The sequence below is a fragment of the Peromyscus californicus genome, unplaced genomic scaffold (genome assembly GCF_007827085.1).
Source record: "Peromyscus californicus insignis strain IS unplaced genomic scaffold, ASM782708v3 Scaffold_18__1_contigs__length_77618521, whole genome shotgun sequence".
NCBI classification, from domain to species: Eukaryota; Metazoa; Chordata; class Mammalia; order Rodentia; family Cricetidae; genus Peromyscus; species Peromyscus californicus.
Genome location: NW_026294480.1, coordinates 58263411 through 58840126, shown reverse-complemented (window position 1 = coordinate 58840126; position 576716 = coordinate 58263411). Strand labels below are relative to the sequence as shown.

Sequence of the window (576716 nt, the reverse complement as noted above, 5' to 3'; positions counted from 1 at the left end):
CCCTGAGTGCTGGAATTAAAGGTGTGCACTACCACTGCCTAGTGGACCACCTCCTTTTAAAGATTCTGTTAATCCCAGCACTCAGGAGGCAGAGGCAGGCGGATCTCTGTGAGTTCAAGGCCAGCCTGGTCTACAGAGTGAGTTCCAGGGCAGCCATGGCTGTCACAGAGAGAAATTTTGTCTCAAAAACAAAGCAACAACAACCACAAGAAGAATCTGTTGTAAGGATCCTAGGCATTGTCACTCAGCCTCAGGTTGGCCCCAGGGACTTCTGTGGCCTCCTTACAGAGACCTCCCAGCTTGGCAGGGCCACCTACCCCGCCACTCTGATTTCCTGACTTTCTACTTCCCCCAGCTCGCTGTAGACCATCCATTTCTCCAGGCCCCTGGCAAAGCTCAGTTTGCAAAGTCAATCCAGTTAGGAGCTGTTCTCTTCTGCCCCCCTGCACCTCTGCTTCCACCCCAAACAGGTAATCCCAGGGGCGATAGGAACATGGTTAAGAACAAAAGCTACATGTTTCTGAAAATGAAACTTGTTTCTAAGTAGGGAGGTTAGCAAAGTTGAAAGTGAGAAAAATATCGGCCTGCAGAGGAGAGGAGGGGTGCCGGGTGGTGGTGGCGCATGCCTTTAATCCCAGCACTCGGGAGGCAGAGGCAGGCAGATCTCTGAGTTCGAGGCCAGCCTGGGCTACAGAGTGAGTTCCAGGACAGGAACCAAAACTACATGGAGAAACCCTGTTTCAAAAAAACAACAACAAAACAAAACAAAAAAAAAAAAAACAAAAAAAAAAACAAGCAAAAAGAAAAGAAAAGAAAAGAAAAGAGGAGGGACTGGTGAGATGGCTCAGTGGGTAAAGGTACTTGCTGCCAAGCCTGATGACCCAAGTTCAGTTCCTGGGATCCACATAGTTGAAGGAGAGAACCAATTCCCGCAAGTTGTCCTCTGACCGCCATACCTATGACCATGGCATGCATGTGACCCATCCCACTAAATAAATACACTTTTTAAATGTGATTTTTTTTTTAAAGAGAAAGAAAGGAAGGAAAAGACAAATGGGAACTGCAGGCTAAAGATGGTGTTCAAACTTGCTCTGCAGCCATTTTTCTAGCACCTAATGTGGGTGAACACTGAGCTTAGCTTTTTGGTCACGAGGTTGAGAAGCTTGGGATTCCAGAACCAATCCTCATATTGCAATGGATCAAGAGTTCTGATAAAGGTCATGCAGGGTCTTATGGGAACACGCAAGAAGGAACAAGAGGCACAGTTTGGATATGTGTGCTATGTACCTCAGCTGCAAGTGATCGAGATTTGCCAATCCTATGAAAAACTCAGAGAGGGTCAGAAGACCTCTGGGTCACATGGGATGTGTCAGCTTCTAGCAACAGAATGCCTGGCAGCTTTGATTTATACGACACGGGTTAGCAAGGTCCTCACACCACTGGGAGCCTGGGAGTGGATGGTTCTGAACTCAGGGCAGTGGGTCATGGATAGGATTGAAATCTCAGGCTGTCTCCACCTCTTAAGCATTCACACTGACCCCTTGTAGGTACTAAACCAAGTAGGCAAAACATCTAAGTTTTCCAGTTCTCTAGGATAAAGCTCAATGTTGTTGCGTGAAGGCTAAGACCCCTCTGGGAGCTAGTTTCCCAACTGCTTCCCTAGGATGATCCCTCAGCAAAAGTTCAAGCCCAAAGTGCACGTTTGTGCATGCATCACAGTCACCTGCAGGCCACAGTCACCTGCAGGCCTCATTCATGAGACTTCATGATACAATAGATTTGGAGTGGGGCCTGAGAAGTCACAAGTTCTAGCAAGTTCTATCATATAAGAGGTTCCCAGATGGTGCTGATCAGGAACCACACTTTGAAAGACTTGGGTTCTCTGTCTTCGAGTTTCCCCAAACTGTCAAATGAATACGTGACTGTTGGGGAGGGTGCACATCACTCCTGGGTGGCTTTAGTAATGATGCAGCTTGTGGGCTGCATCCTTGGAGATTCTGATGAAGTAGACGTGGATCTGAGCTCAGGACCAAACTTGCATTAAACAACTCCCCACCCCCATCCCCCCACCCCACCCCCACACACACAAAGGACTCACCAAGCCCAGGGGCCAAAGAATTAGGAAATCTATGAGAAAACTTATAGCTCCATATTCCAAAAGCAGCATCACTTGATGTCAAGAAGGAAAAATAACTTCTGAGCACGCAGTAGTTTTACCAGTTCTTCCCTCCAGGTTCATAAACATCTGAAGATGAATTTCTTTATTTATTTCAACGACTCTCCTCACCTCACTAGACGAGGAACAGAGCTGGGAATGATGACCCTAGACAGTGTAATGATCTGTCAAGGAGCAATAAAGATCCCTGCTCAACACCCCCATTAAAGGAACCCTCTCAACTCCCCACTTCTGGAAGCATTTAGTCCCTTCTCTGTTGACTCTCAGGATCTATCCCTATAAACACACACACACACACACACACACACACACACACACACACACACACACACACACACTATTCCATATATATAGTTTTTTGAGACAAGTTCTCTCTATGCAGTCCTGGCTGTCCTGAAACTTGCTCTGTAGACCAGGCTGGCCTCCAACTCAGAGAAATCCACTTGCCTCTACCTCCTGAGTGCTGTAATTAAAGGTGTGTGCCACTGCCACCATGCCCGGCATTGAGAAAGTGTTTAAAATTGAGCATCTAAAAGGTTACAGAGTACAGCAGACTCCTTTCCTACCATCTTTTCAGCCTCATTCTGCCTTTGACTTTCTCCTGTGTCTTTGGGTAAAGTCCTCCATGTCCCTAAGCAAAGGCTTACACAAGTAGAGCATCCCTAGCCTGAAATCTAAACTTCCCCATAATCTATGTGACTTTACTGCACAGGTTAGGTCAAGTCTGTACAGATATTTCTAAATCCTGAAAGTTCTGGAATCTGAAGTACTCTGGATCCCAGGCAGGATTCCTGTTTGCGGGGTCTGCTTCTCACGGCTCTATAGCATTTATTGATTTCTTGTAATGACAGCAGGGATCTCATGCTCTTGGGCCAATCAATGTGCTATGATTATGTTTGATTGACCCATAATTATTTTTCTCACAGTTAGTAATAGCCTCCATTTTTAATGTTAGCTTTCTATAAACTGCATACGACTCTTGGATGATGCTTTCACACATCTGTCAAACAGCTGGAGGCAAGTTTCCCAAACTTAAAATGGAGCATTTTTGGGTTTTGCGGTGGGCCCTCCCTCTCAGAGCCACCTGCTCTCTGATGGTGCGGTCGTGCCTCCTTCATGTTGGATCTTCTGTTTCCAGTTCTGTGTCTTCCTCTTTTTTGAACTTCATTATTCAGACTTTAGAGGTTCTAGATTGTTCTGTATCTGTTTTGTCCACTATTGTTGCCCCGAGGCACTTGAGTCTATTAAACACTTGAAATGAGGATTGTTCAAATTGAGACATTCTGTGTTAATATGGAAAAAAAGATTATAAAACATTTTATTATAATTTTACACTGCTTGTTAAAAATGATAGAGTCTTAGATGTAGCAGGCTAAAGTGATTACTAAAATTAATTCTCCCAGCTGATTCTTCCCTTTTGAATTTGGCTACCAGAAAACTAAATTAACAACTGTGATTGGGATTTTTTTTTTCCTGAGACAGGGTTTCTCTGTGTAGCCCCAGTTGTCCTGGAACTCACTCTGTACACTAAGCTGGCCTCAACTCACTGGAATCTACCTAACTCTGCCTTCTGAGTGCTGGGAATAAAGGTGCGTGCCACCACACCCAGCTGGTAGTGTGTTCTATGGAGTAGCATAGCTCTAATATATTTTGATTTTCCTGTTCTGTTTTCCATTTGTTAATTGTTGTTTTCTGGGAAATTTCCTCAATGTCACCTTTCATCCTTCTACTGACCTTTTACCTTTTATTATTATTATTATTATTATTATTATTATTATTATTATTATTTCTAAGAGCCTTTGTCGACCTCTTAGCCTTCCTTTTACACAGCATAATGCATGTTTTATGAGTGTGGTATTTTCATCCCTGTGATATCATGAATCTTTTCACATATTAACTGCACTCGTTTAGTTTCTCCTGGCCTTCTTCATGCTCTTGATCAGCTCTTCCACTTTCACTCCGAAAGCATCTCTCAGGTGTGTGCAGCACTTCTCGGCCTAGTCTAGCAGCCAGAAGGCTGCCTGGAGATGCCGTGTGGGTAGCTGTTCACCAAAGTCTCCTCCAGGATTGGAGAGGGAGAGAGAGAGACAACCACAGATGTCACACCAAGTGTCAGCAGTAGAGGGTTTTCTCTGGGTCTGTTTGCTTCTCTAGGGCAGACTCCTCCGGCTGCTGTCTAGGGGAGCTGCAGGGGGCCTGGGACTGAAGTGTGGGGCCTGGGAGACAGGTATGAGGAGCCACATGTCCACTAGTCACGTATGTTCACTGTCCCCAGTGACTATATCTCTGGGTCTCTCAGTGTTTCCAAATCCAGTCTCAGTAGAGAGTAAACCTTCTGTTCTTGGCAAGTCAATGTGGTCACCTGACATGGGTGCCTTTTGCCATCCAAAGCATCTCAGTTGCCTTGTGAAGAGAAGACTCTGTCCTCTGGTCTCCCTGAAAGTTTAAGTTGTACTGTCTTTTCCTTTGCTAGCTCATCACACTGGGCTGTGCTTTCCGCCATGAATCTTTTTGTGTTTTGGAAACAAAATCTCATTGGGTAGCCTCAGCTCGCACCACACTTGCTATATAGACCAGGCTGGCCTCAAACCCATAGGTCTCTGCCTGCCTCTGCCCCAGGAGGTTAAAGGTGTGTGCAACCATGTCCAACTTTCATTTTTTTAAACACCTTTTAAACCTTTCACCTCTTGCTCTCTCCTGTCCTGTTTTTGTTTTCCTTATGAGTCACTTAAAATTATTTAGTGTTTTCTCAGTGGGGTTTTTGTAAAAAGAGAGTAACACAATGTGCTTGCTTTCTTCATCTGTGCAGAGGGTCTTCTTTCTCCCCAGAGCTCTGCTTACTTCCTGACTATTATTTTCTCCTCTAAGAGATAGTAGCTTCCTCCAGGGCATGGTGAAGTTCTGCTTTATCTTTATGTCAGATACATACACACACACACACACACACACACACTTATACACACACACACACACACACTTACACACACACACACCAAACCCATTCTTGACTCTTTCTTTATAAATTCATATAAATATATCTTCATGTATCTTTATATATATCATATATTCTCCCAAATATGTCTTTATGTATATATATTCACATATATCATATATGTGTGTGATACATGCATACATATATATCATATATATTATATATGTGTGATATATATATATATATACATATATATGTATGTTGTTTTTCCATAGGCACAGTGGCTGCACCTGAATCTACTGCTGTTTCAGTCAGTAATTGCAACTCTGCAGCTACAGGCCCCCACATCTCAGGCAGCAGCTGGTAAGACTTTTACATCTGGCAGGATCCACCTCCTGCTGCCACCACCAAATGTAGTTTTAACTAAGTCTCTATTGTTCTATTTATCAATAAGACTTAGGAGTCAGAGGCTGGAATGAAAACCTGCTAGCTCAGAGAGGTTGAGGAACAGCTAGCTGACCTTCCTTCCCTCTTTGCCGTGTCTCAGAAAGAGAACATCCTTCTGCTCTGCCAAACAGCAAAAGATTGCCACACTCAAAGTCTGTAGTCAGAAGTTTTCCTATATCCCACCTAGTCCTGCAACCGCTCAGACCAAGTAAACACACAGAAGGCTTATATCAATGACGAATTGCATGGCCATGGCCTATGGCTCAATTTTCCTGCTAGCTAGCTCTTATAACTAAACTCAGCCCATTTCTATTAATCTATATGTTGCCACATGTTCCATGGCTTTACCTGTGTGCCATTAACATGCTGCTTCCTGGACAGTGGGATGATGTCTCCTCTGCCTCTGCCTTTCTTCTTCCTGTCTATCTGCTTATATTTCCTGCCTGCTTCTAAGCTGCCTTGCCATAGGCTAATAAATCTTTATGTATTAACCAATCAGAGCAACACATATTCACAGCATACAGAAAGACATCCCACAGCACTTCTCCTTTTCTGTCTAATAAAAAAGGAAGGTTTTAACTTTAACATAGTAAAATTATATATAACAAAACAGTTATCAAGCAAGAATTACAGTTAGAATATCTAGTCTATTTGTATTTGGCAAAATTAAAGAAAATATTTTATCATCTATCCTATATTTGTGAGTCTAAGGTTTCATATCTAATTTATCTTTTATCATAACCAAGGAAAATTATAACTATCTAGTCTTCAACTACATCAAAGAGCTCAGAAGGATATCATATTACCGAAGTAAACAGGAAATGCATTGTAAGCAACTTCCAAAATTCTGGAAATGACAGAGACAGCTACCTGCCTGGACTGTCATCCAAAGTCCCTCTGTAAAGTTGGGGCATTCACCTTCAGCCTATAGGCCTAGAGTTTTTTATTTGCTTCCCATGTGTCATGTAGACTATTTGGCAGTCTTCTCTGTGAAGCAGAAACCTGAAGAACCATTTTGCCTTGCAAAGTTCAGTGGTCACCTTCCTATGGGTCCTGCATGTCCAGTTTATATAACATATTATCCACAGTCCAGGCAAGAGCAGTTTCTTACCCAAATGGCTATTTTTGCCAGGAAGAACATAAACTCCATATGGAGTGTCTTCGATTCCCATCTTTTATTTGAAGTAAATCAGTGCTGCCAGGAGCAGATGTGTCTCATTGTCCAGAAAGTCTAAGTTTTTAAAAGATTTTAAATGCCATATTCTGTAAGTCTTTGAAGTATTTGAAGATTGCCTATCCAATTGAAATATATCTATGTATACCTAGAAAATTTAACTAACATGACTATAAGTTTGATTATCATGAATGACTAATTATTAATCTTTATTTCTTAATTATGTAGAGAGCTGTGTGGAGCCGCACCCTTAAGATGGCGCTGGCTTCCGCCCTACGCCCTCCCGACAGCGAGCACTCTCTGTGTTAAACAACTCCTTATTTGGCTTGGCTTTAGATTTTGGCTTGCTAAGGCATATGTGTACCTATCCGGGCATCCCATGTGGCGCATGGTGGCTGGTGGACTGAGACCTATATAAGGCTGGGACGGGCTCTCCCTAGGGGAAGAAGGGCTGAAGAAGCAGATTGAAAAAGGTCTGAATAAACAGCTTGAAGAAGAGCTCGGTGTTGTGTCTTCCTTGCTGGTCGAGGTGGTCGCGACATAATTATACATTAAAATTTCAAATGAGCTGCACAAACATACCTTAAACAAGAGTAGAACTATACATACAGTATAACAAAATTAACTTTAAATTTCTATCAATAAATTAAAATCTATAGCAATGTAAAATATTTTAATATAGATACAATATAACAAAATTAACTTTAAATTTCTATCAATAAACTAAAATCCATAGCAATGTAAAGCATTTCAAACACATTGCTGCTCTTTAAAAGTAGATTCAATAATCTACCTTTTTATCCTATCATATCTATATCATATCCCCTTTTCTTCTTTAGAAAGAGATTGCATTTATAATCAATCTCCTTTAAATAAAAACAAACATTTATACACAATATTTTGGGAATTTGGGTGTAGCTTTTTATATTACTTCCTGCTGGTTGTGGACGCTGACAATCTTTGGGGATCCTGAGAAAATTAAGAATTATGGTCAAGTCCTGACTATGAGGCTACATTGTCTAAGTCAGTTGCCTTGAAGCTGTTTTTGGATGTTGGATTATCTGGTCCATGTTGTCATCAGAGACCTTTCAGGGGGTTCTTGGCTGATCAAACCATTTTAGCCTGGAAGCAATCCACAGGTTCTCAACTTCTATGGAAACAAAAGCAGAACCTCTTTTCCAAAGCAACATATCCTTAGACATAAATTTTGAAGTCAAGATACCATATATATATATATGTGTGTGTGTGTGTGTGTGTGTGTGTGTGTGTGTGTGTGTGCGCGCGCGCGTGTGTGTTTAATTCAGCAGCCTTTACAATCAAATGTCTTTCTGCAGTTAAAAAATCCCAAAGACAATATAACCCCACAGCAAAAGTCCCTCCCTACTACTTCCTGTGAGTCTCTCTATCCATCTTCCAGACTCCCTCTGACTCTATGATTACTTTCTGTCAAGTAGTTGCTGGCTCCACCTTCTGACCCAAGGTTGATTTTATTTAATTAATGCAAAAGCAAACTCAGGGTTCACAGTGTGATTGAATATCCTGCAACATATTATATACTGAGTCTTCAACAGAGAAGGAATTCATTTGTACAAATTACACTTTTGTATCATTGGTTCCTGTGTGCCTTGGGATAAGTATCACTCTTCCTCTCTGGGTCACAGAAGGGGACTAGCATCTAACATCTGGATGATTCCTAATGTCTCTTTCTGGTGTCACATTCTAAGAATCCCTGTGTCCAGTTTCTTTATTGCATTTGACCATTTGCTTCCAGAGAACAGTATTATGTTGCTATCGACATCTAACTTGGTATGGACTTATAGAGATCTTTTGTGAAAGAAAAACTTTTTTTTTTTCCTGGAGCTGAGGACCGAACCCAGGGCCTTGCGCTTGCTAGGCAAATGCTCTACCACTGAATTAAATCCCCAACCCCGTGAAAGAAAAACTTTTAATCCACCAAGAGAAGAACTATGTCTCCCAGTGAAGGGAGTCATGATCTATGACCCACAGCAGTGTCAAGGTCAGTGTGGAAAACAGAGCAAGGGAGACAGTGTCTTCTCTTTCCTGCCTGAGTCTCCATAAGTCATGTGAGGCTGGAGAGCTGGAGACAATAAAACTACCGGAAGTTGCTTTAAAATGTAAATTTTACTCAAACTGGATGAGGGGAACTCGTGAGAAGGCTGTTGCCATTGAAGGTAGTTTGTTTCTCACGGTTTCCAAACCAGGCTGTGTGTGTTATACCAGGCAAGGTCAAGAGAAAGCCTGGCCATACGCTTTGTGGAGTTGGGGAAAGGAATTCCAAGGCAGGGCAAGAAGCTGAGGATTGGATAGTGTGGGTCCTCTTGGTAGGATCTGCCTGCGGGCTTGATCCATCCTTGTCTAGCATGCAGGCCCAAGGTAGTAAGGATACAGACACAGTGCCTTCTGGGAATATTAAACTACAAAGAGAAAGCAGTTCAGTTTAGAGGAAGCCTTCCATTGGCTTCCTTCTGCCAAATTATTGTTTGCTGTTTCTCAGGAGTGGCTAGACCAGAGAGGACCAATCCCTTCCCTGCCAGATGCCAGAGCAACAAGAATACAGAAAACAAGAAAGTCCAATCTTAGCCGGGTGGCAATGGCGCACACCTTTAATCCCAGCGCTCAAGAGGCAGAGCCAGGCGGTCTCTGTGAGTTTGAGGTCAGCCTGGTCTACAAAGTGAGTTACAGCCAGAGTTACACAGAAGAGCCCTGTAAGAAAAAGAGGAGAGAGAGAGAGAGAGAGAGAGAGAGAGAGAGAGAGAGAGAGAGAGAGAGAAAGAAAGAAAGAAAGAAAGAAAGAAAGAAAGAAAGAAAGAAAGAAAGAAAGAAAGAAAGAAAATCCAGTGTCTATAGTGGGACCATCCCAGCCTAAGGTAAGGTCCTCAGAAGCAGCAGGAGGCTGCAGTGTGTGGTTCTGGTAGGTGAGTGAGTGAGCCATAGCTTAGAGAGCAAAGGCCAGGAAGCACCACTTGGCCATGATGGACAGCATGCCAGTAAAACAGTAGGGGCATATAAAAGTGGTTAACATAAAAGTGTGTCCTCAACTGTTATCACAGGTGGAGGGGGGACACAGGAACAGGATAGAACAAGATATGGCCAGGGACAACCTGGCCACTGGTATACATCTGTATCAAAGGGAAATCTCCTTAAAATGTAAGGTCAAGATTTCAGGGTTGGGGGCATCTTCACAGTAACAAGCCCTAGACCCCAAATATTGTGCCTGTGTCACAAGACCCCTGAGCAAGACCACCACAGAGCTGATGTCCGATGCAAAACACACAGGGGTTTATTGATTACAAGCAAGCCCAGGCTTGGTCCGTGTCCAGCACTCCGACACAGTGGGTGGAGGAGGACGGCCCTGAGTTCTCAGAGTGAGGGGTTTTTAAGGGAAAAACCGCAAGGGTGGTACAAGCCTTTGTGTCATATGATTGGGTGAGGGTGTGTAACCTTTGAATTTTCTGGTTGGGGGTTATAGTTATCATTTTTGGGCAGGCTTGAACAAGTCCCAGGCTCTGTCCTTGAGCTGTCATGGAGGCTGGCTGGCCTAGCATGTTAACATTGACCCATGCATGTAGTTCTAAGTTGGTGAGGGGGTCCCAGACAGTAAACAACTGACTGAACCTTGAGCAGTCAGAGTACGTGCAGAAAGGGAGCTACTGCAAGGACTATGTCTTTTGTTCACGGCCCTCCCAGAAACTGCTGCTCAAGTCTCAGGAAACTGAAATTGAGGCCTGATCTCTGAGAGAAGACTGAGCAGCCTGTTACGGCCTTTTACAAGTGCCCTGGCCAGCGGGGTATCAACGGGGGCGACCCACCTGCGGGAGAGAATGAGAGGGACGGGGGAGACACGAAAGGATGACAGCAAGACAGTGTGTTCTGATCAAGCTGCAAATTTTATTCTCCTCAGCAAGGCTTATATAGCATGGGAGGGGGAGGGGAGGAGGGAAGGGGTGCACGATGACGTGCCGTATGTGCAGGTGAAGGGCAGGTGAAGGGGGACGTGCAGGTGAAGGGCTACGTGCAAGTCGTGCAAGTCGTGAGGCTGCTAGGTGGTAAGGTCACTGGTCAGGGCCCATTCTGTTGCTATGCTACCTGACCTACCTGACCTGTTCTTTATCTTTGGGGGCATCTGGTTTAGGGTAGGGGCTTGTTCTCTGGCCTAGCTAGTACTTTTCCATGGTCCATGTTTGGTCTCTGACATACAAGAACCCAATAAAATACTTGTTCCCCCGCCCCCCGAAGCCGTGCTCCCCCCCCCCTGTTTTCTTCAGTTAAGCTTGTGTGTGGGAGCTCATACCAGGCTATTATTGCGTGTCTATTATACAGGGATGCATTCTCACAGGTAAGTACAATGCACCAGTCAGTAAGTCTCGCTGCTCATCTGACCAGAAGTCTCCAGAGGGCAGCACAGACAGGGCTGATGCCTCCACTGGAGGAGGTGACCAAGGATCCGGGATTCACACCACATCCTATCCCTATATTGGCGTGTGTGTGTGTGTGTGTGTGTGTGTGTGTGTCTGTGACGAATGTAGTCAGAGAACACCTTTGTGAAATCACTTCTCTCCGCCCACCTTCATGTGGGTTCCTGAGACTAAATTCTGACCCTTAGGCTTTTGTGGCAAGTGCCTTTACCAACTGAGCCAATTTACTGACCCCCCACCAGGCCTTCATCCACTATGAAATAAGATGGCTGATCCACCTGCCTATAGGTACATGCTCCAAGACCCATGTAGGAAGTAAGAAGAGGTAAAATGTCAAATTCAACATCCAGCCGAGAACTCTTTTTACCTATAAGGGCCAGACAAAATTTCTCCTCTGCTTTATCAGCTAGCCCCAAGCCAATGGCTTACTCTGTGAAACAATGGTTTCTGGGGGGAGATAATTGCTTCTAACATTTCATCGCTGCTCCAAACACAACAGAGATTCAATTTAAGGACAAAGATGTGAATGGATTATATTTAGTGGTGTCTGCTATGGAGGGAAAAGGGAATAAGAGATGGTCTCCTTTGATGACCTCGGGCAAACTATTAAAAGCATTTAGCATAATGCCTAGCTTATCATATGTTCTCCAAAAGGGGAGTCTATTTGTTATTATTAGTATCAATGATAATTAAACATATCATTTCAGGGTCTTGATTTTCATAATCCCAGTAATTCAACAAATATTTATGGCATGTCTACAGTGTTTAGGCTTTAGGTTTTAGGGACCAAGAAAGGAAAAAAAATCAGACCCTTACCTCCTAAGATCTTATTGGCCATGGAGACAAATCTGGGGCAAATTGGATGAGACTCAAGTTTCAGCAGAACCAGCCTTGGATGGACTAGAGAACCACGCTTAGAAGCAAAGTGCCCAGGCCCGCCCTTCCAACTACATTGCCTTGCTGGGTGTGGTTTGAAAAGGCCTTAGACTTTAGAGAGGTGGGCTGTTTCCCTGGACATCTAGAAGAGCTTGGGAGCCCTTAGCCTGAGAGGAAAGTGGGTCAGTGCAGATTCATTACATTCACAGATTCATTACGTTCCCAGGATGGCATGATACCTGTGTGTCTGTGTGAACACGAGTGCCCCTCTGAGTGACGGAGGGAGAATTCCTTTGGGGCAAGACTTTTATTCACTCTGTGGTTTCTAATTAGCAGTCCTGATTTTTCTAAAGATTGCATATTGAGTCAGCAAATATGTCTTACATATCTCCTTACCTTTGTAGTCACCATTAGATAGCATGCATCACCAAAATACGGGAAAAGAATAGAAAAATCGAGATCCCCATGGATGGCGTAAAAGTCAGATGAAGGGGAACAGGAGAGGAGGCTCAGGGCATGGAGAGAGTTCTTAGTCCAGAGAATTCAAGTTTGGTTCCCCACACCCAGGAATCTCACAACTGCCTGCAACTCCATCTCCAGGGAACGTACATGTGCGGTAGCACACACACACACACACACACACACACACACACACACACACACACACAGGACATGCTCATGTACATGCACAGATAAAAATAGCAACACACACACACACACACACACACACACACACACACACACACACACACACACACACAGGACATGCTCATGTACATGCACAGATAAAAATAGCAATAAAATCTTTTCCCAAAAACAAATGAGGAAATTTACGAAATGCCGCCTCGGATATTCAACACAGTCTGTTTGTTGCAATGACCATTCTCTCCTGCTAATTGAAGAATATTCTGCTTCCCATGAAGGATGGAAAGAAAGCTTTCTCCGTTTTTTAATGATGAAGTTAATGAAACTCACAGACTGTCTGGCAGAAACAAAATAAAGTCACATCTGGAAGCAGCTGTGCCAGCAATTAAATGGCATTTAATGTGACTGATATCGAAAGGGTGGGTGTTCTCCCTCTGGCATTAGGAATGTAAAAACTCCAGGCTTTCGAGCTACTCTGCCATGATAGTTTTGAGTCATTTGGTAGAAATCCTTCTGATATTTACAAAGAAAAAATCCCCCAATGAGCCATAGAAGGAGATTTGAGTCAGAAAGAAAAAAAAAAAAACACCAAACAAATGAATATGAGCTTCACAGTTTGAATTTTGAAAACAGGCATAAATGCTACAGTTTTTTTCTCTACACATTAACCGTCCAGTAGTTTAGTTCAATGAAATAAAGGCCCCTTGCTTCCCATACCAATCCACTGACCTCCTGCCTCGCTGTAATTAGTGGTGAACTTCAATATGCAAGTGAAAAGACCACCTAATTAAAAAGTGCACTTCATTTGCATAGATCACTCAAAAAGGCTAGATTGGACGGCTCACAGAGCTGGCATACAACTCTTTGAGTTTCAGGGTATTGGCTATTCTCCCTGCTGTTCCTGAGGGCCTGAGTATTTTCATGGGAATGAGTTTATCAAGGTGGGAAGGGCTTAGGGGTGATGGTTTTTAGCTAATCATTGCTAAACATTTAAAGCCTTGCAATTATTTTTATCAATTACCTAAATATATGCCAACAAAGAAATGGCCTTATCTTCCCGCTTGGTGCTGAGTGGCCTAATGTTATTAGTGAGTATTGATTAAGTGCCTGTTGAGTGCTAGATGCCTCTCAAAACACACAGTTACCTTTTAGTTTACTGTGGTTAGGAATGGCTCCTCTGGGCTACACAGCTCCTTAATGCCTGTGTTCATTAGGAAAAGGGTACAGGAGTTTAAAGAAAGGTGTGTCCACAAGAGTTTCTGTTTTTATTCTCCCCTTACTATGCAAGCCATGATCTAGCAGCACAATCTGAATCAGAGTCCAGAGCCTGGCTGTGTCCCTATGCAGTCAAGGAATTGTTCTAATGGCAAGGAGGAAAGTTCTGGAATCTTACCTTCCCTGGCACAGGCATAGCTGCTCTCTGGGGACATTCTTGCTATGGAATAATCCTCTTGTACACTGTAAAGATTTGTCACTCGGATTGATTTAATAAAATGCTGATTGGCCAGTAGCCAATTGGCAGGAGGTATAGGCAGGGCAACCAAACTAAGGATGATAGGAAGGAGAAGGGTGGAGTCAGGAGTCATCAACCAGACGCAGAGAGAGTAGGAGATGAACTTGCCATGCTAATAAAGGTACCGCCACGTGGCAAAGCATAAATAGAAATATAGGTTAATTTAAATGTAAGAGTTAGCTAATAACAAGCCTGAGCTAATGGCTGAGCATTTACAATTAATATAAGCCTCAGAGTGGTTAATTGGGAGCAGATGGTCAAGACAAGAAACTTCCGTTTATCCATTCTGTTATAATCTTCATTCTTCACAACAGGAGTCTCTTCTGAGTTTATTTGTGGAGGCAATAGATTAAGTTCAACCAAAACCCATGGATTAAGGCTCTTGTCATTATTGGTTTTGTTGTTATTTGGTTTGGTTGTTTTATTTTTGTTTTTGAGGCAGTGTTATGTAGTCTGGGTTAGCCCCAACCTCCCTATATAAGATAACCATGACCTCCTGGCATGCTGTCACCAACTCCAAATTGCAAAAGTTACAAGATGTATCACCACACCTGGTGGGGTCCATTAATTCATACTGTCTTTGGAGGGAAGGGTCAGGGACTTCGGCGCCATATTCCAAAAAACAATTGTTAAAATTTTTTTAAATGCCATTTGCTTCTCCTAAGGAGGAAAACAGCTCCTAAAATCAAATGAGCTTGGTCTAGCTCTACACGATCACCTCAGCAGTAGCAAGGAGCATTACAAGAGCAAATTTCCACGTTGCCCTCAGTGTATTTGGCAATGCTTATCACTGTGATAGCAGCTTTCCATTAGTCCTTAGCGTCTAGGGGGTCCAAGCCACCTCACGATGAGCATTTCCCTCCATGAAGGAAGGTATTGAAGGGCTGCAGACAGACCTTCGTCTTGCACAGTGGAGCCTGAATTCTGTGACTCTTTTGACTGCTTGTTCGTGGACCTTTGGGTGCCCCTCGGTCTTGTTCAGTGTACTCAGAGCTGAGTTCTGCTTCCATTCCTGTATGCCAAAGTTACTTCTCCTGTTGCACGTTGGTTTCAGCAAGCCAATAAAAGCAGGCCAAGCAGAGAAACAAGCGCCCACTTTGCAGTGATGCTAGGAGGAAAATGTGCTCAACGTCACCTGCAACAATAGATAATGACAGATGTGCATACAAAAAGGGGGAGAGGATGTGTTTTGCTCATCAACCTGGGAAAGATCCAGAAGTTTGATGGCGTATGTTGGTCAGGCAATCAGAGAACATAAGCATTCTATATGCTATTGGTAGACATTTACATAGACATAACTTTCTTGTGTTAGGTATTTCGCCGCCAACATCTTGTTCCAGTGGTCTATTCTACTTCTAGGAATTTCTTCTGGTGCAAATAACACCAGTTATTTGCACAAGTGTGAAAGAGTGCAGCATGCTGCTTTGTGGGTCTGTGGCTTGAACCCAGGGGCTTCACACATGCCAGGCATATGCTCTAACACTGAGCTATATCCCCAACACACAGCACTGTGTTTAATAGCAACAGATTGGAAACAACTCATATATTTATTTGTAGGGGCTTCTGGGGAGTACTAACTACATTCAGAATAAGAAACTCTATATGAGGATACCTGTATAAGGCTAAGTAAAAACTATGTTAAGTATATAGAAAGACACACAGACTGACAAACCAAAACTTAAAAAGAGCTGAGTGTGGTGGCACATCCCAGTTATCCCAACTGAGGGAAGACTGAAGCAGAGGATCGTGACTTTGAAGCCAGCCTCAACTACAGAGCAAGATTCTGTCTCAAGGAAAGATACAATTGGGCTGGAGAGACGGCTCAGTGATTAAGAGTGCTTGCTGCTCTCTTGAGAACCTAAGTTGGGTTCCCAACAGCCATGTGCATAATTCTTACCAGCAACAGGACCAAAATGTCTTTATACATTATGTGGTCTAAAAATCTAGAAACCAAGTAGCTGGTATGGTATGCTGCCACAGTATGACCCAGAGCTGGTAGCTCAGTGGTAGAGAGAGTACTTGACTAGTGTGCCTGAGATCCTGGGTTCAATCCCCAGGACTGAAAAAATTATAAAGAAGAAACCTGAGGGGCAGTGAGATGTCGGAGCACTTGCTATCAATCCTAGTGGCCTGAATTCAACCTCTGGGCCCTATGTGGTAGGAGAGAACTGACTCCTCCAAGTTGTCCTCTGCTCTGTACGTGTGTGCCACCATCGCACGTGTGTGCACATGCACGCACACACATATACACACAAAATAAATGTAAGTTTTTAAAAAGGAAAAGGAGCCAGGCAGTAGTGGTGAACATGGCACACGCCTTTAATCCCAGCACTCAGGAGGCAGAGGCACGCGGATCTCTGTGAGTTCGAGGCCAGCCTGGTCTACAGAGTGAGTTCCAGGACAGCCAGAGCTACACAGAGAAACCCTGTCTCTTAATAGAATTTTTTTAAAAAGGAAAAGAAAAAAAAAGTAGCATGGCCTAGATAGGCTTGGCGCTTTAATTACTTTTTTACTCCACCACCACACCCTGTCTTTGCCCCAGCTTGGGCCCTCCGTCTTTTTTGGAGAGCAAATACTGTCCACATTCCTCAGCACTTTGTCCCGCCTCCACTGCCACCCCCACCTCAGGAGGACAGAGCACTTGGCATTCTTTGGCAACTCAGAGCAGCAATGTTAGGTGCTTCTCTCTGAGGCAGCGAACCTGTTCCCTCCTCCTTTGAAGCCCTGCCCACTTTGCACCCGTTCCTTCACGCAGATAATCAAAAATCCAATGCCATGGATAAATGGGAGGGAATGACAAGAACACTCAGATCAAGGCACCCAAGCTTGAAATGGCCACGGGATAGTCTAGAAGTGGCTTGGGAGCGCACACTCAGTCACCTCCCCCACCACAAGCAATAGACCAAATTTCAGAAAGGGAAAAGAACAGCCTAATTGTGAGCTGATGAGCTGATCAATATTCTCAATTTACCTCTTTAGCGACAAAGTCCAAATTGAAAACGAGGACTGTGGGAATCTCCAAGGACTGCAGCTGTGGCATGTCCCTGCCCCCTGAGGAGCAGCTTCATGCCAAGCAGCACCTTATGCTTCCCGGCACGGGGAGGCAGGGTGCTCTTGCTGGGTGAGTACTGTGGACTTGTGGGAGCTTGTGGAGTGTCAGCATTGGGCCTGGTTGGAGCGTGACCCCATAGCCTATGGGTTAGCGCAAGGCTCCACAGGCCCATCTTTTGTCTCCAGAAGAACTGTGATACAATAGTGTAACTCCTTAGCCGGGACCAGGGAGAGTCATAGGTGGATGGATGAGAATTAAGCATAGCAATCAGTCAAACAGTCTTCATTCTATGAGTGTTCTGCATGAGGCCTGTGAAGTGTCCCCTCCACCTCAGGGGGTAGGCTCTAGGGTCATTCCCCACTTTAAAGATAGTTGAGAGAGGTCTGCAAGGTGGATCTCTGTGAGTTTGAGGCCAGCCTGGTCGACAAAGCAAGTTCCAAGATGGCCAGAAACCCTGTCTCAAAATAACAAATATGTATATATTTGTGTGTATATATATATATATGTATATATTTGTATGTATATATGTATATATATACATACATATATATATATATATATAAAGTTTGCAAGTATGAGTTCTTTAACAAGTGTGAGTATACGCAATGTTGGGTTTCATGCCCATCTTGGAGGTTTCTTTGAACTTCACCAGGGTTAATCTCATAGAGTGCTTATGGACCTCCAGATGAGGACTCGAGCTTACCCCATTTCTTTTAGCCATTAGGGGACCTTGACCATAGGTACATCTCTAAACCTCAGGTTCTCCATGTTGGAGTCTGTGGTCCATGCTGCCACCGGAGACCATGTCGATGTCTGTGATCAGGGATCCCGCAGAAGAACATGTGGATGTCTGTGGTCCGTGCTGTTGTTGGAGGCTGTGTGGATGTTTGTGGTCCATGTTGGCGGTGGAGGCTGTGTGGATGTCTGTGGTCCGTGCTGGCGCTGACAAGGAAGTTTCTCTTGACGTGGCATTGATGATTTCGGACTCATAATTGAGAATGAAAGACACTGAAGGCTTCTGTGACAATTTCTCGCCCACAAAAAAATAAATAAATAAAATACAAAATAAATAATAAAGAAAATAGTCCAGACAGGAAGCTATTGAAGAGAGTCCTTAAAAACCGTGATAAAGATGCTGAAATGTAGCTCTTCACAGTTGATGGCTTCTGGCTGGAGGGATCTGGGGAAGGACTCAGTTATCTTTAAGGGACTGGCCACTGCGAGTTTGGCCATGCTCCACTGAGTATATGGGCAACACAAATTGGTCTTGGTGTATTTTTTTCTTCTTTCTTGGGGGAGGACACAGGGTGGGAGGGTTGGACCTGGGAAGAATGAGAAGCAAGTGTGAGCGGGGTGTATTGTATGAAATTCCCAAATAATCAATAAAAATATTATGTTGGACAAAAATTACAAAAAAAAAAAAGGAGAAAAAGAAACCGTAGAGATGCTGGCCGCAACCCTGAGGGCTCTGTTGGCTTTGACAGCACAGGACTTTTTATTTAGCATTCTCCATTTTGTCTTTGTCTAGTTTCGGCTCAGCGTCGCGTGAGCCCCACGCCTCCAGCTCATGAGAAGGCTGTCACTGCACCCAGCCGACTTCCAGACTTAAGTTTGAGTACAGAGGAGAGGCCCAAGGAGAGGAAACTTAGAATTCATTCAGATAAAATGCACTGCCACCTAAGTCATCTGAGATTTTCCGATTTGATAAAGGCAATGATCCTGTGTTGTCATTTACAAGTAATACAACTCTATGGTTTACAGGTGACTGTCACAGCTGTTCACCTCTGTTCTATAGTAGCAATTTCAACAATTGTCTCTAATACTAATATAGTACATCAGAAGCCTTGAACTTGGCTATAGAGGGATGAAGGGAGAGAGGGAGGGAGGGATGAAGGAAGGGAAGGAGGTTGAGAGATTATTAAAGTACAGTAGATTCTTTAACAATAGGCCCATCATGATGCCTCACCTCTCAGGAGAGGGTCTTTTCTCCTTCTGGACCATCACACTCATGTGGACTTGGTCAGGCTGACCCCACTCCAAATGGGTGGCATGAATTTTCATAGTAATGCATTTCTCTTCAGATTGGTTACACAGCTGAGGTTGAGCTGGGAAATCTGATTCTCACATGCTTTGGAACAATCAGCCCTCTAGATCATTCTCCATTCATTCATTCATTCACTCATTCATTCATTCAACCTCATTTGAATTATTAGGTTGTTGTGCATCAAGCCCTGGACATAACTCTGGGGAAAATGAAATCTGAAGACAAAGTTCCAGCCCTGCATTCTATTCAGAAAGAAAGCCACAAATAAATAAGCAGCATGCTTTCAGACAAGGATGTGCTGAAAAATGACTGCTAGGGAAGGTGTGGACTGTGGTGATATATTGTGTACCCCAATATATTGTGAACCCTAATAAACTTTTCTGGGGATCAGAGGACAGAGCCAGCCACTAGATTAGACATAGAGGCCAGACAGTGGTGGCACACACCCTTAATCCTATCACTTGGGAGACAGAGACCCGTCAAGGCCACACGGGGAACAGAGTCAGGCAGTGGTGGCACAGGACTTTAATCCCAGTACTGGGAAGCACACAGGCCTTTAATCCCAGGAAGTGATGGCAGGGTGCAGAAAGGTATAGAAGGCGAGGAGACAGGAACTAAGCAGCAGTTCACCTGAGACCCTCAGGGGTGAGGACTCAGAGGCTTTCAGTCTGAGGATTCATGGAAACAGGATCAGCTGAGGAGTTGGCGAGGTGAGGTTGGCTGTGGCTTGTTCTGTTTCTCTGATCTTTCAGCATTCACCTCAATATCTGGTTCTGGGTTTTCTATTAATAAGACCTTCTAAAATTCGTGTTACAGTAGACACATTTGACATTTTCAGGAAACTCTTGTAGGTTTGGGGGAAGGGGTTTCATGGTAAGACTCTCTAGAGATACTATTTGAGCAGAGTTGTAAATGAGGAGAGAGAGAGAGAGAGAGGAGACAAGACAGAGACAGAGACAGAGAAATCATCATGTGGAAGTCTAGTAAAGCAGATCTCAAAGAAAAAAGAAAAGAAACAAACAGGAGTAGAGGTTCCCGGTGGGTGAGGCAATAAGTCCAAGGAAGAGAGAAGATGTGTGTGTGTGTGTGTGTGTGTGTGTGTGTGTGTGTGTGTGTGTGTGTGTACTCGTCGGCCTTCTGCAGGAGGGGTCAGGCCCTTCCTTCACAGTCTGTTTGGTCACATGTTGGAAATGATAAGCAAGGGCTGTGGAAGAGGCTTATCATACTTTGTGGTGTTGACGATCACAAACAAGGAGTAACACAGTGGTGTGCAGATGTGCAGCAAGGGTACAAATAAATATCTCAACACCACGTGTCCCAGTTGTGTTTTGATTCAGTGTCTCATGTAACCCATGTTGGCTTCAACTCACTATGTAGCCAAGGATGATCTTGAATCCCCAATCCTCCTGCCTCCATCTCCAAAGTGCTGAGATTAGAGCTTATATGTCTAAATATTGTAAATCAAGGTAATACATTAAGTTTTTCCCTTCTTTTCTTTCCTTCCTTCCCTCATTCATTCATTCTTTTCCCATTTTAGACAGAGTCTTACAATGTAGCCCCAAACGGGCCTCAAATTCACAGTCCTTCTACCTGTGCCTCTAAATGTTGGGATTACAAGCATAACCAGCACCAATGTGCTGTGGGATGGTCTGTATGTCAAATTGCTCTGATTGGTCAATAAATAAAACACTGATTGGCCAGTGGCCAGGCAGGAAGTACAGGCGGGACTAACAGAGAGGAGAAAGGAGAGAACAGGAAGGCGGAGACACTGCCAGCCGCCGCCATGACAAGAAGCATGTGAGGATGCCGGTAAGCCACGAGCCACGTGGCAAGGTATAGATTTATAGATATGGATTAATTTAAGATACAAGAACAGTTAGCAAGAAGCCTGCCACGGCCATACAGTTTGTAAGCAATGTAAGTCTCTGTGTTTACTTGGTTGGGTCTGAGTGGCTGTGGGACTGGCAGGTGAGAGAGATTTGTCCTGACTGTGGGCCAGGCAGGAAAACTGTCACCAATATACCTTTTGAATGAACTCAAAGTTCAAAATCAAATTCCTTAGTTTGGGAGACCTGGTCTCCAGCTCCAGGTTTGCCCTTTCTGCTTCTGTTGACCAGGTGGACTAGCACAGCAAGGGCCTACCGCATACACACATGATCCCTCATCCATTTGTCCAAGCCCCACCCACTTCCCTCAAACAGCTGTCCTTTCCGCCTGTGCATCTGCAGATGGGCAGATGTGGGAGAGGCCCAGGACACAGGAATGAGACTGCTGAGCAAAGAATTCCGAGTGGGTTGTGGCTAGACAAAGTCTGGACATAGCCATCTACAGCCTGATGCTTCTCTACCCAGGGATGAGGGCATTTACTTCACCAAGTTCCTTGAGGGTAGATGTTCGAACAAGAGTCCTTCACACAGAGGCAAGCTAGCAACCAGGGAATGTGAGCTGCGGCCAAGGTGCCCAAGACACTTGACTAGTTCTACCAGAGAAGAGTGAAGAAGAGCCGAGAGATGCCACACACGGGCTTTGTAACCGGGACGGTCAAGGGTGTCTTACTCTTTCTGTGTTGACCTTCTTTGACCCTTCACATCTCTATATAGTGACCCCTATAAAAGCTCCGTTTTTTTTTTCTTGGCCAAGGGAAGACCCAGGGAAGATTTGATCTTGCTTCAGCCAGAACATCTATGCCGGGCGGTGGTGGCGCACGCCTTTAATCCCAGCACTCGGGAGGCAGAGGCCGGCGGATCTCTGTGAGTTCGAGGCCAGCCTGGGCTACCAAGTGAGTCCCAGGAAAGGCGCAAAGCTACACAGAGAAACCCTGTCTCGAAAAACCAAAAAAAAAAAAAAAAAAAAAAAAAAAAGAAATTTTGGATTGCTTTTTGCATGGGCTGCTATGTGAGAGAAAAATAAAATTCCATCTGTCCGAAGCCACTCCACTTTGGGATCTCCATTACAGCAGCTTAACTGTGTCCTATCTAACATATAACCCCTCTCCCTCCTGCCCCTGCTTCCCAGGGAGCGAGGAAGAATTGTGAAAGGAAAATGTATATGGAAAAGCCAACGTCATTCCTAATGGGTGACTCGGGGACCTCTTGAAAATTAGGGGGTGGGGTGAAGAGTAAATCCGCATGCTAAAGCATCCAGGGGGGAAAAAACCACAACCCTACCCCCTGAGCAGAAATGACTCTCTGGTTCCATATGTTAGCTACTTGGGAAAGCGTGAGAGATGGAGAAGGCAGCCCCGTGCTGGCTTTCAGGCTCCAGGGTGGGAAATGCCTTTGGGGAGTGAATGAGAGAATTAGCGTAAGCTGTGGATTTGGGGCTTTAGTGGGCTTAAGGCAGACTTTAATCACCCTCCATTCCATGTGGCCCCGGGGTGTGAATGTTAATCGAATTCACTTGCACTGCCACCGAGGGTAAGGTCCGCTTATTCATGACCCATCATTGTGTAAGGGGCCCACCCCAGCTATACCAGACGCCCAGGACCTATTTCTAGGGGACAGAAGCTGTCCACACACAAAGTCGGCTTCCTGACAGCACTCTGTAAAGTAGAAACTCCTGACCGAGGTTTGGACTTAAAATCAACCTAGGTTTATTTTGGATGAAAGGGTGTCTAAGATGGCAGCGCTTTGGGAGGCCCCCCTCAAGCTTGGCATCACCAGACAGACAGGGCCAAGTGCTTATCCAGGCAACATGCTTCTCTTTCTGGTCCCTTGTAAAATGAGAACATGCTACAAAAGATATTCCATTAGCTAGGGGCACGGAGGAGAGTGATACTAATCTTCCTGCGATGCTAGGATTCTGGGTCGAAACAAATTACTGATGGAAAGGTGAAAGAACACCCCAAAACAAACTGGGAGCCAAGCAGCACAGCTCAGGAAGGGTCCGTGCTGAGCAGAAAGAGGCCCCTGGGTTTCATAGAGACGTATGTTGAAGGGTTAGGGTTAGGGTTTGGTAGCCTGCGAGGTCTCGAAAGGTAGCAAAACTTACAGGAGGGGGAGCCTAGTTGGAGAAAATTAGGTCTTTTTAGCGGGGTTGGGGGTGGGGTGGGGAGAACAGTGCCCAGGGGTTATTGGGATCCAGGGTCTGCTCCCTGTTTGCTTCCTGGCCACCATGCAGTGAACAGTCTCACTCTGCTATGTGCTCAGCAGCAGCCCAAAGCCAGGGAGCCACACCACAGTGGACTGTAACCTGAGAAACAGGGAGTGTAAATAAGACCTTTCCTCCCTTTAAATTATTTATCTCGAGCACTTTGTTGCAGAGACAGAACAGCGCAAAGACAAATAAAACCCCCAAACCCGAGCTTCTCCTGGTTACGGCTGCTTTCCAGGGAGCAAATGCCTGATACACAGCATCTACCATTGCTGAAAAACTCAATGTAGGCGGTGCTGGTCTGCAATCCCACCAAAACAACTCTCTCTCTCTCTCTCTCTCTCTCTCTCTCTCTCTCTCTCTCTCTCTCTCTCTCTCTCTCTCTCTCTCTCTCTCTCTCTCTCTCTCTCTCTCTCTCTCTCTCTCTCTCTCTCAGTGCCTAGAACATAGCAAGGTGAATAAGATAAAGTGTTAGTGTCTGAAACTCCCATTGTATGTCAATTGCTCCTTCCCTTGCCCAACACTGTTACTTCAGAGAAGGCTAACAATCCAATCAGAAACAAATACTCAGGACCGGCTGGCTGTTGCGGTCCACGACTTTAATACCCGCACTCAGGAGGCAGAGGCAGGTGGATCTCTGCGAATTTGGAGGCCAGCCTGGTCTACACAGTGAGTTCCAGGCCAGCCAGGGCTACATAGTGAGACTCTGTCTCAGAAAAACCAAATAGAAACAAAAGCAACACAAACAAACAACAAACAAAACCCCATGAGTTCCCACCGCATCCGAGAATCTGGGAGTGTGCATATGCATGCACACCTTGATAGAAGAAAAGGATTTCAGGGCTCCTGGGCCACAAACCAGGAAGATCAGAGGAACCCAGGTGAGAAACTTGGAGTTAAAACACACAGTTGTGACTTTCCCTGGACTTTGGTCAACTTGGAAAAGCTCCAAGGCTGCTCTGAGCTCGGGTGTGGCACCTGCCTTGGCTCCCGCGTTCCGAGGGGACTCGGGGTGGGGTCGGAAGGCCCCTGGGTGTTGGGAGGTGGGGCTTCCCCCTGCTCGCAGAAGTCCGGGACCGACCCTGCCTGGCACCGGCGCCGAGCAGGAGCTCGGTACTGCCATCCGCTCAGCCAGCCTGCTGTCCTCCGGGTTGTCTGGGGAAAGGCGACCCGAGCAGGCGCGCGTGGGCGGGCAGGCGCGGCCACAGCCTGGCTCTCCGCGGGTCGCCGAGGACCGGGCCGGGCTTCCGAGCCGCGGCCACCGGAGGAGACCTCGAGGAGGGCGCAGCGCCCCCTGGAGGCCGGGCGGGGTGGGGCGGGGTGGCAGAGCCCCGCGGCCGCTTCGCAGGGCGGTCCGGGCCTGCTGGGGACTTGGGCTATTTTGTGACTGCACCATCCACCCAAGCCTCATTACCACCTCTTAATGAGACCCCTTTACTCCGTGACGTGCAACCGCTCCATCTCATTAAGGAAATCGCTCTTCAATGCTGATTATTTTATTTGCAGCCATAATTATATTTCTTTCGGCTAAATCACGGTTTAATCGAGCCCACATGGAGGGCAGCAGCACTAATTACGGCGGGGGATGCGGCGGCGGCGGCGGGCGCGGGCCGGCCGGGGCGGCGGGGGTGCCGGGCGGCGGGCGCGGCCGCGGGGCGGCGGGCGGGGAGGGGCGCCGGCGGGGGGCGGGGGCCCGGGCTCAAACACAACAACTTATTACTTCTAATTCCCCAACTGTCACCAAATCACCTGCACGAAACAAGAATCTAATTTGTTAAGCTGGCATGTCTGCAGATGGAAGATCGATCTTCTCTGTAGATTTCTCTAATTGAGTGAATATAGACGCCCGGAATTAGCTGCACTCGGGCTGCAGGGAGGGGACAAGGGACAGGGAAGGGGGGCGCGGAGGGGAAAGAGGTGGGGGGGGGGGGAGAGAGAAGAGAGGGGAAGGGGGAAAAAAGGAAGGCGGGAGACGTGGGATCAGAGAGGAAGAGGGAGAGTGGAGAGGAGGGAAGAATAGCGCCAAGTGGGGGCAAAAAAGAAAGCAAGAACGGAGGGAAAGCCTAGGGCAGAGAAAAATCCTACTTGCGGAAGGCTAATTACCTATAGAATCCTGTCTCCCTCCCCATCTCACCCAGCCAAGTGTGAGCCAAAGTGACCGGAGAAGCCAAGCCCCTTGTCATTCTTAACCCGAGACCAACTGCTTAGGAAAAGAGGAAGGTTGCCACGGAGGAGCTGGGGCAGGGGCGTGGGGGTGGGGTAAGGAGTGGGGTACGCTGGCTTCTGGAAGAAATGGCTTACAGGATTACATTTGTTTTTCTTGTGATTTTATTAAAAGTCACTCCTCATCTCCAGAATGCGTGAAAATATCTACTTTCCACTCAGATACACCGCATTAACTTGTTGGAGGCAAATTTGTTTGTTTGTCTATTTTATTTATTTGCTACATAAGATTGATGCAGTCTTATTAGCGCTATATCTAGTTATAGAAAGAGTAGGAATGAGACTTTTTTTCTTTTGATTCCAATTACTAGCCTTGTCACCTAGCTGAATAACTGATATATGATTATTTATCCTAAGTAAATAGAAATAAGAAAAGCAACGAACTTAACACACGAAGCAAAATCTGTATTCCACTTATTAGAGTCCATGTGGCTAATTGGGCCCGTTAAAATTACACGGCCAAAGGGAAGTTAGGGTAAACAGTGCAGTCACAGGGCAGATACTGGGTCCTCATTGTCTGGTGTGGTCGTTTCTGCATTGAGGGCCTGGAGTACCAGTTGTCAGAAGAGAAAGATCAGAGAAAGAAGCAAGCTAAGGTCTGGTGGCTGCGCTCATGAAGAGTCACGCCGGTGACTGTCCGCCGGTGGTTTGCAAAAGCAAACGTGTGCAAAGAAAAAAAAAATGTTCAAAGAGAAACTATCATCTATCCACCCACCCACCGTCCATCTATCACTTCCTGTATTGCCCTAAAGCTCCCGGGTTATGGCACTAGTTTGCGACCGATTTCTCGCTTCTGAGCACCCACTGGCAAGCCCCAGCCATGCAGGTGACCAAGCACCGGACCTGCAATGCACTGCTTTCAAAAGCGCTCACACAAGTACACAGGTCATGCATAAAGCTCTGCTCTCTGGGTTGGGAGAAGAAAGGGGTGGCAGGGGGGGTGGGGGGGGGAGTTGGGAGCTTGGCCTGTTGTCAATTGTTGTTGTTTTGTTTCTCCCCCCCCCCCCGCCCGCGCCCCCCCCGCGCCCCCCCCCCCCGTTAGGCTGGGTGGGCTCTGTGTGGACACAATACAGGCTAAGTGCATCTGGACCTCAAGTCCCTCAGCTCCCGGACCAGGGGCGTCTGGAGGTTCGGGCTAGGCCCACGCCGGTTTGGCTAAGAGTTACAGATGCTTATCTTGCCCTGGAGAGCCCCCGCCGGAAGAGGAGGGCGCTTTCCGCAGTGGACGGGCAGGAGCATTCAGCCGCATCTTCCAGTTCTCTCAAGCAGAGGAGTGTGGAAGCACCCGGCACCCCTTTGTAGAGACTTGGCTCTCTCAGCTCTCGTTTCCACTCACCCACTCCCACAAACAAGCCATCCCTGGAGCAGTCCCAATGCCCAGGATGGCCATATGTAATTTAAGGACCCTTACCAGGACAGGGTGGGCACTGAGGGTTGGGGAGCACCAGTTCTGGCGCCTAAGGTTGGTCTGGGAGAAATCCTGGTCACTATTGTTGCAAACGGTTTGTCCTCCGGAGCCCACCCCCCCAACCCCCGCCCCCCGCTCGCCCGCGCGCCCCCTCCCCGCCCTTAGTCTTTTCTTCCGCTCTGAAGTGGGCCTGAGCAACTCGATCTGATGTACAGTTGCTTTTAGGTGACTGCATATCTGGAAAAGTAAACAGGACTGTTCAAGTCACTTGATTTGTTTTCAGTAAGCAAATAATACCCCAAAGCCTGGCTGTAATTTACCACGAATTAAAATTGATTCTTTTCATCAGGCAAGAAAATAGGAAAATGTGAGATCGTTAATTATTGAGGGAGGCGCTTCTCATTAAAGGGAACAATGTTACAATTCAGCATCTAATAGCAGGAATGTGAATAATAACGCGCCATATTTCAGCCCACTGTCTACACAGAAAAGAGCCGTTTACAAACAACGCAAGCAGCTGAAAGTTACATTTAATAAACACCCGAGATTTCTGTAAGTGGAAAAAGCAATTAGGGCTCTGGGCACACTACCCAATTCTTCCTGGAGCACCCTCTATATATTTTTATTCTCCCTGTCTCTGTCTGTACAAAGGATTTGCAATGGTAGCAGAAACACAATTAGAGAGAAAAATCAGAATTTCAAACCCAATCTGCATAAATCCATCTTTTGGGCTTGTTGCGGGCTCTCCCATCCCACCTCCTATTACAGCCACACCTTATTTCTAAGTCTTGCTCCAAAACTGGATGGCAAACATAATGTGGCATTGTTTATATAGTGGATATAGTTGTAATTTGCATAGCTATAAGGGTTTTGTTTTGTCTTTTAAAGAAACACCCCTCTCCCAAAGTCGTCTTCAGACAGAGATACCAAGTTCTGCTCGGTCTGGGCGCTCTTGCATCAGGAGCTAGAAGCCGGTTTCCTGGTCTTTAAAGGCTCTTTGTGCTTCCTTAAAAAGGGGGAAGGGAGGAGGGTAGAAGAAGAAGAAAAAAGATTTCCCTGTGCATCGTCCCTTGGCAGGCTCTTGTACAAAATTCAATCTCTATTTTTTATGAGAAGTAAACTGTCTAAATAAATTTTATTAGGGGCAACCAATATATTTTCTGGTCGCTCCCTTTGTTCCAGTTCTACGTGTGTGTAACAATCTAAAACCTATTTATTGAGGAAAAATCACTGGATCCGTCATAGAAAATCCTTTTACTTTGCTTTGAAGTGATTTCTGAAGACATTCTTGTCATTCCGAAGATTTGGGGGCCATTGCGTTAAAGGCTCGCCTTGTTAGGGACTTCAGTTCCCATGATCATGTGGGAAATGCTTTGAATTATCAACAGCAACGGGCCTGACCGGCACTTTCCCGGCTGCCCCAGGAACGTGAGACGATGACGGGGAATAAAACTCTGGTAAATACATCTCAGGCGCTGCCCAGGTGGATTCAGACATTGGCCAAACCGAGTTGCAAAACGAGGACACGGAGTGGGGGCGAGCATTTCGCACCCAGACTCTTTGCTTCCTCGCCACGCCTGCTGGCTGCCAGCTCCCGGCTCCAGCTCCAGCTTGCTCCCTCCCCACCTCAGGGTCCCCAAGCTGCCCCCTCACCCCCTCCCACCCTTAGATTTCCCTTTTTCCTTTTTTCCTCTTTGCTCTCTCCCTCCCTCCTCTCTGAGGTGCTTATGCTCTGAAGTCTTGGAAGAAATGATTTAGTTTGTTTATACTGCTATAAAAATCAAGACCAATAGAAAAGTCATAAAATGAAGCGGGCTATCAATCACGCCGCAACATTGTTATTCAGTGGTTACTAACAGAGATGGATAATCCTTTGATTTTGTCCCATTGTTATTACTCTGATGTGTCTTCACATTAACTATTACACATTTATTTATCGACCTGAAAGATACAACAAAACAGAATATACGAGCGAGTGCGTGTGGCAGGACGCGAGGCACCGACTGGCAGCAGATGCAGGGCTGCTGCGAGACCGGGACATCAGCGCTAGTGAGCACACACACACTTGTAGGCTCGAGGCCCGGTTCTCTTCCCCGGTGACCTCTCAAGCCTCTCACTTAAAGCAGCGGGGTCACCGAAGTACGGGACTCGTCTACCCTTTCAGGGTCCCGCTTCCCGACTGCTTCTTTAGCCGCTTGTCAGACTTTCAGGCCTGAATACCCAGAAACCCCCACCCTGGTGGTTCGAAACCCAGGGCCAGCCCCAGGTGCGTGCTCAAGTGCCAGGTCCTGAGCGCACAGCCCCGCCCTGGGCCGCTGAACTGTCCGCTCTCGCTGCTGCGCACCCACCCGCTGGAGCTGTCAAATTTGGGGGTTTTGTGTAGAGAAAACCAAACTGCTATCAGATGAGGCTCAGTCCCAGGCAAAACCGTTCTGCATAGGGCACCAGGCGCCTGCCGAAAGCCTCAAGGCTCGCAGGCGTGCTGCAGGCGCCTGGGCTCCGCCTAGCGTGCATCCCGGGCTTCGGCCCCAGCTCCAGCTAGGCCGCCTTGGTACCCGCTGCTGCGGCTGCAGCCTCACCGGGTCCCGAGCTTCCGGGTGAGCGGCGTCCAGCGCTCCGAGACACCACCAAAACCGAAACCCTGCACTCACAAGCGTGTCTGCACCAGTGCGGACGTGCACGCTCGTGTGTATGTGTGTGTGTGTGTGTGTGTGTGTGTGTACCGAAGGACTTTGAAAAGGGCCGAGGAAGAGAAGGAGGAAACAAAACTGCTCCAGAGTTGCTTCGCCGCGTCCTTTGTCTCCTTCCTCTTCCCTGTCACACACACGCGGTAAAGGACACACACACACACACACACACACACACACACACACACACACCCTCTCGCATCTGCTCTCGGGCAGCATTTCCAATGTTTTGTGTAAGTCAATTGGACGACGAACAAAAAAAGCCATTTGTTCGGTATTATTTAAAGCAGACTTCAGAGGGCCACCCTTTTGTGGGAGCTTTATTTGCACTAAATGAATAACCTTAATTGCATCACTCTCGAATTAAAAATCAATGTTAATCAAGTTGGGAGTAGTAAATATCAGTTTTCATTTTGCCTTGGGTAGAGGGCATTTTTCTTGTGTTGCAAATAAAAATACAAGTCAAATAACTTTAAAGGGGCATCATGTTCTGCTGCAAATACAATTGAAACGGATTGTTTGGGAGCAGATCAGAAACGGTACAGAATTTTGCACTTAATTTCCTCAGTTATCATTTACAATAAGAACCTCTGGGCTTGACAGCCAAGTCTAAACAGTAGTAAATTAGTACAAATTTATACTGATTTTACTCTAATAATCGTAATAAAAGCTTATAGATTTGGCACTAATTACATAAATGCCTAATGATCTTGAAAATTACTCTGGTTAGAAATATATTACTAATCTAAACTTTGTTGTTGGCTGGCTCTGAAAAATCAGGACATTAGGAATGGTTCGCTTCCCTTGTGCAAGAGCACTTTAAACTGTTCAAGTAGTTTAACATATCCAAGAGGAAAATAAAGAGCGTTTAACTTTGTTTACAGCCTTAAGTGGCTCTGGTAGCCTAACTGAACTTAGAAACTTTGACCGAGGCAGGTTGGGAACCCAGGTGAGACTTGTAGGCCCATTGGGCAGGGGGTCGTAGAACGCAGCTTCTGGAGGTTTGGAGGAGGGCATACTTCATGAAGCACCCCCCCCCCCAAAAAAAAAAAGCGGACAGCGGGCCCTGGCAGAGTAAGGGGAACCAACTTCCTCTTTACCCTCTAGGCCTGAGGTGGGATTGGGGCTCAGTAGGCCCCGGGGCCCAGCTGAGGAGTCTGGATCCCTAGCGAGCCTGTAGAGCAGTGGGAAAATGTAGGGTGGCTCTCTAGGCCAGAGCTCGCCCGCCTGGCGTGGTCCAGTGTCGCCTAGCTGGCACTGGCGGGAGGGGGTGGGGGGGGTGGGACCCTTAGGTCATGCGGAGGTCATGCCCTGCTCCGGTGTCTGAACTGCCCGTGTTCCAGGGACATCCCAGCTCTGAAACACAGAGCTGCGCCTGTGAAGCGAGCAAGACAGGACGAGGCAAGGGAAGGTGTGCCTGGAGAAAATCCCAGGGAAGGACTGACCGAGGCTCGGCCCAGAGGCCCAGGGCGAGGCCAAGGTGGCCGCTGCTTGCTTTAGCGGCTGCTGGAGGCTGGAGCTGCCTGGGCTGCGGCCGCCGCCTCCTCCCGGCAGGCGCAGGCGGGCGGGCGGGCGGAGTGGGGGACTCTCCGGGCGCTGACATTTGCAGGCCGCCCTCCTGATTGGTCCCCTCGCCGAGCTGCTCACGGGTTCATTCAACTGTTAAGCACCTCCCCGTCTCTCTAAAGGACATTATAATGCAAGAAGCCCCCTTTTTAACCACAAACCGAATTTTCTTTCATTTAGGTGATCTATATATATCTATATCGTATAGCTTATAGCTTATATCTATTTTAAATAACTTAAAGCCGCTAAAATTTGGGGGGGGAACAGCTTTCGCCCTGGAGCGGTGCGCGATGCTGTCTCATGCCGACCTCCTGGACGCCAGGCTAGGTGAGTGAGCGCCTCTCACCCCGGCAGCCAGGAGAAGCCGGGGCAGGAAATTGTCAATTTGTTCCTTATTTTACCTTAATGCGCCCTAAATGGACTAATTTCTTTAAAAGTAATTGTGCTGTATTAAAGTTTAATTTGATTTAACGTCGTCTTTTAAAAAAAATCTATGGAATATGTAGATCCCAAAACAAAAAGGAGTTGGGGATGCTTGGACTTTTTGTTTTTCTTATTTTTTCCTTCCTCTCTCTCAATTTTTTTTGTAAAGGAGTTCTAGTCAGTGATAATTTGTTTGGAGGTGTTTCTTCCTTTTTACTCTTGTTTGCTTTGATTTGGAATTTCCTTCATCTCTTTTTTTTTTTCCTTTTCTCTCTATCACCTCCTCCTCTAAGTGTGGTTAAATTTGTTTTCTTTAAAAAAAAAATCTGGCCTGAAGGAGAAGTAGCTATATGAAGGTGGATTTGCTAAATGCGTTGGTTGAGAAAGCCCAACTGATCCTCCAGGCATCCCTGCCTTCTGCACGGGACTCGGTGTTGCCAATGACTGCGAGAGACCAGCCGTTTATTTCTCGGGAGAGAAAAGTTGAATTCTCTGAAGTTTGATTCACTGTTATGGCTATAGAGTTTACTTTCTTTAAAGCTATCTGGGTTATCGGGTTCTGGGTTTCCGGCTTGGGAAGCTTTAGTGATGGATGTGACTCCATTTCCCAAACACCTTCTCTGATTTGAGGGGGAGGCGGAGCTGATTTGGGTTTATTTTGAGGGGTGGAAGGCTTGGAGACATATTCATCTTCCCGAAAGTCAGAGGGAATCGGCCAGAATTCATTAGCGCCTGGAGCCGCCTCCGAGGAATCGCTCTCGATTTCCTTTCTCTCCCGCATCCCCCGTCCAAGACTTTGCTCAAGGTTTCCTGGGACACGGGGGATCCAGTTAATGAAAGGACTTCGGGCTGGTTTTATTGCCGGGCCTGGGAATGTTCCTGTGTGGGAGACACGAAAGCCGGAGCTGTGAACCACCGGAGCCGGCTGTGGAGAGAAGGGGAAGGCCAGGAGATGTTATTTCAACCTAGCTGTCCGAAGCCTGGGAAACCGGGCTGAGGACCGGGCGGTTTCCGCAGCAGGGCGAGCGAGCGTGGGCACGGAGGGAGCGGTGGATGGGGCTGAAGCCGAGCCGCTCAGGGAAGACGCCCCGCTCCTGACATCGCCCAGGAAAGTAGTGACCGAGATCCCCTTCCCTCCCCAGGTATGAAAGATGCCGCCGAGCTTCTGGGCCACCGGGAGGCGGTGAAGTGCAGGCTGGGCGTGGGGGGCTCTGACCCCGGGGGCCATCCGGGGGACCTGGCGCCCAGCTCGGACCCCGTCGAAGGAGCCACCCTGCTGCCGGGCGAGGACATCACCACGGTGGGCTCTACTCCCGCTTCGCTGGCGGTGAGCGCCAAAGACCCGGACAAGCAGCCGGGGCCCCAGGGCGGCCCCAACCCCAGCCAAGCCGGCCAGCAGCAGGGCCAGCAGAAACAGAAGCGCCACCGGACACGCTTCACCCCAGCGCAGCTCAACGAGTTGGAGAGGAGCTTCGCCAAGACCCACTACCCCGACATCTTCATGCGGGAGGAGCTGGCGCTGCGCATCGGGCTGACCGAGTCGCGAGTGCAGGTACACCCGGGCTTGGGCTCAGGGGAGGAAGGCCAGGAGGGACGGGAGGACCCGAACACTGGCCGCCAGGTGTTCTGCCCGGCTGCGATCCCGGGCTGTGCACTTCCTGGGTAGGATGAGCTCTCTCTCTGTCCAAACATGGGTGAGGATGATCGACAGGCCCCAGTGGACTTCCTCCTTTGTAGCCACATCCACACCACCCCCCACCAACTCCTTAAAAAACAAAACAAAACACTAGCCCAGCGTTCTGGGGCTGCGGGGGTTCAATGCTCTTCTCCAGAGAAGGAAGCCCCCTTGTCTCCCCAGCAGCTAAGCCCAGCGCTCACCTTGCTCCAGTTCTCACTATTGACAAGCGCTTCATTACCCCGTAATGAGTTTCTATTACGAATTTGGATAAATGAGGGAAATGTCACATTTTACAGAAAACAGGAAAGAGGGGAATTACTGTGAAATGGGTGCCTTTAAAAGAGGGGTGGCATACTCAAACTTCCAAATGTGGTTTTATTCTCTTAAATATCACCCTCTCATCTTTCAAGCAAAATACCCCCAGCTTTATTGTTTTCAAAGGCTTTTGGCTTGGTCTACCAAGGCGCTGGGACTGGCCCAAAATACTGCTATACCACCTAGGAACTCTGGGTTTTTAATTTTAATAAAATAATTTAGATTCCCCTAAGGATGAAGGCAGGAATTGAGCACTGTCTGACTGGGATATCTGACCCGAAGAAGGAACTTTTCAGGCCAGAAAGATTAACCTGTAAAAGAGAAAATAGTTATTGTGTCCTTATTTTTATCCAGCCACCCTCCAAGGTGTAATTATACAGAATCTAGGAAATGTCACTTGTACCTCTTCTGAAACTTGGGGGGGGGAGTATAAGATTAATGAATCCCAAATTCCTTTTCTTTTTCCTTTTCAAAAGACTGACGTATACTATTTCATAGGCGGGCGCTTGAATGAAACCTTGCGCTAAGCCTTGAGCTATCCACGGTGCTGAAAACATTTCGTCGCTACTTTGGACATTTTTATTTTCTGTCCAGTATCCTGGGTGCTAAATTGACTAATTTGTTAAGCCAGTGCTACATGATTTTGTAAATTAACTTTAAGAACTTCAGTTCGTTTACATTTGATTGACCAGGAAATCAGAATTTGTTTTCATTTGGTATTTTGTAGATCGTCTAAACGGGAATACGTACTTTTGTTCTAATAAGAAACAAATATCACCAGGGACTTAAAACAGTCAAATTAACAGATAAATATTCACAATGATTAAGATTTTTATTCAACACGAATCTGGGTGTTTATTAGTAAACTCTGAAAAGCTTGAACGATGGGGCACAGACATTACACATATGAAGAGTACTAATTACATTGTTCAGGTATATTACTGTTCTGTAAATCTTCACCTTACACTCCCTTTTAAGTGTGGGTTCAAACTGTTATAGAAATATGCAATCTCAACACATGCCAATAATAATACTTGATTGTAGGCTCAATGTCGGAGAATAAAAGTTCACAAATTCACTTTTTGTCCTCAAGAGAAATCTTAGCTATTAATTTTTGTTTTAAAGAGTGCAGTGCTGGTCTTAACCTAGACATGTTGGTAATTAGTTCAAATTAAAATAGAACTTAGAATCACAAATAAAATATAATTGGACGGCTGATTTTATGAAAAAAGAAAATGAGGTCTATTAAACTTTATTAGGTCTTCCAAAGGTTAATGGCAGTGATTCTTTTAATAGAAAAAGTTATAAATGAAATAAAATATACACTGTGTGGTAGCTATTTTCAAAAAGTACACAAAAGAATATGCAAGAGGAAAGAGACAAAGTATGTTAATTGTTCTAGCATAATATTCAACCAAAGATAATAGCTTGAGCCTACTGATAGAAACAATTTAATAGAATGGCAATTTCAATATTTTTAAAAAATAATGTTTCATAGTTTAAAAAGTAATCAGATCAACATAACCTTCTTAATTAACATTTCAAAATGATTAACATTATGTAACGTAATGCAAAAATAATTTATGGAAAATGTATTTACTTCACAATTCACTCTACCACTGCTCCTTGACCAAATTCAAATTAAATAGTAATTGGTTTACATTCTTATATGATGAGTGCTTCATACTTTTCTTTATAGTTAACAGATTGCCACACATTCTTTCCAGGATGGGGGCCACCGCACTGATTAAAAATGATCTAAACATTTAACTTTTTGCAATTGTATGTTTTCAAAGATGCTTTTTGTTTTAGACTAAATTACCCAATATACTTATTTTTTTGTCTTTATCTGGACTACATCACACTTTGAAGTATTTACTAAAGCACCTCTACTCATATGGAGGCCAATTCTATGTATGATATTGCTCCCCTTTTCTGGCTAGTGTAATAAAACCATTCCTTTTATAGCATGCCATTATTAGAAACCAATTTCAGAATTATTTATAACCTGGAATGGCTTATTAAGCAGCAATGCGAGAATCATGCAAATTATGCGATCAAATGCAATATAATAAGCATAATCATTAGTCTCTAGCACGGATTAATTAACTTTCAATATTTTATTTACATAAAAACCAAATCAGTGAAATAACTTCTGCACAGTCAGGCTTGCCTTTCAATATTTTATACGAACAAAAATAATGTGCTGTAATTCCATTGACCGTGTCCCCCAGAATGGCCCTGTCACCTGCCACATCTTAATAGGGGGACAAGCTGAGAGTATTTTCTAGTTTTCTAATGGAATGAGAAATTGCATTTTCTTCCTCTCCCAGCACTATTAAAGTGTAATGAATTCGGCCCAGAGTTCACGGCTGGCTGATCGAAATGAACCTGAGATCTAGGCTTTAATACAGCGCCCCAGATTTCCTCCGAAATCTTCACATTAATCATTTGCTGGATTCCAATGAGGTCTTCATAAAGCATTTGCTTCAAGTGTGTGTGGGGGTAATATTCTTTCTTTCTCCCCTTCTTTCTCAATTCTCGAGCCATTTGTAGCTGGAGAATTAAACGGGCTATATATTTTAAAATACATTTACAGTATGTCTATATTACTGTAACAGCAGATATCATGAAAGTGGGTTTTTAGATTCCAACCTCCATTAGATTCTCACTGTTGTATTAAGCATTTTCTGAGGAGAGCTGCATTTCAAACGGAGTACAAAGTTGGATCTGTGGTTAATATATTTCCAGGAGTTGTCATCTGTGCGTTCTGAAAATCTCCCTTAGGTTTTGCCTGCATTTTAACCCGTCATGCTCTAGTTTTCAAGTGGAAACATTCACATTTTAAAAACATATGCATCATAGCTTGGAATGGAGGTGCTCAGAGTCCATGCAGATTTTCCCCCCTTGAATCTCAGTAAACCATGAAACATAAAAAAATTTGTAGCCATCATTTGACTACTAACCCTCAAACATAATTGAGCATGATTTTTCGATTATTCCTCTAATATTTAGTCCTTTAGCGGTGGTTCTTTTCCTTATGTGCATGAGCAGACTCTGGGTTCAGAAGCTTTTTTTTTTTTTTTTCCTGGCAGCAATGTTTGCTCTTGAAATTCTGCTGGGCAGTTTGACATTTTTTTTCCCTCTTTTCCCTTCTTGCTCCACCCCTTCTCCCAAGTTACCACCTCCAAAAACACTGACCCTTTAGGACTCACTAGCTCTTGAGAGTGTTAGGAATTGATCTTGACTCTCTGTTTCAACCTGTTCCTGGGAGGCTGCACGTGAGCTGGGTGAATGTTTTGGACATGGACAAGTGTCGGTCAAGGGTGTATCCCCAAACTAGTGTCGGGTGACTGCTGCAGAGGGTCTTTGGGACATGAGGTCTCCCCACTTTCTTTTCACCTAAGGCCAAAGGCTGCTTAACAGCTCAATCCGGCCACATTGATCCCTTCACCACCATCAAGGGCCCTGCAGGCTCATTAATCCCTGTACCCTGCTCAAGAGGTGCAGCATACTTACCTGTCACCAACACTGGGTTAAGCAGCGTTGCGGGAGATGGTGTACAAACTAGAGAAAGAGCGGCGAGCCAAGTCTCAGGTAAGACAGGAAGACACGGGTGGACTCAGAATTCTAACCTGCAAAGCTAGAGTAAACCAAGAGGACGCCTGCTCGCTCGCACAGCTACAAATTCTTGGTTTACCAAGAACGAAGGTCAATAAGTCCATATTCCCGACACTTCAGCTTGCAAGCAAATACGACACAGATCAGAACATCAGATAAATCACTTTTGGGGTCACAAAAAATGGAGAGCAGGTTGTGTTGGCCAAATTCTAACAGGACTAGTCAAATCTGATCTCTGTCCCACACCATTCTATAGTTAGTATCAGTAGTCATCTGGCTAACTAGATTTTAAACAGAAAGCCTGCTAAGTAAGCGTACCGAAACCCCTTCTCCTTAAAGATAAAATTCAGATAGGTGGACGTGGGAAATTATCAAGGTCAGATAGGTTGTCTATTATTTTATTCAGAGGAATTTTCGCTCTGTGATAGTGAATTTCACATTTGTGGGCACATTTGCCTGGTAGGCGCTGAAATTCCTGGGCCACAATCAGGAAAAAAAAAATAGGAGACTTGTTTGAGGTATATTTTATTAAACAGTTCTTCCTAGATAAAAAAAAAAAGATATGTCCATTGTCCCAGCAAATTTAAATTTGCACTATGACCAGTGAGTTTTAAAGTTGACCTCCTTTCCTTTGTATTGGCCAGAAATTTGCTTTAGTTTATAGCATGAGAGGCGTGTTGGGGTGTGTGTGTGTGCAACTTGCTGGCGTTAGAGGACATGTTATTAGGGATCTGAGGTAAGTTACTGGGAGGCATAGATCGAAGACCCAGGGGTTCAGGATTGTGGCAGCAAGTTCCAGCACACTCGCACTGCAGACAAAGGTGCCCTCAGAGTGTTTTGGGAGTGAGATGGCGAGGAGCATTATGGCAGTTCCACCAAGCACTGAGGGAGGAATCAGAAATCAAGGTGGCAGCAAACAACCCCGCAGCTCAGTGGCTCACTTTGCCACGCGGGTCACTATATTAACCTCTCTGCTCTGTCAACCGTGATGTTAGGGGGTTTCCTTTGTCTTTCGATTTTGAAACTGTTTATGTCATTCGTGGCCTTTCATCAATTTCCAAATTTCCAGTGTTTCTGAAAATTCTATACCCCATCAGTGCTATAAGACATGCTATTAAGCCGCATGGGTACTCATGTTTATCTTCATTTGTACACCTGTGGGTCGAGCCTTGACACATGCCTGCCTGCAGACTGGTGCGTCTAGTACAAGGCACAGGCTGTGCCAGAGCGCAGGGGGTGGTGGACGCTGCTGCACACGGTGGTTATGTGGGGTGCTGTTTGCTCGGTGCGTTCCGCGCCAGCGGGCACCGCTGACTCCAGAGTGCCGGAGTCTGCGGCTTGGTGGCGGCCAAGGGGGCGTCCGTCGTTCGGCGGCGGAGGCGGAGAACCCCCGAGCTCGCGCTGGCCGTGGGGGGCGTGTCGAGCCCGGAGCCCCGGCTCAGCCAGGCGCTGAGTGTCGGTGAGAAGCCGGGCTTCCGGGACTCAAACTAGCCACCCGGGTCGCTAACCTCGCCGGATCTTGTCTCCCCCCCCCCCCCCCCGCAACCTCTCCCCCCCCCCCCCCCCCCCCGGCCCGCTGCAGGTCTGGTTCCAGAATCGCCGCGCCAAGTGGAAGAAGCGCAAGAAGACCACCAACGTGTTCCGCGCGCCCGGCACGCTGCTGCCCACGCCGGGCTTGCCCCAGTTCCCGTCGGCCGCCGCCGCCGCCGCCGCCGCCATGGGCGACAGCCTGTGCTCTTTCCACGCCAACGACACCCGCTGGGCGGCGGCCGCGATGCCTGGCGTGTCCCAGCTGCCGCTGCCGCCCGCGCTCGGCCGCCAGCAGGCCATGGCTCAGTCGCTGTCCCAGTGTAGCCTGGCGGCGGGGCCCCCGCCCAACTCCATGGGTCTGTCCAACAGCCTGGCGGGCTCCAACGGCGCGGGGCTGCAGTCGCACCTCTACCAGCCCGCCTTCCCCGGCATGGTGCCCGCCTCCCTCCCCGGCCCCAGCAACGTCTCCGGCTCGCCCCAGCTCTGCAGCTCTCCGGACAGCAGCGACGTGTGGCGGGGCACGAGCATCGCGTCCCTGCGCCGCAAGGCGCTCGAGCACACAGTCTCCATGAGCTTCACCTAATGCCGCTGCGCGCAGCCCGCTCCGCCCCGGGCGCCCTCCTCCTCTTCCTCCTCCTCCTCCTCCTCCTCCTCCTCCTCCTCCTCCTCCTCCCCTAACCACCCCCCCACCCCCACCCCACACCCCCGGCCGCGCGCGCCGGGCTCCCAGCTCCCCCGCCCGGTGTCCCCGGTCCTCCCCGAGCCCCAGCGAGGCCGCCACCCGAGTTTCCCTCTTCCCACCCATCCCGCCCGGCTGCCCTAGCCCAGCGCTGCCCGCCGCCCCCCAGGCTCCCGCTCGCCCAGGTCGTGCTCGCACCCTCCTCCCGGCCTCGGCCTGGCGGCGTCCCCCCCCCCCCCCCCGGGCCACACTTCGGTCACGACACTCCTCCTCCCCGCCCCCACCACCCCGCCTCGCCCGCGCCTCCCTTCGGGCTCCTTCTCTCCCCAAGCTCCTCGCACCCTGGCACCCGCGCCCGGCAGAAAGCATCCTTCCCGCCATTTTACTTACCAGGGAGTCGACTCAGGATCTGAAATCAGACGCCAATGGACTGGTTTGTGGGCAGACACACACACACACACACACACACACACACACACACACACACACACACACACACCATAGCTCACGCTCAGACACTCCACGCGCGCGCGCGCGCGCACACACACACACACACACACGCACATGCACACACACACAGAGTGCATCTTGGTCACACAACGGACGTGTTCAAGGTACAGCACAACGTTAGGGATTTTTGTCTTAAAGGTGGACAAGCATCTGCTACCAACCGCCGCCTCATCTGAGGGCCCAACTGATGTAATTTGATTTAGCCCTGTATTCTTTCTCTGAACCCCTCTTTTTCTTTCCCAGACCACCACCCTACCCTGTCTACCCAGGCACGTCCATGCAACCCTCTATTGGCTTGCAAAAAGACCGCTTTCGTTATAGCTCGGTTTTTTCTTTTCTTAAGCACAAATGTGTGAGGGTATAGAAGGGAAGGCTTCTCAGGAGGAACAATGCCAGAGGATTGGGTGGCTGGAGCAGACTAAAGCAGTTACGAAGGAAGAGGTGATCTTTCCCACTTTGATAGGCCTTTATAGGAAGAACAAAATACACACGTAAGGGATTTTTTTTTCCTTTTGTAAAAGCAAAAGCCACATGTCTTTTCTAGATCCTTCAGGACTGGTGTTCGTTTGCTTCCTTTTCTGTTTCTCTCTTCTCGCTGCTCCGTGCCCTTGGTTGTTTTTGTGGTCGTCCTCTCGCGTCCTTCGTGCCCGCCCGCCCGCCCGCCCGCCCCTCGGCCTCCCGCCGGCCGCCGGTGGGTGCAGGCGGACCTCTACAACCCTGCAACTTTGTACAGAGAAACACAATCAGCTCTTTCTGCATGTGCTGGTCAAATTCCAAACCCAGAGAACAGAAGCGCTTTCTAAGAATGAACAAACGTGAAATAGGATGTTTTGTGTAGATAAAGCATTCTTGTTACATACTGGTCAATTTGTGATATGTTTTAACTTATTGTCTGTGCTTATTTATGGAATTTGCTTTTCTTAATAAATGTTTGAGCTAATATAAAGCATATTATTTGACTTTTCCCGGACAAGTTTATATCAAGTTAAATGTAAATGGATTAAAAAAAAAATAAAATCATTTTCAGTATGTGATACAGAGAATGATGGGTTTTGGTGTAACTTGGACCGGCAGGATGGGGAGGAATCCCCGAGGAGCCGGGAGAGGGCTAATCCCAGCTGGTGCGGTGGTGGTTGGGGTGCCTGCGCCCTTCGCCCCTGCGGGAGACTTGGGTTTACTTTTCTGGGCTGCACCGCGAGGCCTCCCCAGCCAGGCTGCCCGCTGGGCAGCAGCGGACACCGCGGGTGCCCGCAAGGCCTGGCCGGCAGGAAGTGCGGAAGCCCGGCCGGGAGCGGTCCACGCGAGCTCGGAGTCTCGCGAGGCTTTGGGCCGAGCGCTGGGCCCGGGGCCGGGCAGGAGGGCTGCACGGGGTCGAGAGTGGAGCCGCTTCCTCGGCGGCGACTGGGTCGGTGGCGCGGAGGGCGCCCCTCGCGGCCTGGGCCGGCAGGCGCGCCCGAGGGGCGGGCGGAGGGCAGGAGGAGGCCGCGGTGGAGAAGCCTGGGCCTGGAGAGCCCCGAGCTCGGCCACCGCCCAAGGCCGCGCCTGGGCCCGGCGAGCATGGGCGCAGTTCCCCAAGGGCCTTCTGGGTAAGGGCCGCGGGCCTCAGTGTCCCCCCCGGTGCTAAGCTCCGCTCCCAGCGTCCCGGACAGCCCTCCCGGGGGCAGACGACGCCTGGCTGCTCCCCCCGGGCATCCCCTGCTGGTCTGCTCCGGTTTTCCCTGTCCAGCTCGCTCGGTGCCAGCTAACCTCGAAGTGAGCCACGTGCTCCGGGAGTGCTCCCTCCAGGCGTGGTGGAAAAGGCTGTTTCTGCCTTAGTCTGCCCGGGAACGTCGCCGGCGGCGTGGTTTAGAATCAGAAGGCAAATCGATATCACACTCTTGCTTTTGGAAAACTCACCAAATCAATCTGAAATCTAATGGTCGTTCTAGGCATTGAGAGGGCACCCCCTTCCCCATGGGAGGGTTTCTCATTTGGTTGCCAGAGTGTAAACCCTAAAAGCACACCCATATTCTAGATTATCATTTTCTGCCACAGGGCTAAATATGAACCTTAAGAACTACATGTAATCATTACTCAACCACCAGAGCACAAAGGATCGCCTTAAAGGTGAGGGCGAAGAAGAATGGTTTTCTTTGATGAAAACAAAACAAAACAACGACCATATGTTCTATTACTTAAAGGATGTTAATTAGAGGCAAGTCAGTGAGTTTACAGGGTATTTCAGTTCTGTATTTTCTAAAGAAATTAACATATTAAGAGAAAGTCGCTAATTTTTGGCTTCACATTAAAATGCAACTTTTTGTTTTGAGACAGGATGTGGATATGTAGCCCAGGCTGTCCCGGAACTTGAAGTGTTTTTCCCGCCTCTGCTTCCCGAGTGCTGGGATCACAGAGATGCACACTGTGCCAGACAAAAAATGGGACATCCCTGTACTTTTGGAGTGTTTCCTGAAATTAAGAAGGACAGCCTTCATGTCTATAAAACATCAGGAGATGAGGACTATTTTTTTTTTTTACATGTTTTATGTTCTCCCTTGTCTTAATGCTAATTCGTAAAAAAAACCTTTTGGATACCATAACATCAAGTTGCCTTTAAGAGATCAGAACAAATCACCATTGATGGCTTCACCAGTGAGCATGGAAAGTTGTTTACAAGGATGCTAATTTTACAGCTTTTTTATGTTGCTATAAAACATAACTTTATGATGTAGGGATGCAATAAAGGATGTTAAATGGAATCTTTAAAATTTGTATTTCTCAAAGGCAAGGGAAATAGGATCTTTCATTTAAAAAAAATGGGCTAACTCAGAACACTGATGAGAAGTTGCAAATCAAATGAAGTGATAGATGTTTTCAAAGACACTTACATTTTGTAATATAGTGGCTATTTGTCAACATCAAAATGAAAGTATACAGAGTTTTTCACTTGACATGACTCTGGAATCATATTTGTTTCTACGGCAATAGTTTTTTTTTTTTTTTTTGTCTGTTGGTATTAAGAATCCTGAACATTTTAAAGTCATATGTGCTATTAGGGTAGGGGAAGGCTAGCCTGGCCCAAGTGTTCAGGCTGACAGTTTAACAAAGATAAAAGCAGAGACTGAGAATCTCAATTACAAGCATGGAAGATTTTTGCCTTTTGAGGGAGAAAAAACCCAACAGAATAATATTTCATATTATTTTTACTCATTATTGAAAGTGAGCCCAACTCCAGTTTGTTTGTTATAACTAAAGTTAGTAAGGAATATAGCGGTGTGAAATATCAGTGTGCAGATGGATGAGTACAACATGCAAGATGTCCAGCCTCTGATGAGCTGTACTTTTCTGCTGAGTAGCCTGCTTGACATCTGTCTCTATATGCTAGCCAGAAAAGTCAAAGTCTATCATGACGTAACTATATGATTGCTTTATTTTAATATACATGTTTATCATCGTATCTTAATTTTCTTCTCCAAATTGGCACTAAGTATCCTATGTATCATGCAAGTAACAGTGTAATAATGTACAAATGATGCTGCATTTACTTTTTGTTGTTGATGGAAAGTGTATGATTTAGGAATTCAACCTGCTAGAGATGATGTTAGAGAGTGAATATAAAATAGGCTGCAGAACGCTTTGGGTAAATCAAGGAACTGAGAAACCTAGATCTACAGAAGAAAGAGAGATGCAGTTCTGACTCTGAGGTGATTTGTGTTTGTTGCTCTCAATGACTTTTCACCCTGAAAATGAAAATGTATTTTTAGTCTGTGTGGTGGACCCGTTGTTTTAATTTTGGGCATAAAGAAAAAACTCAGCTCCCACAGAAGTGTGTCCTACTTATGGCAGTGGTTAGAACGTTGAAAGAGTGTAACGTTCCTTTACTTCCTCTCAGACACAAAGGTACTCTCATCTGAGGGCATTTATGTGAAGAAATAACAGCATGGCATGGTGGAACTACTGGCTCATTAATCCTGGCATCTCCTTCCTACAGGGTTCCCTGATTAGGTAGATTCATTCATAGGGTATTTCAGAGTTTTGATTTGTCACCATTGGCTAGGTTCACTGAGTTCAGGCTAAATTGAGCCAGAAGCAATGTTTATTAGTAATTTTGTAGTACAGGCTACCCTAATAATTCAGCCCAAATATCTCATCTGAAAAATAACCATTCATTCTCGCTTCTAATTTGGGTTGCAGCTGTGTTCATAGGGAATTGAAAGAACACAAGTGATTGGGCATGTATTTTCTAAATTATTAATATGATGGCTAATAGCTGTAAACCCATCTTCATATCCAATACAGAAATTATGCTTCATTTTAAAAAACGAAAGCAGCAACAAAGGGGAACACCCCCTGCCTGGCTTTGCGCTCTCATCAGGGCAGAGCTTTCAGTAGAGGAACTGTGGCCTATTTAGCGGAGAAGCAGAACAATGCCTTTGGGTTTTTTCTTCCATTGTTATGCACTATCAAAATAAGGTGTGGGTTTATGAGATTTCCTGTACAATAATAACATTAAGAAAATCTACGTGTGAGCCACACAGAGGATCTTTTCCGGTTTTGATGATGTCACAGTCTTAAGCAGGCACAGTTAGTTGTTTGTGTAGTTAAGCTGTGTCTTCCATTCTCATGGCCATCCATATATCCAAGTTCCCATCTTTGAGGCCATACTGGATTTGCATTACACTTGTAGCTGCTCTCGCTGCCATAATCTCACTCAGTTCTCTTCTGAAGTAACTTATAAGTACCAGGAAATACATAATTAACCTGCATGACATACGCAATATATGTTCTTTATATCTTCCATTGAAATGTCATAGGGCTTTATATGCTTTTGTTCACAGTACTTACTGAATCTACTTAAGATAAACTCAAGGTCAGACTAAAACTCTGTAGAAACCCTTAACATTTAAAAGATTATATATGATACTTACAAAATTAAAATAAAAATAGGAAACTACAAAACACAGCACATATACTAGGATTAAGTTATTTCTAGACTTTTGTAATAATAAGATTCTGAATGAAGTCAGTGAAGCTGAACTGACCTTTTTTTTTTTAAAAAAAATTCTTGTTCAGTTTAATTAATTAGGCAAGATTTGTGAGAGGGTCTTACTGGCCTCAAACTTGAAACATTTTTGCCTCAGCATGCTGAGTTCTGGGATTATTGTTTTTTTTTTTTTTTTGGCTTTTTTTTAATGTCATGTATTCCGCCTATTAGTTATTTCAACATTTATTTTAGAAATAGTGTTTTCAGAAGGTGTTTACGTCACTGTTCTCCCTTCAGTCCCTTACATTTGATTCCATGTCTGATTTATAGAACACATGATCTCACTTAAATCATGCCACACATGTAAAGTATATTCCCGATTTTGTAAATGAAGAGATTGAGATTTATCTAAACTAAGTATTTTACCAAAGGTCACATAGCAAGTGGCAGAGATGTTTCCTCAAGTCCAGTCTTCAGATTATTCAGCAATACAGTGTATGTGACATGTGGCCATCCCTCTCAGCAGATTTTCAGGGAAAGAAATGACCTAACTTTGAAGTTTAATAATTCACCCTTGCAATTTAAACAAGGGATGTGTTAGTGGGGCATGATAGCTGTATGAAATAAGTTTCAAGAGTCCAGAAGCACCCCTTTCCTTCTGAACCTCATCTCTCTAGAGGTTAATTCAAGATAGTCAAAGTGTGCCACACAGAAACCTCTTTGCTGTGTACAGTCTTTGTCAGTGAACGTTTGAACTTGTGACATGAGCTCTGGGCTGATGTGGCAAGAAACTTCCAAGATTACTCCATGGCATTGCAGACTGAGAAGGGGAGCTCTGGCTCTGCACAGGGAGAGGGTGGATACTGTGCTCCTCGGGGTTCCAGGTAGGCTTCTCAGTTGAAGGCGTTTTTAGTGGCACCTTTTGGGGTTGGTTCTGTATGACATTAAGTAGTTACAACTCAGGAAAAGCCATTTCTCCCTTTTCTCTCTGCATTAGTTAAAAATGGATGTTAGAAACATGTTGTCAATCATACATAGAAAACCTTAGCATTCGCTGAATCTTTGAAATCTTCCAATTGAGATTCCATGTCCATTGCTGTCCTTTAAAGAATTTCTCACCAAGTGGTCTTGTAGACTCTGGTTGATGACAAGATGGGTATCTATTTTTGCCCTACTATAAGGAAGCTCTTTTATTAAGCCTAGTCTGCCTGAGGTCTTTGTTTATAGTCTTACCTTATTAAGGACTGTTGTATCTCTTAATAATGGAATGACTTTTTTTAGACTTGTTAATTAGTACTTTCATAAGCTAGCATTTCACTTGGTGACTATGGTAACGTGCCTGATAGACTTCATGCCTGAGGCTCAGCACACCTACTAGCTGCTTCTTGCTCTCATAAATTCCAGTGTGATGAAACTTCGGGCAGCCCTTCCCATTGCTGAGTCAGCTGGTGAGCTGTTTGCATGTGTGTGTGTGTGTGGGGGGGGGGGTGGAGCCTGCTAGGGACTCGAAGTGTTTTCTTCTGGTGGTAAGAGAAAGTTAGAAAGTTGTGAACTAGCCTGAATGGTTTTGGCCCAGAAACTTCTGCAGTTGGTGCAGTGGGAGCAACTCCATTGACTCTCCTGATTGTAAGAGTCTAGCAGATGTGGACACACATGGCTATTCAGTGAGCGGAACTCATCTCCAATCAGTCTTATTTTCTTCATGGTAAGGACCTCAGTTTTATCATCTAAAACTGAGGGTCCTTTTATGCTTACAAGTCAATAACAAATTTTGTGTTTATTTACAAGGCACAAAGGTAAGGGTACAAGAGAAGTATGTGACATCCGAGCTCTAAAGGAGTTTACCATGTGATTGGGGACACAAGACAAATATATTTAAACCTATTTGTAGTGGCAATTTTTAATAGGTTGATCAGTCACTATGTGCTCTGATCTAATCATAAATGCAACAGGAACCCAAAGAAGCAGATCATCACCAGGGATGACTTCCTGGCAAGGCTTCCTGAAGGAGGTAAATTTACAGGACAGCAAGGTACTGAGTAGAATGTCCTTGTCCCTTGCTGGAATTCTTCTGGGTCTTACGTTTACATTTATAAAGAATGTTTTGGATGTTTATGTATATCACCACTAAATAATCTCCTATCTTCTTAAATGTGGAAACTTTAAATTTGGTCTCTAATGATCTGGGCAAGGTATGATGGGTCATGTCCTGGACTCATTTCAATAGTCATTTGTAGTCTTATACAGTGCTTGTGTGTAGGGTAACTGATTGTTGGTGTCACAGTTCCCAGCATATCTAACTCGGTAATGATTTGTAGATGTGTGTGTGTGTGTGTGTGTGTGTGTGTGTGTGTGTGTGTGTGTGTTGTTATGGCTTTTTATTAACTTGACACATCTAGGAAGATAACCTTGATTGAGAAAATGTCTTCATCAGATCACCCTGTAGGCAAGCCTGTGGGGCATTTTCTTGATTAATAATTGATGTGGGAGGGCCCAGCCCACTGTGGGCAGTGCCACCCCTGGGAAGGTGGTCCTGGGAGAGAGTCATGAAGAACAATCCAGCAATGTTCCTTCATGGCCTCTGCTTCAGTTCTTGATTCCAGGTTTCTGTGTGGGTTTCCGTCTTGGCTTCCCTCGGTGATGAACTGTGATTGGTACACGTAAGCCAAATAAACCCTTTTCTCCTCGAGTTGGTTTTGAGTCATGGTCTTTATCTCAGCAATAGAAAAAAAATAGGCAGTATATATAAGCAGTTCCAAAAAAGGAAGGGAGCAGAGAGAAAGGGGGCTGGAGAATGAGCTGTATGATAATAAAAAGTCACTCCGACAGCAAGTAACATGTTTTCATTCTCACAAAAAGAGATCATCCATAGCTTGTGGTGCGCACAGTGCTCACTCCAAATAAACTAGTCACCTGTGGGAGGCTAATTACCTTTTCCAAAGGACTGGGGGACCATGTAGTATCTTCAAAAAGGTAATTTAGTAAATGGTGCCCTGGTATGTTGGAAGAGTTAATATGCCACTCTTGGAAACTCCAGTGACTAGATTGTCTCCCACAATAGAGGGAGGAGAACACACTTGCCAGGAAACCATCTATCTTAGATTTCCCTGATGGAAGACTTAAGAGCGTCATTTTCATTTTCAACCTAGCAGCTTCTCTGAGAACTCTTTGTATGCTATGAGACGTTTCAGATTTGAAGAGTTATGGCCAGCATTTTCCCTTTAGGCAGAAGAACCGCAAAGGATAACTTCAAGTAGAGCTTGCTTTGGCCCAGGTTAAGAGATCATTGCTCTTGTCTTAGGGTTACTGTTGCTGTGATGAAACACCACCACCAAAAACAACTTGGAAAAAAGGGTGTATTTGACTTACGCATCCTAAATAACAATCTATTGAGGGATGCCAAGGCAGGAACCCAAACTCAAACCCAAGGTGGGAACCTGGAGGCAGGAGCTGATGCAGAGGCTGTGGAGAGGTGCTGCTTATTGGCTTGCTCCTCATGGCTTGTTCGGCCTGCTTTCTTACAGCATCCAGGACCACCAGTCCGGGGTAGTACCACCCCCAGTGGGCTGGGCCCTCCCATATCAATCACTAAATAAGAAAGAGCCAGGTGTGGTGGTGCACTCCTTTAATCCCAGCTTTTAGGAGGCAGAGGCAGGTGTATTCCCAGTTTGAGACCAACCTGGTCTACATATTGTGTTCTAGGACAGACAGGGCTCTGTAGAGAGATTCTCCCCCCGCCCCCCCAAAAAAGAGAAAAGCCTTGCAGGCTAGCCTACAGTTTGATTTTTGTTTGTATGTTTGTTTTTGTTTTTCGAGACAGGCTTTCTTTGTGTAACAGCTCTAGCTGTCCTGGAACTCACTATGTAGACCAGGCTGGCCTCAAATTCATAGAGATCTGCCTGCCTCTGCCCCTCCCCCAACCCCTCCCCCTGTGCTGGGATTAAAGGTGTGCACCACCATGCCTGGCTTACAGCTTGATTTTATGGAGGCAATTTCTCAATCATGGCTCCCTCCTCTCAGATGACTTTAGCTTGTGTCAAGTTGACATAAAACTATCCAGCACACTTCTCAATGAAGTAGGTTTTTCTTTCATTATAGAGAAAGGGATGTTGGGAACATCTTAGAACTGAGAACTGAGAAGAAATTCAGCATACTTTTCCAAACCTAACTGCAGTCTTTGGTTAGCCAGTATTGACAGTGTGGTCCTGGCCCAGCCATTTCTAATAATGATAGTACTCTGTAAAATGGTTGTTGATCAGTGTCTGGGCTAGTGTTACTTAATTTGCTTCTTTGTCCTTTATCCTGGGGATAGGGATTGATTCTGAGTCAAGTCAATGTGTTGACAAAGGGGTAAAAAGGCAAGTGTATAACTTGTGGATTTTGTGTATCATCCAGTAGAGTATGGTTGACTCCATAGTCTAAATCTAAATGGGGAAATTTGAGTGAAAGACCAATCTAGATGTGTTCTCACATAGAAAGCACTCAATACATTTTGATTAGGTGGATTTTGAAAAAGTACCAGTTTTGTGTGAAAGTTAGCTTAGCAACTGGTGAAGCACTTAGAAGACAGAAGGAGTAGTGCCATTTATTTGTAATATTGAGTTACCAAGGCAATGCCAGGTGTTTGTGACCACATGAGAGAATGAGAAGAATGTGCAGCCTAGTGGTTATGGGCGGCCTAGTGGCTGTGGAGTAAGCACATGTTCAGAAATTAGGAAACAGCTCTGCTCCTAACCTCTTCTTATTTGTGCTTGAGGTTAGCAGCTCAAGTACAGGGGAAGCTGGTGAAGAACCTCCAGCTTTCCTTCCTCCTTAGGTATCTGTGGGGGTCATAGGACCCCACCTTTCATGTTCTTTCCCTCTGCTTAAACAGGAAATTAGTTGGGTCATTTACATTTTGACTAAATGAATTTACAATATGCTGACTTACAATCTTAAACTTTAAGTACAGAAAGAATGCTTTTATTTTAATTCATCTAAAAAACTTCTAAGCATATAAGTGTACCATGACATTCTGCAGTATGAGGAAATGATACATATCTGAGATGCATAGACTTGAATTGTTTGAAGAAGCTCAAGGATCTGGGGAAAAAAGAATGGAGAAAAATGCTCTGTATGTGGAAACTTGGGTGTTTAATTATTTAGATGGTAATTTAAATATACCCTTTACTTCCCAAACATATTTAATAACAGAAGAAGAAGGCGCTGGGTGTGATTCCCTCTCATAAGCATTGCAGCTCAGATGGAAAGGGATCTTCAGGTGGAAGGTTTTTCCAGCGGAAGGGTTACAGTTCTGCTCTGCTCCGCTCCACCCTGGCCCTGGCAAAAGTAGTTAGTTCTCTGCTCCGCTCCTGGGAAAGAAGGTCATCACCCAAACCTCATTCAAGAGATTTATTGGGAGGGAAGAATTCAGGAGGGTGGCTGCCTCTGCCAAGGTTGGAGAAAGGCCGCTCCCAGCTGAACAGGTATAGGGCTGGGCTCCTTAGGGGTGGAACTTTTCCAGGGTGAAGATTTTCAGGGTGGGAATTGGACGAGCTCAGAGATTGGGTGGGTTTTGTGCTTGGGGATTGGTTGGTTTTCTTACTCAGGGACTGGTTAGTTTTTGTGCTGAGTTGGTTGGGGCAGAGTGTATTTCTTTGGCTCTGGTTTCGGGCCAGGGTGTGTTTTTTTTTTTTCATTGGCTCTTTTACTCTAGTCCTCTTTCCTTAGCGTCTCATCTTTATTTTATTTTATTTGTTCTATTTTATTTATTTATTTATTTATTTATTTATTTTTGGTTTTTTTCAAGACAGGGTTTCTCTGTGTAGCTTTGCACCTTTCCTGGATCTCGCTCTGTAGACCAGGCTGGTCTGGAACTCACAGAGATCTGCCTGACTCTGCCTCCCGAGTGCTGGGATTAAAGGCATGTGCCACCAATGCCCGGCCAGCGTCTCATCTTTAAATAGTGCTTGTGTAGAGTTTTAACGCTTTACAGTCTCCTAGGGCTTGAGTGCCTCAAAGCTTCTAAATAGACATAAAAAGACACCTTTAGCATTCATCTAGGACTTCTAGATGAATCTCAGGGTCCTAGAGTGACTTCTGTCTCGGTGTCTCCCCTAGTCCCTTTCCTCATCACTCATTAAAATTCTCACTTCTCATCTCGGCTCTTCTGCATGGAACCCCAGAGTCCATTTCCAATACCTTCCTTAGAACTTTCTTCCTCCTTCACATGTTGGAGGCACACAATCTGTATCCTCCAGGCCCCTAATGTCTACTACACCAGAGACCTGGAGTTGTCTTCTAAGCTGGGAAGACACAGAAGCTGGACCTGGTGCTCAAGCACCAATCAGGTGACTGGGATGAGGGAAGAGGGGAGATGGGGACTTCATGGGTGTGTAACACAGAGAACTCTGCCCTGGAGCATAAGATAAAAAAACGGTGCAGTCTGACTTTGGGGAGAATCAGATCCAGGATTCATCTTAGTTTGTCGGCATTGGCCACTTACTTTCTGGTCCGAGTACATGGTATATTATACTAAGTGGTAAGAAATAATTTGTTGAATAAATGTCACTGGAGTGGTATGAAATAATTGTAATACTGACTGATAGTTGGTATTAGAAAAAAATGAGGTATCAAACAACTTGCCAAGTTAAAAAAAATTGTGCACATCTGTGTGTGCACGTGTATTTGTTCATGCATGTGGATTTCAGATGCCTTTATCACTACAATGTGTTTTTTTGATTCAGGATCTTTGAACCTGGAACTCATTGATTTGGCAAGACTAGCTGGGGTTATAAGCTAGCTCCAGGGGTCCTCCTGTCTCTGTTTCCCCAGTGCCAGATGCTGTGGATATCGCTCTGTATAAATAAAATGCTGATTGGCCAGTAGCCAGGCAGGAAGTATAGGTGGGACAAGCAGAGAAGAGAATTCTGGGAACAGGAAGGCTGAGTCAGGCGATGCTGCCAGCTGCCCCATGAGTACCAACATGTAAGGTACCGCTAAGCCACGAGCCACGTGGCAAAGTATAGATTAATAGAAATGGGTTAATTTAAGATAGAAGAACTAGATAACAAGAAGCCTGCCACAGCCATACAGTTTGTAAGCAATATAAGTGTCTGTGTGTTTACTCAGTTGGGTCTGAGCAGCTGCAGGACTGGCGGGTGAGAGAGATTTGTCCTCACTGTGGGCCAGGCAGGACTGGAGAAAACTTTAGCTACAGCCAGAATTACAGGCATGGTGTTGCTTTTTATGCAGAAGTTGGAGTCTGAACTCAGTCCTTAGGTTTGTGTGGCCCCCAGGCCTCTAAAAATCACATTGATAGCAGCTGCTTATCTTGTTACCATAGGCACTGAAGCCAGTGTGCAAGGGGAGGTATTTTCAAATGAGGGTTGACTTCTATTTTGTAAATCCTACTAGATATTAGGTAGCTATGCCAAGGTAGGGAGATGACCGATCATCTCCTCTACTGGTGCTGATTATTCATACAAAATTTAGACCAAATATGGTCATTGAGGATAATATAGATAGAAGGGGCAGGAAACACATCCTAGGGATCACATTTCTTCTAGAACATTTAAGATACTTCTCTCTCTCTCTCTCTCTCTCTCTCTCTCTCTCTCTCTCTCTCTGTGTGTGTGTGTGTGTGTGTGTGTGTGTGTGTGTGTGTGTGTGTGTGTGTGATATGTATGTGCACCACATGTCTGCAGGCAGGCAGCCACAGAGGCCCGAAGAGTATATTGGAGCCTCTGGAACTGGACTTACAGGCAGTTGTGATCCTAATGACGTGGGTGCTGTGACCCAAACCTGGATCCTTTGTAAGAGCAGCAAGTACCCTTGAAAGCTGAGCTGTTTTCTCAGCCCCTAGAATATTCCCATTGGAGCTACCCCCTTTACTGATTTATTTCCATGTCTTGACAAAAACACTGCATATTTTATTAGTTAATGACTTCCCTTATATTTAAAGATGACTTTTCTGTGTAAAGGGTATAAAAAGATTTATTCTGAAGCCAAATATGAATAACCGTGGCCTGGGAGCACAAATTTAGATTGAATTCAGTATTCCAGTGTGGTAGTCGTTGCGTGAAGGTTTTACAGTTGTTGTCTGTTTTACTCTTGGGGTCCCACCACCCAGCTCCCAGATAAACCAAACATGGAGGCTTATTTGTAACTATGAATGCCTGGCCTTAGCTTGGCTTTTTTCTTGCCAGCTTTTCTTAACTTTAATTATCCCATCTACCTTTTACTTCTGGGCTTTTCTCATTGTCTTACTTTTATAAATCTTACTCTTACTCCGTTGCGGATCGTGTAGCTGGGTGGCTGGCCCCTGATGTCTTCCTCCATCTCTGGCTCCTTCTTCCTTTTTTCCCCAGTTTTCTCCTTCTGTTTATTCTCCCTCCCTGCCAGCCCCGCCTATCCTTTCTCCTGCCTTGCTATTGGCCGTTCAGTTCTTTATTAGACCATCAGGTGTTTTAGACAGACACAGTAACACAGCTTCACAGAGTTAAACAAATGCAATGTAAACAAAAGTAGCACATCTTAAAATAATATTCTACAGCACATAGTAACAGAACAAAAAGATCATAGAGGGACACACTTTGTAAATACATTGGTGGGAACATCAGGTAGGTGGGTTGCAGCAAAGCGGGGAATTCTGAACTAGGCCACAGATGCTGTCTGATATTCTTGGCTTTGGCTTGATGGAAGCTGGGGGTCTGTTTGTATATTCCAAAGGATTTACCTAATAGGCACAAAGATGTTAGGTTCTATACAGACATGGGTAATAAATGGCAGGTAAGGAAACTAAAGATGGCCTAAGTTAATTTGGCCCTGGCCTTGAAACATTCCGATTCCTCTATACCATTGAAGTTCTGATCCGTCAGTCACCCTTTGAAGTTGCAGCTTCTTTTTGGGAAGTCCATCTATAGTCTCTCTGTTAGAAAAGCATCACATTTTGTGCATTCAGGGACCAATTTTTATTTTTTTTTTAGTTTTTTTTCAAGACAGGGTTTCTCTATGCAGCTCTGGATGCCCTGGAACTCTCTCTGTAGACCATGCTGGCCTCGAACTCACAGAGATCTGCCTGCCTCTGCCTCCTGAGTGCTGGAGTTAAAGGTGTGTGCCACCACCACCTGGCAGGACCAAATATCTTTAAAAATGTTCTTTAATGTCCTGCATCACTAGGAACGCTCATTGATCTGATATAAACGAGGCTGAGTCGGGGGCAAGAAAACAGTCTTTGGGAGAGAGGATTGCTGCTAAAGCCACTAAGGAAGACACCTCTGGACTGTATTGTCAAAGTCCATGAGCCTGGATTGTGAGGTGGGTTTGATTTTTCCAAATCTCTGTATTGTGATCACTGTGCCATCCTGGGGTAAAGTAATGGATGCATCACCCAGCTTAATGAAGTGAAGGTAGAAGATGGCAGAAACGGGTGTTTTAACTAACCGAAGTTTACATTAACATCGTTAGGTTTTATTTATTTTGTGTGTGCAGTGTGTGGGTTCATGTGCCCACTGTGCATGTATAGTGATGAAGGGGCAGCTTTGATGAGTCAGTTCTGGTCTTGCACCATGTGGCTCCCAGGCACTGAGTAGAGGTCGTCAGGTAAGCACCGTTAGCCACCAAACAAACATCTCATTGTTCCCAAAATTTACAGAAAGAATCTAGTCTGTCAGCTGGGCGGTGATAGTGGTACGTGCCTTTAATAGCAGTACTTGGGAGGCAGAGGCAGATGGATCTCTGAGTTCCAGGCCAACCTGGTTAATAGAATGAGTTCCAGGACAGCCCAGGCTATGCAGAGAAACCTTGTCTCAAAAAACACAAACAAAACAAAAAACAAGGAAGCTTAAAAATACTAGTCTGACTGTTTCCCCTGTATATATAGTTATTTGTATTCCATTTATTATTATTATTATTGTGGTGGTGGTGGTGGTGGTGATGATGATGATGATGATGATGATACAGAGCCTCTCTGTGTAGCCTTGGATGTCCTGCGGCTCACTCTGTCAAAAAGGCTGACCTCCAGCTCACAGAGACCCATCTGCTTCTGTCTCCCAAGTGCTGGAATTAAGGTCTTATGCCACCACACCTGGCTGTATTCTATTTTATTTTATATTTGGAACATTTAAAAGAATCTGGCCGGGTGGTGGTGGTGGCGGCGGCGGCGGCGGCGGCGGCGGCGGCGGCGGCGGCGGCGGCGCACGCCTTTGATCCCAGCACTCGGGAGGCAGAGGCAGGTGGATCTCTGTGAGTTCGAGGCCAGTCTGGGCTACAGAGTGAGTTCCAGGACAGGCTCCAAAGCTACACAGAGAAACCCTGTCTCGAAAAACCAAAAAAAAAAAAAAAAAAAAAGGAAAAAAGAAAAAAAGAATCTGTTGTCTTTTAATTTAGTTGGGTTTTGGCCCGTTTGGTTCTATATCTATAACCATGTATTGTAGCTGAAGTTTTCCTGTGTCCCGGCCGGCCAGCAGTCAGGACAAATCTCTCCCACTAGCGTCCCCCAAGTAAACACACAGAGACTTATATTACTTATAAACTGTATGGCCGTGGCAGGTTTCTTGCTATCTAGTTCTTATTATCTTAAATTAACCCATTTCTATTAATCTATAAGTTGTCACATGGCTTGTGGCTTACCAGTACTTTACATCTTACTTCTCATGGTGGCGGCGGCAGCTGGCAGTGTCTCCTGACTCAGCCTTCCCATTCCCAGAATTCTTCTCTCTCTTTGTCCTGCCTATACTTCCTGCCTGGCTACTGGCCAATCAGCACTTTATTTATCAATCAATCAGAGCAACACCTTCACAGCATACAGAAAAACATTCCCAGCAGTGTATGAAATAGTTAGCTCTAATCCTTAGGGAGGATTGGTCTTTAATATCTAATATAATTTTTATTTATAGACATTAACTGGATCTATTTCATTATCTCAGTATTCAAATAGATTTTAGTTTGGCAAAGTAAATATACAATTATGTCACAGAAGAAAGGAACAAATAATATAGCATTTCTATCCAACAGTACTGTAAAGACAACTTACCTAATTTATTTTTCTAGTTTAAACTCTACCATAGACTTTTATTTTATTTCTGTGGTTAAATAAAATATAATTGAATATATATATATTTATATATATGAATAAAAATATAACTGATAGCCAACATGTAAAAGTGCACTGAGGATCCTTGGCTTCAGAAAGGCCATTCTACCCGAATAGAGGTTCACTGAGATGTACTGAGTTTGGGGCTGGTGACAGGTTCTAGCTGCATGTTGTTTGCATTTGTGAGTTTGTTAGAATAAAATTGTTCTATTACAAAAAACCCCAAACCTCTCTTGAGTGAATACCCACTTCCTGCTATATTGTCCAATTAGTATAGCCAATCATGACACCTTGTTGTGGAATAATCTTTTTGTACACTGTGAAGAAGTGTCACTCAGATTGTTTGAATAAAAAGCTAAGCAGCCAATATCTAGGCAGAATTTTCAGGGCAGAGAGAGAATGCTTGGAAGAAGGTGGAGTTGCCAGCAGATGAAGAGGGAACAGAAATGTAGCCAAAAGAGGTTACAAGCCATGAGCCACGTGGCAGCACATAGATGAATAGAAATGAGTTAATTTAAGTTATAAGAACTAGTTAGAAACAAGCCTAAGCTATCAGCTGAGCTTTCATAATTAATAATAAGTCTCAGTGTCATGATTTGGGAGCTGGCTGGCAGGACAGGAAAAGTCCAATTACATATGGACTTTTACCAATACATACCAATACATACCAATACATACCAATGTCCAGGTATGTATTTCCCCATAAGACCTGAGAAAGCTTAAAAAAGGTTCCAAACACACAAAAACAGAGCCAAGGGCAGCTTCCTAGTCCCACAGTCTCTCATGCAGGCCATGGTACATAGAGATGCCTCTCTCAGCTGCTGCCTTCAGGGTTGAGGTGGCAGCTTGCCATGAGTTAAGTTGTGCAGCAGTTTGAATTTTGCTCATGCAGACAGAAAAGGTTGCAGATACACAGTAAAGCAGGTTCAGCAGATTCAGATGGAAAATTCCTCTAAACAGGTTACAGTGTGTTTAACAGTGTGCATAGGCTTAAAAAAGAAAGTGAAAAAGGATATAGTCAGTCATAAAAATAAATAAATACACAGTTTAAAAATAATAAAATCTTTAAAGGAAGAGTAAAATAATAAAGAATAAGCCATATGGAGATGGCAAATACACAGGGAGTCTGGATCCTGTGTGTTATTGTGTTGTCTTTGAATTTTTTAATAGCCGATGAACAAACAATAGCTGGTGAGAAGCATTAGATTATGGGAGCTGCTAAATTAGACCAACCTATATATTTAAAAACGTCTTAACTTCAAAGTGGAAGTCAGAAAATACGTTGTGTTGGAGAAGAGATTATGCTTCTGTTTCCGCAGAAAACAGAAGGCTGTGGATTTGTTCCAGGTTAAAGAGGATCAGGTTCGATCGCAGGAGATCCTCTGTAAATCCTGGCTACAGACATAAAGAAAGAAACCTAGAAAAACTACAAGATAGGTGACTGAAGTGCAAATCCTAGTTGGTCTTAATAATAATAATCCGGAGTCAGATATTGGGGTAAATGCTGAAAGACCAGAGAAGCAGAGGAGCCAGCCACTAGAAAGACTTCTTACCCCTTGGAATCCTCAGCCTGAAAAGGCTGAGTTCCTGTCTCTACCCCACCTTATCACTTCCTCTCTCCACCCAGCCATATTATTTCCTGTTTCCTCCTCCCAAGTGCTGGAATCAAAGGCATGAGATCTCAAGTGCTAGAATTAAAGGTACGTGCCACCACTGCCTGGCCTCTAGTGGCTAGCTCTGTACTTTGATCTCCAGGAAAGCTTTATTTGTTGGAGCACAAACAAAATATCACCACAGGTAATGTATATTTTACCTGCTCAAACATAAAACAAAAATCATCTTTAGCTGGCTTGTGTACAATGTATAGTCCATACTTGTGTTAATGCAGATATGTATGTTATCTTTGAAAGTTTGTGTGTTTTCAGAACAAAGGGACCAGACACCAATGAAAATGGGTGGCCCAGGTGATCCAGCCTCTCAGAGTGCCTTTGTTGCAGTTTCCTCAGAGTTCTGCATCCAGAATAGCTTCAAGGCTGCTGGCTGAGATGGTCCAGCCTCACAGACTATTCTAGCCAGGACTACAGATAAGCCTTGTGCTTTCCCACTGCACAGAGACTGGACAGCAAATGTTATGGCTAGCTCTCCCAGGACTGGACCATTATCTCAATTTTCTCAGGATCCCCCAAAGATACCATCATCCCCAGACAACAGGAAGCAGTCTAAAGAATACAACAGTCACATTCCCAAGAGATTGGGGTGGGTGGTTTTTGATCATTCAGTGGCTTATGGATGTTTGTCATCATTTGGGGGAGTTGGTTCCAAGTTGTTATTGGTCATGGTCAGAGAGAAAGCTAAACAAAGGGGATTAGATTCAGAGATCTCTTTTTGAAGGGATAAAGAGGGGATATAGAAATGATAGGATAATAGGGTAGATTATTATATCTACTTTCAAACTATGAAAACAACCAGTCTCAAATATTTTACAGTGGTATGGATTTTGTATACAAATTTTGATACAAATTTAACATTTTTGTTATACTGTATATAACTTACTCCTGTGTAAGATATTTTTGTATATTGGTACAAATTTAAGGTTATTTTTGTTATACTATATTGTATGTTTCTATTTCTTGTTTAAGGTATATATACCTTGTATATGCAGCTCATTTAACAATGTAATGCAAATTGCTAGTCCTTGAAAGTTATTATTACAAACTATTTAGGATAATAAAGAAATACAGTCACCTATAACAATCAAACTTGTAGTCATGTTAGGTATGTTTTCAAGGTCAAATAGAGATGTATTTTAGATAGATAGATGATCTTCAAACACTTCAAACACTTACAGAATATGACATTTAAAATGTTTTGTTAACATCGGCCTTTTCATGACAATGAGACCCATCTGCTCCTGGCAACATCAGTTTACTCCAGAGAAGATGATGGGCATCGAAGAAACTCCATGTGGAGTCTGCTTCAATGTGGCAATATTAGCCATTTGGACAAAAAACTGCTCTTTACTGCTGACAGTACGCTGTGCAAACTAGGCAAGCAGAACACACATAAAAAAGACTGTTGAACTTTGCCACGATAAGGTGGGACAACCCTTCAAAATTCCTGCTTCATGGAAAGGTCTGCCAGACATTCTGTAGGACACGCCGCCAGAAAGTGGCTGTTGAACTTTGCCAAAACAAGGTGGGACAGTCCTTCAGAATTCCTGACTCATAGAAAAATCTTCCAGATATTCTAGGCCTGCAGGCTGAAGATTGGATACCCCAACATTGCAGAGGAACCTTGGGTGACTGTCCAGGCAGCAAGATGTCTCTGTCATTTCTAGAGTTTTGGAAGTGGCTTGCACTGTACTTCCTGTTTACTCAGGTAATGTTATATACTTCTGGGGTCTTTGATGGAGTTTAAGACTAGGTAGTAATAGTTGCAGTTTTGATATGATAGAAGATAAATTAGATACATATCTTTGAATTCATCAAGATAAAATAAATAATGGAGTATTTCTCCCAGATATGTCATCTGTAAGCATCAAGTACTCTTAACCACCAAGCCATCTCTCCAGCTCCACAATATTCACTTTAAGTGTCTAAAACCTACATGTGTTCAGCTGTAACTTTATGTGGGTAGCTTGCAGAAAGTTTTTTCTGGACAATGCTACTCAAAGCATTCCAAAACAGAGAGGTAGAGAATCACATTGTTCAGCTTCTTGCTGCATTTTATGGGAGCTTGCTGTATGCTTTAGGTGTTGAATAAGCAATGTATGGGGGCACCCTGAGGTGCCCCTGAGGACCTGTGAGGAAAGCTATGTGAATAGGAACTCTTCTCTCCATATTTCTTTTTTTTTTCAGGTTTTTATATGTATAAATGTTTTCCTGCTTGTATATCTGTGTACTGCATACATTTCCTGATGCCTGCAGAGGCCAGAAGAGATGTTGTATCTCCTGGAACTGGAGTTACAGACAGTTGCGAGGTGACCTGTGGATGCTGGGAATTGAACCCGTGCCCTCTGCGAGAGCAGCACATGTGCTTTTGATTGTTTGTTTTTGTTTTTTTCTGAGACAGGGTTTCTCTGTGTAACATCCCTAGCTGTGCTGGAGTTCAGTTTGTAGACCAGGCTGGCCTCAAATTCACAAAGATCTGCCGACCTCTGCCTCCCCAAGTGCTGGGATTAGAGATGTGCAGCACCACTGTCTGGCCAGTGAGCACTGCATGTTTTTAACCATGGAGCAATCTTTCCAGTCCCTTCTCCATATTTCTGTCTACATTTTTGTATAAAAGAACTTTTAAAAATGGGGATAAGGACATACATAAAGGGTGTTTTAACTATTGAGAATATAGAATGAGAGGAATGTGCATTTCAAGTCTACCTTGTCTGTTCTTTGTATCACTGCTCAAATCCGTTCGCCAATTTTGTTGATAGTAATGAAAGAAGGCATTTGATGTAAGGCTATACCTGTATCTGTACATGCGTGTTGGTGCTATACCGTTGTCTGTTAGAGTGAATATATGAGGGATGTTGTGGTGTGCAAGAGGAGAGCAACAACAATCGGAGGTAAAGTGCATGCTTAGAACACAAACACAGGCACACGCTAATTTTGCTCCAGCAATGTTTTGCTGTTTTAGGAAAACAACTGTCTAATGCTTTCAGCTTTTCTAAGCCTGAAGTGAAATTAACCTCCCTTTCTGCCTGGAGCACCCACAGTCCCCCGGAGATCTTAGTAGGCTCTACATCAAAACCCTGTGGACACTGTCAAATGTGCTGCTGCATTAGTTATAATTCAGACCATGGTTTTGGATTCCTTATGCAGATGTGTGCGGTAAGTCTGCAGATGTGCACAAAGAAAAATCAGTTCAAAAGGCTTGTATTTCTTGCACTGGTGCCAGGCATGTTTAGCATAGATGAATCCCGAAGGATTTACTTTATGACCTATGCGGCATAAAGTGTGTGATGAACACAGACTAGATTGAGCTAGTAGGTAGGGAAACACCCCAAAGGAACCCCAAAGACAGAGAAGGTTGATGTATTTAAGATTTATACTTTTAAGTTTCAAATGATGACTTAAAGGTAAAAATTTTACTTTTACTTTGAGAACTAAAATAATTTAAAAAATGGAAACTTACTTAAAATGGTGATGTCATATGTTACTTGTTGGCAATGTTGGGAAAGAACAAAAATCAGTGTTGACTGGATTTATGAGTATTGCAGTAGACATTGATTTTTTTTTTAACCATAGAAAAAAATTCAGCAGAGAAAATAGTTTAACGCAGTCCCATATCATCCGGGTGCAGTGGTTTTCCATGACGTTGCTCACTTACTGCTCTGTTTTCTTCTGCTGCAGTAAATTGAAGCATGTCTGAGACAGTCCACGTTTCAGAAGCATCTATAAAACCATGAACAAACATGTCATTTGTTCCCAATAAAATATAATTTTAGTATCATCTGATGCATAAGCAGACTTCTTGGACTATTTCAAAGTATCTTTTTAGAATTAGAGAATCTGGGACAAATACAATAGTTCTCTCCTCTGACTTTGTAAGACTAATTTGCAATTTTAGTAAACTGGTAGAATTGGATTACCATCACCACAATCCATTTGTGTGTGTGTGTGTGTGTGTGTGTGTGTGTGTGTGTGTGTGTGTGTATGTGTGTAAGACAGAAGTCAGTCATCTTGCAGTATAATTCCTTAGGAACTGTCTACACTGTTTTCTAAGACAGAGTCTCTGTCTGGCACCCGGGCTCACCAGTTAGTCTAGGCTGGCTTGCCGGTGAGCTCCAGGCTCCACCTGCTTTCACTTCTCCAGCCCTTGAGTTACAAGTGCACGCCACAGTGCCAGATTTCTATGAGTTCTGGAGTTGAACTCAGGTCCTCATGGCTTCATGGCAGGCACTTTGTCAACTGAACTGTCTCACCTAGCCCCTCTATTTTTCAGACATTACCACCCCCCCCCCCCCCAGATTCCCTCCAGTCCGTGTCTGTTCAGTACTTGCTCCTTCCTCTAGACTTAGGCAACCACTGATTTGCTTGCCACCCCCCATATGTATGTGTGTGTGTGCAGTATGTGCACATTTGTTTTCACACATGCGGGCTCAAGTGTGTGTGCATGTACATTTGGAGGCTGGAGGTCAACATCATATATCTTCCTTGATGGCTCTCCACCTTACACGCCGAGGGAGGGTCTCTTACTGAGCCAGGAACTCGCTGTTTTGAAGCCTGCCTAGCTAGCTTGTTTTGGGGGTTCACTGTTTAGGCCTCCATGCTCACTCAGCTTTCGCATGAGTTCTGTGAATCTAAACTCTGATTTCCACATTTGCACAGCAAACACTGTATGGACGGAGCCATCTTAGGGCCTGGATTTGCTTTCTATTTGCACAGATTGGCCTTTGTGGATGTGGTGCACTTTAGTTGGTTTAGACCTGGTGTTGCTTCCCTCTCCTTTTCTTACTGTTACCTCTCGAAACTGTCATGTGTCTTTAGCGTGCCGCTTAGTCCCCCGCCCTTCCAAGTGCTTGTCAACGGAATTTAGCTACAGAGCAGCACACTGCAGTAGAATTTTTGCATCTATGTAAATGTTCTTTGTCAGCATTGTCTAACGACTACTTGTGGCTTTTGCGCCCTTTGAAATAGGGCTACTATAATAGAAAAGTTGAATTTTACATCTTAAATTGGTACCATTAAATCCAGCTGCAGCCCTGTTATTAGATAGTGCAGCTGTAGGGTCTTAGTTGGATTTGAGTCCAGTGTTTGGGGCATGGACAGTTCCTAGAAAGAGTCATGTGCTCAGTGTTGTGTCACATCACATTAGGAGGTATGAAGTGTTTGCTTGTTCCACTGTCAGGGATGCACTGGGTTCAAAGTGATGATCGTGTAATCTCCATTGTGACAACTCCCTGTTAGCATTGTATTTAATGGACTCAGTCACTTACAATGTCATCTGAAGCAGTCATTTTACTAGGCTTTGCAAAATACTGATTTTCTTCTCTTAGCTATTATTCCTCTTTTCTCCTTTTTTAAAAAATTTATTTAGCCCGGGCTGGCCTTAAACTCTTCAAGTGTTATGGTTGTAGGTGTATGTCACAATGGCCAATTCCTAATATTCTTTGGCAAAGAACTTTTTTCCATCAACTAGGAATATTAGTCTATCCTATAGTATATGTTGTTATGGGACAAGCAGGACAGATACTTATTTTTTGCTTTTTAACTACCATTTTATAGAGGAATGTGTCCCTAGTTATCTTCAGTGGGGCTCAGTGTGGTTGTTTTCTTTTCAGTGTCATTATGAACTCAGAGCATTTACTTAGTGCACATTAGTCAGTTTTACTTATCTTTTACAACTAAAGTATCTCATCTTTGGCTAATAGGAGCTCTATATATTAGCATGTATGTTCTTTTGATAAAACCAAGGGGAACACTAAGTATTAAGGAAATGAAAATCAAAACCATAGTGATGTCAATGGAATAATGATTATCAACACAATAGAAATCACTAGTGTTGGCAAAGGTGTGGAGAAATTGGAACTTTGTGTAATATGAAATAGTGTAGCCACTAAACACAACAGTATGATGATGTTGCTGCCCTGAAACTCACTGTGTAGATCAGGCTGGCCTCAAACTCACAGAGATCTGCCTGCTGAGATCAAAGGTGTGTATCACACCTGGCTGTAAAGATTTATGTGTTTTATGCACATAGATGTTTGTTTACATGTTTATCTGTACTCCAGAAGAGAGCATTGGATCCAATGGGACTACTGTTTTAGATGGGTGTGAGCTGCTATGTGGGGGTGCCAGGCATTGAACTTGGGACCTCTGTGCTTTTAACCACTGAGCTGTCTCTCCAGCCCCAGTATGGTGTTATAAGTATTAAAAATAGAATTACTACATGGCCCAGCAGTTCCACTTATGGATGTGTACGCAAAAGGGTCAAAAGCAAGACCTTGATAAGATATTTATATATCACAATCCAAAATTTGTTCACAACAATTGAAAGGCAAAAGTAATCCTTGTATTCTTTGGTGGGTGAAGAGATAAAACAAATGTGGTATGCGTTTACACACACACACACACACACACACACACACACACACACACACAGCATGCGTGTAGACATGCATAATTCATAATTATTCAACATAAAGTAGGAAATTCTGCTGCATGCTACAACACAGATGAACCTTGAGAACATTGGATAAGTGCCATGTGATTCTGTTATATGGAGGAAAGTACAATTGTAAGATTCATCTAGATAGGAAGTAGAATAGTGGTTACCAGGGCCTCTGAGGAAAATGGGGAATTATGGTTTAATGCTTAATGAATTTTAGTTAGTAAGATGAAAAGAATTCTGTGAAAAGATGACATTGAACTATACTATTAGAGATGGGTAGAGTGGTATGTTTTATTTTTGTGTATTTTGCCATAGATCTAAATAATTTTTAATTCTTTAAAAGTTCATATAATTTTAATCCATTCATTCCCCTCCCCCACCTCCTCCCAGATCCTCCCCTACATCTCTAGCCACTCAATTTCATGTTCTCTCCCCCACTTAAAAAAAAAATCCATTGAATTTATTTATTTTTGAGACATGGTCTCAACATGTAACTCTGGTTGCCCTGGAACTCACTGTGTAGACCAAACTTGCCTTGAACCTGCCTCTGTCTCCCAAGTGCTGGGATTAAAGGCATGTACCACCACACAGGCAGAGTTATCAGAGTCTGCTGCGGTCTCAGCAGAAAATAAAAATAAAGTACAAGGCAGGCAGCTGCGACACCAGAATTCTTAACAGCTTAGTTACCACTTTTGCTCTCCTATGCTTTCTAGAGGTTTAAATCACAATACAGTGTAAACAAATGCGATACATATTCTTTTTTTTTTTTTTTTGGTTTTTCGAGACAGGGTTTCTCTGTGTAGCTTTGCGCCTTTCCTGGAACTCGCTTTGGAGACCAGGCTGGCCTCGAACTCACAGAGATCCGCCTGGCTCTGCCTCCCGAGTGCTGGGATTAAAGGCGTGCGCCACCACCGCCCGGCTCGATACATGTTCTTTCCTCTGTGTTTGTTTGGTTTTTCAAGACAGGGTTGCTCTCTGTAGCCCTGGCTGTCCTGGAACTTGCTCTGCAGACCAGGCTGGCCTCAGACTCAGAGATCCGCCTGCCTCTGCCTCCTGAGTGCTAGGATTAAAGACAAGTGCTACCACCTCCTGGCTTTTTCCTCTGTGTTTTTACACAAATGGTAACATTCCGTTCTTTCCGTTCTGTCATTCTGTGTGTTGCGTTTTCATAGGATGTATATGAAGATTCTGTCTTTTTTTTTTTTTTTTTGACATGTACTGAATTGGTGCTTCTCTATGGTGCTGTATTTCCAGTTCTCCATTTGTCCCTAGATCAAAACAATTTTTTTTAGAAAGGGTCTTTTAAGTGCCGAGTCTGGCCTCGAACTACTTGTAATTCTCTTACTTTAGCTTCTGAAGTTCCTAAGGTTATAGGTGTGTAGCAGAGTGCCAGGCACTGAGTGTTTCTTACATTAGTACACAAATGACTTTCTTATATTTTAGTGTATGTATATAGTAGAATTACTTAAGGCTCCTGTTAATGAGCATTTAAGTTGTTTTTGGTCTACTTCCTATAATTATTCTGTAGTATGTAATCTTAAACACTTAATCATTTCATGTATTTGTTGAATAATTCTTGGAAGTAGGCTAGAGTTTTGCATTTAAAATTTTCTGATAATACAAAATTGTCCTCCAGGATGTTTAGCAATTTACAGTCTGAACAGCAACTTAATGAGAATTCCAGATTGACAGTTACTTTCAAAGTTTCAGTTTTTGAAAAAAAAAAAAAGTTGAGGGGGATTTAAAACAAAAAGCTTTATTTTTGTTCTAAGTCTCCAAAGAAGAAATCTAGAGTCAGGGAGAAATGAAACATTAACCTTGAAATGAGGGATTACCTATGTTAGAAAAGTAGTTTCATACTGAAGAAACAGCATCCCCTCTAAAATCCCAAATGCCAAGCTTGTCATGTGTAGTGGATAGCTGTTCTGTCTCCGACCTTGAAGCACCGCCCCTAGAGATGCAGCAGGTAACTGCTCTATCTGCCTATGACCTTGAAGTACATGTCCCTGGGGCATGGCCTCTTGGCGACCCTTAAGACCTGAGATGCACATATGTGCTCTCTTCTCTCCCTCGTGGTTTTGGATACGGGGCTGAATTAGGCAGCTGGAACAGCTTTACAGAACCTGTGACTATTCCATTCTGTGCGGTGAGTTTTTCCCCCTAATAAATTCCTTTGCCCTTTAAACAGACTCCGTGGATTTCTCACTATAGTCGTGAAGGCTTTGGCAGTGCTTTTAGAGCGTTTTGTCCCACGTTACTAAATTCCTTGTAATTTAATGTTTTGACTATGTAATTTTATATATTCATTGTAGCTATATTCTATGCTTTATTAACAACCTTGGGACTCCTTTTAATGAGGAGTTTGAGAAAATATATAGCATTATGTGATTCTTTTTCCTGTTGAGAAGACAAAAGCAACTGACTGATATGGCAGCAGCTAAAATAAAATTATTTCCAGCTTTCAGAACCACTTTAGTTGGAATTAATCTCATTTCAGAATGTGTGTCTTGACAGACAAAAATTCAATGAAGGGTCAAGTTTTTATTCTAAAATCTTTTTTTCCTTTTGGCTTGTTTTTTTGAGACAGGGTTTCTCTGTGTTGCCCTAGCTGTCCGGGAACTTACTCTGTAGACCAGGCTGGCTTCAAACTCACAGAGATCCTCCTGCCTCTGCCTCCTGAGTGCCGGGGTTAAAGGCATGCATCACCACTGCCCGGCCTAAATCTTTCTGACAGTTTTTTGGTGGTTTGAATGAGAATGGCTCCCATAGGTTCATAAGTCTAGATACTTGGTTCCCAATTGGTAGAACTGTTTTGAAAGGGTTGGGAGGCCTGGCCCTGTTGAGAGAGGCGTGTCACTGGAGGCTAGCGGAGGTTTCAAAAGCCCAGGTCATTCCCACTTAGCTCTCTCTCTGCCTTGTGCTTGGGATGTAAGCTCTTAGCTACTGCTTCAGTACCATGCCTGCCTGCCTGCCTGCCGTATTCCCCACCGTGATGGTGGGTCATGAGCTCACCCTCTGAAACTAAGTCCCCAATAAACTCTGTCTACCGTAAGTTGCCTTGGGCATGCTGTGTGGTCACAGCAACTGAAAAGGAACTAAGACACAATTTCACAAATGAATTTAGGCAGTAGTGTTATTCCCGCTTTGTGGTTTCTACACCTCCATGTTAACTTCAGTTATTAATCCTTTGTCTTAAAGGGGAGCATAACCCCTAGTCATTCTTGCAAACTTCAAGAACTCTAGTGAATATCCTTTTCATGTCCTTTAAAAAAGATTTATTGTTGCTCAAAATCTGATAGGTCTTATAATAAATAACCTGGAGCCAGATATTGGGGTAAATGCTGAAAGATCAGAGAGACAAAGGAACAAGCCACAGCAACTTCTCACCTCGCCAACTTCACGAATCCTCTGATGAATGCCTCTGAGTCCTCAGTAGAAAAAAGCTTTAGTCTCCTCATGTCTTACATACCTTTCTCGACCCAGCCATATTACTTCCTTCCTAGTGCTGGGACTAATGGCGTGTGTGTTTCCCAAATACTGGTAGCAGAGGCATGAGATCTCAAGTGCTAGGATTAAAGGTGTGTGCCACCACTGCCTGGCCTCTATGTTTAATATAGTGGTTTGTTCTGTTCTCTGATCTTCAGGCAAATTTTATTAGGGTACACAATATACCACCACAGTTTATTTTATTTTTAATTATATGTTTGTGTGTGTGAGGGTGTGTACACATGACTGCAGGTTCAAACAGATGCCAGGAGAGGGTATTGGATCCCCTGTAGTTAGAATTAAAGACAGTTATGCTCTGAAAGAGTGATACTCTTGCTTGACTACTGAGTCATTTCTGCAGTTATGTTTTTATTCTTTTAAAAACTTACACTGGCTTAAGTGAAGGCAAGATACGGCCATTGATTAGTTATTTTTGAGTTCTGACAAAATATATGTGTAACAACCTAGTTGACAATATAGGATATTTCTATCACCTCCCAAAGTTCTGTTATGCCCTTTGCTGTAAATTCTTTTGTCCTGTTCTTTACTCCTCACCTGCCTGGGTCCCTGTTTAAGTTTTGTCTTTTCTAGACTGGAGACTACAGTATAGTAATTCTTCAATCTTGGCATCTTTCATACCATGGTGATTTTCAGTTCACACGTATGGGTGGATGTGTCATGGTGTGCATGTGGAGGCCAGAAGACAACTTTGTTCAGTTGATTCTCTTTTCTCCCACCTTTCTATGAGTCCTGGGCCTTGAACTTGCGTCACCAGGCTTGTGTGGAAAGTGCCTTTACTTGCTGAGCCATCTCACCCACCCACATCATACACATTTAAAAATATTTGGAAAATTACTGTTGTCACTAATTAGCTGTCTGTGTGTCTGACAACAAGACCTTCTGATATGTAAATGAGAACCAGGATTAACTGTGTGGAAGTCGAGCACTTAGATCTTAGTAACCCCACCAAGGGAACATATGCAATTAGGTCTAGGGTTTTTGTTTTGTTTTTTAAATAAATGTTACTAATAGCTTGAAATGCTTCATTACTACATTGCATATCTCTAAAAGTGTAGACTTGAGTTGGAATTACTGTGTGGTTTCTTTGAAAAGTTAACTGAATGCTTTGAGAACCTAGACTTGTAGCTTAGTTAAAGCCACAGGAATTCCAAATACAGAAGGGCAGACCTGGCTCTCATGCTCCCATCCTCCTCAGCAGCACTTACGTTAGTCCAGGCTTGTGTGCTCACTTCCCTTCACAAGCCTCCTCCATTCTGGCACTCAGTGGCTGCGTGCCAGGGACTCCCACCTCCTCCTGGCCCCTTTCCTTCCCACAAGGGACTCTCCAGCCAGCACAGGGGATCGGGGAGACCCAGGCTACTCACTCCCTTCGAGACTCAGCAGAACTTTGCCAGCTGCCTGACTGGGACTCTCCAGTTCCCCTCTCTGGCCTTAAGACACAGGACCGGTGCACACTGCGAGGGTACGCTTGCTCCGAGCTCCTTGACCAAAATGCTAGCAGCACCAGACTGCAGCCAATAAGCAGGAGACCTGAGATAGATAGAGGCTGTGGTCCCAACAGGAAATCAACATCCCAGCCCTTCTGTGAACATTGTAAACACCTCTGCTGAAAGGAGAAAAGTGACCTGAATAAAAAAGAAATAAAGAAAAACTCAGCCAGCAAATTAACTCCAAATAGGCAAATCTCAATTCAGAAATAAAAACAACACCCTTCCCCCTTGCAAATAGCACGTTTCAAAAAACCAAACAAACAAACAAACAAAACAAATTCCAGGGTAATGGCCCATTGAAAATCACCTAGAATTCCCAAAGACTTCCCATGACGGTAAGGGCCAGGCTGAATTCATTACCAAATACTGTTCTCAGAACCTCGTTCTTCCTCATCCTGTACCTGTGTCCTTCAGTTCTGACTTCTGATTGGGTTCCAGTCTCAGAAACATTCTTTCCCTTGGTTCTAGGATGGCTGTAACAGTTCCAACCTGTATATTGTCAGAGGAAAAGATAGCCCCATTTGTACTGCCTCCCAAGATTCTACACAACAATTTCATCACATTTCAATGACTCCAAGGTGTGCAGTCACCTTTACAAATGAGTATTCCCAGGGAAATGCTGCACAGACTATGTAGGATCAAATCATTCATCTGGTTCTGAAGTGCCAGTCAAACCATATAGACTGAGAAGCAGGGACGGACATTGTATAGAAGCAGTTTGAGGTTGGAAGGGAAAAAAAAGAAGGAGGAAGAAGATAGACACCAGCATTTAACGTAACATGTACTTATTATTATATCCTAGTTGCTAGGAATTATTTTTACAGATGTCATTTCATTTTCACAATACCTCTGTGAAACAGTAATTTTCCTCTCGTTTTTTTCAATCAAGGACACAATGTCAAAGAGGTTTAGTCATTGGCCAATTTCATATCATTTGGTGGTAATTGCTAAAACTAGAATTCAAGCTGAAGCATTTCAGAATCCAAGGGCAGCATCACTAAAAATGCTATAGTCTCACCCAGCGATTATTTTGAAGATTAAGGCACTCATCTGGACGTGTTTATGAAAAGATCAGTCACGTCATTTTAAGCTTGTTCTTTGTGTGGTACTTACTCACCTGGCACACTCACTCAGGAAATAGTGGTTGAGTGCCTGTTATGAGCCAGGTACTGTTGTGTGAACTAAGGATAAAGTAATGAACAAAACAAGTCCCTGTCTCAGGGCACATTGCATTCGAATATAGACAGAACACATAAAGAGGTGTATAATAGCTAGAGAAAATGAAGATTCTCTTTTAATTTTGATTATCAAGGGGGTCTTAGTTAAGGTTACTATTGCTGTGATGAAACATGCCCAAAAGCAACTTGGGGAGGAAAAGGCTTACCTATCCTGAATTACAGTCCACTGAGGGAAGCCAGGACAGGAACTCACACAGGCCAGGAACCTGGAGGCAGGAGCTGATGCAGAGGCCATGGAGGAGGGCTGCTATTGGCTTACTCCTCCTGGCTTGCTCAGCCTGCTTTCTCATAGCCTCCAGGGCCACCAGTCCACGGATAGTACCACCCGAGATGGTCTAGGCCCTCCCACACCAGTCACTAATTTTAAAAAAAATGTCCTACAGTTTGGCCCACAGCCTTGTCTGATGGAGGCAGTTTCTCAGTTGAGGTTCCTTTCCTTCTGTTAGACGACTCTAGCTTGTGTCAAGTCAACATAAAAGAAGCCAGAACAGGGCTCAAACCCTCAGAAGCATTTGCTGGTGTAGGCAGAACTATGAAATTTCACTTGTAATTTTCCAGTGGTTGATTCTGGTAACATTACTGATTGAGGAGTGGATTAGGGTCAGGGCATGATAGAGAACAAAATGGCGTAATTATTTAAAATTAGATGAACTATAAAGATAATTAAATTAAATCAACATTCAATAATGTTCCAGATACCTTTTCCTGAAATTTCTGGATTGGTTTTAGAAAGCGTTTCCTGGCCTCTCTCAGTACCTTCCCTGCATATACATACATGGTAAACTCTAGGGCAGTAATTCTCAAAGTGGTTTGCAGAGGTCTGTGGGTCCCCTTTCATGAGCTGTGGGAGCAAGAAGCATTTCCTAAGATGACAAACGTTCTCTTTTCGCACTGTGGCTCTTTGCTCTGATGGTTCAGAAGCAATGGCTGATCAAGCCACTCATATTCAAAGTGACTCAGCACTATGCTGCCACCCTGTGCTGGCAGTGATTGTATTTCTATTAACATATGTGTAATGAAAGGAAAAATGTTTCAAGACAATTGTTGATGTCTCAACTCTTGTGTAAACATCTTTGCAATATTCTGGATGATGAAAGGGAAGCCTGCATGGAGCACCTTTGCCCGCACATCACAGTATGGTGGTTCCCCAAATAAAGCTCTGTATGAATGAACTGTGCACTTAACCAGATGTCCTTTTCCTGAAATACTTTCCCTTAGACCAGCTGACAAATGGTGATTATTCAGAGTTCAGAAGCTGGAAGACATCTCAAACAATAAAGTGATCTTTCATGAAAATTTTCGATGAAACAACTGATAGTGTAGCTAGCGTTAATTTTTAAACTCAAGTAAAAATTAGAAAGTTAGGGAACTGGGATGAACTGTGAGCTTGGTGGTATCCCACCATCTAAAGACTTCCTGATGAGACTGGTACTCATATTAATTGATGTAAAATATGGTGTGATGAAACATCACTTGAAAGATCTGTGTCAGTGAACCAATAACTCATGCATGGTAGTGACAGATCTATTCAGATGAGGACTGAGGGTAGAGCTCAGTGCTGGAGGGCTTTCCTAGCATGTACCAGGCTTGGCTTTGAGCCCCAGCACTGAGAAGTCGAACAAACAAGAAGACCAAAGTGCACAGTGAACTAATATAGCCCCTCCCTCCCTCCATCCGTCCCTCCCTCCCACTCAACAGGATCAGGCTGGCCTCCAGTTGGTTATGTAGCCAAGAAGGACCCTAAAGTCCTGATTCTCCAGCTGCCACCTCTCAAATGCTGATTATAGGAGTGCATCATCACAGCCAGCTTAAATATGCTTCCAGGCATGAAAACATCCGTAATACGATTCTGATCCTATATTTAGACTGACAGCCAGAGGCCTTTGTTTAGTATTAAATCTACCTGCAGTTATTCACAGAGCAAAATAATATCTCATTTCCCACCACACACACACATATGTGGCTGGATTCACTTTATATATTTCAGTAAATCAACATACCTTGACAAATTGAAGCCGGGCTCATTTGTAAGATTCAAGCTGTCCTCTTATTAAGACAGTATTTTTGGGGGGTTGGGGGTGGGAGAGGGAAGGTGAAGAAGGAATTCTTTTAATTAAACATTTACATTTATTTTTGTGTGTGTGTGTGTGTGTGTGTGCAAGTTCAGAGGCCAGAGGAATATGTGCTTCCCATCTCCCCACTATGTGGATTCTGGGGACTGAACTCAGGTCATTAGGCTTCATGGTAAGAGCCTCTATTTGCTGAGCCATCTTGCTGCCCCTGAACTACAGTTATTTTAAATACAACCTTAGTTATGTTAACATATAATAGGCTTATTCTCATGATTTTAAAATGAATTAATGAGTAAATACCTTTGAGAATTACACACACGCGCGCACACACACACACACACACACACACACACACACACACACATTTGTTTTTGAGACAGGGTTTCTCTGTGTAGCCCTGGCTGTCCTGTAACTCACTCTAGACCAGGCTGGCCTCGAACTCATAAAGAGCCACCTGCCTCTGCCTCCCAAGTCCTGGGATTACAGGCATATGCCACCACTGCTCAGCATCAGTTTTTATTTTTAATACTGTACATATCCAAATAACCTATAAATAAAAGGTCTTTGGGGCCCTATATTTTTAGAGTTCAAGAAAGTTTGATAGTTCATCAAACTGAGACCTGCTCCTGCTGAAGCATTTTCTTTCTATGGATCAAACACGTCTCTCTCCCCTGCTTTTCTGTTTGTAAACCAAATCAAGGAGTGGGGTTTGTAGGCTCACTCAGGTTTTCTTTCTTTTTGTTCCAACATACTGTTTGCATTGATCACTTGGGAATCTCACATAATGCACCTCGATCACACTCACTTCCCCGTCCTTCCTGGTCTCCCCACCCCCATCACCTCCCCATACACAAAAAAAGAAGAAAAATAACCAAGTCCAATTTGTGTTGCCCCAGTTCTCACTGGAGCATGGTCACACTCACAGTGGCCACCCCTTAAAGAAAACTGAGTCCTCCCTGCCCCCTCCACCATCCCCCGCCCCCACCTTAAAGCCTTCATTGTGAAGAGCTACACTTCAGCATGCTTATCACAATTTTTAAGAGTTCTCTTCAATGGCTTCCTGTCCAGGCTCTTTCATTTGGGGGGTGGGGTAGGGTGTGGGGGGTAGGGGTAGCAGGGAGAGGTTGTCACAGAGGCCTTCTGTGTGTCTCATTCTCAACCGTGAGTCTGCAGTCATCAACACTACTGCAAACGAAGCTTCCTTGCCCTTTACAGTCAGCAGGAGCACAGATTATGGACTTCCACATGGTTTCCGGTGACAGGACAGACCATGAACATCCACATGGCCGCTGGCACCAGCATGTACTGTGAACTCAGGATGGTCTCCAGTGGCAGTACAGACTATGGACATCAACACGGCCCTCTGCTGCAGCACTGACTATGGACATCAACATGGTTTCAAGCACAGACCACAGACATCAACAGGGCCTCTGTGCAGGACAGATAGATCACCTCGAGCCCCACCATGGCCTCTGGAAGCAGCACGGACCATGGAGGTCTTTCGAGGAGGTCCAGTCCAGAAAATGAAGTGTTCGTTATCTCAGACATCCTGCCGTTGCTCAGAGACAGGGCAGTTGTGCAGCTGGGCAGCACATTCTGGGCCTGAGTTTGTGCTGCTGCATCTCCCTGTCGGCGCTACTCGGCAACATGTTTCCCTGTCCACCGCAGCCTTCTCTCACGCCTGTCACCACTGTGGAGTCTCCAGTTCCTTTCTCCACCGCACATGCACTGCTGTGTTCCTGCATCTTTCCTGCCTCTTCTCACATTCTTTTGTTGTAGCGGCATTGGAAACTGCTGGGTGTCACCAGTATATATATCTCCTAAACAGCTTTACATGCAATACTCATTGCAACAAGTCATTGGTCTGATTCAAGGTTTCTGAAGCACCATAAATACTGGACCATCACCTAGACTCTCTTAGTTAGATATACTGTTGTTGCCCAGAGTCAGGGTGATCTTGTGGCTAGGCAGAGTGTCTGGGCAGGGGAGCGTTTCAGTCCACCAAACACCTCTCCCCTCGAGGATCAATGGGCATGACCATTTTGCTTGCAGCCTGAAAGCTGTGCTCCCCTTCTTCCAGCAGGGTGAGCAGCCATGGCTCCAGCGGCTCCATGCCCGTGGGCAGGCCCGAGGGCCAAGGACCGGCCCTACTCAGTAATGCCATGTTCTTTGTCCACTGAGGCCGTGTTTCCATATGGCTCCCACACCTTTCGTCGCCACATCTGTAGCTCCACCATTCTGCCCCACACGGACAGCTCTGCTCCACCATCTTTCCTTTCAATTTTGTGAGTCCACTTTTTTTTTTTATTTTTTATTATTTATTTATTTATTTTACATTCCTGCAGCAGTTTCCTCTTCCTCCTTTCCTCCCAGCCCCTCCCACCCATGCCCCCTTTGTTCACACTCCCCCCCGCCCCCATCCACTCCTCCCTCCTCCTCTGTTGCTGTTCAGGAAAGGGCAGGTCTCCCATATCGACAAAACATGGCATATCAAGTTACAGTAAGACTAAGCACATCCGCACGTATTAAGGCTGGGCAAGGCACCAGCAGTAGGGTCCCAAAGGCCGGCAAAAGAGTCGGAGACAGCCCCTGTTCCCACTGTTAGGAGTCGCACAAGAGGACCAGGCTACACAGCTGTCACGTATGTGCAGAGGGCCTAGGCCAGTCCCGTGCAGACTCCCTGGTTGTCTCTTCTGTCGCTGTGAGCCCCTCTCTAAGAGCCCAGGTTAGTCTATTCTGTGAGTTTTCTTGTGGTGTCCTTGATCGCTCTGGCTCCTACAATCCTTCCCCCTCTCTTCTGCAGGATTCCCCGCCTCACGTTTGGCTGTGGGTCTGCATCTGCTCCCATCAGTTGCTGGGTGAAGCCTCTCTGCTGACGATTAGGATAGGCACCAGTCTATGAATCTAGCAGACTATTGTTAGGCATTATTACATTGATATTTTTTAATCCAATTAAAAAATGGGTACAGATCTAAACAGAAAATTCTCAACAGAAAAATCTCAAATGACTGAAAAACACTTAGTGCAAATCAAAACGACTCTGAGATTCCATCTTACACCTGCCAGAATGGCTGAGATCAAAAACACAATGGTAGCTCATCCTGGAGAGGATGTGGAGCAAGGGGAACACTCCTCCAATGCTGGTGGGAATACGAACTTGTACAGACACTTTGGAAATCAATATGGCAGTTTCTCAGAAAACTGGGAATCAATCTACCACAAGACCCAGATGTACCACTTCTGGACTTATAACTAAAGGATGCTCAATCATACAACAAGGACACTTGTTCAATTATGTTCATAGCAGCATTATTTGTAATAGCCAGAACCTGGAAATAACCTAGATGTCCCTCAACTGAGGAACAGATAAAGAAAATGTGGTACATTTACACAATGGATTGTTATTCAGCTGTTAAAAACAATGACATCTTGAAATTCCTAGGCAATGGATGGCACTAGAAAAAAAATCATCCTGAGTGAGGTAACCCAGACCCAGAAAGACAAACATGGCATGTACTCACTCATCAGTGGATATTAGCTGTAAAATAAAGGATCACTATGCTACAATCCACAGACCCAGAGAGGCTAGGTAACAAGAAGGTTCAGGGCGGGGGTTCCCAGATATCCCTGGGAAGGGGAAAAAGAAGAGATTTTGTGAGTGGACTGCAGACAAAAGAGGATGGGAACATGAGTGATCAGGTTGTGTGTGTGTGGGGAGGGTAGAGGGAGAGAATACTGAAAGAGATTACTGGAAAGAGGGGTGCATTCACAAGGGATCCTCCCAGGAATCCACAAGGATGTCCCCAGCTAAGACTCCTGGCAATAGCAGATATGTAGCCTGAACTGGCCATCTCCTGTGACCTGGCAAGACTTCCAGTGGAGGGAGTGGGACACTGTTGTGGGATATTATTTTAAGTGAGCAAATATGTGTTACATTTGTTTCTGGTGCAGACTATTACTTTAACTGTGTAAAGGTGTGTTACATTGGTTTCTGCTGCCTTTGTTAACGATGTAAAGGTGTGTGACATTTGTTTGCGCTGCATTTGTTTAATTATGAAAAGATCTGTTGCTGTTTCACCTTGCCTGCCTAAGGCACCTAATTGGCCTAATAAAAAGCTGAATGGCCAATAGCTAGGCAGGAGAGGGATAGGCGGGGCTGACAGGCAGAGAGAATAAATAGGAGAAATCTAGGCTTGAGAGAATGAGGGAGAAAAAAAGGGAGAAGCCCAGGGCCAGCCAGCCAGGCAGTTGCCAGCCAGCACACACTGAGTAGGACATGTAGAAGGAAAAGGTAAAAAGCCCTGAGGCAAAAGGTAGATAAAGAGAAACAGGTTAATTTAAGTTAGAGAGATCCAGAAATGAGCCTAGGCTAGGTAGAGCATTCATAACTAATAAGTCTCCATGTATGATTTGGTTGGTGGCCCAAAAGGAAAAGCCTGGTACAGGACACCAACCCAGCCACATAACCTTTGACCTACAGTCTGTCCTGCCTATGGGATATGCTGGGGTAAGGGTGACCTAGAGATTGAGGGAGTGGCCAACCAATAACTGGTCTAGCCTAAAACCCATGCCAGAAGGGTAAGCCCACTCCTGACACTGCCTGGAGCACCGGGACCCACAGGCTAGATGACCCAGAGACCTAGGATTGAACTAAACACAAGTGAGTTTTAAAAGCATCTTCCCATAGGACCTGCCTTTTAAAGTCTCTGCAGACTCCTCCTCTGCCGCTACACCTCCCTCCAGAGCCTCCAGGGCTCTTCTCTCAGGCTCCTTGGAACTGGCAGGTGCTAGCAGTCACTGCCATCTTCCGTCACAGCCATGCTTCAGGTGGCATGGCTCTGAGTGCGCCCCACTCTGGTTTTCAAAGCCTGATTTCTAATGAAACCTTGGAGAAAAACTAACGGACTTGGTTTCAGAAGTAAACTGTAGGCTGTGTGGGCTAGCAAGTATTCCAAGGAAGATTGCTGGTGTGCACTTTGTCCCTACAGCTTCTTTCTTTACTATGTGGGATTCCTTTTGACTTCAGGCTCTATCCTTTGGGCTACTGGTATTAAAGTAGGAGACTCCCCTGGGTCCCTGGCAGGTGGCCTGAATGCAGGAGACCATGATGGAAAGAACGTGCTTGGTGTAAATTGGTTTCTGGGGGTGGCTTTATTCTGTATGGAACTAGGTACTTTCTGATGAAATAGGTTGGTCTGGCTTTCCTAGGAGCCTCAGATATCCTAAGTGGTTTTGTTGTTTTTAAGTTTGAAATTAAACTGGTTTTCTAAGTTAGAGTAGCTTCTGCCTTAAAACAATCTTTAAAATCAGGATTAAATATGATAAGAACAAGAACAAAATTAAAAATGGTCTTACAGTGGTAAGTGGACTCATTTTGCTTCTTCCAAGGATTTTTTTAATTATTTTTTTTCACATTTCTTTACTTAGTGGCAGGCAGGGTGCCACAGTGTATCTGTGGAGGTCAGAGGGAGTTTGAAGGAGTCAATTCTCTCCCACTATGTGGGTCGCGGGATTGAACTCAGATTCTTAGGCTTGGCAGGATATGCCTTTGCCCACTGAGACATCTCACTGCAACCTTCTCCCAAGATCAAATGATAGACTTGTTCACATTGTCTATGAAATCAAGCCCATAGGCAATGCTTTGAAACACAACAGAAGTCATGACCAAGAAGTATCCAGATTCTTAAATTTTATATAATTGCATCATATTTCTTAGGGCCACTAGCATTTAAAAAAATTTTCCACAAATTTGTCTATTTTCTGGTTAAATTGATGTCCCATCACTGTTTCTGAAAAGCTAAGTTGTAATTTTGAGGACACTATGGATGAAAAGAAAAAAAAAGAGACTACCACTAGTAACAGATGTGAAATTACATTAGATAAATATAATCATTAGTTTCAGTCTCACCCTGGTTAATTTGTTTGTGGAAATGTGCAACCCATTATTCATTAGGTAATTTTTCACACATTGATTAGAAAGCCATGTCGAATTGCGACCCTGCACATTTGGGCTTACCTATCTTGCAGTGAAGTATACCATTTACAATAGTGGAAATGGGGACAAAGTGTTTATCTCAAGCTGATTTTGTGCCAATAAATAAAGTAAATCAATAGCCAGTGAAGTGTGAACAACATTTCTCTGCTGTATAATATGGTTTTGGGGGCAATTTGACATGCTACAAGGGGAAACAAGGGTCCTGAACAGAAAGGTAATAAAAGCAAATCATGCTGGTAACTATTATTGAAGTCCTATATTTTTCTATACTTCGACAGCTTTAAGATGTGAAGAATAATGCACATAAAATTATAAAAATATTGAGGCAACTCCCCCCATATTTATAAACACTCCTTCTCCTAGCTGGACTTGATTTCATTGGTCATGCACTCTATACCTGTGACAAATCTTTTCTATTTTCAATTTGATCTAATTTAGTACACAAATTCAAATATCTTTAAACCATTTAGAGTAAATAAAGTGCAAACACCTTAAATTTCAAATAGATTTTATTAGCACTCCCTAGGACTTCATCTGAAGTTTGCTTTACCACACCAGATAGCTGCAAAGACAAAACAAAAACCAAAACTTTCTGTCCAGGAAAAAGCTTCAAGGAAAACTCTCCATTTCCACATGTATCATCTTTCTTATCAAAACAGAGGAGGGAGTCTGCTATGTCTAAGCTCAGGAATCATTTCTAAGCACTGAAGGGGAGTAATTATTTAAATGTATTTATAGAATCTATCTTCTTGTACTTTAGAATCTCAGATGTTATCTTCTAAATTACAGTGAAAGAACACATTTTCTTGAAGTAATACTGGCTGCATCCAAGTCAGGAATGGTTAATGACAAGCAGTTTCCTCCGAAGAGCAGACAGTGAAGGCCTGTGCAGGTTACCCAAGACAGGAGGTGCTTGGGCTGTTGGTTTCCTAGCAGGCTGTTCTGGTCCTCTTGGTCCACAAACACAGCAGGGAAACCTGCAGATTCAGGGCTTACACGGCTCCTGGTATCACAGAAACAGCATTTTGCTTCCCAAGAATGTTGCTTCCTTGATAATGTCTGTGCTCTATTACTAGAATTTTTAAAAGGTCATGGACCATCAAAACTTTTTTTTATAATGTATGCCGATGTGTAGTGTATTTATCTATATTCAGTGGCAGGATTAGTGTGGAAAGTCCTGCACATTATCTGTGTATCAATATTTTGAGACACCCCTCCCTTTTTTTTTTATTCAAACATGGTTTCAGTCTAGTGTAGATTAGTGTTTAAAAATCTAGAATTCAGCAAATTTGTACTGTATTATGAATAATGTAAAGATCTATTACTTCTAATTTCCCATTTAGATACATATCAGCAGAAGTCGAAGTACTTGGGAGACAGAATAAGTGTTAGATTGGGCGTCTGACAATGGGTGAGTGGTCAGGGTTAGACTGAGAGTCATACATGAGTCGTGCATGTATACTAGTTCTTGGTCTGCCCCTGAATCCTGTGACCTTACATAAATAGGTATAAAATACAGATAAACAAATCAAACATTTACCAATAATATAAAGACCTTTACTTTCTGACTCAAGCAAGAAGGCCTGATGTCTGACATATCTGCGTTTGAGTCCCAGAAGACAGTTGACTCAGTTTTTCTCTGGCCCCCAACGTGCACTTGTGGCATGTGTACAGAAGCATGTGCACACACAAACACATGCAAATAAGTGAATGTAAAAAAAATTTTGAAGTTTATTTTCAAACAATTCTTTGATATTCATATAATTTTACAATTGATTAAAGACAAAAATTTACATGCAAATAAAATGGATGTGCTCGCTTTTCTTACTTAACGAATTAAATCTTTGCCACAGCGTTCATCGCTTGGTGATTGATCCAACTGGGGCAACAGTGAAGACAGATGCCCAGACCCCAGCTGGGATCAGGTGGGCTATGCTCTCAGACAGAGATGCATCGATAACTCAGGACCAGCATATTTGCATTTATTACTACAGCGGAAATGAGCAGGAGCTGGATAAGGTTTGCGGTATCTGTGGGGAGTAGAGTCTGGTTGCAGTCAACCTGGAGGAGGAGGAGGAGGAGGAGGAGGAGGAGGAGGAGGAGGAGGAGGAGGAGGAAGAGGAGGAGGAGGATGTTCATAGTTTCTGCACACACTGGGAAAGGCTTGCCATTTCTGTGAGTCTGAGGCACTGGGGTCCTTGACATGGCCATGTTCATGTCAATGATATGCATCCACTCAGGACTTCATCTTCCCCCCACAAATGGTTGGTTGAACATTTGATACTACATCTTCAATGCTTTTCGGGGCTGATCAATGCTGAGACTGTCATTGCCTAAATATGTTATTACAAAATGGCAGAAATATGTTTATGGCCATTTCAGAAACTGTTAGAAATTCTGTCTTAAGCCCAAACCCAAGATCATTCAAAGCCTTTTTTTTAATGAAACTCAAAGCAGCAACTCAAACAGCAAGTTTTAAAGTCAAACATTCTAACACAACACAGTTCCAAAGATACACTAACTTGGTATTTCATGCCAAGGGATGAAGGTAGGAAAATATTCATTCTTTGCTTTTCGTAGTTACAGCTATGTTTATATAAAAACAGAGAGCTTTATATGTAGAGCAGAAAGTGCAGTTCATGTAATAGAGTGGACTCAAGTCTGAGCCCAGGTGTCTGAGGCAGCACTCACTGTAGCTGTGAGGCATGGGCGCTGTAGGGGCACGTTGTGTGTTCGGAACCAAACCGCAGGGAAGTCATGGACGCAACATGGTCATGTACTGCCAGAAAGGCCTCAGACTAGCTATGCATTTGGTTTTGAATCCAGATCTAGTTACGTGTTACCTTTTACTACTGTCAGATTCCGTCCCCACCCCCATGGCCCTTACATTCAGTTTCTATGACTCCATATGTGACTACAACCCACAGTTTAGAAACTGAGGACTGATTCTGCAGTGCCTTCTACCTTTAGTACTCTATATACATGTGAAAGTTTTACATACTAACATCAAATTCTATACCTGGGTAAATATATGACTCAGATAATAATCTACTTTTGTAACCTGCTTTGTTTGTACATTTAATGTTGTAAACGTTTCTCCATGTCTTTGTGTATTCTTTCGCAACATTTGTAATAGCTGTATCATATCCTACTATATAATTTTGTCATGGTTCCTTTAGTTATTGCTCTGTCCCTGGACACAAAGTTACAGTCATACCTTGCTATGGCAGTGCTAACCTGTAATCCTGCCTTAGCCTCCAGAGTGCTGGGGTTATAGGTACGCGCCCCCCCCCCCCCACCATGCCCTTCTCCATAGTTCAGTTTCCACTTTGATCTCCTGCAGACTGGCCTATGAACTTTGTGAGCACACACCTTTTCTACTCTGTGTCATGGTAGCATTGCTATGTTTAAAACTCTCCTAAGTGCTGGGCGGTGGTGGCGCACGCCTTTAATCCCAGCACTCGGGAGGCAGAGCCAGGCGGATCTCTGTGAGTTCGAGGCCGGCCTGGGCTACCAAGTGAGTTCCAGGACAGGCGCAAAGCTACACAGAGAAACCCTGTCTTGAAAAAAAAAAAAAAACAAAATAAAAAACAAAACAAACAAACAAACAAAACCTCTCCCAAGGATTTAACCAGCCTCAGCATAAAATCTCGAAGCTGCTTCTGGTGTTTACTGGTGTGCCTGGGACACTTTTTCCTGACATTTGCACAATTTCTTCTGTTGTGTCCTTCGGCTCCCTGCTTAAAGGACACTTCCCTAACAGTTGTTCTGAGGATCCTTCCCGAACAGCCTCCTCTAGCATCCTCTGCCTTCTTAGAGTTCCCTCTTTCTAACGCCCACCCCCCCTTTTACCCAATGCATTAAGCATTTCTTTCTTTTTATTTATTATTGCCACTTAAACTCTCTGAGAGCTGAACTTCATTGCTGTTGTCTGTTCCAAGGTAGCACCCGAAAACTCTGCCTGGTTCGTAGACCAATGGCAGTTGAAAAAAGTATTTGCTGAATGACTCGTGATTTCATTCACTATTTTTTCTATTAAAAACGTGGACGAGAAAAGTTACTGTTTTGTCAGCTGCCTTTGGAAGAATGCTGTGGCTAGGCTCTTCAGACGGAATGTGTGGCTTTGAGGAAATGCGTTGGGAAAGCGCCGATATATAGCCAACTTACCTTGAAAAAGAAATAAATAATGATTCGGAAGTAGCAGAGATGAGGACGAAGAGGGTAGGGGTTGGTGTGGGAAGAGGTCCAGACCTGGACCGGGGGACGGCTGAAGAGAAGCAGGCAGAAACAACAGATCATTCAATAACCGATGCATTTGGTATTTAAATCGTGCTGCAATGTAGACACCTCATCATTCCCTTCATTGTGGTCAGAAGTCTCTCTACATGATGTGTGGGAAACAACCCTAAGGCTGCTGATAGTCTCGGTAGAGAGGCCAGCATAAACGGAGTCTGTAGTTATTGATGAAATAGATGAGTTGTCATGATGGTGGGATTGCTCCAAAAGCAAGTCTGGGTACCTTTTACTTGCTGGTCCTTCTGTCTTCTATTATGGGATGCTGTAGCATGAAGGCACTCACCAGACACAAGCCCCTTAGCCCTGGACTTTCTAGCCTCCGGAAGTGGGGGAAACAACATGTCTTTTCTTTATAAATTGCCAAGTCTGTGGCAGTTAGATAGAACAATGTGAAATGGACTAACACTCCTAATCTCTCAATCAGATAACTGCCTCATGGCACTGTTTGTCTTGGGAAAATTAAACAAAACAAAACAAAAAACAGGTAGTGGTGTGATAACACACACTTTTACACAGCTCAATAGTCCTATAAAAAATACTAAACTGAAAGCTCTAATATATACATAGGACCTGGTGCAGACCCATGTCAGCCCTGTGCCGGCTGCTTCTGTCTCTGTGAGTTCATATAAGCTTGCTCAGCTGAGTTAGATGGCCTTATTCTTCTGGTGTTCTCCATTCCCTCTGGCTCTCACATTTTCTGCCCCCTCTTCTGTGGGGTTCCCTAAACTCTGAGGGAGGGATTTTATCGGGGACTTGGGGGGTCCAGCCCCTAGATAGTCCCCTCCCAGGGTCCGGGAAGAATCTACAACCAGCTGACAATTAATCTTTGATGAAGGAAATGAATCTATGTACACGAAACTCCTTAGTTCATACACTTTATTATTCTGTGATAGTTCTCTCTCTACACAGCTTCTATTCTGCTCTCATGTCTAGCTCCGTTCTTGCCTGATTTCTCTCTGTATTTATCTACTGTCCCCTCCAGGTTCTATCTTAATTCCTTCATCTAGTTCTGTCCCTTCTAGGTTCTCATCTATCTAGTTCTTTCCCCTTTCAGCTCCTCTCCTGTCTCCTTCTCTCTCATCTGGCTCTTCCTCATCTTGTTCTTCCCCATCTGGCTCATCCTCATCTTCCATCTCATTCCTCTAGTCCTCTCTTCTAGCCCTTTAATCTAGTTCTTCCCCATCTCAGTTTGTTCCTCTCAAGTTCTTACCCATCTAGTTCTTCCATTCTCTTTTCTCTTCTCCGTCCTCTGCCCTGGAAGTCCCGGTATATAAAAGGAGGGTCTGAGCTAAATTGTGTAAAGCTATTACTTAACGTCCACCTGACCTAGGCAGTGTCTCCTTGTGGAATTTACCTTAAGTCAGGAGACTTGTATGTGGGCTGTTATCACTGTTAGTCCTTGGAAATTGGGCAACCACCTGGGCGGTGTCTCCTTGTGGAATTTACCTTAAGTCAGGAGACTTGCCTGTGGGTGGTTATCACTGTCAGTCCTCGGAAGTTGGGTGACCACCTGGGTGGTGTCTCCTTTAGTCCTTGACAATGGCTAGAGGAGATATCTGATTCCAGAGAAAGCCTTTCCTGGGATTGTTCTCCAAATGCCTGGAATGTGTATGTCTAGAGAGTGATCAGTCCACATTGTTAGCCCTTCTTAGGGAAAAGTCAACTGGGAAAGCTATGAAGGCACACATGGTTTTCATAACAGAATACAGCTGATATATAACAAGCCAAGTAACACAAAAAACTCCTTGGGATTTGGCTTCCTCTGGAGGAATTCCCTGATCCCTCCAGGTAGTGACTTTGCCATAACCAGCTGAGTTCTTATGATATATTCCTGCGGCCTGCAGCAGAATTTGATGGAGGCAGCCTGTTAAGAGCTGAGTGTTCCAAGGTCTCTTCATAATGTCTGGCTGTGACTCTCTGAATTTGTTCCCATCTGATGCAGGAGGAAGCTTATCTGAGGATGGCGGAATAAGGCACTGATCTATGAGTATAGCAGAATGTTATTAGGAGCCATTCTATTGTTACTTTTTTTTTTTTTTTAGACCAGTAGCATTTGGTTTTACCCTAGGTCTTTGGAATATCTAGTCTCTGGTTCTTGGTTACCCAAGCAGTGTTGAGTATGGGTATGTTCCTATCTCATGGAGTGGGCCTTTAGTCAAATCATACAGTGGTTGGCTACTCCCACAAGCTTTGTGCTACCATTGTCCTAGCCTATTTTGCAGGCAGGACAGATTGTAGATCAAAGGTTTTTTTTGGCAAAGTTGATCTTTACTTTTCTCTTTTGGTAGTCTACAGCATACTTTCCCATACCAAAGACACTAGAACATAAGGATGAAAGTTCTATGTAGGCACCAGCTCGACTTCTCCATGTTCAATGAGTTATGTGGGTATGGTCTTCAGCAATGGGACCTTGCTATCGGTTTGTGGAGAACAACTTATTGTCTTGGCAACATTCTGTATTGTTTGGGAATGTCCATGAGACCTGTTTGGCCAACAACTCTCTTGAACCTAGTCCTGGTACTGGGAGCTTTGTACCAGCTGGGACTCCATCTCCCTCATTATTTGGAGACTTCATTAGAATTGCTCTCATATATTTTAGAAAGTTTCCACTGCACTAGGTTTCTATACCACCCCTCAAATGCTCCTCAATTTGTCTCCACATTCTTTCCCTCAACCCCATCTCCCCTCCCCCTCACCACCTGATCCTCCATTCCTGTACCCCACCCCCACCCCAGTCCACCCATAAAATCTATTCTATTTCCCCTCCCAGGGAGACCCACGTGTCCCCCTAGTCCCTTTCTCTATACCTAACCTCTCTGGGTCCACTGATCGTAGCTTGATTATCATTTATTTAACAGCTAATATCCACAGGTAAGTGAATACATGCTGTATTTATCTTACTGGGTCTTCATTACTTTACTCAGGATGATTTTTTTCTTGTTCCGTCCATTCGCCTTCAAGTTACCATGATATCATTTTTCTTCACAGCTGAGTAATACTCCATTGTGTAAGTGACATTTCTCTATCTATTCTTCTGTTGAGGAGCATCTAGGTTGTTTCCAATTTCTGGCTGTTATGAATATGGTTGAGTCAATGTCCTTATGTTAGGATGAAGCATCTTTTGGGTATATGCCCAACAATGTGTATAGCTGGATCTTGAGGTAGATAGATTCCCAATTTCATGAGGAGCCACCACACTGATTTCCATAGTGGCTGTACAAGATTGCATTCCTACCAGTAATGGATGAGTGTTCTCCTTACTCCATATCCTCACCAGCATGAGCTGTCACTTGTGTTATTGATCTTGGCCATTCTGACAGGTGCAAGATGGAATCTCAAAGTCATTTTGATTGTACTTCCCTGATGACTAATGATGATGAAAAAATTTTAAAAGTGTTTCTCAGCCATTTAAATTTCCTCTATTGAGAATTCTTTCTTTAGACCTGTACCCCATTTTTGATTTGGGTTGTTTTCTTGATATCTATTTTTTGAGTTTTTTATATGTTTTGGATATTAGCCCTCCATCGGATGTATAGTTGGTAAAAAAAAAAAATCTTTTCTCATTCTATAGGCTGCCACTTTGTCTGAATGATGGTGTCCTTTGCCATGTAGAAGTATATCAGTTTCATGAGGTCCCATTTATTAATTGTTGATCTTAGTGGTTGTGCTAATGGTGTTCTGTTCAGAAAGTCTTTCCCTGTGCCAATGAGTTCAAGACTATCCCCCTACTTTCTTTTCCATCAGATCAGTGTGTCTGGTTTTATGTTGAGGTCTTTGATCCATTTGGAGTTGAGTTTTGTGCAGGGTGATAAGTGGATCCATTTGGATTCTTCTACATGCAGCTGTGCAGTCTTACCAGCACTGTTTAATGAAGATGCTGTCATCTTTCCAGCGTGTATTTCTGACTTCTTTATAAAAAATCAGGTGTCTATAGGTGTGTGGATTTATGTCTAGGTCTTCAATTCTATTCCATCTATCAGTGTATGTGTTTTTATGCCAATACCATGGTAATACTGTTGCTCTGTAGTATAACTTGAAATTGGGGATGGTGAGACCTCCAGTAGTTCTTTTATTAATCAGGATTGTTTTTAGCCATCCTGAGTGTTTTGTGTTTCCTATACTAATACTAAATACTAATTTCCTAATACTAAACTATTAAGAAAGTGAAAAGCCAACATACAAAATTGGGAAGAAAATGGCCAAGCAACTTGAATAAATATTTCTCCAGGGCTGGGGAATGAAGCTCAGAGGGAAAGCGATTGTCAAGCATATACAAGGTCCTGGATTCAATCCTTATCAGGAAACAAAGTCTTCAAAGAGGATAAGAGGCCAACAAACACAGGAAAAGATGTTTGAGTATACAATGTTAGTTATTGAGTGGGAATACAAAATGAACAGGAAGGCAACAGTCAGACCGTGAGTCATAGGAATGCTAATTCTGAAACTCAGCATCCAACATGACTGTCCCTTGGACTGCTCAACATCACTCCTCAAATTTTACAAAGCTCCTCCAATGAACAAAAAGCGTCTGATCATAATAAGAAAGTAAAATCCGGTACAAGATTCCCTGGGACACACATATGCACTAAAAAAACGTTGTCTCAAAGGTAGCCTTTGGGATATCACAAACCACTTCAGGGCTAATGTATGTGGACTATATCTTATGCAGATGATTATGGCAGAGGGTCATGGGATAGCACATTCACATAAACATAACATGACCTAGAAGTGTCAATTTCCTCCCCAGTCAAAGAAAACCCCACTCCTGAGACCCTTCCTCCCTGTCTAAGTAGGAGCCCTAGACAGGGAAAACAAGGGTATCTTGCTGGAGCCTGCTCCCATCCTATAGAGGAACTTTTTGCTTACATTTTCACTTTTTTTTTTTTTTTTTTTGGTTTTTCGAGACAGGGTTTCTCTGTGTAGCTTTGCGCCTTTCCTGGGACTCACTTGGTAGCCCAGGCTGGCCTCGAACTCACAGAGATCCGCCTGGCTCTGCCTCCCGAGTGCTGGGATTAAAGGCGTGCGCCACCACCGCCCGGCCACATTTTCACTTTTAATCTACATTTTTGCTACTTCTTTTCTGTGTCTTGTTCAATTGTGATACATTACAGAGCACCACCACCCACCCCACCCTCTCCAATACAGTTTGGAAAATATTGGTGGGTCCTCGAAAAGTCACACATGGAGTGATCATATGAACTAACAGTTCCATGCCAGGCATGTCCTCAAAAGAGCTGAAACAACTGAGTTGTTTAACTCACTCAGATAATCACTTCTGTATCATCGATCACAGAACTAGTTACAGTCCAAACTCTCTCTAGCTAAAATCTTGACGGTTTTCTTGTCTCAGACAACTGGTTCTCTATTGCATTGACTTTTCTTCATTGTGTTTCTATTTTATTTCATTTATCTCTACTCTAATTTTTATTATGATTTTCGTCCCTTTAGGTGTAGTTTGCTCTTCTTTCTCAATTCTTTTTTATTATAGTGCGCACACGCGCGTGTGTGTGCGTGCGCGTGTGCGTGTGTGTGTTTGTGCGTGCGTGCGTGTGTGTGTGTGTGTGTGTTTGTGTGTGTGTGTGTTCTTGTGGAGGTCAGGGGACAAATGGTTCTTTCCTAGTGGCTCTGGGTACCACACTTGGGTCTTTAAACTTGGCAGCTGTACCTTTATTCGTGGGACCATCTTACCTGCCACTCTCTGCTTTTTGCTGTGTGTTAAGGTGCAAGGTTAGCCTGTTGGCCTGAGATCTTTGTTTTTTTTTTTTAATACAGATAGACGTTTACAACTCTGTATTTCCTTTTGATCACTGCTTTAGAGGTGGTCTCTGTGTTAGGGGGTGATGAATATCTTCATTTCTTTCAAAGTATTTTTTATGATCTCACCTTCAAACCATTGGTTAGTACAGGACTGTGTTACTTATTTTTAATTTATTTGTAACTTTTTAATTTTTAATTATTTGATATTGGTTATGATATTGATATGTTTGATATTGATACATGATTATTATTTGATATTTATATTTTTGGTTTTTTCTAATTTCATTCCCTTTTGGACAGAGAACATATTTTGTATTATTTCTGTCCTTTTAGGTTTTATCGAAGCTTGTTTTATGACTTAGCATGTGGTATATCATTGAGAATTTTGTACTCAAGAGCACTGTGTCTTCAGTTCCTACTGAGTGGAGTTATCTGTTAGGTCTGCTTATTTTACAATAGTGTCCCAGCTGTTCCTTGTTGGCGTTCCATCTAGTTCAACAGTCTTATCTTATAGCCTTCAACTTTTATTTATGTATTTATTTATGTATTTATTTATGTATTTATTTATTTATTTATTTATTTATTCGTTCGTTCATTCATTCATTCATTCATTCACTCATTCATTTGACATATCTCAAACTCCAAGCTCAAGTTATCCTCTTGCTTCAGCCTGTTAATAGCTGGGACCACTGAACCTGGCTGCTGCTCTTCTGGTTAGCACCATACATGTTCATAACTACTCCATCTTTTTGTCAAGTCACTCTTTTAGTACTACAAACACTATTCTTTTTTTTTTTTTTGGTTTTTTGAAACAGGGTTTCTCTGTGTAGCTTTGTGCCTTTCCTAGAACTCACTTGGTAGCACAGGCTGGCCTCGAACTCACAGAGATCCGCCTGGCTCTGCCTCCCGAGTGCTGGGATTAAAGGCGTGTGCCACCACCGCCCGGCCCAAATACTATTCTTAATGTCTAATAAGTTTTTGTTTTAGGTATTATTAAGAACATTCCCTAAGTTTAAATTGATGTTTGCACATTTATTTTTAACCTTTTGTGTGTGTGTGTGTTCATGTGTTTTTAGATGTATGTGTAAGTGCTCATACATGTGTACACGTGTGTACATTTGTGTTGAGGACAGAGGACAACCTCAGATGTCATTTATCAGGCAATGTCGACTTTTAATTTTTGAGGCTGGGTTTCTTACTGACTTGGAACTCAACAAGAAGGATAGGCCAGGTGGCCAGACAGTCCTAGGGGTCTGCCTGTTCTCCTTCCCAGCACTGAGATTGTAAATACATGCTATCATGCCAGCTTATTTTCACAGGTGTTCTGGAGATGGAACTCAGGCACTTGTGTTTGCAAAATAAGCCCTCTATCAACTCAGCCATTTCCTCACCCCTTATTTTTCATCTTCTTTCAAATTGTCTTTGAATCTTGTAAGATTTGAAATGATTTTCCTCTGTGCATATATGTATGGTGTATGCACGTGTGTGTGACTGCAGTGCCCATGTATCTGTAGAGGCCAGAGGAAAATCACTGGGGGCTGCTCTACTACCCTCCACCTTATTCATTTGAGAGAGATTATCTTACTGATCTTGGAGCACACTGTTTTTCAGGGAGCTGGTTGGCCAGAAATCCTCCTGTCTCCACTCCTCACAAGCATGGTTGAGGGGGTCTGAGCTTAGGTCCTCATGCTTGTCATAGATTAAATGCATTCCCATTCAGAATTCCAGGACTATCTTAAAATTTAAGAAAAAAAATCTTAAAATTTATGTGAGAACTAAAAAGACCAAGGATAGCCAAAGCAATCCTGAACAAAAGGAATATGGTGATAGGCATCACCATACCTGATTTCAAGTAATACTACATGACCAAAGTAATAAAATCAGCATGGTACTGGCCAAAAATACACACACATATCAATGGAATAGAATACAGGACCCAGATATATGACCATGCACCTATAACTTCTTGGTTTTGGAACAAAGATAGCATCCTTAACACACAATGCTAGGAAAAATGGCTAGCAACATGCAGAAGAATGAAACTAGATTCCTATCTCTCACCTTGTACAAAACTCCAAGTGAGTCAAAGACCTCAACATAAGACCCAATACTTTAAAACTGCTAGAAGGAAAGTTAGAGTATGCTTCAACATATAGGTAAAGACTTTCTGAATAGGATTCCATTTAGGATGAGAAATAACACCAGCAGTTGGCAAACTAGATCTCACGAAATTAGAAAGCTTTTGCACAGCAAAGGGAACTGTCAACCAAGTAAAAAGGCAGCTTACAGAATGGGAAAAAATTGTTTCTAGCTATACATCTGACAGAGGATTAGTGTCTGGAATATATATATATAGTAAACACTAAGGAAAAAAACAGTTAAAATGGGTTATAGAACTAAGAATAAAGTTTCCAAAAGAAGAAACACAAATGGCTAGGAAACATTTAAAATGTGCTCATCATCCTTAGCCACTAAGGAAAATGTATGTGAGAACTATATTAAGATTCCATCTCTTCAACTGGCCTTCATAGTAAAAAGAAAATGATTAATTTTGGCTGCATGCATGGTCATACATACCCAACAGGAAAGTATAATCAAAGATTAAAATGATTTAACGTTCCAAGGGATCTCACTTTCCAGGCATTAGGCTTAAATCTATAGGAAATGTTATTTATAAAACTGTTTCTCACTGTGATGGCTAATTTCATGTCAACTTGACACAAGCTAGAGTCATCTGAGAGTAGGGAACTCCAACTGAGAAAATACTCCCAGAAGATCAAGCTGTAGGCAAGCCTGTAGAGCATTTTCTTAATTAGTGATTGATGTGGGAGAGCCCAGTCCGTTGTGGGTGACGCCACCTCTGGGTCAGTGGTCCTGGGTGCTATAGGAAAACAGGCTGAGCAAGCCAGTAAGCAACAGTCCTCCATGGCCTCTTCATCAGCTCCTGTCTTCAGGTTCCTGCCCTGTGTGAGTTCCTGCCCCGACTTCCTTAAATGATGAACTGTGATGTGGTAAGTAAACCCATTTCTTCCCGGTTGTTGTTGGTCATGTTGTTTCATCACAGCAATAGAAACCCTATCTAAGACACTCACCAAGCAAAATGGCAGGTCAGTTGTCACCTCAATTACATAATAGCAGTTATGACTACCTCTTCAGAAGGGAGAAATGATGATAACAGAAGTAGAAATTGGCTAGGCAATTTAGAGTAAAAAGATGTTAAAGGAAAGTACCCAGTTTCTTTCTTGCCCCGAAGCCAGAGATATCCTTAGAGCTCTTGGCCAACTTGTTGCCAGAAGAGTTTGGGTGCTCTTGTCCATGCTCTGATTCCTAAGTTTTGGGGCAACTCTAAAGACAGGAAGGATGTTAGAATGGCAATAAAGGCCCATTAAGGGTAAACTCCAGGTCAAGAGACTACAATTTCTGGCTGGGTAGAGACTTAACATTTTGATTAGGCTAATCAATCACTTGACCAAAGGACCATTCATTGGAAGATGGGCTCATCTTCAGCTGAATTAAAGAGATAGACAGAATGTTTATTCCTTTAATGAGATATTGTACTTTTCTCTCCCAGATTTCCTGCCCTGTGGTGTAATCCTGTGATCCAAGCTACTGTCAGGTTGGGCTGGGTCTACCCATCTTTCTGAGTTCTTCCTTTAGGGTGCTGGCCAGACCTAAGCATGCTTTCTCTGATAAGGACGCCAAAGGGGCTTCTTATTCTTTCCCCGAAGTCCCGCTCCCACTCCCCCCGCCCTCCATGTGGCTGCTTACTGTCATGTGGTGGACTTGTATGTAGGTAACTCAGGTTACATGGCTCTTGAATTCTCTCCAGTCTCTTTCTCTGGCAGCTGCAGAAATTTACAGCTTGCCCCTTCCCCCAAGGTGGGGTGTCTTAGAAATGCTAACAAAATCGTCTTCAAGTTAAAAAGATTCCATCTCACCCCAGTCAGAACGTCCATGAACAAGAATACCAATAATAACAAATGCTGGTGTGGGTGTGGGCAAAAGCAAGCCCCCATGCACTGGGGGAATGTAAACCAATGAAGCTACTCTGGAATTAAGTCTGGAGGGTTCTGAAAAAGCTAAAAATCAAACTACTGCATTGAATCGGCTGTACCACTCCTGAACATCTACCCCAAGGACTCTCTATAACAGAGATACATACAGAGTAAAGACTCTCTATAACAGAGACACACTCATGTTCACTGCTATCCTGTGCACAATAGCTGGGAGAGAGCCTAGATCCCAATAACTGGTGAATGGAATATAAAGATACATATGCACAATGGAACATTACTCAACCATAAAGAAAAGTGAAATTATGACATTTGCAAGGAAATGAATGGAACTGAAAAAATTATTCTAAGGGAGGTAACCTAGACCCCCAAATGCCACGTTTCCTCTCTCCTGTGAGGATCCTTGATTCAATACATTAGTAGCTGTGCAAGCCAGGAAGCAAGGGAGTAGGGTGTGGATTACCTAAAGGAAGGGAGTGGGGGTGGACAGTAGAATACTGATAAAAAGAAAGAGAGGCGATACTGTGGGTCGGTAGGTTTAGTCAGGGAGGGAGGTAGGAGGGTTGGAGAGATGAGGCTGGGGGATGGGAGCAGCATTAACTGGGATAAAAGGAGTATAAAGAAATCATTTGGAAAACAGGATATGCGCACCTACGCAATAGCAGTTTGACCATTGGGTGAGTGGGAGTAAGCACCTGCCTTCTGAATGGAGTCAAGACCCACTCCACGAGGGTCAGTTGGGGGTCAGGGGGGAAGCCAATGCCTGCTACTGTCAGCCTGGTGAGCAGCCCAGGCATAGAAAAGTAGTAGACGCATGCGGGCAAATTTATTTCTGATGACTAACTCAACTAATAGTAGCAGCAAATTGCCGTCTAAATCCTTACATTTGTGCTCAGACAAAAGCAGCAGCTAGCCGTAAGCAGAGGAGCCCCTCCTCACAGTGCACAGGGGTGAGTTCAGGGGCTCACAGTTTCCAAGACAGAGAAAATAAGGAACAGATGTGGGCCCAGCCTTCAGCAAGTCACTTAACCGTGTACTCTACGGTTCAGGGAACATTCTGGAAGAGGGACTAGGAAGTACTTAAGAGCCACAAGATAGAGTGAAGGACTGTAAACAGCATTCCCTAGACTTGAGGCAACTGCCGTCGTGAACTCCCACTGAGTGTAGTGACTTGTACTGGGCCCACACAAGACCAGTCCTGTCCAGAGTTAGTCAAGGAAGGCGAGGGGCTCATGGGGACCTACCTACCCTTTACTAACTGCTGACTGTCCATAGATTCTGGGAACAGGAAATCGCCATCTTTAGTTGTATCCTTCTGAGCCTCCAGGGGCCAATCAAAACAGCTGCAAACCCCAGTCCCCCAGATAGATGGCTCTGGTTCATCCTGGGAGGTCACAAAACGAACAGACACAGATGTATGAGAGACTGGTGAGCTATAGTGAGGGTGGACTGGGGTGGTGGGGATGGATATAGGGGGTTAGAATGGTCGGTGTGTAAGGCATCTACATGTGAAATTAAAAACAAAGTGAAATAGATTTACACTTTCTTACTTATTGTGTGGACTCCTCCTGTGTCGATGTGAACAAGCTGGCCACTCACCTCCGGCAGGGCACCAGCGGCAGGCACAGTGATCCTACCCATGTGAGTTTGGTAAACCCATGCATTTAACCGGGGTTACTTACAGGAGCATGGTCATCTTGTGGGGAGGCTACACCATAGAAGAAAAGTCTCTGTCCTAGCAACTGCCTGCCTATCCTGGGAGGGGTGAGGTCTTGGGACCCACTCTTCCATCCTCCCTGGCAGGTGGCTAATGGACCAGTTTTGTGCATAGAAAATTATTTTGAGGCATTTGATGTGAAAGGAAGAAAAATAAGCAAGATGGTATTCAGAGGGGTTTTGTGTTAGAGGATGGGAGACATGGAGAAGAGAGGCCAGAAAAATAATCAAGAAATAGAGACAAAATGAAGACATGATTCCAGGAGACTGGAGGGAACGGGTCAGAACCCAGATAAAAGATTCCTTTTAATGAGAAAGAGAGCAAGGATGTTCTGTTATTTTTTCATGTAACAAGGATGTTGTTACATGACAAATAGCCATGTGTTACAAATATGTCATGAGGTTTGCACAGAGCAGAAGGTTATCCAGGACCCATAGCAGTTCACTCTGTGGTTAGGAAGACTGCTTCTAAGAGGTTCATTTGCATCTGGTACAACTGCCCACCTGCCTGCCAGGGTAGCCCAAATCCCCAGGGAACCACAGACATGAGCTTTGTTGCCTACGATCCTTGAGGTTAGGGATCTGGTAGACACTGTACTTCTGAGGCTCCGTTTCCTCAACTGTGTTAAAATATGGCCAGAAGTGTGAAACCGCCAGCTCACTAAACTTGCTCTTTCTCCTCGTCACCATCCACAAATTCCACGAAGAGACCGTCAGTGTTTTCAGCAAGATTAATCCAGGTATAGAGACACTTCTGTCGTGTTCCCAGTGTGCTTCTGAAGTATAGTTACACACAGAAAACCAAGGATAGCATTTAAGTCTGCACACTGGGGCGAACAGACTGCTCATGGCTGGTATCAGGGACTGATAAGGGCCTTGAAGACCCAGTACAGTGGAATATTCCCGTGTGACTGGTCGGTGTGCCATTGTGTTCTGATTGCACCCCTCTCCTAAGGGCTGTTCCCCACTCTTTGGTATTTGCTAAGTTTTTCCTATATAGTGAAGGAATCGCTGATCTGCTCGTGCTTCTGAAATCCTTACCCAAACTATTCAAAATTAAATATAATGGGATACTTAAATACTAACAGCAGATGGTTTGCTGTGTCCTTTAACATCTCCTTCATAAATGTAACTTCAAGGATCATCTGCGTTCAAATATATTTTACAGGTTACTAAATTATCTCACTTTGAAGTTCTTTTCTGTTTCCAACTGTCTCAGATCTGATATAAGTACCACAGCTTATTCTTTTTTTTTTTTTTTTTTTAAGATAGTGGTATTTTTTTTCTGGAAAACATTCTTTTTTTTCTTTTCTTCCCCCTTATTATTAAGAGATTTTCTATTCATTTTACTGATAGTGCTATTTTTAACATAATTTTTTATTGATTTTCTGGCCACAGCTTATACTTTAGCTCTTTTAGAAACTGTAAAGATACTTCTTTTACAAGTTAGCATGTTACAATGCTTGGAGCAAGCATGTTCAATATTACTAGACATTCTACTGTAGCATATACTTAACACATTGTAAATAAGGTACAATATTAGAAATCATTCAGATATTACAGCAGAAAATATAATATATGTATTAAATACTTATTTAATTGTCTAAACATGTTTTAGGTTATTTTTCTCTCGAATGGAGGCTACAGTGAAATGTGATTTCTGTAATTAAAAAAACCAGTTTCTTATTGTGTATACTGTTATACTTTGTTTATAAGGTTAAAACGTATCAGCTGTATGTATTTGTATTTAGAAAAAGTGTAGGAATATAAGAACCTGACCTTTCTTATTAAAATTGTAACAAAGAGAGAACGACAGGACTGTATTTTTCAAGGGAGTGTTGAGGCATATGGGAAATTCTATCTTAAGACCTACTGTAGATCCATGTCACTGTGTGAAAGAGGGTGATTAGCGTCTACACTCCGTCATATCAGACTAAAGGTAATGGGGTGTAGGAAATGCTTCATTAGGCTCTCTCAAGCACTTTTACTGTGTCCATACTATTTATATCAGCAGGGAAAAAAAAAATCAGTCTTTAAAATCCAGTCAAAGCACTAGCCTTAGATTTTTTTCAGTATGAGAAATAACACTGATAAAGTCAATTGCGTAAATTCCCTTTGAAGTGTACATAAGAAGGTGACACAGAGTTTACCGGCTTCCATGTCACCCATGCTGGATACTTCCTTTCCTCTAGGCTTCTGGTCCCGTACCCGAGGAGCAGAGTTTCGGATAGAGGAAGAGGCAAGATCAAAAACCAGTGTGCTAAACACAATTAGTGTTCCTGTGGAATTCTAATTGAAAGGGAACTTTATGGCTGTGTCTTAGCAGGAGTGGAAGAGGAGGAGGAGGAGGAGGAGGACGAAGAGGACGAGGAGGAGGAGGAGGAGGGAGAGCGGGCAGTAAACGGTCTATTCTTAGAAATTTTGCTGCGGTGGGAATTGGTCAGGTAGCAATGCCTGTAATGTCCTTTGATAAGCTTGTTCAAATGCTCTGAGTGGTACTGAGGCAGAGGTACTGGAAGAGAGGGGATGCTGTCCCAAGCACACAGTTCTGACAGAAATTGCTGATGTTAGGCTCTTTGATTTTTCGCCCCCTCCTGACATCCTTCCGGATGCAGTTTTGAGCTACAACTGGAAAGTGTGTGCCTGGGAGCAGGTTAGTCTGTAGCCCATGGAAAGAGGGAGGGATCCAGCAAAGGAGCCTCTGTGAGAGACAGCAGCTTGGAGAGAAGCTGCATGCTTGGTCGTTCTTGGATCTCTTTTGCAGTTGGGAGAGTAGAGACAAAGCTCACTAACCTGTAAGGGACGTACTGAGTAGAATCTAGGCGTGTTCTGGTGGTGTTCTGGGAAACCCTTGGTATTAAAGGAAACCTGTATTACATTAGAGCAGGTTCAGTATGGATGCCTGACGTGGTTTCTGAAGATCAATTTCCCCATACCTTTTACAGATTTCCCGTTCGGTGTAGGACGCTGGGAAAAAGTAGTTACAAAGAAAAAAGTATGCCCTGCCCAGCAAAGGACTTTTCACTATGAATTCTTTGATGGCAGTGACGTCTCGGGGCTCTGTGGCATCGTGTACAATTGTGAGTAAATGCTTTTGTTGGTAAAATTAGAAGATTAGCAGAGGGGATAGAGTTGGTGGTAAGGCATTTGCTTAGCATGAGTGAGGCCCTAGGTGTGGTGTCCAGCACCACAGGCAAGAAGGAGGGTGAGGGGAGGAGAGGGAGAAGAAGAGAGAGAAAAGAAAGAAAAAGCAGAGAAGATAAAGGGAACTATCACATAGAAACTACAGAAACCTCATGTTAGACACCAATTGGGACTGGATTGATCTAACAAAACATGTTCAACGAAAATCATATCTTGGTTACTCAAAAATCAATTGTCGACTGACACTTTAATCAAATCTATGCCAAATAATAGCTCGAGGAATTGTCTAATGATATCAACAGTCTTAATACTGCTTTGGGCTCAGAGGTGAAGTATTTGTCTGGCATGCACAAGGCCCTAGGTTTGATTCCTCAGCACCACAAATAAGCAAAAAAAAAAAGACTTTGCCCCAATACAAGTAATTGTTTTTGAACTGAAAAACTTGGTAGTAGGAATAATTTTAATCCCCAAATTTTTAGTACTCAGATGACAGACTACAATTAATACACTCTCCTTAAGATTCTCCTTAAGACTGACCATTTCTCTCCTTACTTGTAACCTATGGTCGGAAACTAGGTTAAGTAAAAATCGTGCCTGGAAAATGTCTACAACTACTCAGTACTCTATATCAGATATTAGGAGTTCCAAAGTAAGTTATAGGTCTACAATGTGAAACAAGACACAAATGGGTAGTTAACATTTTTAAAGCCAACATTTGTAGTTCTTATAAAGTAGTAACCATTGCTGAGTGCTCTTTCAAGTGTTTGAAATAGCTGTTAGCCTTGTAGCCAGAACAGAGATCTGTAAGAAGTACATCAGAGTTGAAGATTTGGAACCACAGACCTTCTTCAAGAGTCAGTGCTGCTTCTTTCTAGCTATGTGCCCTAAGTTCTGAATTCCTCACCCAGTTTTCAAATGGGTGGAGAAGACATTAGAGGAACTGTGTGTCACAACGGGGGTGAATTGCTAGTTCTGGAGTGTCGCATAGGTGTAGTGGGGACAGTGGTTGTTGCTACTATCAAGGTTAGGGCTGCGGAGACGACACAGCAGGCAGATGCTTGCTACACAGAACTCACGTCCCATCCTGAGAACCCAGGGTGAAGGAAGAGAACTTCCTCTTGACATCTGTCCTCTGGCCTCCACACAAGCACCTACACCCATGTGCATACACACACAAGTGTGCACTCTACACATGTGCACATGGGTACACACAGGCAGTTTATAAAGTGAGCTTCTCCCCTTTTAACCTCTTAACATTTTTTTCTTTTATCTTTTGGAGTGTCAATATCTATTTCATTCTAAATATAGTAACCTAGTAAACTCAGAGTCACCTAATTTTCAGGCCTTCCCTGGTTGCTTACAGAATTGTGTATCTGGGAAGCTTAGCATTTTTTCCTGTTTATTCGAGCATTATGAATGCAAATATTAATGCAGTTTTTCCATTGGAAAAACACTTTTTCCTCTTTCCTTGAGAATTGGGATTTAAACACATTAACAGCAATTAGTACTTGAGCCAAGAATTCAGGTTTTGAATAAAACTACAGTTGACATTTGCTCCTAGATGAGAGAGTGAAAAATGGTCCATAAAGTTTCTATTAACTTCAAAAGCAGCAACATCTGCTCTAATCCACAAAGCTTCATGGTCTACTGTGGAGGGAGAGATCTCTGAGAGCACTAATCGGGCCAGGAGAGCATCGAAAGAGAGTCTTCTGCATCCTTCTGTTTCCTCCTCCTCCACGGCCCCGCCCCCTCCACGGCCCCGCCCCCTCCTCCACAGCTTCTCCTTCTTTTTACTCCTCCGTGTTCTTCTTATTTTTTTTCTCTCTTTCTTTTCTTTTTTCCACTTTGCCTCTCTCGATGAACTCTCTGGCTGTTTGCTGATAGAGTAACCGAATGAGCTCTGTGGTTTTTCTCGGTCACATGGTTCCCCTTCAAAATTCAGGGGAATTCCAGACCATTTTGCAATTAGTTAAGGATTATATTTCCTTATTTTTATTAATTTTATGTAAAGTGGGATTTACCAGTGGAGCATTCATTGACACTGACTTCAATTTATTCTGATGAGACTGACTGACATCTGTGTGTGCTGTTCATCAGTCATCATTTAAACCATTCTTAATTGCATTAAATGTAAATTAAGACATTCAATTTCAGCCATTATTTTTCATAAAATACTGTGAACTGAGTTTTAGTGGGTCATGAGATCTTACATTCAAGATAAATAGGGTAAATTCAAAACTTACCATTGATGTTCATATTTTACCCTTTGCTGACTGATTCTTTCATTGCTTACTAGATTGGAACAATTAATTTGTTCTCTAAAGAGATGGATGAGTAAGGAAGATATAACTGAAGTTTTTAACAAATTATTTCATCTTTAGAGCTTGCCTATGTTTTAAGTATGTGATTTTAAAAAAAACCTCTTTGTTAAGTATCTATGTAGACCAAATGATAATTTGAATTAAATGAGCCAAACCAGGTCATTTGATTTAGAACTATGGACTCATACCTTTAAATCCTTGGATTTTAAGAATTTTGAATAGCATTTAAAAATGACATAGCTATGTTAATATGAAATCTCAACATTATATAAATCCCACGTAGAAAAGCACCATTAATGTAAAGACTGGTAACATTTGCAGAATATTACATAATATATTGCTCAATACAGTAATCTTCATCATTCTTTTTTTATAGATTCTTTTTCATGTTTATGAATGTTTTGTCTGCGTATATGTACGTGCACCACGTGCGTGCTCGGTGCTGGAGGTCAGCAAGCTGGGTGTTGAATTCCCTGGAACTGGAGTTTTGTGAACCATGATGTGGGTTCTGGGAACTAAACCTGGGTCATCTGCAGGAGCAGTAAGTGCTCTGAACTGTTGAGCGAACTCTCCAGCCCTTCCTTCCCCTTCTTGATGAATGCTGTATTAGCCAAATAATTTATTCTAGCTTCATTTGTAAGCAACTGTCCCTAAGTTCTGCTGTTGCTCCCATCGAATAAGCAATCATCATTTAGTCACACAATGGTTAGAGTAATAGTTATTAATATTGAAAAAGAGATTTTATTATGTACACACACACACATTTTTTTTAGTACTGGAGATTGAACCCACACATTTTTTCAGTACTGGAGATCGAACCTGGAGCCTGCACACACCAGGCAGGCACTATATCAGAGCTATATACCTATTCCAGTTTTAACTTGTATTTGAGGCATGGCCTCAGTAAGATTCCCCGGTTGGCCTTGAACCTACTTTGTAGTCTAGGCAGGTATTGAATATGGAATTATACTGTGATAGCTTCCCAAGTAGCTGCGATCTATGCCACCAGACCCAATATTAATAAGAAATGTATAAGTCCGTGGTTGATTCTCATCACCACCCACCCAAGTAACATTCAAAAAACAAGTCAATGACAGTAAACCTGAGTGAAATCAGGTGCAGGTAAAAATCACAGTGTTACCAAATGTACTGGCTGGTTTTGTGTGTCAATTTGACACAAGCTAGAGTATTCAGAGAGGAAGGAGCCTCAGTTGAGGAAATGTCTCCATGAGATCCAGCTGGAAGGTATTTTCTCAATTAGTGTTCAGTGGGGGAGGGCCCAGCCCATGGTGGGTGGTGCCATCCCTGGGCTGTGGTCCTGGGTTCTATAAGAAAGCAGGCTGAACAAGCAGGGGAAGCAAGCCAGTAAGCAACTCCCTCCATGGCTTCTGCATCAGTTCCTGCCTCAAGGATCCTGTCCTGTTTGAGTTCCTGTCCTGACTTCCTTCAGTGGAGTACTGCAATGAAGAAGTGTAAGCTGAATAAACCCTTCCCTCCCGACTTGCTCTTTGGTCATGGTGTTTCGTTGCAGCAGTAGAAACCTTAAGTAAGACACCAAAGTATTTGTTTTTACAAGACTGAATGTCAAATGACTGTCTGTGAGGTACTCATGTGTCCAGTGTCTAGTGCTTACTTTTGTTTTGGTACATATAAGAACTCAATGCATAGAATTTTTATTTATGTATTATCTTTAATTTCAATCTTGTAGTGTCAGAAGTCAAACTCAGACGCATACATGCTGGACAAGTATCTGCCTCTGAGCTATATCCTGAGCTTTATTTTTATGTGTTTAATTTTACTTATTGGTGTGTGTGTGTGTGTGTGTGTGTGTGTGTGTGTGTGTGTGTGTGTGTGATGGCATGCACGAGGAGGTTAGAGGACAGGTTTGGGGAGTTGGTTTACTCCTTTATGTGGGTTTCAGGGATCAGACTCAGGTGGTTGGGCATGTGTGGTAAGTGTTTTACGCACCGAGCCATCTCTCCAGCCCCCTCCTTATTTCTTTTTAAAACATTGTTTTCGCTTACATGACCGGACACTTCTTTCTTAGACTTCCCAAGATCTGGGTGTACCCACATTCTGAGTTTACCATGCAATTGTCATAGGAGTTGTGGACCTGTTTCTAAGAATACTCCTCTGCCACTGGTCCCAGTCAATGGTGAGATGTTTCCTTCACTGTCCACCTAACTACAACTTTGCCCCGCCACGACACCTCGCTGCTCTCTCCAACTGAAAGTTGGTCAACAAAGAGAAAGAAACCATGACACTTGCCCTCTTTACTTCTGTAGTAAAATTTCGTGTGACTGGTCTATACGACATTTCCATTCCCATGTCAGTTCAGCTGATGGAAAGTGAAGTGTTGCTGTAAGTCTGGAGATGGGAAGTGATGCAATCCGTCTACCAGTTTCTTGCTATTAAAATATGTCTCTTACTCATTTTTAAAGATAGCACAAATGAGAGTCCTGAATATAAATGGCTTTTGTAAGTCATCCAGGTCAGTGAAGCATGTCATTGTTTGTAACCTGAGTTCCATGAGAGCCCCAGCTGATAGGCACACCATATATTTTTCTCATAAATGAAAAACACAAACAATATTCACAGCATTTAATGAATATTATAAAATAGTGCACTCTCAGTTTTCATGAGGGAAGCTACTCACATGTGCTTAATAGTGTGACCTTTGAGTGTCGTCTTTAAATTATGTAAAGCCCATATAGTGAGATGCTGTATCATTTATTTTTCCAGATGTAATGTTAACAAACATTTTATTATGATTTATTTTTTGGCTCCCTGAAAGATGAAGTGAGTTCTTTAATATTAGCATTGCTAATGATTTTAATGAGGCATTAAAATGTTGCAGTATTGTAGGAACATTTTTCTTTCTTCCTTTTTAAAAAACATAATTTCATTAATACTTCACAGGACTTTTAATCTTAAATTGATGAAAGAACCTGAGAGCATAATTTGCAAAGAGCCTAAGAGCTTGAGCAGCAGGCCAGGACCAGGGAGAGGCAGGACCAGTGATGTGGGGAAGACTGGATGCTGGTAGTCTGTGGTTGTAACGAAGGTTCTTGTTCAGGGCTTACCAACCCTGCACTGTCCACAGAAACCTACCCCATCTGACTTAGAGTGTGCCTCCTCATCAGGAAAGGGAAGCCAGACACACACGAGTGCGGCTTTTCTTGGTGAGGACAGTCTGTCAATCACGTCTACATTATAGAAAACATCACCATGTCTGCTGATGCAGCTCAGTGGTAGAGCACTTGCCTAAGTGTCTTACACCCCAGGGCCCCAGTTTGATCTCTAACACTGAAAAAAAAGTCACTATTCTGGTAGGTAGAGCTTAACTTCTTTCTGCTAGAAGATATTTAACAATTCTAACATTTTTTGTGTCGTGATATGGTTTGCAGACTGTTTTATGGGCACAGTATTATTTAACTCTCACAGGCTCTTCCATAAAGTATGCGTCTTTAAGGGGAAACCACTTTCTCCCCCTTACTGTAGTTCTCATTCAGGAAGGTGCCATTTGGATACCTTACAGTTACTGCAATGTGGCTGCCCTTCAGAGCACATGGACCAGAGGAAATAGGGAAAACTGTTTCATCCACAGGTACTTGAGGTCATGCGGGCCTATAATCACAAAGCGAATGGTTGGGTTTCTTTTAGATATCCGAGAACACGGGAAGAGCAAGTAAACCAAGGATTAAAGCAACCTTTGCAGCTGTACTGTGGAATTCCTGGCACAAGGGACACCGCTCTTGAATAAACTCTCCAATGTCACGGGCAAAATAGCCCTTGTCATGGTTGGCCTCGGCAGTTGTTTGTTCAGCCCGGATCATAGCCTCGCCGAGTCGGATCCGGGCTGAACTGCATCACTTTCTTGTACATGTTATCAGCTGTAAGCCCGATCCTGCCCTTAAATTAAGCCTGTGGCTTAGAGTTCCTCACACCCTAAAAGCACACACTTCTGTGCGATGAATCTCTGTCAGTACAGTTGCTTAGACTTACCCGGGGATTGTGGAACCCCAAAACAAAATAATCTCTTACTCAGAAAACCAACTGCAGGGCCATCAAACTCTTTTACATGAGTTAGGCAGTGACTTTTCAAAGTGTGGTCCATGCATCCCCCATACCTACATCACAAGTGGGCAAATGGGGAGCAGGCGTGAGGAAGAAGGGGAAGAGACTGAGTGAGGGGAAACGTACTTATGAAAATGCAGATTTTTGGTACAAACCTGAAGAGCTGGACTCCCTCAAGTGATACTTCAGAAATCTTTATTTTAAACCGGATTCCCAGCTAATTCAGGATAACAGTAGTTCCTTCCTTGGTTTTGGAGGGATGGATGTGAAGAGCTGGTTTAGATTGACTATACTATATATGCTTTAATATATAGTTTGCAAAGATAGCATTTATTCCTTAATTAAAACAGTTCTGTTCCTGAAGCGTGTGTATTGCTGCTTGGAACAGGCATTTGCTCTAACCCCATAGTACCGCTGTGTATGGGAGTCAAGCAGTTAGGCAAAGACAAGAACGACGTTCTTCAGCACTGGCAGGAGCCAGCCATCACTCAGATGTTAACACAGCAGTTGGCTACAGCGAAGAACGAAGCCAAATGCAGAGGTCTCGTTTTCTAGTGTCCTGGTGACACCCGCTCAAGGACCCTACAAGGATGTAGGAAAAAAAACTAGAAACAAACTCTGAGCTGAAATGCAAGCCCAGTCAGTTACAGTTTGTTAGCTAATATAATAAAAAATATATATAAATAAGAACCTCAATGAAAGAAGAGATGACTTAATATCGTGACTAAAATTAAACGTTGGTATTATCTATGGATTTCAGTTATCCATGCTCTTCCAAAACTCCAAAGCATGAAGATTCAAGACCTGTTTATTACCTCTTCTAGTAGAGCTACTATTAAGTTATGAGCAAGTCAATATTGATAGAAACAGAGCAGTGGACTCTTACCACTGTAGCTCACGTGTTCTTAGTCTTTTAATGGGGCTCAGCTTTTCAGTGTCTGATCCAAGAGAGGAGATACACACACTGTCCTATCAGACTCTCCTCTCCAATAGATAAACTTACTTTCGTTCACTGATGGAAGCTGATACCTGTGTCTTATTCCTTCACATGCGGTGCCATTTAAGTCTAGAGACTCTGGTGCCTGCCCTTGGATCATGCTGATCACAAGGAAAACTAGACCCCCCCACCCTTAGACACATGCACAGACTTTGACTGCAGTCTGTCTGTGCATCTCGAGTTATTAGCAGTTTTTTTTTTTTGTGTGTGTGTGTGTGTGTGTGTGTGTGTGTGTGTGTGTCTGTCTGTCTGTCTGTCTGTCTAAGAAGTATACAATGTGGAGACAGGATAGAAAACAAGTCACTTACTGCCCTGATATGAGCAAATTTTGCTGTCTACACTATTTTCAAAGGCATATTCTTCTTGTTTTCTTTTGTTTTGTTTTTCAAGACGAGGTTTCTCTGTGTAGCTCTGGCTATCCTGGAACTCGCTCTGTAGACCAGGCTGCCCTCAAACTCACAGAGATCTGCCTGCCTCTGCCTCCCGCGTGCTGGGATTAAAGGCATGCATCACTACCACCACCACCTGAAAGGCATATTCTTGTAGCCCTCTGACTCCTCTCCCCAGTGCAAAGCAATCATATACAAACACAAACATCTCTCTAAGTCATGAATAATAAATGCTTTACCTTTAAAAATAGCAGTAAGGGCCAGGAAATGTTGACAAGGAAGCCCTTTAAATGAATACTTATTTTTACCCTTCCAAATGGATAGTTCAGTTCAAGATTTTATTTAATTTAACTCATAGTAAAATTTTTCTTGTAGAGTTGGGAGACTGAACACAGAGCTTTGCATGTGCTAAGGAAGAACTCTGTTGAACTATACCCCCAATCCTTAGGGAAACTTTTATTTGCATCTTTTTTACTCACATATTATGCTAGGCTTCTTATTATTGGTTGCTATGGCTAATGTGCACATCTTAAGAGTGATTGAAAAAGTTAAATAGTTGAAGCTGGAGAAACGGCTCAGCAGTGAAGAGCACTCTGTGCTCTTGCAGAGCACTGGACTTGGTTTTTGGCACCCACATGGTGGCTCACAGTTCCAGGGGCTCTGATGCCTGTCCTGATCTCCATGGAGATTCTTCATGCACATGCTGTACACCCAGGCATACACATATACACGTAATTTTTTAAAGTCACATAATATTAATGTAAGTAGAGACATAAAGAGACCTGAGGCACAAACAAAAAGTGAATAGAAAGCATGAGTCTTTAAATAAACGCATTAAGATTAGTTAATTAAAAGTGTATTTTGTTTAATGTTTTAATTTTGTGTCTGGGTTTTCAGTGCAGGTGAGTGTATGAGTACATATGCACATATGTAGAGGCCAGAGTCAATCTTGACTATCATTCCTCAGGAACTGACCACCTTGTGTTTTGAGGCAGGGTCTCTTGTCTAGGAGTTGGGGCTATCTAATTAGGCAAAGCTGATTGGCCAGGGAGTCTCAAGGATCTATGGGTCTCCACTTTCCTACCACATTTTCGACCACAAATGTTTACCACCATGCTTGGTTTTACATGTAGACACTGAATATCAAACTCTGTGTTTAACCCACAGACACTTTACCAATGAAATGATTTCCTAGCCGCTAACAATAGCTTCTTAAATTGGGCATACTGACACATGCTGGTAATTCCAGCATGCAGGGGGCAGAGGTATGAGGATGGTGACGAACTTGAGCCTGGTCTCAGCAATGTAGTGAGACCTTGTTTCAAAAAGGAAAACAAACAAACAAACAAAAAAGAAATAAAACCAGATACTAGACAGAAAGTAGGTGGCACTAACACCCTTCCAGGCTCATGTTGTGTGATGCTGTGATGTGTTGTTACGAGCACGGGCCTTAGGAAGACTGCTCTGGTTTGAATTTTAGCTCTTCTTATGAGCTGTGCTAAGTTATTTCACCTTTTCATGTTTGTTTCCTCATTTGGAAAGTGAGTTTCATATCACAATTTTTACAGTCAGCCATTTTGGTGAGACTTGATGGGTGGAGCTTCTAACATTCCACAGATGCTCAATCTCACAGTAAACTCCAGATCCTCTGGCTCTTGCAATATTTCTGCCCCTCCACTGCAACGATCCTAAGCCTTAGGTGAAGAACTGTTTTGTAGATATAACAGTTGGGACCGGGCTTCACAACTCTGCATTTTGATTGGTTGTGGGTTTGTTTTTTTTTTAATTTTTTTGCAACAGTTTCCATCTGTTGCCAAGAGAAGTTTCCTTGATGAGGGGTGAGGACTACACTTATCTGTGGATATAAGGACCAATAATTAGAATGCAGTTAGGAAATATGTTGATGAGGGGTGAGGACTACACTTACTTGTGTATATAAGGACAAGTAAGTAGAATGTCGTTAGGAATTATGTTGGTTTAGTAAAATGCCAGTTGGTGGTTCTCTCCCAAGATACACAGCTTCACTAACCCTCACCAATATGACTGCCTAAGCATGAGCTGAGCAAGGATGACAATAGACTGCTCAAGTGGGCAGGGAAAGACCCTGAGGCTTCAACCCTACACAGGCAACTCTGGAATGCTGAGAGCGGAAGAAATACGTCTTCCCCAGGGAAGGGCACACCAACCGATCATCTGACACCAAGTAGTCATCCCTGAAAACATACATACAAGTGACAGTATACAGGCTGAGCAGGTTGTGTTTATGTATTAGGGATACAGACGCATAGACACATACATACATGTATGTAACAACAATTAATGAGAACAGAGGTCATAGGGAGCAAGGAGGAAATACATGGGAGGGTTTGGAGGGGAAAAAGTGAAGTGGGGAAATGAAGTAATTCTAGTCTCAAAAATAAAAGAAATAATTAAAAACTCTATAGGGTTGTTAATGGAATTAAATGAGTTAATATAGATGTCTGGTGTGCAGTAAGAATTCAGTGGTATCACAATTTTCTGTTGCGCATATAGAATGAAATATTGAAATATTATGAGGTAAATATTTAAACAATTCATAGTTCTTTCCTCCATGGCATTTACAATCTAAGGAGAGGCTTATGAAAGTATCATTTTTAAAAAGCACAGTGCTAGTTTAAATCGAAATAGAAAAGTTTAAGCCGTAATAGAAAAGCCTAGTGCTAGCTTGACTCGTGATAGAAGAGAGGAGGGGGAGTAGGAAAGCGGGGCCAGAAGACAAGTGATGAGAGCCTCAGGGAGAGTTCTTCTTTAAAGGATGGCTCGTGTTGACATCCCGAGGCAGAACTGGTATTTTCAAAACAGTGTACGCTGAAAGTGCAGTAAGTGGAGACACGAGGTCAGTGGAAACTGCTTCTAAGTTCATTTGCGCATGGGAACAGCTCGGAGAGCTTGACGTGGGCTCCTGTTCTTAGCCAGGGTGGCCTAAGAATCTCAGGTCTCTGTGATTGATAGTGGGGCTTTAAGAAGTGCTGAGCCTAGTGTCTCGAGGCCATGAAAGGCGTGGCCCTAGAAATGGAAAGGACTATTCAGATTTAAATGCCATGATAAAGAAAGAAATTGGCGAAAGATCACAGGGGATTAAAAAAAAAGAGTCAAAAGTTACCTTTAAGTATATACTCAGATAGAAGGAAAAATAGTTTAAGATACAACATGGGCCTTTGGGGTTTGAGCAGACATAAGTTAATTAGCACATATTCCACTAGCTGGTGTAATCTAAAAACTGGAGCATCAATTACAGGTCAAGGCTGAGGACAAAAGGACTTTGTGGTCACCAGCATAGAGATGGTGGCTGAAGCTATTAGAATGTATAGGTCCACTGAGGGGTAAGCTGGAAAGGGGAACACAGAGCCTGGTGTGGAGGCTCACCCCTGTAATTCCTGTACATGGGAAGTGGAGGCAGGAGGTCTGCTATGAGTCTGCAACCAACCTGGGCTACACAGTGACCCTATTACACACACAAAATAGAGTGGAATCTTGAATGATACTTTCCTAATGAGCTGTTAAGAGCCACAAAGAAGTTAGGCCATTTGGAAAGTGAGACCGTTGAGTAGAGGTAGATGGTCTACAAAGCCACGTAGACCATCTCAGTGGAGTCTGTGAGGTTGACTGTGTTCCACATGCGGATGATAACTCCACTGTGGGAAAAAAGCAACTCGACAATGAAATTATTCCAGGAGTGGTTTAGATGCAAGGGGTTTAAGTGACAAGGTGTGAAATGGTAACCTAAGTAAGTGACAGGTCTCCCTGCCAGGACCGAGCAAGGTTCCTAGTGATTGGTGCGGCCTTTATTTTCACGTCACGTGGAATCACCCATTTAACCTTTACAGCATCCCTGGAAGAGAAGTATTACCATGCATATTGTGAGGATGAGAAGGTTCGGGCTCATCGTGATTGAATGACTCATACAGAGAGAGATACGTAATAGGAAATATGACGAGTGGGGTTTCTTTATTCCAAACACACGTGTTCTTTCTGGAGTTTGTCAGCAGTTTCAAGTGGACTCTCCAGACTGGCAGGAAGTAGGAATTCTCACACTTGGTAGACAAAAGGTAGTCAACAGAAAGTAATACTTGTTTGAAAATTTTATATTAAAAATTCGTTAAATTTTGCATCCCAATCCTTATTTCATTCTAATGTAAAAGTAGTGGTTTACTTTCCTTAGTTTTTAAACAGTTTTAAGATTTGTATTTATGTATAAATTATATGTATTTATATCATACCATGTGGTGATTCAGTTCCTGCAAAATAGCATTTTAAATGACTTTATTTCCCCACCTAAGAGAATATTCCATGTTTCTGCAGTGGCTTTGGATACTTCCTGGTAGACTGGTCCCTTCTGTGTAGTGTAGTACCTGGAACACAGTGGTCACTCAGTGAGGAAATGATAAAATGATGTTACTAAAAGATAGCTGGAATGTACCGAGGAGGCAGTCTCCTGGGGGAGGGGGGGGCGTGATTTGACAGACTTCTGAGAAGTGTGTGACACTTATATTTTGTTAATTCCACTGTGTTTAGGGAGTGCACCAAGGGTATTGTATGAAAGAGGCAGGGCCTTGGTGGTAGCGCTTCTGAGATGAGCATGTGTTCTTGCTGATAGGAAGCAGGTTCAGAGAGAAGTTGGAAGTGCTACAGTGAAACTTACGAACTTGAGAAGTGGCTGTTACTGCTGGTGAAGAGATGGGAACTCAACCAAGCATTTTAATGTTAATGACAGAATCACTGCAAACACTAATAGTTTTAAAATTTCATCAACCTGCAGGCTGCTACCGGGTCACAGTCTTGTACTTATTCATCCATTCAGCAAACATATATTGAGAATATATAATGTGTCAGACACCGGCCTAGATAAGGCGTTGGTTATAAAGATGAAATTGATGTACTTTCTTCAGGCGTTTACGGTCCATTGTAGAAAATAAAACAAAGCATAACTGTCAGACAACATAAAAATAATAATGGCCAATGATGCAAACGTCTAATACTTAGAGGTTCGAAGAAAAAGTAGTTCTTCAGAGAGTTAGGAATTGCTTTTGGAGAAGCTGGCGTTTGAACAGAGACTTACAGGATGAACAGGATTTGTTTATGTTGACGTACTAGTAGTAGGTTGCTACTCTGTTGATGTGAATTGCTCTTACCTACGCTAGTCTGTGTGTAGAAGGCAACACTCACACGTGTTGTTGTTTTTTCTGAGTATCCAGAATATCCCACCGTGGCCAAGATGCCTAGCAAAGATGATCTACAAGCTAACTTGTAATACTTTTGTCTTTACATTTATTTTTCTATAGCAATTATCATTTCATTTTGTACTTTCTTAGAAGGAAAAGTTTGGACATAGGCAATTTCCCGTTGAAGACACCATTAAGTAACAGGATTTATTAACAACGGCGACTGAACCAAAGGACACATGAACTGATGGTTAGTTCCCTGCCACCAAATGAAGATATATTATCAGTATTTGTGTGAAATATTCCATTTTAACAGAGCAGATACATATTCATTAGCAGACAGATAGCCCTAGAACGTGCACTTGGCAATACTTGTTATTTTTGCCAAGTCTGCACAGGTTTGAAAACCCTGCATTACCTTCTGTGTGTAATCTCAGAGCCTGTCATTCACATGTAGAAAACTCGCCTCTCTATTTAGCCCGTGGTTGGCGAGAGATAGACATTTACAGGGCCCCTCTGCCCTTGAGCTGTTCCATTAGCGCATGGAAAGCACCTTGCAGCCTGTGACAAGCGCAGCAGATCGGCACTAAATCAAAAATCAGTGCCAGCCAGGGATCTAAGCCACCATGAAGGTCACAGCCATCAACCGCATGCCGTCTCAATCCAAACAAAACACATTGGCTACAGGGGGATTTTCACAACTCACAATGGGTGACAAACACTTCATGTCAGAGTAATCCACAGCAGCGCAAGCGGAGGCTGACCTCTTAAGCACTTTTGACTATTTAATCAAACTTTGAAAAAGCTGGAGGTAATTTGTTATACTTAAAAACAAAACGTAACAAAAATAAAACCTCCACAGTGAGGTGTTACTGTGATGATGGTTTTGATGAAAACAAGTTTTGGGTTTTTTTTTTTTTTTGTTGCTGTTGTTCTTTTATTCATGTGTGTTTTTAGAAATCATCAGCTTTCTATAAAAAGTTTTATTGGGCTTCCTACTTTGAAAATCGTGTCATTGATCTGTCATGAAATAAATACTTAGTTCTTCAACTGTTTTTTTTTTGCTTATTCTGAAGATTTATGCTTATATTAATATTAAACAGGAAACAAATTTTTGTCTTAGGCACAAATTCACCTGTAGCAACTCTGTTCAGTTAAAGTGAGTGAATCCGAGTTTCCCCAATTGTAGGATTTTGCTACTGTACAGTGAAGGATTTTTGGAGGATATAAACATTATTTAAATGTTATAGATTGAATTCTTTTTCATCTTCAACTCAGGAAAAAATATCAAGAAGGAAATAGATATAAAATTTAAATAATAAATCCTCTCCTTCATAGATTTTCCTTGGTATCATTCTGAGAATTCATTGCCTATAGGTAGGAAGTGTTGGATAACATAGAGTCCTATGCTAAACTTTACTACATTAACTTGGAAAACGCCTCTGCTGCACAGGACTAAACCTAGAAAGGGATTTTTCATGACTGGACTAACTTGGTGATATGATCTGATTGAATTATGTCACACTGCTACAGGGAAGGAGGCAAAGCTTAGTCCTAACTTTGGAGAGATAACTGACAGAGGGCTAACATCAGAGATTCATTTATGTTTATAATAAAATCGGGAGGCAGAGCCAGGCGGATCTCTGTGAGTTTGAGGCCAGCCTGGTCTCCAAAGCGAGTTCCAGGAAAGGCGCAAAGCTACACAGAGAAACCCTGTCTCGAAAAACCAAAAAAAAAAAAAAAAAAAATCGGCTTTTGCAAATGCTGTTCAGCACAACGGCACACAGCAGACTCCATTTGAAACACTCTCTACAGTCCAGTCTGCCTCAGGGCAGCAAAGCCTACTTTGAAAATGCCTCAGAGCAGCAAAGCCTACTTTGAAAACAGGTCGTTTGAGAGATAGATCTTGAACCCAGCTATCTCTGCCATTGAATAAACTTGAGGTTAATTTCCCGGTCTAAAACCCTAGTTCAGCAGGAATGTATGTAATGGAAGAGCGCCCTCTACTGGCAAACTCTATCAAGCTCATACTTAGGAAAACACGCGGGTTTGCTGTGCACACTAGGAAAATGCAAAGTTCCTGGAAGCATTCACTTTCATTAAGGTGACGTACACCTTTAATATACATTATTCATTTTAAATTAACTTGATTACTAATTTTATGGAATCACTAGTTAGGAAAGCTTTGAAATAGGCTCAATGGGCTAACCCCCCCCCCTTTTTTTTGCCAATTTACGAAGTTTTGTATTCATCATTATCAGTAGTCAGCTAGTGAGTCTGTTCCATTTAAAGGCTCTGGCTTTTCACTTAATGCAGCCCATCTGTTTCTGAAATAAATTGCAAGAATCCGTGTTTAATTTTAATCAATGTATTACTAAATATGCAAATTATATTAAAAGCCGTGGTTTGAAAAAGCTTTCATTTGTAAATATGGTAGCTTAAAACAGGAAGCATAGCTAAAAGCCATTTAGCTACAGTCCCCTAACTCTATCACTGTAGCTGATTTATAAAGCAGGTCACAAGTTGATCTTTCTCCCACAAGGGGATATGTAGAACTGTTGCATATCAGATTTTGTTAACATCTGATGGGCTAGTGCTAACCGTCTAAGAGACTCATACTTCAGCAACCATGTCTTTCACATTTAAATTAAGGTAATCTTATTCCATTCTACAGCTTTCTAATTTTTTTACACAACCTAACATATGAATTTGCGTGATTGGTTTATGAATCACAGTTAAAGCAATTTGAGCAAGGCTTTCAATCAATCTTAAATTTTTAGTGTCTAATTTACTTGTGATTTACATAATTAATTGAGGAAGGGATCCTTTGGGAGCCCCCCCCCACTTTCCTCTTTCTAACCTTGTGTCTTATCTATGGACTACCCAGACTGGGAGTGATGGAGTTCTTTCAGGTCGGCTAGATGACATTTTTAGGAACCCAGAATTATGTGGTGCATTATTCCCTCTGATCTGCCTGGATTAATGAAAATTAAGTTTGTTATCTGTAAAACAATCAATTTAGTATGTCACTGGATTGTGTATATAGTTTATTAAGCAATAGCCATAGGGAAAGCTTTTGGAGTTCTTCCCTGTATTCAGGGCATGGGTATGTAGGAATACATAGAGACTTGTTATGAAATACGAGCTTTGTCATCTACACCTTGGTGTACTGGTTTGGGTACCTCACCTGGAATGCCTTTCTAGTCAGTGTTATGCTAGTGTGAAATTTCAGGAGTCTTGCTGGCTTGTTTTAAGCACAGTCATTATTGACAACAAACTCCTATGAACTTACAATAAAGTTACAATGAAACAAAGTGGTGAACTATAAAAATCCCACTGTCTAGGTATTACATTCCATTTAATGTGTTCGGTGTTCTTAGGTCCTTTGCATCTGTCTTTCATAGTGATGAGGTGAAGATACACCACAATGGTTTGCTGCTGTACATTTCCTTTCAATTCTACATCTAGGAATATCATATCGGCCATGGAGGGAACATTTATAGCACTGAAGCCAGAAAATGCTACAAATCCAAAAGTTTCTCCCTTATCTATAATTGATTGCTCAAATCCTGCTACTGCCTTTGATCATAATAATTGAAGAGGCACTCAATCCATGCTCTCCTGTTGTTATTCTTGGGAACTATGTTGAGAGAGTAACAACAGCTATCACAAGTTATATTAAAAAATAAATGAAATACATATTCGGCTCCAAAGAAGAATTTAAACCATTTTGATAAATTTCAAAAATTAAGTTTAAACCCTACTGTAAGATAAACTGGAAAATGCAAAAGTTCCTTTCGATGATTTTATTATTGTAGATGGAGGCGAACAGCGAATCATCTTAAGTTACTAAGCAGTTTGAGTCTTGCATAATGGCTTAGCCCGTTACTCATTGCCTTGTTAAGTAATGCTAAGATTAGAATATGCTAGAAAATTAGTGAAGTAAATTATTTCAACAATCTAAATCGTAGGATCATTCCAAAGATCATCCTTATTAAAAATAAACTTATTTCTCTGTGGAGCAGATTTATTAATTACACATCAGAATGCTTAATAATGTAAGAAACCAAAGCCCCAGCTTGTGACCTTCCTCTACACCTTCACTACCCTGCAAAGACCACACTTCACACAGACTGATTAGAAGTCCCCAGGCCTTCTGACTCCCATAATACGCTTCTGCTACCCCATGCCCACCTGAAGCCAAAGAGCTTAGAACTCCCTGGCCCTCTGACCTCCTGGGAGCCCACTTGAGATGCTATGTGTGCTCACTGCACAAGGCATGTTAGAGGTCTTGAGACCTCTTGCCCTCAGGCAACTTCCTCCAACCTGTGTCCACCCCTGCTGGAGAATCCAGAGGAGCCTGGCCCTCTCTCCCACTTGTAATGCACACTATTACTGTGCTTATGCCCCTACTGGAAAAGCAGGAGGACATGAAACCGACATACACCTGGCATGCATGCACAGTACTCCTTGTGCATCCTAGCTAATGAAGTTAGAGGTTGGGAATCCTCAGCCCTAACTGAAACTTCCATCATACTTCACAAACCCTGGCTGGCTCTTGGGATCAGAGGACACACAAAATCACTGTTCTAGGAACAACCCTCCTCATACTGCACAATGGTTTTTGAGGGTAGAATCCATGCTCCCCAACACTGAATGCCTCTAGAACTGAACTTTAAGCAATGATGAACCGAGCCAAGATACAAGAAGCGGAAAGAGTACCACATGTTGAAATAAATGACCACTTACCCGATGTGTGCCAGAAAGTTTTATCCAGTAGACTAACTCCAGATGGATAAATCCGAGTATAAAAAACTCTAGTAATATGAAAAGCTGAGAAAAACATCTCTCTCAAAAATGATTAATTCCATAGCAATGGTCACCGATGGCAGTGACTTAGATGAAATTCCAAGGAATTCAGAAGAATGGATATAAATATGTTAATAGATCTCAAAGAAGACATAACTGTGTGAATGAATTCAAAGAGGACGCAGATAATACCCTGAGTAAATTGAAACACACCTGGTAAATGAAATAAGGAAGACGCTTCAGGACATGCAAACAGAACTCAGCGTTGACTGAAGAGGACACCACTGAGACAATACTGGAAATGAAAACTTCAGTAAGTCAGGAATGAGTGCCAGAAGAAAGCCTCCCCCAAAGAATGACTCTATGAAGGACAGGATGTGAGGGTCTGAGCCCAAGGTCGAGGAATTAGATCCCTCAGTTAAAGTCAATGACAAATTAAAAACAAAACACAAAAAAACGAACAGTGTATGAATGGAGCATCATGCTAGGTCTGTGGGACACTATGAAAAGACCAAATTTGTGAACTATGAGCATAGGAGGAGAGTAGTTCCATGCCAAAGGACAGAAAATATTTTAAACAAAATCATAGAAGAAAATTTCCCAAATCTAGGAAAACCTGTTCAAGAGGCATACAGAAGATTGAATAGATAGGACCAGAAAAGAACCTCTCCATGTCATGTTATTGTCAAAAACAGTAAATATTTAAAAAAAAGAAAAGTGCATGGAAAGTGGCGAGGGAGCCAGGCACGGTGGCGTACACCTTTAATCCCAGTACTGGGGAGGCGGAGGTTGGTAGATCTCTGTGAGTTCGAGGCCAGCTTGGTCTGCAAAGTGAGTTCCAGGGCAGCCAGGGCCATGCAGAAAGACCCTGTGCCAACAAACAAACAAACAAACAAACAAACAAACAAACAAAAGCAAAGGGGAAAAGGTGCCAAGGGAGAAGAGGGCCAAGTCTTGTATAAGGGTCGGCTTAACAGCTGGTTTCTCAAAGAAAACTCCACAGCGGCCAGAAGAACATGGAAGGATGTATTCACGTTCTCAAAGATCACAACTGCCAACCCAGACCACTGTGCCCAGCAAAACCACCCTAATGGAAGAAGACAGAAATACTTCCCGGGACAAGCAAAAGCAGGCAAAAGCAAATCATGTCCCCTAAGCCAGTTCTCCAGGGGACACTGGCGGGAGTGCTGTAAATACAGAAAAGATTCCAAGACACATTTGTGAAGCAAGTGAAGACTGAGAAAGCACTGAACTCTACAAAATCAACCAAGTGATAGGAACGAGTACACACCTGTCAATGATAACTGAATTCTAGTGGACTAAACTCCTCCGTGAAAATCCACAGGCTAGCAAATTAGATGAAAAATCAGGGTGTCCCCCCATTTTTTTTTGCTGTATCCAAGAAACACCTTACCACTACAAGATACACTGTATATTTTAAATACTATATATTAACAAACCCCAGAAATGTATTTCTGACAGTTCTGGAGACTAACAAGTCCAGCAAATTTCATGTCTGGTGAAGATTTCTTACTGGTCATAGAATCCCTTCTCAATGTGTCATCCCATGGGAGCAATTTTTTTTGGGGCGGGGGGTGTCTTTTTCCCTTATCATCATGGAACGCTCCACCTCCTAGTACCACACCATGTGTGATTAGGTTTCCACGGGAGAATTTGGGGTGCACACAGACATTTGGATCAGAACGACCGCTCTCCCCTCTTTTTATGTCCTCCGAATCTGTCCTCTATTTAAAGACGTTTTCATTCCAAACATCTTGTGCAAACAGGGTCTCATAGTCTGTAACTCTGGGATTGCCCCCATCCCGCACCCCTACTCAGTGCAGTTCTGTAGACACATTCAAACTGTGTGGGTGGCAAGAGACGGCTCATTTTTCATTGCTTAGCACTCTCCCGTGGTGGACAAGCCATAATTTCTTTAATTACCTGTTGGTGCCAGCTTTTATACGTTACAAATAAAGTTGCTTTCAACATTCATGTTTGTCTAAGTTTTTTGTGTAAAAATAATTTTCACTTTTTGGTTAATGTATTCAGTTTTGTAGCTCTCAAGCTATTTTGTGGACTGCCTGCCATTTTACACTCCTATCAGTGGTAAAATATGAGTAAGTTAGTTTATCTGCATCTTTGCCAGTACTAGTGTTATTATTATTTTTACACTTGTTTCTCTCTCTCTCTCTCTCTCTCTCTCTCTCTCTCTCTCTCTCTCTCTCTCTCTCTCTCTCTCTGTGTGTGTGTGTTTCGGGGCCACGTGCCTGTAGAGGTCAGAAGACAACTTGCTAGCTCTGATTCTCTCCTATCATGTGGGATCCCAGAATCAAACTCAAGCTGTCAGACTTGGTGGCAAGCCTCTCTGTCCAATGAGCCCTCTCTCGAGCCCTTTGTGCGCTGTGAATTTAGTCATTTTGATAAGTGTATAGTGATAGGTCATTGTAGTTTTAATTTAAGGTTCCTTAATGGCCAGCAGTGTTGACCATCATTACACACAGGTATTAATATATGCTGAAAGACCCCACTTAAATTTATATCCCGACTATAGAGCTTTTAGGCTCAGCTAGAATTGCTTAAAATTTCACCAAAAGTATTATTATCTTGCATTCTGTAGGTTAGTATTCATACAGTAACTAACATGAGCATGCTTTTAATTTTTTTGTATTTTTAATTTTACTTTTAATGTATGAATGTTTTGCCCTGCATGTATGTCTTGCACCATGTGTGTGCCTGGTCCCTGTGGAGGTCAGAAGAGGGCATCAGATCCCCTGAAATAGGAGTTACAGACAGCTGTGAGCCACTGTGTGGGTGCTGGGAATCAACCCGGGGTCCTCTACAAGGACAGCCAGTGCTCTTAACCACTGAGCCATCTCTCCAGCATCCATGAGTATGCTTTGTAATAAAATATACATGTGCTGGCCTGGTGTAGCAGGCCTATAATCTCAACTTCTTCTAGGCCTGAGGCAGGAGAATTACAAGATGGAAGCTTATATAGGCTGGAGAGTGAGATCAAGGCCAGCCTCAGCAATTTAGTGTGATCCTGCCTCAAAATTAAAAAAAAAAAAAATCAGGGGGTGAAGTGTAGACTTACTGGCTAGTGTATATGAGGCCATAGGTCAATCTCTGGTAAATCTGTGTATGTGCATGTTTACATATCCCTCATTTTCAAAAGTGGAATTTAATAGTCCCATAAGATTCTGTGGGCCTTGCAAAGGAAGATTCAGAGTTGGTGACATTAATTCTTTAAGGTTCTGAAGAGCACAGACATGGCATAAGGAGGTAGCCACTGCACTGGGAACCCTGAGAAACAAATCTGATAGGATTTAAAGGTGTGGAAGATGCCCCACATCGGCATGAGGGTTCTGTAGCTTATTCATTAGGATCTGAACAACTTGCCCTACTTTTTGAGCCTTCTTAAGAGTTCTTTAAGAGTTGATGGTTGTAGAATATTATTTTAAGGTATGCTACTTTTCTTTATGTTGCATTTGTTTAATTCTAGGAAGCTATGTTACTGTGCCTGTCTAAAATACCTGATGGCCTAATAAAGAACTGAATGACCAATAGCAAGGCAGGAGAAAGGCTAGGCGGGGCTGGCAGGCAGAGAGCATATATAGAAGGAGAAGGAGAAGGAAAGATAGCCAGAGAAGGAGGAGGACTCCAGGGGCCAGCCACCCAGCTACACAGCAAGCCATGGAGTAAGAGTAAGATTTGCAGAAGTAAGGGAATGGGAAAAGCCCAGAGGCATAAGGTAGACAGGATAATTTAAGGAAAGCTGGCAAGAAACAAGCCAAGCTAAGGCTGGGCATTTTTAAGTAAGAATAAGCCTCTGTGTATGATTGATTTGGGAGCTGGTTGGTGGGACCCCCAAAAGAGCAAAAACAAGCAACAGTTGATATTCAATTACATTCTTCTGTATGACATACTACCAACACCATTCATCCTAGGATTCTCTTTTATTTTATCTTTTATATCCCTCCAACCTTGGCCTCAATCCATTTCTTTCCCTCCCACAGGAATTTCCTGCTTTAGCAAGTATTTGGTGTAAGTATGTATAGATGTATGTACACAGAAAGTACAAACACTTGAAGTACACATGTTTGTATATGTGTTTTACATTGTATATGTGTTTTATGAAGGGCACTGATATAATTTTGTTGCCTTTTCTACCCAACAGCGTTAAAACATCCATCATGCCACTGCCTGCACCTTTAGCTCCTTGCTCTGAATACTGTTAATCTTTTAATATGTATCCATCCAATTTTGCTTGTCAGTTCCTCTGCTAGAGAATATCTTAAGTTGCCCCCCACACACTACCCAAGCAAATAAGAAAGTAAATGTTACAAAGAGCAGCTTTCTCCCTGGAGGGGAATTTCTGTGGGGTAGGTGGCCCTCAGCGGTATGGCTGGGTGGCGAGGAGCCTGTCTCCTGAAAGCCACCGACAGCACTTAGATCTTTGCAACGCTTGTCTCGGTTTCTGTACGTCTACTGGCAATGCATCGGGATCCTAGCTGCTCATGCTCTTGTTAAACATAGATGGATTTTAAATATGCATTTTTTTTAGAAATTTGAACTATAAAATACATGTAAAAAGCATGTGAGTGTGCCTTTTAGTCAGTTACTGGAAAGTAAAAATTTATTCACTCAAATGAACGATTGTCAAGCCCTTGAAGGCTCCTTCCCAGTGGCCCCCTCCTTTCCCCTTCATTTTGATGGGAATTGCTTTCTTGTTTCTCTTTTTACATTTACCCAAGTAGTCATGCTCACCCACTGTAATTTAGCTTCTCCTAGTTTGGAGTATGGATATGGTCTTTTGGGTCTGGCTTCTTTGACTTGTTACTCTGTTGATGTTTATCAACTGCTGCTGTAGGCAAATCCATTTATTTATTTATTTATTTATTTATTTATTTAAAGACAGGGTTTCTCTGTGTTGCCCTAGCTGTCCTGGATCTCACTCTGTAGACCAGGCTGGCCTTGAACTCACAGAGATCAGCCTGTCTCTGCTTCCCAAGTGCTGACATTAAAGACATGAGCCACCACCACTTGGTGTAGTTAGTGTATTTTTCCTATTGTATAATATTCTTTTGTAAAATCACCATATGATATGCCAAAGCTCATTTACATACTCTAATACTGATAAGGACTTGGGCTTCAAAAAATTTATATTATAATAAAGTTACTATGGACATTTGTTTAGATTATTTATGTTTTCTCTTACAGACCACATTTCTTTTCTTTTCTTTTTTGGTTTTATTTGAGACAGGGTCTCACTGTACCTCTGGATGTTCTGGAATTCACTCAGTAGACCAGACTGGCTTCTAACTCAGAGATCCACCTGCCTCTGCCTCTTGAGTTCTGGATTAAAGGCCCAGCGAAGTTAATTTTGATTCATAGTTTCAGAGTATAGTCTGTATTGTCAGGGAAGGCATGAAGCAGGCGTGTGAGGCTCACATTGTGACAGTCTTCAGGAGCAGAGAGAGAGGTGAATGCTGGGGCTCAGCTCGCTTCCTACAGTGTCTCTTTTTAGCCAGTTTAAGACCCCAGATCACGGGGTCCTGCTGCCCAGGTTCAGGGTAGGACTCCTCTCCTCAGTTCAACCTCCATGGAAACACCCTCACAGACTTGCCCAGAGGTTGTCTCCGGTCAGGTTGACGATGAAGATTAACTGTCACACGTGAACATGTGATTTTTCTCTCTGCATGAATGTTCTGAAATGTACTGACTGGTTTCTGAATGCTACTCCAACATTGCATTTCTGTAGTAAGTCTGTCTCTGTCATGATGCAGCTTCCTATCTCTGTGTTATATTTTGTTTGCTGATATGTATATCTTGTTTTGGATTTCTACTGTATTCATGAATGTTACTGCTAGTAATTTTTCTTTCTTAAAATGTCCTTGCCAGCTTTGATATTAAGCTAATTTTAGTCTGACAAAAGTAATTGAAAATTGTCCTTATTTTTCCAACTTCTGGAAGATCATATAAGATTGATAATATTTCTTATTTGACTGATGCAATTGGCCTGTGAAGGCATGAATTTCATTTTCTAGTAATAGTTAGCAAAGTTATTTATATATTTTTTAACTTCTTACATCATTTTGGCAAATTGCATTTTCTAAGAAGTTCACTTTACTTGAAACTTCAATTTTGTATTCATAAAATTATTTATAATCTCCATTTACAAATCTGTAGCATGTCTTTTCTATTTCCATGTTTTATGTCTATGATTTCTGTCTGCTTGCCTGGGTCAGTCTTCTCATAGGATTGTCATTTGTGTGTGTATACATATATATGCATGTGTGTGCAAATGCATGCATATGTGTGCACATGTGCCAGATATGTGTGTGTGCACATGTACACGTGTATGTGGAGACCAGAAGGCAGCCTCAGATGTTATTCTTTGGGTACCATCCACTTGAAAATATTGAAACAGGGTCTCTCCCCGGCCTGGAACTCACCAGTCACTGAGGCTAGCTGGCCCGTGAGCTCTGTCCTCTCTCGGTGCTGGGATTATAATGCACCACCTTGCCGGGCGGGCCTTTACAAATTCAGGTCTCAGGTACACAGTGCAAGGACTTTGTAGACTGAGCCGTCTCCCCAACCTAGGGTTGTCAGTTTTAATAGTGTTTTCAATAAAATCTATTTTAAATTAAATTTTTGTTGCCGGGTGGTGGTGGCGCATGCCTTTAATCCCAGCACTTGGGAGGCAGAGGCAGGCGAATCTCTGTGAGTTCGAGGCCAGCCTGGTCTACAGAGTGAGTTCCAGGACAGCCAGGACTGTTTCACAGAGGAAACCCTGTCTCGAAAAACCAATAAATAAATAAATAAATTTTTGTTGTAAGATTTTACCATTTTATCTGGTTTTTTTTTTTTTTTTTTTTTGGTTTTTCGAGACAGGGTTTCTCTGTGTAGCTTTGCGCCTTTCCTGGAACTCGCTTTGGAGACCAGGCTGGCCTCGAACTCACAGAGATCCGCCTGTCTCTGCCTCCCGAGTGCTGGGATTAAAGGCGTGCGCCACCACCGCCCGGCTCATTTTATCTGTTTTTATATAAACTCTGTTTTTTGACTTTAATTTGCTATTTTCCCTAAACTTCTTGTGAAGAATGCTTGCATCATTAATTTTCAGCCTTATCCTCTGATGTGCATTTAGGGCTATCAATTTCTCATAAGCACTTCTTTAATTCTTGCAAGTTTTTGTATTTTCAGTTTGTTTCAAATTTTTTTTCTATGAGTTGAGATAGGGTATAAGATTAATTGTAGCTTAAAAAATGACTATATTTCAAAGTAGAAGACAGAACTTTGAATGCTATCAGGTGGCAGATGTTCTAATTACCCTGATTTGATTATTATGCAAAGAGTATATGTCCTGGAACATCACACTACACCCTATAACTATGCCCAATTAGTGTCTGTTAATAAGAAAATGAAGCCTTAAATATATTTCTGTGGCCCTTGCATCACTTAGAAGTGGTTCACACGTGTAAAAATTTAAAGTTTTTTTTGTGTATGTATTTATGTATGTGTGTGTGAGTGCGCACATGTGAGTGTGCACACGCATGCACATGTATTATGTGAGTGTGTGTGGAGGTCACAGGACAATCAGGAACTTTTTTTTTTTTGAACTGAGGTCCCTCACTGGCCTGGGGCTCTCTGAGTAGCTTTAGTTGGCTAACTGATGAGCCCCAGGGATCGCTGTCCCTGCCTCCCTGGGGCTGGGATTACAATTGTGTTCCATTATGCCTGGCTTCGAAATCAGCAAATAAATACAGGTCCTCATGCTTGGGTGGCAAGCACTTTGCCAGTGAGCTCTCTCCCCAGCACTGAAGCTGTGTGTGTATGTGTGCAAGTGTGTATTCGGTGTGTGTGCTCCAGAGGATACACACAGAGACCACAGGAGGATTCTGGGTGTTGTCCTGCATTATGCTCTGCCTTATTCCCTTGCCGCAGGGTCCTTCATTGAACTGAAAGCTCTCCACATCAACCAGGCGGGCTGGCTGCAAGCTCTTGGGATCTGCCCCTCAGTGCTGGGGTTACAGGTACGGGTTGGCCATGCCTGGCTCTGAGTCTGCGGATTCAAACCCAGGTGCTCGCGCTTGCCTAGCAAGCATTCTCACTTGAGCAATCAATTTCCCAGCCACCTAAAGTTCTGTTTTTGTTTTTACCCCGCGCATGTGTTGTGAGTACAGATACATTTGTGGCCTGGTGCGAATGAGGTCAGAGGACACCTCTCAGGAGTAGGGAGGCCCCTACCTTGTTAAGGCAGGGTTGTTCGCATTTGCCACTGTTTGTCCTCTAGGCTAGCTGACCCATGGATTTCTGAGTGACTTCTTTGTCTCCACCTCCCATTTTGCCTCAGAGTGCTGGGACTGCAGCTCTGAATCACAACATCGAGCCTCTTGTGGTTCTGGGGGTCTAACGCGGGTCCTTTTCTTACTGAGCTATCTTGTGGGCCAAGATTTTCTTCTAATATTTATCTTAGTTACATTGTAGCTGGAGAACGTACTCTATACAGTAATTCGTTAAGATTTGCTTTGAGCCGGGCGGTGGTGGCGCACGCCTTTAATCCCAGCATTCAGGAGGCAGAGGCCAGCGGATCTCTGTGAGTTCGAGGCCAGCCTGGGCTACCAAGTGAGTTCCAGGAAAGGCGCAAAGCTACACAGAGAAACCCTGTCTCGAAAAACAAAACAAAACAAAACAAAAAAAGATTTGCTTTGAAGTACTTGTCAAATTTTGGAAATGTTCTGTGTGCATTTGGATTATTTGATGCAATGTTTCACTTATATCAATCAGGTCAGGATTCTTCTTTTTATATTGAAATCATATAATTTATATAGTCAGTCAATATCTATTCGTGATCATGGGTCCGTTTCTGCCTCTACTTCTGTATGTAACACTTGCTTTATATATTTGAAGCCACATTAATAGGAACATATAAATTAAAATACATATTCTAAGTGAGAGAGATGGCTCAGTGGTTAAGAGCACTGACTGATGTTCCAGAGGACCTGGGTTCAATTCCCAGGCTGTCTGGTGTCTGATCACACCAGGACAAAAAAATGTATATTCTATATGAAATGAATATCTATTATTATGAAGTGTCACATTCTATCTTCAATATTACTTTTATGTCTTAAACATCATTTTGACGGAAATTACTATGTGCATACCAGCTTCCTTTTGTAGGTGTTTGCAAAGTATGTTTCCTTCTATTAATCTCCTAATATTGTTTTATCCTACTTACCATGTACCTTTTTGAACACTACCCTTAGGTGTTCTAAAATCTAATCTGATAATCTTTTTTGCTTTATTTTTTCAAGACTAGTTTATATTTTTTATTTGTGTGTGTATGTGTGTGTGTGTGTCTGAATCTAGGTTTGTGCATGTGAGTGTAGTGCACGTGGAGACCAGAGTTACGGGTAGTTGTGAGCTGCCAAGTGTGCATGCTGTGAACCATACCTCATGTCTTTGGCAAGAGTAGTGTAGTGGTTAGGAGAACCGCTCGGAACCACCAAGCCATCTCTCTGGCTTCAGTCAGACACAAGAGAATTTAGTCCAATCATAATTAGCACAGTTATATATCTTCTTTGATAAGAGGACCTGGAGTTAACTTTTTTATTAGAATAAAGATATGGAAAGTCCTCTCTGGAATATTTGTCATGGATTCATATCTAGGTGTGCCTCTAAGTATTGAGAAAACTTACATTTTTAATTTAAAATATTCTATAAAAAAGGAAGAAGTGGGTATGGTTTTAAGTTAAGATTTAAAGAAATTAGATTCCATATAGGACAGTTATTAGAAGCACAGACCAAGAAAGGAAACATACTAAGTTTCAAATTAACCAAACCTGATCTTCAGTATGGCACTGATAGAACTAGAAAATATTTTAGGTTCATTGAATTATAATTATAGTGGCGTGAGTATAATTACATATATATATATATAAGATTCACTTTATTATAGTATATATAAATTATATATAATCTGTGATATAAAATGATATTTAAGTTTAAAATTTTTCATACATATATATGTTTTGATCATTTCCTGCCCCAACTCCTCCATTCCTCTTCCTACTCACCCAACTTCATGTTCTTTCTCTCAAAAACAAAACAAAATGCCCCCCCCCTCTACAAAAGCACAAAACCATGGAGTCTGATTTGTTTTGGCTAGTTACACCTGAGGATGAGGTCTGTCTGTCCTGAAGTGTGGTTGATAAACTCAATGCCACTTCATTGAAGAAAACATTTCCCTCTCCCAGAAGCAGTCAGTTGCAAATAACTCTTGGCTAGGGCTGAGACTTTGTGTTCAGTCCCCCTTCTCCACGGTGGGGTTTTGTCTGGCTTGAACTTGTGTAGGTCTTTTGCATGCTGTCACAGTTCCTGTGAGTTTACATACGTGTGTCAGACTTGTTGTATTTGGAAAATGTTTCCTTGAAGTCATCCACCACCTCTGGCTCTTCCACTTCTAAAAATGAAAGAACAAGGATGTCAGAATACTCCAAGCTATTGAATAAGATTGGTAGGTATTGTGAGAGTAAATTGTGTGCTTTTCTCCTACTGTAAAAAGGGAAGGAATGCGTGTGTCAGAATACTCTGAGCTATTGACTATGATTGGCAGCTATTGTGAGGGAGTATTGCGTGCTTTTCTCTACTGTTGCCTAGTTTTAGTCTTGATGGGTTAAAAAACACCAAGAATAATCTGCAGAAAAGGGGTGAAATGGGTCGATGCTGGCAAAGAGTTTAAAAACCATTAGGTAGGTTGCAGTCCCAAGGGCAGGCCAGCAGGCAAGACTCCTGTGGACAGGCCCGCCCACCACCCTCATCAGACCCTGTAATCTACAAGCCCTACTCCATCCCCCAAACCCACCCATCCCCTGAGACTGCAGCTGCTCCCGGAGACACAGACTCCACCAGCTCCAATTGGATCAAGAGTGATGATTAGACCAAGAGCGGCTCCCTGAGACACAGATACTGCTTGCACCAATTGGAGCAAGAGATGGGTCGACACCAGTGCAAGAATAATTCAACAATAGAAAGAGCAATATGGCACCACCAGCACCTAGCAGTTCTACAACAACAAAACCTGAACAACTTAACATAGAAGAAGAAGAAAATGACCTTAAAAATGACTTTGTGAAGATGATAGAGGTCTTTAAAGAGGAAATGAAAAATTCCCTTAAAGAAAATGAGGAAAAGAAAAACAAAAAATTGGAAGAAATCAGTAAATCCCTTAAAAAAAAAAAAAGCCAAGAAAACCAGGAAAAAAAAATCGAACAGGTGAAGTAAACAGTTCAAGACTTGAAAATTGGAATAGAGGCAATAAAGAAGACACAAACATAGGGAATGCTGGAAATGGAAAATCTGAGTAAATGAATGGGAACAGATGCAAGCATAACCAATAGAATGCAAGAGATGGAAGAGAGAGTCTCTGGTGTTGAAGATACGGTAGAGGAACTAGATTGGTCAAAGAAAACATTAAAGCCAACAAAGTCATAACACAAAATGTCCAGGAAATCTGGGACACCATGAAAAGACCAAACCTAAGAATAATAGGGATAGAAGAAGAAGAAGAATACAAACTCAAAGGCACAGAAAATACATTCAACAAAATCATAGAAGAAAACTTCCCCGACCTAAAGAAGGAGATACCTATGAAGATATAAGAAGCTTATAGAACACCAAATAGACTGGACCTCAAAAAAGTCCCCTTGCCACATAATAATCAAACCAGTAAACATACAGAATAAAGAAAGACTATTAAGAGCTGCAAAAAAAAGCCAAGTAATATATAAAGGCAGACCCATCAGAATAACACCCAACTTCTCAATGGGGACTCTGAAAGCCAGAAGGTTCTAGACAGATGTTATGCAGACACTTAAGAAACCACAGATGCCAGCCCAGACTACCATACCCAGCAAAACTTTCAATCACCATAGATGGAGTAAACAAAATATGCCATGACAAAACCAGATTTAAACAATACCTATCCACAAATTCAGCCCTACAGAAAGCACTAGAAGGAAAAATCCAACTTAAGGAAGTTAGATGTACCCACAAAAACACAGGCAATAGATAACCCAAAGCAGTAAATCCCAAAAGAAGGGAAATACACATACACTACCACCAAAAGATAACAGGAATTAATAATCACTAGTCATTAATATCCCTTAATATCAATGGGCTCAATTCACCTATAAAAAGACACAGGCTAGCAGAATGGATATGAAATCAGGATTCATCCTTCTGCTGCATACAAGAAACACACATCATCTTCAAAGACAGACACTACCTCAGAGTAAAAGACTGGGAAAAGACTTTCCAATCAAATGAACTTAAGAAGCAAGCTGGTGTAGCTATCCTAATATCTAACAAAAATAGACTTCAAACTAAAACCAATCAAAAGAGATTGGGAAGGACATTACATACTCATCACAGGAAAGATCCACCAAGATGAAGTTTCAATTCTAAACATTTATGCCCCAAATACAAGGGCATCCACATATATAAAAGAAACATTACTAAAGCTTAAATCACACATCAAATCCCACACACTAATAGTGGGAGACTTCAACACCCCACTCTCACCACTGGACAGATCTGCCAGACAGAAATATAACAAAGAAATAAGAGAACTAACAGATGTTATGACTCAAATGGACTTAATAGATATCTACAGAACATTTCACCTAAACATAAAAGAATATACCTTCTTCTCAGCACCCCATGGAACCTTCTCTAAAATCGACCACATGCTTGGTCACAAAGCAAATCTCAACAGATACAAAAAAATTGGAATAACTTCCTGTATTTTATCAGACTACCATGGCTTAAAGTTAGAATTCAACAGCATCACAAGTTATAGAAAGTCTACAAACTCATGGAAACTGAATAATGCTCAACTGAATCACCACTGTGTCAAGGAAGAAATAAAGAAATTAAAGACTTCCTAGAATTTAATGAAAATGAATGTACAACATACCCAAACTTATGGGACATCATGAAAGCAGTACTAAGAGGAAAGTTTGTAGCTCTAAATGTCTACATAAGGAAGTTGGAGCCGGGCAGTGGTGGTGCACGCCTTTAATCCCAGCACTTGGGAGGCAGAGGCAGGTAGATCTCTGTGAGTTCGAGGCCAGCCTGGGCTACAGAGTGAGTTCCAGGAAAGGCACAAAGCTACACAGAGAAATCCTGTCTTGAAAAAACAAAAAAAACAAACAAACAAAAAAAGAAGTTGGAGAAGTCTCACACTAGAGACTTAACAGTACACTTGAAAACTTTAGAACAAAAAGAAGCAAACTCACCCAAGAGGAGTAGACACCAGGTAATAATCCAATTGAGGGCTGAAATCAATAAAATAGAAACAAAGAGAACAATACAAAGAATCAATGAAACAAAGAGTTGGTTCTTTGAGAAAATCAACAAGATAGACAAACCCTTATCTAAACTATCCAAAAGGCAGAGGGAAAATATCCAAATTAACAAAATCAGAAAGGAAAAGGGAGACATAACAACAGACACTGAGGAAACCCAGAGAGTCATCAGGCCATACTTCAAAAACCTGTACTCCATTGGAAAATCTAAAGGAAATGGACAATTTTCTGGATAGGTACCACATGCCCAAATTAAATCAAGACCAGATAAACAATTTAAATAGACCTATAACCCCAAGGAACTAGAAAGTCATTAAAAGTCTCCCAACCAAAATAAATAAATAAATAAAAAGCCCAGGACCAGATGGTTTCAGCACAGAATTCTACCAGAATTTCAAAGAAGAGCTAATACCAATACTTCTTAAATTGTTTTACACAAAAGAAACAGTAGGAACATTTCCAAACTCTTTTTATGAGGCTACAATTACTCTGATACCTAAACCATACAAAGATGCAACAAAGAAAGAGAATTACAGACCAATCTCCCTCATGAACATTGATGCAAAAATACTCAATAAAATACTGGCAAACTGAATCCAAGAACACATAAAAAAAATCATCTACCATGATCAAGTGGTGATCATGATCTACCATGATCAGAAATGCAGGGATGGTTCAACATATGAAAGTCTGTCAATGTAATCTACCATATAAACAAACTGAAAGAAAAAACCACATGATGATCTCATTAGATGCTGAAAAAGCCTTTGATAAAATTCAACACCCTTTCATGATAAAGGTCCTAGAGAGATCAGGAATACAAGGAAAATAGCTGAACATAATAAAGGCAGTTTACAGCAAGCCAAAGCCAACATCAAATTAAATGGCGAGAAACTCAAAGTGATTCCACTAAAATCAGGAACAAGACATGGCTGTGCACTCTCCCCATATTTATTCAATATAGTACTTGAAGTTCTAGCTAGAGCAATAAGACAACAAAAGGAGATCAAAAGGGATAGAAATTAGAAAGGAAGAAGTCAAACTTTCCCTATTTGCTGATTATATGAGAATATACATAAGTGACCCCAAAAATTATACCAGGGAACTATTAAAACTGATAAACACCTTCAGTAAAGTGGATACAAGATTAACTCAAAAAAAATCAAATGATAAATGGGCCGAGAAAGAAGTCAGAGAAACATCACCCTTTACAATAGCCACAAATAATATAAAATACCTTGGAGTAACTCTAACTAAGCAAGTGAAAGACCTGTATGACAAGAACTTTAAGTCTTTGAAGAAAGAAATTGAAGAAGATATCAGAAAATGGAAAGATCTCCGCTGCTCATGGATAGGTAGGATTAATATAGTAAAAATGGCAAACTTACCAAAAGCAATCTACAGATTCAATGCAATCCCCATCAAAATCCCAACACAATTCTTCACAGACCTGGAAAGAACAATACTCAACTTCATATGGAAAAACAAAAACAAAAACAACAACAACAAAAAAAAAACCAGGATAGCTAAAACAATCCTTTAAATAAAGCATCTTCAGAAGGCATCAGCATTTCTGACTTTAAGCTCTACTATAGAGCTATAGTAGTAAAAACAGCTTGGTATAGGCATAAAAACTGACATGTAGAACAATGGAATTGAATTGAAGATCCTGACATTAATCCACACACCTATGAATACCTGATCTTTGACAAAGAAGCAAAAATTGTACAATGGAAAAAAAGAAAGCATCTTTAACAAATGGTGCTGGCATAACTGGATGTCAGCATGTAGAAGATTGCAAGTAGATCCATATCTATCGCCATGCACAAAACTCAAGTCCAAGTGGATCAAAGACTTCAACATAAATCCAGTTACACTGATAGAAGAGAAAGTAGGAAGTAGCCTTGAATACATTGGCACAGGAGATCACTTCCTAAATAGAACACCAGTAGCATTTACTAATGGGACCTCCTGAAACTCAGAAGCTTCTGTAAGGCAAAGGATATGGTCAACAAGACAAAGCGACAGCCTACAGAATGGGAAAAGATCCTCATCAACCCCACATCTGACAGAGGGCTGATCTCCAAAATATATAAAGAAATCAAGAAACTAGACATCAAAATACCAAACAATTCAATTAAAAAATGGGCTACAGAGCTAAACAAAGAATTCTCAACAGAAGAAACTCAAATGGCTGAAAGACATTTAAGGAATTGTTCAACATCCTTAGTCATCAGGGAAATGCAAATCAAAATGACTCAGATACTATCTTACAACTGTCAGAATGGCTATGATCAAAAACACTGATGACAACTTATGTTGGAGAGGATGTAGAGCAAGGGGAACACTCCTCCACTGTTGGTGGGAATGCAAACTTGTACAGCCACTTTGGAAATCAGTATGGTGGTTTCTCAGAAAACTGAGAATTAATCTACCTTAAGACCCAGCTACACCACTCTTGGGCATATACCCAAGGCATGCTCAATCATACCACAAGGACAATTGCTCAACTATGTTCATAGCAGCATTATTCATAATAGCCAGAACCTGAAAACAACCTAGATGCCCCTCAACTGAAGAATGGATAAAGAAAATGTGACACATATACACAATGGAGTATTACTCAGCTATTAAAAAACAATAATATCATGAAATTTGCAGGCAAATGAATGGAACTAGAAAATATCATCCTGAGTGAGGTAACCCAGACTCAGAAGGACAAACATGGTATGTACTCACTCATAAGTGGATACTAGATGTAAAGCAAAGGATAACCAGACTATAACCCACAACTCCAGAGAAGTTAGGAAACAAGGAGAACCCTAAGTGGGTCGAGCAGAACACCTTGGGAAGGGAAAACAGAGGAGATCTCCATGAGTGAACAGGGGGTGAGAGAGGGCAATAGAGGGTAGGGGATGGGGGATGAGAACATGAGAGAACAGGGGGTCGAGCTGGGGGAGGGATGGAGTGGGAGAGCAATGAAAGAGATATCTTTATAGAGGGAGCCATTATGAAGTTAGGGAGAAACCTGGTACTAGGGAAATTCCTAGAAATTCACAAGGACAACTCCAGCCTAGACTACTAGGAATAGTGGAGAAGGTGCCTGAACTAGCTTACCCCAGTAATTAGACTGAATACCCTAACTGTCATCATAGAGACTTCCATCAACTGATGGAAGCAGATGGAGAGATCCACAGCTATGCACCAGGTCGAGCTCTGGAAGAGAGGGAAGCATGATTATATGAGCAAGGTGTGAGGTGTGTGTGTGTCAAGATCATGATGGGGAAATCTATGGAGACAACCAAACCAAACTAGTGGGAACTCATGAACTTTAGACCAACAGCTGTGGAGCTTCCACGGGACTGTACTAGGTCCTCTGCATAAGTGAGAAAGTTGTGTAGCTTGGTCTGTTTGAGGGGCTCCTGGCAGTGGGATCAGGATCCATCCCTGGTGCATGAGCTGGCTTTTTGGAGCCCATTGTTTATGGTGGGACACCTTGCACAGCCTTGATGCAGGGGGAGGGGCTTGGTCCTGCCTTAACTGAATGTACCAGGCTTTGCTGACTCCCCATGGGAGGCCTTACCCTTTTGGAGGAGAGGATGGGAGGGGGTTGTCAGGTGAGGGAAGCTGGAGGGGAGCGAGAGGAGGGATGAGTAGGGGATCTGTGGTTGATAGGTAAAATGAATAAAGAAAAGTTCTTAAATTAAAAAAAAAAAACCCTGTTAGGTAAAAGTACTGCTAACAGTCACAGAATAGAGTAATTTGGATGCTGAAATCATGGTTCTAAAGAGATCACTAAGGTACTGTCCAACTGGTTTATTGGAGTAGATACTTTTTCAAGTTACAACTATGGTTTCTAATGTAACCAATATGACTTACTTAATCAGTCTATTTTTAATGGTCCTGGAACCCCATCAGACAAATGACTTTATACCAAAAGGGTAAGAATAGATAATTGTCCTGGCTTTCTGGACTGATTGTTTTCTAATTACCTGTGTTTTCCCGGTGAGGCTGTGACTGACTGAGGCCAACACCTCAGTGACTGAAAAGGAAATTAGTTTAGAAGCCTAAAATTTTAGTTTTTAAAACAGGGTCTCACTATTTATCCCCGGCTGACTTCAAACTTGCTGTGTAGACCAGGTTAGCCTTGAATCCTCCAAGATCTGCCTGTCTCTATCTCCTGAGTGCTGGGTCTAAAGGCATGAGCCACCATGCCTGGCTAGAGACTCAAGATTTTAAGGTATTTTCCAGTCAATCACTAAAAAGCACAGAAGTTTTATGAACTGGAAACATCTATTGAGGTAATATATTAAGAATACTTTTGCTTAATGTTTTCAGTGAAGAATATGGGGCTTGGGTTAATTAACCTTGTGGAGGTTAGTTTGCTTGTGTGTGTTTTTATATGTAAGAGAAAGCAAAGTGTTGTCCTAGGTTGTGTAGCCTTAAAAGTTACTGGTAGGGCTGGAGTATGTCAGTGGTAGGTGTGCTTTAGCTACAGTTCTAGTCTCACAAAACAATGCAAAACAGAATAGTTATAATAAATAACTAGTGAAAATTCACGGAAAAAAATCTTCCTAAAATTGGAATAATTTTGAAGTGGACTTCACATTTAACATAAAAGTAAACTCATTTAAATAAAGAGGACGGCCAGAAGATCTTAGAAATAATTTTAATTGTTCACTTTGAATTCAGACCAGAGAATTTCTACCAATGTTTTAGTAAAAGGAGATGAAGAAATGGCTCTGTGGTTAAGAACACTTGTTCCTCCTGCAGAGGACCCAACTTCCGTTCTCAGTACCCTCATGGACTTCACAACCAGTTGTGACTCCAGCTACAGGGCATCTGATGCCCCCTTCTGGCCTTTGTAGGCACTCACACACATGGTACACACACACACACACACACACACACACACACACACACACACACACACACACACACGCATGCACATGCACATTTTAAAAAGAGTAAATCTTAAAAAACATTTTAGAAAAAAGTTCAGCTGTTATGAATCTTCACAGGATGCTGTTTGCAAGTTGAACCTTTATTACTTCTCAACATACAATTTTGTTTGAATCTTTTTATATTATGCTAGAGATAAAGTGATAAAGCAGTGGGACATAGAATTTGGGAAGATTAAAGACCAAATACTTGTAGTTAAATTGCAAACTGAACTTTCAATTAAATTATGTTGATTATTTAGTAAATAAAGTGAATAAAAATATCCTTGCAAAATCATTCCATATAAACGATTATAGTGACCTATTTCTGAAGTATAGTAAATTTGGAATATATACTTTTGATAAATTTGGAATATATACTTTCAAAATAATTTATAGGATGCTTAAATATAAAAATCTCATAACATATGCAAATACACTGGATAGTAGTTTTAGCAAGTTTATTTTCCTGAAAATAAATAACCAAGAAGCATATTAATTATTTTTTTTATAGTCATTACAATAATTCACTATTAAATTATATGTATCAAGGGCCTAAGAAATATACACATATACATATGTTAGAAAATATATATTAGAAATGTTATTTTATTTTATAGGTGTGTGTGAATGCCTACATGTGTGTATGTGCAGTGGTGCCTGTGGAGGCCTGAGGGGGTCAGACACCTGGAACTGGAGTCACAGGCAGTTGTGAGCCACCCCATGTGTGTGTGACAATGCTAACCACTGAGCCCTGTCTCCAGGCTCTAGGAATGGGTTTCTAACTATATGAACTCTGTTATTTGATATTAGCTGAAAAGTGGGCTACCATATCTACTCCTGATGTTTTGCTAAATACCTCAAAAATGTTTGTCAATTGTGTAAATGTAATATTTTTTTTTTTCTTTTCTGGAGCTGAGGACCGAACCCAGGGCCTTGTGCTTGCTAGGCAAGCACTCTACCACTGAGCTAAATCCCCAACCCCAATAAATGTAAGATTCTCGTTTGAAAATCAGAGAATATAAGCTTAGAAAAATTAATGTTTTTAGAGGCTACAAATTGTTAACAGTTGTGTGGAAACTGCTACTTCTCACTGAGATTATTTATTTGGCAGTAAACTTATATTGTGTGCATATATATTTGAGGCATGCATTATTGATTTCTTAAGTCAATTTTTTTACATAAAGTAAAAATTGCATTAAAAATTTGGTTTATGAATTATTTCATTTGAAAATAAATATTTAAATTCATAGCTATTTCAGATTGGAAGTACTTTTTCAAGGTACCATAAACTAAGAACAAAATATCTTTTATACTCGTATTTACCCTGGAGAAAGGCATTTCTTGGTAATGTGGATCTTGTCCTGTGCCATGTGAGTACAAGTAACTTAGGAAAAACAAGGCTATAATGCCACCTGGGGGCTTCAAGTGACATCACAGTTCACTAAAATATATAGGGTAATATATCATTACCTTCATTTGCCCTTCGAAACAGTAATTACTGTTTATTTTTTCTTTTTATTGATTTTAATAGTAATTACACACAAGAAATATGGCTCAAAGTATTATCCTTTATAGGTAATCTGTATTACAGAGAATTTTCTTTCCTGTAACCAAACAGTAATTTTCCTCATAAGAGAGGATGTGTAACATAAGAATATGTATAACAGGACAGAGAATGTGTAATATAAGAGTGTGAATAATATAGGAGTATATATATATATAACACAGGACAGATAAGAGTGTGTGTAATATAGGAGTATGTATAACATAGGACATATAGTGTGTGTAACATTGCGGTATTATAACAGAGGACAGATAATATGTGTAACATTGGGATATGTATAACATAGGACAGGTAGTGTGTTAACATTGGAGTATGTATAACATAAGACATATAATGTGTTAACACTGGGGTATGTATAACATAGGATAGATGGAGTGTATATTACATATGAGTATATATAACATAAGTCAGATAAGAGTGTATAACATAGGCGTGTGTATAATATAGGATAGGTAGAGTGTGTGTACCATAGGAGTGTGTATAATACAGGATAGATAGAGTGTGTGTACCATAGGAGTGTGTATAGTATAAGACAGAGTGTGTACCATAGGAGTGTGTATAATATAGGATAGATAGAGTGTATGTAACATAGGAGCATGTATAACACAAGACAGAGTGTGTAACATAGGAGTGTGCATAATATAGGACAGATAGAGTATTATAATATAGGAGAAAGCATAACATTGGCTCGGCAGAGTGTGTGTAGTACTGGAGCTCTAAAATTCATGGTAAGTTATGAGAAACAAGGGAAAGGAGTCAAATAAAAACAAACTCAAAGGTCTCTTTTCCCTTTCTTCTTTCCTGCTTAACCTTAAAAATATATAAAAAGTCACAGAGCAGAGCCACCTTGGGGAGATCACATCTGAGAAGTAGTTACAGTTGCACCTTTTTTAAATTTAATTTAATTTTATTTTTTTAGTTTTTTTGAGACAGGGTTTCTCTGTGTAGCTTGGAGCCTTTCCTGGAACTCGCTCTGTAGCCCAGGCTGGCCTCGAACCACCTGCCTCTGCTTCCCGAGTGCTGGGATTAAAGGCGGGCGCCACCCCCGCCCGGCCGGTCGCACCCTTTTTGAGGAGTCCGTTAGCACTGGGTGTTTTTAGTAGTTTTCACTGAAGGTCTGAACATTTCCAAGGACAAAAAAGAGGCTTTGTGCAGTCAGGAGATAGCCTGCATCATTCCCAAACTAAAAATCTAGAGGAGCTGCTAACGTCCTTAGCTACAGCATTTTTGCATTCTATATTTGATGTCTTTTAAAAGTCATTTTGAGACACTCTGAGGATATCTTATGCTTCAACTGGATCCTCCTCTTTGAGTGTTTTCCAGATCCATTTATTCTACCTGTGGTGGGCAGGCCTCCCTGTTAACATGACTGGGTTGAGATGGCCTAGGACATTAACAAAGCAAACCCTGGCTTATGTCTTGACGCAGCCTTATGAATGGGTTAACCCCTTAATAGAGTCATAATGCAATAACACTGTGGGTAGGTGGTCAAAGGTGGAAAATGGAGCCTAGTTGGAGGATGTGGGTCACTGGATTATGCCTTGGCCTCTTCTGGTATTTTCATTCCTCTGCTTCCTGGTAAACCGATCTTCCCTGCCACTCTTCTGACAAAGATACCTGGTACTTCCGATACTGAGGCCAGAAATCATCTTTCCTTCCTTAAGTTGTTTATGGTCAAGCATTCTGTTACAGTGATGAAAAGCAATCATGGTCAGGTGTGGTGATATTTTATTTGTGCTCTAACGAATAAAGCTAGCTGGAGGATCAAAGGAAAAAGCCAGAGGATCAAAGGAAAAAGCCTGAGGATCAAAGGAAAAAATCAGCCACTATATTAAACATAGAGGTCAGGCAGTGGTAGCACATGCCTTTAATCCTAGCATTCGGGAGGGAGAGATTCATCTGGATCTCTGTGAGTTCAAGGCCACACTGGGAACAGAGCCAGGCATGCCTTTAATCCCAGTACTAGTTAACCATAGAGGTCTGGAAGTCTATACAGATAGACAGGAAGTGATAGAGCTGGGCAGAAAGAGGAAATAACATGACAGGGCATAGGAAGGTATGTAAGACGTGAGTATACAGGAAGTACTCTTTGCCGTAAGTTATGACAGACATCTGCCATGTAGGTGCTAGAATCAAACCCGGGTTCTCTGGAATACCATCTCTTAACCATTGAGTCATCACCTTGGCTCTATTGTGGCATTCTTTTTTTTTTTTTTTTTTTTTTTTTTTTTTTGGTTTTTCGAGACAGGGTTTCTCTGCAGCTTTGCGCCTTTCCTGGGACTCACTTGGTAGCCCAGGCTGGCCTCGAACTCACAGAGATCCGCCTGGCTCTGCCTCCCGAGTGCTGGGATTAAAGGCGTGCGCCACCACCGCCCGGCTATTGTGGCATTCTTATTTTGGATCATGTGCAACTGCATGTGAATGACATATTGACTAAGATAGTTGCCATGGGAATGCAGACTCATTTCTTGGCAATAGCCACTATAAACTTACAGGGCTGGGTGTGTTGGCACAAGACTCTAATCCTAGCACTTTAGGAACTGAAGCAAGAAGACCACAGTTTTCAGGCCAGCCTTGGCTACACAATAATACTCTGTTTCAAAATAGCGTGTTTATATATCTTAAAGTTAATCTCTATATAATACATCCATGTGTTACCTATCTTGTTACCTAGCTCTTATCTTAGAAGCACTTTTTTCATACCAGAAAGGTTCTGTTTTACAGTTGATAAATATACAAACAATCCATACTAGACTAATCAGAGATAATAAAATACAAATCAAAACTATATTATTTTTATCTATTACTAACAGCAACAAATTATTTTTGAGACAGTTATCTCACAGGCTGCCCTCAAATTCACAATCTCCCTCTTAGCCTCTTGAGTACTGGGATTACAGATGTGATCATCTCACCTGTCTTTTAAACATTTTTATTTTAAAAAATGTTCAGAACAGAAAAAGACCTGTCTTCTGGTTTGGCAGTTCTGTTTGTGGGAAACAGTAATGAGGAATAATTGTAATACTGAAATGTCATCTGCTCAGATACTCATTAAGGCACTATTAATAAGATGATAAATTGAAAACAATCTATGTGTCCAGACAGGAGTGAGATATGTATGGAACAGGAATAAATACTGGACAGATTATCAAATGGCCATTGAAAATGAGAGATTCACATATTCAACACATTTACATTTGGTAGCACACAGTGGCATCTCAATAAATAATTCTCAAGTACGGTTGTTGGAGGGAATGTTCAGGTCAAACAATGGTGAGCAAAGTATATGTACATATTGGTTCTCATCAAGCTTATAGCCATGAGGGGAAGACAGATAATAAAATAGTAACACTTAATGTTTATCCTATATAGGCAAAGGACAGGACTCTGTAAGAGTGAAGTCAGAGGAACCTGGAAGTACTGAGATGGTAAAGATGTGGCCTTTAACTAAAGTGTGAAGAATAGAAAGAGGATTATGAGACAAGATATAGATGCTGCATGTTGATGTAGAAATTGCTTAAGACATGGTAATGAATCTGCAGTATGATGGTGTCTAGAATACATCAACATGCTGGGAATGGTTTAAAGGTAGGAGAATTCTGGGTAATTTCTCCTCATATATCTGTCTGTTTCTCTATAATGTGCTGCAGTTACTTTTATGAACAAAATGTAAAGGGCAGGTATTTATTACTAGAGAAGCATAAGATGATTAGCATATTGTATCTAGGGAGGGGGTTGACTCTTAAAGAACAAGGAGGAGGAAAGCTAATGATTTTTGTAAACCACAAGAAGGAAAACAAATGTTTGACTAGGTCATGGAAGAGTGTGTCCTGTGGATCTAAGCAGAGGTTGTAAAAAGTTGGCTGTTCCACATGAACAGAGAGGGAAAAGAATGCACATACTTATGTATGTGTATATATGCACATGCATACACTGTGCATATACCCATAGAGAGAGAAGATCTGCTAAAATTTAAGAAGGTTAAAAAAAAAATAAATTGCACCAAAGAACATTTTAAAAACAGATTTTAAAATCTGAGAAATACTATGTAGAGCCAGTTTCTGTTAAAATACATTTCAGATTTCATGAAAGGGAAAAAAGGAATATGCAGCCCTTCAAAAGGTTGATTCGGATCAAGGCTGGGTAACTTCTTTGTGTCCCTTCTTGTATTTTATACCTTCCCTGAATGTAGGGAGGAAGGAGACAGGTAGATGAATGAGGATTAGTAATTTAGTTCCCATGGAAACCCTTCTGCTAACTGAAACTCATGGCGAAGAATCCAGACTGTTGTGAATTTTTCTCATGCTATTGTCTAATCTTGAAAGAAGGAAGCAGCTGCATTATAGATCCTTTTAAGATGTAAAAGCTAATTTAGTTACCTGGTGTGTTCTGACCACTAGCAACAACGAGGAAGGAGCGCCATAGGTGGATTCAGGTTTTCAATGGCCTCGGTCTCGTAGAATGCCACGCAGTAACAAGACACGCGGATCCGTGAGTCAGACCATTAAGCAAAATCTAGAAGAAGAAACTATGTGGAAATATAAAATAAGTTAAAGAGAATATGGTGTTGAAATAAATTCATATATGTTCAAAACAGGCCAGACCTTAAGAATGTCTCATTTAAATTCTGGCATTAGTTTACAGATGCATAGGAAAGAGATCATAAGCTTTTTTATTTTGTCTCAATAAGAAATTTTCCATTGCTACTTAAGAGCCTCTAAAGGCAGACACATCCTCAAACCCTTGTACTCAATAAAAGGGCTTGACGTGTCTCAAGAAGGTAGTATGTGGGCACTGGATAAGATAATACATTTTATATTAATTATTGACTTCAATTTCTAGAAATTTAAATATAATTCTCCCATAGGGAAAGTGTGGTGGTTTGAATGAGAATGGGCCCCAGAGGCTCATATGTTTGAATGTTTGGTCACCAGTTAGTGGAACTGTTTGAGAATGATTAGGAGATGTGGCCTTGTTGGAAGAGGTGTGTCACTGGGGGCCAGCTTTGAGGTTTCAAAAGCTCACACCATTTTCAAAAATCTCTGTCTGCTCTCTGCCTTATGCTTATAGATTAGATGTAAGCTCTCAGCTACTGCTCCAGTGACATGCCTGCCTGCCTGCTGCCATGCTCCCCACCCTGACGGTCATGGACTCTAACTCTCTGGAATTGTGGGTCCCAATAAACTCACTTTTTCTGTTATAAGTTGCCTTGGTCATGGTGTCTCTTCACAGCAACAGAAAAGTAACTAAGAAAGTTTAGATCACCCCACTCAATTTTATGTCTCAAAGACTTCTAAGTGATTATTCTTTCTTCCTGATCACCTGCAACATGTCTACATATAGTGTATAATTATAGAGAATGGACTTTCCTAACTTTGGGTTCATGTTACAGTTGTCTGAAGAACTTACAGAAATCTAATGTTCATGCTGCTTCTTCTATCAAAAACATGAGATTCGGGGTAGAATAAGGCATAAATTTAATGCTTTCTCAATGATTTCCACTGTGCACCAAGGTTTGAAATTGTTTTTTCTATACAAATAAATGAACTAAAAACATAAATTCATTTTTCTTCATTTTGTCTAGTTACAGCACTGTTATTTGGTATCTATAGTTGCTAACTGTGAAAGCTCAAAAGGATGTTGTATTTATTGAGTGTGTAAATGCTTGTGCCCCTAAAGATTATGGTAGCATTGGTGGTAATGTAATATAAATATGTGTTACCCATTACTGATTTATGAAGAGTCTTATATGTCATCATCTATAGTATAATAACAAGAGTACCTTCTGGGTAAGAATCCAAATTCAGCTAATGTTTCTTTGTAGCTTAAATAGAGATTTAGCATCTTGGAAGTCTTATGTACCAGACTTCTACACAGTCACAGTGATAGCAACAATGGAGCAGTTCAGCTCATCTGCTCTTACAGCTTCTAGCTGCTGACAGTGAACTCACCTATGGTGACCTTTGCTAACAGAACTGCAGATGTAATGGAACTGTGGATGGATGCTTGAATGGACTCATATTGTTAAGGATTACTCCATGGATTGGAAAATAAAATCTTTGCCTGTGCCGTTCAGAGGTTTAATGCAATACACTATTGACTGTAGTTGATTAATAAGTCATTAAATAAAGCTAATCCAGACAGTAGAATATGTTATGGTGAAGTTCTACCACCACCAATGCAAATGCAATTACAAATACTATAATTATGAATGAAAAGCCATTACAGATAGAGATGGAGAACTCAATTTAAAATTCTACCACTATAGTCTGCTTAATTCCATGACGTATACAACAAACTGTTTAGCTGGAGGGCAAACTCCTTAGCTGCACAAGTCCTCATTTGAATGAGCTCATGAGATCCTGGTGCAGTGGAGCCCCGGAAGAAGGTCAGCTGAGAGACTGGGCTGCTCTGTTATCAAGAGGAAAGTAAGAGAGAGCATTAAGGAGGGCTATCATCTGGAGTGTGTGTCAGTGTGGAGATCTAAATAATAAGTAATGTCGCTCCCTCCAAATTCCATAACTCGGGGCACAGAGTTTAAGAAAACTCAAATTTAGAAGTATGGCCTCTTTAAGTCAGACAGATATCAGCTTAAGTCTTGGCATCATCTCTTGGCAAGCAGTAAAGTGAGTTCACATCTGTAAACATACCAGTTTCTCTGACACACTCACAGGAGGTGTTGAGGAAAAGTCAGGATAGTGGAACGGAATTGAACTGTGAAAAAGTTCAGCAAGCACGTGGCACACATTTCGGTGACTTGTCCAACTACATCCTTTGCTATTCAAGGGCAGATTCTTGATTTTATTTAGAAACTCACCCAGTTCGACAGGAAGTCACGATAAACCTGACTCCACCCTGCTGACCTTGGTTCCAAATGAATGATTGGCTGAGGAGCAAATGGGGGACAGATGTCACATGTTTTCTATCATATGTGGACTCTAGACTTTAAAAAATAAGTGTGGGCTAACGCAATGGCTCAGAGGGTAAAAGGATTCACTGCACACATCCGATGACCGGAGTTTAGTCCTTGGATCCCATCCCTAGTGGAGGGATAGAACTGACTGCCGGAAGTTGTCCTCTGAATTCCACACTTGCACGCACATCCTGTGCACACAGAAACACCGCTAAATAAACGCGTGTAAGGCGTGAAAATGGAGGCAGCACAATTTGGGGGAAGAAAGGGACTAGTGGGTGGGGAGATGAGACCAAGAAAGGGTGGTGGAGGGAAGCAGGAGAGACAGACATTGCATGTTTTCTGTACTGTGTCGAGACCAAGAAAGGGTGGTGGAGGGAAGCAGGAGAGACAGACATTGCATGTTTTCTCTACTGTGTAGAGACCAAGAAAGGGTGGTGGAGGGAAGCAGGAGAGACAGACATTGCATGTTTTCTCTACTGTGTAGAATCTGGATCTTAAACATGTGAGACAGGAAAACAGAAGGGGGTTATTTGAGGGAAGGAAGGGACAAGCTAGATGGAGGGAGGGAGAGGAGAGCCGGTAGCAATCGGGTCTGTGTGAATTAATAGACCGCAAAGTCCAATGACATGCATCATAACAAAATTCATTGTTTCATATGCTCATTTTATTAATAAAAAGTAAATTATTTCATAGACATAACTGTAAAATAGAAAAGAGAAGAAATCCCACATTATTTGGTTATTCTTTCCTATCTGGCTTGCCTTAGCCCTAAGCTCTGACTAAGGCGCTTTCTATTTTAGCCTTTCCTGTGGCTGCACCTGCAGCACATGGTCTAAGCCCTGATTGATATATTTCCTATTTTAGCCTTTCCTGCGGATAGAATTGTAGCACATGGTCTTCTGTAATCCACCTCTACTTCAGATTTCTGGGGCCTATCCAGTTGTAGCAACCATCGGCATGGCATTCATTTCTGTGGCATAATATTTTATCATGTGGCTATATTACATTTTATCTGTTTGCCCAATCATGGATCTCTGAGTTGCTATGTTTTGGGCTATTTTAAATAGTGCTGCTATAAACATATATATCTATTTTTTCCCTCTCGGTAGACTTAAGTCTTCTTTTCTCTAGTAATAATTTAGGAGTAGAATTTTTGGGGTTCCCCAAGACAAAGGGAATTATCAGAAAAATGGCAAAGGAAATTATACAGTGATACGTGTTTAACAGGCCTAGAGAAATACAGATCCAGACTGGGTCAGAAAAATGTGCTGTTGAAAGATGTCTCCAAGAGGAAGAAAGAGAAACTTTTATATTGCAGATCTAATTGTTTGGAAAATTATGTTGAAAGAAACAAGCTAAATCATAGGCCAGCTTGTTTCCCAGACAACCAGGGAAACACACAATTAAAAAGGAAGACTCCCTGGAACAAACCTCAAACACTGTCCTCAAGAACAATTCCTAATTCAATTGGATCAGATTCTATCAGCGTTTGTATTCCAGGGCATTGTAAAAACAATCACCAATAACAAGTGCAGACTAACAGGAGTGGAGAAGGCGTAAAACCAACCAGAAAAGAAAACACAGTAGCCAATATCTGTAGTATATTACCCGAAATGCTCAGTTTACCAAACCAAGCCAAACAAAAAGCACAGCACAAATGAAAACAAGGAAAAATCAGGGAAGTGTGAGCCAGACACAGGAACTAAGAGGAAGACACAGAAATGCCTAAGACTGCCCAGGCAGACCCAGATGAATGGACAGAGCAGGCTTTGTAAATATGCTCAAACAACTAAAGAAAACTATGCTTGCAGAAGTAAGATGCTGTGATGGAAATGCCTTAGCGAATAGTGCATACCAAGCTTTCAAAAGATACACGAGTATCTTTCTTTTGATATTAAAAATATAACAAAATGGAAACTTTGGAGTTGAAAATGAAATGTAAATAAGCAAAATGGAAAGTTTGTGAGAGGCACAGCCGTAGCTTTTTAATTTTTTTTTTTTTTTTTTTGAGACAGGGTTTCTCTGTGTAACAGTCCTGGCTCTCCTGGAACTTGCTTTGTAGACCAGGCTGGCCTTGAACTCACAAAGATCTGCCTGCCTCTGCCTCCCAAGTGCTGGGATTAAAGGCATGTACTAGCACAGCAGTAGCTTTGAACCGACAAAAAAGAGAGACAGTTTGAGGCTAGACAGAGAGAGATCAAGCAAGCCAAAGAACCTTAGGGAACCATGGGATACCTGTATTGCATTATGTGTAGGAAGCCCACAAGAAGTAAGGTAGGAGCAGAAATAATACTTGAAGAAACAATGGTTGGAAATTTCAAATTTGATGAAAAACATTAAGCTATATCTCTAAGAAGCTTAATAAATTCCAAGTAGGGTAAACATGAAAAGACACACCAAGAGGACATGATCCAATTGCACAGCCCTAGGCTTACTAAGATTCAGTTCATGATTTTTGATTTTATGATGGGGCACGGGGGGTACTTGTATGATTATTCCATTTGCACTTTCAGAATAATATTCAGTAAATTAATTGGAACAGTGAACACTTGAAAATATATGCAATTGACTTTTTTTTTTTTGCATGATTTCGCCTAACTAGAGGCAAGTGGTCCATATATCTTAAGAGCAGGTTAGTTGGTCTAACCTGTGGTGTAAGGTAGATTAAGTGTATTATATTTTTGGTTTAAACTATTTTCAACATACATGTGATAGGCTTAACCTATCATAAACCAATCATGAGTCAAGGAATGATGATATTCTAGTTTACTCAATATTGAATGACATTGACACCTGAGGCTATAGCCTAAGAATGTTAAACACGAAGTATTGATTAGTAAAAGCATTGTAATACCCATATTGAGAGCATTAGGAGCATAGATGATATGTATAGATAAGAGGGTGAGGTGATGGCAGTTTAATTTGAAGGTTTACCAGGAAAGGATTTTCGTATTAGTCCTCATCTCAAAACAATGACTCCAAAGATCACAAAATAATGTCAAGAATAAGTAATGCCTTAAGAATACGAGCAATACATGCGTACTCTCAGAAATACGGAGGAAAACTGCTTGACTCTTGGAGCAGCTCTAGGCTGGGAGTGAAAAGGGGAGTGATTTCTAGACAATTTGATTTTAAACACATGTACATAATTTTATGTCCATAAAATGCAAACTAACTTTTTAAACCTTATCACACTTCAGTGATCGTATTTTTCTATTTTTAACTGTGGTAGAATGCATACTACATAAAATACCTTAACATTCTCAAGTGTAAAGCTTGCTTAGCATACTCAGCATTGTGCAGCCCGGCTCTAGGACTCCGACTGTTTTTAAATCACCTTCCAATGTGTTCCCTCCATCTACTCAGTTCTGGTTTGTATGTGAGCATCTGCTCCTCTTGGCTTTGTCCTCTTAAAACGCAGCCGTCTACTCACTGTTACTCTAACGTCAGTAGCTTTTGAGAACAGGGACCAATTCCTTTTGGTTCTTCACATAATGTTCTTGTCTCTCTGTCCTTTTATACTTTAGAAGTATCTTGGCTCTGAGAAGAAATCCTGTTGGCATTTTCCTTCATATATGTTCTCAGGTTATTCTGATAGTCTTGTTATGATTATTTTAGTAATAAGCCCAATTTTGCAAATGGTTGGGAGACTTCTGGGGTTCCTGTGTGCACCTGGATGCCTGAGAAACTGTTCCCTACCCAGGTGGAGTTCTGTCCTGACCCCTGCTGTTCTTCCCAGGTCTGCAGGCTCTGTAGTGACCCCGCCTCTCAGTCCTTAGAGGTCTAATTTCTGTGGGTTGGTTTTGGTTTTGGTTTTGCTAGGAAGCATATCAATTTTAATGATCTTTAAAAATAGCCCTGCTCTGGGTCTCATTGATTTTTCTCCACTCAGGTTTGCTGACTCTGTCGGTTCCATTGTGCCGCTGAGCCCGTCCAATAAGTTGAAATTTTTTATTATTTTTAATTTTCAGATTTCTTTCTATTTGTTTTCTCTAGTTTGTCTTTTTAAATATTCCATTGTAATCAGGAATGCTCAGAGTTTCCATTTAAGCATTTATATTTATTTATTTATTTAAATAAATAATCCTGTTTAATTGAACATCCTTTTGAGGTAAAGTGTTAGTTTTTCAATTCTGTTTCTACTTCTGCAGCCTGTGGTCCCATTGTAGATTTTTCTTATTTTTAAATCATTTTGTTTTTATTAGCTTATAAAGAACGAGGTTTTATTATAGTTTGTTTTTGTTCTTTCTTTCAACCTCTCCTTTGCTGTCCCGCCCTGTGCCCCTCCACACCGAGCAACCCCCAGCCCCCTCCCCACTTTTAGGTCACACTGGGCCTTTGTCCTCTCCACCCCCCAACACCTCATTCTGTCACTCTCCACCCCACCTCCCATCTCCAATCTGGTGCTGTGTCTACACCCATCCTTCCAACCCATTGTTCACACACATACAGACATTTAAGAATTAGGATCTGCCGGGCGGTGGTGGCGCACGCCTTTAATCCCAGCACTCGGGAAGCAGAGGCAGGCGAATCTCTGTGAGTTCGAGGCCAGCCTGGTCTCCAAAGCGAGTTCCAGGAAAGGCGCAAAGCTACACAGAGAAACCCTGTCTCGAAAAACCAAAAAAAAAAAAAAAAAAAAAAAAAAAAAGAATTAGGATCTACATATGGAAAAAAAAAAAGAATTAGGATCTACATATGGAAGAGAGCATGCAGTGCTCGACTCTTTGAGACTAGGTTGTCTCACTTAATAGAGCCTTCCAGCTCCGTTCATGTTCCTAAGCATTTCATTGTGTATGTGTGCCACATTTCATCATCTAACTTTCTGTGGATGGACAGCTGGGCTGGGCCCATTTCCTTGCTATTGTGAACAGTGAAGCTACCAGTGTGTCTGTGTAGGTATCTGGTGGTCAACAGAGCCTCTTCTTGCTTTAGGGCAGGAGAGGTATAGCTGAGTCATATGGTAATTCTATTTTTTTGTTTTTCTGAGGAGCCTCTGTACTGATCTCGGAGGTGACTGCATCAGTTTACATTCCCATCAGCAGGGGGAGAGGTCCCTTTTCTTCCCACAGCCTCTCCAGCACTTGTTCTCTTGATCATAGTCATTCCGGCTGGGATGGGATGGAATTTCAAAGTGGTTTTAATTAGCAGCTTCTGAATTATTGGTGTGATTTTATTTATTTTCATTTTATATGTATGAGCATTTTACTTGAATGTATGTCTGTGCACTGTGTTCATGCAGTGCCCACAGAGGCCAGAAGAGGGTGGATCCCCTGGGATTAGAGTTAAAGATGGCTGTGGGCTGCCATGTGGATGCTTGGAATTGAACACGGGATTCTTTGGAAGAGCAGCCAGTGCTCTTAACCCCTCAGCCATCTCTCCAGCCCCAATTCCCAACTTCTCTAACAGCTGTTTTAAAGTCTTACAGTTCTACTGGCTTTATAATTTTGTCATTGGCAAATTGTGTTTGCCCACGGTTTGAAATCTTCGTTTATCTTCATATAACATGTCATTTGGGTTTATATTCCCATTTAGAGTGTGACCTATGGAATACTAGTTTTAGTAGGGTCCTGTAGGATTGCGCGGGTATTTCTATCTTCATAACAACTGACCTCGTTAGACTTAGGCACACATCCTAACTGTGGGCCGTGGTTCCAATGCCAGTTCAGTTTTAAAGTTTTTGTGTTGCTAACTGGGTTTATCCTCTTCAATAATTTGTTTTGAACATGGGCAGAATTCTTTTAGCTCTGGTCTCAAAGTTTTGGGTGTACACGTTAAGGTAAGATGCATACATACAAAGGTGAGGCAGGAGAGTGAATTCGCATCACAGGAAGGTTGCTTTCCGAAAAGTCTTTTCACTGTGCTCCAGTGATTTCTGGGGTTTTTAGGTTACTCTTTTTCAGCCTGACCAGAAACCACCCAGTTCTACAACGTTTCTGTCTCTGGTGCCAGCTGATATGGAGGTGGAAAGATGGCAAATGGGATTTGGATCCATCAGATGGAGACAGTGTTTTATTTTCTTCGAGTTTCGGTTTCTAAGTTGTTCTCCTGTGGTTAGCTGCTTGTCACTGCCGTGGCCATTGCTGTGGGTGTCTTGAAATACAGGGCGTGGGAGAGTGTGGAGAAGTGTGTGTTGGGGGGAAACTCTAGAAGACTCCTCAGTTATCTGAGCTTTACTGTTGGGGAACGTTATTTTAAAGTGTGTTACTTTTGTTTATGTTGCATTTGTCTACCTCTGTGAAGCTGTGTTACCGTGCCTGTCTAAAACACCTGATGGTCTAATAAAGAGCTGAACAGCCAATAGCAAGGCAGGAGAAAGGATAGGTGGGGCTGGCAGGCAGAGAGAATAAATAGGAGGAGAAATCTGGGAGGAAGGAGGAAGAACAAGGAGTGAGAGGAGGAGGAGGAGGACTCCAGGGGCCAGCCACCCAGTCACAGAGTAAGAAGTAAAGAAAGGTATACTGGAGTAGAAAAGGAAAAGCCCAGAGGCAGAAGATAGATGGGATAATTTAAGCAAAGCTGTCAAGAAACAAGCCAAGCTAAGGCCGGGCATTTATAACTAAGAATAAGCCTCTGTATGTGATTTATTTGGGAGGTGGATGGCAGCCCCTTAAAGAGTCAAAAGAGGTTAAAAAAACACTTTACAAATTCCTTTTCTCAGTGTCTACAGCCACAAGAAGCTGTTCTGACATCTTGTTGCACCACAGAGCTCACTTCAAGGTCTGAATCTTTTTAGCCTGGGAACTTCCCAGAGGAAAAGAAATGCGGACTCCATGGTGCTGTGAACTCCAGTGTTTCCCCCAATTCACCTTTTTTAGAGTCCTTTGGGAACAACACCATCAATTCTGTAACGTTTTGTAGTTGGGTAACCTGGAGAGAAAAGATAATATGTATTTGGTTCATACCACCCCAGAAAAGGATTCTTACTAAGTTTTTAAAAATATATTCTAGATATAAGTTGCTCATCAGTCATAAGACTTGCAAATATTTTCTATAGTCTATGGCTTATTATTTTATTCTAGCAATGTCTTTAAAAGAACAGATATGCTAATTTTAAGAAGCATAATTTATTTGCTTCTCAAATAAATTATGATAAAGCATTTATCACTTTTTTCTTTTATGGATTGTACCATTGAGGTCATATTTAAGAGATTATCTAACACGAAGTCACAAAGTGTGCCAACATGCTTTATTCCAGAAGTTTTATAGATTTTTGGTTTTACACTTATGCCAATGATGCATCTTGAATTTTTGATATAAAGTGAGATATAGTTTAAAGTTCACTTATTTGGATATGGTGGTCAAGTTGTTCTAGCAGTTTTTGTTGAAAAACGAATACATTTTTCTCTAAACTGCCTTCACACTTTTGTGAAGTATCAGTTATCTCTGAGTGTGACTCTATTTCTGGTTCCTGTATTCTGTTCTATTAGCATGTCTGGTTTTTCATTGTAGTAAATTATATACGTAACATTAGCATTTAAATCACTTACAGGTATACAGTTGAATAGTATTAAATAACCAAGGTTGTGTAGCCATTAAAACTATCTATGCACAAAACTTTTTAATCATCCTAAACATAAACTATGTAGTCCTTAAATCAGAAGTCCCCATCCCCTTCTCCTAGCCCTTCATTACCTCTACACTTTTTTCTGTTCCCATGAATTAACCTAGACTAAGTATTTCATGTAGAATCATTCAGTATTTGTTATAGGTCTGGCATAGTTTATGTAGCATAATATTTTCAAAGTCTGTATTGTAGCATTTATAAAATTTTCATTCCTTTTTATGGTAAAATATATACTCACTTAAATGCATATCCTATGTTTTATTTAGTCATTCATCTTTGATGGGCATTTGGGTTGTTCCATCTTTTGGTTGCGCTGAATAGTGTTGTTATCAACATTGATGCATGAGTATCTGCTTTGGTTTCTTGTGTGTGAGAGAGAGCTTGCTGGATCACATGGTAGTTGTGTATTTAACTTTTTGAAGAATTGCCAAACTATTTTTATATTGGCTACTCTGTTTTCTATTTCTGCCATAAACTCTCAAGGATCTCAGTGTCTCCACATATCCCCAACACTTGTCATTTTCCAGTTTTAAAGCATAGTTATCCTGGTATGTGTGAAGTGGTATGCCACTGTGTTTGATCTGTGCTTCTCTGATGACTAATGCATAGTTTCTTTTCATGTGCTTCTTCATTGAGGAAATGTCTATTTCAGTTCTTGGTCAATTTTTTAATTATGTGAGCCTTATTAACTTTTTTTCAAGATTTCTTTGGCTACTTGAGACTTCCTAGAATTTGTATGTATGAATTTGAGGATCATCATTTCCACTTTTATAAAACATTGAACTTGTATTAAATTTGTTCATTGCTTTGGGTAGTATGGCTTTATTTTCGTATCATTTTTTTCCGTGAACATGAGGTGACTTTCCACTTTGTTAGATTGCTTAAATTCTATTCAGCAATGTTTTATAGTATTCAATGTACAAGTTTTTACATCTCAGGTTAAATGAATTCTTAAGTAATTATTCTCAAATGTGCTATTGTAAATAGAGTAGCTTTCTTAATTTCCTTATGAGGTTGTTTGTTGCTAATTTATAGCAACACAGCTGTTTTTGTGTTAAACTTGGGCTCTGCAACTTTGCTGAACTCATAAGTTCTAGTACTTGCAGATTTTTTGGGTTTTCTGTATGTGCACTCATGTGCTACACAATCCTAATGATGGTATCACCCTTTTCCAGTTTAAATGCATTTGATTTCTTTTTGTCTGATAGCTTTGGCAAGACTCACAACATCATTGTGATGGCCATTCTTGGTGGTTAACTTGACTACATCTGGAATGAACTGGGCACACCTGTGAGGGACTTTTCTTGATTGAATCATTTGAAGTGGGAAGCCCCCTTAAACCTGGATCTTTTGAGATGGAAGAAGAACCTTAAATCTGGGCCACACATTTTGGTAGCAGCCAGTATAAAAGACATAGAAGAAGGAAGCACTTGCTCTTTGCCTGCTTTCCATCAGGAGACAGCCATTGTTGGAACAGCCCTAGCATGACCCGGAAGCCACTCTTAATAAATCCGTATACACATATATTCATTCTGTCAGTCCTGTTTCTCTAGTGAACCCTGACTTAAGATTTTGATACCAGCTGTGGTTCTAGAGCAACAGAAGTATAAGAATGAATATTTTAAGTAACTATAACAGGCTTTCCAATATGCCAACATCTACAGTTACTAAAGCTTCTCCTAGAAGCTTGGAGAGCCCTGCATGCCCATGTTGTGAACTATTTCATAAACTTACCAAGACAAGTGTATTTGATTACCCTGATTCACCTATTGTGAGAAGAAGGGATCTAGTGACACTCTATATAAACTTCAGAGAGTTTGCAGAATTCTCAAATGATGTTAGTTGGCTGCTCCTAGTATCTCTGGATAAATTGACAAAAGAAATGAATCAGCTCCATGATGAAATTAACCAACCTCTAGCATCGCCAGATACAGCAATGAAGGACAAAAATGAAATCTTTAGGAGGCAGTGCCTAGTCAGAAGAATTGAGACACCCTGACAAGATGGATCACATCCCTGTGCCCTTCCATGCTCTCCTCTTCTCGGCAGCCATGAGGCGAGTATTGTCGCTCCTCAAAACCTGTTCTCTGCCACGAGATTCAGCCTCACCTCGGACCCCAAGTGATGCACATAAGCAAACATGCACCAAACCCTCTGAAACCAAACCAAGACAACCCTTTCCTCTTTTGGTTGATTTTATCAATATTGGTAACTGTGATTGGAGTCTGAGGAACATCAAAGTCGGTGTGGTTTTTGTAAAGCCATTATCACTTGGACATGACATCTGCCCACTTTTCTCCTTTCCTTTGGTGACACTAGAATTCTTACGTTGGCTTACTTGATGTTCTACAGGCCCCTTAAAGTCTATGATTTTTCCCCCCATGTTGTTCATTCCTTATATTAAGTCATTTTAATCCATCCTAGCTTTTGTTAGTTTGTGTTCACCGATTCTTCTGTCTGCTCAACTCCACTCTCGAACTCTTCCAGTGAATTTTTTTTCATTTGTTTGTATATACTTTTTTTCTGCTCCAGAATTTCCTTTTTATCATCTTCAGCCTTCTATGTGCATGAGTGCCACACTAAGCAATTGCACTGCGAGACCCACTCATCCTCTGCTATTCTCATTCTGTTTGGGCATTGTGGGTTTATACGCCTTTAGTTCTCTAAATTTATGACCAACAGTTTTAAAGTCTAGTGTTAAAGGTTTCTTTAGAGATTGTTACTGTTGATGAATTTTCCCTGGTGTGTGTGTGTGTGTGTGTGTGTGTGTGTGTGTTTCTGGTGTGTGGGTATATATATGTGTACATGTGTGTACATTTATGTGGAGACCAGAGTACAACCGTAGGTATTGTTCTTCAGGTACCATCCACCTTGATTTTTTTTTTTTTTAAGCCAAGGTCTCTAACTTTCTTGGAATTTGCTACACAGGCTAAGCCAGGGAGTCCCAGGCATTTGCCTGACTTTGCCCCGCCCCTGACTTTGCCCGTCCCCCAAGTGCTGGGAGTACAGCACATGCCACTACACCTGGCTTTTTTTTTTTTTTTTTTTTAAAACATGGGCCGGGCGGTGGTGGCGCACGCCTTTAATCCCAGCACTCGGGAGGCAGAGCCAGGCGGATCTCTGTGAGTTCGAGGCCAGCCTGGTCTCCAAAGCGAGTTCCAGGAAAGGCGCAAAACTACAGAGAAACCCTGTCTCGAAAAACCAAAAAAAAAAAAAAAAAAAAAAAAAAAAAAAAAAAAAAACATGGGTTCCAGGAATCAAACTCAAGACTCCTCATTCTTGCAAAGTAGCTCTTTCGTGACTGAACTGATTGCTCAGCCTAGATTTGTTCCTTTTAATAGGCCACACCTTCCTGGTTCTTGATATGCTTCCGAGTCTTTGTTTCACTTGAAAACTGGCCATCTGAATCTTATAACTTGGTTTGAAATTACTGCTGAAGTGTCTCTGTCCCAGGGATTAACCCGAGGAAGAAGCTTAAGGCTTTCTTGGGTCTTTTCTGAATCTGTGCTTTCCTTGGGTATATATGGTGAATTTTTCCTAAATTCACATATATACATGGCTGCCTTGACATATCCCATCCCCTAAACATCTGCCTCTTAAATGGAAAAAGTGGAAAATTCGGGAAAGATACTGCCCTTTCTCCAGCTGCTGAGGATGGAAACAAGAGCGGCAGTCCTGTGCAATAGACACTGTGCTCCTGGAAGGCAAAAGCTTTTCAACAGACTCTAGAATCCCTAACAGTGTCTTCTGACAGTCTCTGCTGTCACAATTGTCCCCAAGGTAGAGGGTGAATTCCTGCTGAGCTCCTCCCCTAGCTTCCCAGACACCACATAGAGTTCTTTCTTCACCAAGAGGAAGTGCTCATCCTTCTCAGTGCCCTCAAGGGCAGCCAGAACGTTCCCTAGCTTCGGCCATTGTGAAGGTGGACAAGCCCTGGAGGAGGATGGAAGGTCAGGATAACTTTTCTCCTGTCTGGACAGCCATGCTGCCTTGTTTGAAGGTACTCCTTCTAGAACCGAAGTTCCGACACTTCTGGGCTTCCTTTCGCAGAAGGCAAGACTTCCCATCTTTGGGGCTAGTCTCTCTTCTGTCTGTCTTTTTTCACTTCCCTGGGTTGTTTGGATAGCAAATAGAACACAACCTTTACCTGGTTATGTGATGGTTAATCTTAACTGTCGTCTTGACTGGGTTTGAAAATGACATAAGAGAGACAGGTACACTTCTAGGCACGTCTTTGAGAATGCTTCTAGAGAGAATTAACTGTAGAGGAAAATGAGTGTCACCATTTCCTGGGCTGGGAAAAAGGAGAGAGGCAGCTGAGCGCTGCTTCCTGGCGGCCCTGGTCTACGGTGCTCTCCTACTGTGATGGACTCTGACATCTATGAGACCATGGACTAAACAGCTCCTCCCCCCTCCCCCTAAGTTGTCTTTGTTAAGTATTTGGTCACAGTGATATGAAAAGCAACAGACTTTGGAGTGTTTGTTTATTTATTTATCTTTTTTACAGAGTGCACTTAGAATGAATAGGAATAATCACATCAGGTCCCAGAGGCCCCTGGGTCCTGAAAACTTGAGCAGTTGCTCGAAGATAATGTATTTAAGTGGAATATATAGCCCAGTCTTACTTTTGCCTAGGCCTTTCCGCTTGGTCCCTAAAGGCGGTGGTTTTTGTGATTCTTTATTGCATCTTTAGTAATCCATATCCTATATATTAATGCACTGGATGGGACATTTACATAAATTCCCCACAGAAATCTACTGCAAGGAGTCTCATTTGCACCTAACAAATACACATCCATGTGAGAACTTTAACCAATACATTTGTATGTAACAAATATTACAGCAGTAATTCTCAAGCCTTGCTATCCCAGAGAATCACCCAATGGCCTTTCTCCAAACCTTGATTTCTATGCTCCAACCACAGATATTATCACTCTTCTAAGTTTGGCGCGGAAGCCTGGACCCTACATTTCCAAAAGCTAGCCAGGTAATTTTTGATACAAAGCCACGGTGTATAGCCACAGTCCTCTGACGGTTAAGAACATCCAGTGGTTGACATAGAATGTTTGGGGCTAGAAATGCTGCTCAGTGGTACAGCAGCTAATGCAAAGCCCTGGGTTCCAGCTGCAGCGTGCCTGGAATGAAGCAGGGAGGGAGGGTCAAATGGGAGGGAGGGAGTGACATGGATTGCTTGGCTTTTACTTTCTGTTTTGGGAGACTGTCTTAAACGGTTTAGGCTACGGTTAAGAACAAGGTTTTGGAGTTTATAGGTTAGGTCTTAATTCCATCATGGCCACTTACTAGCGTTTATCTTTAGACATATTACCTAATCTTTAAGCGCTTCAGTTTCTTCACCTATAACAAGGAAAGTGTTATTTATGTGAGCATTTATGCAGACCGCACTGGCACAGTACTTGTACTGTAGCACACAATGTTGGCTGCTTTTTTTGATGTACGAGAGCGCCACTGGATTTGTTCAGGTGCAGAATTCTATTGCAGGCACACCTTCTCCATCTGGCTCTTGGGAAACCAGGAGGTTTCCTGGTGCGCATTCCAGAAGGCATCACAGGATTTGGACAAGGCAGGCCCTTCAGTGTGGTGGCCGCAGCGCACGTCCACCAGGGGGCGCCCGCACGACCTGCGCTCTTGCGCCAACCGCACGGCCCCCACGCGCGTGCTCACTGGGGCCGCGGAACCCTCGCCTCCGCCGCGGCGGCTTTCCGTGCGGGCTCCCGAACTAGACTTCTGTTTTCCCGCTGCCTCGCCTCCGGCTCACCGGGCGGCAGCACCAGCATCTGCGCTGCGCCGGTCCTCGCTGCGTAGGCCGCCGACGCCCCGGGCCGATGCTGCGATGCTGCGCTGGCTGATCGGGGGAGGCCGCGAGCCGCAGGGCCTGGCCGAGGTAATCTGCGCGGGCCGGGCTAGCTGCGGGGCGGGGCGGCGTGAGGGGCGGGGCCCGGCCGTGGGCGGGGCGGGAGGGCTGGTTCGGGTTGGCTGCGGGATGGGGTGGGCGGGACTGGCTGGCTGGGGGGCGCGGCCGGGTTGGCTGCGGGGTGGGGTGGGCGGGGCGGGTCCGGCCGAGGGGCGGGGCAGGGTGTGGCAGGCCCTCCGGAAGCGGGTTAGCTGCCTGGGGAAGTAGAGGGCTGCGTAAGGGTCAACTTGTGTCAGTTTAGAAAAGTGGAACGTAACCTACAAACCAGCAGGGCGACTGCCTCTCTTGGTGTGTTTGAACTGATACCTTTTGCCTACATGGACTGGCATTTGCTTAAGGAATGTGGAATTAACTACTTGCTTTTCGAGAAACCAAGTCAAGGAAATGATTTCTGTTTATTTAGTACGTGTATGGTCTCATCGTCACATTTACTTATACTTAAAATAGTGAAATGATTTTGACACCTTAAAAGAGCTGACGTCTGAAATTTGTTTCGTGTGCCACCCGAAACAGTTTGTGTTACATTTTTTTTCTCATAGGAAGCGTTTTACAGTTAGGATTATTGCGAACAACTTGGCAGTTTTAACTCCTTGAGCTTTGTCATTGACACCGTGATTTAAAACAACAACAACAGCAAAAAACCCATCAAAACAAAACCACTTATTTCATATGATTCTGAAATCCTTCAGGTTATGGAAGAATTATTGATTATTGAATGGTCACATAACATATATATGACAATTTGAATTAACCTGCTTGTTTGGTTAATATAGTATTTTTATTAACCAGTTTGGTCATGCCTGGTAAACTCTCACTTGTGGGAAGCAGGTTCCATAATTGAGTATCTGGTAAAGGGTGACAGGATGAGAGCAAAACCATCACCATGGGGTGGACTTTCTCAGAAAGCATTAATGCATGCTGGTTCTTACATTTTGTTCATGTAAATGTACCTTGGTTGTGCAACTGCCTTGAATATGTACCCCTGATTTTCCCTAACATATGCAAGAACATTACCTTCAGCCTCCCAGTCTAAGTGATTCTCAATCCTTAGACAAGGTAATCTTGTCCCCTGAGAATAGTACAGTGTCTACTGTTGGCCATGGTTAGGTGTGATGGGGGCAGTGTGTGAAAAAGAGAGGTGCTGGTAAGTATTCTAACACCTAGGAGAGGCCTCGGTAACAAAGACTTATCTAGTCCAAAATGTCACTCATGTCAAACTTAAGAAACCTTCTTAAGGACAAAGCTTTTTATGGTGAAATTGTGCAGGGGTTTGGCTCCAGAAATGGGGTCGATAAGACTTACCCTGAGAATTAAGTTCCACAGCGAGTGTCCTTAGCACAGTGTCTGCTGTCAGCCTTCCAGATAATGCTCGGCATGGTGGAGCTACCTTTTATCAATCTGGTTGTCCAGAGTGGAACCAGGAGTCTGAATTATTTCATTACGATCTTTATTCATTAAGCAGACATCTTCGAAATGCTTGTGGTGGGCGGCTATAGTCCGTGTTTCATACAGTCTGCAGCTTTGTTTCCAACAAGTGTGTGTGTGTGTGTGTGTAGGACGGAGGACAACTTGTAGGAGTCAGTTCTTTCCTTCCATCATAAGGGCCCAGGGATGGAACACAGGTCATTAGGCTTAGTGACAAGTGCCTTTCCTTGCTGAGCTATCTCCTTGGTCTTCAACAAATTTTGATTGAGAAACACTCCTAAAAAAAAGGTGAATTGGATTGGCCCAGTAGTTTTAAAGTCAGGCTTATTGAGACTCAACAAAATAAAATTTACTGTTTGCAAGTTTACTGTGGCTTAAAAATACTAAAGTTTTTGGTAAGAGAAATAATTCCATGCAGGACTGGCAAATTATCCACCTGATAGTGTAGGAACATATGTATTAGTATTAGAATGTCATAGCGTGCGGCTTTTAAAAATCTTCAGTTTTATAAATCACGCTATCTTCCTGTTTTTGCTTTGTTTTCTCATGACTAGAAAGCTGCCTTGCAGACGATAGGAGAAGACCAAAGTCAGAACCCCTACACTGAGCTGCTGGTCCTGAAAGCCCATCATGACATTGTCCGGTTCCTGGTGCAGCTGGATGACCACAGGTAAGAAACTTACCCCGGCTAGTGGTCTATGTTCTGAAAGACGTTTTAGAGCATTTCTGTTAAAAACAACTTCAAAATTAATTCATCTTTTGTAAAAAAAAAAAAAAAAAAAAAAAAAAAATTCAAGATTCTGATGATAATTAGAGAAACACAACCAACTGAGAGTAGTAACATTTAGTAGAAAGTTGAAATGGACTTTGAACCCTGATGAATATATGTTTAATTCATTTAAGCCCAGTGTCACTTAGTCATGTCGGGGGACTTGTAGATTATATTTGCTTGCTTTTTTACTTGATGTTTTGAAAAAAAATTGTCGTGAGTTTTTAGAAATATTCATACTAGTTTAGAAGAAGCAAATGACTGTAAGAATTTGATTGAGGGACCGGGTGGTGGCGGCGCATGCCTTTAATCCCAGCACTCGGGTGGATCTCTGTGAGCTCGAGGCCAGCCTGGTCTACAGAGCGAGATCCAGGACAGGCACCAAAACTACACAGAGAAATTCTGTCTTGAAACCCCCCCCCCCCAAAAAAAAAAAGAATTTCTGGCTGTCAAATCTGAGGAACAAATTTGGGGGTTAAATATTAGGCACCTGTGGAATCCGCTGGTTTAGTGGCAGATAAAGTAAGGTTTCCACCTGAATTTCTGTCATCGACGGACCCCTTTAAGACCATACACTGTTCTCCGATTCCATGCATGGTTGCATGCATGCAGTGTCTGCCGTGTTTGCAAGTGGAGACACAGGTGCTCAGGTCTGAGGGCCGAGTGCTGGGCTGCAGTTACAGTCACTGATGATATAATTTCCTAACCTGATCTTGAAGTGCTGTGAGTGAGGACTCCGCTCTTACTTATTATGATTTTCATTATTCATTAGTCTTAGAACTCAGCACAGTGACTTAACATGCAGTCTGTGCTGACAGGTAGCTGTTGAGGGAATAAGCCTCCAGCGTATGCCGCTGGCCTGCAGCCCGCCCTCAGCTGCCCCAGCTCTGCCATCCTTGCGGTTGGTCCCTCTGCTGACTTCGATGCTTTTTTCTCTTGGGCTCCTGAGTGCCTGCTGCTGTGACTACTGTCACTCTCCTACTGCTGTGTGGTGATGGTCTTTTCCAATTTTTATTATGTATAGTTTAATTCTGATGCAAATGAAGTTAGGCCAAGTTTCAGAGATAGAGTTCTCCCCAGCATTCCCCTCACCTCGAACACCAGCCACCGTCTGTGTTTCCACATCATCTGACCAGCTAGCTACAGGTCCCAACCGCTTCCTTGGGTTTGAAAGTTCATTGGAAGGACTCAGCAAAGAGTTGTACTAATTCATGATTACAGTTTTGTTATAAAGTAGACATCAGGATCTGCTGGGTAGATTGCCATAGAGGGAGGTGGAGAGTCGCAAATGCAGAAGCTCCAGGTCCTCGGGGCTTGCTGCCTTCCTGATACATGGTGTGTACTGCCAGGATGGGAGCCCGCTGGAGCGCTGGGCTTGCAGTTTTTGAGTGGGGCGTCACTGTGTAGGCGTGTTTGTGCAGTGAGTCATAATCACATCACTCTGCTCCTTCCCTTGGAAGTTGGAAAGTCGGTCTGCTCTCCTGTGGTATCACCAAGCCCAAGACTTCTCACGGCTCATCTCTTCAGCATAGCCCACCACCTTGCCACAGTATTGTAGACCAAGTCATCCACTAGCATGAATGTTGAAGCCACTTCCATTACTAAGGAAATTTCAGGGGTTCAGAGGCCCCCTTCTAGGAACTGAGGGCCAAGGCTAACAAAATACTTATATGGTATGTCTCAACCATTGTTTGAAAAGATTTGCCTCTTATGTGTGTTACTAGCCAGATTGCATTGTTTTCTTAGTGTGCTGGAAGATAACCAAGTCCCAGCATGGCAGTGTAACATAGCCTGCGTGTGCCTTTAGTTAATATTTGTTTTCACTAAATCTTTAGAAGTATAATATTTATCTATTGAAATGACCATTTCTGTGGGGACAGCATTTCTGAAAGCTGGAAGTTTTGAGTAACTGCAGGTTTCATGTGTCATATTTTATCCTAATAAGTTGCTGAGATAATAACTTAATAGCCACTATTATATAGGCCTTAAGGAATACTAAAATAATTTTGTTTGTAAGACTAGGTAATAAATATAGAGCATCCTTTCAGGATGTAATCTTTAAGTTTTATACAGACTGTTAGGATTCCATGTTCATGCTGGCTGTCCTTTATGATATGTCCTCTAGGTTATTATTACATAGTCAGAAGAATCTGAAAACAGGGTTAGTTGTGTGATAGTGGTTATTGAGTAAGTGCTGACAGATAGCACATTTTTTCACATAACTCGTGAATACTTCATCTAGTTAATGACAGGACCAGTCTGTACCCAGTCAAAGCTGTAGCTGAGTGTAGCAGAGGTTGGTTGCTCAAGCATCACCCCAAACTTACTGGTGTGAAGCAAAGCAACCACCACGTACTTAGCCTTAGCTTTTTATTCCGTCGGATGGTAGTTTTGACTTGACTCACCTGGTCAAGTCTTTTCATTTGGGATTTGAATCAGGTCCATGCAGGTGTCTGTGGCCAGCTGGTCGGCTGGCTAAGGTGAGATCGGGCGGCAGAATGGCAACTTTCACGGAGTTGGTGCTTTTCACGGAGTGATGTGGAGTTGGGACATCAACAGGCCAGGTCCAGAGCAGACATGTCTCTGCTGATGCCATGTTTGCCGCTGTTCTGTTGGCCAGGTCGTGTAAGAGGTGACACAGGTCCACCGAGGTGAATCAGTGCTCCATGTGTGGACAACTAGGTCCTATTGTGCGTGTGACTGTAGGAGTAGGGGGTAGTTTATGGCCCTGTTTGCTATGTGTCGCAGTGAATTTCAGTGTCTAGAATGGACAAGAAGCCTGCCTTTTGCCCTTAGCAATACAGTGGTGACGGACCTTCCCAAATCACTTTGAGTTCTTTCTGATCAAGTCATCAATGTATCAGAATTTACATGTAGTTAAAAGGCTCAGTTGCAGACCTGTAGAACACTGAATTTCTATGTCCTTTAAAAAATTTATTCTATAGCAAAAAAAATCCTCAAAAATAAAGATATAACAAATAGACGAAAAATCTATTAATTACCATATTAGAAAAATAATTAGATCTCTGTCAATGATTTTCCTGTAAAGTTTGGTGCCCTCCCCCACACCCCCTGTATTGGAGATTGAGCCCAGGGTTTCATGCATTCCAGACAAGCATTGTACCAGCTGAGCCAATGCCCAGCCCCCAAAGTGCTTTTAAGAAGTTTAATAAATAATGTTTGTGCCTATTGATGGGATATTTTCATTTCTAATAGTTGGGATTGTCTTTGTTGTGTTAGCACATTATTAATTTCCAGAAAATACTTACCTAGTTTTTAAACAAATTCTCTGTGTTACACTTTTTCTTTATTTACTTATTTGTAGTTTTTGTAGGCGTTACATTCTGGTTGGCCAGCTGTTGTAATCCAGGTTTCACGCTTCAGGTCTTTAGATAATATCATCTGATTGAAAATTTTGCAGAAGGATTTTCTTGTTTTCTCAGTGGCTCGCCTAAAATCAGTGAGTGGAAAATTTTCTCGATTGGTTTTTGAAGATACCAGATAAATCCCGTATATCACCTAACAGACAGCTGCCTTTTCTTCTCTTCTTTGGTATTTTTTGAACATGAAGTGAGGGTCATATTGATTGGGAGCTCTTCTTCAGAAGGCTAAGCCTCAGCAAGGCTCTTCCAGAACATGGACTGTGCTGAAATTGCATGCGGTGCTCTGGCTGACACATCACACTAGCTCACAGCGCAGTCGGAGGCTAGCTCGCTCTGTTGCTCATTGCCCGTTCCTGGCTCCTCCAGGAAGCAGACAAGGTTATATAGGATGACAATCATGACTGGAGAAGAAGCCGATGACCCGTGAAGCCTAGACTGCAGGAAAAGGTGCTTCTCGGGAGCTGGGGAAGCTGTTTCTAAGACAGTATTGTTTGGCAGCCCACTGAGAGCGAAAAGTGTGCTCTGCCTTTAAGAAGGTATTTTTAAGTTGAGAATATCCCTTCTCACTTCCTACATTCAGAGGACAGAAATCAGTAATCAGAATGCCTCAGAGAGCTGAGGAAGGTGGCAGGTGCCTGTAATTGTAGCATTAGAGAGGCCAAGGCAGGAGGATCAGAAGGTTTGAAGCCAGCCCGGGCTATATACTGAGCTCTAGGCTGTAGGGTAACACCCTGTCTCAGAAAAACAATTTTAAAAATTGTTCTGAAAATCATAGAGAGTGCAGTAGAATTAAGGAGGCAGACTGTCTTGCATTGTAGGTTCCTATAGACACACTATAGTAACGTTACGTGTGTGCATTATTAGAAAAAAGGACAAAGCAGGATCGGACAGAGATGCTGTCTGAATGCTGATGAGACCTGGTTGTGCCCCATGGGGAGTCGTTGGGTGCATTCTCTGGACAGAAACAGTGAGGGCGTGTGTCACTTCCCTTGATGGCCCTGTGCTGAGATTCATCAAGCAGAGCAGGCCCCCAGTGTAACGTCTTACTTAGTACCCAGTCCAGGAGACAGTCCAGTTTGACTTTGAAATGGACCTGAAGTCCACAGCTGGATGCAATTGGACAACACATTTCTCGAAGCTGGGCTGCTAGTCCCCTTTTGAAGTCTGGAAGGTGCTTATTTGGAGCTGATATACTTCCAATATTGCATGTTACGCAATTTAATTTTTAAATTGTATAAACAAAGTCATGTGGGCCTTTGGGCAGCTTTTTAAGAAGCTATACCTGGGAAAAGCTATAAACAGAACCCTTTTTATCACAAGTTTCAGTAGACAAACAGTTATTAACAGACTTTGTAGCAAGTTTTTAAAGTGTATGCCTTCCAGTCTGGCATTCTGACTTACTGTAGTAGATTTTTCTAAAGCCCATTTAATGCCAGTAAATGGATAATGTAAATTTAATGCCAAGTAAACCAACCTTGTTCTGGTCCAAGATTCTCAAGTGACGTGTAAATTTGCCTGTTGTTTTGGGATGTACTTTGAGTGGAGTGACTCAGAGTGTGGCCCTGTCGTTTGGCATGTGTCTCTCTACCCTTCCTTTTTTCTTGGTGCAGTTTTTGTCTTCTGACTGTATTTTAGAAGTGCGGCTACATTTTGTTCAGTTAGCTACATGTAAGGTTTGAGAGGGTAACAAGAGTGGGAACATTGTAGCTGCTGGATACCAGTAGCATCATTGAATTTGGGGATGAACACAGAATTTGTATACTCACATTTCAGCTTTAAATCCTACCTTTTAGCAATAAAGTTGTATAATGTCTAGGTAAAATCACTCTTCCTCAGCTTAAAAAAAAAAAACCTTATTTGAAAATCACTGCCTTAATATCTTTGAACTAGAGTTCACAAACCTGTATGGCAGTTTGAGTGTGGATAAGGAAATAACCTCGGTGAGTTGCAGTGTCAAACCCATGTCTAACTCCTACGTGTTCATAATGATCTTAAAAAAAGGGAGCTTACTGCTTACTGTGGGAGAATGAAATTGATAACAGACCAAAATCAAGACCTATACTGCTTTTCGTATTTAAACTGTCTTAGGATCAGTATCAGTAATATTTTGGGAGGGAAAGAAAAATCTTCCTCGTAGAAGAATTGAAGCTAGGAAGAATAATAGAATTGAGTATCATAATTTTGTAACCTCTGATGTGCAGGGGATAAAAAGAAAGCTTTTTTCTGTGTGCATCATAGGTTTGTTGGCAGAAGCTTCATAGGTTAAACTGATTAACAAGAGAAATACACATGTAATGTGTGCATTATGCCTACATACCAGAGTTCTCAGTGATGAATAAACTCAAGGCGGTGACGAACTTGTACCATGAGTGTGGTGGTGGTGGGGGTTGTAAGAGAACCTCAGATTTATTTTTATGCATATGGGTGTTTGGCTGGCATGTATGTCTTTGTATTACTTGCATGCTGGGTACCACAGAGGCCGAAGAGGGCATCAGATCCCCTGGAACTGAATTAAAGACAATTGTGAGCCACTCTGTGGTGGCTGGGAATCAAACTCTGGTCCTCTGTAAGAGCAGTCAGTGTTCTTAACTGCTCAGCCATCTCTCCGGCACCCCTAAGGTGGTACCTTACTGAGGGAACATCAAGTTCTTAATGATGAGTAACTCAGTTGTACTTAAAACTTGGGGTTTATTTAGCATCATAAGGAGAACAATCAGTGTGTTGAGAAGGGGCAAGGCAAAGGATTGGGACTGTGAGTTTCTTGTGGTGAATCCTGAGAAGACAGATAGACACTTTGGGGAAACTACTGGTTGGATAGAGCTAGTGAGTGAATAAATTCTGCATGTGTAGGCTTTATCAGTCCCAGCCCATCTCCAGTCATAAGGTTGCTACCCTCCACAAAGATGGTCTGTGTTGTTTTCAGAGGGATGGGGTAGATAGACCCTGCCTTCTTCCTTCCTTTCTTCCTTCTTTCCTTCCTCCCTTCCTCCCTCCCTCCCTCCCTACCTCCCTCCCTCCCTCCCTCCCTCCCTTCCTTCCTTCCTTCCTTCCTTCCTTCCTTCCTTCCTTCCTTCCTTTCTTTCTTTCTTTCTTTCCAATTACCTTCTGTTGTAAATAATTATATTAGGTATAGTTGGGGATTATATACTAGAGTCTCCTCAAATGAAGTAATTTTTCTAATGATTATTGATGGTTATTTACATCACACACAAAAGGACTTCCTTTTTTGAGAACATATATAGTTTTCAGTTATATTTCATGATGGAGTATACAGATTGCCTATGAGGGGACCTTACTAACAGATCCAATTGGAATCTAGTGACATCTTTAGATTTAGATATGTCAGTCTTACTGAAAACACAAGATAAAGGCACATGTTAAATGACATCACAGGAATGTAGCCAGCAAAATACAGACTTAAGAATACTGCCAGACTGAAGACTCTTGGCAGGACAAATTGCAAGGAAAATCATATGAAGAGCAAATACGTAGACTAAAAGCAACTTTAGAAGTCTGTACAATTGTAATACATGGACCTTGTCTGAATCTTGCCTCTAATAGTAAACTTAAAAGCTCTGGGAGACAGTGAGGGGAATGTGACCACTTAGTACATGAAAACATTAGGAAAGTAAATGTTCCGTAGGCAGCGCCGGATACCGAAGTGTCAGGGTGGGGGTGCTGCTCCTGTTGATTTCTTTGACAGGGGGTAGAAAGGTTAAAACAAAGTTTGTTTCCTGCTTCAGAGAACTGTTACACAGAGGGAAGGTTGGCCTTCAATTTTTCTGAAATCCAGTGTGTTCAGCTGGACAAACGATTGCGTCCGTTTTTAGTCATTATGCAGTGAACTGCAGGTCGGCTTCAAGAACAAAGAAGAAAAGCAGACACACAATATTTAAATAGCCAGCGAGACTGCAGCTGATTGAGGGAGTTCTGATTACTATCCTGCCAGTAGGGAATGAATAAGGAATGCTAAATCTCAATACCACATTCAGAGCAAAATATCAATAATCTCGTTTTCCCCATATCTAGAAAGTACATATGTGGGGTAAGAGTCATAAATAATGGGGAATGAAGGGTACACACTGAGCAGTTGTCCTTGCTGATTTCGCCCTTCCTCGGCACTCAGAAGGAGAATGACCATTTGTACAGAAGATGGAGTGAGGTGTTGTTAGAACGCCTTGAAGGCAGAAGGAGTGCAGGTCGGCTTCTCCAGTGAAGACAGCCTTTGTGAGGAAACAGGTTCTTTTGTAAGTCGAGCTTTTAACTTAGACCTTAAAAATGTCAAAGTAAACCACAGACAGCAGAAACTTCCTCAGTTTACTTAGAGGCTTTCCAGAACCTTCCCCATCACATTGCCCAGCTGCCCTTAGGGGAGGCTCAGCCTTGGCGGTGGTGAGAACCAGGCTGGCGCACAGATCTGACAGTGGAGAGTATTCTTTCCATGGCGACCAAATGCACTGGCCTCCTCCGGCTTTTCTCTCACCACCTTCCTTGACTTTGTCGCAAGAAGTGTCTGGGGTGACACATGTGCTGATTTTTTTTTTACACACCCCCGAATCACCCCATATGAACCCTCCTCTGCTGGAGCAGCAGCCTGTGCCCTGAAGTGTCCCAATGAAGCGGCACACATTAGCTCTGATGTGTTGTAGAACATTCTGCGAGGACTTGGGTGGGGACAAACGACAGTATTGGCATTCATAAGTACAGGAGATGAGTACACGGGATTTTTATTATACCGTCCTCCTCATCTTTGTATACATTTAAATTCTCCAGAATGGAAAGTATAAAAGCTGTATTTGATATAGAAGAACTAAAACTGCCAATATAAAAGGTTATTTTTGTTTTAGAATCATAAATGTTTTTATGTATTTACGTTTTTTATATATATGTTTGTGTATGTGCATATGCAGTGTGTATATGCACGTGTGTGTCTAGGTATGTGGAGGCCAGCAGTCCAGCTGGTGACCTCCATCACTCTCTACCTTAGCTTTTGAGACAGGATCTCTCATTGAATCCAGGACTCTCCCTTTTGGCGTACCTGCCTCTACCCAGCCCTCCAGCTCTGTGTTAGAGATATGTGCTGTCATGCTTGACTTTTTATTGCATTCTGGGGATCCCAACTGAGGTCACAGTGCATACGTGGCAGGCACTGTATGAACTGAACCATTTAAAGCAGTCCAATGTGGGGTCTGTAAAGTTAAAACAATGTTATTAACACCTGTGTGCCTTCGAGAGCAGAACTGGTTGGGAATAAATGCAGGAATTGCATCACCAGGCATGCATTACTAGTTTACTAGAGTTGGAGCTGAGGAGAGTTCTGAGGAAAAGCTGGTTTGAGGGAAGCGGCTGATGGCAGACACAGCCGCTTTGCTCAGCCTTCACCCTGAGTCAGGTAACCCCCTCCCTGAGGAGAGACACCAGAGAGAGCCTGACAGTGGAGCCTCCCACTCACAGGGAGGCTTACCTCAGAAAGAACAGACCAGAATGTTCTCTCTATTCACAGACAAATCCATGGAGAAAACCCGGAAAGGGCCGAACTGAGCATGTTCAATGCAGCCTCTTTGTAAGGGGAGCGGAGAGGGAGCCAGGCCTGTTTGTCTAGCTGTAGAGATCCCCTCACAGAAACACGAGTTCAGGGGAATGGAGGCCTCCCCTAGTAGAAGTCCTGCTTTGTGAAACACTCCTGATGTTAAGTTTCAAACTGGGGACAAATGGCTGAGGTAGGTGCCTATTTAACATATCGAAGTGGACCTGGCCTCCAGGTTCTCCCAGCATCCCTCAGTCCCTACCTATTCCAGGATGTGGCCCTCTACCCTGAACTCCTCAGTCCAGCTGCCCTTCCCCAAGAGGCTCTTCCCTGTATACTTCAGACCTTTTAGTTAAGGCACCTTTTGTACCTTTGGCCTCCCGGCTGTTGCCCCTGGCTCCCTTCCCCTGCCCCTCTCTCCACATGGCCCGATCCCCCTGTCCACTCTGGACTCTGCCAGATGTCCCTTTCTCCACCTCTGCCCTTTATCTCTAATAAAGTGTCCCCTCCTCCACACCCGGGGCAGTCATGTCCTTTCCTTCCCCTTTCGTTTCTTTTTTTTAGTCACCCACATTTGCTATACTTTTTTTTTTTTTTTAACAGTGTCTTCCATACAGTCCAGGCTGGCTTCTAGCTCATGTCAGTCCTCCTGCCTCAGCCTCCCAGTGGCAGAGGGATTATGGCCCCCACATCTGCCATCTCTGTTCTATTTCTGAGCAAGAGTGGACCTCAACAATTAAACTGTTGGACTTGTGTTAATGTAATTTTCCCCCCTCTGTGCTGGGCATCAAACCCAGGCCCTTTCATGTGTGAGACAAATGCTTTACCATTAGGCTGCTTTCCTAGCTCGTAGAGTCCATTTTCCATAGTGAAGGGAAACGTAGTTTATGTTCAGGTGAATCTAGTGAAGCATCAGTGGTATTGATGCCTCTGGTTCCTGAAAATGTGTCGATATTCCTGTCGTGAAGGGAAACGTAGTTTATGTTCAGGTGAATCTAGTGAAGCATCAGTGGTATTGATGCCTCTGGTTCCTGAAAATGTGTCGATATTCCTGTCAATGTCCTTCTGAGTGTTTGTCTGTGTCAGTCCCTTCAAGTAGTTCTAGTATACAAAGACCCATTTGAAATGATAATTGTTATTTTTAGCTTTACCTGTTTTTACCTAGGCCTTGCAGAAGTATCCAGTCAACTTCCTTTAATTTGTTTACCGTGCTATGGAAAGTCCTTGCGGGTTGGGTAGCCAGGCAGTCAGCAACTGGTTTCTGTATTGCCATACCTCGGCTTTTCCACCTCCTTACAGTTTATGCAGATGCTTAATACAGGAAGATTTGCATTTAGGCTTTTGGATTACACTTTTTGCCATGTCCTTGAATTTGTAGGACTTGACCTAATTGAAATTGCTTCACATGAGTAACAGATACTGAATGAACATTTAGGTAGTAGACACAAATTCTTTGTGAAACTGCCTTATTTTGTATCAGTCTTTGTAGAGCTCTGCTGTACGCTTAGCATACAGTTGGCAAAAATAAGAACATGTGTTCTGAGATGTTCAAAGTGGAGGTGTTAGAGGAGCAGTTTCTTACATCGACACCGTGAGACTTCTGTGTGGACTCTCCGTCTAGATCCTGTGGTGAGATTCAGAATGCTGCATTGTGAGCTCCTGCAGGACAGGGACTGTCCCTTACTCACCCTGGTTTCAGCTAAGGTGTGTATACACAGACCACACAGATGGGCTCCCTAATGACAAAGTTACTTTTAGAATTAGCATAGGAGAGGGTGGAGCCGTCTAGGTCTGCTACAGCTCCTTATTAAACTGCCTCTGCCTCTCCCTGTGAAACTTGTTTTTCCATGTATGTAACTTTTTATAAGCCATTTAATTATGTCGTCTCAAAGACTATGTTAAAAGGTTTTCATGGTTCTGACTGAACATTGAACTTTGGCCTTCTAAATTCTAGGCAAGCATTCTACCACTGAGCTATATTCCCAGCCCCTGAGTTTTTAAGACAGAGTCTCCCTATGTAGCTCAGACTAGCCTTGAACTCAGTATGTATTCAGACTGACTTCAGACTTTTCACCCTTTGGCCTCTACATTTTGAATACTTTTAAAAACTTGGTTTGAAGGTAACTAAGGAATGCCAAGAGAGAGAAATAGTCTTCCCTGGGGAAGAGCACACCAACTGGTTATCTAATACTAAATGGTCATACCTGGAAACATACCTACAAGTAACCTTACACAGTCTGAGCAGGTTGCATTTATGTATTCATGAATATATGTTAATACATACACATATATATAACAATATATTGTTATTGTTATATATGCAAAATAATAATGAAAACAGAGGCCATGGATCTGAAAGAACAGGGAGGAGTACATGGTAGGATTTGGAGGGGTGGAAGAGAAATGAGAAATGATAAAATTAGAATCTCAAAAAAGTAAAAGAAATAATTCAAAACATATAAAGCAAAAACTATCAAACAAACTTGGTTTCAAATTAGGAAACCTCACAGGTATACGTAAGAATGGGAATGTGTGAGAAATAAAAGGAGTTTATTTTTGTGCGGTAGGGATCCAGTTTTAATTAAAAGCAATATATTGACATATTAGTCATGCTAAAATGAAAAGATAAGGTTACATTAATAGCATTAATGATTCCAATTTGCAGTGATCTGTAACACTTAAATGTTTGCTTATTTGTTCCTTTAACAAGCATATCATTTAATCACCTTTAAAATGCTTATTTTGAAATTAAAGTATGACTTCAGGTATAAGCTCTTACATGTAAAGAAATCATCAACTTTTTTTTTTTTTTTTTTTTTGGTTTTTCAAGACAGGGTTTCTCTGTGTAGTTTTGGTGCCTGTCCTGGATCTCACTATGTAGACCAGGCTGGCCTCAAACTCACAGAGATCCGCCTGGCTCTTCCTCCCGAGTGCTGGGATTAAAGGCGTGTGCCACCACCACCTGGCCATCAACTTTATCTTAACAATGACAAAAATGCCTGAAAAGCAAGTAATTCTTAGACCCATCAGTACAGTGATGGGTCATCAGCATGGAAAGGATGAGTTTGATGAATTTCTGGAAATCCAAATTAGACTAATTCAAGGCTGAGAGATGCCAGGGACTGCATGTTTAGGGGAATCTCCACAATTTTAGGGATTGACAATCTTATCAAATGCACAGAAATTCTAGAATGTCGTGGCTCATTGGAGTAGCTAAGGGATGCGAGTCAGTCAGCAGGAGCAAGGCTTCAAGGAATTCCACTGAGAATGCACAGCTGTAGACAGGGAAGCCAGGGAGAGGAGCAGGGAAGTGTGATGGGTTGCCATACATTGTGGATGAAAAACAACGTGTGAAAGCCATAGAACACCTTCTACATAGACCCCAAAAGACTGGGTTGAGTAATAAAACTGTGCTTTCCCACATCTGCCCTCCATCCCAGTGTCTTACAGTTGAAAGACAAGACGCAGACTACACACTAATATTTAAGAACACTTGAACTCAAGATGGCAGAGAAAAACAAGGACACCATAAGGACTTGCATTCTCAGTTCCATTTATCTAAAAACCTTCAAACATTTTTACCCATTTATATTATTTAGAAGTGTTTTTAAAATTTTAAATATCTTGGGATACTTTCTAGTTATCATTTTGATACTGATTTATAGTTTAAGTTCACTGTGTCCTCGTGACGTATTTTGTATAATTCCTATTTGTTTTAAGTTGCAATTTCTCCTATAATTTGTAATTCAGTCTTTCCTGGGGAATACTTCTCAAAAGCTTGAGAGGACAATGTATTCTGCTGCTGTTACATTTGTATTCTATGTGCTCTTCAAGTCATGTGTACGTTAATGAGTTTCTGCATTCTGGATGTATTAATTACCAATGAAAACATGTAGCAAGCACATCTCTAACAGTTTAAACCCACAGCGATTCATCAGACTAGGAAGTGCTGCATGATAAAGATTCATAGATACAGTACTTGTCATAGTTACTGTGATCAGACACCATGATAAAGGCAGCTTATGGAAGAAAGAGTTTATTGGGGGATTACAGCTTCCGAGGGTTAGAGTCCGTGACCGTCATGTCAGGGACCATGGCAGGCAGGTAGACATGGAGCTAGAACAGTAGCTAAGAGCTTACACCTGGATCCACAAGCTGGAGGTGGAGAGAGCTAACTGGGAATGGTGTGGACTTTCGAAATCTCCACCCCCAGAAACACACCTACTCCAACAAGGCTATACCTTTTAATCCTTCCAAACAGTTCCACCAAACAGTTCCAACTGGGATTTAGTTTTGGATAAGCTGCTGTAATATGACTAATCTTTAGTGATCTTTAGAGTTAAATAGATAATTCTAGCCCACAGATGACTTCCTAGCCTTTTGTTAGTTATCTTATGAGAGATGCCAGTGTGTAGCAAAGTAATTGGTTTGCTTTTCAGAGCATTGTTTCCACTTTGGAGCAGTACCAGTAAATACAGAAATGGCCAATAAATAAGTCAGCCATAGACTATATATAAGAAAGCTGAAAGGCTGACTAATCTACAAAGTGGGTAATTGACCTTTGAGCAATAAAAATTGGCTGTGCTTTCATGCATTAGCATTGAGCATTGTTTAGAATTAACTTGGTTTGCTACTGATTAAATCCCAGTTGGCAGCGAGGTGCTCGCTGTCTCATATCTAAGCCCTCAACAGTTTGGGCTCAACTCTCATGAAGAACTCATTTCTCTTTGTGAGATTCAAACATGATAAACCAATAATGAGAAGTTAAAAATCGGGTGTAGAAAAAAAAAAAAGTAGTTTAAACCTGTAACCTTTCTGAATGGGTGAAAAGCAATTATAAGGGTTTGCGGAATCAATAGAAATTGATGTTTTATACCAAAGGAAACTTAAGACCTTGAGCCCAGCCCTCGCTGTTCCCACTCTATAATACAAAGAAATCAATGGGCCCCCAAACCAAGCTGCTCAAGATTTACTTCCAGCAATACTGTTGGTACTCAAGGTAGTGTTGAGTATTTGGATTTGGAGAGCAGGTCATTAAGCAAAGAAAAATGAAGTTTAAAATTTTTTTTTCAATTTTGTTCTTTGAGAGCTGTATACATGTATACAACATGTTTTTGATGATTTTTGTCCCTTAGTCCCTCCCTTCCAACTCTACTGGTGTTCTCCCCCCCAATCCCCGCCCCTCCCGGACATTGCTTTCATAACTTAATGGGCTATTTTTTAATCAGTTACTTCTGCTGGTGTATACATGGGCTTAGGACAGCCATTTTCTTTTTATTCACCAGAATTTGAAAATCTCTCACGTTTTGAAACGACGACGAACATAAACGGTGTATATGCATTTGCCATGAACTGTTGTGTGCTTCTAACTAGTTAGCTAAGGCATCTTAATAGTCTTTCCATTAAAAATGTGTAGTGTTTCACTAAAAACTACTTAGCCACACAACTGTCACCCACATTCAGAGGGCCTAGTTTGGTCCCATGCAGGTTCCCGGCTGTCAGTCCAGAGTCAGTGAGCTCCCACTAGCTCGGGTCAGCTGCCTCTGTGGGTTCCCCATCATGATCTTGACCCCCCCCTTACTCATGTAGTCCCTCCTCCCTCTCTGTGACTGGACTCCAGGAGCTCGGCCCAGTGCTTAGCTGTGGATCTCTGCATCTGCTTCCGTCAGGTACTGGGGATGAAGGTTCTATGATGACAATTAGGGTGGTCACCTAATCTTATTACAGGAGAAGGCCAGCTCAGACACCCTCTCCACTCTTACTTGGAGTCTTAGCCGGGGTCATCCTTGTGGAATTCTGGGAATTTCCCTAGCACCAAGTTTCTCCCTAACTCCATAATGGTTCCTTCTCTGTCCCTCCCCCAACTCGACCATCCCCTCGTGTGGCTTGGGCAGTTTGTGGGGCCCCTGGCAGTGGGACCAGGATTTATCCCTAGTACATGAACTGGCTTTTTGGAGCCCATTCCCTATGGAGGGATGCCTTGCTCAGATTCAATACAGGGGGCAGGGGCTTGGTCCTGCCTCAACTTGATATGCCAGACTCCTCATGGGAGGCCTTACCCTTTCTGAGGAATGGATGAGGGGTGGGGTGGGGGGAAAGTAGGGGGTGAGCAGGAGGAAGGGAGGGAAGGGGGACTGTGGTTGGTATGTAAAATGAAAAAAAAATTCAAATAAATACAAGAAAACCTGCTTAGCATCTGCCTGACTGTATCTGATCTCTTACCTGTAACTGTGGAAGATCTGATGAGGGTTTTGAAGTGAGAACTGAATGTGGGATCCCCTGAGCCTGTGAAGGCTACAGGAGACTGAGGCTGAGCATGAGCTCGGGCGGGTGGAGCGTTAAGGAAGGTGTTAGGGGAGGAAGTGAGAATCTGTGCTGTCATGTAGGGTAACGTCCACTAGAGAGACCCTCCTGTAGGACAGAGTCGTCTCCATTCATTCCTCATTCTTCTCTCCTAGTGATGCTTCCCACCAACACTGTTGACTTGACTCAAGACCTCGGAGAGCTTGTTTTATGGAGTCCATTACTGATCTTGGAGGGAAGAACCTCAGATTGTCCAAATGACATAGCTATTGGTGGACCTCCATTTATGGGAATGGTTGTTAACTATGAGCAGTTATATGCAGTTCATAGCTGGCTTTTTTTTTCTCTTATTAAAAAAGCCTGAATTCAACTAGATGGGAATAATAGTATGAAGACAACTTAGGTATAATTCTGAATCATTAGCGTTCATTTACAGACTGCTGTGCTTCCATTATTACTAATAACTGCTGTGTTGTTATTAATAACAAGTTGACAACGTGGAGTTTGATTGCTGTACAGCACTGTGTTGGGTGCCTGCTTGAAAAGAGTGCTCACTTTGATTATAATATAGTCATTATGATGAATAATACTGTTTTCTTGATAGGTTTACATATGGGATGTTTTATTCTACATAACGTAGAGGGAATGAGGGTGGAGAAGAGCTGGGCTCTAGCAATGGTCATTGCAGCTTCCTTTTCCTGGCCCCAGACACACTTTTCTTACCTCTGTGCATTTGAAATATCTTCACTGAAAACAACCACCAAGAAACTACAAACCTCACCCAGTTTATATTTTAAGAAGACCAAGAAATCAAGATGAGCAAGGGAGAGGTCTTGCCTTTCAAAACGGAGTTGAAATGTCTTTACAGAGGAAATAATAGAATTTAGCTCCATCCCTGGACGTCATCCCTGTCAATGGAGCCAGCTCTTCAGCGTGCTGTCCTGGACTGCTTTATGTCACAGTGTTAACCAGTGGGAGACTAAACATCTTCTCCGTATCCTCCTTATTTTTACATTCTAACAGGTTCTTCTTTGTAATCCTGTCCGTGCTTTATCTGTGGACCCTTAATACCTGGCATGGAATTTACAAGATATAAACATTTGTTAAATTAGTTTGCAGAATGTAATGTTTGTTAGTGTAAGTGAAAGTATCACTAAAAATATTTCATGGTTCTTAATATATCACAATTCCTGACCTCAAATTATATATATGACAGAGCTGTGGTCGGCACAGACAGCCATTGTAGTAACATACAACCAGACCTGTCAGCCAGCGAGACAGAGTAAAGAACCAAAAAATAAACTCATGCAGCCATAGCCACCTAATGCTTGGCAAAAATGTCAAAGTGTATGCAGAGGGTAAGGGACAGCCTATTCAACAGGTTGTTCTAACACACCTGGATACCAGCCTGTGGAAAGACAGAATCAGGTCCATATCTCTCACTCTGCACAATGAAATATTTAAAAAAAAACATATCAAGGACCTTAATTTAAAATCTGAAATACTAAAATTGCTATAGGAAAATGGAACACACTTCAAGATACAGGTGGGTTAGAACTTGGTGAATATGACTCCCAATAGCACAAGGAATAGTCCAGAAAATTAACAGGTGGGAATCCATGAAATTAAAAAGTTCTCACAGCAGAGGATACTATTAGCAAAGTGAACAGATGGCTGAAGAATTGAGGAAAAGTCTTTGCCAGAAAGGCTTCAGACAGGTGTTAATACCTAGGATCTAGAGAGAGCTGCAATCAGTCCCCCAAACTGCTGAACGGGCTAATGAAATAGATAATTCTCAAGCATGAAACCCAAGTGGCCAATGAGTATCTGTAAGTGTTCCAGGGGCTGGGAAGACGTTCAGTTGATAAAGTGCCTGTCGCAGAAGTCTGAAGACCACAGTTCAGATCCTCAGCACCCACACAAAAGTCTAGAGGGTCAAGTGCATCTTTACCCCTGGCAGGAGGAAGGTGGAGGCAGATCCTCAAGGCTTGCAGCCCGCTAGGCCAGCCAGGTGATGAGCTCTGCACTTTTTTTTTTTTTTTTTTTTTTTGGTTTTTCAAGACAGGGTTTCTCTGTGTACTTTGCGCCTTTCCTGGAACTCGCTTTGGAGACCAGGCTGGCCTCGAACTCACAGAGATCCGCCTGGCTCTGCCTCCCGAGTGCTGGGATTAAAGGCGTGCACCACCACCGCCCGGCTGAGCTCTGCACTTTTTGAGACACCTTATTTCAAAAGATAAGGCAGAGAGTAGTACAGGAAGGCATCTGACGCCAGCCTTTGGCTGCTACACGCATGTGTGCGCACACATGTAACAAATATACACGTAGAACTAAAAAAAAGGAAATCGGCATTCCATACCCTTAGCCATCAAGGGAATACAAATTAAAACTGCTTTCGGGGGCTGGGAGATGACTTCAAGATTACTTGCCTACCCGCATTAGGATTTGGGTTCAAATCTCCTACACTTGTGTAAAAAGCCAGACTTGGCTGTGTGCGCCTGTGATGAAGAACATACCCAAATGTCCCGTCTGGTCATCCGAGTGGGTATGAGCTTTAGTGTAGACTATGAAGCTAGAAAGGAGTATGGAGAGCAGCGGGGGCAGGGGAGGGGGGGGACGGGGCAGAAGAGCATGTGACGAGAAAGCAGAAAGTAGGCTGTTGGAGTGGGGAAGAGTCAACAAAACCAAACTTTGTTGGAAAGTGCCATAATGAGATTTAATACATTGTATGCTAGTCTTAAAAAAATGTTATCACAAAGCCTGACACAGAGGGAATAATTCAATTAATTGTTAGCCACTATTAATAGTAATATAAATATAATATCAACATGTTAATATTTGATCAGCATATTGAGGCCAACACAAATATATTAATATGAACAAAGATACTAAAAAGTCTTGTTAATATTTAATCTATGTATTATAGTTACTATATTGCTAATAGCCTTGATACATTCCTATAACAAAATACCAGATATTAATACCCATTTCCCAAACATAATTTTATTAAAATGATATTACATTAAACAAGTCTCATCACTTACATATCACTAATGAGTTTTCTTCTTGGCCTCTTTTCTCAGATTTGCATCTGCTGGTGATGATGGAATTATAGTTGTGTGGAATGTCCAGGTAAGTACCAATTAAATGTGGACTGTAATGAATACATGACAGTATGGTTGAATACTTATTCACTAATACTGTATAGGGTATGTTGGCATATTATCATCATTTGAGATTGGTTAGTACTTGAGAAAGGTGAGTTAGAGAGACTTGTTTGCAACAGAGACTAGTATTTCATAATAAAGAGAGAAATTTAAGTGCTGGTTTGTGTGTGTGTGTGTGTGTGTGTGTGTGTGTGTGTGTGTGTGTGTGTGTGTGTGTGTGTGTATACAGAGGCCAGAGGGGGACATTGAATGTATTCTTTGTCACAGACACACACAGCCATGTCTGGCTTTTTACAGTTTGCAACAGGGGCTAGTATTTCATATTAAGAGAGAAAGGTTTCTGTAAGATTTTTCCACCCTGACAAACAAATGCTATTTTGTGAAAAAGTATTAATCTTTAAAACCATATTTATTTTAACTGTGTGTGTGTGTGTGTGTGTGTGTGTGTGTGTGTGTATGGCGGAGGGTGCCTGCAGAGGCCAAAAGAGGTCTGAACCCCAGGAGCTGGAGTTATAAGAATAGTGAGTCTCTGATATGGGTCCTCTGTAAGAGCAGCAAGTGCTCTTAACCACGGAGCCATCTCTCCAGTCTCTGAGAGTTTTGATCTCACAGAACAGACTTTAGGCATTCAGCTATGCAGTGACATCAAAAATGAATTGCTATTTTTTGTAAGAGGAAACAATTCTTCATTGAACTTTGTATGATAGCATAGTAAAAATTCTCACAATTGACTTTAATCTGTGTAATGGGAAGTCTGTTTTTCAAGTGTACTTAAGGACTGCCCAGATTTCCCGGGGCCTCTCCCTGTGTTCTGTCTTTGCAGGTTGCACCTTTTTTCTGGTTATCTGCTCTCCCTGCCAGCCCTCATTTCGCTGTAGTCTTGCTTAGATGGAGGCATCCTTTAACATCACGGTGTCCGCCTGGTGGCTCCCGTCCTCCTTCATCCCACGCTCAGTGTTCAAGTGCCCCCTTGACATTTTCTCAGATACTCTACACTCACGCTTCCACATTCTTAAGTTATCTGTGGAACATGTATCATGCCTCCTAACACGATGCACATGCTGTAGGGAATAATGACCAGGAAAGTCTTTTCATGTTCAGTACAAACAGTTTATTCTATTTTGATTGATTGGCTGAGACATGGTCTGGCCCAGACTGGCCTTGAACTTATGTCTGCCTGCTTCAGTATATTGAAGTCTGGGATTACAGATACATACCGTCACTCAACCTCACACACATTAAAAAAAAAAACCACTGTAATTTTAGCTAAGATTGTTTGGATCAGGCCAGTCACAGTGGCACATGCCTGTAATACTAGAGGTGTAGCCAGGAGGACCAGGAGGTCCAGGCTAGCCTTAGCTTCATGATACATTTGAGGCAAGCCTGGCCTATATTACTGTTTCTGAGCAAACAAAAAGTAAAATAAGTTGAATCTATGCTTCTAAAAATGATGAATGCAGAAGACCAGCTGTATTGTAAATACAGTCATGAAACCCTGAAGCCTTGGGGAGATCCGAAGTTTATATATGTCGTATGTTTCCACTTGGGAAGTCAGAGGGAGGCCTTGGAAGAAGACATTGAGTGGTTGGGAATGGTGCTGGGTAACATATGCTGGAGACCACTGTGCCTTTTTTTCTTCTGCGCTTAAAGCTGTAAAGAGGTTGGACATATGCACACGCATCCCAAGGACTCCCTGTTTTCACTCTACAGAGTAAATTGCTGCTGTTGCTACAGAACTTACACAGTTCCTAAAAACCATAGGAAAGATTATTTCTTTAAACCGACCATGAAAATATGCTAAGTTAGCATACTAACTAGAAAATAGTCAAAAATATTCACAGCTGCTTTTTGATACTTGTTTAGATTATATTTGTTTAATTTTTTTAAATTCCAAACACATAATTTTAAATGGCATGTATGTTTATTTTCTACATAGCTATTCTTATTGTTATTTAAGACCCTTCACATTGGAAAGGGTAAGTTTGTTAACATTCTTACTTGTATTGCAGACAGGAGAGAAGCTCCTGGAACTCAGAGGACACACCCAGAAGCTAACGGCCATCATTGCGTTTCCCCCTCTAGACTCCTGTGAAGAGGGCAGTCAGCTCATCTTGACGGCCTCCGCTGACAGGACCGTCTGTATATCCTTACCCCTAGAGTGCGGTGGCCAGGGACCCAGTGCCTGCGTGTGTCTGTGCATTCTGATGGCAGAATGATTTTCTTCAGGTCTTTACGAGATGCTCCCTGAAGTGTTAGGTGAGGAAGTAGCAGGTCAGGGCTTGTAATTCTAAAGACCCACGACTGAGGCAGTTCTTTGCAGAGTGTAAAATTACAATTCTGGAGTCTGCTACATCGCGTTGTGCAAAATGAAGGGATGGAGGTTGTGGGCTTAAAATGTTACCTCAGTTTAGGGAAATTAGGATGATTTGGGCTGGGAAAGAATTCATTTCCTCCTTATGTATGGCCCTCAACGTGAGAACCTGTTTGGGTCTGTCTGCACGGTAGTTAAATCTTGGCATTTCAAAACAGTTTTTGAAGTGAAGTTACTTTTGCTTCCCTGTACTTTCCAGTTAGAATTTACAGTACGACAGAAATGCTGATGTTCTGTGAAGTGCTCTTGTTTGCTCCAGATTATTGTGTCTTACACGTTGACTTATTTAATCTTTAAAGTGGCCCTATGAAGTAGGGGTTTTTGTCATTCTCACAAGTGAGAAGGTAGAGACAGAGATGGTAAGCAACTCACCCAAGGCACATGGCAGGTAAGGCCGAGTGGCCAGCAGCCGGCTTGCTGTCAGGGTTCTGAAGCTGTGGCAGACCTGCTCCTGATAAAATAGTGTGTGGTGACTGCAGTTTCTATTACTCCCTTTAAAGCGTCGGATTGGCAAGGACCAGTCTAGGCCTATTTGAAATCTCTGTTTAGAAGTGAGCGCAGAGGGGACGTGGTTTCCTAGGCCTCTCTAGAACCAGGACATGGGACTTGGTGTCCCACTTTGAGTGAGCTCAACAGCTGAAACAGTTTCTAGATAAATTGTCCATAGGTGAGAAAATGTCAAGAAAACAGTTAAGTGGGATAACCTCTGTGTGCTCATGCGGGATGCAGCCAGACGCTTAGGCCAGGCTAGACCATCACTGCTGCTCTTTTGAGGAAAACATTATCTTCTGGATTCAAGCCCTTGTCTTTTTCTCTTTGTTATAATTTCTGCAGAAGTAGAATTTAAAATACAGCAGCTTTTTAGGCCATTCCTAAGACGTTGTGCTAGTATTAGAGACATTTATTAAAGTTGCTGTCACAGTTCAGGGGTAAGATGCTGGGACACTTGCCTGTGAGCTGTGACATCACACACAGCCATTCCTGTCACTGAGTCACTCCTATTTAAAAGAATCCCAGAGAACTTTGACGTTCATTTTAGATGGATTCTAAATTTACTCTCCTTGGACCTTCACTGTTAATTAACTCTCTTAATTAAATGTCGGTGGTAGGTTGTTTGTTTGTTTGTCAAGTAATGGTCTTAAGAGTCCACGTTTCTTAGTTTTGAGCATTAAGGTTTTCAACAGTGAAGTCTGTGGAGAGACTGTGAGGGTATTAGAACTGAGAAACTTAAAGCTAGAAAACACCATTCTGTAGCTTGAATTCTAATTGGTCTTAATAATAAAAACCCGGAGTCAGATATCAGGGTGGAAGCTTGAAAGATCAGAGAAGCAGAGCAGCCAGCCACTAGAAAGACTTCTTCCCTCTAGGAATCCTCAGACTGAAAGGGCCAAGCTCCTGTCTCCACCCCACCTTATCACTTCCTATCTCTGCCCAGCCATATCACGTCCCGTTTCCCCCTCCCAAGTGCTGGGTTTAAAGGTGCGCGCCACCACTGCTTGGCCTCTAGTGGCTAGCTTCACACTCTGATCTCCAGGCAAGCTTTGTTTGTTAGAGCACAAACAAAATATCGCCATATCATCTAGTTAGGGAGAGAGCTTTCTTATGACTGAGTAGTTTGTTGAGTGTGACACAAGCATATGAATATATAGGCATCTTCCTTTTTATAATGAACTGCATTTGAAGTGTGAAGTAGAATTAAAAAAAAATAATCAGATATAATATTAACTAGATTATAAAATTAACTTTAAAATTTTAATTTAAAATGTACATTATACATGATATAAAATGTATTTGCCATGCATTTATATTATTTACATTTACAAGTATATGATATATTTATATGATATGGAATGAAACGCCATAGGAAATAGTGTTAAAAGTTTATAAAGATCATCATGTTCTTTAAGTCAAACTAAACCTTCACCATGTGACTAGAGGTCTTGTAGTTATTCTCAGTGCATACACAGTCAGAGTAACTAACACACAGTTACTGTTAATAACAGTAGTAAACCATGCATGTACACTGTAGTGACTTTCAGAAACTGTTGGGAGATGTGGAAGTTTTTGTATAAAGCATTATGCACGTGTTTTCTACATTATGGTAAACTGTTTTCAAGAGTACACTTTAAGCAGGTGTAGTGTGTGATGCCCATGAAGATTAGTGCTTCAGAGCACTCACTCTGGTGTGTCCTTAAATGGCCTCACAGTCTAACGGTAGCTCAACCTGCTCCTAGGTGATGACCTACCTGCCCTATAGATTCATGGCAATATGAACACCAAATAGCTTAGATTGTATTTAAAGGTTTGCTGACTGTTTATACTTGTGATTTAATTGTTAATTAGAAATGTTATCTCATAATTAAACTTTTAAAATTCTACTTGGAAATTATTTCTTAACATCGGCGTAAGTTTGGGACTGCGACACCGGCAGACAAATCCAGAGAGTCTCCTGTTTGCAGTCTACAGTAAAGGTAAAGTCTGAAGCAGATTTGGGTTTTTATGATAGTATTTTTGTTGTCTTCAAAATGGTTAATAAATGGGATGAAATTAGTTCTTTAGGTTTTACACGTTGTTGCTTTCACACACACACACACAGCCATTCGATTTTAAGACAAGATTTTAGGGATCATATGTATTTAAGTGTGAGAATGTTTCAGCTGGAAATGAGAGCAGGGGAAGACAAGCAAGAAGGCGGGGCTTGGTGGGTATACAGAGGCGGGGCTTGGTGGGTATACAGTGGGCGGGGCCTGGTGTGCTTATAGAGGGCGGGGCCTGGTGTGCTTATAGAGGGCGGGGCCTGGCGGGCTTATAGAGGGCGGGGCCTGGTGGGTTTATAGAGGGCGGGGCCTGGTGGGTTTATAGAGGGCGGGGCCTGGCGGGCTTATAACAGGCCCTCCTAGAAGGAGGCAGCATTTGCAGAACTGTAGCAGGAACTGTTCTGTTTTTAATGCTTTGAGAGATAGGGAGGCATTTGTCCCTTGACTGCTGCCTTCTCTAGAGCCATGAGGACACGTTGGTTTCTTATTTCCAAAACCGAAAGCTCTAATGTGTTGATGTCATTTCATTTTTAATAAACAAATATTAATTGGGGCTTTAATGGCAGGAATGCTGCCACATGCGAGAGAAACAGATGCGGCCAAGTCTTGTTTCCTTGTGACTCCTACAGGAGAAACGGCGTTTGTTCTGGGGAAGTTAGCACTGTCCACTGCTAGCCAGTTTGGGAAAGGCACAGCTCTGGGGACAGCTGCCCTTCTGACAGCCATTGTCCCCTCCCCCCACTTTTTTTTTTTCTTCTGAGTGCCAGTAGTCAGGCTCATTCATTATTTCCTAGAAACACAGCAGCACTGTGCTGTCGTGATGCCAGTGTGCTGAGGTTCCCGTGGAAGATAGTGCCGTGTGCTGTGTTCCTACTAATCCAGCAGTGGGGCATCTGAAGAAGTCGCCGAAGTATTCCCTGTATTTTATGTGATATGAAAAAAGTGCTACTTTTGCATTCCTGTAAAAACATTTCCTACTATCTGAAGAGCTAAAATCATTAGTTCTCCAGTGAAGCTCCTTGAGTTAGTTGAAGGAACCGAGAAGAGTAAGATGATGTGTCAGGGGATCCATCTGGGGGTCTTTGCCGCACTGGTAAGCGGATCTTATGCCTGTGCGGCCAAAGTACTTTCAAAAGAGGGTTTTGCTTGTTTCACGTAAAACAGTCTACAAATCAAATCTGCTCACAGTAGTTCATGCTTCAGTTCCTCTTAGGTGACTTCTCAGAGCAACTCAGATCTACAATATAACTCTGGCTTTTTTTTTGACCTAATAAACTTTTTAGATGACAACTAGAGTTAGCAAGGAGTTGTAGTAAAATTGGCTTCTTTTTTTTCCCCTACTTGTTTGGAGATAAATAGATATGCTTTTCTTGGAAGGCAGTGTGGTGTTATGAAGACTCTAATACAGCAGTTCTCAACCTGTGGGTCATGACCCCCGAGGGGGTCACATATCAGATACCCTGTATATAGATATTTTCATTATGATTCATAACAGCAAAATTATGTAGCAATGAAATAATTTTATAGTTGGGGGTCACCACAACATAAGGAACAGTATGAAAGGGTCATAGCGTTAGGAAGGTTGAGAATCACTGCTCTGAACAGTGAGTATGTACATCAAGTCAGGGTCTCTAATTCAAGGATGCCCCCCCCACGCAATAAAGGAAGCAATGAGAAATTTAGGTGGAGGTGTATGAACAGAAATGTGTGCTGCAAATTAGTTTATGTAAACGGGTGATGGAAGTGTTCTAGTGTCTTATAAAGAGAAACAGTTAAAGTATGGTGTGTGTACACATTAAGTGTATTTTAGGAGACTCTAAAAAGACTTTGGAAAATGTAGTGATAACATGTTAAGTATGTAAAACAGTGTGTTATCGTCAATAAAGTATTAACAGACTAAAACTAGCAACATATAGAGAGGGTGCAGCACAACCCAGGGAGATTTATCCCAGGAATATGACTTTAGCTGAATATCTGAAAGTCAGTCAGTGACCGGTAAGAGTACAGGACAGTAACCACACGATCATTTCAGTAGAGGCAGAGAAAGCATTTAACCAACTCTGGTGTAGTCTCACCATGAAGATAATTTATACCCACACATGACCCACAAAGGTCATTTATGAAAATCTAATAAATGAATACTGAATACTTTCCTCCGTAAAGTCAGGAATGAAATAGGAATATCTGCTCTCAGCACACATCTGTTTAGCTTGCACTGAAGGATCTGGACAGCAAAATTAGAGAATAAAAAAGAAACAAATGGTTGTTTTATGACTCTTTTATGGAAAAGAAGAACTAAAGCTTTCTGGATTTATACGTGACAAGACCTTATATGTAGAAAATCATAAACCCACACAAAACTGTAAAGGCTAATAAATTAACCTAGCAAGGTTTCAGGGCACATGGCGGACAGTACAAAAAAAGTTGTAATTCTCTAAAATCAAATTGAGAAAACTCCATTCACAGTAACATCCAAAAATAAAAAAAAATAGAATACTTAGTTTTTAAAAGTAGGTAGTTTATAAATTAAAATCTTTAAAACATTGTTCGGTGAAATTTAAGAATATATAAATAAATTGAAAACCTTGAAGCTGGAAGAAATGGCTCAGCAGTTAAGAACACTTGTTGGTCTTGCAGAGGACCCAGGTTCAATACCCAGCACCCACACGGTGGCTCACAGACATCTTTAACTCCAGTTCCAGGGGATCTGAGGCTCCTGTGGGTAAATCATGCACATGATGTGCTTACATACATACAGGCAAAATACTCATACAAGTAATCTAGAAAACATTGTTAACTGGAAAACTATCATATGTTAATGGGTTAGATTAATATTAAGATTTAAACACTAATATTAAGATTTAAATGATCTACAGATGGAATACAATCTCTATCATAAAATTAAATCTGGCTTGCAAACTAACTTGAAACCTGATATGGAAGTATAAAGGATCCAGAATAGCCAAAACAATTCTGGAGAGAAAGCATAAAGATGTGAGAAAATGCCTAATTCTAAAACTTCCTTAAAGATGTAGTATCAAGACAGTGTGATACTGGCATAATGATGTAGAAATACAGATCAATGGAATAGGATTGAGGGTCCAAAAATAAAACCTCACACATGTAGACAGTTTGTTTACAAGGGAGCTAACACCTTTCAATGGAAGAAAGACTAGTCTTTAATAACTGAGGCGAGCCAGGTGTAGTGTTCATATCTGGACTTCCTGCTGTGGAAGGCTGAGGTAGGATCATTTGAACTCATGATTTCAAGATCAGCCTGGGCAGCATAGTGAGACTGTCTCACGGAGAAAGAAAAAGCAGAATCAGATGGACATGTACATATAAAACGGAATAGATTCAATTGGTACCAACTGATAAATTGGGCCTAATTAAGTGGAAACTTTTGTTCTTCAAAGAATACCATTGACAAATTGAAAATACAGCCCAAATAATGGGGGAAATATGTATAAATCATTTATCAAGCATGTATCTAAAATGTGCAGAGAACTCTTAACTTAAAGAAAAGTAGCACGATTAAGAATAATTTGAAAGAAATTTCTCCAAAAAAGATATGTAAATGGGCAATAAATGTATGAGAAAAGGTTCATCATCATTAGTGAGAGGAATGAATGTAAATCAGAACCATGATGGGCTCCTATTTTGTACACACTGGCACCACTAATGTCTAAAAGACAGGGCTTGTGGATAAACACATGGAAAAGTCATACTGTAGCTCATGCTTTGCTAGTGAGCTTGTAAAATACTACAGTGACCTTCCAAGTTTGGTAACTCAGTAATGTTAAACAATAACCCTCCTGTGTATAGTCCCATCCCAAATGAAAATGTGCCCACACATATGTGTATAATGAATGTTCAGAGTGCCAGTCGGTATTCATACTAGCTAAAAAACCAGAAACAACCCGACTATCCATCAGTTAATGACTGGGTAAACAAAACACGCATAACCACACAATAGACTGTTACTTGCCCATAAACAGAATAAAGAGCTAATGTAGAACCCCAGAGACTAGACAGGGTAGACTCTTGAAATATAAACTGTTTTGATTTATTCACCTTTTTCTTCCATCTATTTTAAAAGAAGCCTTATCCTGAGCCAAGGCGACCATCACACCCCCCCTTCTTTCTAATTCAGTTCTTCTCCGTCTCACTCGGGGTCTGTGGGTGAGGGCATGACTCTTGAAGGAAGGGACCCTGAGGTACCGTGTAAAGTAAAGGATTCTATACTCTGGGAAGACTTTAAGTCTACCAAACAGAGTTATTGAGAATTGATTGAAAAAGTAAAAACAGTATCATAGTCTCCATTTTATTTTTAAAAGGCCTTTAAGGATTGTGAGGAAGTTATCTATTAGTGGCTCACAGGTCATCTGAAAGCTTAGTGACTTGAAGCTATAATAAGCACGCGGTGTCTGTGCTCAGACATAGAGAACCTCTTAGCTGATTGGTGCTGGCTCAGGGTCTTTAGACTGTCTCCAAAAGGCTTGTCTGTGTTGAGAAACCTACTCAGAGGCTCCCAGTGGCTTGGGACAGTGCTGCTGTGTATTGTTCAGAGGCCTCAGCTTCTTGCTGTGAGACGTCTGTCTTTAGTGTCCCCTTGGGGCAGTGGGCCAGTGTTGACTGTGACCGTCTCACAAATCACATGGCCGCTCTGCTCCGTACTCTGTGAGACAGTATTCTCTTAAAGAACCCATAATCAGAAGCCAAACAAACTGCCTGTCACAGGGAGGGCCTTGAAAGGACTTGAGGACACGATTGAAAACCGTGGGACAGCGAGTGCTAGAATTTCTAAACTAATAATGCATTTCCCATCAATTTTGCAGTGTGTAACTGTCCTGCGGAGACTAGACGCTTGGCTCTCGGGTGGTAATGACTTAGGTGTGTGGAACCGAAAACTGGATCTGCTGTGTAAGACCGACCATCTTTCTGATACAGGTAAAAACCAGTCAAGGTGATTATGAGACACGATTGATAGACTGTAAAAGACAGTTGAATCTTTAAAGACATATCACAATATAATGTGATAATTCCATGTAGGAATTTTTTAGTTCTGAGGACTGTGGATAGCCATATCCAATTAATATTTTCATGTGACAAATAACTGAAGGAACATTTATATCCGCATGTATCTTATTTATACCAAGTATTGGGTTTCGGTATGGTATTTTCATACATGGACACAATGTATTTTGGTGATATCCACCCATAGTGCCACTCTCCCTTGACATCCTTTCCTTTGCACTAGTATTTCTTCCCCAGACGCCGCCCTCCTTCCACATACGAGAGAAGACGTGCAGCACCGTCTTCTGCTTATGGCTTATTTTACTTACGATGATCACCTTCAGTTTCATCGACTTTCTTGAAAATAATAGGATTTTGTCCTTTATGGCTGATAATACTCCACTGTGTGTGTGTGTGTGTGTGTGTGTGTGTGTGTGTGTGTATGTGTGTATCACATTATCCATTCATCCATTGATGAACACATGGGCTGATTCCATAACCTCCCTGTTAAATAGTGTCACAGTGAACATGGGTGCATAGGATCTCTTTTACATGATAACCCTTGGTTACTTTCAGTATATACCCATACCCAAGTGTGAGATAGCAAGACTGCTGTGGGATGTTCTGTATGTCAAATGTGTTGCTGATTAGTCAATAATTAAAACACTGATTGGCCATTGGCTAGGCAGGAAGTGTAGGCGGGACAAGGAGGAGAATAAAGCTGGGAAGTGGAAGGCTGAGTCAGAGAGACACTGCCAGCCGCCAAGATGAGAAACAGCATGTGAAGATGCCGGTAAGCCACGAGCCATGTGGCAAGGTATAGATTTATAAAAATGGATTAATTTAAGCTGAAAGAACAGTTAGCAAGAAGCCTGCCACGGCCATACAGTTTGTAACCAATATAAGTCTCTGTGTTTACTTGGTCGGGTCTGACGGCTGTGGGACTGGCAGGTGAGAGAGATTTGCCCTGACTGTGGGCCAGGCAGGAAAACTCTAGCAACAAATGGCGTCCAACGTGGTGGCAAGAGTTTCCACCTAAAAACTGAGAATTGTCTCTCTCAAATGAGTGGCAGTTGCCTGTTTGAGCTACTGGTGGGTTCCTAGCGTGCGTGCACGACCTGCAGTATGGCGGGAATGAGGCCTCTGCAAGTGGCACATTAAGCTACATTGTGGATTTAGCCTTTGCTAGTACAAAACAAAAAAAGAGGTTTCTGGGCTACACGCTGCTTGGATAAAAGCATAGACCCACGATAGCTCCCAGAGCTGGTGGTAAAGTACCACGCCACGTTGGGAAGCTGAGGTGGGCGGAGCCAGCAGCCACAGCTGCTGCAGCTTAAAGCAATAGATTCACAATAAGACAGATTCAGATGTAATAGTTTAAAATGTGTGTAAAATATACGTAGGCTTGAAAGAGACAAGAAAAGGTGATATATACAGTATAGAAACAAATACATGGTTTTAAAAATAAAGTCTTTAAAGAGACAGTAAAATTAATATAAAAAATAAGCCACGTAGAGATGACTATTACACAGAGAGTCTGGATTGTGTTGTCTTTGGGATTCTTAACTGCAGAGAGATATTTGATTGTAAAGGAAGCTGAGTTAAACCAATATGTATATTTTAAAGGTACCTTGACTTCAAAATTTGAATATAAGGATATGTTGCTTTGGAAAGGAGACTCTGCTTTTGTTCCCACAGAAAGCCAGAGGCTATGGATTTGTTCAAGATTAAGATACATCAGGTTTGACCAGCCAAGACCCCCTGAAAGGTCTCCGATGACACCATGGCCCAGATGATCCAACATCCAGAACGGTTTGAAGGCATCTGGCTCAGACGATACAGCCTCATGGACTATTCCATAATCCTAAAATTTTCTTTGTATCCCCATAAGATACAGCGCCCCCCTCCAGCAGGAAGTAGTAAGAGAAGCTACGCCCAAATTCCCAAATTATATGTAATTTTACTTTGTTAAGGTTAAAACCTTCCTTTTTTTTTTTAAAAAAAAAGGGGGGAAGTGCTGTGGGATGTTCTGTATGTCAAATGTGTTGCTGATTAGTCAATAATTAAAACACTGATTGGCCATTGGCTAGGCAGGAAGTGTAGGCGGGACAAGGAGGAGAATAAAGCTGGGAAGTGGAAGGCTGAGTCAGAGACACTGCCAGCCGCCAAGATGAGAAACAGCATGTGAAGATGCCGGTAAGCCACGAGCCATGTGGCAAGGTATAGATTTATAAAAATGGATTAATTTAAGCTGAAAGAACAGTTAGCAAGAAGCCTGCCACGGCCATACAGTTTGTAACCAATATAAGTCTCTGTGTTTACTTGGTCGGGTCTGACGGCTGTGGGACTGGCAGGTGAGAGAGATTTGCCCTGACTGTGGGCCAGGCAGGAAAACTCTAGCAACACAAGACCATGATCACTTAATAATATTCTACACTTTTATATATTTTCATATGTGTGTGAGCATGTATGTGTGTGTGTGTGCATGTGTGTGTTTGTGAGCTATAACACATGTATGAAGGTCAGAGGGCAACTAGTAAGAATCCTTGTTTTCTACCATGTGGCTTCCAGGGTCACACTCAGGTCCTCAGGCTTGGTGGCAGGCCCCTTTATCCACGGAGCTATTTCACTGGCCTCTTAGTGAACATTTTCTGTGTTTAAAATGCTTCTTGAAGAAGGGAGATTTTCACCAGCTTGAGGCCAGCCTGGGCTATGAGTGAGACCTCATCTCAAACAACAGTCAACAAACCTGCAAAACTATTCTCCTACCCGTCCGTGTCCTTCTCTTGGGCTCTTCTACACGTTTCCCATCTCTTCCATGTGGACACAAATCACATTTGTAAAATATGCCCATGTGGAGGAGAAATTAGGGCAGAGATGCTCTTGACATCATAGCAGGGCTGCTAGTCTCTGACAGGTAGGAAGGAAAGTAAGCGGGACATCCCGATTTGCATATATGTTAACAGTTCTATTTATAAATTACATTGTTAAACAATTTCTTGTTAATGTGTTCCAGTATTTCAAGTCTTAATACTTGAAGTTAAGGTTAGTCTGAAACCATTTTATGATTCAGCTATGAAAAGATATTCAGTCCTCGGTGCTTAAGGCCAAGTACAGCAATCCAGCTGCTCGGGAGACTGACAAGGAGGGGTATCTGAACTGAGGACCAAGATAGGCCAGTCTGGACAACAGCGGCAACCAAACCCCACTTACTAAAAATTCTGCATGTAAATAAATGATGTGTGGTGGTGTAGAGGCTAGTCATTTCAGTGAGTCGTTTTAGAAATGCACTAATTAGCCATGAATGTGCGGTTTGAAGGCCTCTTCCTCAGCTGTTGGCTAGAGGGTGGAGTGTTGAGCTGGGAATAACTGGCTGCTCCACAGGAGAATCACTTCCTTTGTGATCTTCTTCAGATGCTCTGGCAGTCAGTGTTTCAGGAGAGGATACCCAGCTTCCTGCCCTCTCCTCTGCTCAGGCCGACACTGTCTACCTGGAGTAGTGTCCAGTCTCACAGGCTGAAAGCTCAGTCCTCAACAGTTCCCTCTCCCATCGTTCCATTTACATGCCCATTTTTTTTGTTGTTTTTTGTTTTGTTTTGTTTTGTTTGTTTAGATTTTGTCCCCATGGTTATAAATCAGGATTCAGTTTGCTAGAGTGGTTTACAGAACTAAGAGAATCTCATTTACTCACGTCTATCACAAGAGTACCAAAGGAGAAATACAAAGGGCAAGGTGGGAGGAAGGGGCATAGGGCCTTTGTGCCCTCTCTAAGTGTGCCACCCTGCAGGAGCTGTCATAAGTACAGCTTTACAGAATCTATCTGAGCCTGTCCTGGCTTTTATGGAGGCTTTATTCTGTAGATATGGTTAATCAAACTATTTACTGGTGATCAACATTATCTTCTGTCCCTCTCTCCTTGGAAGTTGGCCGGTAAGGCTAAAAGTGCCAACTTTCTCCCCCTGCCTTGGTCCTAGCGAGCGGCTCTCATCCCCCAGCTACCAGGGACAGACACTAGTCATCTCATTGGGGCACAGAAAAATGGTGTCTTCGGAGATTCAAAGAATTTTAGGAGTTATGTAAGGAAACAGGATGGAGGGCAGATATGGCTTTTCCACCATTACATTGTCTAATTTAGTGCCAGTGGGCATGCATAGTCTTGAAGTTACACTGAAGGAAAACCCCAATTCTATATCTCGTTGAACTAGCCATCATGTGATGGTTGATGGTGATTATCATAAAGGATGCTTAGTAAATACATGGGGGTGGTTGAATATACCATGTCACCACCACAGGAGAAATATTCAGAGCCTATTTATAGATATAAAAAATGTCTTCCATAGGTATCAGAAACTTACTTATAACTCAGTTTCTGTGCCCCAAGAAAGGAAGTGTTTATGTAGTAGGTTTCAAATATATTTTATGGGAATATAAATAAATTATAATATAATATAATATATATAATTGAATTGAATATAATAATAAATAACATAAAATTGAGAAAGTTTTATTTCTGATGTAACCCATGAGAGAAAATTATTTGCCTTTTTTTATATTTTTTTTTCTGAAGGGATCAGTGCTTTGGCTGAAATCCCTAGGGATTGTGTTGTAGCAGCAGTTGGCAAAGAACTGAGTGAGTATATATGTATATTTTCTTTATATTTGTGCACACATACATGTCTATATAGCAACATGAATAAATACTTATAGGTGTGCTAGAAAGACCAAAAACAAAAACAACAACAACAACAACAAAAGGTTTTATTTCAGAGATGCCTGCCTCTGCCCTAACTCTGGCTTCTTAGGGTTGTTGAAAACGATATAGCGTGGACCATTTTCAAAGTGTTAGGTCAGATTTCTTCTTGTCAATATATTACACTATTACTGTCTCCTAATAATTTGATTAAACAATGTATCGCTTATTCTAAAGTCAGTTAGCCATAGTATTTTCACTCAGAGTTTATCCATGTCAAGAAGACTTCTCTTTGGTATTAGCTGAGAGAATTTCTTACAGCCACAATTCAAATATGAAAGGCTATTAGAATTTCATAATCTTGCAAATTCTTTGACAGTTGGTGAAATATTGTCAGAGATACAGAAAGAAATGTGCCATGACCTATTTTCCAGAGAGGAATTTGAGGAACAGAAAAACTTGGATAGCTGATTCCCACCACTTGGAAAGGATGTGAGACCTTACCACTTTTTCTATCAGGCATGCCTGTCTTTGAGTATCCACAGCCCTGGCTCCAATGACCTATCAGATCGTGTAGTACACTGATGGTCAGCCTGTATGTACACAGGTCTTATGTCTGCTGTGGATTCTGAGCATTCAGAGGCAGTAATGGGCCTATTCACATTTGGTAGCTAGAACTCCAAGAATATCATAGATGTTTTATAAATGTTGGTTGATAGAACTACTTGATTTGATTTTAGGTTTTATGTGTTGATTAGAATTAGAATTTGTAGTTTAAATAACCAGGCTGGCCTCGAACTCAGAGATCCGCCTGCCTCTGCCTCCCAAGGGCTAGGATTAAAGGTGTGTGCCACCACTGCCCAGATAAATAAAACTATTTTTTAAAGTCAAATAATAAATCAAGGAACACATTCAACATCTATAGTCAAAAAACTAGAAGCTATGTTCTCAGAGGACTTAAAATTTATAATAATATATACCCCCAAACTGAGAAGTCCTCTTTTCTTGTTTAACTGCTGTTTTTATTTTTTGGCCGCTGCTGAAGCCTTTGCTAAGTTGAAGGCTGGAATCTGTAGCTTGTTTTGTAGCCGTGCATACTGGCCTGGACACACGTGTAGAGGGTGCTGATAGTGGAAATGGGCCAGGGGAGTGGCCAGGCACTGGCCTGAGCAGGAACAGAGTGCTACTCCTGACATGTAATGAAGCCTGGGGCAAAGTGGAGGTGTCAGGGTGGGTTTGGGAAGTCAGCAAGTGAAGCAAGGCGAAGGAAACCCTGGCTTAAAGTTTGAGGAGGTCATTTAAGTGTCTCTAGCATTTGAAAGAAATGGTGTAAGCTGGTATAAGTAGGTTCTTTTTGGAGTTTTTTGTTTGTTTGTTTTTGTTTTTCAGTGTGATGTGTACTGTGCACTTAATGTTTTTGGAGTAGAAAGGTAGTTTATGTTCTTTGAACATTTAGTAAAATAACCGTCTTTTAGTAATTTTCAGGTTACTAGCACCCACAGAAGATTTACAGGAATGGGATATCGTTGAAGTTAAACGTCTTCTTGATCACCAGGATAATATTTTGTCCATGGTCAATATCAATGGTAAGCTCTTTGTGTACCTTTATGTTACATACGATTTCAGAATTTCCATCTTGTTTTGTTCCAATAGTTCAGAATTACCACTCAAATAATAGATTAGATTAGTGGAGATTGTTGTTATCTCTTATTCTAAGCTTTGAGACAGTAGAGCCTAGCTCAAGGCTCCGAGTGTGGCAGGGCCAAGACTTAGGCACGGACAGGTAGAGTAGGGCTTAAGGTACTGCTTGGTCGCTGTGGATGCTCATCACAGGCTGTGAATTCTGATGCGGGTAGCATTTTAGCATTCTTCCGGAATGGCTCTGGCTCCATCACTGCTAATGAGCTGGGATGACGTCAGATGGCAGGGGAGGATTACGAACTCTGGCTCTTGGCATTTAGTTAGTTCTGGTAGATACGTGACGGCTGACATCATCAGAACCGAACTGGGTGATCTGTGGATGAGTCAGATGGAGAGTTGTGGTGGAGATTGCAAGCAGGTTGTGTAAGACTGCTGGGAAAATGGCGCAGCAGGAGGAGATACAGCCCCTGCGTCCCGGGAGAGCTGGGCTTGGCTGGCTCTTTTGGAGGAATGTGTTGTATAATTGGAGAGGAGGGTGAAAAGGAGCATGGAGAAGACCCCATGTAGACTTGCTTTCTGTCCTTTGTACCACTTGGTCTTATTTCTAGATGTGTCAGTGAGCATCCTTCCCAGCTTCAGAGTCTTCCCCTCAGCAGCCAGCATCCTACCAAACTCAGGTGCATGTCTTCCCAAGGATCGGATTGCCTGTGGTGCTGGAAGTCACAGTGGTTGGGCGACTCTTTGTAGAGTTTTCTCTACCCACGAATCGTAGCTCCAAAGGCAAGCTCTTACATGGGCGACTCTTTGAGCCTCCATGGAAATCCTGAACAATGACAAGGCCCTGGAGCTTCCACAAGAAGCAAGACAGGTTCTGGCCCATTGTATTGGTTATGTCTAGTGATATGTCTTATTTTAGTGCTGAAGCCCTGGCATCACTGAAACAACGTGGTTACTTAAATGAAGATAACCAGTTGTGACCAAGCAAGCCTTAGTTAGCTTCATGGCCCAGCTTTTGCTGTGCACTATACAGCTAGGCTTATAGCTTCTTGTCATTTTTTATTTTACTTTTTGCTGAGGTGAGAACCCAGTGCATTCTGAGCAAGTGTGTTCTACTGAGCTGGGTCTAACTCAACCTGAGGCTTACACAGATTTAAAATTTAAGGTTTTTTCTCCCCCTCACCCCACTTCCTTCCCTGATAGGGTCTCTCTGTGAAACCCACGCTGACCTTGAATTTGCAATCTCACTACTTTGACCTCCAAAGTTCTGCCGTTCCAAGCATGGACTACCGCACAGCTCTTTGTCAGGATCTTATGGAAAATGGAAAGCTAAAAAGAAGTGAATTAATGAGTTATTAATGAAGGTTACAGAAAATCCACAGTACCTTCTGATTTATCAACTGTAAAACTGAACAACAAATGATAAATAAGGTGAAAGTGTTTTTAGGATCACACACGGTTAGGTGGTCTGGCGATGTTTGAAAGATTTGCTATTGGCCAGATCTTGTATGTGGGAGTGCTGCAGATTTTGGCGGTCTTGTGTGATTGAGTTCTGTGCTTCTCCCCTTCACTTTCTGCCCTGCTCCTTTCCCACTCACCCATCTAATACCAGTGGCCAGTTCCCAGGTTTGCATCACAACAGAGGTGCATTTAAAAAAAAAAAAGAAAGAAAACTTTCCCACTCACCCATCTAATACCAGTGGCCAGTTCCTGGGTTTGCATCACAACAGAGGTGCATTTAAAAAAAAAAGAAAGAAAAAAAACTATTTCTTGGCAGGTGATGGTGGTGCACACCTTTGATCCAGCACTAGGGAGGCGGAGGCAGGCAGATTTCTGAGTTTGAGGCCAGCCTGATCTACAGAGTGAGTTCCAGTACTCAGAGAAACCCTGTCTCGAAAAACCCAAAATAAATAAATAAAATATAATTATACTATTCCCCCCTTCCCATTCCTCCCTCCAAACCTACCTGTATATCCTTCGTCTCTTTAAAATTCATTGCCTTGTTTTTCATTAATTGTTACATATGAGTGTGTGTGTGTGTGTGTGTGTGTGTGTGTGTGTGTATAATTATGACACGCTAAGTCTGTATAATGTTACTCGTGTGTATGTTTTCAGGGATGACCATTTGGTATTTTTAAAGGCTTGGGAAGAAAGCTCAGTGGGTCAGAGGGCTCTTGGTGTAAACATGAGGACAGATTTCCAGAACTCTTAGGAAAGCTGGACGTGCCTGTAACCGCACCAAGGGTGAGGGTGACGGTGGAGAAGGGAGTCACTGGGACTTGTTGGCTGCCATCCTAGCTAAAAGCCAGCGAGCACCAGATTCAGTGAGAAACCCTGTCTCAAGGGAATAAGGTGGCGAGCTATTCAGGGCGTCCGAATTCTCCTCTCACCCCCACATGCATGTTCAGAGGCTCACATACCTGCATACACATGTGCAACATGGAAACGAATAACCCACGCACAGTTTTCTAAAAAGAAGTACATTTTTGGTGAGGGGGCCCCGGGGCAGTCTTGGAATGGTGTATTTGAACTCCCCACATATGTTTGATATATACCAAACTTGCTGAAGGGGTCTGAATGTCCTGGGGGGGCGTGGTTTCCTAGGACATAAGCTGACGTTCCTACTCTCTTGTGGCACCCTTGCTTGCTCTGTGCTGACAGTGTGGCAATCACAGAGCATTCACGCTTGTGAGGTATGGCTAGATGGATGCTGGAGAGATTTTCCTAAGTGGATTTTCATACTACAGGGTGAAATACATCCCCTGTTACATCACTGAGCATGTTTGGTGTGAAACATTTTGAGTGACCTGTCTGGAGATATAATTCACACGGGGAGAAGCTATATGCTAAGGTAGATGTCAGTCTTTTGCTTTGAGTGAAAAGATCCAAGAGGTCATTGAAAACTGTGTTTGTGTTGTGTAAAAGAACCTCAGAGGGGGCGACTATGTGGTCGGTCTCAAAGTTTTAATTCAGGGCTGACTACAGACCCAGACCTGGAGTCAAGGAACCCCTTTTTCATCCTTAACTTCTTTGATTCTTTTGGAGTTGAGTGAAATTGGAGGAGGCGTGGGAAGATTAGTGCTGCTGAGTAACCCCAAACTGCCATAGTGTTAAAACTAGCAAGTTGTCTCCCTCCAGAGACCATAAATAAACTTATTTCTTCACACAACACATTCTGTAGTGTGTCAGGAACTACAGACATCAATAAGCTCCCCATTATGACTCTGAGACCAAGATAAAAATAGTGTTTCTATCTAGGATGGTTAGTGACTTTTACTTCTAAGAGATTGTTCATCTGGCTATGGCAGATTTCTGTGCTGCTGGCTTATTTGACAGATGGAATAATAAAGTTCTAATTACCCATCTGTATATTTCTAAGTTGTAAATCACTGTGCAGTTAAATACTGTTAATGTAGAATATTAACCATACTCGAAATCACATTAGATGTTTTTTAAAAATAGCTAGATATTTACTATTTATTTATTTTTTTCTATAATCATCCTCATTTAATGCATGAGGAATCCAAGACAGAGAAAGGTTAGTGATTTCCTTGAGACTAGCTGGCTACTTAGTAGCAGGCAGAGCCAGAACTGTAACATGAGTTCTATGCTCAGAGCATTGTTCTGGTCTGACTTGCCTTAAATATGTAAGAATAGTTAATAAATTACATTTGAGAGTAATTTTTAGTCTAGCAGTTGCATATAGCTATTAAATGTATAATGTATAAATTGTCTAGGCCTTAATTTAACTCTATTTGAGGCTTTTAAAGCTTATTATTTTACAAGTTAAACCTAGTCATAATAAAAATATGGCACTAGCAAGAAACATAGCATTAAATTAAAAATGGAATTAAAGTGAAAATTGTGCCATCATTCAGTATTAAACACTAGTGTACATCTTTCTATGTATTTCATATGTGTATACATATGTGCATTTGTATATACACGCTTTACAGTTTTATGAGTATGTATGAACTTAGTTCCATGTCAATATAAATATACCTTTACAGATCAATTTTCAATAGCTAGTACTATTTTATTTTATGGTTGTCATATTATTTAGTCTGCAGTTGGATATTTAGGCTGACCTCAAATTCTTAGGATTCTGTCTTGCAGCTTTGTACGTATATTGTTATGCATTTTCCTCAGGATAAATTCCTTGAAATGGAACTGGTGGATCAATATGCTTGTTATTTTACAGTTTGACTCCTATTATTAAATTAATCTCTGAAATAATTGTTGATATTGTGCCAAAATGTACTAAGACATTAGTAGTATATAAACACACCGATTCCCACATATTTCTCACCTATACTTTATATATCATTTAAAATTTCTTTATTAAAGTAGTTAAAATGTTATCACATATTTATTTTCCATCTATTTTTTTATTCTTAGTAATTCCCAGGAGTGCCATATGTATTAAGTATAATGAACTGTTTTGATATTTGAGTTGCCAACTCTCCCCATTTTTTAAATCATATGTGTATCTTTTTTTGCCAAGCAGATATTTCTTTGTATGTCTCCTCTGCCCATTTTTTAGTGCCCTTTAACACTCTGTATTCATAGAACTACTTACTTTATCCACGCCTATAAGTACCCTCAGTGTTTTAATTGACAGTTTTTTGGCTTATCATTTAAGGAAGATTCTTTTGTTTTTATTCCTGTAAAAGTTGACCAAACATTATAGATGGCATTTTTATTGGCACAAACTGTAATATTTATCTTCAGTCAGTGAACTAGTCTGTTTCTAGCTTCTTACTGTCATATTAATCTTTCTGTTTAGCTTGTCTAGGTACAATTAGGAAGCCCATTCATTTTTATTTTTAGCCTAGAGAACATGATCAGTACTGGAGCATTTGTGAACTTTTCTAGATACGAGTTTCGCCACTGGCTCCCATGTCGGAGAGCTGATCATCTGGGATGCCCTGGACTGGACTGTGCAAGCTTGTGAGCGTAGCTTCTGGAACCCATCTTCACAGCTGGATGCCCAGCAGGAAATAAAACTCTGCCAAAAACAAAATGACATTTCTATTAATCATTTCACCTGTGATGAAGAGGTAAAAAGTATAAATTATAATTGTTACAAATAAAATCAGTATCTGGTATTTATAGCCTAGTATGTTGGACATGTGATTCTGGGCTGCTGAGAGGGGCAGAGGCTCTTCAGTGGGCAAAGGCACCTGCTACCAAGCCAACAACCTGAGTTCAATTGACAGGATCCACAGGGTGAAGAGAACCAATACATGAATGTCCAGAGCACATGTGTACACACACACACACACACACACACACACACACACACACAGAGTAACGAAAAGGTTACCACCAATGGTTTCAGGTTCTAAAATGGCCTGATAATTGTATAAGGAATGTACCACTTATATTTAAAAAGAGCACTTTGATCCTTGCTCCTAATCTTGCACGCAAAGGAATGATTAGAACACAAATTTACATACCTAATTTGGGTTGGATTAAGCAATCCCATCGTGCTTGAGGTTACTATTTCATTTGTTTTCAGATGTGTTTCCTAGAGAGGGAAAGAGTGAAAACTGAGACATGCTCGCCTTCTTGGTTGCTGGCATCCTGGCCAGAGCACCTGGGCGAGAAGAGCCACCGCCTGGCTTAGCAGGCAGTGGTGCTTTGGAAGTGCATGCTGTAAAACCAGGGCCGACTCTTGCCTCCGATCTGAAAAAGTCTTTTCTTTAAGCCTCAGTTGCTCAGAAAATGTGTCTAAGGGGAGTTATTTTTCTCTGTGTTCATAGCCTTGAGAAAGGAAGTAAAGGAAACCTTTCTTTTTGGTGTTCTCTATCCTCATTGACATAGTTGTTACCGTTTTATTATTTGTATTGAAAAATTCAGTACTAGTGCTTTTATTTCCTTTGTACTGCTTTGTGTGCTTATGTGGGTGTTGGCATGTAGCACTGTAGCCAACACAGGGGTGTGAGTACAGAGGCTGGAGGTCAGCGCCAAGTTTCTTCCTCCATCGCTTTTCACGTTATTTCATTTGAAAAACTTTTAAAAATGTATTTATTTGTGTGTGTGTGTGTGTGTGTGTGTGTGCGTCAGTTGTGCTGTGGCCCACATGGAGTTGGTTCTCTTCTTCATCACATGGATCCTGGGACGGGACTCAGGCCATCAGACTTGGTGGCAGGCACCCTTACCAGCCATTTTAACCAGCCCTTCAGTTCCTTCCGTTTTAACTTGCCAACCTGAAAAGTAACAATAATGCTTTCCTCTCACACCTTAACAGAGGTATGAGGTGACGTGAACATTAGCAAAAATACTTTCTAAAGATTCAAGTGTCTTAATAGAAAGATATTTCTAGCACTATGTTTAGAGTTTTTTTTTTTTTCTCTTAATTCTTCAGATGACCTTAAGATAGTGCCACCAGAGCATATCAGGTTGTTTGTAGGCCTTCTGATTGCTTAAGATGTGCAGTGCAAGTCGTTTTGCCTGCATTTCCAGACTAGAGCAGCTGAGTAAATTCCCAAGGGTACCGTGTTCCTTGGAAGCCCAGGCTGCACTTAGACACCTTCTGCTGCAGAGCCCTGGTAGCAGCCGCCACTCCCGCAGCTCCGGTCTCCAGAGAGCATGAAGGCAGAGCTGAGCTGCCCTGTGCGGAGCCTTCCCGGCGTGCTTTCCTCCAGCCTGCTGAGTGTGCTAAGCCTTCCATGGTGACTTTGACATTGGGGGCATCAGAGGGCAGGACTGTCATTTTTGTCTGAAGGTTGGGAAGGTAACCGTGGCTTCCCAGTGTCACAGAGTGGGGAAATCTATTATACCAGGTAGTAATGACTAGTTCTATGCCAATTTCTGAACTTTCTCCATCCCTGCCACCCAGAATATATTTGCTGCAGTTGGAAGGGGGCTGTATGTGTATAACCTACAATTGAAGCGTGTGATTGCCTGCCAGAAAACTGCGCATGACTCCAACATCCTACACATCGACAAACTTCCCAACAGGTACATGCTCCCATCTCGGCAAAGATGAAAGACAGTCACGGTTCCTGGGGCCACCAACGTAATTTCTGCAGTGGCCAAATTAACTGGCTCCATGGCTTGACCTTGGTATTCTTTTAGAAATAGAGAATGTTCCATGACTGACTTTTATTGAAGAGTTTGTAGCAATATATGACAAAAATCTACAAGAGCAAGGTTAAATGAATTACACTTTTTTTTAAAGAAGGATTTCTTTTTATATTTTCTATAAACCCCCCTTTTTTTTACAGTGGTGTATGATAATGTCTAAAATCAAGTAGTAGCCCTTACTGTCTGAGACTACTAAATGAGGGCATTTGGCAGTTACGATTCCACTGATGAAATCACAGAGTAGCATTTTTCATGCAGGATCCTTCGGATGAGAGGCGCTGTGGAAAGAGATGTGATAAGAGGCGGGAAGGGGGAGCCTCCTCAGGACATTGTGCAGTTCATGCCATTTTTCTGAACGGTCTTTAAAAAGTGGAGATGATAATTTTGCGTCACTTGAGCCAGTGTCACAGAGTGTCAGGTGCTCTTTGATGGCAGCTGGTTTCAGTTTGCACCGTCCAGCCAGGTTGTGATGCCGCCCTGGCAAAAGCTGACCGCAGTCAGCTGAGGGCTCCAGCCATTTCAGCAGTTAGCACTTGGCCTCCCAAGGTGCTCTTTCTGTCTTTCTCCGTCTGGCTTTTTGTTCTGACAGGCAGTTAATCTCATGCTCAGAAGATGGCAGTGTACGCATTTGGGAGGTCCGAGAAAAACAGCAGCTGGCAGCTGAACCTGTCCCAACAGGTGTGTGCCTTCCCACAGAGCAATGATGTTCTCCCCTCCCTCCTCCCTCTGCCTCCCTCCCTCCTCTCCCTTTCTTCCTTTTTTCATCTCTTCTGACAGGAAACTGGAAGGTGATAATGAGAGCCGCAGGAACCGTATAGGATGTGCTCGGATGTGCTCGGTGCAGGAATCCGACATTTGAGGGATGCCAGTGGTACTTGGGATTAGAAATTGCGTCTTAATTTCCCTTCAGTGTGAAACTACCTCTTTATTTCAAGTGAAGTCAATTGCAGTTTTTTTATTTTGAGAGAAAAGTGTAACTTTCAAGTAATCCGAATGACCAGGTAGCCTACGGAAGTAATTACACATTTATAAAATTGTCTGTAATTCTGACTGACATAAGCAAAATTTATTACCATTGATATTAAAGCATTATTGTTCACACTGAATGCAGTTCATAGAAAAAAACAACTTACCTTTCTTTGTTAATGTCATTATCTCAGGAGCTCTTTTAGGTGTTTGGTTTGAAAAATGAATCTGGATATTTGAATGAATATAATTATTAATCCTTAATAAGTCAAATACTGGTGTTTCTACTTGTATTTTTCATTTTACTTGAAATTCTAGAATTCTCTCTCTCTCTCTCTCTCTCTCTCTCTCTCACACACACACACACACACACACACACACACACACACACACACACACGCAGACTTTCCTCTGTGTTTTGTTGATAGGTCTGAAGTGCTCTTCTCCACTGATTTTTGATCATTACAACCTTTCAGGCTGTTCACTTCTCTTACATTCCAGTGTCTGTTTTATTGCCACTAGTGGGTGAGTAGGGCAGTGGAAGAAATGTGGAGCTAGGTATGTTAAGAAAAATACAACATAATAAATTCACAGATCCTAGCTAGTGTCTGGTGCCATCAGCTTGACAGACAGAAGTATGAGACATGGTTGTATTTCAATGTTCTGCCTTTCTGTAAGGAAAAAGCACAGTAGTTTTTGAAATGACTGCAACGATTGTCTCTTTGTAGGGTTTTTTAATATGTGGGGATTTGGACGAGTGAACAAGCAAACCAGCCAGCCTGTTAAAAAACAGCAAGAAAACGGCACTACGTGTTCCCTGGAGCTCACTGGAGATCTGATCGGCCACTCGTCCTCCGTGGAGGTACCACTTTCAGTGGGCATGCCGTCCAGGCTGTTCCTGCTTTTGCATCATGCTTCTTTTTTAAGTCAGTTGCTCTAAGTAAGACTCACGCGTTCTGAGCGTAGGCTTTTGCAAGGTAAGACTATGGAATCAGACAGTGATAGTACAAGTGGTTAGGGTCACCCTTCATAGAGAGAGGAGTTGAGGATGTAAACGGTATTGGTTTAAGAACAGGCTTGTCACCATTGTATAGGAGATGAAGACAGCTGATCGACCATAGGGCGATGTTAGTGAACTGGAAGGTGTATCACAATAGTCAACAGAGGAAGCATGGAATGCTGTGGCTATATGTGGAGGGTAAAAGCCTTAACAGGATCTAACCCCAGGGTTCGTAACCAAATTCAGGATCAGAGTATTGTTTTCACTGCCTTTGAGTAATACTAGTTGTAGAACCCGGCTACCTTACCACTTTGCATTATGAAGTTTAGGAACTATGCAGAAGACTCTCACTGTGGAACTGCAGACACATCAGTAATTTACAGTACGCACCATTGTCTGCAATAAAGGAAGGAAGGAATGGTGAGGAGGAGGTGATGGGACCTGGTAACAGTGTAAGGAGAGCAGTGAAGGGGCCCTAAGTGGTACATTTCCTGAATTGTTCTTCCTGTTTCTTAGCCAGTGAGGAACAAATTGCTTTTAATTTGGATGGGCATCCATACTTAGAATCAGCAGCCACACTGGCCATTGACCATTTCCTGGAGTTTAAAAAGAGATATAAAATGCAATCCTTGTCCTCCTGGATCTTATACTTCAGTAGAGAGGAAGGAAAAAGACCTAATGAGCTGCTAATCAAGACGTCTTACGACTGACCCAGGTGAAAAACAGAGAGTTACAAGAAACGTTTCTTGCTGTATCCTGTAAAGTTCTCTAGAGATAGGATTTGAGAGGAGTCTTAGAGGCTAGGCTGGACCAAAAGATACATATCCGAGTCATGGGACTCCTGCTGTTGGGTACCGTGTCTTGTTCATCTTTGCATCCTTTAAGAAGTAGCTCAGGGCTTTGTTTTCAATGTTGTTTTTGCTTGAGTGCCTGTGGTGCAGATTACAGGTGGTCAGCATGACCGTGGTGTGGTAGACAGAGGCACAGATAGTGTTTTTGTTGTGGCAGATGGGTTGGATGGAATCACTGGGTTTCCATGAACAGACATTAGTCAGAGAAAAAAGCCTGAGTAAGAAGAGTTTGGGCTTTATTTTTAAAATATTGGGAACCCATTGAACATACTAAAAACGTGTTATGGGTGTTTTGCCTGTAGGCCCAGGAAGGCAAGAAGAGGGTGTTGTAATCCCCAGGGACTGAATTACAGCTGGTTGTGAGGTATCATGTAAGTTCTGGGAATTGAACCCAGGCCTTCTGGAAGAGCAGTCAGCGAGTGCACTTAACAGCTGAGCCATCTCTTCAGCCCCCATTAGAAGTTTTAAGTGGTAGAGGAGACCTTTGAAATGGCGCATTTATCATTATATAAGTGAAAGGTTTAGGAACGTCCTTGAAAGTGTTTACACTTTTGTCTCCTCGCTGTCCCCCAAGGCATTCCATCCTCCACATGCTAGGCAGGCACTCTGTCATCCACCGAGCTGGCCCTCATCCTGCATGGCAGCATTTTTAAAAAGCACCATTGGCTTCATTGTCAAGTTCAGACCCTTGTTGCCAGGTGCTGCTTCCTGAATATCCTCACAGCTTCTGTTCTCATCCTTGCTGCCCGGCCCAGCCTTGCTACCCATGCACTGATGACCTAGTCCTGCTATCCATGCACTGGTGACCCGGCCCTGCTACCCATGCACTGAAACCCAGTCCCCTGAGAAATTCTCCCCCCCCACCACCATATTCTTCTCTTTTGCTCCATAGTCATCAGGAAGTCCTGACCTTTGACCTTACTCTCTTGTTCCTTCTTACCCTGGGTCACTAAAGGGCCTCACCCTACTCCTAGGTTTTTCTCTCTAACCTCTGCACTGTCTCCATCCACAGCCTCAATCCTTTATCGGTTCTACACCTAGCCTCCATCCTCTCCCTTCCCTAGCACGTCCTTTCCTTTTACTTAGAGAGTTTTCTCCCAGTGATAATTCTAGTGCCATGCTGGATCTCCATTCTCCTGTGGCATGCCAGAGGGCAGAACTGATTACAGAATCTGTCATTGGGACCCTGTGGTTGCAGCTGGTGCTGGCTTCCAAGCTGGAGTCACTTGGTAAATGCGGTGCACTGACTCAGCACCTCTGCTTTACAGAAACACCCAAGTCAGTGTTTATCTCAGGAAATTTGGTTGGTAGCCATTTTTTACTAAATAATGCAAGTGTGAGAGGACCCGCACCTGACCACATCTTAAAGCTAGTATGTGAATAATGAGATTGTGGTAAACTCGGAAGATGCTCTGAGAAATGGTTGTTACTGTAGTTCTGTAGTTGATCAAGAAAACCCATTAAAATATTAAATATTGGTTGTACCAATAGGTTTTTGAAAGGGAAAATTTTCACTAGGCTTAGTGGCATATGGCTGTAATCCCAGCACGCAGGAGGCTGATGCAGAAGGAGGCTGTGGCCTTTGAGCTAGCCTAGACTAGAGAAGTGAGCCCTGGCTCACAACAGCAAAGGCAGGGGAGAAGGCTCAGTGGTAGAGCAGTCACATGGGACCCTAGCTTGGCTCACCAACACTGAAAACAAGAAAGTTACTCATTAGAGAATGAAACAACTTGGCATTCAAATCCAAAGAAACCCTCGTCTGTTAGAAGTACACATGCTGATCTAGCTTTGGCCTCTTCTTGATGGGTTTAAACTAGTGTTTCAATTTATCTCACAGATGTTTCTATACTTCGAAGATCATGGACTGGTAACATGCTCTGCAGATCATCTCATTATTTTGTGGAAAAACGGAGAGCGGGAATCTGGATTCCGAAGCATCAAGTTATTTCAGAAGTTAGAGGAGGACGGTGACTTATACCCTGCTGTCTAGTTGAAGGAACTGGACAAATACATATGTATGAGCCTTGGAGAGCAAATACAGAGCGGCACTCTGAAAACCATAACACACCGATCACTTAGATTTGTAATGTTCTTGCCTATGAAGTTCTGTCTGTCTGTCAACAACAAGTGTGTCCACCCAGGAACCTAGCACAAGTTTCCACTGGACCTTGTTGCTGGAAGTGGAGGGTGCTGTGTTCTGTTTTTTAAAAATGATAGAAAAAAAGGTAACTAAAATAAGTCACATTATTTACATGTTTTATTTTGGGTTCCTTTAAAGACTGTGTAAGAACGGTCAGGATAAATATATCCATCCTGCTACAAATTCTCCTGTTCTTTAGTAGATATCAGTGTTCACTTGATTAACCAAAAAAGAATTGTATTCTTTAAATACAATGATTCTTTTTGGTACCAACTTATTTAAGTCACTGAAAAAAATTTAATTGTGCCTACCAAAATCCCTCTGTGCTCCAGTCCACAGGCATCATCTAAGGGTGTATGTCTTTCTCAGTGTGAATGGCCTGAACACTCATTGGCCAGAATAGTACTTGGGTGTTTCTGTGGTGAGTCCTGGACTAGGAAAGGGACACAGCTTTTTTGAGGTCAGGAACTGCAAGGGAATTGCCCTGGTATCTGCTCTGCCTTTGCCTTAATATGAAACAGTCAAGGACAGCCTCACTATTGGCTCTTTGAACATCCACAAAGACTGGACCATCTCCATCTCCCTACCAGCCTTATGATAAAATTCTCCCTTTTGGCACTAAAACATAAAGTGTATTCTACACAGTTGTGGGGATTATTCTTGAATTAATGATTAAGGAATCTTATTAAAGACAGGCAAGAGGAGTGATGTTAGGCACCAAGAGTACGTCTGCATATTTGTGTATGCACACGCATGTACTCTGCTCCCTAGATGGATGCTGTAAATTCTTCCTTTCACAGGTTTTAATGTTCCCTTTCACAGCTGCCTACGAAGATTGGTAGCATTAAGACTGTAGGTGGGTCAATGGCAAAATGTTAGAAATGAGGAAACCAAGACCAGCAGAGGGTAGCCCGCTCTCTAGTGCCCACCATCATCATTGAACAGCCTTAAAAACAGTTCAGGAAGAGAGGGAGAGACTAGGAGGACTTCATGGTGACCGTGTTAGGAAAATCAGTGTCCACAGCCCTTGTTGCTGTTGTCCTTCACAATGAAATGCCTAACATCACTCATCACTTTGCAAGTAGGAAAAAGGAATATTAAAATATAAGCTACCTTAATTAGGACATAGCATGTGAATGAGAAAATTAACTATCTTTTAGCCAGCAAACCATTGTTATTTGAGGAGTCAACACAAGAGGCCAATTTCTCATCCTTCCTCCCGAAGATGAAATGTGGGTAGCACCCATCAGCCAGGCAGACATGCAGTCTGCTCTGTGCATCAGCTTGCTGGTCAGTCTGGCTATTTTATTTTAGACTCACTTAAAGCTCTGAATTTTGCTCCATAGATAAACTTTTACTAGCTAGTTTTTTCTTTGCAAATTTTGTATTAGGCCATTAGTTAAGATGTTTTTTTAATGAGATAAGACAAGGAATTTACAGGGGTTTTTTTGTTGTTGTTGGTTTTTTTTGTTTTGTTTTGTTTGTTTTTTTAATAACTGTTTCCTAGTCTGTTTTGGATTCGTGTTTTGTATCTATTCAAATGGAGTGGCAGAAGCCATGCTCAAGTTAGTTAGTTAGTTAGTTAGTTTGTTTGTTTTCAAGACAGAGTTTCTCTGTTTAGTCCTTGCTGTCTTGGAACTCACTCAGTAGACTAGGCTGGCCTCGAACTCACAGAGATCCACCTGCCTCTGCCTCTCAAGTGCTGGGATTAAAGGTGTGCACCACCACCGCCCGGCCGTGCTTGAGTTTTAAGAGCAGTTTTAAGATCTGAGTTAAGCATTGCTGTTGTTTCACTCTAGTTAACTAGTTTCTCACTACTGGTTAGAACTAGTGTGTTCCGAGGGGAACTGCCAGCCTCCTGAGAAACCTGGTGTGAGTGCCCCGAGGTCAGGGAAGTGGAGCATGATAGGTGACCGTGGCAAGGATCAGTACCTTTGCTGTTGAGTAGTTCCATGTAGACTGTTCCTAAGACTTGAACTTGCAGTCTAGAGGAAGAAACTCAGAGCTAAGACCAGTACATATTCTGTGCATGTTTTCCTACTTCGCTCACTTAGCCATCTGTGCCAGATCTCTGTGTGTCGTGTGCCTTGTCGCTTGCCCTTAAAATACTTTGAGCTGGGTCTCTGGATGCGTTTGTGCAACACACTCTTGTCTGTTGCTCACAGGCTAAATGGGTGCCAATTGAACTGATGATACCTGGTCTTTGCTGGGGAGGGTGGCCACCCCTGACTGAGAGTGGCTGAAACTGTGGAACCATTCTGGTTCATGTAACAGTATTTTACAGCTAACTTCCCTTTTTCAGCAGAGTAATTAATAATAGTATTAGCATGACTTTCCTTGCCTTTATGTTTTCCTAAGTTAATATAGGTCCTCTCAACACATGGTGTCATCGTAAACAGGAGTAAGAGACACTTACAATAGTTTGTATGTATCACATAAAATTATCTGAGATGTGTGAACATTACCTGAAAGTCCATGATTCTAGTAAATATGCCTCTTAGCAACTCAGAAGATATCTGTAATTGACACTGATAACGAGCACATTATACGGAACCTTTGCTACCTGGATGACTTCCAGCACTTAACACCCACATGTTATTAACATTTGAAGTTGACATGAAATCGAGCCTACGAAACCCTGAGCAAGCTGCAGCGTTTTATGTAGGAAATGTCAGGTGCCTGGCAAGTGTTCCTTCCCAAGTGGGGCTGAAAGCAAGCTGCTCAGAAAAAGACTGTCCTTGTATCCGGCAAGCTTCTGAAGGCCGAGGAGATTGCTTTTGTCTCTGAGATCCTGCACTCTGACATCAGTGTTCTGAAAACAGGCTTGGCGACTCGTGAAATAAAGGACACTAGAACCCCAAGTTTGAAATTATGAAAAGTTTAGGCCAAAGAGATAAAATAAAAACAGCTGTAGGGAATGAAAAAATGACTGTAAGAATTTAGTTACAAGTACATCACAAAACATTTCATCACACGTACACAATGCGGCACTACAATACAAAGCCAGCTCTGTCCGGCCAAGCAAGCCCTCTTACTGTCTAACAAAAATAATTTAGATGCATTTCTGTGCATGGAATTGTCATATATGTTTACACTTTGGTACAAAACACAGAAAAAAACATTGGCACATTACGTAGTGATAAGTTGTCCTTTTCTTCCCCATGTACCGATTTTTTACATAGTCTGCAGTCCAATTTTCATTTGGAAAAATGTAGCTACTGGTTCAATTAGTTCAGTTTCTGTGCCTCTCAAGAATGCATCATGGAGTACAGATAAAATAAAACTAAGGGGCTTTGTTTACTTCGTTTCTGACGTTCATAATACAGAGAGAAGGGATGGCTGAAAAGAGAGAAAGGAAAAACCTCAAGTCTGACTTTACGCAGAGCACAGAAAGTTGTGAAAAGAGTTGTATAAAAATATGCACTTGTGCTTCAGAAGCTTACCATACAGTTAGTAGCTTAAAATAGTATTTACTGCCTCTCCATATGCCTATGCTCTGATATATTTACACTTCTTGCAATCCCTTTTTACATCATTAAAGCAAATGGCATGGTCTCAAATATAAATGAAGACGATCTGAACCTTGAAACTTGCCCATTTCCTCCCCAAATACAGATGTACAGGTAATGCCCAGCAAACTCTAGGGGTGAAGATCCAGGGCATTTAGATTATTTTAATAAAAATCTTTGAACAGCAAATATATATATATATATAAATTTTTTTCTTCTCTTAAATTTTGTATTTTTTAAAAAAGCTTGCCCATGAGCATTCAGATTTAATGGCTTTTATAGATACTCTTGACCTGTGGCGGTGTCCATGAGCCTGAAGTCAGGGACACTCAAGGACCACCCCCCCCCCCCAAGCAGGATCCCACTCCTTCCCCATCAGTTGGCTTCCTAAAAGGCGAGATCCTTCTAGGAAAGAAGGCTCCACAGGTGGCTGACACCCATCTGAGGAACAGTCACCAGGCCAAGGCTGTGCTCTTCCTTGGGCATCACACTACTGACCGTGGAGCCCTGGGAGCCGTGATGCTAACTAGTTTATTGACGATCTCGTCCTATTCTCCCCATCTTAAAGTAGCTTTTTTCCTTGCATATATCTCCTCAGAGAAGCTTTTTAGGAGTCCTTCACACTCTTGCCGTGGAGGAAAGCAGTGAAGCTGAAGATCAGTAGTGAGTTTTCTGGTGAAAGTCGAACTGAACACTGGCTAAGCTCCCTGGTCTCCATCAGAAGGATGGACTCACAGAGGCCAGGTCTCTGCTTCCCGTGTCCTGCTTGTAACTACAGTGAGTCAGTCAGCTCCGTGGTTCTGTAGGGGCCCACACAGCCTGGCAGAGGAGGCTGCCGGGTGGGCCATTAGGTCACTACGTGATTCAAAAGAACATATTTTTACTGATGGAATATAAATGCTCTGAAAAATGAAATTGGGGGGGGGGCGTGCATGATTCAGTTCAGATATTAAACACCAGCTCCTTAATCTACACACGTCGTTTTCGTTCTAAAGGAAACCCTCCTGTTTATACTCCTCCATGGTTCACAGTGTCCATCGTGGATCAAGAGGCCCCTTTCCTGGCCTCGCTTTAGCTGTCGGATGGAAGTCTCAGACTTTTGCATTTGAGGTCATCCAGGGTCTTCCAGTGTTTGTAGTTGTCTGCCAAGTGCTGCATCAGGGCTGGCAGGTGCGCGAAGGCTGTAAGGGCATGAACAGAATCCAAAGAAACACATTACGGTCAGTTGGATCGCAGGAGTACTCATTAGGCTTGGCCTCGGAGATCAGAAGTAGCGAGATAGGAACCTGCTTGCCATTCAGTCTTGAGGACCTGAGCATAGTCCCCAGGCCTTATAAAAAGCTGGCCATGGTAGCATGCACCTGTAATCCCAGCTTTGGGGAGGTAGATATCCCTGGGGCTCACTAGCCAGCCAGCCTAACCCAGTTGGGAGGCTCCAGGCCAATGAGAAACTCTGTATAAAGAAAAGTGGCTGGCTCCTGAAGTCCAGCACCCAAGGATGACCCCTGACGTCTGTTTGCATATGTACCCCACAAAAAGAACAGGACAGACATCCCCGAGGCCTCAGGCTTCAAGTCAACATATGCATGAGAACACTGGTTTTTCTCTCTTTTCTCCTTTCTTTCTTTCTTTCTTTCTTTCTTTCTTTCTTTCTTTCTTTCTTTCTTTCTTTCTTTCTTTCCTTCCTTCCTTCCTTCCTTCCTTCCTTCCTTCCTTCCTTCTTTCTTTCTTTCATTTATTTGTTTGTTTTGTTTTGTAGTGCTAGGAGTTGAACTCAGGGCCTTGTACACTAGGTAATCAGTCCTCCACCCTGAGCTATGAGTTACACGCATTAGCTGCTGAAACAAACAGGCTTTTTTACGTAAATCTCTTGAACCTGAAATTGTCACAGAGAATGAAATACATTTTGCTTAATGGAATTTCTTCCAGTGTGAGAATGAAACAGTTGTCCACTTTGGGAATCTGTCCTTTGAGAAGGTGAAGACTTATTCGTCCAGTAACACTCGTTCATTGGGCCTGATACACTCAAGATTGTGCCAGATGCCAGGATGTACCTACTCTAATTGCCCACAAAGGGCTCATAGTGTGTGTGTGTGTGTGTGTGTGTGTGTGTGTGTGTGTGTGTGTATGTGCATGTGTGCGCATGTGTATTTATATGTATATACACACACACATATATACACACATAAATATAATTATATTTCATTTACCTTTAGACCCAGCCTATGCCCCTATAGGTGATCTTCATTAAGTATATGAAATGTCCTTCATGGGTGATAAAACAGCATCCAACTTACCATCCCAAGCATCAAACATGTCCGTTATGAAGTAGTCGATGAAGGAGATCTGGGACTTGGGGATGCTGCAGGTATTGCGGTCGAACACTGGCATCACTACAGGGAGCCCCTGTCTCTTCTCCTCGTCAGTCTGGGAGGGGAAAAACAAAAACACCTCTGCACAGGGCTGTGGGGCACGTGAAAAGCCTTCACAGGAATTGGCGTGTTTCTCAGAAGAACCCCAGAGTGCAGAGAGGCTTAGCAGTTTCCTGAGAGGACACACAGCAATTGTATGCAGGTCTCCTCGCTCTCAGGTCCCTCTCTCTCCCTCAACTCCACCCCCTCCCCCTGAACTCAGGACCTAAGGGATGCTAGGGCAGTGTTTCCCAAAGAGCCCTCATGGCACACTTTGTACTAATCCAAGGCTCCTCCTGAAGCACTGATCTAGTGAACCTTAGCCCCTTTTTCTATAATCTGTTTTTACTTACTTATTTATTTATTTATTTATTTATTTATTTATTTATTTATTTTGGTTTTTCGAGACAGGGTTCCTCTGTGTAGCTTTGCGCCTTTCCTGGATCTCACGCTGTAGACCAGGCTGGCCTTGAACTCACAGAGATCCGCCTGCCTCTGCCTCCCGAGTGCTGGGATTAAAGGCGTGCGCCACCACCACCCGGCTGTTTTTATTTTTAAAGTCGGATCTATACTCCTATTTAGTCTGCTGCCACTAATTGGCATTTGCAGCCAAGGCCAAACTGCCCATAGCCCATGGAAGGGAGGCAGTGGACCACATGAGTCAGGAACAGTAGTCACTCTATTCCCGGCTGCATGCCGTGCGGGTTTTTGTTTGTTTGTTTGTACCTAGTTTCACCTAAAAATGACATATATGCAGCTGCGAGAATGACCTGTTTTTAAAATCTTAACCTTTAAATGTATGTCTTTTGACTATTCTGCATGGCAAGATGGCAAGTCCAGAAAGTCTTCGTGCTCCAGCCACAGTCAGGGTGCCTCTAGGACTGGGACCTGAGTTAAGCTGTGAGCTGAATGTGCCGCTCTTCCCCAGGGAGCATTAACACGTGGCTGTCAAGGTGCCTGGAAATCTGAGTATGCTGCATGTTGTATGTTCCTGCCTGGACTCTGGAAGCTGAATGGTGAGATCCACATTTCCTAATAATGCCCGGAGCTCATCACAGGCTTCATTTGCAACCCGATTTTTAGGTCATACTGGTGCCATCACTACGTTCTTGTTAGGGAAAGGATACCTAAGGTGGGAGCTTCCAGCAGAGAACTTAACAGTGGACCATTCTCCCAGTGTCAGTAACTAGGGGTAAGGCTTCAAATTCTTTCCATGTGGGTCCCAGGAAACCCATTAATGACTTCTGGCTCAGCTCACTCAGTTCATCAAGTAGCCTTAAAATATCCACTGGTATTCTTGGAGTAATTTGGTCCATACCTCACCCCCTCATCCTCTCTACTCCTTCCCTCCCCAATCCCCTGGTTTCCCCTCCCCAACATGGGTAAGCTCAGAACTGCCTGCCCTACTTTTCTGCAGTTCAGAGGCTCCTTCCCAGACAGCCCTGCTATAAGATGTTAGCTATTCTTTATCCTGCCTCAGTAATACATTCCAGCCAGATAGTGCACACGCCTATGCATCACTTACAGATGCTAATGATCTGTCTTCCGTCACACATACGGACCCCAGTCTTTAAAGGCTTTCTTCTTTGAAGTAAGACTCCAGAAGCCATCTGGCAGTTTACTGTCTCCTGGAGTTTTCTCTTTTTATCCTGTTTTTACATTTTTAAATCCATCAAAAATATAACTCTAATCTCACTCTGTAAAGCCCCTTTCTCCTTTAGGAAAAAAATCTGAATCCCTGTAGAATGTAGCACAGATACAGCCTTAGGAGTAGTTCTTTGTTAGTTTTTGGTATGTATATGTATGTATGTATGTGTGCATGCATACATGTGAGTATTATGTGTGGCATATATGCACATGTGTGTTTGGGTGCACGTGCACAAAGGGATGTCAGGGGCCCTGCTCTATCATATTTCTGCCTCATTCCTTTGAGACAAGATCTCTCTGGACCTAGCAAACCCCAGTAGTCCTGTCTGTGCCCATACATAGTGCTGGGGCCAAAGGCGCTCACATGGCCATGCCCTGCTTCTCAGCATGGGTGCTAAGATTTGAACTTAAGTCCTCTTGTTTGTGTGGAAAGTGCTCTTACCCACGGAGCCATCTCTCTAGACCACCCACCCACCCACCCCCCCCCGCCGCCGCCGCCCCTTTGAACCAAGGTGTGGGCCTACCTATGTCTGTATCTATGAACTTATGAAAGTTCGGGGTCCAACAATTACAGAATTGACTAACAAAGTCTTAGTCTATCCCTCCAGTCCTAGAGGACTTTGGTCAGTGACTAGTACATGGGCCTGTCCCTTGAGAGAGAGAATCCTAAGTCTGCTCTAGCTAGGGCTGAAGTATGTCCTTTCCAGAGAAGAGGCCATCACTAGCTGCGGAACCCACAGGGTTCTATGGCCCGGGGCCTGTTCCTAGAAGGAAAGGGACACTTCTCACACAGCAGCACACCTGTGCAAAATACTCCTCGGAGATCCGCCCGGCCCACTCAATGCACAGGTCCAGGGGTCGGCATGGGTTGGCCACGTCAGCACACTTAATCATCATGCGCTTGATCAGGATTTGGTTTTCAGGGAAGTTCTTGCCAGTAGGGTTGCATTCACAGTCGCTGCCCTCACTCTGGAAAACACGATCAGATCAGGGTTGGTGAAGCCTGCAGAAGCTAACTCACCAACGGGTCCCTGTCACCACCCAGTCACTCACTTACACCCCTCTTTTCAGCCATAATGGCTACAGGCAGTGTTTGTTTTGAGCAGTTTAGAAGATTACCCTAAAAAGGACTTTCTCCCCCCTCACCCCGACTGTAAGCATTATGTCCTTAATTACGTCACCAGCCTGCAATGGCGTCCCAGCCTAAAAAGCGGGTGTGCCCTCTGTGCCCTCTCTCTTTCCGCGCTCTCTCCTTCTGTACTCCCCCCCGACCCGTGCGGTCCCTCTTTCTCCCTCTCTTCTCTCTCTCTCTCTCCTCTCCCCCTTTTTTCTCCCAATAAAGCTCTAAAAAGGTAACTATGGCTAGTGATTCTTCCCCAACATCCAGTGCGCTCATCCAGCCACGAGCGCCACCACTTAACCAACACCGACTCCTCAGAAATGTGTGAAAACACAACCTTCAGTTACTTTAATGCATCCACAGTAGGGAAATTGTGATTTTTCAATTACTTTTTTATTTGTTTTTGCTTGTTTCCCCTCCCTGCCTTCCCACCCCCACGCCTTAAGGCACGCATGCATTCCTGTGTTTTCTTGGCTGGTTCTCCATGAGAGATAATTAGTGTGAAGTGTGAAACATGTACATTTGGGCCAAAATGCAAGAGAATGTGTGTTCAGCAGCCTCTGACAACCTGATTATACAGTAGTGTGTACCTACTGGGAGAATGCCAGTGGCCCTGGGGCATGTAACCAGGTCTGTGAGTAGGTGGATATGTATGCATTCACAAACCAGTTACACAGAGCCTGGAAAAATATTTGCTCTAAAAGGCACCATCAATTTGTATGAAGCAGTTAATGAGCTCTCCAGAGCTCTGCCAAGCTGGAAGACAGCGTGACGTGTAGTGGGATTTTTGTCTTGAGGCTGGTCCTATTTATTGGACCCCTGATGGGGACACTGTGCTGGGAATCGTTTCCCAATACCTTGAGATGGCATTGTTTACAGTAGACAGTGTGACAGACAGTAAATCTCAGCATGGAGTTGGAGGCATGGAGAGAGGACCTTCCGGATTCTAAATTCTATCATCCTGTATAGTTTTCTGCTCAAAACATCATGATGCTTGTTCCCCTCCATCCTTTGTTGGAAGGAAAGCCCTGGCACTGTGTGGTGGAGTCCGTGAGAGATGGAGTTCAACACAGGTGAGGTGGACACTGTTCCTCTCCCTAGGTTGGTCATGTGATGGGTTCTACAGTGTCCTCATTGATCATCAACTCATCTTGAAAACATTTATTTTACCGTTTCCAGGCTCTTTTCCTCAAGACTGGAAACTGCTTTCACAGAGCTATGGACAACTTTTATGATCTCTGAGGGCAGTTGATTTCGTCTTAGTAAAGAATGAACATTAGGTCTGTGTTTCTAAAGCCCAGATTTGTAAGGCCCATAAAGCAGGTTCATGGTAAATTTTTCTCTTTTTAAAAATTTTATTTAAGAAAAAAAATATATACTATATTTTGATCATCTTCTTTTCCCTTCTCTGGATCCTCACACCTCCCCACAGATTTTTCTTGTTAGTTTGTCTCTCTTGGTTTTCATTTTATTTTTATTATTTTTATTTTTGAAAGAGGAAGTGAGGGGAAGGAGGGAGAGAAAACATGATACACTTCTGTACTAGTTAGCTTTAATCGTCAACTTGACATAGTCTCGGTTCTTCCAAGAAGTGAATCTCAACTGAGGGATTGCCCAGTTCCCATTGGCCAATAGCCCATCTCTAGGGGATTGTCTTGATTGTTAATGGTAAGCTTCCTTCTGCCATACTTCCTTGGCTGGGAGTGAGTTCCCTGGTCAGAATTAATGCTGCGTGAAAGAGCAAGCATCTCTGCCTTCAGGTTCCTGTCTTGAGTTCTTGCCTTAAGTTCCCTCAGTGAGAGACTGACCTAGGACCCAAATAAACCTTTTCTTCCCTAACACACTTTTTGTCAGGTTATTTTATCACAGCAACAGAAAAGAGCTACTAAACGTGTTTCCCTGTAGTCCTCAGATGGTGAGAAGAGTATAGTTCTTTGAAGCATTCTTTAACTTTGCAATCCTAAGATCAAAGAACAGAAAGTGTGTTGGGACTCTGCCGTCATTCATGCTAGTCTCGGCTCAAACCACCATTCATGCTACTTTCAGCTCAAACCACCATTCATGCTAGTCTCGGCTCAAACCACCATTCATGCTAGTCTCAGCTTGAACCACCATTCATGCTAGTCTCGGCTCAAACCACCATTCATGCTAGTCTCGGCTCAAACCACCATTCATGCTAGTCTCGGCTCAAACCACCATTCATGCTACTCTCAGCTCAAACCACCATTCATGCTAGTCTCAGCTTGAACCACCATTCATGCTAGTCTCAGCTCGAACCACCATTCATGCTAGTCTCGGCTCAAACCACCATTCATGCTAGTCTCGGCTCAAACCACCATTCATGCTACTCTCAGCTCAAACCACCATTCATGCTAGTCTCAGCTTGAACCACCATTCATGCTAGTCTCAGCTTGAACCACCATTCATGCTAGCCTCGGCTCAAACCACCATTCATGCTAGTCTCAGCTTGAACCACCATTCATGCTAGTCTCGGCTCATCTGCGGGCTCCTACTATTACATACTCTGGGCCTAACCCCCTTTGCCACGTTATCTCAGGGCCTTTCTTTCAAGGAGCACAAAATTGCAGTAGACAGCTGTCACTCTGTCTCATCCCCGAGAAACACAAGCGCCTGGACTTGCAGTCCTTTTCCAGCTCTAGGCTGATAATCACCTCATATTCCAAAAGGAGAAAAGGCTTTGCTGCCGGAACAGGCCCTCATGGAAACACACTGCTGTATCTTGTTACATAGGGATGCTCACCTCAGCTGCCAGGGGCTTGTTGATGCTGTTCACAAATTTGTTCACATGTTCAAAGTGTTTTGTCATCTCCGTGGCCAAAACCATGTCGATAATAGCCTGGCGTAGCGTTCGATAATGGTTCCTACATAAGAAGACAAAGGTCCCTGTTCACATCACGTCCTAAATCAGAACTGCCCTGCTGCTGTGTCTCCCTACAACCTGGGACATAGCGGGGGCAGAGTCAAGTGACTCCTGATCCCAGGGTCCGTCTGTTCATGCTCCCAATAAGCCCAAGTTGTTGATGCTGTTCCATGTTCTCCAGGACAGCTGACTCTTCTTCACACGGATGTTAAAAGAAAGCACATGCCATGTGGTGGACAGTTGTTTCCAAAGGAATTTCCCACCCCTTCCTTTGCAAACACTAGGACAAGGAAGTAGAAGGAAGGAACAGACCAAAGTGGCAGCCTGATGAGATGTTTGCATTCCATACAGACCGATTCCTACTGGAGAGAACTGCCACACTTTCTTCTGATGGTCTAGAGGAAGCTTTTCCTTTTCTCTAATTCTCTAGCTTGCAATTGATAGATGTTGCAGTGGTTGGAGCAATGGCCCAAGGTTATCAGAGAATTCCTATCTTTTACTAACTTGAAGAGGCCAAAGGAGGAGCTAAGCAAATTGGCTCCTGAGAAGAAATCATTCTCTACAGGTCCTTGATACTGATAGAACTTAAGTCCAAATTAGAACAACCATTCTCCATAATTTCATAGGCTTTTCTAGAGCCTAAACTGATATGTTCATGTCGACAATGTCATGAGACCCAAGTGACCGCCTGGCCTTTGCCCAGGACTCTGCCCAGCCGCTGATGTGTGCAGGAAATAGTCACACACGTGTTGCTGGCAGGGCGAGAGTTGCCCTGCCTCATCACATTGGGTTGCTCTCTGCAGAGGACACCAAATAGTACAGGGAAACCTGCCCAGCTGGGCCTCAGCATCTTCACTGAGACCTCCTCCTGAGGAAGGAGTCTTAGTGGCCAAAACTCAGCTGGAAATGCAAGATGATGCATTGTTTTTGAGCCACAGAAAAGATGGAATGCCCTCCTGGGAAGGTAAAAGTACCTGGCAGACTTGTCAGTACCCTGTCAGCATTCAGGTAGTGCTTTGCAGTGCATAAAACAAAACAAAAAAAACAAAACAAAACAAAACAAAAAAACAAAACAGAAAAAACCATTTATTTTCATGGACTTACCGAAGACTAAAAAAAATGAGATTTTAAAACATGAAAAGCAGCCTGAAAAGTACAATTAAGTTTAGGCGGCAAAGCTATTTTATAATCCTATGCAGTGGGCAACTGTTATGTCCATTTCCATCTTCGAGGAAGCTGAGTGTTCAGAGAAAACGTAGTTTCTCCTTTAGCTTCACAAGCCTAAGCACAGGAGTCCAGCGCCAACATACCTGTCAATATTCTTGAAAATGTTGCACTTGGTGTCCTTGACCGTGAGCTGGAAGGCCAGGGCTGTGTGGTGACTCTCCAAGACCGCGGTGTCGTTGTAGAGCACAGCGAGCTCGCTGCCTGCGTTACACAGGAAGGAGTTGGTCCTTCCAGGGTGATCCACGTCGTGGACTGTCGCCGCGATCAGAGCAGCCACCTCATCCAGCTGGTCCAGGCTGCCCTGGGATAAGGAAAGGGACGCCGAGCATTATCCACGGGCTTCTGGAGACAACACCCGTCTCTGTCTTGGGGCTGGAACTTCGAGAATGTTCTTTCAGTTTCCTCCTAGCCATAGCTGAAAGGTGGCCTTGGGCACATGCTGCCACCTTCCTGTGCCCTGTGTGTTCTTGAGACCATGGAAGCCAGAGATACAGTACCCCTGGACTCTTTGTCTAGAGCTCATTTGCTGGCTTTGTGAGAAAGAAGCCAAGCAGGCCTTTTGGATGGCTGCGGTGACTCTCTGCCGTGAGGGATAGAAAGTGGCCGGCATCCCAAATACTCCCATGGCTTCTGCAAGCATCTTGGAGAGCTAGTTGTAAACAGCACAGATAACTCACACATTATGTGGATGGGGCAGTGGTCAGAGCTCAGCAGTGAGGCAGGAGCCAGGTGGGGCTGGGCTAGCGGGCAGCAAAGGCAAAAAGAAACTCACCGGAGCGGAGCTTTCACTGTGCTAACAGGGAACACCAATGACAGAAAGTGTTTTTCTTAGCTTGTAGGCGAATAGAAAGCTGGCAAATGGGGTGTTACATAAGACACGGTATTGTGAGCTCAGTATCAGATGCCTAAAGGTGCCAGGTATCAAGCTGAAGCGGTACGAACTTGTGAGATATGCTAAGGGGAGTCCAAACACTCAGAGTGTAACCACAGGGCTGGGCAGATCAGGGCTGCACTGACCGTTGAGCATCTTGTGATGATGGGAATGCCCTGCATGTGTGGTGTGCAGATAAACCCTCATCACACATAGCCCCGAGCACTTGACTGACGGCTGGGCTGGTGTGATGGAGGGGCTGCACAGCTTTACTTAATAGCCATGTATGGCTAATGACTACCAAATGGCCACAAAAGGTCTACAGAATAGCTTTACTTAATAGCCATGTATGGCTAATGACTACCAAACTGGCCAGCAGAGGTCTACAGAATGGCCAATGACGGCTTTCCTAAGAAAGTGATTTTCATTGCTGAAGCATGATGGATAAGCAGCAGGCAATGAAGTAACAAGTGTCTCGGGAGAGAAGTCTAGGCGAACAGAGTCCAGATGAAATTACCGAGACAGACAAGTGCGCCACTCGGGGTGAACAGTGAACCAAGAGGGAAGTAGGGCTCAGGAAGACTAGATAGGGTTGTTGGCGGTCTCAAAGTTCGTGGGAAGAAAAACTGGGTAAGGAAGACTAAACCTGAAGCTCAGCTCTGTCCGACTGATGCCCTCACAGGTCACCTCACACCACCTGCTGGTGCTGGTCTGGGGTTACAGTGGGACTCTCTTGCATGTTCTCTCTCTCCAGGAAGGGAGTCACGTCCACCTTAAACCTTAACCTCATAGAGCAGGTAGGAATCCTGGCTTGGCCCAGCCAGCATACCAGCTTTCCCGAGTGAGCAGCCTGGGGGTTCCCTGGGAGCTTTTCATGAGCTGCAGACTAGAGGGGCCAGGGAATGAAAGCATTAGGTTCTCCTCACTGCTGTCAGAAGAGACCACCATAACCTACAGGTGTAGCCCGTTACCTCCAAACTCAGAACCCGGACCGCCCCGACTTGTCTCTACTGTAAGTGATTTTGCCTGAGCAGTGAGGACACAGGACCCTTGCTGTGGGTCTCAGGTGGTTTGGCTATGGTAGATCCAGTTCTGATGGAATTCCCGGCCAACCCTTTTTTCAGACTAGTTGATGGGAGAGATACTAAGGGGCTACAAAATACCAATTGTACTGTCCAGACCTGCCTCTCCTCCAACCTTACACTGATTTAACCCCAACAATGCAATGGCATTGGAACTTCTACAGAGCTACCAATAATGTGTCTTGTACTACAGTTTCTGTGAGCACTGACCATACACTGTCTGATAAGACATGACTGGGAGGTGAGGCAAGAAAACCAGGCAAGCTCACAAACAAGAACAGAGGAGAAACAAGCAAGACCCTGTGTGTGTGTGTGTGTGTGTGTGTGTGTGTGTGTGTGTGTGTGGGTGTGTGGGTGTGTGGGTGTGTGAGAGAGAGAGAGAGAGAGAGAGAGAGAGACAGACAGACAGACAGAGACAGAGAAACAGAGACAGAGACAGAGAGACAGAGAGACAGAGAGAGAGAGAATGAGAATGGGACCCCAAACCTGCATCTAGTACAACCCCAACTCTAAGCCTCCGGACACCACAAGGACATGGCTGCATTGTTCTTTACCGGGAGAAATTGATCTGGCTCCAGGCTCGGTCAGCCTTCCCAACCCTTCCTTATTCAGATAGTCACTCTGGCCCAGATAATAAACAGAGCACTGCTGTCGAGGCCTATCTGCTTGCAGTCGGTTTCAGGAACCAGGTGAGAGCAGCCAGGGCATGTGGTCTGCAACCCCTTAAGGGGTCTGGCCACACTGGCACACTGGCTCTGGCTAGGTTGATGCTTTGTAATGGTAACACTCAGAAGTTTCGCATTTATGTTAATGTCTAACAACAGAGACTTCAAAACTAATCAGAAGGGACAAAGAAAGATACTACATAGTTATTAAAGAAAAATCCCACCAAAAAGAACAACTTGAAGTATTTATACACCAAACACAGGACACCCAATTTCATAAAAGAAACACTCTTGCATCTAAGTCACCTCTCAACCCTAACACAGGGATAGTGGGTGACTTCACACCCACATTCTCACCAATAGGTCACCCAGACAAAAACCAAATAGTGGAACTCTGGAGCTAAATAATATCCTAAGTCAATGGACTTAACAGACATCTACAGAACATTCTCCCCAAATACTGAGAATATACTTTTGGTCAGCAGCCCATGGAACTTTTTGCCAAAATCGACCACATATTGGGACATAAAGCAAGTCTTTTGCTTGCTTTCTTTTTTATTAAATTTTTTAGTTTACATCCTAACCACAGTTTCCCCTCCTTCCTCTCCTCCCATTCCCCCCCCACACCTCCCTTCTTACCCCCACCCCCATCCACTCCTCCTCCACCTCCATTCAGAAAGGGTCAGGCCTCCCATGGGAGTCAACAAAGCATGACATATCAAGGTGAGGCAGGACCAAGCTCCTCCCGCTGCATCAAGGCTGAGGGAGACCTCCCACCATAGGGAATAGGTTTCAAAAAGCCAGCTCAGGTGCCAGGGACAGGTTCTGGTCCCACTGCTAGGGTTCCCAAAAAACAGACCAGGCTGCACAACTGTCCCCCACATGCAGAGGGTCTAGGCTGGTCCCATGACGGCTCCCTAGCTGTCAGTCTAGAGTCTGTGCTCTCCCATGAGCTTGGGTCAGCTGTCTCTGTGGGTTTCTCTGTCATGATCTTGACCCCCCCCCTTGCTCATATAATCCCTCCTCCCTCTCTCAACTGGACTCCTGGAGCTCAGCCCAGTGCTCGGCTGTGGATCTCTGCATCTGCTTCCATCAGTTACTGGATGAAGGCTCTCTGATGACAATTAGTGTAGTCACCGATCTGATTACAGGAGAAGGCCAGTTCAGGCACCCTCTCCACTATTGCTAGGAGTCTTAGCTGGGGTCATCCTTGTAGATTCCTGGGAGTTTGCCTGGCACCAGGTTCTTCCCTAACCCCATAATGGCCCCCTCTACCAAGATATCTCTTTTATTGCTCTCCTTCTCTATCCGTCCTCCAAATCAGCCATCCTGGTCCCTCGTGTTCCTATCCCCTATCCCCTCCCCTCTACCTCCCCCCCCCCAGCCCACAATTTACCTAGGAGATCTCATCTATTTCCCCAGAGCAATCCATGCATCCCTCCATAAAGCAAGTCTTAACAGATAGAGGAAGACTGAAATAACTTCCAGTATCCTATTTGATCACCATGGGATAAAGTTGGACATCAACAACAACAGAAACAGCAGAAAGTACACAAATTCATGGAAACTAAACAACACAATACTGAGTGAAAATTGGATCAAGGCTGAAATTAAGAAAACTTTAAACTTTTTAGAATAGAATTTTGGAATTGAAAACAAAATACCAAAATCTGTGGGACACAATGAAGGCCGTTCTAAGAGGAAAGCTCACAGCACTGCTACGTTAAACAACAACAACAACAACACAAAACAGGCGAGATCCCATATTAATAACTTAGTGATACACTTGAAAGCTTTAGGAAAACAAAACAAAACAACACCCAGAAAAAATAGATGGGAAGAAAGACTCAAACCCAGGGCTTAGATCAATGAATATAAACAATAACAAGCACACAGACACAGAGAATCACTGAAACAATGAGTTGGTTCTTAGGGAAAAAAATCAACAAGACTGATAAAACATTAAATTAACAAAAAATCCAATTTAATAAAATTAGAGAGGAAAAGGGAGATATTAAAACAGACACTGAAGAAATTCAAAGACTCATAAGGACATACTTTTAAAATCTGTATTTTGCCAACCAGAAAAACCTCAAAGAAATGGATGAATTTCTTTCCTTTTTTTTTGGGGGGGGGAGGGTGGTTTCAAGACAGGGTTTCTCTGTGTAGTTTTGGTGCCTGTCCTGAATCTTGCTCTGTAGACCAGGCTGGCCTCGAACTCACAGAGATCTGCCTGGCTCTGCCTCCCGAGTGCTGGGATTAAAGGCATGTGCCACCAACGCCCGGCTTGAATTTCTTAATATATATAATCTAACAAGTTAAATCAAGATGGGTAAATATTTTTAAAAGACGTGTAACCCCTAGTGAGATAGAAGCAGTAATGGAAACTCTTTTAACTGAGAAGAGCCCAGGGACAAATGGATTCAGTGCAGAATTCTTCTACCAGACCTTCAATGAAGCACTAATACATCCCCTCCTCAAATTATTCTGCAAAATAGAAACTGAAGAAACATCCCCCAGTTCTTTTTATGAAGCCCTATTGCTAGACCACATACAACAAAAAAAGAAAATTATAGACCAACCCTTATGAACATAGATGCAAAAACTCAATAAAACAATTGCAAACTAAATCCAAGAACTCACTAAAAAGATTATCCACCACAATCAAGTTAGCATCATCCCAGAGATGCAGGGACATTTCAACATATGTAAGTGCATAAACATAACCCACTACATAAATAGACTAAAGGATAGAAACCGCATGATCATCTTATTAGATTCAGGAAAGGTCTTTGACAGAATCCAACATTTTTTTCATGATAAAAGTCCTGGAGAGATTCAGGATATGAGGGACATATCTCAGTAAATAAAGGCAATTTGCTATAAGCCCACAGCCAACATCATTATCAATGGATAGAAACTCAGAGCATTTCCACAAAAATCAGAAGCAAGACATGAATGTCCACTCTATACCCATTCAATATAGTGCTTGAAGTCTTAATTAGAGCAGTAAGAAACTGAAGGAGATCAAGGGGATACCAATAGAAAGGGAAGACGCTAGAGTATCCTTATTTGCAGGTGATATGGCTGTAATACATAAAAGATCCTAAGAACTATCAGGCAACTTCTAGAGATAAAAATGTTGGTCAAAGTAGCTGGATACAAAACATGCAAAAATCAGTAGCTTTCCTGTATACAAGTGAGAAACACACTGAGAAAGAAGCATGGGAAACAATACCTTTACAAAAAGAAATGTGAGATAACTAACCAAGCACGAGAAAGACTTGTCTAATAGAGACTCTAAGACATTGACGAAGGAAATTGAAGACATCAGAAGATGGGAAGCTCTTCCATGGTCATGGATGGATAGAATTAATGCTGTGAAAATGGATGTCCCACCAAAATCAATGACAAAGTCATTGCACTCCTTATCAAAATCCCAATGCAATTCTTCATCGAAATGAAAATATAATCTTAAATTTCATGTGGAAATAACAAAAACCCAGGATAGTAAGACAATCCTGAACAATAAAAGAACTGCTGGCAATCTTACCATCCTGATTTGAAGCTGTATTACAGAACTCTAGTAATAAAAACAGTGTGGTCTTGGCATAAAAATCAGACATGTTGAGCAGTGGGATCAAATAGAAGACTCAGAAGTTCACACACCTGCAGACACCTGATTTTTGACAGAGAAGCCAAAAACGCACACTTGAGAAAAGACACTATCTCCAACATAAGGTGCTGGCCAAACTGGGTGACGGCATGTGGAAGAATGCATAGAGATCTGCGTCTCTCACTCTCTCAACTCCAAATGGACCAAGGACCTCAAAATAAGCCCTGATACCCTGAGTCTGATAGAAGAGACAATAGGAAACAGACTGGAACTTACTGGCACAGGAAAAGACTTTCTGAATAGGACCCTGATAGCATAGGTGTTAAGGCCAATAATGAAAAGGACTCACGAAGTTAAAAGCTTCTGTATAGCAAAGGACACCATCATTTGAAGAAGCAGTATACAGAATGGGGGAAAACTGAAATCATTATACATCTGTCAGAGGGTTAGTACCTAGAATATACAAAAAACTAAACAAACCTGAACATAAGAAAAGAACCCAGTTTTTAAAATGCAGCATGGAACTTAATCAGGATTTCCATTGCTGTGATAAAATACTGACCAAAAGAAACTTGGGGGAGGGAAGGATTTACTTTATAACTTTCAGGTCACATTCCACCACAAGGGAAGTCGGATGCAGAGGCCTCCATGACTTGCTCAGCCTGTTTTCTTATATAACCCAGGACCGCCTACCCAGGGGTGTACTGCCCCCTGGGGGATGGGCCTACCTCCATCAATCGTTAATTGAGAAAAAGCACTACAGATTTCACACAGGCAATCTGGTGGAGGCGTGTTCTCAGTTAAGATTCTCTCTTTCCCAAATATGTCTAGGTTTGTGTCAAGTTGACAAAAACCTACCAGGACAGAGCTAAACAAAATTCTCAAGACATGAATCACAAATGGCTCAGAAACACTTCAATGTTCAACATCCTTAGCTGTTAGGGAAATGCAAATTAAACTACTCTGATATTTCATCTTATCACAGTATCAGAATGGCCCGGATCAGAACAAATGACAGCTTATGCTGGCGAGGGTGTGGGGAGAGGGTTGCTGGTGCAAGTGCAAACTTGTACAGCCACTATGGAAATCAGTGTGGAGGTTCCTCAGGAAGCCGGAAATAGATCTACCAAGAGCTCCAACTATACCACTCTTGGGCATATACCCAAAAAATTCTACTTCTAACTCCAGAGATACTTGCTCAGCCATGTTCATCATTGCTCTATTCAAATAGCCAAAAATTGGAAACAGCGTAAATGCCTACCAGCTGACAGATGGATAATAAAAATGTGGTACATTTACATAATAGAATATTATTCAGCTGTTAAGAAAACTGAAATGTGCCGGCAAATAGATGAAGCTAGAAACAATCATCATGAATACGGTAACTCACATGCAGAAAGACAAGCAGTGCATATTTCCTCTTACATGTGGAAGCTAGCGTTTACACTTTCAGACATGTGTGATTCATTTTGGGGTTAGGAGAAAAGAAACCATCAATCTCTCCCACCTAGGAGAGCGGTGAACTACAATAATGACCCTTCTGGCAAGATACGCCCACTGGTCCAGTAGTGGTGCATGCTATGGGAGTAACCAAACACTTTTTTTTATTGGATTTAAGGCCCAGTCCATAAGATGGAATGCATACTCGACACTGTTAATGAGCCCAAAACCTGAGACTAGATATAGGTCCCGAGGGGAGCCTATTTCTATTATTCTGCTAAAGAATCATAGTAATAAAATGACTCCTAATGACATATTACTATACCCACAGATCACTCAACCTCCTACTGCTTCTTGAAGTACACGGTAATTAACACAGAGACCCACAGCTGGACTATGTACAGAGCGTGGGAGCCTTTGGAGCACTCAGCCCTCAGTGAAATGGCTCTATCACTCCCCAGCCCAGCTCAGGGCTCTGTGCTGAAGAGGAGGCAGAAAGATCTTACAAGTCAGAGGTGGCAGATAATGCAAGGAAAAACTGTCCTCCAGACACGGGGCCGATGTACATATGAACTCACAGAGACCTTGACAGCTTGTGTAAGACCTGCATAGACTCCAGCTAAACAAAACTCCAGCACAGAGAAGGGGAAGTGGACACAAAGGGTCTCCCTTTCCCAAGAAACTATTCGCTGAGAAAGGAAAAAAATCAGTTTTCTCCAACGGATTGGTAATGAGTCTATCAGTCATATTCCAGGGCAGGCCCCATGCTCAGAAGCAGGTGGCCCACACAAATTGGGCTCCATGTTTTGTTGTTTTGTTTTTAAGAGAGAAGGAACATAAAGTTGGGTGGATAGGGAGGTGGGGGAGGGTCTGGGAGGAACTGGAAGAGGGGAAAGAGTATGATCAAAGTATATTGTTTGAAAATTTCAGAGAATAGATTTAAAAAAATTAAACTTAACTTTGGCATTGGAAGTGGAACTGAGTGGCTGGAGGCATCAATCCCCAGAACTCATAGATTATATTTGAGTTTTATCACCCCTAAGAAATTATAGGGGCTGATGATGCAAAAAACAGAAACGAATACAGTTTTCCTGGCTGACGTCATGGGGGCGGGAGGTCTAATGAAGAATCCTCAGCAGGGACTCCCACTGCAAGTGCATCTTGGTGGACTGGCTGAACTTGGGCTGAACTTGGCTGCCAACAGCCCATGTTTCCCAGGTTCCTTGCTCAGTCTCCCAGGTTCCTTGCTCAGTCTCCCAGGTTCCTTGCTCAAGTCTCCCAGGTTCCTTGCCCAAGTTTCCCAGGTTCCTTGCTCAGTCTCCCAGGTTCCTTGCTCAGTCTCCCAGGTTCCTTGCCCAAGTTTCCCAGGTTCCTTGCTCAGTCTCCCAGGTTCCTTGCTCAAGTCTCCCAGGTTCCTTGCCCAAGTTTCCCAGGTTCCTTGCTCAGTCTCCCAGGTTCCTTGCTCAAGTCTCCCAGGTTTCTTGCTGAGCTGCACTTTCTGAATCGCTGGCAGGAGCTGCTGAAGCCAGAAGACATCTTTTGAATTGTAAGTGGGTTGCAATTAGGCAGAATCTTGGTTCTAGGGCTGTTTGAGAATTTCAGACTCTGGGACTCTGAGGAAGAATAGGCAGGGGGATGATGGCGACACATCCTTTAATCTGCAATGCACCTCGTCCGGGTTTCCTACAGAAGGGCTGTGAAGGCAGTGTCAGCTTCACCTCAACTCCAAACTGCAGCGGCGGCAGGATCAGTCCCGCCTCGGTGCTAGTGACCGGGTCTCTGCTCAGCTAGTGGTGGGACCTCAGCTGTGTCACGTCTCATCTCATGTGTTAGAACCCACAGCAGGGATTGGTGGGGGGGGGGGGGGGGGTGGCTCCAAGAGGTGTTTATTACAGACACAGGCGGATACCACGATCATCTATCTTTCTTTTTTCCTTCCTTCCTTTTTTTTCAACCTTCAAATGCATTATTACTGGAATACATTCTTTGATGTATTTATTGTATAACTGCCAGGATGAGTTTTTGGCAAATCTGAGAGGGACCCTCTACCCATTTCTGTTCCTTCTACCCATCCCACTCTCTCTTAAGTACCAGGGTCTTAATCCCTTACTAGCCCTGTTCCCAGAGAATAATCCAGTGGCCCTCTTCACAGATTGATGTTCAGGAATTACATCAACAGAATGTCTTCTAAGAACATCTTCGTGGGGCTCAGCAGTGCTGGGAATCAGGTCCAGGGCTGTGTGCATGTTAGGCACAGGCTGCATCTCTGAGAGACACTCCCAGTCCTACATTTTAAGCTCTAGTTTGAACCACAGCAAGGGAATCAGAGTGTCACTGTGCAAGCTGAGAAGAGTTGAGAAGAGAAGGTGATGGATCCTCCCAGCTTGCCAGTGGACATGTGTAGGGCCACCCTAAAACCAGTACCTGTCACAACAGCACTGAACCCTGAGTAAGACTAATGATGTGAGACTCACAATTAGGCAAAAGTCACAGATACACACACCCACACCTACCCAGAATGCACATCGGCCAGGGGAAAGCTGTGTGGTTCCTATTAGGAATGTAGCATACTGGTCAAATTCTGACACTAGAACTTAACCCTAAGTCCTAGCAGCAGAGTGCTTTAAATTAAGTCTGTCCTGCAACCCCCATTTCCCAGGGCTGGTAAATAGTTAAGTATGGGTTCATGGATCAGCCACAGAAAGGCAGCAGCACAGTTAATATTTTAAGCATTTTAGAGTAGAGAGCTAGAAGAAAGTTCTGTGTCTAAAACAGTTTTATCATGCACCCCTCCCCCCCCAAAAAAAACCCCAAACCCTCTTGTCAAATTGGTTACAATACTGCTATTTGTCTAATGTGTTCGCTAAGATTGAGTTCCTGGCTCTCCATCCTAGCAGACAGCTAGACAGTGATATCTGGAGTCTACCTTCACTCTTTCCTTTCCAAGGAAGAAAGCTGTGGCATGGAGGACGTCGGCAGCGTGGGTGGAATTGTGGTAGGCATTGGAGGAGTGGTAATTGGCTTCGATCACTTGCAACCAGGCCCGGAGAGTGGTCTCAGTACAATTTAAAAATTCGCATACTCCAAACCGAGAGAAGACCTTTAAACCCAGGTACACCAGTGGCCTGAAAACAGGAAACAAACACGGGTTCACTGAGTTCAGGGGTCCAGGAAGTGCTTCCTCTAACGGCATTAGAGAATGGAGGAATTTGTGCATGATCACTCAAATGTGCTCCGGGCACAAAAACATTGGCAGCGTTTCCAGCTCCTTCTTTGCAACCAGGTGCCGCCTGGGAGTCAATCCAGATTATTTTTAGGTTATCTGTAAGTCACGAAACCTCTGTTGGCCCCTTTCCACCTCTACTTCCACAGAGTCCTGCATGTGCTTTATGTCTTAAGAAGAGCCTGAGGGCAAAAGGGACGGTTTGAATGGTTTCAGCAGAATCACCTCACTTAGAATTACGTTACTGCATAGATGAGTAGTTAATATTCCACAGACCAACATCCCAGGAAGAAATGTCTTCTCCTAAGACAAAAGAAGCTGCTCATCCTGCTGACAGGATGGGCTCAAAGAAAATCTACGCTACTATCAAATCCCCTTTGTGGGGGAGGTGGGTAGGTGGGTGGGAGGAAGGGAGGGAGAGAGGGAGAGAGAGAATATGAATTACAAATTTGTGTTGCCCGGGCTAGTCTTGAATCCCTGAGCTCAAATAACCCTCTTGCCTCAGTCTCCCAAATTGCTTATGTGTACGACTGAACCTGAATTCCAATCCATTTTTATAGGGCAGAGGGAAGAGAAAACTTCAAACTCCCAGCTCATGGGCACAAAGGAAGTAGCGTGAGGAAGTGCATGCCGGTCCTGTACCTTACCCACAGATACCTCCTCTCCATACAAGAGCATATTTGGGACACATAATTCCATCGAAGTTTCTAGATATGAAGGCTTGAGCGTGGCTGTCACCCCATCCCAGACTTCAAGCAGAGATGTTGCATACCTTTTATGTGTAACTGCTTCCAGTTCAAAGATATTGAAGTCCCAACTTTCCTCATTATCCAGTAACTGGGCGATACTAGGGGGGACATCATTGATGGTTATAGGCATCGAAAGGTGACTGTGACTCTGGTGTACATCTGAGCAGACACAGGGGTAGAGGAGGCAAGTTAGGTGTGGATTCGCCAGTGGCCTAAGCATTTCATTATCTTTAGGGGGGCCACTAGAAACAAAATCTTCAACTTCCACTGGTAGGGAGATTTTAATACCAGGTCTCTTCTCGTGTTATGAAATCTCAAGGCCATAAACAGAAAAATAACTCTAAGGCCCATTTAAATGTATGGAGAATGGCACTCCTTATCTAGTAAGGCTCTGAGAAATCATTTTAACCAGGAGGCTTCGCTTCAAATGTAGACCACAGAGAGGAATAAACTCATGAGACCCATTGGAAGCAACACCAAGACCATCATGGAATAGGAACAGCCCTAGGGGTAGCACAGGCTGAAGCTCAGTTATCAGTAACAAGCGACACATGAACACTTACTCTTTGTGAACACATACTCATTCCCGGACAGTCTTCTCAAGCCGTCCTGGAAGACAGAGATGCAGTTAGATGCATGCTTCGTGCCCATCATCATGCTCTTAAGCTTGTTCCTTAGCAAGAGGCTGAACCCTGACTGGCCCAAGCTGCAGTCCAGGTCAAGGCAGAGTTCAGAAGAGACAGGGGCTCCTCTATCTTCCATAGTACTAGTCCCAGGGGTGAGGGGATGGGGAGAAGCAGTCAGTCATGAGCGCCCGCAGGACTCACATCTGAGCTGTGAGCTAGCTCAGTTTTTATGGCCACTTTCTCTCCTGGCATTGTGAGGCCACATAAATGGAGTCAAAGAAGTGATCTTACTTTGGATATGTGTGATTTTGACCTGTCCAAAGTCCCTTATCTGTACCGAGACATTTTATGATCTCGTGTGTACATCATGAAAAGACCAAGAGCCATATTTGAAGGGAAGCCTTGTAACGTCTTTTTAAACACTGGGCCTTTTTTTCTAACTATGTTTTCTGCTGCGAAGCACAGGCATCGCTGCTAAGCTCTGAGAGACGTGCTTCTGGAGCTGAGATTTTTGAAGAGTGTGATGGGTGATCTTGACCGTCAACTTGGGTGGATCGAGAGCTGCATGAGCTATTAGTAAAACACAGCTGTGCAAGTTTGAGACTTCCTAGAGCTAAGGAGATCAGGAGGCTCTGACCTGATAGCTGTTTCAGTCCACTGACAGACTCAAAATCTGAATGTTAACTATCGAAACTGTTGTGAGGTAGCAGAATTGTGCAAAGCGGGGCTGGCCGTAGGCAGGGGGAGGTTGGTCCCTGGGTGCCCGGGGAGTCTATCGTGCCCTGGTCCCTGCCTGTCGCTGTTTACTCTGCTTCCTGTGCACCACGATGGACCGACCCTTGTGAAACTCTAGGCAGAAATACTCCCTTTTAAGCTGCTTTTGTCCTGGCCATGACCACGACGTGGCCATGAGAGTAAAAGTGGACAGGGTTTCAGTGCCCCGCCGTTTGCCGGCGCTTGAGCCTGAACCAGTCCCTGGGTGCTCTGGAACTTGCCTCCGCTCCAGTGCCTGAATCCCTCGTTATTTAAATCCTTGTATAAAAGTTTCTTGGAATTGCTTGTTATCCTTAGAAAATAAGTGCTAACGTTTAAAGTAGCATTAATTAATGCAGGACTCCCTTGAAGTCACACTTTGGATCTTTGTGGCGAAGATCTTAATCTTCAGAAAACAGATGAGCAGATAGAAAACTTCAGCCACAACTGTTCCGCCTCTGCAGCAAATGTGCATTTCTTGTTTTTCTCCACGTCCCTAAGCCTCATCCAAATGAGGTGGAGTCCCACACAGGCTCCTCCCAGCATCATCCAGACAGAAAGCACAAGATGGTAACAGCAGTGGCGGGGTGGAGGTGGGGGAACAGCTTGTTCTCAGACACAGAGTCCCTTGGTTATAACCCTGAAGGGACTGCCCCTTATCATCACGCTTTAGAAACTGAAGCTACTGCTGCATTGGAACGGGCCAGCCAGTGCCAAGCCTATGGACCAGAAACAACAGAAGGCCACGCCAAGTACAGGTGAGAATGGGCTGGGCAGCCAGTCAACCCAGCTTTTTGGAGGCTGGCTAGAAAAAGAAATCTGCAGAGACCGGGATAACTCAGGGTCATATTTCTTCCCTAGAGAATCCTCCCAGCTCGGCTTCTGAGGAAGGAGCATGATGAAAAGTTGGACTTTCCTTCTTCAGTTGCGGACAGGTGATGTTCAAAGCCAAGAACACAACAATAGGGTAAAGTGGACCTTAGCCATCGGCCTCTGGGTCCACAGCCTAGTTATGTCTCAGATTACTGGCAGGCACGGTCCTCCCATGTCCCTGCTTTGAGCGCAAAAAGCACCATTCTGCTACTGTATGATTAGAAATGGAACTTGAGCTGGGCGGTGGTGGCGCACACCTTTAATCCCAGTACTCAGGAGGCAGAGGCAGGCGGATCTCTGTGAGTTTGAGGCCAGTATGGTCTACAGAGCGAGTTCTAGGAAAGGCAGGACAATTATACAGAAAAACCCTGTCTTGAAAAAAACAAAACAAAATGAAATGGCTGTGAACTTCTCAAAATACAGAACTGTCACTGGAAACAGGTATCATCTAGACACAAACCCTTTCATTAAACAGTCATTCCTTGGAGTCCTCACAGGGGTCTATCTACAGAGCCACCCCTGTCTTAGTAAACCCGGCGGACCATAAGCATCTTCTGTAAGATAGAATCATAACTACACATAATAAATGTACATCCTTCTGTGTAAAATCTTGGGATTGTTTATCGTATCCAACAGTGAAAATGCATGTACTTGTTCCACAAAAATGTACCCCTCCCTTCCTCCTTCCATCTCCCTCCTCTCTCTCTCTCTCTCTCTCTCTCTCTCTCTCTCTCTCTCTCTCTCTCTCTGCCTTTCTCCCTTTCTCTCTTTCTTTCTCCCTCTTTCCCTCTTTGCCTCTCTCCATCCTGTCCTCCCTTCCACAGAGTCTTACTGTGCATTGCTGTGGGATGTCCTGTATGCTGTGAATATATGTTGCTATGATTGATGGATAAATAAAATGCTGATTGGCCAGTAGCCAGGCAGGAAGGATAGTATAGGTGGGACAAGGAGAGAGGAGAATTCTGGGAAGTGTAAGGCTGAGGTGGAGAGACGCTGGCAGCCACCACGAGGAGAAGCATGATGTAAGATACCCGTAAGTCACAAGTCACGTGGCAACTTATAGATTAATAGAAATGGGTTAATTTAAGATGTAAGAACAGATAGCAAGAAGCCTGCCACGGCCATACAGCACACAGGTGCTTCTGCTACCTGAGGCCATAGTGCACTGTGAAGACTCTAGAGGGTATGAGCCAGCACTGTGCATTTCTGGTTTTTCCTTATCACTTACAGTCATCAGACCTCCAACAAGATCACTGGTGTGAGGGTCTTCATCTTTGGTTCCGAGCTGAGGGGAGTACAGTTCTGTGGTCCGTAAAATTTCTAGAACTCTGTCCAAGGCTTCTGCTACTGTAACTGGGCTGTTCTCTTGAGCTGCGTTGATTATATTTATAACCTAAGAAAGCCAAAAGAGAAAGAATAAACTTGAGGATACTACTTACTTCTCAGAAGTCAGACATATTCAGAAGAAATCAGTGACCACACGCCTAGCTTAGAGGGCACTCACTTCACCTTCCTTTCTGAAGCATGCTCTACAGCCCACACCGCCCCGTGGTATCCCACCTCAGGACCCTGCTTCCCAGGATCCTTTGCTGACGACCTACCCTAGCTCTCCTCCATAGGTTGGAGTTCCTTAGATATAGGTTTGGGTCTCTATCTCTCTTAGATATAGGCCATTCCAGAAATGACCTTTCATTTCCATGACTCTGGGCACACACACAATCCACAATGAGATCCATAATGAGATTTTCAAGTTTACGTTCCAGACTCCAGACTTGGAGAGTTTCAAAAGCCTTACTAACTCACCTACTACAATATCTTCTGTGCCTAAAATCAAAGCCCAGCCTTATCCCCCTTCTCACAAATCAAGCAAATGGTAATATCATGAGAGACCAGCTCTTCCCCTGGGCTGAAGACAAGTACTCTTCTAACCAAGGCCTGCTCTGTCCCTCACACATCTTTCCTCATTTCTCAACCCATCCTTGCAACTCACCAAGTCCAAGTGGTTCTCCCCCTAGACATTTTCTGATCTCTTTCTTTCTCCCCACCTCTACCACCTCAATGCTAGCCAAACTGCCACTACCATTTCTTGCCTGCAATTCCAGAAAAGGCCCAAATGATCTTTTCCCTTGTTTTGATCTGACCACTTCCTACCCATCCTTAGCATGGTGACTGAACTCTTTACAGGGGCATGTGGACCTGACCATGTCGTATCTATCTAAACTCCTTCAAAGGTTTTTACTACACACAAGATACAAACCACCTATTTTTGGTCCAAGTGACCAGAATGAACAGAGCCAATATAGCTCTGCCATAATCATCTCGCCTCTGCTGGCCACACCCCAGGCTCCTGGCTTCTGCTCAGTCCTGTGGACCATTTCCGTGCAACTTCAGCGATGGACCTTCTCCATGCTGGGCCTTGCTGCTCCCGCCCCAGAAGTCTCCCTCTTACCAATGTGATTCTCAGGCTTTAGTTTGGCTGCAAACATGACTTCCCCCAGCCTTCCTCTAGACGTACTCTGACGTCTCTCACAGAGCCCTTCATGGCACTGACTGGATTGTGTAACCACGTCTGTTTATTATGTGTTTGCTTAATACCTGTCTTTCCCACGAGGTTGTTAACTCTGATCTAGAGCACAACCCAGGCCTGAGCACCAGCTGTGCAGTGGAGGTAGCAGCTGTCACTTACCTTTGTGATGGGGGCCTCTATGGTCATGGAGTGGATCCTTGCCATGGATGGGTAGCGTCGATTCTGTAGGCTTGGAGCTGGAGAGAAGGCAGGGCAGTTTTATCTGGAGCTAGTGGTTTGGTTTAGGTTAAATATAGCTGAGAAGTCCTCTCATAGATGAGGCCTTGTTCTTCTAGGACCTCCTTCCCCACAATTCAGTGCATTTGACCATCCCTTGTCCCTACAGGGCTGACCACTCAGCCCCACAAGCATGGAAGGTGCTCTGTCTGACAGTCTAATGGTGGAGGGCTTGGCATGACCCACTCCCCAGGGGGATTCTGAGAAGGCTAATAGACACTGATGCCTTGTCTCTATAGCCCAGAGACGTCACAGGATTCCCTTTCCCATGGTCACTAAAACCTCTTTCAGATAGTCCTGCCCTTTCCTTCCAGAGACACAGGACACATGAGTGTGCACCTGCCCCATGTCAGAACTGGAGAATAAGTGTCTCCGTATGAACTGGCCAGCCATGCTCCTTCCTCAGCCATCAGGTTCATGATGCTCAGAACCTAATGGTTCTGACTCTAACTGGGACAGACTGATTTTAAAATGACTTTGTTTTTTGAGTAGGTGACTCTTAGATGTGGTTTAAGATTCAAATAGTAGAAGCCTTCCTTTAAAGGCCTGTCTTCATCAACTCTTTAACCTTCCCTGTGGGGCACCCTAGAGGTCAGACCAGCTCCAAAGAGGGGAGCTTTATCGAGTCACCCTCAATGGGGCTCTAGAATCCGGGGTTCAGCCATTGCCAGCCTCTGTTGTACTTCCCAGTTCCCACCTTTCCTGTGTGGGACCACAGAGCTGCTCTATGGTCCAGCCTGGGTCAGATGCCCTCAGCCATTGTCCTCTCTAATATGCTCTGTCTATCTCATGATCCTGCTCTCTGTGACTTGCATGCCACCTGCCAGTCTGTCCTGCTCTGCAGATTCTCTAGCTTGTCTCTAGGGTCTTCAGTCCTTCCATTGCGACCCAAAGGACTGGGAAGTCTGTCACTTCCTTCCCCTGACCTTTCCATTTATTCTTTTAAACTACACCCTCCCCTCCATCACAGGACTAATGATTCCTTCTCAGGCCCTTGGAACTGCCTTTCCAGTTGCCAAATTAAAACAAATCTAATGTGGGCTGGAATGTGGTTCAGTGGTACAGAGCTTGCCTAACGTGTATGAGATCCTGGGTTCTATCCTCAGCACCACAGGAAAACCAGACAGACACACACACACACACACACACACACACACACACACACACACACACACACACAACCTGCTCTCTACTCTCCAGCTCACATTCTGCAGCTCCCTTCCACTCCATTCTCTTTCCTTCTGGGCTCTTGGAATACCACTCCCACATTTTCTCTCTCCTCCCACATTCCTCTGTTTCTCACAAGGGTGCACCTGCAGATTTGACTCAGACCCTCTGCTCTTTGCCCTCCCACAAGCGCTCACATGTGCACAGCCCTTGGCAAAGCCTCTCTGCAGCCCCAGAAACTTCAGCCCTGCCCTTGCCCTTGCCCTTCCCCAACCTCAGCCCCAGCCCCTGCCCCTGCCCCAGCCCCCGCCCCTGACCCCGCCTCAGCCCCTGCCCCTGCCCTGGCCTTGTCCTGCTCTGCAGCTTCCCAGGCACCCTCTTCCCCTCAGGCCCAAATGAGATACACCTGCCGACCCTGGCACTTCTGTGTCTCCCATCCTCCCGACTCCCGGGAATGACTTTGCAGGTTGATGCTGCCCTTTCCACCCCCACAAATCCAGCTGGTTACGTGGGCTTGATTCATTAAACTCACAGAGTGTTTCCTGAGATCCTGACTCACTTTCCGGCCTTTCATTAATGGGTGTGTGTTAAGTCTAGGAAGCCAGGACCCTGCCTGGCCCCTGCCACCAGCACCCAAGGATGACCTTGCCTAGAGGCTGAAACTGCTTGGCTTGTGTAGTCATGTGGTCTGACACACGTTGGGCCACCCATGGTCCCCTCAGGGAGAAGAAAACGACTCTAGCAGGCCAAGGTGTAAGGAATACATGTAAGGCCTAGGGTGAACAACCCTGGTCAGGAGTGATAAGCAATAGAATGATGTAAGTAAACCACAAATGGAGTAGTGATGAGCTATAAGCTATGTGTGGAAGTAGGGGTAAGACTAGAAACCCAGCCTGGAAAGAATATAAAAGATGAAGCCTCAGACCCGACCAACAGAGCTCGTCAGGCCCTCACGTGAAACGACTCTCCTCCGCCAGAGACATGAGATCCTGTCCCCAGTGCAGATGTGGCTGACCTGAGGAAGGCTGACCCAAGATCCAGAGGAACAGACGTAGCGAGTCCGGACCTGTACACCCGGAGAGGTACTCCTGCTTCCATTTGAAAGACAGGATGAATATTGCTTGTAATCTTACTGTGTGAATAAATGAGTGTTATACCAAGTCTGAATCAAGAGTGATTATTCTTCCCCCGTAACTGGGGTATGTGCTTGCTACACAAGGGAATTTATTTACTTAAATCCTAAAATGTTCTCCATTTATCGGAAGAAAAGTCTACTCCAGTTGCAATCTTTTCTCCTTGGAGTTTCTATGTGGATGAAATGTTTGCTCGTTCCCTCTGTCATTTTCTACACTTTCAAAAGGTCAAGGATATCGGAGGAACTTCTTACCATCGCTGCCTCGAGAAGATATTGATTTCACATCAATGGACTCTTTCCTTCGGCTCTTGTGTCTGAATGAATGAGGCTCTGGGGAGTTCAGAGGAGAGACAGAGGTCAGCTGTCAGCGTATTAGAGTGCGAACTTACACCTTTCCCCTTATGCTCTAAAGAAGATTTGAAGCTCTAGAAAGCAAATTCAAGAATCGAGAAACTACTTTCTCTTCAAATCAACACAAAATGATCAGTCACACACAACATGACCTAGTGCGAAAACAATGTCTTTTTCTTCTGGGACTACGTTACATTGTGGAAGCAGTGTTTGTTATGGGCTATTTAGTGCCATAACTAAAACGTCATCCTGAAAATAAAACTTAAAGGAAATGTTTGAGGGGTTCATCTTGACTAAAGGGCTCCACTCGCCTGGGTAGGGAAGCTCTTAGGAGAATAGGCAGGGAGAAATACAATCCTAATGAAATCCATAGATATTTGCATTGAGAAGCTAGTTGGGACAAGTCTGGGACACTTCTGAAAGTCAGGCATCCATCTACCTTCTCTGGGAATGGATTTCATCAAGTGACTGTGTCCTGCTGACCATGGGAAGGGGGACTCAACACTGAAATGTTCTGTGGTGCTGATGCCAGAATCACACATCACCAATGAACACCAGGTTGTTAAAAGATGCCAAGGTGACAGTGTTGGCCTCAGAAATGTGCCCTGCGGGCACATTTGCTTCCTGAGAGTAACTCCTGAATGAGAAGTGTAACCATAAAACAGAACCACTCTGAAGAGAAGGCAATTCAAGAGCCAGCAGGAGGAGTGTAGTTCTCAGGGGCCATTAAATAAGGAGATGTAAGCAGGAAAACCACCACGGTGCCACAATGCTCACTTCCATAAGAGTTGCCTGTGGCACCAAAAAGGTTGAGGCAGCCTAATACTGAAGAAACCAACTCTAGAGGCAAACTGTGCAGGTTCTGGCTTAGTTTGCCAAAGAGTAGCTGTACAGCCTTGGAGACGTTACTTAACTGTTTTGTGTCTCAGCATCTGCAAAGGGGATAATTAGAGTTTCTCATTCAGAGGCTGTTGTGGGCAGTACCTGAGTTAATCCCCGAGCAGCCCTTAGAATAGTGCCTGCCACACAGTAAGCCTACAGAGTGTACCTGCTATCGATTACATTGGTTCGTTTGTACAACACACAAAAATGATTCAAAGCTAGATGCTATTATTCTTCCTGATTTCATCTCTTAGATTCTAAGACTTGACAGCAACAGAACTAGTTATGTCTGAAGAAGTTTTTCTTCAGTGAGGTGCATTTAAATTCGAGAATTCATTGTTCATTCTTTTTTTCTCTATATAATTCTGGCTGTCCTAGTACTCACTCAATAGACCAGGCTGGCCCTGAACTCACAGAGATCTGCCTGCCTCTACCTCCTGAGTGCTGGGATTAAAGGCATGCACCACCACCACCTGGGTCATTATTCATTCTTAACAGATGCCCATAGAATGAAGTAAAATTTTTAATCATAGAAAAGAACTCAGTGGCAAAGGGACTCTGCCTCCCATTAAAAATAGTTACTTACTGAGAACCTACTGTGCATCAGACATTGTGCTGTGTACTTTAAATATAACGATGATCTCATTTAACAATTACATCCTTTCTGAAGGTTACATAGTCCTAGTCCCAGGATACCCACAAGGAATTGAGACTGGAAAGACTAGGAGGGTAGGACAAGGTTAAAGAACTGATAAGCAGTGGACTGTATGCTTCCCAGGAGGGAGACCTTTAACTGATGAAGGACCTCTGAGCATTGGCTGAGTGTCTATGATGTGCAAGGTCATGCTAGGCACTGTAAGGGACAGGGGGATACTTATTGCAGCTTTTTGGGTAGTACCTTCTAAATGTGATATAAATTAACGGAAATATTTGAGAGAGGGTGCCCGCACATGAATCGTCATTGTACCAGTCAAGGTTGTTCTGGCCTAGGAAACATTCGAAAGGAGAAGAAAGATGGTCTACAGCTAAGTGCATCTTCTTTGGTCATCACAGCAACGAGGCAGGTGCTGTTAATTCACTTTGCAAATGAAATTCTGAAGGCCAGAAAGCGCAAATGAATTCATTCAGTGTAGGCTAACTGTCATTATTCTGGAATCAAGGAGAAGAACTGTCCAACTAATCCAGGGTCTAATCAGGTGCCCAGACAGAAGAGAATGGTTGAAGGCCATCGTTACAGGAGAAAGAAGATTTGCAAAGCTTTTGTAATTAACTTTTTCCCTCTCCAGTGGTCAGATAATTCTAGGCCTTCCACCAAGCAGATTTCCACCAAGTCACCCTTTCACTTTGTAGATAAAGAAACCAGAGATCTGACTGTTGTTCAAGGTCTAAGATATGAGTAGGGAGCTGAAATGGAAACCCAGTGCTTAGCCTCCTGGATCAGCGTCCAGCCACATTTCCATTTGGAAAAGCAGTCACCAACTACTACTGAGAAAGGGAAGCAAACATGGGCAATCCCTAACTGTGCTCTCACCTGTCCTTGATGGTCTGCCTTTCCTCTAGACCACTCTATGCTGGCTTCATCTGCTCTACATGGTCTCTAGCCAATAAAAGAAAATCCAGAAGGGGAGGGCCTTAGGAGGGAAGGCTACCACAAACCAAGAGATTTGTAAAGGATTCCTGCTGTCCCTCTGGCTCTCTAACCCTCCAATACCAGCACTTAGATTTCCAGCAGTCCCCATTCTAGGAGGAAAAATGTCATCTTGAACCCCTTCTGAGCAAAGATAAACTGGGTCGACCAAGCACCCCTCAGCAGAGAGTAAACATTCAATGCTCTCACCTGTTTGGGAGTTATCCCCGGAATCACGATGGATCCTGTGAATCTAGAGTCAGTCCGAAGTTTGGGTAAGAGAGAGAGAGAGAGAGAGAGAGAGAGAGAGAGAGAGAGAGAGAGAGAGAGAGATTGTATGTCATTTGTCGAATTCCACAACTTAGTTAAAAGGCTCTGAAGACTTCCAGAAAGCAAGGTGTTGCACGCATTGCATGACAGGATGAGAGACACACACCAAGTGTAAGACCACAAATGCTCTATTGCTTTCAGACACTCGGTCAGGAGCCTAAGAGCAGGAAAGGGCCCAAGGGCGGAACTCTCCAGGTAGACCTAAATCTCCCGCTAGCTAGCAGCTCATCTTGACAGTCTGTAGAAATGCTGAAGGACAAAGGCCAGGACTCAAGTCAGATTTTAATAACCCAATATGTAACCTGCTTGTTTCAGGCAGGTCACGTTTGTTTTCTGAAATACAAAGTCCGGCTTACATCTAAAATTTCTGTGTTTTAGAACTGTTCCTGAAATGTTCCTCAATTGCTGGCAGAGTCAATTGATGAACCATTTCCTCACGAGGCCTGAACTTTAGCTGCCACTTTGCACCTAGTTCTTTTTCTCATTATCAGGTTTGCTTCATGCTAATGATTTGGTGCAAATGTTCAATAGACATCGGCCAAATGACCCAACGAAGTCATCAACACGAGGAAGAACACACATGCGTTTCATGGATTCTGCATCTCTTGCATTTACAATTGACTAAGGCCCTGCTGGTGGGCACATTGCCATTCACACTTAGAATCCCACTGCTTCTCTGCTAAATCCATCTGCTTCCATCCAGGGCTTGGGCCAGCCAACCTGTGCAGCACTCAGTGCAGAGGCAAGGTTAAGTTTTAACAAGACAGGAGACTGAGGGGGGGGGGGGGGCGGGGAATGACTGACAGTGAAGGAAGACTAGCGTGACTTTGCATCATCTGTGATGGCCGGGAAGCTTCCTTATGTTAGACATAGGCAAAATGTCCCAGGCTTCATTGAACCATTGAAGAATAACAAGGTAGGGCTGGGGAGATGGTTTGGTCGGTAAAGTGCCTGCCACATAAGCTCTGAGTTCAGATATCTAGGATCCGTGTAAAAATCTAGATGTGGTGATGTGCGTCTGTTATCCCAGTGCTATGGGGTAGAGAGAGGCCTGCAGCCCATTGGCCAGCCAGTCAAACTCAATCCATAAGCTCCAGATTCAGTGAGATACCCTCTCGCAAAAAAATAAGATAGAGGGTGACTAGGAAGAAACTCATATCAACTTATGGCCTCCACAGGCATCCATGTGTGAACCTGTATGCACACACCCACATAAGCATGCACACAAACACACAAAAACAGCCAGGCCAACTGAGGTGTTAAAATGAGGCTTCCTACAAAACCCTTCTGCTCGGTCCATTTCACATCTTCACAAAATGTCCATACAGAATCCATGGCCCACCTGTGATATCTCGGTCATGTTAGTCATGGCTGTTGACTCTCACCCCATAATTATGGCACCTTTTATGATTTCTTCCATGAACATCATTTCATGTTTTCCTTCAGGATTAAAGACCGTGTTCTACAAAGCCACCAAGCTCAATGCACATTTTTATATGTTCAATATGAATAAAACCCTTGCCTCATTCTTTCTCCTCAGTCAGTTCTCACTTAAAAGCTTTCTGTCTTTAACCAACATACATACGCCTCTAGGAGCAAAGCCCATGGCTTCCCATATTATGAAAAACAAAAACAGTAATAAACGCCCCCAAACTCCCTTCTCTCGTTTCTCATAGGCTCACAGCTCATCAAAATGGCTCCCATGGCCTCTACTGTGGGTCATGTGTTCTCTCTAGATTGGAACCAGCACAGTTCTAATTGGGGATTAAAAATGTGTCCCAGCCACTGAGGGGTGGGGTGGGGTGGCCCAGAGAGGTAGAGCACAGGTACAATTCCATTGGCTGGCATGGCTCTGGCCCATCTTTTTCCACATACAATGTTTAGCGCTTGGTGCTTTGAGCTGAACTTGCTGCCTCCACATGAGCACACTGGCCTCTGGTGGGCTCTGTACCCACTGCCAGCAGCAGGGGCTAGAGACCCTCCATGCTTCACAACAACAGTCTTCCAGGCTGTATCAGCCTCCGCACAGGGATGCTATGTTGGGGACCCACTTTACCATCCTCTGTACAGAGGAGGATGGGGAGCTCCCCTCCTATCACATCCCATCAAGCTTGGGCTTTTCAGATTAAGTTCTCTGACTGATGATCTACATGCCTCATCTGAGTACCCTCATTTTACAGGATTCACATGGACGAAAAAAAAAAAAATCCCCACTCAGAACAAGAATCTCCCCCGGAGATCTAAGTTTATAATTCAGTAGGAATTATTCCAAAATGACTTCCCTCTTAACCCTTAGTGGATTTCATGGAGAAATCAAGCAAGGAATGGGTAGCACCATAATCTTTGATGGGTCCAGGAGAGGCTCAACCCTTAGTGGATTTCATGGAGAAATCAAACAAGGAATGGGTAGCACCATAATCTTTGATGGGTCCAGGAGAGGCTCAGGGACTTGAGGGGCAGGGAGAGGGATGAACTTCGTCCCACGACCACAGCCGTTTCTTGTGTTAGCCGAGCGCTGGCAGCTTTCTGCTTACAATTGAATCATCACAAACCATTCCCTTGGACACGCAACCATTCCCTTGGACACGCAACCATTCCCTTGGACATGAATGGCCGGGAAACTGAGGTTTAAAGTTTGATTACCACACAGGTAGTGCACAGAACTATTAACCATGGTTTCTCTAGTTTGATAGCCCATTGCCTGTTATATAGCTCTTCAGGCAAAGGGCTCCAGCGTGTTGTCCCAGGCCTGACTTATCATCTTACAGCCTGGAACTACCTCACAGATCAGCACAAACAGCCTTTCCCCAGAATTCTGGGAAGGTATGAGCTTTGTCACGTGCTTTAGCAAGATCAGGATTCCCCATCCTCAGGGTTGTCACTTTCTCTAGCGCACACACGTTTTCCTTCTTGTCAAGGTTAAAATGTAGTGTGTTCCTGTGCAGGAATGCCTGGGCATGGTGACCACACGCGCTGCTGCTGGAACCACAGGCTTTGAACGCGATGGTTTCTGCAGTGAATTCTACTGTCCTCGGTCCGTGAAACGGTCAGAGCTCAGAGCTGTGATTTTCCAGCAAGTCTTTGAAGCTTGCAGCTTGTGTGTGTGTGTGTGTGTGTGTGTGTGTGTGTGTGTGTGTGTGTATGTGTGTGTAATTATAATTTTAAACCCTTAATTAAAATATCATAGGTTGCCACAAAATTTGCTGCCCTGTGCTTAAATGCTTTATTTACTAATGCCTGATTATGCTCGCCTTCACACGATCCACCCTCCCTTTCTGGCCGGTTCTTCCTTTTCCATAGTCCTAGAGATAGTTTCTGGTCCTTGGACATGAAGGCCAAGTTCCCTGTCATGGAGCTACACCTTCAGCCTGTAGTTATACTCAACTCTAAAAAGCACTACAATCTCCCCCCCCCGCCCCGTGTGTGTGTGTGTGTGTGTGTGTGTGTGTGTGTGTGTGTGTGTGTGTGTGTGTATGTGTATGTGTACAATTTCAGGGTCATTTGTTTCTTAAAGAATATTCCTTTACAATCGATACTCTCAGTTTACTGTGGTGTGAAAGCCTCTCAGGTTGACTTAGACCCACACGTCGCAAACTGTGGGTCACAATTGTATATGGGCATATGGGGTCATGGGAATGTGGGAAGCATGAAATATTTGGCAATAATAAAAAGCTTTCTGAATGCGCAGGGACCAAAATTAATTCAAAAACAGCACACAATCAATCCAGGTGTTCCAGCAGTGCTTGCTTGCACTGCATCACATGACTTCACCAAAGCCTTGGTCCAGAACACCAACTCGGGCAGTTTGCACCACACACACCACCATCCACATGGTGCCAACAACGCTGCGCGCCGCACCTCAGCTCAGACTCCAGGCTGGTGTATGTTATGGATTTCTATTTTTTTCTGCTCTGATGGAAACATTAATTATAGAAAAGATGATTTACTATGACCCTATCATTGTTCCTCAGCATGTAAGTATCATTCAGTATTTCCTTGGCTTGTACTGTGTCGGGATGTTTGATTTTCAAAGTGAGTAAAACATCATGATTTTATTGTCTTAGTAACAAAGTCAGCTTAGATCAGGGTGGCATGGGCCTTTCTCTCCTTATCCTTCTCAGTCCAAGATGCTCTCAACTATTAGCAGGCAAAGTCTCCCTGAGACCAGCGTACCACACTCAAGTCTCAGCAAATCTTTCTGAATGTTGACTTGGGTTAGGATAGGATATCTGATAACTTCTGAAATGGCCCCAAGTGTGCTTCTATCCTTTTGTACTATATATTTTTGTGAATTGGTATTCTCAACATTGATGGTTATAAAATTAAAATATTGACCGACCCTCAAAAACCCGGAAAGTGATCTGTGTTCTGCAATATTGAATGCTCAGCCAACATTTAGTCCTTTATGTAAAAGTAAATCTAATTGGTATACAAATTTGCTGTTGTCTTTAACACACGTTAAAAGTATGCACATAGTAAAGAACTGTTTTAAATTCTCTGTATGATTTATTATCAGTAAATGTTTGACTTATATATCTATTTTCTGTACCTATCGTGGATAAAAAGAAATTGTTAAGTGGAAAGGGTTTATGACATTCTTAGATTATCTTACAAGGGACAAAAATCCCAGATGTCATGAAGCTGGGTAAGTTTCAGTGATACTGAATTTAATATTTTTTTCCACATTTTCAGGGATTTCCATTGGCTTCATGAATCTCCATCAAGTCCTTGAATAAATGATTTTCTACATTTAAAGGAAGATCATATCCCCTCTTTACCCAACAGAATAGCTGAGAAGCAGCTGTCAAGGATAAACACTTGGAATACTCACATGTTAGGGGGAGGATAGAATCACGCAATCCCTTTGAATAAATACCCAGTCTGGCTCTTTTGTACCAATTTATAAGTACATCTCCATGACAAAATATTACCCCAGGGATACAAAAATGTTTCTTCACAGAAGTAACTCATTCAAGGATGCTCAAAGAAGTCCAAGGCTGGAAACAGCCCAGGGCTCCATTAACAGGATAATATACTGGAAAAACAAACAAACAAACAAATAACAAAATGAACAGGAAGATGTTGCTGATGGACACAACCCAGATGAATCTCAGAAAGCTGGTGATCAGAAGAAGGCAGACCGCAGAGAACACACTGTGTGAAGCTCTAGAAAGTCTGTTATTGTTGTAGAATAGGCCTTATTGGCCTTATTGGAGCGGCAAGGGAAGGGGTGTAGGTAGTGACAGGCTACGAAGGGTCTCAGGGGAAACTTTTAAGAGGCTAAAATTCGGTTGTTCTTTGTTTTTTGATGATATGGGAGTTAGAGATATGTTCTTCGTCAAACTCAGGAGAAACTATAAGATCTGTACATTTTCTACCTTAAAAACAAAAACCATTACTAAACTCTAGTTACTATGCATGCTGATAGGACAAGCAGTGAGCTAGCTACACTGATGTGTGCCCATCACTTAGTGGTTGGTAAGCCATAAAACAATGGGAGGCAATGAAGGATGGTTTCAGGACCACAGATGGAATCATGATGGAGTCACATGCTCACGTTGTACTGAGGTAGTGAATGGGTAGTCACTTATAAGTCTTCCAATTTTTTATTTAAAAAATACTTTAAAAATTTTTAAACTTACCACAAATATTTTATATATAAACTTTTCCTAAGAAAGTGTTGCCTGGTGCATGTCTTTAATCCCAGCACTCAGGAGATAGAGGCAGGTAGATCTCTGTGAGTTTGAGGCCAGCCTGGTCTCCATAGTGAATTCCAGGACTGCCAGGGCTAGGTAGAGAGACTCTGCCTCGAAAGAACAACAGAATAAAATAAAAACTTCCACTTCTCATTGGCCTCAGCAATGCATATATAAGCAGGCAGTGAGACTGCCAGGGGCCTGGCTCCCACTGGCTCCCCAGCTGCACTGCTGGGCACAGCCACGCTCCCCCGGGCTCTCAGCGGCAAGGCTCTCCTGGCCACCTTTCTATCTTCTGATTCTCTGACGCTTTTTGTTATCTCCAGTTCATATGGGCCCTGTTTCTGCGGGGAAGTTTCTCAGTCTGCTCTCTTCCTCTCGCCCTGTTCAGCTGGTCTTGTTCTCACATGGCTCCCACCAGGAAGGTTTTCACATACTTGCCTCCCACTTCAGTCCCTCATGAGGTCAAGCCCTTCAGTGACTTGCTCTCAATGGACTCTTCTTAGTGATTTAACACCGTCTGTAACCTTGTCTCTCTGACTAATCTGTCCCCTGCAGCGGGGATGGAGGTTATGTCTAACTTGATTACTATTGTGTATCCAGTGCTAACACTAGGGCGTGGTGGCTGTTAGGTCTAAGATGAATCCATAAGAGACTGGAGTTAACTGGGGTCCTTACCTTACACCTGTGGCGAAGACATCGTTATTAATGATTTGGCCATCACATTGGTCTTTGTTAATTATACTTAATACTTCTCTCACTAAAAACACTAACTCATAAAAAGTTTCACAGGAAAAAACAGATAAAGCAATTTCTGTAAAGTGTCATATTTCTAAAAAGTGAAAAGCAAATACAGTATAGAAAAAAAATGCACCCTTATTCTCTGATAATGCCAAGTCTGATAAAGGTGAGAAATCAAGACCATCAAATACTGGGGCACACCATTAGCCCTGCCTTGGCTCTCTGAGCCTCTGAGAGCGTCTCTAGGGCACATTGTACTGTAGCTCTCATTATAAAATGGACAGCATGTTTTAATAAACAAAGAGTGCTATATCCATCCACACATCTGTAATAAAATGGGAAGTGAGAGCAATTCTCCTCAGTCATTGTTCTCATTTGCTTCTCTGTGGCTGTGATAAAACCCTGATCGAAACCAGCCTGGGGAGGAAAGGGTTTATTTAACTCTCAGGTTACGGGAAGTCAGGGTAGGAACTCAAGCAGGAACCTGGAGGCAGGAACTGAAGTGGTGACCACCACTTCATAAGCTAATGGGCTTATTCCCCATGGCTTGCTAAACCTACTTCATTATACAATCCAGGACCACAGCCCAGAGATGGTCCCACATTGGTCGTTAATCAAGGAAATATCCCCCCCCCAACATGCCCCCAGGACAATCTGATGGAGGCAAATTTTCACTCAAGGTTCCCTCTTCCCAGGTGACTCCAGCTTAGGTCACATTGACGAAAAATAACCAGTACAGTCATTTAAAAATAATGCTGGCTATATTGAAGGGAAGTTTTGATCACTATTTTTCTTTTCTTTTTTAAATTTATTTACTTTTATTTCTTTTGCATTGGTATTTTGCCTGGATGTATGTCTGTGTGAGGGTGTCAGATACTGGAGTTAGAGACAGTTGTGAGCTGCCATGTGGGTGCTGGGAATTGAACCCAAGTCCTCTGGAAAAGCAGTCAGTGCTCTTAACCACCGAGCCATCTCTCCAGCCCTGATCACTATTTTCAAACTCAGATTTATCTGTACTATCAAATTTTTCTGTGTTTCTTCTGCCCCACAAATATTACAGAAATCAGTAAATAGATGGTTGGGATGAACAAAGATATCATTTGCTTAAATAACCAGGGTAGCTCACAGAGTTGACTTGCTAAACAATTTAAAAAATACTCAATATTCTTCATTTACTACAACACAAGGCTTTCTTGGATGTGGCAGAACCCTGGTTAAGTACTTGGTGCTTAACTAAGCTCAAGTACTGGGTGCAGAGCTCCGACAACAGGAACCGAGTCCCTGGAGACCCTCCCTCACGTGCCCGGAGTGAAATGACCGTAAGTGGCATCATGGCATCACGCAGACATCTTTGATCATCTCTCCTCAGTGAAAACACCATGATGAGCATTTTCTCAAGAAACAAAAGGCTCTGATGCACAGATCAAAGATCTTTTCTCAGTCTGCTGTCGTCTCCAAACCCACTTGCAGATTCACACACCTCAAAAGCCCTGCCAGAGCAGCCTCCCGCCACGGAACAAGACACCTCGTCAGCATCCAGGAGCCTCGTTCCTGCAGCCACAGCTTATTTCCTTTTATGTATTCTGAGCTGGTTCTCAGCAACCCACAACACCAGGACAGACAGCGGCTTGGGTGCACTGATGCTGATCCTGGTGTGTGTGTGTGTGTGTGTGTGTGTGTGTGTGTGTGTGTGTGTGTGTGTGTGTTGGCGGGCAGGGGCAGGGTGGGGGGCAGGCTTCCTCCCCACAGTGACAACTGTGAACCTAATAGGCAGTGTGACAGCGTCTCTTCCTTTTTATCTGAACAACATTCAAAACGTTACTCATGTCCAAGCAGCAGGCAGTGGTCGGACATGGATGAAAGGGCATATGAATGTTTAGGGTGACACAAGATTCAAAAGACAAATCCCAAGCTGTCTTCCCCAGAGAATTAGTGACTGCCAGCTGATTGCAGGCTCACTCTCTTCTGCTATCCAATATTTTCTTGGGAAAGCTGAAGCGTCACTGTCCTTTGCAATGCCACAGTGACATGTTCAGATACTATAGGTGTCCCTTAGCCAAGTGTCCCCGACCTGCCAGGCTGGTGGCTGATGGCTCCACATTCTGCACTCATTTGGAAGAGCCTTTACAGAGATAAGCTTTCATGGCTTTTCTCAGTGAAATGATTTTTTAAAATATATTTTAGTTTATAATTATGTATAGGAATGGCTTGCATATGTGAGTGCAGGTGCACTTGGCATCCAAAGGAGGGTGTAGAGTCTTTTAGTGCTGGAGTTACAGGAGTCAGTCACCTGGCATGGGTGCTAGGAACTGAACTTAAGTCTTCTGGAAGGGCAGTAAGCAGTCTTAACCACTGAGCCATTTCGCTAGTCCCAATAACCATTTTTGTAGACTTTGCTCACTCAAAATGTGTAATGCGCCACCCTCACCCAAGAGTTAGGCCTACTGGTTTAGTGGATCCAAAGTATTCAGGGCTCTGTGAGCCTCATTTGAGGCTGGTCTATAGGTCTGGGGACCAGGAGGTAACTCGGGACACAGTCATGCCCAGGGTGTGGTCAGCGCATCAGCAGCATTGCTAACACATGGGAGCTCATTATAACGAACTACCAACAGCCTCTTTTCCGACTTACAGAATCAGAACCTGCATGTTAATAACCATCTCCAGGGGCTCCGTTCCACATTAGAGTTTGAGGCCACACTGTTCAAGCAGCAAAAGAATAGGTGTTGGGTGTTTTCATTTTGCAGTATGGGGGACAGAGCCCAGGGACTTAAATATACTAGGCAAGAGCTCTCCCACTGAACTGTCCCCTCAGCCAGAGCCTACCTTTTGGCGACAGGTGTATTGATCCTTCCCTTTGTAGCTATAAATCTGAGTGCTTAGGAGCTTCACCATGCCTCCGCTTCTTCCTCACGGTGTAAGCAACAACACCCACTCCATCAGGCAGTTATTCAGGGGACACAGGTACATTGAAAGACACAGGGATGTGTTATGCAAACTGTTGGATGAAATGCTGGAGGTGGCAGTCTCACAAGACGCGTCCGAGAGCAAGAGGGCAAGGGGGTCCGATGTATCAGTGCTGGGGTCTGAGTCACTTAGAACCTGCAGCAGCATCGTGCAGGAGGTGACGATGGACCTCCAGTCTAGGAGAACACCTGCTCTGCCTTTCAATTTTCTAATGTCCCTCGGGTGGTACTGACCCACATCAGTTGTGGGTTGGCCCTTCTTTCTCAGTTCATTGACTCAGATCCCATCTCTCCGGGAACTACCCTCCCAGGCAGATGTACCAAGAGAGAGCTATTCAGGTGTTCTTTAACTTAGACAAGCTGACATCTAAAAGCAATCACCTTCTTTTGAGGACGGAATAAGATGGGATGTGTGAGGTACCTGAAAGGGGTACCAAGACCGTCAGGTCCTACCCTACAGTTTCTGACCCAGTCGTGGAGCTGAAACTTCATGTCCGACAAGTCCCAAGATAAGGGTGAGAGTGCAGGCCCGGGGGCTGTGCTAAAGAACCCGTGACCTTGGAACACTGTGGGGTGACCTATGACCACAGGAATGATGCCATCCTCTCTGGCTTTCTCTTTCATCATGGCTGGATTCTGTGTCTCAGGAATCTGGGTTTGGTGACTTGGTACTGTGACCTCACTTCCTGTGAAGCTCAGAGCTGAGCTCAGGTGGGATGGTTTCCTGGGGGGTGCACACACAGCAGCACACTTGGGGCCTTCCCTCTCATGCTGTCATTCCCCCAGCTAGGTCCCGTCACTGCCCAGTGACAAGAAGACATTATGGACAACAGACTTAGTAAGAGATTTCTTTTTGCCTAATGTTTTGTTCTTAAAGAATTGTCAATGGCAAATGAGACTTTTGCCAAATAAAGTATAAGCCTATGTGCCTGCTAGATTTTGTCAAGAGGATGAAGGAATTGCAAAGATCCAGTGCTTTCCGGGTCCCGTTGTAGGAGTCTCAACAGGAGAGCCACCGAACTACTGAATGACACCAGGGCTTCATTTCACTCTGATTAACACAAGCTAGAAGTGAGCCTCCAGACCAGTGCTTAATAAATCAGCTCCCTGGAGAGCCAGCGAACGGGCAGGGCCAGTGCACCCAAGTGAGTAATGAGAAGCCAACAGCCAAAGTCAGTTCTGTGATTCTGTGACCTGAGGTTCTGGAAACATCTTTCATCAGATTTTCTGCTTACATCTTGTAAATAATCACCCCCAGAGTCAAAAGGCGTGCTTAATTATTCCCATCTTCTAATTTAACTTGGAAAGACTTACTGGGCTGGTGAAGATGGCTAGGTCTTGTTTCCTGTCTACTAGGAGACAAAATCAGGTGTGTCACCCCTGTGAATTCATTCATCTAGAGAGTGCTAGACCATGTTCCAGGCACCGGGGGTGTAGGAGAGAAGAGGTGGCCCCCAAAGGGTGAGGAACCAAAAGTGAACCCCCAACCTTGACAAGAAAACGGAAACCAGCATGTAGCCATTTGCTCCTTGGAATGCTGCAGCCATGACTAGTCAGTCCAAGGATCAACACCGTCAGTCGAGAAATACTAGGACATGGTGATGGCCCATCCAATTTGTTCTGGAAATGCCCCACTAGAAAAGAAGGCATGTGAGGGGTCTGACAGCACCCCCCAAAGGGAAACAAAACCATGAATGGAGTAGCATTTAGAATCTCTAGACATCACATCAATCCCATGCAGCCCAGATGGATTTCTACCCCCTGCCAAACACAAAACATTACCCAAGCACAAGCAAGAGCCTCCTTGCTCGAGTTTGGGGGACCTGGATGATGGGAGGGAGACAGGATCACAGATGGAAGCCAGCTCAATTAGGTGGCATTCTGACTTTAAGTAGAGCTGCACTTTTTTTTTTTTTAAATCCTAACTTTTCAGTTTTGCAGATATTGGCACCACTCTGCTGAAAATATGCCAAAAGATTCCATTCAGAATTCATGCCTCAAAGTAAGAATTAGAGAACTTCTCGTTAAAGTTGTCCGGGTAATAATTTATTTGGGATCATTTGGATGGGCCACCTGTCCACCCTGACTCTGCCTACTGGAGCTATATGTGTTGAGCCTTCATCACTCCATGAAACACAACACACCTCTGGGATAAAACTGTTCCCCATGACAAGGCTCAGGAGCTCTATGTCAGAGAGGAGAAGACAGTGGGTATAAATCCAGGGGACCGTTCATCACCCCGCAACAAAACTGCCAGCAGAGAGACCAGAAATACAGCCAGGGGCTTTGTTAGTGGCCACATCGCTCTGCCTGCATCTAATCCTCATATACATGGCAGTGATTTTTTGAAGGATTGATGGAGAAATTGGCTATGTCCTTTGGCAACAGCTTCAGAGTCTAAAATGTCACATTACTATGAAACTTCTCAAGAATTAGAGAGGCCAGAGTGGAGAGGGTGTGTGTGAGACTATATGGCTCTGTGAAGCCTGCAGGCACCTAAGGATCCCACTGACTTGTCACAGAAGGAGGCGGCTGAGGTTGAATGGTCGTGGCATTTGCCCAAACGCACAAAACTAGCCAGAGAGAGGGAAGAACAGAGCAAACATACACATTGCCTTTCCCCAAAACTTCAGTGCTCAGGGGATGGCAAACACTTGGTATTTTTCTCTGAATTTCTGTAAAATATGTATGTTCAAAACAAAAATAATAACATTGTCTGGTGAAGTTTACTATGTATGTAGATATGATATATATATATATATATATATATATATATATATATATATATATATATGAAAACTACAGCATAATAGATAGGTGGATAGGCACCAACTGAGTCTTATAACATGAAGGCTTTATGTTCTATGTTATTTGATAGACTATTAGGTTAAAAACTGGTGATATACTGTGTACCCCCATAAAGCTTGCCTGGGGATCAGAGGACAGAGTCAGCCACTAAATTAGACACAGAGGTCAGGTAGTGGTGGCACACGCCTTTAATCCTATCACTCAGGAGGCAGAGATCCTTCTGGATCTCTGTGAGTTCAAGGTCACACTGGGCTACATGAGAGAAACAGAACCAGGCAGTGATGACACACGCCTTTAATCCCAGCAACTGATATGGCAGGACACAGAAAGGTATATAAGGCATGAGGAAACAGGAACTCTCTCTCCTGAGGCTGAGGATTTCGTAGAGGTAAGCTAGTGGCTGGCTGTTCTGCTTCTCTGATCTTTCAGCTTTCACCCCAATATCTGGCCCCGGGTTTTCTATTAATAAGACTCTTTAGTGATTCTTGTTACAAAAAACACTGTGGGAAGTTAAAGCTGTATATGATAATTCTAAGTAACTCTGTATTGTTAAGCAATTCTCAATAATTCTGCATTATTAAAAATAAGATACAACTCAAATCCAAAAGATCAAAGAATGGCATTTTAAAAATTGTCCACGGGGCTGGAGAGATGGTTCTGTGGATAAGAGCACTGGCTGCTCTTCCAGAGGACCCGGGTTCAATTCCCAGCACCCACATGGCAGCCCACAACTGTCTGCAACTCTCGTTCCAGGGGATCTGACACCTTCACACCAATGTACAAAAAAATAAAGTTAAATAAATTATTATTATAAAAAAAAAAAGCCGGGCGGTGGTGGCGCACGCCTTTAATCCCAGCACTCGGGAGGCAGAGCCAGGTGGATCTCTGTGAGTTTGAGGCCAGCCTGGGCTACCAAGTGAGTTCCAGGAAAAGGCGCAAAGCTACACAGAGAAACCCTGTCTCGAAAAACCAAAAAAAAAAAAAAAAAAAAAATTGTCCAAATAATGTAAAAGAAAGTCTGTATAAAGAAATAGAGAAATGAAAACAAAAGAGGAACATATAAAAACCAAATGGCAAAATGATAGACCTGTTCCTGATGGTGATATGAAGAATATGGTAATCACTTTTATCTAATTGAGATTGATAGAATATCACATCCAACAAAAGAAGAACACAGACTTTTCAAATAAATCTTTTTGAAATGCTGAGTGAAATAGACCTACATTTGGCTCAAACAAAAAATTTTAAGTGGATTCAAACAACACAAAGTATGTTCTCTGACAATAAATGGAAATAAATTAGGAATTTCCAGAAAAAATATCTAGAAAATGTCTATCTAGAAATTAAACAAACCCAAACCAAAATTTCTAAATAGCCCATGGACCAAGGAAGAAATTAAAAGGAAATTATAAAGTATTGTGAAGTGAAAGAGAATGAGAAGCTGAGTCCCTTCATGACACTGCATATGTGTCCTTGCCCATGCTGGAGAAGGAGCAGCAAGGTGGGCGTGGCCAGGAGTCCTCCCAGCTCTACCTGCCATGGCTTTCTGTTCTCCCATCCACTCCCTGTAATAAAATGGTACCACTGCCTTAGACTCTGAGTCTTTCTAATGAACCATAAAACAAACAGGCAGTTTTGGAGGCTCCCAAACAACATAGCTACATTTCTGGGATGCACACAAAGTAGTCATTTCAGAGAGAAAGCAAAACTCTAAAGAAATGGAGAGCTATACTCTGCTCACAGACTGGAAGACTCAATACTTAAATTCCAGTTTTCTCTAACTGCTCTACAGCTCCAGTGCACGCTTGTGGGGGTAAACATTACAAATCTAATGCTGAAACTTAGACAGAAATGCAAAGAACACAGGAAACCAAACCAGAAGAACTTACAATACCTGACTCTGAGACTTACAGTGGTTAGGAGAGCAGAAGTATACAATTGGTGTATGAATTCACAAATTGAGCAACACACTGGAAGAGTCTGGAGGCAGACAGCACTATGCAATTACTTGCTGAAGATGCCAAAGTAATTCAGTGAGGAAAGTACTTCCAATAAATGCCTGAGTTTCAATTATCAGTTATCTTTATAGGCAGATACTAAGTTTACCCCGGATGACACCATGAAAGCAATTCTAGATGCAATGTATACGTAAATGTAAAAGCCCAAACTTTAGTCCTTTAAAAGAAATATACAACATCTTTAGAACTTGGGGACAGGCAAAGAAGGCCACAGAAAGTCCTAACTGTCACACACTGACATAGTAAACTTCATCAAATTAAAAACCATTCAACAAAATATTGTTAAATAAGAAAATAGAGGAAAACACAAGCACCATACCTGGCAGTAGATTGATGTATAATGTAGTTCACCTCAGTAATAAAGACAGCCTAACTGAAACGCCAAAGGCCTTCAACGGACACTTTACAAGTTGATAAAGAAGAGACCAGCAACACACGAAAAACTTCTCAGTCACTGGTCCCCAGTGTGTGCACATCATCAGGTACTGTGCAGAGACACACTTAAACTAAATCCGACGCACCTACCAATGGCGAAAAGCGCTCCCAGCAAGACCAACTCTCGACAAGAGTGTGCATGGCCTCTCCTGCTCACTGTTTTGGGGACTGCCAAATGATAGAATGTCTTGGGGGGAAGAGCTGGAAATTTCTTAGAAAGCAGCCATGCACCGAGTCTTTGGTTTGGTGAGTAAACTGCTGGGCATGCTCCCAAAGGAAATGAAAATCATTTACAACAAAGCATGTGGAAGAACGTTCATGGCAGGTTTGTTCATAATAGCCCAAGAATAGAAACTGCTCAGATGCCACCAATAAGACAACAGATAAACAAACCGGCATGTATTCACCCAACAGAATACTATTCCGTGATAAAAACTGAGTAGTGTATGGTGTATGGAGCCCATATACCAAAAAGCATAGTTCTTAAAAACATAAAAAATGCTTTATGCAATATGTACATATTATATGACTGTTTAATCTCTGATAGGGTGGAGGGTGAACCAGAAGATGGAAGGGCAGAGATCAAAGGAGGAAGAGGAATGAGCAAACTTCTAGAATGCCAGCAATACGCTTTGCCTTGTGAGGGGTCGGGTCACACAGGCATGCACATTGTCAGGAGCCATGCAGAGGCACACTTAGAGTCTATTGATTCCTTTATATGTATGGGGCACCCAAAAGACAAGCATTCACTGTAAAGGGCACGCTTCATGGGAAAAACTAGATCATTCTCTCCTACCATGTTGGGGTCCTGGGAAATGAACCAAACCCAAGACCCAGGCATGGGGGCAAGGACTGCACCCATCATCTCCTTGTGAATACATACAGGGGAATCCGGACATGAAACTAACAGGGTCCTACATGGATTGGCCTGCTGGAGTGGAGGCTCTGGAGAGAGAGGAGGAGGTGGCCAGGTCACAGGAGGGCCAAGGGGCAGTATGCTGGGACTCAAGACCCAGGCAGATCTCAGGGGCTTCAAGGGTCAGGTTCAATCTTAAAGAAAAAAGTAAATGGTCTAAGCGTCAAGTCAAAGGGATGACACTGGGTGGGAGTGGGGTACACCAGGGAAGACAGGAGCCTTTAGCTCAAGGGTTCTGGAGAAAATAGAGACTCTTCTGGTAGAGACATGTGGGGGTCAGAGTCCAAACAGGAAACCACACTTTCTTCTGGAAATGCTGCTACTGAAGACACAGGGTTAAAGGTCAAGTTCCCAGGAACCCAAGTGACTTCCATATCTGAAGTTACTCATTCTCCTGGAAGGACACAGAGGCTGCAAAGTCTACCCCAGTCTCACTGGTCCCAGCCAGTCCCCTGGAACCAACAATCATGGTAGCCAGGGTGCGGGTTCAGCAACAATAATGATGGATGGGCCGTTACGGCCTTGCAAAGCTTCCCGCTCCCCCTTGCCTTGCCCAAACGGCAACTCGGGGTCCTTAGGAGGCTTAGGAAAACAGAAAGCTCTCCAGGCTGCCAAATGAATTTCCAGAATCAGAGGCCAAGGTCACAGCCAGAAAGTGTGCGCTCATGAGTTCACCCACAAGGACGCAGCCCTTTGCACAAGGCAGGAGCTGCAGGCTGTAGGACGCGCTCCTCCGCTCTGCAGCTTCCCTCAGGAAGAATGCAGGCATTCAGCAGAGCTCTGGCTCAGGTTCGCACCTTTAGGCCTGCTCACTGTGCTGTTCCTGGGCTCCTTCCTGCAGGCCACACCACCCCTATACGGCAAAGTGCCGTCCTGGGACAGAACCTGGATGTTCCTGTCAACTGCCACGACGTTTCTGTCAGTGTTGGACCATTTATATACAACAGTGATCCCGAAGATTATACTAACTGATGACATGTGTGACCCTCTCTTGAGCGCATGCACGCTATGACATTTGCACAGTGACAAAATCAGCCACCGGCGTGGCTCTCAGATGTATCATTTCATTAAGTGCCGTGTGACTCTGTGCACAGCATCCTGCGCTTCTGCAGATAATAGGGCAGACAGTGTGTCACCTGGAGCCCAGCAGTGACAGGCAGAGAAATAAGATTTGGAGTTTCAGCCCCATAGCCCACTAAAAAATGATTTATTAAAGATAATTTTAAAAAAACAATAGTTTTAATGCCCCAAAGGGTTATGGGTGAATTTTTCAAATTTAAATGAAACAGCAAACTAAATAAATCCCATCCGCACCATTTTCTTCCCTGTCATATATCACAACTATGAAACATTCATGGTGAAAAGAAATTAAAAAGCCAAACACCTGTCGGCTGAATCAGACAGCGGGCTTAGAGGGGGATGAGGGATGAGTGGGTTTTGCATCTGACTGTGTGGTGGGGTCAGGCATGGGAGAAAGAGACACGTTGGGACCTGCAACCAAGGCCAGGGAGAAGCAACATTACAAACAAAAGCCACCCCTTTCCCGATGCTTCCCGGGGGCTCGAGACACAGCTGGGACCACAGGTAGGGTCTCATCCGTGGCATTTACCTGCTCAGAGAAAAGAGCAGCTTCCCATGCTGGCCCACTGTAGGACAAATGACAGCTCCAGAAACCCAGGCTGGGCTCATCTCTTAGGCCCGTGGGATGGCACAGGGCTCCTGGGTCCCAGGAACCGTTCTTGGGCGCTCTGCAGCATAGATTTCCCTGGATGCAAACATCTACCCCACAGTTACTTTTCATGCCAAGGCCCAGGAGGAAGGCACACAGATGGTCACACTAGGGTCCCTGTTCCTGGCATTTCCTCAATGCCTACTCCCCACTGGAAGTAGAAGAAACCAGTTAGGTCACATTGCTGTGGCCTGTTGGTCAAACTCTCCCCGTCTCCCGCTCTCTCATCATCTCCAGCAGGAAATGCCCTGAGCTCACATAACCTGATCACACCTCATCACATCCTGCCAAGGTTCCTCTAAGCCTGGAGTTTCCACCCAGGCAGCCCAATGGAATCCCTTGGGAAAATCTCAGGCACCGTCTTGTCCAGCCTGCACCCAGACACCCTCCCTCGGAGCCCCTGGGCCACAGGCATCGCCACTCTGTCGTTTTCAACTCCCTAGGTAATTGCAAGCTGCAGCCAAGACTGAGAGCTGCTGCATTAGACCCTCCACCTCTGCAGCCTGGGTCTGCCCTGGCTCCTCTCTGGGCCAGTGTCCTATAACTACGTCCCTAAAGTCCTCTCAACTGTTCTTCCCAGGATGCCTTCTCATGGTCCTCCACAAATCCCTAAGCAGCTGGAGTGTTGTGTATACACCCATGGCTTCTCTTCTTCACCCCTTAGGTCTGGTCTATGCACGGTGTGAAGGATCCCATAGCACTTGTGGAAGGAACAGCACCCATGGGAATTAATCTTTCTTCTGCTCCTACTTATCCCAAGTACACAGGTCACATCTGCTGGGCCTCCCAGCCCACAGCCATCGGATGTTGACTAACAAATAATAAGGAAAAGTACCACAGAAGCCACTCCTTTTGGCTTTAGGGACATGCTGGTCACAGTGAAGGTATATGCATATAGCTTTCTTGGGTGTTCTTGTGCCACACCCTGAATCCCAGTTCCCCTAATTAGCCAGAATGAGAGGCTAACACGAGATTTCCCCAGTGCAGTGGAAGAAACCCACGGAGCAGCAGCAATCCAAATTCCCTTTCCCATGAGTGACACGGGAAGAGAGCATGCTTCTTGGAACTTCGTTTTTAGAAATCATATCTAAATGAGTCACACATAAAGGAAGGGCATGAAGCCTGTGTATAATCCTCAGTATTGAGTGATACGCTGGCTACGGTTGGAGCAAAAGACACTTTATGCAAAAGAGCAGGCAGCACCATGGTGTGGGCTTCAGGTGTGGATTGGCTACCCATGGCTGAAGTGTGATGGGAATGTGCTGTGGTTTGAAGGCTAACAGTCCCCTCTGTGTGTGAACTCTGGCTCCCCAGCTGGTGACAGGGTTTTGGAAGACTGGGAAACTGGGAGGGGGTAGAAGCTTCCTAGAGGAAGTGAGTCATTGGAGGTAGGCAGGTCTTATAAAGCCATGCCATACTTCCTGTCTCCTCTTCCTGTTCTACCACGGTGTGAGGAGGTGAGGAACATTCTTTCCATGTGGGCTGTATCTCTTCAAACTGTTAGCTCAAAGAGGCCCTTCCTCCCTTGCTTATCCTCAGGTATCTGGTCACAGCAACAAAAAAGTAACTCATTACAGAATGAATCCTGAAACGCCACAGTCAGCAGGGACAATATGCTACTGCATGCCTGAAGATACCTGGAGTGAGCTGCTCTGAGCCTCCAGCTTTCCCTCAGAGAGACCTCTGTGCACAGTTAGTTCGCTAACTCCCTCCCTCAGCCTTCCACATCTCCACACTGTTTGACAGGAACCTTCTTTTATGCACACCACAGAGCTAGGGCCCCATCCACATCCACACAGAGGTTTCCTTCAGTCCCAACATCCAGAGACAAGGGTCACGATCGTGAAGCCCCTAGAGCAGGGCATGTGGAGAAGCTGGCAAAGGCTGTGAGTAGCCCTAGGCTGAGCCCCAAGTACATTCATAGTTCTTAACTCCCCGCTCTCCCTTGGCAAGGAATCTAGCCAAGCCTGGCCATGCCCTCTTGATCCAGTTACCTTTGGTGTCTGCAGGGGACTACCCTCCTCATAAAGACACATTCCAACCACACTTCAAACCTGCATCTCAGTCAATATCTCCTCATGACGTCATCCCTTGCTTCCCAGTGAGGGTGACTAGTGCTCCCTACAAAGGCACCAAACAAACCCATGCATTCCTTTATAGCCACACTATGTGACACCTGGATGCGTTTCTTGACTGTTCCAAATCTCGGTTTTCTCAGGTGTCAAAAATGATGGCAATGTCCTCACGGGGGCTGTGGTGATGATGACAGGAGACGACACGGGACAACTGAGGGCTGACAGAGCAAGGGCTACGGAGCGTCAGAACAACTCAGTGAGTTCAATCACAGAGGAGCTGGGGACACAGGGACCTATGATGCTCCATGACAGAGGGCAGATGGGCGAGCATATCCCCTTTAAAAATGCATCGCTTGCTTCCTAGACGTCCTGGGGACTCCTAGTGCCTTCACAATGAGCACCAGACCCTGGAGGAGGATGACAGTGACATGCAGGAAAAGGCCTAACCATAGGCTCACTGCAAAATGCAGGTGGCATCATGTAACTAAGTCTATCCGACTCTTACTGGTAGAAAGCGGAAGTCAAGAAATTCTGGCCAAGACTACTTTTTAAAAATAACTGTATTGTAACACACCCTTGTCATTTATCAACACCTGGTCTGCAGTGGCCTTTTCAGCACAATGACAGATCTGAGCTGTGTAGTTATAAACTCCCCAGACCCTGATTGAAAAGAGGCATGTAACACATCATTTCTAAATACTATGAAAATTAAAATACTCCTATTGCAAATTATATTGTAAATTATAACAACTGATCCTTACAAAATACTTTTGTTGATTTTTTTTTTCTGGTCTGTAATGTGACCAAGTGACAGTTGTAACTGATGGGTGGCGCTTCAGTGTGATGTTAGCTGGTATTTTCATTTACATTAAGAAGTGAGTAACACGTCCAGACCTTAGCAAGTCCTTCCTGTGAAGGGGAAGGACTCCTGGCAGGCTGGTTACTGGCTGCTGCTTTTCAAGAATACAAGCTTCCATACATTACATAAAAAGTCAGTGAGCAAAACTCTGAGATTTTCAGGTCTTAGCCACTGCTTTGAGAAGCCAACACTGGTCCTTACCTAGTGGGTCAGTTGGTCTCTCTGTCTCTGCCCCCTTCCCAATCTTTCTCCTAACGCCTGTGCTTAAATCTGTATTCAAATAGTGTCTTAGTAAAGACCAACTTTGCTTCAGGTTGAGGGAATGGGTGGAAATTTATAATGGTTCAGATGATACACACCATATAAAAGTGCAGTCCTTGAAATTTAAGTTAAATTTCAGAGCCAAAACTTCCTTTCCCAAACACCACCACAGCCTCTTAACTCTTGCTTGCTTAAACACACGAGAGATAAACAGAAAACATTGACTTTTACAAAACCGCTCACTTACATCTGTTTCACACCCATTCCCAACCTGTCTCACCTCTCTTAGGGCACATTAACTTTTCTCTCTGCTTCAGCCTCCATTACCAAGGCTCACCTTGAGGAGCCTCCTTGTGGGAGCACGGTGTTACTGGGAAGGCCACGTATGGGTTCTCACAGAGGCAAAATGCAGTTCCCAGCTCAGACTCACAGTTCCTTCTCTGATTTCTTTCCTTCATCTTCCACCACTGTCCAAGTGCCCTGTAAACATCTAGTGACGTGACAGAGAGGTCATGAAGAAAGAAGAGAGGGGGCAAAGGAACCCCATCACTGTTCAAAGCAGCTAATACTGCTTTGCCAGCCACAAGGCCTGAGCTGCCCTGACGGTCTACAGGTGTAATGGATAGCTGTTTGAGCTGTGTCCTGAAGCACTGCCCCTAGTGAGGCAGCTGTAGCTGTGACACCTGCCTATGACCTTGAGGTACCTGCCCCTGGGGCGGGGCCACCGAGGACCCTTAAGACCGGGGATGCACGTATGCCCTCTCTCTTGGCTACCTCGTGGTTTTGGAATACTGAGATCTGGGACCAAGCCGTTCAGTGTGGAACGTAGCTCAGCTTTCCTGGACCCTACGATAAATCTCCCGTGGTTGTGAGTTTACCCCCATATAAATTCCTTTGATCATGAAATAGACTCCGTGGATTAATCCCATAATGCTGGTCTACCGTTACCTGAACAATGACCTTCTGAGTGTGCTCAGTGGAGGTCCTCAGGTGTCTTCAGGTGACCCTTCCCTTTGCTAGGCAATGTACTCTCTCAGCATCAGACCACGGAGCCTCACAAAGCCCGTCACAACCAGCCTTATCAGCCACCACCACCACCAGACTAAAACTGTTTGTCCTCTCGGAGCCAAGACCTTCCATGCCCACAATCCTGCAGGAGCAACCACAGTGCCCCCACGGTCCCGTCTGTGTGCCCCTTCCCTGTTCTGTGTCTGGTGCCCTCAGCACCTCCAGCTACCAGGCACTCCATTCGGTGCTCGTGGGTTGCCTGCTCAAAATGTGCTGTTCCAATATCAGAGGCCTTTCCTCAAATAGTTTCATATAAATAAATATATATACGGCAGCTAAATGGAAAAATGTGGGTCATGTTGTTGATTTAGTGGCTTTTCCCAAACATGTCAACAACTATTTCGGGACACCTGCTGCAAGTCACGTACATCTAAACTCTGCCTCGTGGTAGCACATCAGTGACAGAGAGCTCACTCCTAAATGGGCGTGGCCACTCGCAGAGGCCACTGAAGTTAGGGTAGCCTTCTTTCCTCAACTGTAAGGAGTCACACTTGGGTGTGCACCTTGAAGAATATGCAGATATTGTTTGTAATGCCACGTGAGACATTAACGGCTTTATATAAGGGTCAAACTCAACATGGAGTCTGTTTGGCAGGGAGAGGCCTGGAGGGTGAAGTCGATGCGCCAGACAGTCCTTTTGACTTTTAAACCCAGCACAGACTCTGCTCTCGGACCAGTGATCAGTTAGCCATCAGTCAGGGCTAGTTGCTGCCCCTGAACGTTGAAGCCACTCACCTTGGCCATTAGATCTCAAACAAGAGCGGGTGCTGGGGCCACCCTAGAGGACATTCTGACTTCACAGTTCTAGCAATGCCTCCACCCCCCCCCAAAAAAAATCTGTACCTCAAAGTAAGGTTTTATCATCACAGGCTTGGCCGCCTCAGCTCTCGTTTCCGCCCCCACCGTTCTCAAGGGAGCTATGGCTAAGATGATGGGTTGTTGACACTGTGATTCCCCAAGCATCAGTACCCAGGCTGGTGTCTCATTGTAGTAGAAGCGCTGAGGTTTCCCAAGTGGCCTAGCTTATTGGGTTCAATAGCTGCTTTCCGTTCTGAGGCCAGGTGAGTGGAAACAAGAGTTCTTCTATGAAGGGAGGTGGAGGTGGGGGCCAAGGGGGTTCTAGAAGTAGGGACCCCACTGTCTAGCTCTGTGAAGCACTGTGTAACATTGGGCCAGAGTGGCTGCCTTCCGTACTCCATCAACGGCCAACCTGGATGGTTGATTGGCGGAACATTTCCTCTGAGCCTGGCTGCTTTCTCCCCCCTCCTCACAAACACCCACTGTGGAATGGGAGGCTCTCTCCAGGGAGCTGTGCTCCCTGACTCTTTAAGGAAATTACACCCTTGTCGCATGGGAGACAATGGCTCCTCCCCAATGGCTCCTCCATGGCCCCATGTGTCATACTGCTACAAGAAGACTGATGGATACTGCACACTGCAGCCCTGTCCTCCCTCACGCTGGCTTCCAGTGCTTTCTCCCCACAGATTCAAGCACACCGGCTTTTGCAGTGACCACATTTACCATATTTTCCCATTCGAGACTGAGAAGAACGAGCAAGCACTCAGGTGTGGAGAACCAGCAGTGAAGAGGACCCTCTGCTTTCAAGAAGGCTTCCTGCCTCAAGGCCAGGCCCTGGGCCAGTTCAGGAACAGTTGGCAGGGTAATGGCTTCCACACCCCTCCCCTATTCAAATCTGCCTGGGCCCTGGCTGTGCAGGGCTGGCATTCCTGCAGTTTTACTCATGGTTTCTTATTTGGAGTCTGACCTTGTGAGAATGAATTAAGGGACCTAGAGTTTTACATGCTTTATGCGGCAGTAGAAAGAGACCAACGGGCTCTGAGACAGGATGCAGGGGTGACGTGAAGATAAAGGATGTCCAACATCTGTGTGACTGGGTAAGTCTGGGAAATGTCTGGGAAACCTAAGCTGTGAATGCTGGAAGCAAGTGGGAAATGCAGGGAAGAAAATTATCTTCTAGAATTGAGGTCAGCAAATACCTTCTTGTAAAGAGTCAGATAGTAAATACTGGAGGCATTAAAGGCTCAGGTCCTCCATGCCCCAACAGATACCTTATCCAGCCTCCCCAGACCTGGGGTTTGGTACCTGTCCAGTTTAAGTTTCTCTCCCTCTGGGCTACACTTTGTTTACTCTGTTTACCTGTCTCTGGCCCATGGCTTCTGGGTGCCCGTGATGAACACGTGTCTGGTGAGGCTCTGGGGACAGCATATGTGAAGGGAGCAGGCATGTGCAGCAGACAAATCTTGCTGAGCTTTCCAGCCTCTTGGCAGAAAGCTCAGGGCTCAGAGATGAAAAAAGAATCTTCGAGGATGACAAGCATGACCAGAAGTAAACTGCCTGGCACACGGCTCCATTCCCTGTTCAAATGGGAGCCCACGGGTTGACTCTGACATCAGCACTGGACCCCAGAAGCAGCACCTCAGAACGAATGCCTGCAGACAGTCTGCTCTGCCCTCAGAGCCCTCCCCAGCCCGGAGCCATCTCCATGGCTTCAGCCTTCTTTGGGGATAAAGACAAGTACTGTAGCCAGCCAGAGGGACAAGTTGCTTTATTATTGGAAAATCTAAGAGTCTCTTAGGCCTGTGCAGCACCATTAGGTGACGTCAATGGCTCCGGGGATCCAAGCTCTGTGTTTTCACTCTTCTCAGAACAGCAACTGATTCATGGTGGCAAAGGGGTTTCTATTTAGAGCTACAGAGGAGAGGCAGCCTCCGTGTCCTGGCATCCTATGCTAATGGCTTGCCCGCTCCCTGTGGGCAGCAGGCAGGGTTCACAGGAGGCCAGGACTGAGATACTCCACTGCCCCCAAGTTAACCAACAGCCCTAGGCCTACTATGTGCTGGCAGCTGGGCACACAAGGCCCGTGACGTTGCTGGAGAGGGGAGGGCCATTGAGTACAGAGACAGCAATGACAATGCAGAGGGAGACAAAGCCAGGAAGGGGCTTTGGGGGTCTGGGGAAGACAGTGCTACCTCATGATCCTTGGGCTGAGCCATGAAGGACCGGTAGAAGTGGGGGATGTGGAGATAGAGGGACTGATAACAGGGGCACTGGAAACTGCTTCACTCGATGAGAAAGACAGGAAGGAGGGGCGTGAGGAGGAGAGATGGGACCTGCCTGACTTTCAGCTCCATCCCTTCCTAAAGTGCAAGGCCATGAGCTGACCTTGACGTTGCATGGAGCCTGACCTGGAGCCTCTGCCACAGCTTCTGTGGGAGAAGAGCATGCTGGATTTTGGACATGTGTTGTCCCTGCTTAGCTTCTGGCCTGAGAACGGATGGGACTAAGTCGCCCTGTCCCCTCTCGGGGTCCAGAGGCTGAAAATGGTGGCCTGCACCGCTTCACATGTGTACAGAAGTCCATCTCTAAGGGGACACACCAGGATTACATGTCCCTCTCCCTCTGCTAATCGCCTCCCATGCCAACCTCATTCTTCCTCCGATGTGCCTCAGTGTGGCTGTCTGATGATGCTTTTTCCCTGTGACAATCCATTCACTTCCTTTCCAAGGCCGTGTGCTATTAGCAGAGTCATTCCTGACCCTGATTAGGTTCTCAGTGGGGAAGGGCATGGTTTGGTTGGACTCAATCTTAGGAGCCAAGCATATACCACAGATACTTTTGACATCTGGGGCTCCATGAAGGTCACGTGATTCAGCCCCTCTGCCCCTCTCTAAGAGGAACCCTGGGGGCTTCTGTCTTGCTGCCTGCCAGCTTAGCTCCTCACCTGGCCACACCTCATCCTGCCCCCCCCCCCCGCCCCGTTGTCCCCACTCTGTGAGGAAAGGATGGGTTATACCCCAGGTGCCTTCGAAATTCCTAAGAGACACTTGTCCCTTCTTTGAAAGCCAAAGTCAAACGTCATATTTTATGCATTAAAAGTAGCTCATTGATAACCATATTTATTTCATACATCATAGTCCATAAATTATAAGGTATGAGATGGAAACTACATGATCAAATAGTAAAAATATAAATCTCATAAAAATACTTCACACTTCACATAATACTGTAACGTTATAAAACTTCCTTAAAACATTCTCTTTTTTTTGGTTTTCCGAGACAGGGTTTTTCTGTGTGGTTTTGCGCCTTTCCTAGAACTCACTTTGTAGCCGAGGTTGGCCTCGAACTCACAGAGATCCTCCTGCCCCTGCCTCCTAAGGGCCGGGATTAAAGGCGTGTGCCACGACCGCCCGGCTCCCTTAAAACATTCTTAAAACTAAAAGCTTGCTAAGTTTCTGTCACTTCAGAAGACAGCACTCAAAATGCACTGACTGCTCTCCATGATGTAATGTAAGGGGGGAAAAAATCACAGTGCTAATTTGGAACGGTTCTTATTTTGGCTGCTAGCTGGAGGAGTGAATGCTCACATGCATAGATACTTTTCATTTGTTTAAGAAATGAAGATAGGAAATGGAACATTTTTTTCTTTTACTTTTTGGTTTTGAGGAAGAATCTTATGTTCCCATAAAATGTATTAGCCTGGAGAGAGCCGTGAGGCACAGCACAACCAAAGCGCACTCCTAACAAAGTGAGACAGGCTTGTGGAGAACAGGATTTAAAAAAAAAAGGCCTGCCAGAGGTCTCCCCACACACCTTCGGTAGCAATTACAGGAAACTATGGAGAAAGAAAGACAAGCAGAGAACGGGGCGAGCGTGACGCACGGGCAGGCTGACGGGCGGCAGAGAACACTGAATACTGTACCTGTTTGTTATTGTCACTGGTGCAGCACAGCTTCTTGAGGGAGACAAAATGCCTAATTTTCCTGATAACATAAACAGTCAGGGATTAGTCAGGAAGAAGACGATGCAGTGAGGCAGCAGCACATGGACACGACAGAGCTGAGCTCCAGGCCCTTCCCCGTGCAGGCCTGGCCACCAAACCTCCTTCTCCTCCAGAAGCCTGGCCCCCCTGCAACCCCAGCTGGTGTGGCCACACCTTCCTCCCGGACTGCAGGCTGACTCCTGGATCTCTTCGGGAGAGACTGACATGCTGTCACGGCACACAGGCTTTAATTCTGCGGACCCTAATATTTCATTGCTTACATGGAAAGCAAAAAGGCTCGTTGGGACAGGGACCAAATTTCACTGGTGGCTGTTTCTCTTTTAAACATCCTGTATGGCACACTACGGGTCACGGTAATGATGACACTGGTGTTCTTTTAATCCTACTACTCTGCACGCTGTGGTTCATCAGAAGGATGGCATTTTTGTTTTGTTTTGGTTTTTTGTTCGTTTGTTTTTCAGCCAGAGGAAAAAAAATCCTCTGATTAAAAAGTCATGAACTGAGTCCAGGAATGTAGCCTGTGGTCTTGCCCATTATCACAAGGGGGATAGGACAAAAGACGCCCGGTCCACTAGCCCCATGCAAGTCAGCTCGAGGTAGATTCTCGCCTGAGAGTAAAGCTAGTGAAGTGCAGGATGTAGGACTGCACACCCCAGATGCCTCTGAGCACCCCTTCTTCCCTGTCTCTTCCTTCTTCCTGGTTCACTTTACCCTGGAGGATTCTCTGACGGCAGCATGGGAAAACACTGATGGATCCTATCGTATGAACATCACCCAGCCAGAAGGGGTAAAAATGTCCCTTTTTTTAATCGGCACTGCCTCTGAGAGCTCACTGTCTACAATTAGGGAAAATAACACAAAATCATGTCTGGATAAAAGGAAATAGGAAGGGGAAAAAAATCAGGGGAAAAAAAATTTATTCTGATAGAGACTGACCAGGCAAGAGCATTGTCACCTCCACTCTGATGACCCACCGATTCTTGTCAAACACACAGAAAAGGACTCGGCTTCCTTTTCCCAAGAAGACAATCTAAGGGTGGCCATAAGGACAATGTGACAGCCTCTGCCGCTGTTGGGATTGCTAAGCTGAGCCAGCGCCCAGGAGCAGGCAGCCTCTCTCCATGGTTGACAAGCCTTGCTTAGGAGCCCTGTCGGGACCCACAGACTCCAGAAGCCAGCCGGAGAGGAGACACAAAAGCAACACGAGGCTGTGGCCTCTCAAGTGACCGGAGAACAATTTCTAAGCTAATCCAGCAAGGAAAACGGGAGAGAAACAACCTTCGAATAGATGGGCGATCTTATGGAATGGGCTGGTTTTCTAATCCCATGATGATCTGAAATGAACTCAGCTGGTCCTAGGAACTACATGTGACATGGGTTATCTGGTTCCTGGTAACCACTATCTTTTTTTCTTCACCAATATGTCACACATCACATATCCCTTACAAGGTCAAACCATTAGGTAGCATTGACCTTCATACTGGTTGCAAGGCTCATTAGTGGGATATAGTTAGCGGTCCCATCTGGCACACCTCGCACGAGCTCAGAGTCAATATGGAACAAACTGGGGCCTCAAAGAGAGAAGGTCGGCACCCGTAGGCTGAGGGCAGAAGCCAGTAGTGCTGGCCGCTGTTCACTTGCCAAGGGGAAGGACAGCCAGAGACCCTGAGAGGTGTTGGGGACAATGGGGCCATTCACGAGCAGGTGGATAGCTGGGGATAGGGCTGATGCCACATGAAAGCCCATGAACAGGAGACAGGGGTGGGGGCAGAGGGAAACCATGTCTGGAGATTGCTGCTGGCCACGTCAGACAGGGCAAATGCTACTGTGCATCTCGTCCTGCACCTTGCAATGGCATTTCAGCGTGCCAGACGACGCCCCTGAGGGCCTGAGCCCTTATCTGCAGCAGAAAGAGTGGAAGAGGTCGCTCTCACCCTCCTTGGCCAATCACTGGGGTGATCTTCACGTGCTGTTGGATGCTGTCCCCGGATTTCCGTCTGGCATAGTAAACCCCCTGCCACTCCTACATGGACAAAGAGAGCTCTTGAGATCCTCCTGTCGAGACCACAGCTGCTCCCCCACTGCGTCTTTACAGGCTCAGTCAGCACTTCCCACAGACTTCCGTTACACGTCACCAAACTGCTGTACGGTTGTACCCACAACAACGTTATCAAGATCACAAGGTCCAAGTGTAAGAGCCCCAGGCCGGTGTGTGCACCACCAAGTTGCCTATCCTGAGTTCCAGGACAGCTGGCTACACACCAGCTGGAGTTCCCTCAGGGTGCCACCGTGTCAGAGTTCAGTAGCCAGTCTCAAAATCTTCACAACAACCTGTGGGCCTGATACAATCATCCTTAACTTACAGATGGGGAAACTGAGGCTCAGAGAGTCCAACTACCTTGCCCAGACAGGGAAACAAAGGATCTGTTTATAACTGTGTAGTTCTTTTATCCTTCTCAAAGTGCCTCAGCTTTCTGGGGCCCGAGGGGCCTCCCACCCAAGAGTCACTATGGTCCCTTGCAGTTTCCATAAGATGGTACCAAGGAAAGGAGAAGATTCCTGCTGCCACAGGATCCTGGGAACTAGGCCGGAATAAAGAGGCAGGAAGCCTCAGGGTGGGGAGTTTTCTCCACTGTTTCTGGAAGGGCGTAGATAACACTGAAACTGAGGTTTCCTGCAGCCATATTTTGCTCTCTCTTGTATATGAAGTGGATAAGGAGTATTTGCCACATGTGGCTGGGTTATTCTGGCAAAAAAAAAATATGGAGTAGTTTACAATATCCTGTTTCATTTTCAAGTCGAATAGATCTGATTTTACAAGTAATTTGGACATTCTTATAATCTAGATTTATTCTACCCCGGCTAGCGCGCCCATCTCCAGTGAAGACGATGCTTAACGACTGCACAACGCAGAGAAGAAGACAGCCAAGCCATGTGTGAAGAAGCATTAGACGCCTCAGAAGAAGCAAGAGGTCGCTGCAGCTCTGAGGGAGGGGAGCGACTGCCCAGGAAACATCTCTCTCACCTCCACTGTCCCGTCACCTCCCCCAGAAGAAGCGGGAAAATACAGAGGTTGGGGCAGGGAAGGCTGGGGAGGAAGAGTTACCCATGGATAGTTTACAGGAGTGAGTAAAGAGAGCAGCAGGAAGATGGAAGATAGCCAACTAAATCAACAGGGCCTACCTCCCAGTCAGTGCGGAGCTCAGGTCCTTCCAGCCCCGCCTACCAAACATCAATAAGAGTGGAAAGCAGCTATCTGGGGTAGAACCCTGCTCAGGGATGCAGTGCTAGGCTAGGTGGGGGTATATTATCCATGCAAGGGGTCAAGTGACCTGTCCAGAAAACAATCAGCTCCCGCATTATCACGTTGGCATCAACAATTAACCCGTCAACTCCTTTTGCAAACTGCAAACTGAAGTTCTTTCACGGAACTTTGATGCTACCAAAGAAGTCAGTCTTAAAGATAAAAAACTAAAACATCCAGCCGGAATGGGGAGGGGGGGACGTTAAGGGAGGAGTGTGGGTGAGCTGTTGGTTCCACCCACCTTTCCCTTCTTGATGCACGTATTGATGGTGTCCAGGAGGTCTGCCCGGTTCTTGTCACTCTTAGGTAGGTCAGCCAGCTCTTTCCCCAGAAGTTCCCCTTTGTGGTAGCCCATCATCCTCTCAAAGGCGGGGTTGACATACTGTGAGGAGGAGGGGGTCACAGATCAGTGTGCCCTACAGGGAGGCTGTGGGGACACAGGTACACAGAGCCAAAGGTCCCCGGGACAAGGCTCTCTAATGCGGCACCGCAGGCCTCTCCACCTTCATCTGGTAGGAGCAGTACCCTCACACATATGGCAGTTTATTCATTCACCTGACATCCCCGTCCTCTATGAGAGATGCAAAGAAATCTCAGCAGGAAAGGAGCAGGAAGCCCTCAGCTAATAGCCCGGGCCGCTGGCGGATCTTATTGGCTGCCCACTACCTTATGAAATCAGGAACCCCTCCCTCATAGGAAATCAGAAATAGGAAAATGGCTGGTTTTGTGGCTTGATGGCACAGTGCTTCCCTGGCACATAGAAGGCCCCCCCAGGCATCACTAAATAACAAATAAGCCAACACATACTAGTCACCAAGTTGCATCTCGTAAGTCACACTGTGCAAAGCAGCTGTCTGTCATTACATGCCTTTCCACTTTCCCTATCAATCAATCAATGCTACGGTTGGGAGCACTTGGACCTAATGTGGATAACAAATGCAGTCAGCCTATAGGGCCAGGACATGCTCTTTCAGTGCTGGGTTTAGGGTGGGCAAGGAGAGAGGATGCCCGCGGTGCACTCGGAGGTCAGCCGATTCAGAGGGTCGTTGGCCAACTTCAACTTCTGCTGCAGGGGCTTCTGGGAGTTGGAGCGACTGCCTTATCTGGCCCCAGGCTCCAGTTCTCCACCAATTTCTTTTTAAAGAGCACAGTCACCCCATGAGCAGCCGCAGCCGCCGAAGGAACAAGTGGCGGCCGATGTGAGCACGTTGCACCTGGGTCAACAGTGGCTCTGGGAAAATTTTCCATCCATCTGCTGCTTCAGAAACATTCTCACTAGCCATTCCCACTCTCCTCTTGGCTAGGGTAATCCATCAGGAAGTGGGTAATGGAGGGACACTCGGGGCGGCGGGGGAGGGTATTCCCATGGGAGTAAAGCTTCTATGAACCCATCAGCCCTAGGAGCTGAAGAGATGTGGAGGAATCTCTGGCTATCAGGCACTATGGGAGTGGCTGAGGAGGAGGAGGTCCTGACACCATCTTCATGACCTCCAGATCCCTCTCAGCCTAGCACTTCCATGGGGCAGGCACTGCCATCCTTGGGCATGGCAGGAATCACTCCCATCATGGCTGAGCTGATAGCATGTCTCCCCCTAGCCTTTCCCTTACCTTCTCTGTCGGCTGAGAAAGCCCTTCCTCATTTCTCCCCCACCAACTCCAATGTGCCTCTTCCTCCAGGAAGCCTTCTTGGACCTTGAGTTGGTACCATTCCTAAGGGCTCCCACGGACTTCTGTGTAGTTAATTCTAATGGATCACATAGAACTTGAATTTTGTCTTTCTCATCACATGCTGAAATCCTCAAGTACGAAGGCTAGCGCTGTGTTTGGAGACACATTTTCAGCAGACACCCACTGGGTAAAAGGGTGCATTAGAGAGTGTATTCTTTTCCTGATCTGTCGATTGTCTCCTACATTGTCAGATGTGCGGACTCTGTTCTCCCATTCTGTAAACCTGAGTAATGGTTATGGTTCTTATTTACGTTGGGGATCCTGGAACCTCAGAATCCAGAAGCCTAACAGACATGATCAGAGCCAATGCACCCAAACTCAAACCCTTCGGAACCATTAGGAGATGACGCCATTTCTCTGCTCCTCTCTCTGTTCTTTGTTTGTTTTTGTTTTCCAACTGCAACAACACTTCCTGGCTCCCGGGGTTGTCTTCAAGAGATCAATGAGTATAAAATGCTAACAACTGTGCCGGCACATGGGAAGCACATGCGAATGTTTTCAGAGCCAATGCAGATAGATGGTTCACGTGGAAGGAGGCGTAGAGGGGCGGGGATAGATGGACTGATACGCAAGATGCTGTTTCTAAAGTTGAAGTGTATCACCGATGCCCACAGACACACGGCCATCTGTTCCAGAGCCCTGAGATGGGGCACTGATGTGAATCAATAACGCATGTGTCCTTGATGTGTTATCCTGAAACCCAGGTGAGGGTCAGCTGAGTGTCCCCTCCATGTGACATCCTCTGTTCTGCTTCTCCTTCCTTCCTTTCACTGGAACAACTTATTTCAGGATCCAAGATCCCCTTTCAGCACAGCGGCTTCCCCTGTGTGGGCACCAGCTAGCCTCAATCTCATTTCTTTCTGTCCACGGAAGAGACTGGAGCGAGGGGATGATGTATGTCATGTGATACATCACCTCCTCACTTCTCCCAGGGATTCAAGTTTGCTAAGAACAAATTGTGGCCATGGGGTGAAGGACTCGGTTCCTGTTCAGGGTGGAGGAGGCATGGGAGGGCAGGGCTACTTCTAATCAGTTCTGAATCACAACCCAGTTTCCCACCATGAAGCAGGGAGATGCAAAGCCCACGTCTCATGAGCAGAACTGTCTGCACATGAGCACGGGGCTTGAGCCCAGCTTTCGGTGTGGTTTAGTATACGAAGCAGTGGGTAGGAAGTGTACACATAGCCAGCAATGTCCAGAAGCCTCCGGTTTTATTCCCAGGGACAGTCAAATATATTCTGACATATAGCCCCAAATGAAGCCAGGCAGGCAGGCTTAGGAGTCAGAAATAGGGCTAAGTAATTTGACGTCAGCGCTCACGGCTTGCTCCTTCCTTGTATACAGTCCTCTCCTTCGCTAGGTCTCCGTATCCTCAGCTGCCTTTCAAAGGTACAGAACTGAGCTGAGACTATTTAATGAAACTGCTCATGATGGGGATGAGGTGTGGGCCCTGGAATACGAGCAAGGCATGCCTCTGTGCACACTGGGGACATCAGAGGGTTCAAAAGGAGGTTATGCCACAGGGGCCGTGGTGTGCTGGTCACTGATGAAATCAAGAGCTCCTCAATGACCGCTGCACACCAGTTGAGCCAGGCCAGGACTAATCAGTAGACTGGATACATTTTAGAGTACTCTTTACGGCACGTAAAAGATGCACTTCTTTAGGAAGATTGCATTAGTATTAAAGTGCTTTGTAATAGAACCCCAATGGCAGGTGAATGGTTTCTTTCAAGTATCCTACTCCCATAGCCACTTACAAGTATTTGTTCAACAACCCTACGTGAATACTGTCTTTACAGATGGCCCAAATTTTCTCCCACCTCTACCTAGGAAATAACAAGTTCTGATCTGAATAAGTTTCTCCTATGGGAGCTAGAGAGAGAATGGTTAAGAGCTCTGGCTGCTCTTCTGGAGGACCTGGGTTCAGTTCCCAGCACCTACACTGGGCAGCTTACAGTTGCCCATAACTTGAGCTCAACACCCTCTCCTGGATTCTACAGCAGCACCCCCACATACATGTTCATACACACACACACACACACACACACACACACACACACACACACACACACACACACACACACACACAGGCGTGCACACGCACACACATACATTTTAAAAATAATAAATTATAGAATAACTTTTATTCTCCTTTGAATAGCCAATTCTTAAGTTTATCAGTAGTCATCTCATACATTGATTTTCCTTTCTTCAAAAAAAATGTGCAAATATGTGAAAATTATGGGAAAGTATTTGAAATAAAGAGGTGGATAGAACCCAAAAGGCTCTTTTTTTAGTTTTAATGATGCAAAGAGCTTCTTCCCATACCTGAATCACGTGATCATCACTTGTTATTTCTATGGCTTCGTGACAGTGGTCTAACGCTGTAAACACTGAATTACAGGCCCTGAAAGATGCATAAGATGAGGGTTAGTTGTACGCTCTGAACTTTGTTAATTTAGCAACATACACAGACCCCAGAGTCACTGGCACTGTTACATTTACTATAAATGTTACTGTACTGTAAATGTTCCCTGTTACTGTTACCACCCGATGACTGGTATTCCCTCAAGTCTTGACATTTCAATACAAAGTTCAATGCTGCAGTATGGCCACGGTCATGGTCACGGAGAAGGTCAAGTTCCCATCAATTAGAAGACCCTAGCCTGGCCCGAACTGACCTTGAGGTATTCTAACCTTTTGCAACACAGAGCGAAACATTTGTCTTTCTTAGGTTTGCAATGCTACTTGGCCGACAGCCACACCCACTGGGATGAAGACAGGCAGGAGTGGAAGGTGGCTCCGAACCCCCCTTGTCCAGTTTCTTTGCGCCTGTACAGCTTTCTACCCGGCTCCTTCCGGGCTGACCTCCCCTGTGTATCTGAGATATTAGAAATCAGACTCCAATTGTGGTTTTCATAGCTTCCCAATAGAAAACAACTCCAAATTCATTGAAGTTCTGTACTAGCCAACACAACAACCACCTGCTATTTAGATGGACTGTTTAGAGAATCCCAGGGAAGGTTTGCTTACACGGTGCAGAGAGAAAAATTTTAAAACAGGAAGATGTTGATTTATGGGATGTCTATTACTTCTTGCAGGGAGAGTTCTTCACTGTTACTTTCCTACCACGAGGGAGTATAATTTGCTGCTACTTTGACCTATTTGTTAGGAAAATGACAGTGCCCTGGGTGAAACTGGACTGTGTTTTCCCAGCTACAGGATTCCGGGCAGCTTCCGGTTTTGCTTGTCCTTGTTTTCCCCATCGAGAGAATTATTGTAAGAATATGTATTTCATGGGGTTTTGTAACGGCCGGAGCGATGGATGACTTATGCAGGCATTTCTCAAAGCGCCTGGGACCACATACGGAAGAATACAGTGTGGTAGGTATTACTGCTTGTAAGGTCACAGAGTCATAGGGCTTTGTTCTCTGAGGCTTGCAAAAGCCTCCAGAGGAAAGAAAAAACTAACTGTAACCTATCTTCTCCCCTTGAGTCTATCCGAATGGGACTCAGTCACAGCAAGCCAACCGGCCCACAGGCAGAAGGACCTCAGCACACCGAAGGATGATGCTTGTTTCTATGGATGCAGAGATGAGGCTATGTGCATACGGGGTAGGTAAGACAAGCATCCATGCTCTGGCCAGCGGGGCAGAGAATGGGCCTCACCTGATGCCACTGACAGTCCCCATCCCCGCAGGTCATTTTTTCATTCCGATTGCCCACCCAATTAATGTGTACTGCATACTGTCTACCTCTACCACCAGCACCAGCACCAGCACCAGCACCACCATCACCACCACCACCACCACCACCACCGTGTTTGTAAACATGTTCCATAAAATCAGCAAAGCATCAAAAGAGGATGCTGAGATTGTTATCACCGCCATCACTGCACTTCCTCTTGAGAGGCAAGCAAGAGCCAGGCTTATCAAAACAGACACCTGGTCTAGATCGAGCTCAGCTCCTTGGGAAAAGCGTTCCAGGGACTAACTACCTTTCAGAAGTGATGCATGGAGACACAGACTCCACGTAGGCTAATTTGTCAACTTTGAGAGCTGGGTAATTAAGTTCTAATGAACACATCTTGTCAGGATCCTCTCTGGCATGGGGTTTTTCAGGAGGTTATCTGTACATCTCAACTAAACGTGCAAACTGGTGCTTCAGCCGTGATCATTTTGTCTGTGCTCAAGGCAGTTCTTAAATAAGTCTAAGAGCTTTTCAACCTTACATCCCTGATTATCCATACAACTTAAACTCTTCAGTAGATATAATACCAAAAGGACACAGCAAATCCCTATACTGCCCATTGACATGAAGGGACAGTGTCAGGAACAGGATCAACACAGTATTCTCCTTCCTATCTCCACCACGCCATGAATGATCAGCTTCGATATTTGGGTTATTCAACTTCTTTAGGTTGATGGCTCTATTTAAGTAAACCCACAGAAAAAATGGGGCAATCAATTTGAGTCATGTTCCTAGAACCACGGAACCTAATTGCTTGTATTAATTATTCATACTTTTCAGGCAGAAAAACTATAGCCTTATTAGTTTCTGTTCTTGGGAACCATGAATTGCATCTCAGATGTCCTTAATTTTTATCCTTAAGGTTAGAGGTTAGAAAATTGGGAGGAAAAAAAAAAGAAACAGAAGAGAAGATAATGGGTGATGTAAGCATTTATACTGTGCCTTAAGAGTTTCAAAGGTTCAGATGGAAAAGACACCATCATAGGTACAGGTACAAAGTCCATAAACAGCACAGTGGTACAGGGGCTGCAAAGCACACACGTGCACATGTAGAATACCCAATTGTGCTCTAGTCCTGCAACCAGGGTGGTAGGCAGCTGGGATCACATAAAGGACACTCCCGGTTCTCAATGTTTTCTTGTCAATTGTGGCTAGGATGGACATGTGCTGTTCTGCATATCTTAGAAAGGTATTTCATCTGAATTCTACCCAAACGAAACACACACACACATACACACACACACACACACACACACACACACACACACACACACGCACATATATGCACACACCACCTTAAACAAGGGTGGGACTGAGCAAGGCAATGGCTTTTAAGAAGATTCTGAACACAAGTTCACATCCAATCAGGGGCTCACAATTAGCCAGGCAGACAGAAGAACAGGCATGGGGAATCATGGGATTGCTACTCGGTGGCAGGTATGGGTGGTGGCAAGGATGAGAAGGGATGGTTATTTTAAGTGTTTACAGCTCTGCACCCACAGCTGCACCAGCCACATCGGCTACTGCACAGAACCCACGTGAAGATAAAGGCTCTGCGTGTGTGTTCATAATGAGAGATGCGGTGCTCCACAAGGCAGACTTTCTCCCATCAGGCCCCGAATCTTTCTAAAACTGAAGACTGCTGGTGTCCTAAGGTCTGAGCAAAATAAACATGATTTCTGTGCAACTCTTACACTAATAATGAGAAGAAACACTGGAACTGTATGATCATAAACTCCTATTAGGTGGATAAATCACTGTCTTTATTTTAGTGACAAGGTTTTTTCATGATTAAAAAAAAAAGCCCAAGAACATTAGAAGAGCGACATGCTCATCATTTATCCTGGCTCATCCTGGACACTGCCATTCATGAACTTGGTTCAGTAGAGGAACCCAACAAATGTGCACAGAAGGGATTAGGTCTGATGTCCCTAAAATTTATTCTCCACAGAGGAAGTTTACAGTTAAACCCCATCATTTGCTCAATTAGATCAGACTTGAGTGATTTGTCTGTTTTGTAAAGTATAGATGGTAGTCACCATTCTCCAAGTCCTGGACTGAAGTGTCCAGCTTCAACACTGGTCACATCCTGCAGCACAGGCTGTGTCCTTGCAGAATGACAGGCATGCTACATATTTAGCTGCAGCTGGGGGCGGACTTGTAGGGGAAAGTATTACATAATTAGACTATAATTATTCTGGCATTGTATAACAAAGAGCTCATTTCCCAGTCTTTAACAAATGCCATAGTTGCTTGTCTGCCTTGGGGTACAGGTAGATAGATGTTCTACGTGTCCTTGAATGCCCTCAAGAGCTGGAGCAAGGTCATTATCTAGATCATTGTCCTCTGTCTGCTGGGTCTAAATTTTGTAGGCCCAGGGAGATGCAAGCAATGTGCATGTACCCCCAGGTCCCCAAAGGGAGTGAACTCAAGCAAGGCTGAGGGAAGGACAGAAAACCAACAGTATCACAGGTGGAGAGGGAAAGAGCATCCAAGAATGAGGGAAGCCCTGCTTCCTGGGGTCACTGCTTCCTGGGGCCACTGCTTCCTGGGCCACTGCTTCCTGGGGCCACTGCTTCCTGGCTTAAGTCCATTTACTGTTCCAAGCTAACTTACATGAAGAACATAAGCATCCCCTTATGACCCCAGCAATGGGTCCAACTCCCCCAGCCAGTTCCTGTCGGAGAGCGGATGAGCAGCTGTAGTGCTCACACTGTTAGGAGCTGAGAAACTTGCAGTTATGATATGATGAGACCATGAGCGCTCCCACACACACCCTGGTCTACACAGACCTCAGCAGCACATTGACCTAACGTCGGGGCTGGCAGGGCTGCTTCAGACCTCCAGGCCTGCTTGTGTCCTACTAACCATGCTCAAGGTGTCCTAAGCCTCCCTGAAGGAACCCCCAGTGCCCGAATCTCTGCAGAATCTGGATTGGGGCACCATCTAACAGGGGCTATCACATGTTCTGGTCCTAAGAATACAGAAGCACTGATTCAAACTAGCGTGAGGGGTTGCTGGAGACAGCGAGAAAAGGATGGGTCACCTGCTTTTAGTGTAAGAAATAAAGTTAAAGGATCAAACCACAATGAAATCTCCTTTCTCCTTTTATTTATTGCAAAAACATCAAAATTCAAAGTTCTAAGTTGTTTTAATCTCAATTAAAATCAACAGAGCTTCCCCGGAAATACATACACTTAATGTACATTATTAAAAAGAATAAATTACTGAAGCAAAGTGAAGGTTGTTGTTGTTTTTTTTTTTTTTTTTAGAAAATTTGTATGAAGTTACCTGAAGTAAACAAACAGATAAAAAGAAACCAAGGGATTTAACTTATTTAAACATTCAAAATGTCTTTGGTGTTATTCCTTAAGGCCTTGAGCTATCAAAACCTCTCACATATCAGAATCCCCACCGTCTTGACATACTTTTACTTTAAAAAAATATTTATTATTACTTACTATTTGTGTGTGTGTGTGTGTGTGTGTGTGTGTGTGTGTGTGTGTGTGTGTGTTATGCACACTCATGGCACGACACACATGAAGGTCAAGGGGTAACCTGTTGGAATCATCTGCTTCTGCCACCATGGGGGTCCCAGAGAGTAAACTCAGCTTGGTGGCAGCATCAACATTCTTAAAACACACACACACCAAAAACACCACATTCCCGTCTAAGAGACTGACTGCTTACTCTAACATTTCATTTCTTACACCACTGTAGTCACCAAAAGCAACTCCCCAGACATGGGCCACCTGCTTCTGTGCCAATCATCCTGCTTCCTAGGGACTGGAGAGAATTAGCTTTAAAGCTTCTCTGTCAGATTTGGATACAAAACAAGTAATGAAGATTAAAAGTATAATTATGGTAGGGAGGTCTTCTCTTGGTCTTCACACTGGGCACAAGGTACCAAGAGGTGCCTCTTAGTTCCCCAGAGAGAGAAGCCATGCAGAGATGTCCCTGAAGGAAGCAGGAAGCCCATAAAACTGCTCTTTCCGCAGGGTCAAAGGTATACTCATGTTCTCTGGCTTGAAGAGGGCAGGTTGAAGAAATTAGGTGTTAGCAGCAAGCCGGAACAGAGCTTGGACTAGACTAGATGGGTGCTAAGACCCTGATATTCCAAAAGAGCCTAGAAGTAGAGATGATACATAATGGGCTCCATGTAGAATGGAGAGCCAGAGAGAAACCACCTCTGAAAGCGCTGCATACAAACCAAGAGACCTAAAATTGGTGTCTCAACGATATGCCCTGCATACCGAGGCCACAGGCAGACTTCATGAAATCGCCACATAGCCATTATGGTGGCTAGAGTAATAAATGTACTTATTGGCTTCCCCGACTATAACAACCCAAGTAGGAATTTATGAAGTTGGAAGTCAGAAGTTGAAAGTGATTCTTAAAGTATGCTCTTAATCTCAATCTAATTATACAAAACTTGAGCCAGACTTCCTAGACTATGATTTTAACACTGCCACAAATAGTAGAAGATATTGCCAAAAAAGACATGCTTTCAATTTATTTCATCACACCAAGGGGCTCCATCCAGTTAACGTACTGCCATTGGCTGGCAGTCTCACAGTTTCAAAATCCCAGACATCAGTTATAAACCTGTGTACTTTGGCCTGTTGACAGTTAAGTTTTTTCTAAAGCATTGTTAACTTCATGTATTGTCTTATGTTGCTACATACCGTAATTTGAACTGTGAGCGAACTTCCCCGTGTTCTATTTGAATCAGTTCATTATAGCAAGCAATTATGCTGCTATTCTCCATAAATCTCTGAAAAGAAAGCAAAGATAATGCATAAGACATCTCCAATTATTTCTTAGAGAGTCAAACAGAGAAACTTAACAGTTGTTCCTGCCCCCAGGTAGTTCATTATGCAAGACATCGTGTAGATAGGAAGGGGTGACAGAGAAAAGTTGTCAAGGACTGTGAAGTGCCTATTCAAATGTCGGAGGAACAACTCGGAACAGGCGATGCCCTTGGCTCACTGTATAACAGAGACAGGGAAACTTCATTACAAGGAGTCACAGCAAAGGAAGCATACAAGAGCACAGCGTGCCTCCCCAGCCCTGTTAATGACTGAACCATTTCGGCTACATCCCGTAACCATCGCCTGCAACTCGATACGCAGCGTGCTCAGGCTGCAATGTGCCATTGGTTCATTTTTATGGTAGTGTTCTTGGCCTTGTTCTGAATTTTTTGGGTGCCGAATGTAGAGCTTATTCGAGGTCTCGGTGAGCTCAACAACAGGACAATCAAATGAAATACTAGGCGAAGGAGAGGAGCAGACATTTCTCCAAGAAAACGTATAACATTTGTTCTGCAAACACCTGAAGGATGTCCAACCTCACCAGACTAAAGAAATAGAAATCAAAAGCATAATAGGATGTCATTTCATACCCACCAAAATAGGTACAATTAAAGAAAGAAAAATAACTATTAGTAAAAATGTGCAGAATCAAAGTCCTATGCATTGCTGATGGCAATATGAAGTGGTTTAGTCACTGTGGAAAATAGTGTATGTGTTATTCAAAAATTAAACTCTAGGTATATAAACCAGGAGAATTGAAAATGGCTACCTCAAGCAAACTCTTGTAGAATCAGGTCCACACCAGCTTTACTTACATGGGGTAGAATAATAGTCTATGAAGAGATGAATTGTGGTAGGTACATGCAGTGGGATTTTACTCAGGCATAAGATAGGAAGGAAGTGCAAAACCCTCAAGAATATTAAGTGAGAGAAGATAGACACCAAAAGCCACACCTATATGATTCCATTCATGCAAACTATCAAGACAGATGCATCCTTACAGACGGACTGCAGACTGATGCTTGCCAGAGCTTGGGAAGCAGGCCCGGGACTGACTGCTTAGTAGGAACTTGAGGCTAAGGGAAATGCTTTCGAACGAGGCTGGGGGTGGGTATCGCACATTGGGAATGCTCTAAATGTCACTGTATTGTTCACTTTAAAATGGGCTTACTTTAATCTCAATTAGAAGAAAAAAAAAGCTTTCACATATTTACAAACCCTTAGTGGGTTGAGTAAATGCATAAGCAAAGCCTGAAGTCCAACAAAACACAATGTGCAGCACCATTCATGGAAGAGCTGTGACGTGCACTTCACGCCAGAGAGAGACGGCAGACGCTTCTCAATGATTCCAAACTCATTTTTACATCATTTTTTAAAAAATTTTGCCTGCATTTATGTATGTGTACCACATGCATATAGTGCCCACAGAGGCCAGGGCAGGGTTGGATCTCCTGGAACTGGAGTTATCAACAGCTGTGAGCCACCAAGTAGGTGCTGAGAATTAAACCTGGGTCTCCTGGAAGGGCAGTCAGTGCTCTTAACTGCTGAGTACCTCTCCAGCCCTTCTTTACAGCTTTTCAATTGAGCACATTACTTGGTGTAGGACATACAAGAAATCATGCATTTCTCTCATATGAACACGGCAACGCTCTTATGAGAAACGAGGAAAGCAGAAAAAAAAAAGCCAGTAAAAAATGGTAAGGAAACAGATTTCCTTATGACCAAAGAAAATGTCTTACATTTTTAACTCATAAAGAACATATAAACTTTGCAAAACTTTCTAAGCATATAGCTAGCGCACTATGGAGCAAAAAAGGATTCCAAACTACCCAGTTACCTTAGTGCTCCTCAGGCAGCTAGCTAGATGGAGGGGGCAAGTCAGACCCAGCCGAAAGGTCCATTTATAGACTTCCTTCAATTAAGTCAGCTAGAGAGAAAAACCAATTCCTCTCTCCCCTTCTGTCTCAGCATGTGAGTGTACACACACACACACACACACACACACACACACACACACCCCTGGAGTGGATGGTCTTTCCTTGAGGAATACAGTCAAAGCCCTCTAACTTTCCACAGGCCTCTTATTCTCCAAGTGGCGTGGAGAGGGGCTAAGAAAAGGAAAAGCCACCAACACAGGCAGAAAGAAAATGCTTGCTCTTTCAGTCACAAAGCAAAGTTCGTCAAGATTCACATCTGCCTGAGGTTTTACACGAGTGAAAACTGTCCCCCCCAATGACCGTTATCAGGGTAGCTGATGCATTTTAGACATACTGAAATTTCCATGCTAAGCGAGTTTAGATGATGCTGAGATGCATGGATCTCGACTCTGGGGGCCCTCAGAACATCTTGTAGGCTAACGTGCTCAATTGCCAATGCGTGCTGGGGTTCTTACTGGAAGGAGGAGGACCCAGTCTACAGATTCACCAGAACCACTTTCGCCCAGGAGGCTTCTTTCCATGGAACACAGGAGCTCTTGGGAGAGTACTCCACAGCATGGCAGAAAACTCCATTAGTGGGTGGACCCAAGACAGAATGAGGAGTGAATGTACATCTGCATCCCTGCCTTTGTTATGAATGTGCAAGCTATTCAGATTTTGGAGTCTGTTTCCTCCGGAGAAAATATCAAATCTTTCATATGTTGAGAAAAATTAAGCAAATCACCTGGAACTGGGCCTGATAAATAATACATTGTAGCTCCTCAACTTCCCACTCCAGAGGAAGTCTCTCCAGGGAGAAGTGTGGCTCACAGCTGTGAGCCCAGCATGCCTTACACATTGCCTTGCACGTGGAGCCCCATAAATACTTGTTGAGATGAATAAGCATCATTTCAGGCTTTAAAAAAAAAAGGCACATGAAGGTGAGTGTAAGAGCAGCTGCATTGGGCAAGATGCTGGTTTCCAAAAGCACAGTGTGGGCTGGGCATCATGACAGCTGGCCACGTGCTTAGGGCTCTAAAGGCTTCAAAGGGAGTTGCTGGGGTGTAATGGGTGACACAGTTTCTTCCTGGATCCCCACTCAGGGATCACAGACCAACGTGCTGGCCCGGTAGCTAGTAATACAAAGCCAAGTTTGAGCAAGTGATTTAATCAAAACAAATCAGGGAAGAGAAACAACCTCGCAGAAGGCAAGACTAGCTGGCATATCCAGAAATTACTTAGATAGAGAGCTGCCAAAGACAAGATCTTCCCCAAACAAGTACAGCGGCTGCCTGGAGATCCTCCACGGTGGTGAGGCCACAACATATAGAGAAAGCCATCACGGATACTGTGTATTTCCCTGGGAGAAAACCTGAGGGGTTGGAGAAATCCTGATCCACTGGTGAATGACCTTGATCAAATCAGACCCAGCATTCAGAACACCAGGTAATCCCTGATAGGCACTGTCTTGTAAGTTCCCATTCACCACAGATACATTCAATGTGTACAACACATTTGGACCTGGGCACAGGAGACACTGTGGAATAGCAGTGAACCTTTTTTTCCCCTCAATATTTGTACCTAAAGAATGACAATCATTCCCTTCTAAGCTTTCCTGCCAACAGATGTACAATGTCCATCCTCTGGTGAGGAAGCTATCCTCCAAATGACACAACACAAAACCGCTTGGAGGAAAGATCACTGAACTGAAGCAGAATTCCAAGGCCACTCAAGAGACCAATGTGCCTCCTAATTGATAAAGCCAACAGCATATCAAGGTCATCCTTCAGTTGGAAAACCAATGTGACCAGGAAAGCCAATGTCACCATACGCTCAGAGTCCTGATTCACACTTGGAAAGGTCAGTGGAGTGGTGTGGGCCAGGAGACACAGATGATCAATAAAACATGTGAATAATTGCAGAGTTATTTCTAGAAAATTAATGAGTTTTAAAAAATGGCAGTCACACGGCTTCTTTGCTGACTGTCCTCTGGTATTTCTGGGTTCCCAAACTTGGAGGTATTTTCTCAGGCATCCCTATTCAAACACTGCACATAAGGGAAGCTTTCAGAGACAAATGCCAACCGTCACAGGAAGAGACGGCAGACACACACAAGAAGGAGTGTTAGGAACGTGTGGAATGTTGCAACCTAGAAGTGTTCGTTTCTATTACACATTACAATCCAGGCTGCCTCACATCTTCCATAGGCTCTGTTTCTAGGCTGAAGCATGCCACAGCACAGAGAGACTGCTACACAAAAGAAGTTACCGCATCTCCGTGATCTACAACCAGGGATTTTCATTTTCAATCAAGAATAGTAAAACACCATTATTACTCAAAACACCAAGAACTCATAGGATCATCTGTCTGAGTTTAGACTATCAGTAAAATTTACACAATCAACTACGGATCGCTACTCTATTTTTACCTAAAATAAAGCATTTTTTTAAAAAATAGCAGGAATAAATATGTTTATCATAAAAATGTGAAGGGCTCCATGCATTTTCTATATTACTCTGTCTAATATTCACATTTCTTTTTCTACTCCAGTTTTTCTTCTTTATTTTAAATTAATTCTGTTTTCTTTCCATTTGCCCACACATAGCTTTGCCTGAAATTCAGTTTTTACCTTCACCTTGCAATCCTAGTTATATGTCTGTATCCCCTTGCCTAGGACAATCAGTTTTAATCTTTAAGTTGATATCCGTGTGTTTCATATAGTTATCCTTCAAATTGGAGACTTCTCTTTTTCTGGTGTTAAACAATGGTTCGCAAGCCGCCATGAACCTGCTCTCAATTTAAAAGCTCTGGGCAGCCTCCTGGTGAGCACAGAACCTAAGTGGCCACTTGGCACATCATCTCTCTATGACCCCACATACATGCTGGAGCTGACTGGTAGGATGGAGCTATCTGGGTCACTCTGAGACTGCTGGATTTCGATCTGATGGAAGAGGTATTTGATTGTCATTATGTATCAGCTGCTATGATAGATGGAATTAAGATGGCCGGAAGCAAACGGTTGACCGGCACTTGTTAGTCGCTTGCTCACTGCCACTCCATTCACGTGCAGCCTCTCCCATTCCCTGGCTCACAGTCCTGGGGCCTGTTTCCCCTAACAGCTCTCATGGCTGTGTGCTTTGCTCTCAAGGGAGAGCGAGGGAGCACGGTGCCCGCCCTCGAGAGAGGTCTTCGGTCCCCTCGTACATACCCGGTTGAAGCCTGCATGGAGAAGAGGAAGAACTGAGGCCTCTTCATGGTCATCGGATCTGCAGCAAAGCAGAAAAGGTGGTCACTCAGCAGATACAAAACCAGGATTCCTCACACTGAAACATGGAGAGAGAGCAATGAGGCCATTGGCATTCGCTCTGGAGAGGCTTCCCGAGCAGCGTGTGCCCAGGGAGCACCTGCCTTCAGGGACACAGAACCCACATCTGTCTTCCAGATGTGAGCAGAACACAGGCAGGATGGGAAGCAACAGCAGTGTGCTGGAAGTGCTCCCGGCACAGGGGTGAGCCACTGTAACTCTGGGTTGTCCTTTGGGGTCGGAGCAGATATAGGAGAACAGTCCCATAAACGGAGATGTCAAGCATGCTGCTTATCACAAGGCTACCATCCCTAACCCAACTGGATGCACAACTCCTACCCCAAGATCTAGCTGGCCCCAAATCTCAAGGTGATGCAGACACCTGACCTTACAGTCTATAGGACCGTGCAACCAAATGGGAAAGAAGTGTAAATTTGAACAGAAATCCAAAAGGAAGGAAAACAAAAACTGGCCATGGTCACCTATCTCCTGAGACAGTTTTCAGTATTGAGCCTGGAACTGGGCCATGAGTGAAAAGGTAGGGTGGGGACCAGCATGTCATGAGGATGTCTCAAAACTCAACTGTCACCATCAAGAAACTGAAAGAGGGTCCCTGAGACAGCCAGAAATTTGCATAGGATACATACCTTAAAAATTAGGGAAGACAAGCAGGAGAGGCATTGGGTGGAAAAGTCATTAGAAAACAGAATAGAGGTCCCAGTTTGTGGCTCTACCCATAGCTGATTCCTGCCCGAGAAACTGTTTCCCTTACTCCCGACTTTCTGCCTTCTATGAAGGAAGTAAAGATTACAATGTAATAATATCCTATTTCCTATTGCCATTTATGGCAAAGACAGAGGCACTCATTTAGTATCATGCTCTGTATAAGAAGCATTTGACAACAAAAACCCAGAAATATCATAACAAGCCATAGAAAACCACTCCTAGTCAAGGACTCATGAACATTTTTGATAAATGAAAAGGACAGAAGGCATTTGGGGACCCAGGTAATAAGTGGCCTTGGGAGATGCTGTGCAGTGTGGTCTCCCTGATCATGACCAAGGCTGTATGATCCTATTCAGATCTCTGGAGATAAGTGGAGAAGGAGACTGGCATCCCTCAGTTCCCCACTCATTCTTTCTGGAATCAGTCTCCCACCAGGATGGCAGGGATTCGGCATCCATAAAGACAGAGCGTCACCTTATTTGGACCACAGCCCATGGGAGCCATCAAGTAGAGAGCCTCAAAGTGTAGCATTTCAACACAGGGCTCTGATCAGGGCAGGCCCCTGCAGCCACGGCTTCCTCTCACGCTAGTGTGACCTACAGGGTACTTATATCAACTCCCCCTGGGCTAGCCTGCCCTGGAAAACCCCACACCTCCTTAAAGGAGCTGTTGGCCTATCTGCTCCTTTGTGGCAGAAGCTGTGCCGAGTGCCCTAACAGAGCCTAGTCCGACAGGTCTTGGGTCCTAATTAAGATCTTAGTCTCTCTGAAGCTAATGACAGCCATTGACTGACTACAACAAAATTTGCCACTGGCAAGGATTCCAAGTATTGTAGCACATACAAACTACTTCTTCCTTTCAGCCAGCCCTTGCATTTTAAGTGCAGAACGTTCCAGACACTAAACCCAGCAGAACAGTTTCTCATTCCAGGGTATCAGCGTACCAACAGCCAAGCCAATCTTCTTTGCAGTCCCAAACCAACCTAAGCCTATGGGCTGCTGTTAGCCACACAATAGTCCTCACTTAAGCCCCACAATCCTTTTCTTCCGATGGACTTGGTGCCTCTGTGCTCTCGTGCCACAGTCTTAAGCGAAAACTCAAGCGCTTTCCCATCTCTAATTTTCCTCAAAGAAAAAAAAGATGAACCAGAACAGTGTTCTCTCCAGAGTTCTCAGCTTTTCTACTCATTTTTGGCATGTCATCATGATGAGAAACCTGTTTTCCCCCCCGAAGTGTGTGAAAACGTGCTGGCAGCAATTATGTAAGAGAGAGGGGGGAGCCTAAATATTTTTGGAAACTTGGAAAACAAAGCCCTCAGAGAAAGTTCTAGAAGTGGCATTGTACAGTCTAAGATATGCCCATCACAGAGCGGGTTCAAAAACTGGATTGCATCATTCTCAGATGGAATAGGAATATTGGGTGTGGGAGTGCAGCTGGAGGTGGGGGTGCTGCTGGGGGTGGGGGGTGTTGCTGAGGGTGGGGGTGCTGCTGGGGGTGGGAGGTGTTGCTGGGGTGGGGGTGCTGCTGGTATTGAGCGGTGTTGCTGGGGGTAGGGGCTGCTGATGGAGGTAAGAGGTACTGTTGTGGCTGGGAGATGCTGCTGGAGTAAGGATGCTGTAGGGGATGGGGTTGCTGCTGGGGTAGGGTGGGGGTTGTGTACTTACGCTTGTGAAACCACGGCCAGGATCACAGTGTGCTCGGAGGGGTTAGTGGCCCGGATTGATCTGTAAAAAGAAGCTTCAAGTCAAGCAGTGATCCGGGCTCTGTTACATTAAATTACTATGGAGACTTCTCTGCACTGATAGTGGTACCGAATCAAATCGTCCTTCAGAGAAAAAAGTCTCAGAACACACATGAGACAGCAAAGAAAGACGACCTCATGAACTAGGATAATAGCATCTATCTGTCTGTCTGTCTGTTTTAAACTCCTGAGCAATTTTCCAACAGGTCACACTCGCCAGTTTTCTACTTCAAAATTGGCAAATTCCACTTGAATTTCGTGGTTTCTGATTGAAATCTGACTCTCTCTTTAAAATACTACAGTCTTTTAACGATCGGTTTGTGCCTAAGCAGCGAACGAGGCTGGATTCCTTTTCTTTCAAAACAGGAGGTCATACAGAAGACTAACCTAACAATAAAAGTTAAAGGACTTGGTGGCAGATGAACAGGCAAGTGCTAAAGGTCATTCAGAGGGTGCCCCTCCCCCAGTCAGTCTGTCCTTTATGCTTCTATACTTGGCCATCAGCCGGGCTGGAGAAAGATTAAATGGTAACTGTCAGATTTGCTAAACCGGAAGCACCTGTAGACAGTTAATTTATTCCTTAGCAATTTCACAGTATACAAATGCATACAGATTATAGGATTTTGAGGTCTGTGAACCTTACAAGATGCATGAAGCTCAGAATCTAGACTAGTCTGGTCAGGGCTTCATGAATTGGCCAAGCTTTTAATAAAGGGCCGCATTCTTGAATCCATGGACAGCGGCATTGACTGTTTTAGCCTATACCTGTGGTCTGACTTCTGCTTATTTTGAGATCTTTCTAAGAGGGACTATTCATCACCAAGGGCAGGGAGTCTAGACAGGTCCACTCCAGGGCCGGCACTCATCACTTCTTGTTCCCATCCAACCTCCCCCAGAGCAGGTTTCCGAAGACTCAGTTTACATTAGGAGCCTAATATATAGACACTCAGAGAAGTACCCGTTTCCGTCATATGAAAAATACAGTGTCCGAGAGGCACTCTCTGAGATCCAGGGAGATGCTGTACACATCTCCCTTTCATGTAGCCTCTCCCACCCAGGGACGTGCCATGGACACACTGCTAGGTCACCTTCAAAGAACCTGGACTTACACAGAGGCTAACTCAAGTACTGCATGTGCTGAGCGGGAACAGTCTCTTCGCTTCCTTTGTGACTGGTGCCTATCTTTTGGGTTACTTCCTGCTCCCCAGAGGTATTTGTGTTAAGAGGGACTTGATTGTCTTCCTGATAAGGGAGATCTGGAGGTATGACAGTCTGGAGTCAGTACGCTAAATGGAGGAAGGTTTAGTATAGCTAAAAAGCCTGGGACCTAGGCCCACAGACGACAGTAAGGGATGCCCTTCTGCTGGTGCATGTCCCCCACTCACTTCTGTACAGAACACTACTGTCTGTCAACCATTTAAGAACCTGGCTGCCCTTAACAGGACCAGTAGCAGTCAGCAAGCACATAGAGACACACAACTTCCTTCTGAACCTCACGCCCCCCACTGCCTTTCTGAGCAGCTATAACAGAGGCACAGACATCATGCTTCTATAGCTAAGGAAGAGTACAAAGATTACCTAACCAAGGCCCTAGGGGACGCTGGCATACGAGCAGCAGCGTTTGATTACAGAGCCATATGAGACCAGCCTATGAGAGTCAGGACCCAATTCTACCCTGAAAATCATTTAGAAAGAAGGTATGTTTTGTTTGGTTGGTTTGTTTGTTCTTTGAGATGGTGTCTTGCTATATAGCCCAGGCTGGCCTTGAACTCAGCAATCCTCCTGCCTCAGTCTCCCAAGTGCTGGGATAACTGATGTGCTTCATTATACCCGGTCAGTAAGAAAATATATTTCTTTCTTTCTTTCTTTTTTTTTTTTTTTTTGGTTTTTCGAGTCAAAGTTTCTCTGTGTAGTTTTGGTGTTCACTCTGTAGACCAGGCTGGCCTCGAACTCACAGAGATCCGCCTGGCTCTGCCTCCCGAGTGCTGGGATTAAAGGCGTGCGCCACCACTGACGGGCGAAAATATATTTCTTAATAGTAAAAATAGCTGTGTGTGTGCATGCCTGTGTGTGTGCATGTGTGCATGCGTGTGTGTGTGTGTGTGTGTGTGTGTGTGTGTGTGTGTGTGTGTGTGTGTGTGTTACTAAATAGGAAAATATTTCTATGGAGAAAAGCAAGATTTGAAACCGTTAAAACACTTAAACACTGGCTAATTAACAAAACGTCTTTGGGAAAATGCAAGTCATAAAAAAATAGCAAGGCAATGCCTGTGATTAAAAAAAAAAACCCAACTCTTAACCCATTAATATTTTTGTCAGTATACCAAAAGTTTTAAGAATTTTTCTACCTTTCATTTACTAATATTCAATAAAAGTCCAGCCCTCTTTGTAACCGGCCTCTGTCCTGTTCTTGATTAATTAGTGACTCTTTCAGGCCAACTTCCAAGCACTCCACTTCTGCTGATGGCTCAGTTCATCCTGAGCAAACTCTTAACATGGACAATGTTTATTTATGAATAGACAGGTACTTGCTCCCCAGAGTGTGAGCATCTGTACAAATAAGTGTGGGCATGGACCCCAGGAAGACTCTGCTGCTAACGTGGCTGCCTTCTTCTCTCCATGTCTGGGAAGCCTGCTACAGGATCTACCCATCTGTGTCACGCATGGAAAAATCTCTGTTTCACACATTTCTGATGTTCATTTTGGGGCAGAATAATGAAGTTTAAAATACTTACTTTAAATCTAAACTACGTGTAGTAAAAACTGTGTGAATTTTAATGACTCTTTTATGAGCAATACTTGGGAGGGGCTGGGGGACCATGCTCAAGCTTCAGGATGAGTCCAGCTTCTAAATTCAATGCAATTTAAATGTGCAGAAATGGGAAGGTAGGATGCGTCTGTAGGAAGGAGCCATAGCCTTCATTGTGGCAGTCCAGGTCTATGACCCCCAGGTCAGTGCTGGGACCCAAAGCTGTCTGTAGAGGAAGTTCTTTTAGAGAAGATCGGGCAGGGGAGGGGGGCTTACTAAGCAACTTAGACAGAGAAAGGCACCTGCACACTGCTTCTGCATCGAAGTTCCGGGTTTGCCTGTGATCGATCACAATAATCTCATGATGCTTGTCCAGAAAGCATTCAAGGGCTGACTCTGGAGTGCGAGCAATGTTGCATCTGTAGCCAGCCCTGTCACAGGCCCACCAGAAGCCATCACTCTGGCTATCCTCCTTTGCAAAGATGAGCAAAACCTGAAACAGAAAGAAGAGCATCTTGAACACAAATCCCCACCCTTAGCTCTGCACTGAAAACAGGTCACGGGTACACTGGCTAAACACAGGACTCCCGAGGAAAGCTGTCTGGGTTCAAATCTGGTTCCTCCGATAATCCCTGGCATCTCCAAACAAGCTATTCCATCTTCTTGGCCTGGCTGGGAGCTAGCTGGGAGGACAGAGGATTGGACACAGGTAGGTGCTCAGTCAGTCTAGTAAGGAATGGATGGATGTTGCTGGCTGCGGTTGTAAGTTTCCTTACAGCTCGGCCTATTTTTAAAATGAGGGAAACAGCAGAACCACTGACAGCGTCAGTAACGTGGGTTACGCAGGTTACCCGATGATTTGCAAATGTACACATCTGCTCCAGCGCAAACGGTATTTGCTTCCAAGTCCCTGGAGGCTCTCCTAGCTGAGCACTAAATAGCTGTAAAGACACAGGGACTTCAAAGTACTGACAACAACCTGCGAGATTAATTTAAACAACCAACTCTTGCCAACACGGGCCAAGACTGTTTCTGAACTGTGAGGCTGACGCAATGAAACTGGGGATGATTTGCCTCTATTCGCCTCATGGCAAAGCACAGCCCCACCCATGGAAAAGGCGGCAGGCACCTTGCACAGATTCCCCTCGGCATTCTTGAGCTCAGGAATCCAGAGTCTCTGGCAGTTGGAAGCCGGGGAAGCTTTACCGTCACGTGAACCTGTTTAGGGTCTATCTTGAGCACTAAGAATGAAGCCTCAGGGGAGCGAGGGTGGCCAGTCCTGTTTGTTGCCATGTTCCTGTGCCCAGGTGAAGGCTGGCACTTATGAGCTGCCCAGTAAAAGCTTGATGGTTGAGACAGTGAGTACTTATAGGGTTTATAAGAACTACAAGAAGGCTATTTCTATTTTATTTTTGAGAAAGGGTCTTGCTACGAAGCCCCGGTTAGCCTTGAATTCACAGCTCTTGAGCCTGCTGAGTAACTGGGATCACAGGCATGCGCCATTGCCAAGGGCTTTACTCTCATCATGTAGGAGTGAAGCATCCTTCAGCAATAGGGTACAATACAAAAACATAGTAAATGAAGGCATTGCTAAGGCATTTAATATTCTCCAGCATCCATTTCTGATTTAAATAATTGGGAATAAAACAGAAGTCTCTCAGCATGGAGGGCTTTTAAGGCAATACCATAGGTCATGGTAAGATACCCAAAGTGTTTCATTTACAATCAGAACAGAAACAATCCAAAAGTGCCCAACAGCTACCATTATGTTTTTAAAATACCATATTACTTGAACATTAGAAGCCAATAAGGAAGTAGACTCAATAATATAATGAGTCTCACCCACCCATCAGTCAGTTTCAGCAAAAGCCAACTGCTGGCCAATATGGGTTTGCTCTATCCCTCCCTCTAACCCAGTGGTTCTCAACCTTCCTAATGCCTCAATTCTTTAATACAGTCCCTCACATTGTGGTGACCCCCCAACCATAAAATTACTTTCATTGCTACTTCATAACTATAATTTTGCTGTTATGAATCATAATGTAAGTATCTGATATACAATCCCTGTGGGGGTCTCAACCCACAAGTTGAGAACCACTACTCTATCCCAAATCCTGTGTGTGTTTGTGGCAAATCCAGTCAATATACATCATGTCCACACATATCTGTTAAACAGAAAGATTCATTCCTATAAGGACAAAACCATAATACCACTTCAATGGTATTATGAACCTCCCCCAATAATCCCTGAACATTAGTAATATCCAAATATATCATCTATGTCAATCATCTTACACTCTGAATAATTTTCTGTTTTCTCAAATATCATGTTTCCAGGAGCAGAATAATATATTTTTTTCAGCATGATTTTAACATCTTTTTTTTTCTAGCACATGATTTAATACCATCTGCCAGAAAACATGGGGTGGCTCTATTTTTCTCAGAACTCATTCTGGCCAAGGTCTATCACTTCAGTCTGGGATGCTTCTAACCTTTGCAGACACTGAGACCCCACTAGAAAGAGGCAGGAGGGAGCTCTCCCAAGAGAGGTGAAGGGCACTGCCTGGTGGGTTATGATATTGGAAAGAAAGCCTTCAGACCAAACTGTTGCTATGGCAAGGACAATGAGGAAGATCAAGTTGAAGCTTTCTCGTGCAAAAAGTCATTAGCCTCCTCCTTGGTCCAACTGTGATATTAGGATGAGGAACAATGTGTAGAAGCCAAGAGCAAAAAGCCAACAGAATCTTTTGCCTCACGTCTGTCTGGCTATGCGATGAGTCTATAAACAAGAATCTCAACAAACCACACCCTTTTCCTTCCGATGATTATGGCTCAATATTGACTAGTACAATAAGAACACAGGTCTACTCTCCTCTTGGATGTGTGTGTGTGTGTGTGTGTGTGTGTGTGTGTGTGTGTGTGTGTGTGTGTTCATTCTTTCAGTTCTGTTCCTATAGAGAACTCTAATACACACACCTTTCTGATGTTTTGATACCTGGGGCTTTGACACTGGGGAGATAGTATTTCTCAGTTAATGAATTCCTGATTGCCCAGGTGCTCAGCATTCAGGACTCTGTCCTCCTGCCCTGATCAGCTCAGGACCAGGCACCCACAAACCAGAAACAATCCCTATGTCCACAGCCCCCAATTGCCCAGACAATTGTCCAGAGTGGTCAGTCTTAAACAGCATATGCTGCCTGCCCTTACTTTCTCATAAAAACACAGGAAGGCTTCCTGCAACTCTCACTTGCTGGTCCCTGGGAGTCCTGACTGGAGAGCATCTGAGTGGTCCTATTGGTGTGATGGTCTCCTTTCTTTATGAAATTTTAGCCATGTTCTCAATGGCATATTTTCCATGATGTATTAGCTTAGCCAAATAATAATTTAAAAAATTACATTTGAAATGGAGTATTTATATTAGAAAGGCACTTACTAGAACATTTCTTTGGTGATATTTAAACTTCTTTCCGTTTATAAAACATTGATTTAGAAAAATCAACCCAAAAGCAAAGTGAAAATCCATAGATTTTTTTTTCAGAGTACAAAAAACTACAGCAACCACCTTGTGATGTGTTGACCTACTCTAGAAAAATCATTCCTTCTCCTAGAAGGTGGTGGATCCGAGTCACCAGGACTGGACCTTCTGTCTCCAGCTCCCAGATCACAGCTGCTCTAAGGATAGTCCGTTTCCAGAAATGTGGATTCCAAGAAGTGAAACACAGAGGGTGATGACTGGGAACTGCGGCCACTAAGAGTAGAGATACTGGAGGAAAGACTTGAAGTTATCACTGTCAAAGTGCTCAGAGGTGGCCCCACTGCCACCTCTTCTGAGCCACGGCATTGTGACTCTTCCCTGGATTCTGCAAAAAACTGGACCTCCTCTCTCTCCCTCCCCCTGTGTGTGTGTGTACATGTGCATGGTGTGTGTGTGTGTGTGTGTGTGTGTGTGTGTGTGTGTGTGTGTGTGTGTCTGTGGCTGCAGTACTCAAGACCCTGGGACTGGAGCTCACGGGTAGTGATTGCCTAGCATGCGTGTGTCCCAGTCCCAGGGTCCTGTTGACTACCCAGGCTTTCCTTGAACTTACAGTCTGGAGCTGTAAAAGAACATCTTTCATTCTGGACTGACCTCTGCCATGTTGGGTTCTGTCCATGTAGGAGCATAACTATGGGCAGGCAGCTTCTTCTGCATGGTAGAACCAGATCATAAAAATGGCCAAAGAACAGTCTAGATAAGCACCGTGACCTCTGAAGGTTTCTGTCATGAACTTGCAAGCCTCCTACCTCAGCCTACGGAATAGTTGAGATTATGGGCCTATGCCATCAGACCCAGCTGTACTAATATATTTATTTCTTTACTTACTTACTTTTGGGCATAAGGTTGTTATTGCGAATTTTAAAAAGTAAGACATACAGCCCCAATCAGCTTTAAATATTTATAGACTCATGGTCATTTGTGGATATTTAGTGGCCATTCACCAGGGCAAATCTCATAAAAGAATTCTACAAAATATATTTCTTAGAACTCATCAGTAAAGGCATATGATTGAATTTGTTTTGTAGGCAGGAAAGGCAAACTGACCCTCCTGCTTACTCTAAACATATCATTCAACATTCATCTGAAGAATATTTATTTGGCGACATATGAGGCAGGTGCCAAGAACTGGTATGGAAGAGAGGACAGCCAGAGTCCAGCCTCTGCTCCTTGGATCCTGGCAGGGGACAGAGTTAGAGAAGACAATGACAACCAGACCACATCCTCCATTCTGGACTGCCCTCTGCCATGTTGGGTTCTGTCCAGGTAAGAACAGAACTACAGGCAGCCCCTTCTGCATGGTCGAACCAGATCATAAAAATAGCCAAAGTACAGTGTACATAAAACACTGTAACCTCTGAAGTTTTCTTTAAAAACTCTGTGAGGTTTGGCCTGTTGGTCATAACAGACATGCTGCTGTTGAGAACATTAGGGACACTGGGTGCAATGTATTGTCTTCCTCTCAAAGTGTCTCAGCAACAGCTGACCAGTGTTGGCCACAGGGAAATGACATCTTTTCTAAGCCTTGACAAATGGTCTTCAGTATTGCCAATGTCATGCATCAGTCCCTTTAAAGAAAGCCTTTAATGAATGTGGCATGTTTGTCTGGCTTCACTGACTTTGTGGCCCTTCATCCCCCTTATCACATCAATAAACTGTATCCACACTGGCTATGTGTCCAGTGTCCCTCAAAGAGGACAGCAGCAGCAGCAGCAGAAGCAGAAGCAGCAGCAACACCAGAAGCAAAAGCAGCAGCAGCAGCAGAAGCAGTAACAGCAGCAGCAGCAGCAGCAGCAGCATTCTCCCCAGGCATCTCCTCTAATCCTGTTTCTATTTGAGTGACATGTCTCAGCACCGTTACTTCTCATGGATTGCATTGTGTTTGTTGGTTCCTTCCTCCATCGGTGATCTATTTTTGTAGTGGGTTGTGTGGGTTTAGCATCAAATTCCAGGAGGCAACACAACTGTACCCTCTGCTGTCCATGCTTCATCTGAATGACAGATGGGCAGGAACCAGCGACAGAGATTTTGAAAGAGTGACATGGACGGTCACTGATCACGCTATTCGTGATCTGTGGGCTGAAGAGCTATTGGCAAGGTCCACACTTTACATAACTATTAACATGTAAGACACCCGGGTAACTGTGCTCTGAAGTCAGGGGGCTAGAGGTATTTAAGTATTCTTGACGTGGCGCACACTGGGTTACCCGCACTGCTTTTCAATGGAAGTGGGAAGTCCTTGTCTGCCAGGCAAACAAGCCCGGAGTCCAGCGCCCATAGAACTTAGTCAAAATCTTTTCATAACCATGAAGTTTCATTGGTTGTTCACCCTAAGGTAGAACAATGAAATAAGGGCTGAGGCAGGGCTGGGAGAGAGAATGAGGTGAACAGGCTGCTGGGAGAAACCATAGGGGCCCATGCTTGATCACATGCTGCAGGAATCCCCGGGTAGCAAGGAACTCTGGGAAAAACACATGTAACTACAGTCTACAGGTTAGGATTAGGGACTGCCCTAAGCAGTGCTGTGGGACCCCACATCTTCCCACCCTCCTTCAGCAATTTTCTTTGCCAGCCCATGCCATTTTGCTCTTACTGGGAGTCCTGGTCACAGTCCTGAGAAAAAACTCAGGAGTATCCTTGTAAGACTACTATCCTTTTGATAATGAAGCTATGTTCCCTGAGGAAAAGATGCAAACAAAACTACCTTCTTCCTGACCTGAAGGAGGTGCTGTTAGTGTTAGTTATGACTTGTGTTCTTTATTTCCTTTTTCCATTGTGTGTGTATGTGTGTGTGCATGCATGCATGCATGGGCGTGCTCTTGTATGCCCAGGGGTGATGTTGGGAATCATCTTTGGCCACTCTTTACTTTTTTCACTGAGGCAGGGTCTCTCAAACAAACTAAAGTTCACCAATACAGCTGGTGTCACTGGCCACCCTGCTATGGGGACCCCCAGTTTCTGTTTCTGACTGGAATTACAGGCAAGCCTACTCAGCTTTTCTTCATACCTGCAAGACAAACACGTTAACCACTGAATTGTCTCCTCAGCTCCTGATTTGTGCTCTTTCTTAACAAAGGTTTGTCGGTGTGTCTTCAAACAGACTCTCAACATCCATAGTGAATCATCCAACTTTCAGTGCAGTATGTTGGGTTGTAAGATACCTCTAGGTAGCGTAGCAAGAGTCATCTGAGGCATATCAACATACACAGATCATGTAAGATGCACCCACAGGATACTGAACTCTTAGTCAATTTGATTTGAAGCAGAGCCAATCAAGCATTGGGGTGGGGTGAATCATTGACCTGGAACTTATTATAAATGTTCCTAGGAAAATGATGCTGGGAGAGCTGGAGTTTGATGGGAGCTTCCTCTCGGCCAGTCACTAAACCCAAAGGACTGTGATTCTTTGAATGTGGCCACCATCCTCATTTTACAGACTTCATCTTGGATGATGACTAAGAGACATATCCAGAGCCACACAAATAACAGGGTATAAGTCGAGATGACCCCAGACTGGCTGGACTAGCTAGAAGGCACAATGTGGTGGCAGCAGGAGGGACAGACAGGAAGAGAGACACCTCTTCACTTCACCCCCACTGCTGTGTGGCAGCCGGCTACTCACAAGGCCAGGTGCTCTCTGACACAAAACCCACGCATAAGCCAGGCATGGTGGTTCATGCTTACCATCTTAGCTCCTGTGAGGCTGGGCCTAATCTAGACTACACAGTGAAGTTCAGACCAGCCTAGGCTACAGCAACACTGTCTCAAAACACACAAAACCCATATTTAATGGCTGTGGAAAACTTTATACCCAATATAAGCACAGAAGAACACCTTTTTGAAGGAATCTGCCTTGCTAAGAAAAGCTTAGGCCATGGCTGTGGGGATCCAGCTCCACATTTATTGGAAAGCCCAGTGTGAAGGGAGTGAGGACAGGGCTCCAAGCAGAGGTCCGTAGATTCTATACGCTGGGGAAATAAGCATGCTCCAGGCATTGATGAAGACGAGACCGCTTGATTTCTAGACAGTGCCACACTGATAGGAATTTACTGCTTCATAATACCCCCCTTACATTTTATTTTCTGGCCAAGATTGAAAACCATGACTGTCTCGGTGAGTCACATCCACTCACCCGGGAGAGATGCGCGGCACAGTTCACACTGCTCTTCTAGCACATTCTGCACCACCACCCCCCCCCCCCGCCCCGCGCGCCCCCCACCGCGCCCCCCCCAATGCTGTGCTCCTGACAGCACTGTGTGGCATGTCTCAGCCCCATGCTCCACACCCCAGTTTCCCCTGGTGAACTTGGAAATGCACCCCAAAGCAAGCACATACTGAGAGACTTTCATCTCGCCATTTCCTCCCAAGCTTGACTGATGTACCTAATTCATATTTTTGGCATTGCAGTGAAGCAACAGAATAGATGTTTTCTCACGGGGGGGGGGGGGCGCAAAAAAAAAACCAACCCAAAAAAACAAAAAAACGAAAGCACTAGGACATAGCTTCGTTTTTCTGAGGCAGTTATAAAATCAGCAGCAGAAACACAATCCACGAGCAGCTAGTGACGCCCCTGCTGTTAGAGGGTCTGAACCTCTGTCTGTGGCCAGAGAGCATCTTGCCATCTCCATTTATGGTGCATCGAGGCTTGCACATAGTAGTGACTCAGATTCTTAATGTCTTACATATTTTTTAAGTTTTAAAAAGCCCTTCTGTTCCCCTCCCCCTGCACCCAGAGCCTCATGCTCATACGTGTATGTAAGAGAGAGAGAGAGAGAGAGAGAGAGGAGAGAGAGAGAGAGTGTGTACTCTCATGTGCTGTGACTCTCTTGTGAAAGTCGGAGGACAACCATTGGAGTTAGTTCTCAGCTCAGGGCTGTCAGGCATGGCGGGAGACGTTGCTACCCATTAGGTATTTCGCTGAACCTAGGGCGCCCCAGTTCAGTCAGACTAACTGGCTAGTGAGCCCAGGAACTGAGTCTACCTCTCTCATGCTAGGGCTGCAAGTGTGTGCCACCAGGCCCAGCTTTGCATGTGGGTCCTGGGGATTTGAACACAGGTCCCCACACATGAGCAGTGAGCACTTCGCTGAGTGAGTCATCTCAACCCCTATACACACTCTTGACTACATGCCTCTCTGATCACTCTGTCTATGTTGCAACAGGGCTAACATTCTAGTCCTTTCTCTGGGTGGTGGGTTCTCACTATGTGTTTTATTATGGTTGAAAAACTGAGTACTACTCAAGAATATATATATTTGATATATTAGATACATAAGTATATATATATGCAATCAATTTAAAGTTTCAGGCAACTGTTTCAGTTACCGAGAAATGGCTATGAAATGGTAGTTTAATCTTGCAAAGGACAGATCATATTGGAAAGGACAGAAATACAGTGTAGCTTGAGATGTGATCAAGTTTGATCTCTTAGCATGTGCGATGTATGTATGCATGTATTATGTAATATAAATTCTTACTGGGATGTATCACTGGCTCACCAAAAGCCAGAGTTATGAAAATGAAGGAAAGAGCCACAGCCTAGGAGAAAAGGTTTTCTACAAATTCTGTCAAAGAACTTGTAATAAGCAGACATATAGAATTTCTTCTGGGTTGGGGAGGTGGCTCGGCGGGCAAAGTGCTTGCTGTAAGAATATGAGGATTTGACTTTGTACCGCCCCTCCCCCCCAGCACTCATGGAAAAACTAGTCTCAGCCGTGGTCCACAACCCCACGGCTAGGCGGCAGAGAGCAGAGCATCCTCCCGCCCAGTCTAGCCAAACTGGTGAGCTATGTCTTAGAATGTAAGGTGGAGACTGACAGAGGAAAACACGTGACATCCACCAGTGGCCTCCACATGCACAAGCACAATGTCCACCCACATATGTGCACACATGCTTATAACACACACACACACACACACACACACACACACACACACACACAAATTTCTTCAACATCCTTGAAAAATTATCTCAATTTAAAAAAATGGACAGAAGATCTAGACAAATAGAAAGTGTGGAGGAGCCAAAAAAGCAAATGAGAAAGATCTTCACTGGTCATGGGAAAATGCAAATCTCAACCATGGTCTATGTACCTTATCCACTAGGGGAGCTGAATTAAAGACAACACCCAGCTCTGCATTGGGAGCACAGTCTTTTGTCCCTTGTTAGAACGTAAAATGATGCAACTTGGTAAAAGGTGTAGGAGTATGTTTAAAGAACCAATTGTTTTCCTCAGTGCTGGTAATCAAACCCAGGGCCGCGTGCCGGCTCAACTAGGGTTCTGTTACTGAGTTATAACTTCATTTTTTTGGGGGGTGGGGGAGGGGGGGTGGGGGAACAAAACGAAACAAAACAAAAAAAACACACTAAACACATTTTGTTCTTGAAATGTGTTAGGTAAATTTTTAAAAATTCGGATTTGGAAAAGAAGAATGATCACATGATTTTATACATAAAAAAAAAATCCCAAGGACTCCATGAAAAGGAAAGACTAAAGACTGCATGGGGGCCGACAAGATGGCCCAGAAGACAAGGGTGGAATGCCTCAGCAGGTAAGGGTGAGGTTTGACCCTTGGAACCCACAGGGCAGGAAAGGACTGGCTAGAGTTGCCCTCTGGCCTCCACACCCACACCATGGCACTTGTATACTCTCCCGCCAATAAGTGAATAGTTTTTAAAAGGAGCTCATGAATGAGTTCAGCAAGGGTGTAGGCTTGGCGATGCCCACGGCCATCTTGAAAACTAAGAATCAAGTTGGTGACTGGGACTCACTTCACAATTTCAAGACCCTTGCCAAAGGACAGACATATAACGTAATTTATAGTTGACTGGTTTGGTTTTTTTTGTGTGTGTGTTTTTGTTTTTAAGATTTTAAGTGTGTAGTCTGAGTGTGGGTACGTGCACATGAGTACAGAACCCGCAGAGCCCAGAGGCATTGGAAGGCCCTGCAGCTGGAATTACAGTACTTGGGAGCTGCCCAGCATGGGGGCTGGGAACTGGACTCGGGTCCACTGAAGGGGCAGTGCAAGCTAACTGATGAGCCATCTCTCAGCCTCCTGGTGGACCATTGGTTGTCAAAGGTGCCAAGACAATGCAGCAGCAAAAGTATTTTGAACTGGCACTGCCGGGATACCTGGGCGGCCCATCCTGAAAGGAACCAGCTCTATCTCATACCACAAAGCTAATTCAAAATGGACTGCACAGCTCCAGGGAGAGGGTGAGACCCCAGAACCCTCAAAAGACGGCAAAACAAACCTCCAGGACTTCAGGTTAGGCAGGGGATTCCCTGAAATCCCCCAGTATGACATCAAAAGACACCAAATGAGGAGAATAAACTTCAGAAGGATGCTTACGATATACTTTTCAAATAAACCTTAAAAACATTTGAGGAAAGAGTGACTATTACGAATGGACACATAAATATGAAGGGTAAGTATATAAATATGAGCTACAGTGTTCAGAAGGGAAGAAGGAGTAAGGAGCTAAATTAAGGGCTTGAACAGTGTCTGCAGTGTTGCTCCTGACTGGGGAGGGGGAAGGTTCTCTGAAACAAATAGGGCATAATGTTAATATTTGATAGAAGCAAGTAAAACAGTTTATAGTTTGGCAAATTACATTCTTAAAAGGGCAATGTCTCCTTATCATGAGCCTTCTCTGCCAGCACAGCACAGGGCAAAATGGAGGTGAATGGGATTGACGTAAGCCTGAAGTCGTCCCCCAGGAAGTGTTGTGGAAATGGCTTTGAGACTAAACCCACAGTATCAGCCCCCATATTCGTCACTGCCTTGATTCAAAACTGGAGTTCAAAGTGCGAGCCCTTAGAACGATGACCGGAATTTTCCACTTGCTTGTATTCTATGCAAATAGCTGTGGCTTGTGTTTCTCTCTCTCTCTCTCTCTCTCTCTCTCTCTCTCTCTCTCTCTCTCTCTCTCTCTGCTCCTAAATTTGTTCTCATCAAATTTTCCCAAGCTAAGCCTCTCCCTTTCGTTGTTTTCTTTTCCCTAAATCTGTAATTCCTTTCGAGCAGCCATGAAGCACTAGTTTTCCTCTGCTCGAGTCTCAAGCGGCACGTGTCTTTAGTTGGGTCTTCGCCATCATCGTTAGCCTGGGTGGTGTGCCTGCATCTCCCTTGTTCCAAGGCTAGAATCAGCCTCCGGGTTCTGACAAGCTAAGGCTGTGATGAGAAAGAGGCACACTTACTCAGGACCAACGGGCTACTGCGTGCAAATGATTTAAATGAGGGAAGAAGTTCAGGAAGGGAGAGGGTTGAGGGAGTAACAGCTGCTCAATGGTCAGTGCTAGAGCTGGCCAGTCCTGCAGCCGAGTGGCCTTCCTGGCTTTGGCACCCAGCTCTTCTATCTCAGAGCCCTGTAGGCTACTTGCTTAAATCACCAGGGACACAAAAGGGGGGCTTTTCATCCTCTTTTTTTATTATTATTTTTAAGAATTACTAATATAAGTTGGATAAGTAACTATTTTCTATAGATCTTAGTCCCTGGCTCCTGACCAAGAAGAGAAGCCTAGACATTGTTTTGTTTGTTTTTTCCTTTCCTTATTTAATTTGTATATTACTTCTTAATATTTTTACATTTATATATAATCACATCATTTATCCCTTCCCTCTCCTCCCTCCAAACCCTTCCATATACCAATCCTTGCCCTCTTTCAAATCATGCCCTTTTTTCACTAATTGTTGTTACATATTACTGTTAAGTCCAAAGTGACTCCCAACCCCTCAAATGATAGTGACACACACAATGTTGTAAATGACAGTCTGGGCTCAGCTCAGGCTGGACCGTGGCTGGGGAAACAGAAGGATTGCCAGTGGATAAGCAAGAGCCTAAACTCAGCATTGCTCAGAAACTTGTGAAGTGGGCTTCTGCTTGTCAGGAAGAGCCATTACTCACTCTCCTTATCTGCCTCAACAGCCTAGAGCTGCTACCGTCTCTAGTAACACACACCTACAATACACATCGAAGTCCCCATGCCAGCTTCCGGGCTCTTCTGGCCCACAGTCCCCTGCCTCCAACTTATCTAACTTCCAGTTCTTGCTTACTTACTGGCTTTCCTCCTGATGCAAACATACCCCTTTAAAACTGGCAAGGCTTTCCCCACCTTTTGCTACTCTCTCTGTCCCCCAAGAAAGCCACCGCAGTTTAAAATTCCCCAATAAACCTTTCTTTCCACCCATGGAGTGGTCTAGTTCGATGGCTTTACTCTCCCCTTGCTTACCATTACTTGGATGTATGTTTTTGGTGTGGATCATTTGGTACTGGATAACTCCTTGGTGTGCTCTTCCCTGGGGAAGACTGTTTCTCCCACTCCCAGTCTTCCTTAGCTGCCTGTAGTTCTTTGTGTAGGGCTGAGACCTCATGGGCTTTGCCTAGGCCACTTGGGCATGTCTATTGTTGTCCTTGTTCTTGCTGTAGAGACTCTATGGGTGAAGCTTCTGACACTCCTAGGAAAACAATCTCACAGCAAACTCCCTGTTCCCCAGGCTCTCACCATCTCCCTGCCATTTTATTAGTGAACTACAGAAGAGAGTGGTCCCGCCATCTTTATTTATCAATAAAGATACTGATCAACCAAAAAAATCACCTACATGCATACTGTGCCCACATCATTTTGACTCCCAAACAACAGTACCAGATGTCATTACTGAGCATCTTCCACAGGTAGACAGTGTTTTACAACAGCATGCAAGGCAGGGTTGTTACATTGATAATCCTCTGTGAGAAAGGAAATCTCATCTCCCCTGTGCCAACGGGGCATAAGACAGAGGAAGGAAACAATATGCACACACTCATACTGTTGAAGAGGCCGAGCCAGAGTCACACCAGCTGTGGCTCTCAGCAAAGCCACACCCTTCAACACATGCTAGTTACTTCCTCCCTTTCTGTGGGTGGCAGGATGTTGGGCTGTTCTTCCCCACAATCCATTGGGCAAAGTAGGGTGTTATTTGAGTCCTCAAAAACCAATCTGATTCTTGGAGCATGATACTGATAAGACAAACACACACACACACACACACACACACACACACACACACACACACACACACGTATGTGTATATATATTTATATATGTATTGGGGAGGGGCAAAGATGGCTAGCTGTTGTTAATCCACAAGACTGCTCAAACATTGCCCATATAGCATAGCCATGTACCCCGGCAGCAAAGCCCCTCCTGAGGGATGGAACTATACCTGGATAGGGTCCTGCGTCAGTCTCATGGGCCCAATGCGTACCTCCGCAGAAGACACCTGCTAAATAAAGGACATCACGTGAGAAGTGTTATATCTTCAGAGTAGAGATTGCTAAATCATTCCATACACAGTAGACTATATTACACCACTTCATAAATGATGGACGAACCTAACTCACTGACCTGGAGACAATTTAGGAAGCGTCCTATACAATCCTTTCCCATTCACTTATGTGAATCTATACACTGTATGCACTGGGAATATCCATAAGACTATATCTCCAATGGTAAGTGGCAGGACTTTGGGGGTATTTTTGCTTCAGGCCTAAGACTTTTATAATAAGCATGAGCTGTTTTATTTGGAAAAAAACAATTCAATGATTATTAACTGAGCACCTACCGTATACTAGGAGCATCATTATTATAACTATACTATGTACTCTACCTACTGATAATCTGAAATTCCAAGAGTGGAACATGCTAGAGCATGTCTCCTGATTAAGAACTACCTCTCCACTCATACCTGTTTCTTTAGGCTTTAACATGAGGAATAAACAGCTCATTCTTATCATGGATACTGCCTCCATCTCAGTGGTATTTCCTCAAGAGGACACAGGGGTACCACACCAGGACCACAAAAGGCTAACCTTTGCTCAGGCTCCTTGGGCAAGACTGGAACTCTCAGTTGCTCACTAGTCCACACTACCTACCTAGTTGCCCTTGGCTGCAGTGGAGAGCAAATACCTATTTGCCTTTACTTGTAATCACTTTACTTGGATTTCTAAAAGTGACTTTTCTCCAAATGAATCTGGATGAAGGTCTGGACCGTATCTCCAAGGACCCAATTTTTTTTTCTCTAGGTGACTACAGTGACTTGCCACTTGGAAGGTTATCCTGCCTGAAACACACCATGACGGCCTCTGTCTGTCTGTCTGAAGAAGCATCATCATCAAGCAGTATGTGACCAGGGACATGGCAATGACCCCGAGCCAGGCTTGATCCATTAAAAAAAATAACAGAAAAGTCCAGCTTCCTGGGCTGGGGATGTGGTCAGTTGGTAGACAGCTGGAACGCATGGGGCCTTGGGTCTGGTAGTACACAAATGGGCACAGCAAAATAGGGTTGTTCTCAGCCACATCAGTTTGAAACCAGCCTAGGGTATATGGGACCCTGCCTCAAAACCCCAAACCAAACAACAGCAACTCCAAAGCAGAATTTAAATTACACTTTGGAAGATCCAAACTATTTCCCCTTCCCCCTTTTTTCCCCTCCCCATACTTAACTCTGGTCACTCAAGCTGTAGTCCCCTCCAATGTGCCCCTATTCCTCTCTCTGTAGGGTGGACTTTCCACTTCACTTCAGATCTCATTGTTAGGAAATAGGGCCAGCAGAAATCCAAGACCCAAGAGACTCCCGGCAGGTAAAATCCCCATAGCCTAAGGAGTCTGATCCCCAGAACTAAAATACAGGTAGAAGGAGAGAACTCCTTACACAAGGTTGTCCTCAGACCTCCACATGTGTTCTGTGGCATGCACCATGAGTGAGTGCATGCACATACACATATACCAAATAAATCAAAATTTAAATATAAGAAAAATGAAGCATCAAAGGAATAAAATAAAAAGGGCTTGCTTTGGGAGGCTAAGAGTCCGAGGGTAGGATGCCTGCAGGAAGAACTCAAGCTGCCCCGACAAAAAGAGAATTTGACACATTGCCTTGTATCCTTTGGCAAGTCCCCATCAGGCACATGATATGTGACCCGGCTAACCTCCCTCAGTGGTGGGAGGCAGCTAGTTTAAAATCCACCAGGAAGCTGGGCAGTGATGGTGCACACCTTTAATCCCATCACGTGGGAGGCAGAGCCAGGAGGATCTCTGTGAATTTGAGGCCAGCCTGGGCTACAGAACGCATTCCAGGACAGCCAGGGCTACATAGAGAAACCCTGGCTCAAAAAACAAAACAAAATCCACCAGGAGACAATATGATGACGGTGAACATACCCTGCCTCTCTGTCCCGGGCATTGTGCTAAGGTGTGGCCTGAACAGGAGACCAAGCAATGGTCATTGATGGACAGCACCATTTTAAAGGAAGATACTACCTTCCTGCCCCAAGACAGGAGAGACCATAGATTTCTCATACAGCCACAATGGTCCCCACTTTGGCCTCTGCCTGGGCCAACTTGGCAGAAGCCAGGCTGTGAATCTCAGTAAGAGGAATGCAGAGCCAGGTCCTGTCCCAGGTTCCTAACTGTCCCCTACTTACTCCTTCCATCTCCTTGTCCATCTGTCCCCACCTACGACTGTTACTCCAGCTTGGGTGCCTCAGTTTACCAACTCCTCTAGCCCTGACCCATACTTTGCTTCATGTCTCTTGTCTTGTCCTTTCCTTCTCAGGCTATGCTCTGGGTCATCTGACCTTGGCCTCAGTATCCATGGAGGTCAGCTGTCTCAACAGAACCTGACTCTTCAGGATGGCCCAGGCAGTGGACAGCAAAGGATAGCTGCAGTGCTTTGCAAAGCTCCGTTTCAAAATTCGCCATCTCATCATACAAATACACGGATGCCTGTGTGGCCAAGCCAAGAGTCTACTTCAGAGGGTGAACTTTGAGTGACTGAAGATGTGTAGGTGTGCAAGTTGGTTCTGCCTGCAGGAACTGAGCACCTCTGCCAGGGACAGAGTAGTCAAACCAGGGAGGAGGCCATAGACCACAAAATCTTATTGCTCAGAAAGAGGGAAGGATGGGGACAGAGATGATGAGATAAAATTCTAGGCCACATCAACTACATGGCTTCCCCAGTCGCTTAATTAGTACAGTGTATGCTTAATCACACTGTACAACATTTGCCATGTCATGCATTTGTGTGTATGCATGCATGTGTAAATGAGAATATACCTATAACTACACAGAGCCATGCACTTCCCTTCAGATGAGCTAGTTCTCAAGGGTAGATAAGAAAGAGCCCTGCTTTTAGTATTTGCTGATTTTACCAATGGTCATAGAGCTTGGCTATGCTGGCATAAAAAGAGAGATCCCTTGGCTCTGCGCCTGGGAATGCACCTGTCCATCCCATGAGAGTTGGTGAGTGAGAGTTGGTGAGTGCAGTTTTTATTGATCTGCAAATATCCATTGTTTATTTTTATTTGCTAGTTTAGCTGCATATAGAATTCTCCTTTACAATTAGAAGTTGAGACAGAAGAGCTAATTCTGGTTTGGGGAGATTGAAGAAGCATCCGTGAAGTCAGGCAAGCCATGAAGAATAGGAAGATGAGAGTAGGCTGAGGAGGAGAGTCTAGTCCCGGAAGAGCCTACGCACAGACAGGAAGGCAGAGGCGTGCCTGGGGGAGGGACACAGTGCTCAGAGCGTGTGTTACGGTGCATAAAGGGGAAATCTGGGGGTGAGGGAGACCCCAGGGAGGAGCCTTTTCATTCTGGAGGCAACCATCCCCATGGTGTAGGATTCTGAGTTACCATGATTGTATTTGTGACCAGAAAAACCAAGCTTGCCCACTTCCTGAACAGACAAGAGCAGAGATTTAATAACAACAAAATGACACAAAGCAAAATATTCCTCTGAGTGGGAACAAGTGACGGAGTGAAAAGCAAATGGGAAAATTCGTCACGGTGACCAGACAAAATGCAGGGAGGAAGGACACGGCTTGACTTCCTTTCAACAGGCATGAGCTCCAGCACGAGCCTACTAGTGCAGCATGGGTTTGCTTGGGCTTGCTATCAGGGGCTACCTTCTCTGGTACTGATTGCCACATCCCTTACTGGTTTCTGCTCCTGGAAACTTGCTGAGTAACTTGGCATTGACTTTTTTTTTATTTCATTTTTTATTTAAGAAATTTATTCATTTTACATACCAACCATAGATCCCCCTCTCATCCCTCCTCCTGCTTCCCCCACCATCCTTCCCCCTCCCATCCCCTTCTCTGAAAGGTTAAGGCCTCCCATGGGGAGTCAGCAGAGCCTGGTGCATTCAGTTGAGGCAGGACCAAGCCCCTCCCTCCTGCATCAAGGCTGAGCAAGGTGTCCCACCATAGGTAGTGGGCTCCAAAAAGCCAGCTCATTGGCATCGACTTTTACAGCTGGCCTCAAACCAGAAGGAAGTCGAGATTCAGGAACGAAAGCCCTTCCCCACCTCCCAGGCTCAGCGGCTTCTCTTCCTCTTGTTCTGCTCTTCTTTTGGCCCTGATGTTAAACAGCACTTAATCCTCTCAAGACGCCCTCAGACCACCATCAGTCCTCATATCAACTTGGTTGTGTTGCTCCTGTGTTTTGAATGGACCCCATCCACCCTCCAGCTTCCAGGCAGAGAGGCCCCAGCACTAAAAGCATGCCGTGACATCATGTGAGCCTGGGAAGCCGTATTCCAACGTGGGAACCCGATTGCACCTTGAATGCTTCCTTTGGATAACTATGCCCATCACCTCCAGACACCATCTACTTCCTTTTGTTTCCTCAACCATGGCCTACCTGTTGGCTCTGCCATCACACTAGCCTCTAGCACTCCGCTGGCTTTGGTCTGGCTGTCTGCTCTCCAGTACTTCCTGGCACCTCTGAAACCCTGCACACTTCAGAGCCTGAGAGGTCAACGGGAGGTTCTTGATCCCATTCCCTTCCCACTTCTATCTCTGGTTTTGACATTCTGCATCTGCTCTTTATATGAGAAACCTCCAGGGAGACTTTTTAAATGAGTCAACTCCTGCTTCCAACTCTACAGGAAGAGAGTCCAAAGACAGGGCCCTAACAATAGTACGTCTTATCTCTGTGAGTGCAGGAGGTTAAGAGGTTTGAGTCTCCTCTGCTGAGCAGACACGTCAGTCACGGAGGTCCCTTCCATGGCTTCTCCCACAGATTCTATTGCATATACCAATAGGTACAGTGTGGAAGCCTCAAAGCCCACCCAACACTCAGCTGTTAGACCTGTATATAGGCACTCTTCCAAAGCACAGGTTGTTTACGATCAGGCAAGAAGAAGATACCTGGATAGTTATCCATGCAAAACAATACCCCTAAATTATAACCAAGAGCAATACAAGTTCTTTAAAGTCCATTGTTTCTTACATATATATAGGAGGAAGATGAGTAAAAATCAAAGATGATAGGCAATATTCTTCTTGTTTTAGGCTCTGATGCTTCGGGTGTTATATTAATTTTATAGTATGTTTTATCACATGGATGTAAATATGGAGATATCTTCCCATCAAAAGACATAATCATTAAAAAGAAGATTAACCAATTTGACTTTAAAATTATAACTTCTGTTCACCAAAAACAAAGACAAAAGGGGCATAGTCCATGGAGAGATAAAACCTAACATATAGAAAAATCAACAAATATTAGTAACTAGAATATATATCTAAAAGTTTTAAAAACATCAACAAAAAGGCAACCAAGAAGAATATCAGACAAAGGATTTGAAAGAAAATCCCACAAGAATGGAAATACAAGTATAAAGAGGTGTTCGCCTTGTTAGTAACCAGGTAAAGTAAAGATTTTACACTATAATGTGACATAATTTTATATCCAAACATTTCAATATGTAGACTAGTTAAGGTGACAAACTAGCTCACGGGGAGACGGCAGACCCCACAGCGAAGCCCGCACGTGGTTGGGAGATGTGTAAACTGGTTCTGACACTGTGACAAAGCAGTTCGGGGCTTTCTAGTGAAGACTAAGACGAGCTCATTCTAGAGCTCAGTCTCCTGTGGCAGTCTTCTAGGGGACATGAAGGCATTTACAAGATCGTTAGAATCCCCATTAGCTATAAAAACATTTACAAACATCCTGATTCACAATCCATTAACATCTATCAGTAGGTAAAACCGAAGAAAAAGAACGGATCTGCACAGCTATCAAAATAAACCGACCTCGACGATCACACTGAATTAAAAGACAACAACAGGATAGTTTTAAAGAGCAAATACTTTAGAATACCACCTAGATCAAAGGCCTAAACATTTAAAACAGTGGCAAGGAAAGTTAAAGACTCCACTGTGGTGATTTAAATCAATGCCGACATGTTCTCAGTGGAGGCCGGTGATTCTACAGGAAGATAAGGGAGGGGAAAGGTATGTCTTCATACAGGAGCATTTCAAATATATAAGTTTAAAGATCTATTTTGAAATCAGTGGGTAGTTAAGTTCAAAGCTAATAAACTATATATTTTCTGATTACATAGCTTAAATATTACAAAGTAAAATATGCTACATCTTGTAGAGATCAGCCTAAGTAGATAGGCTAACATTAACTATTAGACAACATATAAATATTCTACACATACCATTTTGTTTCCCAGTCAAGCCGTTTTTGATAAAAATAAGATATTCTTTTAAGAATACAGATAGTTTCTCTGAAACTTGGTAAAATAAAATAATAGAAAAGTGGGCTGAGATTTGGGGGCCTTGCTAGAGATGTGTGCCTGTTCTGTGCCTCCATAAGGTGAGAGGGGACTGATGAGTCTCCATTGTGCATCATCTCATGGCATGGTTACAACAATCCCATCATAGGCCCCTTTTCATAGCTGAAGTGAACACCTCACCCCAAGGGGTGTAGCTGAGATAGAAGCCCAGGCTTGTCTTAGTGGGAAGGCTGTGCTCTTGGTTGTGGGTTTACTTATACTTCAGTTTGTTCCAGAATGATCCAGATGATGAAGGTATACATATGTCTTAAAAAATTGCAAGGTAACTCATCAATGAGATACAAAAGATTGGCTGAGAAATACCGAGTTTGGGAAGCTCAGCTCAAGCTGGTCAGTACAGATGTTGGCCACCAAGAGCACACCCATGAGATCCAGCTGCCAGGGCAAAGGAGGAGAGGATGGCGCCAACCACACCATGTCACCTCTCCATTCCCCACCGTCTCTGTGGCAGAAGAGGCGGCGCTTTAAGAAATGGAATCATTGCTGCTAGTGAGTCTTGGCAAGTGATGGGAGAAGAGGATGTTATAACCCCCCACACCCCTCACCCCCACCTGGAAAATCTCATCAACGCTGGGGCAATAGATACACACTGAGGTCACCTTGGCCATACATCAGAAACTTGGCCAGCATGATCTGATGGAGGAGCCATTTCCCACATGAATATCCAATAAAAAAGAAATCATTCATATGGTACAGCCATGCTATCCACTGCGTGAGAAAAGAAGTCAGCTGGATATTGATAATGCATTAGGTTAAAATAAAAGTCTAGATTATAACCCATAAATGACAAATGCCTAATGGAGGCCAGCACAAGCGCCTTAGAGAGTTAACTTCTAAGGAAGAAATGTAGACCCAGCTGCACCGTGATGCGTCAGGAAACTGCCCATCCTATACACATCTTCAACATCAAGGCACCAAGCTCCCAGCCGTGCAACCTTTCTCGAGCAGTCCCTAGGCTGAGTGTGAAGTCAGGCCCATCCTAAGATACTAATGACCAAACTCAGGGTCTAGCCTGGAAAGCAGAGGAAGTCAAAGGCAATGGCTAAAATGTGACATCTCTCAACCAACTTCCTTCCTTTTACTAGGACACCGTTGCTAATAGACACAGCTCGATGACTTCAAGCTTGTAACATTACGCTGTGTATCGGAGAACACACAAAGAACGGCCCACTTCTCATTACTTGAGATCCAATTACTCTGACTATGGAAAAACCTAACATTAGTTTCTGGTCTTCATCTGTCCTCTCATCCACCATTGACACTTTCCTCTCTCCTGAGCACTAACTGAAGTCGGGGAGAGGCTGGAAGGGAAGAAATTCAAATCAGTCCATCTTTATCCATGGTCAGCAGTTCTTATAAACAGAGTTGATGGGCAAGGAAAGAAACCATCCGCCAAAAATGAGCTTTGAGATTTCCTGTGGATTTCAATTACCCATGCTGCCTCTGTCCTCATTGTTATCATGGATAAGTTAGAGTTGCCTTGAAGAGCCAAGAGTGAAATGTCTTCCATGCCTGGCTGCAAGATAACCTCACAGGAAGGGCTTGATGACCCTGAAGCAGCACTGGACTTCGGGTCACATCTGGTTCCTCACCCAGAATCCAACCATGCTTCCTTTCTGCACTCATGCAAGGATGAACCATAACCATCAGCCAGTCCATGTAGACACCAGGGGTGATGAATGCGTGTGGAGTGCTGGTTCCCAGGGAAAGATTAATTTATTGAAATGAATCCTATTTAAAAATAACCCTTGTGAAATCATCTGCAAAATGCAAATGCACACTTTTTTGAGAAGTATTTTTTCTTGCTTAGCCAAAATAATATTTCCAAGCATTTACAGATACATCCTAAAGATACAAATCCTAAGTGAACATCTAAATCCTCAACAACTGTGGAAATTTAGCAAAAATGACAGAAGTCCCCCAAATCTGCAGGAATTCTCCTGGGAAGGTCCCCAGGGATGAAAACCCAGTTCCCAGCACCTCTCCTTCAGCTAACACAGATAGAGGACAATTCCCCATCATGCCTTGATAGCGTGACGCCAACGAGACAATTCCCATTGTCTTACTGCTTCCTTACAGTATTTTAAAGAGGTAGGGAGGAGGGTGTAGGGATGTCACCAACGAAGTAGACTATTTACAGACAATGTTGGCGCTAAGGAAGGGCTCCAAATGACAGTACATCCCCACCTACCAGAATCTTGAAGAGCTGGAAATGGGATACGGAATGAATGCCCTCATTGACGGAGAACAAACTCTTTAGCTCCCAAAGTACAGAAGAGGAGTAAGTGAGTCCCAAAAGACCATTTTATGCTTGACCAAAGTACATTACTCTTTTAAGAGGGTTCCGGTTTGCAGCCAATCGTGCTTGGATCCATAGAATCTCTTGGCAGGAAAACAGGCTGGCTATGTGCCTTTGTCTGCGCCAGCAGGGAGGGCCAAGCTTCCTTTTGTTCCTGCTCAGAGGCTCTGCCCACCTGCTCATTCCCATGTGCCTGGGGTTCCACCTGTCTGTACACATAGCATTGAAATGCCTTCTTCAGAGAGGGACCAGGCTCTGGGCCAGTGCCAAGCTCTGATCATGCTCCAGCGTCCAGGAACTTGGCCTCACATCTCTTTGGATTTGACACTGAGAACACCCCAGGCCTAAGCCACCACACGTGTGAACTTAATCAGACTGTCTGATGAACTGCTTGTTCACAACTGCTATGTTCTGATCCCCTGGCAATATCATAGGCAGGTTGCAGGTAGCCACTAGGGTGAGAAACTTGGGCTTTTCTAGGCAAATAAAGGCGTAGCATTGTTGGGCTGGCAGCTAGATGATATGATGGCGATGTGGACAGACCACTGAACCAGGACAGAAGGACAGAGATCAGAAAGGAGCTACAGCATGCCTCTCAAAGGGCACTCCCTGAATCCATAGCATCAACACTATGGATCTTATAAAGTTATTTACTTCACAGGCCTCACTCCAGGTGGACTGGATTGGAATCTTGGGGTGAGCATGGATTAGCCTTCCAGGCAACTGTAGCTCTCACTTGAGTTTGAGGAACACTGGTATAGACAGAGGTGTAGACTGCTTTAAGGGAGATCAGTATGGGGGTTAGAGGGTATAAAAATGGGGGCTTATTGGAACAGACAGGGTCATCACATCAATGAGACATGTTTGGCAAGGGAGGGGAGAGAGTAGAGGTCAAGGCTGCTAGCTTCAATGACCGTGTAGGGTGATTGACAATACAGGGGACAAGGCAGGCTTATGGGGAAATATGAGTTAAGTGCTGGACATGTAGGTGGCCATGAGATACCTCTAGGCCACCCACAAGACAATGAGTGCATGGTCAGGGACTGCAATACCAGTATGCAAGAGACACAGCTACAACCCTGTCTTTACCAGGGTCAGAGGGCTGAGAAGTGGCCAAGCAGTAAGGGCACACACTGGTTGGAAGGAAAGGAAGCCATTTTGAAAGCTCAGGGCGAAGATACTAGAGTTTTGTCCTGTAACTAAGAGTATCTATCTACACAATTCTCCACAAGGAATGAATCAATGATGATCATCTCCAGAAATGGATGGCCAAGATGTCATTTTCATAAAATTCAACACTTACAGAAAAACTCTTTTATCATCATCCATTTCCTCCTTCATCTTCTCAAGGGACATTGATTTTTGTCGGGATCTTTGTGGTTCTAAAGAAGATGTGGATACTTGTAAGTATGGCTAAGCATTCCATTACCCTGGGTATGGCTATCAGTTAGGACTAAGTCAGATGACTTGGGAATCTATACTTACTTCTTCTCAAAGGAGTTATGTAGCCAGGTTGTCGCTCATGACTTGACACCATGTGAGGATGGAAAGCAGGTGGCGAACTGGAAGAGCTCCACACCCTCTACAATGCTATCAAGTCACCAGATCAAGCCTCGCTAGGAACTATAGCCCCCTCTGCACCTTTCAACTCAGAGAGTCGATAAATTTCCCGTTTCTTTTATTTTCTTCTCATTAACTTAAAACAGAATCCCAATAAAACAAATCAATCCCCTTGTTAGTAACAGAAAGAGCTCCAATAATATGCGTCTCCCAAGTGGAGAATGGACCACACATCCCCTAGGTGGAGAACAGACCACACAAACTCTTGCTGCATTGGCATGTGGCTCCCTAAAGCAGGAATCTGAAACAATCACAACTCAAATGACCCCTGTGGTGACCCCTGAGCAGTGAGTCCAAGAAAGTCAGGAGTCTGAACAGAGGCGGCAACATGTGACGTTCCAACCAGCTTCCCCAGGCCAGGCTCCAGTCAGATGGCCGTGGAAAGATACACTAAGAAAGAATCCGTGGATGCTCATCTGAGTGGCTGATCCGAGGTTTTATAGTTGAATGTCAGCTTGGCTAGAGACAGAATCATGGCATTACTCTCTTCCGTAGCATCATGAACATTGGCTCTATGACTGTGGCCTAATATATATATATATATATATGGATTGTTACAGCCTTATTGTTGTGGTCTGATGTCAATCTAGTTTTCTTTCCCTTATGAATTACTTCGTCTTCTTTCTGGGTTCCCAAATGATTTCTTTTCTTTATGGTACAATTGTTTTACTTGACTATATATTAATATTACTCACACTAGTTTTTTGATGGTAAACAATGTGATTTGTTTGTTTTCAGAAACCTCACTACTTAATACATGCACATGTGCTATATATAGGATCTACCAAAAAAAAAATAAGTAGATATTCTCTACTTATGGAAATACCTTCTACAGTGGCTCATTATGCGGCTCTCCTCGCCAATATTCCTACCTATCCTCTCAAACCGTTTTCAAATCATCCTCTTCTTCTTTTCCCACTTCTGTTCACCACCCAGTGCTTTCTTTTGTAAGTAGAATATCTTTAATTCATTCTCTGACAATTTCACACATGTAAACAATGCATCCTGACCATATCCACCTTTCTTTACCCTCTCCTACTCCCCCACACACCCCAACACACCCCTCCTCCCCTCATATCCTCTCCTTTTTTTTTTTTTGACACCCACTGATTCCAGTTATTGCTACCTATGGGATATTGAATGACTGATTTTATTGGCTTGGTCTTGTTCCAGTCAGTGAGTTCATGACCATACAGTGCTTTCCACAGGGTATATATTCATGCTTGTATTTCTTCCGGTTAGATCTCCATATCTTGCAGGGGGACCAGCCCCCACTTTTACGACCAGGGTACTCTTGAGCAGGGAGAATTGGGAAATATTTAGATAGAAAGAGATACCTAGACAACGAGAGGAAAGACAGAAAAATAGAATAGCCTCAGGAGGGGCCTGGGTCAAAACAGAGCCCTTCTGGCTCTGCTAAAGGGCTATTTAAAGGAATGCCAAGGGGTGGAGCAAAAGACCTCCCCAGCACAGTCAAGTGCAGAACACACCAAACACCTGGTAACAAGGCATGTGGTCAAGCCATCCCCTAATGCAGTCCTGCTGGGTAAAGCAAGCTCAGATCTCACTAGGAAACCTCTGTGGGCTCCCACAATTTCTTTTAAATTTTTTTAAAAGTTTTTAAATTTCCACCTCTCTTAGTCATTCACATCTATTATCTAATCTGTGCCTTTCTCATTTGAATTCATTTTTTAAAATTTATTACTTTTAATCATTCCCCTAATTCCTTCTACATCACTTTGAAATGTTGGACTGCCGTTTCTTGTCAGTTTTATTGGCATACTTTTTCTCATGTCTTCACTGTCTACCAGTGGGCTCCTGTAAAAGCCCTGGTTCCCAAAGTCTCAGCGAGCTCTCCCGGGGTGATGGCTGTTGCTGTTTGGATGGGTGCTGAAAACAATGGTGTGGGTGCTCAGCTCTCAGGGCCATCTGACCTCACCTGTCTGCAGCCACGTTTCCCACCCGAGTCCCTTGCTTCTGCCAGGAGTGTGGCCCCGGTGGCTCACGTTTCCACATTTGTAGACATACTTGGATGCTTAGTTTTACAAAAGACACTGCTTATAAATTGTGTGCTTCGTTTACATTATTGTTCTGTCTGTTTCTATGAATGTATATATATATATATATATATATATATATATATATATAAATTATAAAAGTATGACCCATGAAATTAAAAAAGTTGGGTTTTATTAAAATTAAAACTTTTTGACTTCAAAGTCACCATGAAAAGAATGAAATGGAGTAATGTTTTCAATAATGACATTGGGATAACTGGTTAACTATGTAAAGAAAAATTTTAAATCAGTTCCATTATATACCCTGATTAGTTCTGAATAGATTAAAATTTTAATAGAAAATGCAATGATGTTTTAAAAATCACTATAGACAAATGCATCATTTAAGGACCCAGGCTTTTGCTAAAAATAATATTAAAATCAGAGATGGCTCAGTGGTTAAGAACATTTGCTGCCCAGTAATGAGGACCTGAGTTCAGATCCCAGTGCCCAAAAGGGGCTGGAGAGTGATTAAGAGTACTTCTTGCTCTTGCAAGGACACAGGTTTGGGTCCCAGCACCCATATGGTGGCTCACAACTACTTGTGACTCCAGTTCCAGGGGAATCTAATGCCCTCTTCTGGCCTCCACAGGCTCCTCCACACAGTGTAAACACACTCACGCAGGTGCACGCACATGCAAATAAACAATCTATTTTTCTTTAAATCTAGAAATGGTGGATCACATCCATAATCTCAGCCGTTGGGATATGGAGAAGAGTGTGTGTTTCAGGTCAGTTTGAGACCCTGACCCCACAACCAAACTAAATAAGAGCAAAGCAGAAAAATTAAAAGCTTAAGCTCAGAAAGAAAATACTATTAAAATTTAGTAATAAAAATATATTAAAAAGCATAATAAATATAGAATATAACATAAACTGAGAACAAAACACAAGTAATGCATGATATAAAAGGAACTGGTGTTCTTGTTCAAATTTTTAAGTTTCTAATAAGATAAAAACAAACCAGGTGGTGGTGGTGCACTCCTTTAATCCCAGCACTCGGGAGGCAGAGGCAGGCAGATCTCTGTGAGTTTGAGGCCAGCCTGGTCTACAGAGCAATATCCAGGGCAGGTACCAAACTACACAGAGAAACCCTGTCTCGAAAAAAAGGAAAAAGATAAAAACAAAAAAAGGTGAGCATCCTAACTAAAAAGAGGTCAAGAGAGGGACAAGTGATTCACAAAAGTGGCACACGAACAGGCTATAGAAATATGCAACAACACTCAGCCTTTCTAGCAATCCAGAAATGCATATCAAAACAACTAGATTCTGCCTTCTGCTATCAAATTCCACAGACCACAGGTCTTGAGAAGAGTTCGGGGCCAGTGTTTCATTCCCTGTTGGAGGGAGAAGAGCACTGTCCCATGAACTCTAGATACAGTCCACATACCTTCCTGGGCCTTCACAACCCAAACAGCTAAGAGCCTAAAATGTATGTGATAGTGTTTCAGTTGGGGGTCTCCTCCCAATTCTTCTTTTCATACATCTGTCATGATTATTGATCACATCATGATTTGGTCACTATAACCATACATTGTTGAGGGCAAGAGGACCCTGAAAGACAGATGCCATGTCCACTCAACTCCACAGAGAGCCAATACATGATCAGCTGTGACAGGGTATTTTCCAGCACCCGATGCCAGGATCCATCTGCCGCAACCAACACTCACATATACTTGGTAAGTGGGTGTTTAATTTAATACATCATTAAAATGCACAAGAGGCTCCTTGGTAAGTGGATGATTGTTTTGCTCCTTGGCTAAAATGTAGGTTCCTGGAGAACTAAAGCTACCATGTTGCTAATACATGAGCAGTCTGTAATTCCTTTCTCCCATGACACCTGCCCTATAGAGAGGGCAGATGTCCAGTCTGTGTAACTTACAAGAATCCCAGCACAGCAGGCAGGTAGTCGGTAAGTGGCAGGCATTATGATGACGGCCTCTCACTCATCCTGTTGGAAAGCCCTTACTGAGCCCCACGGTGAACCAGAAATGAAACAGTGCCCGGCATTTGTTACCTCCATCACCGGGGCCATCCTAGCATATGCTCTTTCTCTAGTCCATAACCCCAGCACAGTTGAGTCACTCGCTAAACTAGAAAGGCCAGCTTCTAAATCAGCTAACGTCACCTCACCCCGATACCACAGAAAATATGAGTCGCTCTAGGCCCTTTCTTTTACCATTGCAAAATGCTTTTCCAGACCTGACCTTACGATGAAGAATGGCCTCCAGGAACCTGAGAATTAAAAGGTTCCTAGGGCATCATTTCATCCAACCTTTCCTGTTACAAAGTGCCGAATAACACCTAAGTAGGTGTAGAACATGTGTAAGGTCACACACTAGTGGGGTGTGATTGAAGTCTCTGGGCAGACAAGGAAGGGCTTCTTTCCCGTCCCCAGGCCTTTCGTAGAGTGTAGCCTTTGGTGCCCACGTCCTCTGCGAGGATGCTGACAACTGGGAATGCAGCAGCTGAGAAGCTGAATAGAGCCTCACCTACCTCACACACATGAAAAGACAAAACAAGTCTGTGCCTCCTCTGGGAGGGGGCATGGGGACATGTGAAGTGTTCAGTTGGGACACCAATGGAAGGCAACATGGAAACAGAATTGATTATGCAACAGAACAGCCTTTACATGGGACAAGCTCTTCTTTGGTTCAAACTCACGGACTGAATTATTATCCCTGTCCTTCACCCAGCTGCCAACTAGAAGCAAATGTGACATCTGTCTGACAAAGCATGCCTCCCTTTTGTTTATCTTTTTTTTAAAAAGTGTTCAGTGTTTTGCTGAGCATTTAATATCTAGCACTCAATGCCTCCAGTTACAGTTGGAAAGGCCTTGACTAAAAGACAATGAGAAAAAATTAAATCGACACATAGTGAGTGCACTTTGACTCTGGGATTACTATATAAGAAGTTTGAAGAAATTATTGTTACTATGTTCAGAGAATTTTTTAAAGATATAAAATATTTGCAAAAATCTGGAAACTTAAAAAAACAGCATAAATTTTATCATTAAAACATACAGTATCTGCCAGCAAGAACACAAAACCAGGAGGTAAATAATTGGAAATTGAGTGTTCTATATGCCTGTGTCTGGAGGAATAGTAGAGGTATTTACATTGGGTTAGTAAGTTAAGGGTGATTTTGTCATTCATATTACTTACAAATAGGATATATAGAAAATATAACTAAGAAGCAATTGGAGTAGGAGAATAAAATACTGAAACTGATAGAAAGCAGAATAGAAAAATACTGAGGCCGGAGAGATGGCTCAGCAGTTAAGAAAATGAACTGCTCTTGCAGATGACCAGAGTTTGGTCCTCAGTGCCCACATCAGGCTCACAGACAGCTGTAACTTCAGCTCCAAGGGATCTGATACATTCTTCTAAACTCTACAGGTACTATATGCTCATGTAATACCAACCCCCACCCCACCCAGCCCACCCCACCCTGCCACACATACAAATAATTGAGAAAATAAAATCTTTAAAAAATACCATAGTCAAAATGAGGCACTAAATGAATGGGGCTTACAAGAAAATCAGGCACAGTGGGTAGAGAACTGGGGAACTGGAAAACATCAGAAAAAAGACCCAGAGCGACAAACGTGGAAAATAAGGTGAGAACTCTAAGGACATCTGGGGCACTGTGGTGGCTAGTTTTATGTCAATTTGAGACAAGCTAGAGTCATTTGAGAAAGGGTCTCTTGACTGAAAAATGCCTCCATAAGACTGGCCCGTAGACAAATCTCTACTGTATTTTCTTAATTAGTGACTGATGTGGGAGGGCCTAGTCCATTGTGGATGGTGCCATCCCTGGGCTTGTGGTTCTGGGTTCAATAAGAAAGCAGACTGAGCAAGCCATGAGGGAGTAAGCAGAGTTTCTCCACTGAAGTCCTGTCCTGACTTCCCTCAATAATGGACTGTCATCTGTGAGACGAAATCAACCTCTTTCTCCCCAAGTTGCTTTTGGTCCCAGAGTTTACTCACAGCAATAGGGAAACCCTAAGACAGGCACAGAAAAGGGTGTCACATACAGGTAGCTTGACTCTCAGAGGGATTTTAAAGGGACAATGAAGCACATATACTATTTAGGAAAAATGGCCAATAATGTTTTGATATTGAAGAAGTAAATCAAGGCACAGAGTCAGGAATACTCTGACCCCTAAGAAGAATGAATACAATGAACAAACAGAAAACCCATCCCTAACTGCACCATAGGAGACTTCTTGAAATTACAGTACAAGTAAAAATTGTCCTGTAATTTTAAAAAAACAAGCATAGTGGCGTATACTATAACCCAGCATCTCAGAAGCTGAGGCAGGAGGATTGCATGCAAGGTCAGTTTGGGCTACACAGCAAGATCTTGTCTGAAAATAATAATAATAATAATAATAATAAAGTCAAGGGAGAAACCAAATTGGTTCCCAGCAGCAACACAATAAGACGGACAGCTAACTTCTTAGCAGAAACAATGGGAAACAGAACACAATGAAATGATATTTTCAGCATGCTAAGTAAAAAACACATGCCAACCTGCAACTCTATGCTTTAAGAAAGTATAGTTCCAAAGTAAGGAAACAATTAAAAATTCAGACAAACAAAACTGAAACTACAGAGAATGTCACTTCTGCCCTGACACTTTAGGCAGAAGATGTTGTCGCTAGCTGTAGGTTCATGGGTGGGGAAAATCATAACCATCCCCAGAACAGGTAAGTGTGTGAGTAAATATTGAGTACTGGATAGGAAACAATGTTAATAATGCCTGGAATTAAAAAAGATATTAAATTAAATAATTTAAAAAATAATTAAAATGACTGCCAGCACGAACACAGAACCAGGAGGGAAATAATTGGGGCTTGAGTATTCTATATTCCCATGTCTGGAAGCACAGAGGTGTTTACATTGGGTTGGTAAGTGGAAGTTGATTTTGTCGTTTCTATTACTTACAAAAAGACTATGTAGAGAACATAACTATGAAACTCTCAGAGAGGGATAATAAAATACTTAAACTGTAAGAAACCAGAAAAATAAAAAAAAAATACTGAACCCAGAGAAAGTAGGGAAAGAGAAAGTAAACAGGAAGATAACAGCACTAAATGCAAATACATCACTAATATATTTAATGTAAATGAACTATACCCCTTTCCCAGTAAGAAAAAGAAAATTCTTGCCGGGCGGTGGTGGCGCACGCCTTTAATCCCAGCACTCGGGAGGCAGAGCCAGGCGGATCTCTGTGAGTTCGAGGCCAGCCTGGGCTACCAAGTGAGTTCCAGGAAAGGCACAAAGCTACACAGAGAAACCCTGTCTCGAAAAACCAAAAAAAAAAGAAAATTCTTAAACTGCCTGCTCTTTCACCAACAGCTTCAACAACAACATGAGAAACTGCAGAAAATGACCCAAAATGACAAGCCTAGGCTCTGGAGAGTGAATGGGCACATGCAATTGGGGGTAGTCTGCCTGTTGAGTCTTCAAGTTTTGTTTTGTTTGGATGCTTGCCTTCGTTTATGGTGCTGGGGGGTTTGAAGGCCGTGCCCATGGTAGGCAAGCTCTCTACCACTGAGCTTCTCCCCAGTTCAATGTTGCCCACGTTTTCAATTTTGCCATGGTGTGGCATGGGAGCTCTGCCTCTGACATTGAACTGCATCCATCTTGTCCCCACAGCTGCTAACACCTCTGCCTCCCAAATGCAAACAGAAGGCTCCGGATGGCAACTGGAGCAGCCTCAAAGAAGGGAGGGTCTCATCACAGCAAGGGTATGAACATTCTCCAGGGCCCTCTAATGTCTGACCTTCAGCCATAGCTCATGACTTAGCCTTCTGAGTTCCATGAGTCCTGCTGAGGGAAAGCTGAGAGGTTCTGTTGGAATTCCTGGCCACTCCCCCAGATAAATGACCGCACATGCACAGTTCAGTAACCAAGTAAAGGGTCTTATATCCTATACAATCAGTGTACTGCATGATCATGTAAATTTGCACGCAGTGTGATCACGCAATCTATGCACATGTGTGGCATAGCTCCATAAGCCCATGTGTGCATGTGTAGGGGAATCAATAAAAAGCAGGACACAGATTCCTCCCTCCTTCTTCCCCTCCTCCCCACCTTCTCTCTCTGCTCATGTCTTCCACAGGTCTGGTCACGCTCTCTTCTGTCCCTCTCTTCTCCTAATAAAGCTCTGATAGTGGGTTTTGTCGTGCCGCATGGCCTTTTTTTGCATGGTAACAGCACTGCTTAATGAGTAACACAGCGCTGCCACATTGAAACCAACAGGTTCATCCTGGCTGACTCCACTTGGGCAGGTACATCCCAAAGGCTGGTTGGAGAGGGAGAAGCTGGAGCAGAGGCCCATGGAGGAGCATAAGCTTCATCATGAGCTACTCCCTGGGGAGGGAGACATGCTTGTGGGCCTGATCTCAAGGCCTGTCTTTGTCCCCAAGGCTGGTACAATGGGCAAGAGCTTTGGCTTTACAGCCAAAGTGCCCAGAATTGCTTGCAGTTGCCTGTCTACTTGGCATGGGACTGTGGGTCATTATGTGGCCTGCTTCAGGCTTAGTTTCCTCTACTCTGTGTTGGAAGCCACAGTACCTGGCTATCATGAGTACTAAATGGGGTGATCAATAAAGTCCTTGGCAGATGACTAAGTCTTGTCCCAGATTCCGACCACCTTAGATACCACAGAGGATTCCACCCCTCAGGTGGCCTAATTCAGGGTGGGGAAAGGGGGTAGGGTCTGGTGGTATACAACAGAAATAAAGTTTACAGTGGTTTAGTAGACATTGGCATGCATTCTCAAAGACACCGTGGAAGGCTGAACAATATCTTCCAGAGACTCGGGTGCTAACCCTAGAACTCATGGAGTTTATCGGCAACAGGAGCTTAGCAGCAAATATGATTAGGGATTTTGAGATGGAAAATTTTAGATTAATTGGGGTGTGTGTGGGGGGGGTCACTCCATGTAATCAAAAGTGCTCTTGTAAGAGAGAGTTGGGATTTGGCAATAGAAGAGGAAAAGGCAAGTCAACAATGGACATGGTGATTGGAGTGATGTGGTGCCAAGCTGAAGGATGCAGGTAGCAGCAGAATCTAGAAGAGGCAAAAAGGAACCAGCTGTGACAACACCTTACCTCCAACCTCTGGTCTCCAGAGCAGCAAGAAGATGAATATTGGCGGGCAGTGGTGGTGCACGCCTTTAATCCCAGCCCTCATGGAGGCAGAGGCAGGTGGAACTCTGTGAGTTCAAGGCCAGCCTGGTCTACAGAGTGAGTTCCAGGACAGCCAGGACTACACAAAAAAAACCTGCCTCAAAAAAAATGTTGTTTTAAACCATCTACTTCTACTTAGTGGTCATCTGCTACGCCAGCAATTAGCAATGAACTCAATGCATTAGACTCCTGGCCAACAACCAGACACTGAGACAGCAGAATCTCAGCTCAGATGAAGGATGCTGGCAAGACCCTCTCAGAGTCATGGACATACCATGCAGGTTTGAACCCAGACCCAAGAGAACACAGAATGAACCTGGGAACTCAAGTGGAGGTCATGTCCCAAAGATTAGAGGAATTGCGACCCCACAGGAAACTGGTGTTTCTATAGATACTGTTGTGCCTGGAGCATGCCCAAGCACCCTGAACACCTAGTCCACAGTCATAAGCACCACTCTAGATCTACCACAGGTGGACAGAGGCCACATATGAACCACCTTTCTCCATCAGGGTTGCTCTGGACCAGCATCTCAAAGTAAAGTCTGTAGGGGATGCCCTGGTCTGGGAACTGTTACCCAACAGCAAGATTTAGACAGAAATTGAGACAGAACATTTAGAAACTTCCAACAATTTGGTATTGCCACAACATTTTTGGAAATATAATTTTTATTGCTGTTCAGTATTCTAAAACACTGTGGCTTTCATTCTGTGTGGCTTTTCAAAGAAGTCCATTGCATTGTATGAGCACTGGTCTGCAGGGAGCTAGACATTTAAAATACCCATAATGCTGGCTCTTAACCACCAATAGGAACCTTGGTAACTACAGAGAAGCTACCTACAGGTGTCAGAGAAGAGGAAACAGGAGTGATTATCCCACATGATCTGCCATCCCTTCCAGAAGTTTGGTCAGTATAAAGTTTGGTTCCACAAGAGTAACAGAATGCACAGGCCCCAAGCACATCCTGGCACAGGTACAGCTCTCAGGTACACGCTTTTCCTTGCATTTCCTTGGCGCATACCCTCCCAGAGCTAGGGCACATGCTGGGCATCAGGAGAAAGCTGGTTAAATGGGAGACATTGCTACCTATGTTCAGAAAGAGGGACATGCACACAGAGGGAAGGAGCTTTCTCCTGATGCCCAGGTCTGTGTGTCTTCTCTCACCTGTGTCCTACAACACTAAGATGGTTGCTGTCCACTTACAGCCTCACCTATATCAGTTATTGGCTGTTTGGGATCTATATCCTCATGGGCACAATGGAATCTCATTCTCTTAAAAGCCAAAGATAAATTAATATGACCAAAGATACCTGACTTTAAGAAATAGAAAAATGACAGAAAAAATGCCCTATTTTATATAAACAGAAAAAGAAGAAATGAAGGCTATCAGCATGAATAACACTTTAGAGGACTGGCCCCACACTGTAGACAGTGTTGCCTCACAGGCAGGACAAGGAGAGAAGAGAATTCTGGGGACAGGAAGGCTGAGGCAGGAAGAATGCCAGTTGCCGCCATGAGAAGATGTTAAGATACCGGTAAGCCACAAGCCATGTGGCACCTTATAGATTAATAGAAATGGGTTAATTTAAGATAAAAGAACAGTTAGCAAGAAGCCTGCCATGGCCATACAGTTTGTAATCAATATAAGTCTCTGTGTGTTTACTTGGTTGGGTCTGAGCGGCCGTGGGGCTGGCAGGTAAGAGAGATTTGTCCTGACTGTGGGCCAGGCAGGAAAACTGTAGCTACAAGGTAAAATATTAGACATAATTAAAAACTAAATTAAAATGGAATACACCTTTCAAAAACATAGCTAATTAAAAGTAAGTCGGAATTTTGGGTGTGAAACAGAATATTAGTTTTCACAGACACAAGAACAAATTTAGAAAAATTCCCAGCAAATAAACATGTAGATGTTTCAAAGATGGTGCCACAATTAGAAGATGCTTCTGCTATGGTTTGAGTTTGGTTTGTCTTCCAAAGGTTCACATGTTCAACATGGAATCCCCAGTGTGCCAACGTTAGGGGGTGGCATAACCTTTTAGTGGGTAGCAATTAGGTCACATATCTTTGGGAGGGATTACTGATGATGTGCAGTGTCTTAATTAATGTTTCTGTTACTGTAAAGAGACACCATGACCATGGCAACTCTTATAAAGGAAAGCACTTAATTGGGTGGCTTACATTTTCAGAGGTTCAGTCCATTATCATCATTGTGCAATATGATGGCATGCAGGCAGACATGGTGCTGGAGAAGGAGCTGAGAGTTCTACATTTGATCCACAGGCAACAGGAAATTGAAATGTCACACTGGGCATGGTTTGAGCATGTATGAGATCTCAAAGCCCACATCCATAGTGACATACTTCCTCCAACAAGGCCACACCTGTTCCAACAAGGCCATACCTCTTAATAGTGCTATTCCCTATGGGCCAAGCATTCAAACACAATGAGTCTATGGAGTCCATACCTGTTCAAACCACCACATTCCACTTCCTGGCCCCCATAGGCTTGTAGCTATAACATAATGCAGAAATGCATTCAGTCCAACTTCAAAAGTCCCCAGTCTTTCATAGTCTCAACAATGTTTAAAAGTGCAAAGTTTAAAGTCTCTTCTGAGATTTATGCAATCTCTTAACTTCAATCCTCTATAAAATCAAAATAAAAAAACAGATCACATACTTCCAACATATAACAGCACAGGATATACATTACTATTCCAAAATGGAGGAAAGGGAGGATATTGAGGAAATGCTGGGCCAAAGCAAGACTGAAAACCAGCTGGGCACACTCCACTCTACATCTCCATGTCTGATGTCAAAACGTTCTTTGGATCTCCAACTCCTTTCAGCTTTGTTGACTGCTCTTCTTTCTCTTGGGCTTGTCCTGCTCTGTTAGCAGCTTTCCTCAGCAGGTATCCCACGGTTCTGGCATCTCCAACATCTTGCGGTCTCCCTCATCTTCACAGCTTCATGCAATGGCCTTTCTACTAGGCCTCCATTCAGGGACACCTCTGCCACATGCCTGGCCTCAGCAGCTTTCCTTAGTCACAGAGGAATATTCCAAAACACATTTTTTTCTGTCCTTGACTCTAAAGACAGAAGCATGTAGCCAAAGCTGCCAAGTTCTGCTGCTTTCTGGGACTGGAACATGGCCTGCTCATTCAATTACATCTTCAGCAACTTTCTGCTTTTGATGGTTTCTTTCACTGCCTAAGCTTGGCTGTCCTGAAACTCAATCTGTAGACCAGGCTGGCCTCAAACTCAGAGATCCACCTGCCTCTGCCTTCTGAGTACAGAGATTAAAAATGTGCACGGCCATGCCTGGCTCTAAGTTTTTCTTTAATTCCTTTTCACAAGTTTAAAGCTTAGCTGGGTGGGATCCTGCCCTGAGGTCACCACTCCCTTCATTCCATTTCTTAATGTTTATCTCCTTACACACAGGACTTAGCTTCATTCCACTTCCTGGTGCTACTTTTCTCCTTAATCTGTACATTTTTGTATTTTTCCTTGCTCAGCTTTATCATTTTCATTATAAATCATCATTAGAATTAACACTAATAACCACATGAGAGTCTATACTAGGCTGTTTGGAGATTTCCTCTGCTAACAGAATTAATCCAAATCTCTTCACTTTAGCCTCAGGCAGACTCTTAGGATAAGGCAAAAAGCAGCCACATTCTTCACCAAAATATTGTAAGAACGATTTCTAGGCATCATATTGAAATTGTTCTCCTCTGAAACCTCTTGAGCCAGGCCCCACAGTTCGAATCAACCTCAGCACCACTGTCTTCCATGCTCCTACGAGGATGGGCCATTAAAACCCACTTAAAGCATTTAATTGCTTTTCTAATCAAATTCCCAAAAGTCTACATTCTTCCAAACAAAAACCTTGTCAAGCCTATCACAGCAATGCCCCACTCCTGGTACCAAAATCTGTATTTGTCAGGGTTCTTTGAAGTCACAGAACACACACACACACACACACACACACACACACACACACACACACACACACATATGTATGTATGTATGTATAGAGATAGATAGATAGATGTGTGTGTGTAGGGGTGTGTGTGTGTGTGTGTGTGTGTGTGTGTGTGTGTGTGTGTGTGTGTGTGTGTGTGTGTGTGTGTAATTTATGGGAATAACTTACAGGCTGAATCCAACAATGGCTAGCTGTGAATAGAAAGTCCAAGAATCCAGTAGTTTCTCAGTCCCACAAGGCTGAGTATTTCAGCTGGTCTTTTGAATACACTGGAATCCTGAAGAAGTAGGCTCCATTGGCAGTGAAGGAATGCATGTGCTGGCAAGGGGAGGGCGAGCAGGCAAAGAAGAAAACCTCCCTTCTTCCGTTGTCCTTACACAGGCTTCCAGCAGAAGGGGTGGCCCAGATTAAAGGTGTGCCTTCCAGCCTCAAGATCTGGATTAAAGGTGCCTGTCTTCCAGCCTCAAGATCCGGATCACAAGTGTGCTCTCCATTTTTGTATTGTAGTTCATTCCAGATATAGTCAAGTTGACAACCAAGAAGAACCGTCACGACAGGAGTCACTGGACACTGGACATCCAGCCACCAAAACTGAGCCAAATAAATACCCTTTCTTTAGAGAATACCCAGGCCCAGGCATTTTCTTACAGCAACAAAAGATGGATTAACGAACCTTTCGAAGGCCATTGATACGGCATTACAGAAATAGTAAGCATAACACAGATACAGAAAAGGGCTATTTATGTGGAAGAAATCTTTGTAATCTGACAACCCCAATCCTAGATGACAAGAGTCTCCTGCAAACCCTTTTCTAAAGGCGTCTGAGTCTTAACACGTTGGCATAAATCTCATCTTACAATGTTAGCTTTACGAAATAAATATACTTATGTGGTCTTATAACAAGATGATAACATTTAACTCTATAAATGCAATTTTCTAAGAGTCTTCTTCTGTGTTCTATTATGCTACCCTGGAGTAGTGGTTCCTGGAGAATAAGAGTCAGAGCTGGATAGCCAGCCAGGAAGTCTGAGATGGTGGAGGAGGTGGTAAGAACCACCCCCTGGATAGATACAGACATACAGACACAGGTCAGTGACTAGGAAGAGACTGTCATTGGAGCAACTGGTTAGAGTTATAGCAGAGGAAGTGGAGTCTCTATGGAGATAGGAAAGAAAACAAACACCGGACAGAAATGATATACACAATGAGGACTATGCCATAGCAAGACAGGGGCTTCCTGTTTAAGGACCATGTACATAACATGTCCAAGGAAGATTTTCATTTAACATTTTATTATTATTCCTCATGTGCTTACATCTTACTTATATCCAATATATATTTTTTAAAATTTTGTGTGTGTGTAAGGTATGCTATGCGTTTGCAGGTGCCTGCAGAGGCCAGAAGAGGGCATCAGACCCTCTGGAATTGTGAACAACCCAAGATGGGTGATGGGTACTGAGCTCAGGTCCACTGGAAGAGCAGGAAGCACTAAGTCATCTCTCCAGCCCCTACATCCAATATTTACTTTCAGGTAAAATGAGGGGTCTGAGGGCTAAGCACTAACCATCTAACAGTTTCATGGAGGTCACTATGAGTGAACAATGCTCCTTACAAGGACACGTGCACAAAAGACACCCGGTGTGTAACAACTGGTCTTGTTCTGTGGATAAATGAAAGGATATGGGAATGTGGGAGGAAGTCCTGTATTCATCTGACAGATGTTCACCAAGGAGTCCACTGTATGCCTTAAGGAAGGGGTAAACATGATAGGCTGTGACAAGCGTCGTAGGCAGACAGCAGAGGGGAAAAGCCACTTGGAATAAGGCATTCCTAGGAAGGTTGGGGTGATGGTCTGAGGTCTAAGACCTGAAGTAAATGGAGCTTGTGTTCCCCCAAGATGGGGTGAGGCGTCAGCAGCTCCGTGGAGGGAAAGCAGGTCCTGAGACCAGAGAAGACTTGGCTTGTTTTAAGGGACAGAAAGAGACTACTGTGCTGTTACATTCAAGATGCTAAGAGGAGAAAGGCATGGAGAGATGTTGTACCCTAAAGACAATGTTTAGATAATTTTACAAAATCTACTGGGCTCTGCAAATCAATGAAGGATGACAAATGCTGGTCACTGGAGTAATTCAGGTGACTCATCTCATGGTACTCATTTCATTCACATATTTTTAAACCTGACCTTTTTTAAAGGTTCGTTTTCTTTTTAAGTGTGTATGTGTGTGCATATGTAAGTGAGTGCTAGTGTCCACAGAGGCCAGAAGAGGATGTGGGATCTCCCTGGAGCTGGAGTTACAGGCAGTTGTGACATACAGACATGGGTGCTGGAAGCCAAACTTGGGTCCTCTGCAAGAGCAGTATACACGTTTCACCCCGGGCCATCTCTCCAGCCCTCTGCTCATATTTTGAACTTTACTCTTTATGGGATTAATTTAGCACAAAGGATAACTAATGTATACTACGTGTTTCCATTCAAGGAACAACAGTATATACGTTAATATTCTACTCAACTCTGGATTTTTTAAAAAGCATTTTTTAAAGCCATTTTGAAGAATCTTTTGGTGTGTTCATGAGACAGGTTAATTTTTTCAAGTGAGCTTTCTGGTCTCTTGGAGTTATTTTTTTTCCTCGTTGGGATGCTGAAGTGAAACACAGCATTTTAAGAAACATTGTCGAAGTGCTTTGCCCTTGGACTACGAGGAACCGCAATCCTCACAACCACCTCTCACGACTTGTCAAGCCTGACGTCAGCTGGGGGTGGATCTTCACAAGTTCACAGAACAAGTACAGAGAACAGCAGAGCAACTAGAGCATTGAGAACCAGTCCACAGCTTCTCAAGTCTGTAGTAGTATTTGAGCTGAGTCACAAGATGTTTCCCTTCCTCACACAGGCTCACCTACTACAGAGCACTGCCCTTGAAGCTGAGCCCAAGGCCCACAGTACAGCCTCACCTACATCAGTTATTGGCTGTTTGGGATCTCTATCCACATGGGCACAATGGAATCTCATTCTCTTAAAAGCCAAAGATAAATTAATATGACCAAAGATACCTGACTTTAAGAAATAGAAAAATGACAGAAAAATTGCCCTATTTTATATAAACAGAAAAAGAAGAAATGAAGACTCTCAGCATGAATAACACTTTAGAGGACTGGCCCTACACAGTAGACAGTGATGCCTCACAGGGGGTTACATTGTTCTTGAGTTCCTCAGTATTATAAAATTATTTAAGCAGGCCAGCAGACCACAAAACCGCAGCTGGTTGTCAAATCTCTCTCTCTCTCTCTCTCTCTCTCTCTCTCTCTCTCTCTCTCTCTCTCTCTCACCTCCCCACATTCATATCATAGTATATGGCAGTGGCTTAGGTATAGTTTCCTCTGGGGCAATTGGGTCTACATCTACCAAAACTGATACTTTAACAAAATATTTTAGCTGTAGATGTCTGATTATGACATCTAAAGATCTCCATTTTTTCCATCAATGTTCTTTTTAGCTGTGTCATTTCTAATTACTCTGGATAATCAATGAAGCCATTTGCTGAGGTCAACAAGGCACATTAATCCCCCTCAATTTATAAGTAACTGCAAACCACCATGCCCCAGAAGAATGTAAGTGTCCTGTGTGCCGCCATGTGTCTGTGCCCTTAGCAGGGACGGGACACAGCTTGCTGTACTGCTGCAGAAGCTGTGTCTGTGGCTCTCTGTCACATCTCAGGGTCCCCCAAATCCTGAGATGTTCCAGATGCTTGACAAACATTTGTGGAGTGTATAAATGTCAGTCTTCTGGGAACACATGAGCTTGGAGGTAGACGGGTCTGCAACGCCAGGCATACCGTGACCAGCTGGGTGATGCTGAGCAGAATGGTTAACCTTTCTGAACCTTGATTTATTTTCCTACAAAATGAGCAAAAGAACTTCCCGTCTCATGGGGCTTTGGGAGGGCTCAAAGAGGTAATATGTGTATACTTAAACATCAACACTCACTCATTGTTAGTTCTTCTTGTGGGTACTGAACCATGTCCTTCTCAACATATGCATGAAAATAAAAAGTTTATTTTTTATAAATTGTTTTGTCCTCCTAGAATGCCTTTTGTCCCTCCCGTCAAACCCGGACTCCACCATTCAGCACTCACTCTACCCTGCAGCTTGCAGAGCATACATTATTCTATTAGGTGTATTGTCATCTTTACCTGGGACATCTCCCCTCCTAGGCTCTCAGGCTCCTAAAGGACAAAAGCAATTTCTGGTTCAGGACTGCATCCTTAGAAGCATTCATCCCCCTCCTTTCCAGGTAACAGATATTTCGTGAACTTTAAAAAGACTAAATTAATAAACTTGATCATATTTTCCCGTAGGAAGAATAACATAATAAGCTATTACATGCCTATTTAAGAAATTGATTTGAACTAAATTGCAGATGGAAATAACAGGATAGGAGCACAGACTCAAAGCTATAAAATAACTATTAAAAGTGGTCAAATTAGGCTCCAGAGTCTCTGAAATATATGTAAACGGGCCCAATGTGCAATACATTGATCACAGGGGCTTCAACACAGCAGAGTGAGCAGCCTCCCAGACTAGTGCTAACACGCGCGCGCCATGTAATCAGCCGCAGCAAACCCAAAGCTTTCCTAACGGTGGAATGACTGGGGATGAGCTGCTGAAATGACCAGCTTTCTGCTGTTTGGTATGAACGACCAGAGCACACGAGTGAGCAAAGCCATCCCAACCACCCTATGCTACACACAGCAAGACAGCTTGCTTTACACCTTAAGCATGTACAAGCACACTAAAGACACAAGATTCTACTCCTGCCCTTCTCAACAGAGAATGTTTAGGCAGCCATTCCAACGTGGCTCTTCCTGGCACCCCTGTTGGAGTACGCCGTTCCCTCTCAGTTATGTGTTCCTCTATCTTTCAACTCAGTGCAATCCACTTCTAGGGGATAAAAAAAAAAGCTGGTGATTATTGGACACCTACTCCTGCATGCCAGGTACCAAGTTCTTCAAAGGCCATTTACTGGTCATGACCTCACTACGGAAGATGGAGGTAGGCACATAGGGAAGGGGGCCCAGACAAGATTGTGGATGGCTTTTCGGAAGAGACCGCTCTGTCACCAGATGTTTGAAAGGTTAGGTCAGACAGAGAAAGAAGCACGGCTCCATAGGGCTCCGTAAAACAACAGGGCACGTTCAGGGCCTTCAATCCTGCGATGACAGGTCGGTGAGCTGTGGTTTGACATTCTCAGGACAACGAGAAACTGAGACAATCAGAAAAGCCAGAGTCAACTGAGCTTACTCGGGCACTCACTCTGGAAGGTGCGCTCACACCACCTTTACCTGCGGCCACCATCTAGGTTAGCCCCAGGCTGTTTCAGCAGGTGTCTTCCCGTTCCGAGGCTTCTTTCTAGTGACACACTCCATTCTATTTCTGAGTGTAGTTACACTTCCTCCTCCAGCCTCACCCCTCATCCTGGTCTCTGTCCTCACCCACCCCTAACACCCTGAGAACCAAGGACAGCAGAGATCTAGATAAGGCTTCTGAGCCTACCACCCGCACACCTATCACCCACAGTTCCTGTCAAAAAGCCTCGCTCAGTCGAGTTGAGGATGAGGCCGAGAGCCAATGTTTCTAACAGGCTCCCAAAGACTGGAGGTGGAGCACCAAGAGGTGGTGCCCAGTGGCAGAGCACTGACCTAACTGGCTCCCAGGAGGTACTAGGTGGTCTAAGGGCTACCCCTTAGTAGCAAGGCCTACAACAGACTCTGCCAGTGACATGCATCCCCTTCCACACTCCACCTGAATAACCTCCACTAAGCCCTGGGTACCTCACCCTCAGACTGTGAAGTGGTTGCTATGAAAATGTCCTTACAAGGCAATCTTCTGTCTGGTTAGCCTTTTGGGCATGGTAGATGTCACAGGGGGGGGGGGGGTAGTGGACACCTTTGGGGGGATGCAGGGGAAGATAGTTCTGTTTTTCCCTTCCCTCTGCTCTTCTTGATTTCATTCCTTCTCACCTGCTCTCAGGAATTCTTCCTGGCCAAGGAAGTATTCCCATACTTGGTAGTATTTCCTAAATACCACTCTTTTCTACCTTCAAAATGATTTCTCTTCCTCATCCTAAAGAATTAACTATCCCTGTGACCTCAATCACTACCTTCTTCATCTCACAGTAGAACTTAAAGTGTGGAAGATGCTTATCTTCACTGTCCCTAGATGGCCCTACCTCCAAGTTCATAAGCCATTATCATCTGGGGACTCCAATGCCACCAATGAGCAGAAACCATGTGCCCAACTAGCCACCATTGGCCGTACAACAGAAACTTAGTGTCTCCTATGGCCTGTCATCTTCTTTGACTTCGATGGCTTGCTGTCCAGAATGACTTGGGACGTGGTACGACAAGGGCAGGGCCTGGGCATTTAAATGCAGCTACAACACATCTCCTTACAGCACAGTCCCCCTTTATTAGGAGTTTTATTATGTTGTCCATGACTCCATCACTTCGAGGATTCTGCTACTAGGGTTATCCTGCCAGGACTGACTTAATTCCTGGGCAAATGGTAGGGGTGAACCTATAATCTACAGTGGGATAAGTGATACTTCCCAGAGACTCTCAATCCTGCCTAACTCCCTCTCCGGATGGTAAGATAAAGTCGGCCAGGAGCTGGAGAGGCATCCAGAGAAAGCTTAGGTTAGGATCCCACCGTTGAGGCAAAACTCAGAAGGTGTGCTTCTGATTGACTACTAACACAGCTAGAGCATGGGCCAATTCTAATAGAAGCCATAAGAACTTACAACCCTCTGTGCACGGGTGTCCCCTGGGAACCTCATCAATGAGGAAGGTCAATTAGGAGTGAAATTCAAAAGTTGTAGGATTCCTCATCCAAGTATTATCGTGATATCCACTCTCCTCAGTGCTTAGGGCATCGTGTGGAGGTGGGAGTAGGTAAGAATGACATGGGAGGACATGGGACACTAAAAAATACAAAAGCAAATGAAGTTATTTAATGGCAGTGGCAGTTACAAACCCTTTGCCAAACTAGCTCTCCCACTCTCAACCAGCCACCCTTCCACTGGGTTGCTTTTATAACCTGGTGAATAAGGATAATCACTACCCTAATTCAACACATAAACATGTACTGTTCTGTAAGAAAATCTCTTCCAGGAATCTGCTCATCCATGTGTGTGTCAGGAAACATCTAACTCTAATCTCTGACCAAACAGTTTCCCAATCCCCAGCACTGGCCTCACCTGAACTCTTCCTTCTGCCTGCTCTTGTAAGCAAGCTCTTGGTAATCCTCTCACACAGTGTAAGGAGCCTTGAGAAGGTTGACTTAATTACAACCATTGTCTGGGGATTGGGGTAGCATGATGACTGATGAGACTTGTGAGAAACCAGCATAGACTGGGATCCAAGTCTGGGAGTGAGGCAAGAGTGCTTGTGCCCACCACTGCCCCGTCCAGTATAGGGAGGGAGCCACGAACTCAGAAATGAGGCAGGTCTTACACTTTGATTCATATTTCCTTGTTTTTTGATTTTTTTTTTTTTTTTTTTTACATTTCATAGGCATAGGCCATGCATAGTGACCACTCTCACACCTATCTCTTCAGAAATCTCTCTCACGTGGTCATGCCTATTCCTATTGTTTGGTGACCCACTGAGATTACCAGGGTTATCTGTGTGATCGGGGTTTTAGAGCGATCCGTTGGAGTTTGGTGGGCTCAACAGTGTGTGCAGAACTAATGACAGTGGTCCCCACTCTCGCAGGATCTATCAATGCCCTACAGTTTAGGGGTAAAGGCCAGAGCCCCATGAGCCCCTCCTCTTTCTTGACTGAGACGGTTGATACAGCCAGTCTTGTGTGGGCCCAGCACAGTAACTACTGTTGATGAGAGTTAATAACAGCCGCACTTGTATTTAGTCTAGAGAAGGCATTTTGTAGCCCTCTACCCCATCTCCTAGCTCTTACATGCTTTCTGCCCTCTCTCCCACACATTCCCTCGGCCTTGGGGGGGGGGAGTAATATGTGACGTGCTTCAGGCTGGGCCCACAACCATCACTGGTTCTCTGCTTCCCGGCAGCCATGAGTCTGCATTCACTCCCTTTCACGGTAAGAGGCGGCTTCTCTGCCTAGCGCTGGGGGCTGCTTTTGTCTATGGTTGTCAGCACAGGTATTTGAAAGCACTTTGCTGCCATTTTCTTGCTATTTTTAATAGTGTACCAAACATCTAAGTGGGAAGCAGTGAGTGATTCACTCAACTAATCAGCAAATAAATCCGAATGAGGGAGACGTACCAGGCAGGCTTAAAGGACTCAGAGTGATCAAACATTGACAACTTTCCAAATCTCATGACAAGCACATAAATTGTGATGTCTGGAACAAAAACTGTGGAGATAACTGTTGTTTTGTTTTGTTTTTTTCTTCCAAAAGCTCAAAGCTCAACTCAACACTACATAATAATCATCATTTGTCAAGTGACATTCTCCAGAGAATACTGATCCAAGGAATTAAAAAGGCCCGTGGTTTATCCCAATGACCATGTTCCCACAAACATGAGGAATTAATAAGGGCAAGAAAGAGATACTGTCAATCCTCATTATTCAAGGTGGTTGCATTTGGTGATGTCATAAGGTCATGTATGGGTTCAGGTGAGGCCGATGTCTTTAGTGAGCCAATGCGTTTTCCACAGGGTGCCTGAGAAACTTGTTTGGTTAGATTCAAGTAAGATATTTCTGAAACACGGAAGCAGTGAATGATTCCTTGAAGAGATCTCCTTACAGAACAATGTGAATATTTACACATAGAATTGGCTGAGGGCTTATCTTTACATCAAAGTCACTTCAAAAACTGAATAAATACTGAATCCTTGTTCCTTGGGAGTATGTTCTTGCAAGCCTCTGGCCACGTTTGATGATCAATATAATAATGCTTTGTGCTTGCTTTTGTTTAAAGAACTCATCAAATACTGCTGATTTATTAACACTGAACTCAACGCCAACAGTACTACACCTTGCTCTTACAGTGATCTAGCAGCGGTATTTTCCCCCAAGGTCTGTCATGGCCTTCTTGCGCGTAGAAGGGAAGATGGCATTTTAGCCCTATATTTGGGTCCATTTTAGAGATGATGTCAGCAACAAGGAACATAGAGACAGGGGAAAAATGACACTAAATAGACTGAGAAAAGGACAGTTATTTTCGGTAGGAGAGCTGAAACAAGAAACCTCAGCTGGGAACATTTGCCTGGGATGACTCAAACGTTTCACCGCTCCACCTGTGCCCACAAACAACTGGGAAGCACTTCAGTGTTGGTCCTGGGATTACAAATGGCCAGTTACAAGCACTGGAGCTACAAACTTACAAATAAATGTTGGCAAGTAAGTAAATTCTCCAATACAGAGTGTACAAACAATGAAGGAAGGAACTGTGCTGTCCTTCCACCCCAGAGACCACACTGTTCCACAGCAGGTACCCTGCTGTGGATGCTAGCACCTGCCAGGCCAACCCCATCACATTTAGGTCATCGGCCTTTGCTCCCTGGGTGGTGGCACCAAGTAGACTTGAGCTGAGCTCTCCTAAAGGATACAGGAGCACAGTACTGCTTCACAGTGATGGCAAGCATCCCACCTGCTCCCCAGAAGAGATGGGAGCTAAGGAGACCGTTCAGCCCCTACACTTTACCCCAAGGACAGTCTAAATCAGAGGAGCCCAGTGAAGACTTGAGGCAACTCCTACAGAAGTTCTAATAAGGACAATAAGGGACTATTATCGAGCATTTTGCATTTTCTAAGTAAACTTTGAAACAATGACAACAAAAAAGAATCCATATAGGTCCTTAGCATGACAAAGGAGGACCCAGATGGTGGAGAGGCACAGGGAACAGCCCCCAGAAGGGCCAGCTTACTAAAACAAATCACGAGATTTTGCAAGAGACCTACAATTTTTAAGAGAAACAATAGCTACGTTTTAGGGGAGAGAGATCTGGGAAATTACTTAAACCCTAACTTTCCAAATAATACTTAAAAGAAAACTCTTGACCATATAATGTTAAAATGGCTAACAGTCTTTAAAAGCCCTAAAATTAAGACAATTAAAATAATGGAAAGAGCATAGCATTTTGTTTTCATCGAGACACCAATAGATTACTCTAGTTGAACAAAAATTAATTTCTGAGCTTTCTGGCATTTAGATTAAATATGCATTTAGATACAGGTTTCACCAGTAGATAGAAACAATACAGCAGACCCTCCAGTCTAGGACACATTTGTGAGTATTGACATCTAGCAGGCATTCATTGGCCAGCATCAACGATCAATCCTCCTGTGTCTTGGCTTCTAGGTCAGCTGCTATCTGGATTCAGAGAAGCCTAGCTAGTCCACAGACGTACAGAGAGCTTTTGATGGCAAAACAAGCCTGCTGCCTCAGTAGCAGGACAGAAGAGAAGACATCTCCAAGAACATAAAGCCGGTCTCTACCAACATCAAAATGAACTAGGATGGGAAACATTTGCAAAACTAGAGAGTCAGCTGACCTGGGGAGAGACGTACTTCAATATCAAAAGATGTCACACACGCACCCCCCCCCCCAAAATGAGGGGACAACCAGCATCAAGGACGGTTTAAGTTCTGTCTGGACTATCTGTCATATAACAGTCCCAGGAGCCCACTGTGGACACCTTGGCTATGGTTCACCTGGGTAAAGTTTTATTTTGCCTATGTAACATACCTTGCATACTCTTGTACCTCTTTGTTAAGACTGATCGTTGTGGGCCCAGTAAATATGACCTGAAAGGACTTGACTACTTCTAAATTAAGGTTATGAAGAGAGCAGATGAACAACAGGCCACGCCTTCCAGCTTCTCAGTGGCTTCAGAGGCAAACAAACCCGACAATGCCTTCTCAGCAAGGTAGTTGACAGAATGCACCGAAGTTTAATCTTGCCACTCCCACTCGGAGGCTGGAGGGGACACAGCTGTGCAGGACAGAAAGCATCAGTACTACACCAGCTCTTGCTTGGTAGACAAGATAGGAAGAAGCAACAGACAGGCAAAGGAAGAGGGACATAGTTGGGAAAATTGTCACAGGAACAGAAAAGCAGGCAGAACTTAGCCAATTCGGGAGCCGTGTAGCTAGCTGGTATTTAAGAGGAGTTCTACAATTCTCAACATGAAAGCTGGGTTGTTGGAGCCCACTAGGTTTCCTAGTGGCTGTACCCAGCAGGACTGCACGGGAGGTTGATTGGACCACGGGCCTGGGTACCAGGTGTTTGTAAGGGTCTAACTAGCAAGGGGGAGGTCTTTTGCTCCACCTCTTGGCATTGTTATAAATAGACTTTGGGATAAAGTTCTAAGGATCCAGGCCCACCCAAGTCTATCCTGAGTTTTCTGTTTCTCTCTCCCCTCTATTTCTAACTAAGTCTCTTATCCCTCATTCCTCAAGAGTTCCTGGGGTAAATAAGTGTGGGGGCTGGTCCGCCACACTGGGCACTGCAAAAGGGAGCCATCTTGAGAAGGGTGCACCCAAAGCTTGCTGCTTTGCAAAACTCATGTCCCCACATTTTCCTTGTCCTTCAGAGCAAGTATTGCCACACTGTCTCTGCCAGTGTCTATCTTGTGACCTGTTGAAAAGCAACTGAAGCAAGATTACCAGAAAGCAGATGCAGCGGGACTTGGATTGGAGATGCCAGAGCACAGCTTGCTTTTCCTTTAGGGCTGGTCATTCTTGTCCGCCAGGAGACTGGGCAGGTGTGTAAGCCATAGTTGTGGGAAGCACGGGAATTGCTGCACCCTTTCTCCCCAGTAGTCTGTTGACCTTCCCTCAGTGGGGACGAGGATGGCTTAGATCAGACAAGCAGTGGCGCTCCCTGCTGGCCCAGCCCTCGGGGTACACTGAACTAATCTATCTGGAGAACACAGTAGTGGCGGAGACTTCAGAATGTGCAACCTTGTCCTGGAAAGCAGACAAACTTAAAGCCACTCCAGACAGCTCTGGACCTCAACCATTGGCTAGCTGACACCAGAAAGGAAAGAAGTGAATATTCTCCAGACTTTTCTGCCCCCAAGGGGGTTACAGCCCAGGAAAACCCAGAGGGAAAGTGTGGAATGCTAGGCACAATGAACATTCACTTTTGCCAGCACGAACATCTGAGTAGACAGTAATTTTATATTATTGTTATTATTGTTGTTGTTGTTGTTTTGCTATTTCTTGAGATACATCACCCAACAAAGAAGAATCCTAAGTCTTATCTAAAAGGTGAGCCAGGTATGCCTGATAAGAGGAGTGGGCCATTCTATCCACAGGATAAGTTTACATTTGTCACAACCCTTAATCTACTCAGGGTTTTGATGAGAAGGTGACCCCTCTGGATGATGAGAAGTGGAAAGAAGGTTCACTGTATTTCCTATCTTTAGAGGGAATCTGTTGGCACTGACCTACCTCAGGGACCTGATGTCAAGGAAAAGAAAAAATCAGTTGTAACAAAAGAAAGAATATTAGAAATGAAAGAGTTGAGGCAGTACTATAATCAGATATCAGAGGCAGTATTATAATCAGATATCAACAAAGAAAAATAAATATGCAAGCATGAGTACGACATCCAAGAACTCTGGACATGATCAAGAGACTGAACCTAAGAATCCACAGGGCAGTTGAATGGTGGTGGCACATGCCTTTAATCCCAGAACTCATGAAGCAGAGGCAGGTGGGTCTCTGAGTTCGAGGCTAGCCTGGTCTACAGAGTGAGTTCCAGGACAGCTAAGGTTACACAGAGAAATCCTGTCTCAACCCCACCCACCCCCCCCCAAAAAAAAGACTATTTACTGAAATTATGGAGGGGATTTCCCCAACTCTTGAGAAAGAGTTGGAAATTGTGCTGCAGAAACTGAGTAGAAGGATAAGACTAGATCCGTATCTCTCACCTGTGTGAAAATCAACCCAAAGTGGATCAAAGACCTAATGAAAGTCCCGAACCTTGACTGGGAGAAACATCAGAAAAATGCTGTAAGGGTAAATGCATAAGCAGAAACTTTCTGAACAGAACTCCAAAAGATCAGGAAATAATGGCAAGAATTAACAAGCAGGATTGTCTGAAGTTATAAAGTTTCTGCACAGCAAAGGAGGTGACAGAGAAAAGGGAGAGGATACAGAAGTCTTTATCAGCTATTCACTTCACAGGAGAGTAATATCTCAAATATATAAAGAAGCCAGAAAAAAAGAGAAACAAAACATTTTTTAAAAAAAAATCTCAACCCATAAACAGGGAGATGAATTGGGGAAACACTTTCGAAAGAAATATAAAAGGCCAATAAATACATTAGAACATGGTCCACAAGAAGAGTTTCTTTCAGAAAACCACAACCAATCAAAATGCAGAGTATGGAGCTGAGTCCCAGTGGGTACATCTAAAGGACAACTCCCACCCCTAAGGCTCAGCCAACAGTGGGAAGAGGGGACAGAAACAGACAGAGGATCAGGGAGTATGATGTGAGATTGTGTCTCTTCACAATGTCAGAAGCTACAACCGTAAAGACTCACCACAATGACTGTCTAAGTGTGAGCTGAACAGAGACAACAACAATGCCAATGTAAACAGAGGAAGCACCACGAGGTCTCAACCCTACACAAAGATACAGGCAACTAAGGATGCTGAGAGTGGGAAGAATGTCTTCCTCAGGGAAGAACACACCAATTGGTTATCTAATAGCAAATGGCCAGCTCTGAAATCACACCTAGAAGTAACATTACACAGACTGAGCAGATTATATGTAGGAATATACAGGTATACGCATGTCACAACAATTAATGAACAAAGAGACTATGAATTTGAAAGAGAGGAAAGGAAGGTTGGAGGGAGGGATGGAAAAAGATGTGATTATATTATAATCTCTAAAATGAAAGAAATAATTTTTAAAAGTCAACATTTTTAGCCATCAGGATAATCCAATTAAAACTACACAGAGGTCCATCTCACTCTAGTCAGAATGACCATAAACAAAAAAGAGAAATAAGGAACGGGGACCCTTATATGCCACTGAACGAATGGAATAGTCCAACTACTGTGGAAATCAGTATGAAGGTGCCTCAAAACACTAAAAATAAATATATATGATTGAAATATACCATTCTTGGGTACACACAGAGCAACAAGTACAACACACAACGGCCCACCCATGTTTATCACAGCACTGATCATAACAGTCTTAGTGCCCATATACAGATGAATGGATGAGTAAGTATGGTATGTATGCTTAATGGAGTAGTATTTGGTCATAAAGAAGAATGGAATCATATCGCATGCAGCAAAGTTGATGCATCTGAAGACCATGTGTTAACTGAATAATCTAGACTCAGAAAAACAAGATTCACATGTTTTCTTCTTATATATGGAATCGGGGAGTGGGGGGCATGAGAGTAGAGAGGGACTTTTAGGAAAGAGGAAATGGATCACTGGGAAGAGAGGATGTAGAATCCAGGCACTATAGGGTTGACTACAAACAATGTATGTTATGTGAATATATAAAAAAATGTCTCTGTGAGCTTTGTCCCCTGCCATCTCTGAGTGACAGGCAGGCTCCAGTGCATTCAAGACCTGACTTCACCCGGAACCCACTGCCATGGCCCAGGAAGGCATTGCTGCTGGAGGTGTAAGGGAGACATACCAGATGGTAACGTTGCTTTACAAGAGATGCTAAGGACCATCCTCCTCCATGATGGCCTAGCATGAGGAATTCACAAAGCTATCAAAACCTGAGACGAGGGCCGAGCTCACCTTTGTGTGCTTGCCTCCATCTGTGATGAGCCTGTGTATCAAGTCGGTGGATGCCCTTTGCACCGAATCAGCCTAGTTAAGGTTGATGATGACAGGAAACTAGGGGATTGGACAGGCCTCTGTGAAACTGAGAGGGAAACCCCATAAAGTAGTTGGTTACAGTTGTTCAGTGAAGGACTATGACAAAGAGAGCCAGACAAAGGCTGTCACCAAAGGGTACTTCAAATGCAAGAAATGAACAATTAAAAAAAAAATGGCTCTTTTAAAAAGTGTCTCAGTGAAACCATTGTTTTATACACTTGTGCATCTAATTTAAAATACTTTTAAAATAAATAAATATAAATAAAAATAGATAGATAAATATATAACTAGTCTTTAGAACCAACAATAACTACTTACTGGATATTGTGACTATCTTAGGGTTTCTATTGCTGTGAAGAGACATCATGCCCACGATAACTCATAAAAGAAAATATGTAACTGGATCTGGCTTACAGTTCAGAGGTTTGGTCCATTATCATCATGGCTGAAAGCATGGCGGCCTGCAGACAGACATGGTGCTGAAGGAAGAGCCAAGAGTTCTACCCCTGGATCAGCAGGCAGCAGGAAGAGAGAATGACACTGGGCCTGGTTTAAGCATCTGAAACCTCAAAGCCCACCCCTAGTGACACACTTCCTCTAACAAGACTACACCTACTCCTACAAGGCCACACCTCATAATAGTGCCATTCTCTATGGGCCTATGGGGGGCCAGTTTTTTTCAAACCACCACAGTGACAAACAAGGACATAGTTTCCTCCTTTATTATATCCAGCTGCTACTTCTTAGCACTTATCCCCACTCATCCCAAACCTCCTCCTGCTTCCTCCTCCTCCAGCTACTCTGAGTAGGCTCTACTCCCTAGCACTCCAGAGTAAGCTGCTTACAGGATATACACACTTGATTCATATCATGCATAATCAGTAGGAATCTACTCACACTTAGAGCTGTCATCCCCTGTATTAAAATAGACAGCGAATAACTAGTGTTGGCCAAGATATGGTATAGCTGCTTTATAAAGTAATTCCTCAAAAGGGTAAATACTGGTGAATACCAGAAAAAAAAATGGAAACAGAAGCTTATGCATGGATGGTTATGGAAGCATTATTCAGGACAGTCACAATGGGGAGACATCACCCATGTCCACCAAATGAGAGGAAGAGAAATGGAATGTGGTATACACGTGGGCAGGAGTGTGATTCTTGCATGAGGGGATGAAGCACTGGCATGCCACAATGGGAAGGAATCTTGAAAACACTGTGCTAAGTGAAAGAAGCCAAACACTAAAGGCTGCACACTACGCACATCCATTACGACATATTCAGACCAGGCAAATCACAGAGACAGGAAGCAGGTTTGTGGCTTTCTTGGACTGGAAGACGGTGATGAGGGAAACAGGTAGTGATTGCTAACGTAACCCATGGTCTGTTTGGAGAGGACAGAATGGAATAAAGAGGAACACCTCTGGGAATACACTAAAGACCATCACATTTAACACTTTAAATGAGTGAGCTGTATAGATAGATGAGTTACATCTCAATAAAGCTTCCACAGAAAAGTAATGAGTAAATTAATAATTTTCACCAGGAATTTCTCTATCTGGTCATCTTATAGAACACCAAATGCCTACTAGTCATAGGAACTGGCACTCTTAGCAATGATCTGAGGAGACCACTTCAATTTCAATGAATAAACCACATAAGATAATAACTGTATCCTCCAATGGGCGGGGAGGGACACAGGGTAACAAGGTCCTGTCATTTAGTCTTTCCATAGAGAAAGATTACATAGATTTTTCTATGACTTTCTAGAATCTATAACAGCATTTGAGAAAAACTTCTAGCATAAAGCTGAGTATCAAAGATTGAAAACCTTTATTCACCTAAAGAGGACCCAATGAACAGAGGCTTTTATTTACTCAGTGATGTTCCATGAAGGTACAGTAAGATATCAGATAGATTATTTAGCCCCCAGGCAAGATCAGGCAGAACCTTACACTGCTCTTAACTCAAGGACAAAATCTTTCCTGTTCTCTGCCTCAAGGAGTGTCTGCATCTTCATGCATCTTCACTTTTTCATCTGCTGTTGGTCCTTTGGATGCTTTTCCAAGTGGCTCCCACAGGATCCACAGTCACTTTGTCCTCTCTACCTTGTTATCTTGTGCTAGCACATGTTAAATGCAATGTAAACTAACAAATTCTTAGCACAGTGAAACCAGTTGGGTGCATCTAAGTGACAGGTCCAGCTTTCCACACAAGTACAAAGCAGGTCCTCGGGTCACGTGGTTACAGAACAGACTTTGGTCTCCCAGAGTGTCTCCCCTGAGTCCAGCTGTCCTGAACTTCTTGGTAGGAGCACTCATGATGAGACCCAGGGGACATCAAATACAATAAAGTCAGTGTACAAGCAACTCCAAATACACAATTAGAAAGATAACCCAGGCACCAAGTTAAATAGGATCCACTGAATGTTGCTCACAAATATTGAATAAGACACATGATGTACACACCTGATAGAGAGTGTAAATATATAACATGTAGATATGAGACATATATCGGCCCTGTTCTTTCTTCTCTCACATGACTATACATTCATGGAAGCATTCTGTCTCTAGCATAGGTTCATTCTTCTGTATTTCAGTTATTGCACAAAGTAAGAGGGACACTTGCTTTCCCCTCCCAATTCCTTTAAAAAAAAACAATATTGATGGTGCTTAATATCCTCACAGGGAGAATGTAGACAATCTACTTAGGAGCATTCTGATACTAAAGAACACACAGCACCTCTTCTATACCCTGTTTCCTCTGTGAGACCCTTGTTCTATCTTCTAATTTCAATTTTCTGCTTTTTGACCTTTTTTTTCTCCCCAGACCCTCACTAGCCCCATGTCCATTCTCATTTGCAGGGTGTTTCCATCTCAACAGGCCCCCAGACAGGTATGAAACCATCACCCGTTAGAATGAATACAGCTGTGCTTCCTGCTGCGTCTTTAAGGCTTGCCGTTCTCGTTTTTTAAAAGATATTTTTCATTTGAAAAAAAAAAAAGTAGCTCAGCTATTTTTTTTTTACCCTTATGAAAGCTGCAGAGAAAAGAAACAAAAACCAAAAAGCTGCCAACAGCCAGCTGGGGCACACCTTCCCATGTCCCCCAGGAACTAAAACTGTGTAGACGGGCATGTCTCAAAGTCAGCCCTGCTGCTGGAGCCACGGCCACAACCAGGTGTCTTGAAGTTAGGAGAGGGCCCAGCCAGACCCCTGGATACAGAAGGACACAGGCGGTCTTTCTGGCAACTGGACACCCCAAAAGGGGCCATTGCTGAGACCTTCTTAGGCATCTGCTGACACTTCACAGGTCCAGGTGTGGTGCCAAAGGAGCGGATGACCCAAGAAAGAGGGTTGTTGGGCAATGAATGGGGAGGCCACTAGATTCCACCCCAGTGCTGGGGACGGAGAGTCTGGTTGACAGCTACCAATGGCACTTGTTGAAATGTTAGTGATTGATTAGAAACAAAATGTCCTCTCACAGAAGACTGTAGAGAAGAATGGCTCCCTGAGTCTAACTTGTAGATGCTGTTGGCCAGTGGTTAGTGCATCCTGGTTGGCATCATTATCAGCCAACATTTACTTCTGCATGTCAAAGGCTTGGGCTTCACAAAGGTTCTCAGTGGTTGGAGCCTCCCCTCCAGATGTCTTTCCCTCTCTGCAGAAGTGACATTCCATATCATCTACTTATCCACTGCCCTCCCAGGAGGGGCTACAGGCTGCTTCCGGTACCTTCATGAGATGATCCTAACAAGATGGATTGTGATTTTTTGGGTTTTTTTAAGTCACCGATCTTTATCTAAACGTTGCCATTTTTATTTCTGGAAATTTAAGAGCAACCGCATACAAAGAATTTCAAACAACTTTTACAAAATGATCTCTCCACAACCCACCCACAGAAAGGTAGTCTTGATCAATAGTTCCTTCCTAATCTGTTTCTCCATCTTCAGCCACTTCTTCATGTTTTAATCACTTTTCTAATAATAAAAAAAAAAACAGGGCGCTTTGGGAAAATGGCCCAATTATTGACTAAATGAGCCTCAGTGAAAATCATCAATACAAAGCCTAATGATGTATTTATTCTTTATTGTAAAATTAGTTAACATTCAATTTCTACAAAATTGGCATTTATAGATGTTCTTACTATTATCTACTTTACCAAATCTTTAAATGACATATATAAACATTGCAGAGGTATGTCCACACATGGTGGCTAATTTTTTAAATGTAACTTTTCAAAATGCTTCTTCATACAGCAATGATGCTCTCTCCTTTCCAAATCAGATGGTAACTGACGAGTTGATTTCTGAGAAACACTTTTCATTGAACAAGGTCTTGGAAGACGTTTGCTTCAGCACAGCTTTTCAAAAGAATCTTGAATAAAATGATTTCGCCTCATAAGTTTTATTCGTACAGTGAAGTGTGGTGGATAGCTAGATTTCAACGTGCAAACTTTCCCGCACAAAGAGAAGCTCCGACAGCTAAACCCTAAACGCGGATCCTGAACGACAGAGACTTGCCTACAAAACACTTCCAGGACGTGGAGGATGTCTGTGTTACTCAGATTTCTCTCTCACTCCCAGGTTGTGTAAGAGAAGGCTGGGGAGCTGCTGGTGAAGCACTGTTGTTGAGAACAGCAGAGGATGCTGCCGCCCCCTTTCTCCTCTTTAGAGTAGGAAAGTGGCTAAGACCTTCTTCCTGCTCCTCTGAGTGAGGATCGAAGAACTCCTGAGTGAGAGACTGGATGCCATTGCCTCTGGGGAGGCTGGCAGAAAGAAAGTCACAGACCACTATAAGCTGCCACCATGGAGTGTAGAGTAAGCTTTAAATGAGTTAAGGGCATGAATGATAGAGCGAAGAGCTGCTTGGAGCTGCTCCAGGAGAGAGGGGACAAGAGGGAGTGGGAACGGATCACATTTCCAGTGGTTTTGGTGGGCCAAGGGAACAAGGCAGAAGGCAGCAGAAGGTGGGAATCACCTGGAAGGAGCCCTATCCAGGACGGCTTCCTGCCACTGTGATAAGGAGATACCAGCAGGGAGGGGTGGGGGCTATACTCCTAAGGCACAAGCCAGAACAGCAGCATGATAAGAAGCCAGCTAGAGAGTACGTTCCTTAATTGAGTAATGGAAGCATGCGTGCATGTGTGTGTGTGTGTGTGTGTGTGTGTGTGTGTGTGTGAACTTACATGTGTATACATCTGCACATGTAATAAACAAGTTAACTCAAAAACTCAAAGAGAATCAATTTTCCCCTTTCCCCTTTCTTACTCACCTAGATCCCGAGGGACCAAAACCTGTGCCCAGGAAGGCAGAACAAGAGAGGCTCTTCTCTTCCGATTCCCGAGACTGGGACAGTCCTGAGCAGAAGCAGCACTGAATTGGGTGATGGTGTGTTTGTGTGTGGCAGCGGTGTGTGGGGGTGTGTTAAAGCTCAGTCTAGACCGCTTAATAAGTAAAAACTAAACTTAAGGTGTGACATACACAATTCAGACACAGGGAACAAAGATCTGACAGAACAAGTCTGAAAAAACAAGTGAAGAGAAAAACAAATCTGTGTTCTGATGTTACCCTACCAGGCCCAGCCAGCCCTTCAACATGCACGGGAGGCTCTTTTTCAGCTGGTGTTTCCTTTTTAGGCTGGGCAGAACTTCTAAGAGTCACCTCCGGACTAAGTATTATATCTAGTTATAGCTCGAAGCAAACATTGTCACTCCCAGGCCTGTGCTAGTTCTTTGGGAGCTCCTCACAAGAGCCCGCAAGGTCTCACACACTCTAGATGCTGCCCACCTCTGGTCTCCGGTGGAGCATTCTCTGCCAACTTGCTCTTCTCCAAACACATTGGGCTGCTCTGGCTTCTTCTAATACTCGGGCTCTTTCTGGCCGTGTGACCACTGCATCTTTATTATCTGGAACAATCTTGTTCAAATTATATTCAGAAAAGGTCCCTGAGGTCTCTGGCTATCAACACAGATGCATCTACTTCTTTCTCTGATCCAATCCACTTTGAGTTCATATATTTGAAGCTCTATGATTGGATAAACAATATTGTGGCATTATTATGCCTTCTTTATATTTTTTACAGAATGATCTTTGTGACAGGTAATATTAGTTCAGAAGTATATTTTGCATTTGATATTTAATATGTTCACTTCAAGTTTCTTTTGATTAATATTAGTGTGGTATATATGCTCCTATATATTTTACTTTTGTTCTGTCTGAATTTTTAAATTTAAGGTATTTCTTTGGTTGAAAGAATACAGCTGAGTTTTTCCCTTTTATCTGGTAATTTTCACCTTTTTTTTTTTTTTTTTTTTTTTGATTTTTCGAGACAGGGTTTCTCTGTGTAGCTTTGCGCCTGTCCTGGATCTCGCTTTGTAGCCCAGGCTGGCCTCAAACTCACCAAGATTCACCTGGCTCTGCCTCCCGAGTGCTGGGATTAAAGGCGTGCGCCACCACCGCCCAGCAATTTTCACCTTGTAAGTAATACATTTCCATTTAACACGATTTTATATGCCTGTATTTGAAACTACCACCTTGCATCTTACACCGTCATCTGAACACCAATGACACTGCTGTGTGGACACAAGAACAGAAGCAGAGGTGTAGACTGAGATAAATCTGTACACAATTCAGTATGCTCAGTGAGAACTAGTTCTCTTTTTTCAAGAGAGTCTTAACATGGCCTAGTTAGCTGCCTTTGCTCTCCACACACAGAAGAAATTATCCTTCTTGTTAGGAATCACAGGAGTCACTATGGAACCCTGAACACAAAACTGAACCAAGTGAGAATATAAAGGGAACATGAATGCACTAGCAAAGCTGAATGCCTCAGGAATCTGCCCACACACTCAGACACAATCAGGGCACAAGGAGAGCAAATGATGCCCGAGAGAAGTTCCCACAGGGTGGTCCTTTGTGCCACACGGAATGGGGCCCATCTTTGCTTTCATGCACTATTTCTAGTTTGTCATCCTTTAGGGCAGCGGTTCTCAACCTTCCTAACGCTGCGACCCTTTAATACAGTTCCTCATGTTGTAGTGACTCCAACCATAAAATTATTTACGTTGATGCTTCATAACTGTAATTCCACTACTGCTATGAATTGTAATATCTGATATGCAGGATATCTGATATGGGACCCCCAAAGGGGTTGCAACCCACAGGTTGAGAACCACTCCTTTAGGGCAAAACATTCTGAAGATATAAAAATAATTTTATTACAATAATCAATTGTGATGATAAATAATGATTTATGGAGAAATAAAATATACCCACAAATTTAACTAACACTTCATCTAAACCAAAGCTGTTAAACAGTGCTTAACAACAAATGCAGATTAATTCCTAAATATGAAAGTCCTGGGCCAAAAGAACTTTCAGTAAGTTGAGTAGTTTAAGATCAACAAAAGTAGGGTTGTTTTTTGTTCGTCCTAGCAATGATGAACATCCATTAGTTAGCTACTAGATATTTTCAAAAAACACCTCTGGGACTTATTCCATGGAGGACATTGAACGGGTCCTGAGTACCTGTCTCTGCGAGATTCACTGTCTTTTGTGATCCAGCTATACTGGGGTTAATATGTATACTTCATGTGTACATATGTGTGTATGTGTGTGTGTGTGTACGTGTGTGTGTACGTGTACATGTACGTGTGTGTGTGTGTGTGTGTGTGTGTAGAGTCCAGAGTTCAATACCAATTGTTTTCCTAGTTTGAGCTCTCTCTCTCCTCTCCTTTCTCTGTCTCTCTCTCTCTGTCTCTGTCTCTCTGTCTGTCTGTCTTTTAGACAAGGTCTCTCACTGAATTTGAAGCTCACTAATTTGGCTAGACTGACTGTCCAGCAAGGCCTAGAAATCCTCCTGTCTCTGATTCCCAGTGCTGGGATTACAGGTACACATTGTCTTGTGTGTGTGTGTGTGTGTGTGTGTGTGTGTGTGTGTGTGTGTGTGTGTGTGTGTGATTTTGATTTACATGGGTTCTGAAGGATTGAATTCAGGTCCTTATGCTTCCATGTCAAGCATACTCAGAACCTGCTGTGCTCATACTACAATGTTGACTTATACAATCAATAAATACCAGGCCTGAATATTTATAGTTTTTGCATATTTTCTTACAATGAAAAGACCATGAACATACCCCTTCATTAATTAATGAGACAATAAAACCCCTTCAGGAGCCACTGAACTAATAAAAACCAAGCCTGATCCCAAGCTGATCTGTTCTGGAACTGCCTCAGTCCCAGCAGAGTCAGACAAGCAAACAACAGCAAATGTCCATGTTAGAAACCAACAAGAAGACTCCCCTGTCTCTGAAGTCACTAACAGACACTAACATCTGGAAAATGAGAGTGAGCTGGCTTCAGCTGAGGCCTGGGAAGCATGGGGTCTGTAGAGAAGCAACTGAAGCCTATAGTTCCTAAGAGGCTGGAGTAGGGTTTAGCTTAGTCATTTGTGATACATAACATCTAGTGCCTTCTCAGGAGGGCCAAGAAAGCAGAATCCATGCACCTGCATGCATCAATGTGCATGTTTGCATGTGGTCTGGGAAGATGATGTGTCTCCAGCATACTGTACAAGGCCCCAGATAGAGGCCTATGATCCTACTGCATCTGGAGAATTTAAACTCTGCGTTTTCCATACTGAAAAAAGGCTGTCATACCCATCCATCATCTATCAAGGCAGGAAGGAAAGACCATCCACAATCATCATCAGAACCAGTACAATTCTTTCTCCACTTTTGGTCAGGGACATCCTCTGGCAAGGATTACCAGGCTTTCCTATTGTGGAATAGTTGTTTAACTATGCAAAGATGTGCTGCATTTGTTTAACTATGTAAAGATGTGTTGCTGTTTTACCTTGCCTGCCTAAGTCACCTGATTGGTCTAATAAAAAGCTGAATGGGCAATGGTGAGGGAGGAGGTATAGGCAGGGAGAGTAAGTAGGAAGAAGAATTTAGACTCAGAGGAGAAAAAAGAAAAAAGAGACAACAAGGGCCAGAGAGACAGACATGGAGGAAGCAGGAAAGTAGAACATACAGAATGAAAGAAAAGTAAAAAGCACCAAGGTAAAACCAAGATGAATAGAAACAGGTTAAATTAAGTTAAAAGAGCTAGCAGGACAAGCCTAAGCTAAGGCTGAGCATTCATAATTAATAATAAGTCTTTGTGTCTTTATTTGGGAGCTGGTTGGTGGCCTAAAGAAAATTTCAACTACGCCTTCCTTTCTATCCAGGTATACACTGCTTGGGGACTCACACGGCTTCCATGCATTGGTGCAGAGGACATCAACCTGGAGACTGGGAAAGAAAACCTGTAATACAGAGATCTTTAGTCCCTATGAGAAAAAGACTAGACTGAAACCATACAGGTCTCACTGATACAAGAGAGTCAAGCGAACATTAAAAGACAGAACAAACCAACAAAGTGACACAATTAGCATGTAAAAGAGACTGTTTTGTTGTTTGCGGTTTTGGTTTGGTTTAGGGTTTGTTGGTTTTTAAGACAGGCTTTCATGTAGATTGCTGTGGGATGTCTTTCTGGATGCTGTGAATTTGTATTCCTCTGATTGGTTGATAAATAAAGCTGTTTGGCCAATGGCAAGGCAGCTTAGAGGCAAGAGAGAGACAGGAAGAAGAAAGGCAGAGGCAGAGGAGATGTTATCCCGCCATCCAGGGAGCAGCATGTGATGGCACACAGGTAAAGCCAAGGAACATGTGGTGACACACAGATTAATAGAAATGGGCTGAGTAGTTATAAGAGACAGCTAGCAAGAAAATTGAGCCATAGGCCGTGGCCACGCAGTTTGCAATTGATATGATATAAGCCTCTGTGTGTTTACTTGGGGCTGAGCGGCTGCAGGACCAGGCAGGACACAGGAAAACTTCCAGGTACAGTAGCTCAGGCTGGCCTTGAACTCAATCTGCAGATGAGGCTGACCCTGAACTCCTGATCCTCCTTCCTCCACTTCCTGAGTTCTAGCATTACAGGCACGTGCCACTATGTCCAGCTAAAAAGGAAGACTTTCTGAACTAAAAACATTTGAGAAAAAAAGATTAAATTCAATAATCTAACTCTGTGGCTCCCTAACCATCCGTATGCTGCAACCCTTTAATACAGCTCCTGATGTCACGGGGACCCCCAACCATAAAATTATTTCATTGCTACTTCATAACTGACTGTTATGAATCATAATGTAACTATCTGGTGGGTAGGATATCTGAGATGGGACCCCAAGGGGATCATGACCCACAGGTTGAGAACCGCTGGTCTAACTGAACGATAACATTCACTCCTGAGAATAAAATGTCATCTGCAGAAGGGCCTAGCAAACATTCCTGTGAATGCCCAGTTAGTAAACAGCTTTTATTCTATGGGCAAATGGTCACTGAACTTGCTCAAACCTGTCACGGCAGCATGAGAGCAGCTGTAGGTGATACATATGCAAATGAGATTATAACTTAATAAAACTGCATTTATAGAAACAGGAAGTGGGGTGAGTCTGGCAAAGGTTCTGAAGTCTGTGGAGTTCTGGTCTGGAAGATCAAGTTAAAAATCCATCACAACACACGAAGGGGGAAACGGAAAGGAAACAGATCTAGGGGGTTAAAAATGAGCCATCAATAACTCCAAAGGAAAAAAGAAAGCAATGGAGAACACTAAATTGAAGAAGGAATAAAAGAGCTTTTCTGAGTTAGCATTAAACCTTCAGGCTTAATCAGGTAAATTCTATTGAGATACATGAATTAGTAGACTGAAAGATAACATTTATAAACTTACACGAAGAAGGAAAAGGTGATGGAGCAGGGGGAGAGGGGAGAGAATTAGTCTCATATGTGTTACATTATCAAGAGCAGCTTTAAGAGGGAGAGGGAACAGCATGCCAGTTTACAGTGCACCTATGTATGAGGTGGTGGTAGCAGGTTTTCTTTCCTAGATGAAGAACATTAGTAAAACAAATTAAAGAAAGAGAGGCTTAAATCTAAATTTCTAAAAAAAAAAAAAAAAACTTTAAAAAGGCAAGCCATGAAATACACACAGGTGTTGTGGGATATTTGTACACTGTGTGACGATATATTGTTGTAACTGGTTTAATAAAGAGCTGAACGGCCAATAGCTAGGCAGTGGTATAGGCAGGACTTCTGAGCAGAGAGAGGAAGTAGGAGGAGATAATCAAGGCACAGAGGAGATGCCAACAAGACATGAAGGGAGTCGGACATATAGAATGAAAGAAAGGTAAAAAGTCACATGGTAAAACACAGATTAATAGAAGAGGGTTAATTTAAGTTATAGAACTAGTGGGACAAGCCTAAGCTAAGGCTGAGCTTTCATAATTAATAAGTCTTTGTGTCAATATTTGGGAGGTGGCTGGCAGGACAGAAAAAGACTCATTACACATAGTTCACCCCTAACTCCACAGCTGGGGACTATCATATACAAGACCTAGCCCCAAATGGGAAGGACCAGCCCCAGTGGGAAGATGAGAAGTGACTCTTCCTACCCCAAACCACAATAGACTAATGACCTCTAGGACAGCTCAACTTATGTGCCAGAATGGACCCTACTTGTGCCAGCAGCACACAGGAGGCCCCCAAGCCACTCACTGAATGCACTTGGGTACTGCTATGCTGGGACTTTAACCCTTCAACACACAAGCTTCCAGGGCCCTGACAAGTCTGGAAGACTCAGAGCACAGAGCATCCACTATATACAGTCAGGTCTGTCTCTACCCCAGCCTAGGACTGCAGTGGTGGCAGGGTAGGGCCAGGCTCAGATGACTGAGAAATTATCTAGGGGAGGTAAGGAGAGAGGGCTGCAGGCGGTGGCAAGCCGGGATCATGTGGTAGCCACAGCTTCTAGGCCATGGCACATGCTCCACTGTCAGACCCACTTACAAAACAGAAATTCTAAGATGAAATTATGAAGGATTTGAGGACAAGGACTGCAGAACATAAAGTCCTTCTGAAGATCGGGTCCTGTGCATACCTATGAAGGCAATCCTGCCCGCATAACACCCAGGAGATGATGGAATGCAAAGAGATGACATAAGCACCAGAAGCCAATGGGAACCTCCCAGAGAGGAGCATCAGGTATAGAAGCTAGGAGAGGAAATGATGAACATGGCTCCCAGAATGTTCTCCACCTGGGTATGAACAGAGGGAGAATGGTCTGCATTGAAAGTTTGCAGGACCCATGAGTGTGGTCATGGGAAGATATCACATATGCCCTGGAAGCTTGACAGTGAAGGAATGGAGAAAAAGAAGAGGAGGAGAAGGTAGAAGAGGAGATGGTGTTGGTGGTGGAGGAGGAGGAGGAGGTAGAGGTGGAGAAGGAGATAGGGAAGGTTGAGGAGGAGGAGGTGGAGGAGGTGGAAGAGGAGGTGGAGGAGGAGGTGGAGGAGGAGGAGGTGGAGGAGGAGGTGGAGGAGGAGGTGGAGGAGGTGGAAGAGGAGGTGGAGGAGGAGGTGGAGGAGGTGGAGGAGGAGGTGGAGGAGGAGGTGGAGGAGGAGGTGGAGGAGGAGGTGGAGGAGGTGGAAGAGGAGGTGGAGGAGGAGGAGGTGGAGGACGAGGTGGTGGTTGTGGAAGAGACAGAAACAGCAGCAATAAACAAGCAATAAAAACTAAGGATCTTTTCAAAACAAAAGATTCCCAAATAAGAAGTTATGGGTGACCTGTGGGCATTTATTTGCTTGCCCACCATCTCCCTGTGCCTGAGGTACCATTCAGTAAGTAAACCATCCTTCCCTGTGCCTACAGAGGCATACATGGACTAAGACACTGGCACAGAACATCTGTGGATCATCTGCTGGTCCATGTGTGATAGAGGGCCTTGCAAGAGGAAAGAGGAGACACAGAAGAACTCACTTAATGGGAGAGCTGGAAAGGTGATTTTTAAAAAGAAATTCATTACAATGAGGATTCTTTGCAAGATGCAATCCGTGTTCTGACAATAAAGTTAACTTAGAAGTAGAAACTTGATAGAGGAAAAACAAAAACTGAAACAAAGAGTCGATGACTCGCCCCTCATAGGAAAGGGAGAAGGAGAACCCAAGAGTACACCCTTAGGCCCCTGACTGGGAAGCTGCTTCCACATAGCGCCTTGAGAACACAGGAAGGTGATGACCCATTAGACACGGGACTCTTAGAGAGTGGCCATGCTTACTCTTCAGCATAATTATTTTAACTGTTGATGGCTACAACTTCCATGTTAGAAAGCATTTATTCAAACAGTCCTCTTCTATCACATTTTAGGGCTGAGACAGTTCTTCCCCAAGCTCATTTCATATCTACATTTAACAGCAAGAAATCTGTGACATACAAGAAGTCTTACAGTTTCTAAGGAATGTATATTTGAAGTTCTTTCCAGGATTTCCAGCATATATAATCCAGTTGCTAAGCAACTAGATGTGTTTGTATCTGGGACCCACAGTAGATCAGAAGGAAGGGATCTGAAAGGAGCATATAAAATTGTTCAAGAAAAGACACATGCTAACATTCATCCTGCTTATTGGTTGTGTGTGGGTGCCCAGCTTCCTTTTAGTAAATGTCGAGAAGGAAGACAATATGAATACATACTTCCTGTCGATGACTAAAGACAGAAAGCTCAGGAAAATGTAAACATCATTCAACCCAGTCTATAACCATATCAAATCCAGTCACATCAGACCTAAGTATACACTGATTTAAATAGGGAAAAATAATTTCTTTTTCTGCAATTCATTTGTGATCACCCAATATCGCCCTCTTGGTCAGGTTCAGTTTCACATCAAAAGTCTCAGGGTTGTACAACTAAAAACCTCAGGTAACCCCAGGCTTTTACTCTTGAACTTTGGCTTCGGGATTCTAAAGCCATCTTTGGATGGTGATGTCAAACAAAGAATGGCCAATCAGGGCTAGGGAAATGGCTCAGTTGATAAAGCACTTGCTAAGTATGGATTAGGGTCTGAGGTTGACCCCTGCACTACTGGTAGCCACATCAGAGGAGCAGCAGGTGGCAATTGACTTCAGGGTGTCCGCCCACCAGGAGGCAAATCCCTGATGGGTGAATCTCAGTTAGGCAAGGCTCCGAGACCACAGACTCCAGAATATCCTTTGCTTCTGCTGTGCCTTTACATGTTTGCTGCTGCCATCTTTCTCTGGGATCTGGCATGCTGTGAATGGGTGTGGAGATCCCCACTGCCTGTAATGTAGTGTGTTTATCTCATGGAAACATCCCATTCTACTGGGCATTTTTACCTGTGGATTATTATGAAGATGATTTCTTCTTAAGCTGTACTGTCTAGTTGATAATAGTAATATTAGTTTAAATAGAGTTTTGGTAATTAAAGAAAATAAAACAAGGAAGTGTCACACAGCTAGAACACATGGGTTTCTATTGAGGAACTGTATAGACTGTGACTTAGGTTAATGATTAAGAAAAACAATTGAGTCCCAGTAGCCCAAGTAGCTTAAATTCTTTTAATCTTAATGTTGGGAGTTTTGTTCACAGGTTTCAGAGAACATCATAGTTGAAACAAAGCTTTGAAAATAACTTAAAGTTGGACTAAGATGTTTTTGTTAAATAGCTTTGAAGTGAAAAACCCAAGAAGACAATCTAAAGTTTTAGAAAGACACATAGCTGAGTGAGGGACTCTTTAAGGTCATGAAACAAGAACAAAGCAGCCTGATTATCATTAGCTGATGTGCCTTTCTTGCTAGGATGGGTTGATGACCAACGGCGATGATTAATTCCTTACACCCATTTCTGCCCTCAATCTCTTGAGGGCAGAAATAAAAAACTATTGAGTGGGTATAAACCCTAAAGATTTAAAGTAGAGCTGACTGTTTTTTCATTTATAAAAGTTTAGATTTATGATTCTTTTAAGATTTCTTATAAGATTACCTTTCAAGATAGTAAAGTGATTGGTTCTTCTTTATAACCACAAAATGCAGCCTGCCAATAAAAGCATTGCTTACTTACACTCTTAATCCACAACAAGTTGCTTGCATGTGAATGTGTGTAGATTCTTGGGATAATGTGACTTTTGACTATAATACGTAAAATGTTTAACCATGTAAGTGATATGAAAAACATGCTGTTTTTTACTTGTATTCATTGTAATCACTCACTTGAAAAACAGAGTGCAACCACATTGTACTTTTAATACTGCCTGAAAGATTTTGCTGGGGTATATAAGCTGCAAGCGGAAAAAATAAAGATAGAGTTAAAATAAGTTAGAAGGAGAACATCAAGAATAAGAGAGTTAGAAGGAATAGAAGGAAAACATCAAGAATAAAGACAGAGTTAGAAAGAAAACATCAAGAATGAGAGAAGGAAATCACCAGGAAAATAAAAAATAGTGTAAAAGAAGAATAAGGAAAAGGTCTGAAGGAAACCATCGAGAGAGAGAGAGAGAGAGAGAGAGAGAGAGAGAGAGAGAGAGAGAGAGAGAGAGAGATTTCCTTTTACCCCTCTCAGATTGAAAAAGTCACAGTACACACAAACTCTGTGGATTCCCTTTGAGTCCTGAACTGCTAGAGGCTGCCCCCCCCCCCCAGGTAGCAATACTGTCCCATGTAAAAGCAGGCATGTCTGTAGTCCCAATGCCAGGGAGGGAGAGACAGGAAGACCCCTATGGCTAGTGATCAACTAGTTCAGTGAGATACCTGTCTCAAAAAAAAATAAGGTGAAAAGTGATTAAGGAAAGCATGGGACAATGACATCTGGCCGACACACACACACACACACACACACACACACACACACACACACACACACACACACACACACACAAAGGCTGAATAAGAACTATGTCCACTGCAAGTTATCTTCACATACAGATGAATTTAAATGAATAAAATCAATATATATGAGGATAGTCTTCAATTTCTTTTTCTCTATGGTGGTTAGAATGAGAACGGCCCCCATAGGCTCATATCTTTGAATGTTGTTTGGTCCTCAGTTAGTAGAACTGTTTGGGAAGGACCGGGTGTTATGGCCTTGTTGGAGAAGGTGTGTCACTGGGGGTAGAAGACTTTGAGGTTTCAAAAGCCCATGCTTCTCCCTCTCCCCGCTCTCCCATCTCTGTCCCTCTCCCTGCCTGCTACTTGAAGATCATAGGTGAGCTCTCAGCTACTGCTCCAGCAGCATGCCTGCCTGCCTGCTGCCACACTCTCTGTCATGGTGGTCATGGGCTTACCCTCTGAAACTGTAAGCCAGGCCCCAGTTAAATGCCTCCTTTTATAAGCTGCCTTGGTGATAATGTCTCCTCACGGCAACAGAACAGTGACTAAGAGGGAGTCACGATGGGAAGAACGAAAATAACAATATTTTGAGCGGCTGTTGCCAATGATTTTGAAACTTGATACTTTGGAGGCAAGAATTCAGAATCTGAAGGTGTGAAAGAAGAAAACCGCTAAGAAAAAAAAAAAGGATCAAGAGTGGTGAACAGCACCTCTCCTACGGAGTTATCTTCCTCCTGAGGCTCACGTGTCAGCAGGTGAGGAGTACACTTTGCAAGCGCACCTGGTTGAGGCCAACCCTCATCTTCTAAGGCTCACACTCCAAGTCAGACAGCGACACACTTCAGACACGGTTGTCTTCAGTTACTTATGCCCGTGTTCTCACGTATGAAAATACATGCTGCTTCAAATGGACACCTGTCAATGCCCTAGAAATCGACGTCCACTCCGTGGCCCAGGGGATTGGCCCCGACTCCTTGCACATTTAATTGTCTTGCTTGTTTTCTTTGCTTGTGTCTGTTTAGAGGGAAAAGTCAATTCTGTAACATGAACGGTATTTTCTTCTGACAACCTAGTATTTTTGTCCAACAATAGAATGTGATGTCCAAAAGAGATGGACTAAGTCTAAGAAACAATGACCTCCGTGGCAAGGCTGGAATGGAAAATGCCTGCTCAGACTGTTTCTGAGATGGGAACAGAAAACTTGATGGTAACATCGAGCAGAAGCATCCTTCTTTCCTTCCAAAGTACCTGTGTTTGGCCATTTCAAATCTCACTGTTCACGGCCCACCTCTGCCCAGAGGAGGGATGAACAGTTCTCTCTAGACCTGTCCAAGAAATAAACATTCACCCACTCCTTTCTACCCTTTCTCAAGACAGAGAACGGTAGAGCTAGCTCAGTGGGTGGTATGCTTGTCTACCATGCGTGAAGCCATGGATTTAATTCTCACCGTCATTTTTTAAATGGTGGAATGGTTCCATGCCTTTAATTCCAGCACGTGGGATATGGAGGCAGGAGGGTTAGAAGTTCAAAGCCATCCTTGGTTGCACAGAAAGTTTGAACCTAGCCTGGGATGGATAATTGAGCCTTGTTTCATCTCCCTCCACAGAAAAAAAAAAAAAAAAAAAAAAAAAAAACACAAAAAAAAAAACACAAAAAAACAAAAACAAAAAACCCAAAACACAGAAAAAATACAGACAAAATAAACTATGAGAGAAATGACAGAAAATTACGCCACAATAGCATCTTCTTGGAAAAGACAGAACATGACCAACACAGTACCCATTATTGTCACAATGGAAGGCTGTACGTAGTAGAAGGAGTCTGATACACAAGGAAATTCAGCTGACTTGCTCAAGAAGAACATTCAGCTGAACAATCCAGATAGGATTTTTAAAATTTATCTATTCTTTGAGAATTTCACACATGTAAACAATGTATTTTGATCATACTCACCCCTTACTCCCTCTTCCTACCCCTGCGTTGCCCCCCTCCCATATCCCTCAACTTAACATCGTCCTTTTTTTTCTAACTCACCAAGTCCAATTATTGCTTCAAGTATCTGCTGTAGGGCCACATGCCAGAGCAGGTAGGAACCTACCTGACAGGGGCAATACCTCTGAACAGAACTGACTTGCCCTTTCATGGGGGCATCAAATTTAAGGCAATGTGTTCAAAGGTCTGAAAGTGAAAATATAGGAAGAAATTACAAGGCCAAAGGGTGCTCAGAGCTGGGTGTGCACACTCAACCACCACAAGTATCTGCTAGTCAAGAAGAAAAAGCTGTGAAGCTGAACTTATTTAGCAGCATCAAAAGGAACAGGTGCTAAAGCATCCCAGGATGCCAGAGGTGGAGAATCCAGTGGACCACGGGGATTCATCTCCGCTATAACTCAGAGAAAGAGAGCGCCTAAGATAAGCCTGGAGCACTCCACTACCCAGCAACTCACCGTGCAGGGAACTGAGTTCCAGCCTTGACCACTACTAAGCCAAGCATCCTGGCAAAGAAGCAAGAGGGAACCTCTGTGAAGGACAGCTAGGCACCACTACGTGTGACATCACTAGGCAGGAAGGAGAGGGATGGCTCTCCAAGACTGCACAGCCACAGGCCACGACACAGTTGGGCTTACCACATTTACAGCCTGGGATTTCAGAGGGAAAATGGAACCCGTTAAAAAGTATTTTGGGCAGACCTGAAAACATCCAACTAGAAATTCTAGATCTAAAAGGAAAAGTAACATTTAAAATTGATAAGTCGGTGGGAAGATTTAACAGCTGGTAAAAACAAATGAACAGAGAACTAGTAAGCCATGGGACACCTGGAGAACTACCAGACTCGATGGAGAACACCGTATGTAGTCTTAGCCCTTGGGAGGCTGAGGCAAAGGAACCAAGAGTTTGAGGCCAGCCTGGGCTACACAGCAAAAGTCTGCTGTAGGTTTGTTTTAAATCAGAAGTACGTGTCATAGTCATTAAAAGGAGGAAGCACTTTGGCGGACTCAACAAGGAAGGCTGACAAGGATGGACCTGGAATTGAGGAAGGAGTCACAACATGAGGCAGAAGTATCTCATGAAGAGGTGATGGCTGAGCATAATTCAGGAACCATGAAAGACATCAAAATTCTAGAGATTCAGGAGGGACCAACCAATCCTAAGCAGCATGAACAAGAAGAAATCCGCACTTACACACATTGCCACGAAATGGCAGAAAATCAAAGACAAAAGCCGCCTTGAGGGGAAAAGTCAGGTGATGTCCAGTGAGTCCTCATCAGAGGGGCCGTTTCTCAGAGGCAGTGTGCCCGGCAACCTGTCAGGAAGGCTCTGCCCTCATTCTTGCTTATGCATGAAGATTCCAAGGCACACAAAGGTTAAGAGTTGCCCAGGGCCGCACAGCTACTAAGAGCCTGGGACAGAAAACCCAGGCACCTGACTCCACAGTCCATGCCCTTAGCACTGTTGTTAAATGGCCTCCTGCAGCCACCAACAGTGGCCGTGAGAGCCCACAATGTACTGAATTATGCTCACCGCAGATGGTCATTTACTAAGAGCACCTATATTATATGCTTTTAAAGTTTGACCCAGAAAGAAAATTGTTCAGCCTGGCTGCCCCTCCAGAATCATGTTTGGTCCCCTGGCCTCCTGCTCCTGCCCCTCAGAAGAGGATGCATCTTGTTCTCTGCACTTCTCAGGAACCCTGGGCCCACCAACGACCCATGCTGGAAAGTCTAAACAAGCCTGTCACAAATCTTCCTCAACTAGAGTCAGACTGAGGCCTTTCCACACAATCTTGACTATGCACTGCAGAGGGACAACCATCACGGAGCGGGAAAGAGGGGCTTCCTCCATTACAACCCAGGGGGGGATGAGTTAATGAAGCAGATGAAGCCTCCTAGGCCCTCAACGGGAGTTGTTTACATAAACCAAGATAAGCCTTTTTACCTAGGCGCATGGCACTTAGGGAAGAACATGTGCCTGTCCAGGCCCTTTGCGCTTACGCTGCTGAGAGGCAGGAAGCCTCATTGGCCCCCATCATCACAGAAGAGAAAAAGGAAGGAAGTGACTGGATTTCACGGACAGCAAAAACAAGGATTTCAGAATTACATGACCTAGTTACGATCTTCAACTTCAAAACAGAAAGGCTTTGTGCATTGGACTACTCTGTTCCTCAATGTGTAATGCCTACCTCCCTGACAAAACTGCCACAGAGCCATCTGCAGTGGCTGGCGCAGGGCCTGACAGAGTGGGCACCTGTACCCAGTTAGATGAGAAATCAGCAGTGCATGGCTACATGGACTCGCTGGAAGGGGCTGGTATTTGCTGCCTTTCTTTTGAAACAGGAGATACCCAAGAAAAGCAGTAATGCTGTCTTAGCTCAGCGTGTGCTGCTCTAACAGAATCCCTGAGGCTGGGCAATTGAGAAAGAACAGACATGTTCTTACAGTTCTGGAGGCTCAAGGGTACAGCATCCTCTCACGGCAGAAGGCAGAAGGGTACAAGCACTCAGCCTCATGGGACTGGAATGTCCCATGACCTGACCACCTCTTACAGGTTTCCTTCTCGATGGCATTTGAATTGTAACACACAAGTTTGGGGGGGAGCTACAGTCATCCCAAAGTGCACAGCCATCATGTACTGGGGATGTGTTTGGACAGCTTATCCACAGGAGACACTTGGCTGAGCATCAACGTGGGATTGTTTTTGTTTTCGTAAACCTCCCTGATTTCTGAAGACTCAAACATAAGCCTGCAGACACTTCAGCCCAATGGCTTCTTTCGTGCTGGAATGCGTACCCAAGGAACTCCATTCCTCTAATTTCTCACCAGTGGAAAATGAAGTACTTCTAAAGTGGCATGTTTCGGGGGAACAAGAGCCAACGGCCTTGACAGCTGATAAGTCTGGGTGCCACTAACGCCCTCCCCAGCCCTCCTGTTGAGTAATCGCAGCAAATGTGGCATCTGCATCCCACACATTTCTGAGACATCCATTACTTCAGAGAATGCTGTCAGGTAAATTAAGGACAAAGACAAAACCTTCCAAATTCCCCAACTTCTCCTTGGGTGATAGGGTTTTACTTGGAGCTCTTTTCATTCATTCATTCATTCATTCATCATTCATTCATTCATTCACTCACTGCCACTTGGTAGATATGGCCATTAAAGGTCAGAGAATCTGAACTATGCCCTTACATCTGCACAGCCTCGTCCAAGAGGCAAGTGCCTGGGCTGGAGCTCATTACCACCATGTACAAGTTTGGCTACAACTCATTCAACCCCTGTGAGCCCGGATTTCCTTCCCTTTGCCAACACCACAGCACTACTAGGAAGCACAGCAGTCCTCATGGCATGCCTTTCCAAACAGACAATAGTTCCACACAACCTTTCTTGCTGCTGAACTATGGGATTCTGACACTTGCTATGGATTTCCTAGGCCCAGATCTTTGTCCCTTCTCCCTGACCTGGATTCACCTTCTTTTTTCCAATAGATTTTTTTTTCATAATATATTATGATTACAGTTTCCTCCTCCCAACTTGCCCCCCATCCTCCCCTCCTACCTACCTCTAAACCCACCCAAACCTACACCCTTTCTTTCTTTCTCTCATTAGACTACAAGCAGGCATCTAAAAATAATAATAAAATATAATAAGATTAAAAACAAACTAAAATAGGTCAAAACAAACAGAGCAAAAGAGAGCCAAAGAAAAGCATGAGAAATGAGGGGGCATGTGTCCATTTCTCCTTTCAGCTCTCAGACCCATCCGGTGCAGACCGGTGTAGGCTCTTCCTGTGCATGCTGCCTCAGTCTGTGTCAATCATGTCGGTTTAGAGGACTTTGTTTTCATCCTTCATCCCTCTGACTTATATTCTTTTGCTGTGGGATGTTCTGTATGGCAAATGTGTTGCTGATTAGTCAATAAATAAAACACTGATTGGCCATTGGCTAGGCAGGAAGTGTAGGTGGGACAAGGAGGAGAATAAAGCTGGGACGTGGAAGGCTGAGTCAGAGAGACACTGCCAGCTGCCACGATGAGAAACAGCATGTGAAGATGCTGGTAAGCCACGAGCCATGTGGCAAGGTATAGATTAATGGAAATGGATTAATTTAAGCTATAAGAACAGTTAGCAAGAAGCCTGCCACAGCCATACAGTTTATAACCAATATAAGTCTCTGTGTTTACTTGGTTGGGTCTGAGCTGCTGTGGGACTGGCGGGTGAGAGAGATTTGTCCTGACTGTGGCCAGGCAGGAAAACTCTAGCTACATTCTTTCCACCTCCTCTTCCACAGAGTTCCCTTAGCCCTGAGGGGAGAGATTTGATGGGGATATCCCTTTTAGGACTGAGTCTCCCAAGGTCTCTCATTCTCTGCACATAGACCTGGACTCATCTTTATGCTTCTATTCAAATGTAGGTGTGTCCAGAGCTGCAGTCCTGTCCTGCCACTGAGGGCCCTGTTGCACTGGATTCCTATTTTCAGTATCCTGTTTGGAGCAGAGTCCACAGCTGGGGGTTATCTGCAGCCTGTTTATATCACTCTAACTCCCTTGTGAATAGTGTCTAGATCTCTACCGCATTCAAGCATGAGTGTCCTGCACCTCTGCTGTGTGCTCCCATCTCACTTCCCAGCACGTTTCCTGGCACGAGGATAGAGGGTGATGTATGGAGAAGGTCTTCCTAGCCCTTATCCACACTCTACTCCCTGCTTGCAAACTTAAACCAAACATTAACCATTTAATCAAGAAGAAAATGAAATAAGGGTGCCTGTGGGATTGGAGCATCACAGATACTTGGGAAACAGTTTGGAATATCTTAAAAAGCTACCCTACAAATCTGATTCTACTGGTGTGACTCTACTCAAGAGAAATAATGAAATCAGAAATTCCACAAAAACATATATGCAATTATTCACATTGACATTGCTGATAAAAGCAACAGATTAAGGCCAACAAAAATGCCCATCACCTGCTGAACAGATAAATAAAATGCTATATATCCATAGAACAGAATGCTATTTGGTAATTAAAAAAAAAAAAGAACAGAACACTCTGGCATGCTATACCACAGGTGCATATTGGAATCATTGTGTTAAGTGAAAAAATGCAGGCAAATGAGATTACAGGAACGATTCCATTTAATGGTAAGTTCAAGTCACGTGGTTCTAGGGGGTGGAGGAGCTGAACTGTAGTCAGATATGAGGGTTCTTTTAGAACAGAAATGTTCCAGAATTGGGTTATGGTGATGTCCGTGTAAGTGAGCAAACTCACTCAGCTTTAAGCGCACACTTAAAAGAGATGGATCCTGTGGTGTGCAATTTGCACCTCAGTGAAGCTGTTCTTTTAAAAAACATAACCCAATGCTACAGTTGATGTGAAAAGTTGATATTAAAAAATACAAAAGAGGCTAGGGAGATGGCTTCATTGGCAAACCTGACCCAAGTTGAGATCTGCAGCCCCCGACATGGCCACGTGTCTGAAATCCAGCCCTGGGAAGCAAATGTGGGAGGCTGCCTGGGGCTTGCTGGCCAGCCAGTATAGCTGAATTGTCATGATCCAGATAAGTGAGAGATCTGTACCAAAAGACAGACAGACAGACAGACAGACAGACACACACACACACACACACACACACACACACACACACATACACCATATAACAAAAGATAAAGTGGACAGCAATTGAAGAAGACACTGTCAATCCCTGGCCTCTACATGTAAGCGCTCACATGTACACATATCTACCTACAAACACACACACACACACACACACACACACACACACACACACACACACACAAACACACACACGACAAGAAGTGCAATTGTTTTTTTTTGTTTTTTTTTTTTTGCTTGGAGTTTCTTAAATTCCCAAAATGCTAAATGAGAAAGAGAAAAGTTACCAGCATTTTAATAGAACACTCTTTACAGAAGGGAGTTATCACATCTCCAGCCCAGAGTAAACTCCGAGCATTATCAACAGGCTCTCCAAATCGCACTTAGTATTTCATTATCCACCATTTACACATGGTTTAATTTGAGATACCTCTGGACCCCTGGTGTTTTGTTTGTTTATGTCTAATATTCTCTACCAGCAGTGTTCTCTGAAACACTTTAAAACATGCTGCTCTTGAAGAAATAGGTTAGCGAGTAACTGTTAATGTCTCCTTAAGCATCTTTGCTACTGATCCCCACCCAGCTTTCTCTTCTCTAATTATTTGTGTGTACAGTCCCCACCACCAATATTTGCTTCTCCTTTGCTGGATAATTTTAGTGTGGAGAGTAATACCCACTCTCTCTGAAGTTAAAAATCCATTCCTTCAATGGAAATGACCCCGATCTCTTTTCGACTGCTGTGCACTTTGAAAGCTTTCCAATCCTTCTAACACTAACACTAACACTAACACTAACACACACACACACACACACACACACACACACACACACACACACACACACACACACACTGCTTCTGTGGGAAGATCCAGGACAAGGTTAAACACGTCCCTGTTTGGAGCTCTTTCTTGGCTCTTGTCATAAGCCAGGGTGGGTCTCTCCAGAATTCTCTCTACCCGGGAGGTTTGCAAAGCATGTTTATTTATTGCTGCTACTGGCTTGTTAGCCCCTGGAACACAATGTTTTGAAGGGGTCCTTGAGTTCAGCTCGGGAACACAGGCAGCACTTGGATGCATCCAAACCTAAGTGCTTTGCTTCCTACACCAGGCCCTTTCTGCGATCCCCCCCTTCGACAAGCTCTCCAGTGACAGCCTAGGACAGAAATGAAAATGAAGCCTTTTTATTTTTTTTTTTTGTCTTAGTCATTCAAGTGAGAGTTTTTCAGAAGGGCAATTTAAATTTTAATTAAAACCCAGGGCTCACAGGAGGTCTCCAAGATGGGGCTCCACCAGCGCAGAAAGGAAGACAGCATAACCTGCCGTGTGCTGGGGTGTGACTCTCCTTATCATTGGTCAGATAACTCCAGGCCAACATCTTCTCCATCACTGGGGGCTAGGTATTAATTCCACTAGAATATTCAGTATAAAGTATTAGTCACACACTAATTATTCAAAAGCATTCAAATTTAAATCAACTGAGCCCCCAATTATTCAGCACCCATTTATGTGGTGGATGTTGTGAAAGGGAATAAAGAAAGACACATAACTCTCACCCTCCAAGAACCTTGCTGATTTGCATTTGCACAAAATCAAATTATTTTTCCTTTCAAACACAGGTTTCCAAATATAAAGGGCGAAAAGGTTTTTAGGAGCTTTTCAAATCATGCATAGTTATAAGGAAACAGCCGTTTACTAAGTAAGTGCTGTTTACAGAGCTTCCTAGGGAGGGATGAGATTGTTATTGGTATCAGTAAACACACTGGAGGGTTTATTGAATGCCAACATGAAGGATGAAGAAGAGTAAGACACTTGCAATTAATGGAGGAGACAGAGGCCACTTTGGAGGCTTTTTCCAGCTGTTCTCTAAGACAGGCACTGGAGGGGCAGCCTGGGTGACATATATCTGAACTTCTGCACACATACACATATCATTGTTTACCTTTGCTCTGTACTTAGAATGACTCCCTATTACGTCCAGATAGTTATTCAAACACGTTCAGGACAGAAACTGTGTAAGTGCAAATGTGTACTGGCTGCTCCTGAGTCTTGAGAGTGAATCCTACTTGATGTTTAATATGAGCCAAAATATTAAGAGGAGACTGACTCCAGGTCACATATTTCAGCAGGTTAAAAGGAATATTGAATAGGACTGGATGCAGAAAGAAAATAAGGCCAAGTTCTTTCTCTTAGGGCTCCAAGAGTGTCATATTAGGAACACTCACTAACGCTGACCCAGCAGCCATGCCTCAGGGACTCTAATCTGCCCCCTAAGTGCAGTGATGATTGTCTTGTTTCACTCACAAAGGGACAGAGGTTAGAGAGGCTCTGTAGCTTGACCAAGGTCACATAGTTACTAAGTGACAAGGCAAAAACAGATGGGTCCAAGTCTGCATGAGGGCCAAGGCCAACCCTCAGCCCCCCTTCCTGTCCCTCTCATGAGATAATGAGTGCTTAGAGCAAAGTTCACCTTAGCCTGTGGAGGGCTGCTTGGAAGAAACAGCAACACTGTTACGCTGATGAGCTGGAGACCACAAGTGTCTGGCCAACTTACATTGCAAAGTTTTCAAAGTTTCCAAGTTATCACTTTACAAGAGAGCAATGGATGCCCAGAAGCTTCTGGAAGAGATGCCAGCAAGGACCGGCTCTCCTGCTCAGCAGCACCATAAACAGAAGCACACACACCTTCTGTGCTTCAAAGCATTCCCAAACTTGCCCAACATCAAACTCACAGATGCTGTACATGGTGAATGTGCCTCCTATAACACAGTCCAGGGAAGAGGGAGCAAGCAATCTCTACTCTGATTTTGTAGCAACCATGAGACTAGAACAGGAAGCATAGAGCAGCCATAGAATCACAGGTAAACACAAACGTGTGCAACAACAGGTAGACTGTAGATTCATCTAGAATTCAAAGTTCCATCAACGTGACATTGACTCTGCCATCTTCCTGTCCCCCAGGCACAATGTCTACTTGGTATAGCCAGAAAAGTCAATGCTCTCAGCAAGGATTCCAACCAGTTTTTAATTTTGGCTTAAGGCTTAGGAAAGGAGTCTCTTCTGGGGAGCAGGGGCGGGGGATTCCTATTTGTTCTTTTGTACCAATTCTCTCCTACCCAAAGTCTTCCTCTGGCCTGTGGTGGCAGCAGCAGCAGCAAACCATAGGAAACTAAAATGTCAGTACAGGACAAGAACTTCCTTCTCTGATCTACAAGAAGGCAAATCCCCGATGTTCTCTTTTTCCTTCTGTGTCCTTGCATTTCTTGACTATGGCCATATTTCTTGCCATGGGACCCAAAATGATAGTCCCAGGGAACTAGGAAATACAAGCGATTAAAGAGAAAGAAGGGCTTGGGAACGCAAAAGCTTGGGTTGTTTATGTGCTTCTGGGCTCCCCTCCAAGTTACACTCATGAGTCTCATGCTGGGCAGCCAACTACAGACTTTGAAAATTAAACTGTAGTATAGGTCACTTCCTAGGTCATCGCCAGGCCACCGGGCAGCACACACACCAGACAACTGCAAAAAGTACCCTAGACTTGGAAAACGAAAGTGATGACGAAACTCCCACATCCAGAAGGAGAAACGGGACTTGTGGCCTGAACTCAACATACAAAAATATCAAGATTCACCATGAGATTTAATGAAGATGCAAACACTCCTAATAAAATGAAGTCCAAAATTGTTGAACATGAGAACCAAGAAAACCACATCTTGCTTGGGAAGGCAACCAATATTCTGGTGGTAATTTGGTGTGCTATGGACTGAGAGATGGGTACACAGCCTGTAAGATGTGAGGGGTTGGTTTGTTTTGTTTTGTTTTTGGTATTTCTGGAAGAAATTTTCCTTTGGATAGGAAGACTGAACAAAGGTGATCTACCCCTACCAAAAATGTGTGTATACATCTGTCCCTCCTCAGATGATCTAGACAGAACAGTGGCGGAGGGAGGGTGGGTTTACCATCTCTTCTTCATTCACCATGTCTAGTTTCTCCTCCCCTTGGACATCAGTATTCCTGGATCTTGGGCCATCACACTCAGACTGGGATTTACATCTCTGATTTCTCCTGCTCTGAGGCCTGCTTTGGCCTAGAATTGAGGCTCCAACCTGGAGAGGGCAGCTAATGAATTCTCAGTCTCCATATTTGCACAAAACACTCCTTCATAAGAAGTCTGTTCCAGTGGTTATGTTTATCTGGAGATCTCCAACCCAAATCCTAACACAAAAATGCTAGAATTATCTGACAAAGACATTTAAGTAGTTATCACAAGAATGTCCAATAAATAAGGATTGGTATTTGGAAATAAATGGAAATATACAAAGACTAAGCACAAAATAGAATATATAAAGAAGAGCTAAGTGAACATTTTAGGTCCACAACATAGAATAACTGGAAAGATTCAAGGTTAGAATGGAGATGAAAGTATCAGTGAGCTTGAAGATGAGCAAATTCAATCTGAACAACGCTGAGAAAAGACCAAATAAGAATAAACAGGGCCTCGGGGACCTATGGAATGTAACAAAAGGTTCCATATTTTGCCATGGTAATTCCAGAGAGAAAAGACTCTGTGTCTGAAGAAACAATGTTGTAAGTTTTTCAGCTCTGAGAAAGTCACAACCATACATATTCAAGACGCCTACAAATCCAAACCGAAGAAGTCTGAAGAAATCTATGTCTAGAAGCGTTACAGCCAATCACTAAAGAACAAAGACCTCAAGATTTTCCTGAAAGCAGCCAGAGGAAAATAATGTGTTACTATAGGAGGGCAACATGTCAAAGACTGTGGAGTTCTCATCAGGAACCACAGGACATAGAAGGAAATGTAATCACATAATCAAAGTCCTGGGGAGAAACAAGCGTGTCGACTTGGGATTCTTTATTTACTACTAGAATATCTGGAAGGAAAACAAGTGAACTAAAGGCATTCTCAAATGAAGGAAAAGTAGAAGAATTGGTTGTCAACAGACCCACTCTAAAAGAATTCTACAGGAAATTCTTCAGAGTAATAGAAGTGAGACGACAGAGAAATCTGAAAGGTAAGGAATGAAGAAAGAATAGAAATTATAAACACCTAGGCATTTACAGTGAACAATTCTCATGGGTTCATCAGGCCATGCTTCGCTGTTGAAAGAAAGCTTTCCACATTGTTTGGTGTTGTTTTTGTTGAAACAGATCCAGCACATAAGCAAACTGTCACAAAAAAAAGAGGCAGAGAAAGGACTTATGGGGCTCTTCTACCATTTGAAGCAGCAGAACATTGTTTCTCAGCAGACTGGGAAAAATCAGTGTGTATGTGTATTTATGTACATACATCCCTAGAGTAATCACTAGAAATGTACCCAAGGAGGCATGGTGTAGGGTACAACAGAGTAAAACTGAAGAGTGAAAGCTGTTCAAAATAACTCAGGAAAATCAGGAAAGAGAAAAATGAAAATTAGCAGGAGAAAATAGAAAACAATTCTGAAAATGCTAAATCTAAATTAAAACATGTTGATAATTACATTAAACATAAATTATCTAAGTGAGTTGATTAAAAGCCAGAGTTGTTAGAATGGAATAAAACACAGGACCCAACTAAATACTGTCTGTGGGAAACTCACTCCAGAAATAGTTATAGTTGTGTTCACTGTAAAAGAATGACAAGAGTTATACCGCATTAACCAAGTTATACATTGATTAAAAGGAAGGATGTATGGCTATGTTAGCATCTGATCAAATCAACTTCAGATCAAAGAAAATCATCAAGAATAAACAGGATGTCACACAATCATAAAGGAGTCGATTCATCAAGTGTACATGACAGTGAGTGACAATTGACATGACATGACACATGAATAATCACCAAACCAAAGAGCTTCAGAACACGTGGAGTGAAAGCTGACAGGCCTATACTGAGAAATGGACAAATCTGCAATTATAACTGGGGACATTGACACCTCCCTCTCAGCGACCATTAGAGCTCCTAAATAGAATATCAGTATGATATGGAAAGTATGATGCCAGCCTGCTGAACTAAACTGGCATTGCTAGAACACTTCCCCTGGCAGGCACCAACTCAAAGCCATAACTCAGCTTACTTTCCCTCATTCCTCTTCACATCACTCAGGCTGGCTTTTGCCTCTTTCGCTGCCAAGAACCGATCCTAAGTTCACTAAGCCCTTGGCTTTTGGCAATCCATTGGTTGAACATGGGTCCTTATCTTGCTGCACCCACCAGCAGCATGTGACACGGTGACAACTCCCTCCTCAGAAACACCATTTTTCACCAGGCTCTCAGGTCACCACACTATTTTCCTCCTCCTGGCAGCCACTCCTCATCAAGAACCAGGTTCTATTCAGCAAGCCAATCTCTACAATCTATACACTACTAAGTATAGTCCAGCACTTAGATCCCTTCTGTTCGGTCCACACTCACTCCCTTGGCAATGCAATTCACATTTGTAGCTATGCACAGACGGCTCACAAATGTGTGTCCGTAGACAGAACCTCCCCCATCACTTCTATAATCTCACTTCCCTCTCGGCTCCTTCCCACCTGTTCCACTTCCTCAAAATGGGCTTCCTTCAAAATGCTATGCACATTCCAGACTCAGGCCTACACATTTTTTGTGGCCATACGTCATTTCTATGTCCACTTGGCTTCCTCACTTACCCCTTTCAAGTTCTTATCTCAAAAGTCATCTCCTAGAGCTCTGGCAGCACAACTCAGCAGTTAAGAGCCCGGTCAACCTGCCTACATTCCAACCCTGAGCACACCAATGCCTGTTGTATGACCTCAAGGAAATAACTTACTCTCTCCCATTTCTTTACCTTGAGAAGGAAGACAGTCATAGTACTGTATCCGTCCATGTGTGCTGCTGTAACAGAACACCATAATAACACTGGGTAGTTTAGAATTAACAGAGATTTATTTGCTCGCGGTTCTGAAGGCTGAGAAGCCCAAGATCAAGGGACTGTAGCGGGTGAGCTTTCATGCTGCATCATGCCTCAGCAGAATGGATCACATGGTGAGGGAAAGCATGACACCAGAGAGCAGGAGAGGGGCATGGAATTCGCTGTTGTAACACACCACTCTTGTAATAACTAACCCAGTGCCACATAATGGCATTAATCTATTCATGTAGACAGAACCTTTCATGTGGAGAGGATCGGGTTTCCAACATGTGAACTTCGGGGAGCACGTTCAAATTACAGCAAGTGCCAACCAAATAAGGCTGTTGGAAAGACCCAACACATTAATTGCTAAGAACGATGGCTGGCACATAGTGAGTAATGCCACATTTATTACAGCTAAGATGCTATCGGGAGACACACCCTTATTAAAGAAATACTGCCAATTAAAATAGCAAATGCCACCAATTATGAAGCGCAGCCTAATTTTAGAGCTGTGAAAATGTTTTGAGAAAGAACATCTTAAGAATCAATGGACTATAATGCACGTGGGGATTTCTGAAGGTCGTTTCCTCGTGTCTTCCCCGATCAGTTCTTCATTACACTGTCCACCCACGCCCACTCACTGTATTTCCATTGTAGTTGTTTATGCTCTTCCTTGGCAGCCTCCTCTCACTGTGATGTAAACTAAGAAGACAAGAGCTTGCTTTTCCTGATGGTAACCCAGTGTCCCAAGCACTGCCTGACACACAGGAGGCCCCCGGTCAAAATTCACAGAAAAAATGAACAAAAAAAAAAAAGACGGAAATATGAAGGAAACACAAGATGAACACACAGAACTTCACGATGTGTTGAAGGTATGAAAATGGTCGCTGAACTACAACATAAGCCCTATGAGGACAAAGATTGGTTTTTATCCCCTCAATCAGGGACAAAAATTCATTCAATACAAACTGGCTGCATGAATAAAGGAATGAATGAATGATGCTCTGCCTGCAGTCTCTTTGAACTACTAGATAATTAGACCCAAGCATAGCTTAGAGAATCTTGTTCCCAGGCTGGAAGGAAGAGGGTTGAGATCCACATAGCAAACTAGAGTACCACGGAAACATGTCATAACAAACAGTAGTCTGAATACTTAATCTGCTGACAAATAAGTTAAAAGACTGGCAAATGTGATCAGTTTGGAGTCTATGCCCCTACTTCCATGCTTTCCAATTTGGAGTTTGCCCACACACCAACATCCGCCAACAAATCACAACCCACATGTAAATACTGGAAGGAAGGTAAGGACACATGTTTACACTGCCCTGGCTGCTGTAGAAGATGACCCACACATCATATGCTTCTGTGGGGATAAAGTTATAAAGTTATACTTAGGCCAAGAGAGCTGAGGATGGCCCTGAAGTGGGGGTCGGAGACCATTGGAGGGGGAAAGCCCTCCTAATAAGAGGATGGTGACAACCATTTATGCCAAGTGTCAAGCACATTGAAGTCACACTCTCAATTAATCCCCACCAACTCCAAGATAGGACTTTCCCCACCTTCATTAAATGAATAAGCAAATAATTAAATATTGTCCATCTACCAAGATGGGAGCTGGAATTCTACAACATATTCTCAAAGAGGATGCACATTCTGGGAGAGGCTCATCTTTCACCTGGTTTGGATCTTAGGTGTCTACACAACTTGGGGAGGATGTTGAAGGGAGAAGGAAAAAAGTCCAACTTCTATAGAATGACAGTAGGGGGGGAAGGCCAGGCTGGCACCCTTAGAAGACTGGATGAGAACTGCCAATACCCAAAAGCAAACCTTGCCTAGTCTCTCCTGCCATCCAGAACTCTTCAGTGATGTCCTTGAACATGACAGGTTGGCTTCATCCCTGCCCTGGCAAGTAGAGACACAATCTATGTGTGTATGAGTTGGCCAGAGAACTAGCCTGGAGACGAGGAAGGTCTCTACTTCCACTCTGAGGTATACGGGTGTGGGGACAGAGCCAAAGTACAAGTCTTATAGTGTTGTATTCTAAGCTCCTTTTTTTTTTTTTATTATTAACAAAGGCATTATCTACAGAAGGCCAATATAAGAAGGTCAGAGAGAAAAGCTGGGCCTGTATAAAATGCTGTCAACAGGAGTTGCATCCAAATACTCTGTTATTGGAGAAACAGCTAACACTATAGGATGTGAGCAATGGGCACTCAGGGACCTGAGCAGGGAGATCAGTCCATGGCACCTCCCAGGGCTGCTGCAGACCCATACTCGAGCTGGCCTTGACTTTCAGGCCCCTGGAGGCACCTGCTGCTTCTGGTGATATTTTTGTAAAAAAAAAAAAAGGTAACCAGATGTATCTAGCACAAAGCAGATGCTCAGAAAACGTACGCTAAATAAAAGAGTGAAAATATATGTGGGCCTTATACAGCATTCGGTGAACTATTCATCCAAGTTGACTTGTTCCGTTGCCTGTCACAGGAGTCTGACCTACAGTCAGACTTTTCCCTCTAAAATTCCAAAACCATATCTGTTAGACACGGAAACATCAATAAAGGCTTTTTTGGAAATATCGAAAACACAGAGCAGATTTAATCCAACAGAATAGAAGTCAGCTGTTGGGCGAGTGGGGATGAAACACCAGGAGCTAAACTAACCCCCAGGGAGTCAGGGAACTACTCAATGGGTATTAACATCTCCTTCCAGCTCAGCTCTCCTCTCCTTTCATCTGAAAGCTTAGCCCTGTAACCCATTGATAAAAAACATAAGCCATGCCCATTAATATCTAACGTAGTAGTAGTAGAAGGTCCTTGTCCTCAAGACACGAGGAAGTTTTCTCTTCCTTGAGAACCCCTAACATGACATCGAGGAGGTCGGGGTGGGGGTGCGTAAAAGAGGGCAGACAACAGACAGAACAAGCCCAGGGCAGAATGTCCATGTGGCAGGCTTTCATGGATGACAAGGCTTAGCAATGTCACCCACAGTGACAATGTCACCCACAGGAAGGGCAGAGGGGGTTGCAGGAATGGGCGTGTAAAGCCAGCCAACTGAGCCACCAAGGAACCAAACTCCAGCAGCCCGGCCAAGCTTCCCTCGCTGGGCTAGGCCTGGGAGCGACAACAAAATCCCACGGCAATAAGCCACGGGGTGAACATGGATTTCCTCCCTGAAGAACACAGAAAGCAAACTGATGAGGTACTGTCACTTTACACAGGCAAGCCCTCACCCGTGTGAACGTCACACTATTCGTGCCAGCAACGTGGTGAAACCTTCCATTTCCAAAACTTCTTCGTGCAGCAGTTTCCCTTAAAGCTTGCTACACTGTTGTTGTTGTTGTTTTGTACCCGTTAACCCTGGACTGCAAATTTCACCATTAAACCATAAATTAGTCAGACAAGGCAATGATGCACTTGGTTTCCATGACAACGCTGCACAAAAAAAAAGTTTTAATGCATCACCACAGCGCACTTTGAAAATCATTTCCTAGCAACCCCATAGGCATCCGGAGACACAGACCTCTGTCTCAGCCCTTCACACAGGCCCAGGAGAATACGCACGTGATGCTTGCAAAACAGGGCACTCAGCTAGCACAGACATTTCCAGTTGACGCATTTCATTCCCGTGCGTAGCAAAATAATTCCCAGCTGTGTCAGCAAGGCCTACACGGCCGTGTGGATGCCTCTACCGCAACCCCATCTCAGCTACCAGTTACAAAAGATGCGAAGCTCACCTTGACTTTGGCTAACATGCAGATAAATGGCCACCTGTGGACAGTTCCCAAATACCTACGCATTCATCTAGAGGGGAGGGACTGAGAAAGCATACACATCTCCACCCTCTCCCTGCTCCTCAGTGCCCCCTTCTTTCTCTCTCTCCCCACCCCCATTAGTTACTGGGTCTCCCATGGCTCTGGAAGGCTTTGAGCTCCCTCCTGTCATCAATTCTGATGTTGAGATTCTGTTCTCCCTCTTCCAACTTCCCAAGTGTAGGAACTACAGGCCTGAAGCCACCTTACCAGGCTTTCTCTGCCTCTCTGGAAAGCAGATGTATTGGGAAAATAAGAAAAAGGAGAATATAAGAGACTTCGTGGGAGATTACGTCTAAAAGATAAGAGTCGGCACAAACAGGAAATGCAGTGGAATTTCTTAAACATAAAAAGCAGATGTTTTTCTATTTTGCCATAGTTTTCCAAACAACCACATTCTAAAAATTAACAAAAAAAGGATATGTTATCACTGAAGCAGAGCTGAATATATGCAAACTGGTCTCTAACTACACACCACCATACCTGTACACACCCACTGTCCCTACCTGGGGCCCCCAGAGGCTGACACTGGCAGCCTGCACCAGCTTTCCCTCAGGCTGGGCACACATTGCAAGGGCATCAGGAGGCAGGCACCAGCCAGGCACAGAAGGGAAAGGGGTCCGGCTGTTTCTTCCCGCTGTCTGCTAAAGTGCCCTGTGCTGACTTGTGCCTTCAAGAACACAACACCTGCCAGAGACTCTGCCACGAGCAGCATGTGGGCTGCTGAAGGCTTCATACAGTCAGGGCATGTCCTTTGTCTTCCCTTACCTCTGTTCTCAGTTGTGTGCACAGCATATACTGACGTTTCTTCTTTACAACCAATTGCAGTAAACGGTTTCCCCTGGGACAGGGACTGATGGAACTCACAACTGCAGTCAGTGCTGAACTAACATGTAGCAAAACTGTTTGTCACAGAAGCTCTCTTCTGACATTGTTGTTGTTGTTGTTGTTGTTATTATTATTATTATTATTATTATTATTATTATTATTATTATTTTGGTTTTTTCGAGACAGGGTTTCTCTGTGTAGTTTTGGTGCCTGTCCTGGAACTCACTCTGTAGCCCAGACTGGCCTCGAACTCACAGAGACAGACCTGCCTCTGCCTCCCATGTGCTGGGATTAAAGGCGTGCGCCACCACTGCCCGGCTTGTTACCATTATTATAATTTCCACTTTCTTTGATGATCATGCAAAAGAGAAGGCGGTTTGAAATTCCCTCCTGGGGGGCAGGGGAGAAGGGCCCAGTGGGTAAGAATGATTGCTACGGGTGTGTGAGAACTTTGAACTCCTGACTTCGAGGCGTTTGAACAAGCCAGCCTGGCTATCATGAGTCTATAGTCACAGGACTGGGGGCAGAGACAAGAGGATCCCAGGCGCTACATGACCAACCAGCCTAGCTGAGCTGGCAAGCTTCCAGTTCAGTGTGAGACCCTGTCTCAAAGAACTAAGGTGGGCCTGGCTTTGTGGTGCACACCTCTAATCCCAGGAGGAGGCAGGCAGAGGCAGGAGGATCTCTGTAAATTAGAGACCAGCCTGGTTGACATGGCAAGTTCCAGGGCAGCCAGGACTATGTAGAGAGACCCTGTTTCAAAAGGAGGAGAAGGGGGAGGGGAAGGAGAAAGGTGGATGGTCACAGAGGAAAATGCTCTGCTCTCTGTACGTGTGCCCATTCACACAGTCGTCCAAACACCCACAGCATGCACCACAGGCACACCACAGACACAGACACACCAAGATAATAAATTAAATTGAAAGTCTCTCCTTGAACCCCCAAACCTATTATTTCCATGGTAACCAGAGAAGGACAGCCTACAGAGAAACAACGTTCCCTTAGATACTCGTGTCAATCTTAAAAGAATACTATTTTATTCAAGAAAGAAGTAGGAAAATTTGAAATGTGGGAATGGGATGCTCCATAGACTTCCCTTGGTTCCTTTTGAACTGTGACCTGGCGTCTTGTTTTGTTGGCTGTGTAGCCAAATTCCATACTGACAGCTGTATCTGCCTTCACATGAGCACGTAGAAAATGCACTTTAGACCATGACAGGTGAATTTTGTACAAGTACCTTTACTACCAATTTCTCTACATTCTTCAAAATAAATATTAAGAACCAGCACACACTACAGGATTAAAAGTACCCAAACTAACCCTGGGCAGTGGTGGGGCATGCCTTTAATTCCAGCACTCTGGGAGGCAGAGGCAGGAGGATCTCTGTGAGTTTGAGGCCAGCCTGGTCTACAGAGCTAGGACAGACAAGGTTATATAAAGAAACCCTGTTTCAAAAAACAAAACAAACAAAAGGACCCAAACTAGTGCACACAACTGTAGTGATTCCAGTGGCTTTTCTTAGCTTGGGTTACTATTGCTATGATGAACCACCATGACCAAAAGCAAGTTATGGAGGAAAGGGTTTACTCGGCTTATGCTTCCACATGACTGTTCATCACTGAAGGAAGTCAGGACAGGAACTCAAATAGGAACCTGGAGGCAGGAATTGATGCAGAGACCATGGAGGGGTGCTGCTACTGGCTTGCTCATCACGGCTAGCTCGGCCTGCTTTCTTAGTGAACCCAGGACCACCTGCCCAGGGTGGCCCCACTCATAATGGACTGGGTCCTCACACATCAATCACTAATTAAGAAAATGTCCTATCGGCTTGCCTACAGCCTGATCCTATTGAGGCATTTTCTTAGTTGAGGCTCCCTCCTCTCAGATGACCTTAGCCTGTGTCAAGTTGACATAAAACTAGCCAGCACAGCTTGCAAACCAAAATTTAGCTTTATTATTTTCTTTTTTTTAATTAAAAAATATTTTTAATTTCTTATTATTTTCTTTTGAGACAGGGCTTCACTGTGTAGTTCCGGCTGTCCTAAAACTTCCTATGTAGACAAGGTTGACCTAGAATTCACAGAGACACACTTGTGTCTAGTTGCTGCTTTTGGAAAAACCGGTGAGTGGCTTGACTCTCCAGGCTCCTGCTCTGAGAACCCCAAAAAGGTACCTGCTCAGCAGTGCCACCTGTGGTAGTGAAGAAAGGTGCTGCTTTAGGAATCTTGCTTCTCAAGGTCCCTCCAGTTCCTTTTTCCACATTGGAGTCAAGTAGGGAGTCTCAGTTCTTAACGTTGTCCCCTCATTGAATTTGTAGAGTCCTCAAAGTGCACAGAACAGGGACCAAGGGGATGGATTAGTGGTAAACTGCTTGCTTTGCAAGCACAGGGACATGAGTTTGATCTCCAGAACTCATGTTTAAAAAAAGAAAGGAAAGAAGGGACAAATAGCCAAACAAATGGAAACACATGAACTATGAACCAATGGCTGAGGGGTTACCAACTGGATCAGGCCCTCTGAATGGGTGAGACAGTTGATTGGCTTGATCTGTTTGGGAGGCATCCAGGCAGTGGGACCGGGTCCTGTGCTCATTGCATGAGTTGGCTGTTTGAAACCTGGGGCCTATGCAGGATCACTTGGCTCGGCCTGGGAGGAGGGGACTGGACCTACCTGGACTGAGTCTACCAGGTTGATCTCAGTCCGCGGGGAAGGCTTTGCCCTGGAGAAGATGGGAATGGGGGGCGGGCTGGGGGGAAGGTGAGGGGGGCGGGAGGGGGGAGAACAAGGGAATAAAAATAAATTAAAAAAATAAAAAAAAACAGAAAAAAAAGAAAGGAAAGAAAGAAAGAGGGAAGGAGGGAAGGAGGGAGGAAGGGAGGGAAGGAGGGAGGGAGGGAGGCAGGGAGAGAGGGAGGGAAGGAAGGAAGGAAGGAAGGAAGGAAGGAAGGAAGGAAGAAAAGGAAGGAAGGAAAAGAGAAGAGAAGAGAAGAGAAGAGAAGAGAAGAGAAGAGAAGAGAAGAGAAGAGAAGAGAAGAGAAGAGAAGAAACAAAACCAGGCATCCACCCCACCTGTAATCTAAGTGCTTGGGAGACCAAAACAGATGGATCTCTGGGACTGGTCTATTTGTCAAGTTCCAGGCCATGTCTACAAAATGTCTACCTATCTCTACATGAAATAGTCAACATTTTATTATAAAAATAGGCTTTATGGAGACTATACTCCCAGTTACTTAGTAGTCTGAGGCAGGAGGATTGCAAGTTTAAGGGTATGCCTGAGCTACAGAGTGAGTTAAAGGCTAGCCTAGGCAACTGAGTGAGACCCTGTCTCAAAACAAAGATTTTTAAGGGCCAGCTATATATGCCCAATTGCCTAGCCTGAAGAAGGCCTTAGGTTTAATCCCCGGTACTGGAAAAACAAAAGTCTTTGTCTTTGATATTAGGTGTTGATGGCCAGCTGCTGACTACTGTTAGTGTCCTAATCATGTTTAATACAGTCTACCTAAGACATGATGTTCAATAGGTTAGATATATTACATGGACTTTTAGCTTAACAATATTTTCAACTTACAATGTGTTTGTTGGACTATAATTCCATCAAAAATAAAGGACCACCTACCTATACCACAAGGCAGAACTGTATACTTTAAAATGGAAAAGTTGGGGCTGTGGGGTGGCTCAGCAGGTAAAGAGGCTGTGGTGGTTTGGAAGAAAATGGACCCCAAAGGGAGTGGCACTAATGGGAGGTGTGGCCTTGTTGGAGTAGGTGTGGCCTTGTTGGAGGATGTATGTCACAGTGGAGGTGGGCTTTGAGGTTTCCTGTGCTCAAGCTACACCCAGTGAAACAGACTACTTCCTGTTGCCTGCAAGATGTAGGTCTCTCAGCTACTTCTCCAGCACCATGTCTGCCTGTACATCACCATGTCCCATCATGATGATAATGGACTAAACTTCTGAAACTCTAAGCTGCCACCTCCATTAAATGTTTTCCTTTATAAGAGTTGCTATGGTCGGGCTGGAGAGATGGCTCAGTGGTGAAGAGCACTGACTGTTCCTCCAGAGGACCCAGGTTCAATTCCCAGCACTTGCATAGCAGCTCACAACCGCCTGTAACTCCAAGATGAGACATACATGCAGGCTAAACACCAATGCACATAAAATAAAAATAAATTATAAGAGAAAAAAGAGTTGCCATGTTCATGGTGTGTCTTCACAGCAATAGAAACCCTAAATTAGACAGACAGAAGTTGGGCAACAGGGATTGGGGTATTGTTGTAATAGGCCTGACCATGCTTTTGTTTGAGGGAATATGGACCTTGGGACTGTGGATGAGAAAAGCAGTGGAATGCTTTATGTGCTGCTTAATGGACCATCCTAGTAGGAGCCTGGAAGACAGTGGTGCTGAGTGTGATTTGAACTGTGGACAGCTGGCTCAAGAAGTTTCAGAGAAGAATTTTAGTATGTGGGCCTAGAAATTGTTGTGATATTTTGGTGATTCTGCCCTTGCCCAAAAAGTTTGCCTGAGGCTAAAGTAAAGAGTTTTGGATTCATTTCCTTGGCAGAGGAAATCTCAAAACAGTCTAGCATGTGCTCTGTTGTGTGGTTATTAGTGTTAACCCTAATGAAGATTTATAATGAAAAGGAGCAATTTGAACAAGGAAAAATATTTGAAAAGGAGCACCAGAAAGTGGAATGGAGATAAGTCCTGTATTTAAGGAGATAAACAGATTAAGAAATGGAATAAAGGAAGTGGTGACCTCAGGGCAAGACCCCACCCATCTAAGTTTCCGACTTGTGAAAAGGAATTAAAGAAAAGCTTAGAGCTGGGTTTGGTGGCGCATGCCTTTAATCCCAGCACTGGGGAGGCAGAGGCTGACAGATCTCTGAGTTTGAGGCCAGCCTGGTCTACAGAGCAAGTTTCAGGACAGTCAAGCTTAGGCAGTGAAAGACAGAAAGTTAGGGAAGATGTAACTAAATGAGGGGGGCCATGTTCTAGCCCCAGCAAGCAGCAGAACTTGGTAGCTTTGGCCATATGGTTCTAGTTTTAGAATTAAGGTTAGAAGAAAGGGGCTGTGGAATTTGCCTCCAAGACTAAGGAAAGCCGCCGAGGCCAGGCACGTGTCAGGGGTGTCCCTGAATGGAGGCCTAGAGAGGCCACTATATGAAGCTGTGAAGTTGAAGCCTGGATTGCCTTGGAGACTCCAAGATGTTAGAGATGCCAGAACTGTGGGATACCTGCTGAGGAAAGCTACTAACAGGGAGTGAACCAACCCAAGAGAAAGAAGTATCTTGCAGTCAACAAAACTGAAAGGAGTTGGAGATTTGGAAGTGATTTGACATCAGACATGGAGATGCAGAGTTTGGGGTTTGCTCAGCTGGTTTTCAGTCTTGCTTTGGTCCAGTATCTCCTCACTCTGCTCCCTTCCCTACATTTTGGAATGGTAATATATATTCTGTGCCATTATATGTTGGAAGTATGTGATCTGGTTTTTTTATTTTAATTTTACAGGGTATTACAGTTAAGAGATTGCATGAATCTCAGAAGAGACTTTGAACTTTAGACTTTTAAATAAGTTTGAGACTGTTATAAACTATGGAGACTTTTGAAGTTGGGCTGAACGTATCTTTGCCTTATGATATGACTACAAACCTTTGGGAGCCAAGGAGTAGAATGTGGTGGTTTGAAAGAATCCGAACCCCAAAGTGAATGGCACTAATGGGAGGTGTGACCTTGCTGGAGGTGTGGCCTTGCTGGAAGATGTATATCACAGTGGAGGCGGGCTTTGAGATCTCCTGTGCTCAAGTTACACCCAGTGAAACTGACCACTTCCTGTTGCCTGTAAGATGTAAGACTCTCAGCTACTTCTCCAACACCATGTCTGCCTGCACATCACCATGTCCTACCATGATGATAACGGACTGAACCTCTGAAACTGTAAGCTGCCACCTCCATTAAATGTTTTCCTTTATAACAGTTGCCATGGTCATGGTGTCTCTTCACAGTAACAGAAACCCTAACTAAGGCAGAGGCTTACTGACAAGTCTGATGTGGTGGTTTAAGTGGGAAGTGTCCCCACAGGCTCAGGTATTTGAACACTTGGTCCCTGGTTGGTGGCACTATTTGGAGAGGTTATGGAATCTTCAGGAGGCGGAGCCTGGCTGGAGGAAGTACATCATTGCAGATGGGTTTTGAGGGTTTACAGCCTTCTCCCACTTCCAGCTCACTCCCTCTGCTTCCTGCATGTAAAGGGAAAGGTGATCCCTCATCTACCTGCTCTGGCTGTCTGCTGCCATGCCTCCTCTCTCAATACGGCTCTCTCTCTCTCTCTCTCTCTCTCTCTCTCTCTCTCTCTCTCTCTCTCTCTCTCTCTCTCTCTCTGTCTCTCTCTTTCTCTCTCTCTCTCTCTCTGGAACTATAGGTCAAAATAAACTTTCTTTCATAAGTTACCTTGGTCGTGGTATTTTATCACAGCTACAGGAAGTAACTAACACACTTGATGACATGCCTTTGATCCCCAGAACCTACATGATGGAGAGAGAGAACGGATTTCCACAAGTCATCCTCTGACCTCCCATGTGAGTGCTATATTATACACACCCCAGTACACACACTCAAGACAAATTAATGTCATAGAAAATAAAACGAGAACTTTATGTTTTCAGGAAGACGTCTGTTACGTGAAATCTCATTCTTCATAAACAGTGTTCTGTGCATCAATTGCACGCAAGGGCAGACTGTGATTTTCCAAGCACTAGACAGCAGGCTAAGGCAGGCTTCCCACCTTTGGTCTATGTTTACTAGAATCTTGTCACTAAGTTTCTTTTATCAAACTACTTGCAAGAAAAATGAATTCAATATTTGACTCCATCTCCCTTCAGCACAGCATATGGCTTAACGAGAAAGATTTGCATAGTTACATTGATTAAATGGAGAATATATATGCTGTAAAGAATATTTTGAGTTAAGATATCCTGTAGTCACTGAATGTATAAATGTACACAAACATGGACAGACCTCTCCCTTCCAAGCTTTTCTTTCCTTCTGTCTCCTTCTTTTCCCTGAGTCCCAACAAGGCTGTTCTTCAAAAACTAAGCCAAAAAAATCTGGACATCACTGTGGACTATTCTATCTCCTACTCTGCCTTTTCCAACTATCAAATAACTCTATAATTTAAAAATCAAAACATACCATCTCCTCTCCATTGCTGTTTTAGCACAGACCCTCTTCCCCTGGTATCTGAGTCAATACGAAAGTTGTCAGCATCGGTCTCTCACAGCCCTGCATCCACATCTCTGCCTCCAGCCTCCTTTGCTTAAAACCCTGCCTGTGTCTCCTTGACGAAGCTGCCTCCTTCCTTAGGTGCTGGGCCTCACCTTTCATCTCTTCCATTTTTGACTGTTCCCATCTTCCACCACATACCATTACTTGCGGGGCGGTGCTCGGACAAGCGACCAGATTTTACCTCTTGGTGTTTCCCATGGTGTTCTTCCTTCACGGACCTTCTCTCTTCCCCCTTCAGCATACAACTCAATACTTACTCAGCCTTCCTGGTTATACTCAGACACTAGACACTGTGCTATTTGAGAAGCCATTTCCACGCTAGGCTGAGCTGGATGCCCTTCCTTCAGGTCGCTCTGGAGTGTACCTCATTTAAACATTACAGAACTGTGGTAGCCACCTGAATGGCTGGCAGGCTCCACTACAACCCCCAGTGATTCCACCTCCTGGGCCTTGCATCCTTATGTAAGCCCTGCCTCCACATCTATGATGGCTACACAAGGTTGTGCCTACCATCTTAGTGAACCGTAGACTGCCTTTTGTTGGTTTTTCTTAGGTCTGTCCATGTTTGTATACATTTATACATTCAGTGACTACAGGATATCTTAACTCAAAATATTCTTTACAGCATATATATTCTCCATTTAATCAATGAAAAAAAGCAGGGCATGCTGCCATGTTAGAGAGATCAATGTGTCTGAGGGTGGCCTCCAGCCTTTGTCTACCAATAACCTCAAAGCTTGGAAGATCTTTGCCATTTGCGCCTTCATGGGCGGTTCCATCATAGACACCACCTTGACTGCAGCCTGATAAAATACCCTGAAATAGAGGATCCAGATGAGCCATGCCTGATCACAGAAACCAGGAGCATCCATATCTGCCTTGATGTGTCCCATGGCTATAGAAAAGTGATTTCGTATGCCAGTCTCACAGCCCAACTAGCATAGAAGCTTCCCTAGGGAGATATCCATCTTTATATTCCGTGTTTGACACTCAGGCCCTGAGTAAATGTAGGACTGAACTACCCTTGCTTTAAATTCCCTGGATTTTTTCATTCCAATGTTCTTCCCATTCTTAAATAGAGGCAGCTTGAACCAGCCTCCAGCCTCCGTGACTCACACTGTCACTCCTCCTCTAAGATTACCTCCTTCGGACATGTATATTTACTCTTTTAAATGATCTTTTAAGATTGTATTTGGTGGCAGAGGCATGTGTGTGCAAGATGTATGTGGAGCTCAGAGAACCACACGGAGAGTTGGTTCTCTCCTTCCACCACCTGGGGATTGAACTCAAGTCATCTAGCTCGGTGGGCCGGCGCCTTTACCCACACAGCTATTGAGAGGTGCTGGTAGCAAAAGACCATGGGAGTATACAGCAGGCGACAACTAGTGCCCCTGAAGGTCAACCTATCAGAGCCAAGGGTTCTGTTAGAGGAAACCATCACGCAAGGTGTTATGGAATTACTGTCTTTTGAATGAACTGGCTATCTCTAGTTGTAAACTTCTTGTACAATAACAGCTATGATTCTCCCCATTTACTGTGCATCTCCATGTCATGTGTACATGTAATCTCACATTACAATCTTGGGCACAACTCTCCCTATACATTTGGGGTAAGACTGTATTTAGTGGCAGAGGCATGTGTGTGCAATATATATATGGAGGTCAGAGAACCACATGGAGAGTTGGTTCTCTCCTTCCATCACCTGAGGATTTAACTCAAGTCATCTAGCCTGGTGGGCCGGCACCTTTATCCACGGAGCCATCTTGCTGGCCCCATAGCTACTCTTTATAGCACCTTTTCCATCTTTCAGTTCCCGTCTGTGGCCCATACCCCAACTCTCCCACTCATTCTAATTCATATTTTCTGTCTTGTTTTCCTGCTTCTCCTACCTTTCTGCCTCTGCACTATCCCAACTTTATCACAGTGTCTCATTCATCTACAACACTTGTGAACCAAGAAGCCACCTTGAACATTGCTTGCTGATAAAGTTGTTATGTATATGTGTAAGGAAAACAAAATCAGTTTACAGATGATATTGAACATAAACCATCTCCTTAGGAAATGTGCCATAAATCAGACCTGTGATTTTTATGACAAAGAAAGAATTAGAGTTTTCAAACACACACAGACAGACACACACACACACTATATCCATGCATTACATTTTTTAAGCTTTTACATTTTTATTTTTTTTATTATTGTGTCTATGTGTATAAATACACACATCCATGCATGATGTGTATGTGGGCATGCATGTCATAGCATACATGTAGAGCTCAGAGGACAGATTTGTGGAGTTGGCTCTCCTCTTCCACTTTTGAGTGGGTTCCAGGGATTGAAGTTGGGTTACCCAGCTTGCACAACAGGGCTCTTTATCATTTGAGCCATCTCGTCAACCTTCCATTTTTAACACAGAAGGAAAAAAAATTTGACTTAGGTCTTGGTGATCAATATCAAGGTGAAGCATCAATCATGCGCTAAGTTTTTTGTGAATGCTGAAGGAAGTTCTTTAAGACAGCAGGCAGTGAGCTGGAGCAATGGCTCAGCAGTCAAGAGCACTGGCTGCTCTTACAGAGGAGCAGGTTAAATTCCCAGCACCCCTACGGGGACTCACAGCCATCTGTAACCAGCTCTAGGGGACTGCAGAAACATGTATGCACATAGTGCATGTAAACCCATGTAGGTACATGCACACACACACACACACACACACACACACACACACACACTAATTAATTAATTTAAAAGAGCACAAATTGCTCTTGCAAAGGACCCGAGTTTGGGTCCCAGCACCGGCTCCAAGGGATTCAAGACCTTCTTCCAACTGCCTCGGACACCTGCACTCATGTGCACACACACGCACAACCATATCCACATCCCCACAGGTGTCCATACCACTTAAATCTATTAAAGTCAACAACAACAGGTCGTGCTGAGCCCCCGAGACACTCTGGCCTGACAGGGTCTGTGCTCGTGTAAACACATGGCACCCTGAAGTAAGCAGAGAGGCAGAGAAAGAATGAAAAGGCAGTGCCCCATTCCACCCGTGCCACGTTACTGCTATGACAGGAAGGGACATTTCCATATGCAACTTGTTTACTGTCCACCGTGCAGCATGTGGGCTGGAGAGATGGTAGTTAACAGCACTTACTGGAGATCTGGGTTTGGCTCCTAACACCTAAATGGCAACTCACAACTGTTCATAACTCTACTTCCAGGGAATCTGATGCGCTCTTCTGACCTCTGTGACTACCAGGAACACACATGGCGCACAGACATGCATGCAGGCAAAAACACTCATGCACATAAAATAAAATAAATATTTTTAAAAGTGGGTGTCTATAACTTTCCCTAGGAAAAAGACCCAGGGACTCCCCAGCAACATGAAAATTGGATTTGTAGCTGGGTGAAAAAATAGACAAGAATCAGTTTGATTCACAGAGAATTCCCTGCTAGAGACTTGAAGCTTGAGCTTGAATTAAAGCTATGTTAACAGTTTATGACTCCTAGGGAAACACAGACCCCAGGTAAATTCTCTGTGGTCCAGCAGAAGACACTGCTGTGGGTGGGACTGCAGGCCCTTTCTGGGAAATGTCTTCTTTCTTGTACTAAATGTGTGCATGTATGAAAGTCCCCAAAAGAAAAAAAAAAGTGAAAGATCAATGAGACTTATTGAATAAATATATTTATCCATATGATATACTATGCAGCTATAATAGAGGACACAGGCTATCTTTATGAGTTTCATTGAGCTCCAGAACATAATGTTAAGTGGAAACAGAAAAGTGAGTTACTACTATAACATGAATATAATATATGGAGGTCATGAACACAAAATTCTAAACTTCTTTGAATATATTTTCTTTATTTTGCTTTGGGACATGCAAACCACTTATGTTTTTATAGCACAAAATCAAATCTTTAAAAAAAATGATCAGAAGTAAAATGAAACAAAGAACTCTAAAGAAACACAAAATGGAACTTATTAAAATTACTCAAAAACACAATATTTTACCTGGCTCTCCTTAAGGAGATAGGATCCTGACATTAAAAATTATTCACAAAAATCAAGCTGTTTCCCATGGTCATATTGATCCCAATGTTGATCACTGCCCTTCTGAGACACATGTACTTCTGTCTTTCAGGACAGAATAAATGACGACTTTGAAGAAGTTGATCAGAATGAGTGTGTCATGGTGAATAGAGAGACCTGTTAACTCAGTGGAGTTGAAAAAATGTCTAGTTCTTGAACTTGAATTGAAAGTCAAAATCCATGATACATTTTTATCTTTAAAAAGTATTCATTTTCTGGCTATGTCCACCTAGAAAGTCCAAAAACAAAGACCAATTCACTAATAAGGAGCAGCCTGCTGTCCAGATCATGACCCTAAACCCTACTTTATGGTAAAAAGATCCACGTTCCTGGAAGAAGTGACTGAGTCTAGACTAGGAATAGGGAATGAGCCTGGAACATCTTGTCAGACTAAAGAACAAGAAGAACACATTGAATGTCACCAGAGCAGGAGAAAAGAGGCACGGGCATCCGTGTGGACAAATGAGCATTGGTGAGGACAGGAACTGCAGTGGACCAGGAACCACCTCATGCCTATAAACTATCACGTTCATACAAGACAGAAAGTGTCACTAGGTACCTGGGCAGTGAAGAAGAATGAAGCAAAAATTTGCTTTGCCTTTCCCACATGACCTGTACCTGAAGGAAACCAAAGGGTTAGTGAAGGGAAGTTTCTCTTTATGGAATCATCCCAGAAGTGCTCTAGAAAGAGGGAGACACCTTGCAACCCTCAAGGATTTAATGAATGGGTGCAACCGCCCGCAATGGTTGTCAACATGCCTTCAGAGCCAGCCAGACATGATGTGCCTCCTCATGAAGGCACACACTGCTTGTTACACAAGCTCTCCAAAAGGAAGGAAGTAAACTTGGATCTGATGAATCCTCTGAAGGTGACCAAGACTACACAGGGAACCCAGGGCCAGAAGAACATGGCAAAAGACACACAGGAATGTAATTGGAGGGGGGCAGACTGTGGGAAACTCTGCTGGATGTGGGAAACTCAGCTGGATGAATGACCCAGTTCCTTCAAACAAATAAACTGAGTGAGGAAGAGGGAAGGGGGAGGGTAAAGTTGAAAAGATACTCAAGAAACAGGTCAACTAATTCCAACGGGTGGGTCTCATTCTAAAGAGCCATCAAAACAAAAATGTTTAAAATGAAAACATTGATGCCGTGGTTAGGAACATCTGAACACTGTCTTGGTATTTGATGACATTAAGGCATTTCTTTATTTTGGTGGCTTGCTAATAGAAGAATGGGTATATTGTTCAGAGTTACATGTTGAAAAGCTGAAGTAATATTATGCTTGAGTTTTAAAATAATCACAGAACCGGGTGGGGGGAGGTGGGTGGTATCAATACAAGTAGGCTTGATTTTGAGGCTGGTGAAGCCAGCTGGTGTGAACATGGAGTGTCATTGTACTTTTCTCACTTCTCTGTATATGTCTGGATTTTTCCATGATAAAAAATATGTATATTGATGAGCTTTCAAACTTGACTCCCATGTTGTTATCTCTAACCAGTAACACAGAGAGGTCTACTCTAAGCTAACAGCAGTATACGTATTAGTTATACTGTACACATAGTGACTTTGTGAGCTTAATGGTCCTTATCTTCCTTGCAGGAAGGAAGTGTAAAGAAAGAAGTCAAGTCAGAGAACTAAGTTGGCAGTCTATGGGAGATTGTGGTCTAATTCTCTCTGACTTCAGGTCATCACACACTCAGAGAGAAAATGGTTCTCATAAAGAATTGTTCGCAAAGGTGTTGGAAGGTAGAGATGGTGAAGGAAAACGTGGAATGGGGCTGGAGGAGCTAAAAAGATGCAGGGGTAGCATACCTGGGCATCAAACTGCTCGCACCTTGGGTGGGAACCTACAAGCCCACACCAGTGCTGATCAGCAGGAGGGGTGGCGCTGTCACCCTGCATGGGCTACCACTGTCCCTTAGCAGGCACCTCTGCTTGCCTCTCTTGCTTTCTCCCACATTCTAATTTCTTGCAATACTTCCCTGCAGAATCTAAGAGGAGCCCTCCCAGCAAAGGCATCAAGAAGACAGCATCCAGCCCTAACAATACAAAAGAAGAATGGGAAGCCAGGCGGTGGTGGCACATGCCTTTAATCCCAGCACTCAGGAGGCAGAGCTAGGCGGATCTCTGTGAGTTCGAGGCCAGCCTGGGCTACCAAGTGAGTTCCAGGAAAGGCGCAAAGCTACACAGAGAAACCCTGTCTCGAAAAACCAAAAAGAAAAAAAAAAAAAAGAAGAATGGGGGAAACATCCAGAGAAGAGCAAAACTTTGTTCTCTATTTCTTGTCCAGTTACAATGCCAAACTGTAATTGTTTGATTGGTAAGCCTGATAATGAAGTTCCATTTTTTGCCCCGTATTCCATGGTGGCAGCTACTTGTGTGGCCATTACATGCTATAAAGGTAGCTAGTCCATATTGAGATGCATTGTAATTGCAAACTAGATTCCAGATTGTGAAGGCTGAGTTCCAATTTTCTAAAGAATGGCAATTATCTCAATTTCTGTATTATGCTGATATGACAATATTCTTAACATATCAGTCATATATATATGTATATATACAGATATACACGTGTATATATATATATATATTTCCTTTTATATTTAAAAAATTTGAGTTATAAAACATTCAAAGCCTTCCTGTGTGGGTTTCATTATTTGTGTCTGCCGTTACACATGCATGGGACAGTACTGCTCTAGAGCGTCGATACAAGATGAACCCCATCTAGCCGCCTGCTAACCACACAGCCTAAGGGTGTTCTCAGCTGGCGATGCCACCAGACTTCATGCTCATTCTTAATAGGTTCTCTTGGACTCTATATGCATCTGGCCCTCTTGAGCTCTTGGCTGAGAACACACACTTTAAATCTGCTTCTGGACCCTTGGTGCTGCCGTGCCTGTGCTCAGACACTTACCTGCTCCTTGGTGACTTTACACCCCTCATCTCACAGTTGATCATGCTCCCAACCAATACACTACCTTGTCACACACACACACACACACACACACACACACACACAGAGAGAGAGAGAGAGAGAGAGAGAGAGAGAGAGAGAGAGAGAGAGAGAGAGAGAGAGAGAGAGAAGCACCACGGGGCACAAACAATGAAAGCTTCCCAAATCCCGAGCTATGTTGGGCTCACTTCTGTGTCCCACCCCCACCTCTACCATACGCCCACTCTTGAGAGCTTATTTATAGGGACTGTACCTCTGTCACACTTATACCAATACATTACTCCCACTTTATGAGGATGAGTTATACAGATCCTTTAGGTTCACAAATCCTTTGTGTAGGATAGTGTGGTGGTTTGAATGAGAATGTCCCTTATAGGCTCATATAGTTGAATACTTGGTCCCTCTCCCCCAATTGGTGGTGCTATTTTTTTTTTAAATGTAGGAGATGTGGCCTTGCTGGAGGAACTATATCACTGGAGGGCTGGCTTTCAGAGCTTAAAGACTCACACCATTTCCAGTCCACGCTCTCTTCCTTGTATGTACCATAGCAGATGTAAGCTCTCAGAGCCCAGTTCTTGCCGCCATACTGCTTCCGGCCATGCTTTGCCACCATGATGAACTGGAACCTCTGGAACCCTAAGCCGAATAACCCCTTTCTCCTAAAAGTTTATTTGGTCGTGGTATCTTGTCACAGGAATACAAATGTCACTAATACAGGCAGGGATGGCTCTCAAGCCCAGGACAGTGAAAAACATCCCATCACCCCAGGCTGCCCTTTGGTCACCACAAAAATAAATTACAGGTAAAGTGCTACAAGAGGAGTCTGGTTCCAGAAGTCTGAGGCAGGAGGCTCACCATGAGTCCAAGCCTAGCCTGGGCAGGGCTACATATTGAATTAAAGGCTATCCTGAAGACTTTGCCTAAAAACAAAAAACAAAACAGAAAGAAAACAGAATTCTATAGTGTTTGGAGCCTTGAGACAGCAGGGAATGGACAGGGTGGTCACCAAGATATTACGTGTACCTCTGGTATGGCCAGTGAATCCTCATCTATGGAGAAGGCGTTGGAACTGAAGAAGAAAAGGTAACCAACCTAGCTGGAACTATTGCTTCAAGCGAAAGCTCCTCACCAACTTGAATAAACTGCTCTAAACAAAAATGGGCAACTTGGCACCCATAAGCCTAATCACCGTGATGCTTTAACACACAATATGTTGTGTTAAACCCATAAGGATTCAAAATTATACTAACCAAGCAAACAAATAAACACTCAAAAAGTCCTTATCACCTTAGAAGAATGCTGCAGAACCAACTCTTTATTTCGAAAACCGGAGATATCAGGAAAAATACAGGCTTTTAATGTCTTTTCTATAGAAACTGTATCCCAGGGAAACTGAATAGTTTGTGAAAGGAGGTTGCTCTTTGTGGAGTTACTCCAGCTAATAAATGAAGAAGAAATCATAAAATAAGAGCATTCTCACCTGCCAGCCCTAACAGGTAGTACATCAAAGCAGTGGTCACTCGTGAGGGTTGGCATCCAAGAAGAGGTCACTGCTGTGTGCTTCCTGATGAGAGGAGACAATACCATGGAAAACGTGTGCTTTTAACCCATCTACAAAACAACTCCTGAACCTAGGGCTTGGGGAACATTGCGGAAGAGAGATTGGAAAGATCTAAGAGCCAGAGGATCAGGGAGTTTGATGTGATAGTGTGCCTCCCAGTAATGTCAGAAGCTACACCTAAAAAGTTTTGCTAGCATGGCTGCCTAAACAGGAGCTGAATGAGACGACAATATACGCATGCCAATGTGAATGGAGGAAATACTGCGAAGCCTCCACCCAATACAAAGAATATAAACAACTAAGGAAAGCTGAGAATGGAAGAAACAGTCTTCCCCATAGAATATCACACCAATTGGTTATCTAATACCAACTGGTTAGCCCTGAAAACATGTATACAAGTAACATTATACAGACAGAGTGGACTATAATTAGAAATATATATGTGTGGGTACACATATGAATATAACAATTAATGCAAAAAGAGCCATGAATTTGAAAGGGAGCCAAAGAGGGGTATATGGGAGGGGTTGGAGAGAGAAAATGGGAGGGAGAAATGATATATCTTAAAAAATAAAATGTGTGTTTACCCTACCCTCCACACCCAAAACTGAGCATAGTCAGATTGCACCTCTAAATCCAACTGTCCTTTCCTAGCGGATACAGAAGGCCAAGAAACACACTAGCTGCCCCTCAGGCATGCAACAAGTAAAGCTTAGGCTGGGACAGAGTGTACAGGACACAGAACTGCAGTCCCTCAATGGGTGGATGGCAAGTGGAAAGAAAGAGAGACAGGAAGGGAACAGACAAGAGACCAGCCATTTGCAATCGGTAGATTTTATGTGGATAGCAACACACATAAAGAACAGGATGATTAGACAAAAGCGTCTGAACTAAGGAGTCATGAAATCATTGGTACATCACGGTTTTGAGATTTGCAAATGGTTCTTATGACTTAAAAAAAACTGAGCTCATAGCAGATGTAGAGACCCACATCTAAACATGAGGTGGAACTCAGTGAACCCCACAGAAGAGGCAGAGAGGGGGTCTGTAGGAGCCAGAGGGTCCAAGGACACCAGGAGAACAGCCCACAGAATCAACTAAGCAGGGCTCATAGGGGCTCACAGAGACTGAAGCAGCAATCACGGAGCCTGTATAGGTCTGTGCTAGGTCCTCTGCAGATACATTATGGTTGTTTAGCTTGGGGTTTTTGCGGGACTCCTAACCAGTGGGAATGGGGTGTCTCTGACTCTTTTGTCTGCTCTTGGGACCTTTTTCCTCCCCTGGGCTGCCTTCCCCAGCCTTGATATGAGGGTTTGTACCTAGTCTTATTGCATCTTGTTATGCCATGTTTGGTTGATATCCCTGGGAGGCCTGCTCTCTTCTGAAGGGAGGGGCAGCAGATCTGGGGGAGAGGAGAGGTAGGGGGAGTTGGGAGGAGTGGAGGGAGGGAGGCTGCCATTGGGATGCATTGCATGAGAGAATAATAAAATAAATAGAAAGAAAAAAAGAAAACAAATACATACTGAAATATCTGTAATGGGAGAGAAAATATGGAAATTAGGCATACCTCTATTTATCTGCAGGAAAACAGCACAATGAATACAGGACATCTGACAGACGCCACTCTGAACTCCTGGCTGTGCTGGACCTGAGCTTGATCAAGTCACCTGAGCACATGCCTCAGTGTCCTTCCTCTCTCTGTGAAGTTAGTAATACCCCCCGAGCTTCGGCTTGCCCAGCACGCTCGCTCAAGGATCAGTTCCCATAACCCCTCCCTGTAGCTGCTTCCTGAAGAACTCCCGGAGGCTCTCTCTCACCTGCGTCACCCTCTAATTAAACCCACTTCTCCCAAAAGACAGACACGGAAAAGAAACAAGCCCTGATTCAATTTCATGTTTCTCTCTCAGCAGCATCGTTTCTACACTACAGATGTATCCCGGCCACACAACGGGTTAAAATACCCTTTTCATGCTGACCTAGAAACCTAAATGCCCACATTACATTGCTTCTATACAAAAATCCACTCCTGAGATCAGCAATGGGCTTTAGAGGTGGTTTGAGATTTGTTTGCTTATAAACCGCAAGAGAAAAGCGAAGGCTGCCTCTTAACACTAATGTGAAATATGTCCTGATTGCTCTTCAAGATTCCAAGCTCTCACTGTGATACCCAGATGTTCTGGTCTTTGGAAGCACCTCTTCTTCTTCCCTTCACCCTGGACAAGCAGGAGGGAGCATGCTATGGTGTTTCTTCTAGTGCCCTTCAGGAGGTCAGACTAAACAGACCATAGCCCTCGTCCTCACCAGCTCATCCAGCGATATAAAAGTTCATGTTAGATTCAGCAAATCTCAAGGTTTTGAGGTCCCAGTGGGTCAGACCACTTTAGAGAAAGGCACTGGGTATGAGAACTTACCCTGGGTTCCATATGCTCTGAGCCACCATCCCAGGGACAGGGGGACCTCTGTGAAGCCAATGTGGGGCAGGGTGGAGGGAATCTGCAATTGGCTTTGAAGACCCCACTTCATAGACTGGAAGGAAGAGAGCAGGAAACTGTATGCAAACGTGTCCATCTAAGCTTTCTCTCCCTACCATATGCCCCATGGCAGATGGGGCGTGTTGTGGTGTGTGTGTGTGTGTGTGTGTGTGTGTGTGTGTGTGTGTGTGTGTCCATCCAAATGTGCTCATGGAACTTTGTTCTATATTTATTTATCATCATTCTTCTGAGTACCGCACTCCACTGGCTGTATATAAAGACTTCTAGTTTTAACTGAGGCTCAGCTCAAACTGCAGCTAGTGACTTTTGCTTTCTTCAAAGCCACCCAGTGTCTTCGGCAAGACTGCCTCCCACATGATCCAAAGACTGCTAGTGGGTGAGGTCAGGGATGCCAGATCACTGGCTTTTATTACCTCGCTTCTCTTTCCTGCTGGGTGGAGCGGCACAGACCTGCAATCCCAGCACTTTGGAAGGCTGAAGCAGGAAGATGCGGAACCTGGGGCCAGCCTGCACTACAATAGTAAGAGCCAACCCAGCACTGGCTCCATACGAAACCACATCTCAAAAATGTGTATAAAGTAAGCCAGCTTTTCTTCCCATCTGGCTCCATTCTGGGCTGCAGCTCTCGCAGCAGGAGTCTTGAGATAGACAAAAGCTGTATTTCACCTGGATTCCCGTCATCACCTCTCAGTTCCTGAGCATCATGTTTGTGTAAATTAAGTTATTATATGCTGTTCTGTGCAATAGGTTGCTTATAAGTCTCTTAGTGTCCTCCTGTAACTTCTTCCAGATTTTAGGGTCCCTCTCAGCTCTGTGACTCACCCAGACAACTGCACCCCTGTGGCCAGTTGTTTTTCTCCTCCTGTCTGAAAGAAAACAGGTTTTGGACCTACAGTGCATCACCTTCCCAGGTGTAGCATACGTCATCCCAGGTCACCTACAAAACAGCATACAGAAGCCAGCAGCACTCCTCCAAACCAGTTCTAGAATGAGGTTTCGACACCAGAGAATCCCATGCTGGACCATCTCAGAATGAAAGCAAGGTTCTGGTCCATCAGCCCCTGCCTTGTGCAGACCCACGAGTCCCACCCCAGCATGTGTTTTCACCCAGAAGGATTCTTCTGTGTCTTCCCTTTCGAATTCCAGTTGAAGCAGACCAAATCCATGAGTGGTGGTGGTTTTTCAGGTCCTAGACAGCACATCTCGGTAAGTTCAGTTAGTCTACATCGCTTAAGTCAATCCACTAGAAAGTGTGGTTTTCATGTTCCAATAGAAAACAACACCATGTTTTTAAAAATATCTACATAACCAGAATCTCAATTTTAATCTCATTTTAATTACCAAGATAATGATGGCAAGCACAAGAATATTAGCCCTGAATCATGGGGTCAGTGAAAACATTTTGTGTGTTGATTACATGGCTTCTCCATGCACGGAACATCCTCCACTAACCTCAACACAGCACTCTAGGCCAGACAGCTAGAGGGGGCGACTGCGCACGCGTATGAAGAAAACCTCCACTCTCGAGGCCCCTTGCTTCCCTGCCTCGCTTCTATGGCCCCTCTGCTCTCTGCTACAGATAACTGTACCCCAGCACCAACCACCGTGGGCGGTATCCACAAATTCCATGTCGCACCCCCCAGGGATCAGCTGTGTGCTGAGGAGCAGTAAAGACCAGCGCTTTAGAACCTTGGGGTGGATTCAATCGTTCCTTCAAAGTCCAGCTCTTACCCTGGGCCGCTTATTCTATTTATCACAGCTTCATTTCCCACCTTTGGAAAGATTGATTTTTCTTATTTTATGTGTATGAGTGTTTTATGTCTGCCTGTGTGGGCACCACTAGAGTGCCTGGTGCCTGTGGAAGCCAAAAGGTATTGTGAGTTGACACATGGGTGCTGGGAACCAAACCCAGTTCCTCTGCAGAAAAGCAGTAAGTGCTCTTAACCACCAAGCCCTCTCTCCCTAGGCCCCATCTTCCTCCTTTTTAAGAATGGAAATAAGGATCTGTCGTTTGGAGCAGATTTAGGGGAAACAGTGTAGATGAAAGGATCCAGAAAGAGCAGGGACTTAACAGCTAATGTCTTTATATCCACCTTATCTACCTTGTAAAAATCTACAATATTGCCTTGGAAACATGATACAACACAAGCCATTTCTTCTCTCACTGATGGAATAGCTGAGAATAAAATCATTGCCTGGTTTTTGTCACAGCAATCACCAGTTTCTCAAAGCCTACTGTGAGCAGAACAGCAGCATTCCACAGCAGGAGCTATTCTTCTGTGGGTTATCCCTAAGAAGGCAGGAAAGTGGGGATGAATGGGAACCAGGGACGTCAGAAAATCCTAAGTCAGTGGGAGGGGAGAGTAAACAGGAGAAACCACCATTGCCAATGCTCACGTAAAGCAGACTACAAGTCAGTCCTTAAGCTGCATCATTGCCTGTTAAAATGGTACCCACCAAGGCTCCCACTACAACATAAAAGCAACTCCCCCCCCCCCACATCTAAAACAAACTCCAGAAGGCTGGGGGAGGGAGTGGCTCCATGGCAGAACACTTGATTAGTATGTAAGAGCCTTGGGTTCAATCTCAAGCCCCCCCCAAAATAAATAAATAATAAAGTCTCCAACACACAGCTTAATATTTTAAAACACAGTCAAAACATGCATATTTTTTTACTGAAAATATCAGCTTATAAACACATATTTAAAAATCATTTTTCCCACTTTTTGGGCCTGAGGAAAGAAACCTACAGAGCACAGGCAAAAACTGGGGCAGGGGCAGGGTAAAGTGGCCAGGCTGGGTCTGCTGGGTCTGGTGAGGCAGCGTCGTGATGTCTCTGCCCCCACGGACCCCTGAGGGAGGGGTCACAAGGGAGGACGGAAGAACCAGAGTCAGCAGAGACAGCGAAGAAGAAACTGAAGGGGAAGGGGGTGTGCAGCACTCAGAGGTCCCCAGCCAGGGTCACCAGAGAGATTTTAGTACCGGTCATTAGGCGGTAAGTAGAAGCAGTGAATCTGGCCCACATAAAAACCACTGCTCTCGGAGACAAGCTTCCGCACTGTCCACCGCACTTTGAGTGTCTCTCCGTAGCTCTGAGGAGCAGCTGTTCTCTTTTTGGTGCCTTTGTGATATGTTCAGTATCTGCTTCCCCGGCCCTACTCCCCACTCTGCCTTGAACCCAGGACTCCGCACCCAATGTTCTCCTATTCTCTCTGCTTCCCAGATGTGTTTGGTGAAAGGCAGTTACAGACAGGAGGTCCCTAAAATGTAGGTCAATTCCATGAAGCTATTTGCCCACTTGTCTCTCTGTTTCTGTTTCTCTCTGCATCTCTGTCTCTGTCTCTCTGTGTCTATCTCTCTGTCTCTGTCTCTCTCTGTGCGTGTGTGCTCACACCCAGCTAAGACTGTCAGTCCATCCACTGGTCGCATCTCTCACATGCCTTCTTCAGGTCACAGCTTCTGGGAGCTTCTGTAGACTTGATTCTTTGGCTTTCCATAACCACTCCCACCCCACGATCCTACTACAGTGGTAGTAGTTCTCTCTCTTTCAAGTCTGAGGTCCTGCAGCCTCATCCGTGGACTTTCTTTCCGTCCGCCAACAACTTAGAAGTAGCTCCTTCCGGAGATTGTTATCTCATGTGCGCTCCGCTTGTTGCCCAGATAATGTTGAATTAGGGACAAGGAAGATGTGGCAGCCTCGTCTTGTCTCATCCAAGTGAAGTGGTTACCTATAGTCTCTGGCTGGCGACAGCAATTCCTGTGGCTGTGAGCTCTTCATGCCCAGCAGAGATCCCCACAAAAGCAGAAAGTAAATACTTATATTCCTCCATCAGAATCCTCAACCTAGCTCAGGGGCTGTCACCTCCGTGAAGACCCTGAATTCTAGGTTGTACGTACCCATCTGACCCAAAGTTCTTACCTGTTCCTCCCCAACTGGCTTTCCAGTCTTGAGACTCTATATTCCCAACTGGGTCTGTGGGACTCACTCCTTGCTATTTGGATTCCTGGCCCTTACCAAAGCTGGTGTCACAGAATCTTCCCTGCCCTCACCTGTATGCCCTGGCCCATTAGAGCTGTGAGGGGAGATGTCAGCAGAAACTTCTTACCTCTAAATGCACAGTGTTGCTTTCTGATTTGAAGTCTTTTGTTGTTGTTTTGCTTTGGTCTTTCAAGACAGGGCTTCTCTGTGTCGCCCTGGCTGTCCTGGAACCCACTCTGTGGACCAGGCTAGCCTCGAACTCAGAGATCCACCTGCCTCTGCCTCCTGAATGCTGGGAATAAAAGTGCACGCCACCCCTACCAGACTCTGATTTGAAGTCTTATTGGAAGGTGTTAAAAAGAATTGTCTAGTCATCCTTAAAATTTAGTGTAACTACACTACAAAGCAAGAAGGTAATTTGAAAGGGATCACTTGGCCTGGCAACATAGATCATTGGCCAAGTTTGCCTCACATGCAAGAAAATTCCCAGCACTGGAGAAAAAGAAGAAAGTAACCACTGGCTCTAATTTTGTGTGTTGGGAGGAGGTGAATTTTGATAAAATACACATCAGCAGAAAGTAAACCTGAGCCTGACAAACATAAATTATAGGACTCACTAGAGCTTACTAAACTCTACACTATTTTGAAATGAAAAAAAAAAAAGCAAACCAACACAGCAACAACAAAAGACGAAAGGAATAGCGAGAACTCTGAGAATGAAGAGCAGACGACACAGCTGTGCTGCCTGACATCCAGACTCAGCATCTTCCCTCACTTTGCAAATGCCCATCGTGTGGGGCGTGGTCCCTCCAAGGCAGAGGCAGCTAAAGGGACTGGGATGAGAAAGCAAAACATCAGAATCCACGCACACCCAAGATGACCCTGCCGGGAACGGAACCTCAAGAAACCTGAGTGGGCTGCACGGTCCAGGAGTGTCCCCACTTAAGACTTTCCAGACAGCTGTGAAGACTCTGACTCCACAAATGGAGAGATCCACGTCCACTGCTACAGGTGGCCACACATAATTTACCTGGCCACAAAACAACTTCATTCATTTAAAGCACGGGATCTCCAAGTGTGGCCCCCAGATCAGCGACAAGACATCTCTTAAAAAAAACCCTGAAACTTGAAGTTCTCAGGTCCCTCCCAAGACTATTACATTAGACACTTCAGGGGTGAGGCCCAGACCCACTGTGCACCTTAACAGGGTCTCCAGGTGACTCAGGTTTGCGAATCGTGACTAGAAAGACAAGAACTACTATAAAAAGTAGCTCTAATCCCTCTCCCCTGTTAAAGTCTCATTATTTACTGTAACATCACATAAATATTTATTTCCCTTTATGACAGTCAATTTAGCATTTATCCTCACTGACTCTAGAATGCCATGGAACAATGCTGTGGAAGCCACCAATCACTGGTTTAAGTACACCCCTTTGGAAGAGATTTAGTCTCCTATGTAGACTTTGCTCACTAAATCTTATGGATGTTCTCCAAATCCCTGGCATCTACAGTAGAGGTTGGCATAAACACCAGCTGAAGGGATAAAGGAACGTGGTGAGGGAGTTGAAGAGGGGAGGTGGAGGTGAGGCCAGCCATCAGCACAGGTGACACCAGCTGTATCTCCATCCACAATACAGCTCACCTGTGCTGAGGATGGAGAACGTTGAGTGTGCCATCAGGAAAGACCATGCTAGGACTGGCTGCTCCAAGCAGCAACAGCTGGTACCGGAAAAGATTGGTATGGATTCCTAGTTCCTCCCCAAGAGAAGTTCCATCGTCTCCTCTGAGGATTCCTGAACAAGAATTACAGAACTGGCACACACCAAGAGTGAGCATCCTGCAGGAGTCTCCTGTTAGAGTACTATTTTAAAAAGGCAAGCAAGAGAGATGAATTGCTAGGAAGCTGCATTTTTACAGCAATTGGGAGACAAACTCCTTACCAGAAATGGAAACTCATGTGATATCATTGCACTGCATATGAATTATTAATGTTGATAATCTTTTTTGCCAATTAGGTATTCAAGAAGGTTCCTGTTGACATCATGTTTGACATCATAATGCTTCATCATTCTAAGAGCTTAATGAAATAAATTATTGCTAGAAAAAGAGAGAGATCAAACACACTTTTTTTTGTACTCAAGGGAATACCAGAAGCCAGCTAGATAATAAAGATAGTGTTTATAATTGATGTACAAAGAGGAAGGTAAAAGAAAGTCTATTGAAGCCCACTAAGACTGTAAATAGGACCAAATGGCAAAGACTTGCTTTTTCTAGCCAAGCAGTCAGAAAGGGAAGAGGAGCCACGTGACTGCCAACTATCACACGCTCATAGAATTCTTACTCTAAAAAGGAAAAGAAAATTTTTTTTACAAAATCATCTCATCCATTCATCCATGTAAGGGCACAGAACATGTGAACTTTCAGACTGCAAAAGACCACAGACTATTAGTCGGAGGCTAAAGGGATACTATTAAATATGTTGGGGCAATTCTGTGATAAGAAGTTCTATAGCATTTGTATAAATATACCTGATCTAATTTCAAATGTATAATTTCTGAGGTTTATGGAATGAAAATTCATGTGGAATCGCTGAAGTAGCACCCTCCTTTCCAACATTCCTAGCAATGGCTTGGAATAAATTAAGCTCTTATTTGGACATCTTGTTGATAAAGTAAAGAGGGTTAAATTCCTTCCCAGGTCAAGCCTTTTAACACTTAAGCCAAGTAGCATGAGATTTATTCGAGTTTATAGTAACTGCTAATAATCAGGGCTCATTTTCTCCATCAGTTTTTACTCTATTTGGTTTCTAAGTAGCCTCTTGAGGAAAGCATTAAGACACAGAAAAATGGTCTCATTCATTTATTTTTTTTTCTTTTCACTAAACAAACACCAAGTAGCCAGGGTTGCCAGGTACTAAAAATAAGTTCCTTGCTACTCTGAAAGGTAAAAATACCTAAGTTTCTCTTGAGCAACCAAAACAAAATACCACAAAGTTCACGATCAGTCACCGTTCTCAACCACTGCTTCAGGCCTTCAAATTCCCTTTTAAAACCCCAAGTTAAGGATGCTGTTAAAAATAGGCTCCTTAACACCTTGAAATTTCTTCCAATGCTAACTTTATGTTTCTGCTGGCAGCAGGCCCAGAAAGCAACAAACAAAAGCAAATTTGGTACCCACCACACGTTTCTGTGAAAAACTACCTAACTGAATCCAGGTCTCTACTCTTCGGATAACCTGTTAGTATTCAAAAGTAAGAAAAGAAATGTATTCCTGGCACATAGTAGGCACATATTAGACGGTATGTTTGTGTTAAAGGTGTTCACAATTATTACCAGAGAAACATCACACCTACTAGTAAACACTAGTTAAGTTTTACAGGACCAAATGAGATTCCATTTCACAAAAAAACTGAATTCATCAAAAGGCAGCCCACTATCCCTCCTCCCTCCCTTTCCTCCAGGATGGGTGCACTCCATCCAGGAAGACTCAGTCTCCTCACACTGGGCCAACTGTTGAGCATAGTTTTAACTACTAGATATACAATTGTGTCTTTGTCAAGGAATCACAGAGTGGTCCCCGGTAATCTACTGACTACGTAAGAGCTGTGTCTATCTAACACTAAGAGTTTAGAGGATGTGCTTTTTCCTCTGCACAATGAGACGTGTCCTCGCTCTTGGATTTGCTATCAAGCGATTACATCTGACACGATGGATCCCTCTTGGATGTAGCAGTACTTTGAAAACATGTAGATGGGCACTGTTGGAATAAATTTTCATCAAGAACTATCTAGGGACTGTTTTAACCTTTCCACATCCTCACACTATCATTCACCCTGGCTGATGTGTGTGCAGAACCGTCATCCTGAGGTAGCTGCCCTGAACTGAAAACCACATCCCTCCACGGTGGCTCTGCTGACATTCCGAACTCTGACTGGGTTCTCTCAATTATGCCCAGGATACAGTCATCCCAGAGAAACACTACAGTGACAACAGGTTCCACTTGGTCCCTTTCTATAGCTCTTCAAAAAGAAACAGCCTGATTCATTCACAAATCCTGCACTGGGCCACTGTGCTGAGAACTCCTGCCAGCCTAGCTGACTTGCAGGTGAAAATCTGAACCCCAGGCGCTCTAACATCCTGGTGCTTGGTCTGCACCACATGCAGATTCAGCTCAGCGCTCGGATTTCATTCAGAGAAACTCGCATGCTCTTGGTGATGCATACCCATCCTTCCAGCTACATCCATTGGGCCACAAGCGCCCTCCCTTAGCAAGAAACAGGCCGCCCCAACTGCTTTCCCCTGCGCTACACTCCACCTGTCCCCACCCCAGGACCAGCCAGGGTTGGTCCCCTGCACCTTCCAGGATCTTTTTCTTCCCTAATTCCCTGGGCCTTCACCTCCCGCAAAAAATGAAAAGTAAACTCTCCCCCAGTCGATGGCCCAACTCCCCCACGAACCCCCTACCCGGTGCAGACCCGACGGGCAGCCCCCCCAACAGCTCGCATTTACCTTGACGCTTGTGTAGCTGGTCTGGGTTTCGGCCTCAGCGCTGCTGCAGCAGTGACGCCTCCGGCCCCGGCAGGTGGTCACAGCGGGGCCCGAGGACCCGGTGCTGCTGCCACTGCCCAGCTCAGCCCGGGACTTGCGGACTCGGACAGCGCCCGGGGGTCCCGCCGCGCGGCTCGGGGGCATGGCGTCGGCGGCGTCGGTCTGCACGAAGAGGCCGTGCAGGGGCGCCGTGGGGCCCTGCGACAGGCTGCTGGTCTGGCGGGGCGAGTTGGACTCATCTGAGTCCCGGCAGTAGATCACGCCGCTCTGTGAGACATGGATGCTGGGGGCGCAGCCCATCCCTCAGCCGGGCTCCCCAGCGCGCGCCCGCCCGCGCCCCCCGGGCCACCCAGACTCGGAGCTTCCCGCGGCCACCTGCAGTGAGGGGGCGGGCGCGGTGACGGCGGCGTCGCCCCAGACTGCGCGCCCCCCCAAGCCCGGGTGGCCGCCGCTCTGTCGGGCTTTCTCCTCCGTGCCCCCTGGCAAGCGTCCGGGGGCAGCACGCGTCACCCCAACTTTCCCTCCTGGGCCATCTTCCTCCCGGAGCGGCAGAGCGCGCACACACACGGCCCGCGCGCCCCGGCGGCCGCCACCCTCCCCGCCGCAGCGCCCCAAACGCGCGCCCCGCGCCTCCGCCCTCCGCTCCGCCCGCGCCTCGGCCCGCGCCGCCCAGCTCCCCACGCCCGGGCCGGGGCGCCAGCCCGCCTGCCCGCCCGCCGGCTCCGTCTTCCCCACTTTCAGTCTTCGCACGTCCCCTTCCCGTCTCGGTTCTCCTTGGGGTCCCCAAGGGCCGCCCCACTGCACTCCGCTCCCGGCCGCGCAGCGCCTGACACCGTGCCTTGGAACCCTCCCCAGCTCCTGGCTGCCCCGGAGGCCTTGTCCCTTGTGGGGGGTAGGGGCAGGTCCACACGGCCCCCTAGTGCCCTAGCCCCTCTCCCCCTAGTCTGCACAAGCCCCTCTCCAGGCCCAGAATGGCTGGGTGGACCTCCAGTCTCTTCTCAAAAACCCATTTCCAACCCTATCCCTGACTTGTCACCAGGATGCCCTCGCAAACAGCAGGGAACGTAGAGCTCAGGCCCACCAAGGCCATTGATTGGCTTGTCAAGACGACTTAAGAGACCCCATTCTTGACTAGTTTACATCTGCTTTCACTTCAGTCCCACGAGCATCCACATGCTCATCTTAAGGTTCAGCTGGGTGGTGGCCCAGCCTTTAGAAAAAAGCCCATTCCCTGTCTGCATATCCTTCTATCCTTCGGAAGCTCACGCCAAGATATGGGCTGTCCCACTGGGGAATACATTCTCATTTCCGTGAAAGAGCCAAGGAAAGAACAAAAAGCTGTTGGCGTGTTCATTTGTTTTGCTATTTGTATTTTGTCTGTTTTTTTGTTTGTTTGTTTGCTTGCTTGCTTGCTTTTGTTGTTTTTTTGCTCTCTCTCCCCTAGTTTTCAGCTCTTCTCTGGGTGTCACTAAATGTTCACCCTGACTTCCACCTCACCCAGCCTCCCACGGCTCTCCTTCCACCCTGGACTGGGCAATCCAAGATGGCCTCCCTCAGTTCCCGCAGTGAGGGCCACGCTGGTTGAGCCCCCCCCTGTAGAAGAGGAGGATGCTTTTAGAAGCAACTATGCTGTGCAAACTGTCTTCTGGAAATCCACGTTCTAGCCTCCAGGCACCACTTACTCATGGGCCCCTTCAGTGATTTCTGCCACTACCACGGTGGCACATTTACAAGATAGTGAAACGGTCTGAGCAAGGACTTCAGTTAGACTTCTGGAAGGACAGATTTCAATGCAAAATACACAGAGGTATCCAGTTCAAGACGACATCATTGTCCTCCTTTCCCTCAGTTGATGCCTTCTCACTGCCAAAGAGAAACAAAATAGACATCCCTACACATCTCAAGTTCAAGCTGGCTGTGATGCTAGTTTACACTAGTAGGATAATTCTACAAATTGGGAGGTTGAGGCAGGAGGATTACAACAGGAGGTCAAGGCCAATCTGATTTCCATGAGCTCTAGGCGCCTGTCTACAAACAAGCAGAAACACCACCACACCCCAAGTTCAGATAGAAAGAGTCAACCTTATTCAACCTTTTGTTTTGCATCTCAGTTCAGTTATCACCTTTTTTTTTTTTTTCATTGTAATGACATTAAAAAAAAAAAAAAGTGCCTCTCCAGTTAATTTGGGGAAAACCCCTGTTGTATTTCCTCATGGGCAGGGAGGGAAATAGCTCAAAGGATTTCCAGGTGGGCTGAGTTCCCCAACAAACTTTGAGGTAGTGTTTGGCAAGCAATCAGTTTATCAGATGTCTTGAAAGCAGCATTTAGAAAAGGTCAGAAAGGGAAGTGACGTCTGAGCTGAGGGAGAAACTGACCTAGGCTTGGGCACCTGGCAAGGAGGTTTCTGGTGCTTAGGATGATGCTTCAGAGAGGTCCTGAGGTGGGACTGCAAAGAGGGACCTTGATACACCCGTGTCGACCAGTCAGTCATTCACACCAACTATGTCAGTGACCTTGGACAAGGTGGCTGAGGCAGGCCCCCTTGTAAAAGGGCAACTGAACCAGTTTCCTGCTGGCAGCATGCCCAGCAACTGGAGGAGTAAGCCAGAGTCCTTCTGTCCTGACATCACAGCTTCCCCACAGTTCCTTGCACACTGACTGGGCACCATACAGATAAGACTGCCACAGTACAGGGGGGCAGTCATTCACCTAAAACTAAGTCTGGTAGCTACCATCTGTAACAGGTGGTTGGTTGGTTGGTTGGTTGGTTTCTCTGTTTTTCTTTTGGGCCACCAACCAGCTCCCAAATCATGATACAGAGACTTACTTATTAGTTTTGAAGGCTAGGCCTACCTCAGGCTCGTTTCTGGCTACCTCTTATAAGTTAAATTAAACTGTTTCTCTTTACCTACCTTTTGCCTTGGGGCTGTTTACCCTCTTCCTTTCTTCCTGTCTATCTTTCACTGCTTCTCTATATCTGTCTGTCTGTCTGTCTGTCTGGCATCTGCCTGGTTTCTTGCCCTGGGCAGGTCCCTTGTTCTCTTCTCCTTCCTCTCTCATTCTTTTTCGTTTCTCTCCTCTCAACCCTAGATTTCTCCTCCTATTTATTCTCTCTGCCTGCCAATCCCGCCTGTTCTTCTACTGCCTAGCTATTGGCCATTCTGCTTTGTATTGGACCAATCAGGTGCCTTAGGCAGGCAAGGTGAAACAAATGCAGCACATCTTTATATAATTAAACAAATACCCCATAAACAAAAGTAACACACAGTTAAAGTAATATTCTGCAGTGTAAACAAATGTAACACATCTTTGCCTATTTAAAATAATATTCTGCAACAACCGTCTGCCCTTCCTTCTAATGGATCACTAAGGAATGAACAAACAATAGCAGAATTAAATTACAAGACCCCCCCCCCCCCAAATCTCCATCCCTTCTCCTGGTATGATGTTATTCCTCAGGTAGTTCCTATACACCCATCTCAGACACCATCCTTCACAAAACTGAGCATCAGATACTTCTCATGCTGCTGCTATGTTCAGAGTTTTCTCAAGGAATTACTCAACAAAACTATACACTGAAAAGTGTCAGTGATGCTTTGGAAGGCTAAACTATGGTAAAAACACAAACTACACCCTATCTTCTGGTAGAGAGCACTTGCAGATGAATCATGACTGCACAGACATCCAGAAACAAATTTAGGTTGAACTTATACATTGTAAAAAATGAGTAAGCCTCGAGAGGGATGGATGACCTCAATGTAGATAGTGAATAGGACCAGACAGCTTTAGAGGATTCACTGAACATTTCACATAGGCACTAGGTCCTTTGGTTGAATGTGACTTCTCCATGGAATAGAAGACAGAGAGAAAGTACTTACGTATCCATTTACATCCCATTTTCAAAGCAGCCAGTAACTCAAACTCAGACTTAACTTTCACCTCCAATTTTGGCTTGGTGACTATATATATATATATATATATATATATATATATATATATATATATATATATATATATATTCTGTCTCTATAATCCCCAAGTGTTCTCAGTGGGAATGTGTGACCTGCCCCCATGACAGGGACAGATCTGATCTGATTGCTGAAACTTACAGGAGTATGTAAATGGAGAAGACATGAGGCTCTGAAATTGTATCCCCCGCTTAGTTCTAAGACCTGAATGCTGGCCTCAGGGAGTGATTTCTGAACTGGTCCCCCTGCAAGGACACAGTGCAACCCAGGGCGACAACAGTGTCTGCATGCTCAGACACTGCGGCTGTCATTTAGGCAAAATTTAGTAAAATAAGGTCAGAAAACCCAACATTATAAAAAGAAATTAATTAAAGTGAGAAAATTTTAGCAGCAATGTCCAAGAAATAAATAAAAAGAAAGCTAACTGAATAAAAAAAAACTGTACTTAAAAAGAAGGAAGAAATTTAGCTCATGTTCAAGGTCAGCTGAGCGCCTTTTATGTTTTATAATGATATTAAGTAAGAGCTTGCTGCAGAATTATGACCCAGAGCACTGCAAGATCCTGAAGAATTAAGGTCCATTCCACTTCTAAAATGGAATGAATCTCCCAGAATTCCTCTCAAGGAGCAGAAAAATGTGATTAATACATTTTGAATCATTTTTAGCCACAAAGGTTAAAACAACCACAGCCATCTAATTGATCTTTAGATAACCAAACATTTAATCAACCGATCAACCTTACAGAACTTCTGGGTTCAGACAATGTTCCTCATGGGAGAGTCTTGGGAATCTAACCACCTGACAGGTCAAGTGACACCGTTTATTAGGCAACCCAGCCTGGCAGAGGGTTCACCGAACTCAGAAGGGTCAGTCTGAAACCTGACTCTGTGTAACCTTGGGTAAGTCGTTTAACCTCTGAGCTGCAATTGCCTGCCTAATCTCTGACCTCTCGAAATCACTGACATTTGGGACGCTGAGAGCTTTTTATCTTCTTATGAAATGATTTTTAATTTAAAATCTTGGGCTTTTTTTTTTCAAGCTAAAAGAACAGTCCCAACCCCGAGGGCACATCGGAATCACCTAGAAGAATTTGTCAGAAATATAATAATTCCCCATCGCGGGTGTTCAGGGCTGGTCCAGCATCTGCCATTTCTAAGAAAGCGGATCTAGTGAAGCCCCGACTTCAGCCTTCTTTGCAGACCATACAAGGCAAATGGCTGGAGTACCCACACAATGAGGCTGCCCCCATCGCAGGCTGAGCTTTCTACCCTCACTCTTTCTGCTCCAGCTAAAGTTGGTTAGATAGACCTTGCAGAAGAAAGAGCCCAAGTGCATGGTGGCTGGAGGCTGGCGATCTCAGAGCTTACTGGAGCAGGATACCAGAAGCCCTAGACCAGTAAAGACATCCGACACTCCACACCAGCTGGGCCCAACACGGCTGATGTGGATGGCTACAAAGTGTTCCATGATAATACCCTCTCTATGACCTTCATAAGCGCCTATCCCATCAAGTATCTGATGCCACATTAGGAAAATCTCATGAATACGGAAAGTCAGAGGGATTCATACCCATTCCTAGAATCCCCTACCTTTTCTTCAATTTAACTCACGATGATCCACCCCTCCATCAGTTTGACCATCAAAGTAACCATCCAAAATACTATAAAGCTACTCCTGTCATTTTCTGTACTCACCCTTTGGGTGTGTACCTTTGTAAATTTCGTAAATTTGTAAATTTTCTCCCAGTTCCTAATTTGTCTTCTCTTCCCAGTTCATTCTTTGATGGAGACAAGAACCTGAAAACACTGGCCAGAGGTCTCAACCTGGCTGTCTTCTCTCCTAACACACACACACACACACACACACACACACACACACACACACACACACACACCCAGGCCTCACACTGTTTCCCCAGAAGATCTAGCGCTCATCAGGGGCTGTGCCCATTGCCAGTCATGCATTTATCTCCATACTCACGTGGCTAACTTCTTCTCTTCCTTAGGTCTCTTATGAAATGTCCCTGCTCCATGTTTTCTATCCTCAACCCCTATTTAAAACTTCAGCCGACATTTTCCCCAGTCACTGTGGCCCTCCTGAATCCCCCTGGCCTGGAATTGTTCTTGTCTCATAACATATGTCACCTTCCATTTTACTATAGAATTCGCTCACTTGTAATATTTACTTTCTATCTTTTCTCACTAGAATCTAGGTTCTTACTTATTTTTGGAACTCATATATCTGTTGTATCAGTGCCTAACATACAGCTGGGTATTCAAATATTTGTTCAATGAAGAATGAATTTTTTTTTTGCCTTCTGATCTCTTAACTGTCACAGCTCAAAATTAAAGGAGCGATTGTTTTAAGTAAGAAATTTCATATTCTGTGACTTTAGTTTTTTAAAATCAATGAATGTGTTTAACTTGAAAATCCTCCTTTTAGAAATAAAAATCATCTGCATAGATTTTTTTATCAGTGCTATTTATAGTAATGAAGTGTGAAAAAAATCCATAGATCAAACACTTAAGGAATAGCCCAGCAACCTGCTCTACTATGTCTGACTCTCACTATTCCAATGTGTTTAAATGAAAATTAGATTAAAAAGCAATACAATATACATGCCTCAATTACAAATACGGAAAAATATATGTACTTACTAAGGTTCATAAGTGAATGTCAAATGTGATCTAAAAATTGCATTAAGACAATCTAAGTGTCATGTTTCCTAATTGTCTTCTTTAAAAAAAATGGCACGTTATCTTTTATGAATTTCATTGGTAATTTTTCCATCAAATAAGGAAGAAGATGGTGGGAGAAGAAAGCCAGGAATGAGAAACAGACATGGAGAAATTAATGGATACACACTTACCAGGGAAACACAGAACCAGACCCACAAATACACGGTAAGAGATAAAGAAAGACATACGCAGACATTTTTAGGGTGGAATATTCCTAGCTAGTGCATTTATAGATGCAGCTTTTCAAAGAGAAAGAAAAGTAAGTTGTATTTTAAATTATGCTTGCATCACTTTTTAGATGTTTTTTTTTGCCAAAGACCAAATGAAATTAAGGAAAGGATTTGGCCCATAGGACAGATCTTTCTTGCCAATTGTAGAAATGGAAAACAAACAAGATATAGAAGGAAAGTCAGCTAACATCTCTGACTTCTTTAGGTCAACATCACCAAACCTGCAGGGCATTGAGCACTGGGTCCTTATCTGCATGGTATGAAAGTGATCTGTGCTTCCCATTCACAAGAAAATCACAAGGAAAGGGCTGGACCAGCTCCCAGGGAGAATTCTAGAATCCCTTAGCTCTTTGTCCCCAGGTTCTCTTGGGCCCAAGCAATCAAGCTACGAAGGATGGAACATCCTTTTCCAAATGTCTTGCAAATATATTTCACAGAAATGTCCAAGACATAAAAAGATATTCAAATGAAACTCAGGGTAGAGCCCACTCCACAGAGAAGCTTCCAGAGTAGCTAGGAATTTAGGACTTACAAGAAATAACAGAAATGCATAAGAGCAACAAAATGAACTGTCAGTTCTTTTCTGGTCATTAAGATAATTGGGAAAGGCTTTCTAGAGAAAGAGGAATGCTAGCTGGACCCTGACTAGGGCGGCTTACTAATCAGAGGAGTCGTACGAACAAAGGTACAGAGGAACATCTAACTTTGAGGGAGCTAGAGGCCATGAACACACAGGACAACTAGACAGTAACTCCTGAGCCAAGGATGATGAACCCAAGGGAGAAGGAGACAGAAAATGGCAAGTGTTGAAACTGCCCTTCTATGTAGAAGTTGCTTCCTTCACAGAACCACCCTATGTGAAAATCTACATCGAGAAAATAAATTGTCTATTGTCTAGCTAACAATACCATTTGCCAAGTGATTGAGTGTTGGCTTTCATTCAACACGGCTCCTTGAATATTCACATACAGTCCTTGAGATTTTAGACTTTCCAGATCCAGGTAAGTATTTTAAATCCACATAAAAAGTTTTCGGTATACACAATATATAAAGCAAGTTGCAATGCATATTTGTGTATGTGCAATCCACATAAGCCTAAGATTTCCTAAATACCCGGTGGGCAAAGTTTAAAAGTCCAGGTTTGTTCAGATGTCCTAATTTGTTTTCCTTTGCTGTGTGAAACATCATGACCAAAAACATCTTGGAGAGGAAAGGGTTTATTCCCTCTTACCAATCCCAGCTACTGACAATTGTCAAGAGAAGTCAGGGCAGGACCTCAAGACAGGAACCTGGAGACAGGAACTGAAGCAGAGACCATGGAGGAACACCACTTACTGCCTTACTCCCCATGGCTTGTTCAATCTGCTTTCTTAAAACAACTCAGGACCACCTACCAGGGATGGCACCGCCCACCGTGGATTGGACCCTCCTACATCAAGCATTACTCAAGAAAATGTCCCATAGACTTGCCTACAGGCCTTTCTGATGGAAGCATTTTCTCAGTTGAGGTTCCCTCTTTGCAGATAACTTTAGCCTGTGTCAGGTTGACAAAAAACTGATCAGCACATCAAGTGTGGTGGCTTAATCCCCGCACCGGAGGTGCCTGAGGCAAGTGAACTGGGATAAATTCAAGGCCAGCCAAGGCTACATAGTAAATTCCAGGCTATCCTGGGCTACAGAGTGAGACTCTGTTTGAAAACACAGAGGCAGAAAACAGTAAGCAAACAAGAAGGTCCAGGTTTCTAAGTAAGCCCTCCCCTGCCAGGATGCACATTTTGAGAAGTGCGCCATTTACTCCAAAACATACCATCATATTCAGCAAATATTTACTGACAGCCTACTATGTATCAAATGCCAACTCTGCACCAGGGAGTTAGAAGGAAACAATCTCAATTTCCACCAATTTAGACTACGTGGGGTGGAAGATTAGAAAGATAAGCAATAAATTCTCTGGGAGTGGTGAAGGTATTTAAGAGCATTGACATGTTAAAGAGGCCCAACATGCTGGCACATGCCTAAAATCCCAGCACTGAGGATGCAGAGGCAGAACATGGCTACAAATTCAAGGCTGGCTGGGTCTCCACAGTGACTTTCAGACCAGCTAGAGCTACGCAGTAAGACCCTGACTATAAATAAGCAACTAAATACATAAAGTTGGAGTGATGGATTCGGGGTAGGGTTACAGACATTTTCTCAGCAGAGAGGACGTTTAGGCTACGATTATCAGAAAACTTTATCAAATAAGGTTTTCCTTCACTCCTTTTTCATCTTCCCATCTACACACTGAGGACCCTGAGGACCACCAGGACACAGGGCACCATGAGAGAGATGAAAAAGTACATCCAGGAAGGAATCAAGATCTGTATACATAAGTGTGTTCATACTTGCTATGAGATAAAAATCCTAACCCAGAGAGAGAGGTGCGTTTGGGAGGCGGAGACCTGGAAGATGTCACCGAGAAGGTAAGGGTGTAGTTCCCCAAAGAAGGGGCAGGATGAATAACTGGAAAAAGAAGGCACTACAGAAGACCTCCATGAAGACCTAGGGGTGGGAACATTCTCTGAATACTTGAAGAACAATAAAAAGAGGTGACTTAAATGCCTTATGGTAGAGGGTCATAGGAACCATGTGTGTTGAAATCCAAGGGTCTTGCTGAGCCACCCCACCCCTCACTGGTCTTGGGACAGCTGACCCTGCCCCTCACTGGACATTGCAGCAGGAAAACTGGCCCTGTCCCCCACGGGAAAGCTGGCTCCCCTCCACATACACACTTGGTAGAGATGGCCCCATCCCTCACCAAGGGCAGGGGAGCACTGTCCCCCAAAGGCATGGGCCTAGGAGAGTTGACTCTGCCTCTCACCTGAGGGGGTGGTCCCAGTGGCCTGGACCAACCAATTCAGCTACCACCCAGACCCACATCCTGGGCCTTGGGTTGGCCCACCCTAACATCTACCCCATCTATGACCTGCTGGAGTGCACAAAGGGACTGGTCCCCAGAACGATAACTGTAGATCTCCATGACTAGGGTAACAGTAGGACATCTGAGAGGTGTTTCAGTGAGGGTCCAGTGATGATGGTGTGCCAGAGGCCTTGAACCAGACCAATGACTCGCTGCAATGAATATTTTGTGGGTGGGGCTGATTGGACAAAAGGGTCTAGTGTGTGACACATCGCAGCTCCTGATGCCGCGGGATGAATGAAGTGTTGGAAAGATGGAGGAGTGAGGTGGGGTTTTTTGTTTATTTTTAATTTATTGAGGGGTGTCTTTTGGAGGAGCATGCTTCAGGGGTGAGGGGCAGATGTAGAGGGTCTGGGAGGTGAGTAGGATTGAGTTCATGATGTAAAATTCCCAAAGACTCAATAAAGAATTATATATACATATATATATATGTTAATATATATTTATAACTTGTGGTAAAACCACTATGCATCACAATGGATTACACAGGGGTTTCTAAAATGTATTATGGTGGTGTTTGGTATTATTTGGTGTTGTCATGTGTTATGTGTCTTAGTTTGTGTTAGTGACACTAATAATAATGTAGTATTATTATTATTACACTATTGTTACCAAGGAACCAAATGCCAGGCCACAGAGCTTGGCTCCATCCTAAGCATGAGAATCACTCTGGTTCTCAGTAAAACTCAAGGGCTATTTGCCCATGGAAAAAATGGCTGCATGTTCACTGACTGGCCTGAAGGGAGCTGGGAGTGAGGTCGGTGAGGAGTTAGACTAATTCAGACATGGGGTAGTAGGATCTTTACAGACTGAATTACATCCTAGACGGGGGAGCTGAAACCCTACCCCCAAGATGATAATGACTGAATTAATTACCTTTAATGGGGGTAATAAGGTTAAAAGAGGTCATAAAAGTGGGGGGCCTAACCCACTAAGACTGCTGTTCTTTTAAGAAAACGGGACCCCAGCACTGCTCACACACATCTCGGAAGGAGCCTGACAGTTCATACAGGGAAGGCAGTGTCTAAGGCCAACAGGGGAGCCTGGCCAGACTCCCCCCATGCTTGCACCCTGACCTGGGAGTTCTAGACTCCTGATTTGTGAAAAAGTGTATTCCTGTTGTATAGACCACCCAGTCTCTGGTATCTTGTTGAGACAGTCTTAGCACACTGAGCTCAAACAATAATGTGGAATAGATGGATTTGTGAGACTAGAAGTAAAGGGGGCAAGGGATTTGACAGATCTTATTGTGGCTGGATTCCTGGGATCTGGTGTCTGATTAGACGAGGGGCCAAGGAGCCTGTGTTCTCGAAAACAACTGCAAAATTCACCAGCTAAGATGGCCAGGACAAAGTGCATGTGAGAATGCCGAGTAATCCTGTAAGAAACGACACCTGTACACACAGCGGACACTTCCCCTGTGCATACAGTGGGCGCTTCCCCTGTGTATACAGTGGGCGCTTCCCCTGTGTATACAGTGGGCGCTTCCCCTGTACACACAGTGGGCACTTCCCCTGTACACACAGTGGGCACGTCCCCTGTATACACACACACACGCACGCACGCACGCACGCACGCACGCACGCATGCGCTTCCCCTGGATTTGCAATTTTGTGGGGCTCAGAAGTTTGAGTCTAGAAACCAGAAAATATCTACTCAACACCAGAGCTGACATTTGTCCCCAGAACAGGACTAGAATATGAGACAAGACATCAAGAAGGTCTTTTGTGTCTACTGCTGGGCCTGGAGAATTTACAACTAGGGAGGAAAAACATTCACCATTGTTTTATAAATTCTTCTTTTTTATTATTTTTATATACATTGGTGTTTGATGGTATATGCATGTCTTTGCGTGGGAGTTGGATCCACTGGAACTTGAGTTGCAGACTGTGAGCTGCCATGTGGGTGCTGGGAATTGAACCTGGCCTGGGTCCTCTGGAAGAGCAGCCAGTGATCTTAACCACAGAGCCACCCCTCCACCTCCCCGGTATTGTTTCAAAGACCAGAAGAGGGCAGCTAGGCATGTCAGTCTCCAGGTACTCCTTGTCAACCAACAAGTGCCTGGCCCACCCTTTCCCTGAGAGAATCAGAAAGACATCTCTTTGCCAAGACTTCCTTGGGCTTCCCTACAACCAGGCACACCCAGGGATGTTAGTTTCTTGCTTCCTGTTTGGATTGCTAAGGTCAGCCTTGGAGACTTTTGCTGCAAGAACTGCTTTTAAACCCTTGGAATTTCACTTCATGACCAGTTCCAGGGGCCTCAAGGCTGCAGCTCAGCCCAGGGGCCCTGCCTTAGCACCTCCTGTGGATCCTGTGTCTTAGTCCTCTTGCTTTGGCTGCTGGGGGCAGTTCTAGAAGCCTTCTGACAGGAAGTGTCTTCCTTTTGGAATTTGACATTTGCTCTGCAGCATGGCACTTCGGCTGTTATATCATTAAACGTCTCCAAGGCAACAGTAGCTGGGGGCCTGACTGATAACTTCTTCATATCATGAACAGAAATAGCGTAAGTCACATGGTTCCCCCAACCAGTGACAACCAAACTTTAGCATCCGTCAGAGTGGGTGATCTGCTAAAACACAGATTGCAAGGCCAGAGAATGTGGGTTTCTAACTCCTTCCTCGGCGATGGGACTGCCACTTACTCAGGATCACGCTTTGAAAACCACTTCCATACACAAGGTAAGATATCACAAATAAAAGCGGAGGGCGTAGCAAAAATCTTCACGTGTGATATTTGATTTTCTAAGACACAACTTGTACTCGAGACTGAAGCTTCGTTTCACAGAGGATTGCCATAGAACACTATCAGCTGAAGGGTGAGAATGTGGTAGATTTGGAGGGTCTCCAATCACGCTTCCTGACCTCTGGAAGTGTGTCTGAGGAGGACTGGTTTACCCACAGATGTCAATATGGTATTGATGTTCGCAATAGCAATGCATTCCCAGTAGGGCACTTGATTTCATGTTTCTTACTACAAATCATTCAAACCTAGGAAGACCAGTCCACTGTGTTTTAGGAACAATAAAGTTTGGTTAAAAAAAAAAAAGAGGCCTGGGGAGTTAGGTGAAGGAGAGACGGTATAAATTTGCCACCATGTGGGAAACGCTCATTAGCAACAGTTTTGAACATTGCATGCCGTATTTCTCTAGGCTGCTCTTGTGTTTGTGTCTTCGGATAGGAAATTTGTCAGCACCTCTTGTCTGCGTACCATTGACCTGAACTCCCACCTGGCGTGGTTAATTGTTTGCTTTCTCTAAGCATGGAGTCACCCACTTTTAGAAGTGAAACCCCACATAAGCCTTTAACAAAGAAATATGGCCAGTGCTGTGCACAACGCACTTCTTCTCACTGAGATCTCAACGCCTTCACATCAGTGAATCTACTCATATTTAAATCACCGGCTGTTACCACTGATCTTTCCCAGGGAAGTCACAAGAGCCACCTACCTCTCCTCACTATGTTCCTTTCCAGGGAAGTCATAAGCAGCACCTACCTCTCCTTGAACCAAGGTACAATTCCACCAAAGTTTACTCTGGGGAGCCAATGAGTTTACAGGGCTTACTTATAAAACATTTAAGTGAGGGGTTATTTACAGGAATGTGGGTGCTCCCTTGCAAAAGCTCACACCAGAAAGTTTACCTAACAGGGATACCAACTTTCCTATAGCCGCATAGATAAAGCCTGCCTCCTCTGGTCTTCCCCAGTGTGTGTGTATATATATATATATATATATATATATATATATATATATATATATATATATATATATATATATATATATATATATATTCTAGCCACTCCCCAAGGCCAGTGCAGTTAGGACAGCGTTGCATACAAGAGGTAGTAGGAGCTCACAGGTGAAGGTCCTGTGACCCTGCCTGCCCCCTTAGGAGGAGATGTAAACAGTCAACCAGCCCAGCTGGGAGCTCGTTTGCAAGTGGGCACAGCCGAACTCCCCAAGACAGCAATTGTTTGGCTGAAAGGATATTCCTGTACAATCCCAGCATAAACATTAGCTTAAACACACACACACACACACACACACACACACACACACACACACACACACACGCACAGAGAGAGAGAGAGAGAGAGAGAGCACTCTATAGAGTATTGAGATGAAGGGGACACATCAGAGCATGTGTGACATGGGAGTTATCTTTGGATGATGACAAGGAAACAGTGTCCTCTGGACACAGCACAACAGTGACGCGTGTGACCTCACAGCTGCTGTGACAGCATGCACGAGACCTGTGCAAGCACAAACCAGACCAAATCTCAGCGCAGAGAGGGGAGGTAGGCACGAAATTCCACCCTTAGCCTTGAAGCTATCGGCAACGGTGAGCTGCTGGGAGAGGAGAGTGGGTTTTCTCTGAGAGTGTCGTTCCCGGTAAGCCAACCATGCTCCAGTGGGAGGTCACTCATCCAAGGATACATGCACAATACAAACTGGCGTGACGTAGGGAGAGGGGAGGAGCAAAGTTGGGTGGATAAGGAGGTAGGGGGTAGAACCAGGAAGAAGGATGAATATGATCAAGATACAGTGTATGAGATTTAAAAAAAAAAAAAAATCAAATCAAATTAAAAAGAAAAAAAAACTAAATTTGGGAGCTAAAACTACAAAACTCTTAAAAACCTGTAGCCTCCAGGCTTAGAAGATAGAGGGGTCATGAGTTCAAGGCCAGCCTGATAAAACTAATTACAAAACGATAGTGAACCGAGGCACAGACTCAGGTATGACCCTGTGTTCGTACTTGGGCCTTGTAGGCACACTAAACGAAAGGAGCCAGCCAGAAGGCCACAGAGGTCCGGGGGCGCAAGACATCCAGTCTGTTCTGACAAGTTCGGACAGATAAATCAGGTAGTGGTCAGGGTTTGGAGAGGTGGAGCACAGAGAATGGCCGCCTCAGGGGCATGGGGTCTCCTTTCAGGGGGATTTATTCTTAAAGAGCTGGAACTAGATGGGGGTATAGTTGCATGGCGTCGTGAAATGAAGCATGCTTCACCAGACACTTTGAACTGGTGATTTTAAGTTGTGCATATGTTATCACCATGAAGCAACGTCACTCACCACTTTACTAGAACAAATGAAAAACACACAGCAGCGTGGAATCAATGTAGGGAAAGCACCTGACAATTCCCTATATGTACTTGGGGTGGTATTTTACTTGTACTGCAATGTGATTTTAATTGTATGTTAATAAATAAAGTTGCCTGGGGGTCAGAGCTATTAGAGCCATAGCAAGTGCGTGGCGGCCGTGGCGCACGCCTTTAAGGACCTGGAGGGCTGTACATGCAGGCAGTGACGAGGCAGTCACGTGTTTGGGTTTACAACCAATGAGAAGGCAGGACAGCTAGACTATATAAAGACAAACACACAGGAAGTAGGCCCCTTTCAGAGAGCTCTCTTGGCTGAAGCAGCAAGGGTAAGGCTCTTAGTTCTAACCTCTTGGCTTTCTTCTCTGAATCGGCTCTGTGTTTCTTATTTAATAAGACGGTTGGTTACATCTACATGTACTCATATAAACCATTTATGAAAGGCCCTGGGTTCAATCCACTGCATCAAAAAAGAAAGAAAGGAGAAAACTCAGTGTCATTCTTAGCTGAAAATTATCCAGTGCCTCTCATATCCATAACAAAGCGCAGGGGGCATCACCCCATACCTACACTAGAGACCCTCACCACCACCACACTAAAGCAAGAACAGAAAGTCACACGGGCTGGCAAGGAAGAGCTCTGTTCACAAGCACTCGTGTGTGCAAAGAAAACCCTAATGACCTCAAAAAACAACCACTAGAACCAATAAGTGAGTTCAGCAAATCTCAGAACACAGGTCACCTGCTTTCTATATACTAGTAATGAGGAATTGGGAATTTGACATTTGAAGTGCCATTTACGATCATATTGAGAAGCATAAACATTTCTCCTTGCCGAAAAAGCTAAAACATCAACAAAAGGTGTGAGAAACTCAAGTTCATCCAGATCCACTCAATTGCATGGCAGACTCCATGTTGCTGGGACGTCAGTTCTCCAAAAACTGTTGGCTCTGTTCAATGCCATTCCAGTCTAGAAACTGACCAAATGACTCTAAGATCTGGGTAGAAATACAAAAGGTCTACAATAACTCAATGAGTTCTGCAAACAACATGGAAAGATTACGCCTGCTTTTAAGACTGAATAGACAGTCACGGTGAACAAAGGAGGTAGAGCCAGTGTGATGACGGACAAGTGGACAGATGGAACACTATACTGTCCAGGTACCGGACAGCGCATCCACTCAGTTTCAATAACAGTTCCGTGGAAGCCAACTGGTAATGTGGGGTCTTTTCACCACGGTGCTAGGATGGCTGTGTACACAAGGCAATGAAATAAAATCAGCACAGAAATAAAAACCCTGACCCCCACTTTATACCGTTCACAAATATTAACCACATGGGTCACAGAATTAAGCAAAGAATCCAAGGCTTAAAAACATCTAGAAGTAAACATAGATGTTTACAAACGTGGAGTAGGCAAAGATTGCTTAGGAAAAAAAATGCAAAAGGAATGTGCCACCAAATGGAAAAAAAAGTGTGTGTTGGAGTTCAACAGAAGTTTAGCAGTCTGTTCTTGTAAAGTGTTTTTGAGAAAAGAAAGAGGGAAGCCAGTGACTGGGAGAAAAAGACATCCAGGATATATCTACCTCACAGAATTGGAGACGGGTGGTGGGACAGAGGTTGTCCAGCATAAGCAAGACCCTGGGCTCAAGCCCCAATACCACACACACAGAGACATGCGTACATGAACACACACACATACACCACACACCCAGACTGGCACATGTAGACACACATACATACACCACACACACAGAGGCATACACACATGGACACACACAGACTGGCACACATGACACACACATATATCACACACACAAACAGGCACATGTAGCCACACACACATACACCACATACACAGACAGGCACACGTGGACACACACATACACCACATACACAGACAAGCACACATGGACATGCACACACACGCGCGCGCGCTCTCTCTCTCTCTCTCTCTCTCTCACACACACACACACACACACTCAAGTTGATAATCAGAAGATAGACAACTTAATTAAAAAATAGAACAAAATATTTTAATAACTTCACAATATCAGAAGTAAAAATGGACAGTAAAAACTGTTGTTCACCATCTGTCATCAATAAAATGCAAATGAACCACAAGGATATCTCACCACATACCCACGAGTGTGGCTAAACCACACTTGTTCCATACTCTTACATGTGGCTACATGTGCTGGTACAACTGCTTCATTAATTTTCTTATTAAATATACTGCACACTCAGCACAGAACCATGCCATTTCTTCTAGTCATCTGTGTTCAACGGTTTCCCTCTGGGCATTCACAGAAGAGTTTTAAATACTAGCCCCAAACTAGAAACAACTCAAAGGTCCATTAGCCAAGGAATAAATAAATGTGGTGTGCCCATAAAATGAAAAACTAAAGATATAAAATGACAAACTTCAGACACTTATATCAATATATATGAAACTCGCTGTCATACTGCGTGAAACAGGGCAGCCACAAAAGGTCACAGATATGCGTTACTTTTCTTACTACCGAAGACCTGGTAAGAAACAAATGAAAAAGGCCAGTCCTCTTCTGCTTGTGGTGTGAAGGTGATGTACAGGCCACCATGAGGAAGATGCTGTCGCAGCAGAAACGTAGGGCTGCATGCTGACATGTCAGAGGAAACATGGGGCTGCATGCCCACGTGTCAGGGGCACAGGAAGCAAAGGCGAGGACAGGAAACAAGGCGAAGTTATGCAACCTCAGGCCCCTCCCCAAAGTGATGCATTTCCGCTAACTAGGCCTCAACTTCTATTGGTTCACACCCTCCCAAACAGCGCCACCGTCAGGGAACCAGATGTCCAGACGCTTGAGCCTAGTTATGGTTGGCGTTTCAATTGACTCCATGACACTGTGTGGTGTTGATGGAAGACCAGTAAAGGCCACGCTACCTAAGAGAAGAGATCAGTGGGTGCTTGGTGACTCTTGTCATAAACTGACCCCAAGAAGCGTGGACTGGGTTGGTGGAACTGGATTGTATCACATTATGATAGTGATTGTACATCACACGATGAAATTCTTCATCAAAACTTATGAGTTGAGGCCAGGTGTGGTGGCACACACCTCTAATCCTAACACTCGGGAGGCAGAGGCAGGTGGATCTCTGTGGGTTGGGGGCCAGCCTGGTCTACATAGTGAGTTCCAGGCCAGTCAGGATCACATAGTGAGACCCTATTTTAGAAAAATAAACTCATGAATTGTATACTTTGAAAGGTGTGTGGTTTAATTTATTTGCAGCTGTATAGAGTTCAAGCAAGCTTTTTTTTTTTAATTTGCAGCATTTAACTGTTACAAACAAAACTATCTCCCCAAATTCCCAGTTGAAGTCATAAAGCCTAATGGGATTACACATACAGGAGAGACTTCCGCAGGGTAGGTAAGATTTGATGAGGATAAGGAGCTCTAATCCAATAACACTGGTGTCTTCTGGAAGGGACACTGTAAAGTACACACACACACACACACACACACACACACACACACACACACACACATACACATGTACACACATACATACACATGCAGACACATACACACATATACATGCACACATGCACAGACATACAGGCACATACACACACAGACACACACACAGAGAGTCATGCAAAGACACAGCAGGATGACAGGGTGTGTACAAGTCAGAAAAGAGCATCTCCCCAAAAAGAAACCCCGACACCCAGCACCCTGGCTTTACACTTTCAGCCTTCAGAACTGTGAGAAATGAGTTTCAGTGGTTTGGGTCACCCCGGCATGCACTATTTTGTTATAGCAACCTGTGGGAAGACTAATACATCTCAGCTCCTGACCACAGGAAACAGCTCAGCACCCTTGTCACTCTGTTCTCCTCAGACCTGTAGAATCTATGTGGGGGCCCACAAAGATTTCCCAGTGAGAGCTGAGCTTGCTTTACCCAGCAGGGCTGCACTAGAGGATTGCTTGACCATGTGCATGGTTTCCAGGTGATTGGAATGGTCTGCACTTGGTTGAGCTAGGGGGAGGTCTTTTGCTCCACCCCTTGGCATTCCTATAAATGGCCCTTTAGTAGAGACAGAAAGGGTCAGTGAATTAGGATCCAAGCCCTCCCGAGCTATCCTGTGTTTCTGTTTCTTTCCCCTCTATATTTCTATCTAAACCTCTTATCCCTCTCTCCTCAAGAGTTCCCTGTCATAAAATGTGGGAGCTGATCTCCCACAAATCTATGTGGAGAGACTTCCCAGTTACAGTTCTACAGATGGTCGAAACAGGTCGCATAGATTGTTCACATGTGAGACCCAAAAGGATGATGGGAACAACCTTCACCCTCACTGTAAATCAGACTTTAGTGACACTGTGCTCTTGCCTTCTGGTGAATCCTGCTTGGAACTGGCCACTGCACTATTAAAGGGTGTGTCCTAGTCAGCATCAACCGTCAACTTAGCACAGCCCGGAGTCACATGATAGTGGAGCCTCGGCTGATGTACTTCCTGGGTCAGATGAGCCTATGCGTATGTCTGGGGTGGGTTGTCAACTGATACATGAGGGCCCAGCCCACGGTGGGAGGTGCCAGCCCAGGACAGGTGGTCCCAGCTGGGCTCTGTAAGGAAGCTAGCTGAACATCAACCTGTGAGAAAGATCATGAGGCAGTATTTGTCCGTGGTTTCTGATATACTTTCACGGCGGTGAGTAAATTCCCTGGTTAGAAATAATTCTGAGTGGAACAGCAAGCAAGTTCCTGCCCTGGTTTCGCTCAATAATGGACTGTGACTTGTAATAAAAAATAAATTCCTTTCCTCCTCGTGTTGCTTTTCATCAGTGTTTGTCACAGAAACACAAGGAAACTAGAACATTGTCCTTTTTCTCTGCCTTTCATCCCTTGTGCCAGAAATGATTTCTGGGGGCTAGAAAGATGACTCGGCAGTTAGGAGTGTTTGCAGCTCTCACAGAAGCCCAGGTTCAGCTTCCAGCATCCACACAGCCGCTGGCAACCACTCACAACTCCAGTTCCAGGGATCTGATGCATTCTACTAGTCTCCCGAGCACCATGCACACACAGTATACATATATACATATACAAGCAGGCACCATGCACACACAGTATACATGTACACACAAGCAGGCACTCACACTCACATGGAATACATATATGTGCAAGCAGGCACTCACACATACACATAAAATAAAGATAAATCTTTACAAATCATCCCGGTGATTCATTGGCTCTCATCTTTTTAGTCAACAGAGCACAGTCCCTATCTCTTCTGTAGTTATCTTACAGGCTCTCAAGGTTTTGGAACTCCGGGGGAAGGAGCCCTTTATTTTGACCATGACATGGTAAACTGTTGCACTCAAGGTCTGGCTTTCGATCTCCGCAGACAATGATCGTTCTTGATATCAGCCCAGCTTCTCCGAGGCAACTCATGGAGGAGAATTTGTGAAGATATGAGCAACAGCAGATGCTCACAGGTAGCAAACCCGACAAATGGACTGAGGGTAAGCGTTCACCCCGTGTGGCTCTGGGAAGGACTTCGGAGAGATTCTACCACCTCTAATCTTTCTCACGCCCTGTGTTCCACCCACCCGCAAACACTGTTTGCTCCCCTTGGGAAACTGGCTCACAATCCACCTGACTCTCATCATCTCCACTGCACCATCCTGGCCAAAGACACCAGCATCTCCAGCCTGGATTGTGGCTGTGGTCTCTTAGCACATCTCTTAACTTCATTTAGCGCCTCTAGATTTTCTCCAGAAGTTTCTAGATGAGCCACCTGTGTGTGAGCTCAGCCAGAAGCCATCACCTCCCATCAGGTGGGTCTCAACAAGTCTGAGACCACTAGGTCTCAACAAGTCTGGCTCTCTAAGACCCGTCTGCTGTCAGCCCCCACTGCCCCAGCTTGCCATTGCCACCACCACCCCCATTGCTGTGTTTCCACTAGCCTGCTGCTTCATTTCACACACAAGAACAGTTCCCTTAAGGCCTCCACACCTGCTGTTACTCCCGCTTGGACTATTTTCCCCCAGATATCCACATGGCTCACTCCCCACTCACTTCAGGTCTGACCTCAGCTATCCCGTGACAAAGGAGGCCTTCTTTACCACTGGATCCAACAGAACCACACTGCCACACCTTCTTCCCAGGCAGTCCGTCCAGCTTGCTCCCGAAATGTTTCTCTAGAACTTGCCGTCACCTGAGTCTCTTTCCTTCCTGACCTTCTCCTCACACTTTAAGGTCAAACCTAACGGGATGCTTCCTCATTATCTGTTGTCTGAACCTTGTACTGAGAAGAGGATAGAGTGGGACATAACTGTCCCAGCTGCCTGTGTTCTTTCCGGCTATGCATATTCCCATAGGTCTCCAGATTTCAACCGCCATGGACAGCGGTGGAGGCAGAAGAGATCCCACGGTCTGGGTAAGTCCCTCCAAAGGGAGGGGAAGGGACTGGAGAGGACAGGGTGACGCAGCTATACCTGGGCTGAGGCAAGAGGCCGTCTAAGGCAAGTGGGATCAGATAACAGCATCCCGAGCCTCTTCCCCTCCATCCTTTTCCTGGAGGCTTCATTTTACCCCACATCGTACCTATTGAACTGGGCTGGAAGTGAGTGGCAGCCCATTAAGGCCTTAGCTCTCAGGTTACCACGCAGTGCCTGGAACAGACACAGAGCCTGGTCCGTGCGTGGTGCGTGCTGTCGCCGGACAATGTCACTGCTGACCCCCTGTGCTGTGACACACGCTTCACCCTTCCTCCAAGCACAGCTCCCTTCCCCTGCTGTCACTGTCCCGTTTATCCCCGCCCCTCACGCTTTTCTTGTAGCCCGTGGGATCTCTACTGCTCTTGCAAGGATCCGCGGTGAACTGTGACCTTTCTAACGGAAGTTGCGGTCACAACAGGAGAAGCAGCACCACGAGAACTCTGAGTGCCTGCCATGACACAAGATCCCAAGTGCCCTTAGATGGCAAAATCCACCCAATGAAAGACAGACGGTGAACACGCTCTAGTGGCCACTGTCCCTCGGAAAGTGCTGTTCTAGCGTAAAACTGAGTTTTCCCTTGAAGACTTGAAAACTTTCGAGTGCCACAAATGGTTCTCTTTGGACAGAAATCCTGGGCAATGGGCCCTCTGACAAAGAGTTCTGTGTCAATACGGTTCATCTCAAGTCTTCCTCATATCATTCCGTCACCAGCAGGGACAGGGTCAGCACGACTCACCAACTCTCCAAAATGCTGTAGTGCAAACAAACAAGAACTGATACAGAATTTTCTTTAGAGACTTCTAAGTAGAAGTAGAAAACAGGTGTTAGAGAAATCATTTCTTTCTTATTTATAACCCACGTGACCTCCTAGAGAGGTGCAGCCATTTGGTAAGTCACCTTCCTTCTAGGGAATGTGTCTCCACAGACCTTCCATAGACATATGCGTGCTAGAGGACTAGCCTTTTTATTCTTTTCAACCCCCGTTCTCTCGCAGGCTTAGCATCATGTGGATGCCACCAAGGTTTGCTGCTGGTTCATGGTTCTTGGAGGCCAGGAAATTTAAAAGCATGGTGCTGGCACTGCTTGGTCTGGTGAGGACCCTCTTGCTGTATCATTGCGTAGTGGAGGGCAAGATGGCAGGGATACCAGAGGATGCCTCTCCTCCTCTTTTTATCAAGCCACAATTCCATCATAGGAGACCAGAACTCCACAAAGAAAGCTTTCATGGGGTGGGCTGGTGCCTGGGGTCCACCTAAGGTCTTTCTCTGGCAAAACCATTCATGAGGCCCAGATGAAGTAGGTCCAGATGACGTAATGGCCACTGCTCAAGGGCAGAGACAGAAAACCTTGGTAATGTTCACTTGGTATTAATGCTGCATACATTCAGAAGATGAGCCATGTAGCCAAAGGCTCCATCAAGCAGGGAGGGCCCCAGTAAACATTTGTGGCAGAAGCAGAGCCACCACGGAGTTCCTGAACAAGGGGATGCAGAGCAGAGAGGTGAGGTTGCAGTGGCTGCAGAGTCCCCAACCATGGAAATGCTTCTTGGAGCCACGGTGGGTAAGATGGATCCCAAGACTCTCGGCTAGGTTGTAAGAAATATATTTCTGGGGCTCAGCAGTTAAGAACACTTGCAGCTATTGAAGAAGACCAGGGTTCGGTTCCCAGCACCCACATGTCCATAACTCCAGTTCCAGGAAATCCAGCCTCTGTGGGCACCAGGCCTGCAGAAAGGACTCATTATAGATGCAGGCAAACACTCACACACATGAACTAACTAAATTTCTTTGAAAAAAATGAATTTATTTTCTTTGTAAATTACCCAATCTTGGGTATTCAGCGACAACAATAGAAAACAGTCTAATATATACACACACAATGGGATTATCTCTACTGTATGACTTGTTTGATTTCACAGGCCTGTGGCTGGAGGGTAATTTGCTTTAGGATTAGTCTTGCTTAGAGTCTCATTCAGAAGCGATTCAGATAAGACTCTGGACTTTGGACTTTTGAGTTGGTGCCAGATGAATTATGATTTGTGGGCTATTGGGATGGAATAAGATTTTATATGTGAGAAGGACAGGAATTTTGGAGACCAAAGGGAAAATGGTATAGTCTGAATGTATCCCTCAAAATGTATGTTTTAGAAATTAATCCCAAAAGCAACAATATAGGGAAGTGGGCCCTTTGTGAGGCTCCACCCTCATGAATGGATTGATTGCAGTTATTAAAAGGGTTTTCAGAGGAAACTATGTCACTTTTCACCTTTTTTGTCCCTTCTACTATGTGAGGACATGGCACTCCTTCCCCAGAGGACATGGAAAAAAAAAAAAAAAAAAAAAATGCCACCTTGGAAGCAGACAGCAGTCCTCATCAGAAGATGCAACCTGTTGATGTTTTGATCTTAGATTTTTCTAATCTTACAGCACTATGGGAAATACAATTTCAATGTTTATAAAATTTCCAAACTTGGACATTTTGTTATAGTAGTACAAATAGATTAAGACTTTCTGTACCTCATTCCTAAAGAGACACTCAGTTCTGGGTCACGTTAAGTGACTGTCACAAGTCAGAAAGCTGAGACCAGACAACACCATGCCAGAGAACATAGACATTGGTGTGTCGAGGGAAAGGGACACAGCTTGTGAGACAGGGGCTCTGGTTATAATTCTTGCCACTGCTGTTAGATTCCATCACCTCTAAGGCGCATGGGTACACAAAATACAATCACTCTTGTATCACTAAGAAACATCCTTGCTGTCTATTAAACGATATGACCGCCTAAGGCCAGTCCTGCAGGATATAAGAATCAATCCCACTGGCTTCCCATTTCTTGATTATTTTCATCTACCCCAGTGGGTTAGGTAATTTCTCCTGCCTTCAGGTTGGATACTTGACATTTAATAGATAATCCTCAATAGCGAAAATCTAGCCATATGTGCTTGGGGATTGCCTTTCTTAAAAGCTTGTACTTTGCAAAACAGACTAGAAAGCAAAGCTGATATTGCATCATTCCTTCACTGACAAATATTTACTTCATCAATATCAAATTTATGCCCCCTGTTCTATTTCCTTGACTCTCTGTATAAACAATGACTTTTAGTTTGAATGTCAAACTATAGGAGAACATTTTGAAATTAACTCATCAGCAATTAATCAGCAGTGCATCCCCTTGAAAGAAAATTTGAAAACAAAAAAGCTAAAACTACCTACACATTCGCAGACAATGACAAATCCATTTCAGCTACTGCCTGGCTAGTAGCCATGTATCAGATGCTGCCAGCCAGCACCGTGGTCACAGATTCATGCTGGTGATCAGTCCCCAAGACAGAGCGAGCTTCGCCACTGTCCTTACTTAGCTTTCTGGACAGGGTCATGTCCAGAAATGCAGTGTTCACATTATCTGTGGTCTTATAGGAAGGCTCTCGGACTGTCCACGATTTCAGTTTTGATTTCCCTTCACCATGCATGTACACAGTTGCTACCACCATTAATAAAAGGAATTTGATGCATCTATTGACATCAAGTTCCTTTAAATAATACCCAGAAAACTGAGAAAACTATGCTTTTTGTGGCAAAATGTGAGGGCAGGGGATCAGGGAGATGGGTGAGATGTAAAGAGGAAAATAATTCTATAAATAAATTTTAGAAATTTACAGGACTCCTCCAATAAAAACGGAGTGACTATATCTCATTACTTGTTATTTAACAGAAACAGTGTACTGTGGTCTGAACTGCAATGCCCCCAGTTTACTGAAGTCCTAACCCCTAAGTACTTCAGCAGGTGACTACATTTGGAGGCAGGGTCTTTAAAAAGGAATTAGTGTTAAATGGAGTTATTAGCATGGGCCTTAATCCAGTGTGACTGGTGCCTTCGTGAGAAGAGATCGGAAGGCAGTTATGCAGAGAGAAGACTAAAGACAAAGCGGGGCAGGGCTGTATGGAAGCCAGAAGTGAGGTCCTCAGAGAAGCAGTCCTGCTGGGACCTTGATCTGAATGTCTGTGAAGGATCCGATTTCTCCTTTGTAAGCCTTTGATACTTTGTTACATCTGCCCTAACACACTGATCTAGACCAGATTGTGTGTTTCCTCCTCCTCCTCCTCCTCCTCCTCCTCCTCCTCCTCCTCCTCCTCCTCCTCCTCTTCCTCCTCCTCCCTCTTCTCCCTCTTCTTTCCTCCTCCTCCTCCTTTTCTTTCTTCCTCTTCCTTCTTCATCATCATATAGGAAGATAACACTCTCTATGCCCATGTATCTGAGTAAGTCAATGCAACTCCTTCTGACCAAAGCACAGAAACAAAATAGAAGAGCTAAGCTTCGTTCTTGAGCTGAGACATTTAAAGGCAGTTGTTAATTTTCTACCATGACTGACTTCTTCCCTGCCATGGGACCGCTAAGACCACGTGATCCAGGTAGTAGAGTTACAAGGTGGCAGAGCTCCCGCCAGCCTGGTTTTCTGAGAGACTGCCTGAATCAAGCACTCTGTTAACCTACTTTGGACATAAAATGTGAGACGCATTTATTTAATTTAATCCACTGAAATTGCATGGTTGAGTTATAACAACAGCACAGCCACTTCTGACATACAAATCTACCTCACAAAAGCCAGGGCACCAGAGTGCTAGGAGTTCATGTCATATCAAGTGAGTCCATGTTCAATTATTATTTGAGCAAAATATTGCCACTGGCACACTAGTGATGTTTATATCTTAGAGGTAACCAACAGCTATCTCATTGGACTTAGGGCCTGCTCAGTGAGAGGAAACTCACTCCTGGTACTGCAAACCTAGCCAAGAACACATGGCAGGAGAAGTCATAGATCGCAGAGGACATACTACTGCCATTTTCCTAAACTGATATAGCCTCCAACAACTGTATTCTAAATACTCATCCTTACATCCATAGGTAAGTGCAGTTCTCCTTACCAAAGAAGCTTCTTTTAGCAGCTACTGAGGCTGCTGAAGACACTCGCAACCGGTCAAAAGGCCCCAACTGGGACATCTACACTGCAATCCCTACATCTCCGGCTCAGGGAACATCCCAGAAGAACTGCAAGAGTTCAAGGCCCTGAGCACCCGAATGAGTGCCCACCACTACAAGACGGTATCTTCTAGATGTGTCAGGGAAACTATACCCGTGACTCTTAACAATACGAGTGCTTGCACAAGACCAAACTAGTTGACATGCCAACGTGGATGATGAAATATTTAACAAGGCCCTACCACTAGATGAAGAGCTACAGGCAATGAATGACCATCGAGAGAGGAAGAATCAGTGTTCTTCGGGGACACACCCCTGACTGGTTTCCACTTTTCCGTGGTCAGCCCTAAAGAAAGTACATACAGGCAACACGAATTGGACTCAATATAAATTGTGTGTGTGTGTGCGCGCGCGCGCGCGCGTGTGTGTGTGTGTGTGTGTGTGTGTGTGTGTGTGTGTGTGTGTGTATGCACATATATGAAGTAGACAAAGAAGTCATAAATTCAAGAAGGGTTAGTGGGAACAGAGGAGGAATTGGAGAAGAGAAAAGTGATATAAATGTAGTACTCATGTATGAACTTATAAAAAATAGACAATGAAACTGTCACTTCTGTGTGTAAAATATAATCATATACAGACTATTTCATTTGTTCAACCTCCAATTGCATATATTTGCATAATCTTAGAGACTTTGGCAACCAATGAGCCCTACAACCCATAGGTCATAGATAATACACCTGAGATCCCTTCAGATCAAATGATTCACCAAAATCCAAACCACATCAGCTAAGAACTGAAGCCAAGGTGCCAAGTTTGTCAAGGCAAGTCAATTAGTCTGTAGTAGGAAGTCTGTATCTAATAGTAACCGTGCTTTCTCACATGTCAATCCCACCACTAGGAACTGACTTACTAGAAATAGCTGAATAGATACACACATGAAAAGTCCACAATGCTAATAATATATGTGTTTAAGTAATCCAAGTGCCCAGTGCACTGGGAATTGATTTAATAAATGATGGTTCACACCCAACTCAGATCTATATAGTAATAAAGGATTCAGTCTTTTCACTGGCGTAAAATGCTTATGTCATTTTGATAAAAACAAGAAAATCAAAGATGAAGATGTTTTAACTTAAGTGCACTGAGGCATATCAATTGCCTCTACACTTTCTGGCTCCTTTTCTTTTTTATTCCCTTTTTCATTGTGCTCGGTTGGATCTTTGTAACAGAACCCAGCTAGCTGGGCCAGTTCACCCACCCACTAGCTGAGGGATATCGGGGGAAAAAAAGCCAAAAAACTTTGGGTCTCTTACCAAGCTAAGTGCGTCCCCTGAGACCCTGCTGAAAGCGTCCAGGACAATGCACATAGTGCAGGTACATAATCAATATTCACATCCCGTGATGCTCTGACAACCTGGAGGAGCAAGATTTCCTGTGGTTTGACTTGTATTTACTTTGGCTCTTTTATTTCTATAAAAATTCTCTAGTTAAAAAAACCTATAAATCATTCTGTTTATTTCTCATCCTGAAATAAAATGAAAAAGGCTAGTGACTGTTTTTCTCAAAGTTGTGCTTACCACTAAGCTCTGGTGATGCTGGGCATTCCAATATTTAATGTTGCTTCTAAAGAGAATTTCATTGTTTCATTGCCGAACTGATAAACTGCTTTCTGAGAAGTTAATATTAACTGAGTCATTCCCAGGTAAGTAAACTGTATTTATCAGATGTTACTGAAGGCTCACACACATACACACGCCCCCTCCGTGAGACACACAGCACACTGTGCCTTCTTCTCTCCAGGAGCCAAGTGTGGGCCTCTCTCCTCATGCCCAAGAGAGGGTGGCCAGGACGTGGGTCTTACAGTGAAGACTGGATCTTTTCAGCGGGATGTAGCCATATTCAAAGCTCAGCCAGACCTTTCTGTAAGGTTCAACCCAGTGTGTTCTGAGCACTACGACATCACTTGAGTTTATTTCCCCAGACCATAAGCATGAAAGATTTCTGTGACTTTACATCTGGAATCAAAATTCAACTAATCCACACTCACCCGGTGTCTCTTCAGACTATAAATGCTTTTTCGGAACTTAAGCACAAACTGTAGCAAGACTGCAAAGAACAGAAGACACGGATCGGCTGTCTCTGAATCTGGCAAACTCCTGTCAGAGAGAACCCCGGGACTGAGGGCTCCCTTTCAGCCTTTGTGGCAGCACACGTGGCCTGTTTTGTTCACAGCTGATTAGCCCCACACAGCTCCTGTTTCCCATCCCTGTTCTTCCCACCGCGGGTGAATTATCATTCTTCAGTTTCTACTTCTTGGAAAACCCAGCCTCTGCAAAATGAAAACAGCCTATTCAAGGTCAGGAGGGCAGTCAAGCAAGAACTGTCCATGGCAAACTGGCAGATTATAAAACCTTAGAGGGCGGGTCCTCTGCCTCTCACCTCCCCTGGCACCCTGGGTAAATGTTTTTGTTGACTGTCTCCCAACACAGTTTGGAGGCAGGCTGTCTTAGAGAGGCACTGGAAGTTAAAACTTCAGACTGTCAAAGGACCTTCAAAGCAGGCATGCCAAACGCCGCCCCCCCCCCCCCCCCCCCCCCCCGCCCCCATGCACTGAGGGGAGACTCAGAGTTCAAACTTAATGATTATAAGGAAGGTCCTTGGTCCCAGCAGCTCGCAGCAGAAGCCCTGAGGGGTGTTTGCCTAGAGCCCTCAACCTAGAACAGGTAAGCCAGTGTACAGCTGGTGCCAGAAACTTTGTAGACCGTCACAGGTACTCCTACAGGTATTAGAAGACAACAGGAGGTTAAGACCCTTTAGTAAGACGGTTTTTTTTTAAGGCTGGTGCAACTCTCACCTCTCCCAATAACAACTAAGTGTGTTTCAGTTAACTGTTAACTCCTTCTCAAAATGCTCCCAAGTTCAGTGCAGCTATACCCACTTAGCCTTGGACCAAGCCCCGCCTTCCTTCACCCTGCTCTTGGTTACTTCTCTGTGACCCCAGGACACAGAGACCCTCTCAAGCAGCTGCTTCTCTCCCGGGTACCCCTGCTTCCCTCCCAGGTACACACGTGTCTTCTCACACCTGGCAGGATGGGGATCCTCCTTCCTCGGGAGCACCTATGCAGGAAATTGCACTGGATCCGGGACAGCAGGAGGCGCCAGGCACACATGCACGCACCCACACCTGCGCCTCTACCTGTATCGGCACCTGTACCCGCACCTACACCCGCACCCGCACCCGGGGACTAAAGCTGCTGTGCCTCGCTTCCTGGAAAAGAAGCTAAGCTTGTAGCCACTGGAAACACATTCGGACAGCCAGAGGCCCCACACCCGCGAAATGAGGGAGCGTGGGAACAGCGCGCGCAACAGGAGGTGACAGTCAGGCCAGTGCAGGGAAGCAATGATCGCAGCCAGGCCAGGCGTAGAGCCGTGTGCAGGGATTATCGCTAAATATTAGAAATTGCAACACGGGCATCTTAAGGCGCTCCAGGTACCTCCCTAGGAAGGAAGACGGGGACCCAGGTACCAAACGTGGAGGGAGGGACTGGAGGGAAAGGAAGGCTATCGCAGCACCTGGGGTTCAAAGCCAGGTCCGGGGAGGATTCCAAGCTTGTGCCTGATCCCTGGGATAGCTCTCTGCAGACGCGTGCAGGGCTCACCTGGCGCGTGCTCTGCTGCTGGTCCATGCCCGCTGCGATCACCTGCTACCGTCCCGACAACGTGCCCCTGGTTGCAGCCACTCATGGAGCGCACCCAGCTGCTGTGCCCCATGCACCATGCGCCTTGCGCCTTGCTTGCTCCAGCGCGAGAAGGGTCTGGTCGCTTCAAGCGACTCTGCCTGCCAATCTGAGCCTCCACTGCCTTCACTCCTCCAAAGGTCCCAAGGCCAGCGAGTGCCTGGGTCCTAGCGCCCCTCCGAGGATGTTGATCCCCGACTTTGAGTGGCTTAGCGGCTTCCTAGTTACTGGACTCTGAGCAACGCCTTCCTGGAAATCCTAGGAAGTCAAATCTCACTGGCGTTCCGGAACCTGGTGCCTTTCTTGGGACTCAGGATTCAGGTTCTAAATATCTGCTGACCTTATTCGCTAGGGCTCTCCACAATCCCCTCGCTGGGGCTCTATCCCCAGGAAACAGCTGATCAGGTTTGACAACATCTCTCAACTCAAATTTGTTTGCATACCCCCCCATTTGTCTATATTTTGGGTACTGTGAAGGGTTGGTACATGCTACACATGTACTCTAAAATATCCCCGGAGTGATATGAACTATATTCTCAGAGTGCTTATATTATTTTAAAGAAATGTTATACTGCTCAGTTATTTATATAAATTATGAATATATATACCTACACATATAATATGTATGAATATATATGTATATCCCCATTTGTAGTATTCTATACAGTAAAGGGTATCTTTCATATTTAAAGGAATGTGTAAACAGCACACTAGTGTGTGTGTGTGTGTGTGTGTGTGTGTGTGTGTGTGTGTGTGTGTGTGTGTAGGGGGTGAACCCTCAGCGTTAATTGGGCAGACAATCTGTAAACATGAGTCACATACAGATCAAGCCAAAAGCACACTGATAATGCTTGAACCCTCCCCCTCTACTGCAACTGCCCCCACCAATCTGTTTAGGGAGCTGGACTCATTAGCGGTCTAGGCACATCCTGGGAAGCTCTTCTAAAAAGTAACCCTTATACCTGTGCAAATGTCTCCCCTGTAAAAAGGTTTGGTGGCATCTTGTCCGCGGATGTCATCCCAGACGGTACACATACCTGGCTCCTCCAGAACTGAGGGATTTCTAACAATGACCTAGAGAGCTACCCACAGGACTGAGTCAGTCCAGCCAAAAGCGAAGACCAAACAATCTGTTCCTGCTGACTTTCTCATCCAGAGAAGCTGATGAGATGTCTACGGCAGAACAGGAAAAGAAGCCATTTTTAGAAGTAACACCTACATCCCAGGATGTGGGGAGAGACAAAGAAAAAGATTTTCTTGGTGTTAGCCGCTATACAGAGTCCTCTCATAAGACTCGAGAGCCATATTAATACAGTTTTTATGGGTTTTGTGGAATATTTTTCCCACAAGCCGTGCCTCTGCGTAACAGATTCTAAGATGGCCCCCAGTAGTCCCCACCTCCTGTGTTCATGTCCTGTGTCATCTCCTCCCCTTGGGTGTGGGTGGAACCTGTGACTTGCTGCCTACTGATGGAATATGGCACTGACAGTGAGGATGTTGCCACAGAGAGTGGGTTATACAGTCTTTCTGGGAGACTCGGCAGCTTGCTGGCATTGGGGAACTAGAAAGCTGTGTTAGGATGCCCACATGACAAGGAGCTAAGGATGCCTTATCCAAGACCTGGTTAGAAACTGAGACCCCTTAGTCACACAGATGGAAGGGAGCTGAATTCTGCTGACAACTAGGGAGACTTGATCGTAACCATTCCCTGGGGTTCACCTGGAGCTGAGACTGTAACCCCAAATGATGAATTGACTGAGCTTTTCAGATAAGATGCTAAAACAGAGGACTCCAAAAAGCTACACCCTACTTCAGACACACAGGAACTATGACGGTAAGCAGTGTCTTCATGCGTATGTGTTCGTGTGTGTGTGTGTGTGTGTGTGTGTGTGTGTGTGTGTGTGTGTTTGTGTACACTTGGAGGCCAGAGGTTGGCATTAGGTATCTTCCTCTATCATGCCCAGGTTTAGTTTTGAGACAGAGTCTGCTACTGAACCTGGAGCTCACAAATCCAGTTAAGACTGACTGACAAACAAGCCCGGAGAATCCCGCTGTCTCCACCTCCCTGGAGCTGGAATTACAGGCACAGACTATAGTATTAGCAACAGCTTTCATGTGGGTGCTGGAGACTGAACTCAGGTCCTCATGCTTGCACAGGAAGCACTTTACTGGTTGAACTAACTTTTCTTTTTTTTTTTTGAAACTAGTAAATTTGTAGTGTTTTGTTGTGTAATGAGAGAAAAACTGACATGTATCTCCCTTCTGCAGATGGAAAAAATATGACAAGAGAAAATGAATTAAAGGGGCCAGAACAATTTAAGGTAGCAGCATAATGTATTATTATGCCATCCTCAGAGCCTTTGTAGGCCTGCATAGCCAAGGAGAAGCAGACCAGGAAAATCATCAATGGTGAAGAGCCATGCCAAGGCTGAAAGTTGGTGGAAGATGGAGAAAAATGCGAACTGCAGTAGGCAAAGGGGACAGGCGTTTTCTTTGGGGCCACCAATCAGCTCCCAAATCACGACATAGAGACTTCTTATTAGTTTTGAGTGATGGGCCTAGCTTAGGCTTGTTTCTGGCTGGCTCTTTTCACTTAAATTAAACGGTTTCTCTGTATCTACCTTTTTGCCTCGGGGCTTGTTACTTTTCTTTCCTTGGGCTTATTACTTTTCTTTCCTTCTCTGTATCTTACTTTCTCTGCTCCTTGTGTCTGCTGGCAACTGCCTGGCATCTTGTCCCAGGTGTGCCTCCCTCCTTCTCCCTTGTTCTCTCCTCCCTCTTCCTCATTCTCTCCTATTCGTCCTCTCTGCCCGCCAGTCCTGCCTCGCCTCTCTCTGCCTAGCTATTGGATGTTTGGCTCTTTAGTAAACCAATCATGAGCCTTAGGCAGGCAAGGTGAAACCATGAAACACATCTTTACATAATTAAACAGATGCTGCACAAACAAGCGTAACACATCCTTACATCGTTAAACAAATATAGCACAAGCAAGTGTCACGCACCTCTACCCAGTTAAAGTAACATTCCGCAACATAAACAAATGTACCACATCTTTGCCCTGCTAAAATAATATTCTACAACAGGACAGTTTGCCAAACTGGATCCAAAAATGGAGGAGCAGAAGTGTTTCCAGAAAGAAGGGTAAATAAATTAAGAAAGAAAAAAAAAACACAAAGGAAGAGAACAGAAAGAATGTAGGAAACAGAAAGTCTCCAAATCCCTTTTCTAATGATACATAAAAGACAGATGCAAGCCAGGTCACTTGCTTCTTGGAGTGTGGGGTTTTCCAGAAGAGCTCTCAAGAGATGCTGGATAGAAGAGTGTCTATTTGCAGTACATGCTGCAAATGGTCCATTGTTCCTGGGATATTACATAAAGCCAGACAGTGTCTCAACATCCTCAGCCCGAGTTCTGACAGCTGGCATGAACTGTTAGGCTTTAAGCATCTTTGGATGCCTGACATTTACATGTTTTTATTGCATTCCTGTTGTATACCGTGAAATAGAGCCCAGTCCTGAATATTTGTTATCCACTGTGTACCTCTGAAGGCACTGCAGAGTGGTGTATGACTCTAAAAGAGGAAGGGGAAGAGGGCAGGGGAAAGGAAAAGGGAAGCAGAGCTGAGGCAGGAAACGAGGAAGAGACACAGAACCACAGGCACAGAATTCCAGTGTGGTGGAGCGGGGTGCAGGAGAGTGGAGTTCTGCTCTCACTCCTCACTGTCCCTGACCTGGCTGTGTCTGAGTGTGAATCTCACCAATGGCTCCCAGCAAAGCTTCCCCACCGAAACCTGGTGTCTCAAGTGAGTAAGGACTCCAAAATCAAGCTCCGCCTCCCACCTCCCTTCTTTCTTGTCCACACCAACCAGCCACTACTTGCACTGTAGTATCCCTACCCCATGTCCCTCCTTGAGCACCCTAATGCCAAGATGAAATAATCTATTTGGATCCCAGACATCTTCCTCTGATTGAAGCCAGGTCCATTGGCAAATCCAATACAACAAATTCAACTTAGATGCACCAAAACATTCACTCTCCCTACTCATGCCTGCAAATTTCTTCTCCTCTCAGAGCTTGACATTTTCTCAGTGTCTTTTGTATTTCAATTGGTTCAGCACTGAACCAGATACTTTGCATCCCTCTAAAATCTCCATAACATGTTCATCAGGGTCAGAAGATGGATCACTGGGTAATGGTACCTGATGCCAAGCCTGATGACTTAAGTTCAAATCTGGGGACCCACGTGGTAAGTGGGAAGTGATTTCCACAATCAATGTCCCCTGACCTCTATATGTGTCATGGCATATGCACTATTACACACACACTCATATATATATACATGCACACAAAATAAACAAATAAAAATATAATAAAAATGTTTTTAAAGGCCATTCATTGGGCGTTCTGTTCTGTTGCTCTCTTTAGGAAGATGAATCTTGCTGGGGAAGGTGAATGAAATGGACAGTCAAACCAAGTTTCACCAGTTCACAGCCTTGCTGAAGACCCTGTGTCTACCTGTATGGCACATAAGCTAAAGTCAGATGACTTCTGAATTTCAGACATGCTGTGTAAGTCTATAATTCAGCAAAAAATGTAAGGGAAGAAGGAAGTGTTTTCCTCATAGGAAACAAGATGCCTGGTCACCCATTATTGCTCCAGCACTGATAATCTATTGGTGGCACAATTCTGGTTCTATTAAGAAAGCTAAAACAAATGAAGGTGCACCATTTAGGTTCCATTGCGTGTGCCATTGGTCACTCTTCCTCAGAGATCAAGGATGTTAAAGGTACTTATTGACAAGCTGGTGTTTCTCACAATGTGAAAGACCAGTAAACACTGGATACAGTTGTTCATGCCTGTAATCCCATCACCTGGGAAACTAACATAAAAGAATGGCAGTCCTTAGGCTGGCCTTGGCTACGTAGCAAGAGCTTGTGAAAGGCAGACAGAGATGGAGGGGGAAGGAAAAAGGGGAAAGAAGGGGGAAGGGGAGAGGGAAGGAAGGAAGGAAGGAAGGAAGGCCGAGAAAGGAAGAAGGGGAAAGGAAAGGAAGGCAGACCAACTGGCTAGTGCTGATGAGTGTTTCTGGTCTTTGACAGTTTCTAGAGAAGATGAAGTTTGACCTTCCATGACCATTGAGATCCCTGTCAGTACCTGCATTAAATGCCCACCTGTAATTCATCCATTTGTGGGCACAGCACTGCCTTATAATAGCCACCCTTACCCCAAACCGAAGGACTATACAACTCCATCGTCTGACACCAGACATCATCTGACTTTGAGAAACCACTTGGTGTCCCCTCTGGCCACCTTACTCTAAAACTCTGCAGACCCAGGATACTAGCCCCGATTTCTTACAGTCATCTTGCAATACTTGACGTAATCATGCAAAGACACTATAATGAAACAAACTTCCTACAGAGTTGTAGACCAAATTTTCCCAGCCTGTATCCCTGACTTTGGGATGGTTCAAGTCAAAAAGAAAGAAAGGAATAGAAAGTTCAGATGTCATGTGAATGAGCACTAGTGATACGGTTTGCAGGGACAACTCTGCAAAGATTAAGTTGTGGTGGCTCACGTCCCTCAATGATGAACTATGACTTGGAAGTGCAAGATAAAATAGACCCTTTCTTTCTCTAAGTTGCTTTTGGTCAGGGTGGTTGTCATAGCAACAGAAAGGAAACTAGAACAAAATCCAAGGGAAGATGTCAGGGAGGCAGTTAGATCTCTGAACCTATAGCTTGAAACAATGGCTAGCTGGCTGTAGACATAAACTTGGGAGCCATCTGTGTACAGATGTTACTATGAGTTGAGACCGGGATGACGTCACCTAAGGAGGAGGAGTCACCAGAAAGGAGCAAAGGGCAGAGAAATACCCTCTGGGTCTGGCAGCTCTTAGAGGGTGAGTAGCGGAGGGAGCGCCAACAGAGACGAAGGAGCTGGGGCCTGCAAGACAGGAGGAAAACATGTACAGCGAGTGAAGTTAGCTAGGGGATTTGCCCACTAATGGGAGGAGCTAGGAATTGGGGTGCCCCAGAAAGAGTCAAGGCAAGAAAGAGATGGTGGATTGTGTACGACACCTGTGAAGGGTGGATGAGGGAATCTTGGAGTGGAGAAGACCAGCAGAGACATGGAGACCATTCATAACAATCCAGAAAGAGCTCAAAAGGTCAGCAGCTTTGGGAAGGAGGGAAGAAAAGAAGGGGAAAGAAACTCTGGGGTAGATTAGGACTTGGGAGCCCGTGGTTGTGTGTGGGTAACTCAGGGATGCTGATTCCTCCAACCAAGACAGAAATGAATTGTATACGAGCAAGAATGAATGGGAGAAGTTTTGAGCGTGTGGGTTTGAGGCACCCGTGTTTCACCCAAGAGGGATGGATATCCATCAGGCCAGCAAGTGAAGGAAACATATTTGGATTAGGATTGGGAAGTCAGGCATCAACACACAGGTCACAGGAAGCTCTGAGGAACAGACCTAAGGAGCAAGTCCCAAAAGTGACCGCCAGCTTCCAAAGGAGAGACGGAATGAATAGCTGTGGAAAGGGAATCCACCTTTGGGCCAGCAGCTGATCTCAGAATAACTTCTTCCGGAGCAAAGACTACTGAGAAGAGAGACATTTCGCCCAAAGCCTACTTTTGACAGTATGTAGGGGAAGAGGTGGATTGCAGGGCTTCCTTCCCACATGTGAGACAAGAACTCCGACACAAAGTTATACCTCAAGCCTTTTCTTGTTAAGTTACTCAGGCGGGTCTCGAACTCCTCTGTGGCCCAGGGAGTCTCTGGACTTGGCTACCTCCCACCTTCGTTTCCAGTGTAGCTGAGATCACAGACATGCCAGCAGGCCCTGTTCTAAGCAACACATTCTAGATGGAAGGGTTATTTTGTCCTTTAAAAGATGAGGTGTGGGTGCCTGGGGGCGGGGGTCAACTATAAAATACTTATGTTTCCCAAGATTTACTACTAAGAATAAAAATTCATTTTCATCAAATTCCCACAACTCTTAGTAGTTGGTTTGTTTTTTAAAAGAAGGTAATGCAGGCAAATTAAGAAAACGTTCCCCCTCAGGTTTTGACAGGCTCTTCTCCCTGCTTCCTCTGTTCCTACTTCCCAAATCGGTTTTCCTTCTGTTACAGAGAGTACCCAGACTAATACACAAGTCATCATCCTCAAATTTATAAATATCCCATTTAACGAAGACTTCTGAAAACAAATTGATGTTTTAAAATCAGCCAGCCATCTTCATAATCAGGTGCCTGGTGTTCATATGGTTACTCAAGCCAGTAATAACAGCTTAGGGGCCTTGTACCCTATCTCCAGTTGCTAGGGGCTAAAACCCCAACTAACAAATGAACTCAAACCACCCTTCCATTTATCTGTAGGGTTAGAGGCCAGAGGTGTTGGTTTTCCAAAAACAAAGTAGTTAGTGAGGTTTCCACACCTGTCCATACCCATGTTCAGTTCTTTCCAACCTAGACATCCACTTCGTACCCACCTGACAGATCTCTTCATCCCCTTCTTTACCAAGAACTGGTGCTATGGTTCATGTGTGGTTTGAGTGTGTTGAAAACAGGGCTCTCAATGCAGTGAAGTAGACGGGACTATGTGGACCTTTAAGAGGTGGGGCCTAGGGAAAGTGTATGAGGTCATTAATAATGCCATTGACCTCCGAAAGAACTGATAAAACTCTCATGGGAGTCCAGTTAGTTCCTCTAAGAAGGCTGTTATAAAGCAATAAGCTCTGCCACTCCTAAGGTTCTTTGGCTTCCTGTCTTGTCATGTGACCTCTCATGGGCACACATGTCCCTACCATGATGCTGTCTGCCATGATACAATGGCAGACCTAAATGAACAAGAGGGAACTCCATCTGCACTCAGCTCACCTGCTGATACCTGCATCTTGGTGTAGTGTCCTGCTTCCCCCTTGGCTGTCTACTCTCCACCCAGCCAGAGAGGGTGGCCATTTCACACATCCTGTACCCCAGCTTCCACGGCATTAAGCCCTTCCATCTGTCTGGCTTGAGGGTTTCCAGGTGCAAAGCAAACCCAGCTATCTTCACTGCATAAATGAGTGGCGGAATTAACTGAGGTAAAACTGCATGCATGGGTTAGAACCTTGTTCTTTTAGGTGACTAGAAAAGATTGAGGGAGGGGCTATCCACCACCCTCACATGGCCTGAAAGGAGGTGGAAGTTGTAGGCGAAGAGTGACCGGAAGCAGAAGAGCCAACAGTCATCCACCTCCTTCTCCCAGGTTCAAGAATGCTGGCTCCTGATGAGAACTTTGAACTCCTCTGTTCCTCAGGTTCTCGATGAATGTTTTTTACATTGCTTGGGGTTCTTAATGTTTCATTAGTTGAGTTGTTCAGAGAAATCTTAATCAATGGCCAGTTAGGTTCCAGGCACAGTGCTGGCCATTGGGGGTTCCACAATGGCCAACCCGGCTCTGCTGCTATATTAGACAAGCTTGTAATCTACTTCCAACTCAAACATCCTTCACAGTCCAGCTGATTCCCCGAGTTTCTTACTTTTATAAAAATCTCTCAGGATGGCGTGTATGTTTGGAAGATATTTGTCAAAGGAAGGCTTGTTGTGACTTGGGTTTCCTTTGGGATCATAGAAATACTGATGCTTAGGATGGTCAGGATGGGTTTGTGGTTTAATATCCAAGTGCCCCTCAAGATCAACTTTCATCTCCTTCACCCATTGTGTGTTCTAGGAAGTTGGCGTTACAGATGGTGCATCAGAGGGACCCTGGCTCTCTGACTTCCAGTGAAGCTGGTTTAGCCAAGGAAGCACCATCCCAGGGTCCAGAGCACTGGTAGCAGTTGTGCCCTTAAGCAGCATCTCCCAAACCCAGCCCTTCAGTGGAGTCTTCCATGCTTTACCTGCCCAGGGGTAGGAAGAGCTTCCCACAGGTACTGCTCACCCCTTAACCCCTCCCCCACCTGCTTCATAACCACTCACCCCTTTCCAGGATGAACTTGATTCACATCCTGTGCCTCTCAACTTATAGATAAGAATCATGAATTCTTCAAGAAAAAATATATTACTTCTGTCTGTGAGCTTTAGAAGTATTTGGAAGTACATCGTGATTTTACTACTGCCAGCAAACATTTTCAAAACAAAAACCCCAAACTTCTCCTTGATAGGATGGAAGTATGCCAAGATGAAGGCCAGGCCTAAGACATCAAGTGAAACATGCATACAGGGAGGCTGGTGATGAGTGCTTGCCATTTCAAGTTCTAGTAAGTCACAGCCAGAGGAATCACGTTCGGCCCTTACTGTGAGGCATCACCCATGCCAGCTTTCTCCAAGTCATGTCCCTAACAGGGAAAAGCACCACTCCCACATGACCTCGAGTTTTCTGTTTGCTTAGCTAGCCCTCTGGATGGGCTGCATACCCAAACCCTTGTTTTTGTGTGCTCGGCTGCTTTACACCTCCCATGCAAGGGGCTTCTTCTCCATAAACGGCCAAGCTCCCAGTAGTTCTCCAGGACGATAACTTGCTTTCTTCTACGTCCTGGGGCCACATTGTTTGTAGTTACACGTGTCATCACCTGCTTGTGCCGGAATTATTTACACTCAGTGACTTTTCTAACTCCTAGGTTTTGAAAGGTCTTGAGGTTCAGACATCTCCCGTGGCTTTGTTGCCTCTGACTGACACGCGGTAATATTTCAAAAGTTGACATTTCTAGCTAAATCTTTGTTGGTGACGAAATCAATGAAGGGACGAATGAGCAACCGAAATCATTTGCACTTGGGGTGGCAATACAATTTCTTCCGAGTCTCCGAAGACCAAACCGTACTTCGCATAATTCGCCCAAAAATGGAAGATTCACAAAGCAAATGCCACTATATTTGAGAAGAAATATTTTCAGATTGTTTCCATATGTGTTTCTATATATAAAGGGTTATGTAATATTTTAAATCAAATTCAGCACCACGTGGGTATGTATCTTCTAGAGGCTTAGGATGGTGATTTAGGGCAGAGCTAAAACAATAACAAGAAAGTTCTTAAAGGGGATTTGTTCATTTATTCTCCAGTTCTGTTCATTTTCTAGAAGTTTCCTGTCTAGGTGTGGCTCCATCACTAGCCATCTGTGACCTCTGACTTCTTGAGGCAGAACTGCTCTCTTCCCTGAGTTTCCCTGCCCTTTGTGCAGGGCTTTGTTGTAGCTTTTTATCCTACTGTTCTGTGGAATTTACATGGACGTCTGACATGCACATACGAGACCGTATGTCCCTCGTGGGCAGATCACCCATCTTCTTTGCCTCAGTCTCCCCCATACTTGCCATTTCTCTTGGCACAGGGTATGTACGCAGTAGACATGGACAGAATTGGACTGACCTCAGGGTGATGGGTACTTTGGACCCTAAAATGGAACCAGTGCTCTCACTGGTTTAGAATCCTGTGGCCCCCACTTAGGATAGTGAAGCATTTCTATATCAGTGCTTCTTACTGAAGGAGGCGAGATTAGAGTCTCACCGCCAATTCAGGAACATATTCTCTAAGAACTAAAGGAGAGAACTTGAGATAGGACCATATTTCAGAGTAGAGGGGGAGGGGAAACTACCAAGGCTAGAGCATCTACTCAATGCTCATCCATTCCTCTGCCTCATCACTTCAAATGCTCAGGATGTCTGCAGGCCCATGCCTCAACAGGACATCCCTAGAGTCAATAGGACCATTCTTAGACACAGAACAACTACTGGTGACTCTGTTGCACTGGGTTCCAGGATGGGGATGTGGTCCAGATTATCTCTAACATGTCCACAAAGCCACGGGGCCATGAGCTCATTGTCTTCCACATACACTGGGTTTCTATTCTTGGAACTCTTATTTCTGGGAGTCTGTAAAACACTATCCCCTCTACCCACTCTGATCTTTCTCCTCTTCCCTTTACTGGCTAATCAGACTGGTCCTCTGGACAAGTAATTCTCAAATTGTAGTTTCCAAACTAGCAGCCTCAGCATCATCCAGGAGCTTGGAAATGCACATTCTTGGGGTCCACTCAGATCCTTGGTCAAAACCTCTGTGGGGTGTGGACCAGGATCCCGCATCATAGCAAACTGTTGGGCTCCTCTTATATATGTTGAAGTTTGACCAGCACCGTTCTGAGCTTTCTCTTAACTGCATTGCCCCAGACAGGCCTTCCTCGAGCCCGTTTCCCCAGTCCGCACTGGCCCCTGCCGGTGTCCTCTTTCATGAGGTAGTCTCACAATCTGTAAACGGTAGGATCATCAGTACATTTGTTTAAAGCAACCATTCTCAACCTGAGGGTCATGACCCCTTCACAGGGGTCACTGAAGACCATCAAAAAGCACAGACATTTACATGACAATTCATAACAGTGGCAAAATTGCAGTTAGGAACTATCAACGAAGTAATTTTATCCTTGGGGTTCATCACAACATGAGGAATTGTATTAAAGGGTCAGAGCATTAGGAAGGTTGAGAACCACTTTAAACTTTAAAGTATATCTTCCTTAGCAGATGAGTTCTTATGAAAGTAAGGACTACATGTATCTGGAGTTTTTTTGCTGCGCCTGGCATCCCTCGGCACTCGATAAACACTTACCCTTCTGTCAGTTTCTCCTGCCCGGTCTGCTTCTGACTCTCCCTGCCCTTGAGATGCTGGAGTACTTATGGAGCCCACCACTTCACAGAGCATGAAGATAGCCAAGTCCCCTTCTTCCATCCAGGGGGACACTGTGGGACACCACCCAGGGCCCCGAACCACAACTCTCCTTATTTCCTTTTACATAAGTAAAGGGTAGAAAAGTTGGAGGATTCGGGCAATTTGTTGTGTGCTGACAAACTGAGATGATAATTCTGTCAAGTAGGGCAGCAATAACATTCTTGACCATACTAGACTTTCAGATTGGGCTACTCTTGCTTGTCATGATGCAGGGATTGGACTGGACCAAGCCAGGCTGTGCTGGCATTGTTCCTGGTGACCCAGTGTCTCATCCGTCCCTTCCAGGCATAGCATGTGCGACATGGAATCAATGTCACCCTTTGCCTTGGCTTGGTTACATAGGTAAAGATATCTAGACCTCAATATCCTTGAAAAAATAATTTTCGAAGGTTTATTTGTGTGTCTGCCTGTCTGTCTGTGTATGTGAATGTGGGTGCAGGTGTCATGGAGGCCAAAGGTATCAGATCCCCCTGGAGCTGGAGTTACTGACAATTGTGAGCTGCCTATTGTGGTTGCTGGGCACTGAACTTGGGTCCCCTGTAAGAACAATTTGAGTTCTTAACTGCTAAGCTCTAGTCCTACAAAAAAAAAAATTTTTTGGTGACCAATGGAACTGTACTGTAAGATCCCCCTCAACAATTGCATTGCTCATTGTTTATTGTCTGAGTCTTTAGGACCACACAAGGTCCTAGACAATACCCAAAAGGATTGTGGGATAGAAACGGCCATGTCTACCCCCAGTACCCAGTAGGAAGCACACAGCATCTTTGCCTGTGGGGAACATTTGTGAGGACCTGATGGAACCCACAGGGGAATTCAAAAGTGGGCCTGATGTTAGGTGCTGGCTATGAAATTTTGTCTGCCCCAGCTCTGTTGCTGGGTAACAGCCTATTCCATGTCTGTTTGTTTTAAAACAGGGTAACACCATGCAACCCTAGCTGGCCTAGAACTTACTGTGTGGCCCAGGCTGGCCTCACATTTTCAATCCTCCTGCCTCAGCCTTCTGGGTGTAGGAATATACAACCCTGGCTAATCTATGGCAATTTTCTTCAGTTTTTGGAGAAAGGTGACAGGAAAGTCGAAGGCAATCTCAAGTCAAGTATGTGTGTCCTCAATAAAACACAGGCTGTTTCATTAGTGCTACAGAGACCTTTAAACCCAGGCACAAAAATCAAAACCAAGGACAAACCAAGGTCAGGGCAGTGAAAATCATTGATACGCCCTTCTAAATACCCAGGAAGATTTCAGGTGACAGGACCTGGCACTGGGCCACCTCACAGGGTGGGGTGTCCTTGTCTTCTGGCTTTAAGTCCTCAGACCCTGTTGGCCCTCTAACTGGGAAGGCCCTGGGCCTCTCTTATCAGATCGCTGCATCAGAAGCCTGAAAAACAAACATCTTCAAAACTGGGTACAAGGAAATCCAATTTCTCCAGGGTCAGAGGCTGAAAAACACTGCTAGCAATCTGGCCTTGGAGGGGGAAGGTGCATGGAGATCCACCTGGAGCTTCATTTCCGGGTCAGAACGGGGACACAGGTTGGCTTAGAGAACTGCCCCTGGGTTTGAGGCCCCCAGAAGAGGTAAGAGGGACATTTTTTGACAGGATTAAGGACCCTCCTCCAGCTGCAGAGCAAGGGTTTGGGGAAAGCCGCCTGTTTACTGGTGGGACACAGTGCCATTCTCTTCCCTGTAGGCGTGTCCCCAGAGGTGGTTTCTGCACGTGGGAAATCACTTGCTTCACAACCCAACATCTCCTCATTGTTCCTGCCTTCTGGATTCCTCTTTGTTCTGAAACCTGCCCTGACTTGGGGAGGTAAAAAGCCATGAGATCCCAACAGAGGACAGCCCATGGGGCAGCAGTTCCGGCTCAGGGAGCTGCAACCCCACTCCTGGTCCAGAGCTCCCTCTGCATGGCCACAGCTCATGCTCTGTGCCACGACTGTCACGTGGCCTCACTGCTCCCTGGCACCTCAAGTGTCCACGTCGGAAAGACACGGCCTTTCCAGAGCGAGGAGTGGGCAACTGAGTGCTTTTCCACTGTGGAGTCTCAGCAGTCAGCCCCGAAGGATGAGATTCCTTGATCCTTTGTATTACTTTACCACTTCAAAGAGAGAGGCACTGGGGTGTTAGAGACGGAATCCCCTACAGCCCTCGGATTCAAATTGAAATATTTTTTCTAGGCTCAGACATAAACTTACTTGTCATCACTTGATTCCTAACAGAGAGGGGGGGGGGGAAATACAATGGAAAAATTAGATCCTGTGTCATAATGTCACGGGTATAAATAAAATGAAAGGCTAACTTGACGTCAGCAGTGAGGATTCTCACATTCCACTCCACTTCTTCATCAACAGATCCTCTGCTCAGTGCCCCCCACTTGCGCGTTGGGAGCTGTCAGTGCAAACAGGTGGGGCTCTGATCATGGATGGGGACCACGCTTCTCTCAGGGTCCCATGGAGTAGGCATCACCTCCTGGAGTGGACATTTCCTGGGCTGAAGGACACATTTCTAACAGATGTCATAATTCTTCCTACTTACCCTTTCAGTGTCCTCCAGGCTGCGTTCTTCTCTATTCTAGTTGACTTTCTGTTGTGATGATGAGCACTGTGACCAAAAGCAACTTGGGGAGGAAAGAGTTTGTTTGGCTTATACATCCCAGGCCACAGTCCTTCACTGAAAGAACTCAAGACAGGAAGTAAAGAAAAGACCATGGAGGAAATCTACTTGCTAGCTTGCTTCTCATGGCTCGCTTTTTTACATGACCCAGAACCACCTGCCCAGAAGTGGCATCATGCCCAGAGTAGATGGGATCTTTCCACTTCGATTATTAATCAAGAAAATGTCCCATAGACTTGCCTACAGGCCAATCAGATGGAGGTATTTTCTGAATTAAGGTTCCCTCTTTCCAGATGACTCTATCTTGGGTCAAGTTGACAAAATAATAATAATAATAATAATAATAATAATAATAATAATAATAACAACAATAATAATAATAATAATAATACCTCAATTTCCATTCCAGCAAGGCATGGTGATGGACACCTATGTCCCAGTCCTTAGGAAGCTCAGACAGAAGAATTGCAAGTTCAAAGCTAGCCTTGCCACAGCAAGGTCCTGTCTCAAAATAAAATGAAATAAAACAAAACGAAATATCTCTCTTCTAAGAAGAGGCAGCCAGACTTTACCAGAATCTGTCCTGACAAACTAATGAGGTGATATTTCTCTTCTCAGAGAGGAAAAAGGAGTACAGAAGAGGGGGACCCGAGGGTCCCCCTGCACTGGGAGGGTCAGTTTTGATGTACTGATGGAAAGCAGCGTGTAAATAATTCTAGGAGTGTTGGTGCACATTTTTTTTTTTTTTTTTTGGTTTTTCGAGACAGGGTTTCTCTGTGTAGCTTTGCGCCTTTCCTGGGACTCACTTGGTAGCCCAGGCTGGCCTCGAACTCACAGAGATCCGCCTGGCTCTGCCTCCCGAGTGCTGGGATTAAAGGCGTGCGCCACCACCGCCCGGCTTGGTGCACATTTTAAACACACTTTGGCACACAACTGTCTGAAAACATTTTGTAGTGTAAGCATCCCCTGGGTTCTCTCCTCATGATTTCACTGTTCTTTTATTAAGTTTTTCTGAATACTAAGCAACCTTTGTGCTCTGAAGCTCAAAAACAAAGTGTATATATGAATACACTGTAGCTGTTAGTTCAAGTCCCCATGAGTGTCTGCCGTGATCTGACTTAATGTTTTGGCTCTTGGGGCCACACCACTGCATTCACTATTCAGAAACCCAGACGTTAAATCTCTGCATTGAAACCACTGCATTCAATAGACATCGGTGAGTTCAGCTTTCTAGGGGGCATGGTCCTGGTGATGGCAGATGGAGATGATGCTGTCCCTACTTCTCTGATCACTTCTGGACTGACTCGGGAAGAATGAGTTTCACCACAACACAACGTAGAGCGTGGGAAAAGAACCAACGGCCTTGGGTGACCCATAGATAAGTTTAAGTCACAGTATCTCTTTCTGGCTGTCTGACTCTGGCGTTTCTCTCTGTGAGAACATCCCCTGCCTCCAGGTCTGTAAGTGGTGCCAGGAATAACCAATGGAAAGTGCTGTGCACAGTACCTAGGTCTTCATAGGTCTTCACAAATGTCGACGGAGACTTGCGGTTTCTTTTCTTCCCTGTCTCTGCTCTAGATGCATCTGCTGCCTAGAAAGAAAACATTAAAATGGCAGAGAAAGTAAACTGTTTCATGTATGTGTCAGGTAGTATTCATGCTCTGACCCTGCCCTATGAGTGCACACACAAACACACACACACACATATACACGCACATGCGTGTACACACACATACATATGTGCACACCAGGCACACAAAGGAAGCTTTAAGCTAACTTTACATACATGTAATTATTCCAAGGCACACACTTCAGTGTTATTTTTAGAACTACATTTCTAACTGTTCCCAACCAGAAAAGGCAGATTGGATCGACAATGGACTGAAATGGCATTTGGCCATTTTCCTCTCTGTGTGAACTCAATGGGGCAGGATTACTTAGCAGTGCCTGGGTTTCAAGTCCTTCTCACTTTGTGTTCCATTATGGCACCATGGATGATGCTCTAGCCTGAATGCTGAGAGACCCATTTTGTAAGACATATTTCTGGGAGGATTTTTTTTTCCCTTATCAGAAGACTCTCATGAGGGAATATTCTTCTTCAAGAACTGTGCCAGGACCAGCCTGAGGCAGAAGGGCAAGGTGATGATTTCCTCCATTCTGTCTCCTGCTTCTCTTCCCAAACCCAAGTATCCTGCATCTGAATACCACAACTGGCTTCTAGAACCTTCTAGAAGGTTCTAATTGGACTCCCTTTAAGCTTCCTTATTTCTTATATCCCAAAACAAACTTCTTGTATAACCCTTGCTAGAGTGTTATGTTTGCAGCCGTGAGGCGAGATGGGGAATTTATTCCTGGAAGGGTTTTATTTTTGTGTGGTTTGTTGTTGTTTGTTAAAGAAACCCTATTGTTTGCTGTAGACCTGTTTTAGAGATGTTTTCCTGCCAGAAAACCGGGTAAAATGGGAGCCAGGAGCCTTGTGCTCTCTTTAGAAATAGGATGCTCCACTACAGCTGACGCTCAGCATCTTGTCTTTCTTTGGAGCAAGTAGCACACTAGAATTGGCTTACACTGACTGGTTCGTGGGAGCCCAGTGTCAAATTCTGGGGAATTTCGCAAGATGTAATTAATCACTGTCAGTATTCAGCAACATTAAATAAATAATACAGCTACATTAAATTATCTAGTAGGCATACATTTAAACAAATACGTACAAGGCAAAGGCAATCAATACTATTCTTCCTCTTATGGATGCACTTGAAGTCATTTACGTCCATTGGCTCTGTATGGTGGCGTTGTAGCTCAGTCACAGCAAGACACTGGGGCTGACCCTAGGGGTTCTGGGAAGCTTCCATATTGACTGTCCCTTCTCCAAGTCAACAGTCATCAGCACAGCACTGTCGTGACCCCAATAAGTTCAAGAACTGCTTTGGTAGTCAGCTAACAGCAGAGCAATGATGTCCAAGTTCATGGACATGTCAAACCCCCACCTGGGCTTTCCCAGAGTTGCTTTCTTCAAGTCACTCCCGCTGTATCTTTTTCCTGTCTCAGAGACACACATACCCAACCCCTTCCATATACTTTTGTAGTCAATGCCCTAGGCTTTCTGATGAATACTGTTAGCACCAACCCAAACCGGGAGGACATCTAGGGATGGGGGACAGGGAACAGGTTGCTTCTGAATGGTGAGAGGGGAAAACCAGAGCTAAGAGGATATCTTGGATACAGGACCCTGGTGATGCCATCTCTTCTCACCATCTGGTCCTACACGCTGAAGTGGTCGTCGGTCACTCTGTGTGCAGACACATGATGGCAGCGAGCGAAGGACTGAGCAAGTGGGAAGTGAACTTACAGTTCCAGACTTTGGCTTTTCATGCAGAGCACTGAGTCAAAAGGGAGCACTTCCAGAAGAATTTGGCCTTGTGCACTTACCAGAACCACGTCATTTATTCTCATGTACAATTTTTAGGACATTGCTGACCCCATTATGATTTATTTTAAAGGCCCCACATCCACTCAGTTTACCATTTCCCACTTGGCTAGCTTCTCAGAGGGCTGGGATTTAGCCCCAGGACTCGCCTTGTTCCAACTAGGGAGCTAGGTCATCCTGAAGTCACCAGTGAACCCATGCACTGCCCTCCTTCCTCTCAGGCCCTCACAGCAGCTCTCCTGCTGACCCACAGCGTTTCCACTTTCACCCTGGCCATGTATACCACGTAAAAAGTATGATTACTAGAAAGTAAGATTAGAGGCTGGCCTTCAGTGTCCTTAATGGATGACCCCAGCAAACAGAGAAGACAAGGCCATGGGTCACAAGGCCACATTTAACTGACTTGTGGAGAATGCTAAGGGTCCCAAGGAGACTCTGCTAAAAAGAGCACGGAGTTCTTACATAGTGAAGCCACATAGCCTAAACTCCTTGTGGGACACATGTTTCTTCACTTGGGCTGAAGGACGAGATGACATTAAGCCTTATTAATCTGCTGGTCAGTTGGACAGAGAGGCTAAGAGGGAGGAGAATGGCCAGCTTCACAAACAGCTGCTCAACAGTCCTTGGGCCAGACCCAAGGAGCTGGGAGGAGAATCTCCGCCTTCTTGTATCCTTGCAATAGGAGTTTTTGTTTTATAAGATATGACTAGCAATGCTTGTACCAAGCTGTTAACAGTAGCTATTTGAAGGGAAATGATTATTCTTTAAGCTCTGCTATCAACACACATACAACAACTAGGTAACTCATTTTTCCCCATCTACCTTTTACATTCCAGAGCACAATAATATAATCTTGAGTTTATAGGGCGTATCAATCTTTGTATTCTTTTCTGTTGCTCCCAAATGAGTCATGGGAACATCATGCCAAGGGGTCCTGTTCCCAAACAAGTGGAGGCATAATCTTCCCAAAGACAGAACTTTGGGGAGACATTGTTCTAAGAGGGCCTGAGTGTTGCAAGCATTGTTCCAGCTCCTTCCTGTCCTAATGCTGGGTTTCCCCAGGGTCCCCTGGAATTCCATTGTTAACACTCATCCTTACCCCAAAATTGGGCTCTGAAGGTCCTCTGTCCTTTCTGTTGGTTTACATGCCTGTCTCATGGGCAAAGTCAATAGCAATTGGTTATTTCTGAAGGACATGTAGAAATCGGCTTAGCCTGACTTCCACGAGTAAGATCAATTCATCCTTTGAACCTGACTTCTCCATTTTCCGTTAATTCTACTTTGTACTCAGATTGCTCACAATGAATATGAATAGCAGTTATTGGTACAAAGAATTCAATTATTGCCAAGAACTATTGTGAACGGTTAATAATTCCTCATCCCATCTGGAGATTTGCACTTTGGGAAAGGCTGTTCATGTACTAGGCTCCTGTGATTTGAAAAAGTGGTTCATATTTTTTTTCTCTACCCAGTGAAATAGGGTTGCTGAACTGTTGAGTAATAATGGGCTACTTTACCCCTAGCTTTAACACCCCCATTTCTGTATTCTCTTACCAAGTAAACATGACTTAGATAATAAAGTCAAGAATATTCTCACTAACTCAAAACAATGTCAAATGATTTAGTAGGGAAAAGAGGCTGCCACAAAGAACAATTAGAATCCAATGTCACTATTATTAATGGGACAATTCCACGTAGTTTATCTGGTAATCAAGAGAGGTTTATTTCTGGGGTAACTTACAGCCAATAAGGGGTCAGTTACAGGATCTGGGAGAGATGAGGTACAGCCTCCAGGACCGAGAGAGAGAGAGAGAGAGAGAGAGAGAGAGAGAGAGAGAGAGAGAGAGAGAGAGAAAGAGAGAGAGAGAGCCAAGCATGTACGCACCTTGGGTCTTAAGGGGTCTCCTCTTGGCCACGCCCCAGGGGCAGGTCATAGGCAGGTATGTCACACTAGGGGCAGTGTTGCAAGGTCAAGGCTGGAACAGCTCCCCACTACAATCCAAGATATCTTAGGGCAATGGTTCTCAACCCATGGGTCAGGACCCCTGTGGAGGTCAAACAACCTTTTCACAAGGGTCGCCTAAGACCATTGGAAAACATAGATATGTACATTACAATCCATAGCAGTAGCAAATTACAGTTATGAGTGGCAACAAAAATAATTTTCGGGTTGAGTGCCACCACAATGAGAGGACTTGTATTACAGGGTCGCCACATTAGGAAGGTTGAGAAGCACTGCCTTCAAAGAAAGGATAAAGAGAAAAGAGTGGGGTTGATAAAGGGAGGGAGAGAAAGCGAGATCAACATAAGTAGGTACAAAACAGAAAAAGAATTTAGAGTCTTTGACTGTTGCCGTGTCTTGAAAGCCAAATAAAAGCCCAGAGCAGACCCGGAGATCTCTGAGTATTCACTATCTAATTAACAGGGGGTTTTAAGTTAGGAGGAAGTAGACGAACAATGAGCAGAATTGGAGTAATTTGATAATTCGTATTTTTGTGGTGCTGAGGACTGAACCCAGGGCCCCACGCACACCAAGCAAGTATTCTGTGACTGAGCGCCAGTTCCAAGCCTGGTTTGCCAGTGATGTTGACAGTTAATTTAAAAATGTTTAATGTGTTCATTTTTTATTTAATTTTAGACTCAAATTTAAACATTATAAAAGCCACAAAGTTATAAATTTTTATATAGGTAGGCTTAATAGGATGTAAGAAAAATAATAAAGATGTATTATAGAGGAAAAGATTGATTCATTTGACTATGTAAGAAATGTAAGCTTTTGTACATCAAAAGCATCTACAATACACTCTTCTGCTGAGTGTATCCATTTTTCAATGCTCTCCCACTTTGAGACTTGCCTTTTCAATTTTATCCATTATTTTGACAGCAGAAACCCTTAATGAAATTCAATTTATCAAGTCTGTTCTTTGAGGTTAAGTAACTTTTGTGCCCCAAGAAAGCTTTGTCTACCACCAAGGTCTCCAAGCTGTTTTTCTAAGGCCTTATTCCAGAACATTAGCATTCTGGCTTTCACATTTAAGTCTCTGGCTCCTCTCAAGTGAATCTTGGTCTGTTCTGTGGAACTCAGACTGACAGTTTTCTTTCATGCAGATGTCCAAGTGTTTGGCAACATTTGTCAATAATGACTATCTTCACCTCATCAAAAGATCTTGGAAAATAAACAAATCACCTGGTTGTGGGTGTGTGGTGTACACTGGACTGTCTTGCCCTGCGGACTTCAGGTCTGCTTTCCACCCATACCCTATTGTCTTGATTAGTTCAACTTTACCCTGTTTTGAAATCAGTATGAGCTCTCCAACTGTGTTCTCCTTGCTCAGCGATTCTAAGTGACCTTTAGCTCACCCTAAATCTTAGAGTTGACTTGTCAGTCTCCATAAAATAACTTCAGGGGTGTTAATTGGGGTTGGCCAAAGTTATAAATGAATTTAGGGCAATGAATACCTTCTCAATATTATATCTAATACACGAACACATAGAGTCTTTCACTGATGTATAGCTTCAAGTTCTTTCAGCAGCTCTGTGTGGGTTTCTTTCCCCTGCCATTAGGTCTGGTTATATTTTATCTAAGTTTATCTCTAAAGAATTGCCATATGACCTAGCTGTACCCCCGCCCCTGGGTATACACACAAAAGACTCTAGGTCAGCATATGTCAGAGATATTTGAACATCATGTTTAATGCTGCACTGTTTGCAACAGTCAGAAAATGGAACCAGGAACCAGGATATTCATCAACAGATGAATGGGTAAAGAAAATGTGATACTTATGCACAATGGAATTTTATTCAGAAACATATACACAAACACAAAAGAAATCATGACACCATCAGAAAAACTGATGGACTGAAAATTATTATACTAGCCAAAATAAACCAGATTTAGAAAGACAAATACTGTGTGTTTTCTCATATATGGATTCTAGATTTTAGTATCTGCGCAAGGCTAGACGAGTGTAAAGGATCATAAGGGGACAAAGAGATCTTACGGAAGGGAGAAGGAGAACAAGAGGGCAATGGAATACATGTGCCATAAAAAAGGGAGGACTGGGGAGAAGAGGAGAACCAGAAGGAGGACGGGGTGTGTCAGTAAGAACAGCATAGGTATAAAGAGGTCATAGAGAAACTCATTTCTTTATAATAACTTTTAAAAATCAATAAATAAATTTGTCTCCAAATAATTTAAGTTTTGATGACACCATAAATGGTACATTAATATTTCACACCCAAATTTTATCGCTGGTACATATAAATATAATTGATGTTCTATATTGGCCACAAGTTCTATATCTCACAACCTTGCTAAGTTCAATTATTAGTCCCAGCAGAGTTTATTATTTGGGGGGATATATTCCACAGAATTATTACCTGGCCATATTTCCCTCAGATAAAATCTCTTACTGTTCCAATATAAGACGACACAATAAAAATGAATGAAACATTAAAAAAAATATGTCTAACCAAAGAGCTACACATATTCATTGGGTCCTTAAAGATGGTTGTCACCTTAGCTGTGAGGGAAATGCAAATAAAAACCTAAACAAGATCCCAAGAAATACCCAATCACATGGCTAAAACTGAGCAAAGCACAATACTAAATATATTAATTGTAGATGAAGGTGGATGTATGGGTGAAAGTTTCCTCAGTATTGGCTCAAGTGTAAAATAGCATTTCTTTTTAGAATTTGCCAATGTCTTATAAAGTTAAACTCTAATTATATATTCTGGCAATTCCTCTTCTAGATGCTTAGGCAAGAGAAACAAAAACATGTCCACAAAAAGATGTATACTTGAATGTTCATGTCAGCCTTCCTCAGAAGAACAATGGAGAACCTCCAGTTTGCCAATAGCAGAATGGATAAACAAACTGTCATACAGTCACCCAATAGAATACTACACAACAATAAAAAGGAATAAACAACTACTATACACAAGCGTGGGTGAATTTAAAAGACATTGTGTTTTGTAAAATAGTACATACTGTATGGTTTCATATACATGAAGTTCTAGCATTGGAAAAACTAATAAAAATACTTTTGAAATTTGGGTTGGAGTGATGACTTGCTGTGGGATGGTCCTTCTGTACACTATGAATGTGTGCTGCTCTCATTGACTGATAATAAAGCTGTTTTGGTCTATGACAAGGCAGGATAAGGTTAGGCAGAAAAATCAAACTCAGGACTCAGAGGAAGAAGGGCTGAGTTGAGAAACACAAACCAACTTCGCAAGAAACAAGATGCCAGAGAATCGGTAAGCCACGGACCACATGGCAATAAACAGATGAATAGAAATGGGTTAATTTAAATGTAAGAGCTAGTTAGTAATAAGCCTGAGCCATATCCCAAACATTTATAACTAATCTAAGCCTCTGTGTGATGATTTGGGAATTGGCTGCGGGTATTTGGGATCAGGAATCAGGACAGAAAGACTCTGCCTCCACTTACCATGACTTAATTGCACTTGACCTTAGCCAAAAGGCCGAGAAGCGATACCATGACTTAGTTGGTATAACTCTTTTGTTGTGCAGGCAAAGGACCTGAGTTTGTATCCAGCACCCAGATAAAAGCCAGGCATGGATGCATCCCCTGTAACCACAGCGCTGGGAAAGCAGAAACCAGAGGGCTGCTGGGGCTTGCTGGCCTGCCTATCTACCTGAAACAGTTAATTCCCAGCTCAGCAAGAGATCCTCTCTCAAAAAAATAAGGTGGAGAGGGACTAATGAAGATGGCTGACAGTGACCTCTGGCCTCCATGTGTATGCACACACATGAACATGCACACCAACATATACACATCCATAAACTTACACATGCACAAGAAGTTTTGAAAGTTATATCTATATAAAATGGCCAAAAGAGGATGTCAGACAGAAATATTCTGTCTCTGGATTGTGATGTCCATGGTCATATGGATATACAGTTATTAAAATTAAGTAAATTGTCAGGAACTAGAGAGATGGCTTAGAATTTAGAGTGCCATTGTTTTTACAGAGGATCCAAGTTCAGTCTCCAGCACCCACCTGGCAGCTCACCGTAGTTACCTGTAACTCCAGTTACAGAGGATCCTACACGCTTTTCTGGACTCTGCAGATTCCTTGACTCATGTGGTACACATAAACTCACACAGGCACACATACATAAAAAATAATAAATAAATCTTTTTAAAACTTCAATGAATTGTACACTAAAGGTGGATACCTTTTAATGCATATAAGCTATGCTAAAATTATATTTTTAAATCATAGCAAACAGTCAAGAAAATGGCAGACTGAGAGCATCGTTGTAAGCAGAAAAGCTGGTAAGGTTCTTGGTATAGAAAGAGCCCTTAAAGGCAACGTGGAAATGGTATGCACACCAATAGAACATTGCAGATGCAACAAAGGAGCTATTTGTAAATGAAAAATGGGATGAAAAATGGCAATGAATATTAAATATTAAAAAGACAATTCTTTAGAGATCAAAGAAATACAAATCAAAACAGAAATCCCATAACTTCTTATCTACTATTTTTTAATTAGATACCCAGATTCCCTTCAGGCAGTTAGGAAAAGAAGTTTTTAGAACTTTAGAAGGGACATGAGCTGCTATAATCTCTCTGGGAGAAGAGTTGTCACTATAGAATGCCCCTTTATCGAAGTGTGCAAATGTAGGGTGCATAGATAGCTGCACTGTATTTGCTCCTTAAACCACCTCTGGTTCAAAGATCCTCTGGTTTATATCTCTGTTTGTGCACTTCCACCCCAGGAGGCAAAATTTAACCTTAATTGAACAAATCACCCTCACTCTGTGAATGCCCCAAATCTCCAAAACAGCTGCTACCTGAGAGACTCTTGCAGACATCTTTAAGGGATCAGAGGCAGGCTTGTGTCTCAGTGGCAGAGTGCTTGCCAAGAATGTATGAGGTCCTGGGTTCAACCTTGACAGAGACAGAGAGACGGGGAGTGAGAGGGAGAGAGAGAGATTGGCTGCCTGTACTTGACTCAATCACGATGACCCAGAAATAGTCTGATGAACTGGCCATCTGGGGCATATACTTCTGTGTATGTATAGTATATTAGATCTAGTCTCCTTTAAGCCATATAGAGCAGTGAAGGGGGCCACCAATGGCAGAAAGGATGGACAGGTGAAAAAAGATATAGGCTACTACAGAGGACCAGCGCCATCTTCCCTCCATAGTCAGAATTTCCAATTCCTTCTGGAATCCTTGGGTCCATTTTCCTGCCACCTAAGGACTGTGTCACCTAAGAAGTACATTATCATTCAGCCTATCACCCCATGTGAACTTTGAGAGATGTCTCTTTCTCAGCCACCATGGAATTTGTCTTCCCTGCTATGAACATGGGTATTATGGGGGCCGGCCACATCCAAAAGGAAAAGCTAGCATCCCAGAAAAACAGACAACCTAGAAGCGTGCACCTATGGAAAGAGTCTGCTATGGGAGTCAAGGCATTCCACCCACTGTCCACCCCGCGGGGCTCCCCCACCAGATCCCAGATCTGGAGAACCAAGCAGATGCTTTGCCTTGTTCACACCATTATTAACTTCCCACTGACGTTCTCATCAGCCCACTCCTGACCTCCTGCTTGCCCTTGCTTTGTTCACAGGTCTTCAGCAAATCTGCTTAGCTAGCAGGAAGGCCACAGGTTAAACCCTACCCCAGTTCTTAAGCCCTCTGCAGGCTCCAGCCTCTGTTGATCTCTCTCCTTATCCCGACCGTGCATGCTGCCAGAAATCACACTCTAGGCGGTGGCAGCCCCCCTGTCTCTTGCCTGAATTACTGTACATTTTTAGTACCAAGATTTACTCTAAGCATTAATATCTGCCCCCCCACCACAGGTGTATCTTACATTTCTCTACGTCTCCAAGTACACGTAATATACAGAGGCGAGAGGTGTGGCCTCACACCTCAGAACCTAGACCCTGGAGTCAGACACGGTAGTGTGAACTCAGGCAATGACTCCATCGATGCACTATCTGCTGCGTCATCCTTCCCTTTATCTCTATTTGTAAAATGGAAATAAAGTAACTCTTGCGTTTTAGGCCTGACAGGAGAATTGGAACGAACAGGGCCCGTTTTAGCATGTGCCAGGTCATGTTGTGGGTATTCAGGAAGTGTCAGCTTTAAATACATAGGTGCTTACAAGTGAACTCAGATGGGGTGGCTCTCATAGGAGGGGCCGTTAAGTCAACAGAGAGGGACTGTGTTCTAGTGTCATTACTGTTGCCGTGATAAAACACCCTGAGGAAAAAATTCCCGGTTACAGCCCCTGTGGTGTGGGGAAGGCTAGTCACATATCCAGGGCCAAGAGCAGAGAGCAGTGAGCACATACATGTTCATCCACTTGCTGTGTTCAGTTCCATTCCCACACTCTCACACAGTTCAGGAACCACTGCTGACAGACTAGTGCCTCCCACGATGGGCCGGGTCTTCCTATGGCAATCCACAGAATTAAAGCAATCCCACACAAATACGTTCACAGGTCAAGCCAATGTAGGTGACCCTTCAGCAAAACTGGCTTCCTAGGTGACTCTAGGCTGGGTCAAATTGACAATTAAAGCAAACTGTCATGGGCTGGTAAACCAGCATGCCGGCAGAGAGAATCTGTGATATCCTGAACTAGGACACAGAAAAGAGGGATAGCGCGCCACAGACTCCAGCAGACCTCCAATATTGCCACAGCCCCCGGAACTGTGGCTAAGTGGTAGAAATGTGGGAAAGAAAAGGTACCACCCAAATGCTATCAATCACCCAGCTATATTCATGTGTTTGTGGATATTTTGTCATTTCAAATACTATTAGCTACTCAAATATAATTAATTCACTCAACAAATATTTACTGAACATTCATTATGTGCCAAGGAAACAAGGGATTTCTTTTCTTAGAATCGAGAGAAGAACAGCTAGGATGTGTCTCCTCTGTTATATCCAGCTAATGCATGCAGTTCAAGTCCTGGTACCTTCTGGTCTGAAGTGAGGAGTCTCTTCCTCAGCCTTCCACACCCATGCTAAACAGAGCTGGTCAGTGCTAAAGTGGTTGGAAATTTCCCTTTCTAAATAACTTTTGGTGGCTCCCACTGCTAGGGTTGTCTGTCTTTCCTGGATCCTCATGCTCAAGCATTTTCATGGCATGGCCTTCCTTGGATGTCTATCTAGCAAATGTCTTCTTTTTTAAGAGCAATGTCAAGGCAAGCATCCCCATCCCTGGGGAGGCCCCGACTCCCTCAATCCCTACCTACCACTCAGCTACCCCTCTCCCAGCCATCACAGCCTGTCTTCATTTGCTTTCTGTTTCTGTGATCAAACACGGACCACAAACAGCTTGGGGAGGAAAGGGTTCACGTGGCTTACTGTTGTTAGTGTTTTTTATTCTTTGGAGGCCCGCCACCCAACTCCCAAACAAATACACGGAGACTTATTCTTACTTATGAATGCCCGGCCTTAGCTTGGCTTATTTCTAGCCAGCTTTTCTAACTTAAATTATCCCATTTCTCTTTAACTATGTTTTGCCTCAGGGCTTTTTAACCTTTCTTTATTCTATACATCTTTTTTTTCTTATTCTGTGGCTGGCTGAGTGGCTGGGTGGCTGGCACCTGGCATCCTCCTCTCCTTCTTTTCTCATTCATAAATCACCTTTTTCCCCCCTAGATTCCTCCTCCTATTTATCCTCTCTGCCTGCCAGCCCTGCCTATTTCTCTCTCCTGCCTCGCTATTGGCCATTCAGCTCTTTATTAGACCAATCAGGTGTTTTAGACAGGCAAAGTGACACAGCTTCACAGAGTTAAACAAATGCAACGTAAAAGAAGGCAACAATATTTGCATCATTAAACAAATGTTCCACAGCATGAACAAATATAACACATCTTAAGCTAATATTCCATAGCAGCTTATATTTCCCTGTCACAGTCTATCGCTGAGGGAAGTGAGGGTAGGAACCTGGAAGCAGGGACTGAAGCAGGGACAGTGATGGAAGCTGCTTACTAGCCTGCTCTCCAAGCTCGAGTCCAGCTACCTTTCTTATACCTCCCAGGTCCACCTTCCCAGGGGTGGCACCTCCCACAGTAGGCTAGGCCTTCCCCATGAATTAATAATGAAGAAAATGCCCCACAGACATGCTCACTGGCCATTATGATGAAGGCAATTCCTTCATGAGATTCCATCTTCCCAGACTATGTCTAAGTCTGTGTCGAGTTGACAGAGACCAAGCAGCACAGAACCCATCTAGAAAAACAGAAACTGTTCCACGGGTTTAAATGAGTGAATCGCATGCAGGTGGTGTTTTTCCAAGTGGTGGGAAAGCTGAGCCACCAACCAGGGGACAGTGAGGGAAACTAGGAATTAGCACCAGTGAGGAGCTGGTGACACCCTGAGGCTAAAGGGGCAACTGAAGGAAGTGACCAGAGCCCAGAAGTCATGGTCACCCTGCTGAGCTGGACTTCAGTGGCCTTGTGTAGCAGGAAGTGGAGTCACCCAGCTGATCTTGATCTTGAAGACATCACAAAAGCCAAAGGAACAAGAGTGGCCTCTGACTCCTGTCTCTGCGGACTCTTCAGTGCCCAGTGCCTCTCTTTGCTAAAACAGCCGAAAGCTGGCAGACTGTGAACCTGAAGGGGTTCCTAGCAGCCCACGCTTAACCACTACCCTATTGTCTATACTTCTCTACCCTGGCAATTGAGGGAGCCAGGAAGAATGGGGGAACTGCTCCCTCTCCCCCTCCCTTAGGCAGGCCGCCTCCTGCTTCATTAGTGCTGGTTCTGACTTTGGTAGAAGGCTGATTCCACCTGCTGTGGCCTCTCTGTTTCCTATTCTGCTTTCCTCACCAGAGTGTACAGTTTCAGAGCCGCAAACCATGAATGGCCTCATTCATTTTGGTACCTTTAGTAACGCAGTATGCAATAGGCACTCAACCGTCCTTGGATAGAGATGGAAAGTTCCTACTGTCATCATCAGAGCTGTGTGTGTGTGTGTGTGTGTGTTACTAAGTACTCTATGGTTGAGCTATATCCCAACTCTCCTCTTTGTTAAAATTTGTTATTGTTATTATTATTAATCTCTGTGTATGATGGGTGAGTAAACGCAAGCATGCCCATGTCCCGTAGGTCAAAGGACAAGCTCTGTGTGGAACATTCCCTTCCACCTTGTTTGAAGACAGGGCTGTTGAACACAACCTATGCCAGGCTTAGTTTCCAGGGAGTCTCCTCTCCTCGGTTCCCATCTCTCTCTCTCTCTCTGAGTGCTGGCATTTCAGACGTGAGTATTAACACATCCAGCTTTTTACACGGATTTTTGGGATCCAGCTCAGGCAGGCAGGTTTGTGCAGCAAGTTCTTTACCCACTGAGCTGGTGAGAACTTGCTGACTAAACTCGAGTCACCTGGAAAGAGGGAATCTCCATTCAGAAAATGCCCCCATCAGATTGGCCTGGAGGCAAGTCTGTGGGGCAGTTTCTTGACTGATGACTGATGTGAGAGGGCCCAGCCCACTGCAGGCGGTACCACCCCTGGGCAGGTGGTCCTGTATTGTGTAAGAAAGAAAAGGGAGCAAGCCAGTAAGTCGTGTTCCTCCACGGCTTCTGCTTCAGTTCCTGCCTGCAGGTTCCTGCCCTGACTTCCTGCCCTGACTTCCTTCACGATGGACTATAAGCTGTAAGGTGAAATAAACCCTCTCCTCCCCGATGGCTTTTGGGTGTGGCCTTTACCACGGCAGTAGAAAGCCAACTAGAACACAGCCTGAGCCATCTCCCCATCCCTTCTTCCCCTTTTCCCGTCTACCTCCCTTGATTATCTGAACTCTGATTAGCATTGAAGAATGAGCAAGAAGCTTGGGGCCTCTTTACCTCCAGGTCTGCAAGCTGAGACCTTCTATTTAAATAACCCCAACAATAATCACCATAGTTATTATGCTCATAGCACCATCAGCTTCTCAGCCTTCTACCTTATGTAACCACTTGAGAATGATCTGTGGAAATTGCCCGAAATCTCAAAATATCTTCCCTCTACCACCCAAGATGCTTCGAGGCCACCTCTCCCTGCTGTTAATCAGTGTGTGCTCAGGATAAACAAACTAATTTTAAAATCAGCTTAAGCAAAACATAATTAGCAAGACAAATTAGCTGCCCCCAAGATTGCATAATGAATGCCCAGGCCAAAAAAAAATAAGTCTTTTTATTATCTGCTGTTTTTATTAACGGTGTAACATTTTCTCTTTGATCACTACAGCAGAAGGAAGTACCACTGAACTCGACAACTGAAATTGATCGTCTCTGCAGTGCTTCCTGCAGGATGGAAACTAGATTTTCTGTCAAAGTTGTCCATGAGGGCAAGTGGGTATGCATGCGCCACAGTGTACGTGTGGGAGTCGGAGGACAAGGCCGGGTGTCAGTACTCACCCTCTGCCTTGTTAAAGACAGAGTCCCTAGTTGTGCACGGTTGCCCACCTCAAGCTGGCTAGGCTAAAGCTTTCATGGATTCACCTGCCTCCGCCCCAAAACTGTGACGACAGGCGCATGTGACCGCAACTGGCTTTACGTGGGTTCCAGGTGTCCCAAAGAAGACACTCACCTCCTGAGCAATCAGGATGTTCTTTTCCCACTGAGCCCTCTCCTCAGCCCCCGGAGAGGTTTTGTTTTCTTCTTTTCTAAATATTTATTATCTGGGTATGTGTAGACACGCCTATGCCACGGTATGCACACGGAGGTCAGAGGGCAACTTTGTGGCGTTGGTTCTCTCTTTCCACCTTTGTGTGGATTCTGGGGATCCAACTCAGGCTGTCAGCCTTGCACACCGAGTACTTTAACCTCTGGGTTATCTCGCTGGCCCTGGTTTTATTTTTCTTATATTACATGTATGCCAGCCTAGAGCTAAAGAAGTGAGGTAATGAGATTCAGGTGACCAGTATTCGACTCTTGGCTCTGGTTTACGGAGGGACAATCCTAGGCATGTTGGGTAACATGTCGAAGGCGAGGTTCTTTTCATATGAAACCAAGATGTACCTGCCTTGGTGACACTAGCAGCGGACACAGGCTTGCTCTGTGGCTCAAATACATTCCTTTAATCTTTACCATGACCTCATGAATTATTTACTCGTATTGTTTCATATAAGGAAGCAGCCAGAGGGATTAACTTGCTCAAGAAGATATGAAAATTTGGTGTGATATTGTACGTGGAAATCAGGAAGCAATTATCAGAAATGTAACAGGAGCTAAGTTAGGGTTTATTTTTATTCTTCTTCACACCCTCCAACAATATTGATTTGTGTTCATAAAAATTACTCTGGATACTCCCTGATTAATAGGCCTGGACCCACATCCCTGACTGGACACTCGCTGTGCTCTGCATTTCAGTCTCTCCCTATGCTAAATGTCAGGCCATTGCTGCTGTCACTCAGGGGCCACTGGAGAGGACTCACCTGCAGCAGTTTGCTGCTATGAATAATGTTTGCACTTTTCTAATGCGCTGTCAGTGTTGAAAATCAGAGCGCTCTCTCTCTCTCTCTCTCTCTCTCTCTCTCTCTCTCACACACACACACACACACACACACACACACACACACACACACACACAGCCTTTACTTTAAATTGAGTAGCAACTGCCTTAATTTGTCTTTGTGAAGATATATTGGTCTGCAACTTCTAAATTCAGTGACCACCAAGATGTCTCCCATATGCCAGGAAGGGACCATGATTGCCTGGCAACAGGACGCAGTTCGACAGAGAAGGTGTCCACTGCAGGGCATCACAGGTTTCCACGGAAGGCCGTTGTCACATAGAGTGATCAAGTCACTGCACTAAGAGTCTTGCATGCCAGGAAATTCCTTTGTCCTAAGCAAACCAGGTTGGCCTTCGTGTGATATCACAAGATCACTGCTGCGGTGGCTTCTACAACCTGGGACAGTGTCAATGCCATGCTGCTCTCGAGCAATTCTGCATCTCACTGAAGGCTCCAGGGACTCGAGGATATAAAGCCAAGAATCCAGTATTTCGAATAAAGATTGGGTAGGTCACACAGGGACCATACATCTGGTCACTGGCAATGGGACCACTTCTTCTGACGGGGGTTTGGTATGGACTTGGGTACATCATTCAGTGTCAAAGTCCCTCTGCCCTGCAACTCATTAGTTCAGTAAATATTTAGTGAATGTCTTCTACCATCCTAAGCACTGAGAATATAGAAATGGCTGGATGAGACAGAGCCCCTGGCCCCAGGGAACTCGTATCTAGGGGAGGATCAGAGAGCCACGTGACAGTGTCAGGCAGAGCCTCGGGATGTCGCTCAGTCATAGAGAATTTGCTTGGCATATTCAAAGCCTGTGGTTCAATTCTTATAAAATAAAAAGCAAGTCTGACAGAAATTCAGGTGGTGACAGTGTGATGGGCCATTTGCCATGTGACGAAAGCAGTCCACAGGGACACAAGGCCATGGGCAACTTGGGAGGGTGCCAAGGGACACCAGAAGTGGGATTCAGTTTTACTAAGGACCTCAGTTGCCAACACTATGAACCATACAACTTTGAGTTGTAGGAGTCAAGGGGTGAACATAACTATTTAGTCACTTGATTATGGGATATTTCTTCCTCCGTGAGAAACAGCTTTATGCCTGCCGTCCATATCAATACCAAATCTTGTTCTCGCAGAGATACATTGGAAACGTTTCAAGTCAAACTCACCCAAACAATAGCAGAAGGGTTGAGAAGGGGGAGAGGCCAAGCTTACTAATAAATCTGGCAATATTTTATTAAACGGAGCATGGCTGGAGTCAGAGCTTCAGCTGCTAAAATCCAAAGCAGAAAGCTAAGCAAATATATTGAAATACAAATAGACTGTGCAGTATGTACCCCCACTCCCCGCAAAGCTGTGGACTGTTTCAGAAAAGGCAATAACAGCTTTATAACAAGCCAAATAAGACACATGATTGCACAATGCCACGCATTCATTCATTGCACAAATAGATATTGAGAGCCCCCTGTGTGCCAAGATTGTCATCCATAAATAATGAGATGATACTCATGAATTCCATCATATTTACCTGTACATTAAATAACTTACTTTATTCTTTGGATTAGAAAAATAATAAATTTTGGTTGTTATTTTGGTTTTTGGCAGCGCTGGGATGGGGCCCAGGGTCTGTGTCTGTTAGTCAGGTGCTATGCCACTGAGCCACATCTAAGCCCTTATCATTTAAAAAATCTTAATATCTAAATTCAAAAAGTATTAAAAAAAAAACTGCCAGGCATTGGGGTCCCCACCTCTAATCCCACCATATGGGAGGCAGAGACTAGAGATCAGGAGTTTCAGGTCATCCTTAGCTACATAGTGAATCTGAGGCCCGCCTGGGTGCCGTGATACCCTGTCCCAAAACAAAACAAAAAAATCAAATACAAAGCAAACAGACACCTTCCTCTAAGACAGGTTTCTCAATCCCAGGTGTTACTGACATTTGGCAGTAAGCAGTTGCCCTAGGGCTGACCTGGCCTTCCATGCATGATAGGTTGTTCATCGGCATGCCAGCCTCTACCCACCATGTGAGCCCTTAGCACCTCCAGATTCACTACCATCAAAATCCCCAGCATTCAAATGGGCGTGATGTGCCCAACAAATGACCTTATAAGCAATTATGTTTATGTTCATAGACATACCGCTTTCAGTTTGGGGCAGCTTTCTTTGCGGTGGTCAGCAGAGACTCATGACTGGTCCAAGCACTGAGAATAAGGCCCATCCATAAACAGAGCATCCGTCCCGCACCATTCAAAGCTCAGGAAACGCCGCAGGAGTGGAAAGAATGTAAGAACTAGAGGAAACGGGGAGTGGTGCGGAATGCTGACTTCCGGGCGTGAGGTGTGATGGCGAATCTTGGTTGTCAACATGACTGGATCTGGAATGAACTAAAATGCAAGCTGCTGGGCTCACCTGTAACAAATTATCTTTCCTCTTCCTTTTTCCTTCCTTTCTTCGTTCCCTTCTTCCTCTCTTTCTTCCTTCCTTCCCTCCTTTCTTATATTTTTACTTTCTTTCTCTCCTTTTCCTCCTCACCTTTCTTTTCCTTTGTAACAGATTTTCTCGATCAGATCATTGACGTGAAAAAAATCCACCCTGGCACTTTCTGTGGCAGCCTAGATGAAACGAAATGGAAAAAGAAATTTTGCCTTTTGCTTGCTGAAAATTCTTCTATCTTGCTGCTGTGGCATTCCTTCACTGATATTAGAAGCAACCACCTAGGGCTTCCACCATAAAAGGCAACAGCTCTCCAGGATTCCTCAGGCCTTCAGCACTAGATTGAGACCACAGAGACACCCAGGTTTGTATTCTGAGCAACTACTGGATTCTCTAGTGTGAGACGGCCATTGTTGGACGACCCAGACCACAGTGTGTAAGCTAATCCAATGAATCCCCCTTTAAAGTCTGTGTTCATTCTCTCAATTCTGTTCTTTTTCAGAGAAGCCTGACTAATACAACATGGCTCTTGCACTCTCAAACTCATGGCAGCTGTGATTCCCCACACAAGACTGGGCCCGCCAACACCCTGTCTGTCATGCAAAGGCGGGGGGCTCACAGGACTCCACGCCTTTCTGAGGATTTTTATACACAATTGATGGTTGATATGGGAGGGGCGTTTTCCTCAGTTGTGGAGCCACAGATAAGGTGTCCCTGATCCTGTCAACAAACTCCTCCAGGCAGTCCTATAACCAGCTTTAATGAAACTCGTGAGGCCACCAAAATTTTATTTTATTTATTATTTATCACTCTGTGTGTGTGTGTGTGTGTTTGTGTGTATACATGCAATGTGTATGTATATGTGGGCATGTTCATGCCACTCCACTCTTACGGAGGTAAGAAGACCACTCTGGAGAGTCAGATCCCTCCTTCCACCAGGGATGGAACTCAGAGCATCAGGCTTGCACTTCCTTCCACCCACTGAACTACCTCCCTGCCCCACCCTCAGAAAGGCATGAATATAGAAAGAGAGCTAGCTGGAAAGAAGAGAAGTGTGTGTGTGTGTGTGTGTGTGTGTGTGTGTGTGTGTGTGTGTGTGTATGACTATGATAAAATATACTATGCATGGGTATGAAAATGTCATAATGAATCTATTATGTATAACAACATATGCTAATAAAATTGTTCTCCTGAGTCCCAGTATTCAAGGGGTGAAGGCAGGGGAGCAAAATGGCCTTAAAAAAAAAAAAAAAAAAAAACACCAGCCCCAGTGCCTGTTTGCCTTTGGGGTTACAGAGAGCCCCACACCCCCAGCTTCAGGTTCCCAAGCCTTCATCAGAGAAGTTTCACATTGCACCAGGCAGAGGTTAACACAGAAACCCAAAACTGACTGAGGATAAGTGATGGTGGAGTGCTCTGCCCTAAATGGGACAGCTGTGTCCCCCTCCCCAAGGTCAGGGAGCGTCACATAAGAGGAAGGGGAAGAACGGACAGACGAGATGAACAGTTCCTCACGGACGGGGGAGAGGCTCACGAAGCCCCACCCTCATTGTGGAACTGTTCCAAATCCACGGTCACTGGAGAACGGGGTGTCATTTTCTCAGTGGTATCACCACGGGTATTGTTTGTTGCCCTTACTCCACTGAACAACCCCCTACCCACATTTGGACTAATAACTAATTAAACTCAGTGGGCCACACACAAAATGAAAACATGCAAATGGAGGGGGGGGCTGTTGAGAAGGTGCCCCCCCCCGGGAGGGGGGCGGGGGAGGCATGAGAAAAAGGGGAGGTGAACATGATGTGCGTTTGTTATATAAATGCACGAGACTGCTAAACAACTTTAAGATTATAGTCCTCTTATTTCCTGGATAAAATCGCCTGTAAGAGAACAAGGCACTTTTCTTTTGGTATGGGGACTCCTAAGTGTGGACACGACACATGGTGTGGCTCCTTTCCCGCTCCAGGCAGAGCCCTCTCTCCTTCCTGTGTGGCTGAGGGAGGCGGCCCTCTGCAGAGAAAGGCTGGTCTGGGAGTCTGGCCAGCAAGGGAGGACAGGCTTGGCTCCGCAGGGGATCAGTGGCCTCGGGGCTTAGGTGTGTGCGTCATACTGTCATCCAGGCCATGCCCCAGACTTGCCCTCTCCCAATGAGCTTTGCTGACGACACTGGAGCAAAGCCTACACACACACACACACACACACACACACACACACACACACACACAGAGAGAGAGAGAGAGAGAGAGAGAGAGAGAGAGAGAGAGAGAGAGAGAGAGAGAGAGCCATGTGGCTTAGAGAAGTGTTATCTCTCTCTCTTTCTCTTTCTCTCTCTCTCTCTCTCTCTCTCTCTCTCTCTCTCTCTCTCTCTCTCTCTCACACACACACACACACACACACACACACACACACACACACACGCACACACACACACACACAGCTTCTCTAAGCCCCACGGCTCAGAACTGTGCCCAGTCCCTGCTAAGGAGCAAGAAGGGGAGGCTGCCTGCCACTCCCTACTGCCAGGACTCTACAAAGAACCCATTGTGCTCAACCTAATGCAAAGCACCTGGCTGGGGACGGTTATTCGGGCACAAACACTATTGGTAAAGAAGCAAACATTTCCAGTTAATAAAAATGCCTATTGAACCCAGGCCTGGCCCAGGATGTGTAGGTCTCGGAGCCCCCGTCCTGCTTGGGACAAAAAGAAAAAAACGGTCTGGTGTGTTATCTTTTAGTCCAGCAGGGTGAGCAGCTTCTACTCATCAGAGTTGAGGAGGGGAATGGGGGAGGACTCAGAGTGGGTGTTCATCTCTTGGATAACCACTGAGGCCCCAGGTGAGCCCAGCTCCATGCTCTGCAAGAAACAACTCAGTTTCAATTGGACCCTTCACCTCTCACAGGTTCGAAACTTTCCAAGCTGGCAGTCAGCTGAAGGAGGCACCCGCTCCTTAGCGCCCCCTACTCGTTAACTTAACCTCAGAGTCTACAAGACCAGTTTTGACAGATTTTCCCCGATTTTCAATAGAAACTGGAAAACAGGATCTTCATGTGAAATCTTTTTCACGTTTAAATACAGATTTATATCTTAAAAAACAACCCTGCCCCAAATGTGTACGTCTTTAGACTACGTCTGTTTTAGAATCACTGAGGACAGTGGCTGAAAGTAAGGTATTTAGAAAGCCTAAGAAAGGTGTCTGACCTATGCCTTGCATGCTGTGTGACATTGGCTACTTACCTAACCTGCCTGTGTCTTACTTCCTCATGGATGAAATGGGCATGACAAAGCACACGATACACCTAGAGGAGAGAATGTGTGTAGCTTCATACCTGCAAGCTATTATCTTTCGGGGACACCTGGTCTGCTCTCCCAGGAGTCTTTTTGACAGTCTCGTTGACAGTGGAGCATTCAATCAATTCTTGAGCTCTTTCTACGACAGGAAGCTCACCACCCATTAGAGAATTCCAGTGACTGTAATTGGAGCACAAACCCCACATCTCATGCCATTGTGCATGCCCCCCAGCAGTCAGTAGATGCCCTCCCAGAATCCCCTGAAGGGTTCTCTGCCTTCAGCAATTGACTTATATCACACTTGTACCTTCTATTGACCAGAGTCCCCCATTGTCCCTTGTCCATAGATGCACCCCAACTTATAACAAGTCCCATGATGAACTGCTTTAAGATGGGTATCTCCAAAACAATGACTTGGTGCATATAGTTTGGGGGGAAATAATTTTGGGGACATAGAGTGAGAGAAAAGCCAATGGGTGCATGTGTGAGCTGCAGGTGAATGAGATTCATATAGTTTCACACTGTTGATAGGAATGGAGAATTAGAAAATCATTTGCCACATTTATTTATTTTTAAAGTTAAGTATGCATTTACCATACAGTCACTAGAAACCTACTCAAGAGACTAAAAATGCATCCCCCTAAAGATTTATATGTTAATATTTGTGGTGGCTGATTCATAACAGTCAACACCTGGAACCAACCCAAACTAACACTGACAGATTGTTGTTAGAGTTTTCCTGCCTGGCCCACAGTCAGGACAAATCTCTCTCACCCGCCAGTCCCAAGCCGCTCAAACCCGATCAAGTAAACACAGAGACTTATATTGGTTACAAACTGTATGGCCGTGGCAGGCTTCTTGTTAACTGTTCTTACAGCTTAAATTAATCTATTTCTATTAATCTATACCTTGCCACGTGGCTTGTGGCTTATCGGTACTTTACATCTTTCTTATCCTGATGGCGGCTGGCAGTGTCTCTCCTCCCAGCTTCCTGTTCTCTCAATTTTCCTCTCTGTTAGTCCCGCCTATACTTCCTGCCTGGCCACTGCCAATCAGTGATTTATTCATTGACCAATCAGCAACACATTTGACATACAGACTATCCCACAGCACTTCCCCTTTTCTTTTCTTAAAAAGGAAGGTTTTAACCTTTATACATCTCCAAAGTCAGCTTGGTATATTTGGGAATTTGGGCGTAGCTTCTTTTATTACTTCCTGTTGGAGGGGGGCGCTGTATCTTCTGGGGAAACAAAGAAAATTTTAGGATCATGGAGTAGTCCGTGAGGCTGTATCATCTGAGCCAGTTGTCTTGAAACGGTTCTGGATGTTGGATCATCTGGGCCATGGTGTCATCGGAGACCTTTTAGGTGGTCTTGGCTGGTCAAACCTGATGTGTCTTAATCTGGAACAAATCCATAGCCTCTTGTTTTCTGTGGAAACAAAAGAGACTCTTTTTCAAAGCAACATATTCTTATATCCAAATTTTGAAGTCAAAGTATCTTTAAAATATACGTACTGGTTTAACTCAGCTTTCTTTACAATCAAATATCTCTCTGTAGTTAAGAATCCCAAAGACAACACAATCCAGACTCTCTGTGTAATAGTCATCTCTACGTGGCTCATTTTTTATATTAATTTTACTGTCTCTTCAAAGACTTTATTTTTTAAAACCATGTATTTGTTTCTATACTGTATATATCACCTTTTTTTTGTCTCTTTCAAGCCTACGTATATTTTACATACATTTTAAACTATTACATCTGAATCTGTCTTATTGTGAATCTATTGCTTTAAGCTGCTGCAGCTGTGGCTGCTGGCTCCGCCCACCTCAGCTTCCCAACATGGCGTGGTACTTTACCATCATCTCTGGGAGCTATCGTGGGTCTATGCTTTTATCCAAGCAGCGTGTAGCCCAGAAACCTCTTTTGTTTTGTACTAGCAAAGGCTAAATCCACAATGTAGCTTAATGTGCCACTTGCAGAGGCCTCATTCCCGCCATACTGCAGGTTGAGTGCGCACGCCAGCAACCCGCCAGTAGCTCAAACCGGCAGCTGTCGCTCATTTGAGAGAGACAATTAGGAAGCTGTTTTTAGCTCCGTTTTAGAATCTTTTTTCTCAGGTTTTAGGTGGAAACTCTTGCCCCACGTTGGGCGCCATTTGTTGTTAGAGTTTTCCTGCCTGGCCCACAGTCAGGACAAATCTCTCTCACCCGCCAGTCCCAAGCCGCTCAAACCCGATCAAGTAAACACAGAGACTTATATTGGTTACAAACTGTATGGCCGTGGCAGGCTTCTTGTTAACTGTTCTTACAGCTTAAATTAATCTATTTCTATTAATCTATACCTTGCCACGTGGCTTGTGGCTTATCGGTACTTTACATCTTTCTTATCCTGATGGCGGCTGGCAGTGTCTCTCCTCCCAGCTTCCTGTTCTCTCAATTTTCCTCTCTGTTAGTCCCGCCTATACTTCCTGCCTGGCCACTGCCAATCAGTGATTTATTCATTGACCAATCAACAACACATTTGACATACAGACTATCCCACAGCAACAGATGGAGATGCATGGTTTAGTAAAGCCATGCAAGAGAACTCTCCACACAGTAGCTACTTGAGCTGTGGAAAGTGAAGATTGTAGTTTTAATGTTAGGTATAAAAGGCAATTACACTCACATGTGTTGACTGTTCTGTGTTGCTGTTTAGGTACCTGTAATCGTTTTGTCAACTTGGACACAAAGTAGAATCACCTTGGGAGAGAGTGTCAATAAAGAGACTGTCAAAGTCAAGTTGGCCTGTGGTCATGTCTATGATGGGTTATATTGATCATGTTGGTTAATGGAATACTCTGCCCACTGGGGGTGGCACCATCCCCTTGGTTTGGGTCCTTGGCTGTTTAAGAATGAAGAAGGTGAGGTGAGTCTCATGCATGTACTTCATTCTCTCCCTGCTTTTTGACTGTGGCTTTGAGTAGCTGTTAGGAGTCTCTGCCTTGACTGTCCCAAAATGATGGTCTATAACCTAGAGTTTTTAGTTAAATAAACCCTTTCTCTATTAAAGTTGATTAATCACAACAACTGCGAGCAAAACTAAAACCATACCAGATTCATCACTTTGTGGTTAATATTCATTTCTGGTCAGTTGGGTTCTTCTGTAGCATGGATGGGCATCTGGACTGGCACCTACTCTTCCCCAGATTCTCTTTCAGTCTGTTGACTCCTGGGCCAGACAGGCATGTGTGCTTAGGTCTACCATGAAGAATCCCAGCTTCTGTGCCATATCTTTACTAACAGGGCCAAAGGCAACACGAACTGACCTAGGTTTCAATGCATCTCCGCAGAGTTCTGGATCAAATTCCTTGAGTACTGGCCCACTATTCTCTTCCCTTCTCACCTATTGCCTTGATACTTCAGTTTTTGCTGAGGTCGCCTCTGCCCCCAAACTCATGTGGCTTAGAACGTTCATGTTTCCTGCATGTTGTTGATCGGAGGACCTCATTTCATTGCCATGTGTCTGTTGGAGGCTGCCTTAACCGCCTCACTGTGTAGCACTCTCCATACAACATGGCAGCTTGCTCCTTCTAATCCAGTCAAGGAGAGCACCCTGAAAAGACGGGGTTGGGCCTTATGTAATCGTGCACACACAGCCATATATGTCCCATGCCAGACTTGCTGCATAAGAAGTCAGTCATGACTCTCTTTTCCCCTCTATACTCAAGAGGAAGACAGCATACGAGGGTGTGGTGGTTTGAAAGAAAATGGCCTCCACAGGGAGTGGCACTATTAGGAGGTGTGGCTTTGTTGGAGTAGGTGTAGCCTTGTTGGAGTGTATTGCCCGGGAGGCAGACTTTGAGGTCTCCTATGCTCACACTATGCTTAGTGTGGCACACAGTTGCTTCTGCTGCCCATGGATCCAGATGTAGAACTCTCAGCTGCCTCTCCAGCACCATGTCTTCCTGCATGCCACCATGCTTCCTGCCATGGCAATAATGGACTAAACTTCTGAACTGTAAGCCAGCCCCAACCAAATGCATTACTTTATAAGAGTTGCCATGTTCATGGTATCTCTTCACAGCAGTAGAAATCCTAACTAAGGCAAAGGGCGAAACCTGAGAGTGAAGCTATCAGGGATTCCCTAGCTCCTGTCCATCACCACGTCCCCTCTGACACCTAGTGATGTGTATCACTCCTGCAGGCAGAATACATTCACTCCCTCTTAAGGTACCCAAGAATCTCATACCATACCAGCATCTTCTCAGAGTGTATAGCAGCAGCATCTAAAACCAGGTCCAGCTGTGGCTGAGGCCCCTTGGGTATACTTCCTCTCAATCTGTAAAACCAAAGACAAATCAGGTGATTCCTAACTTCATGGAAGAACAGTGCTAGCCAAATAGGTATAGCAATTCCCACTTAAAAAGGTTAAAAAGTTACTAGCCATTGTGGTAGCACATGCCTCTAATGCTAGTGTGGGGGACCAGGCCCCACTTTTACGACCAGGATACTCTTGAGCAGGGAGAAGTGGGAAATATTTAGATAAAAAGAGATACCTAGATGATGAGAGGAAAGACAGAAACACAGGATAACGTCGGGAAGGCCTGGGTCTGAACCCACCAGCCCCTTCTGTCGCTGCTAAAGGGCTTTTAAAGGAATGCCAAGGATGGAGCAAAAGACCTCCCCCCAACACAGTCAAGTGCAGACGATCCCAGACCTGGTGACCATGCACGTGGTCCAGCCCATCCCCTAATGCAGCCCTGCTGTGTAAAGCAAGCTCAGATCTCACTAAGAAACCTCTGTGGGTTCCCACATGCTAGCCCACAGAAGGTCAAGGCAGGAGGCCTGCAAGTTCTTGGCCAGCCTGGGATACACTGCAAGACCCCATCTAGAAATAAGAGTAGATTTTAAAAAATAAATAAATAAAATTGCCAATCTTAAAAGCCTGCAACCTGAAGGCTTCTTGAATTCCACAGCAGATTTTAGGGGTGTAATCCCCCAGCCAGGCTGATCACACCCTCTGGATCTTTCTTTTTTCAGGGAACCTGCTTCCTTCTGGTGCAATTTTGAGATCCACCCGCTGCCTTATCATTTTGTGTCCTTTCCATCCATTCCAGTTTGGTGGTGTTCTTGCAGAAATGATTTCCTCAAATACCTTGTGGGTTTCCCATGAATTTCCCCTCACGTGAAAGCTGTGTCCACAGCTCTTTTTGAGTTGAGCCCTTCTTTATCTATGTGGGTTCCTGCTGAGGGGTTGAAGGACAGCTCCATTGAGCTTCCAAATGACGTCATCACTAGACAGAAACTGTGAACTTCATTTACCCTTTGTGTCTTGGGAAGGCTTGCACATGCCTGACCTCTTCACAGTTTTAACAAAACTTGTACAATCTCCATTGGGGTTCCCCCCACCTCCATTTGAATTCCATGCTCCAACATAATTTCTTTTTTTATTTTTAAGTTTTCATTATTTAATTTTACTTGGTTGTTTTGAGACAGGGTCCTTCTACATAGCCCTGGATGCCCTGGAACTCATTCTGTAGACCAGGTTGGCTTCAAACTCACAGAGACTCTGCCTGCCTCTGCCTCCCAAGTGCTGGGATTAAAGGCGTGCACCCTCATGCACTTTATTTTTATTTTAATTGTTTGTGTGTAGACCTATGTATGTGAGTTAAGTGCCCACATGAGCAGATCCCCTGGAGCTGGACTTAGAGGATGTTCTGAGCCAAGGGAAGCAGATACTGGGATCCCAACTCTGATCCTCTGTAAAAGCAGCACATGCTCTTAACCATGGAGCCATCTCTCCAGCATCCCAGGAAAAGTTCTTAATTTTACTTTTTTTTTTTTTTGCCTCTGCAAGGATTGAGGATTTTCAAAAATCATTGAGTTCCAGTGCCTTTTGTTGCCTGCCAGCATCTCCCTGCCACCCATGCCCTCCAGCATTTTACTTTAAGTACCAAGAAGAAACCAGGTGGCGCTGTCAATATTTTGGAGGGGGGAGAATCATCTCAACTGCACAGCCAGATCCACTGCTTACTTCGTGTATGCAGCATTCCGATGGTTTGCCTGTGCATTTCTGCCTATAGGACATTTATAGCATTTAAGAGTTTCAGATATATTGTGATTTTAGAAGAATAAATATATATATATATATATATATATATGTACATATGAGTATGGATATATATACATTTAAACATATACATGCTTATGTACATATATGTGTATGCACATGTAAATGCATGTATAAAGCAATTCTTAAATGTTTGCAAATTTTTATATGTTCTAAATTCAAAGGTTTTAATTCTTTTTGTTGTTGTTATTTAAGAAGTGCTCGGATTCCTAGAAGAGGCCTGTTTAGTATACAAATGGAATATTGAATAGACGGTAAATAGCCCTGAGTGTTCCTCATGTACAGAAGCCTCTAGGAAGTTGATGAGTTTAATAAGATCTTTTCATTCCAGCAAGATTTATGAGGAAGATAGGGCAGGCCACAGAACTGTGGAGACCAAACCAGGGCTAGCATCCGTTGCGATTTCACGGCAGAGTGGATAGTGGCCCAGCAATGTCGCTGCCCTGAGTCCCTCTAGTGGTTAAGATTGCAAGGCTCACCCCTCTGGAGCACCACAAGAAAAAAAGACTTCTGCTAAGCATCACTTTCCAAGAAGTTCCATCTGAGCCAAGTGTGGTGGTGATCCCTGTGCGTCTGATGCCAGTGCTCCGGAGAGACTGAGGCAGGAGGATTACAAGTCTAAAGTCATCTTAGGCTTCTTGCTGGATCACTATCTCAAAAAAAAAAATTTATCTGATTAACAAGATGAAAAGAAAAAGTTCAGAAATTCCCCCTCCAGTGTTCTTTCAATAGTTAATCTCTGCACAAGCATTTCCTACGTCACTAGACACCGCAATCCCTTTGATCATCTGTAATAATTACAATTGCTTCCTTCTCGGCTGACATTCTGTCTCTGCAACCTGGGCTCCTTGCCCCCACGCTGGCCCTCTGGAACTGCTGAGAACCAACCATTCTAATCTCCTCTCCACCTGAAAGCCCTTGAAAAATCTTTGCAAACAGCTTCTTTCCTGCCCCCTCACCTCCCAGGCAGCACACAGTTCCTGCAACTAGTCCCGTGTGACCCAGTTTCTAGAGTCTTCTCTTCGTCTTGGTTGTTCTTTTCTGGGTTGTCCACACTCCCCTGATCACATACGGACTGCCAAGAACTGCCCCCACAGCCGGGCGGTGGTGGCGCATGCCTTTAATTCCAGCACTCGGGAGGCAGAGGCAGGCAGATCTCTGTGAGTTCGAGGCCAGCCTGGGTTACAGAGTGAGTTCCAGGAAAGGCGCAAAGCTACACAGAAAAACCCTGCCTCGAAAAACCAAAAATAAATAAATAAATAAATAAATAAATAAATAAATAAATAAATAAAAATAAAAGAACTGCCCCCACAAGACCTGAGATGTGGCCCGATGGTACCAAGTGTATCACAGAGCTGAGTCAACAGTCTTGCCAACAACCCTATTTCCAGACCCCATTGCCCTCTGGGCAGCATTGTCAGAGACAGGCTGAAGGCCAAGACTGCTCTTATGTGGATTGTTCACACTTCAGTCCACTTCATACTTCGTGGTTTTGGACCCAGCTCACCAGTTTACAAATATAACAAACACACACCTGTAAGCAGGTGAGCGGGTCTACATGAACTTGACACGCAAGCAATCAGAGAAACCAGAGTCTCAAGAATGAGCTGCTCCCTGGTGAGATGGCCTCTTGAGTACTTGGAGCGGGTCTCTGATCTTTGGGTTGGCAGATGACCAGCCTAAATCTCTTCCTCTGCATTTTAAACTCGTTCCCTTCGATACTGCCCTCTGTGGACAGAGAAAAGACGACTAGGTGTCAGTAACGTAGCATCCCTCCATAGTGTGAAGGCTGATATTCAGTCTACGCACACCTCTCTCTTCTGAGCTAATGGAGACTTTTCCCTGAAGGGCTGTATTTCAAAACCCTTCATCACTCACTCTGTCTCCCCTGGCTCCACTCCAATCTCTCCATAACGTCCTCCACTTATGGGCCCCCAGGTCTGAGCAGAATGCTCTAATGACCTATATTGCCTATAGATTAAAAGAGTTATCTCTGTGAAAATATTTCCTTTATAATACAGCTCGCTGTAACTAAGATTTACATGCCTAAAGACTCCTTGGAGTGTAATGGGGAGTGTTTAAAACTTTCTTTGTAGATCATCCAGTTTGATGTTCGGGTACACTTTCTCATGGAACCAATGTTGTAGCTGATACTGGGCTTCCTGGTCCAGCCAGCAAAAGACAGTTTCATCCACAGGGCAATAAAGGTATCGGCTGGGTTTGGAGAGTGAGAATTCTCTTATTCTGGGCAGAGTGAGATGGCTGAGCAGGTAAAGGTGCTTGCCACCAAGTCTGACGACCTAAGTCCAATCCCTGGGACCCACTAAGCAGAACAAGAGAGCTGACTCTTCATGTTGTCCTGCGACTCCTACACATGCTCTGTGGCACATGTGCGCGCGCGCACACACACACACACACACACACACACACACGCACGCACGCACGCACCCACAAGATACATGAAAGGTAACTTAAAAAACAACCAAAAAGAAGACACACTAGTGGTTGCTCTCAGCGGGGAGAGTCTTCTTTTTTAATGACCTTTAATTTTTTTAATCTCTTTTATATATGTATGGGTGTCATGCCTGCACATATGTCTGTGCAGGATGTGCATACCTGATGCCCTAGGAAGCCAGAAGAGAGCCTCAAATCCCCTGAGACTTGAGTTACAGATGGTCCCAGGAGCCAGGCACCATGTGGGTGCTGGGAATCAAACCCAGGTCCTCTGGAAGGACAGCCAGCACTCTTAACCGCTGAACCATCCCTCCAGCCCCAGCAAGGGGATTCTTAACATGGCGTGTTGTTGTTTTGTTCCACATCTTTATTTGCCCTTCACCGTCTTCTTTGGGTCTTTATTCTAGTATCTGACCTTTCTGTAACCCTACGGCTGCCCTACATACGTCTCTCGGGATGTGTCTCATTCAAATCTCCTGATTGACTCCGCCTCCTGTGCTTCAGTACCTCTTAGAGCCCACCTCCTGGACACAAACCTTCACCTCCTATTGAAACCCGCTTCAGATGAGTGTTAGGACAGAGACGGCACACTGAGCCACTGCCTTCATGAGTTCTTAGTGATGCTCTCTCTTAAGTGGGTAGTTTAGTCGTCCACAGGGCTGTCATCAGGCCAAGAAGATGGCTCGGTTGATAAAGCGCTTGCCTTGAAAGCATGAGAAACTGAGGCTGATCCTCAGAACCCACATAAAAAATGTCAGGCATGGTGGTGTGAGCTTGTAATCCCAGGGCTGAGGAACTGAAGGAGAATCGCTGGGATTTCACATAGTTGTGATCTCCAAGTCGATGGGAGATCCTGCCTCAAACGAGGTGGTGGCATCCCCGAAGATGACTCCTGAATGTGTCCTCTAGCCATCTCATGGGCACCTGTACATAAATGAACACACACACACACACACACACACACACACACACACACACACACACCATGAGAGGAACTTCAGGGGAGATTCTCAGGGACATGATGCCACTGCTTATCTGTGCTATGTCTGCGCAACACACAGCAGCTGGGAACCAAAAGGAAAAACAAAGAGACTCCATTTGGAAATCTGTGCCGAATGGCATCTGCTTGCCACAGACTCCCTCATCCCCCCATTTATGAATTATAGATTATATGCTTGCTTGTCAGTACTTCCAATATGCTTAAAATTGTCCCTATATGGGGCTGATCGGCTAAGTGGGTAAAGGCACCTGCTGTCAAGCTTGATGACCTGAGTTTAGTTCCCAGGACTCACATGACAGGAGATATTCCCACAGTTGTCCTCTGACCTCCTCATTCATGCTCTGGTACACACACACACACACACACACACACACACACACACACACAATGAATGAATGAATGAATGAATGAATGAATGCTTTTTTATGTACATTTGTCTTTATTTTGAGAAACTGCTGAATGAAAGCAGCCACACACCCCTTCCCCAAAAATTCACATGCAATTCTAAAAAAAACCCTCATCCACAGCGATATAAAGCAGATTAGTAATTTTTTATTAAAAAATTTTTTATTCATTCCACATACCAACCACAGATTTCCCCCCCCCATCCCTCCTCCTGCTCCCCCTCGGCCTCCCCGCCCCATCCCCTCCTCTAAAAAGGTATGGCCCATGAGGAGTCAGCAAAGCCCGGCACATTCAGCTGAGGCAGGTCCAAACCCCTCCCCCTGCATCAAGGCTGTGCAAGGTATCCCACCATAGGCACTGGGCTCCAAAAAGCCGGCTCATGCACCAGGGACGGATCCTGATCCTACTGTCAGGGGGCCCTCAAACAGACCAAGCTACACACAGATTAGTAATTGTTGAAGGCCAAAAGGGGACTGTGAAGAGCAATACTAAGAGACCTTGAATGTAGTAAAGGTCTGTGAATAGATACATGTGACAGTCTGGAGAAGTGTCCACCGAGGCATGTGTCAAAGGCTAAGTCCCAGCCCGTGATGCTGCAGGGTGTTTGAACCATGATGTGGCAGGGCCCACTCCGTGGTCTTCTAGTCACGTGTCACTGTTCCCAGAAAGAGGATATCAGGACTCTGACTTCTTCTCTTTCTCTCTTTTGCCTCCTGGCCTCAGTAAAGTGAACAATTTCTCCAATCTGCGGCCCAGTTCTGATGCATTGCCTCACCACAGGCCCAAACACCAGTGTGGCTAGCTGACCACAGACACGGACCTCTAAACTGTGAGCCAAGAATCAGCCTGTTGGGGGCTCGAGAGATGGCTCAGCCATTAAGAGCACTGGCTGCTTTGCCAGAAGTCCTGAGTGTGATTCCCAGCAACCACATGGTGGCTCACAACCATGTATAGTGGGATCTGGTGCCCTCTTCTGGCACAAAGGCATACATGCAGACAGAGCACATTAAACAAACAAAAATCAACCTGTCATCTTCTTTAATTGGTTGCCTCAGTTACTTTGTAATAGAAAGCTAACACAATACCTCTGTCAAAACTCATCACAGTGTGTGCTTTAAATATTTACCATTTACTCTACATCAATCAAGCCTCAACGAGGTGCAAAAGGGTATATCAAAGAGACCAACTGACAGATGCTAATAGTTTATCCTATTGGCCTCGAGTACTGAATGAATGGAATCTTACATGCCATGAGACCAGAATTTCCGGTGAGGTTGAAAGACTGAGTCCAGAAGACACACTGGACCCAGCTGAGGGCTCCAGCAGAAGAACCAGAGGCAAAATGAAGGCACACTCTGACAACTCAAACCATGCCGGTCCTCACCAGGAAAATCCCGGCTTTAAGTAAACTCGTACTAAAGACTCCCAACTACACCGGGACGTCACCGGAGAGTCAGGTCATAAAATCAACCGGAAGTTAGTTCATCAAAAAGTAATGCCTCAGGAAGAGAAGAAGTCTGCAGGTGACTACGAAATAAGACTGCTTTAAATGATCTGTAAAAAAGGAATAGAAAACAAAAAACAAAACAGCAAGAGCCTCTGAAAAGAAGGCAGTTGCACAGGCATTCAGGTGGGCAACATAGTGAGACCACTTATCAAAAACAAAGACAAAAAAGAAAAGAGCCAAGTAGTTTTCATAGCAAAAACTTGTAAGCACTGAAGTTATATATATATATATATATGCATAACGTATGGATATATATATATATATATATATACACCTAATGGATGAATTACAAAGAAGGAAACAAACTAAAGAAATTCAAAATGTAGTACAAAGATAACAATGTGAAAATAAGTAAGAACTTAAGATTACCAATGACAGGAGAACACCCATAAGAACTAAAGAAGGGACATACAGAACAGAGGAAAGGAGGGATACAATAGAATTATTTTAAGAATTGTTAAGTTGGGAGTTCTGAGCCAGTCAGGGTGGCTCACACCTGTAATTCCAGCACTCCAGAGGCAGAAGAATGTTGTTGGATTCACATCCAGCCTAGGCTTACAGTGTGAGACTCTGCCTTGAAAATAAAAGAAACAACAAGAAACATTCTTAAGATGGGAAGTCTTAGGTTGGTGAGTTCATTGGCTTGACATCTGCTGTTACCTAACGAAGTACCCGAGAATTTAGTGACAACATCACATTTCAGTAGCTCCATCCTATGAGTGTGCCTCGCCTGGGACTTTGCCTTCATCCTGGTTCTCAACTGCATTTGTGGCCAATGGGCAGATGTGAGGAACAGACAGTGACTTAGCTTCCAGGAGCCACAGAAAACCACAAGGGAAGGGAAGGCGCGTCAGTCCGCGAAGCCCCTGAAGAGCCTACTGTTTTGCTTAGCCACAGGCAGACCCCTTGCAAAGCTGAGTGGTTCAGTGTTCTCAGCTAGGTGTTTGCAGCTGGGGTTTGAAAGGCCTGTCACATAGCGCTTCCTTTCACAAGCATGGTGACTGAAGTTGACAGCTGGTTTCCAAGAGGGAAGCTGGAGGCATTTGAACGAATGCTTTGACATTTCTTCTCGGCTATTGCAACCCTGGGGAAGCCGACCATTAGTTTCACCTGTGACCACCTCATCCTCCACATTCACTTCTAAGTTTCTAAATGAATTGCTTTGACCAATGTTAAAAGTTTTGTTCCAACAACTATAGTCCTGAGGTTTTCTTCATTTTTGGATTATGGTTAATGTTTAAGAAAAACAAGAATTATCTTTATACAGTATTTTAGATTGGTGGATAGACAAAGTAGGAAAATATTATAGATTATAGGAAATGGCAGCATGTAGAAGGCAATAAAAACAGAGCTGCGTATGATGACACATACCATCATCATCATGGGAAAGTGGAGGAAGAGTTCAAGGCCAACCTCAGCTACATTGTGAGTTTGAGTCTATCCTGGGCTACATGAGACTCTGTCTCAAACAAAAAACGAAGTGGGAACAGCAAGTTATTTTCCCCCCATTTTGGCTTCCCAAAACATGAGTCATTTCAGTTAGGAAGTGAGCACTAGGAACTCATCTGTTTTCCCTAAATAAACGCCATGTGGAATCTTTGATAAATTAATAGTGGAAAATAAGAAAGTGTTGATAATCATCACAGTAGACTCTAGATAAACATATGTTCTAAAAATGCTTTGTTCTGGAAGGGATTCTCAAGCTGAGAACCCTACCATAACTGTTCCACTCAAAATATACAAGATCTGTGGCAGAAATCCTGCCCATGTTACTAGCCTGTGAAAACTCCTGGCATCATCCACTTCAGATCTGACAGCAGGACCTGTGAATGAAAGCTTGAAGGTCAGCGGGAGGGAGACACTGAGGTAGCATCAGGGTGGGATGGAGCAGAGAGGAGAAAACTCTGGGGTCTGAGGCTGACACTGACATTGATTTGTCACACTAATGTTCAGATACTCGGTTTGAAATTTTTCTCACTACAAAGACAGAAGGCCAGGAGGAAGTAGACAGTGTCTTCTCTGGTATCTGGGTATCCGTTCTTGTTTTTAACATCTTCTGGGGTGAGCAACACACTCGTGATGAATGGTGACTCTGAGGGTTCACTGTCTTCCTAGGTCTACTGGGACTTTGGGGTGATTTAATGACGTCATCCCACACCATATACATACATATATACATATGTGTATATGTATGTATATGTGAATGTATATAAGTTATATATAATTTACTCCTGCAGGTAGAGCATTCTCCAATTGGACAAAATCCATAAAATATGAGGGCAAAGAAGAGTTCACATGGGAGCAAGAATCTAACATGAACATTTTGAAAGAAAGTCTGTCTTAGTTGTTTTTCCTGCTACTATAGTAAAATAATCTGGTAAAAACAATGTATGGAAGGAAGCGTTTATTTCAGCTCACAGTTCGTGGCAGGGAAGTCAAGGAAGCAAAATCTTGAGGCCACTGTTCATAGGCATCTTCTTTCAGAAAGAAGAGAATGATGAATGTTTGTATTCAGCTTCCTTTCTACTTTTTATACATTTCAGGACCTAAGCTTGGTGAATGATGCCATCCACAGTGGGCAGGTCTTCTGACCCTAGTTATCTAATCAAGATAATTCACCAGGCAGTAGTGGTGCGTGTCTGTAATCCCAATACTCAGGAGGCAGAGGCAGATGGATCTCTGTGAGTTTGCAGCTCAGCCTGGTCTACAAAGTGAGTTCCAGGACAGCCAGAACTGTTACACAGAGAAACCCTGTCTCCAAAAAAAAAAAAAAAAAAAAAAAAAAAAAAAAAAAAAAGATAATTTCCCCATACATATACCAGGAGCCCCATCCCTCAGGTGATTTTATATCTCATTAAATTGACACTTGAGAATAAGATTAATCATCACCAGGTGCTTCCTGCAGGGATACTAGGGAGACTTCCAGACACTAAAATTTGACTGTTGGTATTTTCTACTCTACATGAAGATGCTAAGGATCACACAGCCAGCTCTCCTCAAGTGAAAGCACCAAGACATACTAATATGGCTACTAGAAATCTTGGGCAGAAACCCAAATAATGTGATTCTGCTCTGACTCTGGCCCAGGCAGCCATCCACACTGAACTCCTCACATCCTTTCCTGCTGGAGACCATTCTCAACCCAGCTGTAGTTCTCATCCCCTTTCTTGATAGGTCACTGGAAGCATTCTCTCTCCCAGCCTGATCACACTTCAATCCAGCCACATCCATGTGCCCTCCATGTATGGTTTCTAGCCTTCCTTGGTCAGGCTCTCCTTGGGAGTCATACACTAGCCATGGAGTAAGTTTTCGCCCTTTTACATGAAAATAACATGGAGGGCTCCCTCCTTAAGGCGATGTACAAATAATTGTCTTTGTTTCTCCTTAAGCCACAAATAAAATGAAAACTAGATATGCATGTCAGGCCAGGAGAACCCTCTGTCTCAAATCACATTAAAGGAGCCACATTCTAGCATCATCTGGCTACATTCTGCCTGTGTCCTGAAAACTTGAATGAAGCCGAATCTAAAAATAATGAACTCATTTTTTCTGACAGAGGAAATTCCTAGACAGTCTAACATTCAGGTGGTGGAATGGTCATTGGTTATTGCATTTACCCAGGTTTACAGCACAAGAAAGCAGAACATGTGAAAAACGTTTGGCAAGGAGTGAGCACGGATCCTGTAAAAATCATGAAAAGGTTGCAGACAGAGTGGGAAGGGTCGATGGAATTGTTAAAGAGAGGGTCCATTAAGGAGAAACTTCAAACTTTATCCTGCAGCAATGGGAAGGATACTTTGATGGCAAGACACCGCTCATGGAAGGTGTAAGATAAAAAATTCACTTGAAAAGAGAATGGCTAAGAGGAGAGAGCCTCTGGGACACACTCATGGAAAACAAGCACCAACAGATGTATTTCCAAGGTTCCGTTGTGACTTTTGAACAGTGTGATACTGTTAAGACTATGAGACTTTGGAAGCTGGATTGATTGCATTTTATGTTGTAAAATGGCTATGAGATTTTTGGGAGCCAGGGCTGAGCTATCATGGTTTAAAGTGATGTGTTTGGGTGTCAAGAGGACAAATGGTAGACTTGTAATGGTTAATTTTGATTGTCAACTTGATTGGATAAATAAATATGCAGGGTATTATCAAGGCATCTGTCTTAGTTACTGTTCTATGGATGTGCAGAAACACCATGACCAAGGCAACTTATAAGAGGAAGCATTTAATTTGAGTGTGCTTACTGTTTCAGAGGGTCAGTTCCTTATCATCACAGTGGGAAGCACAGCCAGAGGTAAACAGGCACAGCACCAGAGCAGCAACTGAGAGCTTACATCTGGTCTATAAATATGAGGTAAAGAGAGTGAGACTGAACCTGATGTGGGCTCTTGAAACCTCAAAGCCCACACCCCCACTGACACACCTTCTCCAACAAGGCCACACCCCCTAATCCTTCCTAAACAATCTACCAATTGGGAACCAAACATTCAAATATATGACCCCATGGGGCCATTCTAATTCAAATCACCATAGCATCCTTTGAGCATGTCTAAGGACATTTCCAGACAAGAGTTAACAGGGATTGGGGGAACCCACACACGAATCCACTGCCTGAAATCCTGGGCTAAATAAGAAGGGAAGGGTTGGGGGAGCCTGACTAACATGAACATTCCTCACTTTCTGCTCCCAGATCTTCCTAGATGTGAACAAGCAGCCTCACACTCCTGCGGCCACATCCGGAAGTCACCACCTGTGTCTCCACCCTGCCCCTACTTTGGTGCATTGTGTCCTCACACTGTGGACAAAAATAAACATTTCCTCCTTCACATAGCTCCTTGTTGGGTATTGGGTTGCAGCAACAAGAAAAGTAACTAATACACCATCCTCAAATAGATGGGGGGGGGTGCGTTCATGAGATTGAAAATGGTATCGTCCAGAAAGGAAGTAACTAGCGCAGTAACAGGCTCTTAGAAGTGAAGAACAAAAATTGGAATGATGACGTCATGGAAGTCTCTAGAAAACAGAGCTGGAAGACAAAGACATGAGAGCTAGATAAGAAAGTCAAAAAGTAGAAGCTTGATCCTGATGTCCGACATTCAACTCCTAGGACTTTAAAAAAGAGAAATTTGGGAAGAAGGTTTTCAAAAGCAACACATATTTCCTCCAACTGGAAGTCTGAAGTTCCCCAGCTGAAGAGTCTCTTCTGTTTAGCACAGTGAATGAAAACAATGCATGCAGAGTCAATTAGCTAGTGCCATCAAGTGCCACGAGGCATTTATAGCATTGGATTTTCTCGAACATATGATTATATGAGAATGGGTTTAGAAGAGATTTACAGAGAGAACTACCTGTAAAGGGTGAAGGGGTAGGGATCAGGAGCAGGTGGGAGAGGCCTCAGATCAAAGTGCAGGTCAGTACCCAGGAAATAGCAAAGACAGGCCAGACTGGGAAATGTTTCAGACTCCAACACTGTTCTGAGGAAGTCTCAGCCACAGCAAAGGGGAGCCTCTGAAGCAAATGTTCATTAGAGGGTCCCATAACAGGCAAGCACAGCCTGGCACTAGTATCTTATCCAATAATTGGCCAGTGTAATCTAAGGAAACATGGCCTCTGTCCACATCGTGGTGGAGCCAAAGGCAGAGACCTGGTGCTGTCAGTCAATTATGCCTTCCATGGCAGATTCTCCTAAAGGGACGCATGAGCAGTGCCTCTGTGATTGAGATAGTCCATATTTTTCCTGCACAGGTCCAACTCTCCATGACTTTGATGGGCCTCTCTTCTGATGATGACCATAACGTCTGATGCTACAGTTTGTCTTGAGCTCACAAGAAATATTTATTCTTGCACCATGCAGTCTAAGATCCCTCACTCTCAGCTCTGCAGTTCTTGATGGCTCTCCTGGTGATTTACCATCGTTCTAGAAATGTCTTAGCCATTGGTAATAACAGCTTTTTAGCCCAGTTGATTGTGGTGTCTATTTACAAGTAGAGGATGAGATTTGAAAAGACATTCATGAGGATCCCTGCAAGTGACCTACATATGCCTTCCTCTCTCCCCACATTGTGTACAAGTAGTCCCACATCTTACTTCTGACCAAAAATCAATTTTCTCTGCCAGCCTCCTGCTCCTCTTTTGACCTGTGGGCCTTAGGATACAAACGGTCTAAAGTGCAGACAAATATAGACTGAGTGTTAGTTCCTTTTCTGTTGCTGTGACACAATACTCTGAAAAGGGCAAGTTAGGGAAGGAAACGGTTTATTCTGGTTTACAGTCCCAGAGGGGATACAGTCCATTGCGGTGGTGAAGGCCTGGCAGCGGGAGTGTGAGGCTGGCCTGGCAGTTGAGAAGCAGACCGGTCACATTTCATCAGCACACAGGAAGTGGACGAAGAGAACAGGAAGTGAGGTCACGTTATCAAATCTCCAGGCCCACCCCCAGGATACACTTCCTCCAGCAAGGCTCCCTTCCCTGAAGGTTCCATAACTTTCCCAAACAGCACAGTCAGCTGAGGAAACAAGTATTCACTACACGAGCCTGTGGGTGACATTTCTCATTCAAACTACCACCCCAAAAATCCTAGCACCTGCAAGGCTGAGGAAGGAAGGACATGGTTTGAGACCAGCCTAGGCTACGCAGCAAGACCCTATCTCAAAAATTACAGAACGTGGCACAGTGAGGCCATTGCTGCATGTCTTTTTGTCAAGAGCATGTTTTATTTGAGGAACAGAACCTCTAACCTTGAGGAGTCCAGAGGTGTAGAAACAAAGCAAAAAAAAAAAAATTTCAGTGATTTAGAAATCACAGTACATGAGGCCACTTCTGCTTCTGCCTCTTGTAGCATGAATCTTAAAGAGTCTTGTTAATAAAAACAAACCCAAGGCCAGTTATTGGGGTGAATGCTGGAAGATCGGAGAAGCAGAACAAGCCACAGCTAACCTCACCTAACCAATTCCTCAGCTGATCCTGTTTCCTCAGTCTGGAAGCCTCTGAGTCCTCATCCAGAATGGATCTCAGCTGAACTGTGCTGCTCAAAAGCCTGAAAGCTTAACCAGGCCAAAAAGCTTCTAGTTTCTGGTTTTCATGCCTTATATACCTTTTTGCTTTCTGCCATCACTTCCTGGGATTAAAGGCTAACTTCCTGGGATTAAAGGCATGAGTCACCACACCTGCCTGTTTCCAGTGTGGCTTTAAACTCACAGAGATCCAGATGGATCTCTGCCTTTGGAATGCTAGGATTAAAGGTGTGTGTGCCACCAATTTCTGGCCTCTGTATCTAGTGGCTGTTCTGTTCTCTGACCCCAGATAAGTTTATTAGGGTGCACAATATTTTGGGGAACACAATATCACCACAGCCTCTTGGTTCCCAGGGCCTTACTATCGGTTTGTGAGGAGCCACCAAAAGCCTTGACAACTGCCTGAGGGGGTTTTCCATGGGAGCCCTTTTGGCCAACAACTCAACAAGATGTAACCCATTTCTGGCATTGGAGGTTTCACTTGGTGGCAGGAGATGCCTGTCTGGTTGGGGCTCTGTCTCACCTGTTATTGGGTGACTCCATTTAGATTCTGTTCATACACGTATATATTTTAGGGAACTTCTACCATAGCAAGTTTCCATATGGTCCCTCAAATGGCCCAAGATACAGAAGCCTTATTTTTCAACACAGCAATCCCAGAATTCCCTGGATTCTTGCCTGTCTGTGTACATTTTCCCTTCAAAACTGGCTCTTCCCTAAACGCTTTTCTCTCTGATGAACAGGGTCTATAATATCCATGCAGCTAATGACAGCTAGCTCTCAGTTTCACCCCTTTGCCTGGACATCTTTCAGCACAAATTCAAATATTTTTGGTATCTATTCCAATTTCCAAGTTTGATACTTTTGAAAACACTTCATCCCTCCCTGCATAACACAGACAGCCATTTCCTTTCTAACTCATCACAATTTGCTTGTGCCCATGAGTATCCCAAACCAAAGCCTTTTTTTTTGCTTTTTTTTGTATCTATCTCACATAATTGTTATCAATTTCTCATGCCAATAAGGTACCAATGTCCAATACCCAAAGCTATTCTCACAAAATGCCATGTGGAAAACATCCAAAACCACAGTGGCCTAAAATAACAGCAATACATTCTCAGTGACCTGTGAATCAGCTGAGTGTTGGCAGCTGCAGCCTGGGCTCAGCTGGGTTCTGATGCAGGCTTAGCTTGGCTAGAACTAACTGGCTTCATTTCACATGCTATTTATCTTCCTCTTTGGACCACCAGCGTGTTCTTCTGTTCTGATGGCATAAATAGAAGAGAATAAACCCAAGCACACGTGTGCTTTTTAAGCCTCTGCTGGCTCTTCAGCTGCCCTCCTCATAATGACAAAGTCAGCCAACTGGCCAGGCCTAGAGTTAGGAGTAGGGAAGTCATTCCACCAATGTAAGAGACAGGGAGAAGAGATGAGATAGATATTTTCAAGATTTTGCTTTTGGGGGGCTGGAGAGATGGCTTAGCAGTTATGAGCACTGGATGCTCTTCCAGAGGACCCAGGTTTGATTTCTAGCACCCACATGACAACTCACAGTCATTTATAATTCCCGTTCTAGGGGATCCAACATTCTCTTCTGGTCTCTGCAGATCTCTCTCTCTCTCTCTCTCTCTCTCTCTCTCTCTCTCTCTCTCTCTCTCTCTCTCTCACACACACACACACACACACACACACACACACACACACACACACACACACACACGGTGCACATACACGCAAGCAAAACACTGATACACACAAAAAAGAATAAGTCTTTTAAAGATTTTATTTTTATTTATGTTCTCTGTGTGTCCATGTGTCTGTTTGTATGAAGGTGCAGATGCCCACAGAGACCAGAAGAGGGAGCCCAGTTCCCTGGGGCTGACGTCACAGGCAGGTGTGAGCCACTACCATTGGTGCTGGGAACTGACCCCCTCCTTCTCTGCAAGAGCAGCAAGTTCTGTTATGTGCAGAGCCATCTCTTTGGCCCCTGAGGAGTAAATACTGTGAAGAGCAATCTAATCTATCACATAGGTAATTGTGGAATCTTAGATCCAAAGGACTGGTACACATATGAACCCACGAAGATTGTGACAGCATGCACAGGTTCAAACAGGTTCAACCCGGACAAAATCCCAGCACCGAGAAACAGTCATCCTGTGCAAAGGACTGAAAAGCACACTGGCAGAACCTCTCAGGAGCAACATCAAAAGATGGAAGCAATGGACTCTTGCCCACATTCTGAATGAAGGGAGTTCGTACCTAGATCCATCTAAATCACCAGTCTGTCATAGTCTGGAATAAAGGCACTGGAGCCACACAGTCCATTTAACTTGCTCTGTTGGTGTCTTTTCTCAGGAAAACTACTAGAGAATAAAAACCTTAAACAGAAAGACTGAACCAAAAGAGAGGAAGACAGGAAGTCGAAATCTGTCCTGAAGAGATGAAGGAAATTCCCAGACAGATGGCACCAGGAAGCTCCCCATTATTGCAAGAGGCACAGAGATGAGTGGTCCCACGCTCACTGCAACATGAGGACGTGTGTGTGTGTGTGTGTGTGTGTGTGTGTGTGTGTGTGTGTGTGTGTGATGCTACTGTAGAAAGTGGAAACACCCAAGTATAGGCAGGAACTGAAGCAGAAGCCATGGAGGAGTGCTGCTTACTACTCTGCTTTTCCTGGCTTGCTCAGTTTGCTCTCTTAATACCCCAGGACCACCTACCTATGGATGACACCACCCACAGTGGGCTGGGCCCTCCCACATCAATCATTAGTCAAGAACATGCCCCACAGACCTGTCTACAGGCAAATCTGATGGAAGCAATTCCCCAGTGGAGATTCTCTCTTCTAAGATACGTCTAGGTTTGTGGTGTCAAGTTGATTAAAAAACCAACCTGCACAGCTTCCATACAGTAAATGAAAAAACATCAATCTGATGAAACGGCAGTTTACAGAATGGGAAAACGTCTTTGCCAGATATACATCTGGCGGAGAATTAATATTCAAAGTATACATGCAACTAAAACATCTCATCATCAAGAAAACAAACAACCCAATTAGAACATGGTTTACCCAACTAAACAGCAAGCCCTCAAAAGATCACAAATGAATAATAAAACACTTTTTTAAAGCGCTCAACATCCTTGGCCACCAGGGAAATAAAAAACTACTGTGAGATTTACAATTAATCCATCAGGATGGCTATTAATCAATAAAGCTGATGGTGGTGATGATGTGGGGAAGGGGGAACACTTGTTCCTTGTTGATGCAAGTGTAAACTGGTGCAACGAAGTCAGTATGGAGGTTCTTCAAAAAGCCCAAGTCAGAACTTCCATAGGACCCAGCTATATTCAATACTTTCAGACATTTACACAAAGAACTCTTCAGAGATACCTGCATATCCATTACATTGTGCCTCTGATCATAAGAGTGAGAAAATGGCCGGGCGGTGGTGGCGCACGCCTGTAATCCCAGCACTCGGGAGGCAGAGGCAGGTGGATCTCTGTGAGTTCGAGGCCAGCCTGGTCTACAGAACTAGTCCAGGACAGGCTCCAAAGCTACAGAGAAACTCTGTTTAGAAAAATTTAAAAAAAAAAAAAAAAGAGTGAGAAAAATGTAACCAGCTCAAATGTCAATCAATGGATGGATAATTAATTAAAATGTAATACATATACGCAATACTGGGAGGAGAATACGGGGAGGTGGGAGGGTCTAAGCAGAAGGGCTGGGAAGGTAGAGAAGAGAAGGTGGAAAGGAGGGGTAACCAAAATTAAGGATGTGTGTAAACGCCATATGAAAACCTACTACTTTACAAGTTTATTAAACAATATTATCTAAAAACAAAAAGCTTTAAACAGAGGTACCCTCCTGGTGGACAATTTCCTCCAGAAGTCATAGCTAGTAAACAAAAATCCCAGTGCCAGAAGTGGGATATCTCCGTTCAAGTCATCGGTTAGGGAGGTCCCAGAGACACCCTCAAAAGAGTGGAGGCTGTCGACATTGCTCTTGGTTGCCCACCAGAACCTGAGGGTAATACTCCATTGCTAAAAAACTAAAGACATTGGTCACAGGACACAGAGATAGCAAGCTGGAGATAGGCTGGCAGCCTCTTCCCCACTGGGTAGCTTTCATAGCTCCAGAGGGTGTTATGTAGACTACTGGGGGGAGAAAAAAATGATCAGCAGTCCTATCCAGCTGTGACTCCTGTGAGCTACAGCTACGAACTGCCATACAAGAAACCAAGGGTCATGGCGGTTAGGTGGGTAACCAACCACTTCCTGATTGGACTTGAGGCCCACTCCACAGGAGAGAACTTATCCCTGGTTCTGTGAACCCTGTCAAAAGTCTGTATTTTGGGAAGTCACAGACAGAGCGAGGGGATCTAGGACTACTGCTTTGCTAAAGGGTCCCATTGCCAAAAATCCTCTAAGGTCTCCTGTTTATATCCACAGGTTAGTGCCATACCCAGCCTTTGTCAGAAAAGCTTCTTGCATTGCATATAGGTTAATGTAGAGACCCATAACTGACCAAAATGCTGTGAATACATGGTAATGAGGTGCTACCCCGTAAACAGGGTAGCTATATCATCGCCATCAAGGCTCAGGAAATATGACTGAAGTGGGAATAGAAACAATACTAGAGCCAGAAAACAGCAAGGCATGAAGCAAAAAGATGTCTTCTGGATATGACGTAGCACTTGGACTCACGAACGCACAGAAGCTGTGCTTATCTGCATAGTACCTTCAGATGACTGGGCTCATCGACACTTCATCATAAATGGGGGCGGGAGGTGGGGGCGGCAGGAAGTCCATGATGTCCCATGCTCCTTGAAGAACTGTTAGCAATTAACAGTTGTTGGGGATGGGAGGTAGTCACTGGTAATTTGCCCTTACTCCACTGAGTAACCTCCCACCCACAACAAATTTTTAAAAAAAGACATGAAAACCCAAGGAGCACTTACTGGGAAGAAGAGCTTCATCGGGAGAAGGGGGATGAGCACGGAGAATCGGAGGAGGAGAAAACAACTAAAATTCCTTATGTCCATGCATGAAACTGTCAAAAAAACTTTAATATATTTTTTATAGGTAGGGTGGTAACTACTGTAATCCCAGGGTTGGAAAGGAGGAGACAGGAAGATCCCTGACACTCACTGGCCAGCCAGCCAGCCTTATTCAGTAAGTTATAGGCTAGCGAGAGACCTTATCAATAAAATGGTGCATAGCACTTGGGCGATGATGTCCAGGGTCTCAACACACAAGTGTACACACACACACACACACACACACACACACACACACACACACACACACACATCTGCAAAGAAAAGAAAAAAAACAGTGTCTCTATGAGGCACAGGCTGGCCTGGACCTCACAGGCTCAAGTGACCTTCCTACCTAACTCAGCCTCCCAAGGGGGATTTCAGTCATATCCATCATACCTGCCTCGATGTTTGTATGTTGGCTTTGTATATAACTTCTAAAGAGGGAAATGCACTTCTCCGTGAGTCGGTACAGCTTAACCATTGACTGCTTCCCATGCAATCCCATAATAAGCTGCATCTTGCCTCCCACTAACTGCCCACCACAGTCCTAGCAGTACTTCAGCACAGCCTTTGCAGACAGCTATTGTCTCGCCCAGGCCTACTTCTCTCCGTTAATTATTCATCGTGTACTGCTTGGACCAACCTGTTCGCTTTTCCCCCGACACACTCCAGTTTGCCAAAATATCCCTCTAAACGCAGTTCCCCTCAATAACTCTATACGAATGAAACCCTGGAGACCCATATGGGTTCTGATCAGCATAGAGTACAGTCCCCCACTTTTTCCCCTGGGCTCCAGACTTCGAAAACAACTGAGTCTCGGTGTAAAATCAAAAGAGGGAAAACACAATCAAGGTCACAGAAGAATCTCATTAGAAAAACATACTTTAAAAAAAAATCAATTTCAAAGCAACGTTTTTCTGGTTTCCCTGAACTAAGATGGAAAGCAGTGAGCAGCCCCTGCTGCTGAAAACACAAGAATCAGATATGCAGAAGGTGGGTGACGTTATGCCAATTCGGTTACCGTGAAACACCAGCCAGTAATGTGAGGGCCAGTGCGAAGATCACGGACCGTATCCCACGGCCAAGAAAAATGAATGCTATTCCAACAGGAGAAGAACAGAACCAGATAAAACTCTGAGGATCAGCAGCACCAGTTTATAGCAAATTACCAAGAAACGGGAGGCCACAGCTCTCTCCAGGGTGCACAGCGAGCCGTGCCTCATGCCTGGCCCCGGGCCCTCAGCCCTCCTCTGGCAAACAGAAACCTGAGCAAATAAACCTACTGGGGAGGGGGGAAAATCCATTTCCAAGCTAGGCGGTGTGATCGCTCACTCAAGCTGGGATAACAGTGAGAAAAATGTTCCTCTCTTACACGGCGACCATCGGGCTACCCACAACAGCATGCCTAGCATTCCGGATTCCTCGGGCATCTTGGTGGAGATGCTGCTGAAGGGAAGATGGGATTTATTATTTCATTCTCCTCTGTGTTCTGTTTGGAATTTCCCATAACGTCTTGGGAAGGCCTTACACAGCTGTAACTTCAACACTGGTAAATACTCATGATGGCTTTCTAACAAGTGTGTGTCTTTCTTCCTGCACCAAGATATACTTTAAACCAGGAGGTCCTATCCTCAATAAAGTACCATGGAAAAGCTGTTAATTTTCTTGTGTGAGATCACATAACAGATTTCATGTGGAACAGCTGAACAAAGAAACTATGGGAGCTGTTTTTTATACGGCAAACTGTTAGCAAATGAAGTTACTATTAAGTTACCATCTGGCTAATGGCAAGGCAGTCAAGTTTAGGACTCTTAAACCTAGTTTCTGCCTTAGTCCACTGTGAAGTGTATAAGAGAGAGAGAGAGAGAGAGAGAGAGAGAGAGAGAGAGAGAGAGAGAGAGAGAGAGAGAGGCAGACAGAGACAGAACAACACAGAAAGACAGAGACGGGAGCATACATACACTTGTGTTCAAGTGCATGTTCATGGAAGCCAGAGGAGTGCATTGGGCAGCCTGCTCTATCATGCTCCACACTATGCCCTCGAGATAGGATCTCTCACTAAACCTAGAGTTAGGCTGGTAGTCAGCAAGCCCCAGACATCCCGTTTCCAACCCTCACACCCCAGTAACAGACATACCTGTAGCCATGCCCAGCTTTTTACATGGTTGCTGGAGACTTGAACTCAGGGCCTCATACTTACTCAGCACGTGTTCTAACATACCTGCTAAGCCATCTCCTCTATCCCCTGAGAAGTAGATTTGTGATCATGGTCTTGAGACTTGGCCAAGCTCAGGGTCGGAACCACCACACAGGCAAAAAGGAGCCAGAATATTTGTTATGTAGTAGATTTTGTCCTTGTTCTGGCGAACGTACCTAAGCATTGCCCTCCAACTTCCATGGGCTGAAGTAAAGGCTCAGCTTTGAGCTGAGACTGTTTAGAATGCTAATCCCAGGGAGAGGCTACCAGAACCTTGAACAGTGAGAGTCACATCCCTTTAGTCTAGTCACTCAATCTGGTCACAGTTCCATGAAGTCACCGGCCAGCTTCACACAGAGTGATGGTGTCTTGGTCCAGACACTGGACCTCCGGATGTCACTCTAGCACTTCTTTGACACCAGCATCCATGATGCCCTGGATAGCTGCTGGGCAGGCACAAGTACACAGTTGGGAAATGCTGGGAAATCCCTCCTTTTTGGCTCTCCGTGATTGGGGTGTCATAAGGGGACAGAAAGAGCATGCCACTGTGGACAGTAAGTGCAGACGGAGTGGCCACATAGGACTTTCACCTGTGGAGGACTGAGGTGACACACAGGTGAAAGGAGCAGCCCCAGGTCACATGGTAGCTGTAGTATTTGAATAATATGGTGGCAACGTTAATTATAGCGTGAGGAACGGAATAGTCGTTAGCCTTGTGAATTGCTTTGGAAGTCCTGAAGAAAGGAAATGACAGAGTCAGGTGAGCTTACTAACTACTCCAATGCAGTGGGACTTGAGAAAGAAGTCTCCATGGCAACGTTGAAAGAGGCATCTTTTGCAGGTGCAGGGGATACTGTCTTGAAAATTAAGCCATCCAGTAACGCTTATGAAGGAGACTGGATGAAAGCCAAAGTCGGTGTCCTCTTTCAAAGTCAGGCTCCTGCTAGGAAAACTCGAAGGTTTAAAGACCTGAGACAGAGTTTGAAAAGGCTGACTCACTGGGTGTGTTTTAACCGTCCAGGGGATCAGGCTCACCCTGCTAGGCGCCCCTGAACCTGCAGAGTAGACACTTGCCCTGCAGAGCAGATACTTGCTCTTCTCCCAGCCCTCACCCGCATCCACTCACAGACTCCGGGAACACAATCACAGACAGGGCTCGGCTCAGCAGGTGGCAAAGCGGGGCTCTGCTCTAGGAGGAAATGACTTATTGAGAAAATAAAAGGACTTGCTTAAAGCACACGGGCAGGAACCCAGCCATGCTTGTGACACCAGGTCTTGAGGCTGTTGGGGAAGAATAGAAATTAAAAAAAAAAATTGAATAATACAGAGACTGCTGTGGACGCCGGAGCTCTCTTCCTTGACTTCAATCTATGTCCTGGCAAGGAACAGTCCAAGAGTAGGTAGGTTTCCTCAGACTTTGGCAAAATAATGATCTGCAATAAATCGAGTCCAGATGCTAGAATCTTCCTGGCATAGCATTAAGGAAGGAGGCGGAAAGCCTTGGGATGTGGAAGCATGGGAAGAGGTTTTTGTTTTGTTTTGCTTTTTCCACTGTTCATTTATGGCAGATCTCTGAACGTGTTATTTGGAAATCATAAAGGGAAATGCAATTTAAATTTGTGCAGACAGATTGTTTAGCTCTGTAGGAAATACACATAGATACCACTACATAAAACTGAATTTGTGTCGTTACCATCAAATGGCATGTTCTGACAAATAAGACATAGTTCCTCCTTGAACATGGGGAGCTCACTTTCAAGACAATTTTCATTGTGATAAAACATACAGAAGGTTATCACTTTACCCATTTAAAGGGTACAGTTCAGTACCATTAAGTATATATACACTGATGGACAGCCATGACCACCACCTATCAGTCTCAGCAGCCCAGACTGAAACTGTCCACTAAACAGAATCCCCCCCAGTCTCCCCTTACCCCACCTACCAATAAACTTTATGCCCTATGAATTTTGTATTAATAGAATTATATAAAACCCTTTCTTTCATGCTTTCAAATATCTATTTTGTAGCATATGTTGGAATTTCATTTCCTTTAAAATATGAATAATAAAGCTGAAAAGATAGTTCAGCTGCTAAATGCTAAGATTCACAACCAAAACTTCAAAACTATAAATAATAGCTGGAAATGGTGTATTCACCTGCAAGCTCGGGAGTCGAGAGGCTGAGGTAGGAGGACTGCCACAGTTGAAGGCCTTCCTGCAAAACAATGAGTTCGAGGCCAGCCTGGACTACAAAGCATTCCATTATATGTGAATGCCATGTTCTATCTATTCATCTGTTTAGATATTTGAATTTTTGCACCTTATGATTTTTGTCTGGCTTTTCCCACATCAATCGAGGCAGCCAGGACAGTTCTTCAGGTAAGGCTCCCTGTACTCAGGTGACTCTAACTTGTATCAAGTGACATTAAAGCCAATCATAATGACCTTTATATCTGTCTCTTCCCCATTTATAGCTGTTTCTTCTCCATTTTTTACAGTTGCATTGGAGACCATGTCTTAACTCAGAGGTTTAAAGAGGTTTTCTATTTGGCTCTCCTAATGATCCTCAGTGGGACTTACAGGTGGACTTTACAGCTTCAGAAGTTTTATATTTAAAAATCCATTCACTATTCAATAGCTTTGAGCAGATAATTGGATAAACTGGGAAGCCAGTTACCTAAAAGAGGAAAACAACACCTATCTCACATGGCTAGAGCAATGTCCAAATGCGGTAACAGTAAAGAGAACAGTAAAGAGCTTTGCTGCAAAGGCCCCCAGAGCATATCTTTCTCACCTGTTCTCTGGTGTTGGCATCAATGCTGGCACATCCTCCTACCAATTTGCTTCAGAACTGTTCAGAACATCCTTCATCGGCATTCTGACATACTGAAATCTATTCACAGGCTTGGAATTGCCTCATGCCCATTCGTATCACACAGTTTTTCCACAGATATCAGACTCTTCTAATTAATCTTAGAGGCCTGTGGCGTAGACTGGGTCCCTCCAGAAGAGAATGGACATTCCCAGTCACTCTGACTTTCCTGGGTAAGGGCAGCTCTGCCCATCTAACCAAGCAGGATACTACCCTTGTAATTTTCTCTCATCCCCATGGCCAATCTCCGAATATACCCTGTTGATTTTAATTTACCAAATAGCTTCCCTTTCTTTGGATGCCTCCAATGTCTCAGTTTTCATCTTTCCCTGACCAAGTATAATACCTTCCTAGATATGTCCTTGACATTTGCCCACCTCACCACAATCCATTCTTAATTTAACAGCCAAAGTGATTTTTCTTAAATATTAAAAGAGCCCAGGTAGCAACTTATGGCATCTTCAGCTTCAAGACTGATGAGAACCTTTAATCTTGAAAAGATGTTGAATTGTATCAAATGATTTTGACATGGAACTTGGAAGCTCACTGCCCGATACCCAACTTACTGAAGGGAAACAGCTGAGTGAGAGATACAACTGAAAAGGCAGTGTTGTCTGGAACAACTGGCTACCTCGTGGCCCAGGGCAAGGGGTCATTGGCCTCTGACACAGAGGCACATGGGCGTGGACTGCATCCTCTGACACTAGAGGTACAGCCTTCATCTGTGTCTGACAACTGGCACCCCTTCTCCAACATCTTGGAATTTCTCTGGAAAGCTGCAGCTTGTCTCCATTCTCTCTGCCTGGCTGCCATGACAGACACAATTATGACAAATCTAACGTGAAGCTGAGAGGCAGATTACTCATTGTTCCCCGGCAGTCCTTATAGTTAGCTATTAAGTTCCAGGGGGCCAAGCCCCCATTGCAAATCTGTTCAGAGAAGAGTTCACGAGACTGAACTCTCATTAGAGACCCATGGTTTCCCTGCCCTGTCATTTATGCCATGGGTTGCGGATGATAGGTGTCGCTTAGGAACTTGTCTTAGCAGCAGGATCTTCTATTTTGAGTCTATAGCCCTTGGCCCTACTTTGAAATAGGTCTTGATTTTGCAGAACAAGTCTTATGGACAAAAGAATACCCATTTAGCAATTAGAGACATTGTGCTGTAACAAAGGCAGTAAACTATGTTAATTTCTATTTTCCCAGCCTTGCACCACGGTTCCATTCTTGCTTCCTTCACTGACCATAACTTCTACATGAAAGGTGCTCAAACTTCATCATGTATCCTCCAAACCACAAATACGTTCAAGGGCAGCTCCCAGCTCCCAGATATGATTCGGTAGTTATGCATGCTCTTGCAGTGATTCCAGAGATGCAGCTGGCCCACGGACATCCTTGAGGTCTGACCTCTGATACTGTATATGCATCTGTCAGTAAAAGGACAGCATCAGACATGAGTCTCTTCCTGATATCCCAGCTCAGGCAGAGATGGATGTGAGCTGAGCATCCAGAAGAAGTCTTGGGGATAGACACAGCTTTGGTTAGTCACTACTGGAGTCAACCTCTCCAGCTTACCTTAGCAAAGACCCCATCAGCTTGGGCACAAAGTATAATCATCATCTGTGATGGGAATGAGCACAATTGAAACAGCTGAGGACGAACTCATTGTTGCCTTTAGAAAGTGCTTCAATATTTCATTATCTTGCTGTTCTTTCAACCCCATCTGAGAAGTCTCCAGAGTCTCTTTTGTTGTTCACTAATTCAAACAACAGTAAGAACAATTCCTTATATGTCCTGATCAGATGACTCATAGAATTTCACAACCAGAACAAATTCTTAAAATTGTCGTCTTCAACCCCAAGAGGTAGAAAGCTGGCTCTGGAAGAGTTTCTTTGATTGACTCCTCTACATAGAAGCATTCAAATAAATCAGAGAGTAGAAAAATAAGAATAAAAAGAAGCAATTACAGTACAAATATATAAAAATGATGACTTTTTTTTCATTCCATTAACTTTGGAGGGGGTGGAGATGGGACCCAGGGAATGGGTGATGGGAAGCAGGGACTCTGCTATTGAGTTCCATACCCTTGAGACACACTGATATATTTTTAAGGAAAACAGTCTTAGACATGCATAATGATCTGTCACCAAAAAATGGATATTATAATTAGTAATAAGCAGCAATCATCATAATTAAAGTGAAAAAACTCTCAACTTTAAAGATCTTGCTCAAATCAGTAAAATATGTAATATAGGAATAAAAATTTCCCCTCACCAAATGAAAACATTACATTTGACAGCTCCACTGTTTCAAATTTTAAACACAAAATCTCCAGTGGTCATATAGAGGGAAGTTCTGTTTCTTCATCTTTCAATCATTGTGCCAAAAAAAAAAATTTTTTTTAAGGACTTGGAGGTTGAAATGTGGGACTATGGGAATCCTCAGCAGTGGAGATACAAAGCGCACTAGAAGCAAGCTGCAGGGATGTCAGTCTGTTAGAAAGTTCTTCTCCAAAAGAACCATGCATTGGGGTCAATTCAAGGTATGCTTGGAGGAGAGGTAGGGAATACAACACTACCCACCTAACTGGGAAAGTGTGTGTGTGTGTGTGTGTGTGTGTGTGTGTGTGTGTGTGTACACCTGTGTATGTATGGTGGATGACATATATGCACATGGTGGGGGGCCAGAGGACAGCATCTGCTGGCCACGTAGGATAAACTGGCAGACCACTGAGCCCTAGGGATCCACCTGTCTCTTCCTCCCCAGCACTGGGATTAAAGCATCGGTCACTATGCCTGGACTGGTTTGTTTTTTTTTACAGGGGTTCTGAGGATCAAAATCAAATCCTCATGCTTGTGAGGCAAGCACTTCCCAGCTCAGTCCTCTCCCCAGACCTAAATGGTAATTCTTTTTAATGCCCACGTAAAATACCATCATTAAAGGATACTTGACACAAATGTGTGCCTTTGAAATGCACATAACACATCCATGAAATTTCAAGAGTAATTTCAGCAATTGTTTAGAATTTAGTCCAACAAAAGATTTGGGGGTGTGTGTGATAATATTTTATCACTGACTTTTATTTTAGAATTGACAGAATAGGGTGCTATTTAAAACATAGACACACACCAGATTGTAGAACGCCTGTGAAGAACCAATAGGTAATTACCCCACTTCATGGTAAAAAAAAAAAAAAAAAAAAAAAAAAAAAAAAAAAAACCTGGATATTTTTCTCTAAGGAGCTTCACAGATGACAAGGATGCCCTTCTCATCAGTTCCATTTGACATTCTATCAGAAGCCCTAGCCATTGAGAAAAAGGCAGGGAAAGAGGGGAATGTAGGGAGTGAAGAAAGCCCGGGCTGAGTGGATGTATGTGCTCACACGAGCTAGCCATGTCAAAGAGCCCAGAGCCTCAGACCCATGGAGGAATGGTAAAGTCTTCCTGCTAGAGTGAAGCCAGAAGCATGGCAAAGCCTTCCTTGGGAGGCCTAGTGTGAGTGAGACAGTGTGTGTATAATATGTCTACTATAGCTTTCTCCCCCACCCCAGATGTTTACATCCTGAAGACTGTCCCCTACAGTGACTGCTCCTATCCAGACTGACATCCCCTCGACCAAGCTGTATACAATAACCCCACCTCCTTGTTTATCTCTATGTAATAGCCCCGCCTCCATGTCCTGCTGTACACAATAACCCCACCTCTCTGTTCAGCTCCATATAATAAACGCACTGTGCTTCTGGGATGCTGAAGCTTTCCCAGCTCAGAGCCCAGGCCACCTGATCTGAGCTTTTTGTCTGTCTGTCGTCTGTCTGTCTTCATTCTCTGGCCACCCCAATCAGGTCCAAGTCACTGAAGCCATGCAAGGATGCAGCAGAGGAGACAGATACATTGGACTAGAAAATAGTAAAACCACTTTACCAGGAGGGGTAAACAGAGCTGCTGTGTAGCGGTTCTGTCTGGGTTGGACATGATGACTGCCATCTTGCATCACCACAGGAGACCCTCAGGAGATGGGACCTATTGGCAGAGCCTCGTGGAGGGAAGATAAAGTGGACATACTCACCGAGCTCATAACAGTGGTCAATAATTACTGGGGGAGATGCTTCAGTACTGTAGCTGCCTATAACCCTCATGGGGAACACCAGCAATGAGGCTCTCAGGGGATGTCACCCATGCTGAGGTGAACCTCTTTCTGTTGTTGTTGTTTTGGTGGGGGGGGGGGTTCAAGACAGGGTTTCTCTGTGCAGCCTTGGATCCATCTGCCCTGCCTCTGCTTTTGCTGAGATTAAAGGCATGCACCACCCCTGTCCTGTGAGGGGCAAACTTCTTGATACAACTGCACAGATCATCCAAGCTCCCATAAGCAACTTGAAGAAAAATCTCTGGTTCACCACGTACACTTGGATGGAGTTTGTTCTTTGGTCTGATACTGCCCTCTCCATCTGGGTGGAACATTCTCCCGTGGAAAGTCACAGAAGGGCAGAGAGGCAAAGAGGCCACAGAAAGCTCTCAGAGCTGGGGCGTGGCGGAACCCGACTCCAGAGCTGCTGTTGTCAAAGCCCATGTCCTCAGCTACCGTCCTGCCCTTGCTCCCCATTGATCACCCCTTCCCACATGGTAGTGGACGGTTTCTATTCAGAACAGGTAAGATGGACTGGGGACTGAGGCCAGAATCCTGAGTTCTGGTCTCCGCTCTGCACTAGCTACATACACAGGGTCCAAAGTTAGAATTCAATGAAGTCGTTTTTTATGTTATTCAAACCCAGCAGTATTTTTGAGGTATCTAGCATCCTTGCTCTCCCCGGGGCTATCAATGTACAACTTATGGAGAAGACGGAAACTCTCAGTCACCATCAAATGGAGACCTACTTGAAGAAAAGGGGGGAAGTATACTCAGCATACTACTGAGGAATGGGGAAAAATAATACAGTATCATACTAATAAACAGAAGTATGATGATAGCCGTCTCAAAGTGTAAACTACGTCTTGGGTTTGTTGGAAGTATTTTTCATGAAACATTTCTGCTGTCAAACCTGATAACTGTCCCAATAGGAAACCAAGGCAAAAAATAATTTTAGAGGCCAACTTTCTAGAGCTTGAAACAGGTGTCAGAGCATACTAATAATTATAAATAAAAAAGAGGGGGCCTTCAAGCTGAAGTCTGCAGCTGCTGGCCCTTTGGCTTGCCCACAGCGTGCAGGGCAGGATGGAGAACTTACTTTTCCCTAGCCACAGTCCCATTTTTAAGGGATCCCTCCCACAGGGGATACTACCCTTCCCACTGTGCCCTAGGTACCTCAGCCACCGAGGTGAGAGAGTCAGTCGACTTTTTTACTTTCTAACTTGATCTCGAGAAACGAGCACAGATGAGCACAGAAACCCAGGAGCCGCTGGTGGCTTTTCTGAGCTGGGTGGGGACAGTTAGTCGGAAAGAGAAGAGCCCTGATGCTCTTGGGTGGAGCCACCCCCACCCCTGCCCAGCCACCAGCTTGGTGCCTTCCAGGGGGTTGGGGACATGTGAGGGCACACATCCCAGCAGATGAGTGGGGTCTGCTGTGCTTAAATCCACACAGAAGTCACAGAAGAAAAAACAGAACAAGAAAACAGATCAGAAACTTCCCATGAGTATGTCATTCCTGAGTTCCCCCACCCACCCCCGCCCCGAGACTCTGAGACATGAGAACTTTGCTGTGGTGGGTTTTGACTGTCCCAACTCTTCTCATGCAGACGAACTTTAAAGACAACAACCTAAACTAAAAGCTTGCTATAAAGCTTTTCAGTTTAAAAAAATGGAGCTGGCAAGTGGGGCGCTGAGCTCCGGAACTAGAGTCTGCCCAATACGCCATTCAAAGTGGGACTTTAAAAGCATGGTTCGGTATCATTCAGTCTATCACATCGTTACGAAAACGTGGGAGGCTTTCTCAATCTGAAACACTGTCCACATTAATCACTGGCCCCCTCTTTCTTCTCTGGCTACCAGCAACTACCATTCTGCTTTTTTTTTTCTTTTTTTTTTTTTTGGTTTTTCGAGACAGGGTTTCTCTGTGTAGTTTTGGTGCCTGTCCTGGATCTTGCTCTGTAGACCAGGCTGGCCTCGAACTCACATAGATCCACCTGCCTCTGCCTCCCAAGTGCTGGGATTAAAGGCGTGCGCCATCACTGCCTGGCCATTCTGCTTTCTGTGTCCATAAAGCTGGTTATTCTTGCCATACATAAGTGGTACATCACATGTGTTGGTGTGGGTGGCTGTGCTAGGGATCAACCCAAGATATCGAACATGCTAAGCACATGCTCCATTGCTGAGATCTACTCCTAATCATGCTATTTGTGTTGGATTTTTCGATCCCTTCCAAGTATTTACTGAAATCTATTATTGCCTACCATCGTACCTGGCTCTGTGGAGGAGAATATATAAAATATACCATTTGGGGCACCTGCCATTTCAGAGTGATCTAAAAAGTCTTCATAAGCGTTGGGACTCAAATAACAGGTACATCTGGGAGGTCAGAGAAGAAGATACTGGAATGACTAAACCCCAGGCAGGCAGGCAGGCTGGATGACTCCAAGCAGAGCCAGACAAAGCCAATGTAATAGGTTCTGATAGTTTCTCTGGAGACAGAGCAACACAGTGTGGACCTGAATATCAGATGTCTACTTGTCTAATCCAAGTCTCACATCCATGGGTTTACTTACTTAATTTTCTCCCGGTGCAGAGTAGGTTTAAAAAAAAAAAAAGAAGGAAGATGAGTTAATTCTGGTCTTGGTCTTTATAATTTTCTCAGAAAAATCTCTAAACCAGCACTTCTGAGCAAGTGTATCTTTTTTCCTGTTACAAAAGGGATGTATAAAACCCTCTGGAACCTGTGGGAAATGTCTGGCCAGCAGGATCAGATCATGTCAACCCTGACCACAGCTGGAGAGATGGACTCCTGAAATCTCAGAGAGCGAAGCCTGCAGCCCATGTCTGCTCCAGCCAGTCACACTGGACACTAGAACAAGCAGTGGGGACTCTCTCCCTGTGTCCTGTCCCCTGTTCTGTTCCCCTCTGTGCATCCCAGACAAGGCCCTGATGCTGCTGCTCTTTCTCTTCTTCCCATTTGCTTTCATGCCCCTCCTCTCACGCTATCACTTGAGAACACTTCTGGCTGGATGTGAATGTCTCCCTTGGGCTCGTGTGTTTGGACTCATGGTCCCCAGTCAGTGGTGCTGTTTTGAAACGCTATGAAAGTCTTAGGAGACTGGGCCCAGCTGAAGGAAATGGGTCACCGGGAAGTGAGCTTTGAGGGCTCTCTCAGGCTTGCTTCTTGCACACACTGTGTCCTGACTGCCCATCTGATAAAACCAGCCACCTCACACTCTGGTGGCCATGACTGTTCCCTACTGTGATGGACTAAACCCTCTCACACAGCCCAAGTAAGTCCCTACCTTACGTCAGTGTCTCAGGTAGCTCAGGTTGATGTTGAACTGTGGTGGATATTGTGTCCCCCAATATATTGTGCACCCTAATAAACTTATCTGGGGTCAGAGAACAGAACAGCTACTAGATAGACATAGAAGCCAGGCATGGTGGCACACACCTTTAGTCCCAGGACTTGAGATCTCATGTCTTGCTTGGAAAAGACACATGCCTTTAATTCCAGGAAGTGATGGCAGGAAGCAGAAAGGTATACAAGGCATGAGGACCAGGAACTAGAGCTGGTTAAGCTTTTAGGCTTTTAGTAGCAGTTCAGCTGAGATCCATTCAGGTGAGGACTCAGAGGCTTCCAGTTTGAGGAAACAAGATCAGCTGAGGAATTGGCGAGGTGAGGTTAGCTGTGGCTTGTTCTGCTTCTCTGATCTTTCAGCATTCACCTCAATATCTGGCTCTGGTTTTGTTTTCATTAATAAGGTCTTTTGAGATTTGTGTTACATTGAACTTGCTCTGTATCTGAGAATGACCCTGAACTTTTGATCCTCCTATCTCTACCTCCTGGATGCTGGGATTATAGATGTGTGCCAGCATGGCTCAGCTTTATAAAATGCTCTTTATAATGGCATTGAACCCAGGATATGGTACATGCTGGGCAAGCACTCTACCAGTTCTACACCCCTGCTTCTTTCCTCTCTTACGTTATTACTGTCAAGTATTTGACCACAAGAGAAGAGCGATTAGTACATGTGTTTCTTCTAAAAGTTCCCCCAAATACCCTATTTTTTTTTCCCAAAAGTTTGATCTCCATTATGGGCATGTTGAGAGCTGGAGTCAATTGGAAAGTTGATTAGGTCATGGGCATTTCCTTTAGAAGGGATTAATGAAGGTCTTCTGGGACTAAATCAGTTCTCCAGGGATTGGGTCTGTAAGAAAGCCTGCCATTCACCCCTCTACATAGGCTGCCACTATTGTGAATCCCCTCACGAGAGAAACAGATACCAGTACCATATGCTTGGACCTTCAGAAAAAAAAATAAGCTAAACTAACCTATTTTCTTTGTGCTGTATCCAGCCTCTGAAATTTTGTTATGACAATGGAAAATAAACCAAAACATTTACCCCTTTCCTTTAGTTTACAACTAAAAGGCAAAAACAGAACCCTACTTTTAGACAGAAACACTTCTCAGGATGTGTTGCAGCAGACGAGTTTGATCCTGACGATCCGGCCACCTAAATGCATTTCTACAGAAACTGCAAGTGTGGTGCCGAGTGAATCGGCCAGAAAAGCCTTTCCAGGGCACCTTTGAACCGCGGGAGAGGAGAGTGTGAGATAATAGAGCCAGGCTTGCCGGGATAGTGGACTAATGGATTCTGAAAATGAGCTGGAAATCTGGGACAAATCTCTAAACCATTTCTTCCTAATAGTTCTAAGAAATATAAAGTGATGTCTAATGACTTTCTGAGAATTCCCATAGGAAGACAGCCATCTTTTTTTTTTCTGCTACAAAACAGTGGTGCAAACACACAGCTTTATAATTCATGTCCTCAGGAGAAATCTCCATAAATATTTTCCTAAAACCTGAGTAGCATGCCCTGCTGACACCTTGATTTTGACCTCCAGTCACCAGAACTATGAAAGAATGCCTATCTGATGCATTAAGCCATTTCTTTTGTGAAACTGATGCACTAAATTTGAACTAGCCTCCCGGGGAACTAAAGCAAGAGGACAGCTTGTTATATACACCAGGTCCTAGCTGTCCTGGAGATGCAGTGTACTATGACACTATGATATCATAGGAAGTCTCCGGATATACAGAGAGGAAACTTGGGATGCAGTAGTCAGTTGTAAGGGGCAGCAGAATCTGATGATGAACTTCATGAAAGTGTTCCTACAAGCTGCCTCACTGAAGGCAGATGGTATGACATCAAGAGACAGTTTGATAGAACCCTGTATGGGAACCAAATGAAAGAGAGCATGTCACCATCAACTGACAGCAATAAAAAGGACTTAAATGCTATAGCGACTATACCCAGCATATGAAGTGAAATGAACGGGTCCCTAAAAGATACAAACTATCAGACTATCAAAATTGTCACAAGAAGGAACAATCTAGACCTGAAACACATGAAGAGATTTAATTACTACTTTTAAACAAAAATGATCCATTTTACCCCCCGTGAATAGATAATGCTCCTCCCAGAAGCCACGGGCTCCTAAAGAGAAGAACCAGTGCCAGGTGGAGGACAGCTCCCTCTGAGATGTGGGCCAGGCAGGTCCCAGAGACCCCTGAAAGGATACAGGCTACTGCCATTGCGCTCGGTTGTCCATTGGAGAGTAAGACCCTATTGCTGAAAACGCCACTGGCGTTGGTCACAGGACATGGAGAAATCAAGCTGGACCTGAGCTGGGAGCCCCTCCCTACTGGATAGCTTTTCATAGTGCCAGAAGGTGCCGGGCAGACTGTTTCGGGGAGGAGGGGGAGGGCATGATCAACAGTCTTATCCAGCTGTGAATCCTGCGAGCTATAGTTACGAACGGCCAGGCAAGATGTGCTAATTAGTCCACTACTGGCATGGCTGTGATGAGGGTAACCTACGGGGCTGGAGAGATGGCCCAGAGGTTAAGAGCAGTGGCTGCTCTTCCGGAAGTCCTGAGTTCAATTCCCAGCAACCACATGGCAGCTCAGAACCGTCTGTAATGCAATCTGGTGCCCTCTTCTGGCCTGTAAGCATACATGCAGGAGGAACACTATGTACATAATAAATAAATAAACAAATAAATAAATAAACAAACAACTAAATCTTTTAAAACTGAGGGCAACCTGCTGCTCTCTGACTAGATTTGAGGTCCTCTGCAGAGGAGAGAATGATTCTGTAAATCTGGTCCAGAGTCTGTGGCTTGGGAGGTCATGGCCCTACTGGGGAACCTAGCCAGTACTATTGTTTAGCTACAGGGTCACATTGTCCAACTGTCTTCTAAATCCTCGAGGTTATACCCATAGATTAATGTTGCAGCCAGCCTTTATGTTGGAGTCCACTAAGTTTCCTAATGGCTGTACCCAGCAGGACCGTATAAGAGGTTGATTGGACCATGGGCCTGGGTACCAGGTATTTGTAAGGGTCTAACTAGCAGGGGGTGGGGGGGTGTCTTTTGCTCCACCCCTTGGCATTGTTATAAATAGACTTTGGAATAAAGTTCTGGGCCGGTGGATAAGGATCCAGGCCCTCCCAAGTCCATCCTGTGTTTTCTCTCTGTTTCTCTCTGCTTCTTAACTCTCTAAGTCTCTTATCGCTCAAGCCTCAAGAGTTCCTGGGGTAAATAAGTGTGGGGGCTGGTCCCCTACACCTTCATCAGAGAATCTTTTCACAGCAGTGGACAGTGGTTAGTGCAGAAACCCATATGTGATGGTGGCGTGCTCGGCCCTAAAGGGAATCACTGTATCATCCCCACTAAGGATCAGAGAACATCATAGAAGACGAGGCAGGAAGAATGCAAGAGCCAGAGGACGGGGAGATGTACAACAAAAAGATGACCATTGCACTCAGGAACAGCTTGAAACTGTGGTTATCTGAACAAGACATCAGGAGGCTGGGCCCAATAACACTCCCTCGGGGCTGTGGAGGGGCCCATGAGACGCTCTACCTCTTCCTGAAGGACAGGTGGGAGCTATCGGCTGTTGGGGTAGAGGGTGTCACTTTCTTCAGTGGTATGGCCACTGAGAAGTTACCTTTGCTCCAGTAAATAGGCCCTACCCACACTCCTGCAGACAACTAGTTAAACTCAGTGGGCCACATACGAAGGCAGGGAAGCAGGAGAAGCATTTGCTAGGATAAGGGTTTCAGGAGGAGAGAGGTGGGGACCAGACAGGGAATGGGATGTTGAAAATGACTAACACTCATTCTAGAGATATGGCGAACTGTCAAGTAACAATAAAGCGTGTCCATAAAGAGACAACAAGACCCAGATGGCCCCTCTGTCTAAAAAAGACATTCTTTACCATTCAAGTGTTTCCAGGTCATCATAAACTCTTTAAAACAATAGAAGAGAAAAGAGCACTTCTCGATTCATTTACTGAGGCCAGATTAGTCTGGTACACAAACCAGATAAAAGTAGTACACAAACCAGATAAAATCAGATAAAAAAAAAAAAAAAAAACTACAGAGCCAAACCACATCAAGGATGCACCAAAATGCTGTACTCCAAGTTCATGGCTCAGGGCTTGTATATCTTAGGCAATCTACATAAACACTTTTCTCAAACAGTTTTTGTTTTTAAATAAATATTACACCGCTGATTTTGAGCTATTTCTGGTATGAATCTGGATTACAAATATTCTGTCTTAACAATGAAATTTGAGCCCCTACTCTTTGCCAAATTCCAGGGTAGCACACAGAAATGAGGGATTTTTTTTTTATATTTTATTTTATTTTGTTTGGTTTGGTTTTTCCAGACAGGGTGTCTCTGTGTAGCTTTGGTGCCTGTCCTGGATCTTGCACTGTAGACCAGGTTGGCCTGGAACTCATAGAGATCCACCTGCCTCTGCTTCCCGAGTGCTGGGATTAAAGGCTTGCGCCACCACCGCCTGGCCCCAAGGGACTTTTTTTTAAAATGAAAATTAGATGCTATTTATATATTATTAAGAGAACAGTAAAAGCTAGAGGAATTGCCCCTACTGAGATATTGTAAGCAAGGTCCAGTGAAACCACCAATCTAGACCACTCCTTGTGTAGAAAAACATTTTATTAGGGGGCAAACTGCTGGGGGCCTCATGGAGTCGAGAGCAGCAGGTTGCTGGGAAAACAAGCAGATTTTTATGATCATCAGCGTGTGGGGGTTTCTGAGCAGGCTGTTTGGGTTAATAAGGAACTAGATGCACTTTGCCCAAGGTAGTTGACCACTGTGGGCAGAGAAGAGAAGTAGCAGCTTTCCTGGCAAGCAGAAGCCCACCTAATAGGGATTTCTGAGGCATGCTGAGTTTCGGTTTCCATTTACCGGGTAAGAATCTGGCCTGGGTTGGGCCTGGCCGTCATCATAGGCCGTTGTCTGTGGCACTGCCACTGAGTGAACTCACAGATATGAACTGAAGAATATTTTTCCTGCTGGAACGTAAGCAAAAAACGTTAGAGAAAGCAGCGTTTATTACAGTTATTAGTTACTTGGATGCATATTTTGTAATTGGATTTAAAAATTAATTTAAAACTACAAAGAAGAGATGGCTAACTATAGAAACTGTTAAGTGTGATATCTGTAGCTTGATTTTTCCTGCCTGGCCCACAGTCAGGACAAATCTCTGACACCCAGTCCCACAGCCACTCAGACCCAACCAAGTAAACACAGAGACTTATATTGGTTATAAACTGTATGGCCGTGGCAGGCTTCTTGCTAACTGTTCTTACAGCTTAAATTAATCCATTTCCATTAATCTATACCTTGCCACATGGCTCGTGGCTTACCGGCATCTTCACATGCGGCTTGTCATCATGGCGGCTGGCAGTGTCTCTCTCACCCCCCTTCCTGTTCTCTCAATTCTCCTCTCTGTTAGTCCTGCCTATACTTCCTGCCTGGCCACTGACCAATCAGTGATTTATTCATTGACCAATCAGCAACACATTTGACATACAGACCATCCCACAGCACTGATATCAAACATAGGAAAGACAGACTCATTTTCCTCTGGTGTTTAAAAAAAAAGACCAAACACATCTAGCTAGCATAACAAATCATAATGCCCAGAGACTAAGTGCCGAAATCTTCAGGTCTTGAAATGTCATCACTTTCAAATGTCTTTGGATGTCCTCAATTCATTATGGGGCTGGACTACTTTCCTCTGACGTCATCATCGCTCTTATGTCATTGTCACTCTCCTGGAGTTGCATCACCCTCAACTGAAATCTTGAAGGCAGCTCTTATGAAACTCTGGGCTTACTCCCAGTTCCCAGTTTCTGCTTGTTTGGTGGATGCCACGTTGTAGGTTTACAATCCCAGCTAATAGGGATTCTAAAGCTGGCCGACTGATCTGGTACTTGGTCAAGACTCCATCTGGAAGCATCATGAAAAAGATCCACCAGGTGTGGTGTATGCAACGGTAAGCCCAGTATTCTGGAAGAGGAGACCAAAGGACCAGTCGCCAGCTCCAGACCAACCTGGGTTTATAATAAGACCAATTGTAAAAGAAGGGGGATGGGGTGGCCAATGAAGTAGGCTTAGCAGGATCCAGGTGCCACCACCAAACTCTATGACTTGAGTTCAATTTCCGAAACCTACATAGCAGAAAGAGGGAATCACCTTTGGAAAGTTGTCCTCTGACCTCAACACACACACACACACACACACACACACACACACACACACACACACACAAATAAATAAATAATATAATTTTAAAATCTAAAAAAAAAAAGGAGAATACACTATTCTGTAAACTAACAAAAATATCATATACTTCATGACATGGTCGGTTTGAAGCCAGATGACTGGACCCTGTACCCGCGACTATTGGCCTATAGTCCCAGCCGCCTTCTTCTCAGTTTTGAGACAGAGTCTGGCTAAATTGTCCAGGCTGGCCTACAACTTGGACTCCTTCTGCCTAGGCCTCAGTTACAGTGTGCCACCAACCTGAGCTGCCAAATGGATTCTCTGGCACTCAAAGAGTGACACCTTGGGCTGGGGATGTGGCTCCAGGATGGAGCACTTGCATCTGAGAAGCCATGGCTTCTGTCGCCACCACTGAAAACAAGCAAATAAATGAGGCCTCTTACTAAAAAACATACCAAGTGTGACAAGTTCGTTAATATAGGAAACATCAATTAAGAGACAGTTTTAATTGAGCTCACTCATACTAGATACTTTTCTTCGGCTATCTGTAACTCTAAGTGTCCTTTTGATAAAAAGTGGTAGGCAGGGCTGGGCAGTGGTGGCGCACGCCTTTAATCCCAGCACTCAGGAGGCAGAGGCAGGCGGATCTCTGTGAGTTCAAGGCCAGCCTGGTCTACAAAGCAAGTTCCAGGACAGGCTCCAAAATTAAACCCTGTCTTGAAAAATGAAAAAAAAAAATTGGTAGGCAGGCTCACTCCATGAGATAGAAGCCATACCCGGCACTGTCAATGAGGCTAAGAGCCTGAAACTAGGTAAGTTATGGCCCCTGAGGCAAAACCTACTACTAACTAACACAGCAATAAGCAACTCCTAGTGACACATTGCTGCACCCACAGATGGAATCAGGGCAGCACTCAACCTTCATCAGAGGAGCTTCTTGCAGTAGATGGGAATTAACACAGAGACCCATAGCTGGACAGTATGGAGAGAGAGAGAGAGAGAGAGAGAGAGAGAGAGAGAGAGAGAGAGACAGAGACAGAGACACAGAGACAGAGAGATAGAGACAGAGAGACAGAGACAGAGAAAGAGAGAGACTTTGGAACACTCAGTCCTAAACAGGATGTCTCTGTCACAGCTCTCCACTCAAGGCTCAGGGATCTGCATAGGAGAGGAGGTGGAAAGACTGTAAGACCAAAGGTGTGGATGACTCCACGGAAACAGTATCCTTCAGACATAGTAAGGCTGATACACACAATAACACACAGAGACCGTGACAGGGTGTAAAGCCTGCAAAAGGACCAGCCCGACAACATCCCAGTGCAGGGAAGAAGTCCGCACGAAGTCCCACTCCCGCTGAGAGAGGGGGGAACATTTGTTTTCCAACAGAGTGATACTGTACATCAATCACACACCAGGGCAGGCCTCGTGCTCAGAGTAATTAGCCAACACAAAACCATCTCCATGTGTGGTGGCTATTCTTGGTTATCAACCTGACTACATCTGGAATTAACTAAAACCCAAAAATGGAGGGCATACCTGTGAGGGAGTTTTGCTTAATTTGAAGTGAGAAGATCCACTTCTAGTCAGGATTTTTGAGGTAAGAAGATACACTGTAGTTGCAATTTTCTTTGGGTCATCAACCAGCTCCCAAATAAAGACATAGAGACTTATTATTAACTATGAAATGCTCGGTCTTAGCCAAGGCTTGTCCCACTAACTCTTTTAACTTGATTTAACCGGTTTCTATTCATCTACACTTTGCCTTGGGGCTTTTCACCTTTCATTCTGTATGTCCTACTTTCCTGCTTCCTTCATATCTGGCTGGCTGGCCCATGGTGTCTCCCTGGCATCTCTTTTTCTTTCTTCTCCAAGCCTAAATTCCTCCTACTTACTCTCCCTGCCCAGAAGTTCCACCTATACCTTCTCCCTTGCTACGGGCTGTTCAGCGTTTTATTAGACCAATCAGGTGCCTTAGGCAGGCAAGGTAAAACAGCAACACATCTTTACATAATTAAACAAATGCAACACATCTGTACATAGTTAAACAAATATTCCACAACATAAATGCAACACATCTTTACATAGTTAAACAAATGCAACACATCTTTGCACAGTTAAACAAATATTCTGCAACAATACACCTGTAATCCCGATTTTTTTTTTTTCAGGTGGAAAAACCTACCTCTAATCTGGTCCATACCTATACAAAGCATGGAAGAAGGAAGCTTTTGCTCTTTGCCTGCTTACTCTCTCCTTGCTAGCAAGTCCATTCCTTCACTGGCATTAGAGCATACTTTTTTGAGATTCCAGTGTCTACTGAAGACCAGCTGAGACATCCAGCCTCATGGACTGAACAGCTACTGGATTCTTGGACTTTCTATTCATAGGCAGCCATTGCTGGATTATCTGGGCCACAGCCTGTAAGTCATTCTCATAATATATATATATATTCATTCTATAAGTATAATATACCAAGTTTTTATGTGCTTTTTTATTGATTTGGTGGGTTAAAAAAAAGACTATGATAAAAATAGAGTGTAAGAAAACAGTTTTAAATACAATTTAAAAGGTAGTAAGGGATCTAATAGTTAACATCTCCATTGCAAAATTATTCCTTTAGAGATATCCAACCAGACTTTTCTTTCTTCTGAAATCATTCTTGGCATAGTAAAAAGAAAATTCAACAAATAGATTTTCCATAGTTTACCTATCAGGTTAAAAAAAAAATGAGGAGGGTTATAGTAATAGTTCCATGGCCGAGCAAGCACTCAGTATGAGCAAGGCCAAGGGTTCATCCCCAGCAATTCCATTTCTAAATTACTGAACCCAAGCAATTAACATGGATTGTATTATTTACTCAGTAATTTCTTATTTCTTTTATTTTTATGTCTGTTTGCTCATTGTCTCCCGGCTAGCAAGGCTTTGGACTGAAGAGATAGCTCAGAGGGTAAAAGCAGGTACCACTCCTCCAGAGAATTCAAGTTGGATTCCTAGGCCACATTGGGTGATTAGCAATGGCCTGTAACTCCAGTCAGTTACAGGAGATCCATCGCCCTCTTCTGGACACCACTGGCATTGCACTCATGCATGCACAGATCCACCACTCTGCGCTGCCCTAATACACCAGTAATTTAAAAAAACAAACAAACAAACAAAAAAAAAGGGCAATTTTTAAATAAATAAAGAGCAGAATGTGCCATTTCACAAGAGCTAACTGGTGCATCCAGGAACTTGGCAAAGTCATTTCTTTACGACTATTTGTAGATTAAAATCTACCTGGTGGAATTATTTACTTGGCTGAAACAGCAAACACCATACAACAGGACTTCCCCCTCAACCTGCAAAGCCCCAGGACGCTCACCCGCACTGCAGCGAGCAAGTCCTGAAAAAGTTTATCTTTCCACCCAGAGCGTGGAATACAGAAAACAGCCTTAGAACGAAGCTGCTCGCAGCTGATGTAATTGTTGTAAATCACGTAGACGCTGTTACTGAATATAATCAAGACAAAAGTAGTAACCCAGGCTGATGTTTTGGTGAACACCTTTTCCTCTTCAGACCTTGATTGCAAGGATTTCTGAGTTGTGCCCCATCAGAGATCTTAAACTGATGAAAGATCGCGAGCACCGCGCCGCCGCGGAGGACCTGGACCAGCTGAATCCAGGTCTTGGAAGGTTAAACGTGCAAACGTGCAGAACCGCAGTTAACATGTTCAGCATCACTGTGCTCTTGCATCATTTTAAAACCCCGGACAAAATTTCACTTCATTAAACTAGTTCTCCACCCGCTGCTCTAAACCCCCTCATCGACCGGATGGTTTTAAGAGGGGCTCCCCGGCGCTCTCGGGCGTCCAGACCACGCGTCATCGCTCCCCCCCCACCCCCATCCCCGGACGCCCCCAGATGCTCGAATTGAGTGCTGTGTCTTTAAGGGGGCAGTGGCACTTTCCGTCCCGGACAAAATGTCTGCGAGGAGCCGGGAGGCGAGGGGCGAGCATCGCGACGTCCGGGTGAGCTTGGCTGGGGCAGTGCGGCGCGCGGCGGGGCCGGGGCCGGGGCCGGGGCCGGGGCGGGAGGGGAGGGACGCCCGCGGCGCGGAGCCGGGAGGACATCGCGGGGCTGCGTGGACACCCGGGAGCTGCGGTTTTTTGGGGGGTCCGCGGGGGCCTTGGGGGCGGGGACCGGGGAGACCGCGGGTGGAGGCGTGGCGGGAGGGGAGGGACGCCCGCGGCCTGAGCGCAGTGAGTGGGGTGCGGGGCGGGGACCTCGGGGACTTCGGGAGACCCCTGGGCGTGCTGCTCCCGGGCGGGAGCCGCGAGTTCTGCCGGGGGTGCCTGCCATCCCTGGCTTTGCGGAGAGGCCTCTGGGCTTCCCAGTTTCCCGGGGAAGAAGGAAAAACCATCCCGGTAAAGTTGCCCTGAAGATTGACTCTGAGCCCCGCCGGTAGCTGTGCGCCCTGCAGGGGCCTCTTGCACGAATTGTGACTTAGTTCGTGTTTCCGACTTGTGCCGGGAAGAAAACCGGTGTGAGCCAGTATCCCCCTCCTCCACTAGACACAAACAAAAGAGTTCCCGGATCCTTCCCAGCACGCTGGAGCTGGTGGCTGTGTAAGCCGTCCGTGACCCTTCCCAAAGCTTTACTAAACAGGCTGGGGTTTTCCTCATTGGGAGAAATAAGTTCTTGCCATCGCTGAGATCCGGGGTTTAGGACAGCTGTTAAAGGATTAGTTTCATAAATTGAAATAATTAGTGTTATTCCTGATTTTTTTTTTTTTTTAAGACAGGGTCTCACTGTATATCCCTGGGTGACCTGGAACTCGCCTGTATAGACTAGGTCTCAGGGAGACCACTTGCCTCTGCCTGCCAAGTGCTGGGATTTTAAACATGGGCCACCACTCCTGGCGATTTCCTGCACTGTATTAGTACACCTTTTGGCCTCCAAAATAGTTCGAGGCAAGTGACAAAAAGTATAGGAAATTGTGTAAAAATACCAAGAGTCCAGGTAATTCTCAACTTAAAAATCCTTTAAGTTACAAAGGTCTTCAAAGTGGAGCATTTTTATTTTGTTTCACTTCGTTAATTTTTTTTTTTTCAAGGCAGGGTTTCTCTGTGTAGCTTTGGAGCCTGTCATGGAACTGACTCTGTAGACCAGGCTGGCCTCCAACTCAGAGATCGGCCTGCCTCTGCCTCCCGAGTGCTGGGAATAAAGGCGTGTGCCACCACCATCTAGCAGCAGAGCATTTTTAAATCCTTATGATTCCTTAGAAATGGGTGTCTTCAAGATAAACTGGATCACCACCTTTTCCCAAGGGAATGAATATATATATATACACACATATACATATTGTATATGTATATATAAAATAAACTAATGCCCAGATGCAATAAAGATCCACTTTAGGGCATAATGCTTTATACTTTTCATTTTAAAATGCATTAACAGAGTGCTTTGCTGGCCTTTAGCTAATAGTAGAAATAGCTGAGAGTTCAGCTTAAAACATTAAGGTAACATCATTAGCTACGGGTCCAGTGTGTGTCTTGTTTTGTTTGTTTTATAGCCCATATATAACCTTCTTCTAATATTTTCACACTAACCCGTTATTTCACAATACATTTTACACTTTGCAGTCATTTTTACCAACTTCAAAAAAGGATTTATTTTTATGTGTATGCCCCGACCCCGTGTGTGTGTGTGCGTGCATGTGTGTGTGTGTGTACGTGTGTACACATGAGGGATGCCTGTGGAAACAGATTGTCAGATAGAGCTGGGTTACAGGCTATTGGGACCTGGATGCTGGGAATGGAATGCTGGTCCTCTGGAAGAGCAGCAAGTGCTCTTAACCACTGAGCCATCCACTCTCCAGCCCCTTTACTGGCTTTTAATTTCATGTGTGCCTTCTGGCTGATGATTACAGACTAATTTTTCTAGTTGTCTGGGTCTATATATAAATATATGAACACATGGCAGGAAACGAATAGGTTCGAGGAGATGGACAGATCACAGGTGAATGGATTGTAGTTTCCTTGACACGTCAGCTGTTGTGGCTAATTGTTCAATTGTTGTGTTCTGCTCCGATTTAAAGCACTGTTGGATGAAGGAGACGAAAGTGCCGTAGTGTTTCCACATCTGTGGATTTCATAATCGTGTCCGCTTCTCATGGTAGATCCAGGCTCAATCAGCACATGTTTATTACTCCGCCCGGCAAACTGAGGTGATTAGCCTTGACTGCAGGACAAAGAGGACTGAACCTCCTCACTTGCCATTTCCTTTGGAAAACATTTCCTGGTTCTTTGGCCTCTAGCCTACCCAGTTCTTCTAAGGTGTGCAAGCATAAGCATACACTAGTGAAATCAATTTTCGTGGGTCGTTTGTAGAACGGCCCGTATGAATTACACAAAGCAAGGTGGTTCTGAAATAAAGGCGTACTTCCAAGCAGGGGGCTTTGCAGCGAATGGTGGAAAAGATCGGGGAGATGCTCCTAGGTACGGGGTGAGGAGGTTTATTGTAGCGATGAGGGAGAACACAGCCAGAGGCATCTGGAAGGGTCCAGACTGAACCGGTTCGTGAGGGGTAGGGGGAATGAGAGAGGAAGAGGGGAGGAGAAAAGAGGCTGAGAGGCCAGAAGAGAGCCAGGAGGGCAAGACACCAAGAGCCTGGGTAGCCAAAATGGCTGAGGTTATATAGGGATCAGAGACTGGAGGGAGGGAAGCCCAGCTTCCCTTGAGCTGGAGGGTTTAAGGTCGGGACAAACTGAGAAGTGTAACAGGTATTGTGCTGTTGAGAGAGATGCCACAAGGCCATCCTCCCCTTTGATATGTTAAATAGGCACCTCAGTTAGCTCTTTGTCCTGAGTTTGAGACCTAATATAGTTTTTTTTTTCCTTATTAAGTCCATTTATAGGGGCTGTAACTCAGTGCCAGAGCATTTGCCTAGTGTGTGTGAATACTGGGTTCAGTCTCCAACAGCACAGAAAGAAAACAAAAGAACCACTGCCAACAAAAGAATTAATAGAGATTGTGCTTCTATGGTAATAGGGGAAATGTCGGCTTGTCTTATGACAAATTTTATAGTCATACAAGTATACATGTATATGGTCATATGTATAGTGTATAAGAAGACCATGCTAATAGCTTTCTAAAAGTTTTGCATTTGTTTTTGTGTATGTGTGTGGGTGCCCATGTGGGTAGAGGTCTAAGGATAATTTGTGGGAGTTGGTTCTCTCCTTATACCAAGTGAGTCCCAGTGCTCAAACTCAGGTCATCAGGCTTGGTGGCAGGTGCCTTACGTGCTGAGCCACCTCAGCGTGTTTTAGTGGCTTCCTTCAGCTTCTGGGTTGGTACTTGGGGAGGTCATACTGAGGACTCTGGATTTAACCTGATAGGTTACTAAAAGAATAGAATTTCTCAGGAGAGACTCCAATGCAGGAATAATGAATGGGAATCTGTTATCTCCCACAGATGTAAGCTTACCTGTCCTCCTTCCAGAGAACAGATCCCCTAGTGAAGCTCAGCCACTGGAGAATTAGAGGCAAAGCTCCCAATGCTCCCTTCTTGCCATGAAAGACTTCACATTGGCCTTGTCACCCTTGAAATTGGATGCAAAAGTTCCATTGCTAAGTTGCTGTGGCTAAGTTGCATTTACCCCAGCAGTACTTTGGTGTAGCTTGACTGTGTTTCATGTTAAAACAGTGACTCAGACGCCGAGTTATAGACTAACAAAGTAGAACTCATTTGGAGCCAAACCCTGATCTAACCTTAACCAAGGATATCGGAATTAGCACTGGAAACATCTCTTCACCCCCTCCCAGGTGGTGAGTGAGTTACCAGAAGGCAGAGTCTGTGCTGCTCTTCTGAGCTGGTCGGCAGCAGGCTCCTGTGGAACTCTGAGCAGATGCATAGTGAACATTTGGACGAGAGAGCGGGATGGAGTAAGTGGACATAAGCAAAATAATCGCATCTCTTGGCCACTTTGTGCCTGTCTTTTAAAAATGCTCAAGGAAAAGAATGAAGGGTGCTCATGTTTTTTCTTTTCTTTCTGTTAGCTGCACACATAGTTAATGGTTATACATTGTGATTTGGGGCTCGATAAAGGAGAATAGACATCACCCAGCTGGGGCTAGCCCACTTTCCCAGAGTCTCCCGGACCTGAGTGATGAGCAGGCTATTTGTTGTGTGAAGGTCCATTTAGGAAGTGAAAACAAATCTGAGGAGCAGTGGTCATGGGTCTCTTACCCTCTCTGGTTCCCCTTTGGCATTATGAATCCTTAGGGATTCTTCCCATTTTGAATGCCCACCAGAAATGCAACACTGTTTTTCAGCCACTGAAATCTCAGTGTAGGGGCAGCTGAGCAGGAAATACCAGTCTCTCCTCTGTAGTTCATGCCTTAAATTTGCATGGTGCTGGGAGTCGGGCATCCCCGACTCCAGCAACCCTTTAGAAGCATGTAATCTTCATCCTGGGAGAGGCACCTGCAGCGGGTGCAGCTACGTGTCTGCTCTGTGTCAAGGAGGTACACAGGTTGAGCCCCTTCCTCCCTCATCACATCCTCTGCTTCCGGTCTCCTGCTTGTGCAAGGCGCAGGGTAACCATGCTGTACTGGTTGACCCTATACATTCACTTCCTTCCTCTCGTGGCAACTCCCTGTGCATATGGATCTTCCAAGTGCCTCAGCAGGGGTTTTACCCTTGGGACTGTCGCCTTCAGCCTCCTTAAGTCTGTCCCTATCTGATCTCATAGCTGATATGCCGAGGATTGTTTATTAAAAGTCACTTTTTATTTACATATAGACCCTGCTGTATATATACTTTGTGGTAAGGCATAGGCATATTGACCATATGGCTTTCTTAGAGGCTTTTTCTTTGGCTTTTGTGGTTCCTACTTTCCCATCACCTTCCACCTCAATCTGTAGTGTCTCCTCCCTTATTTTCCTAACCTAAATCTGTGGAGATGGCTCCATCTAGTTTTGGATGTGATGGTGGTGTGCAAGAGGTAGACGTTCCATAGAAGCCAGAGTTTTTATTTTGACACTTGATCTTTCCTGGCTAGTAGCACACAGCACACGGCAGGGGCAGCTGGGCAGGAGTGTCCAGCTGCAGCTCTTCAGAGCCTGGCAGTCATGAGAAGAAACAGCTGATGCTCTGTAGTGCCCCGTGGTGCTCAGTCATGGTGCTTGGTAGACTAACTCTATTCAATGCAGTTTCTCTTCAAAGTGTTTTCCACAGATAATGAGTTCAAGGCTGTAACTGCATCATGAATTGAGGAACACCTGTATCTTTACACTACTATAGTGATCTGGTATTATCTAGAAATGATGGGATTTTGTATACCCTTTACAACATCTAGCTTTCCTTCCCCACCCCCAAAACTTCCCCTAGAACACCTGGCAGATTCCCCACCCTTTGAATGACTGAATAATATTCTCTGTTGTAAACGGGCATTATATACTCAGCTATAATTCCCATTCTAAATAATGATGAAATAGTCTACCATATATAACTTTCGTTCTACTGAATGGATACCACATCTATTTTTAACTAGTGTAGAAACTTCCAGGTGGCCTTCCTCAAAGCGCTCCAACCTTCAGCAGGAAAGTGAACGTGCCCTATTTTTCTGCCTCCTTCCTGACTTCGATAGTTACACCTGCCTGTCTTTGGATGTTAGGATGACACTTTGCTCTTGCCCTCACAGTACGTCCCTGAACAGAGCTACCTTTCCACAGACATTTGAATTGGCCCTGAAGTCATTTGACTGCTCATGTTTCTTGCCTGGTTTTATATTGGATCATTTGCCTTTTAAAGTCCCCCTGTAAGAACTCCTGGTGTATTGGGAGTTCCAGTGCTAGATGGATGAGCCTGGGCTTTCTGCTGTGCTCCGGGTGAAGCTGAAATGAACTTGGGCTATATTCCAGGGCTGGACAGATGTTAGGACTGGGGTACCACCCTAGATATAAAGTCCCATCACATGGAGCCAGAATGCAGCCCACTATGGAGGACTGAGAAGGTGGGGCAGTTCCATACCATGCTGCCTTCCACTGGTTAAGACCTCCAACAGTAAAGGGCTGACCAGGCAAAGGATGTCCCTCTCCAGCACCTTGGAGGGGCAGCACTGTGCTGGCCCACATCTCATAGTGTTGCTTGTCCCTGGCTCAGGTGAGGGACATAAAACCAGCGCTCTCCTGCTGTGCCCACATTAACTCTTCCAGCGCAGACAGCACATGTGGCAGATGCTCCTCTGCGTATCTCAGAATTTACAGGCAACCCAGCTCACAGTTCACAGGGATGCCAAAAGCTTGGCAGTCATGAGTCACCCTTGGCACTGTCAGAGGTGCATAAGCAATGGGGACTCTGAGCCCTTGGCACAGGTGAAAAAAATCTGCAGGCTCACATGCCTGTCAAAATGGCAGAGCAGTAGTCAAATCATTTTACATTTATGAAATAAATTAGATTCACTATAATAGTATCCCGTCTTCTGTTTATATCTAGTAATTAAAAGGATTCCTGGAAAGGATAGATTCAAGGTAGAAGGAAATGGAGTTCTTAACAACGAAAGATAGGATACATAGAAAAATCTAGATAAAGCTAGATGATTAAACTGTTTCTAATATTAACATGTTTAATTTACTTTTTAGATTAATATTTGGTCAGCATGCAGAGAACTGGGTTTCACTGCGACCCTTTCATGCATAGCTATATCTCCACACTTTGTTCTTACTCTTGCCCGCCTCGCCCATCTTACTGGTCTTCTTTCTCCCCTAAATGGTTCTACCTTCTGCTCCTATGACCTATGGATTCTGTTGTCCTCTCTTGTCCCCTCCCCAGCCCTATAGATTCCTTTCTCTACTTTCTACATCCATGTCCTACACAGATACCTAACGTTTATAAATAAACTTACATCTATATTCTGTATCTGAGGGAAAACATGGCATTTGTCTTTCTGAGTCTGGCTTATTGACTTCACATACAGCTCTCCAGTTCCATCCATTTCCCTGTGAATGTCGTAATTTCACTTTTCTTTATATACCACACCTTTATTCATCTGTTGACAGACATCTAAGCTGGTTCAATATCTTTCTTAAAAGTACTTTTTATTTTTAATTATGTGTATTTGGGGGTGTATGCACATAAGTACCCCTGGACCTGGAGTTATAAGTTGTCACCCAACATGGTGCTGGGAACTGAACTTGAGTTCTCTGAGAGGGCAATGTGTGCCCTTCATTGCTAATTCATCTCTTCAGCCCCTGGTTCCACATCTTGACTATTATGAATAGTTCAGCAATAAACATGGATGTTCAAATATTTCTGTGGTATGTTGACTTTGAATTGTTCAGGCATAGATACACCACATATGGTACAGATAGATAATAACAGTATTATGGCATTAATTTTCTAAGGAACACCCCACACACATTGATGAGCATAATAACTACACTAATTTCCATTCCCACCAGCCTTAGAGAAGGGTTCCCTTTTCCCATGTCTTGGCCATCACTTGTTGGTGATGGTTTTCTCGATGATAGATATAAGAGCATACATAAAATAGGCTTAAGGGAAAAAAAGACCCATATGATCATCTCAATAAGTGCAGGAAAGCCTTGAAGAAATGAAAGAAAGATCATACTTCAGCACCTATTGCGATCAGAGATATTGGTCTGTAGTTTTCTTTGTTGAGTCCATATCTGGACTTGGCATTGAGGAATGCTCGCTTTGTAAAGAGTTTAGTAATGTTTCCATTTTATGTTAACAGTTTTGAGACAAATTTGTATTAGCTTCTTCTTTTAAATGTTTGATAGAATTCAGCAGTGACCTCACCTTTCTTTGTTGGGAGACTTCAATGCCATTGCCTGTTACTAAGCTGTTTAAATTGTTCATATCCTCTAGATTTTAATTTTGGTAGGTTATATGTAGTCAGGAATTTACCTAATCCTTCTGAATTTTACAGTACTTTGGAAAACATCTTCAAAAATACGTGTTAATCTCTGAGTTCATTAGGATCTGGTGTACCCTCCTTCAGTCCATCTCTAGTTTTACACACTGGGATAGTCTCTCATTATTTTGGTTATATTGGCTGGAGGGTTGTCATTCTGAGATTGTTGTTTTCAAAGAACTGACCTTTTGATTGATTTTTTTATCTATTATTCATTTAGTTTACATTTCATTAATTTCTGTCCTTAATAATTTCCTGCCTTCTACTCCTTTGGTGTTTAACTTGTTCCTTCTGTAAGGCCCCGGGGTCCATCATTAGCCTGTTTATTGCAACCTGCCTAGATTTTTAACGTAAGCATGCAGAGCTATAAGTTGTCCTCTTGGAGCTGCCTTGGCTGTGCCCCAGAGGTTCTGCTTTCATAGTCGCTTGAAATTTCCTGGGTTTTTCAAGATCCACTGTTCATTTAAAAAAAAAAAAGTGTGGTCTACTTCTAAATGTATGGACAGTCAAAAGAGATTGCTTTTGACTTCTTGTTCTACTGCACTATGATTTGTTGATGCCTTTGTATTTATTAAGACTTTCTTTGAAAACTACAAGGAGTCCTGTTTTAGAGAAGGTTCCGTAGGCCACTGAAAAGAACTTACAGCCCATGTCTTTTGGGTGGATATTCTGCATATATCTATAATTTACAGTATAGTTTAACTCTGAAATTTCTTTTATCTTTAGTTTGGATGATCTGTCTGGAGATGGCATTGGGTATTGAAAGCACCAACTATTATTATGTCAGGACATTCCTGGCCTTTTTTTTTTTTTTTGGTTTTTCGAGACAGGGTTTCTCTGTTTAGTTTTGCGCCTGTCCTGGAACTCACTTGGTAGCCCAGGCTGGCCTCGAACTCACAGAGATCCGCCTGGCTCTGCCTCCCAAGTGCTGGGATTAAAGGCGTGCGCCACCACCGCCCGGCCATTCCTGGCCTTTTATGCCCATTATTTGTTTTGTAAAATAGGGAACCCAAGTATATACACTGTATATGTGTATGTATATACATATATGTGTAAGTATGTGTGTATATATATGCAGCATGTACATATACAGATGTTATATTTTTCCTGATCTTTTTATTGATTTAATAGATTCTGTGATTTTACGATCTCTGCTGCTGGTCCCTGAGGGCCTGGTAGTATGAGCAGTCACTGGCTAGTTCACTAAGCCTGATTCTCCCTTGGCTATGATCCTTCCTGAGATAAGTCCTCAGAAGAGCTCAGGGTCTAAGTATTATTTTCTTTTTTAACTTTCAGAGAAAGTTTGTCTAGATCCATACAGTTGGTCCATTCCAACTTGTTCATTAAAGAGCAGATGCCACCTTTTTAAGGCTTTGGGGGTGGGGGGAGTGTGTTGTGTGGGTGAGGTGTCTTCCTCATGGAAAGGTCATTGGTCAGTGGGTTACTGTTCTTCTTCCTCTTCCCCCCTGGATGCAGACACTGCAGAAGGAATGAGGAGTGAAGAGCCCCTGGAGACCATGGAAGACAGCTGGAGGCCTGGTGACAGCACAGGCCAGGGCGGCCCCTGTCCCGGGCTGGCACCCGCCGCTCCGGGCCACCTGGGGACGCCCTACACCGAGGCCTGGGGCTACTTCCATCTGGCCCCGGCTCGGCCCGGGCACCCGACGACGACGGCGACGACAACAGGCACCTGGGCCACCTGCCGGCTGTGCGGGGAGCGGGTGGGCGGCCAGCCGGGCTTCCAGGCGTGGACGCGGGCGCTGTGGCGCCACCTGAGCGGCGCGCACCTGCGGGAGCTGGAGAAGAGCGGGGCCCGGAGCTCGCCGCCCGCCGCGCCCTGCCCTGCGCCGCCCGGCCCCGCCGCCGCCGCCGCCGCGGCTGCCGAGGGCGACTGGGCGCGCCTGCTGGAGCAGATGGGCGAGCTGGCGGTGCGCGGCAGCCGGCGCGAGCTGGAGCTGGCGCGGCGCGAGGCGGCCCTCCGGCAGGCGGAGCGCGCGCTGGAGCGCAGGCGCAGGGCTCTGCGGCAGGAGGAGCGGGCCGTGGCGCAGGCGCGGCGCCAGCTGCAGGCCGAGCGCGAGGCGCTGGGCGCCTGGCTGCGGGAGCGGAGCCCCGGGGCTGGGGTCCCGGCGCCGCCTTCGCCGCCGCCTCCGCTCCTCAAGGAGGACCCTGACGGGGACGTCCTCGGCGGCGGCGACGACGTGATCACCAAGGTCCTGCTGTAGCGAGGCCGCTCCAGGCGCCCTGGATCGGGTGCACGGGATGGACCGCACCGCACCGCAAGAGGAACCGGCTCCAGCAACCTCTGCCTAAGTGCCTTAGGGCTGGAGGCTTTTAAAGCCAGAAGGTTCGCTAAACACCAAAGACTCATCACATCGCCTGCCTATAAGCCTTGTAGGGAAGGGAAGATGAGGGGTTTTTTTTTTTATATACAGGAATCTGATCTACTCTTTCCTAATGTTTAAACTTGGCCCAGCACCAAGTTCCAAAACGGGACTTTGAGTTTCACTGACTCCCTGGCTCCCTGCCTTCAGCATCTGTAGAACCCCCGCATTGGGCCAGTCCCAGAGATACCCCTCTTTTCTCTAGTCACCTCACATGGCTTCCCCCTCCACCCAAGGCCATGAGTACCTCTTTCCTTAACTCATCTTTCCCTGGATGGGACTCAGTGGTAGGTATATTCTTCCATTTCCTGTCTCACCCCTTGCCACCAATCTAGCGAGACATCATCTGTCACTAGAAGAGCAGTTCCGTGCCCCCATAGGCCCTCAAAGACCTCTCCCTGAACCAAAGGAGAAACCTGAGGCCACGTCACCTTACAGCATCAACCCGTCTCATTCCCTCCCTTTCTCCAGCCTGCTACCCCCGAAGGTCAAGAAGCCCTTGTTGCCCACACTCGCCATGTCCCATTCCACTGGTCCCTTCCCATGTGTCACTGCCTGCTAAGCTACCACCCAAAACCAAATATGGTTTTCCACAGCCCTTGTCCTTCTTTTCTGAGGTCCCTTCCTTTGAAGTGGAACATGCTTTTCTAAAGTGGTCTGTGTTTTTTTGAGACAGAGTCTTTCTATGTAGCCCTGGCTGTCCTGGAACTCACTATGCAGACCAGACTGGGCTCGAACTCATAGAGATCCACCTGCCTTATCCTGATCACTAAGACTAAAGGTGTACACAGTTCCCAAACTGTTTTTACTCAAATTTTGTCCTGAAGTTTTTTTTAACTTGAACCTTCTAGGAAAAGTTGAAAGGTTAATAAAATTTTATATATATATTTGGTTGTTTTTATGGGCCAGCTTCTACTTTCAGCTCCTGGTCCATTTCCTTAGAGAGCTTAAGTAACTTCTGCCAGCAACTCACTGAGCTATCCCAGCCTTGACTGTTCGCCCTGGATCTGGACATTTATGCCCAGTTGCCTGTTCCGTGGCTCTTCCCACTGCTTGCATATCTGCCACTACTAACACCTGATAACTAGCATTTTCTGGGAACCCAGCATTATCAAGCACAGCAGCTCCAAGGAAAATGTCAGCAAGGTCTCAGTGGGTAAAGGTGCTTGCTTCCAAGCCTGAAGACCTGAGTCCAATCAGGATCTGACCCACATGGTGGAAGGAGAGAACCGATTCCTGTAAGTTCTCCAATGTCCATGCATGTACTACGGCACACCCACACATACTAAATAAATGCAATAAATTTTTTTTTTCTGAGACAGGGTTTCTCTGTGTAGTTTTGGTGTGTGTCCTGGATCTCACTCTATAGACCAGGTTGGCCTCGAACTCACAGAGATCCGCCTGGCTCTGCCTCCCGAGTGCTGGGATTAAAGGCGTGCGCCACCAACCCCCGGCCCAATAAACATATTTTTAAAGAAGAAAATGGGAGAAGGTTAATTTGTACAAGATTGCAGCTGGGGGAGTGGTCAAGGCAGGCTCTGCCTGTGGCCAGCTGTCTGCAGGTTGCCGTGAACTTCCTAGCTGCTGCACTCTCCCCTCAGTGTGGACAGCACTCCTGCCTCCATTTCCACCTAGTGAAAATAGTGACATTCACATTTCCTGAGCATTCACCATGGGCCACAGCTGTGCTAGACGCATGATGATGCACTGTTGTACTCCCTGCGCCTGGGAGGTAGAGGCAGGAGAATCAGGTGTTCGAGGTCATCCTGAGCTGCATAGCAAGTTTGAAGCCAACCTGGGCTACCTGAGACCTTGTCTCCAAAGACACACACACACACACACACACAACTCAGTCATACAGTGACCCCCGGCATGTTATTGGGTAGAGGAGAAGGCATGCTCAGAGGCTTTCACCCATGCACAACCAGCCTGGGCTGGGGTACAACTCAGTGACAGAGTACCTGCCTAGCATGTGATAAATCCCCACCCATTTGTCAGACCATGACTCTTGTATAGAGGTATTAACTCCTCTGAACAGGCCAGCCAGCATATAGCTCTTGGTGTCTTGCCTTCCCTACAGGCAGGCTTGAGCCGCAGGGTGGGGGTGTCACTTACCTGTGCTTACGAGTATCTGAGGTATCAGATGTGCTCTGATACTTTACAAGTTCTTCTGTAGTTAGTCTTATAATTAATTTGGCTTTAATTCTCTAAAATTCCCAACAGAAAAGTAGATTAACTGGAAGTTTTGTGTGTGTGTGTGTGTGGGGGGGTCTCATTAGCCCCGAATGGCCTGAAACTTGCTATGTAGACCAGGCTGGCCTCAAATTCACAGAGATCTACCTGCTTCTGCCTCCAGAGTGTTTGGATTAAAGGCATTTGCAGCACACCCCTGTTCGATTTTGCATAATTCTTTAGTCAATAAACGAAGATTTTAAAGGTGCCAGTTATTAGTTATTGGTTTGACCCCAATAGACAAATTTCAGTTGTCATGGAGAATAGTTTGTAATACTCCCCTTTTCTTACACAGGTCATGTGAATGTCATGCCACAGTCTAAGAACAGAAAGACAATTTCCCAAAACCTACTATTTCATTAATCATTTGCAATTTTTATGTTAGCCAAACAATGTCATTTCTCCCAATTATTGGAATTTTCCTTCAGGTACACTTATAAATCAGGCTGTAGGATCTGAATTTAGATATTTTAGAAGCAAAGGAGACTCAGAAATGTTACTCTTCTGTCTCACCAATGATCAGAGCCATCAAACTAAAGGAGTCACTTTTAGAATTATACTTCTAGATCCTTTACTATAGAGAATACTGACAGGAGCTGGAAGGGTTTGGGTGCTGGCTGTGGGAGTCAAGGAGGAGGCTAACTCTCTGCCTATAGACATCAACAGTTGTAATTTCCTATACCAAACCTTATCTAATAAAAATCATCTATATTTGCAAACAAACCCTTTCCCTCTGCGCTCAACTTCCTTAGTCAAACCCAAGGGTGTTTATTACCACCATTTCTGAAAAAGCCTAGAGAGAAATCCATCCCTAGTCCACTCTGCCATCATTTGACAGAGAGGAAAATGAGCTCCAGGAAGTGCTCAGACCACTCAGCAGAGAGGGTCGGTGGCAGATCACCTCTCTTCAGCCTCCTCTACAGGCATCCTGCCTCTGGCCTTGACGGCTCCTCCAGCCCCTTCTACAGGCATCCTGCCTCTGGCCTTGACAGCTCCTCCAGCCTCCTCTACGGGCATCCTGCCTCTGGCCTTGACAGCTCCTGGCAAACACATCTGTTGGGACAAGCAGCAAGCTGGCATTTTGGCATTCTGGAGTCAGCAGAGGTGGAGTCTGGGAGCTCAGAGGTGGGGTCAGGGATTGGATCAACCCTCTGGCCAGGGCAGACTGCTCTCAGGAAGCTGTCATTGCTGGCTGTTAACCAGGACATGTCTTGCATTTATCATCGGGGCTGTCTAAGGTGACGGCTTGCTGATGGCACCATCCTGCTGTTGTAATGAGAGAGGAGAACATGGGTGCTTGGAATTACAACTCTCTCCTGCCATGTTTCCGTGCACTCTGTGTTGGAAACTGGAGGAGAAGCATGAGTATAGGGGGAACATGGCGGTGATACCGCCAGAACTGTCATCCTTGGCTTGGATTTGATTGGCGTGGACTGAGTTTCCACTGTGACTGCTATGCCCTTAAAAATCCCAGACTGGAGTCACAGACACTTTTGTGGTTTTGCCTTTTGCCTAGGATTTTGTTTTGTTCTCCTGGACACTGCCCTAGTTAGCCTTAATGTCAACTTGAACCAGCCTAGATCATCTAAGAAGGGAGTCTCAAGGGATTACCCAGCTCTAACTGGCCAGTGGGCATGTCTGTTGAGGATTGTCCTGATTGACAAGGAGAAGCCAGCCCACCGTGAGCAGCACCGTTCCCTGGCAGGCCATCCTGGGCTGTGTAAGAAAGGTAACAACGCGCCTTTAATCCCAGCACTCGGGAGGCAGAGCCAGGCGGATCTCTGTGAGTTCGAGGCCAGCCTGGGCTACCAAGTGAGTTCCAGGAGAGGCGCAAAGCTACACAGAGAAACCCTGTCTCGAAAAAAAACCAAAAAAAAAAAAAAAAAAAGAAAGGTAACAACGCATGAGCATTTGGGTGAGCTGGCAAGCAGCATTGCTTCTGATTTCTGCTTCAGGTTCCTGCCCTGACTTCCTCCACGGCTGGCTGTGACCTGAAGGGTAAGGCAAACAAACCTTTGCCTCCAGCGTGTTGCTTTGGTCAAAGTGTCGTAGCGGAACAACAGAAAGGGAGCTAGAGTAAACCAATTCGAGAGCTCCGTTTCTGAAGGTCTGCACTTGGTACCCACCATTCACCTCAGTGGGCTCCTGGAACACGGACGGGACAATCTAATTAAGGTCCCCTTGGCTCTGATACACTAACATTACAGGAAGACACCAGAGCAACAATCGCTAGTTCAGTGACTCAGTGGCTTGGCTAACTAGATTTCCTTATTACCTGCATTTAGAAACAATGCCATCATATAGCTGGGTGTGTGTGTGTGTGTGTGTTTGTGTGTGTGTGTGTGTGTGTGTGTGTGTGTGTGTGTGTGTGTGTGTGGCAAAGCAGCTTGACCACACAGTTGCCATGACAGGCTTAGAGGCCCAGATACAGCTGCCATGACAGGCTTACTGGCAGGCAACACCCTGACCTGGGGAAAGCCATAAGCTGACACCACCCGGGGATCCACCCAGGGATGGGCCAGCATCTAAGGGAATGAACCTGACATCCCAAACATTCCAACCATCGGATAAGATTAAATAAGATTGCAGATGTCCCTGAGCCTAGCACATACCTAGTCCCCTTTTACAGATACCCCTAGACAAATCAGGGTCTCAAACCCTGAAAGTCCCCTTACCCCTACCTCTGCTATGATAACCCCACATTGCCTGGGCTCAGGACTCTCTGCTCTCACTGCTGTGTTGGACAGAGAGACCAAGCTGGAGTTTGAAATAAAGGCTCTTTGCTTTTACATATGGGATTTGGTCTCTGTGGTGGTCTTTTGGGGGTCCCCGTGATCTGGACATAGCAACAGCCAAGGGTGGTGTGAGGAAGACACTAGTCAGGCAAATGCTGGCATAAGGTTAGGCCCCATGCCTAGGACTTGCATTTCTTACTTTACCTGAAAAGGAGCTCACACCCAACCCCAAGGCCCTTGGGAAGGACAGGCTTCCCTCCCTGGGAGAGCTCTTGAGTGAGGCTCACACAAGCCACAGAAACAGTTTACAAAGTCATTCTCCCACCCAACCCCAAAGGAACTGCTCCCTCCAATCAAAATTGTTACCCATGATTATAGGTCACATGACAAGCCTCACAAACAGTTGTCCCTACAGAGTGACCTGGGAGAGTATACAGTTATTTCAAAAGTGTTTCCTGCTTCCAAACCCCTCTCCGAGCACTCACTGGATCTAGCCAATTTTTTTAAGATAGCCTTTGACTTAGCAAATCTGCATCTTTCAGAACATTTTTCATATTTAAAAATAGTACTAGAGCCCAGCGACTATGGTACATGATTAGCGAGGTTAATATTTCTGACTAATAAGGTGAGATTATAATAAAGCCATGATAATTATTTTTGTGTGCCTAATAAGTTGGTCTGACAGCACCATACCTTAGGGTTAAGTGAGGCAGCATAGTTACGGAAGAGATTAAAGCCCGTTTTAGTTGGTTTATGACATGGAACACTAGCAGCCATTATGTACTTAAACAGTATTAAATGTTTCTTATGAAAACCTTAATTACGACATTTCTGAGATCAGACTTCCTAGAATTAAAATAGGGCTTTAAGGAAGAAACATTAAATGGTAATGAGAGCTTTGTTCTTTCAGAATGATTCTCATGGGCTTTTGGTCAAGTTAAGTAATGTTCAGGTGAATGAGCCGGTGACCTTCCTAACCTTTGAGTCTGCCAGTAATGGGAAGTTAAGTAATTCACTCTCACATGTTCAAATACATCTAATAACATTCCACCAGCTACCGTCTTCTGCTCACTGAGCAGTGCATGGCGTTTTCACACAGAGGAGAGCTCACTTCTCCATAGAATAACTTTGAGAGCACTTTCTTCCTAAGCAAGCGGGGACACCCTTCTGTCCACATACATGGGCCTCCCCTCTTTGACTTCCAGGGACTATCTCAGTCAGCATAAGCACCTAGCAGCTTGGCTCACAGCTTCTGTCTTGATTTTTGGCATGACCATCATTTACTGCTAGATTGAAAAGGGTGCGACCCAATGTCTACGCTGCTGTTGCTACAACCTCAGGTGTTAAGATAAGATGTGCCATCAAATGAGGGGCCATAGCCTTGTCTAGATTTTATTGTCATCCTCCTGTCTCAAATCTCAAAAAGATGACTAAGAATAGTTAAAGACAGAGTTCCTAAGACTCTTCTAAAAAGATTTGAAGATAGATCTGAAAACATGAAAAAAGATAAAAATCCACCTAACCCCCCCACACACACATACTGTGGGGGCCCACAGGGGCTCCCTAGTAAGGCCTTATTCAAGGTCAGAGAATCTGAGCTTGCTTTACCCAGCAGGGCTGCATAATAGGATGATTTGGCCAGGGGCGTGGTTACCAGGTATTTTGAAGGGTCTACACTTGGTTGCACATTTGTGCTTTGATCTTGAAAGAGGGAGGTCTTTTGCCTCTCCCCTTGGTAGTGTATAAAAAGCTCATTAGAATAAATCTTGAGATGACTGGGTACTGACCCAGGGCCCTCCTGAAGTTATCTTGTGTCTCTGTCTTTCTCTTCATTTAGGTCTATATTTCTAATACTTTCTCATTCCTCTCTCCTCCTCCCTAGAACCCTTCAACAGGTCAGAGCTGGACTCTGGCAGACTCCCACACCCCACCCAAAAAAATCTAGCTTTAAAACCTTGTAAATGAATAGAAATTATTTGGGATCAAAACCATAGCATTATTCATGCATCATTTGGCCTTTGCATTTTGCCCAATTCTACCTGAAAATAAACGTAGGATTTGTTGTTGGATGTTTTTTTTACTCTTTGGCTCTTTGCTCTTTGGCGGGGGCACCACCCAGTTCCCAAATAAATCATACACAGAGGCTTATTCTTTCTTATGAATGCCCGGCTTTAGCTTGGCTTGTTTCCTGTCAGCTTTTCTTAACTTTAAATTATCCCATCTACCTTTTGTCTCCAGGCTTTTTCCTTTTCTTATTTCTGTATAACTTACTTAAATTCTTAATCTGTGGCTGGCTGTGTGGCTAGGTAGCGGGCCCCTAGTGTCCTCTCCTTATTTTCTTGCTCTTTCTTCTTTTTTCTCCCAGTTTTCTCCTCTATTTATTCTCTCTGCCAGTCCTTCCTATCCTTTCTCCTGCCTTGCTATTGGCCATTCAGCTCTTTATTAGGCCATCAGGTGTTTTAGACAGGCAAAGTAACACAGCTTCACAGAGTTAAACAAATGCAACATAAAAGAATGCAACACATCTTTGCATCACTTTACAAATGTTCCATTGCATAAACAAATGTAACACATCTTAAAATAATATTTACAACAAGGATTCATGAAGGCAGCAGGTTATCTGTATGCCTTGTTCATTATGGTCTCCCTAAGAATCCAAAACAGCACCCAGCTTGTGGTAAGCACCCCAGGACTGTTTTCTGGCTCGATATATACTGCTGAAATACAAGTTTCTAAAATCTTATTTTTCTTTTCTAAAGTCTTGTCAAATCCACTCCTCCTTCAAGGATGGTAAAGATCACCTACAATAGCTTCTGTCTCCCCCCCCCCCCATCTCCCCTACCAACCTTCTACTTACTCTCAGAATGCATTAAGAAACTCAATTCCTAACTCAAGTCTTCCTGTCTACACCTTTCACTACCTACTGCCTTTCACTGTGGGGAATGAAGTGCATGTCATAACCCCATTTCTAATCTTCCCTGATGCCGGTAACCACATCTCCACTCCAGGACTGTGCTATACACACACACACACACACACACACACACACACACACACACCCCTGGAGGCTCAGCAGCACAGAAGGAAACAGTGTCAACACTCTCTGACTGTTGAGGGTTCATTATGCAGTGCCACACACAGTCCCGTCTCATTAACTTTCCAGTAATCACAAGGAAATCCTGGGCACAGAGATTAAATACCTTTCCAATGGCTGTTCAGGTCAGAGGGACTGGAGCCCTAACTTGAACCCAGATCCACCAAACCCTTCACCTTATGCTCTTCCCCATCCCTTGGGGATGAAAAGAAGGAAGACTAAAATCCCAGCTCTGCAGAGACGCACAAGAGGGTTACACTTATCTCTGGGTCACTGGGCAGGCGCTAAGCATGGTTACGAACTGTTAGAATAGCTAGTGTTAATTATGAGTTAAGTCTTTGTTGTAAGTACTTCTGCCATTTCATTTTCCTGCAAACAGGGAACAGTGTTAAAGGTGGGGAAATACAAAGTTTTGTGGTTTTATCCTTTATTGATTCCTGTGTGGGCATGCGCTTACATGCCTTGGTTCAAGTGTGGCGGTCGGAGGACAACCTACTGGAGTTAGCTCTTCCCTTCCACCAAGTTGGTCCTGATGGAACTCAGGTCATCAAGTTTGGCAGCGGTATCTTTACCTACAAAGTCCTCTTGGGCATCCTGGGATGGGGCGGTCTGGCTCCCTAGTTAGCAGTCCTTAGATTCTTTCTTGCCTCCTTGGCTGCCTTGAACAAAAAGACTCATTCTAATAAACAACTGGGACCACCCTTTATGCCAGCACCCGCCATTATGAATATTCCTGATACCTTGGGACAGCTACCCAATGATTCCAGCTGGTTCTGTCTCGCTGTGGCCGCAGTGGCAGCTAAGCAGTGAGGCAGGCTGGGTTGGCTAGTTCTATGTCAACGTGACACAAGCTACAATCATCCGAAAGGAGGAAACCTCAGTTAAAGAATACCTTCAAAAGACCTGGCTGTAGGTCATTTTCTTAATTAATGGTTGATGGGCAAGACCCATTGTGGGTGGTGCCACCCCTGGGCTGGTGGTCCTAGGTTGTGTATAAGAAAGCAGGCTGAGCAAGCCATGAGGAGCAAGCTAGTAAGCAGCACCCCTCCACCCCATGGCCTCTGCATCGGCTCCTGCCTCCAGGTTCCTGCCCTGTTTGAGGTCCTGTCCTGACTTTCTTCAGTGATGAACTATAATATAGAAGTGTCAGCCAAATTAACCCTTTCCTTCCCAACTGGCTTTCGATCCTGGTGTTTTATCACAGCAATAGTAACCTCGACTAAGACACAGGCTAAGAGGAGGTGGCCTATTACTTGGCACTGGAACTTTTTATCAATCCTGGTGGTGTCGCGGATGCAGAGATCACCTCAGCCAGGCTGTTCAAAACAGTTTGTGCTAGACTCTTTGCTGCTGTAAGACTAGAAGAACTCTAGGATAACCCTGCAACTATTTCCACCTTGGCCAGAGGGGCAGCACGCCCCCTGGTGGTCTAGCAGAGAGACATAACTGTTGCCTAGAAACAAGGCTGTGGTTGATCCAAAGCCAAAGCATCAAGGAGTGTAACTGGGGTTGAGACAAGGCCGTGACTGTCCAAAACGGTCTGTGTCTCCTGTGCTGCCTCCAGGGCTGTTGCGAAGCAGGCCCAGCGGCAGGCTTTTCTTTAGAATGGGCTCATCCGCTTTCAGAAGGAGTCTGAGCTAGTAGCAAGGAGGGAGAGAGGGAGGGAGGGAGGGAGGAAGGGAGGGGTAGAGAGGGAAGGAGGGAGGGTGAGGGAATGAGGGAGGGGAGGGGAGGGAGAGAGGGAGGGAGGGAGGGAGACACAGAGAGAGACAGAGACAGAGACAGAGAGCAGCAACAGCAGAGGCACTCAGTACCTGGATCTCCAGGAGTTCACTGAGTGAGGTGTCTTGTGCCCCAAAAGGCAGGTACTCTGGTCGGCCCAACAGGAGCCGCAGTGTGGAAGTTATAAAGACCAGCATTCGGAGCCAGTGGCTGGACAGTGAGAGTGGCCAGGGCAAGAAGGGAAGTAGAGAGAAAGGACAAGAAAGCAGAGGCTGAGGCTGAAGCAGGAAGAGCTGTAAGGAGCCCCAGAAGAACAGCTGCAAGCTCCCTGTGAGTCCCAGGGAGCTGACAGGCGTCTGGGACCAAGGGTCTCAGACCGCAGACTGTGAGCTGTTAACACTGGCGCTGCAGGGTTAGAGATACGTGTGGGGGGGGGGGGGCTGCACAGGGACTGTGACCCAGCTTCTACCTGCCCACTCCAGTGGCTCACGGCTACCAGAGTCAAAGAATGGCACCAGAGAGCAGCACTTGACATACTTTTTTTTTGCTGCTTCCTGCACCGGAGATTTCCACCCATTTCAAAAGAGCCCTCAGCCAGCAGGATGGGGTATCACTGCCACTTCCCGCAAGCAGGTTTTGACCTTCAACAAAATAGAGCCCCCACCTTTTTTTTTTTTTTAATACGGACAATGCTGGGGATTCTACCACTCCCCACAAAACAAACAAAAACACTCCTTAAGTCTAGGTTTTTTAATTCTTAAGTGTTGAGAGCCAGGGATACAAGCTAAGTGCCTAGTGCAGCCCCTGATACACAGCCAATGTGCACCGCATTCCAGTCATGAATTACCAAGGACCTGCCAAGCATCCAGCCTGAGCTAGGCGCTAAGGAACAGCAGTGAGGAGGACACACAAGGTTTCCTGCCTTCCAGGACAGCACAGCACTTGCTGTACGGTGAGGATCTGCTAGCCACACGAACCCTCCAAGTCTCCAGCATTCCTCTTCTCCCTTCAATCAACCAGTTCTCCTGCTAGGGGCAATCCAGTGGAAGCCCTTCCTTGCTTAACTCTTCAGTAGTCATTGGGGTGCAGCTCAGTAGTGGGGGTATTTGTGTAAGCATGAGCGAGACCCTAGATATAATTCACACATAGAAATAATTAAAAGGAAAAGTCTGCCTACTCCTTGGATCACTAATAATTCATTGTGTGCCCCTGTTTGTAAAATAGATTCTGCACATCCTAGAACTTGCCTTTAAAAATCAGAAAGCGCCGGGCGGTGGTGGCGCACGCCTTTAATCCCAGCACTCGGGAGGCAGAGCCAGGCGGATCTCTGTGAGTTCGAGGCCAGCCTGGTCTCCAAAGCGAGTTCCAGGAAAGGCGCAAAGCTACACAGAGAAACCCTGTCTCGAAAAACCAAAAAAAAAAAAAAAAAAAAAAAAAAAAAAATCAGAAAGCACTGACATATTTTTCTTTACCAGTGTAGAGGAGTCTGTTTGAATGGATACAAAGATAGTAAGGATGTATCATAGTTTAACCAACCGCCGCAGCCTCTACTTCAGGAGAGTTAGGTCACGTGGCCAATGGTTACCCGCTTACTCAGGATCTGTGCCAAACTTCCGCTGTCCACTGACCCTCAACTGTGTCCTAACAGCAACATGCTCGGCTCCAACGGATGGTTCATGACTGGCTTAAGCCAGCTGTGGCTACCTTTGCTTGCTCTGAATGAGACTCTTGGGGATATTAAGAAGCAGGCAGTGTCAGCCTGAGGACTTGCCCCACCCCCCACCCCCGGACAGAAAAGAACAGGCAACTTGCACCACGTTCGCCCCATTCCTCCTAAGACATGACATGGCCAGAGTTCCAAAGGTCACTTCACCACAAGCCAAAACTACGACAAGGCAGGGAGGCAATGGGCCAAGGCCGCGCCTGATAAGCCGGTCCATACTGCAACGCCATCTCACTCTGAGGAATCCAGTGGCATCCTATTCTAAAGTCTGAAAAAGCAACTGAAATGCTCTGAATCAGAGATCCAAAGCAGAAATGAAGGCGACACTTTAAGAGAAAAATACACATATGGCCAGGTTCCCAGGCGATTGTGTCCACACGTCCCTGAGGACAACTTAGGGGCTAGGTTCAAAAGTACTTCCGGCCATCAGCCATGTGTACCCCTTCTATCCCAGAACTTTACTGAGTTCCTCATGCCTCCTGGTTTCCTTTGTTTGGGATTTCTACCTTCCGCCTGTCCCTGGGAAACATGCCCAATTAATAAATAGCCTTTCATATGAAAACCGGGAAGCCTTCTGAGTGAAGCAATCGGAATCAGAGTGAAAAGGAAATGCCAGAAGTAACCCTGTTTCAAAAGCTGAAAAAAAAAAAAAAAAAAAAAAAAGTCCTCCTTTTGAGGAGCGCTCCATTAGCTATTTAATACCAGAAAATGATTTCTGTTAAAGTGGATGGCTTTTTCAGTCCTCAACTGTAAATTTCTCATGTTCTGGCCAAAATTAAGATGTTAAATTGCTTAAAATTCAGCAACTTGTAGTTCAATTTAAAACAAGCACTTAAAAGCTACTACATAAATTAGCAAATCTGCACGATGTGAATAAAGTACTACTTAAAATTTGCATTTAAAACAGTTTTGTGCATAATCCAAATTGTATATAGCTCACATTTATGCTTCTAAACTAATAGACGCTCACATATGTTCTGTGTTTACAGTTTATCAATTGGTTACACGTACATCTCTTTTGTTGTCTGATAGAGACATGTGAGATAAAATTCCAGACAGAAACAGAGACACTTATTCAGTACATTAATAATATATAGTGAAGCGCTGAGACTTCAGAGCTGCAAAATGGTTTAGGAATGCAAGTACTATATACACATATTTCAGGTTTTACTACTGTTTTCTAGTTTTCCATTTTCTTAGCAAAAATGCCTATGAAAAACACTTCCCCCTCCAAAGTAGACTAAAGGTGGGAAATAATAGTCACTTTACTAAGCATGTTGAAGGAGACCCACCAGAAGCAAAACCTGTCCTGAAGGTCCTACTGTTACCTACTCAGGCAACCAGCACCAAAATATCATTTTCATTTCTATTTTAGAGGAAATAATGCAGAGCATTCCTGCTGCCTCCAAGTGGATTGTGTGTGTGTGTGTGTGCGCGTGCGCACGCACGCTCACATGTACATGCATGCATGTGTAAGGGCACAAAGAAACACTATCCAAATGAGGACTCATAGGGCCAAATTCTCCCACCCTAGTCCTCTAGGGACTTGTTAATTGGTCTTCTTCTCACCTTTAGTGATAACTGACTTTACTCGGCACCCACCCCCACATGCCCTGTACCACTAGAGCGTGAGTTCCACGGGTAACCTTTCATTGTGAATTATTTCCATGACTGTATCTCTTTCATTATCAGAATTTCCTGCACTTGCTTCTGAATCTTGAAGACATTTCTTTTTTGCAGATGGGGAGCTAAGGTTTATACTTACTGCCAAAAAAAGAGAGACAATTCCAGTGTTAGCTTCACCAGTGAACAGTGTAGGGTGGTAAATAAGACACTGACCCCCCAAAGGCTTTTTTTCTTTCTTTCTTTTTTTTTTTTTTTTTTTTCCCAAGACAGGGTTTCTCTGTGTAGCTTTGCGCCTTTCCTGGAACTCACTCTGTAGCCCAGGCTGGCCTCAAACTCACAGAGATCCGCCTGGCTCTGCCTCCTGAGTGCTGGGATTAAAGGCGTGCGCCACTACCGCCCGGCCCCCAAAGGCTTTTGAACAGTGTAGGGTGGTAAATAAGACAGCCGCCCCCAGAGTCTTTTCAACAGTGTAGGGTGGTAAATAAGACAGCCGCCCCCGGAGGCTTTTGAACAGTGTAGGGTGGTAAATAAGACAGCCGCCCCCGGAGGCTTTTGAACAGTGTAGGGTGGTAAATAAGACAGCCGCCCCCGGAGGCTTTGCCTTCTGCCATTGGTTTGCCAATGCAAAGGGGACAATTCTGGTTGGTTGCAAATACAAAGGAGACTAATATGTTTAAATCATTTATTCAAGAAATCAAGTCTTTTAAATTTTTTTTTTTTATTGCATTTGAAGACATTTCCAGCAAATGTTTGTGTTTGAAGCCTTGGCTAAGTAATCCATCTGCACTGGTTGTCAGGTTTCTCTGGCACAACCCCATTGCCCGCAATGGTATTTATCAAAACTAAAAATGCTAGCACATTGAATATGCCAATATGCACCCAGTTGTCTATATCAAATATTTCATCAGCTAGGAAAAACCCAAAGGCAAATGCTGAATATATAGTACAAATCAACATTCTTCACAGAAGAAAACAGTTTGAGACTAATTTTCTATAGCATGTCACCTGCTCATCAGTTGTTCAATTTACTGCAGTTATTTTAAGGACAAAATTACGCTCCACTACTCAGGGTTTCTCAACTTAAAAAAACAAAAAACCTAGGTTCTAAAAGGTGTAAACAAGTATCCACATAGAATTGTTTTATAAACGTCTGCTATTTCCTGTCTGCGCATCTTCTAACGGTGAACACACAGAGACAGGACAAACGTCCACTCACGTCGTTAGTGGTTGTCTGAATTCTGCTCGCATGGCTACTGCCCTCTACAGGTGTGGTACACGACAGTATAAAACAGCAGAGGTCTGACAAGCTTGGCCTGTGCTCCGGGAGCTTCAGTCCACTTCCTGCGTGAGTTCATTCCGCTCCTGCTCGAGTTAAAAGGCTCTCTACAAGCTGTAAAGCACATCCTCACACGTGTGTGGATCAAGAGGACCATCCGAAGAGTTCCCTCCTGTTACTGACTTTTTGAGGACCCAAGTTTCTACAATGACAGTTTTCAAACTCTTCTCTTTTCAAGGATCCAGTTTTTCCTGTGACCGACCTTCATTCTGCAGACCCCTTCACCCACGGCGTGGCCCCTGCTGCATCTTTCAGAGGTTTAGTTTCGGAGAAGTTTTCTGCAAACCTCTCTCTCGCTTTGTCCCAGTTTTTCTTGCTCTTATTCTGGAGAAAGTGAAGATCATCAATAGAGGATGGTTTCCCTGTCCCCAAGCCTGCATGTGTCCGTCGGAGCTGAAGCTGGATCTGTTATGAGAGTTGAACAGAGGACTTGTTTTAGAACCGAAACACACCAAAACCTGCTGTGTGCTACGGCTGTGTAGATGTCCGCCTGTAATTCTTTGACTTATTAAAGGCTCACACAAAGAAAACACGTCAAAGACATAAATACATACAGGAATACATGTACTATTTCCCATGGAGCTTAAGCACATTTTGTTTGCATTATCTTGCCAGAGCTAAGTACAGCCGACTCTATTAAACACGTGTTCCTTAAACAGCCGTGATCAAACCTTTATGCTTGTCCTTTTTAACTGTGATGAATATTCCTATCTACAAAGTTTATTCTCTGAATAGTCACCCCAAAAATGAACAACAAAAGAGCCTCGTTCTGTGTTATGTAAGTTTATGTTTTGTTTGGGCTGCACTCATAGCTAGACCGCTCAGTCCACAGACACAGGAGGGACACACCTGAATGGTCCATTCTGACCCAAAGTAAAGGCCGTGGGCCGTTTAAACCCCTGCCCTGGCCTCACTCAAGGAAATGTACAAGAGGACTAAGCGCTAAGACTTCAGAGGAGGCCCGGGGGTCACTGGACACTGCAGGGTCTGCCTGGCATGCACAAAGCGTGGGCTCCGTGTCCAGGGCTGTGCACAGAGCCATGAAGAGAATCTGACTGCTGTTTACCCTCCCATCAGGAGATGAAGGCCTCTCCTGTTAGGAAGCTACCAGAGACCGGTGCCTTACGTAACGCTCAGAGCTTTATCTACAGGACACCCTTGAAAATGGTTCTTATCATCCTCACCTTACACAAGCAATGTAACTTCAAACATGCCCAAAGACTCCTCAGTGATAAGGCTCATACATACTCAGAGTCTAATTCCAGAACTATTCTTTCTATCATGTTCCAGTGAAAATGAGAAAACCAGCACAAATTCATGCTGTGGTCCATCTGTTTCGGTAGATATCACGTACAAGGGTCACTTTATGGAGAGAGAGTTAAAGGTAACTGACCGCTGTCTCCCATTGACTCTGGGACTATAGAATGTAACTGATGCATTGTTTTCTACACATTATTCTCTTTATTGTACATACAGAGCTCTGGGACTCTTACGCATAATAGTCTCTCCAGCTAATGCAGAATCTGCCTATGTGTAAACTAACACCAACTGTTCCTGCAATGTTCAATACCAGACTAGTAAGAATGTCATTTAAAAATGTTAAAAGGACTGACGGTAGCTTGGTAAGATGCTTGCCTAACATGTTCAAGGCCCTGGGTTTAATGCTCAACATGGTAAAGCAAACAACTTAAAAACCCATACAACTAAAAAGCACGAGAACCTTTGATTCAGGAAATAACACTTTAATAGTCTGGATTTAAGAAAAAAGTTCGCCGGGCAATGGTGGCGCATGCCTTTAATCCCAGCACTCGGGAGGCAGAGCCAGGCGGATCTCTGTGAGTTCGAGGCCAGCCTGGACTACCAATTGAGTTCCAGGAAAGGCGCAAAGCTACACAGAGAAACCCTGTCTCGAAAAACCAAAAAAAAAAAAAGAAAAAAAGAAAAAAGTTCTAGACAAGGCTTTCCCGAAGCACAAAGTACCAACCCAAGCCCACACGTGTTAAGTGAGAACACACAAAGGCCTTAATCGGGTCTGTTTCGGGTTACTACTGTAGCCCCGGCGCCTGGCAATGTCTGGCTCACTACTACACTGTCTAGTCAAAGAATTTATGAATGAGAGAAAACACAAGTCTCACCGGCGTTTTCATTCCTCCACCATCCTTCCCCAGGCCCTCTCCCTTTTTCCAGCCCATCTTCTCCAACATCTTCCGGCCTTTGTTGCTATCTGTAATTTCACTGTAGAGGAAAATTAAGAGGATAACTGATTTATAAAGACTTTCAAGGCCATATGTACAATAAACTCATGCATTAAAAATAACCAGTACAGCTCCTTTTAAAAAGTGACAATACCTCCTAATGTGGAGGACCCAAACTCTCCTCTAGAGAACTACCTAACAGAAATGCACCTAATGACTCATGTACAAGCAAGCAAAGCTAACGGCAATGAAGGATAAGGCACTCGATGTCCACACGGACCAACTGAGGCCATTCACAAAGCGCGTTCTCCGGCAATGAAAACAAGCAGCATCAGAGCCGCACCGGACAAAAGGCTACAGACACCACAGGAAGACCGTACTGCCAGTGCACTTAACATTTCAGAATCAATGAAGCTATCGCTGTCAGGACAGTGACTGACTTTGGGAAGAACAGGGCAGAGGTTAGTTAGCACAGGTCAAAGGTTAGTGACACTTCTTGTCCATGAAACGTGCATTCTCACAAGGTTGAACAGTCAGCACAGAACACTATGACTTTCTCTACATATGGATGAACCAATAAAAAGGGGAAATGAAACCCTTTGCGCCCTACCTGCACTCTGTGTGATGGACTTTCTAATGTGAGAGATTTGATTTTGTATTATGACTTTCTCGCTGTATGATGCTACTTCTTTTATAATACGCCAAGGGGAGCAGGCCAGGGCACTTATTCTTTATTTCTAATTGAAATCTAATGTAATCTTCCTACTGTCCAGCCCAAGGAACGCTCTCTCTCTAATGTGTTTGCCCTGCTGCCTGCTGCATCTACAGTTCATCACCTGACTCCGTGCACAGTAGGACAACCCTTCTACACACTGTGAAGGAAGTTAGCAGCAACTGTAAGCATAAAATTAAACCTGGCACAAGTGCTAAAACAGTGTGGGAACAAGGGAGACAAATCACAATTTTATCATTTTCATTTCTGTATGGAAGATTCAATCTGACTCAACCTGGAATGAAAAAAAAATTGTAGCCAATTTAGTACGAAGTGTGGTCATATTATAGGCCTCAAAATCCCATTTTTCATGTTGATTAACAAAGCCACTTTACCATGAGAAATGAACTACTAGGTAAGAAAACTTAACAAGAAATCTTATCTCAGAGGTGTCAGTCAACACTCACGAGTGAACAGATGCAGGGGCATCATCTCTCTGGAAAGTTCCTTCACTTCCAACCTGCTCTCTGCGTTTTCCAGCTCTGTCTTTATATTTTGGATTCTTCAACGCTTTTTCATCTTCATATTCTGTATTCTTAACAATCACAAGCCATCAATTGAGAAAAATGAAAGCAAATGAAAATAGTTTAGTAACCATGGCTCCCTGGGGCCTCCGCAGTCACGAAGGCAAACAAGGGGCTGTATGGGCCGCCCGTTATCAGACAGGCCATCTTCGCCCCGTCACAAAATAACCGACAGCACAGGGGGGCCATATGTGGAAATCCAGGGCATTTTTCACTAACTGTCCTGGCCCTTCTCATGTCGTATCAACTAGTGTTCATGGCTTTCTCAACAGGGAAGGAAAGGCACTTGCCATGCAGGCCTGAGACCTGAGCCCCAGAACCCACATCAAAATGGACGAGCCCCAGCTTCACAGAGCTGCCCTCTGACCTCGGCGAGGCACTGTGGCATGCATGCCCATACACGTCAGGGATGCACACATAACGATAAGAGCCGAACCGCTGGGGCTGAGAGGAAAACATCTATGTCCCCCTTCTCTAAGGATTCCAAAGAACCTCCACAGCACGGCAGGCTCGTGGTAAGGTGCACACAGGTGTGCCAGTGGCCCCCAGGTCACACGCAGTGTCAATGGTCCTTGTTTTTAATTAATTAATGGTACTCCACTCTAAGACCACAGCAAGGGTTTGTTCACTCCTATTTAAACTGAGACAACTGAATCTCTCGGTTTGAAAGGGTTACTAAAAGACAAGTTACAAACACCTGCTCACCAATCTTTGTAGAAAACTGTGTTTGCCCTTCTCAGGCAAATACTGTAAATTGGAATGACAGACACACCTACAGCCCTTTTAACTTTTAAGAAGTTACTACACTGTTTTCCCAGAGGGACTGTACCATTCAACATTCCTACCAGCCACATATGAGCGTCAGTTTCCTTATAATCCTGTGAATGATTTGTACCGTCAGGTTACAATTTTCGCACTATTCTATAGATGCTCACTGGAGTAATCACTCACATTCCGATATTCCTTACTGAATGTTTTTTGGGTCTTTACTTTCCAACTGTATCTTCTTTGGGAAGTGTCTGCTAATATCTAGTACCTTTTTTAAAAAAAAAAACAAAACACGGGGTAGTTGTTTGAATGATCAGTGTCCCCCATAAGCTCATGTATTTAACACTGGTCTGCAGCTGGTGGCGCTGTCTGGGAGGCTATGGAACCTTTAGCAATACAGAGCCTCGCTGGAGGAAGTATGTCCCTGGGAAGGGCTTTCAGTTTATAACTTTGTTCCATTTCTTGCTCTCCTCCTCTGCGTCCCTTGTGACCAGCTTCTTGGTCCTGCCGTTATGCACGCCTTTCCCAACATTAACAGTCTATCTCTCTGGAATTTTAAGCTAAACTAAACCTTGTCTTAAGTTGCTTTTGGTCCTAGTATTTTATCACAGCAACAGAAAGATAATTATTACACACGGTAGCACAAGGCTGGCCCTGAATGAATTTAATTCATCTCTTCATAAAAATCTCCAAGTAGATAGGACTGAGTATGTGCTGCTGTCTACGAGCCTGTTTTTAAACTAAGCTCTTCTCTCCTTTTCAGTATTCTGTAAATTCCAGATGGAAGTTTCTCATCAAGTATGTGACTTGCAAGTGTTTCCTGGCCTATGGTTTATCTTCATATTCTTTATCCCCATGGGTTGTGATTTTGGTGTTAGACACCTCAGAAATCTCTGAATAAACTTGCGTATGGATGTGCACGTGGAGTCAGAGGTACAGACTATCAGCTGTCTTCCTCAAGTGTTCTCCACCTTAGGTTGAGGGGTCAACTGACTCAAACAGACAGTTGACAGGTCAGGACAGCAGCTCCAGGGGTCCTCCTACCCACCTCTGCAGTGTGGTACAACATGCACTGCCATCCTGGCCTTCAGATGGGTGCTGGGGATCTGAACTCAGGCCCACATGCTTTCCAGGCAAGCATTTTACCAAGTGAACTATCCTCCTTTCTCTACCTCATCTTATTTTCTCATCTATTTATTTATTTTGGAGACAAGATCTTGTTATGAAACCTTGACTGGCCTGGAACTCACTATGTAGACCAGGCTGTCCTTGAACTCATGGAGATCTGCCTGCCTCTACCTCCTGAGTGCTGGGATTAAAGGGGTGTGCCACCATGCCCAGCAACCTAACCTTAATCTTTTCTTTTTAAGAAAGATTTCCTGGGGTTAGGGACATAGCTCAGTGCCAGAAGAACCCTTGCTAGCATGCTCGAGGTCCTGAATTCAGTAACTAGTGCTGACAGGGGCAAGTTCCTACAAGTTTGAAGTTTGTTTGTTTCGCATTTTAAAGATGTTGTTACATTTACATTCGTCTGTCATTTTATGTGTACCCACGTGTGCACACATGTGCCAGTCCACCCCCATGGAGGTCAGAGGACAGTTTGTGAGAGTCAGTCCCTCCCTTCTACGATGTGGGTCCCAGGAACCAGACTTAGAACCTCAGGCTTGGCAGCAAGTGCCTCTACCCAGCGAACTATCTTGCAAACATGTTTATAAGGCATATAACACGGACCAACACTCTTTGCTCCTGTCGTTCATTCTGTGGTTTCTGTCCTCTGCATGGGGCCATCCATCATCCTAGTGGCAGGCATCCTTTCTCCATCCCATTCCATTGTTTTCAAATCAAGCTTTCTGTATGAGTACACAGTCTCCTTCCGGACTCACTCTCGGTCCACACAGCTATGTAGCAACACTTACAGCATCCTCTGCCCCTTCAGTATTTTAATGAAGGTTTCTGGAAACCACAACTGTCTACTTCAACGTAACCTACTACATTTTTCAACTTCAACTTCAGCAGTTAAGTTATAAACACCGGAACTACAGAAATTATGTAAGCAGTCATGGTAAACAGTATTAACCATATAAAGCGTGCTCAGTGCATTGGACAATGGAATAACAATCAACATCATTACCTGCAGACCGTACTTCACCCGTATTTTCTTTAGCGCTTTTCTCCTTTCCAACTCTTTCTCCTCCTTACTTAATGCTGGACCAACTAAAAGGAAAAACTGAGTCTGAATATGACAGACCTCATAGAAAATTAATACTTACTAAAAAATACTAGTTTATCTCAGTATATTTTCCAGTTCAAACCATTTTTCCTGGAAATTTCATAATCTTATTTTTCATTAACAGAATAAAGTTCCATTGTGTATATCACATTATTATTATCCATTCATCAGCAAGCAGAAAATATTATGCTGAGATACCTAACCCAGGACCAGAAAAAAGGACAAAATGTCACATATTCACTCCGCTATGTGAAAAATTTTCAATGTGTCTATTAAGCCGGAGTGTCTGCAGGATCAGGAAGACACAGGGGTCCCAGGAGAGCGGGGAGAGCAAAGTGGAGCACACTTTGTGAAAGAAGGGTTATAGCACTCGGGGGGGTAGAGGCAGGCAGAGCTCTGCGAGTTCGAGGCCAGCCTGGTTTACAGAGTGAGTTCCAGGAAAGGCGCAAAGCTACACAGAGAAACCCTGTCTCGGAAGAAAGAAGGGTTCAACGTTTAAGTGTGGATGGGAAAAGAGGAAGGGGTTGGGATGTGGGTTAGCCAAACTAAGGATGTATGAAAACCCCTTCTGGAAACCCATTATTTGAAAGCCAATTAAGAATTACGATTTCTGAAAGGACTTTGCGAGGAGGCAGCCCACACGTGTACTACTCACGGAAGTGCACCTTCTCTACACCACCACACCACTAGACATAAGCTGGGACATTCACCTATCTCAGCCACATGGCAGTGATAGGAAGGGTGGGCGGGGCTCAGTGGTGGGGAGGGAAGGGCCATAGTGCATTTTAAACACTCAGTGAATGGAAGTGTTCTAAAAAGCATCACGACACCCACACTCAGTGGTTCACGTACCGAAAGGCTCTAAAAAGCATCACGACACCCACACTCAGTGGTTCACGTACCGAAAGGCTCGTCTTTCTTGTCGAGGCGCAGGTGAGCTCTGACCTGCCCTGGTTCACAGCCATCGCAGGTCTCGCTGCCAGGGTGGATGTGAAAAGACAACACAGTCTCGCCGATCCTCACTTCATCACCGTGTTCAAGGACGTAAGGGTCACTTTTAGTTTTGGGCTAAAGGAGAAATTTTTAATGAAACAGAAATACAAAGCAGTCACCTGGTTACATTGTGTCTATGGTAAGAGATATCCGATGATAATGAGAAAATCCCAGAAAAGGAGACACATGCACACTTCTACAACTTGGTGGATGGACTGTGAAAAACAGGACAGTACCTTAGTGGTAGAATATGTACTTACCCTGAACCAAACTCCGGGATCAATCCCACAGTCCTTTATAGTAATCCCCAAAAGCTACTCATAATTTTGATCATATCAAAACTCACCAATTTTCTTACCCACCAGCCCACTCTGGACTTTAATCTATTAGCAAAACATATAATCAGAAGAGAGTTACATGTTAAGAGGCAACTGCCTTTCTTTAAAAAAAATTTTGTCTGTGTATGCACGCGTGCGTGCGTGCGTGCGTGCGTGCGTGCGTGCGTGCGTGCGTGAAGAGGGGCTGAGATTGCTCAGAGCCAGAGCTCAGGTGGGTGTGTAACCTGTTACATGGGCACTGGGATCACGACTCTGGTCCTCATGACTGCAGTGAGCACTCTTAACCACTCAGCCACCTCTCAGCCTTTCTTGAGCTAGAGCTGCTTATCGCCTCTGGGCACATCATGGTGTGTACAGTTCAGGGTGACCTCCGGGCACATCATGGCGTGTACAGTTCAGGGTGACCTCCGGGCACATCATGGCGTGTACAGTTCAGGGTGACCTCCGGGCACACCATGGCGCACATACTTCCTGAAGTCTGACAGAACACGACCACCTGTTCACAGCCCTGCCTTCCTCCCCGGGACTGGCAGGCGGTTCCCTTCCTTCCCGGAGTTGCTTTATCAGGGTATTTGGTTTTCAGCAAATTCCCAGGTGAGCATTATTTTTATTAAGACAAGAAAAGGGCCCAGAAGGCAGGTCAGGATGCTGAATGGTCCATCGGAGGAAGAGCATCTGCTTGATATGCAGGAGGAACCTGAGCTACATTCACAGTAGCACACAGGAAAGAGGGCTACCAAAGCTGCTTCTATGAATATTCAGTCCTGGGCCAGTGAGATGGCTCAGCTGGGAGAAATGACTTCAGGAAGCTGTCCTACGACCTCCACATGCATGTACGTACACACACACATATTTTTAAAACGATATTTAATCTAAATAAGCTTTATGATACATTCATACCTAAACAGCAACAGAGACATAATTACAAGCTAAAACCCAACAGACCGACATCTACTAAATATTTTTTCTACCCCTTTCCAGAAATTTCCAACCAAGTCACACATTTGGGTTTGAACTCTGATCTGAACCAAATGCTATCTATAACGACCAGGACAGCCTGCACAGGTGATCAGTACAGTCACTCACCTGAAGAATCTGCTTCCCATTGACAACGGTACCGTTCTGGCTGCCCTGATCCACAAGGACGTAGCTTTGCAGGTCATGGTCAAAATAAATTTCTGCGTGAAACTTTAAGAAAAGCAACCAAGCAATTACACAGGACTGCACGCTCTCAGCAGAGCTGACTCACTATCATGCAATGGTGTGGGTCAGCCTCTGATCATTTCACTTGTACTTCCCTTAATGCTTTTTTCTAAATACAAATTATTACAGTCTCTGGTAAAAATATGGAGGCTATACTTCCACCTTTAGCTATGATGAAATTGTGTATATATTCTGCCCCTATTTTTTATAATTTTTCATTTGTAATTTAATTTTTAAAAATGTAAGTAAGATTATACCATACATACAATTTGAACTTTTCCCCCTAACATAAGCACTATCTATTTAAAATCATTATAATTCTCAATACAAACTGACTTGAAACACTCAACTTCTCAAGGAAGCAAGTTCTCTGGATCGTCAGGACATAGGACTGCACTTCAGTCCTCTACCCTGCAGCTCTGCTTCATGGGCTTAGCATTACACCACGTAGCTGGTCCAAGGAGTGGGCACAACTGGACTCTGTCACTCTGTTATATGAATAAGCCCACATCAGTACTTCTAAAACTGGGCGGTGGTGGCGCACGCCTTTAATCCCAGCACTCGGGAGGCAGAGGCAGGCGGATCTTTGTGAGTTCGAGGCCAGCCTGGTCTACAGAGCGAGATCCAGGAACGGCGCAAAGCTACACAGAGAAACCCTGTCTCGAAAAAAAAAAAAAAAAAAAAAAAAAAAAACTGGGTATCTAGACTCTCTAGGGTGTTACTATCTTTAAGAATATTGCTGTGGTCAGGCTGGAGAGGTGGCTTGGGGGTTAAGAGCACTGGCTACTTTTCCACAGGACCAGAGTTTGATTCCCAGCCCCCATGAGGCAGTTCATCTACACCGAGGCTTAAACCACCTGTCACTCCAGTCCCAGGAAATCCATCACCTTCTTCTGGCCTTTGTGTATGCCAAGTACCTAAGCGACACACTGTTGTGGGATATTTGTGCACTGTGTAAAGATCTATTGCTGTGACCGATTTAATAAAGAGCTGAACGGCCAACAGCTAGGCGGGAGGCATAGGCAGGACTTTTGGGCAGAGAGGAAGTAGGAGGAGATAATCAAGGCGCAGAGGAGACGCCAATGAGACATAGAATTGGATATACAGAATGGAAGAAAGGTAAAAAGCCACTTGGTAAAATGTAGGTTGATAAAAACAAATTAAGTTATAAAGAGCTAGTGAGACAAACCTGAGCTAAGGCTGAGATTTCATAATTGATAATAAGTCTCCGTGACATTATTTGTGAACTGGCGGCCCAAAGAAAACTCTGATTACAGTATACAGATATACATTCAAGTAAAACACATATACTTTTTAAACTAAAAAACCTGCTCTGAGCCTTTTTTGTGTGAGTATCTGCACACAATCCAGCTATTTCTCAGAGAAAGATACAGAACTGTCGAATCACTATAAGCAAATGTATTTAAATTAATTTTTCATTTATTTGTTTTGTATGTATGTGTGTTTATGGGGTGCCCTGGGTGTACACTGGGCATTTCAGGGCATGGGCATGCCAGGGTGCATGTGTAGAGTCATAGGACCACTTGTGGAGTTGGTTCTCTCCTGCCACCATGGTCTCCAGGGATCAAACTCAGGCTGCCAGGCTGGCAGCAAGCACAGTAACTTAATGAGCCATCCTGCCTTCAGCTGGCCCCTCGAGGCAAATCTCTAATCTTAAACGAAATAAATACTGCCACACTGCTTTCTAAAATGGATGTATCAATTATATTCCCACTGTGGTGGCACACACCTTTAATCCCAGCACTTGGGAGGCAGAGGCAGGTGGATCTCTGAGCTTGAGGCCAGCCTGGTCTACAGAATGAGTTCCAGGACAGCCAGGGGTACACAGAGAAACCCTATCTCAAAAAAATAAACAAACAAAAAACACCCCCAAAAAATAAACACACACACACACACACACGTATATATCCTTAACCAAATCTGGTTCTTGTCAGAATTTAAAATTTCTATGACTCTACAAATGTGTAATAAAGTTTTGCCACTGACTTTGAGTTTCTCCAACTTCTACTGAAAATCTTTTTCTAAAAAGCTTCCTTTAGTATTTCTAATTATGCGTATGTGCATAGGTCTGTGTGTGGGTCTGTGCAGGTGCCCAAAATCCGAGGGCTCATATCCCCTAGGGCTAGAGGTGCAGGTGCAGTGAGTCACCTGATAGAGGTGCTCAAGTCCTCTAACAGCTTGTGCTCCTAACTGCTGAGCCGCCTCTCCAGGCCCGAGAACCTTCGGGATGAGTATTTACTAGCCACTTGAGTTCCTCTGCCTGTATCATTAAGACTCTCTAGGATAACTTTATAAAAGTGTTCAATGGTTTCAAGTGTTTTCACACTGCCAGATCTTATTCCAAAAAACTCTTCTAAACTGTGCTTCCAATAGGAATCATTTTTAATAAATGTGAATAAAAACTCAATGTTGGCTATTGAGAGCCGCTGGTAGCAAAAGACCATGAGAGTATACAGCAGGCGACAACTAGTGTTCAGAAGGTCAACCTATCAGAGCCAAGGGTTCTGTTAGAGGAAACCATCACGCAAGACGTTATGGAATTACTGTCTTTTGAATGAACTGGCTATCTCTAGTTGTAAACTTCTTGTGCAATAACCGCTATGATTCTCCTCATTTACCGTGCATCTCCATGTCATGTGTACATGTAATCTCACATCACAATCTTGGGCACAACTTTCCCTATACATTTGGGGTAATTGGTCAACTGTCCCCAGCTGTGTTTGCTTTTCATTAACATATATCTGGCCAGGGCCATTCTCTGTACAAAAGTATTTTTAGCAAAGATACCTTTCTGTCCAAGGACAAAACTGCACATAAACATTAGCTCATCTCACAGGTAAGAGAAAAGAACCACTAACAATTAAATCCTCAACCCCTTACCTTCACCCCGGGTTATTATACAAGACCCTAACTTAAGAGATTTACTGCTCACATTTCTGGGATGATGTTTTAGCCATCTGCTAGTTACTGAGTTAAGGCAGTTACTTCCCACTGACCCAAGGAGATTGCCTCCAGGCCAGGCAGGTGATAGGTGCCAATCTGCTTTCTTGTGCAAATTAAGTTTTTATTCCTCCTCAGGTAGGTGCTATTCCTAGATTTTCTCCTCAGCAATTACTCTGAGTGAAAGTGCTTTTACTAACCAAATGCTACATGCTCTGACACAGGTTGCTTAGCCACCTAGCATATGTCCCCCTCCCTATCAGAAAGCAGCTGCAGCCGGGATGAGCGGGAAAAGTGGCTCCAAAGACAGTTTACTTTCTTGTTGACCCCTAGCATTCTACCTAGCCATTTCTAGACTATAGTTTGAGCACGTAAATTCCCCAATTGGTCTTAGCCTTTAGTTGACCCTACCAGAGAACTCCCTTTTAGTCACTCCCCTTTGGGGTTGTAATTGGAAGCTGACAATTAATTGCTTTATGTGTGGGTCCTTATCGCCTCTCCTGAGACCCTGAAAACTTCAAGCCTCGCATTGCTTTGCCAAAGAACTACTGTGTGGGTGTATATACTGGTTCTCTTAGAGTGCTGAGAGAATTGATGGAGAAGAACAAAGATGAGGATGGAGATGGAAAGAACCAGACAGAGACGAGAGAACAGCAGAAGGGACTGAGAGCAGGAGGGACCGAGAGGAGCTAAGTAAGAGAGCAGGAAAGAAACTGTAGATGGAATTGACTTAGAAGAATAAAGTGAATGGACTAAAGAAGTCAGTGTACTTAGATTCATTTGCTATCCCTCAGATTAGCATCCTCAGCCGCTTGTAGCATCTGTTCTGGACCGATAGAAATCCCCTCAAGGCAGGTACTTGGGGGGAAGTCATTAGTCGGCTTCACATGTGTATTGTGTATATTGCTCTAATGAGTAGATGGCGCCGGGCGGTGGTGGCGCACGCCTTTAATCCCAGCACTCGGGAGGCAGAGCCAGGCGGATCTCTGTGAGTTCGAGGCCACCCTGGTCTACACAGTGAGATCCAGGAAAGGCGCAAAGCTACACAGAGAAACCCTGTTTCAAAAAACAAAAACAAAAAAAAAGAGTAGATGGCTTTTCACGTTAGCCATGACATTCTCCCCAAGGTGAACAGACTGTATCTTTGACTCACTGCTCTACTGACATCACAATGGGGTTGGAGAAAACACATTTGTACAAAATGTAAATATATCCTGCCATAGTTTTGTGGTGGCCATCATTGTCTGCCTTTTTAATTTGTTTAACTCATAAGCTTCAAACTGAGTCAAAATGACCTATGTGTGAATTTTACTATTTTTCTTAAAACTCATAAAGCCTTCTGTTCAATGCTCAAGTATTTGTTTCTGTTTTCTTTCATGGTAAATTGAAAGTTTTTAGAATGAATATACAGATTTCATCTACCTGGGAATAAGTAGTATGTGCTATTAGCCTCATATTTCCTAGATTATCTACCTACTAGAGAATATCACTTTAACACCAAACAAAAGCAAGAAACCAAGCACACAGCTATCTGCATTTCTGCCTACCTGAGAGGTGGGAAAGGGATTCTTTACCAGAAAGTCACAGGGTGGACTTTCTTTGGAGACACAAAGTAAATGAACAGGGTAGATGAGGAGGGTTTCCTGCTTCTAAATGAGTATGCAGGGGAAGCCTTTCCAAATAATAACAGGAAATAAATTCCATTCTTTTGTGCAAGATTTTTAAGACAGAGTTTCTCTTTGTAGCCTTGGCTGTCCTGGACACTATGAAGACCTGGCTGGCCTCAAACTCATAGAGATTTGCCTGCCTTTGCTTCCTGAATGCTGGGATTAAAGGCATGCATCACCATCACCCAGCATAAATTCCATTTTTAATACACAAAACTCATAGGAAGTCTCTGTAACCATTAAGTAAAAACAAAGTTCGGAGTTGTAGGGGTAGATGCCTGCCTACTATTCACAAAGCTGTGGTTTCAATTTTCCACATTTCTTCCCCAGAAAGACAGTAAAAATGGAACTAGAAACACACAGCATGAAGAACCCCAGAAGCCAACCCTTCCCCTCTGTTTTAAAGCTGCAACTGTTTGTTGCAAAACTCAACTTTTTGTTGTTACAACATGAAGCCACTGAAAGTCTGAGAAATGAGGAAACGGAGTCCTGAGGTAGAAAAGGCTAGACTATCCATGGGTGGTAAAATATCTGAATTCAAAGCAACTGCTTGGAATAGGGGTTGGATTTCTTTTTTAATTGTGTTAACTAGTTACTATTTTACTATTTACTATTTATTATGTTAAATTAAGTCCATGTTTTGTAACTCCTGCTTCAGACATAATTAGCCAGGTGTGGTGATACACACCTATGTTCCCACTAATTCAGGAGGCTGAGGCCAGATTACCTAGGCAGTCTAGGAACAAGGGGAGGAAGACCTTGTCACAAAACACAACACAACAAAAAATCCTGGCCAGGCATGGGGACCCTGCCTATATAGTACTTAGGAGGCAGATATAGGAGGATCCGGAGTTTAAGGCTAGACTCTGCTACTTAGTGAGTTTGAGGCTGGCCTGGGCTACAAGAAACCAAACACAAAGGCCCCATAATTTTCAAACTGTGATAAAGAATCTTTTTCTCAAACGTTGCAAGAAACAAATAGGTACTGCCTTCATGAATATTACTACACTATTAACCTTCTCATTAAATAGAAGTCAAGTTTTCTACTAAAATGATTTTGGGTTCCTCTTTTGTTTGTTTCTTTATTTAAGATTTTGTTATGTAGCCCAGGCTGATTCAGAACTCTTATGTACAAGGCTGTTCCCAAACTTAGCTTACCAAGCACTGGAATACAAGCTAAACACACACACACACACACACACACACACACACACACACACACACACACACACACACACGGCTTTTCCCCTCTAGGGCCACCACTGAGAGGAAAGGTCTTACCTTACTGACACCAACTTCAGGGATTCGGAGAGTATGCTCCATATCCTTTTCTCTGCAGCAAAAGGAAAGTGACTTTAGTGATTGGGGAACACGGAGAAACACAGCAGTGACAATGACAGGATCGAGGTATGTTTTTACACAATGTTTAAATGGAGGTCTTGCACAGCACTTCTCCTAACTGTGGACTGCCCTCACTGACACACTCCAGTTTGCATGCTTCCACACAGCATTTGTTTACATCAGTTTCCTAGTGTAACTGTGCTTTCTTATGATGAAGATGTTGCTTTCGTCTTGTTTCCAGAGCACACAGAACAACGTCCGAAAGACAATACTGCTCATCCACTGTTTTGAAATACACAACATTATGAAGCATCCTTACCTCCCAATGGTGGCTGGGTTGACAGCTGTGATGATGAACAGCGAGCCCGTCTGTAACACTGGAGATCTAATAACAATCACCCGAATACAGGGGGGCCAAATCTTTTCTTCATCTACCAAGGTAAGAGGTGGGCAAACATTAATTTAAGCGCTATGAAAATTAATTTTTCGTTAGGAGGTTGGTTGTGTACACCTTTAACCCCAGCACTAGGGAAGCAGAGACAGGTGGATCTGAGTTTGAGGCCAGCCTGGTTTACAGAGCAAGTTCCAGGAAAGCCACGGCTACACAGAGAAACTCTATCTCACAAAAAACAAAAACAAGGCCGGGCGGTGGTGGCGCACGCCTTTAATCCCAGCACTCGGGAGGCAGAGCCAGGCGGATCTCTGTGAGTTCGAGGCCAGCCTGGTCTCCAAAGCGAGTTCCAGGAAAGGCGCAAAGCTACACAGAGAAACCCTGTCTCGAAAAACCAAAAAAAAAAAAAAAAAAAAAAAAAAAAAAACAAAAACAAAAAAAGAAGAAAATTAATTTTCACACAGATAACTAAAATTTCACTGGTCAGAACTCATAGTAGATTATGGCCCAGCACATGTTCAGGTCCTGGGTTCAACACCCAGTATAGCAACAAACAAAAAACTTCTTAAATTCTGCTGTGTGTGTGTGTGTGTGTGTGTGTGTGTGTGTGTACATATATATGTATATATATGATTTATTATTATGACTATTATTAGAGAACAAATTTAATTCATTTATTATAATTATAAAATAGTGTTTGCATCTCCATATGAAGTTAAAATGTTAGAATGATCCTAATACCTATGCAAGTGACTTCATGAGCTATGCTTTTAATGGCAATTACTTTTTCCTGTTCAATTGCAAAAGCAAATGATAAACAGCACAGCCTTAACAGACATTAGAACTGAGAGTTTAGTTTTCTGTCTAATGGAAGCTTTCTGAAGTGCATGTGGTGATCATCGTCGTCTCACGACCTGCCTTCTAAGAACTGTCACAGACCGTTCTCACAATCTCCAGCGTCAGGGAAATTACTGGTGTGCCTGCCTGCCGGCTCTCCTACTCAGCTCGCTCTCACCAGTCCGGCTCTTGGGTGACCAGAGCGCACTGTTCACTCACGTACCTTCGTCCTCCGATTCTCCCGAGGACTCCTCGTTCTCACTGGTACTATCTTCATCGTAACTATTCTCACTCTGAGAGTCTGTAATTTCACCTTCTTCCGGCTCGCTCTCACTCTCTCTAACTTTCTCATCCTTAGATGAAGCTGAATTGTCATCACCAGGAGACTCTCCAGTGTTTCTGCTAACTGCAACAGTGGGCCTTAAGGGACTGCTTCTGTGGGGAGTGTCTATTCTGGCCTTCTTTTTCAGATTGGCAGAATTGTCTTCCTCACTGCAGTTTATATATTCAACGCTGCAGACTTTCTGGTCTTCTGAACTCAAATCCTAGACAGAGGAAGGCAGAAAAATAAGTGAGTGGACATCACCATCATACAGCACTGTATAAAATCCCATTGATTCGGGGAGGATGCAGGACAGCAGCAGAACAGGAACCTGTACCTGCTGATCCTGCTTCATGACACCATTACTATTAGAACATGACATTCCTTATTGATCCCCAGCAAAGCATCACATGGGACCAATATCCAAATGCTAGATGCTCCACAGCCCTCCATTTATTCTCAAGGCCCAATATCCCTAGCCCAGGCCCCTCACCTATGATGTGGCTTGTGTAATAGCCTGTAAGAAAGCTGTATAATAAAAATTATAATGTCACTCCTATTTATACTTTAAATTTTGTAATAGCCATATTTAAAAACTTAAAAAGATGTATGTTCATTTTTGTAATAAGACTTCAGAATCTTGTACATACAGAATGTCCTCCTCTCTAGGACCTCCACTCCATGCACAGTCACATGCAGCTAGTGGTTCCCTCATTGAGCAGTGTAAAACTACAGAGTGTCAACCCTGAAGTTCCGAGTTTTTAAATAAGACAACATAAATAAAACACAGAAATATTTTAATAAACAACATGTCTTGGGTTCAATTTGTAGCACACATGACTTTAAATAATCAATATTATCAAAACTGAGGTTTTGCCAAAACCAAACATTTTAGCATTAGCTGCACTGAAAATGCACAAAGTTTAAAATACAAATGAGTTATTCTATGCCTTTAATTCTAAAAGTTCAACCTGTCTACCATAAACCTTTTATTACTAATTTTTGGCATGCTTTATGAAAAATGAACAAACTATTTTTAATTAACAAATTAAAAGTATGTGTTTTTATTAAGCACATTTGAAACTATAGAATGAATGACTAAATCAAGCCAATGAACATGTGCATTACGTGCTTTTTGTGGTCATAACACAAAGTTTATTCTCATAGAGACTTTCAAAGAATATAATACACGGGCTAGGGATACAGCTCAGCAGTAAGATGTGTGACTTATACACACAAGGTCCTGGGTTCAATTTGCAGTACACATGACAAGTAACACCAGCACTAACTACAGGCCCCATTCTGTACAGCAGACAATATATTATTTAAACTGAGAAGAGGCACAGAGTAATTGCTCTCTTTTCCCTTTGGGATGTGACACTCCATTCCTCTTTCTGCCATGCTGCATGTAACGAAGTGAGTTCACATGTAACTTAATAAAAACAGGACAGCATATTGTGAACAGCAGCATGACCAGAGTTTGGAGACAGGCTGAATTACTGCAGTGTGATTAACTATATACACTCTTAGCAATACAAACTCACCAAGGGCAAACACAAGGGCCAGGGGCTCAAAAGCTATGAGGAGCTTCACAGGCCATGTAAATTAGATCAGAAGTACCTCCTTAACCATGTCTACACTTTAAAAAGGCATGTTCCCATCCTCCATTCATTATCATCATTATCATCATCATCATCATCATCATCATCATCATCACTTCTTGGAAAACATAAGAGAGAAAATAAATGAAACTGTTGGAGGTGCTTTTGATAAGGGATTTCCTGGTATAAGGCCTTAGAAAGGGCACTTATATGTGGACAATGAAACACATCTGTGTGTGTGTGTGTGTGTGTGTGTGTGTATACACAGCATACATAAAAACATTCTCCCAATACCTAGCCCTGTTGCCTTCCTTCCACACATCCTCATCTGTAAGAAGTGAGGCTAGAGAGTATCTTAAAAAGGAAGGGCAGTAATTGGGATGCTTTACAGCTACCTCTCACAATCTTCTTCCTGATAGGAAGAGGGCTTTTCCAATCCTGCCCTTCAAAGTTTAGAGTCTAGCAATGGGAACAAGTCACTACAATGGAGATCCCAAAGTGGTTCTTAGTTGTTCACTAACACACTTTTCTATTCCAGAGAGAAAGCACATCGAGGACAGACAATAAGTCCAACAGAATCTTAATTCCAAGTGTTGATAGAATTTGTTATTTCAAGTACATTTCTTTGGGTTAAGAAAAAACATGAGATAAAATTTCCAGAGCACACAATTCAAACAATGTCAGTGCAGCCAACACACCTGTGACACACCACCAACCTCAGTCACTCAGGGAGCAGAATAACATGCTAATCACCATGGTAGCCTAACAGAGTTTAAAATTCCCTCCAGTCTTCATACATAAATTTATTTCCCTTCACATGTTCTTTTGTTTTATTTTTATTTTTTCAAGACAGGGTTTCTCTGTGTAGCTTTGCGCCTTTCCTGGAACTCGCTTTGGAGACCAGGCTGGCCTCGAACTCACAGAGATCCGCCTGCCTCTGCCTCCCGAGTGCTGGGATTAAAGGTGTGCACCACCACCGCCCGGCTATGTCACCATGTTCTGAATTAACCAAAGTCTCACTCCATTAGACTTGAATTTTTTCCACACCTGACATGACTTCTGAAATGCCAGGGATTAAGCCCAGGGCCTTGCACATGTAACATAAGCTCTCCAATACTAAGTAAGGTACATACCAGCCCCCCCCCACCATTTCTTATACATATGGCTGTGTTAATTATGCAAAGAAATTGTCTTTTGTTTTGACTTTTGAAATATAAATTACTAGAAAGATGTTCTCCACCTAATGAAAATAAACCATCTTTATGGTTATTGATAAAGTCAACCTCTTCCCAAAAACAAAACTCAACGTAAACAACAGACGCTCGGCCGTTACGAGTGCTTGCAGTGGACCCAACTGTCCTTCCAGCATCTACGTCCACTCACAACCAACCACAACTCCAGCTCCAGAGAACCTGGTCCCTTCTTCTGGCCTCTACATCCACAGGCATGCCCATTTGTGCGCACGCACATACACATACACACACACACACACACACACACACACACACACACACAAAATGTATATTTAAATACAGAAACAATAAATCATTTAAAACAAGACAAAAAACTCTTTCAACCCTAATATGTACCTCATTCCATATTTATCAAGAATGCATTTTTAAGTTTGCAGTTTAATAGGTGAGAAATTACTTGATTAAAGATATTGAATCTGGCCGGGCGGCGGCGGTGGCGCATGCCTTTAATCCCAGCACTCGGGAGGCAGAGGCAGGTGGATCTCTGTGAGTTCGAGGCCAGCCTGGTCTACAGAATGAGTTCCAGGAAAGGCGCAAAGCTACACAGAGAAACCCTGTCTTGAAAAACCAAAAAAAAAAAAAAAAAAAAAAAGAATATTGAATCTGTGCCAATACGCAAATTGTTTTTCTTTTGTGAATGAGAAACCATACAATAAGCAATTTACCAAATCAGTTTCTGGATGTTATTCTGAGCTAAACAATGTAAACTATTTTATATATCGTAACTCTATCGCCTTCAAACTTACAAAATACCTACTTCTAGTGACTGAGTTTGTAAAAAAAAAAAAAAAAATTGTTTCATTTAAATCTTCCTTAGACTCTCATACCTTAATGGATACATTTAAAATACAAAGATACAGAATGACTTTTTTTCTTCAGAATGATGTTTACATTCATAAAATTTTTGGCTTAATTAACGATACTAAAACCCTGTAAAATTAAAAATTAAGAAAGCATTACCTTTTCATCATTTGCTGTACAAAAACCTGGCTCCTTTCTTCTCTTCTTCAATTTTTTATCTTTGCTTGGTTTTGTGCTAGGGGTCTGGTAAGGCTGTAAATCTACTCGAGAATGAAACTGGTATCGACCACTTTCCACATCACAGTAGTAATAAATCCCAGTGGAAGGATCATAGTATAGTTGGTTTTCCTTTCAAAGTCAAGAAACATAAGTTTTATTCATGTATAATGAAACAAAGCAGAAAAATAAACAAAAACGTCAAATATATTCCAATACAGTGAATATGTTTGTTTTAGTAACTATAGTATTTTCAGAAGACAGTGAATTAGAAAAAAAATACCTTTAAATATTCAAAAATATTTTATCATTTAAGGTCTGTTCTGTTTTCCTGGTGAGAAAAAAAGTTAATCTTAATTGCATCAAGTGACTGCCACTGTTTATGGTGTTTTGCTTTATAAGAAATAGCAATTTCATATGGTTCAACTGACCACATTAACAAAAAAGTGGAAGAAGCTGTTTTGAAGGCATGAAAACTAAGGCACACAGACCAGAGAGGTGCAAACGAAACCACAGTGCCCTGGTGCCGAACACCCAAACCTCTAACACCACGAGAAATTCTTGACTTTCAATGTTTAATAATAAAACTAAAGAAATTTGGGGCAGGCGGCTAAAGTGTAAGCAACTGGTAAACAATGACCTTCATTAATTTTCTATTTCTTATTAAAAAAATTGGAGGCACAAGTTCAGAATATGGAGGAAAATGAGCAAGGAGAATGAAACACTAGAAAACAGAAATATTTGAAATGAAGGATAGCTCCATTTATAGTCAACCAGTTTTTTTAAAAAACGACAACAGACACCATCATTAACAGACAAGACTGTGGGAAGAATGAATTTCAGGATGGAAGCCCATTCATCAGCCCTCAACCATAATTTGTAAATGCCAATTCTTACTGTTTTACCTCAGCCTGGACTTAACTTCTGCTCTCGGGCAACTAAAACTACAACAGTGTGGTATTAAAAGTATAAAAAGATACTTACAGAATCATAATAGAAACCAGTGCTGTGGTCAAAATACAATCCTGTGTTCTCGTCGTAAGTAAAGCCAGTCTGTGACACAGCGGCTTCGGCGGCAGCTCTCAAGCTTTCAGCTAGCGAGGCCCCTTCTAAGGCCGTGCCCTCGGCTGCCAATGCGGATGCACTCTCCTGTGGAGACAAAATCACGCCAAGTGACACAACTGTCACTCAGTTAGACGCTAGCAAACCTGAAAGGGCCAGGACTCAAAACGCTGATTCAGTTTGTTTCCCGTTTGTAATGGAAACACATGGCCATAAGTTACAACCTGAACCATTTTCAAGTGTTTTTCAATTTAACCTTGACTCTATGAGTTTTTTCTTTTTGTTGATTTTGCTGTTCTGGGAAGTCAGAGAAAACCATGTGGACTCGGTTCTCTCCTTCTGCCTTTAAGGAGGTTCCAGGTTTAAGAACTGAACTCAGGCTGCCAAGCTTGCATTAACAAGCACCTTAACCTCCTGGGTTATCTTCCTGAGCTCCAAGGTTCATGGACTGAGTTAAAATAGACTGACAAGTAGTCCTTTAGTTCATGCAATCATAAACACAACAACAGTCACAACTATAAATACATTCCTAGTTCTTTTTTTTTGTTTGTTTGTTTGTTTTTTTTTGTTTTTTTTTTTTTGTTTTTTTTTTTGGTTTTTCGAGACAGGGTTTCTCTGTGTAGCTTTGCGCCTTTCCTGGGACTCACTTGGTAGCCCAGGCTGGCCTCGAACTCACAGAGATCGGCCTGGCTCTGCCTCCCGAGTGCTGGGATTAAAGGCGTGCGCCACCACCGCCCGGCCTAGTTCTTTTTTTTGTAATCGTAGCTGAATGTATTGATACAAACCAATACCCAGGAGGTTGAGGCAGGACAATTTGAGCTCAGGGGTTCAAGGCCAACCTGAGCAACAAAGAAAAACTTTATTTCAAAAGACAAAACAAAACTGATACTCTCTGCATAATCATAAGACTATTTATAACTCCTGTGTGCATCGTAGTGTGCATCAAGGAATCCTGTCTTTGTCTATAATGGCAATTTAAGGATAAATTCCTGGGCCTCAGGTTTCACGGCTAGCCTTTTATTACCTGTGAGTCAGAGGTGAAGAGGTCCTCTTGTCCACATTTAACACATTCTGCTACATCAGGACCAGCATAACGATCACTGTCTACTTGTGCCTCGTCTTTAGTAGGAGCTTGGACACACTGGCTCTGCTGTGCATACAGTTCCGGCTCTTTACGGGGAAGACTATCATCATTGTAATATGGCTGATAATAATAATCTGTAGCAAAAAGAAAGACATGGCTGATGGATGTATGGAAGAAGTTTAACTGTTAATTGTAGCAAACACAAAATAGCACCCATTGAAACCCTGAGTATCAAACGCAAAACAGCATCCATTAAATCTGGCCACAAGACCAAGACCAGATTTTTTTTAAAAAAATAAGAAAACAAAAACAGAAGGTGGCTTACTGACTGACAAAATTATTAAGTATGATCAGTAAGGTGGGGAGTAAAGGGGATTTTCCCAGAATTAGAGAGCCTGAGGTAGAAAGTTGATACAAATGAAGCCAACCTGGGCTACCAAGCAAGTTCCAGGCTAGCTCTATCTCCAAACTGAGAACCTAACTCAAGCAACAAGAACAGAATACTTAGTGTAGCACTGAAAACATACACAAACATTAAAGAAATTACAGAAATAATACATTTCTATTTTGCCACCCATAAATTGACAAGAAAAATAACCAAGTGATGTAGAGAGAAGTCAATATTAGATTCTTCATATTTATGTATTTTGTCTTTTATTTGTAAAGAAACACTGCGTGAGCAAGTGTGAATGCTCTGAGGGTACTCGTGCATGCCCCTAGACACTGAATACCTGAAATTGACCACGGAGCATGGTCCTCTGTCTGTACTTCTACATCAGACTTTGTATTATCTTCATTTCTCCCACAATGCAGTATTTTACTGAGTTCTTCTACCTGAAAGGAAACAAAGCTTTAGAAAAAATAAACCATAAAGTAATCCAATGATACACATAGCACTATCATTCTCATGACACTGTGAGGCATTTTCCTTGGTAGAATTTTTAGTCCTGTGCTCAAAGCAGCCAGTTCCTTTTCAGAAACCCTACAACTAACTATTCACAAGCTAAGGCTTCGCTTTTGGCTTTCCTCATCTCCACTCTCCCCGCTTCCTCCTTCCTTTTTAACACAGATCTCTTTAGCACAGCAGGCTGATAGTGAACTGGAAGGCTCAAATAATCTTGCTTCATCCTCCCAGATAGACAACCTGTGCATGACACTGTGGCCTGCTCAGGGATGTTTTCATACTCCTAGGAAAACTCCCAAATCACAGCTGGGCATGGTGGTGCACACCTTTCATTCCAGCAGGTGATCAACGAAGCCAGACAGGTGAGACCAGCCTGTCTTAAAAAAAAAAAAAAAAAAAGGCAAACCATTCAAATTGGCCCTCCAAAAATCTATTGATGGAGCTCAGTGGTGGACACTTGCCCAGGGATCATGAGGTCCTAGGCTCAGTCTCCAGTACTGTAGAAAGAAAAGTCCAACTACATACAGTTCAAATACAGGCAATTTCTACCCCTAGCATGGACAAAAACAAAACAAAAGGTTTATTCTCATAGTCTCAAAGGCAGACAGCTCTTGCTTTAAAATGACACGTGTCCACCTGAACTGAATTCTCTACCACCACACGCTAACTAGGAGTTATTTACTTAAATATAGCAATGCTATTTATATTTATATTATATGTATATACTTTTTCCTCTCTGCTCTTATCACTGAATAACTACAGCAAATGGACCAGAGAACATGACAGAGGTGGCATCGTTCCTCTTGTGCTCTGTGCACTGAAGCACCATTGAAAGATGCTCTGCAGGGCAACAGGGCGGACGTACCCACGAGTGGATGAGAACTACCTCAATCCAGGTACCTCACCTCAGTCTGACAGGATCCCCATCTGAGTTTTATGAAAGAAAAAAATGAAAAAGCTTCTAAATATTTAATGATCAGTAAGCTTAAACCCAGAAAAGGCCATGAGAGTAGTTACACACAGGTTTACCTAGGCACTCTATGAATTGTGAGGTCTGCTCTTACCACCAGGATTGGAACCAGGCCGAGAAAACAAAGTAGCAAAAAGGTTCAGAGGCACTGGTTCTCAGATTCATCCCTCATTCACTCCTTACCCTAGAGACGGAGAGCCTTGCTTGCCCTGGTGCTGACCGCACCATTGCCGCTGTCAACTGGAATACTAAGTGTCTACCACATTTATACAGGACTTTGAGGAACATCTTATTTACACAACCTTACAAATCAGTTGTCCTGGTGTCAATGTTACACATGGAATAGCTTAAGAAACAAAGTAACTTGCAAAAGGCTTGTGAGTCCCCAAACCAGCACATAGTATGGCTTTCTATTAGGCCATCCTCTATTTACTGCTCCAAAGGAAACTTATTCAAAGATTTGGGATGACAGATAACCACACTCCACCCTCCTAGTAGGGAGTGCTGACTAGAAGGTAGTTATAACTACCAGCAAGATGCAAGACTTTCTCTACTTTGCGGCCATTATTATTATTACTACTATTATTATTATTTATAGGGAGGGAGGTGTTAGGAATCCAACCCAGGGTTTTCTGCTTACAAGCACTCTCCTAATGACTTCCACTCCGTTTCTCTGTCTCTTTTTCTTTCTCTTTCTTTCTCCCTCCCTCTCTCCTCTCTCTCGAATCTCTCTACACTGCCCAAGAGCCTAAAATTTCTAGGCTACAAATGTAACTCTAAACAATGGGTACAGAAGTCATTTCAATCCAGCAGTTTTACAAATAGTATATCAGGGACTGGAGAGATAGTGGCTTAGTGGTTAAGAACACTTGCTGTTAAACCCACAAAGTCCTGAGTTTGTTTCCCAGAACCACAGAATAAGCTGGGTTGGTCTTCAAGATATCTGTAACCCCAGAACTGTGGGTGGTAGAGCCAGGAGGATCCCCGAGGATTGTGTGCTGCCAGACTAGCAAAAAAAAAAAAAAAAAAAAAAAAAAAAAAAGTCAGGTCCTGGTAAAGGAAGAGACCCTGTCTCGAAGGAATAAGGTAGAACAAGAGGACACCTGTTGTCTCTCTCTGGCCTCCATGTGCACATAGGTAGGAATATACCAAACACACACACACACCACATAAAGTATTGCAAAGTTTGATGACATTTCAGTATCTAGCCTGGAGATGTAGTTTTATTAAACATTAAACTGAAATTAAGTATCTGGAAATAACTTGTTAGGATAATATGCAACTATTTAATGGTCAAGTTAAAAATGTATAATTTTTTAAGCAACACTGTCAAGTATTTATCCTTACTGTATATTATGAAAATGAAACACACTCCTAGTATCTGTAAGAAAGACAGGTTTACCTCTCTACAAGTGACCCCAAGAGGATAACTCTGATCACCCTACACATGGAGTATGTTCAATAGTGTGAAAAATTAAATTGTGTTCTTGCTTTTAACCTTCTCAGCTGCATGCTATTACCAACCAGATTTTATAAGCAACTGGCGTGCTCAAGATACGAGAAGGGATTCTAAGTTCAGCCTTAAGCAAACTCGAAAGGCTGGGGTGGGTGTTGTTTCGTGCCTGAAATCCCAGCCTCGGAGGATGAGACCGGATTGCCATGAATCTGGGTCAATCTTGGTCTACATATTTGAGATCTAAGCCAGGCTGACTACAGAGTGAAACTCGGATCTAAGCCAGGCTGACTACGGAGTGAAATTCCGTGTCGAAAATCCCAAATCGGGGTGGGTAAACCCACAATCCCAGCACTTGGGAAGTGGAGGCAGAAGGTTCAAAAGTTGAACTTCGAGGCCATCCTCCTTTACACTGCGCGTTCAAGGCCCACGTGAGCCTTGGTCTCAACCAAAACAACTCAAACATGACGTAGAAGAAAAATACAATAAACGCGCCCATGGCCAGTGGGACAGGAAATCAAGACCATGTAGCCCGTGCTGGAGTTCATCCGCGCCTGCCCTGAGACAGTTGTCCACACCAACTGGCTTGCACTGTTCAGCTGGCTCCGAAGGCATTGGGGATTTTTTTAACAGCTCTAGGCTTTATTGATTTCAAAGACTCCATAGGGAAGCTCTGGCTCCGGCCAGGGAGGCACTGGCGGGCCTCGGGGCTGAGGCGGACCGCGCACCTGCGTGCGGAGTTCCTGGTTATTGCTCTCGGCGCTCTGGTACAGCCGCTCGGTGTGATGCAGCAGCTTCTCCACCTCCCGCACGTGCCGCTTGCAGCTCCGCAGCTCGCGCTCCAACTTCTCCACCTTCCGCCTCAGCTGCGCCAGCTCCGGCTCGGGAGAGGCGGGCGGCGACGAGGGCGGCGAGGGCGGCGAGGGCTCCTCGGAGGCCATGCGGCCGTGAGCGCGGGGCCCGCGGGCGCCCAGGGGCTGCTCACGCCGACACGGGCGATCGCCGGCCCAGGGGCCACGGGAACGCGCGGGCTGCGAGAGGCGGTCTCACGCCCGGCCTGCCGCGACGGGCCCCGGCCATGTCGCCCCGAAGTCGGCGAACGGGACTACCAGCGAGGGGACGACGCTGAGCCCGCCCGGCTGTGAGCTCGGACGCCCTTCCCGGTGCCAGCCTCGGAGAAGCCGGGAGACCTGAGCACTACCGGGACGGGAGAACCAAGCGGAAGCGCTCTACTTCCGGGCTGAGCCGGAAACGCTGAGCCGGAGGTGGGTGGGGCCAAGGCGGAAAAAGGAAGCGACGGGAAGCTAGAAGGGTCCGGTGGCGCACGTGCGCAGTTCCCCCTTCCCGAGGGGCTAGGAATTGCAGTCTACAAATAATTAGTGTTTATGTGGCCAAACAGCACTCTGTAACTTTACTTCTTGTGTTCCCTTTGTTTTGTAGTCTAGGATTTTGAGTCAGATTCGTGAAATGTTTCCCAATCCAAAGCCGAAGTTTTTTCTATTTTCCTTACAGTGTGAACTTTGGACATTTCGTTCTCTACCGGGACTAAAGGGATTCACACAAGACATAGTTTTGTTAAGACCGTGCCCTGTGCACAGATTTTTTTTTTTTTTTTTTTTTTTTTTTGCAGGACCACCATTATCATCTGTCTGGTTCCTGTATCTATCTAAAGTCTGCTTCTGAGATCTGCGTCCTTTTGAGTATTACTAGTCTATTCCCATGTAATTGCTTTGGTTGTATAGGATGCCTTTTTTAAAAATCTGAATAAAAATACTTACTTTTAGACATAGTCACTATGTGACCCAGCTATACCACTCCTGACTCCCAAGTCAAAACATGACAGAGAAACTTGTTGCACTGATTACAACAGCTAAGTCACAGAAGCAGGCAAGTTGACAAACTACAGTATTAGTGTTAAACCTGGGAATCGTGAGGGAAAAAGACCAAATCCACGAGTTTTTCTTTAATTGTGGAATTAAAGCAAGCTATATTTTGGGGTGCATCTGGGACTGGCCAGTCGGCTGTCTCACCCTAAGTCAGGATTTGAGAGAGCTGGCCTCTTGATGTCCCTTTTACTGGAGAGAGAAGGTGTTCACAGGGGAAAGATACAATGAAAGGAAGGAACAAGGGTAAAGATATACATCATGTGGATGGGGTTGCAGGCAGTTAACATCAGAGCCAAGAAGCAGGAACTTAATTACAAATAGAAACTTTAAATTGCAAGGACTTAACACAGGACAAACGGGAAGTTATTCTTAACTGTCCTAACTGCAAACTGAATGCTTAACTTACAAGGTATACTGTTCTGGTTTGGGTCTCACATTGGGAATTAAGGAAAATATCGCATATATATATAATGTAAATTTTCAACAATAAAAAAGAATAAAGTTATGTTATTTGCAGGATACTGGATACAACTGGAGATAATCATAGTAAGGGAATTAAGCCAGTTCCAGAAAAGCAAATATCATGTGTGTTCTCTTAAATATGGTTCCTAGGTTTGATATAGATTCATAAAATCATTTATCTATCTATGACATGGTATTATTATGTAGATGTATTAATAAAATATAAGATATAAAGATAATTATCTATCTTCTTTTTTTAAATTATCATCAGAGCATTTATGAGATTTTTCCTTTTTTTTAAGATTTATTTATTTATTATGTATACAGTGTTCTGTCTGCACATATCCCCACAGGCCAGAAGAGGGCACCAGATCTCATTACAGATGGTTGTGAGCCACCATGTGGTTGCTGGGAATTGAACTCATAACCTTTGGAAGAGCAAGCAGTGCTCTTAATCTCTGAGTCATCTCTCCAGCCCAATTATCTATCTTCTATGATGATAAAGTAGAACCAAGCTGGGCGTTGGTGGCACATGCCTTCAATCCCAGCACTCAGGAGGCAGAGGCAGGTGGATCTCTGTGAGTTCGGGGCCATCCTAGTCTACAAAGTGAATTCTGGGACAGCCAGGGCTGTTACACAGAGAAACCCTGTCTTGAAAAACCAAACACCAAAAATGAAAGAAAGAAAGAGAGAGAGATAGAGAGAGAGAGAGAGGGAGGGAGGGAGGGAGGGAGGGAGGGAGGAAGGAAGGAAGGAAGGAAGGAAGGAAGGAAGGAAGGAAGGAAGGAAGGAAGAAAAGAAAATAGAAGTGAAACTGAAGGGACCAATGAGAGAGGGAGATGTGAGGTGATGGTAAGGGAAAGAATATACTTAATGTAAAAACTGTACAAAAATGTTTTTATGCAACATAGTATCATGTACAATGAATATATACAGTGAAAAAATTTAAAAACTAGAGGGAAACATTTGTTTTCATTTTGTGTTATTCCTTCCAATGTTCAGATACAAAGGTTGAGTAAAATCTTTACTCAAAAGTACAGAGAGTCATGTGGTAGCACATGCCTGTAATTCAAGTCCTCAAAAGATGGAGGCAGGTGGATTGACACAAGCCTGAGACAGAGTAAGTCCCTGGTCTGTCAAGGCTGCACGCAAGAGAAGCTGAGGCAGGAGGCTCCTGAGTTCTTGTCCAGCCTGGGCAGCACAGCAAAACGCTGTTTCAAAGAATGGCAGCAATAACAGCAAGACACAAAGAGTCGGGATTGGGTTAGCTCAGCAGTAAAGCTTGTTAATATAAGTGAGGGCCTGGGTTTGAAACCCAGTGCCACACACACACACACACACACACACACACACACACACACACACACACCACGTTGGAAACAAGCTTATTCATACAAGACCAGTCTTCAGTAGCTCCCACTTTACATCTGATATTTTCACACTGGAAAGAACTAAAAGGCCATTACTCATCCCATATATAATTACAACAGACCTAGCCGTAACTCCTGTTTTTATCCAACAGAATAATAAAAAATATATAAACATTACAAGCTGTGAGGTCGATTTACAAAATGTTTCTTCAAACAAAGGGGCTATTCTGGGATTAATTTTACCAATCAAATTCTTTTTTATTTAGTTTTTCCTTTTCAGTTATGTGTATATGTCTGTGTGAGGGCTGGTACATATGAGTGGAGGAGTTGGGGAGGCCACAGGCAGGGAAATGAATTCAGGTTTTCTTCAAGGGAAGTGCTTGCTCTTAACTCCTGAACCATCTCTTCAGCCCCTCACTGGTCAGTCCCTCACTGACTTTCCTTTCTGTTCTGAGGTTTATTTTACCAGTGCCTTGGTTGCGTTTTTATTGCTATGAAAAGATATCATGATGGAGGCAGCTTATAGAAGAAAGCATTTATTGGGGCTTACAATTTCAGAGGGTGAGTCCATGACTATCATGGTGAGGGCTATGACATCAGGCAGGCAGGCATGGCACTGGAGCAGTTAACTCAGAGCTGACATCTGATCCCCAAGCAGGAGACAGAGAGGAAGAGCTAACTGGGTGTGGCCTGAGCTTTTGAAACCCAGCCCCAGTAACACACCTCCTTCAACAGGGCCACAGTGGGCTCCCTAAAGTCCCTGCACCAGCACTTCCCCGAAGCAGCTCCACAGCCTCTCATATACAGTGTGCCGTTCACTTCTTAGCCAGGTCCTCCAAGAAGAGAATTCCAGAATTAGACGGCATTTAAAGGGGGAAGGGGAAGTTGGAGAGAGCTCAGCGGTTAACAATATTTGCCACACTCCCAGAGGACCTGAGTTCAGTTCTCAACACTCATATCAGGTGCCTCACGGTTGCCTGTAACTCTAGCTCCTGGGGACCCAATGCTCTCTTCTGGCTTCTAAGTGCTCTTTACTCCCCTGCCCAACCCCCCTACACACACACACACACACACACACACACACACACACACACACACACACACACACACGCGCGCGAAGTAAAAATAAAATCTAGGTTACTGGAGAGATGGCTCAGCGGTTAAGAGTGTCTGTTGCTCTTTCAGTGGATGTAAGTTCAGTTCCGAGCACCCAGGATGAGTAACTCACAACCACCTGCAACTCCAGGTCCAGGGGATCCAACACCCTCTTCTTGCCTCTGTGGGCATCTGAACACACGTGGTGCACATTCATACACCCAAGAAAATATATATACACGTAAAATAAGTAAAAAAATCTTTTTTTAAAAAATTAAAAAGAAAAATAATTACATAGTTTCAATTAAGAGAAACAGCAAATTTCAGACAAATTCATCAATTAGTTGGTATGGGACGGAGGGATGTGTAATAGGGAACTCTTTACCACTGTGGTGTTGCTTCTGTATGACCCAGAATCTTAACGACAGTGTCTTCCCGGGAGCAATATCCTTGCAGGGAGTGTGAATAAGGGGACAGGCTGTGTCTCTATAGTCAGACAGGTGCTGCACAGCCTACCAGGATTAGGGGAGGTCTTGGAACATACAGCAGGAGCAGGAACATTCCATTTTCACAACCCTACATTCTGGGGCATTCGAGGGAACTTCCCATCCACTCTGACACACTCCACACTCATGAGGATAGCTCTCCCGTGGTGGCTGGCTTTCATGGCACATGCGCTTCTGAAAATTCCTCCTCTGGCAAAGTTACAGTCTTCCATGTACTCCTGACAAAAGCCTCTCTCTGCAGAGAGAGACCCGAGGGCTCCCACTGCTTTAGCTGGTGTCATCACGTGTGGGCCTGTGAACACGTTCGGATCTCCCCTGCTCCAGAGTTTCCCAGATAGGACTGCTACCACATGGCAAGAGCCATGAGCACAGAAGTGGACGCCTCCCCCTTCATTGGCTCAGCCTGTGGGCAGTTGAGGAAATATGATCAGCCTGCGGTTTCTGAAGGATTCTGCCCCTGATGGATGTCCTCAAATATATATATTTGATTTGATTTGATTTGTTTGTTTGTTTGTTGAGACAGGTAGAACTTGATTTGTAAACCAGGCTGGCCTTGAACTCACAGAGATCCTCCTGCCTCTGCCTCCCAAGAGCTGGGATTAAAGATGTTCTCCGGAACCACCACCCAGCCTTTCAAATCTCTTTAATGGCAGCAGTAAATAACTTTCCACAGCACTGGTAATATATATTATAGTGGTAACTTGTCCTGTGCCACTTAAGCATGTTCAAAGTAGACTGTAGAATGGAGAAGACCCTTCCTTGTCGCAGACTCAAGAATGTTTATGTCAAGTGTCCTCCAAAATACCCCATCCTGGATCAGGTCACCCCTGCTAGCTCTGTAACAGGGAGACATGAAAACAGCAAAAGTCTCAAGGTATTAAAAATGAAAAGATGGCTCAGAGGTCATGATGCTTGCTGCTCTTGCAGAGGATGCAGGTTCAATTCCCAATACCCATAATGCTTGTAATTTGTAATGTACTGCTTCGGTTCTGGGGGATCTAATTCTGGCCTAAGCAGGTACCAAGCTCTGCACATGGTTCGCCTACATACACTCAGGCAAACACTCACACACATAAAATGATAAAAGCTAAGTGGTGGGTGGGTCTCCAGCTCGGATACAGGAGGTTGGGACTACTGGGGCAGAGCCTACTACATGACTGGGAACGGAACTTCGTTTTGGTTTTATTAATCATGTGTGGATTGCAGGACACTTGAAGGAAGGGAACACTCTGGAAGTCAAGAGGCAGAATCAGATCGGGCAGGAGAATGCGTGCTAGGCACAGCACCTCACACAGAGCTGTGGTGAGAGTAAACCGGGCAGGGTGTAGCTACTGAGGACTGTGGAGCCGCACAGGAACGGGGGCCGTCTCATGGAGCTCCTTTTTTTTTTGTCAAGAAAAGTTTGTTTGTTTTTGAACCCGTTTCTTTAAGTGAATACTTTTTATTTAAAAACCATAATTGGGGTGCTAGAGAGATGGCTCGGTAGTGAAGAACCCTTAACTCTGGTACTCTTGCAGAGGACCTGGCTTCAGTTCCAAGTGTTGGTAATAGACACCTGCAAAAGTCTGAACCTCCGGTTCCAGGGGATCAGATGTCCTCACTGGACCTTCAAGGGTGCTGTGTGCATGTAGACATGCACATGTAGACAGGTAGACCCACATACATACACATAAGATCACTTTTAACTTAAAAAAAATCAAATGTTTATTTTTTTACTTTTTTATTTTTTATTTTTGGTTTTTCGAGACAGGGTTTCTCTGTGTAGCTTTGCGCCTTTCCTGGAACTCACTTGGTAGTCCAGGCTGGCCTCGAACTCACAGAGATCCACCTGGCTCTGCCTCCCGAGTGCTGGGATTAAAGGCGTGCGCCACCACCGCCCGGCTTAATTTAAAAAAAAAATCAAATGTTTAAATGAGAAAAGCAGGCAGCTTTGGTGGTGCTCGCCTGTAATCTCAGTCCTGGGAGGCTGAGGCAGAAGGATGGAGAGTTTGAGGCCCGGGCTACATAGGGAGACTGCCTCCAAAGATTGGGAACATTGTTTCTGGGACTTCCTTACAGGGTACTTTTCATAATTAACGAAGATTGGGAACATTGTTTCTGTGACTTCCTTACAGGATACTTTTCATAATTAACCTTTGCTTCCGGGGCTGCTCCAGGGTCTTCTCACCAGTATCATCAATATGACTGCTCTGTTTCCTCTTTTGCCCTATTCTTTACTTTCTAACGTCTCTTTTCCTCTCCGTTTTCTCTTTTTTACTTTGATTTTTAAAAGGTGAACTGTTTTTTATGTATCCTACCTGTTGATATGTATCATCTCTTTTCCCCAGTCAGGATTCTCCAAAGTAATAGAACCAACGAAACGAAAAGAACAGAAGAGGAGGGAGGAGAGGATGAGGAGAAAGAGGCGGAGGAGAGAAGAGAAAGGGGAAAGGAGAAAAGTGTCAGTGAGATTGACTGTAAGTAATGGTCTCTTGTCATCATGGAGGCCAAGAAGTCTGGCCACGTGCTGTGGGCAAGGCGGAGATGCGGGAATCCAACAGTGACTCTGAGCCTCGGAGCTTGTATAATAGACCCAACAGGAGTCTGAAGGCTTTAGATTCTAAGTGGTTCTCAACCTTCCTAATGCTGTGACCCTTTAGTAAAGCTTCTCATGTTGTGGTGATCCCTGACCATAAAATTATCTCGTTGCTACTTCATAACTAATTTTGCTACTGTTATGAACGATGATGTAAATATCTGGTGTACAGGATATCTGATATGTGCCCCTGCCAAAGGGGTCACAACCCACAGGTTGAGAACTGCTGCCTTAGAATGAATAATTTGGACTCAGGAGACTGGTACTCCAGCTGCAGCAGGCAGGCCCAGTGAGAGCCCAGCCTTGCCCTGTCCAGGCCCACGGTGGGTTGGCTGATGCTTGTGGTGATATTGTGTTCCCCAAAATATTGTGCACCCTAATAAACTTACTGGGGTCAGAGAACAGAACAGCCACTAGATACAGAGGCCAGAAAATGGTGGCACACATGCCTTTAATCCTAGCATTCCAAAGGTGGAGATCTGTCTGGATCTCTGGAAGTTCAAGGCCACACTGGAAACAGCCAGGTGTGGTAACAAGAGCCTTTAATCCCAGAAAGTAATGGCAGAAAACAGAAAGGTATAAAAGGTGTGAAAACCAGGAACTAGAACCTGGTTAAGCTTTCAGGCTTTTGAGAAGCAGTTCAGCTGAGGTCCATTTGGATAAGGACACAGAGGTTTCCAGTCTGAGGAAACAAGTTCAGCTGAGGCACTGGCGAGGTGAGGAAGCTGTGGCTTGTTCTGCTTCTTTGATCTTCCAGCGTTGACCCCAGTACCTGGCTCCAGGTTTGTTTTTATTAATAAGACCTTTTAAGATTCGTGTTACAGATGCTCTCTGGCATTGGAGGGCCTAGAGGTACTGCTTCACTCAGATAACCACTGACCACTTGTGGATGCATCCTCAGACACACCCCAAAACTCACATTTCAGGAGATGCCTAGGAATCCCACAGCCCAGTGAAGCTGACAAGTATAATTACCCATTACCGTTTAGCGGTCTCCCGAATGGCTCCGGTTTGGTTTTGTCCTGTATCCATGTTCTTTTCCACATGACTCTG

General features: G+C 44.1%; 5 protein-coding genes, 2 long non-coding RNA genes and 1 other non-coding gene across 21 annotated transcripts; 6 read left to right on the top strand and 2 right to left on the bottom strand.

The window, feature by feature from the left end:
* The first annotated feature begins 31136 nt into the window (after positions 1-31136).
* On the top strand, positions 31137-39498 carry Otp (orthopedia homeobox). The gene is made up of 3 exons (XM_052742839.1): positions 31137-31598; positions 32837-33246; positions 38891-39498. The coding sequence occupies exons 1-3, from the start codon at positions 31562-31564 to the stop codon at positions 39419-39421; spliced, it is 978 nt and encodes a 325-aa protein (XP_052598799.1). The 5' UTR covers positions 31137-31561; the 3' UTR covers positions 39422-39498.
* A 115709-nt stretch (positions 39499-155207) lies between these two features.
* Positions 155208-204633, top strand: Wdr41 (WD repeat domain 41). Its single transcript, XM_052743545.1, has 13 exons — positions 155208-155454; positions 157464-157579; positions 175972-176020; positions 178065-178194; positions 180836-180897; positions 185802-185913; positions 190547-190609; positions 192145-192255; positions 197183-197367; positions 199152-199273; positions 199989-200077; positions 201094-201227; positions 204054-204633. The coding sequence occupies exons 1-13, from the start codon at positions 155404-155406 to the stop codon at positions 204204-204206; spliced, it is 1377 nt and encodes a 458-aa protein (XP_052599505.1). The 5' UTR covers positions 155208-155403; the 3' UTR covers positions 204207-204633.
* Positions 204634-207267: 2634 nt separating this feature from the next.
* Positions 207268-433997, bottom strand: Pde8b (phosphodiesterase 8B). Of its 8 annotated transcripts, none has more exons than XM_052743543.1 (22): positions 433749-433997; positions 303481-303540; positions 290046-290236; positions 286918-286977; positions 284432-284489; positions 279182-279270; positions 273075-273153; positions 269260-269400; positions 267649-267737; positions 265634-265694; positions 239225-239267; positions 236407-236484; positions 233736-233812; positions 232278-232442; positions 229361-229406; positions 228821-228956; positions 227752-227950; positions 217235-217452; positions 215805-215925; positions 212725-212892; positions 210163-210292; positions 207268-209046 (listed from the first exon to the last, which is right to left on the bottom strand). In XM_052743543.1, the coding sequence occupies exons 1-22, from the start codon at positions 433773-433775 to the stop codon at positions 208937-208939; spliced, it is 2346 nt and encodes a 781-aa protein (XP_052599503.1). In that variant the 5' UTR covers positions 433776-433997; the 3' UTR covers positions 207268-208936. The 8 variants fall into 8 exon arrangements, with proteins under 8 accessions (XP_052599503.1, XP_052599504.1, XP_052599497.1 ...); XM_052743544.1 differs by having other exon boundaries at positions 303481-303537; XM_052743537.1 differs by lacking the exon at positions 433749-433997 and adding an exon at positions 403603-404239 and having other exon boundaries at positions 303481-303537.
* Positions 415650-431637, top strand: LOC128113681 (uncharacterized). 6 transcript variants are annotated; one of them, XR_008219588.1, is made up of 3 exons: positions 415972-416215; positions 424016-426202; positions 430015-431637. It is a non-coding gene; the product is annotated as an uncharacterized LOC128113681 (long non-coding RNA). The 6 variants fall into 6 exon arrangements; XR_008219586.1 differs by having other exon boundaries at positions 429854-431637; XR_008219587.1 differs by having other exon boundaries at positions 415974-416215; positions 424016-425999; positions 426106-431637.
* Positions 433998-434596: 599 nt separating the features above from the next.
* Positions 434597-436446, top strand: LOC128113271 (uncharacterized). Its single transcript, XR_008219406.1, has 2 exons — positions 434597-435660; positions 436095-436446. It is a non-coding gene; the product is annotated as an uncharacterized LOC128113271 (long non-coding RNA).
* Positions 436447-516993: 80547 nt separating this feature from the next.
* On the top strand, positions 516994-528741 carry Zbed3 (zinc finger BED-type containing 3). Of its 2 annotated transcripts, none has more exons than XM_052743535.1 (2): positions 516994-517122; positions 526511-528741. In XM_052743535.1, exon 2 carries the CDS (start codon positions 526525-526527, stop codon positions 527254-527256), a length of 732 nt encoding a protein of 243 aa, XP_052599495.1. In that variant the 5' UTR covers positions 516994-517122; positions 526511-526524; the 3' UTR covers positions 527257-528741. The 2 variants fall into 2 exon arrangements, with proteins under 2 accessions (XP_052599495.1, XP_052599494.1); XM_052743534.1 differs by lacking the exon at positions 516994-517122 and adding an exon at positions 517377-521039.
* LOC128113905 (small nucleolar RNA SNORA47) lies at positions 523097-523235 on the top strand. The gene has a single exon (XR_008219708.1). It is a non-coding gene; the product is annotated as a small nucleolar RNA SNORA47 (small nucleolar RNA).
* A 12474-nt stretch (positions 528742-541215) lies between the features above and the next one.
* Aggf1 (angiogenic factor with G-patch and FHA domains 1) lies at positions 541216-569013 on the bottom strand. Its single transcript, XM_052743532.1, has 14 exons — positions 568498-569013; positions 565174-565276; positions 564383-564576; positions 563281-563445; positions 562240-562428; positions 558327-558648; positions 557195-557306; positions 556816-556867; positions 550790-550891; positions 549275-549440; positions 548274-548356; positions 545258-545385; positions 544019-544118; positions 541216-542288 (listed from the first exon to the last, which is right to left on the bottom strand). Exons 1-14 carry the CDS (start codon positions 568708-568710, stop codon positions 542088-542090), a joined length of 2130 nt encoding a protein of 709 aa, XP_052599492.1. The 5' UTR covers positions 568711-569013; the 3' UTR covers positions 541216-542087.
* Between the last annotated feature and the right edge of the window lie 7703 nt (positions 569014-576716).

Excerpts from the sequence above, each read along its gene's own strand:
- Otp (XM_052742839.1), top strand. The coding sequence starts at position 31,562 with ATGCTGTCTCATGCCGACCTCCTGGACGCCAGGCTAG. Across the intron at positions 31,599-32,836 it reads CCTCCTGGACGCCAGGCTAG|GTATGAAAGATGCCGCCGAG; the intron begins GTGAGTGAGCGC and ends TTCCCTCCCCAG. Across the intron at positions 33,247-38,890 it reads TGACCGAGTCGCGAGTGCAG|GTCTGGTTCCAGAATCGCCG; the intron begins GTACACCCGGGC and ends GGCCCGCTGCAG.
- Wdr41 (XM_052743545.1), top strand. The coding sequence starts at position 155,404 with ATGCTGCGCTGGCTGATCGGGGGAGGCCGCGAGCCGCAGGGCCTGGCC. Across the intron at positions 178,195-180,835 it reads CTCCGCTGACAGGACCGTCT|TTTGGGACTGCGACACCGGC; the intron begins GTATATCCTTAC and ends CATCGGCGTAAG. Across the intron at positions 200,078-201,093 it reads AGCTGAACCTGTCCCAACAG|GGTTTTTTAATATGTGGGGA; the intron begins GTGTGTGCCTTC and ends GTCTCTTTGTAG.
- Pde8b (XM_052743536.1), bottom strand. The coding sequence starts at position 403,941 with ATGGGCTGCGCCCCCAGCATCCATGTCTCACAGAGCGGCGTGATCTAC. Across the intron at positions 233,813-236,406 it reads ATCTTCTCGAGGCAGCGATG|CTCCAAGCCTACAGAATCGA; the intron begins GTAAGAAGTTCC and ends CCTTCTCTCCAG. Across the intron at positions 215,926-217,234 it reads ATTTTCAAGAATATTGACAG|GAACCATTATCGAACGCTAC; the intron begins GTATGTTGGCGC and ends CTTCTTATGTAG.
- Zbed3 (XM_052743534.1), top strand. The coding sequence starts at position 521,003 with ATGCATAGTGAACATTTGGACGAGAGAGCGGGATGGA. Across the intron at positions 521,040-526,510 it reads GGACGAGAGAGCGGGATGGA|ACACTGCAGAAGGAATGAGG; the intron begins GTAAGTGGACAT and ends CCCTGGATGCAG.
- Aggf1 (XM_052743532.1), bottom strand. The coding sequence starts at position 568,710 with ATGGCCTCCGAGGAGCCCTCGCCGCCCTCGCCGCCCTCGTCGCCGCCC. Across the intron at positions 548,357-549,274 it reads CAAGAAAGACGAGCCTTTCG|TTGGTCCAGCATTAAGTAAG; the intron begins GTACGTGAACCA and ends TTTTCCTTTTAG. Across the intron at positions 545,386-548,273 it reads GGGTGAAGTACGGTCTGCAG|AATACAGAATATGAAGATGA; the intron begins GTAATGATGTTG and ends GTGATTGTTAAG.